At 35.6% G+C, this 576,716-nt stretch overlaps 1 protein-coding gene and 1 non-coding gene across 2 annotated transcripts; one reads left to right on the top strand and one right to left on the bottom strand.

Annotated features, from left to right (window-relative positions):
• The first annotated feature begins 7,676 nt into the window (after positions 1-7,676).
• NLGN4X (neuroligin 4 X-linked) lies at positions 7,677-465,268 on the top strand. Its single transcript, XM_043995262.1, is given in 11 exon segments — positions 7,677-8,179; positions 54,551-54,724; positions 70,101-70,188; positions 118,557-119,024; positions 119,026-119,067; positions 119,070-119,364; positions 262,964-263,023; positions 266,839-266,991; positions 435,656-435,841; positions 439,843-440,632; positions 461,594-465,268. Coding segments are annotated over 8 exon segments (2,703 nt in total). The 5' UTR covers positions 7,677-8,179; positions 54,551-54,724; positions 70,101-70,188; positions 118,557-118,697; the 3' UTR covers positions 462,444-465,268.
• Positions 379,083-379,189, bottom strand: LOC122752053. The gene has a single exon (XR_006355857.1). It is a non-coding gene; the product is annotated as a U6 spliceosomal RNA (small nuclear RNA).
• Positions 465,269-576,716: the final 111,448 nt, after the last annotated feature.

Here is a 576,716-nt window from a genome sequence, read left to right on the forward strand (position 1 = left end):
CCTCACTCCTAGATTACCCCTACCATCTGCCTTTTGCTCTTACTCATGTGCTACAGATCAGTCACACAGTCACACAGCCAAGCTTACTAGGTACACTACAAATTTATGCTATCTAACATCAACTGGATATTCTCTCACAAGACAATCTTTTCATTACTCCTTAATTGATTATCTCCCCATAAAAATCTATTGTGAACCTTCCTTTCTATACTCAAGCATTCATTACTTCCCGCTCTCTCTCCAGGCATTGAGCTGAGGACTTTGCTTCTGTCTTTACTGAGAAAATTGAGGCCATCTTCCATGAGCTTCCTATTTTCCCTTTTTTTCATTTAAAATACCCTTGACATCACTTTCTCAATGTCTATCCTTTTTTCTTCAGTTTCTGATAATGAGGCGTCTACTGTTCTTGCCAAGTCCAAAACATGCACCCTTGATCCTATCTGCTCTAGGCTTTTCCAGTGGATTTTTTTTCTTTCTTTCTTTTTCTTTTCTTTTTTTTTTTTGGCAGGGCAATGGGGGTTAAGTGACTTGCCCAGGGTCACACAGCTAGCAAGTATCAAGTGTCTGAGGCCAGATTTGAACTCAGGTCCTCCTGAATCCAAGGCTGGTGCTTTATACACTGCGCCACCTAGCTGCCCCTTCTGGTAGATTTTCAATACACGATAGTTTGTGAAGGCAGTGGCAGCTTCCCCTGTGTGACCAATGCTGAGGTGTATGTCTCTCTCTCTGAGGCCTGAGCCCAGCCACCAGGGGGCGAGGGACAGACCACTCTAAAAAAAAAAATCTTCCTGGGCCCCCATCCCTGCCTCCATCCTCAGGCTTCTGATACCAGTCTTGATACTTGTGTTAGGTGCTCTCCTGCCTTTCCTCATGCCAGGCCCACTTGGCATTGACAGAATCTGAAAGAAGCCCAGGTCCGGTATGGCACCATGGACATCTTAGCAGGGAGGTATCATTCCAGGGCTAATCTCAGGGAAGCTCACGTCCCATGGGCTGAAAAACTCTCTATAATCTTAAATTTCTTCTTATTTACTGGTTTTAACACTTGTCTTCAAATGTACCCATTTCCTATATATTAAAAAATCACTACTAGATCTTTCTTTTTTGACCTTTCAGAGCAATTCTCCAAAATTGTTTTCTATATATAATACAATAAGCATTCATTAAGCACCTATTATGTGCCAGGCACTGTGGTAAGTACTGAGGAAATAAGTAAGAAAATAAAAGTCGCTTTCTTCAATGAGATTATAATCTAATGGGGAAGACAACATACAAAAGGAAGCTAAAAACCAACAGAAGGTAGGAGGAGAGGATAGTTGATGGAAAATGATGGGTTAGATGAGTTTCTGGGTCCTCTTGAAAGCTAGGTTTCAGGAAGAGTTTATAGCTCCACTTTTCAGTTCTCTAACCAGAGTGACAGAGCTAACTAAGGATATTGATGAGATATGAGCACCAAACCTGAAGCACTATGTTTCCTTGGTAAAACATGAATTGCTTCCACATCTTCTCCACTCAATCAGTCTTCACATCTTTAGACTTTGGCATCAAATATCATAGCTCAAATGAAACAGCTCCCTCAAAAATTACCAATAATTACTTAATTGCCAAATCTAATAATGTTTTCTCAGTCTTCTCTCTTAATTTCACTACTAAATTTGATGCTATTAATCACATTCTCATCCTAGATAATCCACCCCCCATCTTTTCATGACCCCACTTTTTTCTAGGTTGTCCTCTTATTTTTCAAATTATACCTCATACTCCTTTGCTAGTTTTTCACCTATATCATGGACCTTCTCTAAGAGTAGTCTTCTCCAAAACCCCCTTTTCTTCTCTTTTGCCTTCCTCTTTTCTCCTTCCTTTCTTCTTCACTAGCTTCCCTTGTATTCCTTTCTTTCTTCCTCCCTTCCCCTTCCTTTCCTTTCATTCTTCTTTTCTTCCTCCCTTCTCTTCCATTTCCTCCCTTCTCTTCCTTGTAGTATTCCTCCCTCCCTCCCTTTTCTTACCCCCATCTCCCTCCTTGCCTCCCTCTCTCCTTCCCTTTCTTGTCTATATCTACAGACTTAATAGTTCCCATTGATTGTATTAAGATTTCTATTCAAATAACTCAGATTTATAAATATATATACATATATACACATATATTCACACACATACACATACATATACATATATGTACACACACATATAGCCTCAGCTTCTCTTCTGCATTTCACTCATATACCACCAACTGCCTATTTTGGATATTTGAACTAGATGTACCACATACTACTCAAACTCAAACCTACCCTTCTTACAAATTTTACTATTTTTTTTGATAGTACCACAATTATTCTAGTCTTTCAGGTTTGTAATTTTGGTGTTATCCTCAACTTTTCAATCTTCCTTAACCAATGTATCAATTTGTTGCCAAACATTGTTGTTTCTATCTGCACAACGCCTCTCATGTTTGGTCCTTTTTTTCTCTACTCATACAGCTACCAGATTAGGTCAGATATCATCACTTCCCATTGGGTGCTATTGCTGTACCAATAGTAGCTGGTGTTTCTGCCTCAAAACACTTCCCCTCCATTCCATATTTCACACAAAGTTACTTTCCTTGGGCACAAATGTGACCATCCTACTTTCTCAATTAACTATAGGAAATGCTTATCACTTCTAAGATAAAGTATTAATACTTCAAAGAATATGTTTTACTTTTAAAGCCCTTTATAGCCAGGCTTCAATGTGTCCTGCTAGTTTAATTTTTCATTACTCCTCTTGCCAAACTCTATTGTCTGTTTAAGCTCTCTCTTTCACTTGTGGCACTTCATATTTATTGCCCATGACTTTTCATTGGCAACCCCTCACCTCCATCACTGGAACGGACTTCCTCTTCACTATTGCTTCATAGAATCCCTCTCTTCCTTAACAGGTTGTGTTTATATAATGCTTTAAGGTTTGAAAAGCTCTTTATACACGTTTTCTCATTTTACCCCTGAAAATAACCCTGGGTGGTAGGTTCTATCTATCCTCATCTGTTGTGAATTAAATTTTAACAGAAGGATAAACTGAGGAAGATCTCCACCAAGATAGCATTTAATAGCAGAGGCATGCTACTCTCGATAAATGGGTCCAGGGCTTGCCTCCTGAAGTCAGACCTGAAGCAAAAGGACAGTTTCCCTTTTATATGGTTTGGGGAGTACAGAACAAAGGGTAGATGACTTCATGGGATTAAGGGCAATATGACTGGTTATAGAGCTGAGGCACAGGAAACAACATGATTAGTTTGAAGTTTGGTAATGGGTGCTAACTGTGACGACCTCCCCCTCCTTTTCTCATGAGACTAAGATTTGCTCTTTATTTGAGTCCAGGTACAAGATAGTGGTACAGACTTTTGGACAGCAAACTAAACATGCTTGAAGGATAGCTTGATTGAGTAAAGATAGAAAACCTGACTCCCTTTATGTTTACACGATTTTCCCAAGGATAGCAAAATTCCTTGAGGCAAAAATAAATGGATTTAAAAATTTAAGCCATTAGGGGGTAGCTAGGTGGCACAGTGCATAAAGCACCGGCCCTGGATTCAGGAGGACCTGAGTTCAAATCGGACCTCAGATACTTGACACTAGCTGTGTGACCATGGGCAAGTCACTTAACCCTCATTGCCCCACAAAAATAAAAAACAAACAAACAAACAAAAAATTTAACCCATTAAAGGCCTGGTGAATTCTGAACCAAGTCCAGAGATAAAGCATCATGACTTAAGCAATTATAGGACAAAAGCAGTTACAGGACAAAATCCATTAATTGTAAATAAGATCAATAAGAAAATAATATAGGATCATTTTTGATCTTGCATTTAGAAAATCAAAGGTAAAGTGACCTACTCAGAGCCAATAGAGAAAGTTAAGTATCTGAAGCAGCATTCAAACTCAAGCCATTCTAAATCAGATTTAGTCTATCATTTCTGCCATCCAGCTCACTGACTGTATCTTCATTCAGGATACTGCTTAAGTATTACGTTATTTATGAATACTTTTCTGATCTTCCCAATTTTTAATTTCCTCCCTCACCGACTACTTTGTATTTAACTACCTTGTACTTATTCTATATATACTTATATACGTACAAATTTCATCCCCCCCCCAAAAAATGTAACCTCCTGTAGACCAGGACTTGCTTCCTTCCTTTTCATTCATTTCATTCATTTGTTTGTTTGTTTGTTTATTTATTTATTTTTGGTGAGGAAATTGGGGTTAAGTGACTTGCCCAGGGTCACACAGCCAGTAAGGTGTCAAGTGTCTGAGGCCGAATTTGAACTCAGGTCCCCCTGACTCCAGGGCCGGTGCTTTATCCACTGCACCACCTAGCTGCCCCACTTTTATTTATTTTTATTGGTATATAAGAAGGGTGATAATAAGAGCCTCTATTATGTAGTGATGGTGAGAACAAGAGATGAAGGAATGCTGAATGATTCAGACACATAGTGATTGAATGTTCTAAGTTGTTCTTGGCCAAATAACTTGGTCTCTTTGAGACTCAGTTTCCCCATCTATAAAATGGGGATAGTGATAAGGCTACAGTGAGGAAGTACTTTAAAAACTCAAAATTAACTATCTCTCTCTATATATAAATATATTTATATGTGTGTATACACACACATGTAGACATAGATAGCTAAATGTGATTTATTATAGGGTCATGGTTTTAATATGAACAGAATAGTAAAATCAGTTGGAGGAGAATATTTGAGAGAAGGATTAAGAGCTTGATTTTGGTATTTTCAGTTTGGGATATCCAAATATGCATGCCTGTGAGCAGATGTTTCAGGTCTGTATCTCAGAGGAGAGATAAGGTGGGAAGTTATAGATATGTTATTTATCTGCAGAGGGGTAATAGTTGATGCTGTGGGGATGAATGAGACTGTGGAGACAAATACTCTATTGTATAGATTTATGAAGAACAAGGACAAGCCTTGGGGAACATCTACTTTAAAGGGATAGGAAAAGTACAAATAAGAGACAGAGGAATGGTTAGGGAGGCCAGAGTTGGACCAAGAATAGTATGGTTTCTTTAAAGCTAAATAAGAAATAAGTATTCTGTATAAAGGGGGCAGCCAAAAGTTTTCAGCTGAAGAAAAACCAAAGGGCATAGGAACTAACTAAAGACCATTAGATTAAGTGATTATGAACTTTGATCAAGGAGTTTCAATCTAGTGATCAGTATAGGAAATTGTGAATGATGAGGAAGTAGATGCATGAAGTATATGCACATTTTAAAATAAGTTTATCAGAGAAGAAGAAGAAGAAGAGAGAATGGATGTTAGGTAGATGGTATAGTATGGTTATATGAAGTTTCTTCATTAGGATTGGGTTAGAGAATTGATTAATTGTAGGCAGATGGGAAGGTGTTAGTGGTAAGGAAGATGTGAATGAGAGAAAGGTGGATGATTGCTAGAACCAAGTCCTGGGGGATATGGAAGGAACAAGAGCAAGAGTATAGATAAAGTTATCAATCTAAGGGTTTTCTGTACTAATAGGAGTAGAGACGTCAGGGGGTTCAGATTAGATAACATCAACCTTTTATTTAAGTAGGAAGGTAACTTCTGTAAATTTGCAGTTTGGTTGGGGGCAGGCATTAGGAGAGAGAGAAAAGTCTGGAACAGTCCCCTGAGGAATCCTAATAGCTGTGGAACAATTTAAGGTTTACAAAGTGGTTTACATTTACATTTGATTTTTTTCTCAATTACATGTAAACAACAGTTAACAGTCTTTACAATTTTTTGTTCCATATTCATTCCTTCCTTCCCTTCCTTCCCCCCTCCTTGAGAAAGCAATTTGATATAAATTATACATGTGCAGTCAGTTTACATACATTTATGAAACAATTTAAAATTTATGAAATGCTTTGTATACATTGCATACACAAACCCCATGAAATAGATGCTATAAATACTGTTTTCCCACAGAAGAAGTGGTATCATAGTGTCAGAGGTGGGATATGAACCTGTTTTTCCTGACCTCAATCTCCCACACTTTTCACTGTATAATTGTATTTTCACTTTCAACTTCAAACCAGGACAGTTGTGCCCTAACTACCTTGTCCTAAACTAATGTAATCATTTAACTAATCCCTTTGCCATCACATTCTCTTTCCCCACTTTGCACAATGTATTGCTTTGATGCCATTACTGCCCTGCTCAAGAAACCTTCAGTGACTCACTACAGCTAAGCAAATACACTTGCAACTTCTTAACTTGGCATTCAAGGCCTAATCTAGTCCCAAGCAACCCTTCTAAATTTAGTACTCACTAATGCCCTTCATTTAAACTGGTCTGCTCATGAATCCCCACATATACTATTACCTATATGTAGAAGTATATCCTCCCTCTTCCCCCATATAAAACTGATACCCATGCTTCAAAGCTCTACAACCAATGCCAATTTTTCCATGAAACCTCCTTTGGTGTCTTAATCTAGGGCCCCAGGCACATGCTTTAAAGATGACCTACCTAATCTAGTCATTTTATACATAAGGAACCTATAGACAGATGAAGTAACTTGCCCAAGGTCACACAGCTAGTGGGTGGGAGAGGGCTAGCACTTGAACCTTGGTTTTAATCTTTTTTATTCCAAGTCCAGAATTCTTTTCACTCTAACAGACTTTCTCTTACATCCTCTGATTTTCTATAGTGCTCATTTAACACACATGTTGCTAAGTACTGTTTGTACAAATTTAAATCCCCATTTGATAGTAAGCTCCTTCAAGACATGAAATATTTTCTGTAGTTGTGTCCTACCCACAGTTCCCAGTACCAAGAGTTGCATATATTAGGTAATTGATTAACATTTACAATCGAACATATGTATATATCACCCTAACACCCCCACACAAAACACACACGTTCTTAACTAAACTTTTCAGATACAGTTTACTCTAATGTTGTCCACTGAGGATCTAGTTCATCTGCCCCAAGGTTAAACACACTGTCACAATATCCAGATCTAATGCTGGCTAAGCATATGAAATGCAACATTAATTAAGGTTATCTAATAATAGCAAACTCCATGGGGTATAGTATCTTATATGAACTTTGTTTTGGATGATAGGTTATATCACTTTGATAATCACATAGTAGGCACTCAAAACATTTGTTGAATTTAATTTTTTATTATCAACCAACCACAACCATATTTTTACATTTGTACAGATATTTTATTTTATATAGCATATACAGGCAAAGGAAATAATGTATCCAACTCTCAACTAACATTTTGATGTACAGAAAATCCCTTGATTTAATGGATCTTTGCTATACTTTAGTTACTAAAAATAAAATAAAAAAAAAAACCCGGCAACACTGTATTAAAAAATAATTGTTGTAGCCCCAGAAAGAGCAAAAACCTTATCAATCTGACAACCAATAGTAGATGTTTATCATTATCATGCTTACAACCAATCAGGATATGTAGAAAACAGGGCCTTAAATGGTTAAATATGTTTGCAAATAGACTAGCATATTTCCCATACAGTATCTTTGAGTAGAAATTAAGAAACAAAAAAACTGCAGAGTCAGGTTAATTTTTCATATGCATTTTTGGCATATTCTACATGTGTAACATACCCACCTGTTCAACCATACAGGCACCCAGGATAATTCTGTTACAGCTGGTTTGCACTAGGATTAGATGCTCCTTGCATTAGGTTGTAGATGTAGATATGGTTTCTGTAGTGATGAGGCAGACTGCAGAGATCTATTGGCTGCTGGCTTTGTAAATTTCATTCAGTTTGGTCCAATAGCAGAAGGAGAGAGTGGTACAGCCTGGACCTCTCTCCCTCCTCAATCTCTCTTTTTCTTGCAGATCAGTCTCTCTCCCTGTCTCTGTCTCTCTGCATAGGCAATCAGAGCTCTTACTCAGACATACACAACTCTTCCTTTCTTGCTAGGTTTGTAATGCATTTTGTTCCTGAATGTAGGTCATTTACAACAGAAAGCACCAATTTCCTCCAGACCCTGGGGTGGTTTTTTTGGTGGTCTTTGCATTCCTTTGGACAAGAAAATCTCCTTGGATTACCAAAAAGGAGAGGAGCCTGGATTGAATAAACCCTCCTGTATCATGTTCAGTTAGGATTCCCTGGAAGAACCTGGCTGTGTATAAAGGACACTTAAAGCAGATGCAGCTTTCCCCCGGCTAAGGTAGGTGCTAATTTCAGATACTCCTCTATGAGTTGTTGTTTTTTTTTTTTAAACCTTTCCTTTTCTTGATATTTGGCTTGCAGTTTTTACCCTAGCAAAAGGTGACAGGCTCCACTGCGGTGCTCTGGCTTTCACTTTTCCTGATATTTCTTCGTTTCTTTTTTTGGACAATACTTTCTGACATGTCTCCCCCATAATGTAGTATCTCAATGGGGTCACTATTGGTGTATGTGGGAACATGTATGTGCATCTGTATGCATGCACTGCTACATGTATATCTCGACATACATATCTTATTTTGCCTAAAAAAAAAACTGGAACGCCATCGGTTTGGAAGCATTTTGCTGCAATCAGCTATTTGAACGGCGCTGGGGGCTCTATGTGATGTGTTTACAAAGTAGCTCTGCCTTACATACAAATAAACAGAAGAGTGTGGAGGAGAGAGGGAAAAAATATCTGCAGTACAGGGAGAGAAAAAGCAAAGCTACAATTTTCTGCAAATCGAGAGATGAGAGATGAAGAAATAAGGAGCACTTCATGAAACTGTGAGCGTCTGGGTGCTTTTCCCCTTCCTTCTTCTCTAAGGAAACTAAACCAACGCGTCCTGGGTTTTTTTGGTTAACCAAAAAGGGAAAAAAAAAAAAGGAAAGAAAGCAGCCTTGGCTTGTGTTGCATTAAGCAATTCATCTTTTTCCCCCCCTTCATCTGCTGGGCTCTGGTAAAATGACGGCTTGTGTGATGCATGGAATAACGCACGTGATTGATTAGAAACTGGCATTTCGTGTTCGCTTTTGCTGGGAAAAGAGATCCTGGTGTGCAAAATACCTCGGGGGTAAAAATTAAAATTCGGGAGCATATCGCTACCCCTGCAAAGCGGAGGAGAGAGGGCAGCGTGGGCTTTTTTCTATTCAATTTTTTTCCGGGGGTCGGAATATGGTGGGGGATGGGGAACAGCGGGGGCGCCGGGTGGGTGGTGAGGAGAGGGGTTGGGGGGCGGGGAAGGAAACCGGTGGTTTTGTTTCTTCCGGAGTCTCTCAGAACCACTTGGGTCTGAGGGTAGATGCAGCTGCTGCTTCTACCCGAAACACGATTTAGAACCTCAGGAGGAAGAGAAAAGTTGGAAAATGCAGAGCGGCCCCTGGTTCCGGCACCCTGGCCTTTGGAGCAAGTGAAGCTCCAATCGGTGCCAGTGCTGCCCCGTCTCTGGGTCAGGGGCTATGCTGTCCTCCTAGGAACCCCGGGTCTGGCCCACTCCGACTCCTGCCCTAGGAGGGTCTGGAGCTTTGACCCCACCTCCATCACTCTTAAAAGCAAAACAGAATCTTAAACTCCAAAGTGCCCCCCCCCCACCTCCTCCGCCCTCCCCAGGGTGGGAAATAATGATTCCCACCGTAATTGCTCCTTACTTCCCTCCAACCCGACAGGTTCTCCCCCCCCCCTTTTTAGTCTGCAGGGCTGATGGCGAAAATCTTCTAAACCCGCAGACTGGAAGGCGGGGGGAGCAGGAAAGGTGAGGTGCAGTGTGGGGCCCCCGAAAAGCTGGTGAACTTGTGCTCGTCCCCCTGCCCCTCCCCCCTTCCAAGCCATCCCCAACGTCAGACCTGTTTCATTACTGCCCACCTCCGGATAGGGTTCCCGGACCTGCAGAACAGCGGGTGGGTACTGAGCGGTGGGGAGTTAAGGAGTTGCACGAAGGGGTGGGGGTTGGGGGGAGTCGGAGCCCTGGTAATGGGAAGGAGGGGGGAGGGGAGAAGGTGGGCTTGCAGCCGCAACGCGTGAGAAATGGGGGGGGGGGAATGGAAGAAAAAGAGAGAGAGCAAGGAGTTGCTCTCCCCTCCCCCTGTTTCTGTCCCCATTCCCATCCCCATTCTCCCTTTGACTCCCCCATAGACTCTCCCTCCCCCCAAACCCCCATTCATTGCAAAGGTTTATGCTGGCTCTGGCTCCAGACAAGACAAGATCATTCAGTCTCTCCTACCAGCTAGCCTCCCTCCCAGCGGCAAGCCCAGATCCAGTCCCTTCCCTAACCAAGAGCTCTGCAGCTCCCAGAGCAGGTGGGATGCTACCCCTCAGCGCGCGGCCAAGGAGCTCTGGGTATCTCCATCCCCAGAGCCCGCCACACTTGAGAGACCCCTCTTCTCGAGGAGGTAGTGGAAAATGTGGTCCGGAGACTTTCTCCCCCTCCGGCTCCGGGGTCCTTGACCCAACCGAGCACTCTGGGAACGGAATAATGCTCCTCTCTAGAGCATCCAGTTTTCCCAGATTAGTGTTTCCTGCCCACCTGCCCCTGCAACGATCTCTCAGTGCCCTGGGTTTCCGGGTTTTATCGCTCTTTCTGGAAAGACCCGCAGGTGGTGGGATCCTGAGGGAGACAGACCACGTTTGGTGTATTATTGGAATGATGATGGTGATGATGATGGTGGTGATGAGCCTAAGGTCCGAGGCAGTTAAACGGAGGCTGAGAGATTGAGGGTTTGTGGTGGAAGGTAATGGGGTGGAAGCTGGGGGTTGAGAAGGAGGGTGCGGGGTGGCAAAAGGAGGTAATGGGAGAAAAAGCCCCCCCCCCAGTCAACTGGTAAACTGGTTGTTCATTGTATCTTAATGATCTGAATCCAAATGAATAAAATAAAGTGGGTGGTCTCTTCTGAAAGAAAAAGCCATATCTGAACTCAACTTGAAAAAATTGTGTTGGGGGGGAGATTGGGGGCTATTGAAAGGAGCAGGTGCTGTTCTTGCAAGAAGAATCCACAAGGTGGTAGTATGGATTCTTCTTTCTGATTTTTATATCATTTCATTATTTGGTCAGTTTGGGGAAAAGGTTTTTATATGCTCATATCCTCTATTCTTGAAGGGATATATAACAATCAGGTTTTTAAAACATCGGGAACATTTTCTGAACAGTTTTCTAAGCCGAGAGGAGGGTAGTTTCCTAATTCTAATTCAACACTTGCCAAGATTCTTAAGGGGAGGGGAGAAGTAAAGGAAAGTTCCGAGTTAAATTTGTTTATCCTGATGTAAGAGAAATGGAAGAATCCAAATGCACTGGTGAAATAGAGACAACATTAAAGAACATGCAAAAGATATAGAAAACTGTATTTATTAAATGCGTTGAATTTAAGTGGGCTGATTTTGGTGATGCAGTTGCTTATCTCAGCCTACTGCTTGATTTTCCTGGAGATGTACAGCTTTTCATGGAGTAGCAGAGTTGTAATGATTATGAAATTAAAACAGAAATCTGCCTTAAAAAAGGATTAGTCCATTGTCTTTAGTTGGCCTTCCGAAAAAAAAAAATCTAACAAACATGCCATCTTCAAATATACTGAAGGGATTTCCCTCTGTATAAAGAGGAAGAAGATTGGAGGACAAAGGCACATGAATTAATTTCTTGTTCCCAGAAAATCTCTGTAGCTTCCATTTGCTCCAACATTAAGACCATCAGTGTTACATTAACTTCCCTGCTAATACAAATGATTTCAGATTAAAAATTCAGTAATATGCAGCCCTTGGAAATGCAAATAGACAATTGTATAGATATTTAATACCTTATCTTCCCAGTCATGTAAGAAAATAATTTGGGGCACCATAGCAAGCTAATAATTACTTCATCAGTTTTAACTTCTTGGATAAAACTCAGAGTTTTGTCTTTCAGAAAGGGAATTGATTGTAAGTTTAGTTTTAATTTTTATTGCTTTTTATATGAACATCATTAGCCTTTGGTACTTTCATTAAGTCTCTGGGTATTTTCTTTGATGGCAGAATTGTTTTCCTTTGTGTTTTTTTAAAGAGATACTGAATCCTAAATATAGTGGACCCTAAATATAACACCAGGTAATTACCAACTATGTCTGAAAGTAGTAAAAGGTACTTAACAGGTGACCTATTGCTTTGTAATATTTGCAAAGTGTTTTATCATATTTAATTAATAAGTAAATACATTCTAAAGCACATAAAAAGCTCATATGGTTTAGACTGGAAAAATTAATCCTTAGTACTTGAAGGCCTTTTCTGTAAGTCTGATTTTGGTTACATCTTTTCCCACCCCATTTTTTCTAGTTTTATATATATATATGTATATATATACATATACATACATACATATACACATACATACATACACACATGACTAGAAAAAATGGGGAGGGAAATATATGTATATATATTTTGGAGGAGGAAATAGATACTATCTTCACTCAAAATAACCCCACCCCTTATAGATTTACATAATACAACTCACAGAATTATAAATTTTAAAGTATCTATTTAGGAACCTCCTTTAGAATATCAATTCTAAGACAGTAACCAAGAACTAATGAGATGTCCACTCAGAAGTACACAATGATGTTTCTTTTGTTGCTCCGAACATTCTTTCCTTTTAAGTAGTCCTAAAGAAAACTCTGCATGATTACAGTAATAGTGTTTAAAAGGTATATTGCCATTAAAAAATGCTTATTCAAACAAAATGTCAGCACAAATGTTATAAGACCCTTAAAACATTCCTATTGAACAAATTTATGTTTTTTAAAAAATGATTCCTTAGTTGGTTTTAACAAAATGCTTAAACCCAACATACTGAGGTGTGACTCCAGTCTGAAGTAGACTGGATATATATATTCAAAGCATATCTAAATCATGTTTGGGTAAGGGGAAATACCTTCTCAAGGACTACGGTAAATGAACTTGTACTTGTTCTCATAATGAAGGGAGAGAAAAGTTTTCAGAGTGGTTTAAATGATTTACCTAAGTCTCCCATTTACTGTAGTGTTCTTTGAGTGATGATAATTGATGTGTGGCAGAAGGTAGATTAATTGTAGTACAGATCAGTTGCCATATGTATGTGTATATAGTATATGTGTGTTCAGTTGGCTATTAAATGTGTAATGCATATATAATACATGGATGGATGGATACAGACAGAAAGATAGATTGATAGAAAGATGGTTAGTAGATTTTTTTTTTTTTTGTCCTGCCCACATCACAGACAAAAATCATGATGGCCACTTAATTAGATGATGAAAGGCAGAAATAAAATAGCTTACATAGAAACAGGCTGTTATGTTCCTTAGTGATATTCATTTACTGAATATGTTCTGATTTTGTCAGTTTCTCAGTACAACCCACATTTGGCCTTTCAAAGGACCACATTGTTCACTGATAAGTGAATGACATTAAAAACCAGATACTCACTGGAGGAGTCAGTAAGGTGAGGTTGGGGTGTGTTTTTGCCATAAGAAATAGAAAGCTGCCTAGAGTTTGACAGTTCTTCCATATGATGACAATGAATAAATATAGAAGGGAAGGATCTGTTTCTGGTGTAGCCTGAATTTCATAAGCTTAACTAAAAGTTGAATCTGAAAAAAAGAAAGAAAAAAGAATAATCAATAAACCTAGTTTGTAAACATTAAGTTGGCAATGGACCACACAGGTCAATATGGGGAACTAATCTCAAAATGTAGCTTGTTTTTCCTTGTCATTGTTCAGCTTAGGTGTGCTCAATTGGTGCTTGCAAAACTTTTATGCTCAATGTTCTTCCCAGTGTACTTTTCCCATTCTTAATAGTTCTTAACCATTTGCTTTAGTTTCTAGATCAGTGTGAAGTGTGTGTATAAAGCTATCTGACAGCAAAATAATATTTATTAATATTACTAATAAAAAGTGATAGTTAAATCTACATTGCATAATCATAGAAAGAAGACAGAGATGGGATTAGATTACAAGTGCTAATTAGTTGAGGGTTAAAATTCAAGGAGAAAAATTTTTATTTTAAGATGGTGTGAATGAGGTCTGACATGTGACTTAACAGCTCTTTCCAAATGTGTGGAAATGACCCCAACGTTTTGTTTGGGTTGTTGTATTTAAAATAAACTTTATATAAACAGTGATATGTGACATCAGCAAAGTGTTAGAGTTGTGATAAAAATAGTGAAAAGTTGCTAGTGATGGCCACCTAGAGGATTTCAGTTTTTTCTCTCAGTTCTACTCTCAAATTTTAGTTCTTTTGCATTGGAAATTGCCTTAAAATATTTAGGAATATTTAATTCATATTATAATTTGTGGGTTTTTTTGACAGCATTCACAACTAAAATACTATTTCAATACCATTCCCCATAATTTCCCCTCTAGGTTTTTGGGGAGCTATATTTTCCAAAAATGAAAGTCATTTAAAGCAAGAAGTTTTTTTTTATTAAAACTCATAGACATATGACTTGAATGATATGGTCGCATAGTGGATAGTATAGCAGAATGCCCTTGTATACAAGAAGAACAGGATTGACTGGATATTTGAACATGGGCAAAAAACCTTTTAGTACTCCAGAAAAATCTTTAAGACTTTAAGTTATAGGGGGTAGCTAGGTAGTTCAGTGGATAAAGCACCAGCCCTGGATTCAGGAGGACCTGAGTTCAAATCTGGCCTCAGACACTTGACACTTACTAGCTGTGTGACCCTGGGCAAGTCAACTTGATCCTCATTGACCTGCAAAAAAAAAAAAAAAGAATTTAAGTTACAAATGAATTGTTGATTTGAATTAGTAGAAGGACTTTTCACATTGAGAGCTTCCTATTAGTGAAATCTAAACATATAACATATATTTATTTGTACATATTTCTGTATAGATGGAAAATACCTATAGACATGCATATGCATTTCATACACAAAGCAGCCATGTAGATACCTGTGTGTCACTGTTTCCCCTTTGAGTTGCATTGTTGTTCAGTAATTTCAGTTGTCTCTTTGTGAGTTGCATTGCTGTATGGGATTTAAGAAGCTTCAAAGAGAACCATAAAACCAGTATTAAATTCTAGTATGAAAAATGTAGCATAATCAGTTAAATAATGAGCATTTATTAAGCACTTACTAAATACCAAACCCTTTGCAAAGAGCTAGAGGTACAATGGGGGATAAAAGGCTCTTCCCTTAAGAAGCTTATGTTCTCATGAGGTAGAAGGTGTATTTAAGGTGATTAATTAGCAAATTAAAATTTTACAAATTCTAATTTTATCTTTTTAGCATAACTTCATTCTGGATTTGTATAAGGTATCAATCATTTTTAATATTTAATATTTCATTGTTAATAATATGCATATGAAGAAATCTATTAGAGTACTTCTTGGTACTACAAGTTTGTAAAAGAGCAGTCTCAGAACCGAAAAAATCTATAGACTTTTTTGTCTTTCCCAGAGTTTTCCATTCCCAAAGGATGATCCTATGTGTTGTGAGGAATAAAAATAACTGTGTTTTGAAAATATATGTTTTATATATGGATGGCAAATAGATAGTCCCCCACTGCCTGGAGCATACAGCAGATATGAATAAATACCTCATGTGTTATTAGATTTAGAGTTGTCTGGAGCCTTCTATATGGTCTAGTTCAATCTCTTTATTTTTACTCTGTAACTTGTTAGTAGCAAAGGGACATCTTATACTTAGATTCTATACCTACAGTCATGCCTCTTTCAACTATACAGCTGGTTGTTTACACTTGCTACACTGATCCCTTGCAAAAATAATACATTACCTAAAGGCAAAAGTCATTGCTTCCTTGAGAAATACATTTTTCTTCATACTTGTTCATTTTGTTTGCTTCTTTTTCCTTGGAATAATGCATTTTTAAAAGTACTAAAATGATAAAATTTGAGATGAAACTTTAGAAAATATCTAATCCAACTAATTTCCTCATTTTGAAGATGAGGAAACAGAGGCTAAGGGATCTGCCCAAGGTCACATAGTGTGTGAAAGAGGCAGGATTTTAAACCAGGTTTCAGGATCTTCAGACTCATGGAGAATGTTTGTATTTAATGAATATTTGTTAAGCACTTCCTATGTGCTAAGTCATTGTTCTAGGCCATGATGGTGTTTTGTTGTTGTTGCTGTTGAGTTGTTTTTCAGTCTTCATGACTCTTAGGGGTTTTCTTGGCAGAAATACTGAAGTGGTTTGCAATTTCCTTCTCCAGCTCATTTTACAGATAAGGAAACTAAGAAAAATGGGGTTAAGTGACTTGCCCAGGGTCACACAGGTAGTAAGTGACTAAGACCAAATTTGAATTCAGGAAGATGAGTCTTCTGAATCCAGGCTGGGACTTTCTTTATTCACTGTGCCATCTAACCGCCCCACATGGTGGTAGTGGAAGACAGTAATAATGTAAGCTGTATCTAGGGATATAGTGTCAATAATCTGAAAGCAAGTATTTACTTTTTTTAAAAATTCATTTTCATTATTCTCTTTTCTAAATTCAGTGACAACTTTTCTAAATAGATATTGCTACTTATATGGCTTTGTGATAAATGAACATTATACATACAAGATTTTTAAAAGTCTGTCTCTCAGGGGCAGCTAGATGGCGCAGTAGATAGAGCACCGGCCCTGGAGTCAGGAGTACCTGAGTACAAATCCAGCCTCAGATACTTAACACTTATTAGCTGTGTGACCCTGGGCACTTAACCCCAATTGCCTCACTAAATAAACAAACAAAGAAATAAAGTAAATCCTCAACATAAAAACAGGCAATGTCTTTTTTCTTCTTTCCTTCCTAACTCCTTTTTTCCGTTCAAACTTGGAACAAAATTTCCTATGAAAAACACAATGCTAAATGCTTTAGTAATCCTCACCTCCAAATTTACTTAATCCAGAATAGAGATAAAATATATTACTAATAAATTGAACTAGTAGTAGAACCAGTAGTACTATTGTTTGGCTACATTTGGCTTCTGTTAACTTTGTGAATCTGAACATTACTTAAATTTTTCTGTGGGAAAAAAACATTTTGCAATATTCAGAGAAAAGGCAACATAGTATCAGATGTCTCTCCCCATACATATTTCCTTGCTATAGCACAGTGGTCCCTGGCAAAATTGAAAAGGAAATTTTACAACTTGAAAAATACTCTCGCTTTGAGAATCCAGAACCCCTTCCCTAAAGCACTTTGAACCCTTTTATCCCTTTCAGTGGGAAAGCCATTCACTTAAGCATGGATGTTATTAAGTCATATGTTTTTGAGTCAGAGAACCTTTGTAGTCTCTTTATTTGATAATCACTTTGAGGATATTTTTGTTCCTTTTCCATTTTCAGCTTCAAAAGGATTTGAATCATGGAGAAAAGGGAGAGACTTAAAAGTGGGGTAGGGAATGAGAAGTTACAAAGGGATAGGTTAAGATAAGAAAATAGAAGTAGAAAGACCTGTGTGGTAGGAAAAAAAAGTTTTCTCAGGTATAATAAACTAGTCTCCCCATATATCATATTTCTAAGCCAAGCTAAATTAAAAAATGTTTCAAAAATATTTTATGTTCTTCAGGGTTCCTAGGAACTAAAGAGTATAATTGGGACATAAAATCTCAAATACAAATTATTCACATTGTGAATAATCCATATGCAGTGAAACTGCAAAGTCATGAGATTGACACTCATGTGAATATGGTAGTACCAATACCAATAGAATCTTTTAAAAAAATTTTTTTAAATTTTTGGTGGGGAAATGGGGGTTAAGTGACTTGCCCAGGGTCACACAGCTAGTAAGTGTCAATTGTCTGAGGCTGGATTTGAACTCAGGTACTCCTGAATCCAGGGCCAGTGCTTTATTCACTGCGCCACCTAGCTGCCCCCCAATACAATCTTATAGGAAATATTTTATGCTTATATAAATCAATTAACAGTCATTTTAGTTTGTGATGATTTCTAAGCATGAAAATGAATATACTTTATTCTAAAATTTTAAAAGTCCAAGATTGGTTACACATATAAAGCACTCTATATTTCCCCACTATATCCATCTGTTTCTTTTAGTCCATTTATTTAGATGAAACAATATTTATTTTACATAGTGTCATAAATACTGTCTAATACTAAAAGTTAGATGTTGACTTATTTATATTAATGTCCAGAAGGAAAATTGTTGATTATGAATCCTTTTAATCAAGTTAACCTCGTTGGCATGGTAATTCTTAAAAGTGAGGAAAAGATGCTGCTAAATAGTAGGAAGAAAAATCTGGTGTCTGAAATATGAATCACATTGTCAAGTCAATAAGCATTTTTAAGTGACTACTATGAGGCATCTACATGTATGACCATTATTATTGTTTTGCTAAACTTTTAATTGCCTTATGATGGCACAAGTTATCATATTGGAATTTTTATTCACTTACTATCTCTATTTCCAAGAGTCATGAAATACACATATTATTCCACCTAACTTGGTGGCATTAGAATACTCTGAAGGGTGGGGAAAATCATGAATGTAATTCTTGCTAGTAAATGTTACATTCATTTAGAATCTTATTTAGTGTAGAGTAGTGGATATATACTGTATTAGGAATTGGAAAATCTGTGTCCAATATGTTTTTTGCTAGCTAGAGTCTCAAATTTCTCATGTGTTAACTGAAAGCATTGGTCTAGATTTCCAAGTTCTCTTAAAGGTTAAATATTCTGTGATCATACTCCTATGTACTACGCAACATACCTTGAACCTGAAGGACTTATTTGTATATCTCCTTCCTTAAGTGAGGGACATAACTTAGTAATGATTAAATATGACTGAGTACATCATTATAAAACACCTATAAAATACTTTAATAGAAACGATACACTGAATATTTCTGTAGTCACACCAGATCATCCCTAGTTTAGTTTGATTGGTAAAATATATTTCTGTCTTTTGTGGCTGTTCTGTGACAAATAATTATCAGAGTACTGTTGCCAGAAATAATTTTCCTAAGTTTTGAAACATATTGGCTTTCTTAAATTACTTTGTTGGTTCTTTCTTTCTTTTTCTCACAAATTCAGATTTGTTTTCTTGCCTTCTGCAAGATCATTCCTAAGCCTATTTTTTGTACTGATTTCCCTTATTTCTTATCTTCTAAGATTTGCTGAGCTTAAATTTGCCATGGAACTAGTCTACTTTCTCTCTCTGTATGCTTTCTTCCTTGTCTGCATTTCATAGTTAGAAACACCTTGGTTTGGTCTTTAAGTTGCCTTTCAAAACCATAACTTATTATTGAAGTATTTCAAGTATACAAATAAATATGGAATGAAATATTTTATTAAATTAATCAAAATTAGCACTTAAATCTTCCTTTTTTATTTGGAATATTATTTGTCCAGAGAGACAGTGTGGCTAAAGAGACAGAGAACAGAAGGTTGAGTCAGGAAGACCTACATTCAAGTATCCCTCTGATGCATACTAGCTTTGTAATCCAGGGCACATCACTTCCTTAACTTCTTAGTGACTCAGATGTTCAAGTGATATGCATTTGCTTCAATGCAATGAGTTACCATTCTGAAAAAATAACCGGTCTGAACCAAAAATACTCTCTCATAGTAAGTCAACTTTAATTTCTGGTCATTTTTATTAATAGCAATCTAAGAAATTCATCCATTTTATTTTCTTCATAGTGTATCAAATATTCCCTGTCCCTCAATCATCAGGCACTCTATAAAACCCACTAATATAAATATCAAATCTAGGCATGAAGGTTCAGGTATCTCCAGGCAAAATGAAATTTAACAGTGCATCTTGTGTATGTTTTTCCCCCAAGATTTTGTTATTAAACATTTGTCAGCATACTCTTGAGGTATAACTTGAATCCAGATCTTCCTGACTCCAAGGCTGTTCATTTCTCAAAAATATCTCCTTGTTTATCCCAGAATGCTGTAAAATGCCTTCTTCCTTGTGCTACACTGTCTCCAATCCATTTTCTTGTGGCTTCACTCTGCTCATGTATTGCTACCTGTCTCTATGACTCTACTTTCTTCTCATATGAAGAAGAAACGAATAAGATATAGATGAAGTAAATGTCTTGTAAATTTGAAATTTTTAGTATTAATCCAGTTCCTCTCTTATACACTTTTTTACTTTTATGAAATTTTCTAAAGGACTTGTTGTTTAAGAATAAATTATAGGGGCAGCTAGGTGACGCAGTGGATAAAGCACTGGCCCTGGATTCAGGAGGACCTGAGTTCAAATCCAGCCTCAGTCACTTGACACTTACTAGCTGTGTGACCCTGGGCAAGTCACTTACCCCTCATAGCCCTGCCAAAAAAACCCAACAACAACAACAACAAATAAATAAATTACATACATTTATATTTAAAGGAAACTATTATTTTCCATTATATTTCAAAGTGAAAATGAATCATCATGCAATTAAAGAAAAAGAGATAAAATACTGAAATCTGGAGGCACAACTTGGAATAATCTAAAGTTAGTAATCACTTTTTTTTACTAGTCCTGTAAGTTTATTGGCACGGTGTATGCCTAGTGAGAACATCCCATCTGTTAATGCAGATTTGTATTTGCCCTCTAACTTATAGCCTTAGAGAATTACATGGGGCATTGAGAGTGTCACATAATCTATATGTGTTAGAAGTAAAATTTAACCCCAGTTTTCCTGACTACAAAACCAATTCTAGTATACAAGTGGCCTCGAAATTATTTTGATCATGGACCTCTATTAGTAACTATTTTTGAGTGTACATCTCCAAAATATGAGCATATCCTTCTGAGATTCATAACTAGCCTCTGTGAACTTATTTAGACAAACTATTTTGATGATTTCATTTTAATACTATTGTTTTCCTTTATAATCCCTTGTATTTTATTTTATGCATTTAAAAACATTAAGATAAGGGTCACTAGGTTTCTTCAGAGTGAAAGATCTCTCTAGAGATCTATGGCACAAACAACATTAAGAATCCCTGATTTAGAGAGCTGACTTTGGAATCAGAAAGACAGGTTCAAGTTCAGCCTTTGATCTATGCTGGTTCTATGACCCTGAACACATTACTTAACATCTCAGGGTATAGGCAGCCCTTTAAAATGAGTTATGTCAAACTCAAAAAAACAAAAAATAACCCTGCCCGCCTCCCCCCCCCCGCCCTACCACCAAACTGTACCCAAAGAGCCCTCTGGAGGCATATTGACTTTTGTTCAGTCTTTCAGTTGTGTAGGACTCTTTGTGACACTGGGGTTGTCTTGGCAACAATACTGGAATGGTTTGTAATTTCCTGCTCCAGCATATTTTATGTAGATGAGGAAAGAGAGGCAAACAGGTTTAAGTGATTTACCCAGGGCCACACAGCTAGTAAGTGTCAGAAATCAGATTTGAACTCTAGACCTTGAACTCAATGCATTGCCTCACCTAGCTGCCCAATATTGACTAAGAAAACCACATGTTACCGTTATCTATGTTCTATTACATTTTAAATTATTTTGTTAAATATTTCCTAATTACATTTTATTCTATTTTCGGTCAGTGTAGGTCACATTTGAAACCTCTGCTCTAAGACTAAATTGAAGAGAAGGTGCCAACCTGTACAGGTAGAAGGAGATTCCTCAACCAGGGAGTTAATTCCCTTTTCCAAAAAAAGCACAGGTCCAATATCTGTTCCAGAAATTATATACAGTTCTAATTTATTTTGTATACCATAAGACAAACAACAATTTAAATGAAAAAAGTGAGAAAAATATGAAAGATATTATTTTAAAGCAATTTATTTATAAGTTGTTCTAAAACTACTTGTGAAAACATCAATAATTATTGATATAGTTTATTATTATATCTTTTTATTAAGTTTTTATGAGCAGTAATTATCATTACTTAAGCTTTAAAAAGTTTCATTACTTTTAATAATTTTGATTTAACACTTTGTGATACAGCAATCCATCATTTTATCCTGAGGGGGAATGAATAAGGCTGTTGTCTGTCATCTTCGTGTTGTGACAGTGTTTCTCTGAGAATGTTTGGCTTACCATATGTTATACATAATTTTCTGATATAGACTGAGGATGTCAGTGTTAATCCATATATTAAACATTAGTAAAGATGAATTCTTTTAAAAATGAATGTTTTTAAACCAGCATGTATAATTTATTTTCCCCAAATGTATATAGATACCAATCATTCTTTATTCTTGTCACGTCCTGTTAATCAGCAGTACTTGATTTGCTATAAACAAACACTGGGGGCTAGGTGATATTTGGTTCTTAATATCAGCAGGTAGGGAGCTCTGGGTTTATGAAATGACATTCAATTTACTTCAGGTTATTAGAATTCAAGGCCAGAGTGATTGACTGGAATGAGTCTCTTTTATTTATTATGTCATCATTTCACTGAAATTTAGAGGTAGGCATATTGAACCTTGTTCCCAGGAATGCTTGCAGGCTCAGAGATCATATCAGACTGGTCATAATGATCCTGGCCCTTGCTATTTTCCATTTCCAAGTAATATAGCTTTGGATGAACTCAGTCATCACATTTTATTTATTTATTTATTTATTTTTTGGTGGGGTAATGAGGGTTAAGTGATTTGCCCAGGGTCGCACAGCTAGTGACAAGTGTCTGAGGCTGGATTTGAACTCAGGTCTTCCTGAATCCAAGGCCAGTGCTTTATCCACTGTGCCACCTAGCTGCCCCCGCAGCCATCACATTTAGCCAGAATACTAGGGTCAGTTCATTCAGAGTTTAGACCATATATTCCACACACAAATAGAAGAGCTCTCTTTAGGAGATGAACCTTCGGTAAACCATACTTTTTCCACCATAAAATGAGTTTGTGATAATAACCTACATCGTTTAGCAGGACACTGATATTTATCTTAAGTGATTTTCTATCATCATTTTCTGTTTTATAATATCCATTCCAGTTAGGAACCATCTTTATTTTTATTTGTTTTTGTTTTGCAGGGTAACAAGGGTTAAGTGACTTGCCCAGTGTCACACAGCTAGTAAGTGTCAAGTGTCTGAGGCTGAATTTGAACTCAGGTCCTCCTGAATCCAGAGCTGGTGCTTTATCCACTGTGTCACCTAGCTGCCCCACCATCTTTATTATTATTTTTTTAATTTCCCTTTCCTTGTTTTCTTCTTCATGAGTTTCCATAACATTTCCCTCTATTTGGTATTTAAAACTCTCTATAACTTAGCCCCAAGCTGTAGTCCCAGGCTTGTTACCTATATGACTTGTCTTCATGCATTCTCTGGTCAAGCCAAACTAGGCTTCTTATGGAGGATATTCCATCAGCCATGTCTAGTCTTTTACACTGGGTCTCCCCAATGCCTAGAATACCCTCCCTCATCACTTCTCCTTAAATTTCTTTAGGTTCCTACAGGGTCAGCTACAGGGTCATTTTCTACAAGAAGCTTTTAGCTACTGATAAAGTTTTCCCCAAAATTATTTTTTATCTATTTTGAATATTCCTATATCTATATTGTTGTTTCTCTTAAAACATTTTTTACTTTTTGAGTAACATAGACCTGTTTAGCTATTGGTTTTGTGCTCCTGCATTCTAGTATAGTAGCTAGCACATATATTAATGAAATATATACATATATATCACATGTATGTATGTGTATATATACACAATATATCACATGTATGTATGTGTATATATCATATGTATGTGTGTGTATATATATATATATATATATCGTGTGTGTGTGTGTGTGTGTGTGTGTGTGTGTGTGTATTTGTCGAAGAGTGATTGTTATTTTCTATAAAACCATTGGGCCCAGACCCCAGGCTTGGTTGCTCTGAGCAGCCATCCTGAAGGATCCCACGTGCATTAGCTTCTATTGTTTCCACTACCTTTTAAAGTCACCATTATAATCAGCTGGTCTACATTCACATTGGTCTGTTGCAGTCCTGATGCCCCAGTGCCCTTGGCCCCACACTCAGCCTGTATCTGTGCTGTTACCATAGCTGCCCACCTTTGTAGGGAATTGAGGAAGGATACAGAGATCAGCTGCCTGCTCTGTGTGCTCCATGGAACCTATTCCCTCCTTATTTATTGTCCCCCCTCCTGCCTTTTGAACCTCAGACTCCTTGGTCCTACCATCTCTGACTCTGCCACAGCTCTCTATTGCAATTTATAACAGTTTGGGCCCTATCTCCTGACTTAATTACAGGTTCCAATAGGATGTTACTGTTCCCCTGCCTTTAACCTTATTTGGTGTGTTTTGGTGTATTTTAGATAGGTAATTAATTGAGAGGAGGATTTTGTGAAAGGTGCTAGACAAATGTCACCAACATATAGTAAACCAATCTAGATTCTTGGATTAGCTCATTCCAATTCATTTGGATTATCGTTTACCCAATAATGCACTAAAATTTACATCTTCTTGCTGAAAATATTTTCTGAGGGCTAAATAAAAATTAACCTGTAAACAATTTGCATTTTATAATCCTTATGAATATAAAATGTAAAGTGGAATAACTTGGCCTTGGAGTCAGGAAGACCTGAATTCTTTCTTGTCCTCTGGAGTTAAAGGACCTGGTTTTGAATCCTGAATCTGCTACTTAGTATTGTAAGACCATGGTCCATTTATTTAACTACCTTGGGTCTTAGTTCACTCATTTGTAAAATGACTTGGACTTGGCTGGACTTGGTGGCTTCTAAGGCAAACCTTCTTAAACTGTGGATCTTTACCCCATATGGTGCCATGTGACTGAATGTGGGGGGGTCACAAAAATTTGGCAACAGTAAAAGGTATGTACAACTATTTTATATAGCTATATTCCTGGGGTCATGTAAACATTTCTCAAGCAAGAAGGGATCACAAGTGGAAAAAATTTAAGAAGTCCTATTTTAAGGTGCCTTCCAGATTCAGATTAGTATCTTTTCATTCATACTAACTATACAACCGTGGGTAGATCCCAGTGTCCCCAGGCAACTCTCAGAAACCCTTGGCCCTAATCTAGAGTGAGTTTACTTATATGACAATGAAAATACACATCAGGTGCCTCCCAAACCTCAGTTCTGATGAATAGACTACAGAAGGCACAAGTGACATGATGTATCCATCCAAAAAAAAAAAAAAGGCTGGGTTTCTGAATGAGGAAGACCTCAGTTCCCATTTTGTCTTTGACATTGTATGTGTGTGACTCTGCACAAGTCACTCCTCTCTGTCTGTGCCTTAGCACATGTCCCTAGGACATATTTATTTGGTCAAAGAGGGAGTTACAGCAATTGCAGATTCTTTCAGTAGTTCTGATAAACATTACTGCTTTCAAAAGCATCATTTGTTCTGCCTTTAAATCGGTACATTAACCCATAGAAAATGCTTAGCTTTACTCTCCTTCATATAAAAGTAGATTTCTTGAAAAGAAAATAAGTGTATACCTAGGGGTGGGGAGAATTGAGGAGATGAAGATACCTTTGTGGCTCTCCATTTAAATGTACATCAGAGACTTTTATTTAAGGAAAAATAAATGTTGTTTAATTTAGAGGAAGTAGAAGCATAAAAGTACTCAGTATTCACAGATGCCTCAGGGCTTCCCTAAAGTAGGAAACCTAACACCATAGGCATTTTGTCACACTTATTTAGCTATCCCTGGTTTAAGAGACTTACCCTGAAAAATCTGTCCATTCAAATTGTATCGCCAATGCTTCTTATTATGTATGTTGAGCTTGCCAGTTGGTAGCTACTCACCACGGTGAATTTCCCCAATTACTGGTGTTCCTCAAGCATTTGGCGCGGAGTACTGGCCAGTCATGCTAAGTGCCCACTCTTGCCTGGTACTAGCATGCACTAGAGCAAATCAGAATTGATGACAGCTTCGTTTCATTGCCCCAGTTTCTCAGTGGCCTCATCACTGACACATTTAGAAGCTATCAAGCCATAGAGGGTTAGGGAAAGCCTGAATATTTGTGAAACTAGCATGTGGACATCTGTGGCTAGTGTGACAGACTAGTGGAGGGTTTAATCACCCTAATGTATTCAGCTTTCAAGATGATCTCCTATTCCCTAATGATTATTAGATCCTCTTATGTCTTATAAGCTCTCTGATGCACATTGTCTTATCGTTTCCTTGGTTCACAGACTTCATGAAAAACTTAACCTTGCAGTTTTTTGTCATTTTATCATTTTAAAAGCTTGTTTGTCCTATGATAATATACAGGCTGACAAATCTCTATATCTTTGCTTATACATACTTAATACCTACTAGCTATGTGACCATGGGAAAGTCATTTAATTTCTCCATGTCTCAGCTTCCTCATATATAAAGTAGAAATAATAATAATAGCAATTTCATTCTAGGGTTGTTGGGAAGCTCAAATGAGATAATAATTATAAAATGTTTAGCACAGTGCCTGGCACATGGTAAGTATTATATAAATGTTAACTATTATTGTTGTTATCATTATTACTAGTATAGGAGAAAGATTTATGATATTTTTCTGATCAGTGAAAAGGAATCTATAAGAAGAGGAACTGTATTTGTAAAGTTTATGCAAAATTTGAAATCACAGAGAAAAAAATCTAAAGCAATACTTTCCACTCTGGAAAAAAGTGTGTGTGTGTGTATATATATACACACATGCATATATCTGTGTGTGCATACGTGTGTTCCTTTTACTGAAAGGAACTAAAGTCATTTTGTTAGCATTGAATATTTTCTTCTTATTGAATATCTGACTGTGTCTGACTCTCTATGACCCCATTTGGGGATTTCTTGGCAGAGATACTAGAGTGCTTTGCCATTTCCTTCTCCAGCTCATTTTCCAGATGAAGAAGTGAGGCAAACAGGATTAAGTGACTTGCCCAGGGTCACACAGCTTGTGTATGAAGCTGGATTTGAACTCAGGTCCTCCTGCCAGCATTCTGTCCTCTGTGCCACCTAGCTGCCCTAGCTTTCAGTATAGACATGTATTAAACTTGACAGTCAAATTTGTTTCATATATTTATTATAAGAGTATAGTCTATTCAGACAGTTGTGTACATATACATATATATGTGTGTGTAATTTTGTGTGTATATTGTTGTTGTTTGTCCTTTGTTATCAGAGAGTACCATAGCATCAGGAGGTGATGTCATGACTTTCAGCGAATTAGATTTAAGTAAGGGAAGTCTTTGCAAAGTCACCAGCCTCACTCTCTCCTCCAGAACCATCAGGGTCCAGTGGCAAGGTATACATCAGGATGACTGGAGATGACCATGGATATTTGAGGCAATTGGGGTTAAGTGACTTGTGCAGAGTCACACACTTATTAGTGTCAAGTGTCTGAGGCTGGTTTTTAATTCATGTCCTCCTGACTCCAGGTCCAGTATTGTATCCACTGGGCCACCTAGTTGCCCATATATATATAGATATACACATACAGATACATCTTTCTCTCTCATATATATATATATATATATATATGTGTGTATATGTGTATACATATGTGTGTATATACATATACACACATATATGCACACACATATAATATACACACATACATACATATAAGCACATCAATTGATTTTACTTTGAAAGGCTTTTATTTTTGTGGACAAATGGAACAATAAATTCCTGGAGTTTTTTGGATGCTAACCCCTCTTAGAATATGTGAACTCTTCTTTTGTTTATGAAAAAGCAAAAATAGAAGACCATAGAATTATTATCACCACAGCTCACATTTTTATATTTCTTTAATCATAGAAGAAACCCTATATGTGGTAGACAATGCAGGGATTATTATCTACTAAGAGAGAGTGGGTCAAAAATCACAAAGGGGTTTCAATATTTAATCATAACTCCTTTATTTTTTGTTTTTAATCTTCAATACCATAGCATTATATACAGTATATATAAGAAATTAATTTACATTACATGTGAAAAATCAGATCTTGTAAATGGCAAAAAATAAAGAAAAAATATATTTCAAAAAGTTATTAATTAAAACATTTTGTCCCACCATGTACATTAAATACAACTTTTGTCTGATCTGGCTATTTTTCTGATCTATTTCTATTAGCCACTTCTGCTTCTTTATTTTTATCTTTAGACCTGAAATTTCAAGTCCTTACCCTTAACATTTAGTCTCATTCCCTCCTTCTCCCCCTTCCCTTTGAGCAATCAGTATAGTATGGTCCTATGTTTTTCCCTATGGGAAAAAGTGGTCATTTTACTACAATGTGGCCTTGTTATGAAGATTTAAATTTTTTTTATATTTCTCTCCAAATTAGTGATTTTTAGCATTTTATGTGGTTGTTGATAGCTTGGGTTTCTACCCTTGAGAAATGCCGGTTCATACATTTTGAAAATTAGGGAGTGATTCTTGGTCTTATATATTTGAATTGTTTCCCTATGAACCTTTAATATCAAGATTTTATCAAGGAAACTTGGTATCAAGATTTTCCAAGTTAAGTGCCTCCCTTCTAATTTTATGTATATTAATTTTGTTTGTGCAGAAACTTTTCACTTTTGTAAAATAAAAATTGTTCTTTTTGTCTATTGTGATCCTCTTTATTTCTTGATCCTTGTCATGAGGAAAGGCACATTTTAAGCAATATCTACATCGGAAGTCAACAAAGCAAAGCCCACAAAGAAGCAGCAATTTAATTAAAAGTGTGTTTCTGTTTTTCTGATAGTGGCAATGCCCTTGGAAGCAGAATGTAGCTTGATTTTTTTTTTTTGTCTGTGAGAGCTGTCATATCTTACTACTTGTCCTTTGTATAACAGTATGAAAAAGATCTGATATTATAGGCATTTTGAGACTATAATTGTGAAGGATAAAGGGAAAGGAGCAATATATGGGTATATCTTTTTTATGGATATATCATAAATATTTTTAAGCATTACTAACTATTTCTATGCCCAATAGTTTTCAGTTTTTGTTATTTTTGGCTTTTTTGGTTCCACTTGAATACTTCCTTTGTGTGTGTGTGCGCGTGCACACACGCGCGCAGGGGTACATGTGTGTATTTCTACATGTCTTCAGCATATTTCAGTGAGTCTGAATCCAAAGTACAATATTTTTGCAGTTTTATATTAATTGATCAGTATTCTCATTCATAATCCCCCAATTCTAAAAGCACCTTGAGACCCAAAAGTATATTCATCCATGTAATATAAAATCATCATACCTGTATTCTACTTAGTGTCTTGTAGAATTTGCCTGAGTATAATGGACATATCTGCCATTGTTGCCTGAATCCTATATCTAGTTTTTACGCTAAATGCATTTAAATAATCAAAATTATAATTACATTTCACCCTGAGAAGGGCAATCTTTTGAACCTTTTTAAACATTTTTTATATTAAACGCTATTTTTGGTTTATCTCTGTTTTAATTTATATGAAAAAACCTTGTCTTTTTAAAAATAGTAAATAAAACTACTCTGTTTATTTGAAGTTCAGTCTGACTGGAGTAGAGGGAAAAAATTCAGATTACCAAAAGTTTTTACATTTCAGATTGAGGAGTTTGAACTTGATCTGATAGGATCTGAGGTCTTAAGTGTGGATTGCTTTAGTGTTCTTTGGGCTATTAAACAACATTTTACCAGCAAATAGGTGTGTTTATCAAATTTGCACCTGAAACAAAAGGAATAAATGGCATAAATGGCAAAGTTATTAAATTTGCAGATGATAAAAAGTTAGGAGACATATGTAGCTTATCTTATGAAACATTGATTATCTCTTCCCAGCCAAAAAGGGAAATCTCAACAGGCTAGACTGTTGAACCAAATATGATAAGAGGAAGCTTAACAGGAAGAAACGTGAACTTTTATATTTGGCTTAAAAAAAGTAAAATTCACAAAGATAAGATGCAAGAACGATGGCTACACATTTTTCTGAAAAAAAGTTGTGGGAATTTTAGTGGACTACAAGTTCAAGTGTGAACTCAACAGTCACATGTCACACAAGGAGACTGATGAACTCATGCTGTAGTGAGTAGCATAGTATTGGCAACCAGGGAGGTGATATGATCTTACTGCAGTATGCATTGATCAGATAACATCTGGAGTATTGTATATATTTTGGATGTCAAATTGTACTACAAGAATTGATAAACTTTGATATGGGAAGGATTATACTGAACAGTCCTTGAGTCCATGCCATATAAGTATCTAGTGAAAGAACAAGGTATATTTAACCTGCAAAAGTCTTAGAAAGCCCACTGCAATTTGTTTTCAAGTATTTGAAGAGTAATCAGTTGGAATATGAAATAAACATGTTCTGTTCTCTAGAATACAGGGTTAGAAACAGGAGACATAGTTTTGGGGTTGAGATTTAAAAAAAATGTTGACAATTAGTTAGACTGCCTTGAGAAATAGTGTATTTTCCCTCACTGGAGGATTTGAATTCTGATGTCCCTTTCAACTCTGAGATGCTATGATTCTGTTGCCTTAGGAATGATCATGTTTTTGACTTGCTTGGGCTATGAATACATGAAATGTCATCAGGTGTGACATTTATGAAAAAGGGAACTATTGGATATCGTTGAGCAGATAAAGTAAAAGTGAAATTTTACAAAAAAATAGCCACCTTCAAGGGACAAAATTGAGACAAGAAAACAAAGAAAGAAGAGAATGCTATGAGCACAATATTATTGAGTTCTAGCATCATAGGGACAATTAATTCCTTAAGGATCATCTAATACAACCTTCATTTTACAGATCAAGAAACAAAACCAGAGAGGTGAAGCGACTTATACATGTAGTTACATAAATAGTGGAAGAGAGAGGTTTGAAACTCAGTTCTCTGACTTCAAATATATTTCTCTTGCAAACTACTACATTGCCTCTTAAAAGAAGATGAAACATTTTTATGTCTACATATTTCTCAGTTGTGAGATGTTTCTTAGGGGGTTTTGGTGACTAACCTAAAGTACCAGAGAATATCTTCATTGACATTAAAATGACCATTGGTTTGCTGAATAATAACTTTTAGGCTTAGGTCTTTGGAGCCTCTGACAATTTCTATTAAGATCTGTGTATTGGGGGCAGCTAGGTAGCGCAGTGGATAAAGCACCGGCCCTGGATCCAGGAGTACCTGAGTTCAAATCCGGCCTCAGACACTTGACTAGCTGTGTGACCCTGGGCAAGTCACTTAACCCCCATAGCCCCGCCAAAAAACAAAATAATAATAATAATAAGATCTGTGTATTAAGGATAACGCAAAGACATATGCTAAATGATATTAAAGCATATTGTAACTCAAATTTCTAGAAATATTTTCACATCAACATATATTTAAATTAATCCTGTTCACTTCCATCATAAATATGGGCATGTTGACTTTGTTATTATTGCTGTTATCTTTTTTTGATAAATGGAAACAAATCAACCTTAGTTCTGTGATACTGATAGGTAAATTCATTTTCACAAAATGTAATTTTATTTCATCTTCCTTCTATCTCCTCATGTCATTTCTTATTTTTCATTTTTCCATTTCATTTGTGATAGTTAAGTAAATATAAAACATTTGACATGAAAGAAACTACATTATATTTATGGAGAAAAGTGTTTAATATAGAACAGACTGGAAAATAAATGCTTACTCTATCACATGGACTTGATCCCCTTTCCCTTCATGACTCCCTTATACATAATGACAATAATTCACATTTGTTTACAGATTTAAATTCTACACAATGTAAGGAGTTACGCTTATAACAACCCTAAGAATATACAGTACAAACAGTACTATCCATATTGATTAACTGAGGAAACTTGAAGTTGTGACTTGTTGGTGGCCACATAGCCACTAGATGTCTGAAGTGAGATTCAAATCCAGATCTCTTTACACAAATACAGCACTCTTTCTACTATGACATGCTTATTTCCCACTTTACTTATCCACGCCAAAAAAAATAAGTTCTTTAAGGCTTGCAGTATACTTTCTTCACAACTATCCTTTGAGTTATCCAGATAATGACACATTTTATCCTTATTTACAGATATGGAAACTGAGGCATGGAAAGTTTAAGGTATTGACCATGGTTATATAGCTAATAAATGTCAATTAGGGATCATGAGAATAGGTACCACATATTACTGGAAGGTCCTTAAAGGTCATCTAACCCCTTCATTTTACAGAGGAAGGACATTGAGGCCTGGAAAGCTTGTCTTGTCCAAAGTTACACACAGTAAGGAGCTAAGCCAGTATTGAATCCAGGTGAGATAGCGAATAGAGCACTGGACCTGGAGTCAGGAAGACCTGAATGAAAATCCTACTTCATACACATTTCTTAAGTCACTTAAAGTTTTCTTCATGCCTCTGTTACCTAAACTATAAAATGGAAATAATAATAGTACCTCCCTCCAAGAGTTGTTGTGAAGATAAAATGAGATATTTGTGAAGTGCTTATCCATAGTAAATGCTTAATAATTGCTTGTTCCTTTCCCTACTTGAACAATTCTTTCCACTGCACCATACTGCTTCTCAACCTTACAACAGTCTCTCTACTCTTTCATTAACTTTATTAACTTTGTGCTATCCTTGTCCTTTTCACATATCGGTTGTGTTCTATTTGATCTTTTCCTGCATGTCAATATCACTTCTGATTGTTCCTGTACAATGATAATAAAATTAAGTCTTTCCTTTTGTTTAATTTTTTCTTTCCCGAAACATTACTCAGTAGATTTTTATTTACGAGAAAATAATTGCTTCTGACTCCTTCACAAAGGTGCTACTGTGTGGTGAGGCTATAGTTATATATTGTTTGGGTAGTCTATACCATAGGGAATTCAGCAACCAAAGGGGAAATGCTGAGGTTACTGGACATCAGGCACACAGGGATCCTATAAATGTTCCTATAATCTCAGTTCCCTTCTACAGTCGTCTCCTATAGACTGTAAGCTCCATAAAGAGTAGGCATCTATGTTATTTCCTTCACTTGGGACTTCTTAATGTTCTCCTTAGACTGAAGGCTTAGTAAATATGCATGGATTGACTAACCTTTGTAGTTAAGAATGAGGATTAAATATTTTGACTTCCTTGTCTTGGTATATAGTTTGAATTACTGACCAGAAATTTACAGGAGCTGGGTGGATATTGGAAATAACATTCATTTAACAAACATTTACTAAACTTATACGTATAAGGCATTGTGCTAGGTGTGGGAAATAAATAAAAAAATGCAATGTAAGTTCTACCAAGTAGCTTCCATTGTTCTGGTCAAAAATGTTGTTGATGAGAGGTGGCACTTGTTTAAAGAAAAAAGCTCTTAATAAACATTTACCATGTACCAGCTTCTATGCTAAGCACTGGGATACTAAGAAATGAAAAAAAAAAAGTCCCTACCTTCAAAGAGCTTACAGTCTAGGGGAGGAGACCATATGTAAACAAAGAAACTAAACCTTGAAAACATTTAAGGATTCCAAGAGGGTGAGGAGGGAGGAAATGGAATGTCATATGAAAGGCCATTTGGCTTAAATATCAAGTGTGAGAAGGTAATGTGAAATCATTTTCATTTCCCCTATACTTTATGTAAAAAAGGAATGATTTTGTGCACCTAAAAATAGTTCAGGGAACATTAAACATGAATGAATAGTAGTAGTAAGATAGTGACTTGTCCAAAGACCATTTGTATCTGAAATTAATTAAATATAAGATGATGATAGTAGTAGTAATGATAATAACAACAATAGCAATAATAATAATTGTAGTTGAGACTCCATATGTAGCAAGGGATGTTGGACTCATAGGGGACATCTTTTTGTGGCCTGAAGGGAGGAAAAATAGGCATTTCTAGTCTCTTTTTTCTTTACAATTCTACTGCTAGACTTTTAATTCCTACAAGGAAGGGAAGCAAGAAGGTGGGCCAGAGGTCAGTCTACTCTCCTCAGAAACAAGGAGTTCTGGGCTAGAATTTTGGCTATTCCTTTATATATTGTTAGTCTGGGGGATATCATCAGATTCAAGCTAACTTCTGATTACCATGTCATTATTAGGAGGAAGTTGAATCCAGAGCTTTATATTTAAGGCTTAAACCCCTTTCCCACCAAATACCAATTTCACAATGAAAACAGTCAAGAAAACTAATTTAACCAAATCAGTAGCCAAACAGAAATCAGAAAAAGTTTTCATGGGAATACACACACACACACACACACACACACACACACACACACACACACACGGACACACACATGGACACACATACACATAACATACAAGGATAGAGAGTGAAGGCGCTCGCCCATTAGGACCAAGGTAACTCAATTCAACCAAGAGAGTGTCTTACATCTTACCCATGGGGAAATTCCCTGAAGCCTCTTGTATAAAGCAGAGGATAGAGACATGATGGAAACTTCCAATTCTTATCACATCTTCCTAGAGTCTTTTCCTACAGCATCCTGAAGTGAGGTTGTCCTCTTCCATTTTTCCTTTTGATGCTGGGAAAGCATCAAAGAAGGTTGAAGAAAAACTGAAGAGAATGAAACTCTGTTGCTCTTGCCAACTCTTCCAGGACCCTTACGCAGGGCAGGGCATTCACCTCTACCAGTGAAAAGAGAGTTTCATACCAGTGGATCCGTCTCCTCCACTTGCCTTGTATTTATAAAACATTTTAGGTTTTTCAAAACACTTTACAAGTATCATCTTATTTGATCCCCACAAAACCCTGAGAGTTATGTACTACTATTATTTCCTTTCTATTTTTCCTACTGAGCTTATTAGGAAGAATTGAAAACATTGCACAAAATTGATGACATGTACGTGATCTTAGGCTATCAGGGCACATTATGGTCAAGAAAAAGGAAAAGTATAAATGTACTTAATTATATAGGAGTGGTTTTTCTCAGCTCATACAACATGATTACTTTGAAATATCAATTCCAAAGACATACTGTGAGCATTTGATGATCTTATTTATGATTTCAATTATAATTATTTCATTTTAATTTACATTGCTCCTGGCTTTCCAAACTTATATTATTCTTGCCTATATTTGTCTCTCTTTTAATCTTCTATAGATCTACACAGGTTCTTGGAATCCCTCCTTCAGGTCTTTAAATAATTTATGGGTATCAGCACAGCACATAGGATGTCTGTCTTTTACACTTTGTTCCAGCTATACTATCTTCTTTTTGCAGAACCAAGATTTGAAATCACAAGTTTATAGATAGATGGGACTTTAGAGATCATCTAATCCAATTACCTCATTCCACAGATGAGGAACTTGTGCTGCAAAGAGAATAAGTTTTAAAATAAAACAGTACTCCTGCCTCTTTACCTTGCTGCCTCCCAGAATTTCCTCAATGATGTCCTATGCTGCTTCTTACATATAGCTTTTTATTGGCTCTGTGTTGCAGTCTTTCATACCTCAATTTTCCAGTGTCCTTTAGGATACCTTCAGTTTTGGTTATTAGAAGATTGAGGTGCTTTAAGTTTATAGTCATGTAACCTCCTCCGTGGAATAATTTTGTTTAAAAAATGGAGTTTGTGTCGGGGACTAACTTATATTTATTGAAAACAACATTTCATAGGATCATAGAGTCGTTTTTCTTTATAAAGATTTTATTGGGGGTAGCAAGGTGGCGCAGTGGATAGAGCACTGGCCCTGAAGTCAGGAGGACCTGACTAGCTGTGTGACCCTGGGCAAGTCATTTAACCCCAATTGCCTTACCCCCCCAAAAAAATTGTTATTTTATTTTTAATTACAAATATCTACAAATGACTTCCACTTTGTAACAAACAAGTAAATCTATATTACAGTAACTTCATCTGAATGTTATATAAACTTTAAGGATAATAGATTTAGAGCTAAAAGTGACCATAGAAGCCACAGAATTCAACTCTCACTTTGCAAATGGAAAACTAAGGCTCATAGAACTTAAATTATTTGTACCGTCATGCAATTTATAGATATCTGAGGCAGGATTTGAACCTGGGTGTTACTGACTCCATGTTCACTACTGCCCACTACTTCATTAAAATTAAAAAAATAAAAATAAAAAAACAAAAAAAGCAATAGCAACAACAAAAATAAACCAGAGACTATGGAAAACATTTCAGATGGTAGCAATGAATAGAAACATTTTAAAGATAATAAACATTCAAATTGATATGATTAGGTCTATTTTCAGTATGGTCTGGGTTTTTTTCTTATTTTTCTACATTTTAAATAGGCAAATCTCTTAAGACTAAAAGGTTGCAGAGCAATTCCACATAAGCATTGGTAGAGGAACTTTTTTTCATTTGGTATATGCCAATGGACTCACAGCTCCATTAAATTTAAAAATAAATAAAATGGGTATCATTCTTACTTAGGTACAGGTATCCTCTGTTTTGTACATATACACTTAAATAATGCAAGTTTACAGGGCAGCTAGGTGGTGCAGTGGATAGAGCACTGGCCCTGGATTCAGGAGGACCTGAGTTCAAATATGGCCTCAGACAATTGATACTTATTAGCTGTGTGACTGTGGGCGAGTCACTTAATCCTCATTTCCCTGCAAAAAAAAAAAGTTTAAATAATGCAAGTTTACAAAGAATGATTGGTACTATTTATCTGTTAGCAAAAGGAGGATTTACCAGTGTTCCTCCAAATAGTGGATTCTTTAGAACTTGTAAAATGTGAATATATTTACCAAAATTCGATTTAATAGTTAAGTTTTCAGTAATATACTACAACTTTTTAGTAAAGTGAACTATTCTCTGACAATTGTTTATTGGACAAGGATATTTCATTATCTTAAAATATAACAATTCTGTCAGTTCTTCCATTAGTGATTGCCCTGGCTGGGCATGAACAAAAAGGATTGTTGGGATTGTGACTGGAAAAAGACTGACCTCAGTACATCTTCTTTTCTGAAATCTACTCTTCAATAGCAAGAATCTTCTTTATTAATTAAAGAGATTTCAGTTGAGGTTAGGTTAAGATAATCTAGCAGAAAGGAAGCTGAAATTGATTGATGTACATGATAGCCATTGGAAAAAAAAAAAGTCTTACAGAACTTACTGAACAAAAGTAGCAAGTTTATCTCATATGGAACAAAATCTCCACATAGATGAAAGACCCATAGACAGAAAGATTGCATCTGAACTTTTGATGAGAGATATTTGATTTACGGTTTTCCAGATCTGAGCAAATTGGTGAGAGGTAGCACTTGTCCTCATGTTATTAACAGTAGCAGACTGATAAACGTGTTTTGAACAGCAGATTAAATTTGTCTTGTTAAAAAAAAATACTATTATGTCTTTCAGCAGCAAAGTTACTTTGATTCATTAAAAGCTATTTTAATTTCTTTAGGTTCCCAAGCTAAGACAAGAGTTTTAGTATTCCAAGGCCAAGCACAAAGCTGAATTGACAGGGAAAAAGGAGTTTTGAAGATGTGTTATATTAACCTTTGGAGCCTTTTGAATTAATCTCATTAACCCCAAAGGATGCACTGTAATATTGAGCACAAATGCTTTCATAATAGGTTATTTGCTCTGAGCTGGATTAGGAATTTCTATAGTAAATCTACATTTTTTTCTACAATAAAAGTGATATATATGCAAACCAGCAATTTCCATTTAGATGTTAATTAAGTAGCAAAATGCCCTGTTTTCTTCTAGGAGCCATCTGCCACACCATAAGAAAGCTTAAAAATACTTATTTTTTTTTTAAAAAAACTTTTGTTGTTGTTGTGTTTGTAGGATTTTAAAGCTTAATTCTTTAACCCCTACTTCTCCTCAAGTAGGTTTTCTTTTGTATTCAAAGCTGTCAAATAAAGAAATGTGACCCCTTTGTTCCCCCAATCCCCTATGGTAATTTCTTCATTTTCTAAAATAATATCTTTGTAAAATAAGGTTGTTAGATGAAATGTGGAAAATTTACTCAATTAGCCATATTATCAATTACTCTGATGGATTTTTCACTTTTATCTGATAATTTTGTATTGTGTAGACAGAATGTATAGTCTGTACATAGTTACATCTTGAGGTTTTTAGCCTATGTCTTTGAGCTCTGCAGTTTTGTGACTCTGAAATTTAAAGTAATATATTTCATGAACTCATTGAGTCACAGAGTTGGTTGGAACTTCAGAAGCCTTTTACTCCAGCCTCCTACTTAAAGAACTATGCAACAGTATCTTGGAGTGTGGCCATTTAGTCAATGCTTGGGTATCAGTAATGGTAGGGAGCTCACTAATTCACAACCCAAGTAGCCCTTACTCATTTCAAAATGGTTATAATTGTTACAAATTTCAGGATCAATAATCACATGTCCACATTCCTTAATATTATGCAGTGTTGCAAATATATAATTTTATTTTCTCAAAAGAAAAAAATTATCAAATTCATATATGGAAAATTATAATTAATATATCAGTTTCTCATATTCCATTAGAAATTCCGATTAAACCTACAGAGAGGCATGGTGTGATACAATGGAACGAGCACAGACTTTTAAGTCAAAGAAAGGGGGTTAAAATTTTGCCTCTGACACTTTAATTTGTGTAACCTTGGGCAGTTTACAATTTCCTCATCTGTAAAATGAGTTAGTTTGGGTAGGTGGCTGTTCCAACTCTAAATCTCTAATCCTTTTTGTTAAGAAGAGCAAACTACAAAATATGGAAAGTTACAGTTACTATCAGTCATTATCACTCTATTAGGTGGCTTTATTGAACTTTTGTTAGTAGGAATACATATTGGGGGGTCATTGTTAAAGAGTGACAAGTGTCAAAACAAAAATCTATCAATGAAAAAAAATCAACCATTTCCAAAATGTTGAGCACATACTTTGATTACAGTATTTGCTATTATAAAAAGAGCTGCTATAAATAATTTGGTACATGTGGGACCCTTTTCTTTTTCATCTTTCTATTTAAATACAGGAATGCTAGGTCAAAAACTGTAAGCATTTTAGTAACATCTCTCAAATACTCCCAAATTGTTTTGTAGATGTTAGACAAGTTTATACCACTTCCAGCTTCCAATTACAGTTTCACTCTTCATATAGCTCCTTTATTTTTTAAACCTCTTTTTTTTTTAATAATTTGATGGGTGATAGATTGTAGGTATTTGATTTTTCTCTTATTAATGTTTTTCAAAAGGTTTTCATGTGGTTGTTGACAGTTTTTGTTTCTCCTTTTGAAAATTGCTTATTCATATCCTTTGACTATGCTTATTGGCAATAGTTTATAGATAGATTTATGTCAGTTCACTATAGATTTTTTTTCAGACTTTTTAAATGTTAGACTTGAGGGTCAGTGTGATATAATTATGTGAGTACTGGATTTCAGGTCATGAAGATCTGTACAAAAAGCTTACCTTAGCCTCCTACTCTCTGTTGGATTTTTTTTTTTTTTTTTTGCAGGGCAATGGGGGTTAAGTGACTTGCCCAGGGTCACACAGCTAGTAAGTGTCAAGTGTCTGAGGCCAGATTTGAACTCAGGTACTCCTAAATCCAGGGCCGGTGCTTTATCCACTGTGCCACCTAGCCACCCCTCTCTGTTGGATTTTGAGCAAGGCACATAACTTTTCTGTTTCCATGCATGCAAAATAGAAATAATAAACCTGTAGTACTTAACTCATGATTATTGTGGTATCCTTGGTTGGGTGTTTTCTCCCCCTTTGGCTCAAATTAAACAATATGTGACTACATTACAAGTGTTGACTTATTTTGTTATTTGGATTGAACTTTGATCTCATCACTGAAGGTACTACTTCTATCAGTGCATATTAACTACCCATCTATGACTTTTTATAATATTTAACTCTTGTCCAGGCCTTTCCATAAATATTCCATAGTGGTTTTACCCAGTGTGCTAGAAAACTTCCTCTTTATTTCTTGACATTGTAGGTATATCAATGGAATACTTGCACTGTCCATCTTATTACAAGTCCAGCTCACCCTCTTTTCTGGTCATACACATTTCTATCATGACTTTTCTGAGTCCTGTATAATTCATTGTTGTTAATATTTTGCACTCAATTCTTGCCTACTTTATACTTCTCCCTTGCCCTTTGATTGGACTATAACTTTAAAATCTCACAGATGGTATTATTCTATGATTTCTAACCATGCAGCAACACTAGAAGAATATTAATGTTAAATATATGAGCTTTTGTTTCAAAAAGAAAATTGGGGTCATTAAAAATGCTGTTCAATTTCCCAAAGCTATTCCAGCTCACTATCTTCCTCTTGTCTAAATCTAAACTCAGTGAATTGTCCATCTGCCAGTATCTTTCCAGGAATACATATATACATATATTTATATATATATTTATATATATGTATTTATATATATATATATTTATATATATATATGCATACACACACACATAGATACATATAAATATATATAATATAGCCTCTATGCAAACAGCACGACATCATCTGAACACAGAAATATTGAGAGAAAAGGAAATCCCTCTTTCTATTGATTTCTGAGCTATAGTAAACAGGATGCCTTTATCAAGCATAAAGCTTTCTGTTTTATGCCTCTTTTCATATTAATAGTATGAAGGTAGTTGGACAAACATATCTCTGTCATTTTATCTTTCATGTAATCTTCTATGATTTGATGTATCCATGGGACAAACTTTGTTGAAAGAGAACCTTGATGGTAGCATTTTTATCTACCACATCAAATGCTATTTCATAGTGAACAATAATAAGAACAGTAGGATCTTGTTTTCTCTGCACTTCCCAATCAATTGTTTGATTTTAAAGATGTTGATCATAGAATATCTTTCTATATTATGAAAATCTCCATGTTCTATTTTCATACTTTTCTCGATTGTCCCTAAAGTTTGTATAGGTTTTTTGTGTTTTTATTTCAATATAAATGTTTTAATATTTTCCAGTTACATTTAGAGATAGTTTTCAACATTTGTTTTTATAAGATTTCTAGTTCAAAGTTTTTCTCCCTACCTCCCCTCCCTCCCCTCTCCCCAAGACAGCAAGTAATCTGATATAGGTTATATATGTATAACCACATTAAACATATTTCTGCATTAGTCATGTTATGAGAGAAGAATCAGAGCAAAAAGGAAAAACTTCAAAAAAAGAGAAACAACAGAAACAATAGAAATAGTGTGGTTCAATCTGCATCCAGATTCAACAGTTCTTTTTTTTTCTGGATTTAGAGAGCTTTTCATCATGAGTCCTTTGGAACTATCTTGGATGATCATATTGCTGAGCAGAATCAAGTCTGTCACAGTTGATCAACACACATTGTTGTTGATACTGTGTACAATGTTCTCCTGGTTCTGCTCATCTCACTCATCATCAGTTCATGCAAGTCCTTCCAACTTTCTCTGAAATCTGCTTGCTCATCATTTCTTATAGCACCATAGTATTCCATTACATTCATAAACCACAACTTGTTCAGCCATTCCCCAATTGATTGGCAACCCCTCAATTTCCAATTCCTTGACACCACAAAAAGAGCACCTATAAATATTTTTGTACATGTGGGTCCTTTTTCTTTTTTTATGATCTCTTTGGGAAAAACACCTAATAGTGGTATTTCTGGGTCAAAGTGTATGCACAGCTTTATAACTCTTTGGGGATAGTTCCAAACTGCTCTCCAGAATGATTGGATCATTTCACAGCTCCACTAACAATACATTAGTGTTCCAATTTTTCCACTTCTTCAACATTTATTATTTTCCTTTTCTGTCATATTAGCCAGTCTGATAGGTGTCAGGTGGTACCTCAGAGTTGTTTTAATTTGCATCTCTCTAATCAATAGTGATTTAGAGCATTTTTCATATGGCGATAGATAGCTTTGATTTCTTCCTCAGAAGACTGCTTGTTCATATCCTTTGACCATTTCTCAATTGGGGAATCACTTAGATTCTTATAAATTTGATTTAGTTCCATATATATATATATATTTTTTTTTTTTTGGTGAGGCAGTTGGGGTTAGTAGACAGCTAGTAAGTGTCAAGTGTCTGAGGCCAGATTTGAACTCAGGTCCTCCTGAATCCAGGGCCAGTGCTTTATCCACTGCGCCACCTAGCTGCCCCTAGTTCCCTATATATTTTAGAAATGAGGCCTTTTATCAGAAGTACTGGCTATAAAAATTGTTTCCCAGTTTTCTGCCTCCCTTCTGAGTTTGAATGCATTGCTTCTGTTTGTACAAAAGCTTTTTAATTTAATGTAATCAAAATCATCCATTTTGCATTTCATAATATTCTCTATCTCTTATTTGGTCATAAACTGTTCTCCTTTCCAAAGATCTGAAAGGTAGACTATTCCTTCCTCTACTAATTTACCTATGGTATCACCTATTATGTCTAAATCATGTACCTATTTTGACCTTATTTTAGTATAAGGTGTAAGATGTTGGTCTATGCCTAGTTTCTGCCATACTATCTTCCAGTTTTCCCAGCAGTTTTTATCAAATACTGAGTTCCTATTCCAGAAGCTGGAGTCTTTGGGTTTATCAAACAATACATTACTAAGTCATTTACTACTGTGTCTCCTGTATAGGTTTTTAAAGAAAAAATTAGTGCCAAGTTTATTAATGTAGACTAAGTATTTTAAGTGTTTTTTCCCCTTCATATTAGCCATGCTACAAAAAAAGGCAAGAAACAAAAAAGTGAAGAAGTGTGCTCAGTCTGCAATCAGAATTTATTAGTTCTCTCTTTGGAGATGGATAGCATTTTTCATCATAGGTCCTATGGAATTTTCATAACAGTACTTTGATCTTTGTATTGATCAGACTAGCTAAATTTTTTATGGTTGATCATCATGTGTACATTGCTCTAGTTCTGCTCACTTGACTTTGGATCAGTTCATTTAAGTTTTCTCACATATTTTTAAGCTATCCTTCTTATCATTTCTTACAGCAAAATAGTATTCTATCACAATCATCTACCACAACTTGTTTAGTCATTCCTCAATTGATGTGTATCACCTTAATTTCCAATTTTTTGCCACCACAAAATAACTATCAATATTTTGTACATATAGAGTTTTTTACCTTAAAAAATACACCTCTGGGGGCGGCTAGGTGGCGCAGTGGATAAAGCACCAGCCCTGGATTTAGGAGTACCTGAGTTCAAATCCAGCCTTAGACACTTGACACTTACTAGCTATGTGACCCTGGGCAAGTCACTTAACCTCAATTGCCCCGCAAAAAAAAAAAAAAATACACCTCTTTGGTGTATAGACCTAGCAGTACTTCTAGATGAAAGGATATACATGATTTTATAGCACTTTGGACATAGTCCAAAACTGTTCTCCAGAGTGCTTGGAGCAATTCACAATTCCAGCAAAAATGCATTAGTATACTCATTTTCCACCTCCCTTCCAGCATTTATCAGTTTCCTTTTCTGTTATATTAACCAATTTGATAGGTGATAGGTGGTATCTCAGAGTTGTTTTCATTTGCATTTTTCTGATCAATAATGATTTAGAATATTTTTCATGTGACTATTGATAGCTCTGATTTTTTCTTCTGAAAACTGCCTATTCATCTTCTTTGATAAAGTATGTGTGGATTATTTCAAAAAGATTTTGTAGAGATAGGAAATTGGGTTTTTTATTTTGTTTTGTTTTGTTTTTGCAGGGCAATGAGGGTTAAGTGACTTGACCAGGGTCACAAAGCTAGTAAGTGTCAAATGTCTAGTGTCGGATTTGAACTCAGGTCCTCCTGAATCCAGGGCCAGTGCTTTATCCATTGCACCACCTAGCTGCCCCAGGAAACTAGGAATCTTAATCAGTAGTTATTGAAATATTGTGTTTTCCTTTTTCTTTAATAATAAAGTATTTTATTTCTTTGAAATATTTAATACCTTTCAGATATCTTGAAAAGAAAATTCTTTAAACTGTTGTATGTAGTTCAGCTGTTCCTATTTTGCTTTTTTTTTTAAACTGATATTTATTAATCTTTCCATATTCTTGTGGAGTATGGGGGGGGCTGTGTTAGAGTTAGCGATTGAGAATTATAAAAAAATCTTTACATTTTTTAACCATTGTTTTGTCTTTTTTTTTTTGTCTTTTCATTTTCTTCTTTCATTCTTAAATTTCTTTGAGATCATCTGGGTTCATTGGCTTTCCCTCCAACTTTTATGGGGTTGTTTTTCTCTTTTTTGCTATTTTGCTACTTACGTGGTAATTTTACTTACTCATCATATTCTACCATCCTCCCATGTCAATTTTACAATTGAATTTATATTCTAAAGAGGCATTATCCTGGACTGCCATATCTTTCAGCTTGACAAGTATTGATTGTCTAAAGTGGTTTCCAGGTTCTTTTGGTTTCCTTCTTATGGCAATTGATTTACAAATAGATCCGTGATCTTATGAATGCAGATTTGTCTTTCAATAATGCAGATTTTATCCAATGCTTCCTTGTCTTCTTATCCATAATGTATTCACCTATATCTTCCTTCATTTCTCTTGACATGGTGTGTACCAGTAGAACTCGTGGGTTGTCATTTAAAACCTTGCAGCCTGGCCAAGGAATCAGTAAGTCATAAATTTCTTTGGTATCTTATTCTATTCCAATTTTTCTTTATAGTATCTTAAGCATTACAATTTGATGAAACACACCATTCACTTCTCCATTGACTTCAGAACAATACTTATTTTTAATTCTTCAAGGGTTGGAATGTTCCATGTGATCAGACCTCAAGCATTTATTAAGCACTTACTATATGTCAAATGCTATGTTGTGTTATTAATTCAAAGAAGAACAAAACCACAATAACAGTTCTTTCCTTAAGAAGGTTAATTTCTTTGTAACTTCTCATCTCAGAGAGTTGCTGAAGGCACTGAGAGGTTAAGTGATTTGTCCAGGGTCACATAAGTAGCATGCTTCAGTAGCAGGACTTAACTGTCTCTAAGGCCAGAACTTTATTCACTAGGACATCCTGCTTCTCTGACCAACTCATTTAGGCAAGGATAACTGGCATCTTTTCATGCTAGATCTCAATGCTTTTAGTGATGAAAAGATTGGGCTTATAATTATTAAACGGATCAGTAATCAGTCATTAGGCCTGTCAATTAAAGGCCAAAAGGTGTGGTGGAGAGGCCAAAGGCAGGGGTAGTAAGGATTTATACGTCTGCAGTATTCTAAGAACTGTTATATGCACTTTAAAAATATTACCTCATTTGACAGCAACCTTGAGAGGCAAGTATTATTATTATCTCCATTTTATAGTTGAGGACATTTGAGGCAGAGAGAAGCTAAATGTCCAGAGTCACTCAGCTTCTAAGCTGTCCAAGGCTTGATTTTAACTCAGGTCTTCCAGAATCCAGGCCTGATACTCCATTCACTGTACTAACTCCTGCATCTATAAAGAGTTCATATTCTAATGGGAATGTAAATATCTATGTACATACATGTACCTACATACTGTCTTTCAACCATATCCTATTTTCTATCATCAGTAACTATAAGTAGGTTAGGATGATGTTTTAATTGTATACATTACTTTTTCCCTTTTCTATTCTTTTATCTTTGTACTAATTTGATCTTTACTTTAAAAAGTACAATCTGACTATATACATAGCTAATTCAGGAATGATAACATAGGATTCATTTACTGTCTGTTAAAATATAAACAGTTTCATCCTTCATCCTCTGAAACAGTGATGCATAAGCAGTAGTTCTGTTTTGGTGAGCACTGTACCGTAAGATGACCAAATGTCCCAAGGAATTATGTTTCTTGTTTTCTTTGGAAACAAGATGAAACCATTTCTACCAAATTTTTGTAAGCCTCTTCAAGGAAAACCCGTGTATCCTTCTTTTTAGCTAAATCTGTCATATTTCTCCTGGTTTCAATTACAATAAAATATCCAAATTGATACAATTCAGTTCATGCTTTTGTTTTTATACCCAATTAGAATTTTAGAATACTAGTAGTTGGGTTAAAGTTTTAAACTTTATGATTATGTTTTTAAAACTATAATTTCCATCTTTTGTTTCCTTTTCTTCCACTTTGCCCTCATCACTGAAGAATTATTCAAGAAATATGCAGCAATATAGGACGTTTTGTATTTTCTTTGTTTTGTGAGTTACCATGACTGAGTCATTCATCTTGAATTTGCCAGCATGTTGGTGAGAAGTCTTTTTTTTCTTCCCAACCCCCCACACTTAGTAGTATTTTATTTTTCCCCAGTTCCATGTAAAGATAGTTTTCAACATTCATTTTTATAAGATTTTGAATTCCAAATATTTGTCTCTCCCTCCCTTCCATCCCCTGTCCTCAAGACAACAAGCAATTTGATATAGGTTTTACATGTACTATCATGTTGACCATATTTCCACATTAGTCATGTTGGGAAAGAAGAATCAAAACAAAAGGGAAAAAATACAAGAAAGAAAAAAAAATTAAAAGGGAAAATAGCATGCTTTGATCTATATTCAGATTCCATAGTTCTTTCTCTGGACGTGGAGAGCATTTTCCCTCATGAGCCTTTTGGAATTGTCTTGGATCATTGTATTGCTGAGAAAAGCTAAATTGATCATAGCCGATCATCATACAATGTTGCTATTATTATGCACAATGTTCTCACTTAACTCATCATCAGTTCATGTAGGTCTTTCCAGGTTTTTCTAAACCATACCTGCTCATCATTTGTTATAGCACAATAGTATTTTATTACATTCATATACCAAAACTTGTTTAGCCATTTCCAAATTTATGGGCATTACTTCAATTTCTAATTCTTTGCCACCACAAAAAGAGCTGCTAGAAATATTTTTGGACATGTGGGTCATTTCCCCATTTTTATGATGTCTTTGGTATATAGATCTAATAGCGGTATTACTGGGACAAGAGGTATGCATAGTTTAATACACTTTGGGCATAGTTCCAAATTGATTTCCAGAATGGTTGGATTAGTTTCACTCTACCAACAATGCATTAGTGTTCCAATTTTTCCACATCCTCTCCAACATTTATCATTTTCCTTTTCTGCCATATTAGCTAATATGATAGGTGTGAAGTAGTGCTTCAGAGATGTTTTAATTTATATTTCTCTAATCAATAGTGATTTTGACCATTTTTTCATATGATTATAGTTTTAATTTCTTCATCTGAAAACTATCTATTTGTATCCTTTGACCATTTATTATTTGAGCCTTATTTTCTTATAAATTTGACTCAGTTCTCTCTATATTTGGGAAATGAGACCTTTATCAGAAACACTTGCTGTAAAAATTGTTTTTGAACTTTCTGCTTTCTTTCTCATCTTGGTTGCATTGATTTTGTTTGTGCAAAAAACCTTTTAACTTAATGTCATCAAAATTATTCATTTTGTATTTCATAATATTCTCTATATCTTGTTTGGTCATAAATTCTTCAGTTCTCCATAGATCTCATGGTTAAACTATTCCTTCTACTCATTTGCTTATGGTATCACCCTTTATGTCTAAATCATGTACCCATTTTCACCTTATCTTGGTAAATGGTGTGAGATGTTGGTCTTTGCCTAGTTTCTTCCATACTATTTTCCAGTTTTCCCAGCAGTTTTTGTCAAAAAGTGAGTCTTATCCCAGAAGCTGGAGTCTTTGGGTTTATCCAACAATAAATTACTATAGTCATTAACTATTGCATCTTGTGTACCTAACCTATTCCACTGATCCACCAATCTATTTCTTAGCCAGTACCAAATACTTTTGATGATTGCTGCTTTATAATATAGTTTTATATCTGGTACAGCTAGGCTACCTTCCTTTGAATTTTTTTTTCATTAATTCTCTTGATAGTCTTGACCTTTTGTTTATCCAGATGAATTTTATTATTTTTTTTCTAGCTCAATAAAATTATTTTTTTAGTTTTATTGGTATGTCACTGAAGACATAGATTCATTTTGGTAGGGTTTTCATTTTTATTAAATTTGCTCAGCCTACCCATGAGCAATTAATATTCTTCCAGTTCTTTAGATCTGACGTTATTTGTGTGAAAAGTGTTTTGTAATTGTGTTCATATAGTTCCTGAGTTTGTCTTGGCAGGTAGAATCCCAAATATTTTATATTGTCTACAGTTATTTTAAATTGAATCTCTCTTTCTATCTCTTGCTTCTGGGCTTTGTTGCTAATATATAGAATTGTGGATGATTTATGTGGGTTTATTTTATATCCTGCCACTTTGCTAAAGTTTTAATTATTTCAGGTAGTTTTTTAGTTGATTTTCTGGGATTCTCCAAGTATACCATTATGTCATCTGCAAAAAGTGATAGTTGTGTTTTTTTTCTTCATTGCCTATTCTAATTCCTTCAAGTTCTTTTTCTATGAGAAACCTTTCTGTACTTAGCTGGGGCAGGGTGTGGGGTGTGTTTGTGCTGCAGGGGTGGGGGGGTGTTGGGGGGGAAGGTTAGAAATAGATTCAGTCTGCTGTCCTAATATCTACTTCTACAGCATGATAGAAACTGCCAGAGATTGCAGTCTCGTGGCCTAGTCTCCATAAACTCAGGGTCACCTCCATTCCAAATAAGACATCATAGAGATGAGCAACTACACCTTTAAATATATTATGTTGCAGTTGTCTCATTGGAGTACTCTCTCTTCTTATTGTTATTCTTTTTTCCTCCTAATTCAGCATTAATTTTAATCTGTGCTCTTAATAAATCAGTGGTCTTAATATACAAAGAGAGGAGATTTAAAAATTCTATTAAGTAACCATTTATTTCTTGACCTGTTAGGATATAATTAATGCCATTTTGTTGATATTAGAGGGAAAGGAAATATGCACTTTTATAGTATCTACTTTGTGCCAGGCATTGTGCTACGTGCTTTTTACAAATTTTATCTCATTTGATCCTCACAAGAAGCTTGTTATTATCCCCATTTTGTAGCTGAGGAAACTGAGACAGAAAGAGGTTAAATAACTTGCCTAATATCTTGCAGCTCATAAATGTTCAGGGCTGGATTTGAGCTCAGAACTTCCCGACTCCAGGCCTTCGCTCTATCCACTGTGCTGCCAGCTACCTCTGCCTGTTAATTGGTGCTTGCCGTTGTACTGTATCTCACAGTTCTCTTGTTGAAAAAAGTATACCTCTTTTATGAGCCTGAGGCTTCTGTTTAGTCTATAGACCTTTGACTTCTTTTATTTATTTACTTTTGAAAACATTTTTCAACATGTTTCATAGCCCTATGCTATGCTTGGGGCAGCTAGATAGCTCAGTGAATAGAGTGCTGGGTGTGGAGTCAGGAAAACCTGAGTTCAAATTTGGCTTCAGATATTTACTAGCTCTGTTCCCCTGGGCAAGTTACTTAACTTTGTTTATCTTAATCCACCAGAGAAGGAAATGTCAAATCACTCTAGTATCTTTGCTAAGACAACCCCATTGAAAGAATTGGTGTGATATGGCCCACAGAGCCATGAAGAGTTGGGCATGACTTCAGTGACTGAATAATAACCTCTGCTTCCATTTGCATGAAATTCCTGAGGATTAAAACATATTTATAGGGGGCATTAGGTAGTGTAGTGGATAAAACACCGACCCTGGATTCAGGAGGATCTGAGTTCAAATCTTGCCTCAGACATTTGACACTTTACTAGCTGTGTGACACTTGGCAAGTCACTTAACCCTCATTGTCCCGCAAAACAAAACAAAACAAAACAAAACACCCTATTTATATATTAAAAAAGGATCTGTTATCTCATATTTAAAGGAGTTCTCATAATGTAAATTGCAACACACAGTCACACAGACTTTTGTCTACTCTTGTCCACTGGTGTCCATCTAGTGTGCTGGGGGCCTTTGTTGTTGCTCCCAACATCCTGAGAGCACAGTGGAAAACTCTAAATAGTCACTAAGCAAACTGACTTAACAAAGTAGTCACATATGACAAATGTTACTAGGCAGTGCTGGAGCCAGCTTAGCCTGGGTCATCAGAACTGATAAATTTTTCAACAAGTCTTTATGCCTCAGATATTGGCAAATGCTACAAATGAGGACCTGATTTATTGTTTTCTTGGTTATCTAGACTGGAGAAAGTAATAGAGAAAATGTTCATAATGCAAATTGGACTTGAGTGTCTAGTGTATACATTTCTTTAAGGAAAGCCAGTTTAAAAACATTTATCACCAATATATGACATTCTTTACCCATAACGAATGAAGTTTATCTCTCACATTTAGAAATAGTGATTGGGTTCATTATCTTTTTGGAAACAACAGCATTTAATAAGGTTATATATACATAAATACATTTTCAGACATTCTTGCTTATGTTAATTTCTCTTGTAAGATCCCTCCAACACCTCACTGAGTTCTAGATTTCTTAGTTATTTTAACTGTAAAATCGTAGTATCATAGATTTGGAGGTGTAAGGGACCTTAGAATCCAACCCCCTCATTTTCCAATTGAGAAAACTGAAGAACAAAGAAGTTAAGTGAATTACCTAGAGCCATATAGCTAGAAAGTGTCTGACTTAGTGCCTTACTACCTAGCAAGGACTTATTAATTTTTCTTCATTCATTCATTTATTCATTCATTCATTCATTCATTCATTCATTTATTCATTCCTTCACCCTGTCATGTGAGCAGGTCATCATTTCATTGTCATACAATTTATTCATGATTTCCCTTCTGTTTTTTGAAGTTCATTGTTGATTACATATTATAGCCTGTCCCCATCTACCACACGCCCCTCTATTGCCTGCTATGTGATACTCATATTTGGTTTCTTTAGAGCCCGTGGTATTGGGCATCTCTGTCCTAAAGCAACACTGCTTAAATGTTAGTATTGAAAATAAGGGGGTTTTGCTTTCATGGGATGCTTGGTAAAAGATACACTGTGATTTGCTGAAAGCAATTCAACTTACTTTCCTTTTCAACTCTGGGACTTTCTTCATCCACTTGGTCTGTCCTGTTTGGATAGATAAGCAAAAAACCATTCTGAGTGATTATTGGTCTCTTTTCGGAGGTTCTGAAATATTCTGAGGATTGATGCTAATGTGACCCACAAACAGGAGCATCTGAAGGACCTCACCATTAATAGGAAATCTCTCCTCCTTTTGACTGTGCTCTGGATCCACTATAGTAGTGTGATGTTTAAAATCTAAATTCTGGTCACCTTAAATTAAAAAAGCTTCAGTACCAGTCTTTCGGCATTAAACATTTATTAAATCATACAGATATTTACAAGGAGTTCAGAAGTTAAGAAAAAGAAGTCCTACCTAGCCTAGAGTTCCAGCCTGGTTGGGTTCTTCCTCAAGTCCTCCTCCACGAGCCTGCTTTAATCAGGAACTCCCTAGCAAGCTGATTGTGGAAGCTTTTTATAGATCTGGAACAGAGGCAGTCCTTACACACTGCTTCAAGGTGATTGGTTGCTGTCCTCTAAATCCATTGGCTTTGAAGGTGTTCTCAAGTTGAGTTCACAGTCTAGTTTCTGAGAACAATACCTTCTTAAGGGTATTACAGGTGTGATTACAATCCAGTTAACTTGAAGTAGGCTTAATCAGCAGTCAATCACTCTCACTCGATTCAATCAGTCTAGATTAATCTCCAGGTGGGTCTTTGAGTATCTGCTTAAATCCCATTATTTCATCATAGTAGCAAATACCATAATTAAGGCATATGTTAATTTGACTGGAGTATCTTATAAACCATGTTGCAGTATTTCTCTTTCTCATCATAATTTGGAGCTGATATTATAAAAACTTTTAAACACTAGATAATTGTCAGTTATTATTTATAAGAGATATTTGTTGCAAATATTTCCCCTCAACTTCATGTCTTCTCTTCTTTTTCTGGATGCATGGATTTTATTTATGCAAAATATTTATATAGGGTACATCCTCAATATGATCTTACCAAGTATTTGAAAGGTAGTCAATTCTAGATGAATTTCATATGTTCAGTTTTATCTTTTTAAAGTATTTCTTTTAATTTATAAAACTATTCAATAGTTTTATGTTGCACAGCTTGCTAGATGAATGGCTTTGTATGCTTCCTCATTTGTTAACAAGTATTTGGATTTTAAAAAAACAAAATTTACACTGCCTGTTGAGAAACTAATTTCTTTTTATCGGGTGGAAGTTTGACTTGATTTAGTGAAATGATACTGTTTTAATATATTTCTCATTAGTATTATGTTCCCCCCCTCCATGATGGTTCCTCCTCTTCTCTCCTTCCTTCAGTATTTCTTCATCCTTACAATTTTAAATTTTTTTCTTAGGAATTCTTTTATTCAGTTTTGTTTTTTTTGACACTTAACACAGGAATTAAATAATTACATTATTCTTTTTAATGTTAATGGAACAATTTTTTAGATTAGAAGCTAAACGACCCTAATAAGATATACAACTAAAATTCACAAAAATGGGGAAACAAATGTGGAAAATCATTTGGATTATTGTTCTAATATGTATATTGTGAGAAAAAATCTGATATGGCAAAATTAGGGCATCAAAAAATGTTACAGGGGGCAGCTAGATGACGCAGTGGATAGAGCACCGGCCCTGGAGTCAGGAGTACCTGGGTTCAAATCCGGCCTCAGACACTTGACACTCACTAGCTGTGTGACCCTGGGCAAGTCACTTAACCCCAATTGCCTCACTAAAAAAAAAAAGTTACAAAGATTTATTTACAAATACAAATATAAAGCTTCCTGAAAGCAGGTTGGACATAGCTTTGAGAATAACTGCCATATGTTTAGTGCTTTATGTCAGTGTTTCTCAGATTTTATCATTGCAGAGTTTGAGGAGGTAGAAACAAATGAAATCATTTACTTAAGTTTATTTTAAAGTTGATTGATTATGAATATATTTGAAGTTTAAAAATATGAATATTAAAAATTTAGAAAATAAATTTTGTTACTTAATCTTTATTGTTTATTGGAGAGTGTAAAGTAAAGGCAGTTGGAGGGATAGTAAACTCTGGGGGAGGTAAAAAGGTATAAATGTATTGATTTTCCCCCCATTTTTATGTGTGTGGACTAAGGTAATGTGAACAAATTAGAGACATATATCTGCAAAATCCTTTCACTGGAGAATTTTGACTTTGTAAATCAGTTCCAATTGTTATTTGGAACAGCTTTTTCCAACTCCCATTCAAACCCTAACATATCTCTGAGGGGGGAGGACCATAACAATTTATATGTAAAGCTAGAAGCATGAATTAAGTATTAAATATTCACATATTCCTAAATAAGCCAAAAGAAATAGTAGCATTTTTTTACTGACAATGTGGAAGAGAGAGAGAAAAATTTTTACCACTTGGCCACTGGCAACCAGCTTAGCAAGTCTGTATCTTAGCCACTCTTTACCATAAGCACATTTCACAATTTTTCACCACCAACAAGGTACACATTGAGCAGTGAAGAACACTACATTTGGAATCAGTGGAAACCTAGATTAAAATGTTATTTCTGACTCAGAAAGGCTCTGTGACCATGGGCAAATCATTTAACCTCTCTAAAGCACAAATTCTGTAAACGGGATGGCAAGTTACTTAATTTTTCAGTGCCTCCCAGGGAACTCATCTGTTAATTACAAAGGAGTTGTGGACTTGCTTTTGTGCAGGGGGTTTTCACACTGGGAGTTGCACTGGGGGAAATCATAGCTGTTTTTCCCTCTGTTATGGGGAAAATCAGGTGGGGCCCTTAGAGTTCTTCTGTAAAGAATTACACTTTAGCACACGTCCTAGTTAAAAATAAAAGAACACTTTTTTTGGTACAAGAGAAACTGGCCAGGAGGAAAGTTTAAAACTTTTTCCTCCTCCAACTAGACTGGGGAGCAGCCTTTTATATAGCCTAGATGGCGTGACCACCTGAATGAGGGTGAAATATCCCTTATTGGGGGATAGGCTGGAAACATTCTGGTGAGGGGTGGTTGTTCTGCTCTCTCCGGGTACAGCCAGACCAAATAGGATTATCACCTTGAGGGATAGAGGAGACTGGAATGAAGGGTGGTGGTCCTGGAGTTATCTCAGTCCAGATCAAGTGAGTGCAGGTTATCTCTTTAGGTGTGTCTGTCCTTTGGTTTAATTTCAAGGAGAAGGTTCCTTGATTTCCCCCAGAAAATTCTGGGGTACCCCAGGCCCATAACACCTCCCTTACCTTCTCCCATTTGAAAAAACAATGGAGATAATATAATACCCCTAATACTTACCTCACAGGGTTGATGTGATATTCAGGTGAGATAATGTGTGTAAAGACTTTTTAAAAAAAACTTTAAATGACATTTATTAGTAATACCTGCATGCAGAGTTTTGTCCCCTACCAGGGTTCAAATTCAAACACAGACTGTACCTGAAATTTGTCACCTAGACTATTCTAAATATGTACAATATCCCCTCTAACTATCCCTTAAGCTTTCCCCAGGCATCTAAAAGAAAAATTAAAACATTTACAAAGGGAAATATCTCACCTAAGTTTATCTACCAACTTATCAGGAAAGAATATAAAATACTAAATTTTTGTTAAAGTTAGAAAAGCTCGCCTAGAAGAAGGAACACTTTTTTTCTTTTACGCAATTTTACCTGACTCATTCCATGACTACATACCTGACTGAATATTCTAACTTAAACCATCATAAGAGATGATTCAAAGTCAGCTGAAAGGATTAGTACCAGGCAAGAAGTAGAGATTTGTAGTTTAAATAATATTTCATTATAAGTAAAGTAAATTTCCTAATATGCTATATAGGAGGAAATTGTGTTTAAAAATGCTAGAGAGAATAAGCTACACATTACTACTAAGCTGAAATTTGCAAAGGTTTGTTGAAGGAATTTTCATTCTTATCTATTCTTATTAATATTCCTCTATCATATGCCCTAGGTATATACCCTTGACCCTCAAATTTGTGGAGAGTTGGAATGGACTGTGAACATCTATATCAAACTCTGCAATCTCCAATTGCAAAGATGAAATTGTGTGGAGAGACTTATTTGAAACATTATCCTAGTTTGGAGGTAAATTGTCCTTATCTTCAGCACCTTGACCTCTCCATGGGTATGTATGCACTGATGAATTTGTGGATTCCTTTAGGATTGCTATGTAAAGATTGCTATTTTGACATTTTCAAGCAGATTAGTCATTTAAAATGTTGGTAAAATTGCTCCCTCGCCTTCACTAATGTCTCCTTCACAAGGTTGTTGTGAGGATAGCTCTTTAACAATTGTAATTGTAATTGTTGTTATATATAAAATAATAAGACTCTTAGATTATCAGAGCTGGAAAAGACCTTATAGATAATTCATTTCAATCGCCCATTTTTTTACAGATAAAAAGACTGAAACTTAGAGCAGCTAAGAAAATTTGGTCAAAGCCCTATTAAGGGGCACACTTTGTACTGCACAACAGAACTCTTATCTGATTCAACCCAGATGTTTCATTATTTAAACTATATAGATACCACTAGTTCGTTTTAAATGCCATAATTAAAATATCAAAGTCTTGGAAATGTTCTTTTTTTCCGTATATTCTTTGAATGCCCGATCCATTGTTATTACTTTATGCAAAGGATCTCTTGTAGAATTAAGCTATTTGACTACAGGGACCATTTTCCTTTCTTTGTATGGCCATTGTTTTAGCACAGTACATGGCACATAAATAAGCACAAAATAAATGCTTGTTGACTTTTTGTTGCTCTGTAAGAGTATAAATATATTTAAATGTGACAGGATGAAATCATATAGGTGAAACATTTGGGAATGAACAAGTTAATCCGTATTTAGTCCAAAGTATCAGTATTATGGAAGTACCATTCTTTTTGTTATTCTTTCAGCTTCCATGATAATAAGTCATATACTTAATAGCATTTCTGGTTTGTAAATGTAACTTGAGGTAGAAGTGCCTCCCGGCACTGTAGGAATTGTCAGGAATTATCATTTTTCCTGGCTTGTCCAGAATTTCAGTATCTGACACATTCTCAAGGCTAATGACTAGCTTCTCCTACAGGCACATAGGCCTCAAGGTTTAAAACAAGCGTTTTATTTTAAGGGTTAATGTTAAATAGGGCTTGCATCTGCACTCATATAAAGTTACAATACCCACCACTGAGCCATTTTTCTCTCTAAACGAGCTGTATAAAGTCTTATTGAAATGTAATATTATCCTTGGTAGGATTCTAAATGTGCATTTCTGGTTCATTCCTCCCATAGGAAGATCCCAGCCACCACAGCCCTGGGTTTTGTTGTTGTTGTTGGTAGTTTTTCTTCATAGCACTCTATTCTCTCTGCAGGCATCTCCAACCCCTCTCCTCCTTAATTGCTTCCTTGTTGCATGTCATCATCATCAAGTTTGTTTTCAGTGCAGTTCTGGTATTCTGCTGTCTCCAGCAGATCACACCTGTCCTTTCCCAGGGGACAAACATTCTGAAAACTGATTTATATGGGAATAACTCGTTGTATATGTTTTACAGTTCAGAAACACATCATTTCAGGGCTCAGGTTTCTCTGCTAGTCTTATTCCTTTCTTTACATACCAATTCCCAAAGCCCCAGGTCTTACACATGACAGAGGAAAACTATTGGAACCATTTCCTTATGCCTTAAAAGTATTTTTGTGTCTCCAAATCCTAGTAGGCTTATGGTGACTTACTGCTACTGACTACTCTCCCTTCATTACTAGACCATTATTTCCCTTACTTATACCTGCACTTCCTGCTTGATAGAGGCTTTGCGAAGCACCCCGCTCTCTTCTTTTCCTTTGCTATCATCCAGGGCAGCTGATATGGGTAATTAAAATTACCTTGAACTGGTCCCTGAAACATCTAGAAAGGAAGAGAGGGTAGAACTGTCTCCTAACAGTGTGAGGATTCAAGGTGAGAGGAGGGAAGAATTAATTCTGTTACTTGAAATAAAACTGTATTTTAATTTAATGATCCTCTTTTATCTTTCTAAAATTTCTGATAAACCAAACCAAAGCTTTCTCACATTTTCAATACACAAACACCAAATGGTAAAATTTCCCAGGACCTGTAATAAATAGGATAGGAGTACAATAGCTCAAGCACCAAATAGTAAGTAAAGGGTCTTTTCCATCGTTCTGAAAGGCTAGTGGGGAAGTACTGGGTGGAGAGATGAGTTGATAAATTCTTGTAGTTCTTCATACAGAACACTCCCTCCTTTGATTTCTGTGTCATTTCACTGCTTTTCTCATCTTAGAATTTACTCCCTCTCTACCTGTAGAGGAGAAGAATCCCTTATTTCCTTTTATTTTCTCCCATGTTGATAGTGCTTTGTGCTTTATGATTACTTGATTTCATTTTGTATGTGTTTGTCTATTTGTGGCATATTGTTTCACCTCTTAGATTGTAAACTTCTTTGAAGGCCAGACCTGTTTCAGTTTTGTCTTTGTTTTTAGTACAGTGACTGGAACATATTTAGGCATTTACCAAATGTTTGGTGATTGATTTTTTTCAGTACGTTGCTGAATAAGTTTAATATACCTTGCTTAGTCAATGTCAATAGTCAGTCAATTGAAAAGAGAAGGATGAGGAATTATTAATAACCCAATTGTATAGGACTTTAAGGATTACAGAACCTTTTTAATAGCCTTATAAGGAAGGTGGTGAAAGCATTAGTATTTTATACATGAGAAACTGAGGCTGATTATTAAGTAAATCTTTTCAGCTGTCTTTTTAACTCTTCTGCAATCTACTCTCATTCAAACTACCCATGATCTATTTTTTAAAATAGTATTTTAAAAATTGAAGTCTTTTTTTTATATCTCCATAATTCCTCACAATTTCTGTGTCTTTCTCCCTGCCAGAGATCTACCTTACATAACAGGTATTATTTTTGAAAACAAAGAAAAATAAGAGGAAAAATCAGTATAACTGAACAATATATCAGAAAAGTCTGACAAGATATAAAATGTACAACACTTGTGTAACCCCACCTCAGCAAAGGGATGGAGTTAGGGTATTATAGCTCTTTCTTAAAGCAATGCTTCTTTATAATTTTGAAAGAATGACTTGATTTTTTTCAGTTGCTCTTTTCATCTACATTGTTACAGTTATTGTATATATTATTTTCTTGGCTCTGGTTACTTCCCAGTGACTTTTTAATTATCAAATTTGATTACCTATTGTCAATCCTAATGCTCCTTGAATTCTGCAGCATCTTGACACTGTTGACTATCTCTGGATATTCTTTCTTCCAAAGGTTTTTATAGTATTATTTTCTCTTTGTTCTCCTCCTCCTCTTTGCTATATAATCATCCATATACAATACCTAACTATGGTATGCAACAAGGCTATTCTCTCTCTATCCTTTTTTCTCATTAGCTCACAAAGTTATAATTTTGAAATCGATGCTGATGACCCCTAGATCTGGTCCACATAGGACCCTGGTTGCCTATTGTGTTTTGAATACGATGTCTTATAACCATCTCAAATTCTTCATGGCCAAATAATCATTAGTTTCCCCATAAATCAGATTCTCCTCTGAAATTCACCATTTCTGTGAAGGATCCTACTATTCTTTCACCTTCCTAGTTCTTTTTTATTTTCATCCTCCTCATAACATGGCTTGTTTGGTTATTAATATTTGTATCTCTATCACTGGGCACAATGCCTGGCATACAGTAAGTGCTTAGTAAAGGCTTGTTTATTGATTGATGGTTCACTCATTCATTTTAATGTACACCACATTTCCAATGAGTTGTTAAATATTATCATTTCTGTTTCCATAAGAACTCAGAAATATCCCCTACACTACTCATAAAGTCACCATCATAATTCAGAAGTCCCTTTTTAAGTGTTAATTTGACTATTGCCTCTTTATTGATCTCCCTGTCCCAAACATCTTCCCTTTTCAAGTCTTCTACACAGTTGTCATTGGGATTTTGTTGTTGTTCAGTCATTTCAGTTGCGTCTGACTCTGTGATCTGTTTTGGGTTTTTCTTGGCAAATATAATGGAGTGGTTTGCCATCTCCTTCTCCAGTTCATTTTACAGATGAGGAAACTAAGGCAGACAAAGTTAAGTAACTTACCCAGGGTCACACAGCTTATATGTGTCTGAGACCAGATTTGGATTCAATTCTTTCTGACTCTTGGCCTACTGCCTTATCCCCTGTTCCATTTAGTTTTCCAAAGTGATTTTCCTAAAGCACAAATCTAGATAACTTATTCCCCTACTAAACACACGTCGGTGTCTCACTTTTATATCCAAGATCAAATATAATCTCCGCTTTTTGGCCTTTAAAGACTTTTACAACCTGGCCCCATCCCACCTTTCTAACCCTGTTAAACATCATTACCCTTTAAATACTGTAGTCAAACTAATCTGGCCTTTTTATTGTGCCTAATGTGTGGTACTCACTATCCCTTCTCTGTGGCCTTGTACTGCCTGTCCTCCATGTCTGGAATACAGTTCTTGCTCATGTTTAAACTTTCAGAATCCCTAGTTTCCTATAAGACTCAGCTCAGGTACCATATTGTACATGACAGCTCCCTGTCCCCACTCTGTCTCCTATGGCCTTCTCTCCCCTTCTCTTTTAACTTCTCATTGGAAATATACCACATGCACCATACATGCATGCACATACGCACAAATGTATACATGGATGTACACATACAAATATACACACAACACATACATGCCTACCCACATGCATGTACATACAAATAATATACATGCACACACATGTGTATTGCATATACACGCACATATATGCATACACACATGTACACATATATTACACATATACATATGTGTACATACATATGTACTTAGATAAGCACATATCATTTCCTTGACCTGAAGGCAAGTTTCATGAGGTCAAATACTATTATACTTTTTGTCTTGGAGTTCTCAATACCTACTATAGCACCTGGCACATACTAAGTATTTAATAAATTTTTGTTGATTGTTTAATTTTTCATAGTTACGTTGTAAGTGGCAGGGTCAATCAAATATGTTACATTAAGAACTCATGTCCAAGATACAGCATGAAAACACTTCATAGCTGCTGACACTTTATGTAGAAAATATCTTGGGTTTTTAGTGGACCACAGTGCAAGCTCAAATTAATCAGTATAGTGTGACATAGTGGACACAAACACTAATACCATCTAAAGCTGTCATAATAGAGATACAGAGCCCAGAATGAGGAAGGTGATAGTACCACTATCCTGTTCCATCTTTTAAACCACAATCTGGAGCACTGTTTGGAGGTTGCTATTTTAGTGGAGGCTTAGTTTAGTCACAAACTAAAGTATATCCCAAGGCAGGTGACTAGGATGGTGAGAGGACCAGAAATTTTGCTACATGAAGATTAACCAAAAACCAATGAATTAGGGATGTGTGCCTGCAGAAGACTTGGGGGGTACATGATTGGATTGTCAAATAGTTGGAGGGTTTTCTTGTTGTGGAATTGAAGGGCTGTCATGTTGGAAGAAGGATTAGGCTTTGTTTCTCCTTGGGCCCTAGGGCAAGCCAGGAGCAGTGTATGGAAGCTGCAGGGAAGCTGGCTTTGGGTTCAGCAGAAAGAATAAATTCCCAACAATTAGAGCTGTCCAGTATTGGAATGAGTTGCCTTGGGAGGAATTAGTGTAAATCTTCAAGCAGAATTCTATTAGGATTGTTGTAGGGGATATTTGTGTGCATTCTGTGCATTTTCATTGGCAGTCCCCCATATATGGAATGCTTTCTTCACCTCTGCCTCTTGGCTTCCTTCAAATTTCAGCAAAAATCCAGTGTTTTGCAAGAAGTCTTTCTTAGTTCTCCTTAATCTTAGTGCCTTCCCTGCCTCTGTCTTGTTTATCCATAGATGTTAGCATGTTTTCTTCCCCTTAGAATGTGAGATCCTTGGGGGCACAGACTATTTTTTTTTTTGAGATATTTTATATGGGCACAGACTATTTTTTGCCTGTTTTTGTATTCTCATCACTTAGCAATGTGTCTGACACATATTAAGTACAAAAATTAATAAATACTTGTTTACTGACTTTTGACAGACTGACTATTCACTTACTGAATGGACTAGGTTATCTGTGAAGTCCTTTCTATGAGAATATGGGAATCTTTTCTTTTGAAAGGGGAATTTGCCAAAACTGGGTTTGGCTCCTAGAAATAGGAGTAATTGCAGAGAACATAATTAAGTTTAAATGTAAAGAAATTTCTAAAAATGATCATGGAATGTTCTATATCAGGAGGTAGTGGGCTCCCCATTATTGCAGGCCTTTAAATAGAGGCTATTATTTGTCAGGAGTGTACACAGAAGGCATTAACAAACACGGGGAGTCCAAGAAAGTGCTGCAATACTTGGTGAGATCCACAGAAAGACGTGGTGGATCACTCCAAACATGGACCCTGAGGGAACCCTACAAAACTGGATCAGCCCAAGAGGGAGCTCAGGATGATGAAATTTGCCAAGAGAACCTAGATAGCATGTAGCAGATAGAACTGGAAGCCTGGGTGTGCTTCCAAAATCTTCTCTCAACAGAAGTATGGAGCATTTTTGTTAACACTTTCAGCTGCCTGATTTTTTTGGAATTACTCTGAGCTATCTTTCCTTTGAAGTACTTCCCATCCCAGCTTTAACTTTTGTTTGACTGTGACCGAGAACAGCCTCCTCACTTTTGATAGTCAAGAATAGTACGAGGTACCACCACATTTGGATATGAGATTGAGTCATAAGAGAAAGGACTTTATCTCCCGACTCTGTTCCTGTCCAATATCCTCTCTACCTCCCTCAGCAAGGGACAGAAAACCAATAATTATGTCAATGTCTAGACCAGCACTCTGTACTATGAACCTGGGCTCTGGCCTTTACTTAGTTCCCCACTACAGTTTTTTCTCATTTTTATAAATCTGTTTTAATTTTTCATTCCTTTTTTAGTTTAAATTTTTACTTTCAGTTTCATTTAGTAAAATTATGTTTAATTAATAGCCTTTTGTTTCTAGTGTCATAATCATTTCCAATTATACAACTGAGTCCCTCTCCTTGTAACAAAGGAAAACAGGTGAGTAACACCAACCAATAAAGTGGCCATCTCTGACAGTGTGTAGAACATTGCACATTTTAGAACCCATCTCATTAAAGGGGAGGGAAATATGTTTTTAATCATCCATTTTCTTGGACCAAGATTGGTGATTGTGATTAACTCTGAAATCAGCTGCTTTTTCATATTGTTTTTGTTTACATTTTCATTTTTGTTTTGTTTTTGTTTATAATCACTATGCATATTGTTGTTCTGTTTTCTTTGCGAATAATAATAGCTTACATTTATATATACTTTAAGACTTGCAATTACTTTGCATATATTATATTCATTTATTTTTCCCAACAATCTTGAAGGCAGGTGCTATTTTATTACTCCTGTTTTCAGATGGTGAATCTCTGACTGAGGCTGAGTAAGTGACTTGTTCAAATGTGACTATATGTTTGGGATTTGTTGGAGGTAGCTTTTCCTGAATCTAATACTCCATCCACTGTATTATCTAGATGTGCCATAACTTGAAACTTTTCCCTCTTAATCGCATCTAAATCTGTGTACCTTCAATCCTTTGCTCTTCCTCAATGTCTCTGAATTCTTCATAATTGTTTTCTATTTTGTTAACCTCGAATTCTATAACATTCACATACCACAATTTATTCCTGAATTGATGAGGGATGTTTCTAGGGTTTTTAGTACTATAAATATTGCTGTTATGAATATTTTAGTAATAACTAATGTTATTCATTCAAGAAAGCATTTGTTAAAAAACTACAGTTTTATGGTATAAAATTATTATTTAGTTTACATGTTTCAAACTAACTACTATCTTGAAGCAAGAAAGTTATTTCATGATTTTTTTTGTTTTTTTTAAGAATGAGTCTATTTTGTCCAGGCTAGAAGTGTGGTGTTCCACTCATAGACCCTCTCTCTATTTCTTAATCTGGGACAGTCTGTCCTTCCATCTGAGGGAGGGCTCATCATTTTGTGCAAGATTTGGTAAAGACACTCAATTAGCTTTTCCCAATTGTATGCTCAGAACTCCCAAGACAAGCAAATCCCATCAGTCTCAGCCTCTCTGGTACCAGTGAATATAGGCATTGCCACATCACTGTGGCAATATGACCATTAAAACAGTTATTTATCAGTAAATAGTTAGGCAGGATATCATACATGGCTACTTCTATCTCAGATCCAAATATGGATTAGTGAGTGTTTATTTTATGGATTAGAATGAAAACAAGAATGAAATAGTGACTCAAAGGGCATGCCCTCCTCCTTATAAGAGGGACAGCTTAGCAGTACTATGTTTTAAAGTCAGGTTTGGGAAATAATGGTAGGAACACATTCTATAGTCTCTTGAGCTCCTAGAGAAGCTGAATAGGAAGAGAGAGAAAGTCTGAGGTCCTACAACCCATGGTGCAGGTGCTGATAAAGTATGGGGAACAGCCAGAGTTATTAAATGAAACAAGGATAAGAAGTGATCAAGTGAAGAAGCTGGGACAGGAATTCACAGGAACAGTTTGGATGTAGTAGCATGAGAATAGATCTGAAGTCAGAATTCTTAAGACCAGTTGATTGACCATGAGAAAGTTTCTGTACCTCATCTGAAGAGGAGGAAGGTTACTGGACATCCTTTGAGATTCCTTGTAATTCAATGCTGGTACAATGCTATACATAAAAAAATGCTTTATATTTAAAATATGAGGTATAGCATTCGACTTTAAAAAAGAAAAAATTGACTGATCTTTAAAATGTTAAAACCGACAGTTTTGGCATTGAAAAAAGCATTTATACTGAATTAGAATAAAAGTTGATGCTTTCAATACATTTCAGATTATCTGAGCCAAATCTTACTTTCAAAAATCTTACTTTCTTCAGAAAGTATCACATTTGTTTATTATAGCCATTAGAAATTTGGGGAAAAGACTTTTAATCTGGAACAGTCACTTCTGTTTCATTGAGAAAGATGAAAAAAATCATGTCATTTTCCTTCTAAGGGAGACATATGAGCCAGCAAGCTGGTTCAGTTAATCCTTTGTATTTTTGAATGAGGCCACGCAGACCACTCAGGGGCAAAGTGGCATAGTAGATAGAGCACTGGGTGGGGCCTGGAGTATGGGAAGACCTAAATTCAAATCCCAGCCTCAGACACTTAGAGGTTGTGTGACTCTGAGCAAGTCACCTCAGTTCCTTCATCTGTAAAATGAACTGGAGAAGGAAATTGCAAACTATTCAAGTTTATTTGCCAAGAAAACCTCAAATTGGGTCATAAAGAGTTGGACATGACTTAAAGACTGAACGACAACAAAAATGCAGAGCACTCATGGAATAGAAGGATGAGGCATGTAGGATAGCTGGAGAATTAGGCATTTACTGTTTATATACTTTTTCTAAGTATAGTAAATGACCAGCTCAGAGATACTCTTATATAAGTGTATATAAACATATTTTAAAATAAAATTCCAGAAGTACTTTATTGAAGGGCCTATATATGCTTACCTATATAAAGTCCACTGGACTTTGTTATCAGGATTCTGTTTCAGATATCCCCTAACATTGCGACTCTGGGCAAATCACTTAATCTCTCTGTGCCTTAGTTTCCTCATTTTTAAAATGTGAATATTGGACTTGATGGCCTCCAAGAGCCCTTTCAGCTCTAAATCATGTGATCTGTGAGCCCTGTAAGGAGTTGACAAGTTAGGAAAATACTAAAAATCTTAAACACGTAGGAGAGTGTGTAAGAGACAAGAGAGAGACAAAACATTTTTTAAGGGCTTTACTATAGGCTAGATGCTATTCTAAGTGCTGAAGATACAACATGCATAGAAAATACAGTCCCTTTCCTTGAGAAGCATTGTAATAGGAGATGAAAATACATAAAAGAGAGTTGGTAAATGGTGGGGGAGGAGTAAGAGGGAGCAGGGAAGGGAAAGGTGGGAAAAGGAAAAGAAGAAAAAGGGGGGAAAAACCAGGAGAGTAGGGCAGGAGGTAGAAAATTATATAGAGAGGAAAGAATGGAACTAGAAGTGACTTAAGCACATAGTAGGCATTTATTAAATATTTATTAATTGATTGATTGATAAGTATGGCTTGTTGACCTCATGAAATAGTGGTCTTGGCCAGATATGTGCCAGTAAGAAGAGAGAGCTATGGAATGGTGGTATCAAGAAACATTTAAACTGGAATGCTTGAATATCTTCAGTTACATTCAACAAACATTTATTAACTGCTTTATGGTACCTAAAACACTCTGTTAGGTATGTGGGGAGAATCAAAGATCAACATGGTCTTTTTCCTCATGGAACTGGCAGTCTAGTACGTTTGTTTATGATTAAGCACAGTCAGTTAATGATTTTGGTTAGAGTGGGGATAAATAAATTTTGCATTATGTATATCACTGCCTACTATACTTCTTAAGGATAATTAAAAGTTGTATTAACATAGCCAAATGCTGCTCCAGAAAGTATTTCTTAGGAAAGTTTTATCTGTTTTTCTTCTGTAATGTGAATACAAGTATACTTTTAATTCATCTCTATCCTCTTAATATAGATTGCCTTTTTCTTAACCTCCAGATAATCGCAGTGATGACGGATAACCCGCTTTATGGCAATAACATTTTATGTATTATGTTTATTTGTAAGAAGATTAATTATGGGAAATGGGACATATTTTTCATTTCTATATAACTAAAATTAAAAAAATTGCTAATAGTTTGGTTTTATTATTTAAATATTACATAAATAGAATCATCTCTGTTCTCTCATCTACATATCTACACAAGGTCCTACAACAATCACACACATATATATGTAAATCTATATTTATTTCTGTCTTTTACTTTATTGCGCTTCTTATTTGTGAATAAACCATCAAGAACCCCATGCCAATTGTTGTGCTAAGCATAGAAGATAAAGACAAAAAAGAAATACTTCTTCAAAGAATTTATATTCTACTAGAGGGACAACCATAAAAACTAAAAAGTATGAACAAAATAACATTCAAAATAAATATGAGATAATTTTATTTGGGGAAAGCACTAGTCCTGTGAGTATGGTGGGTACAGTGAATAGAACACTGGACCTGGTGCCAGGAAGATTTCTTTTCCTGAGTTCAAATCTGGCCTTAGACATTTACTAGCTATGTAACCCTGGGCAAGTTACTTAATCCAGCTTGCCTAGGTTTCCTCATTTGTCAAATGAGCTGGAGAAGGAAATGACAAACCACTTCAGTATCTTTGTCAAGAAAATCCCAAATTTGGGTCATGAAGAGTCAGACCTGACTGAATGACTTAACACTAGTCAATGAAATTATCAGGAAAAGTTTCTTGTAGATGACATTTGAGTTGAGCTTTAAATGAAACTAAGGATTCTAAGAGGCAGAGGTAAAGAAGTATACTGTCCAGAGTGACCATAGAGATGGGAAATGGTGGTGTTAAATGTCAGGAAAAGAGGAAGGCTTTTTTAACTTGGACCATAAAGTGAGTGAAGAGGAGTACTGGATGATAAAGATGAAACAGTTAGATTAGTGTCAGGCTGCCGGAGGACTTAAAACGGCCAAACAGAGGAATTTATATTTGTTTATTAAGATAATAGGAAAACAATGGTGTTTATTGAGTAGAGGAATGATATGGTCAATCCTATGTTTTAGAAAAAATTACTCTGGTAGTTGTATCGTGGGATAGATTTTTGAAGGCGTATTGCCAGGTAAAAGATGAACTGACTGAAGCAACAAAGGTTTGAGCTTCTGTGCATATGGATTTATAAGCAAATGCATGGCACTTACATGACAAACTGGGACCAACCAATTCTTCAGTTTAGGCCTAGACTCCAATTATAGGAGAGACAGACTTTCATACAATAAAAACATTTAATCAAATAAGGCCATTTAATTAAAAGAAACACTATATTTGGTCATCTTGATTTCTAATCAGCTTAGGGACTTTTCAAATTGGGAGGGGAATGAGTGAATAGATATAATTCCCTGAATTCAGAAAAAGAGGTGTCCCACTCCCCAGGTATCTGTAAACAAAGGAATATGGAAGCAATAACTGATTGGACCAGTATGGGGGTCAGTTTTTCAGATAAAAGATATGGGTTGTTTGTGAATTTGCAATTGTGAGGAAAACTCCTTGCAAACCCTAGTATTTTAGTGAAGGGTCCTCTAAACAGTAGGTAAAGGAGGTCCAGGCCCAGACACACAGCTTTTCTCACAATTCCCACAGTTGAATATAGTTTTCTCCCAAGACAGAAATTGGACTAGACCCATAATTGTATAGGAAAGGAACTAAGCTAGCTCCAGAATTGTGTCACAAGATGGAGTCAATGTGGTTCACTCAATTCCCGCTAGTACTTGATGTTCCAATCCTTCCTCAGTTACCTAAAGGGTGAGACTTTAGGTAGCACGGACATTTAGGAGGTTTATCTACTATTTATTTGTCTATTAGGCTTTCAGTTTATCTATCCTGTAGTTTTGTCTGTCTGTGTCTCTCCTTTGTGTCTCACCCAAATCTGATTTTGATAGTTTTTAAAAATAATTCATCACAAACGTTTTTTTGTTCAAACTTATTTTTTGTTTTGTTTTGTTTTTTTACATTTCAATCCATTTAACTTTTCAGAAGATTGAAATGCTTGGGACTGGTAAAGCCCTCTTAAAATTATTTGAGAGATTATAGAATATGGGGATCAAGCATCGTTTGGAATTCAGAAGTATGTATTTTAAAATTCATAAATAAAAATGTATTTTTCTGCATTAACATATTCATTCAACTAGAAAGTTAATAATGAGTTCCTAATAAATGTAGGGCATGTTTACTAGGTGCTGTTGGAGACTGGAAGAAATATAAATACAGTTGCTACTTTTTTTGTTGTTGTTGCAGTTTAGTTGTTTCAGTCGTGCCCTGACTCTTCTTCGTGACCTCATTTGGGGCTTACTTAACAAACGATACTGGAGTAGTTTTGCCTATTTCCTTTTCCAGCTCATTTTACAGATGAGGAAACTGAGGCAAACAGGGTTTAAGTACTTGCCATCTAGTAAGTGTCTGGAGTAAAAAATTTGAACTCAGTCTTTCTGACTACAGGCCCAGCACTCTATCAACTGTGCCACCTAGCTGCCCCATCCCCATATTTTTTTACTTGTTACAATATAACAATAACCTCTTAATCACCAATTTCAGTGGTTTACTTTCAGCCTGCATCTTCCTGGAATTTTCTGTTGCCTTGGCATTGTTGACCCACTTCCTTCTGATAGGCACTTTCACTTCACGTGGTTTTGTAAGCACCTTTTTCCTTTTAGTCTTCTCCCTCTAACTCCTTTGTCTTCTTTGATGATTCCTCTTTCTTCCCCTTTAATGTTCTTTAAATGTAAATACTTCTCAAGCCTCTGGTCTTGGGTCATCTGTAAACTTTATCCCATGACCATCTCATTCACTTTCAAGGCTACAGTTATGTATCTATGCAGATGATTTCCAAATCTGTATGTGCTTTTCTGATACTTCACAACTGAACATGTCCCCAAACCAAGCTTATCTTGGTTATTTCTGTTAGATATATACCTATATCGATCAAGGCTTATCTATATTAAATCAGATCATCCTCCAGCCTTACTACTTCTGTCTGTGCAACTAAACTTACCTGGTGAATTGGGGTTATCTTCAATTCTGTTCTTTCTGTCCCTTTATGTGTCTGTTTACTAATACCTGTCAGTACTGTACCATCAATGTATTATCTTTCATATTCATCCTCTTTCTTTCAGAAATCTCTACTGCCATTAACCTAATATATAATATTATAATATAATACTCTACTCTACTCTACTATATTATACTCTACTCTACTCTACTATACAAGAAATAGCCTTCTCTTGGGCCTTTCTTTCATTTTACTCTGTCTCTAGAGTAGCTGTCATTTTGTTACCAGATTAATCTTTCATGTGTGTGTGTGTTACTCTGGGTGAAAAATCTCTCAGGAGTTCCCTACTTCCAGTCCTATACATTCTGAAATCAACATGCCTTTACAATCTTATCTCTTTGTAATATGAACTCCAGTCTAACTGGATTACATTTTTTCCCCATACCTCCTGCATCCTATGCCTTACATTTTCTTTCCTTTCTTTGCTGAACACTGTTTCTTTTAACTGCCTCATCTTTGTTAACCCTTCTCTGAACCACCTGGTTGAAGAAAATCTTTCCCCTCTGACTGACCTTATAAAGAATGTTTTATAGCTATTTCTGTTTGCCTAATTCCTTTTCCTATAGTAAACTGAATAAGGGCAAGACTGATACCTATTTTAAAAAATATATATCTTCTGTGTAGCACACAGTAGGTGCTTCATATGTAATATAGTTATGTTAAATATTAAATAAATAATGTATTAGTCCTTAACATATACTACCCAAAGACCTTACCTACTTGATGATAATATACTGGTGTTAATGCTCAAGCCAAATTATTGAAGAACTCTCCTAAGGCTTTGTCTGCACTATGCAAGCTGTTTTTATGTCTTGTCAAATGTCTTGCGAGTAGTTGTCTACCTTGTTACAGATAGGATTTTTAGGTTGTATTACATTGTGTAGGAATGATTAAATACAGATGAAAAGATCTTCCTGCAGAGTGGTGACAGAAGCAAATATGGGTTAGCTGCAGCCAGCTGAAATGGCTCTCAAGAGATGATTGTTAAATTTTTAGTGTGAGTATTTAAATCCAGGAATCAGGGCTTGATTTGGTTTATTAATTTCTAGAATTAAGAAAGTTATAGTGAAAATGTCATTAATGCAAATTAAATGTAAAAGTGTGTTGTGATTGTGTGTGTGTTTCCTGAAAGCCGTTTATTAAATATTTACCCATACATGCTGGAAGCACTGCAGCAGCTCAAACCATTGAATTTTATGGCTGCAGAGAACTCAAACTGGAGCAATGTGAAAACCTGAACATAACATAGCTCATGCTGCTGTAGGGGTATGGATTGATTTTTGCAAATGAATGATTTAAAAAATGATTTATTGGATAATTTTAAAAATTACATTTCTAGAGGTTTTGAAACCTTAATTTGGGGGTAATATGTAACTTTGAAATGTACTAAAAATTGATTTCTTTCTCCAAGGCAAATCTATATTAGAGCACTGAATGATACAGATCAGTAGCAAATTGCTAACCTCAAATCTCCCTCATTTAATTTGTATTCCCTGGTTGTATGAGTAATAAAATGGCTCAATAGAGAATTCAAACTTAGTGATGACTTTGCAGTTATCCTTTTTTCACTAGTTGTTTGACTTAACAGCATCACTGGCTAGAGGAGAAAGGAGGAATTCCTGTAAGTCACTATCAGTCAGTTCTACATGCTTCTAAGGAAAGTTAGAAGGACTCTAGCATTAATTTTGAAATGACAGAATCATTTATTTTCCTGAATGGGTCAATATCCACACTCCCTCTCTCTTTTTAACAGGTAAAAAAATGTACTGTGACTGAGAAGGCACAAGGTATCTTTCTATGGAGGGATTTTTAAGGTTTCTTCTCAAAATGATAACACAGTGGTAAGTGTTATTTGTTTTTACAATATTCATGAATAATGGATAGTATATCATATCTTATATTTGCATGTGTGCTTATGGACATATATATGTATATATGTGTATACATTTGTTCATGTATGTATATTAGAGAAATGAATGATACAGATCAGTAACACACATAGGCTAGGGTAAAAATACCTTTCAGTTAAATAGTGTAGAGTATAACAGTGTCTTCAGTTCATGTGCTAGTGGTTTAAACACATTTTATAGTGTATGTTTCTATTTAATTTTTATTTATGTATTTCACCTGCATTGTGACTTTCTCCTCACCTTGCATATACATGGGGGAAGGTAGATAACACAGTGAATGAAACACTGGCCCTGAAGTGAGGAGTATCTGAGTTCAAATCTCACCTCAGACACACTGTGTGACCCTGGGCAGATCATTTAACCCCAGTGGCCTTGAACATCCAGGGCGATATCCAGTGGTCCTGATCTATATCTTGCTATTGGACCCAGATGGCCATGGAAGAGAAAGTAAGGTTGGTGACCTTGCACAGTCCTTCCTCACTTAAATCCAATTCAGTCCAAGTTATGACATCACAAGTCAAGATATAATATGATCCTCCTTGGGAACAAAGGACAAACAACAGTATATACATGATATATGCACATATGTGTATATATTTATATATCTATGTATCATATATATAGACTGTATGTACATAGACATATGTACAAACACACTTATATATATACATACACACATACATATACATGTATATATATTTTATTTTCTCTTTCTCTATCTCTGTATCTAGTAACTTATCAATCACTTAGGTTCCAGAAGAGGCTTCTGCTCTTTCAAATGACATTGTTGCAAGTTTTTATTTTAGGAATGAATGAGTCAGTTCTCTGACTCATAGGCCTGAGACAGGGCTTGTATAAACCCTAAAAATCAGCCTTCTCTGGGTTTATGCAGAGATAGGAGAGGCAGAACCTTACTTCTGTCAAACAAGTAGATCTCTGGACGGTTGTTCTAATTCTTAATTGAGCAGGGTGGGGTGGTTACCTATATATCAGATTGTTTTCTTGGGGCGTCTAAGATCTTACTACTTGATTTAGATTCATATCTCTTAGCAGTACTGTGCAACATTTAAGATCCAGCAAGATAGTACAGACTTATTGATGACTTGTAGCAAGCAACCTAAAAGGAGAAGAAATAGAAAGAATATTTGTACTCTGTAAAATTGGTAGAACTATGAATTAATCAAGTTGGACTGTAAGTAAAAATCTTTGCTCCTGGGCAAAAATTTCAGATTGCATCTTTCCCTTTCCCTTTTTTTTTTTTTTTAAGTGAGGCAATTGGGGTTAAGTGACTTGCCCAGGGTCACACAGCTAGTAAGTGTTAAGTGTCTGAGGCCGGATTTGAACTCAGGTACTCCTGACTCCAGGGCCGGTGCTCTATCCACTGTGCCACCTAGCTGCCCTGCCTTTACCTTTTGATAATCACAAAATAAGTAAGTAGATCTCTGGAAGAAAGGGCTCATCTTTTTTCTTCCTTTGTGATTACAGGACTTTCTTGGTTGTTTGTATGCTTATTTTATGACTGTCAGTTATCTTAATATTGTAGAATCTGCAGATGTGATCCTCTAGAAGAGATACCTGTGTTCACAGCAGTAATTCTCAACTATTAATGATAGTTAACTAACTAATTAATTAACTAATAGCACTCTCAATCTATTATTGATGTTTACTTTTTCTAGCTAGCCAAAAGACTTATCACTTAAAAATAGAAGACATTCAATTAAATAGTATGGCAAAAGGAATGACAAGAGTATAACTTCTCATTGTGTACACCCACCCACAGGTTAGCACACCAGTGGGGAAGTATTTTTGTAGAGAACACATGTATCCATGGAACATATAGAGCACATTAACCTGGAGACACCCATGTCTAGGGCAAACCTATGTCTGGGGCAGTTCATACTTTCAGTTCTGCATTTTCTAGCACCCTTTAGGACTGTCGTTCTGAGATTTTCTGGTGGCTCTTATTACCACTTTTCTCAGTTTTGTGCATACCTTCTTGTCTTGTGGTCACTAAGTTATTTTGTTCCCATCTACTGTGCTTCAGCTCTCTGGTTTCTTCAGGGTGGGTTGCTGCTTTCTTGTATCATTTTCTGGGGTGCAGTGGCTTAAAAGCTCTTTTTGACAATAGCTACAATTCTTTTAATGCCTAGCTAACATCACTACATCCAGTAGGGTGGGAAATTGAATTTAGTAGCATGACTTATGGTGAGACTCATTATATTTTTACCTGTCTATTGTTCATTCAAGTCCGTGGTTCTAGACATGTATCTGATTTAGGCTTAGGAAATTTCTTCTTAACTCTCAATCTGGAATCTTTTAATTCTCTACCTGTTTTGGGGATCTGCCTCCCAAAAATTCTCACAGGAGCTATGTTGGTGATTGTGGATATGAAACTCATTTCTTTCACAGAATCACAGTTTTAGAGCTGGAAGGGACCTTAGAAGCCACGCTAGCCTAGTTATCTCATTCAGTGGTTGAGGAAGCTGAGTCCAGGAGAAGTTGTGGCTTGCCCAGGGTTGTGGGCAGAGTAGCAGAGATAGGGATTGAACGCTGGCCTTCTGACTTTGGTTTCACCTTGCTTTCTATTGTACATCTTTGGTTGACATACTCATAAAGTTAGTAAAGAACAAAAGGCTAGGAGAAAGAGGCAAAGTAATTGTCCAGTAACTTCTTGTTTCACATACCTAACTTGGATTTGGTTACAGCTTTGCAAAGCATTCATTGAATGTCGTTATGACATTTTCAGGAAGGGTCTTCTGTCAAGTCTTGTCAAAACTGGCTTCTATACTTTTTGTTCTTGAGTAATCTGGGAAATTTTTTCATTAAAACTTTGTTAGGAAGAAAGCAAACTGAAGAGAAAGCATTGTTTTCTTTAACACTAATGGGTCCATTTGACAGGTGCTCAGAATTTAGAGAATTATCGGTCATCCATTGGCCAAGCATAATGCATATAACATGTTTTACTTACCTGAAGCAGATAACAAACATGTCTCACGCTAGTTTTCACAGTTTCGAATAAATAAGTATTGAGTATTGAAATATAACCAGTATCTCTTTATTTCACCAAAATAATTTACAGTTCCTTTAGCACAGGAACGTTAATAAATGACCATGTTATGATTCTTATGATTCACAAAGCCTCCTCCTGCCACATGCCTTTTGAACTGTAAGCAGATGCGGCTTTAGCTATAATCGTTTTGATAGCGGCAGAGCAATGAGAGCTCAGTTTAATATAATCAGTTTGTCCTACTTCCAAAACAGAGACATCATAATGGGTCTGGCATTAACCTTAGAACTGTAAATGAGCAGCAGCTCATAATGTGATAGGTTATGCTATGAAATTCAAGGGGACCATTATACAAAGTACAAGAAAAACAAAGGAAACAAATGAAAAGTTCCAAAACTAGAATAAATATTAAAAAAAAAACACATGTATTTCAATTCATTTTAATTTCAAATTTTTTTGACGTGATTAGCTATCCTAACTTTTATTCCCAATTCTGGTTATTTCATGACTCTTTCTTTGTAGTTCTGTAACACCTATTTAGTGTGATGCTTATGTACTATCTTAGCATAATAGCCTTAACAGCTCACATTTAAATATGGTTTTGAGATTTACAAAGGGTTTTACATTTATTATCTCATTTGATCCTCCACAGCAATCCTCTGAGGTAGATGCTATTATTATCTCCTACAAGTGAGGAAACTGAGTTTCAGAAAGATTAAATAACTTATCTATTAAGTATGAGAGGTAAGACTTGGACTTAGGTTTCCTTAACTCCTACTCAAGTGCCTTCTACTTGCCTTCTGAAATCTTGAGTAAAACCTTCCCAGTTATAGTTTGGGCTGATCTTAAGTATGTTGCCAAGTTAAAACTCCCTTCATAGCATCCTGAAACTATATCTATGAATTGAAAGGTACATCTTCCTGTCCAATTGGAACATTTACTTTTCTTATTGATTTGTGTGTGTGTGTGTGTGTGTGTGTGAACACTCATCAAAAGCAAGGGAAGGTGGGGCAGCTAGGTGGCGCAGTGGATAGAGCACTAGCCCTGGAGTCAGGAGTACCTGAGTTCAAATCCGGCCTCAGACACTTAACACTTACTAGCTGTGTGACCCTGGGCAAGTCACTTAACCCCAATTGCCTCACTTAAAAAAAAAAAAAAGCGCAAGGGAAAGTGATAACTGAATCTCCTACAATTCAACAAAAGTTTCTAACAGCTAAGAATTTCCACTTTAGCAAGTTTAATTATTTTTACATTGTTCTGATTGAATCTTTTGTAATTAGAAAAACAAGGGAAAAATTAGGTAATCTTGTGTAAATTTTTATCTAAACTTTGGATAAGTCATGTATGCATAGTCTATTTTGAACAATGCTATACAATATAAACATCTAGAGTTGAAGGAGTTAATGCATTGTTCTTATATAGAATTGTACATATTTTGATTATGCAATACCTAGCAAAATCCTTAGTACACAGCATACAACAATGAATTAATAATGACCATAATTTCTAGCACTGTATAGCAATTTAATATTAACAAAATACTTTACAAACATCTCATTGTAGCCTCACAGCAACTCTGGGAGGTAGATAAAATTATTATCCCCATTCTGCAGATAAGGAAACAAAAAATAAGAGAAGTTAAGTAACTTGCCCAGAGTTGCTCATTTATTAAATATCTGAGGCCAGATTGGAACTTGGGTCTTCCTGACTACAGATCATATGTTCTATCCATTGTACTACTTAGCTGTCTCAAATACAATATGTGGTTATTTCAGAAATGGTATTGTGCTCATGAAATATTTCCTATTTTTCTATGTTCTTCATAAATATTTCCCTATTCCCTCCTACTAGGTGTAATTCCCACCTACTCTAGATAGTCAAAGCACTTATTACTCAGTTCCTTTAAAAGCTTTTCATATGAAGCCTCACCATCCTGGTAACTCTTCTCTGGCTGCTCTCCAGCTTTTCAATATATCCTTCTTAAAATATGGCATCCAGAATGAAACAGTACTCTAAATATGGTCTAGATCAAGGTAGAGTATTATTGACTTTTGCTTTATTTGTATACTATATGTACCTCTTTTAATGTAGCCTCTAATTACATTAGTTTTGTTTTTTTTTTAGTTTCATATCATACCATTTATTTATAACAAGCTTTTGATACCTAAACCTCCTAGATCTTTTCAGATTAAGTCTAATATATCCCCACTTCCCTCATCTTGTACTTCTGAAGTTGATTTTTTTACCTAGGTATGAGGTTTTACATTAATTTATATTAAGTCATATCACAAAAAGGCAACATTGACTAATGGACTAAGAACTAGCTTCAAAACCAGGAAGACCTGGGTTCAAGATGTGCCTTTGATATACACATAGCTATGTGACCCTGGGTAAACTCTTACTTCTCAGTGCCCTGGGAAAATCTTTAATACTCCCATTCACAGAGTGTCCAATATTACATAAGAGAGAGGATTTTCTCACCAGGAATTCTCTATACCAATTAAATCACAGGCCTAGAAAAAAAAAAAAACATAGTTTTCTCACATATTGTTCCAGCCCATTGAATTCTGTTCACATTCTGACTGTTATCCAAAGGATTATATATCCATGTCTTCTTTCCCTGGAGTTGTTTGTTGTATGTTATCTACATGTATAGTTTTTTTGGCTGCAGAAAATGGTCAACTAGTTTTTGCAGCTGTGATGAAGTATATTAAATGGATTGGGTGTATATATATTTTTTTTTCATGATCTCATGGATTATTTCAACTGAAATGGAACTTAATTCAACCTACATGTTTTATCAGTAAAAAAACTGAGGGGCAGAAGAGCCAAAGTGAACAAGGTTACACAAATAATGAAGGTCAGAAGTGAAACTAGACCTTAATTCATGTCACTACCAACAAAATACTTTTCATTCTTCTTTCAGGATTTCGGTCACACCTCCCCCACCCCAATTTAATGTTCTGTGTTTAGATATTAATGATGAAATCCTACTGAATGTTTGAAATTTAGAATGTACATACTGGTTGCTCAGTAAATATTTACCTCGTGACATAGACAAAGCAATCGCTGCTTGAAAACAAGCAATTATTATGCTTTCTCTTCTGTTCTACTAAACATTTTAATGAGTTCATTATTATAAACTTAAAATCCAGGGATTTCATTTATCATGTGCTTGCAAACTGGATAGAGCAATGGCTTCACACCCATGTTTCCTCAAAATGGCTAATTACTATCAACATGGAACATAGTTATTTTTCTGTTGTCTCACGTTAAAACTGCTACTGAGTTTTGAGGTGCTGAAGCACTCTTCTTTCTCCACTGAGGATTCTTTTCTTAAGCCATACATGTGGTGTGGACCAGGTTCTGTCCTGGGGGAGCCTGGCCTATCATAGGAAATATCTGGTCCCTTTCATATTATTTAGTTTTTTAACCCTTAAATTAGTGCCATGGAAGAATGGTGGAAGGGAATGAAGGGAAGAGAAATTTACAAGACTTTTATTCTGACTGATATCCAGGTTCTCTTCAAAATAAGGGAGGAGTTAAAAAGTACTCAAAATACAATATAAATAAAGTTTAAGAGAGAGATTTATTTCTCACATATAAGAGAAATGCTAAAAGATACAAAAAACTTACAGCTTACGTTCATAAGATTATGATTTAAGCTGGTGCAGCCTGGTGGCCCAGTGGATAGAGCAGGCCCCAGTCAGGAAGACTCATCTTCATGAGTTCAAATTGAACCTCAGGAACTTACTAGCTATGTGACCCTGGGCAAGTCACTTAATCCTGTTTTCCTCAGTTCCTAATCTTTAAATTGAGCTGGAGAAGGAAATGTCACACTACTCCAGTATCCTTGCCAAGAAAACCCCAAACGGGGTCAGGAAGAGTCAGACATGACTGAATGACAGCAACAACAAAAACCTTTTATTTGATCAACTAGCATTTATTAAATGTCTATTGTGTTCCAGATCTCGTCTTCAGCTTTAGGGATGCAAATATAAAGAATGAAACAATTTCTACTCTCAAAGAGCTTGTACATTCTAATGAGAAAATAAGTAGATATATAAGTAGATAATTTATAATTCATTACTCATTACAATATGCAGAGTTTGGATGGGGGTGAGATTGAGTCATTAACACTAGAAAAGGAAATGGTTTGTAGGACTGCTGAATAGGCATTCCACAGTTCATCTTGGTTCTGAGTTCATGTTAGATGTCTTCTGGCTAACTGAGACAGAGATTTGGTTCATCTTCCTAATGGAGGTCACCTTTTCTGAGAAGCAGTAGATTAATTGTCAGTGAATCCTTCCCCTGCCTTCAGTTAGCTTGAACCAAAGTACCTAGGCTCTTCAAACTTCTCCAACTCACAAGTTGCTCTACAACTTTGCAGGGCTGATAATGATATAACTTATATTTCCTTTCAGCTCTATGTTCATGCCTTCTGGTGAGCCAGCCCCAGATTTGGGCCTATCCTCTCTCTAGTCTTCTCCAAGAGTGCTGAAGCAAGTGCCAGGGAGCCCTTTTGCTATATAGCCAGAACTGATTGTAGGGCAAGGATTTATGAAACTTTCTAGATTACAAGGTGGCTTCCAAGCCTGTAACCTTTTATCTTAGGACCTAAAGTCAGGAAAGAACAGGAACAGAAGAGGCAGAAGACGCAGCCCCAAATCCCAGATTAAGCTAGTTTAGAGGCCTTAGATTCCATGTATTCATTACTACATGGTAGCTGGAATAGGGGATTGTTAACTGCCTTCCCCCCCATACCCTTCACAGAAATTGGCTCTAAACATTACTGATGTGATCTATAGCAATAAATGTAAGGAGAGAAGGGAGAGCCAGGAACAATTACAGCCTTTTAAAAAGTCCCCTGAGTCACTAGGTGTTCTTATTTAGTGGCCAGCAAGGTAACATCTCAGGATACAGCCCTTTAGTACTTACTTTAGTGACAGACAGGGAGGAAAGCTCGGTGCATGTTGTATTCAATCCTGGTTACACTTGTGTCTGTTGTTTACAAAATATTATAAACTTGTAAATATTAACTAAGATGTTGGTAAAGATTTATCACTTAATTATTTTCAATTATTTATACTTTCTTTTCCCCCAATGGGTATATGAAATATGATTTTGAAATATCTCTTAATCACTGCTATATAGATGTTTCTGTGTCTATGAGGTATACATATAAGCTACATGGCATAGTAGTAGATGGCTAGCTTTGGTGGAGGAAGACCCAAGATAAATCTCGCATATATATTAGCTATGTATATAGAAGTCTCTTAACCTTTCAGTATTCCAAGGCAAGTCTCAAAGATGATAAAGTAAGAGTAATTATCAGTCTATTTCAATGAGACCTCTGGAAGACCCACATCAGGATTTTCTCATACTGGTTTAGATTCACATATTCTCTCTGTAGTGAAATGGGCATTGGATTTGGAGTCAGAAGGCCTGAAGTTTGAATAGGGGCCTTGTTACTGTTGATGTGACCTTCAGCCAAAAAAAGAAAGAAAGAAAGAAAGAAAGAAAGAAAGAAAAAAAAGCCTTTGATTTTTCTAGTCCATGATTTTGTTCTTTATAAAACTAGGTTGCACTAAGTAATATTTTACATGCCTTCCCACTGGATGCTTTAATATATACACATACATACATGTACAACATAGATGATGGACACATATACCAGGCAGTATGGTGTAGTGGATAGAGGGCTAATCTTGGAATCAAGAAGATCCAGGTTCAAGGCTACCTCTGAAACATACTAGGTGTATGACCATGGGCAGGAGTGCCTCATAATGATTTTTAAGATTATAATTTACAGATGAGTTGTCTATTTGCCCTGTCTAAGGAAATTTCCAAACCAGGCCTATCCCTGTATGAATGAAATCATAAATTTAAGATTATATATCTAAAGATGTGGGGTATTTGTATATGTATATGTATATTTATGCATAAATGTAAGTATTTATGGATATGTGTATACATACCTACACATACATGCACACACATATACATATGTGCGTATATTGGGGGATGGTGAGGAAACTGAGAAATTGTAGAATATTGTAGAAATGATGATTATTTCTGATCTACAATTTTGATTTCATTTTATGACAAGGTGAAATGCAGATAATTTAGGTATTCATTTTGAAGGGCACAGAAATAATATAACTCTTACCTATTGAGTGAATTAAAAAAAAAATCTCCCAACTTTCTAGAATGTTCTTTAAGCCTTCCTGTCTTGTATAACTATATGCCTTTTTCTACCTTGGAAAATAAAGTACTGGTGAATCGTTTATTACATACACATAATTTTTTTATTTGTTTCTCTCCTGCTAAAACAGATTTTTCACAAATTAAAATTAGTTTCTAGAAACAGCTTTCAAACTCAGTTCTTAATTGACATTGGCTGCAAAGTTGCCAGAAAAAAATAAATCAGTAGTGAAAATTCCTCAGTTGTGTTTTATCTCTGTAATGGAAAACACAGCGAAAGACAAAGTGGGACAATATTTTCCAGATGTATCCCTTATGTTCATTCTACTACTATATTTATAACACTATATATATTACTATACTTAGTATAACATTCCAGTGATTTATAAAATGGCAGCGGAGAATTGTGGAAAACAGAAGCTTATGTTCCATGAAATTTATTCATGTGCATATGTATATGTCTGCATATACATATATACACACATATTCCATAGTCCCCAACTTATGCATGAATAGTTTTACAAAAAATCATTTGTAAGTCAGTTGTTTGCAACTCAGAATGTATTTTCCCTATAAACACTATGTTGTTAATGGTGTTTGGAGTCCCAGCCTAATTCTATAAAAGCTCTTTTAACTTATAACATACCTAGAATACAATAATGCATATATACATACACATATACATATATACATATACACACATACAAAAATATACACATACACACATACATACATTTCATATACATGCACAGACATACACACACGTATATTCCAATAGAATTGTATGCAATGTGATTTTTTGGAGGGAGGGGGGGCAATGAGGGTTAAGTGACTTCCCCAGAGTCACACAGTTAGTAAGTGTCAAGTGTCTGGGGCTGGATTTGAACTCATGTCCTCCTGAATCCAAAGCCAGTGCTTTATCCACTGCACTACCTAGTGCCCCTCTGCAATGCAATTTTTTTTTTTTTTTTTTTTTGCTGTGGCAATGGGGGTTAAGTGACTTGCCCAGGGTCACACAGCTAGTATGTGTCAAGTGTCTGAGGCCGGATTTGAACTCAGGTACTCCTAAATCCGGGGCTGGTGCTTTATCCACTGCGCCACCTAGCTGCCCCCTGCAATGTAATTTCTAAAGGAAAATAAGTTCTAATGAGGGTAGTGGGGTAGAACCCACAACTCCCTTCTCATGGAGAAGGAAATACTATGACTCTAAGCCCAGGCTTCAGTAGCTTGAAGAAGGATAGAGACCTGATAGGGGAAGGAGTCAAGAACAAGGATGGAAGTCCCAGGAAATTGGGGGGTTAAGGAGTATGACAAGCTGGGTTGGATTGTTGGGCAAGGGAATTATAAGGTCAGGTCTGAGTTAAAAGGAATTGCAGAGATTGTCTATACCAAGACTCGTTTTACAAATGAGAAATCGAATCCCTGTCACGGGGGAAATTGGTTGTGGTAGGGGACCTTAGGTGTTCCTCGTTACACCCGCTTACATACAAATCCAATTAGAATAAAATAATATTTTATTTAGGTGCTAGAGCAAGGAGATCAAGAGAGAAGTCAAGGACTTCTCTTCAAGAAGAGATGGTTCAGAGACTTTCTCTGAGATACCTATCTCCTAGAACAGGGGAAAGACAAAAGCTTTTTATATAGATGGTAGATGGGGTCACCAGATGGGTTGACCACCTGACAATGGAAAGTGCCCTTTGGGGGTGGGGATAGCTTGAGTAAGAGGTGGTGGTCAGGACTTCTGGAGTCATGTCTGCCCCCTGGTGACAACTAGGCAGTAGCCACACCTAATGGGCTTGTCTATCTTACTCTTCAAGGTGTCTGTCCTTTAGTTTAGCTGGCCAAGTTCCTTGATATGTCCCAACCCCATAACAAGCCCAGAGAAGGAAAGGAGAATGAGCATTTTTAAAGCGTATACGATATGCCTAGCACTGCTGAATGCTTTGCAAATCTTATCTCATATGATCCTCACAACAGTCCTGGGGAAGTAGGTGCTATTATTATTACCAGTTTACACTTGAAGAAACTGAGACAGACAAAGCTTGGGACTTTGCCCAGAATCATACAGGTAGTAATTTTCTAAGGCTGGATTTGAACTCAGGCCCTCCTGACTACAGGCCAAGTCTTATCTCCATTGTTGTCTGCAGCTGCTTATGGGAAATTGTCTTGCCTGACATCATACAATAGAAAAACTAGGATTTCAGACTAGATTTTCAAAATCCAAACTCTGTGTTCTTAACACTATACCACATTAATGCCTAAAGAAAAACTACACCCCAACATCTCTCTCATCTTTCCTTGGCTAGCTATTCATAGCTACCACCCAAGTTCAGGCTTTCATTACTACTTACTTTGACTATTTAAATGTCCTCCTGATTGGGCACCTTGCCTGAAGTCTCTCTCTATTACAATACATCCTCTGTATGGCTTCTGAAGCATTTTCCCTTAATGACAAATAAAACTATGTCACTCCCTTATTCAATAAACTTCAGTGGCTCCCTATTGGCTCAAGGATAAAATATAAATTCCTATATTTGGCAATGGAAGTCGTCCACAACTTGGACCCAATCTATCTTGATAGGCTCATTGTCGTGTTTGTTGTTATTTAGTTGTTTTCCAATTGCGCTCAACCTTTTATGACTTAATTTGGGTTTTTTTTTGGCAGACTTACCATACCGTTTTGCCATATCCTTCTCCAGCTTTTTGCATAGATGACCAAACAGAGGCAAACAGGGTTATGTACCTTGCCCGGGGTCACATAGCTAGTAAGTGTCTGAGGCCAGATTTGAAATCATGAAGATGAGTCTAACTCCAGGCCTGGCACCTCTATCCACTATGCCAACAATCATATATTTTCCCCCTCTTGTGTTGTGGGGAAAAGTAAATATAGTCCCTCCCAATGTTCTCCTTGAATGTACAGTAGCATTTTACAAAAGCCACTGGAATTCTGAGATAACTTTTGGTGGAACATTAATTTTTCTCATCTGATATGGACAGTTTGAGAGTATAAGGAAAAGTAGAAATAACTTAGCATTAACTTCTCTGTAATTGTCTATCTATCTTTTTACTGACTATATTTTCTTCACAATTACTTGAAAATATTATTTTCCTCAAGGAATATTTAGTCATTCATTTGTCCTTTTAATAGTAATTGATTGGCTGGTTCAAGTAATGCTGTCTGGAAGGAAGGTTAACAAATAAAACCTGGCACAGTATTGAGCAAATTATATAAAATAATTGAAAGAATACTGTATGTCAAGGGAAATATGTACTCATCAATATCATTCCTTCAAAAGATGCTGATTCACAATGAAGTAAAATTAAACATGGAACATAGATAGCTTATGAATTATAGATTTCAAAAATAGTTACGTTTACTATTTTTGTTGATATGTTAGAATTTTTATTACTTATTTATTATATGGTTTTGACAATAGTGACCTCAAGTTATTGAAAACTTGGATAAACCCCCAATCACATGTACTATACATATATTATCAGTATTTAATATCAACAAATCAACTGAAAATCAGTCAGGAAAAATATGTTATATAATTATGTAATTTGTCTTTGAAGATCCAAGATCCGTGACTTGGCATAATTGAGTTTTTAATTACATATTTCAATTGATCTATATTCACATGTATTCTCAAGTTTTTACTATTATTTGCTATTTACAACTTCATAAGTGGTTTGAAGATGTTTAATTTCTTAAAGGTTTTCTTCCCAGGTCTTTGAGATACGAGTTATAAGTATTCATGTTTCTATTGGCAGAAACAGAATTTGGATATTAAATCTTGTGATTATTTGGTAATGCTTTCAAGGTGGACCAATATTTGATTTAGAGCCATCTTTGACTATGACATAAACTTATTATCTCTGTAGTTGTAGAGTAATGAAATGACCTTATGACTTAAGGAGAAGAAATTGAAATTGAGACATTCCTCTGAGATGATAACACTGGTTTCTGAAATAGTTTACAAAGAAATTGATTTTTCAATGCCAAAGCATGAAAGATAGCAAATTTAAAAACTTTGTTCTATCTTGTCAGGGTCTTGCCTATTGTATTTGTGCAGATTCTTTTAATTTTGTTGCTTTTAAGCAACCTTTGGATTTGTAAGTCTTAAATGATGAAAATATAGTAATTATATATGTACTTCATTGTGTTCGAACACACACACACACACACACACACACACACACACACTCTTCCAGGTACATATTCAGATTAGGTAATCAATAAGAATTTTATTCAAAATGTGCTACAGACTAGTGTTAAGGGCTAAAATTCTAGCTAGTCTGTTTCAAATATCCAATTAGTGGTCGCCAATAAATTATAAACTTTAGCAAGAGTTAGAGTTTTAAGCATTTATTAAGGAGAATAAGAATTTTGGTAAAGAGAGAGAAAGGCCTAGATTCCTATCTATTAAAGGGAGAGCACATTTCTAGCTCCGCTCTCCACCGGAGTCTAGAGGAAAGACACCCAGTATCTTCCTTCCTCCTCCCACTAGTCCGCGTCACTTCCTGATACCAAAGAAAAGACTCCTGGTCTTGCCCTCAAAGACCTTCGCTTCATGGGCAGAACTCTTCTATAGTAAGTATCCAGCAGGTGGCGTTATTCCAATCGTTACACTAGGCACTCTGCCAGAGTATGGGGATCCATAGTTAAAAATAAAATAGTCTTTGCATTCAAGTTTCTTAATTCAGTTGGGGGGAGATAATATGTACATGTATACGTATTTCTGTATATATGTGTGTATATATATACATATATGTGTACACATATGAGTGTGTATACACATATGTGTGTGGCAGGGATAGGGCAGTATATTATGTATATTTTGGAACATACCTTTGATTTTATGAGTGTAAGGAGCATTAATGTCAGTATAGATTAATCTTTTTGCCAATATACATATATCTACAGATATATAGAAATAGATATATTGATAAATATAGAGATACGTCTATCTGTTTTTTTTTTTTTTGTTTTGGGTTTTTTGGTTTTTTTGTGGGGCAATGAGGCTTAAGTGACTAGCTCAGAGTCACACAGCTAGTAAGTGTCAAGTGTCTGAGGCCGGATTTGAACTCAGGTCCTCCTGAGTCCAGGGCCAGTGGTTTATCCACTGTGCCACCTCGCTGCCCCTGAGATACATTTATCTTTCCATCTATCCATCCATCCATCCATCCAGCTATCTATCTATCTATCTAATCTATCTTTCTATCATAGCTTTTAAAGGGAGGGCATTAGTAGCTCAGGCAAAAATGGAAACAGAATTCATCTTAGTGCCCATTAAATGCAATTGTTACAAAAAAAAAAGACCCAGGAAAACATACACAGCATGTTTTCATCCAACTTTCATTTAAGGTCCTTCAAGAAGAGGGAACCCAGTAACTGTAGTAGCTCATTCCGCTTTTGTACAACTCCCCTTATGAGGCAGTTTTTCCTGACATCAAGCCCAAATCAATCAGCCTCTACAACTTCATCTAGCTCTCAGGAGACAAAAAGAACTTCAGTCCCTCCACCTCTTGTCAACCCTACAAATACTTGAAGACAGATATCACTTACTCAGTCCTCACTCCTTTCTTCTTTGGGCTGAACATCTCCAGTTTCTTCTGTTGATCCCCATGTACATTTTAATTTAATTTAAATGAGTTTTTATTAAGTACCTATTATGTTCTAGGCAGTGTCCTAAGTGCTTTATAAGGATTTCATGTTGTTCTTTACAATAGCCCTGGAAAGTAGGTGCTATTGTTATCCCCATTTAATAGTTGAGAAACTGAGAGAGGTTAAGTGTCTTCCCCAGGGTCACAGAGCTAGTACATGACTGAGGTCATGTTTATACTCAGGTTTTCCTGACTTCAGGTGTAGTGCTCTATCTACTGTACTATTTAGGTGTCTACTAGCATGTACCTGTTATATGTTTGTATAACATGCACTCAAGGCCCTTTACCATTTGCCCTACTTTCAACACTCCAAATCACCAATGCTACTCTTAATCCTCAGTACTCAGAAATGAATATGATAATTCTGGTCAGCTCTAATGAAGATGGAGTTCAGTGGGACTATGACCTCCTTGTTAATGAAAATTATATTTTTCAGTGCATCCCAAGATTGGATTAGTTTTATTTTAGTTGCCACTTCACACTGTAGCTTCATACAACCAGCCAACTAAAACCCCAAATCTTTTTCATACAGAATTCTGTTCAACCATGCCTTCTTGATCTATCTCCTGTAATATAGAAATTTCTTTTGTTTCTAAGTGTAAGACTTGCATTTTTTTTGCAATTGAATTTTATCTTATTAGATTTAGTCCAATGCTCTAGTCTGCCAAGATCCTTTAGGGTACTGAGTATTAGCTAGCTCTCCCAGCAGTGTCTTCTGCAGGTTTGATGAGCATACCATCTATATCTTCCTCCAAGTTGCTGATAAAGATGTAAAATAGAACAGGGCCAAGTAGCCACAAGAACTCTTTGATTCTGGTCATCCAGCTGGTTATGAAAACATTCAATTGTATTATAATATAATCAGTTTCTTGTCTACTCCACAAGAATAGTATGACATAATTTGGCAAAAACTTCAGTAAGATCTAGGTAAACTAGACACAGCATTCCCCTCTTTCAAAAGAATGAATGATTTTATTATTGAATGACTTTTTCTTGATGAAACTATGCTGGCTTTTTGTAATCCCTGCTTCTCTTTTTCAGTGTTAGTCAACCATCTCTTTAATGGTCTATTCTAGAACTTTTCCAGGAATTGAAGTCAGACTCATACTTTGTAGGCTGTTCTCTTACCCTACTCACATTTTTCTTTGAAAATTGGGATAATATTTGCCCTTTTTCCTACCTTGTGGTACCTCTTCCATTTTCTCTTAGTTTTTAAATATTACCAATAGTGACTCAGTAACTATCAGGCGTTCGTTTGGTAACTGAATGTGCAATGCTTTGGGTTAGATAACTTGATGAACTTCTCAAGAGCAAATAGTTGGTCTCTTACTCTCTTCTCAAGTATCTACTTCCTGTTAGTCATTTCTGTTCTGTCATTTTCAGTGCAAAGGTCATTCTCATTGGCAAAGAAAACAGAAAGAAAATATGAATTGAGCGGCTTTGACTTCCCTCTGTTGACAGTTTTCATCATTTTATTTATCCCCCCCAGCAAAGGTCCTACCTGTACTCTGACCCTTTTTCTCCTTCTCCATATAGCTTCATAAAACAGCAACTTCTTTGTTGTCCTTATCTTATCTCAGCAGCCTCAATTCATTCTGAGCATTCCTGCCACTGTTTCCAAAGGACCATGACATGCTCTTACATTCATGCTTTTAATTGGTCTGTCTTCCAGCTTCTCATTTTCCTCCATGTCAGACTTATCCAATCAAAATACTACAGGAACTGTTGACTGATTTATAGTCGATGAAGTTGCAAATTTTCTGTGTAATTTTGGAGAGACATATTCCACTCTTACTAAACATTCTCACAAGGCTTTAATTACATTTATAACAACTGATCTGTGAGTCAGGATTCTCATTCTTTGTTTTAATAAAAATCTAAAAGCATGCAACAAACTAAGAGACTGGATGTTATAGGGCTGTATCTCATTTAAAAGCTTCACTGAGATTAAAAACACTAACAAGAAACAGAATTGAGGATCTCACTAATGTTTGACTGTGCACTCTGATAAATATTTAACAATTTTATGATGCCTACAAATATTAAGTGCCAAATAAAGTTTTCTTTATGAATAATCTTTTATCTTATGTGTACATGCATAAAATACTAGAATTTATTTCCTTTCATATAGAAAAGGAGTTATGGGAAGGTTTACTGGAAAACAAGAGAAACGGGAAGCAAAATAGGTTTTGAAACATTTTCAAGTGTGGCATATAGAGTTAGTCTGATTACTCTATTGTAATGCCTTTAGGTATATACATACAGAGGTATGCATTTATTTACTCAGTGCTGTGTCTTACTTGTGACATTGTATAAGAATTCTTTGAAAGCTCTAAATATTCATTATGCTATTTGTTTAAAATCATGAAAGCCCATACAGAGGGACTTTAAAAAAATTGTTCATTTGTTTGCTTGATTATTATTATTATTATTGTTATTGTTATATGTGTATATATGTATGTATGTGTATATGAATGGAATGTTTTGAATGACCTGAGCTGCAATACAAGACAATCCATTAGAATGTTCCTGATGCATGTTGTGACATTAAGGAAGGTGAAAAGGACTCAGTGCTGTCACAAATAGGAGAGTTATGTTTGCTGTCGCTTTCAAGGAGAGAAACAAAATATGAGTGCCTCCCTAATGCAATATTGTTTTTCCCCAGAATGATTTTCCTTTCCTTTACTTAAAGAATAATGCTAGGTCTGGTGGTGGTAATGAACTGATAACCTTGTGCTGTGAGATATGAGATATGCTTCAGGGAAGATACTGGAAAGTAATGCTTTGAAAATAGCATAAGGGGTTGAGAGAAGAATGGAAGTGAAGTCTTTCAAAACATGGGCAGTACTAGAGACCTCCTGAAGGTCGTTGTAGAGAATGTCTTAACTAATTTTTTTCTGTATAGCCATACTTAATATATTATTGCTTTTTAATAACCAAGATGCCTAACATTTTTGGGATGCATTTTGCTTAACATTTGAAAAAAATCTCGACCTTCATTTTGATGTTACAAGTGAATTTTCAGATCTCTATAATGTTCTCTCAGCAAAATTTACTAAATAAATTACAGTGTGCAATTTTCAATATGCTTGGACCTAGACCTTAGGAATACAAAAGCAAAAAGTAAACAATCCTTTCTTTCCAGGAGCTTATATTCTCTTTGTAAAGGAGTTGGTCTTTCATATGCCTAATCAAAGCAAAGGGACTGGATAAACTTAATGCTTACTCTTTGCATTTTGTTCTCTTTATGAAAGTGTGATTTAATTCCTTGAATGAATTATAAAGAAATCAAAACCATAGAATGGAGATGATGTACTTCATCTCCAGGTGACCTTTAACAATTCGTTCAACTAGTCCAGGAGAGAAATCAAAGAGCAATGTAGCTCTTGACACAAAGCAGGTTAAAGATACATGGACCTAGAAAAGAAGCCATGAGATTTGTGGAACTGGAAGCTTGGGAAAATGCAGCCACCACAGGAAGTGGTGGCAAGACTTCAGAAATGAGCATATGTGGGCCCATAGGGCCTGAAAATATTGAAATAGGTGCTATGTTGCATAAATTGCCTTAAATCTACAACCCCCAAAAAGTTAATTTTATATCTCCTTTCTTCCATTAAGCTCCCTTATAGAAGCCTTAATAAAGCATAGGGCCTTTCCTTCTCAGCAAGCAAATGTTTGCTACTCTGAGTCTTCTTGTTGGAAATAAGAAGGCAATTGAAGGGGAGAAGCTACCCAGAGGTCATGGAGAACTATAGATCTAACACTCTCATGTTTTGCCAGGGTGATTTCTCTGGGGACTCAGAAGCTGCTGCTGCTGAAGACAATGAAGATGACAATAATTTTAGGTCCTTTGATACAATTTCCCAGAGTAGAGGAGGAACATTTTTACTGGAAAATCTCTTTAGCAAATAAGAAAGAAATGTGGTAGAAGGAGCAAAGAGGAGTAGTTGAACAATCTTGCAGACGCACAAAAAACTTAGCCACTACTACATCCTGAAGGACCTTAACTTAGAACATAGAAATTAAGTTTAAATTTCCCATCACAAACCTTGCTAGAATAAAGTAGATGCTTTAAAAGAAAATAATGTTCTCATTTTTTAAACCAAAAATATGTAGACCAGCTGTAAGTCCAAATTAGATTCTACTTAAATATATTTTAATATTTATTTTATGACAATTTTTATAGCCTTAGAACACTTATCTAAGTATCTCGATTGATTTTACTTGAGTTCATTTAAATGTATTCATACTGTTGACAAAATGTTAGTCATAAATCTAGATTAATATTAACTTTCAAATACAGAATATTTTTTTCTCTAAACAGCCCAAATTTTGAGATATATGGCATAATTAAAAAAAAAAAACAGGCACATTGAAAATTGCATTATTTCCCTTAGGGCTAGAAAATCCTATTAGATCATGGATAATTTGATCCATATTGAGTGATCCTCCTTCAGGTCTCTGAGCTACTCTGTCCATTATCTCCATATCCAAGAGGTCTTGGGGAATTGCTATAGAGGCATACATTTTTAGTCTAATTGATTTTAGGGCCTTTTGAGATATGTTATTTGGTACACAATAAACACTTTTTGAATAAATATTTATTATTGAATGTTAGAAATGGTCATAGAATTAGGATTTTTCACTTTTATTTTTCTTTCCCTCTTGTACCCAGACCTTTGAAATAGTAGTTTAGACTCTGTTTGGGCTCTAGGCCATTGAAATCTAGTTACATTTTCTCTTTAAAACTAACAGTGAAGATTCTGATGGTGCTAAAATAGGTGTGATTTTTTTGGGTAATAAGCCATTGCTGCTCCTTGACACGTCTTTCCTTAGAAAGCTACAGAAAGTATAAATCATCCTAATCTGTACTACTATAGCAATACCCAGTCATCTTCATTTATGGCCTCAGCTCAGTTCAGTTCACTTGAATAAACCTTTATTGACCTACTCTGAAAACTATCTGAACCAGGAAGAGATTGACCAGAATTAGCCATAGTTCCTGCTGATCTAACCCTAAATTCCTCAATGACTCAGAAGACTTGGACATAATTCATTGACCTAGTATGAACCCGAGTGAGCTCTGGAATGCAGGGACACTGAAGAGTGAGCTTCAGGTGTTACCCCTGATATGTGATAGTATTTGAATCCAGAATAAAAACAACTACACATTTGATGTTCTCATCAGAACTCATGCAGGTACACATAATTTTCAAAATTTTTGTGAGACTTGCCTGCATTTTTATAGCAATTGACGAAGTACAGTTTAGTAAATGAGTCTGAAATCTTTCCTAAATCAATTCAGCTCCTTGGGGTCTTTATTGTTTTCTGTGGATAGTTTTCAAAATGGGTAATTACAGCTTCTTGTATCTGAAAATAATATCTTTCTAGGTTATATCATTCCTAGGATGATCTAGATCCTAAGATATCATGAATTTGATGTTCTTTTCTTTGTATTCGGTTATGTTTGTGTTTTAGGCAATTGAAAAATGAAAAATAACTTATTGCCCTTGCTATTCTATTTCAATATTAGTGTTTTTTTGCTCTTCATTTTACACTACCTACCATGACATTCTAGGATTCATATTGCCCTTAGGAGATGAAGGAGGTATAGCATTTTTTCAGTATCAAGAATCTTAAATTCTTATTATTAATAATCAATTTTATATCACATATTAGCCTACTTAATCTTAGCACACACAAAAATCTAAACAAGCAAAACATTTGCCCATGTGTGCATTCATTTTGTTTATTTTTCACTAAAACTATATTGGTGACTTTTGTTTTGTCATCATAATAATTTCTTGATATATTTCCCCAACCCTCCCCCAAAACCCATGCATTGTAGATACCACCCTTATGACAAAAAAAGCTGTTAAATAAAAGGAATTTATATAGTATTATGGGAGAAATATCTCTTCTTGGAGTTTATGTGGTGGGTAACTACCGCCACTTACACAGAGACAAACACAGAGACATATATATGTAATTATATACTATGTTATGTTATATTTATTATGTTGTGTTATATATTATAAATACATTATATTAATTTCTTTCACAATACAGAAATTATACAGGTAAAAACCTAGGTTTTGTTATTATGCTGATGTATAGGTTCAGATTCCAGAGAAAACCCGAACAAGCATGAGGATTCTGACAAGACTTCTTATAGACAAAATTACATCAGTTTGACAGATAAATAACTCTTTTACACATTGCAATCCTGTACATTCCTCTTAGTCTATAAAAGTTGAAGAAAAGATAGATCCATAATTCCTTACTTCCTTTAGTGTCATAAAGGTTGAACAAATTTAAACAAAGTCATAATCTCACGCATCTCTAAAGGAAACAAATCTGGTCAAACAAATTATTGGTAAATGAAGTCAGGTTAATGATTAAAATGCATTTAGAAGATTCATAAATAGATTGAGAAGGAGGATTTATATGTCACCAAGGAGTAAAAGGCTGCCTTCTTACCTAAGGAATTCTTAAGTCTCTTAAGTAAATTTTTATATCCCAAAGAACCCCTTTGTTCAGATTAGATTAATATTAGAACAGACTTTTAGTTAACCAAAGATTATGGGAAGGGGGCAGCTAGGTGGCACAGTGGATAAAGCACTGGCCTTGGATTCAGTAGGACCAAAGTTCAAATCCAGCCTCAGACACTTGACACTTAACTAGCTATGTGACCCTGGGCAAGTTACTTAACCCTCATTGCCCTGCAAAAAAACCAAAACAACAACAAAAAAGCCCAAACATTATGGGAAGAATCTCAAATAATAAAAGGGGAATAAAAATTTTCCATAACAGTACTGACCCTATCTTCAGCATATGCAACATTTGGCATGTTTATTCCCTCCTCTCTATCTTGAGAAGGGTGATGCCATAACCTGTCCTTTTGCCGATTTTTGTTTTATTTTCATTTTTGAAATAAAAATGAATGATACCTTTTTTAGCAGCCCTTCTGGTCCACACTCCTAAATGGAGTCCTCCAGGTGACAGTTCTTTTAATGTAATTTCTAGTTCTACAGTCCTAAAACTATATCTCATAAGCCCCTTGCATGTGTTCACCTTCAATATTCAGCCAGGTGATAGTTTACAACAATGGCAGCTACTGGACTGACATGGAATAAATAGTAACAAAACATTTATCCAGTGAACCTGAAGCATACTCTCCCACAAATGTACAATGTCAATAGCTAGAACAAACACAAGAGGGGCAGAGATGCAGAGAATGTTTGTGCAAAGGGGAGACATATCTGACACTGGAGGGCACCGATGCCCTTTCTTTTTTCATTGTGTTTTCACAGTACTCACCCCAGATGAATTGTCTCCATTGGGTAGGTCACTTATCTGTGGTCCCTATGCCTGTACCTATCCAGATGTCAGCTCCTATTGGGACTATCTACCTCTTGATTCTTCACTCCAATTTGCTGGAATCTCAACTGAATGTTGTTATATTGGATACTGCTATGCAGTATGGGAGGAGAAAAAAAATCCCTCTTCACCTTGCCAAATTCAGCTATAAATACTATTAAGAGTTGGCTTGAATGACTACTTAGATAGTATCTTGCTTTTTAAGGGTCTCTGAGGTGAGCTGGACCTTTTGCCAACCAAAAACTAGCCCTCTATAAGTCCATAAAGTTTTACTTTTTTTGGGGGGGAGGTGTGCAATGAGGGTTAAGTGACTTTCCCAGGGTCACACAGCTAGTAAATATCAAGTGTCTGATCTGGATTTGAACTCAGGTCCTCCGGAATCCAGGGCTTATGCTTTTTCCACTGCGCCACCTAGCTGCCCCCAGCACATAAAAGTTTTACTAAAGAACTTCACACATTAGAAAGATGTAAGGAAGTGTAAACACTTCTTTACGTTTCTTTTAATATTCAAATATATGTGTGTATATACACATACATATATAAATATAGACACATACATGTGTGTATGTAGTTACCTTCTCTCTTTTTGTGTAGTTCAACTATTCCAACTTTTGTGATTTTGTCAGTTTGAGTTTTCCCATCACCAAATAAACCCAAACCCCAGTAAATGGTCATATATTTCCTTGTAGCCAGTCTCTTGATAAGCCTCTCTGGTCTTTGGAGAAAAGGCATTAGGTGTCATGAAACCTGGACTCAAAATCCTTTAACTTATTCAGAAATATCAGAGCTTGGCCCATTAAGAAATGGTTTGAGAACACAGAACCATTTTTCTTCCTCCTTCCCTCCCTTCGTTCTTTCCTTCCTTCCTCCCTTCCTCTTTTCCTCCCTTTTTCTTTTCTTCCTTTCCTCTCTTCTCCTTCCCTCCCTTTCTTTCTTCCTTCTGGATTTCTGGTACAGTTATGTGGAATAAATGTCCAGTTATCATGCTGGTTGGGGTGACTGAGTATTTGCCTTGACATTCAATGAGTTCTTTTTTGAGTGTTTTCTGTGTGCCTAACACGTTTTGTGTCTTTGGGTATGAAGGAAATAAGCATTGATTACTCATAACAACTCTATAACCTATCATGGGAAACAAGTGAACAATTGATATATAAAATTGCTTTACATAGTTTAAATATTTAAATGTGGGAAATCTGGTTTCATGTTTCCCAAGTTTCACCTTTAGTCATTATAAATCTCGCATTACTACACATTCTGTTTACTTGGAGTAAGGAAATGGTGGGAGCTCTGCATTTGATCCTTTGATCTTTTAGCCATATTAGAAATAAGAATCAATAAGTTACTCCAAGTAATACTTAATCCTTTTTGGTGTTGTCCAGTGAAGGGTTCTGGTCGTGCCTCCCAGTGTCATAGCAAAAGAATCCTTATGTCTTGCTTGAGTTTTAGCTGATTGTTCATAGTAGAGTACAGATTGTTGGTATTTTGCTGTTTGTTGGAATTATCTAGATGTTAAACATCCTTTGTAAGCAAGTGACCAACTTGGCTGTTGTGTGAATTTCCATTTATTGTGTTTTTGGTTTTTGTTTTTTTTTTAGTGAGGCAATTGGGGTTAAGTGACTTGCCCAGGGTCACACAGCTAGTAAGTGTTAAGTATCTGGGGCCGGATTTGAACTCAGGTACTCCTGAATCCAGGGCCAGTGCTCTATCCACTGCACCACCTAGCTGCTCCCCCCCATTTATTATGATTTAAAGAGAGCTGGGAATCACCATAAACAAACAAGCAAAAACAAATAGGTTTTCTATTGGCTGAAACTTCTTTACTTTGTCCCCGTATCTGAAATTCTACTTTCAAAATTTGAGAGATTCATTCTTTTTGGTAAAGAAGCCATTACTTAAATATTTGTGTTTGTTTGTTTGTTTGGCAGGGCAATAGGAGTTAAGTGACTTGCCCAGGGTCACACAGCTGTTAAGAGTCAAGTGCCTGAAGCTGGATTTGAACTCAGTTCCTCCTGAATCAAGGGCCTCTGCTTTATCCACTGTGCCACCTTGCTGCCCCCTTAAACATTTTAAATGATAATTTAGGCTGAGTTCAAGCATTATGAAGTACTTTGCATTTTGATAAAGAAAAGAATAAATTTTCGCCATGAGGCGATTTGACTAGGGCCTATAACAGGTATGAACTGAGGGGAACAATAACGGTTTGGAGAAGTTTGAGGGTTGAAGCACATCACAGAGTAGATGACAAGCTTCCTTGTTATACAGTAGATAAAAGGGAGTCATGTGTATAGACTCTCCCTTCGTATTGTTTTCTTTCATTTCTTTCCATAAATGAAAGTGGAGGTTTGATAACTTGGGGGGAGGGAGGGTTACTTCTAGCTCCCAAATTAAAATGGAGGAGATAAGAATTTATTCAATTAAGGATAACAAAAATGCATTAGCTAATCTTTTATTTCCTTCCTCTGTTTTTAAGCTCTCATGGACAGTTTTCAGTCTAGTCGGTATCTAGTTAGTGTGTTCTACAAAAATTAGGATCCCAATTCTCTTCTTGAAAGCAAAAAGGACACGTGAATGGACTGCCATCAGGAAAGAGAATTAGACTGCACTTAAGAAAATTATTACTGTGAAAGATGTAGAGAAATCTTTATGAAGGGTATTTTTCAGACTAATTTCTGAGCAACATATATTACCACAGGAAATAAAAGCCTGGAATATGGAAATTTGAGGTACCCAATACTCTTCTCAGCATCCAGCTGGCAGTGGTCCTAGATGTGGATTGGTAGAAGTACACTCTAGAAGTATGCTTATCTGGGTGGCAGGCAACATGACTGGGGAGGGGTTCCCACTTTTTTCTCTTATCCTCTTCCCCATATAGATAGCTCATATTTTATAGCTCTATTAGCAATTATAGGGAAATGAGATTCAAAAAAGGTAAAGCTAGGTGCAGCTAGGTGGTGCAGTAGATAGAGCACCAGCCCTAGATTCAGGAGGACCTGAGTTCAAATTCGGCCTCAGACACTTAACACTTACTAGCTGTGTGACCCTGGGCAAGTCACTTAACCCCCATTGCCTCACTTTAAAAAAAAAAAAAAGTAAAGTTATTTTTTCCTTTGTCTTATAGCTAGTAAGTGGAGTTTGAAACTTGAACCCAAGCCTTCTGGCTTACTGCCCAGGGCATTTTCCTCTATTCCTTGCTCCCTTTTCCACATTTGCTCACCCTTGCGATCTAAGTGCTATCAGTATTTTAATAATCTCTTATTGTTCAAACTTCTCAGCCATTAGGATCTTTTGCCCCTGTATACCTAATTATGAAATGGAAACCATTCCTGCCAGCTTTTCAGTTTTCGTTTCAAAAACCTTTGGATATGGAAGTTAACATGTATTCCAATTGTATTTTGTATAGTATCCTGAATTACATGGAAAATACCTGCAATTTTTAATAGATGTTATTGATGTCAGAGAGGCAGTAGGTCATAGTCTATTGAATTCTAGCCTTCAAGTCATGAAAATCTGGGTTCAGATTCTTCCTCTGACACTTATTAGTGGTGGTGTAATCCTGCTATGTGTCCTGAGGCAACTCCCTGGGATTTAGGTAATAAGTTTTAGAGACTTTGTGACCTAATGGTGGAAGGAATTCCCACACCAGGATTTCCTCACTTTGATGAAATTTGGATCCGTTGCATATTCACTGAGGATTACATTGTTTTAAATATTAGCTGTTAATTCAAATGTCCATGACCATAGATAATTTAATATTTAATATTTAATTTTCAGCCCTGCACACTTTTCCAACATCATCTTCACATTAGCAACACAATACAGAATGCCTCTTGCCTCTCAGGACTGATTATAATATCAGTTATCCTTCATGCTTTATTCATAGACTTTGTACATATGTGCTGCTTACAGAGGTTCTTGACTTAAAGGGTTTGCTTTTATTTATTTTTTTGGTTGTTAATGAGTTCACTAAAGAAGTAGTGTAGCATATTGGATAGAGAGCCAGCCTCAGAGTAAGGAAGACCAGAGCTTTGATTCTTGCCCATGAATTATACTGGCTCAGAGACCCAGGGCAAATGATTAAACCTTTTATTAGTCTGCGTTGCACAGCCGGTGCCTGTCTCTGGTGCTAGAGGGAGTTCCTTCATTTTGAGTGCCCTATGCCAATAAAATCACAGTTCCAGGGAAAATTTTTTTTAAACTTCAGTTTGGGTGAAGTATAGACTTTACAAGGAGTTTTTTTTTTGGTCTATTTTGTTTTATTTTTCCTTATTATGTCAAGTAAAGCATTTGGATATGTATTATTGTTAATTAGAGCTTTCAGTGACACCTGATAAAAATGAGGATGCCTGGATTGGACATTTTTCAAAAAATTTAAATAGAGCTTTTTAATTAATTTAAGATTGGCAGGTTGGAAAACATTGTTAGCAAAGGAAGGAACCACAGTATCCTGATGAACAATGGAGGAACTTAGGGGGTTGGTGGATAGTAGAAAAGTGACCTATGAAACATTTTACTTTCTCAAGAGGGAGCTGCGAACCTAATCCAGCTGCTAAGTGTGGGTGAGGAGTGGGGAAGGAAGATTGAGGGCAAAGAACTGGTGGCTGACATTATTAAGTGGCTGTGTAGATTCACTTGATTTCATTTGATAAGCAGTTCCAAACATTAAGATGTAAATGCCCAGTAGAGCATTTTCCTGCTTTCCCTGTATAATAATACCCAGATAACTTCAGAAAAGTGCTTTTTCTGTTGATAGATTTTTCTTTTTCTTTCCCTTGCTAATTTAGGATTTTACCTTAAAAATAATGTTGCATATTTTCTGGGAAAGGTAGAGAGGGAGTTCTTTGAAGATATAGTTGTGATTTATATAGTATGGCACATATAAATATAGTAGTGTGTGAATTGGTGATTTCTTTTATAATTTTACAGAATCCACATGTTCTACCCACACACAGGCATACACAACAGAAAGTGTTTTTCATTTTTAAAAGGGTAAAAACAATAAGATGCTTGGGTTCATTAATAGGTTGTTTTTCAGATCTGATTTTTTTTTCTGGTCTGGCCATAACATCTTAAAATGATTTTCCCCCTTTTTTTAGAAATAGTTTTTAATATTTTTATACCTTTTGTTTCTTGATATATCCAGCCTGACCCAGTGAGTTTTTCCTTGTAATAAAATGAAAAAAAAAGGAAAAGAAAAATCAGGAAAACCAACCAACATATCATTGACTGTATCAGCATATACAGTATTCCATGTCCATTGTCCCCTACCTCTGCTATTGAAAGAAGGCATGTCCATTTTTTTCAACTATTCTCTCTGACCCATATTTGGTTATTTTAATTATAGAATATTAAAGTTATTTAAGATATTTTCAAAGCATAACTTGGTATATTTTAGTTCTTTTGTTTTTACCCTTTATAGCAATATTTTTGTTTATAGGACACTATTAAAACTCTATTTGAATTCCACAGGTCTTAGAAAAACAGACTATTAGAATTTCATTTTCACTACATTTCTCGCTGTCTCTGTCTCTGTCTCTTTCTTTCTTTTCACAATATTGGCTCAAATGGTTGAATAAAGTATTATTTTCTTAGTTTCCAGCTGACAAGTAATCATACTAAGTGGCTTCTTGGATTCATCCACAGCATTTCCCTAGTTCAGCCCTCCTAGAAAGTGATTTACCTGTCTTAGAGTTTTTTTCATGAGTCAAAGGTGCATATGCCAAATTATATTTCATCCTGACTAGTTTTTCCTGTGGCTGTAAAATGAATTTATGTCAAACTTACTTAATCATTAATCATTTTTAAATATCAAAATAATATTTTGCCTTTTCAACTTCTCCAGTTAATTTCTTCCATTTTTTTTCTGTGTTGATTCCAAGTAGCGAATAGAGTGTTGAACTTGGAGTCAGAAAAACTTGAGTTCAAAATCCCATCTGAGAAATTGACTGCATGACCACTGGCAAGTCACATTTCCCCTAGGCCTCAGTTTTATCATTGTAAAAAGAGAGGGCTAGACATGCTGAATTCTAAGGTCCCTTCCAGCTAGGAATCTGTGATGTTTTGATCTCTAAATCTAACCTGAAGAACTCTATATAGGGCTAGGAGGCCAGATTCTCCCAGGGCAAAGACAAATACTGAAAATTTAAATGACATCATAGTGGCCTGAAGGTCTTAATGCAATTTCTCAAAAAATGAAATTTACTCCTGGGGAAATCTTTACATACTGAGAGAACAAGGCTTATTAAATACATTCAATATAAAAATGTTCAGGAAGTCATACAACTCATTCTTCATTTTGAGTAAATTTCTATAAGTATTGTTTTTGACTGAATTCACATCTTCTATCTGCTCCACCCCCTCCATCCCCCTAGTCCTTGTTCACCTTCACAAAGAAGCAGCATCATTTGGTAGGTAGAAAGCCTTGGAGACTTGACTTCAAGGCCAGTCTCTGAGACTTATTGACTATTTGACCATGGGCAAATGTGTTCACTTCTTTAAGGGTGTAAGTCACAGAGAAGGTGTTGACTTGTACTGGTAGACCTTACCTCTCACATGGAAGTTCTCTATAACAGTGAAATTATAGCTCTAGTCCCTTTCTTATACAAATACAAAATAGTGGCCTTTATCCTTAGAGAGATTCAATTCCGTGTTTTATAGAAAAAGCTACCACCTGAAGTGTGATTCTCTCTTCTTTCTGCTTCCCTCTTATTCCCATATTTTCTGCTGTACATTTCAATTATGCTCTTTCAAGTTTATGAATAGTAGGTGGCCAATTAATATGTTACTAGATTTTTTCCCCTTTATATGTTTGCATGGAAAAAAGGTCAAATATCATTTATTGGTCTAGTTATATCTGGGTTCAGATTTTAAACCAGACATGTGAATACATATTATAGCCAATTACTTAAAATTAGTATTTGATCTTGAAGTTTTCTGAATAGTTATTTAAATGGGTATACACTAATCCAGACTCATTGCTTTAATTTTTTGTGTGTGACATATATAGCTTCTTTTACCTAGTGGCCCTGAATCATTTAATGCCACATTGTAAATTTAATAAACTGATCTTCCTTTTTCTGATGATGCTCTTCCATTTATAGAAATTTGCCAGATCATACCTTTCTCTCCAATTTTAGATGCATTGCTATCAGATTCTCTAGGTTATGCCATCTGCCATGAGAGAATTGAAAAGGACATGAAATGACAGAGTATTTAAAGGGATAATTAAACATGGGGAAAATAGAACAATCAAGGAGTAGGATATAATTGTTTCTAATTGGGTTAAGAGTAATAGGCTAGACTAAAAAGAAAGCTCTTAATATAAGGTCTGAAAATAGCCAGGGAGACCATTAATTGGAGAAAATCTGTTCCAGCTGATTAGTGTTGGGAGAAAAGCTCCCATCTCCCTCCCTTTCTCTAGAGAGACAGAAACAGTTAAGAGCAAGTAGATCTTCCTACACAGGTCCTCGGAAAAAGTGTAGAACAGAATGAGATTTCAAAGGAACATGGTTAGCTATGTGGGTCAGGAGGCAGCCAAACTATGGAAAGCTTTTAAATTTAAGAATAAAAATAGGAAATGTTGTCATTTCATACAATATTAATGTTTGTTTAATTTCATACCTTTTCCCTAATATTTTCACCTCAAAATTGAGTTTGACACCGGCCCTGGAGTCAGGAGTATCTGAGTTCAAATCTGGCCTCAGACACTTAACACTTACTAGCTGTGTGACCCTGGGCAAGTCACTTAACCCCAATTGCCTCACTAAAAAAAAAAAAATTAAAAAAAAAATTGAGTTTGAGATAGGGTTAGGGTGAGGTTATCAGTGATTTTGGGGGTCAGGCAATGTGACCATGTGGCTTCAGTCATCTAAGATTTACCTCTTCCCTTACCTATTTTGGTAGATGTAATGAAAACTCTCTTTATAATAGAAAAGTAATGTCTATCTGTGGAATGCTGTGGAATTATAATAACCAAGCTTAGCCCAAAAGAATGCATATAAAAAGATAGCTTCTCCCACTCCTTTGGTAAATGTGTGGCTCTCAGATTTCTTTCATGATCCTTACTTTCACCTCCATTTTTATGTAACTTAATTTTGTACTCTTCAAAGAGCCTTTTCTCTTGACTTTGCAGCCACAAGTTATGATGATGCCTCCAAACACTAGACTAGAGAACTAATAGTGTTGAGGAAAAAATAAAGGTAGTGGATATAGTTGTGTCATTGGTGATAAAACAGCAACCAAAAAGCTAATTCTAAAAATGTTGGGTAATATATGGCATTGGATATTTATTATTTTCCTCTGTGTGTCATCTATTGATAGATTGTTCTAATGCCCAGCTTTGTGCTGGCTGATTTTCTATTTCATTTGGCTATTTTTGAAAGTATTTGACTTATAATCTTTCACTATCCTCTTCTGAGATGTTCTGTAAATGACTTTGTGCTGTAAATCAGTATTGTAAGAGCTACTTGGCAAAGAATTCAAGTGTTTACCAGCTGAGTCAGTTTCTGGGCTCTTTTGGCCTCTTCATTGTGAAGGCTGTTTTATACCAGTTCAAATTCTCTAAGAAATAATAAACAGCGAAGATAATTGTGATTAACTTCATCCATTTTCCATTTTTCAGTAACAATAGTTTATCAACTCAGGCCTAACCTAATAACTGAATGTCATGTCATGTCACGTCATGTCATGTCTTCTCAACTTTATATTTTGTGTAAATTGGTGTTGATTTTGACCTTTGTCATTCAGTCAGTCAACTAGCATTTGTTAAGTGCTTACTATGTACTAAGCATTGTGGATACAAAGAAAGGCAAAGAAAGTCCCTGGTCTCAAAGGGAGAGACAAAATACAAATAACTGCATATTTTATTTATTCAGAATAGATAGAAAACAATCTGAGAGGGGAAAGCATTAGCAACTTCCATAGGAGTGGGGCACCAGAAAAGTCCTGCAGCAGAAGGTGGGATTACATTATCATCAACATTATATGTTGATCAACTATGATAGATTAGATTCTTCTCACCAATACAACGGTATAAGAAAGTTCCAAAGGACTCATGATGGAAAAGGTTCTCCAATTCTAGAAAAAAAAACAAAACTGTGGAATATGGATGCTGATTGAACCATACTATTTCTTTTGTTTTTGGTGCTATTGTTTTTCTTTTTTGAGGTTTTTTCCTTTTTTGCTCTGATTCTTCTCTTATAACATGACTAATGCAAAAATATGTTTAATGTTTATATATATATATATATATATATATATATATATATGATTACTTGCTGTCTAGGGGAGGGGAAGTGGGGGGGAGGGAGGGAGAAAAATTCAAAGTTGGAAATCTTATATAAACAAATGTTGAAAACTATCTCTACATGTAACTGGAAAATAATAAAATGCTTTTATCAGAAAAAAAGAAAGTGAATACACTGAAGTTGTGAGGCTGAGTGATTGGGAGGATGGTAGTACCCTTAGAAGGAATATGGAAATTTGGAAAGAGGGAAGGATTTTTGTGGAAAGACAATTAGTTCTATTTTGGACATGGTGAGGTGGCCAAGGTACAATAAGATGCCCGCAAATTTTTGTTGATGAGTAGTGCTAGTTTAGGAGAGAGGCTATAAGACTGGAATTATAGATGAATCACTGCAAAAATATTATTAAGTGCTTGCTATGTTCAAAGAATTGTGCTATTGCTGAGGATACAGCTAGAAAAGTAAGACAGTCCCTGCTTTCAAGGAGCTTACATTCTGAAGGGATAGACAACACATACAGAATGCTTCAGCTGAAAGTCGAGGTCCCATTATACTTACAGTATAGTGGCAAAACAGCTGCTGCTGATTCTGCCTTAATGTTTCCACAGATATAAAAACGCTCAGTTAACTATTTGAAGTGCTGGGGATTTGAGTGACAAAAACTCTTCTTTGTGGGGTCTTTAGTAGCCTGATGCAGATGCACTACATCTCTACAGAGGTTGCTTCCCAGGATGGTGACTGAGGACACTGGTCTGGAAGCATTGCTATTCCCAAAACTATTGGGTGGAGGATAAAGCACCAGCCCTGGATTCAGGAGGATCTGAGTTCAAACCTGGCCTCAGACACTTAACAATGACTAGCTATGTGACCCTGGACTAGTCACTTAACCTTCATTGCCCTGCTCCCCCCAAAAAATTAGAGAGAGAGAGAGAGAGAGAGAGAGAGAGAGAGAGAGAGAGAGAATATAGATAACTTTTTAGAGGACTATTTCAGTTGAATGATGAAGGCAAAAAACAATTTACAGAGAGAATATAAAAGAGAGAAGAAAAGTAGTAGAGATACAAAGCATAGATAGTTGTCTCAAGGAGGTTAGGCATGAAGGTGAGACTACATATAGGAATAATAGACAATAGTCAATAGGATCAAGTGGTTCTTTTTTGTTTTGTTTTTAAGATGGGAGAAATTCCTATTTACAGTTAGCAAGGAAGGAACCCTGTGATATGGAGAGATTTAAGTTGAGAAAGGGTGGGTATGATAGTGGGGAAAATTCATTGGAGAAATTGGGAAGGAATGGGAATAAAGATGCATGTATAAAGGTTGGCTTTATAAAGGAAAAATGATATTTCTTTATCACATATCAGAATGAAGGAAGAGATAATGAGGTTGAGGGGGAAGATGTTTGAATGATACAAGATTAGAAGGAGAGTAGTTCTCATCTAGCTGCTTTTTTGGGTGACATACCATGTGAGTTGCTTTTGCCTGGAAGAGTGGGGTAAGAGAATTCCATGGGAGGCTTATGGAGAAATTTGGAACAACTGCTGGGAAAATGGGATAACCACTCAATAAAGGAGGAATATGTTGTTTGTCTTGCAGTAGCAAGGTCCCGGTTGAGATTAGAGAACATAAATTTGTAGTGTACTCAATTAGCTCAGTCTAATGCTTTCCTACAGCTCCATTTGGCAGCAGGTGAATAGGATCAAACAAGGCAGATGGTGGGAGTAATTCAAAGTTGGGGCTTGTCAAGGTATGATTGGACAACAGGACAAGGGAGCAAGACTTTGCTCTAACTAGTTGGTGATCTAACTGCGCACCAGCTGCTGGTTTGGAATTGACTCCTACATCAATAACCAGTTGCTTTTAGAAATATATTAATTTCCTTTTTTTGGCAATGTTTTTCAATGTTTCTTGTATACACTACCTCTCTCCTCTCCTGAAGAAATAAGTCATGCCATGCATTAGGTTTCTGAATGGTGTAAAAACCTTTGACCTCTTTTCTTTATCCAGAATCACATTTTCCAGCATTTTTTACTTTGCCTTTCTCTATACTCACATTTGATTCAAGTCACTGAATATTGATTTGGTTATTTTTCCCAGACCTAGTTAGGAGATTATCATCCTATTTCAGATCCATATTGATTTGGTTCTTTTCAAATTTTTAACTCAATTTATATCTTTTATCCTCTACAATAGATGTTGATTAATAAATTGGCATTATCTTCAGTGATATTTTTATTTAGCTTATGATGAACTTGGCAAAGATAAGCTGACCAAATTTCCTATGAAATGATATTGTTTGTTAATATTGAAAACATGAAGAAAATGCCTCCGCTACTATCATTATTCACCTTTTCTGAGGATCACCTGTGAACTTGTCTACTATTTAGGTGTAACTTCTGCATGTTTTGCTTCATGTCAAAGAAGAAAATCAACTAGTATGGTTCTTTTTCTAGTAATGTATCAAATCATTGGACAAATAGCATGAGTAGGTAAATTGATGTTTATAGATGGTATAAAATTCGTGTTATTTTTAGTACTCTTTCTCCCTTTTCTGCTATCATTGCAGAAGGAGGAAGGAAGATTCTTAGGAATAAAAGCCATTTTGTAATTTGAACTTTTCACACATTGCCATGACCAAAGAATTCATCACTTAATAGCCAACTTTTTTTGGAGGATGGGGTGGTTGAAGAACCTCTCTACAATTAGCTGGACAAGCACATGGATTTCCACAGAAAAATCCAAACTAGCAAATGTGGTCTCAGTAAGGATGTATATCTTTGTGTACCTCACAATGCTTTTGCCATAATAGTTTATCAATGCATATATCCTGAGTACCACTCTATATTTGGCAAAGTTATGATCACTTTAAAAAATAATATATAAACCATAACACTTATTCTGTCTTTCAGACTCCCAGTATTCATGACAATCAAATGAATATATAAATACTGTTAATCAGAACCACTTACAACAGGTTTGATGTATTCCTCAGATAGACATCTTATTGAGATTAGCATTTCAAAGGATGAGTTTATCCACATTGACCAAATTTATTAGTTAAGCATCAGTTTTTAAAAATTTCATACATCACAGATACTAAATCAGAGGTAGAAGGGACCTTAAAGACCATCTAGTTCAAACCCTTCATTTTATAGTAAAGAACCTGAAGGGCAAGGAAGTGTGAGGAATAATTATTTCTGTCCTGTTTAATAACTAATTATTGAACCAGGACCAAGGCTTTCCCCTTTCCTTACTTCCTCATCCAGAAACCAACCGGTGTGGGAAATCTCTTAGAAAGATTTACCCAGGCCAAGATCTAATCAGATAGAAAAAGAAATTCTAAGTTTGGGCCAATGAGTGTATTCTTAATTTGTGTTTTCTCAGACAGGTTCCAGAAAAGGTTGATTCTCCCATTTGTCAGACAGGTGATATGGAAACTGATGTTTCTTTGACCAAGGTTTGAATGACATAGGTCCTGTACCCCCAAGACACTCATTATAATGTAGCATACAATTTCATTGTGTTAACCAATGAGAATAGTTTGCCAGGCTTCAGGAACACCTACTCTTGGAAGGGCATATAAACTGTGAGCCCTCTATTATTAAGGGTCTTTAGTCTAAAAGAGACAGCCAAATGACTACTATTTTTATTAAAAACAAACTGGCTTTATTAATAAAATTATTAAACTACCCAGAAACAATATCTTTCCAACCTTTTTAATCATCACAGAAGTTTATGGTTAAGGGACTTCTCATTGTTGAGAGGCATGTGGTTTGTGAACATATATAATAGTATAACCAAATGTAGCCATTTTAATTTATTTGTGATTTTACTTGGCCTTTTTGTAAGGGTTTGGAGTAGAAAAGATATAAGTACATGAGCATATTAAGTAAACAAAAACATAAGAATAGAGATGGCCATTGGATTAAGACATAGAAGAGTAGTTAAAGAGTATTAAATTTAAAACCTACATTTTATACATGAAGAAACTCAAACTATGAGAGAAGGAACTTGTCCAAAGCCATGTAGGTAGTAAGAAGCCAGTCTCCTGCCTTGAGATTATTAACATTCTCTGTTTTTAAAAATGTAATACACATTTTTATTTATAGTTTTGAGTTCCAATTTTTATCCTTCCTTTGCTCCCCTCACCCCTCCCTGAGACAGTAAGCAATCATTCTCTTTTAAAAATCTACACTTCCCATAAATTTGGATAAATCTAGTGAAAAACTTTCAGATAGTAAACATGATTATGGGTGGAAAGTTAAAAAAAACTATCTGTAAATATAGGTCTACTGATAAATATTTAACAATTGGGTTTCTGTAAAAAATGAGCACATTATGCATTTAAATATTAATCTGCATTAGTAACATTTTCTCTGTCACTTGTATTTTTAAAAAATTAAAGAAATCATAAAACATTGTCAAGCCCAGATTGTCCTCTTGTGCCAGTTTCGAGATGTAAATGCTCACTCTGAAAATTTAACAATCTGCTCTTGTCAGCTAGTTCATCCTGGTGCCAGATTAACCACTGTCTGTTAGGTGCTTTAACTCAGACTCATTTTCTTTTTCTTTTCTATGTTAAAATGTGATGCTTTCTCTACTTGTCTCAGACAAAACGATTTCCTTAAATAGCTAAACTGCTTCTTATTTTATCTAAATTTTATCTAAAATGATCTAAAGCTTCATTTCCTGCAGCAACTAAAATGTGTTTGCTTACTGTAATTAATTAATGAACACATATTTATTAGGACCTTATTATATGGCAAGAACTGTGTAAAAATCATTTTTAAGGGGGGGGGCAGGGCAATGAGGGTTAAGTGACTTGCCCAGGGTCACACAGGCTAGTAATGTGTCAGTTCTGAGGTGGATTTGAACTCAGACATCCTGAATCCAGGGCCATTGCTTTATCCACGGGCCACTTAGCTGCCTTTTGTGTGAAGTTCTAGTGCTGAGGAGACAAAGCAAAGTTGTCCAGTGCCCTAATGGAGCTTTCATTGTATAGAAGACACAAGCACATATATGGGTAGATAGAAAATCATACAGAAGAATCAATATAATCAATTGTTAAAAAACAAAGTTCTAATTGCCTACTGCCTCAGGGAGAGGCAAGGGGGGAGGGAGGGAGGACAGAATAGAACTTGAAACTCAAACCTTTAAATAAAAATGTTTATTAAAAAATAAAATGTAAGGGAAGGAAGAATTGGAGGAAGACACATTAGCAATTAGGCAACCAGCAATGGTCTCATGCAGAAGACAGCACTTGAGCTGTTTCAAGGAGAACCATGTTTTCCAAGAAACAGAGGCAAGAAAGGAGGGCATAACAGGTACATGAAGACGTTTTGTGAAGGAAATGGGAGATGGAGTGTCAGGTGTGAGCATCAAAAAGCCCAGTTTGGCTGAACTGTAGAGTGTAGAAGGAAGTGATATGTAATGGGGATATAAAGGTTGCATGGCAAAAAGGTTGGATGGTACCAGGTTTTAAAAGCCAAGCATTATTGTTTAATATTAGACAGGAGGAAACCACTGAAGTTTAGATGAATTGTACTATGGACAGTTTAGAGCCTATACTTTTAGGAACGTTACTTTGGTGACTGGTGTGGAGGATGGGTTTCAAAGTGGGGAAAGATTTGAGGCACAAAGAATTAATAGGCAACTATCGTAATAGTTTAGTAGAGAGGGGAATGAGGTCCTTAACTAGAGTGGTGGTTGTGGGAATGGTGATGTGAATCATGTTGTGGTCATAGAAAAGACAAGATTTGGCAAACCAATTGGATTTGAGGAGTGAATGAGAATGAGGACTTTATGATCACACCAGAGTTTATGAGCCTGAATGACTAGAAGGATGGTGATGTCTTTGACAAAATATTAATTCTAAATAAGCCTCAATTTTAGGAGAAAGGGTAATAAGTTCTATTTTGAAAATGTGTTTAGATGCATATAGGATATCCAGTTAGATGTGTCCACTAGGCAGTTGGCAATGTAAAAGAGACTGGCTTTATATCCATACATGAGAATCATCTTCACAAAGATAATAACTGAATTCATCCAGAACAGAATTTGTTAGTTAGCCAGAATCAGCTTATTTTATAGAGAAACCTTAAGGGGAAAAACCAGATCAATTTAAAAATTCAGGACCTTAGAAAATGTCTTAACATTTTAATAAATCATTAATTTAAAACAATATTAATTATATATACCAACAACTAAAATTGGATAGTACCCTTTTCATTTAAACCAATTAAATTCAGTAGGTAAAATATCATAACAAATTTTCATTCACTCTCTCCAAGTCTATCCTTCTCCAATGAAGATGAATGGACAAAGAAACAAGATTCTTGATTCTTTGTCCATTCACCCTCATTCACTAGAAAAAAATATGGTCAGTATGCCCCTTTGTTCTTCTTGATCTATTTTATTTTTGGATTTAAATTATTTCATAGATCTTTCCAGATTTATTTGTTTTCCTCATATTCATTTGTCTCAATTGCATTAAAATATTCCATTAATGTTCCAGGATTTATTGAAATATTCCCCTATTATTGTACATTTAGGTTTCATTCAGTTTTTGGGACAGTGTTGTTTTAAATAAAACTCAGGGTATATTCCCAAGCAGTGTAATTAATTGCAACATTTTGGGTGCATCAGTGATTAATTCTGAAAGAAGCATTTGAAGGCTGACTTCTCCTAAATATGTTTGTCTTTCCTTCAGTCGTGTTTTGAATTTTTTTTCCAGTGTCATTTTTATAAGGGATCAGTTTTTTAAGAAATCTTCTTGGGGCAGCAAGATGGCATAGTGGATAAAGCACTGGCCCTGGATTCAGGAGGACCTGAGTTCAAATCCGGCCTCAAGACACTTGATATTACTGGATGTGTGACCCTGGACCTTAAACCTCATTGCCCTGCAAAAAAATGTTAAAAAGAAATATTCTTTTTAGCAATAAGGTTTCATAGGCTCAAGAAGATGAGTTCAATCCAGCCTGACGCTTATGGAAATGTAACATTTGGGCAGGTCACTAAACCATAGTCTACCTCAGTTTCCTCATCTGTAAAACGAGGATAAAAATAACACCTACACCCAAAGGTTATTGTGAGATAAAATGAGTTAACATTTATAAAATGATATAGAAATGCTAATTTTTATCATTGAAGTAATTGTAAGTATATTTGACTGTTTATAAATAGCTGTCAAAAGTAACCTTAATGACACTGATCATGTCTAGTTCTTTAACTGCTAAGACCCTGGTGCCTTCTCAGATACATGCATTCTTGGCTGGCTCTTCCTTCTTAGGCCCAAAGCAGCTGCCATGTTCAATGGAAGGAGTCATGCCTCATAGAGCAGAGGAGGTTCAAATGGCCTGACACATATGCAAAAGTTTTCTATAATGACAGAGCAGTGGTTACTTTGAAAAATAGTATTTTGTTTTATTTTTTCAAATTACATGTAAAGATAGTTTTCTACATTCATTTTGTAAGATTTTGAGTTCCAGAATTTACCCTCCCTCCTTTCATTTCCTCCTCCCCAAGACATCAAACAATCTGATATAGGTTATACAGTACAATCACGTTGAACATATATTTCCATTAGTCATGTTGTGAGAGAACAATCAGAACAAAAGGGAAAAAACACAAGAAAGAAGAACCAAAAAACAGCAAAAAAGTGAAAATAGTAGACTTCAATCTGCATTCAGACTTCATAGTCCTGGATGTGGAGAGTGTTTTCCATCATGAGTCTTTTTGAATTGTCTTAGATCATTGTATTGCTTAGAAGAGCTAAGTCTATCATAGTTGATCATCACACAATGTTGTTGTTATTGTATACACTATTCTCTTGGTTCTGTTTAGGAAGTTACCTTTCTTTTAAATTTTTTTAATAATACACATTTTCATTTATAGGTTGGGGTTCCAATTTTTATCCTTTCCCTCCCCCCTCCCTGAGGCGGCAAAAAATCATATATAAATTTTATATTTACAGGAACACTTCCCTCGTTTCTGATGTAGAAGTTGAGGATTAAACATAACGTGATATCCAAGACTATTTGCAACTATACTCAAGGTGGATTACATTACTCAGGAATTTATGTGACAGTTTCTAACCAGGGAGGAGTGGAACTTTTCCTTAGGTCTTGAAAATTGTTAGGGAAGGGAATCATTTCTTCCCTTGGCCACATACACAGTGTCCTTTCCACCACTACTTTAGAGTACAAAGAGAACTGGAATCAGATCCTTGAGACATGAGCCTCTGTCTCTCATTTGCTTTATTGTCCTTGGGGATTGTCTGACAGAGCAAAACAATTCTTTTCTTAGTTTCTTTTTTCTCTTTCTTTCTTTCTTTCTTTCTTTCTTTCTTTCTTTCTTTCTTTCTTTCTTTCTTTCTTTCTTTCTCTGGGGCAATGAGGGTTAAGTGACTTGTCCAGGGTCACACAGCAAGTAATTATCAAGTGTCTGAGGCTGGATTTAAACTCAGGTCCTCCTGAATCCAGGGTCGGTGCTCTATCTATTGTGCCACCTAGCTGCCCCCAAAACAGTTCTTTTAAGGAGGAATTTGAATCCAGGTTTTCCTGACCCTTGGTTTGTCGCTGTATCTACTATGCTGTATTGATTCTGAGTAGGGGAAGAACTTATCAAAGTGATACCTCTAGAATATTGCTTAGGCAACGGTGTGGTGAATTTATTTGAGAAACATGATACAGGAGGTGGACAGACCAGCTAGGGTGCTATTTTAAGTGGTAATGAGTATTGATGAAAGGATAGTTTTAGAGACTCAAGGCAGGCAAACTAGTTAGGATACTATTGGTGATTTCAATGATAAATATTTGAATTATGATAGTGATATATGGAAAACAGATCATAGACATGAAATGGAGACATCTTAACTATATATTATTAGGGGAAACTAGCAGTTAAGCACATAACAGTTAACTTAATAAATGTGTATTGACTTCTTATAGACTGACATTGACTTTAATCTTTATGAAAAGCAGAATAGCTGATATATTTACTTGTCTTAATAATAATAATAATAATAATAATATCATTTTTCAAAATAAAACTAGTGAGGTGAACTTCTATTTTTGGTATGATTCTGATTAATAAAGAGGAAGAAGTTACTGAATTAAAAGACAAAACTTGTGGGCAAGTTACCCTGTTATAAAGTTAGGTATAAGGGAGGAATGGAAAATCAGCCATGTATAGACACATATATATGTATATGTGTATGTGTATGTGTATGTGTATTTGTGTATATACATACACACAAACACACATACATATACACACATATAGAGAGAAAACATCTTGAAAGAGTAAATTTATGAAATTCTGAAGACAGCATCACAAATGATTATAATTATAAGCAAAATGGAGTAATATTTGAAGAAATTAATGTGGAAAATAATAATTTCATATTTATATAGTGCTTTAACATTTACAGAGTGCTACCTAATAATGACGTAGATGGCAAAAACAACAGCAGTGTCTTGAATGATTTTGAAAAGGAAATAGGCAAACTTTAAATGGAATTCTGAAAAGCCTTTGTTTTTTACCTTGACAGCACAAATTCATTAATAAATTGTACAATATAAGAATACTTTTTCAAAGCTGATTACTGCTATAAGCAACATGAATAAGGACATTCTTGTTGTTTATAGCAGATGCCACTTGCTATAGTGGTATCTATCATATGTCTGCTAAATCTTTTAACCTAGTATAGAAGTTTAGGGAATGAGATTTAGAAAAAGAAAAGACAGAGGAATAGTTGCTGTCATGGAAGGAAACCTACACAAATAAATTGCTATTGATGCCAAGGAAAGGTGTTTCATGAAAAAAGGAGTAGTTACAGGTGCCATGCTACAGAGTTCAATGCTAATAAGAATTGAACTGGAAAAGACATAAATGGTCCTTGAATTTGGGGCATTATTAATATAAGACCAAAGCAAGGTAATAAACACAGAAGCCCAATGATGAAGGTTATTTGTCTTCTTGAGTTTATTCACATATCTCGTCTACTTATGTGTACATTTTGAAGGTATTTTATATACCACATGATTCAAGTAATAGGTTAAATTATATGTTTTTGTAACAAATGATTACTACACACTGAAAGAAAATATTAACTACAAAGGTAAAATTAAAAAAAAATATATATATATATATATATTCCATGCTATTTATCAGTCTGACAGATGCGACAGATCCAATTTCTCCAATTAAGAGGTGGCAATAAAGGTGGAAATTATCAATTAAATCAATGAACATTTATTTCAGCAACAGAAATATCAAAGGATGCAAAATCTTCACATTTCCTTATTGTTTAGTCATTAGCTATTTCATGAACAGTTATATTAGCATCCAAGCTATCAGTGATATACCCATGTAATAGACTGTCCATCAAATTCCAGATTGAAAGTGTAAGGGGCTAAAATTCTAGCTATACTATCTAAAATCTAATGACTGGTCACCAATAAGCTTTACCAAGAGTTTAGACTTTTTAAACATTTATTAAGGAGAATAAGAATTTGGTAAAGGAGAGAGAGAAAGACCTCGATTCATCTATCTATCTCGGGGAGCTACAGTTCTGCTCCACTCTCTACCGAGAGTCCTGGCGAAAGAGAGCCAGTGCGTCACCCTCGCCCCCCTCTTCCTCCCACAAGCAAACATCACTTCCTGACACCAAAGAAAAGCGGCATGCCCTTGCCCCTCAGAGGCATTCTCATGGTGGAGGTTTCCCATAGTAAGTCTCAGCAGGGGGCATCATTCCAATTGTTACAAAAGAAATAGATATATAAGTCAAATTTCTTAGTCAGGTACACACAGACATTTTGAATCTTCAGAAGAAAAAATAAGCAAAGCAAAGTTGCATTTGAAAATGGAGAAATTGCGATGAGCTGCAGACAACCTTAGAGACAGCTATCACATTTTTTAAAATTAGGGTATACAATCTTATGTAGGGCAGCTAGGTGGCACAGTGGTTAGAATACCAGAGCTGGAGTCAAGAAGACCTGCATTCACATCCAGCCTTAGACACTTATTAGCTGTGTGACCCTAGGCAAGTCACTTAAACCCCGTTTGCTACAGTTTTCATCTTAAATATACTGAAAATGGACTCATGATTGCACTGATGGGAATGTTCTTCCAATGATGCAGCACCTGACACATCCATGCTTTCCCATACTGTGCAACTCTTTTCTACCTCCTTCCATAAGTTTGCCATGGAGTGAGTTTAAGTATGTGTGAGACAAAGTTCCATTTCTGAAAGGAGGAAAAAACTCTTACCTACAATGACTTTTCCTAAATGCATCATTTGCCATGATAAAAATATAAATGAAACTGGAGAAGGAAATGGTAACCACTCCAGTATCTTTGTCAAGAAAACCCCAGATGGGGTCATGAAGAATAAGACATGACTGAAATGACTAAATGGCAACAACTGATTCTTATATGGATACCTTGGTGGAATAATGGCCTCATCATTATAGGTAATTCCTACAATAGTGAAAAACATGACCCATCTACATCTTATCCTATGCTGTTTCTATTCCTGTCTCTAATAACAAGTGGTTAAATTAATGGTTAGTTAAGGCAGAACCCTCTCTTGGCTTCAGTTTCCTTGGGGTAAGCTTAATTTTGAAGGTCTCCTCTAGCTTTAATTCTGTACTTCTGTATGGTGATTTGTTTTCAGTTTATGAAATACTTGCTTCATATTCCTTTTAGTTGGGAATACAAGAATTAGAATGCTAATTTTCATGACCCTTTTTTCAGGCAATGATACTTTCATTCAGTTAAATGTCTGATAAATGGTAGCAACACACCATCAACTTCTGTTTTCTGACTCTATGTGCTTTTTTTGTTCATTTATTCTAAGTCCTACTGATAGAGTACCTGACATCATCTCAGCATCACAGTAGCATTAAAATCTTGCCATCTTTTCATCATTGTTCCATATCATACAGGCAAAGCTCTTCGTCTGTCTCAATGTAATACTTGTTATCAAGGTGTCTTCAGTTTGCTTTAATGATTCTGCTGCATTAATAAAGACTATACAAGGGAGATAGGAGTTTATTCATAAAATGGCTAAATCAAAGAAAACAACCATTTGTCAGGGCTCTTTTATACATTACTGCTAGCTCTTGAAATAAATTCAGAATGACTCAATGATGGCATGAAATATCTACTCCTCCTTTGGTATCACATAATGGAATTTTTAGTTTGACCCAGTCACATTATGGAATGCTTAAATGGTTTTGGCCATGTCTCAAATAGAATTTCTTCCAGAGTAATTGAACACAATTGTATTAGTTTCTGCCTAATGTAGTCCACTTAAGGCTTGACCAATAAATGATCTTTCTAAAAATGCCCAGTCAAATTCAATCATAATGAATTTTTTGGTAATGTATTCAATTCAACAAACAGTTTATTAAGCACCCACTGTGTGTAAGACACTGTGCTAGAAGGTGAATACAAAGACAAAAAGGAAATAGATCATGTCCTAGATAACCTCTCATTAATTCCTTAAGATATCCCTGTCCCCTTCTACTGACAGTGAGCCATCCTTTTGTAACAAAGATTTTTTTAAAAAAAATTTAAAAGTAGGGAAAAAAAAAACACTTCCACAGAACTAACCAAAACATCTACATTTCTGAGAGTATTTGTAATATTCCACTCAAGAAGGTTCATTTCTCTGGAGCCAGAGTGAATTGCTCTCTGGAACCAAGCAAAATACTTTCAAAGGGAAAGAACACCATATTTTCATATAATTTTTACATAACATTGTCAGATATGGAATTTATTTTATTATGTTCCACTTCAATGGAAAATAATAGAACTTCTCTTTTGTAAGAGAATGCCATTTATTACAAGTGAAACAAGTTGAAAATTTCGAATGAGTGTCTCCTTATAGAAGAAAGGTACCTGCTTTTTGAATGTTACTTAAAAAACCCACGATTTATAGATAATATAATTACCAAACATGAACTTTCAATATGTTCAGAACTTACTTATCACTCTGGTGAAATTATAACTAATAGTTTACCCTGTATTATTTCAAGATGAATTAGTCAGTGTTTGATAAGTGTGAAAGAGAACAGGGGGGTGTTTATATGTGTGTGCATGCACATGTAAGTGTGGTTGTATATGTCATCTCAAAAAATATATATGTATTATATATGTATAGATATGTTTTCTGATAAAGTTCTACTTTCATGCCTCATTATGTTATGGAAGAAACCTAGGGCTATCAAAGACTGTGTCAAGGGAGCAAATTTCTGTCAGGCCATACCAAGTTGGAAATCCTTGGACACTGGTCACTAGATGATGTTCTTGTTTGTTTTATTTTATTTTTTCATTGTGGCCCGAGCCATATATGAAGACTTTCCACTAAGCTAAGTCATGAAAGCATTTTCATCTTTTGTGGAGAGATTAGAAATGCAGGAAATCACGTGAAGCATTTATCATCAATATTTAAATCAACATAACATTTCAGTATTCTGGGAACTCTGGAATATTGGATCGGCCTTAAACTTAGTATAATCCAACAAATGATGAGTACATTCTCAGTGGTAGTGAGTTGCTCCTGGATTATACTGTTTTGGTCCCAAACTGGTTCCAGAACCTTCATGAACCCTTGAACTATACCCCATGTGAGATCAGACTGGGATAGGCCAGTAGGATGATGAGGATCATTTAGTCCCAATCTTCCATTTTATGACTGAAGAAACTGAGGTCAAGGTATGTGAAATGACTTGTCCAAGGTCACATACAAAGTAGTAGCAAAGCTAAAATTTGAACCTTAGTTTTATTTTTCTCAATCCAACTTTATTTTTACTACACTACGCCATCTCTGATATATGTCTGTTTTGAAAATCCAGTCAGGTCTTAGCTGTTTCTTTGAAATCCAAAGGCTTTATCAGTTAATATATAAGATCTGGAAGTTTTAATGTATTCTGAGTTCAAGCTATGTTTAAATTAAAGATTGGGCCAGAAATATCCTGCCAGGAGATGTTTTGAATTATCCTAATATTAACCCACTTAACTAAACTCTCCTTAGGAAACCTTTCTGCTTAGAGAAAGCTTCATACCTTAAGTCATAGAATCAGAAATATGAGACTATAAAACTATAGGGTGGGCCAAAAGTCATAAAGGAGTCTAATGTTTTAATAATTTCTTGAAATAATTTTATCTTATTTCCCACATATATATGTATATATGTGTGTGTACATATAGGTATATATTGTATATGATTCTTTGGTTTTATGAATTAAAAACAAAAAATAAAGTAGTTATTAAATACTGATACCCCTTTCAAGACTTTTGGGCCACCCTGTATAAGGGTGATATATAGAGATGATCTGATCTAACTTCACCATTTTATGAGTAGGGAAACTGAGACTCAGAGAGGTTGAAGGACCTGCCTCATGCCACACACTAGTTAGTGGCAGAATTGGGACTAGATTTATACATCTTTATGCACATCTGCTTGGCCGGTAATGCTCTTAGAATTTGATATTCACCCTCTTTATTTTCACTGTGTAGATGACTGGCCATGCAGATAGGATGTTTTATTACTTCTTTTTCCTAAAATGAAAATTACTCTTGGAAAAAACTGCCATTTGATCAAACTGAAAATGAAATGATTACAGAGATTATAGCAACTTTTCAAGTTTGTAATTTAACTATAACAGTTAAAACAATTATTATTATTATTATTATTATGTGTCTCTTCAAGTTTATATTCTGAAATATTGACTACATATTTGAGGAAACATCTATAGAAGCCATATAGCCATTTTTATGTGGAATTTTTCTTTTTTAGATCATATTGGTGTTATTTTTCTGTCAAATGCATGCATTTAAAAATATACCACACAGAAACAACTCTATACAGTGAGGAATATTCTTAAATGCTGTGATGAATATTTTATTAGTTTACCAAGATTTGGATTTCAGAAACATGAGTTATTTCTTTTTAAATTCCATTATTTAATTATGCAAACTCAGGACACTGACGTGTTTGTTTCTAATCTATTGAAAATGTGAATTGGACCTTCAGAGTGTAAGTGATGTCATATCTTTTATGGATAAAATGCCTTGAAGGAGGGATTGGTTGATTAGCAAGCTTAGGGGCTTTCAAGGATAGTGATTCAATCAAGCATAATGTCATCACCTGCTTCTCTTTTGACTGTCTCTTAACCATTTAGAAGCTCTATCTGCTCACAGCAAAATGTCAAATGTTGTATCAAGTAGAAAACAAAAAGCTAGACTAAACCATGTCAGCCATTTTCTCTATATTTTTTCCATTTCCATTGCTTTTCATATGTTAAATGAATATTTATTTAAACTTACTTAAACATTGTAATCACTATTCCTTCACCCCCAACACATTGCTACTCTGCAAAGGAGAAACAAAAGGAAAACAGCCCAGCCTCTTCCTTTTTATTTTAATGTACATTTTGATTAAAATAGAATACATGACTATATTTTAGGTACAAAAACCCACCACATGAAGTTTTATATTTATCCATGGCTTTGCAATCTGTAGAATGCTACATTTAAAATCTCCTGTAAACTCCTTGATGATGGGGATTATTCCATTTTATTTTCTATTGGTATCCTCAGCATCTCACACAGTTCCTGGCACATAGTGGATACTTAATAAATGCTTGTTGATTTTTGCTGATAGTTGGGAATTGCTTTCCTTTCTTGGAGGAAAGGGCATCATTTACAATAACTATTCACCAGTGGGCAAAGATACTATGCCAGGAGAGCAGTGTTTTATCCAGTGTTAGTTAATGTTGTGCATGACAATAGTGTGCCATAGTATGCAGTAAAAACTTGGGTGCTGGGGCAGCTAGGTGGCGCAGTGGATAAAGCACCGGCCCTGGATTCAGGAGTACCTGAGTTCAAATCTGGCCTCAGACACTTAACACTTACTAGCTTGTGTGACCGTGGGCAAGTCCACTTAATCCAATTGCCTTACCGAAAAACAAAACAAAACAAAACAAAAACAAAAAACTTGGGTGCTAGTTTGATTCTGAGAAGCATTGGCTCTGTGACCCCAGGGAAGTCTCTTGACATTTTGGCAACTCTGTAAGACTTTAAGTTACAGAGAGTTAGCAATGTATATCATACATAATTATCCCATTCCAGAAACTACCTACACCAGTGAAATCATGAGTCTGGGCAAAACCAGACAGATAAATAATTAAATGAATGAATAGATAAGTAGATAAATATGAGTGAGAAAATAGATTTATAAATGAATAAACAAACCAATCAATTGATTATTTAATTATTTTAAAAGAAACAAAACTAAACAAAAATCCAAAGACAATTAGAAACAGATGGGGAACAGAATTTTTTTTTAAACTAAAACAAAACAAAACTTTAAAAGCTCAATAGGTATGAGCATAATTTACTGTAAGATTTTAAAGCACAATTTGAAATGTTTCTATAAAGCATCTGAATAAAGATAGAAAGTAGACCTACTCATAATTGTAATTACTATCCAGAGAGGTCAAGTTGGGGCCCGAACTAGTGAATATACTTTTCATTTTTTAGTAGAGAGAAAAACAATGCTACTCATTACTCATGAAAGATTAGTTGTTACTTTAATTTGGGAAAGCAGAGGTTTTTTTGTTGTTGTTTTTGATACCTTGTCATAGAGCAATAATATGAGTGTAGTGAAATCAGAAGATACCACTATGATTTGTAAGGCATTTCAGCAGGGGGCAATGCTATGAAGCTAGAAGAAAATTCCTCAACTGTCCCTGCGTTTTATTCATTTTAATTGTATGCTCTTTCTTCTCTCATAGATTGGCTTCTGTGCCTTGGCATCATCGAATGGAGTCACTGTGCTTGTGAAGCTAAGTGATATCTGATGTTCACCACATCATATCAACATCCTACCTGGAGGAAATAGCTACTGGAATTAAAGGAGGATTGTATTTCTGGGAATGGGCTTTAAAGACTTAAACAACCTGTTTTTTCTTAATATTGGAATGTGCCATGAACAGGCTGAGAGGCTTCTCAGAACTCCCTTAGCCCTAGGCCTTTTCTTCTCTAAAAAGTTTCTCTCTGTGTTGGAGACTGCTTTTATTTCTCCTGGCTGCGAAAGACAGAGACTTTCTGATGTTGATGTAAACAATGTCGAGGCCAAAGGACTGTTATGGCTTCCTTTGTTCTTCACTCCAGTGTGTGTCATGTTGAACTCCAATTTCCTTCTGTGGATAACAGCACTTGCGATAAGGTTTACACTTATTGACAGCCAAGCACAATATCCAAGTTGTAACCACAAATTATGGCAAAATCCGTGGCCTAAAGAACAACCTTCTTTGCCTAATGAGATTCTTGGTCCTGTGGAACAATATTTAGGTGTACCCTATGCTTCCCCTCCCACTGGGGAGAGGCGATTTCAGCCACCAGAGCATCCATCCTCTTGGACAGGGGTTCGCAATGCCACCCCATTTGCTGCTGGTCTGCCCTCAGCACCTGATGAGAGGTCACTACTTCATGACATGCTCCCCATCTGGTTTACTGCTAATTTGGATACCTTGATGACCTACGTGCAAGATCAAAATGAAGACTGCCTCTACTTAAACATCTATGTTCCCACGGAGGATGGTGAGTAGTTCATGCAAACAAGAGTATAAGCACACCAACTAAACTCAGGGGGAAGGAAGGAGTTTTTGAAGATTTTACAAAGTTCTGTTAATGTTGTTTCCTATTACAACCCCTTGATTTGTTTTTCATACTTATCAGATACAAGCATACTAATTTCTTCATTTCTTCATTTTTTTCACTCATTCAGTGAACACTTGTCATGTGCCTGTAATGTCATGTGCAAAGTACAGTGATAGGCTAGGAACACTTTTAATTTCCTATCTCTTCTTATGAAACTATATCTTCTATTTAATTATAGGCAGCAGTGCTCTGTGTGAGGATATACCACAGTGTTAGACCAGGATTATCTATCAATAATGGAAACTGCTTAGTAATAAAGACAGGATTTCCTTAGTCCCATTCTGAAACTTCAAAGTTTCAGGGTGCTTCTTTCCTTAAGTAAGATTTTACAAATCATTGTTGGTTTTGGAGGAAGAAATAACCATTGATCATGTTTTCATCAAATAAAGAGTAAAGTGGGGGCAGCTAGGTGGTGCAGTGGATAGAGCATAGGCCCTGGATTCAGAAGGATCCGAGTTCAGATCCAACCTCAGACACTTAACACTAGCTGTGAGACCCTGGGCAAGTCACTTAACCCCAATTGCCTCACCAAAAAACAAAACAAAAAAAAGAGTAAAGTGGTTGTAGTACATCATTCAATAACCATTTCCATAGCATAATGTTGAAATTCCTTTTTGCTTTAGAGCTTGATCTATCTAGAAGTAGATTTGCATAGCCATATCATTTAGAAAAGAGGCAGTGTTATAATGAATAAAAAGTTGTCCTTGGATCCAAGAAGACCAAGGTTCCAGTTATTAGCTCTTTGACCCTAGGCAAGTCATGTTCTCAGTGCTGTAGGTAACTCTCTAAGACCGTTTCAGGAATTGTGCTGAGCTGTATTGGCATAGGGAATTTCCTTTTTCAATGAAAACCAAGGCCCATTTCTTATCCTTGTTTTCTTTAAAAGTAATAATTGTATAATCTGTGACATAAGGCTACCAAAGTGTAAGAAAACTAGTATTTAGTGCATCAGCCTAATAATTTTCATAGCAATATAACTATTCAAGAAAAAGATACATGCAGGCTAAGTTGATGAGAGTTATCACCTCATAGTATTGTTTGCAATTTTCCACATGTAAAAGCTGTACTTAGACAAGGGTCAAGGCAAAGCATGAAATAAAATATTCTTGGGTTTAAAATAAGTAAACTTTAGTAGTGACAGATGTTGTCCACTGGCTTAGGGCATGTCTCTCCTGTTTTGTGTGTCTGCTCCTTGAAATTCTGTTTCAGAAGATTTAGGATTAGTGTCTGAAATGAACAATTGTATTAACTCAGTGAGCTCCACAATTTTATCTACTTTGTAGATAGCTGAAAATCTAGCCCATGCATTTTGATTACTGCCTGCATAACGGCTAATAAGGCAGTCTGAACAAAATGCAACAAAAACCAGACCTAAAAATGTGTCACCAGAGCTTACAAAGAGGGGCCCATCGAATCAGATTAAACAGACTCCAGTCCATTATCTGACTCTGGTCTGGCATAAGTTATTAGTGTTGTTATGGAGACAGACCACAGAATTAGGTTATGAAGTCTAGGCCTGAAAATGACTCAAGGAGTTAAATTCGCATTTGGAGCTCTTACTTAAGTACAGTGTGCCAAAGCTGTCTTTATTTGTAAAAAGTCTCTCAGTGGCTGTTTTGTACATGTGTGAAAAGATGGACAACAGCACCCAAAACCAATTAGGGCTCTTATTTCAGAAGCCTCCTGGGTTATGGTCTCTCTCTCTTTAGGGAAGGGGAAGAAAAGGATCTGGAAAAAAATCTCAAATTAAGTTTAAAATGCATCAGCTGTGTCAATCTCCACATGAGCTAGTTATTTCATAAAGCTAATATTAGGTACTAATGCACTTCAATTATGCTACCTAGTTCCACGAGCCATTTTGTTGTTGTTTGACCAAAATAAAATATATAGGAAAGCAAATCAATAATGCCTTTGATGATAGTAAACTATATTTCTATGTGGAATTAGAGGATGAAAATCCTAGATGATAGAGGTCCTTTTATTGTTAAGCAGTATATAACAAATTTTGGTGGTATTAAAAAATATCGCCAAATGAAGTAACAGCTTAAAACACAACCATAATAATATGTTATATTTATTTGGAGTTTTATGTTTTTCAGATTGCTTTTATGTCCATTGTCTCATTTGATCTTAATAGAGAATTCAACAACATAATGGAAGCCTAGAAGTCAGAATACATCTCTCCAGTGTATGGGGATCTTGAATTTTTATAAACGAAACTTTGAAATTTCATTTTAAATACTAATTCAGGCAAATGAGATGGTAAAGGCTGTGAAATTATTTCTGTTTGACTGAAGATACAGATCATTGAAAGGCTATTATTTACTTTTGCTAACCTAAGAGCCAAAAAGGGACACTATGTAGTTAATGATTGATTATATGCTAATTAACCATTATATATCATGTCAAAGTTTTAAGGTTCTATGGCTTTATCAGATGACAGATGCCTATCCTAAATCTTCCACGACTCAGTAGATGATTTAATGGGTTTCTTTTCCCTCTAAACTTTAGAGGGTGGCCAGTCCTCTAATGATTGTTTGCTATAGCAGTTCTTCCATCAGGATCAGGCTTAGAATCATAGTTTACATGCCATGACCAGGACCCTGTATTCCATCTCCTACTCTATTGCTATTACATGGGCTGTCTTCTTTGTCTAGAATATTGTCTTTTCTCACCTCCATCACTGAGAATCCCCTTATATCAAGGGTCAGCATATATGCCATATCTTACTAGATCCTTTTTGATGCCCTTCTAATTGTCCTTACTCTCTCTTTTTGAAACTATCTTGTATTAATTCATTTATTTACCTATTGTATCTCCTGAGAGAATGCAACCTTCTCAAGGAAAGGGTCTACTTTTCATTTTTACCTTTGTGTTCCCAACAGGTAGCACAGTGCCTAATGCATATAAATACTTTTTGAATTGAAATTATTTATTGAGACAGTTCCTTGTTCAACAGGTACACAGTATACTCTCAGGTTCTTCTGCAGCTTTTCTATCTTGGTAGTAGCTACTTGATTTTGTGCTCTACTGGCAAAGAACTTATGAGGAAAAAATAATATTTACACCATGACAGGGCATCATGACCAGGCATCAGAGCAGGCCATGGGTAGAGGCAATAACCATAAATATACCCCTCAAATATGGATTTTATTGAACTTCAGCTGATTCATTGACCATATATAGACATGGTGTGGTACAGTGATTGTGTCCCTTCAGGTCAAGGTGAATTTGAAATTTAGCAGTATTTTAATCAGTATCTAAAAAAAACTGAAGCCAAAAATTCTCTTTGGGGGCCTAAATAGTTTTGCTTCCAAATTCATCAAATCACCTCGATGAATGCCAAACTTATACTTAATTTTCTAATGTGTACACATAATTCTAAGTAGAAGTTTCCATATTACAAATGTGCATATTTGTTTTTCTTATAAGGTGAATATATTACACAAGAAAAGTAGTCAGAAATTTAAAGCTCATTTTGAAAGTTTAATGCAATATGAAGTTCTAATGCCAAATAGAATAATACAACAAATCTGATTTTTAAAATACACTGATTCTGCTCATATGCCTTATTTTGTGCAATCATATACTTGTTTAACTTCCATTTGTAGAGCTAAAGTTTTTGAAATTATAAATTAAAGAAGAGTACCTCATTAAAATATATATTAATTCCTACTTGTGTTTTTTTTTCTCCTTTTTATGGAAGGGCAGTGAGGGTTACGTGACTTGCCCAGGGTCACACAGCTAGTTGTGTCAAGTGTCTGAGGCCAAATTTGAACTCATGTCTACCTGAATCCAGGGCTGGTGCTTTATCTACTGCGCCATCTAGCTGCCCCCCTTGTGCTTCTTAATGCCAGATTAAACTATAAATTAAGAACAAGGTACAGACAACCTTTAGTATAATCCTTCATTTCATCAAAAGTAGCCAGCTGTTTCAAAAATTATTGTGAAAGAAAACCAAACAATTTTAGGACAAATATGAGCAAAAATATTCAGATGAGGATGACTATGATGCTAGTGGAAGAGAAATTAGCCTGAGAAGAAAGGATTGATCTTAGAGAGTAGTGTGGCACAAACTGGCAATTTTGGATGGAGCCACATTATAGAAGTCTGTGAAATCCTAGCAGAGGAGTTTCAACTTGATGCTGTAGGCAGTAAGGAGTCATTGTGGGCTCTTAAGCAGAGAACTGAAATGATTCAAATGGTGTTTGATGAAAATTGGAATGGAAGTTAAATTCAGAGAGGATTAGAGTCAGGAAGCACATGAAGGTACCAACAAATGGTGTGAAGTGAATTGATGTTAGCCTAAAGAATTAACAGCAAGAACTGAAAGCAAGGAGAGAAACCAAGATACATTTGAAAGGGAGAGTGTACATGTCTTTGAGACAGGGCACATGTAAAGAATAGAAAACATGGAAGAGTCAAAGATGACTAAGTTTTCTAGTATAGGAGACTGGAAAATAGTGCTACTTCCAAAACTGTGCTTGTTTCTATCACTAATGTATCTCTGTCTTAATTCCTAATGTAGAAAATACAACTTAACTTGACCTACTTCAGAGATTTCCAAGCACTCTGAGAAATAAAAAAAAATCTACAATTTTAAATTACTACTAATATATCCTTTTTTTGCAAAAAAAGAATGTTATTATTAAATGTGATGCAAGAGAAACTAAGTACCCATTTTGAATGAGCTGTTCTCACTTTCCTTAGTGCCCACATATATGAAATGAGGGTGGAATTTCTAGCATCACTCCTTTAACTAACTACTTGTTTGTACAATAACTACCTACCTACTTCAGCACTATGCCATCTAAATATAGAAATGAGCAACAAAATGCTGTTCTGACTGTTGCACATTCAGATACAAACTGTCTATATACCAGCTTTATGCCAAGTAAAGCTGTGGCAGCTGCCAAGGGGTGTACCTCAGTAAAATGCTGGCATCATAACACACAGCTGTGTAGAGCCTGCTGGAATGGAAGGATACTAATATCTAGGACTCTTAGAATAGCAAACAGAAAGGTGCTTAAAGGAAGTATAACTTAGGAAAAGCCAGGAATGATATCCATGATAAAATGGATCCTTTCAGCACTGATTAGCCAAAGTTTTTCCCTTCTTTGTACCTCTTTGAATTTCAGTTTGGACATTTGAGAAAAAAACAAATTGGATTAAATGATCTCCAAGGCTTCTCCAGGTATAAAAATCCTATGTCTCTAAGTAGATGAGATTCTTTAGTTCACCTCAACTCCATTTTTTAAAATCACCAGCTTTCCTTTTCCTCTTTTCCATTGGGCATGCGGTACACTCATGCTACAGAGGGTCCTTCAGCCTAAACAGCATTAGCCTTATTCCCCTCCCTAATCAAAGTATGCCTTTTCTGTTTTCCATTAACTTGAGGCTTTCTTTGAGGTTAGAAGAATGTGACAATGTTTGACAGCCTTTTAATCATACAATATTGTTTGGTTGGCTACACAAGGCTAGCCTTCCAAATAGACATTAAACCTTCTGTAACCTTCTAGTTCTGAAACTTTCTCTGTAGATAGAGGTCTGTTGCTATGTGAATTCAATAGTTTTGTTAATTGTGATGTTTGGGTTATATTGTTATATTGGGGGGTGGTTGGTGGGGGAAGGATAGGAATACTTGATTTCCTAAGCCCATTAACTTCATGTACAAGAAACTGATTGGAAAATATACACATTATTGGTATTGTCCTGGGTATACCAAAAACATGGGATGGATGTACTTTCTTCATTGGAAGATTACAGGGTTCATTGAACATTAGCATCAGGAGGCATTGGAAGGTACTAACCATTGTTATAATCCCTAGTGATCTTGTTTCTAAAGGTTATGTCAGTGAGAATTGAGAAACAATGGGAATGCTTTCCTAGGATATACAGACAAAACAGCCATGCTTAACAGATGTCTATGTGTATTCTATTGATTCTTACTGTGCTGTATTTTCCACAAGAAATTATAGTATAGAGATAGTTTAATATATGACTTTCAGAATAATACTCTATATTTTGTACAAAGTTTATATCTAAAAATACCATTATACTTCATCTTAAACTATCAATGAACTGTTTCATTTTGAGTTCATATCCTAATGCAACAAATAAATAATTCAAATCTTACATTAATAGCATATTTATGGTATATATCTATACCGTATACACAAGTGTGACCCTTTTCCTGCATTGTCTAATTTTCCATCAAGTAACACATTTGTAAGTCAGGTCTGAGGTAGCTCAGCTTAAGAGATATTAAAGACAATCTATTTATGACAGCTCCATTCTGAATATGGCTTTAACAAAGCAGGAGTTTTAGAATGAATGGGGCACAGACTATTAATCTCTTCTGCTTAATCCTTAACCTTTATCTTTTTGATGCTGCTTCTGTGAAAAGGATTTCTAGCTATTATGACTTATGGAAACCAAACATCAAGTAATCTTTAGTACTTATTTCTTGAAAGAGTACCTTAAAACAACAGTACCACCAATCTATAATAACAAAAGAATAATGTGCATTGTTAATTTGTAAGATTAAAGCAGGAATGTTTATTACATTTTCTTTTGTAGTTACTCCTAACTGTGACTATATTCATAACAAGGTAAATGTAGAATGTATAGGAAAAGTGCTAGACAGAGTGTTGAGACCAAAATTATATATAAATCAACCATTTAGTACCATTTAGTACTAAGTGCCAGGCTCTGTGCTAGTTGATGAAGATACAAATACAAAAGTAAAGCAGTTCCTGCCCTTCAAGAGTTTATGTTCTACTGGGGGACATGATACATACAAATATAAGAAAATACAAGTGATTAAAATATAATTTTGGTATGCAGGGAGAAGGCACTAGCAGGAAGAATATCAGGAAAGGCTTCATGAAGGAGGTGAGGTTTGAGTTAACTGTTAAAATAAGTTAGACATGCTTGCTGCCTTGGGGAGGAGGGAGAGAAGGGAGGGAAGGAGTAATGTAATTCAGAACTCAAAACTTTAAATAAAATGTTTATTATAAAATGAAATAATTGTAGACAAAAATAATAAGGTAAATTAGGGATTCTGAGAGACAGAAGTAAAGAGAGAGTAGCATTCCAGGCATGAGGAAAGTCCAAACAAAGACAAAGGAGGTTGGAGATGTGAAGAAGAGCAAATAAGACCTTTAGAGTATATGATGGGAAGTCATGTGTGATAAATCTGGAAACTGGCAGCATGTTTCAAGTGGATAGAGCTCTGGACTCAGAATCAAGAAGATCTGGGACCCACCACAGGCACTAGCTGAATGATTCTGGACCTGTTTGCCTCAATTTCCTCATCTGTAAAATGGGGATAATAACAACACCTCCTCCCAGAATTGTTGCAAGGATCAAGTGAGATAAAATTATAAGGTGATTAGCACAGTGCCTGGCACATAGTAAATACTCTATAAATGTTGCTATTCGTATTGCTACTATTATTAAATTACCTACCCTCTCTGTTCTTTGGTTTTCCATTTATAAAATGAGGGAGTTGGACTTGATGGCTTCTAAGGTTCCTTTATCTAAGATTCTTTGAAAGACAGGCTAGAGTCAGATTGGAAAGGTTTGAAATGCCAAAATGAAGAGTTGACATTGAGCTCTGATGCAGCAGGAAGTTACTGGAGCTTTTTGATCAGGGGAGTAACAGGGTCAACCTTGGTGAGCGCTTTTGGGAAAATTGTTTTGGCAGCAATGCCTGGGATGCTTTCCATTCTCACCTTTGCCTTCTGATTTCCCTGGCTTTATTTAAGACTTAGCTTAAATACTACCTTCTACTGGAAACTTTTTCTGGGCTGGCCTTCTGCTAGTGCCTTCCTGTTGAGATCATCTCCCATTTATATTTACATATCTTGCGTGTATCTAGTTGTTTGAATGCGGTCTTCCTCCTTAGAATGTGAATTCTTTCAGGACTAAAACTATATATTTACTTTTTAAAAAATTCTAGTGCTGAGTGCAGTGTAGGCTTATGCATAGTATGCCCAGTGACTTACTAACTGATTGGTTTTGTTAAGGGTTAAAATTCTAGCTAGTCTGTCTAAAATATCTAATGAGTGGTCGCCAATAAATTATAAGCTTTAGCAAGAGTTAGACTTTTAAGCATTTATTAAGGAGAATAAGAATTTGGTAAAGAGAGAGAGAAAGGCCTAGATTCCTATCTATTAAAGGGAGAGCACATTTCTAGCTCCGCTCTCCGCCAGAGTCCAGAGGAAAGAGCCCGAGACTGAGCGCCCAGTCTCTTCCTTCCTCCCCCCACTCGCCCGCGTCACTTCCTGACTCCTGGTCTTGCCCTCAAAGACCTTCCCTTCATGGGCAGAACTCTTCTACACTAAGTATCCAGCAGGTGCGTTATTCCAATCGTTACAGTTTTGGAGAGAAGAAATAAGGAAACCGGATAAGGAAGGAAATTAGGAGAACATTCAATTGGATAATAAGGAAGTAATTATTCATTCCTACTATGCAACAGGCATTGTGCTTAGATTCTGGGGATAAAAAACAACTAATTAAAGGAATGAATGAAAAAATAGATTAAATAATTAATATTTTTCAGAGTCCCTGCTCTCAAATATCTTTCATTCTATTTCAGTCATCCAATGATTGAAATCCAGTATTGGCTATGCAAGTGGAGAGAAAGGGATGGATGAAAGGATACTATGAAAGCTGAGAGACTTGACCACCTGTTAGCTATATGGGATAAGGGAAAATAAGGGGTATAGTTACCAAAGGGATTTGAAAGGGAATGATTTGGTTTGGGAGGAAGGATAATGAGTTATTTAGAGGGAATTGTTAAGTTTGAAATGCCTTGTACAGATGCAGATGTACAGTAGGAAATTTTCAATTGGCAGTGGGTGATGTGGTCCTGCAGCTCAGCTCAGCACACATAATTAGAGTTAGTGTAGACTCTGGAACTCTCTAGCTGTGTGATGATGCGAAAGTCACTTTTCTGGGCTTCAATTTCCTCATCTGTAAATTGAAGGAATTAGATTAGATGATCTGCAAGGTTCTTTCTAGCTCTATGATTTTGTGATGTGACTTATTCTTACCTGCCATATGGCAGCAAACATCCAAAAGAAAAGTAAAATGTTCAGTCAGCTTTGTAGACATTCTAACTTACTGAGAGCAAATATTCAAATATTTGAAGCTTTGTGGATGATTGACTGGAACTTTTTTTTCAATTTCACTTGGAAATTTGACATTGTGTAGTCATTGTTCATGAATAAAGAGCTATGTGAAAAATCATTAAATATTAAGTTAACTAAAAGGTGTTGATGTATTTGGGAGATTTTCTTAGTTTAAATTGGTTAAATAGGCATGTAATTCTGTATAATAATTATCTATCTTGCTATTACTAAAGTAGTGGAAAAAGGAGGAAATAACAAATTCTTTGCTCAAAATCCTGCTAGAGAATATTGTGGCATAGAAATTCTGTATCTTTAGAGGAATACTCCAAACCACATTTGCTCAGTATTGGAAAGGACCTCAGAGGATATACAGTCTAAACCTTAACTGAACAAGCATAACATACTTTTCAGCATCTGTTTTCAGTCTTTTTCAGTCATGTCCAACTCTTTGTAACCTCATTTGAGATTTTCTTGGCAAATATATTAGAGTGGTTTGCCCTTTCCTTCTTCAGTTCATTATACAGGTGAGAAAACTGAGGCAAACATGGTTAAGTGACTTTCCCAGGGTCACACAGCTCGTAAGTGTCTGAGGCTGGATTTGAACTTATATTTCCTGACTCCAGGCCTGGAACTCTATCCACTATGCCATCTAGCTGTACTTTGTAGCATACCCAAAAAAGTAATTATGCACCACTTGCTTGAAGACCTCAAGTTATGAGGAACTTACTATATACTGAGGTAGACAATTAGACTTCTGGATTGGTTCTAATTGGTAGAATCATGTTCCTTATATCAAATCTAAGCTTGTCCTTGAATCTTTTGCACACTGCTTTTAGTTCTGCCATCTTGGGGCAAGCACAGTGGTTTTAAGTATATTTTTTTTTCTTTCATGATGGTTCTTCAAATGCTTGAAAACTGCTAACATGTTCTTCTTCAGTCTTCTGTAGGATAAACTAACATTGATGGGTACTTTAAACCAGTCTTCATATGGCATAAAGACAGTACCTTCTGCTATTATGGTTCTTCTTCCTGGTCACTCTAGCTTATATATGTTCTCTCTAAAGTCTCTCTTAAAATAATCTAAGTATATACCAGCTTTCTTGGTTGCCACATCATACTGTTGTTTATTACTGAGCCAATTTTAGTTCAGTAAACTCACTATCTTTTTTCAGATCAAATGATATTTACTCCATCTTATTCTTGTGAGTTTAGGTGTTTAACCAAATCTAATTCCTTATAATTATCCTAATAAATTCAGTGCTTTTTATTCAGGCCAAGTTTCTCCCTTTTCATATATTTCGCTTGGTGACTCTTTCCTCTTCCTCTTAGCTTTTTATAGCTTGAAGCATTCCTTTATTTCTATTTATTCCTACACTGATGGAGAATGGTTGGAATAGCACAAGGCCCCACACACAGATCCCTGTAGGCCCAGTGATAAACATCTCAGGTTTATATTGAAGCATCACATGACTACCTTTGAATCTGGTGATTCAATTTCTTATTCCACCTACTTGTGTTATATTTAATTATATCTCTCCAACTTTTTCTAAAAATATCACATAATTTTCAGATTCTTTCTTAAATTTTAATTGTCTTATCTAACGCATTGCTCATGTTATCAGTTTATTACTTTGTCACTATTTTTAAAAAGCATTTATTTAAGTAATGAAAAAATAACATTTGTGATTTTCTTTAATAGGCATTTTAATTTTGTTACTCCTGTCATTTAGAATATAATCTTTTTTTTCTTTTTCTGGGGCAGTGAGGGTTAAGTGACTTGCCCAGGGGTCACACAGCTAGTAAGTGTCAAGTGTCTGAGGCCATCAGACACTTAAACCCTTACTAGCTGTGTGACCCTGGACAAGTCACTTAACCCAATTGCCCTGCAAAAAAAAAAAAAAAGAAAAGAAAAAAAAAAGTGTCTGAGGACAGATTTGAGGTCAGGTCCTCCTGAATCCAAGGCTGGTGCTTTATCCACTGTACCACCTAGCGGCACCACTCTAGAGTATAATCTTAATAGAATATTAAGACTATGACCATATTTAGTGATTTAGGAACTTCCATGTCCAGACTGGAAGTACACCCAACATTACAGTTTCATTATAGATTTTGTTTTTATTATTGCCTAAGACTTTGTTGAGGTGAACAGTGGAAGAAATAAGACAGAAAAGGAGGTTTCTACCATCCTTGTATTATTGCATTCATTATCATTAGTTAGAATATCATGTCAGTAAGTAGAATACCAGGCTGTAGACTTGAGGTGATTGACAGTTCAGTGACAGTGATACAAAGAGGAAGTAGGAGTGTTTTTTTCCCCTCCCAGATCATCCCCCCTGCCTTTTTCAGTAAAGTTATATTTGCCTAGAGTTCCTATTTGAGGTCCTATAAAATACCAATTCTGAATTCCAAGTAATTGTGCCATCACTTTTGTTGTTTTTATTCATATTGTTGATTTTTTGTTTGCACCAGACCTGTGATTACATGGGTGCAAAGAAATTGCAGTGTGGAAGTTTCTTTATTAATACAGATTTCCAGCAAGTTTGCAATTTATAGAGCTTCCTGTAGCCCTCAGAGTAAGTTATTTACTCATAGTAACAAAATCAGTATGTTTCAGAGGTATGGTTTGTACTTGCATCTTCCTAATTCTAAGGCTTGTGCTCTCTTCACTATGCCATACTACTTATGATATGCCATCTGTATTATTATAAAAATAATAGAAGAGAATTAAGTAATATTTAGCTGAATATTTAGCTGAACTTAAAATGCTTAACTATTTCTGGGGAATTTTTCATTCCTAAGATACAAAGTGTTAGTATAAACATTGTCATTGTAACTTTTGGAGATAGATTAATGTTCATCACCCTTTTAGATTTTCATTCTAGTGTTCTGAATTTGGATACTGGTTCTACTACTTACTACTAGTATGACTCAGGAAAAATCACTTTATGTTTCTTAACTTTAGTTTCCTTATCTTTAAAATTATTACATTGGTTGAGATGAGCTATTCATCATAGATTTAGATCTGGGAGAGACCTTTCTGATTATCTAATTTAACTAGTTCACAAAGATAGTAAGTTGCAGAGTCAGGATTCCAAGTTTTCTTATAACTCCAAATAACGTGACCCTACTCCATTTACTAGACATCTAATATGACCTCGGGCAAGTCACTAACTTCTCTATCTTTAGGTTCCTCATCTGTAAAATGTAGAGTAATAGTGTACTCTGTCCAACTCACAGAACAGTGGCAAGAAACAAGATAAAAATAATGTGAAAGTGCTTTATACATTTTAAAGTACTAAACACATCCAATGGTTTGCTATTGTGGATGGTGGTAAAATTGAGACAAGGGGAGTATAGGCAGTGACTTAATGGGATAATAGAGTTTGGATTCCTAACTTCCCAATCTATTGCTTGTGCTCTTTAAGTTATCCTATTCCCACACTGTGTCAGGATTCATTTCTTTTTCATTCACTTGTATGTTTAAATGAAAAAAAAAAAAGTGCTGATGCATTTAGTTGTGGAAGGGAGAAGTGGACTACAAAGCAAGTAGAGCAAGTAAAAATGAAATGGGATGTCCTCTTGATTAGGCAATGAGATTCAAGCTTGTTTCCTGGGGACTTAGATAACAGTGGGTGTATTTTCATTATAAAGTACAGGGCTTAGAAAGCGGCAGACCAGTGGCTGTGCTAAAGGTCTTGGTCATCCTTTAACCTTGATTTCTTAAAGGTAAAGATAGCAGAAGGAAAAGACAAAGAGAATGTTTATGGCAGTAAGTATGGCAAGCACTTAGTTTTAAAGTAATAAAACATCAAAATGTAGCCTACTCTTCCACTCCCACCCCATTTGACATCGTCTATGGAGAAGGAATTATATCTTGTTTAGGCACAAATCATATGATGTAAGTAGTTAGCCTGACAATAAAGGGGAAAATTTATCTTGTTTGATTTTTTTACTCTCCTAATTACTGTGGGACAATACAAAAAAAAGCATAAAGTGGCTTCCTGTCTCTTTCATATTAAAATTCAGTTTTCTGGGAGTAAAAATTACTTATGTTTATCACATTTTTCTGAAGGAAGAAACATTTCCAGTAGAAGGTCAGGGGCTGTTTTTGTTTTCTACCTTTGTGTTTTGTTTTGTGGTGGCCAAATTGTGTTTTGCTAAATTATTTGGGGCTTGGTTGGGTTTTCTAAAATATTGCCACTTATATATTAATGGCTATTCATATAATAAGGGCTATTGCACCTGTTTTGGCAGTAATCATTTATTATTAATTAATATTAAATATTAGAAGAGTATTGACCATGGCAGCTAACACAAGCTGGAGGAAAGCCCCTGCACCATTTTGTTTGTTAGAGAGAGAGAGAGAACACATGGCTTCAGCAGAGTTCAGAAGCCTACATTACCTACTCTGTCCTAAAAGGAGAGCAAGCACCAAGAGACAGCAGGTCCAGGTCAAGAGTATAAGATGGCAGAGGCAGCTAGGTGGTCCAGTGGATAAAGCACTGGCCCTGGATTCAGGAGGACCTGAGTTCAAATCTGGACTCAGACACTTGCCACTTACTAGCTGGGTGGCCCTGGGCAAGTCACTTAACCCTCATTGCTCAACAAAACAAAACAAAACAAAAAAAGAGTGTAAGATGGCAACATTTTGGCTTTTATACTTGTTTGATAGAGGTGGGCCACTATGCATTGATCAAAGCTAATTGGTTAGTGTCATTCAGTTCCATTGGTAGAGGTGATGTGAGGTTGGTCCATATTAAAATGATCTCTACCTTGACCTCATGGCCTAGTGGGAGAGAAAGCCTGAGAGGCAAAGTCAAAGTCCAGATTGGTGTGACTTACTCAAGTCACTGAGCTATTCAAAAGAGCCTATCTCCATTCCTATTGTTCCTTTGGGCTTGCCCTGAACCAGCTAAAGTTCCTCCTGAGAACTTAGCTCTCTGAAGTGGTGGGGAGAAAGGGCTAAAACTGATCTTGATCCCCCCAAGACATTTTTTATTAATAATTATTTTCTCACAGGGTCCTAGAACCTAACACTGTGTCTGGAACATACTTTAAAAAATACTTATTTGGGGGCGGCTAGGTGGCTCAGTGGATAAAGCACCGGCCCTGGATTCAGAAGTACCTGAGTTCAAATCTGCCTCAGACACTTGACACTTACTAGCTGTGTGACCCTGGGCAAGTCACTTAACCCCCATTGCCCCGCAAAAAAACAAAAACAAAAACAAAATGCCTATTTAATTTTCTTCTTTGAAAGCTATATTACACTATCTTATTTGAAAATATCACCCATGTCTGCTCTGAGAATGGCTGGCATCACTACTTAAAAATGTGGCCCCATGTAACTTTGCTTCATGTAGATAGAACAGTGGCCACTATTTCTAAGATATAGAGCATCTGTGGTAGAATGGCTATCACTATGTGAAATGAATGTGTCTTTTTGTAACCCTCAACTCACTTCTCCCTTCTTCTTCACATTCATTTATTTCCTGCCTTTCTAATGATGATGACACTAATAATAAGAGTGGCTAGCATTTATGTAGTGGTTTTAAGGTTTACGATACCCTTCATTAATTTTATTATTTTAAAAATTATTTTTATTAATTTAAATTTATTTAAGTAATGTAAAATTTTATTTTATTTTTATTTTTAAATTTTTATTTTATTTAATTTTCACTCATTTCACTCATTTTCACTCATTTCACTCACTTTCACTCATTTCACTCACTCACTGATTTTACTCATTCATCTTTATAATAATCCTGGAGCTAGATGTACCATTTTATAGATGAGGAAACTGAAGCAAACTAGGGTTAAATAACTTGCCTACGGTCACACAACTGATAAATGTCTTTGACTGATTTTGAATTCAGATCTTTCTGCCTATCCATCTCATCAAGGAATCATCAAATATTTATTGGCCACTTGTAACTTTTCTGGCAATTTTGTGTCCTTAGGATATTTCTATTTCTGTCCAGATCTACTTCTATTTCATCTTTGCAACATCTCTTGAACATGCCCCATTCTCTCCTCTAATACTTGCCACTGCCCTCGTGTAGACGCTCATTACCTTGCTCTTGGACTATTGCAATGGCTTGCTGGTGGGTATGTTTGCCTCAAGTCTCTTTTTGCTCGAATTCATTCCCCATTTAGTGGCCAAAGTGATTTTCCTAAAACACAGATCCAATCATGTTACCCCCCTGCTCAATAAACTCCAGTTGCTTCCTGTTACCTCCAGGATCAAATACAAAATCCTTTGATGTTCAAAGCCCTTCACAATCTAGCTCTACCTCTTTCCTGCTTTTTAACATCTTATTCCTGTTAAGGGCAAAAATTCTAGCTAAACTGTCTAAAATATCTAATGAGTGGTCACCAATAAATTATACGCTTTAGCAAGAGTTAGACTTTTAAGCATTTATTAAGGAGAATAAGAATTTGGTAAAGAGAGAGAAAGGCCTAGATTCCTATCTATTAAAGGGAGAGCACATTTCTAGCTCCGCTCTCCACCAGAGTCCAAAGGCAAAAGCCTGAGACCGAGCCGCCAGTCTCTTCCTTCTTCCTCCCACTAGCCCGCGTCACTTCCTGACGCCAAAGAAAAGACTCCTGGTCTTGCCCTCAAAGACCTTCGCTTCATGGGTGGAACTCTTCTACATTAAGTCTCCAGCAAGTGGCATTATTCCAATTGTTACAGTTCCCCGCTTTGTTTCCTCAAAAAATAGTAGGTTTCCTTGATGAAACAGTCAAAAATAACAGAATATAATAACCTATGCTAACTAACAATATGTTAATAACAATATAGAAAAGGGAGAGAGGAAAGTTTTGTCCAGAGGGGTGATTTTTTGTCCTCATGAACCGACGCTTTGACATTGGTCTTGCAAAGGGAGGGCCTCTGCAGAGAGTACATGTTACAGATGGTGTATATTATAACAGAAAGAGAAAGAGAAAAACAACAACAACAAAAAAAAAACAAAACTGTTCATTTAAAGTCTCTGAAAGTCTTTTCTCAGATGTCCTCTAGGTGTAGTCGTGGAATGGAAGTCTTTTCAGGGGTTGATGTGTGGATGCTGGTAATCAGCCAGGAAAATTTCCTACAAAATTGAGCTTAACACAACTTTAAAATAGCTTTGTCAATAATCAAATCAAACAATGAAATTTCTCAAAAACATGTCTAAGGGAATTCAGAATCTTGGTTGTTACACATGAAACATATAATAAAACAAAAATTGAAACATTCTTTAAAATTATAATATTACTATAGTCCCCCCTTATGGAGGGTAATTGAGAAGACAATTGCTACAATATTAATTTTTTTAAAATAATTTTTATCTTTGTTTCATCACTTTTTGCATCATCTGCCTAATTATCCTCATGCCATTATGAGAAATTAAAAAATCTAATATAATTGGTAACAGGTGTCAAGGCCAAATTCAACACTGTATTTATCATGACACCTGATATAATTATGGGGGTTACCATAAAGAACAGAGAAATGATGGGATATGAGCATTCCCACACTTGAGCAATATGTACTGCCCATGCAGTATGCCAAGCTTAAAATAGGTGGATGGAATATATGTCCATGCCACTGAACATATTGGAGGAAACTGAGTCAGACTTAATCAGATGCATGGGATTGAGATGTCCATGGCATCAGGCGTATAGGAGGGGGCATAGAAGCCAGGTGTAGAAATGAGATGGGTGGGATGAATACTTCCAGCCATCTGTACAATATTGTGGGGAAAGAGAATAAAATATTAAACCAAGAGAATCCAACCTCAACATTTGTCAAAAGCCGTTCCCTTGGCCATACCTTAACTTCATGCATGTCTCCCCTCATGTGACAGTTCAGTGTCTGCTCTTGCATGTATTCCTCTTGTGATTGGATGGCATCTTGGCCAACTGGCGTCTGATAACTCAGAATAAAGGCAATTAATGTCTTAAATGATAAGTTCCCATAATCCAAGTCTCATATGGATTTAAAATTGAGGATAATAAATGATTGCAAAAAAATGTGAATACATCTTGACTCAGAATATAATATATAATTATGCAACAATTTCAAATAATACTCCTTTTTTTTACTTAGTATACAATTACTTTTGTGAAAAATCAGAACATATTTAAATACAAGTTAAAGCACAACAGAATCTCAAAGAAAACTTTTTTTTTGGAAAAAGAAAACTTTTACAAATGTTCCCCTCCTTTTTTTTAATATGCTTATCAAAAATAATACTTCTAGAATCAATTTACACTTGCCATGGCAACCAATTTGCCAGGGAAATGCTTTAAAGAGTTTGATCAAATAATCAGTTGAGAGAAAAAAAAAAACAAAAACAAACAACTCAGAATATGGGAGCACAATACTCCTAGAATTAACATTGTATTATGAATTCAAAACCATCTTTCAATGTTTCAAAATTAGATAGACAAATGAATAGAAGAAAATACACATGGAACAATAAAAGACAATGAAATTCAAACTAAGGAAATCTAAATGAATATGAACTTAATATTAATAAGAGTATTATAAAATGTAAACTTGATCACATGACTATAAAAAGCTTTTACAAATATTCTCCTTGTTTTAGAAACTAAGTATAAGACACAATCTCAAAAGCATGAAAATCTCTATGAAAATAAACCCATACCATTAATTTCAAAATGTATATGTAATAGCATAGAAATCCTATGTAACCTCTGAACTGACATTAATACTCTGAGTAAAGTTAGAACACTTTTGATTCCGATATCTAAAATCCCCAATACTCATATCAATACCTTGCTGCTTACTGCTACATTTCTGTAAAATATATAGCCTTCCATGGCAAAAGAAACGGAGTCTTGGACTATGTTGATGATTGTCCTTCTTATTCAGCTTAAGGTTTTCTTCTTTAACCCCTCTATATTGTCTGTCAGTCTTTTCACCATGCAAATGCTTTATAAGATTACTAATTAAAGACAAAAGCATGTTAGCAAAATTATGAACAAAACGAGTATATCTGGAATTTAAAGGGTTTTCTAAGGTTGTCTCAGAAGCACAGCCAGGCTGGGGAAGGGCTGAGCCTGAAGCTGCAAATGTAGTTACAGAAAGTTGAGCATGTGCATCAGATCTCTGGACTTCCCAGGCAGGGGAAGCAATGGGCTTGGCCATGGGGGGAGTAGAGGGTGGGGTCTGGCGAGGAGGGGAGGGACCAGTGCAATTTGGATCAGACTTGATTTTGAACTCAGGCCTGGATTTCTCTTCCCCCATTTTGCCTCCAGGCGCTAGGGGATTAAAAGCTTCTAGAGGGTGGGTCATTGCCTCCAGGCATGCAAAATTAGAGCAACAATTAGTGTTAGAACTGGGAAAAGCTGCAGGAATCTCTTCAGGTTTCTCTGAAAAAGCATGGTTGGGAGAGGGAGAGATATTTCCTGGTGTGAGTAAGTTGCTGGCTCTTTTAACAAAAATAAAAAGAAAAATAGAAAATCCACAAAAACAAAGCATTAACATGATCTTATCTCCCATTTGTCTGGTTAAACAGACTAAAATCAAAAATAGGGTAATTAGGGAGTTTAAAAGGTCCATCTGAAAAAATTTAAAGGGAAAACACAGCCAGTACGCCAGTACTTAGTTAAAGGGAGAGGGTAGGGGAAATTTCTTACCCAACCAGAAGATCAGAAGACTGAGGTTTAGCTTTCCTCTTCGTGGTCAGCCATCTGTTAAGGGTAAAATTCTAGCTAAAATGTCTAAAATATCTAATGAGTGGTCACCAATAAATTATACGCTTTAGCAAGAGTTAGACTTTTAAGCATTTATTAAGGAGAATAAGAATTTGGTAAAGAGAGAGAAAGGCCTAGATTCCTATCTATTAAAGGGAGAGCACATTTCTAGCTCCACTCTCCACCAGAGTCCAAAGGCAAAAGCTTAGACCGAGCCGCCAGTCTCTTCCTTCTTCCTCCCACTAGCCCGCGTCACTTCCTGACGCCAAAGAAAAGACTCCTGGTCTTGCCCTCAAAGACCTTCGCTTCATGGGCAGAACTCTTCTACAGTAAGTCTCCAGCAGGTGGCGTTATTCCAATTGTTACATTCCCAATGATAGAGTCTTCTTTTTGTTCCACAAACAAGACACTTCATGTCTTAGCTCTGAGAGTTCTCTCTGGCTGTCTCCCATGTCTAGAATGTTCTTACTCCTCATCTCTGCTTCTTGACTTCCTTTGAATCCCAACTAAAATTCCATCTTTTATAGGAAGCCTACCCCTTTTAATTAGAATTCCTTCCTCCTTTTATTTTCCTTCTATCCTGTAACTTGTTTGTACATATTACTTTGTTGTCTCCACCATTAGATTTTGAATTCCTAGAAAACAGGGACTATTTTTTTTCTCCTTAATTCCTCATAATTCTTCAGATATTGAGTTTTTTTAATTTTAAAATTATACTGACAAACTGATTTTTAAAAATTCTTTCTCAATAGCATTTTGAGATATATGTGGTATGTTTTCAAGTTTCAAATTTTCTTCTATCACAGCTAAATTTGTAGGATCATTTTTTCTCTTCAATTTCCTCATCTTTCAAGGATTAAGAGTCTTGACATGTCTTTTCTGTTAGGATGTTATCTTCCTCTTTTTAAAGATCATCTATGTTTGACATCAGAAGTAGGAGAAAGCTGTATAGCTCAGTAGATAGTGTTGGAGTTGGAGAAACCGCTCTTTGACAATGGGCAAGTTATTTAACCCTCTCCCAAATTCAATTTCCTCATCTTTAAAATGGGGATAATAATAACCATTATTTCCCAGGATTATAGTGAGGATAAATTAAGATAATATTTGTAAACCACCTTACAAGCCTCAATGTGCTATATAAATGTTAGCTATTGTGATTATAATTCTTTCTTCCAGTAATCCAAAATTGGTTGACTTGTAGTGATTTTCTGAGAAGCTTTGGAAAAAAATTATCTGAGTCCATCTTTGCCTATGGGCACTGAATGTTACGGGTAGCATCAGGGGTTACATCAAAGACTGGCTCCAAAATCTGTATCATTTATATACCCAGTACTTTATCATTTTCCTTTTTCTTTGGTTTAATCTATGGGATCTCTAGTCATAGCCTAAAGTCAGAAACCTAATTTAGTGAGCATTACAGAGGTAGTTCTTGAAGGGTCCCACATCAATACCAAATAGAAAGTTGGGATTTGCTTATTGTATAACGATTCAATATCCTATTCTTTTTTTATCAGCAAAGTAAAATAAGAAGCATCACCCACAGACTTAAGTGACATAGTGAAATCTGTTCCCCTCTGTGGCTTTCTACCTTCTGACTTTTTTTTGCCAATAAGGATTGAATAAAATCATTTGTTACATATCTAATTATTCTGTTCTATACACTTTCCTAAATGCAGGAGATACAAATACAAAATTAAGGTAGTTTTTGTACCAAGGAGCTTACATTCTAGTGTGGAAATCAATAGGAAGAGGGGAGCGGTAACCAAGGAAAGGAGTTATGATTTAGGAAGTGAAACAGTGAAACAATAGAGCCATCCCAAACCCCAACCTTTCCAGAGGCAATGCTGGCAAAGTAGTATATACATCACAAAGGTAGGGGGCTAGAGTGGATAGGTGCATGGCAGTGCAGAAAATGGCAAAAGTGAAGGTGAGGATGCATAGTATAAGGGAGTATGCAACTTAGATGCTCTGTTTTTCCCAGGCATGGCCTCTAGTGGTCCAATATCAATACCTTGATATTTACCCTATGTATAGATGATCTTTCTCTTAGAATAATTCCCATATCCATTTTTTCTGTTCTTCCTGCTGAGGGTAATTTTTGCATCATTGTCCCCTTGGATTTAAAACCCTTTATAGCTTGGTTCCCATCTATCCTTGCACTCTGATTACTCATTATAATTCTATTTCCTGTACTCTTTGATTTAACTAAAGTAGCCTTGTTGCCATTCTTCATATTCAATCTCCCATCTCTTGCCCTTTTCACTGGTTTTCTCCTGTGGTTACAATGGACTTGTTCCACATGATCCCCTTATGGCCACTTGGGACCAAGGGCCTTTCTGGGTAAAGACCAGAGTACAGTTTTCAAAAACCTAGTTTTCTTCAATGCTTAGTTAAAAGACTACAAAGTCTTTCCAGATCCCCCCAGTTGCTAGTTCCTGGACTCAGAGATCATCTTATTTCTATTTTGCACCTACCTATCTGTGTACATGTTGTCTCTCCTGGAGAGAATGTAAACTCTTTGATGTCATGGATAATTTCTCCTTCGTCTTTGTATTCCCAGCTCCTAGCATACAGTAGTTATTAAGAACATGTAACTTACAATTTCTGATAGTTATCAATAGTATGTTAATAAATGCTTCCTGATGGACAGATTTATTGTCACTTTGCATCAGGCCTCTGGGTTTGGGGCTCTCACCCAACAACATCCAAAGGTCATCCTGATGGGTCCCTTGTGCTCCTTGGGCTCCTTCATTGTTCTTGCTGCTTTGTTGATGATGTAACCTGACCCTTCTTGGGTGTCTGTCTGTGAAAGAAGGACAGAGAGGAGGATGACTCTCCCCCAACTGTATTTGTCTCCTCTAATCCAATTGCTCATCTTAAATACTTTTCAATTCTGGAGTATACAAAGCTAGAACAATGGGCTATAACTAAAAAGATGACTTTTAAATGTAAGATTTTATACTTGACTTTAAAACATATATTTCTCAAGTATTAGAAAGAGGGGGATGATTAGACAGCAGTTTGTCTAAAGATATGGGTTATGGGAATGGACTGCAAATGCAGTGTGACTTAACAGAATGAGAGAGCAGATAAAATAGTTATTTGAGACTTGAACTTCAGTGAGACTTATGGCTTTCAGAAATAGAGTGTAGTCCTGCCACTCTTGTCCTATTCAGATCACATTTGAATACTGTGTTTTTAGAACTTAGTTTTAGGAAGGACATGATAACTATCTTGAATTATTTGAAGGACATTTTTAATGTTAAAGAGGGGTTAGACTTGCTATGGATAGCACAGAGGGCAAAATTCTGAGCAACAGGTGCAAATTGCAAAGGAGCAGATTTGGCTTAATATAAGGAAAATATAATGAAGAACTTGCTAACCAGTAGAGCTATCCTAAAGGGGTGGGGCTAGCCCAGGTGGTAGCAGGTTCTTTCTTAGTGGATATGTTTAATAAAAGGTTTGTTGTCTACCTGTTGGGTATCTAATAGAATTAATTTTCTACGGGTATGATTTGAAATTTGGATACTTATTGGGACTAGGTAGTTGCTGAGGTCTGTTCCAAGTTTAAAATTCTGTGACTATGCAGATCTGTGAAAAAGGATAAAACCATGGACGAATCAGGATGAAAATGTCATAATTAGCATTGACTAGGTATATTGCTGACATATTTCTCTATGTAAAATGATTGCCTAGGTGTCCTGCTAATGACCTATTTTTGAATTATGATGTTTATTTCATCATGAATTTTTAAATGATTTATTGGATATTTTAAGACCTAAGTTTTAGTATCAACATCACAATTAGTGAACTATATAACCTTGTTATAAAGGATGTCTCTTTGCTAGGGGAATAGGGAATAGGATGGAAAATAGCCATATTGGAAAATGAACGCAGTGCAGAAACAAAAAGTACCAGTAGAAAAAAAAAATCTATGATTCTGGGGACAGAACCAGAAACCAAGAAAGTTGGATTAGAGAACAGAGACAACCCAGCTGAACTCTCAACTCTCCCCTCCAAACAACTTTCTTTTTTTTTTCTTTTTCTTTTTTTTTTTTTGCCAAACAACTTTAAAATAACTTCTCTAATCAAATTGTGGAGCAGCAGAGGCAAAAAAAAATGTCAGGGTGAGATTTTTTTTTCTGGTTTCAGAAAACTTGGGAGGTTGGCAAGAGAAGGTTGTGACACCAGGATGCAAGCCTTACTAGAGCCCACACTTGTGGTGGCAGAAATAGCTGCTACTTACAGCAGTAGCAGCTTCCAGAGCTCTCAGTTCAGAGATGATAAGAGAGGTTTTTCAACTGGTCAGACAAAGATTATGGGGGTCATTTACTGGTACAGGGTACAGTTGGTATTGATTTCTCATATGCAATTTTAGGTTTCAGTTCCAGGGCAAAGAGTGTACTAGTGCTTATGGCTACTTGGGACCAAGGGCCTTTCTGGGTAAAGACCAGAGTACAAACCAGAAGAGCAGTAACCATATGTCTCCCAGGATCATACCACCTTATAAACACAGGAAACTTGTAGACCTTTAGAACTAACTCTGAAAACAGAAGCATGAAAAAAGCCTGAAGCTTGAGATGCTACCTTTCTACCCTCAGGTGAACAGAGCCCAACTTTAACATAAAGTCCAAAGTCAAGGAATAGTGGGAACAGCAACAGTAACAACAAATAATTTGAATACAAAAGGCTACTACATGGCAGGGAAGGAGGTAGGGTTATAACTAAGAATCACCTTCCCAGCAAAACTGAGTATAATCCTTCTGGGGGGCTGGGGTCGGGGGCGTGGATATGGATAGATATTTAATGAAATAGAAAACTTTCAAGCATTCCTGATCAAAAGAACTGAATGGAAAATTTGACATTCAAACACAGAAACAAAATAAAGTAAATGTGGATGAGTAATCATAAGGGTCTCAATAAATATTAACATATACAAAGGGGGGTAGTTTCAGAAAAACATGATAATACCTATATGAACTGATGTAAAGTGATGTGAGAAAAACAAGGAGATCATTGTGCATAGTAACAGCCATGTTGCATTGATGATCAGCTGTGAAAGACTTGGCTACTCTGAGCAATATAATGATAAAAGACAGTTTCAAAGGACTCATGATGAAATAATGCTATTCATCTCTAGAGAGAACTAGAACTCTGAACTCTGAGTACAAATTGAAGCATAATTTTCTTACTTATTTTCTTGTATTTTAGAAAATATGGCTAACATGGAAATTTATTTTTCATGATTTCATATGTATAATTGGTATAATGCTTGCCTTCTTAGTGGTTGGGGGAAGATTTGGGAAGGTGGGAGAAAATCAGCATTTAAAAAGAAAATAATATTAAAAATAAATAAATAATAAAGTAATTTTAAATGGTATCAATATTTTTTAAGCTTATAGTCTTGGCAAGTCCTTCAATCTCTTTAAATTTCATTTTCCTTTTCTTTAAGGAATATGTTAGATGATGCTATCAATAATGTTACTTTCAGCACTAATATTTTATGGTTCTCAGATATTTTCCCAGATTATGTAAAATAGTCAGATAAGAGGGTTAAACAATACTTTTATCTCATATATAGCTTTTATTTTTGTTTTGTTTTGTTTTGTTTTTAGGAGAAATGGGGGTTAAGTGATTTGCCCAGAGTCACACAGCCAGTACGTGTCAAGTGTCTAAGGCCAGATTTGAACTCAGGTCCTTCTGAATCCAGGGCCAGTGCTTTATCCACTGCACCGCCTAGCTGCCCTCTCCTATATAGCTTTTAAAAGATTTTTATTTACATCAATGACCCAGGAGCTTCAAAAAAATTTTTTTTCTCAGCTAAAATATTACTTTTCTTTTCTCTTCTTTTCTTTTCTTTCCTTTCCTTTTCTTTTCTTCCTTCCTTCCTTCCTTTCTTTCTTTTTTGCGCAGCACTGAGGGTAAGTGACTTGTCCAAGTCCACACAGCTAATAAGTATCAAGTGTCTGAGACCAGATTTGAACTCAGGTCCTCCTGAATCCAGGGCCGGTTCAGGTCCTCCTGAATCCAGGGCCGGTGCTTTTATCTAAAATATTACTTAAAATTCTAATTAATAAATATTTAATTATAGGCAGCATAAATCTAAGGTATAATAAAGGATTTTATGTAAAATAGCACATTTATATAAGTACTTTGTGATTTTTTTTCCTTTTACTTCATTTATGTATGTAATCAATAATAATGATCCCTTTTAAATGGAATAGGGTAGAAATCTTAAGGAAGGGAAAAAAGAGTAAGATTTCTCTTCTAGAAAGTGCATAGAGCTACAACCCCCAGGGCATTAAGCCTAGCTAAGTATTTTACATAAGAACTATTTCTTCTTCAGAAATGTTATGGTAATAAAGATCAAATTCTATTATAGCAAAATTTAAAAGGTTGCCTTTTTTTTTCCCTTTCATCTACTTGGATTTTATTACATTAATTGAAGTTAAAGGGGCTATAGGACTTGAAATCAAAGTATAGAGACAAAGAAAGGGAGATAACCTTAAGTCCATATAATTTAACTTCATGCCAAATGTGGGAATTTTTCTACTCTACCTGTTAGATGTCACCCCATTCCTTTTCAAAAATCTATGATGTTTAGAAAGTTTTTCTTTGTGTTGAGTCAGAAATTGTGTCCTTATAATTTTCACTCATTTTTAAACCTGGCCTCCTAGCTCTTACCCATAATAACCCTTGAGTTATTTGAATACTGCTTTGTCACCCTTTATGTTTTCCCCCGTCTCTGTACTAAATATCCCCAAATCCTCCAGTGTCTCCTCAAAGGTAATATTTTCCAGAACTTTCATCTTTCTGGATGTCCTTTTCTATGCATTTTCAAGTTTGTTAATTTCTCTTTTAAATTATGACACTTAAGTCATGTATTCAGTATACCAGTAATGTCTAACTATTGATTGAAGTTGAAAATGTAATTGGACTGTTTTCCTTGTTCTGGAAATAACATAATAAAGCCAAAGATTTTAAATTTTCTTTTACATCTTTTAAGATTATTGAATCATTTTGATAATTTTAATGTTAGTTTTTAAAATGGTATCTCTGCTGAATATTTTTTAAAAAGCCATATGGCTCCCTTTTAAGTGAATTTTTTAGCATAATAGGATCATAGTTATTATTTTTCTTCTAAATTGATTATAGTTATTGGTGCCTATTTACTTTGAGGGATATTTAAAATAATGACTGTGCAGGCCTGATGACTATAATTAGCATTCTCATCTATCTCATGGTGCTTTACACATAGCACTTAGCACAGTGTCTGACACATAGTGGGTTCTTAATAATAATAATGATAATTGCTGACATTTATATCATGCTTACTATGTGCCAGGCACTGTGCTAAGTGCTTTACAATTATTATCCCATTTGATCCTCACAACAACCCTGGAAGGTATGTGCTATTTCCATTTTACAGATTAGGAAACCAAAGCAAACAGGTTAAGTGATTTGTGCCAGCTCACAAATCTAGTTAAGTATATGAGGCAGAATATGAACCCAGATGTTTCCCGACTCCAGGCCCAACACTATCAACTTTAACATATAGCTGCTCATAATAGTTGATTGAATAATTAAAGGAAAGCCAAACCCAGAGTACTTCACTGAACATTTCCTTTTCACCCTTTCCCATAGGAGTCCATTCTTTTTTGTCATATGTCCATTCAGGAGTACTTCTTTGTATTTGCAAAATGGAGTTGACTGTTTTCTTTGATTCCTTCTGACCTTAAATCCTATGAATATGTGTCTATATCTATCTATCTATCTGAATATATGTATATATATATATGTATGTGGATATGTATATGTGAATATATATATGTGCATGTATGTGTATATATGTGTGTGTATGCATAGATAGATAGATAGATAGATAGATATAAACTTACAGAAAGATGACAAGTTTTCCTTGAAATTTCTAGGAGGACATAAATAAGAAAAGCACAGAATAGGAAGGTAAGGGTTGGTAGCATTCCTACTGATGAATAAAGTATCAATGTCGAAAAAATAGAGATAATGATAGGTAATAATTCACCAAATAAAACAAAATAATTATACATATTTGGAGAGTCAAACCAGGTTAACAAAGAGCAAAATTGTAACTACTCATGGAGGCAGGAGAGAGAGAGAGATTGATTTCATTGTTTATTAAAGAAAATCTTTAACCTGCACCAGAAGGAGGTGAATAGCTATGGTGGAGCACAATGATATCCTAAAAAGTTTCAGTGATATATAATTTTGGAAAGACAGGTAATCTTCCAGAGAGTTAATTTAGAATAGGCTAAATTTTGATATTTGTGTGCTCATAATTTGTAGTTTTGTTTTAGTGGAAATTCAATCAAACAAAAAGGGTCAGGTACTTGATGTGTGTGTGGCACTATGTTCAACATTCTAGGAAAAAAAACAAAAATGTGTTGTTGTTGTTGTTGTTGTTGTTGCTTGTCTCAAGTTCACTATAGTTGGCAAAAAGTCCTTCCTGGCTTTGAGGAAACCCTGAATCCTATTAACTCTCTCTCATTCTTTCTGTTTCTTTTTCCATTTCTTTATATAAAACCCTTCCATAATGAATCTCTTCAGTGCAATAAAAATCTTTTTCTTTCAGTGTTTGTTCTTAATGAAATGACATACCACAGATAAAATGGCAGTGAGTACACATTGTATATTGCATATAAGTGCTCATGGGATCTAGAGCTATGAAGGACTTTATTGGGCCACCCCCAAATTTGGCAGATAAGGATACTGAGGTTCAGAGAGATAAAAAATGACTTGTCCAAAGTAACACATTACTTTGCTGAGATGGGATTTAAACTTGAGCACTATAGGAATTTAAGAAGATATCAGTGAGGGCTAAAGAACCTGAGGATGCCTTTGTGTAGAGTATGACATATGAGCTTGGCCTTTTACGATTTAGACAAATAGAAGGAAACGTAGAAGTCATTATAGGGGCTGATATTTATATGTTGGGGAAACAGTGCTGAAAAGGAATTTGACATATTCAAGGATTGATAACATCTAAGAAGAAAATCCAACATGGGAAATAGCATATAGTGCATTTGGATCTGAGGGGTGGACATAGACATTTGACAGCCTTGGAAGCCAGAAGGAGAAATAAATTTTATGTCATTGGAAGTTGTTATTTTGAGCAAAACAGTGATGGCTTAAAAGCAGTATTTTAGCAACATTAGGCTGGTAAGAGAATTCTAAATAGATTAGATTGGTAAGAATGGAGGCAAAGATTGAGAAGATTAAGGTTTAGGCAATTAGTTGAGAAAGCTGTTATATTTCTTGTTTTGGGGGAAATTAGGGTTAAGTGACTTGCACAGGGTCACACAACTAGTGAGTGTCAAATGTCTGAGACTGGATTTGAACTCAGGTCCTCCTGAATACAAGGGCTGTTGCTTTATCCACTGCACCACCTAGCTTCCCCCTACATTTTGTATCTAAATATATATTTACATAATATAAATTGACATTTTGAGTGTGACATTTCCACTGACAGCAATGGAAATAGAGTAAATGGAGTTAATCCCCAAAGAATTTTGAATCAAATTAATGTATTTTTTAAATGAATATGGTAGGGAATATTTAAAAAGTATGTTTACCCTATGCCTTCATGAAAATTGCAGTTTAGTAAAAGAAGAATTAAATTAAAACCCCATGGTAATTGGTGACAGATTGTACAAAGAGTAGGAAGAAATGAAAAATGTCAAAGATGATTCTCATCTTCAAACCAAAAACATTGACATAATGACAACATTGCCAGATATGGGGAGATCATGAAATGGAACTAATCTGAGGTGCTCTTCTGAAAGGTAAGATCTTTTTTAAAAGTCCCTGTGTAATCATACCTTAGAAGGCACCATCATCTCAGCCTCTACTTTCAGTAAGCCTTTATTCCAAATAGCTCCTGAAGTATAATCTACTAAAGTATATCAACCTAAAGAAAAAAAAAAGCAATATTATGTTTAGGCCTACTATGACCTAAATTGTTTTCAAATCAGTAGTATATTTCAGCCTTATGCTGCCTTTGAAGATGTCTGTCAGATTGCTTCAAATATCTACTTTTATTTATTTGCTTTTGGCGGGGGGGGAGTAATGAGGGTTAAGTGACTCACCCAAGATCACACAGCTAAGTAAGTGTCAAGTGTCCGAGGCCGAATTTGAACTTAATTCCTCCTGAATCCAGGGCTGATGCCACCTAGCTGTACCTTCAAATATCTACTTTCATAAATGGCTTCTTTTTATATAGTATGAAGTGTGTATATATATATATATATATTCCAGTTACCCAGATTGTTCTAAAATCATATAATTTAGAGCTGGATGGGAATTTAGAACTAATTTCATGTAGTACCTCCATTTAATTGATGGAGAACTTGGAATTAGGAAGACACCCTAGGGTGCATAGAGTTTGACCTTCCAGGAATTGAAGTCCTTGGTACTGGTTCCCTGAGCACTAATTGTATAGTTTTAGTAATGGGTTCACTATATCACCTGGCAGCTTATCTTTCCTAGTCAGAGAGATAAACTGTGGATAGGGTGCTAGGCCTGGAATCTCTCAAACCTAAGTTCAAACCCAGCCTCGGACATTTATTGTGTGATTCTGGGCAAGTCACTTAACCTCTGTTTGCCTCACTTTCCTCAGCTGTAAAATGTGGATAATAGAAGCTCCACCTTATTAGAGTTACTGCAGAGATCAAATGGAATAATATCTGTAAAGTTCTTAGTCCAGTGCCTGGCACAGAGCAGGTGATATGTAAGTGCTTATTTGCCTCTTTTCTACCCCTTTTCCTCTTATTGAGGTGACAAGCCTTCTTGCCACCTAGCTTAGGGGGTTCCTTAGCTCTTTCCTTCCCCAGCCATCATATCGAATAAATTGCAAGTCTTGCCAATTCTCCATTCACAACATTTCTCATATCTATCCCTCCCCTTTTCTCTTCTCTGTCTAGCCCTCTGGTTCAGAAACTCATCAGCTCTTATTTGGACTACTGCAAATAGCTTTTGAATTGTGCTCTCTGCTTCCATTTTTTTTTCTTTTATCCAATTTGCCTTTTACATAGCTGCCAACATAATCTTCTTAATGGCAGTTTGGCGGAAAATAGGTTTTAGACATCATCTCATGTCACAATAAAAGTTCTAAAAATAAAAAATCATACTGTAAACATTAGAGGAGAATGGAAGGTTAAAACTTTTACAAATGTGTATCGAAGATGAATCTATAACCATTCCTGGCATAGAGAATATTGTTAAAGACAAAATAAACATTTTGAATATAGAAAATTAAAAATTTTGTGAGAACATAAAGCAATGCATAAGAAAAGATATTGGACTGGGGAAAATGATATCCGACATTTTTGATAAGGGTCTGACTTCTAAAATCTCTTATATCTTGTCAGGGTTCAGTGATGTCACTAAAGGAGATTTGTGGAAGAATGTGAGGAACCAATCAGTGCTGAAAGCCAAAAGCATTTTATTTGGTTTTTAAGGATAGTATATTGGAACATATTGCAAGGGAAACTCAAAAGAGAAGACATTGTTACTAATTGTATTTAAGGGAATGGGAGAAAGGACAGGAAGGGAAACACAATGTACCCCTGGAGGTCAAGACTGATAAATTATGATAACCCTCTCATATCCCTCTCATTGGGACCAGGAAGAACATCTGTAGAGCAGAAATGGAAATGGGAAGGGACAGGGACAGTATTTAAACAGAAATCTTGTCTTGGGCACAATGATCTTCATGTCATGACAACAAATAGTCTATGATAATCTAGGACTCTAGGATCTAATTTTAGGGCAGTGAAGGAAGCTCCACAGCTAGGGCAACTTATTTAATTTTGGGTTATGGCTTTTAGGGGTTATATAGGGAGAGGAAGAGTACTGTTGAGGACAGTCTGAGAGATTTCTTAACCCTCGAGGTTTCAGGTAGAGGAGTACCAATAAATGACATAAGAAGTCTCTAGCCTAGGGGGCAGCTAAGTGGCACAGTGGATAAAGCACTGGCCCTGGATTCAGGAAGACCTGAGTTCAAATCCGGCCTCAGACACTTGACACTAGCTGTGTGACCCTGGGCAAGTCACTTAACCCTCATTGTTGAGCAAAAACAAAACAAAACAAAAGAAGTCTCTAGCCTAGAATAGGTTACACATTTGATGAAAGAATTCTAAAGGGTCAGGGCTCAAAGCAGGAAAGTATCAGGTAGGAGCAGTGTGTATGAATAATAAATAGCCAGCCTATTAAAAATAGAAAAGCAAGAACAGAGAAGCTAGAAGTTTCTCCACACTTCAAAAAGACTTGACATAAATTTGCACAACTAAGAACCTTTCCCCAATATACATGTTCATTTTTTTTTCTTATTTTGAGCCTAAATCTGCCATAACATCCATTTCCATCCTCTGGAGCAAACTACAAAAACTCTTGCCTCCTCTACATAAATATCTCACAGATATTTCAAGATTTTTATCCTGATTTGCCTTTTGTTTCCCTGAGCAAAAAGTTATCAGTTTCTTTAACCATCTAAATGCGATGTGATTTCCATCTCTCTGATGTTATGGATATTTAATGATTTTTTTCCTCCAGGCTTATCAATGTATCTCTTAAAATGTTGTGAATAGAACTTAACACTATTCCAGATGTGATCTCACCATATTAGGGCCAATGGACAACCTGGTTCCTTTAACATTCTGTGTCTTTTTTATGCAGCAGAAGATTACTTTACCTTTAAAAGCAGCAATAGTATATTGGCACTTAGTGATTTTGTGTTGGCCGAAAACACCCAAATTTGTTTGAGAATATCTGCCACCCAGTCGAATCTCTCCCATCTGGTAACTAAGGAATTGATGTTTAAACCTGAATGTATTATTATGCATTTTTGCTTATGAAATTTTTACTTGTACGTTTTTTTTAAATCATTGTTCTATAATCTATTGTATTAGCTATTCTTCCTCCTTTGTGTCATCTGAAAAATTGACAATCATGCCATCTTTATTTTCATTGAAGTCATGGAAAAATAAGTCAGAAAGTACGATAGCACTCCAATGGAGATTACTCTCTAAAATGACATGGAACAGTTTTTCAACACTCTTGGGTAGAACAATCAGCCAAAATACTATCCAAAAATATGATAATTCCGTCTGTTTTTAATTCTCTCATCCACAAGGATGCCATGCAGAAATTTTGACAAATATTCAGATGAAATCAATAAATATATTCTTTGCCTGTGGGATTTTCCTACACTACTAACTTAATAACATTATGATAACATGAAATCAGAATATTTCGACATAACTTGCTAAGGTCAGTAAACCCATGTTATCTTCTCATGGTGATTATCACAGTGGTATTTCTAATATATTTCAGTACTTTAAGGACCTACATTTTTCTTACTATGGGCATGCTTGGTAATGTTTTCAACTCTTTTATGATGTGATGGATGTTCTTTGAAAGTTATGGTATTGGGGGCAGCTAGGTGGTATAGTGGATAAAGCACCAGCCCTGGATTCAGATGGACCTGAGTTCAAATTTGGCCTCAGACACTTGACACTTACTAGCTGTGTTACCCTGGGCAAGTTACTTAACCCTCATTACCCCACCCCTCCCCCCAAAAAAGAATGTTATGGTATCCACAAAATTATTGCACTGGAATGGGAACAAAAAAGGCAAATTATAGAGATGTGACCCATGGGTGATGGTTGCATGGATGTGAAAAGTGATTAGACAAGGAGTTCAAAGTGGAGGAGAGTTTATGGTTAATTTGGTTGGCTATAAGGTCCAGACAGTGAATGGAATGAGACCAGAGTGAGGGGAAATGTTTAAGTGAGCTGGAGGAAGTGGGAAATGTTGAAATGAAAGGAGTACCAAAAAAAAGAAAGTATAATAAGGACAAGAAATTATGCTCAGGAAGAGGAATTTCAAAGTTCAAGGTCACAAAAGTGAAGTAGTGATGAGGATTCAAGTTTACTTCCTGTCATTTTTTAGCTTTTACACAGTTTAACATTGAGGGGTGGAAGTCGAATGGATAATATGCAAGCCATCTTCATGGCAAACTTACCTGAATTTTTAACTTCTCACTCTCTCTAGTGAGATAATAAGAGAAACAAATTTATGAGTTTCTTCAGGATTAAAAATTCCATCTTATTCATCTTTGTATATTCTCCAGTTCTTAGCATAATATTTTGCACAAATGATGCAATTAATAAATTTTTGTTGAATAAATGGATACCAAAAAACCTTAATTTTTATGATTATGCCCCAACCCATCAAATCTGGACAATTTGTATATTTAACTGTAACAACTTGCCACAAATTGTCCAGATTCTGAAACTTACTTGGACACAGTTCTGGGCTTGTCTATAAACAGAGTTCATGTATTACTCTCCAAGAGCTCACTTTCAAAAATTTAAATAAGTTAGTGAGAGAACAATATAAAACTTCATTAACTATTAGCATTTCTGAATTAGTTTCTTAAGAGTTACCAAAGATGTGCAAGAGTAAATGGCCTTACAGATCATTTAATGCACCATCCTCATTTCATAAATGAAGTAAACTTAGGCCAAGAGAGATTAATTGATTTACTCAAAGTCACATAGTTTGCAAGTAACTGAACTGGAAATAAAACCCAGGCCTGTCTTCTGATTTGGCACCAAGTCTTTGGCCCACTTTGCTGTGTGGTTTGAATGTGTATTCTTATGCATGGAAGGAAGTCTTTTTCTGGTTCAAATTGTTCATGAGAACAAGGACATCTATCCTGGCTGGTAAAATCCCTAGATTAATATCTTACATTTGTTTAGGACTTAGGCTTTTCAAATGGCTTTCCCATTTATTATCTTGTTTTATCCTCCAAATCTGTGAGGCAAATGGAGGTAGCCAGTTTTAGATTTAGAAACAATACTGTCTTCCAGTCCCACACTGTTAAATAGCAGATTGTTTGGGCTAAAGCCAGAAGGGAGTTTGGACATAATTTTTACAACCCCATCATTTTATGGATGAGAAAGCTGAGGTCCAGAGAAATGAAATGACTTTTTTAGGGTTATAGTCATAATAAGCTGCACAGCTGAGATTCAAATGCAAGTTCTCTGAAGACTTCAAATTTATTCCCCTTGCCACTCTTGCTCCCTCTCAGATTTCATAAGCAATTCACATAAGGGTAGTTCCTATAATAGAAAGAAATGCCTTATGAGACAGTGAAGTAGAATTATTCAGCCTAGTAGACAGTTATTTGGTACAGTGGATAGAATGTTGCCTCTGGTGTCAGAGAGACATGAGTTCACAATTAACTCAGATAGTAGCTGTGTGATCTGGTAAAGTCACTTCATTTCTATCTGTCTCCATGTCCTCAAGTGTAAAATATAGATAATAATGGTACTTAATGCTCATGATTATTGGAATTATCAAATGAAATATTATTTGTAAGGCATTTATCACAAGGCAGGTTCTTAACAAATATGTATTTCCTTCCTTGTACCCTTGGAATAGTTTATCTTGGAGTAAATTATTTTTAAACATTTGCCGTTGATCTGAAGTCCAAATACAGCTATCAAGCCTGGGGACTTTTGTTACTCTCATGTTCACTTACAGGTCATTGAATACCTAGAATTAGGTAAAAAAGAAAAGAACCAGAAAGAAAATCAAGGCCAATATCCTGAAAGTTCCCCAGTAAAGGTGGTCATCAAATAGTTTTCATATATAACTTTTTAAAATGCATTATGGGAGAAATCTCAATATCATGAAAATTGAGTGAAAGATCAATATGAATTAACATGTGATTATCTCTCTATCCCTGCTTCTCAAACAAAATGAAACAAAAATCACCAAATGAAATTTTGGGAACAAAACATTGGAGGGATTAGTTTAACCATATATTCTTTAGTATACTGGGAGTACCCTAACTAGACTTTTGCTTGCAGCCCTAGATATTCAGGTAGGAAGTAACATAGATTTCTTTACCCCTTTTAATATTCTTTTAATTTTTATATTCTTATGTTATTTTATTATAATATTGTACAAGTTGCTTTAAGTCCAAGATTGCACAACCTTCTGGAAGAAGAGGCTCCTAAGCACTCAAGAGAATTTGACTCAACTATTTGGAAAAAACAAATGGGTGAAGAATGTCTATTACCCAGATTATGGCATGCAGTTATATTAACACCCTGTTGAATTCATCCATTAAGGTGTAGAAAAGGCATAATCATAAAAATAGAAAAAGTCATTTTCCACATTCATTCATTCATTCAACATGCTCATCATGCTAATGGTGCAAAGCTATAACGGATAGCTAATGCATTGGATAACAGAGTCAGAATCCAAAAATATCACAAAAGACTAGAACATTGGGCAAAACATAATAAAATAAATTTTAAAGGGGTAAAATATGCTTGTTTTTTTTTAATCAATTGTACAATTAAGAGAGAGAGGAGACCTAAGTAAATGAACCATTAAAGAGAAAACTCCCTGGGATTTTTAGTTTACTATAAGCTTAATATGACAATAGTGTGATATAACAGCCAAGACTATTATTGGGAACTTCCATAGTATTAGTAGAGGCATCATGTCCAGAACGATAACAATGGTGGTTCTCTCATGCTCTGCTTTTTAAAAAAGTTAAATTGGATTTTTTCTAATTATCAAGCATTTTTTTCTTTTCTACCTCCTCTTCCCTTTGACAAAAGTAAAAAAAAAACAATTTAAACCAACAACAACAATTGTAACAAATAATCACAATCAAGCAAAACAAATTTTCATGTTGGCCAACTCCAGAAACATCTCACTCAATTTGAATCAGTTCTTTAGATATCTTTGAAACAAAATCTTTATTAGAGAAACTTGTTGCAAAGTTTCTTTTTCCCAATTAAAATTCCCTTCTTATGTTAATGAATTAGATTTATTTGTGTAGACTTTTAAATTGTATATGTATCTTACTGTCTCCTTTTTTTCCCCTGCACTTTGATCTCCAGTCATCTTTACCTAGAATAAGAAGGATGTGAGATGGGGGCATGCCCAGCACCAAAGCCCTATGCTTGATAAAAAAATGTATCTCTCACATTCACCTTCTCTTCTCATCTTTTCCCTCACCCAATTATGGGTTCCAAGTTTTTCTTTCCTTTTAAATTTCTCTTCATGATCCCAACTCTGAACCTGTATGTTATTTTTAATTTAATTTTTGTTTTTGTTTATGATTAATCCCTCCCTAGATATACCCTTCCTCTTATTCCCCAACTTTTTCCTCTCTCTGTTATTTTTTTCCATATTGAATCAAATGTTTTCTATGCCAAACTCTATGTGTTTTTTGTGTGTTTCCCTTTTACCAGTTCATATCACAGCGAGGTTCAAGTGATGCCCATCCCACCACCCCCACCCCTTTTTCAGTTGTATAGATTTCTACTTGAGCACTTCTGTTATGTAAGGTTAGTTTCTTTCACTCTTTCTTTCCTAGTATATTACCCCCCCTTCCCTTTTCTTTCTTCTTTTAAGATTATCCAAACATAAAAACTATTCCCAAACCTCTGCTTAGACTCTCCCTGTGACCCCTAATGAAAGTATAGGACTTAAGGAATGCATATATCATTTTTCTTACCCCTCCCTTCAATAGAATGAAAACATTTCATCCTTGTAATAATTTTTCAATTTTTTTTATATATTTGTCTTTACTCTTGTGCTTATATTTCAAGACAGCCTTGTCTTTTCATTGGGATTTGTAAGGGGGCTAAAATTCTAGCTATACTATCTAAAATCTAATGAGTGGTTGCCAATAAATTATAAGCTTTAGCAAGAGGATTTAAGTGTTTAAGTATTTATTAAAGAGCATTAGGATCAGAGAGAAAGGTAAAAATCTAACTATTTCTAAGAGACCCCATCATCCGACCCACCATGGTGAGGTCAGGAACCAAAAGCGCGAGAACTCCTCCACCAGGGTCAGCTTCCTACTTTGTGTCCTCTTCCCAGAAATGGGAGGCTCCTCAAGTTGATTGGCTGGTAGCGTTGATAGACAGTACCCACGAGCAAACGTCACTTCCTGACCCCAAGGACCTTGACCGCATGGCTTGTCCTCAGACGCCCTCTCCTCATGGCGGAGCTTTTCTACAGTAAGTCTCCAGCAGGTTGCATCATTCCAATCATTACAGATGGCTTAGAAATGCTCCATTTCATTAAAAATCCATTTAGTGATGTAGGTTTGTTCAATGTTCCTGGGTAAGTTTTCTTGGCAAAACAAAAACAAAAACAAAAACAAAAAACAAACAAACCCTCAACTCCCCAACAGCATCCCCCCAAAAAAACCCTATATCTTTTTAATTTAGAATATTATATTCAATAATTTCTTTTATTGTGGTAGCTTCTAAAACTCAGGTGGTTCTGACTCAAACTTGAGTCAGAACTTGGTACTTGAAATAGATCAGGTGGATTTCATCATTTTTATGTTCTATGACCTTGAATTTCCAGATTTTAGCTTTGAATTTTCTAGGAGCTTTCATTTTAAGGTATTTTTTTCCCCCAGGAGGTGATCACTAAATTATTTTTATTTTCATTTTCCCCTCTTTTCTAATAGTTCTGTGGAGTTTTCTTTCATGATCTCTTGAAATATTATATTTAGGCTGTCTTTTGATTTCCATGGATTTTAAACCAATTATTCTTAAATTATCTTTCCTTCATATGTTTTCAAGATGAGTTGTTTTTATATGAAATATTTTGGTGTTCTTTTTTATATTTTAATATTAAATTCTGCTTGATCCATTCTTATTTTCAGGAAGTCTTTTACCTGGGTAACTACTGTTTTATACCTTTCTCCTTCTAAATTTCTACTCCATAGCTCTAATTTAATTTATAATATCATTTTGATTTTTTTACGCACATCATTTTGTCTAGGAATTTTAATTGATTTTGGATTCAAGCTGTGTCTTCTTGAAAGCTTCTTTTGTAGGTATTTTAGAGTTATTCTCTTTTTTGTATCTGGCATGGCTGACATCATACTTTATCCTTTTTTTATTTGTTCATTTTTCCAACAATCTACATGGAATTGCTAGCTTAGTTGGGATCTCTGTGGAATGTGGGCAATCTCACATCGGACTAATCACTCTGACCCCATGATGTTTTCTTGAGTGGGACACTGACTCTACAATTCCAGGATGTTGAGTTCTCACTCCCAGCCCTTATGTCACACCACACAGTTTAGCTGAGCATAAGCTGAGACAATTTTCAACTCTAGATATCAATGTATTGTTGGTCTTACTTATCTGAGAGACAGTTGCCACTCTCTGGGCATTTAGCCTGAATCAGCAATCAGTTTGGGGGATCTCTGTACTGTTGGCCTAGCTTGGAGCTTTGGGCCCTGAGTGTACATTCCAGGGAGACTCCTAGGCTCCTGGCACTTTTGGGAAACACTCCTCTCAACCTTCTACTTATCACCCCAACACCACCCTTCTCTCAGTGAAGAACATTGCAGAACCAATAAGTTTTGATGGTGGGGAAGGAGACAGGGAAAGATCTAGAACTTGAGCTGCTCCTGGATTGGATTGTGTTGTGGTGATCTGAGCAGATGAAGAAAACAGAATTAAGATGCTAAATAAAATAGTTTGAAATGGAGGAAAAGGCCTAAAAAGGGAAGAAAGTAACAAATCTTAACTACTTTAAATTCTTTCCTAGATACACATCATCTTGTGTTGCTGTTATTGTTGCTAACCAAGCTAGATTTTGGTGTTAGAATATGAAATAATTATATTAGACACTCTCTGTGGTTGAGTGTTGTATTGGGATTCAGAAGAGGCACACCAGAGAGGAGCTTTAAAAATGAAAGGTCAAGTTTTCTTCCTCTGAGAACAATTCTCTAGCCTGTTATATAGGATATGGAATTTGAGTTCAGTTTTAAGTTATTAGGAAGGAACAAACTGTTCACAACCACCTTTTCCCTCCACATCCTATTCATGGATAGAGGAAAAATCTTTGTGAATAGCCTTCCTGGTTCTTTCACAAATAATAATTGGCACAAAGATGCCTAGAAGTAAATAGAAACTACCAAGCAGGAAAAACTATAAAGTTATAACACTTTTATCCAGTTTTAACATAATTAGGCAGTGCACTATTAACATGAGATGCTATAATGCATTTTGCATGTTCTTGATTGAAGAACCAAAGGAGAATGTTTAATTTGTAAAATAAAGCTGTAATTTTGAGCTCTTAATTCAGTGGCCTCTGGCCAAACAAGAACAAAAGAAAGAACAATTGATTTGACCCTTTCTGTTTGTTTTTCACATGCTGCATGAAAATAGGGATGATTTATAGTTTTAATATAATTTTCATGCACAATTCACATCTTTGCTTCTAACTTTACCAAAGAGACAAGAGAATGGTTTTTAGATAATTTATTATTAACCTATGAAACTGAACTAATGCTAACATCTGCAGTCCCCTCTGTGGTAAATAGCCAAAGCACAAAGGTTTTAAATACAGAAGAAAGAATGTTAAAAGTGTTCTTGCCTTAGACAAGCTTTAGGCAAAAGCCATGCATGGTTTATATGTTACTACCTTTGTTGCTTTAATGTATACATGGAGTTGTTTTAGGTTTTCTTTAGCTTATAATTCAATGGAGAAAATGACAGACTTTTAGTTTTGTGGAGTTTCTTTCTGTGGGGAAACTGCTTTATTTGTCCATATGTAGGCTATGTGACTTCTGTGTCACATATGAATGCTATAAAACTTGATTATGAACTGTAATTGCTATCAAATAAATATGACAACAACAACAAAAATAACAATACATTTATATGGTACTTTAAGGTTTACAAAGTGCTTTACTTAGTATATATTCATACTAAAAATGATTTCAATGGTATGGGGAAATCTTGGCAAGAGAACTTCCTCTAGTAGATAAACAACACTTTTTAAAATTATAGTTTTAGAAATAGCCTGGGCTACTAAGAATTTGAGGAATTTTCATAAGAGAACACAACTTTTTAAATGACTACTTTCATTATTTATTTGTTTGTTTGTTTATGGTTTTTCCCAAGTTACATGTATAAAGAAATTTTCACATCGATTTTTAAAACAGAGTTCCAAATTGTCTTCCTCCCTCTTTCCCCAAACCCCCTTAAGAAATCAAGCAATTCAATATAAGTTATACATTTGCAGTCATGAAAAACATTTCCACATTAGTCAAGTTGTTAAAGAAAACAGACAAAAAAAAACTTTAGAAAGAGGAACTAGCAAAAAAAATTATTCTTCCATTTGTATTCAGTTACCATCAGTTCTTTCTCCATAGATGGACTGCATTTTCCATAAATCCTTCTGATAGCACCCTGCTCTTCATTTCTTGCAGCAAAGTAGTGTTTCAACCTAATCTAATCCCACAATTTGTTTAGCCTTTCCTCAAGTGATGGGCATCACCCCAATTTTTAATTCAACTCTTTTTTAAATCTCTCTTAGGATAACAACCTAGTAGTAGTATTGCTAGGCCAAAGAGTATGCATGGTTTTATAGCCCCTTAGCCTCAGTTTCGATTTTCTCTATAGAATGTTTGAATCAGTTTATAACTTTACCAAGAGTGTATTAATGTCTCATTTTCCCCATATCCCCCACAACATTTGTCATTTTCCTCTTCTATCCTTTTATCCGATACATTAGGTATGAGGTAGTACCCATAATTGTTTTGACCTGAATCTCTCCAAAAAAAGTCAGAGCATTTTTTCATATTACTATAGGTGGCTTTGATTATTTTATCTAAAGACTTGCTGTCTTTGATCATCTATAGATTAGGGAATGGCTCTCATTTTAACAAATTTGACTTAGTTTTTTATGCGTTTGATAACTGAGTCCTATCAGACAAACTTACTTCAAGTTTTTTTTTTTCACAGTTACTATTGCTAACTGTATGACCATCCAGCCAGCCTATTCCATCCCTTTAATATTTACTCTATTTTCTATCTTCTTTCACTCTATCCCTCCTCAAAAGTGTTTTGCTTCTGATTGCTCCCTCCTCCAATCCGTCCTCCCTTCCTTCACCCCTCCCCCCTTACCCTTTCCCTTCCTACTTTCCCTCAGAGCAAGATATATTACTATAACCAAATGGATGTGTATGTTATTCCCTCTTTGAACCAATTTTGGTGAGAGTAAGGCTCACTCACTCATCTGCACCTCCCCCATGTTCCCCTCCATTCCATAAACTTTTTTTTTTGCTTCTTTTATGTGAGATACTTTACCACATTCCATCTCTCCTTTTCCCTTTCTCCCAGTGTATTCCTCTCCCCCCATAATTTTAGTTTTTTAAAGATATCAACATGGGGAAGTTAGGTGGCACAGTGGACAAAGCACCAACCCTGGACCCAGGAAGACCCAAGTCGAAATCCAGCCTCAGATACCCAACACTCACCAGGTACACGACCCTAAACAAGCCACCAAACCCTGACTGCCCCACAAAAAAAATGCTTTAAAAATATCATCCTTTCATATTCACATCACACCTGTGAACTCTATTGTGGTAAAAATTATTGGACTTTAGCTGACTCATTTGGGAGGGCCACACCTGGCCCACCCTGAAGTTATGTATGCTACTGAGGTCAGAAGGAGAAACCTCTCCATAGGCAGTTTTTGAAGGACCTCCCCTTTTGGGGGAGGAAGACTGAACAATCACTGAAGGGAGGCTGAGTGGCTTCCGGAATGCGGGTTTCTCTTCTCTCTCCTCTGCCTTCCCAGTGGCACAAGCAATTAGCAGATTTCCCAGGTGTGGTGAGTGAAAACAATAGCCCTGCATTCATTTGAATTAGCTTAATTGGAAATGGGTTGGGAATTGTGTAGACTTAGGTTAGAGCTGGGAGAATTTATCTGTATTTCTTTTTCCCTACTTCCTTATCTTTGATTTTTATTAATTTCATCTTTGTTGTTTAATTAATTCCCAAGTAATAAAATCTGATCCTTTTGTGGAAAAGAAGCTGTAAGGCTCCTTTCTTATTGGCCTGGGAGAAATATCTAAAAGGGCAGTTCGGAGAAAAGGGAGCTTTGAACCTAGAGGTCCCTCATTATTTCCAGGACCCCAATATTTCGATGAGTCATCTAATTAACTCTCCATATATTAAATTTCATCCCCACAGTATACTCCATTAAGCTGCAGTGATAATAGGAAAATTCTTGTCGGTTAGAAGTATCATCCCATGTAGGAATGTAAACAGTTTAATCTTTTAATATCCCTCATGATTTCTTTTTCCTGTTTACCTTTTTATGCTTCTCTGGGGTCTTGTATTTGAAAGTCAAATATTCTATTCAGTTCAGATCTTTTTATCACAAATGCCTGAAAGTCCTCTCTTATACCCAGTTTTGCTGGGTATCTGATTCTTGATTGTAATCCTAGTTCCTTTGTCCTCCAGAATATCATATTCCATGTCTTCCAATCCTTTAAAGTAGAAGCTGCAAGATCTTGTGTTATCCTTACTGTCACTCCAATATACTTGAATTGTTTCTTTCTGGCTGCTTGCAATAATTTCTCTTTGACCTGGGAGTTCTAAAATTTGGCTATAACATTCCTAGAAATTTTCATTTTGGGATCTCTTTCACTAGGTGATCAGTGGATTCTTTTAATTTCTATTTAACCTTCTGTTTCTAGAATATCAGGGCAATTTTCCCAGACAATTTCTTGTAAAATGATGTCTAAGCTCTCTCTATCTCTCTCTTTTTTTTTTATCATTGCTTTCAGGTAGTCCAATAATTTTCAAATTATCTCCCCTGGATCTATTTTCCAGGTCAGCTCCCAAGGAGATATTTCACATTGCCCTCTATTTTTTTCATTCATTTGGATTTTCTTTATTCTGTCTTGATTTCTCATAAAGTCATTAGCTTCCATTTACTTAATTACTTAATTCTTAAGCAATTATTTTCTTCAGAGAACTTTTGTATCTCCTTTTCCATTTGGCTTTTCAAGCTGTTGACTTTTTCTTCATTACTTTCCTGCATCACTCTTATTTCTCTTTCCATTTTTTCCTCTACCTCTCTTACCTTAACTTCAAAGTCCTTTTTTAGCACTTCTGTGGCCTAAGAACAATTCATATTTTTCTTGGAAGCTTTGGATGTAAGAGCTTTGACTTTGTTATCTTTTTCTGAAGGTGTATTTTGATATCCCTTGTCACCAAAGATACTTTCTAGGGTCATCATCTTTTTCTGTCTGCTCATTTTGCCAGGTATTTCTTGATTTTTAACTATTTCTTAAAGTGGGACTCTGCTTTCAGGGCACACTGTCCCAAGCTTCAAGGGGTCCCAGGTGGTATGATTTAAGGAGAGGCACATTCTATTCTCCCCTGGCCTGTGCTCTGGACTACTTGCTCCTTAACCCAGTAACAGATTTCTGTTACACTATAGTTGCAAGAGCAGGCATGCCTGTGCCCCTCCCCCACTTGGGCTGCTGCTCAAGACTGCTTCCTGCTTCTGAGCATGGCAACACAACAGAGTTCCAACTCAGTGCTAGTAGAGAGCCCTGCAATCTCCCCCTGGTCAACTGCTCAAACCCCTCACCAGACTGTGAGCAGAGTTCCAGAAGTAGCCACTGCTGTACCTGATTCAGAGGCTGCCTCTGGCACAACCTGCCTGGGGCAGGATCTGCATGGCACAACCTGGGGCTGGATCTGTGTCTGAGAAACCCTGGTCTGGGCTCCACTTTCACTCTGGTACAACAGACATTTCCTGCTGACCTTCTAAGTTGTCTTTTGCTGAAAATGTTTTCACTCTATCCTTTTGTGGGTTCTGCTGCTCCAGGAATTGTCTTATGACATTATTTGGAGGTATTTGGAGGGATAGTGGGGAGAGGTCTGTAAAGTTACTGCTTTTCTCCCACCATCTTGGCTCTGCACTGATCACACAGCTTAACACAGTTCCTGGGATATTATAGGCACTAAATGAATTTTTATTAACCAATAGCCATTATGTATTAGAGGCATAATTAGAACCTTGCTATTCCTGGCTCTTATCCCAGCTTTTTGTCCTCTCTGCAACACTACCAATCAGACATACACAATTATGCATAAAATTTTTATACATTGAAACAATATATTTTCTTACACTTATATTAAACCAACAACTATATTTAAATTTTTTTTTTCTTTTCAATCATGGGCTGAAAAATTAACAAGTTGAATGGCAAAGGGTTGAATTAAATAGCTAAGTATCCAATTCCCTGTGACCAATGGAAATCTCTTCATAGCAGATGCTCTTGACTCCTATTCCAGATAGACAACATTCTCCTTTTACTAAGTGAATTAAGGATATGATTTGTGACCCACTATTAGTGCTATTATTTTAGTTTGGAGAACATGATAAACACTGAACAACTGGAGAACAATTGGCATGGGTTTTTTTTTGTTTGTTTGTTTGTTTGTTCTTAAAGAAGAAAATGGAATTATTCTACATACCTGCCTTTGACTCTTGGAAAAATTCTAGAATGCCTTATTAAAGAGGTGGTTCCCAACATCTAAAAAAAGAAGATATGATCGTGAAGATCTAGGACAGCTTTACTATAGACAGATGGTGCTAAAACTAACCCTCACCTTCTCTCTCTCTCTCTCTCTCTCTCTCTCTCTCTCTCTCTCTCTCTCTCTCTCTGTATAATTACCTCTTACTGATTATTGTGAAAAATATGGCAAGCTATGGACTGCAAATAGATGGAATTGTAATTGATTTAATATCCAGACCCAGGGCATTCTTAAAATGTTCAAAATCAACTTAAAAAGATATCCCAGGGGCAGCTAGGTGGTGCAGTGGATAAAGCACCAGCCTTGGATTCAGGAGTACCTGAGTTCAAATCTGGCCTCAGACACTTGACATTTACTAGTTGTGTAACCCCGGGCAAGTCACTTAACCCCCATTGCCCCACCAAAAAAAAAAAAAAAAAAGATATCCCAAAGGGGATCCAACAGATAAGTGCTTAATCCCATTATATAATATTTTAATCAATAATTTTGGTAATTGGATAGATATCATGTTGATCAATTTTGTATATTACAGAAATCTGAAAGAGGTATACTGTGTTTCAGCATTAAAGTGCAAGAAAATTTTGAGGGGAAATGGAAGGGAAGAAGAACTTACATATTACCTGCTATGTGCCAGGAACTGTGCTTAGTACTTTCCAAATATTATCTTATTTGATCCTCAAAATAATCTTGTAAGGTGGATGTTATTATTATAGCCATTTACAGTTGAGGAAACTGAGACAAATGGAGGTTAAATGACTTGCCCAGGTTCACATAGCTAATAAGATTCTGAAGGCAGATTTGATCTCATGTCTTTCCTGACTCCAAGCCCAGCATTCTTGTCCACTATATCACCTAGCAGCACCATATAGTATTGGACCAAATAATTTTGGAAAATGGAAAGTTTTCTTTATTTGAAAAATAACAGTGATTTGATAGGTCCAACATGTTTGATGTTTTTGCAGTTCATGTGATATAGATTGGTAGATTGAAACCTCCTTTTGAATTGAAAGAGTGTTGTGATAGCCAAATAAAACTATTGAGATCTTAGACTATAGCTTTCAGGAAGTAAGAGGTAATCATTCTGCCCTGGGGGCAAACAAGTGGCCATTTAGCTAGAGCACAGGACCTCAAGTCAGGAAGACCTGACTCCTAGCTGTGTGACCCTGGGCAAGTCACTTAATCCTATTTGTCTAAGTTTCCTTGTCTGTAAAATGAGCTGGGGAAGGAAATGGCAAACTACTCTAGTATCTTTGTTAAGAAAGCCCCAAGGAGGCAGCTAGGTGGCACAATGGATAAAGCACTGGCCCTGAATTCAGGAGGACCTGAGTTCAAATCCAGCCTCAGACACTTGACACTTACTAGCTGTGTGACCCTGGGCAAGAAAAATAACAAGAAAAATTTAATGGATGTTTAAAGACTCATCTTTCTGATTCAAATCTTGCCTCAGACACTTATTAGTTATATGACCCTGATCAAGTCACTTACCATGTTTCCCTCAGCTTCCTCATCTATAAAGTAAATGAGCCTGAGAAGTAGATGGCTCCATTATCTTACCAAGAAAATCTCAAATAGGATCACAGAGTGTCAACAGTCAACAAAGTTGGATGGTCTAATGATATTTCCAGGTGTGGATGTTCAGATGAAGAGAGCTCTGTGTTGGAAATATATTCAATTTACGTCAACAAGCATTTATTAAACATCTAACATGGGGGGATTCTACCAGGGCCTCAAAATAGAAAGATAAAGTAAAACATTCTCTGACTTCAAGAAACATATATTTTGTGAGGAGAATAGTGATGTGGTAGCCAAAAGTCTATTGAAGTCTTGGGCTGTCGCATCTAGGAATTAAGAGGTAATAGTTCTGCCCTGGAGGAAACAACCTGTACTTGTTGAATGTGAGGAAAATTTCAAATCTTTGTTCACAGATAAGAAAACACACTAGATATGCAAAATAAAAAATAAATACAAAACAATTTAGAGATCAGAGGAGACACTAATAACTAAATGAATGAAATTAGGGCTCTATAGTACTGGCACTTTATCTGAACCTTGAAGGAGTCTGAAGCCCTGGAAGCACAGGTGAAGAAAACATTCCAGGCATAAGGGACAGCCTGTACAAAGAAGAGATGATGGTAATGGAAAATGATATGGCATGTACATAAAAGGGAAAACAAAAAATCATCCATTTTTGCTGGAATGTCAAGTTATGAGGGTGAATACTGTGTCAGTGTAGAAAGACACCTCTGAGCCATATTGCTAAGTATCTTAAATGCTAATCAGAAGAGTTGATGTTTTGTTACTCAGGGCAATAGGGAGCAACTTCAACTCCTTGAGTACAAGAATATGAATTTAGTAGCTTCACAGTAAATAGATAGGATAAGTAAGAGTCTGGATACTAGAAGGCTAATTAGGAAGCTATTGGAAACATAGTTTAGAAATTATCTGCATGCTGATGAAATTTGAATTCTTGAAATTGTTAGAGATTTCGATAGGGAAAAAGAATAAAGGAAAGAAGAAAGAGGAATATTATGGAAACTAAGGGAAGAGAGAATATCTAGTAAGCAGACATGGTCAGATGAGTCAAACCCTGCAGAAAAAAAAAATCAAGAGGGATAAAGATGGAGAAAATACAATTGAGAGGCAGGTCAATGGAGACTTTTGAAGAGCTGTTCCAATAGAGTAGTAGGAATGAAAGTTAGATTTTAGGTGTTAAAGAGTAGGTAGATGGTGTGGAAGTGGAGACAACAAATGTGAACTACTCTTTCTAGAAGGTAAACAGTGAAAGAGAAGAGGAAATAAAGGTGATAAAAAAGAAAACAAGGCAGGTCTTACCACTGGCAGATAATAAGCTATTAGGAATACCTGTGTACTTATTTTTTTATTATTATAGAAAGAGTAATTTTGATTTTTTTTCCTTCTCTGGCTTTCACTTTTTATATGAAATCTTAAGGGAATAAGTCATTCTGGATATGAAAGTTTGCCTAATGGCTGAGGATTAGTCTTTTAAGGACAGAGACAGTTCCATTTAAATTATTTTGAATGGAAGTTGTTCTAAAATTGATCATGAGTTTCTGTGCATTCTTAGAGATGAATAACATAATTTAAGTATTCTACTTGGCAAGTCCCAACAATGAGTTCATTGTTTTAAATCATACTCTCTGAGTCTACTGAGTTATGTTGTACTTTTTTTTTTTAGTGAGACAATTGGGGTCAAGTGACTTGCCCAGGGTCACACAGCTAGTAAGTGTTAAGTGTCTGAGGCCAGATTTGAACTCAGGTACTCCTGACTCCAGGTCCGGTGCTCTATCCACTGTGCCACCTAGCTGCCCCATATGTTGTACTTTTTTTTGGCCTTATAATAAATGACTCCCTCTTTTGACATTTGAGAAGGGAGAAAGTGTATATATAATGTTTGGGGGGTTTTTGCCTTATGATACATGTTTACTCTCATTTCTCAATGACTTATAGAATCCCCAACTTCTTGTGAATGAGATGAAATTCTGAGTGTGAGGAAAAGAACAGAGAGTTTATTCCTTCTTTTAATTGGTTAGTTATCATTTATAACACTCTTAGAAACGAGAGCCATGCTTTTAGAAGTATTTGTAAAATAAGAAAATATAAGTTATCAGGACTTTCCCATGAATAACATACCTATTCTTTAGAGCATAAATTATTTTTTTTCTTTCATTTTTCTGTTTTCTTTATAATTTTCAGATGTGTTCTTGGTAGAAGGGTTTGCTAGACAAGTGAAGCAATGCCTCTCTAATTAAAATATATTGTGTTTTTATTCATGTGTCAATATTTTGGTCAGTTTATTTTTATTGGGGTACTTAGTTTTACATGACTATATTAATAACATTAATATTTATTCCTCTCTATATTAGACTTTCTTAAAACATTTCAAATTTATTAAACTTTTGATCTAGTTCTCTATTCCTCAATCCCACAATATACTTTGTTCATAAGTTCAAATCTACACTATGGTCATGTTTTAGTCTTTTTGTTTTTTATAATTGACTTATACACAGAAAAATGTTTATATAAGTACAATATTATATAAGCCTACTATGTTCCAGGAATGTTGCTAAGCAGTGGGAATGCAAAAAGAGGCACAAGACTGCCCTGACCTTAAACTACTTAATCTAATGGGTGAGACAAAATGCAAACAAATATATACAAAAATAGATAGATAGATATAGATATAGATATAGAGATAGAGATAGAGATAGATACAGATACAGATACAGATATAGATATAGATGATGAATAGGAAATAATAAAAAGAGAGAAAACACTGAAATAAAGATTTTAGGAAGGGCTTCTTATAGAAGGTAGGATTTTAGTTGGGACTTAAAGGAAGCCAGCCAGAAAAGTCAGGTGTCTATAGGAGGAGGTAAAGCCATCTAGGAAGGAGGGACAGAGAGATAGAGTGTCTTGTTCTTGGAATAGTCAGGAGTCCAGGGTCACTAGATTGAAGGGTAAGTGTTGGGGAATAAAGTGTAAGAAGTCTGGAAAGGTAGGAAGGAGCTAGTGAAGGTGAAGGGTTTTAAGAGTGTCAACAGCATTTTGTACTTGCTCCTATGGACAATAGGAAACCAGTGGAATTTATTGAGGTGAAGGGTTTTAAGAATGTCAACAGCATTTTGTACTTGCTCCTATGGACAATAGGAAACCAGTGGAATTTATTGAGTAGGGCATGGCATGATGGGAAATGCATTTTAGGACAATCATTTTAGTGGCTTTAGGTAGCAATCTGATTCATGAAATGGAACTATAGTAACTTAAATGTTGGAGCACCCTGAAGAATCATTTTCCTAAACCATTTAATCTGGTCATAGATGGAGAAAAGTGGTGCCCTTATTTGAATTAAGTTATTTATCCTCTAAATCATAGGACAGTGAGGTGGCCCAGTGGAAAGAATGCCAGGCCTGGAGTCACGAAGACTGTTCTTGAGTTCAAATCTGGCCTCAACCACTTCCTAGCTGTGTGACCCTGGGCAAGTAATTTACCTCTGTTCACCTCAGTTTCCTTACCTGTAAAATGAGCTGGAGAAGGAAATGGTAAACCACTCCAGTATCTTTGCCAAGAAAACCCTAAAGGGAGTCACAAAGAGTAGGACATGACTTAAAAATGACTGAACAACAGACAATTTCATATTTCTGAGATAAACATATGCATAACTATTCTAGTGATGAATTGTTTCTAAAATTTGAGTTATAATTAGGTATCATAACTATCTAAATCTTTTTAGATGAGGGTTTCTTTGAGATGGTAAGTCATTGTTTAGAACTAATATCTGCAAACCTAGGCATAGAAATATGAGATTGAAATTCTTATTAGTACTCATAAAATAAGTTCATATAGGTTTAACCACAGTATTTTTTTGAACCTACATTGTTCCTTGTATTTGACTTCTATTTTGTTACCTTTTAGTGTCTTCATGTGTTACTGTAGTTATTGTATATGGTATTTTTTAGCATATTTCTTTGTTCTGCATCAGTGGACATAGCTTTTCTAAGTTTCTTAGAATTTTTCATATCCATCCTTTCTTGAGATACAATAATATTCAATTACATTCATACCACAGTTTTCCAGTGACTTCCAAATTGTTGGCACATTATTTTTTTCTAGCTATTTGCTATTATAAAGAGGACTAATTGACTACAAATTCAATTTTAAAAAACAGGAAATCAACAAATGAAGAATTCAACAGTAGTCCCCATTTTTTTTGAAAATCAAAGAAGAAATAAATAACATTGAAAACATTTGTCTGAAGAACAAAACAGCTATTTTTAAGACTTACAAAATCAATAAAAAAATAAAAAATTGATATAAAACACAGAGTGGGGAACTCAACAAATATTAAGGAAATAAGGGTAATTAACAGGTACTATTATATCAAATTAAAAGCCAACAAAACTGAAAATATAAAGGAAATAGTAGTAAGTGGAACAGTTGACATTAGAATTCAGGTTCTCTGCCTCCAAATTGAAAGCTTTTAAAATGACATTGCTAAAAAAAAAAAAGTAAATTTTTTTTAAATGACATTGCTTCTCTCTCAAAATACCTTATATGTAATGCATTTATCCTATCCTGCTGAATATATGTTCTTTCATATTTTTTTTTGAGAGAGAGGATTTATCCTTCAATTCTTAAGAAATTATAGGTTCTCATGACTCAGCTCTGCAACATTCCTGGAAGAATGATGCTTTAAAGGGCCTTTGTTTTATTTATTTATTTATTGTTGTTGTTGTTTTGGGTGTTTTTTTTTTTCAGAGAAGCTGAGCAACTAATAAAAGAAAATTGTGGTTTTTCAAATGAAAATATGGAATTATTTTGAGAAAGGGAGGAATGGTTTTGAGGAAAGGAGTTATATCACCAGATTTATAGGAAGAAAACTTCAAACAAGAAGATGTAACTTAAAAAAAAAATGAAATAAGGGGCAGCTAGGTGGCACAGTGGATAGAGCACCAGCCCTGGAGTCAGGAGTACTTGAGTTCAAATCTGGCCTCAGACACTTAACACTTACTAGCTGTGTGACCCTGGGCAAGTCACTTAACCCAATTGCCTCACTAAAAAAATAAATAAATAAAATGAAATAAGTAGGAAAAGCCAAAAAACGTCACATAGGGAAAAATGCCAAACTAAAAATACACATCTCGAACTGTTCAGCAATTAACAAGATAACAATTTATACCACTGCAGTGCACTCCACTGTTCACCTAAAAGCTCACAATAATACTTATCTTGTCTAATAAAGAGACTATGTTATATATGAAGATTGTAAATTAATATTGTCTTTGGAATATTCATCATGTATATTATGTAGATTTTCAGAGATGTTTTATTGATTTCTCAAATTGTTGAATCAGTTGTCAACTATGTGAATAATGGGCCTTTCTTTTAGAAAAGTAAGTAACTATGGCATTAGTCATATTCTAAAGAGCTCTCCCAAACAAGAAGTTTTTCTTTGGGATTTATAATAGCTTATTGTAGGAAGGAAGTAAATTTGTAAGAATTGGGAGTTTACTGCATAAACTTTTATAAAATGTGTGAGACATTGCCCTCATCATTACTGGCCCCTTTTTATCCCTACTGATTATTCTAAGCCTACGTTAAGTTGTTCATCATTCAGGCATATTCATGACATTATTAAAATACTCAGTTTTCTGAGAAGTGATTTCCCCTATTCTCACACTCACATATCTTTCATCCTAGAGATGCCTTCCCCTAATTTCTTCTTTCAACGACCCAAAGCAGAGACCAGTCCTTAATTAAGGAGAGTCCCTCTGGTTGATTGAAGATGGAGCGCTTTATGAACATGTTTCTAGGGTTTTGAAAGAGAAATGAGATGCTTTTAGAAAAAGGAGAGTGATGGTAACTTGGGAAACATACTTTTAACAGAATGTTTCTCCCTACATTTCAAATATGCCTGCAAAGTAACTGATAGTCCAACTAAGTTACTATATTGCTTTCATTTCTAAAACATTATACAATGAGGAGGGGGAAAAAGCCAGAATACTTTAAAAAAAAGGACAAATGTCAAACCAGAAATATAAATTGTGAACTGCTCAGCAATTGGTGAATTAACAATTTAGACCATTGGATAGTTTCGATTCTTAATCTAAAAGAAGCTTATGTTAATAGTTATAGTGACTAATAAGGACACTTTGTTAGATTTGATGGGAATAAATTACAAAGGAAATATTTTTTCTAATATTCTATAAGATCATATTGTCTAAGACTTACTTTCCCTAGGTGCAATTTTTTTCCAGAATAAATGTGAACATTTTAAATTTAAGGATAAAATTAGAAAATTTTTGACTTTTAGCTAGATTTTCAAGTGGTTCCACTTTTTGATTTATTTTGATGGTGGGAAACTTACCTTATAAAATAATTTCTATATAACCTGATTTAAATAAGTGATCTCACTAAATTACAATAGGCCCTTTAATAACTGATGAAAAATTTAATGTATAAAGAATATGAATGGAAAGGGAATTAGATATAGTAATAAAAATTTTTATGGGAATAAGGAGTCAGCATGGCACATGAGTCAGGTATTAGACTTAATAGGAAGAACTCCATTCAAATCCTGTCTCTGCCACTTATTGTATGGGAGGTGATGTTGGGCATTTAACCTCTATGAGACTTAGTTTCTTCACTTGTGGAATGGAAGTGATAATAGCAATTATGATAACTAACACAAAATTGTAATGAGGCCAAAATCAGTCAGTTTATCAATCAATAAAGGTTTAAGCTCCTGTTATGTGTCAGGCAGTGTGTTAAGCTCTGAGGATACAAAAAGAGATAAAAAACAGTCCCTGACCTCTAGGAGTTTACAATCTAATGGGGTAGACAACATGCAAGCAAGTGAGCTACAGTATATACAGAATAATTAGGGAATAATTAAAAGACAAAAGGCACTGGAATTAAGAGGGATAGAAGAAGAATTTCTATAGAAGGTGGAATTTTAAATAGTTCTTAAGGCAACTACGGAGGTCAGTAATCAGAGTTGAAGAGAGAGACCATTTCAAGCATGGGGACATCCAGAGAAACTTCCTGGAGCCCATGGATGGAGTGTCTTGTTCACAGAACAGCCAGGAGGCCAGTGTCACTGGATCAATGAGTACCTATTAGGCATTAAGATGTAAGAATTTAAAGATAGGAGGAGGCTAGGTTATAAAGGGCTTTGAATGCCAAACTGGGGCATTTTGTATTTGCTCTCGGAGACAATAGGAAGTTACTGGAGTTTATTTAGAAGGGACAGTGTGTTACATGATCAGACCTGTGCTTTCAAAAAATCACTATGAGCAGAATCAAGAGAACATTGTACATAGGGGCAGCTAGGTGGCACAGTGGATAGAGCACTGGCCCTGGATTCAGGAGTACCTGAGTTCAAATCCAGCCTCAGACACTTGACACTTACTAGCTGTGTGACCCTGGGCAAGTCACTTAACCCCCATTGCCCCACAAAAAAACAAACAAAAAAGAAAAAAAAACCAAGAGAACATTGTACACAGTAACAACATTGTGTGATGATCAACTATGATAGACTTAGTTCTTCTCAGCAATACAGTGATTCAAGACAATTTCGAAAGACTCATGATGGAAAGTGCTCTTTGCATCCAGAAAAGGAACTCTGAAGTCTGAATGCAAGATCGAAGAATACTATTTTAACTTTTTGTTGTTGCTGTTTCTTCTTTCTTGTGTTTTTTCCCTTTTGTTCTGATTCTTCTCTCACAACATGACTAATGTAGAAATATGTTTAATATGACTGTAATATATAACATATCAGATTACTTGCTGGCTTCAGGAATGAGGAGAAAAGGAAAGGAGGGAGACAGATGTGGTACCCAAAATTTTACAAAAATGAATGTTGAAAACTATATTATATGTAATTATAAAATAAAATACTATTTTAAAAATAAATCACTGAGGGGCAGCTAGGTGGCACAGTGGATAAAGCACCAGCCCTGGAGTCAGGAGGACCTGAGTTCAAATTTGGCCTCAGACACTTAACACGTACTAGCTGTGTGACCCTGGGCAAGTCACTTAACCCCAATTGCCTCACCAAAAAAAAAAAATTAAAAATAAAAATAAATCACTGAGATACTTGGACAAAAAAAATCACTTTAGTGCATGAATGGAGGATGGATTGGAGTGGGGAAAGACTTGAGGTAAGCAGATCCACTAAATAGGCTATTGCAATAATCAAGAGTTGAGGTGATGCCAGAGTGGCAGTGCTATCTGAGGAAGAGATGTTGCAAAGATAAACTCCAAAAGCCTTGTCAACAACTTGGATATGAAGAGTAAAAGATAATGGGTAATCTAGGATGGATCCTTTTTTGTGAACTTGGGGGACTGGGGAATGGTGTTGCCCTCAGAAAGGTTATTGGGAAATGTGTGGCATGGAGGATTCATGCATTCATTTATTTTGTAGCTTTATTATTTTTTTGCTTTTAAACATTCTTTTCTTCTTAAATTTTGGATTTCACATTCTCTCATCCCTCCCCTACCCACTGGGAAGACAAAGCACTATGATATTAATTATACATATGAAATGATGCAAAACATATTTCAATAGTAACCATATTGCAAAACCCCCTCCCAAAAAAAGGTGAGAAAACTATATTGCAGTTTGTTCATCAATTCTCTCTCTGGATATGGATAACATTTTTCATTGTGGGTCCTTTGTAATTGTCTTCGATCGTTTTATTGATCAGAGTAGGGAAGACTTTCATAGTTGATCATCATTACAATGTTGTTACTGTGCACAGTGATCTGGTTCTCACTTCAGTTTATGTACATCGTGCCATGTTTTACTGAAGCTACCCCCTTGTTATTTAGGGGCAGAAGATTTAGAGGGAAAAATAATGAGTTATGTCTTGGACATGTTGAGTTTACTTCTCTTGGACATCCAATTGGAGATTTTAAAAAGACAGTTGGAGATATAAGCTTGGAAAGACTGAGACAGCAAAAGTAGATGTGAGAATCATCAGCATAGAGATGGTAATTAAATCCATGGAAGCTGATAAGAAAACATATAACTCGTTTCACTAATATTAAAATATATATTAATCATTATTATTAAACTTCTCTACATAGGTAAATTTCATAGAAAGGAACATAAATTAAGTGGTAGAAGTGGCCTGCTAAGGTCACATAGTCCAAATTCCTTATGTGAGAAAAGTAAGGTTAACTGAATTCCCTAAGGCCATACAGGTAATAAGTGTCAATGTTGGGATTCAGGCCAGCTAGCTCTATATTCAGTACTCTTTTAGAGGAAGATAGTGCAGTAGATCACTATACCTGGAGTCAAGAAGATCTGAGTTTAAAACCATCTATTAGCCTCAGGCAATTAATTAGTACTTAAATGACCCTGGGAGAGTTACTTAACCAGTTAGCCTCAGCTTCCACATCTATAAAATGGGGATAGTAAAAATCTAAGGGGGGGCAGGGAGCTAGGTGGCACAGTGGATAAAGCCTTGGATTCATGAGTACCTGAGTTCAAATCTGGCCTCGGGCACTTGACGCTTATTAGCTATGTGACCCTGGGTAAGTCACTTAACCCTCATTGCCCCCCCCCCCAAACAAAAAATCTAAGGGATTATAATTATAATATTGGGGATAATCATATCATACAGGATTGTTATGAGGTTAAAATGAGATAATATGTATAAAATACTTTGTAAACTTTAAAGTGCTATTTAAACATAAGCTATTTTTATTTCTAGGAAACTAGGTGGCACAGTACATATAGTGTAATACATATAGTATAGTATAGTAGCAGTACAAATCTGGAGTCAGGAAGACATCATCCTGAATTCAAATCTGGCCTCAGACAAATATTAGCTGTGTGACCCCAGGAAAGTCACTTTATCCTGCGTTCCTTAGTTTCTCATCTGTAAAATGAGTTGGAGAAGGAGATGGCAAACCACTACAGTATCTTTGCCAAGAAAACCCCAAATGGAGTCACAAACAGTTGGACACAACTGAAGCAATAGAACAAAAAAATTATTTCCTCCATGCTACCTACAGTGACCCTAGGTATCACATATCATATATCTATTAAAAAGTTCATTTTTAAAAGTTACTCACAGGTGCAGCTAGGTGGCACAGTGGATAGAGCACTGGCCCTGGAGTCAGGAGGACCTGAGTTGAGTTCAAATCCGGCCTCAGACACTTGACACTTACTAGCTGTATGACCCCGGGCAAGTCACCTAACCCCAATTGCCTCACCCCCCCCAAAAAAAAAAGTTACTCACAGAGTATTAAACTATATTAACTGCTTTGCTAACTTATAAAATATAAGCTTTTTAAAACAGTAGTAGATCTGGAAATCCCAGAAGCTTTAATAACTCTATACATAAGTGTGTTTGTAGAAAGAACAAGACAGACAAATACTTGGAAATAATGAAAATACAGATCTTCTTGAAATGCCATTGGAGTAGCAATAGGCTTTAGAATTAAGACTGCTGAATGTCTTTCAAAAACCAGAGCTGATGTATATTTTGGATGTCTAGAGATAAGCTAAAGTTAGAGGAAGCTAGATGGTATAGTAGATAGAATGTTGGTCTTTGACTCAGACATGCCTGGAAATCTGGCCACAGACACTTTAATATCTGTGTAGCCCTGGACAAGTCACTTAACCTCTTCCTGCCTTGGTTTCCTTATTTTTAAAATGGAGATAATAATAACACATAATGTGGTTTTGAACATAAAATGATTGCACTTTATAATTACAAGCTATTATTAACGGAGGGAAATGTGTCACAATTTGGCATTCAGAACTCTAACTTTACTGTCAATGAAATTGTACTTTACAGTTTTAGAATTTGAGTTTTATTGCATAATCATAAACATAATTTCTCTGTGTAATATAAAATCACCTGTAAAGCTTTAAATCTTTTATTACTCTAGAAAACAATAGCAGCAGCAACAACAAAAAATTACCACTGAATTTTTTTTTTTTTTTGCGGGGCAATGGGGGTTAAGTGACTTGCCCAGGGTTACACAGCTACTAAGTGTCAAGTGTCTGAGGCTGGATTTGAACTCAGGTCCTCCTGAATCCAGGGCCGGTGCTTTATCCACTGCACCACCTAACTGCCCCTATTGAATTTTTTATTAGAAGAAATTAATAATCCAGAAATAATGATTTTGCTATAGTTGTAGAGAGCATTCCAAAATTTGGATTTAGGGAATAAACCAATACTAATACTTTTAATTATCTTTGAGCAATGAAAATGTAGCCATTTTTAGGTATTACCTTTTTCATAGAGCTGCAGCATGGCATAGCAGATAGCTGGTCTCAAAGCCTGCAGAACAGTTTCAACTCCCATGTCTGATATATATTGGAGGTGTGACTATGAGTGAGTTAACTTCTCTGTGTTCTAGGAATTCCCTCTAATATTTGAAGTTGCAGAGAAAATGATGATCTGCTTTGGTAAAGGGAGTTTCCTTACCAAGATGTTCCCTGTTAACATGGGCCCTGTAATTATTATACCAACCTATCAGTTACACAAGAAAGGAGTCTGAATGGTTAGTTGTCATCTAACTCTGACAAGTTAGTATAATCATGCCAGGGCCCGTGTTAACATCTTCATTCTGGTGAAACCACAGATACATTCCCCATCTTTGTTTCATTCTTCCTGAGCATAGGATCAAAAACGAAAGCATATTTCATTTGTATTATTGAGCTTTTTAAAAGCACATGAAGAGGGCGGCTAGGTGGTGCAGTGGATAGAGCACCGACCCTGGAGTCAGGAGTACCTGAGTTCAAATCCGGCCTCAGACACTTAACACTTACTAACTGTGTGACCCTGGGCAAGTCACTTAACCCAAATTGCCTCACTAAAAAAAATTTTTTTTAAAAAGCACATGAAGGGCACACAAAAGGGTATGTTAGTATATAGCCTTACTCTAAGTAGGACAGTGCCAAGGGGACTAGCATTGAGGACCATGAAGAACACTACAGATGGGAGAGATAATGCTGTCGTCTACTTCATATTTGTTGTTTTATTGTTGATTTTAAAATAAATGTAGCTTTGGTTTCTATACTTTTGTTTGGAGTTTGAAACTGTTGCGTTCTGTGCAATAAAGGGGCCTCTGAGGAACAATGTGCAACTTTCAGTACTTTTCACAGGGATTAGACACTTCTAAAGACAGAAAACAGAATCACTGAAAATTGCTGACTTAGGGAAACACTGGCCAGTAGTATTTCTTGAGCATATAAATTGGTTGCTTCTGGATGTTGAAGAATATTTCAAGTTAGTAGATTTCCATTTAGCAAATTACTGTGTTAATATCTAAAAGAAATGGCCTTAAGAGGCTAATGCAGTATCCCTTAATATCTAAAAATAATAATAGTTCACATTTATATCATGTCTTATGTTTAAAAAACACTTAACATACTAATGAGGCTCCTTTTATCTTATGGGATCCTCACAATCACAATTAGTCCTGCAAGTATTGTTATTCCCATTCTGTAAGTGAGAATATAGGGCCCTGGGAGGTTAAGTAACTTACCCAAGGTCAAACAGATACTCAAAAGAAGAGCTTTATCTAATGACTGAGTCTGATGTTTAAAATACATGCCTGTGGTGCAGCTAGGTGGCACAGTGGATAGAGCACTGGCCTTGGATTCAGGAGGACCTGAGTTCAAATCCGGCCTCAGACATTTAACACTTACTAGCTGTGTGACCCTGAGCAAGTCACTTAACCCCAGTTTCCTCACTTAAAAAAAAAAAAGACTCGTAGATCACAAAGATCTCACATATCATTAACATTCTGTTTGAGAAAAGAATAAGAGGGGCAGCTAGGTGGCGCAGTGGATAAAGCACCAGCCCTGGAGTCAGGAGAACCTGAGTTCAAATCTAACTTCAGACACTTGCCAACTTACTAGCTGTGTGACCCTAGGTAAGTCACTTAACCCCAATTGCCTCACCCCCCCAAAAAAAACCAACAACCCCCCCCCAAAAAAAAACCAGAAAAGAATAAGAAAGCTCTGAACATGGCAAGCACCAAATAAATCACAGAAAAAGAAATTTATAAAAAAAAAAAATACATGCCTGTTCATGAATGTGTATTTGTAGTTTGTAGAAATACAGTTATATGTTCCTTTTAATATAATTGTATTATTTATTTAATTCAATAACTCATGACTTCTGATCTATCTGAAGTACTGTGTTAAGTGCTAAAGGGATACAGATATTTGTAAAAATATATGTGCATATTTGAAAGATTATTATCACCAATGTCTTTGATCTTAGAAAAAATAATTCCTTTATAAACATTCTCTCCATGGATTTGGGGTTTTGTTAGAAATAAGGGCTTGAAGAGGTAGGGATAGGCTAAATCTAATTTCCTCATTACACTATCTGTCAAAAAGATGATTAGTGTAATTATTTATCTGGGAGCCCATTTAGTTCATTTTAAAATGCCTGACTCTTGCAAGAAACCAAGAGAGCATAAAAGGTAGGTTGGCTATATACCCTCATAGGGCATTGAAATTTCCCTTATTTAAAATTCCACTGATTATAAACAAAATGGTACCCTGCTGCCCTGAAAACTGTAATTGTTGGTTTGCTGGAGCTTTACAGGTTTGAGTTTGCAAGACCAGCACTTGAGAGGCTGCTTATTTCCACCTCGGTACTTTGCCTGCAGTTAGGGTATGCAGCTAGCTGGTGAATGGCATTGCCTTGGTTATATTCTTGTGGACTAAATAGCTGTTTCCCAAAGGCATGCTTAACTGAGAGAGAAAAATTAGCACATCTGTCTGCTCAGTTTTTTGCTTTTCCCCTATAAAAAATATGATCCTCTCTTCTATTACCTGGCCATCAGAAATCTTCCACACTTATACGCAGCACCCTAGGTCTTTGAGTTAATGTCTACATAGCTTCATAGTCTGTACTGTCTGTTCTTGTCCTTTTTGGAAATAATAATAATGATGATTATGATTGTGATTATAATATAACTACAACAGCAGGAAAAAATTTTTAAAAGAGATCAAAATATACCCTACTATAAAGTCTGGTTACTAAGGAGACACATTTATTCATTCACTCATTCAGAAAATGTTTATCAAGTACCTGCTAGATTCAAGGCATTGTGCTAGGAATACAAATGTGTGTGAAAGTTGGTGTCCTGTGTAGATACATGCTTCCTTCTCTGTTGTCAGAGATACTGTAACCAGACTTAGAAGTAAAATGAGGACTATGCATCAGTATGTGGATATTATAGTTGTTCCTTATCAGGGCCGTCTTTCCTTTTCTCAATTCCAGGTGAAGTAGAAAATGGGTAATGTGGATAGTTCATTTGGGCTTTTACCTCTTTCTGGCTAGTCCCATAATCGGGTCTGCTCTAATATTTCTATATCTGAGAAAAACCCTGCAGCTTCTTCCTGAGTTGAAAGCTTCTCTGATTCAAGAAACAGTACAGGAACTGTCTCCAGTACCTTCCATGTCTAGCTCAATTTTCTCAAAAAAGAACATTGTTTCTAGAGCATTTGTGAATCAGGGAATCACTGTCAGCAGTAGGCTGTCCATTAGTAATAATATGAATGGTACTTGTCTAGCCTAATTACATATTAATTCCATTAATGATTTCTACTTTTCAGTAAAAACTGTTTTCTACCCCATTTTCATCCTTTTCCCTTTGATCTCAAAGACACCATCTATCCTGGAACATACCCTTATACCTCAAGTTAAAGCTCCTCTCAGTTTCTATAACCAGAATCAGATTTTACCCACTTCCCTGACAAACTTCCCCCATATCCCAATGAGCTAATCGCTACTTACTTCTCTCATTTCTCACTCTGTTGTATTTAATCTCACTGTCTCTAGTCATGGATATTTGTGTGCTTGTGCTTCTACTCATTATATTGCATTTTTTTAAAGCACAGGATTATATACTTGCATCTATAGCTACACCTGTGTCTTTTCTTTCTTTCTTTCTTAATTTATTTTTCTTTTTTCCTTCCTCTTTCTTTTTTTCTTTCTTGCGGAAATGAGGTTTAAGTGATCTGCCCAGGGTCAAGTGTCTGAGGCTGGACTTGAACTCAGGTTCTCCTGAATCCAGGTCTGGTGCTTTATGTACTGTGCTACCTAGCTGCCCCTGTGTCCATTATTTCTTGATCAATATATTTTGTTCTTTATATAAATATGTGTGCAGCATAGTACGTATAGCTATATGCATATATATATATTTGTGTACATAAAAATATAATATATAAGGCTTTATAAACCTATAAGTATACCTATTATATATAAATACACATATAATTATAAAATATATACACAATATATGTGTATGTCCCACATTATGCACACATGCATATATATGCATTATTGTACTTTATACACAAGTAGTCCTTTGTATACAGAGGTATATATATATATATATATATATATATATATATATATATATATATATCATGATTTACAAATATAATAAAACATTAAAGAAAAAAAATCACCTTTTTCTTTTACATAATTTACTTACTTAAATTTCCCTTCTCATCAGATATTTGCTTGGAATTTGTATGTAGTGCTTATACTTAGTCATTTAACACATCTCTTTGGAAAATATCAGCTTTGATTCACAAGGTAAAATTTGATCTGCTTTTTAAAATAGCTTGAAGTTATATAACTAAGCTTTATAAAACCACAACAATGTATTTAACCAGAAATACAAAATGTTTGACTTAATAGACTGAAGACATCACTCACTAGGTAAACCTTTGTGATTGGAGTAGCTCAGTGCTTTGTTTTGCATGCCAGCCCCTTAGCATTTGGTTTTACAAGGTCTGCCTTATAGAGGAATTGTGTCTTTAATATGGATGACCACCAGGTGAACAGTGTAGTGTGAGTAGTATTAATACTTAGGTACTTAGAGAATCATAGAATCATAGATCTGAAAGGAATCTTTGAGGTTGACAAATTCAACCGCCTCATTTAACAGATGAGGAAATGGAAACCTAGGGAGGTCAAATGATGTGCCCAGGTCACATAGCTATTATATGACTAAGATAGAATTTGAACTGCAGTCAGATTTTCTGACACTATGTCTAGTTCTCTGTCATCTAATACTATGCTGTCTCTGGTATTTAAATACTTTGGTAGGTAGATATTCATTAGCTGGTGCAGACCTAGATCTTCTCATTCTATAGAAGTTTTTATTTTTTCCTCCCGTGAATGCTTTAGTAGCCATATAACATATTGAAGGCCTTCTTCCAAGTCTTTTTTTTTTTTTAACATTTTACATATAATAATAAAATAAACATATTCTATTATTCCTCACTTTAATATGGTGACTTCATGGCTAGACCAAGGTTTTTTTTTTCTTCTAATATACATCACTTTGATAATATATATTATAGAATTTTTATAAGTAAATTATCATGAATAACTTATAAGATATTGCAAACTACAGCCATTATTCAAAACTAAGATGTTACCATTATCTGATCATATTAATTATATGGATACCTAACATTGATTTAGCACTCTACACTTCATGAAGTATTTTCATTTGCATTATCCCTTTTGATTCTTACAGTCGCCCTATGAGGTAGACAGGGAACCTATTACCATATTACAGATATGTAAACTGAGAGATAGTATAGTACAATGGAAAGAGCTAATATGGAAGTCAGAGGACTTGAGTTCAAATCCTAGGTCTATCACTTTATGCCATTCTAACCTTGGGCTAGTCACTTAAGTTCTTTCGGCCTCACTTTCCCACTGGTAAAAAAGGAAGGATTGAGGTAGGTGACCCGTAAGGCCCATTCTAGCTCTAAATATGTGATTCTGTATTCTTAGAGATTAAATGACTCTAGGGTAATAAAGATAACAAGTCCCACAGATGGAATGTGTGCTTTCTTCTAATCTAAGATTCTGGATGTCTAGTCCAAATTTATAATTTAATAATTAAGAAAATAGTCTCAAGGAGTTTGATCTTTGAGGCCAAAGTCTTTTTTTTCCTAATTGTGCATTTCTTGGATAATATATATATATTTATATTTATATTTATATTTATATATGAATTATCCTGAATAAATTACAAGACATTGCAAATTACAATCTATTATTCAAAACTAAGATGATACTATTATCTATATACTATGATCATATTCACTATAATGATACCTAACATTGATTTAGCACTCTATACTTCATGAACTATTTTCATTTACATTGTTTCCTTTGATTCTCACAGTAGCCCTATGAGTTAGAGGTGGGATTTACACACATTCTCTGATTCTATAGCTAGTGACATGTTGATTTTTTTTCTTGTAAAATAAGCTTTACTGAAGTATTTTGTTCATACATCCAAGTAATTTCTGCATATACCTCCTACCTACTGAACTTAAGTCCTCTCTTGTAACAACAACAACAACAACAACAACAAAAACCACACAAAAAAGAAAACACAACAGACATTTTCACCAATTCTTATAATATATGTAACATTCTGGGTGGGAAGTTTCTCAGCTCAGTCCAGAAGAAGGAAGTTTGTCATTTTCTCTTTGCCAAAGCAATTATTGGTTTTTTTTGGTTTTAGATACTCAGATTTTGTAATTCCCTAAAATTTACCTCTTACCCATTCCTTCTATGTATGTTCATTCTCACAGTATTATTAGTGATACAATTTTTGAAGATTTTAAGTGTCATCTTCCCATGTTAGGATGTTAACAGTTTAGCTCTATTGAGTCCCTTATGCTTTCTTTTCTCTTTTTACCTTTTTATGCTTTTCTAGGGTCTTGATTTTGGATATCAAATTTTTGGATTAATTCTGGTCTTCTTATGAAAGCTTGAAATCCTTCTATTTTTAATTAAATGACCAACACCCCCCCCCCCTTGATGTATTATGCCTAATTTCTTTGGGTAGGTGATTCTTGATTGTAGTCCTAGCTCCTTTTCCTTCTGGAATATCATGTTCAATTAACTCCTGTTTTTTAATGTTGCAGCTGCTGAATCCCATGTAATCTTGATTGTGCCCCCCCTCCCCGATATTTGAATTGCTTCTTTCTGACCAATTGCAGTATATTTTCCTTGACCTGATAGTTGTAATTTTGGCTATAATATTCTTTAGAGGTTTTATTTTGGTATCTCTTTCCTCAGGTGATCAGTGGATTCTTTCAATGCTTATTTTGCCCTGTGGTTCCAGGGTATCAGGGCAATTTTCATTGATAATTTCTAGAAATATGCTGTCCAGGTTCTCCTTAGATTATGTCTTTGAGGTGGTTCAGTGTTAGAAATGCAGCTAATCATTCATAGTGTTGCACAGCACTAGTGTTAGCAGCTCTAATGTTGGAAGCCCTAGTGTTGCTAGCAAGTTGTTGTTGTTTTTTGTTTTTTTAGTGAGGCAATTGGGGTTAAGTGACTTGCCCAGGGTCACACAGCTAGTAAGTGTTAAGTATCTGAGGTCAGATTTGAACTCAGGTACTCTTGACTCCAGGGCCAGTGCTCTATCCACTGTGCCACCTAGCTGCCCCGCAAGTCACTGTTTAAAAATTCCAAGCAGGCAGCAATTGGTGAGTGAAGGCTTTATTTATCTTCATGAAGATGGGCACTCTTCTGAATGTACAGGAGAGTGCACTGAAGTGAGGTCCCTTATACCCCTCATTTACATACTCCCCCCCATCAACATACAACATAACAATCACAACCAATCAGATTGTAACAAATGGACCAATCACAGTGCTAGAAACTAGTCAGGTGGTACCATTTGACCAATCAGATTTTATAAACTACAATACCAAGTCTTAACCTATTCTGGGCAAGAGTGTCGGCTCCCCCTCAGAACAATACTGTGTTAACATTCATAACTCTTCATGAAAGAAAACCAGTCTTGGGGTTTGACCAATCAGATTGCTCCATTTACTGACCAATCCGATTGTTGCCTTAGGCCCCAACCCTGTGCTGGAGTAAGAATGTCCCCATTCCCCACTGAACAGTGCTTGTGTAAGCATAACTTTTCAAAACAAAACTCAAGTCAGGGCTTGAGCTCCAAGTCACACGGGGATCACCTCGGGTGCCTCAAGGTAAACACCCAGCCCAGCCGGACTCCCACAAAACTCAGGCCCTTCTTCAGGCCCCCATTGGGGCTAAGGCCCAGGAGCCTTGGCTTGAAGCCTCCTGTGCCGAGTGGCCCCCTGCTCGGAGGTTTGGGGGTGGGGGGGAGGGTGCCACAAAGCTGTTGGGCCTGAAACTGGACTCACTGTCTGCCTTTAGGGCTTTGAGAAGAGTCCAAATATAGTCTTTTCTCTCATTCAGTAATTCTGACATTATCTCTTCTGATCTATTTTTCATGTCAGCTGTTTTTCTCTTGAGGTATTTTGCATTTTCTTCTATATTTTCATTCTTATGAATTCGTTTGGTTGAATCTTGATGTTTCATAGAGTCATTAGATTCCACTTTACCAATTTTAATTTTAAGGACTTGTTTTCCTCAATTAATATTTATACTTTCTTTTCTATTTGGCCAATTGTACTTTTTAAGGAGTTATTTTCTTTTTCAAAGCTGTTGACAATTTTTTTTCCCATAATTCTCATGTATCACTTTCATTACTTTTTCCAGTTTTTCTCTACCTTTCTTATGTGATTTTTAAGTACTTTTTGAGTTCTACCATAATTTATTTCTGGGCTTGAGACCACTTCCCACTTTTCTTTGGCATTTTGTCCATAGGTATTTTAATATTGTTTTCTTCTTCTGAGTTTGTGTCTTAATATTCCCTGTTACCATAATAACTTCCTATGGTGAGATTCTTTTTTGTTGTTGTTGTTTTGTTATTTTTCTGCTCATGTTTTTTGGCTTTTTTCCTTTCTTCTAAATTTGAACTCTGCTCCTTGGGTGGAAGGGACACTGTCTCAGTCTTCTTGTATCAGGGGCTGTAGGCACTGGCTGTTTACCTGGTGCTATACTGATATTGTCCTGAGGCGCACAGGGGGACCCTCATGTCTGGTTCTGCCCTGAGATGTGTTGTGTGGGGTTGTTGGTATTCCTGGAGGCTGTAGGATTCTGGTGGCTTACCTGGTGCTGAGCTGGAGTCCTAGTGCTGGTGTCTGGAGTGTGCTAAAGCCAGTGGGGATTTTTCTGTTTTCCTAGGGTTACACTAAAACCTGTGGAGGTCTGGCCACTGGAAGTTGCCTGTTTGCCCAGGGCTGTGCTGAAGCATGTGGCAGTTCTCAGAGCTGCTATCTGCCCATTGCCCTGGCTGTTCTGAGGCACTTGGGGCTCAGGATCTACCACTAGTTTGCTGAAGTGGAACTTGCTGCTAGCTTGCTGGGATGCTTCCTGGACTTCACTCAACCCTTTCACCCTAGTGAGACAGACCTTTCCTGCAGATCTTCCAAGTTTCTTGGGCACAAAGATTGTTTCAGCCTGCCTTTTCACTGGTTCTGCTGTTCTAGGATTTGTTTGGTGGTGCTATTTTATGGTTCTTTGGAGATGACTATGGATGTTATGCTGATTTTCTGCTTATTCCACCATCTTGGCTCCTTAAAATCTAGATACTCAGAGTTTGGCTTCCTTTCAGTGGCCTTACATCGCCACATTGTATGTTGTTGTTCAGTCATTTCAGTCATGTCTGACTCTTCATGACCCCATTTGGGGTTTTCTTGGCAAGGATACTGGAGTGGCTTGCCATTTTCTTCTCCCAGCTCATTTTACAAATGAGGAAACTCAGGCCCAGGATCACACAGCTGTTAGGTGTCTAAAGCCAGATTTGAACTCAGGAAGAGAGAAATCTTTATGACTCCAAGCCCAGTACTACCCACTGCATCACCTAGCTGCCCTACATTGTTATAGTCATTATTTATATTGTTCTGGATTTATTGATGTCGCTTTGTATCAGTTCATTTATGTTTTTTATAAATGCAACTTTTTATTGAATTATAAGCTGATCAATGTCTATTTGCAACAATATTTCTAATTTAGTTTATGACTTAAAGAAATATTGACAAACGCCTTGCTCCCTAAACTTCAATTATTATAAGCCTTGCCTTATTTTAACTTTGGTTTTTCTTACCAGTGTTAAGTTAAAAAAAAAAAAACCTACTTCATTTACATGAGGATTTTGATGAGGGCTTGAAGTCTCTCAGAGCTTATGTTCAGCTTTAATTTGATTTCTGACATTCAGTTTTGACATTAAAAGCCTTTGCAGCTCTTTTCCTGTAGTTATCATTAATTATTTTTCTGTTACTTCTAATTTCCTTAATGAAAGAACCATATATGTGAATGTGTCCTGTTAATTTCAATGACAAATTCTATTCTTTACTGGAAGAAAGAAAAAAAATCAGATTTCACACAGTGAATAGAGTATATGCATGTACATATAAGAATATAACTCTGAAGATGAATGAGACCTTAGGAAGGATCTAGTATTACCCCCTTATTTTATCATTGAGAAACTAAGACCCATTATAATGGTAGCAAGTGGCAGAGCTGAGATTTGAATCTAGGTCCATTTCCATGGCACCACATTGCCTATGTATTTAATTTTCCCCAAACTCCTTGTCCATAGATTATAAATTCCTTGAGGGCAGGAACTATTTCACTTTTGTCTTTGTATCCACAGCAATACCTAGTACATAGTAGGTATTTTAAAAAATGCTTGTTGCTGACATATACTTGGAAATATAGTGGAAAGAGTGATGGATTTGTAAGTCATATTAAACTATACTTGAAATCCAGCTCATATGCTTTATTACCTTTGATACTGGGAAGTGACTTCTCTTCTCTGAGCCTCAGTTTCTTTATCTATAAAATGAATAATTTGGACTAGATACCCTCTGAGGTCCACTCAAAGTCTAAATCCTGTGATACTAAGATGATAATAGAGATGCAGTAGAACTAGAAGGAGGATCAGAGAAGACCTTCTGATTTTAATGGCATAGACTTGGTGTGCATAATAACAAGGACATGCCATTCTATTCTACCTCACAATCACCCCATGTCCTTCATTCAAACTTTCCAATGTGACTGGAAATGACAGAGAGAAAAACATCTGGCAGGGGTAGGTATGAATTATGAGTTTTGGAAAGTTTCTCTGAAGGACAAAGGGAACAGCAAGGCAGGTGGAGAGACAACATCTGTTTCAGCACATGATTGGGCTTAATTACAAATAAGGAATCAAAGTTCAGTCTGATTCATGGTCAAAATGGTTCCCCATTTCCACCTCTCTGCTATATATTTTCTTTGTTTTTATGTCATTTATCCTTAGAAATGCAGCTAGGTGGCATAGTGGATAGAGTGCTGGACCTGGAGTCAGACAGACTCATCTTCGTGAGTTCAAATATGGTCTCAGACACTTACTAGCTGTGTGACCCTGGGCAAGTCACTTAATCCTATTTGCCTCAGTTTTCTCATCTGTAAAATGAGTTGGAGAAGGAAATGGCAAATTGTTCCATTATCACTACTAAGAAAACCTCAAATGGGGTCATGAAGATTCAAATACAACTAAAAAAGAGAATGAATAACAACATCTTTGTAAATACCCTTCCCACTTATATGTTTCTTTTTCTTTTTTCTCAGACCCTGGGTAGAAATGAGTTTGTACCAGTGGTTGTTATTCCTACCTGTAGAGAAGTACTCTGAAAGCATGAATGTCATTACCTCCATCTTTTTTGTTCGTTTAAATGTTTGGTGTTTTGGTGCCTTTTGTCATGGCAAAATTTATTTCCTTTAGGGTTCTGTGTATTTTCTTGCCTTTTATTTTAGGATACTACAGACCTGCCTATTGAGTGCTGGTGTAGGTTTGCAATTCCTCAGGCTCCCAATAGAGAAGGGCGGGCAACTTCACTTTGTGGTTGGGCCCTATTTTATAGGATTCATTTCCAGTGCTTCTTATTAAAGTGGTCTCTGGTCCCCATATCCTTCATAATGATCAGTTTGGGAATAGAATAACTGTCCATAAAAGTCCTATAGGCAGGGCAGGTCACTGGCTACTGAGAGAACAATTTTCTTTTGGAATAGTTCCAGAAAATGACTTAACTCCATTGCTGTTAGAGATGGGTTTTGAAACAATTCCAGCCTGGGTCTCAGTGACATTTCGATGTTGCCAAACTTGCTTAGTAACTTCCTGAACTAGCACATCATTACCCATTGATAGCATTAAAGGCTTTGGCTAGGATAAAATGTACAGTGCAAAAGCCTTGATGTTGTTCTCTGTACTTGAATATGAGAATGATTACAGTTAAATACCATAAATTCCTAGTTGTCTCACATAGGATGGAAAGGTTTTTGTGACTATTTAAGAGTTCTTATTAATGGGGTTATTAGGTCTTCCAGTTTTTAGAGGATTCATTCAAAATCCATTTAGCCTATTACTGAACATAGAACCCTTATTCAGATGATACTTCCTGGTCATCGTTATGAATATAATTTATAGTTGCAGTGTCATTGTGTAGAAGCACTAATTAATACTAGCCATAGCCTTTTATAGAACAGAATTTTTTTATGGTTAATATCGAAAATAAAATCAAAGTTCTTTGGTACTTTGTTAAGGTGTTATAACAATAGAAAAAGAGTTCTAGGGGCAGCTATGTGGTGCAGTGGATAAAGTACCAGCCCTGGATTCAGGAGGATCTGAGTCAAATATGACCTCAGACACTTGACACTTACTAGCTGTGTGATCCTGGGCAAGTCACTTAACCCTCATTGCTCCACCAAAAAAAAAGAAAAGAAAAGAGAAAGAAAGAAAGAAAAGGAAAGAAAGAAAGAAAGAGAATTCTACTAGGTTAGCATATAAGACTTCTTTGGATAAAGGGTACTTCATATCAGTTTTCAATTGGACAAACAGTAAACTCATTTCATACATATTTGGAGATATAAATATGGTCGAGATTCATAATGTACAGAGGCATCATTTCAATGGGAATCATAAAGACCTGAGTTTAAATCCTACGTACTAGCTTTGTCATTTAAGCAAGTGATTTAACCTCATTAAAATTCAGTTTCTTCAATGAAAAATAGAGTCGAATGGTTTCAGCTCTAGTTCTATGACCCTATGAGCATAGAAAATGCAAAGTCAGAATGTTACCCATCATGTGCAGAAGATTTCTTAATAAAATGAACCAGTGGTAATCAGAGATCTTTAGCTGGGTAAGCCAGGGGAAAAGTGTTGAGTTAAGCTAAGTTTAGCTTATAAGGTGTTTTGTTTTGTTTTTTTCCAATACATGAAGCTCTGCAAGCATAATTATCAAGGAGAATTTCTCAGGGTTGTTGCTGGAATTAAATGGCATGGTAAGATGATAATTTTCCTGTTAACAGTAATTTAGGAAAATAATAATTTCCTTAATAAAACAGGTCAGACAATACTACCTAGGTATTTAAAAATAATGAATCCACCTATGTTGGCTCTGACAAAATTCCTGGTGCTGATGGGTGAGAAATAGTAATCTAAAGTTTTCCCTGCTTCCTTCATTTGCTTCTTGTCAAAAGAACCAAATTATCACTGTTGAAAGTACCAATTCTACTAAAGAGAGTACGACCCATCAGTGTTTTAGCAAAGTGATTTTAATGAATTGGTTTGCCTGTTCCAATTCAACTACTGGCCAACCTTCTGATGATGAAGCTTTTCATACTTAGATAAGCTGATTTGCAGATGACATACACATCATTCATTGTTAGAAATATAGTGTGGTAAGACATACTGTAATTTATACCTTCCCTGGGATCAGACTTAAGAAGAGTCTCCCCTCCCTGTCCCCTACCCCCAGACATTGGAAGGACTTTAGTGGAAGTAATCATTTATTGTATCACAAAGTCATTTCATTTTTAGACAGGATGATTAGTTTATTTTAATGGAAAGAGTATATGACTTGAAGTTAGGTGGTTTAAGTTTGAAGCCTGTGTCTAATACTTATTAGCTATTTGATTGTAAGCAATCAACTTAAAGTCAGCTTCTTAATATATAAAGGGAAGACCCATCTATCTTATCACCAGACATCTATTAAAATCCTGCTACATGCCAGGAACTGCCCTTGGTAGTGGGGCTACAAATATTAAATGAAACATCCTCAAGCTCCTATGCTCAAGGAGCTTCCTTTCAATCCAGGGAGATAACATGTATTCTTATAAATATATGCCAAATAATCTGAAGCAAATACAAAGTAATTTTGTGGAGGAGATGGTGGGAATGACTTTATTGAAGCTAGAGTGTTGGAGTTATAGCTAGGAAGACATGGGTTCATATTGTGACTAAAATAATTATCATCTGTGTGATTCTGGGCAAGTCAGTTATCCTGTCTTGAATAAATCTGTCCCATCTTTTAAAACACGAATAATAATAGGACCTACTTCACAGGATCATTGTTAGGATTGAATGCTATGTAAACTTTTGGTAAATCATAAAATGCTATGTAAATGATGACAGTTTTTATTCTAATTTTGTAATAGGTGGCATTTAAAGTGAACCTTGAAGAAAATTGGTCATTGTAAGAGGTAGAAATGAAGACAGAGTACAGTTAAGTTGTGGGGCCTTGTAAAGGAATGGAGAAAGAAGATGTGATGTTAGAGATATGGAACAGGAAGAAAGCCAGTTTCACTGGATCAAAGAGTACAAAAGTGGGAGTAATATATCATGAGGCTGAAAAAATTGATTGGAGATAGATTGTAAAGGGCTTTGAATGCCAGAAAAATGAGTTTATATTTTATCCCATAGGTAATAGGGAGCCACTGGATGAGCAAAGGAGTGTCTTGGTCAAACTGGTGCCTTAAAAATATTGTTTTGGCAGTAGTGTGAAGAATAGATTGTAGAAGAGAGACATTTTGAAGCTGAGAGCCCAATCAAGAGGCTATTGTAGTAATCTAGATGAAACATGATGAAGGCCTAAACTGGAGTGGGGGCAGATTGGATAGGGTTGATTTGTATATAGAATAAATAAGACTTGACAACTGATTAATATTTATGAAGAGATAGCTTGAGGAAAAGATCATGAATCAATCTTGCATGAGATTATGAACATTGTTGACCAGAAGGAAGGGCAATGCATTTTACACTGCTTACCTCAAAACAATTTCTTTTAAGAAAACTAAATCTTAGAATGGTATATAAACGTGATAATGATTATGAAAATGTCATTACCTGTGACTATGATAACTATAGACCATGCTGTTTTCTTTTTTTAATTTAAGTTTGGTTTTTTGGTTACATTTAAAGTTACAAGTTGCCTCCTCTTTCCCTTGCCACTGTGCCCTAGAGAAGACCACCATTTGAGATAGATATATGTGCGTGCATATACATACAAACATTATATACATATGCAATACACACATATAGAAATTTACATATATGTACATATATACATACTACATACATACACACATCAGTTCTTTCTCTGGAGGTGGATAGTGTTTTCCTTCATAGGTCCTTTGTAGTTAATTTGAATATTTGTTTAAAAAAAATTTTTTTTAGTGAGGCAATTGGGGTTAAGTGACTTGCCCAGGGTCACACAGCTAGTAAATGTTAAGTGTCTGAGGCCGGATTTGAACTCAGGTAGGTACTCCTGACTCCAGGGCCGGTGCTCTATCCACTGTGCCACCTAGCTGCCCCTAATTTGAATATTTATAACATTTAGAATAGTTTAGTTATTCACAGTTATTCTTTGAACAATATTGTTGTTGACCATATCCATGTTTTCTTGGTTCTGCTCATTTTATTCTTTATCATTTTATGTAGGTCATTACATGTTTTTTCTAAAAAGAGGTATTCCAACAAAATCATATAGCACAATTTGTTAAGCCATTCCCCAGTTGATGGACATCCCCTCAATTTCCAGTTCGTTGCTACCACAAAGAGAGCTGCTAGAACTATTTTCTTTTTCTTTTTCTTTTCTTTTTTTTTTTTTTTTTGGTGAGGCAATTGGGGTTAAGTGACTTGCCCAGGGTCACACAGCTAGTAAATGTAAAGTGTCTGAGGCCGGATTTGAACTCAGGTCCTCCTAAATCCAGGGCCAGTGCTCTATCCACTGTGCCACCTAGCTGCCTCTGCTAGAAATATTTTCAAACATATAGGTTCTTTTCTTTTTTCCCTGATCACCTTGGAAAACACACTTAATAGTGATATATTGGGTCAAAGGCTGTATACAATTTTATAAGTTTTAGGGCATAATTCCAGATTGTTCTCCAAAATGGTTGTATCAGTTCACATTTCCAGCAACAATGTAGTAATATCCCAATCTTTCCACATCCCCTCAAACATTACCATTTTCTCTATCATTTTAGATAACCTGATAAGGGTGAGACGATATCTCACAGTTGTTTTTAACTTTCATTTCTCTAATCAATAATGATTTAGAGCATTTTTTAATTTACCATATATAGTTTTGATTTCTTTATTAAAAACTGCCTGTTTATATCCTTTGACCATTTATCGATTGGGGAATGACTCAACTTTTTTTATAAATTTGAAAAGGTCTTTTATATATATATATATATATATATACACACACATGTATATATATATATATACACACATGTATATATATATATACACACACATGTATATATATATGTATGTATATATAATAATTGAGATATGAAACCTTTATCCAAGAAACTGCCTATAAATTACTCCTTCCCCCAGTTTTTTGCTTCCCTTCTAATTGTGGCTACATTAATTTTATTTGTACAAAATTTTTAATATAAAGTAATCAAAATGATCCATTTTATACCTCACAATGTTCTTATTTCTTGCTTATTTGCTGTATTATTAATAAATAGTTTACTACAGGTATGCATGAAATTGTCACTGAAGGATTATATAATTTCATACATGTTAAAAATTCTCAAAAAGTCAATAATTGGAAATAACCAATCTATAGTTTGGGTTTTTTTTATACTTACTGTCCTTGTTTGGTAAATTACTTAAAATAACTTTAAATATTGTTGACTATAAAATAAATCTGCATATACATGCAGTTACAAATATTTAATTAGGAAAATACTTAATCATCATGGTCATTATTACATAGAACATTTTTCCAACCCCACAGCTGCTCATGATCTCTGTTACAAACTAGACAAAATGAATTAAACATATTTAGTTCTTGTCTTTTAACTATAACTTAACTATATATCATCAGCATCTGTATGTGGTTTTTAGTTCTGAATTTCATTAATTAGGTTTTTACCTGTAGAAGATGTATCATTGACTATTTGGTTTGGGAAGATGTAGCACAGGGTTATGTATGTGATTTTTGCATCAAGGGAAAGAGGAAAAAAAATCAGTCTTTTAATGATTTCATGTTCAATCAGGATGTTGATAAAGCTGAATGAAGTATGGTGACACCATAGATTCTTAAGGCAAGGTTGAATGGCTGGTTTTGCTAGTGATTATTACTCCTCTCCGCCCCACCGGACACCTTGGAAAAATAATCTACATAACATAAAAACGATTTAAGCTTACATAAGACAAATGATTTTTCCCAAATTCAGTCAGTGCTGTAGAGAGTTTAGGCAGTCTGGACAAAACTGGAAAACTAAAGTCATGTCACTCCTTTGAAAAAATGTTTCAGAGGATTGCAGGGAAGAGCAAATATCAATGTGGAACTATCAATTAGGGAGGTACATATTGTGTCTAGGTCTATTTTAAATAGTGTCAGTTATTGAATAGTACAGCAAATGAGAATTTTTTGGTGCAACAACTCACTTTGGAGAGGTTCACGTTGTGGCAGGGGAAATTTTGGCAGGGGCAATTTGAAGGGACTTGTGATTCATTAATATCTGCTTTCTCCAGGATCCTGTTCAAGTGATTTGTTAGCTCAGAGTGATTACAGAACTCTGCACCTCATTCATTTTCACCTCATTGCTCTGACTTTTGTATCAATCATTTGCTGATGGTTACTGGTTTTTTTCTATTAGCATTTGAGAGGTCTTTGAACAAGGAAGAGATCAAAGAGTGACTTCCATCCTTCCTTTTAAGGACTGCTGTACATGATAACAAAGTCAGGAGTGAGCATAAGGAATGAGGTTTATGTGGACAGAGTGTGGGGAAAGGGGGGGGGGAAGAGCAGCTGCTAAGAGCCCTGAATACTAAAATATTTACTAAGGCACAAGGACAATGAGAGTGTGTGTGTGTGTGTGTGTGTGTGTGTGTGTACATACACACACATGAGTATGTTCTGTTTCTTTTAATTCCCTTCCTTTCCTTTTGCTGACCTTGGCCCAGCTTTCATTTACACAGTATTCATTAGTAATTAGCCAAATTAAGGGCTATGACATAGTGAAGAGCAGGATGGATTGGGTGTCTGGAGAACTGGTGCTTGAATCCTAGCTGTGTTGCCACGTGATTTAGGCAAGTCCATTAATCTCTCTGGGTTTCAGTTTCTTCATCTGCATAATGAGCATGTTGGACCAAATTATCTCTAATGTCTCCCTAAGCCTAAATTGTGTGATCTATAATATCAATTAAGATCATAGGTATAAAGTTGGAACTGGAAGGAACCAGAGGAACCATCTGGTCCAAACCCCTTGTTTTATGGATAAGAACCCTATGGCCCAGGAAGCTTAAGAGATTTTTCCCAAGGTCACAAAGATAGTAAGTTTCAGTAGAGGGATTTGAACCCAAGGTTTTTGACTTCAGAGTCCCTGCTTTTTTTTTTTCTCTGTCACATGCCTCCCTGGTGTGTGTGTGTGTGTGTATGTGTGTATGTGTGTGTATATATTTTTAAAATTTATAAAACATTGAATATGACAGAATCATAAGAGGTCATTAGTAATCATCAGTCAGGTACTAGACAAACTAGCCTTGAAATATAGCTGTTTTTTGTATTTTTCATTAATTCTAAGTATAGTGTTTCACACATTTTTTTAGTGGTTTGTATGCTTGCTAGTGACTCTAATTTAAACAGAAATTAAATCTTGCTGCAGTTTAAGTTCAATTCTTCATGATTCCTGCCTTTGGAAATAAAAAAATGATTGGTGTGTAATTTAAAATTTTAAATGTGGGTTCTAATCTGTCTCCCTGGTTTTGGGTTTTGGGGGGAAACTGGCTAAAATCACTGATAAACAAGTTTAGGTTTTTTTTTAAAGGTTTATTAAAAGATAGTAAAAGAAAGAGAAAGATTGAGAACAGATTTCTTATAGCATGGAAATCCTAGCTTTCCTAAACTCCCACCTGAAGTCCTCCACCAAGCTGATGTCTCCAACCAAAAGAAGCCCTCTTCTACCATCAGCTTCTTACTTTGCATCCTCCTCCCAGAAATGGGAGGTTCCTCAAGTTGATTGGCTGGTAGGTTTGATAGACAGTACCCACAAGGAAATGTCACTTCCTGACGCCTCACTTCCTGATGCCAAGGCTTGCCCTCAGAAGCCTTCTTCTCATGGTGGAGCTTTCCTACAGTAACTCCCCAGCAGATAGTATCACTCCAATTGTTACACTGGTCACTGCCCCTTAAATTAATTATTTTATGGTTCTTTCATGATAATCTTGTGCTAATCATTTGATTTCTTTTCAAATGCTACATTGCTGATTTACTGAAGCTAAAGACCTATAATAAATGTGACTTCTTCTCTGTTAGTTGTGCATAACTAAATATAGAACCTTCCAGTTAGCCCTTTAAAATTACATTCACTTTTTAATGGAATGAAGTATCATGAGTCTTGGAGTTGGGGCAGGAGGCATTGCCTCTGCCCAAGGAAAACCTGCTTTTTAGAGACCCTTCTCTTTTGTAATAGCCAGTCAGGAACACTATCTGGATACATTAATTGGGTTTGAGCTTTCACTGTCTTCTCTATGCTTTGAGATCCCAGCTTTCAGGGGAGGCAAGATGTATCAAAGTGTAGAATTTAGAGCTCATAGGCACCTAGCGTTTAATCTAGTCTAATCCCTTCATGTTACAAATAATGAAATTGACGCCTAGAAAGGTTAAATTATTTAATCATGGTCTCATAGCAAAATCTGGCCTGGAACCAATGTTCTATGACTCCAGACCCAGTGTTCATTCATAATTCCCACACATGATTTTATAGTATATCCCATTTAGAGACTGATATGTTATGGAGCAGTAGATAGAATGCTGGGTCTGGAGTCAATGCAACCTAAGTTCAAATCAGGTTTAAAATGCTTACTAGGTGGCACAGTAGATAAAGCACCAGCCCTGGATTGAGGAGGACTTGAATTCAAATCTGGCCTCAGATACTTGACACTAGCTGTGTGACCCTGGGCAAGTCACTTAACCCTCATTGACCCTCAAAAAAAAACAAAAAACCAAAACACAAACAAAAATATTTACTAGCTGTGTGACCCTGGGCAGGTCATTTAAGTTCTGTCTTCCTCAGTTTCTTCAACTGTAATAATAGTCCCAATTTATCAGCGTGTTGTGAGGATTAAATGAGATATTTATAAAAAGCTTACCATAGTACCAAGCCCATAGTAGTTCCTTTCTTTTTTCTTTCCCTTCCCTTCTTTTTCCATTCCCTTCTTCCATTCTTTCTGAGTACAGGTGTTCAGGTCTAGTAATATTTTACTTATTCCCTAACTCAGTCATTCCATAGCCTGCTTTTCATTTGATTACTGGCAATAGACATCGACAAATTCCTTCTAACTTCCTGATTTCTAGGCCAAAAAAAAAAAAAGGGTAAAAACCAAAATAAACCCACCATTACTGGACTTGATGGCTCCATCTTTGATTTTCAAGACCAATTTTCCCTTAATCTAGAGATTTGCACATTCTAGAAGACCTCTTGGTTTGATCAACTGATAACAAATTTTGTTGGTGAGATTTTCTCAATTGACTCTTTCCTTGCTGGCAAAAACAGTTCTTCCATTAGTGGTCTATCTGGGCAATGGAGCATACAATTGAAAAGCCACTCTGAATTTGAGCTTCCCCACTATCCTGTTTATAACATGATTTATCTTACCAGGGTTGAATGTCTTAATTTTGAATTCTTGCTCCATAATGTTTCCCAATCCTACTATCCTCATCTACTAGCTACAGCCAATACTGGACACCTTTTCTTGGTGTAATCTGTGGTATACACGCACTTTTTTTTTTTTTTTTTTGTGATAGGGGACATGCTATGCCTGGGGTTGAATGCAAAAGACTACATCATTAGAGGATACTTGAAAATGTATGGGTATGCAAGAATGTCAATATATTCTCATTTCTCCAATTTAATTGTTCAGGATCATTTCACTACATGAACCATTTTGCCAACTCAGATTATCTGGTGTATATGGTAATATTACCAATTGCTCTCTATCTCTAATGTAATTTCATTCTTTCTAATCAGTCTCAAAACAATCTAACCATTTTTCAGTTTCTCTCTTGTTCATTACTTTTTATTTTATTTTATTTTATTTTTGCAGGGCAATGAGGATTAAGTGACTTGCCCAGTGTCCCACAGCTAGTAAGTGTCAAGTGTCTGAGACCACATTTGAACTCAGGTCCTTCTGAATCCAGGGTCGGTGCTTTATCCACTGTGCCAGCTAGCTGCCCTTGTTCATTACTTTTTAACAAATACTCATTTTGTGTAATAACTTGCCTTAATCAGTACATTTTGAATACAAAACACTTTCCTTCATTTAATCCTCACAATAACCCTGGAATTAATTTCATTAGAGCAAATTGTTTAGAGTAAGACCAAATAAAATAATCCTCAACTTATTATTTCCCTATTCTGGATTGATGTAATGTAAAGAAAAATTATAACAATTAAATATTGGAGATTTTCCTCATTAATATTTTAGTTTTTCCCTAAAGTTTAACCATTCCAACTATTTAAATATAAAGGTGTTGTTAAGTAATTACCTGACTTTTTGTTTAAAAAAGGGAACATCAAAAATGAGAAAATATCACACATACTATATCTGATTTATACCCTTTTAGGGGCACTGAAACATCACACAGACGGTCAGCCCACAGAAATCTGTTCTTTTCTATCTATAACCTTCCCTTGGTAATTACAGCCTACTTACCAAACCTCTCTGGTAGTTTTGATCAGTGATTTACAGCTTATTATTTTTATGATAAGTTTCTTTCTTTTTGAAACTCTGCTGTGATTTAATAGGTATGGGCAATCTCTCAATTATTGTGAACTGAAACCTTTAATAAGATGCCATTTTTTCATTTTTTTCTTTTTTTTCATCAAGCTTTTTGGTTTGTTTGTGGTTTTTTCCCCCCCCGGACATTTCCCCCCACCCTACTTTGAGTAAAAATAAGGAAGAAAAAGACAGTGAAAGAAATATAGAACCCTCTTATCATATAAGCATAGTCAAGTAAAACAAACATTCACATTGGCCATATTCAACAATATGTTTCTTATTCTGTGTATCAGGCCATCATCTTTTTGTCATGAGGTGGGTATCATTCTTTATCATAAGCCTTCTGGAACAATTGTTGATTAGTATGATGATCAGTGTTATAGTGAGCCTCTGCTTTTAGCCAGACTAGGTCTTAGGCATCCAATCTATTATTGGAACATTATTTGGTACCTTTTTGGTTTGGAAAGACCACCAGGCCCTCTACATTATGAAAATAAATAAAAATAAAAGGTCTATTATACAGAGCAGGTATTCACTTATATTTTTAAAAGCTACAAATTACCTTAATAATATTTACTGAGCCATAGATATGTATAACAGGATAAAAGTAGATAGAGCAGTCATCTATTGAGGATTAGACACAACAAATAGACTGTGCCAGAGTTGGTAACAGAACAAGCATAAGGGCTTAGTGTAATGCTTTTGATAGTTGAATTAATTGATTATTTAATTAATGGTAATTTTTGAAATATATAACAGTAAGGACTCTAAGTGTCAAAGTGTTTTTGGACATACAAATATAAAAATACCATGATTACTGCTGTCAGGGAGCTGACATAATAACAGGGATTGTGTGACCTCACATATATAAGAGATGGTGGTCAATGATGGTGGTCTTTTGGGTGTTACAGGTATTGAATAAATGGTCAGTAGAGCCTTTGGGGAATTCTGGTAGCAATAGAGATAGTTATTTGATTGTGTAAGAGTAGGGAGGACAAGATACTTATGTGCCCCTAGGCAAGACGAATGGGAAGAGGATGGCCAAAATGGAATGTGAAACATGACTGGGGCTGGCTCAGTATAATGAATACCATATGACACTCAACAATCAGGAGAGTAAGTAGCAGTCTCAGTGTGGGAATTCAAGACATGTGAAAGTTCAGTACTCCAGAGGATAGTCTCTTATTCAGAAAGAGCATTAGTAAAGTCCAATAGTCAAGATTATGTACAAAAAACAGGGCTAATGAAAAGATAATAGACATTCACAGATCTGTTGTGAAAGATTCATGGGAGAATGTTGACAAGAATCATGTGAGGTGAAGTATGCAGGGGTGTTGGTATTCCTTGTTCATAGAATCACCCTCAAACAATGAAATCAGATCTTTCTAAATAGTGAAGTATCAGAAGTTACTGCAATACATCTGGTATATCAGTGTAAGAATTGGAAATAGTGATGGAAAAAATCATCTTAATTAGGTTTAGATAGTTATTTCATGCCTGGCATGCTCTCCTTCCTCCAATCTAACTACTGACCTCTCTAGCTTCCTTTAAATCCCAGTTAAAATCCCATCTCCTACAGGAAGCTTTTCCCAACCCCTGTTAATTCCAGAGCCTTCCCTCTGCTGAATTTGACCCAGTTGACAGTTACCTTCAGGAAACTTTTGTTTTACCCTTCGCTTTTGTTGTCCAATTTGTTCCTCTTTATTTACTATGTAGATAACATTTTTTCTTTCTTTTATTGACTTTTTTTTTGTTTCCACCATTTGGCCACTGAAATCTATTACCAAGAATGAGATATTCTCTTTACATGTTGGTCAGTAGTTTTAATATCAAAGCCTGAATATTCTTAGAATTGAACCTGGGAAAGTCTAATCCTGTTGGTGATTTTCTTCATTACCCTTAACATTTTTCTTCCCTAAATTTTGTGTTTTCAGGTTTAGTACCTTTTTAAAAATCCCTTTCCTCTTTCTTCCATTATTTTTTTTTCTTAGCTAGTTGAATATAAGCTTATAAGGTGTTTGAGAAGCATAAAATTGCTTCCAGGAGCCACAGTCACCTGGCTTTTCCATAGGTAGATACAAAATTTATCCTTCTCTGCCATCATTGTATTTTGTAGCTCTTCACCATATCAACAGCCCTCTTTTAAGCCTGAAATTAAATCAGTTTCTAAAGGTTCCCACAGCAGCTTGGCATGAAGTCTGCTTTTAAAAAATCAGCAGCTTAAATTACTCAGTTGTCATTTGCTGGTGATTAAACAGTAGCACATACCATTCACTAACTAGTCTGGAGGCAGATTAAAAAATAGAGTTGAATAACCTGACTAACGGGCCATTTCAGCCATCTTTATTAGCCATTAGTTAACCATTTGCTTTGGAAAACCTTCCTAAAGGAAACTGCTAGGACAAAACGCTTCTTGTAGGGTAGGGGTGGCAGGGTTTGCTGCTTATTTCATTGTAAAGAAACGACACCTGTACTTATATTAGTTTGCTTGTTCTTCCTCAGAATATTTTATTTTTGTCTTCATGTAGGAATGGCCTCCATTCAAAAAAAATTTTTTTAAACTTCAATCACTGCCAAAGGCTGCAAGCAAGCATACTTGTTTGATTTTAAATCTCTCAGATGATGATACACAATTGTTGACCTTTCTGAAATTGGCATTCGACTGCTGAAGGGAAAACAAAGGCATTCTCTTTCAAAAATAAACACAAAATTGTACCATTAAACTGAGTGCTAGAATTTGAAGACATTGTATGAGAACATCAAAATAAAAATGACAACTTCAAGGTTAATTTTTAACCATGGGGTATTAAAGAGAAGGGTCTCAATGATACCAGTTCTTTCAAATGTTATAATTATGTTTTTCATCCATTGCTCCAAAATCAATTTTACTCATTTTATTTATGAAGGGCCCCTACACAGAACAAATAATGTTATATAAATCACAAAAACTCAGCATAGCTCAAAAAACATGATAGGGTACACTCTTGTGGAAGCTCACGAAATTTACCAGTTAGCATCTCATACATGATTTAACAAAGTGAGGTCTCCTTATATTTTCCCCAAATTATATGATGTCAATAGCCAGTGGAATAATAAGTTTTTTTTTTTTAAGTAGCTGAAGCCAAACAAACATTGTATTGAAAAAAAAAGGTTCTATATAATTGGCATTCCAGTGTAATATAAGTTCCTTCAAAGTAAAACTGTTTCATTTTTTGTCCTTCTTGTTTCATATACTAGCACAGTGCCTTGAGTATCTGATAGATCTGTGATTTTGTTGATATGGGGAACTCGCTGTGAAGAATCTTTTTCTAGCAATGTCATTTGACGGCTGCTCTTTAGCTTAGTCTTAGAGTTGTCTTGGATACGGAGAGGTTAAGTACCATTTTGACTAATACACAGCCAGCATATTCATGCTGAATGAAGGACTTGAATTCTAGTCTTAATGATTACAAAGTGCAGCTCTCCACAATGCCATGCCCTTGTTCCACCTTGAACATAGTAGGCACTTATTGATTGATTCACAAAGTATACAAAGATCTATATGCAGTGTAGCAGTTCACAAAAGAATAACAGGGAAGGGACTAGGATCAAACACTGCCTCAGAATAAGAGAACCTTAGATACAAATTCCACCTCTGACACATATTAGCAATGTGCTTAACCTTTCTAGACATTTATTATCGCAGGGATGGCTTCTCTACCTTTTAGGAGTTCCTCAATGGAAAGTCTGGTGAAATCCTGAGTGTGATTTAAATCATGTGTAGGCTAGCCTTTTTCCCTACGTGGAATTGATAACTGAATGCTTTTTAGGAGAAAGAAATATTATAGGGGTAGTGAGTTCCCTGTATCTTAGACTATGCTAAATTTGAGGTTTCTGTAGTGCATACACTGTAATCAGAGGTGACTGGAGAAACTAAGGGAGTACTTAAAATCATAGATTTAGAGCTGGAAGGGATCTTTAGAGACCATTAAATTCAATATCCTCATTTTACAGAGGAAGATACTGAGACCCAAAGAATTTAAGTGACTTTCCCAGTGTCACAAAGATAGAGTCTGAGGTGGGATTTGGGCACAGGCCTATCTAAAGCTAGTGTTTTATCTTAACTCCTTCCTATTTGGGGCGAGGGGTTGTAGAAACAAATAAAATTAGTCTCTGCTCATATTTATAACAACCTACTACCTAACATCAATAAAAAAGAGGCCCTGGATATGAAATGTATTTATATGCCTTTTTACTATTTCTAATATTAATAACATTGGTAAAATTATAAAGTCAACATTAGAGTTGTCATATTTTTTTTTCTTCCAGAAAGCAAAAAATAAATGCAGAAATATTGAGGTCTCAAGAAATGTTGTCTCCTGATCAAAACAAAAACATAAAATAGGGACTAGATTGAATTCACTGTTTTAGAGAACTGTCTTAGGTGAGGCAACTTCTCCTTTCATATATTCTATGAACATATAAACTGGATTTGTAGTCCCTAAAAATTGAGATTTGCTTGTTTTTTTTCCCATACTGTTGTAGCTAATAATATGGAAAGATTTTGTTCCCAAATGTATTGCTTCCAGATAATACAATATAATATTTTAATCTTTCTGTACTTACTCTTGTGCCAGTGGTCATGGTAGAAGGAAGCTATTTGGGTCCTTGATATCATAGATGTAGGTCTCAGGAAGTTGGTCAGACCAGATGCATGGGGAGATTTGGAACATTCACCCAGTTACCCTTTTGACAACACTACCTATGACATTTTCCTACAGAAGAATACATCTGTCTCATTTTATAATGGTCTTATCAGAAGGAAAGCAGTTTTATATAAGGAATATTGAATTATTAATGCCACATTTTCAGGAATGAATCTTTTAAAAAATGTGGATGTGTGTGTGTGTGTGTGTGAGAGAGAGAGAGAGAGAGAATATGTTGAGGGAAAAAGGTCAGGGAATGTGAAGCATCTTCTTGTGAAGGGTTTTACTTTTTGGAGTTAGATTCATGTGACAAAAGAGACAGGAAGGTATTTTATAAAAATGCTAAATTAATAAAGACAGAAACACATATCCTACCTTATCTACACATTGCAGAATTTATTACAAAAGAGCCTATTTATTTTATTTTACAGAGCCATAGGGAGGTAAGGTGTGGAGTTTTCCAAGACCTTTAATACTAGAAGGTTCAGGTTGATTTATCATCAAGGGCATTTCCATTTGCCTGTGGAATCTTCCCACCATAGTTGATTAATATAATAAAATGCTATTGCTCTAATTACATTTTCCACATAATAACAACATTGATCCCACTCTTTTATGTGTGACTGGGCATGCAATTTTATAATAATAATCTATAATAACTCAACCTCGTAATCTCTTTGTACTTTTCTTAAAATAATGCTAAAAAAAATGATAAGCACATTTTAAAGCCAAGGTAAAGATGTAATGTTATATGGTGACAAGTGAATCATGAAAGGGGACTCCTAACCCCTGATTTATGACACTGTAGGAAATCTCCTGTTATCTCAATAGATGTCTTGAAATTTTCTAAGCAAAATTAACTTTAGTTCATTTTAAATATATGCTTTACAACATTAAAAAAAAAATTAGGAAGACTTTCATAAACCAAATGGGTAGCAATAGAATGCCATAACTCTGTAAAGATTAATAAATATGAATCTTTAAAAAGTCATAATTTAAAATATATTTGGAGTCACAGAATATTCTTCATAAATAATAAACTTTTACTGCCCTATGAGAATATCATAATATAAAATCAACTAATTTTGTAGGCAGAATTTGGCCCAGTGTTCCTTAGATTGCTTTTCTATATATTGGCCTTAAGCCATTTGTTTCACCCTCTAGCAAAGGTAGTTGAAGCTGTAAGAGCTATCATATTATATCTTGGTAACGAAATAAAACATGTGGCACATTTAACTGAAGCAATAGGGAAAACGAAAAATAAAAGTCCTAGACTGAGTGTGTCTAGAGACCTGTTTGACTATCCATGTAACCATGGGAAAGTCACTTTTTTTTCTTTCTACTCAATTGTAATATGAGGATGATAGATTAAATAAGATATAAAATTTCTTTTAGCTCTGAGAGTTTAAGATTTTAATTTAGCCCAGAGGCATCATAGAAGGGCAGTTAAGTCGTACAGTGAATATAGCATAAGGCCTGAAGTCAGGAACACTTGGGTTCAAATTCAGACTAAGACACTTAGGCTGGATTACCTATGTGACCCTGGGCAAGTCATTTAACCCTGTTTGCCTCTTTTTTTTTCTCATCTGTAAAATGAGCTGAAGAAGGAAATGACAAACCACTCCAGTATCTTTGCCGAGAAAACCCCAAATGGGGTCATGAAGAGTTAGATATGACTGAAACAACTGAACAACAACATAGAAAAGAGTTCTGGTCTTGTATAAGACCTAGCTTTAAGGTGTCATTCTGCTACTTCTTTAGCTGCCTGCTCTGAGCCTCAGTATTCTCATCTGTAAATGAGGGTGTTACACTGGATGGTCTTCAAGATCTTTATAAAAATAAAGCTTTTTGTTAACTTAATTGGTCACATCAATCTGGTTTTTATCATTCAGAAAATAATGCTTGAAATCCTGCCAACAGAGACAGCCATAGGCAAAAATTCCTAGCCCTTTCATTTATTTCCTGTTCCTGTCTTTCCCTTTGCCATTATATTCCCTTAAAGAGTGCACTAATTATTATCTCCTAAGTATTTCAATATATTCTACTAAGTGAATTTCACTATGTCCTCTGCAATTATTATTAAGGTGGATCTATCCTTTAAAAAACCTTTGTACCCTGTCCATTCCCTTCTTCCATTTGAAAATGTGGCTAGCCTGTGCTCTATTCTTTCTGACAAAATTCATATTGATATAGAATTGACCTTGAGCTAAGTTAATATTACTAGGACTATTTGCATTTTAGTTAAGAACTCCTAACATCTTAACCATTTAAGAGTGACATTTTTAGTCACTTGTAGCAGCCTCTTGGGGATGAGATTTTAGGCCGGATACCTAGCCATTAGAGGCAATAATAGATAGATATATAGATATAGCTATCCTGTCTACCCTTATAACTGCCTCTACTTGCCCACCAATTTATTGCTCATACTTTAGTTGGAGTCTTGAGTTTTGAAGACACAGCCAGTATTAGAAGTTGTTTTAATATTTTACCTAACCCTAAGTATGTACAGTAGATTTTTGCAATCAGTATAGGGAGTTAAGTATAAATAAAATTGTTTTTGCATGACCTGTGATTTAACTTTCTTTACTCTCAAGGGGCTGATCAATTCAGCATAGGTAGATGAAAATATATTTTGGTTAGTAAAAAAATATTAATTTCTACATAAAATATATATTTTGAATCCTTGTTTAGAATGGGCAAGGCACCAACCCCATCATGTTCTTGCTCTTTTCTGTCTGGACTGAATCACTCACCCAATATACACTGGAAGAGTTCCTAAGGCAGATAGCAACATTACTATATATCATTTTTAGGGTCCTAGGAGTTGTTGTTGTTGTTGTTGGTCCTTCATTCTATTAAAAGGACTGTGACATTGTGTTGATGTCATGACTTGCAATAAATTGGATTTAAGTGAAAGGGGACTGTGCAAATTCACTAACCTCACTCTCTCCTCCAGAGCCATCTGGGTCCAGTGGTAAGATATGCATCGGGAGAGTTGGAGATGGCCTTGGATGTTTTAAGGCAATGACAGTTAAGTGACTTGCCCAGGGTCACACAGTAGTAAGTGTCTGAGGTGAGATTTGAACTCAGGTACTCCCAAATTCAGGGCCAGTGCTCTATCTACTGTGCTATCTAGCTGCTCCAAGCCTAGGAGTAACACTCCTTTGGAGGAACTTGAATTCTACTACTTAGAACTATAGCTTTTAAGCCCCCACTGGGGTGTTTCCCATTAAACAAATCAATCAAAATGACACTATTAACTCTTTATCAGAAACATTTACAGTATCCAAAATGAATAAGAAAGAATAATAACACGACATTCTTGTTGTAAGCAAATTATGTTTGCCCACCAGTGTATGCAGTGTTCTTGTTGGGGAGAATGGAAATAGAGTTATAGAATTAGAAATAGAGTTATAGAATTAGACCAACAAGGTATGTATTGAGTAGGGAATACATGTTTCCAGTTATTCAGTCATTTTTCAGATGAATCTGAGTCTTCATTTGGGGTTTTCTTAGCAGAGGTACTAGAGTGGTTTGCCATTTCCTTCTGCAGCTCATTTTACACATTAGAAAACCGAGAAAAATAGGGTTAAGTGACTTGCCCAGAATCACATAGCTAGTAAGTGTCTGAGGCCAGATTTGAAGTCAGGAAAAATGAATCTTCCTGATTCTAGGACCAGCACTCGTCTACTGTGCCACCTGGCTGCCCCTACATGTTCCCAGGGCAATTAAGAGTTCTGGAATTAGGACTTTCACATCATGTTCCATTCAAAAATAATTTGCACAAATCGCTGAGAGGTGGGGTCATTACTGTGCTTGTTGCTTATGGTTATATCCCTCCTTTTTTGAACCCCTACACTCTACTGGAGATGTTTATTTGCTACATACTGTGCTCAGGTCACTCCTCTTCTGTGTGACCTCCATAGTATAAAATCATTTAATAAAACAGAAACAACTAACCAGGATGGACATAGCTTTTACAGGTCTGCTTTCTTGGATGGATTATGCAGGTGGGGAATTTCTACCTTTAAGTGACTGCTGGCAGTGCAAGTTCTGAGGTCTGTAGCTAGACTAGACTAGAGGTATTTTCTGAGACATAACCTCAGTTCTTCTCCAAAACCTAAGCTTAGATTTGTTTGACTCCCAGCTCCCAATGGTAATTCTTTTTCTTCCTCTAGCAGCAGGTGATAGTCCAGGCTCTGAGGTCTGTTTCTAAGATGATCAAAGGTAATTTGGATTGGCATGGCACATTGGCAGAAGCAAAGAGGGAAGTGGCCAAAATTAGACTATCGAGGAATTTGTACATTCACCAAACACTGAGTTCTAATGGAATGGGGAATGTTCATGACCAGAGAGGCATGCCTGATGTCTCTTATTTATAGGTTTGCTGCTGCACTGTTAATGGCATTTGAGGAATTGATGGTGACTGTGGGACTTCTGGATATGGAGAGTTAACAAAGGGGAGAAGAACATAAGATTTTATACCTATTGTGTACTACTTGGTCTGTGTCTCAGGTCCCACACTGTACCATTACTCAAGCATAAAATTAACCCAGGAGTGATTCCTCTCTTGCTGTCACTGCCTTAAATAGATTGCAAAACTTTTAATTTGAAAGTGGATATGAGCAAACTATAAATGAAAATGTGAGCAGTTGTCCCTATACTTCCATCTGTAGTTTTGTTTAAAGTACCTTTTTTCTTTGTTAAAAGAATTCTAGTTTTATTTTAGTGTCTATAAGAATATTTCTACCATGGCAGGTGTTAAATATAAATAACATTTAGTAAGAAATAACAAAAAGGCTATGGTTTTATTTTAAACTACCCTTTTGATTGGGATGAAGAATTTTTTAATTGTTTGAATAATATGCTTCCAAGAACTGCTCATTTATTGTGATTCCTGAAATGTATTTTATAATGCCTTTGGATTTTACATGCTTTTGGCATTGAAATTACACTATCAGGATTACAGTGATCAGGATTTAAAAAGGCCTCAAAGTTTTAAAATTGAGATATATGTAACCATAGGGCCTAACTGGATGCTAAAATAAAAATGCTATTCCTTTAAGTCACTGACACATTACGATGTGTGCATTGCATTGCCACAGGTTATATCACTGAATTTAGCATGATGTAACCCAATGCAGCATGATGTAAGTGTCGTCATACGTTGGAGGTTTAAAGAAAGAGCAATTTTCTCTCTAAATTACCTCCGAGATTGAATTTCTCTACTTACTCAGCTAGCTAATATAATTGATATATGTTGGGAACCATCTTATGAATAAATAGTGAGGAATATTCATTTTATATCTCATTTACAATATTTAGGAAGAAAAGCAATAAGAAATGTGAAGGTACTTTTTTCTATTTTTAGGTATAAAATTACCCTTTAAAAAAAAAAAAGAATGGCTGCTGCTTTGTATCATAATAAGTGAAGTCAGCCTGATGGTACTTTTGAGAGTTCTGGACTTGGAGTCAGAAGGAAGACAGTTCAAATCTTACCTCAGACACTTTCTAGCCAGACCCTTGCTCCCTGGTTAGTCACTTAACCGCAGTCTTGGTCACCCCCTCCCTAAAATGAGTTTAGTAGTGACTGCTGTACTTATGTCACAGGGCTGTTCTGAAGATCTAATGAGATAATGTGAATAGAGGTTTTTACAAGCTGCAAAGAGCCAAACAAATGTCAATTATTAAATTACGTATTAATAAAACTAAAAAATGTAGTTTAAAAGCAAGGAACATGTTATTTTTTCCAAATTATTCATCAATAAGTAAAATTTCAATGTGTCATCCTTTAAAGCAAAGATTTTTTTTAGAAAAAATGACATCATCTATTTGGCTTAATGAGACCAGCAAATTAAATTCCCTGCTATTATTGTACCTAAGCAGTGGCTTAAAGTATATAGAATATGAGAGATTAGAAATAGGGGGAAAATGAGCTTTATTGGGTAACCTGAGGGCTAAGATGGCTTAGTAGATAAAACAAGCAGACTCAGGAAGACCTAAGTGCAAATCCTGTCTAAGACACTTACTAGGTTTTTCAACCCTGGGAAGGTATGTAACTTCTCTGTGAAGGAGTTGGACTCAGGAAATTCTAATATTTTCTAGCTCTATTATTTTTTTCTAAATTGTGTATATTTACACAGACTTGAAATATATTTTCTTGTTTAGGACACTGATAGACAATAAAGTTTCTTCCTAATGTCTACGAACTGTAGGCTAGTATAGGCCTTCTATTCCTAGAAAAGTTCTAGAACAATTAAGAATATAGTTAGTGAACATTTTGAAAGGGAAACAAGTGAAATCTTTCCTCCCACTCAGGTTGCATTTTTGTCTTATGAGGGATGTGAACTACTTTGGATAGTGTGCAAATGTGCATATAAAAAGGCAAGTAAAGCATCTGAGCAGACACGATGAACCTACGCAAAGAACATAGATTACCTCTGTATCTTTCCCCCATCAGTTATTCATTCACCTGGACCACTAAGAAATATATGGGAAATGTGCTGCCATTAATCTCACCTATGGTACTAGGAAGAGGTTGGTTTTACCAGGAAATTCTCAGTGGTCCTCAGAACATTAGATGATTTTGGACATATGGGTCAAGTGAGGATCCTAGATCTAGAAAACAATATTTTAACTGACCTAAGATGAATGCAGATGTCATTAGAAAATGTTAGACTTGTGCAAAGAAAAGAACTGCCAACTGGTATACTATGTGGGAAGAATATAATCACTAGGTAACTTTTAGCTCTTGTCTGCATTTACTTTGAAACTCTAGGAGACAGAAGTAAGACTATAAAGCCCATTTCAGTGGTGACTAACCATTTTCCAACATTTGCACAAGCATATCTAGATTGGAATGTTTCCAGGAGTGCTGAAGTATTTTGAAAGAAGCATTTCTCAGTGCATGAACTTCCTGCCAGAATCCATCTAGACCAGAGCATAGACTTTAAAAGCACGTTACTCAAAGAGATAATAGCGTTGACTGGCATGAAGAAGTCTAGCACTATAATTCTTTCAATAATTCTCTTCCTTGTGGTTTCTCCAGGAATCTCTGTCTCCAGTTCTAGGCTTATCTATAGTCTTTAATCCTCACGTAGGGTACTGCTATGCTGTGAGTACAGAAACAAGGCAGAAGCAATTTAAGGAAGGATGCCAGCACTCTTGGAATGACGATGTTTGGACCCACAGAATAAGAGGAATGTTAGGACAGATGCAATCTTCCTGAACATTGTAACTCATGCTCCCCTCCCACTATAAACTTCAAGACTGTAATCTTTTATCTTCTCTCTTCTTGGATCCACCATGGAATCCTGAAACCTTTCTGGGGAAGTCTGATTAACTTTCTATTTTTTTTTAAAGTTTACTTTGTCTTTGTAAGCAGCATTATTCACAGAATTTTTCTAGTCAAGGTATACTTATGGGAATTTCATTTGGGAGGAGGCAGTCAAGAGTATCCTTAGAGAAAACAGAAATATATTTGAGAGAGGCATAATACCTGTATGCTCTCTGGCTTATGGCTCAGAGAAAACAAAACAAAACAAAAAGATTGCATTATATTTTATGATTTATAACTGAAAAAAACCTAAAATATTACTATGGAAATCTCCAAAATAATTTTCTTTTAGAAATTATTATGGTACTCAGAAGAGGATGACAACATAAGTCATTTTTTGAAAGCTAAGTGATTAGAACACACAATAACTTTTAAGTTCTTGTGGTAATGTTCAATTCTGACCATACCAAGAATCCTTTTTTTAAAAAAATTAAATAAAGAGGAATAGCGTTTATACTGGGAAATCCTTCTAGGCAATGAGTCAGTAATAGAGTGAGGAGGACAAATAGGAGTTATTTTTACAGGCCCATGCACCATCCCAATCCATCACTAATACACAAGGATTTCAAAGGACCAACTCAGTTTCATCAAGAGTAGAACTATCTTTCTTTCTTTCCTTCCTTCTTTCCTTCCATTCTTTCCTCTTTTTTTGTCAGGGCTACTAAGCCAGTAGATCTGGTGAATTTTTCAAAGAGGTGTAACTTGCTTAAGTTTGATCAAAAGTATTTTTTTTGGGGGGGGGGGAGGGAGGTGAGGCAATTGGGGTTAAGTGACTTGCCCAGGGTCACACAGCTAGTAAGTATAAAGTATCTGAGGCCAGTTTGAACTCAGGTTTTCCTGAATCCAGGGCTGGTGCTCTATCCACTGCTCCACCTAGCTGCCCCTGATCAAAAGTATTTTTAAAATAGTTACTGATATTTCTATGGAAAGATATAGAGTTGAGAACTGGATGATAGTAACATAAAATAGGTTCAAAACTGGTTGAATATCTAAACTCAGGTATCATCATGGTTCAATATCTTCTTGGAAGGAAGTCTGCAGTGGAGTGTCCCAAGGTTCTGCCCTTGGCCTTGTGCTCTTAATATTTTCTTTTTCCCCTAATCAGTGAGTTGGATAAAGGCAAATAAAATTTGTGTTTAACACAAAGTTGCAAGTGGTAGCTAATACACTGAGTAACAGAAAATACAAAACTATCTTGACAAGCTAAAACACTGTGTGCTGAGCCTAAGATGGAATGTAATAGATATAAATGAGAAGCCTATGGTGGTATTAAAAATTAACTTTTGCCCAAGTAGAAGATGAAATAAGGCATTAGAAATTGGTTTGCCTAAAGAAGATATGAAGATTTTAGTGGAATATAAATTCAGTATGAATTGAGTATTGTTAAATGATAACCAAAACCATGTGTACATATACGTGCATATATGTATATGCATATATTATTTCTACATGTATGTATATATGCATTTATATTATGCACATATATTCTATATTAATTGACTTTTATATTTATGAAATGGTTACACACATATATTATAGTTCCAAATCTGAAATATTTTGTTCAATCCTGGCCACAGCTGGAGAGATTCCAAAGGAGATGATGAGGAGGATGATAAAGGTCTGTAAGTCCATGCCACATTATAATTATTTGAATGAAAAGGGAACATTTAGCCTGGAAAAGAGAAGATTCAGAGAGTACATAGTATCTTTTTAAAAAGTATATGAAGGGGGCAGCTAGGTGGCGCAGTGGATAGAGCACCAGCCCTGAATTCAGGAGTACCTGTGTTCAAATCCGGCCTCAGACGCTTAACACTTACTAGCTGTGTGACCCTGGGCAAGTCACTTAACCCCAATTGCCTCCCTAAAAAAAAAAAAAGTATATTAAGGGCTATGAAATGGAGGATGGATTGTTATTTTTGGCCTCAGGGGACAGAAATAAGGACAGTGGGGATATTACAAAAAGATTTTGAATTTAGGAAATAAAAACTTCTAAACTGCTAAAATTTCTAAAATAGAAGGCACTGTATTCAGAGGAAATGGATTCTCTCTCATTTTAGATTTGCAGACAAATGAGATTATCAGCATTAATGTATATTGTAGTGGAGATAATTTGTGTGTGTGTGTGTGTAGAAGTGGGTTTTGGACTAAATGGCCAATGACATTCCTCCCAATTCTAATTAATTTAATTTAAAAATACATAAAAATCCAACTGTTAATGTACTAAAAAAAAAAGAATGTTAAAAGGTATAATGAGATAGAGTGTAGTGAAGTAATGATTGAATTGTTAGGACTTGAATTCAGAGCAAACGAATTTTATTAAGCAAAATTCTGACTTATATTTGAGAAGCTTCGATTATAAAGTGTTTTCCCAAAATGATAATAGGTAGATCTTCCTGAGCTATACAAAATTACAACATGACTTTTGGTTAAAAATCTTTATAAGATTTTATTTGAATTTTATCTTGGATGATCTATTGTAGAAATACAGAGAACTATTATTGAATATACAAGGAAGGAAAAAAATATAAAAGGATGAAAATCCTTAACACACTTAGCACTGTCAATGGTTTTTATGTTTCTATGAAAGGAAAACTACTAAGATATTGATGGCTTGTTTCATGTCCATTGACAGCTTTATCATAGTCTCTATCTGTGGACCATGAAAAATCACCTCTACAGTAGTTGAAAGAGATGATGAAGAGCTTTGCATTTTCTCTTGGCATTTCCTTCTCTTGTTAAAAAGGTCAGATGCGGAATTTAAAATCCTCCACACATGGAGCATGACAAATGTCACATTCAAAGTGAAACTGGTATTGTTGGTGTATTGGGCAGATTTCCAAAGTATAACATTTTTGACCTTTCCCCTCTTACAGCTCTGCAAATTTTGCTTTGGGTAGAAAGTTTGTCCCAGGGGCTATTATAGGACAAAAAAAAAGAGAGAGGCACCTTTTGAAAAATAGATTGATTATATGAGTAAAGTTGACAAAGTGTAGTATAACAAATGCAACTTAATTTAATAGGATAAAAAAAAATTAAGGAATGATTTGTCAGTATCTTAATAGCAACTATGGTCTTATTCTTGAATGGAGGAGTTTCTATCATGCTTTAAATACCTATAGGGGAGGAGATTGTATACTTTCCCAACTTAGTCATTGTGTTAGATAAACTTTCTTTGTTAGGGAGTTCTTCTCAGAGTTGAACTACATTGCATAGCAATATAAATGGATTCTTTCTTATTTTAACCTCAGAAGAGATAGAATTGTCTGATGATGCTTAGCTCTTAAATCACCTGGTGGTTATGAAAATAAATTTACATGTGGGTAAAAAAGTAATATAGCGGGGCGGCTAGGTGGCGCAGTGAATAGAGCACCGGCCCTGGAGTCAGGAGTACCTGAGTTCAAATCCAGCCTCAGACACTTAACACTTACGAGCTGTGTGACTCTGGGCAAGTCACTTAACCCCAACTGCCTCACTAAAAAAAAAAAAAAAAAGTAATATAGCAAGATTCCAAGACCCTGAAGGAAAATCAGTGTTTCTAATGTGATTTTAAAAACAACAACAATAACAATAACAGTGTGGTTACTTAACAGCAGTTAATTATGTGATTATTTAACAATAGTCTATAACAAAGTTTCTTAAAGGGTGGGTCACAACCCCCATAGGAGGTCGCAAAAATGAATGTGGGGATCTTGAAAAATTTGGCAACAGTGAAAGGTTACTCATAACTATTTTATAGACCTCTGTCTTTGGGGTTGTGTAAATTTTTTTTGGACAAAAAGGGTTCACAAGTAGAAAAAGTTTAAGAAGCCCTGGTCTATAAGCCCTACAATTCACTGTGCTATAACCTATAGTGGGCACTTTGTAAATATTGTTGCCTTTAATTGAATTAGATTCTGGGCTTTCCCCTAGGCTCCTCTTTTACTTTGTTATAGATCTCTTCTTTACAATCCATATTCCACAGAGATGCTAAAATAATCTTCCTAAAACTTAAATCCGATTTTTGTACTCCTATGTTCAATAAATAACCTATGGTTTCTAGGTTTTCCAAGAACAAGAACTCCTCAACTTGCCTTTTAAAGTCTTCCATAATCCGGCACCAGCTCCTCTTTCCAGGTTTATTGCATAGCATTCTTCTTTCACACATGCTGTGTTCCAGCCAAACAAGCCCACTTGTTTCCTGAAATTGGCATTCTATCTCCTCCTTCCATGTCTTTTCACAGGCTGTTTCCCATCCTTGGATGTACTCCCTCCTCACCTCCTGGGCTCCTGTCAAGGCTTAGCACATGTGCTATCTCCTATGTTATGAGGACTTTCCTTATCCTCCCAGTGGATAGTGTTCTTTCTATTATGAAATAATCATGTTTGCAATTTTCTTTTTACTTATTGGATCACCTCAGGGTAATATAAATTTCTAGAAACCAGAGGTTTCTTTTTCTTTTTTCTTTTAATCCCCAGAGTGGTAACACAATTTCTTATACCACTTTGATATTACTATAAGGCTTATAAAACACTTTCTATGTGAACTAGGTTGTACAAGTACTTTTATTCCCATTTTGCAGACAAGAAAAATAAGTCTCAAGAGAGATTAAGTGATTTGCCTATAGTTACAGTTTGTAAGTGTTGGGGCTAGGAAAAGTACAAGTATAATAATTTCCACCAACCCTTTGCCACTGCTATATAAAAAAAAAATTAAAAGAGAAGTAATAGGAAAATTATTAAATTATTTTTTTTAATTACTAAATTATTTTGATGTTGGCCATTGTCAACAAGAGATCACAACATCACAAGACTTATGTGAAAACCAGGTTTATTACAAGAGAAGTGAACATGCATGTGGAACCCAAAGAGTTCACAGTGCTTACAAAAGTTTGTCTCTTTATGACAGAACAACAAAAGGAAGAGGAGAAAACTAGAAGGGGCCTTTCATGGGAGCATAAAGGTGAACTAAAGGTGGGAAAAGGACAAAGCCCTTCCCAGAGAGGAGGAGCAAGGTGATGGCAAAAGCCACATTCTTTTCCCTTAAGAATCACTAAACTATGAAGATAGGATGATCTCCTTATAGGCAAAGGACCCCAGCTGCACAAGCAGTTTCCCACCCTGGCACAGAGTGGCTGGCACTTGTTTTACCTCCCAAGGAAACATGGGGAATCCAGCTTGAGGTGCAAATTACAAATTATGTCAGCTTGGAGGGAGGGGAACTTTGTCTTTGACACATGCTGAGCCTCTGTCTTGCTCTGGGTCCAGTGTTCTGGAAAATATGGCAACTCAGAAAGACAAGTTCAGGGAACCTCTTAACATTATTGAGGATGACTCACATACTCCAATTGTCTTTTTTGTGTAGATGGGTTAGAAATACTAAGATCAAGAGGTGGTAACAAAGTATTCTAGACTTACTGACAAGACTAGATACAGAAAAATTACTGAGATAGGATGGAATCAGGACTGGAATTATAGACCAGTAGCCCAACAGATCACACTCTTTTTATTTTAAAATGCTAGCAAACTGAGGAGCTGCCACTATGATTACTATCAGGTAAGAAAGGTTCCAGAAGGGAATATGGGAGCAAAAGACTTTATCATCCATTCTTTACTGGACCAACTGGTAGAACCTATAAAAAGAATAATGAATTATGTAGAGGAAAAATATGTACTCTTAGCTTGAAGAAATTTTATCTAATTCTCTAGACTTTGAGAAAGCTTAATCAGCATGTGGCCAAGAAGAGGACCAATGTAATCATAGCCTTTCACAAGAATACCAAGAAAAACCTGTAATTTCCTTATTCCTCAGCTCCACCTCATAGAGTCCGTCTCTTTCTTCTAGGCACAGCTCAAGCACCACCTTTTTACTGCAAGTCTTTCTTGATCCCTTGACTGATAGGGCCCTCCCTCACAAGCTACCTTTCATTTAACTACTTATAGTTATTTTCTATATCTTTAATATTTGTCTTTGTTCTCTTCCTGGTTAGAATATGTTAGAATATAAGCTCTTCTCCAGTATAAATTATTTCATTAATTATATGTGTGTACCTAGCACCTAGTGCTGGGACAATGCCTGCAAGTTAGTAGGCACTTAATAAGTTCTTATTGATTGATTAACTCTGTCCTACATAAGACATTTAATCCAATAAAAATTTATTAAGCAACTATCACATACCAGTCCCTATGCTAAGCACTGGAGATATAATGAGTGAAAAGAAATACTGTTCCTGCTCTCAAGGAGTTTATAATCTAATAGCAGATTAGGTTGTATAAAAACATATTGTTTGTTTGTTCTTTTGTTTTTGGTGAGGCAATTGGGGTTAAGTGACTTGCCCAGGGTCACACAGCTAGTAAGTGTTATGTGTCTGAGGCCAGATTTGAACTCAGGTCCTCCTGACTCCAGGGCCAATGCTCTATCCACTGTGCCACCTAGATGCCCCAAGTTATTATTGATACTTGAAGTATTTCTGTAGAATAACATATCATTTCAGGATTCTGGTACAACTTAATCTTCAAAAATAAAATCAGGTCCTAATATATTCTGAGTATGAACATGTAAATATAATGTTTCATTCCATAGGACTCTAGGATTTAATTCTGCAAAAGACCTTCAAGATCAGCCAGCCTAACCCTCTCATTTTGCAGAATAAGAAACTGAGGTAGACAAGTGAAGTGACTTGCCCAAAATCAAGTGAGTTCATAACAAGAGAGTTTGTGTTGAAACTTCATCTTTTCTCTGTAGCCTGCTGCCCCCATCTCAGTCATAGTTCATGAATGAGGTGGGCAATATTCTACTCAATAAGACATCCTATATTGTTTCATGATCTGCCAGAGAAAATTGACTGGAAGATGTGGCATCCAAACTGGACCCCAAATGGCAGGTAGAATTTTAACAGTTGGTGATTTGGGAGGAGCATATGCCAGGAAGAGGGAATGGCATTAACAAAGGAATAGAGCCAGGAACATGTTATTATGGGGATGAGGAAGAGACCTTTTTATCAGAAATATAGACTAAGCAATGAGAATTAGTATGAGATAAGGCTATAAAAATGTAGGTGAGAGCCAGATTTTAGAGAATTTCAAATGCCAAAGTAAAGGGCAAAAGAACTTCAGAGGGTAGTAGGAAGCCATATAGGGTTTTTGATTTTTTTTTTTAATTTAATCATAGTACAGTGATTTAAGGACCCAGTGATAAACACATTCTGATGCTCTAACTCTTTGTCTATCTGTGGTCACTCCCACACTGAAGGTTCTCTCCTCTACTGCAAAGATGATTGGAGACTCAGAACTATATCATTCAGAGAGCTTATTTTCATGTTTCCCAATATCCCCAAGCTAATGGGGGGTTCTTCTTAGGAAGCAAGCAGAACCATACAGACCTGCACAGAAAGGCCAAAACACCTAACAAATTACTGAAAAATATGCATTCAACTACATTACATTCTTATTCATATTCACATTCTCTCAGCTTTTGGCAAGCTTTTTTCAAACTTCTTCCAAGCTCTCTGGTAATTCCTGGGGGGTAAAAAAAACCAAAAAATGAAAATACTCCTTCCCTCAAGGAGTATTCTACTGGGGGAATGTTACTGGGGGGAAACAAAGCATACATAGATGTTTGAAATATTAAATGCCCAGTCAATACAAAGTAATATGGAAGGGAGGTTCTAACAACCAGGAGGAATCAGAAAAGGCCTTAGGTAGGAGAATGTAATGGGCTGAGCATTGAAGAAAGGTTAAGAATTCTAAGAGGTAGAATTGAGGTAGGGCAGGTAGGTGGTAGGTGGTGCAGTATTTAGAGGGAGCCTGAAGTAAGAAAACTCATCTTCTTGAGTTCAAATCTGACCTTGGATACTTACTAGCAGAGGGATCCAGGGAAAGTCATTAATCCTGTCTGCCTCAGTTTCCTCATCTATAAGATGGGCTGGAGAAGGAAATGGGAAACCATTCCAGTATCTTTGTCAAGAAAATCCCAAATGGGGTCACAAAAAATTAGGCATGACTGAAATGATTGAATAACCAAAGAGTTGAGGAAGGTGTGAATTATTGGCATGGCAGCATGGGTCATACTGAGGGTCAGAGATAGGAGAAAGGATTTTTCTATAAGGATTACCAAGTGGATAACTTAGATAGAACATAGATTGTGGGAAGCAGTGTAATTTTCAGTAAGCCAGAAAAAGTAGGTTGAAGACAGTTTGTGACTCATACCAAAGATGTTTTCTCTAACTTGAACTGCTGACCATTCTAAGCACAACACTAACATTCTGTCCACATAATATTCTCTACACTCTGTACTTCCTAGCTTTCAAGACCATCCATCACAAATAGCCAAGCTCCCACTATACTTTTTTACCAACGGCAAGAGAACATCTTGAATCCTCTGTTGTGGGAGTGGATCAGGGAATGCCAGCTGCATGCCCTCTTTGTCTTCCATAAATAGTTTTCTGCCTTTTAACTTGGGTATCCCCAGAGTCCAGCAATTAACATGATTAGAACTGATTAGACCCACACATTAGTAAACTAGTGTGTATAATGGTTTGGATAGGAAAGAAAAGGAACAGGACTGGACATAGATAAAATGAGTTAGTTGGCTTTTGCAATAATCGAGGTCAGAATTAATGAGTACTTGAACTGCTGGTAGTGGATGAAGTGGTGAGAAAAGGATGGATGACATTAGATGCTGCAGAGATTGAATTAATAGAACTTGGTAATTGATTGTATATATGGCACAAGGGAGAAAAAGGGAGGAGTCAAAGATTATGTAGAGGTTACAATTATGGGTGCCATTGATGGAAATAGTTAAATCAGTAGAAAGAGCATACTATAGGAGAAGATAAGTACAGTTTGAACCTTTATCAGTGGGGTTCATAGACCTTAATCAAGGAAGCATCTGTCACATGATTCAGTTAAGTACTAAAAACGGAAAGAGAATGCTTTTGATTTTATTTGTAAAAGCTGATGTAACATGAAGTTACTTCCTAATTTAAAAAAAAAGCCAATAAATTGCTTGCTGTAAAAGAAGGAAATGGAAGTCCATCTTGAAATGAATATAGTAAACATCTCATTTACAATAATACTGTATAAATTCATGTATTGAACTTAGAGTCAAAAAGGCCTGGGTTCAAAATTTACTTCTGATACTTATTAGTTGTAAGATCATGGAAAACTTACTTAACATCCCTGAACCTCAACTTCCTTATCAAGAAAATGGGAATCACAATAGTTATAGTACTCAACTAATAGGGTTTGTCTGAAGAACAAATAAAATGGTACCAGTAAATTGCTTTGCCAACTTTAAAAAACAGCATCACTGGAATTATTGCTGTTTTTATTGCTTTGTTCCAACCTTGGGAAACGGCCATCAAGATAATGACATACATAGATTTTCATGAGGCTTACATGTTAAAGTGCCTAAACAATAAAACTGACCTCAACTGATTAAATGATTCCAAATATTACATACTTTTCTGTAATTTGAATAGCGTATTAACCATAACAACAAACATTTATTAAATTTCTATTATACAGAGGTGTATTGTCCTAGGTACAGGAGATAGGAATATAAAGAATGAAATATTCCATACTGGCATAGAGTTTGCATGCTGTCTGGGGATGAAATGTACATGTTTAAGAATATATACAATTAATATAAAATAAAAAGGGAGTTAAATTCAAGGTAGTTGTGGACTGAGGGCACTGGCAGTTGGATGGGGGATGTATTATGTATCAGACAAGGCTTAGTTTTGAAGGTAGTGCTTGAACTTTGTCTTGAATGAAGTAGGACATCCTGTGAACTGTGACAGAGAAAGGTTTGTATGTGGTCTGGTGTGTGAAATGTTGGTCTTGGAATCAAGAAAAAACTACATTCAAATTCTGATTCGGACATTTTCTAGGTATGTAACCCTGGTCAAACCACTTTACCTCTATCTGTCTCTGTTTCCTCATTGGTAAAAGGTGAATAGAGCAAGCTCGTTGACTCACTGGATAGAGTGAAGGGCCTGAAGCCAGGAAGACCTGAGTTCAAATATGACCTCATAAACATACTAACTGTGTGATCCTGGACAAGTTACTTAACCTTGTTTCCCTCAATTTCCTCATCCATAAAATGATCTGGAGAAAGAAATGGCATACCACTACAGTATCTTTCCAAGATAATCCCAAATAAGGTCACAAAGAGTTAGACATGACTGAAATGACTGAATAAAAACAGCAATAAATGAGCAAGTATCTGTTTCTTTAGTAAGGGTCAGACCAAATTAATTTGGGATTGATTTGGAATACATACTCTTTTAGCTAATGATTTTGGGAGGGGGTACAGGGAAGAATGGCTTAAAACTTTTGGATGTGTGGGAGGGGGAAGATAATGAATGCAAATGTATTGATAAATGGAATTGATAGTGATAATTCTCCTTATCCAAAGGGACATTTAAACAATTTACTCCTCTCCTGAGAAAATTTATTGGAACTATTTTTTTTTTAATGCAGATAGAGTATCAGGATTTGAAATAGCTATTTTAAAAGTATGCAGTTCACTTGCTTAAATAAATGTAGGTACTGTATCATATCATAGAATTTCAGAGCCATAAATAACCTGAGTGCATCATTATTTTGAAGGTGATGATCACAATGTGTTGTTGAAATCAGATCTTCTGATTCCTTGTCTAAGTCTTCCTCTGCTGCTCTCCAGAGTTCCTTTCCTGTCAGCCAGGTTTGAAAGGCCTGGACAGTAGAATTAGTCATCTCCTTCCACAATAAGTACTATAATCTTGTTTTAAGCGAGGCTAATTCCATTCTAAATAAAGCTTTCCTTTTTTTTTTCTTTTCCTTTTTTTCCACAAAGGCTTCCTATGCTTTAGAAGTTCTTTACTCCAGATAGAAAAATCATGCTAGGGATCAATATCGCCTACTTTTCCTTTGAATTTCCTCAGAATATATGACAGAAACATTCATTTTTATTATAAATTTTATTTTAACCCTCAAGGATTTTGTATTATTAGGTGTTCAATTTTTCATTTCTTCATATAGTTATTTATACCTGTGCGATCACCATTAATGGGATTATACTGGCATATAATTCTCTTATTCATCCTCTTCTTCTTTATTCTTTTTTTTTTTTTTTGGTTGGTGAGGCAATTGGGGATAAGTGACTTGTCCAGGATCACACAGCTAGTAAGCATTAAGTGTCTGAGGCCATATTTGAACTCAGGTCTTACTGACTCCAGGGCCAGTGCTCTATCTACTTCGCCACCTAGCTGTCCCTAAATTATATTCTTTTAACACTCTTCCTATGTAATTATTTGTTGTAAATATGTCACAACTTACTCACTTTGTGTACTGATGTGTTGCATAACATTTGGAATGACCTGAAACATTAATTCTTCAAAAACTGTTGTATTCCATGCTCAGATCCAGAGACAATTATTAATTTTTTTTTAAAGAAAGAAAATGTGTCTTTGTTTTGAGAACAATCTAAGAGCTGTTCAAAGAAAAATCTAAGTCAAGTTGTAATCTATCTTCCTGTTCAATTTTGGAACCAAGCTTAGTATCAATGAACATCCATCCCAAGAGGCAGGTTTTATAGGTTGTCAATGCAACTATATATTATTTTAGTCAGTAGACATTCTTCATCCACTTGGGTTTTTCTTTGTGAATAGTAATGTGTTACTTTTGTGGTTTTTTGTTGTTGTTGTTTTTTTGATGGGGCAATGAGGGTTCAGTGACTTGCCCAGTGTCACACAGTAATAAGTGTCAAATGTCTGAGGTCAAATTTGAACTCAGGTCCTCCTGAATACAGGGCTGGTGCTTTATCCACTGTGCCACTTAGCTGCCCCCATATGTTACTTTTTTGAATAATTATGCTTCTTATTCAGGAGTCAGTGTTTGGGGCCTTCATGCACTAAGTGCAAGATCATCCAGATAAAGGTGCAACTAGAGAACTCAGACATCTAGGGAATTCCTCCTTGACTTATACTCTGAACTGGACATCCCCCATGACCGTGTCAAACACCCTTGGCATGCACACATCTCCATTTTTTATACCTTGCTTAATAAGACTGGCAGTTTCTGCTTATATTAATGAATCAAACAGTAGTAGATTTTTGAATGGATTCATTCCCATCATAATGGACTCTGAAGTTTTATTAAAATGTGAACATTAAAAATGCCATGCCTAGCCTGTGGGAGCTGGAGATGAATCACAGGGCTTACCTATCTATCCTCACTGTAGTGAATTAGCAAATATAGAGAGGTACTTTCAGTCCACTGGTGGAATTGGAATGCACACATTCTTACACATAGCCGTTTCCTTCTCTAATTTCCCTATTACTATTTTTTAATAAATTGTTTCACTGTGGCAAGTTACTTGGGAATCATTTTGGTGTTGTGAGAGGCTTAGAGGTAGAAACATGAAATGGAGGTAGAAAAAGATAAGAATTAAAGGCTAATTCTTTCTCATGCCAAACAAAAAAAGGCCTTCCTCCCTTATCCCTTTAGTCAAAATGGCCAAGCCCAAAACAAACCTGCCCCTGGGACTTGATTGATCCTCGTTTTCCTGATGCAGCTTCTTGGTCATCTAAGTCCCAACTACATGGAGCGTCAGGCTCCTAGACTTGGTGTGTGCCTAAGTCTAGTCATGTCTCCAAACACGGATTACATGCTGACCAGTTGCAATTCTAGATGGAGATGAAGGGACTGAGGGCTGTGGAGGTGGGGGTGCATTCAGAAAAATAAGTTGCTTATTCTTCCCATGTTAGGGCAAAGTAAACCTCCTTTGTTAAATGTTCAGTGATTTGTGAGTGCCTCATTTTGTCCCAGCATTGAATAATAAGAGAATTCTCGTGTTAGAGCCATATGCTACATATACTTATGTGTATAACTTAATATGGTTTGAATACAAAGGTGAAAGGGACTGTGAAAGTACCAAGCTAAATTTCATTATGTTATGGGGGAAATGGTTGGGTGTGTGTGTGTGTGGGGGGGGGTCCTTAAGAATTTCTCTTTAAAGAAATACACACTCTTGCACACAAATCCAATTAGAATAAAATCATATTTTATTTAGGTGCTAGAGGAAGGAGACCAAAAGAGAAGTCATGTTTCTCTTATGGGGAGATAGTTTCAGAGACCTGGTTCTCTGAGATATTTATCTTCTCTAGCAGGAGAAAGGCAATACTTTTATAGAGGACCAATGATGGAAGGACCAATGGGGTGATCATCTGACTGTGGAAAGTTCCTTTTGGGGGAAGCTGGAATGAGGGAGGTGGTCCTGAATTCTGGAGTTGTCTGTCCCCTAGGAGCCATTCAGGCAACAGCCAAGCCTAATGGCATTATATCTGGGAGGGGTGGAGGAGACTAGAATGAAGGGCAGTGGTCCTGGAGTTAACTCTGTCCTGATCTGGTACAGTATCTCATTAGGTGTGTCTGGCCTTTGGTTTAGCTTCTCAAGGAGAAGGTTCCCAAATTTCCTCCAGAAAACTTCTGAGGTACCCTTATGGGCCTGGGGGACCTCAGGCCCATAACAATTATATGGACAGTCATAAAAGTGACTTATGAAAGGAATAACCACGGTGTATTTTAGTCATTGTGTTATCATTTCCAGTGTAGTAGCTAGTTATTTAAACTTGCACATTCCAGGTTGCAAATCTTTACCTTTGCAAATGTCAACCATGTGACATGCAATATGTTACTTTTTATATTTGAAAGTCATGTGGGAGTGGGGGAAAGATGGGAAATACTGTCAAATTAAAATCCTAATAAGAGAACAAAGAGGAAATTTAGTTGTTTATTTGGGACTATGTTAATTTAGTAATTTGATCTCACCTTTTGAAATTCAGTTGTAATACAAATCTGTCAAGGAAGAGAATCCCAGGATCCCCCTTAACAATCAGGAATGCAAATACGTTGGCAGCATATTGTACATAGCTTAGAGAAGGCTCTACAGTCAGGAAAACCTAGGGTCCTCTGGCTTCTGAAACATACTTGCTTTGTTAGCCTGGGCAAATCACCTAATCTCTTGGTGTCCTAGGCAACTCTCTAAGTTGTAAATGAGTTGTTTACAGGTATCAGTGGTTGTAGTATCCACAGGGACAACTATGCAAAGATAAAATGACAGGTATGGACTACCACCACCACCAATAATAAACAAATAATAGACCACCACCACCATTAATAATAAACCAATAGGCCAATAATAAAAACAAAAATGAAACAACTAAAGAATCATGGCAAGTTTGTCAGATGTGATATTATTCCCTTTCACTTGATTTTCACTAATATATGGAACGAGTACTTTTTAAGTGACCTTGTCAAGTAGGCTGAGATACTTTTTCCTTCAGAGGTATTGAAACCATTTTCAAGATGTAAGTGGTCATGCACCTAAGCCTGAACTACTGACATATCTTGCTGGTGGCTTAAGTATAAAAGTGTGCATGAGGAATCGGGAAATCTCCCAGGCTTGACACACAATTCTGATTGATTTATCCGCAAAGCCAATATGGAGAAAAGAAGACTGTCTAAGTGAATTGAGTCTGTGTCTTTGCTGAATATAATTTATGTGCTAAGACTAAATAAACTTTTTGTTAAACTACAAATGCCCTTTAAGTGTCTTATTTTATTATACTTCTTAACCTGAACAACTGCAATGGTAGGGAAATGTTGAAGATAGGAGATTGAGTGGGTTCTTATAGCAATCTTAGCAATAGAATAATGCTATATTGTGCTCCTGGCATCTTCCTTAACCTCTTTCTTAATTTGTTACTATTCGTTCCAGTTTAGGTTAGGGTAAACTAAATAAATTTCAATTATACTTCCAATCTCATGCATGGAGATATGTTACACATCTATACTCTTTTAACTTCAGTTCAGTTAGACACTTGGACAAGTTGAACCCTCTCTTCACCCCCACTCTCATCCCATACTTAGGTGCTGCTAAGTCAGGCTTAAGATTTTAGAATTTAAGTGTATGTACATATGCTTATGTGAGTATATTTATAGATAGGTAGAGAGACATATTTTTTCATATTTGTAAAGACATTCGTCAGCAACTGTAGGTCCTGCTTATTATATGCTTTTGTTGTTGTTGTTGTTGTTGTTAAGTCATTTTAGTCAGTTCTGAACCTTGGTGACCCCATCTGGGGTTTTCTTGGCAAAGATACTAGAGTGATTTTGTCATTTCTATCTCCAGTGTATCCATTTTGTCTGGAAAGCACAGGTTAATTGATTTATCACAAAGCTAGAAAGTGTCTAAGGCTGGATTTGAACTCAGGTCTTCCTGACTCCAGATCCAGGGCTCTATCTACTGAGTCACCAGTTTGTTCTTTTGTATGCTAGGACTTATTAATTCCATATAAACATTAACTGCACATATATTTGTTTGTCTACATGTAAAATAAGGTAGCAGTTAATAATATTGCTATAATGGCTTGATTTCTTTAAAATACTTATGAAGCTAGATTGTATTGCTGATTACATTTTCTTGGGCTTTGCTGTAACACTTTAAGGTTATTAAAGTACCATTTATTAATTCTTGAATAAGCATTCTATAAACTATAATCAAAATCTGCCCCCTACTGTTGCTTAGAGCCAAACCTGGCTATTTTATAATTTCAATTCTTTCTTCAGTTCTCCAGCCCTCAGTGTAACATACAGAAGCCAGGGAAGCTGTGAGGCTGGAAATCAGCAACTGTGGGTGGTAGGCCTCAATACCACATTGGCCTTTCTCTTACTCCAAAGCTTTGTGCAGTCAATAGACAAAGGCAAGCCAAAGCAGAACCTTTTGACTAGTGTTTTAGGTGGAAAATCATATGGTTAATTACTGAGCTGACTTTCGAAGATTTAAAGTTGGAACAGAGAGGACCTTCAAGGTCCTCTAGTGCAACCCCAGATTTCACAGTAGAAGGAAATGAAAGAGTTGGGTAACACTTATTTAATTAATTAAATTAATTATTAATATTTGGTTTTGTGTTCCCAGAATCTAATTTGCACCTGGTATAAAAGAAGTGTTTAATAAATGTTTGCTGAATGGCATGAATTGGAGCTGTGTGGCTGCAGGGGTATGGTGCTTCCTTTGTCTTTGGTATCTTCCTTTGTTATTTGTTGTTTTGGGAAATTCTGCAAAGGGATATGATGAGATTTATCCTAAAGTTGTTGAAAAGAAAAAAACAAACAAACTAGATGTTTTGGATGATAATTGCATCATAAAGTTCTTTATATTACCTTCCTAACCCTTTCCTATTCATAGCTTATCTAGAAGTAGAAGGCATCTCCAAGGCCATTTATTCTAAATCAATTTCCTTGTGTAAAGTGGGGACATTAATAACACCAATCTCCCAAGTTTGTTGTGAGGGTCAAATGAGATAATACTTGTAAAATGCTTAGCACAGTGACTGGCACATAGTAAGGTCTTAGTATATGCTAATTCCATTCTAACCCCCTCATAGGGTTATAGATTTGGAGTTATTAGCAACCTCAAAAGTAATTAAACCCAACCTCCTTATTTTTACAGATGAGAAAATGGAGAGTTTAAGTGACTGCTACTCACTTTGGTCACACATGTGAATCTTTCATAGGAAAGATTTTTGAACCCAAGTCCCTTGAAGTCAGAGATAATTATTTTTTTCTATTTTACCATGTTACCTCATGGTATTCTTTCAGGTATACCTGGCTAGAGGTAAAAAGACTGTGATAGTCATAAATTTCAGTGCCTTTATCCCATTCTCAGAACATGATTTGAATTTCCACATTACTCAAAAGATAAAGGTCACCCAGGATAACCTCTTAGATCAATCCTTCCCCACTTGATGAAAATATGTGTCTCTACATGGCTTATAAAGCTCCTCCTTTCCATCTCAGTAGAAGCTTCCCTCTTGTACTCGAAAGCCTACTGATATATTTTATCCTTATTTAATTCCTTTTTTTTTTTTTAGTGAGGCAATTGGGGTTAAGTGACTTGCCCAGGGTCACACAGCTACTAAGTGTTAAGTGTCTGAGGCCGGATTTGAACTCAACTACTCCTGACTCCAGGGCCAGGGCTCTATCCACTGTACCACCTAGCTGCCCCTCTTATTTAATTCTTTAGAGACCTCTTCCTTCCCCTTAGCCCTGTGTATCTCCTTCTTTTCCTTTGTCTTTTCACCTCCCTGCTTCTTCTTGGGCTTCAAACATTCACAGCTCTTTCTCTTCTTATGAAACATTACTTAATTCTGTGGACTTTAGAATCACTTTCCTATTTACGTTCTTCCTTTCACTGACAAACATCTTGACTGTATTGGGAGTCTATTTGATTTGCATTCTCTTTATCTTAGCTCCTTGCAGCCTTACTTTGACATCATTCATTCTCCTAAAATTCTACTCTTAAATGTTCCCAGTATTTCCTGCTTGCTTGCCAAATACAATGGCTTTTTTTTTTTCTGTCCAAATTATGCTGGGTATCCTTCTTGCATTTGCATTTACTACTGGTTTACTTATGGGATGATTAAACCCCCTATGTCCCCCAACAAAGATTTTTAAATGTAGTAAAAATTTGAAATCTAGGTACCATCATCATGATCCTCAAACACCTACAATGAGAAAATCTGGTTAGTCATTATGGCAAGAGGCTTTCACATAGCAAATCGTGATCTTAGCATAAGGGTAGCTCCATCTCCTTATCATGGTCTCTGAATTTATGGAGGACTTGTCCTTTCCTCCTGTTACTTGGATTCCTGCCCATCTTAGCTCAGAAAAATTAATAAAGAACATAAGTCCTACAGGAATGATTTTTATAAAGCTTCTCCTTTTAAAGACAGTAAACTACACTGAATATATAATGATAGGAGCAGGGTCAACAAGCCAGATTCTTTGATAGAGTAAATCACTTCCTGAAATAGAGCATTAACTTTTCTAGGGAAGCCGAATCCACCATTTATAAACAGCTCTTCTAGTGTTTCTATTGATAATGAAGGGCAGAGGACACATCATTTTATCTTTGTACTCTCGGAAATTGAGCTCTTTACCAGATGACAGTTGGAGACTTGCTCAAACTAAATGGCATCAAACTAGGCCCTCGGTATTTTACAGACCTGCAGTGATTCTGGTTATATCCACAGAAATAGTAGTATGAATCCAATTTATCAGGTTTTTCTGGGGAGCTGCAGATAGCTGAAGCTTCATTTTGTTGCCTTTGGGACAAAAATATATTTGCTGAAATGTTACTAGGAACAACTTGGACAATTTTGAATTAATATTATTATAATATAACTATATATACATACATATATATGTATATGTATACACACACATTTGCTTTGTGTAAGTAGCAAGGTTTGCAGTAGCTTCTGTTTACTGTTTTGGGATTCAGGCATTGGATGTATATTGTTATCATTTAGATGGTTTTCTTTTTATAATTAAAATTAATATTGTGCACCCCTTGAGGGTCTGTGCCTTAATTACCTAAATGCCTTATAATTATTATTTGTAGCAACCTGCTTCCCCATAAAAAAATCTATATTTCGCAAGTAATATTATCTTAGTCACAACATAATTTCTGAAGAATCAAAATTGTGTGGGACCAAAATGGTAACTGAGAGATACAGGGTAGGAAAGGGATAGGCTATAGCATATTATCAAAGAAAACTTGCTTGCTTGTGAAAATTGGCAAAAAAAATCCAGAAAATATATGATTGCAAAAAGGATTTAGGCCACAAATTGTGAATGAGGATTAAAAGATAGGACAATATGTGAGTATTATACTGATGCTTACACGTGAAACATTTAAGAGACCTAGTGGAAGAATTTTGGTGTTTTGGTCCCATATAGAGGATATGGATGAGCACTATACTAGATAAAGAGACAATAAGTCAAAACCTAAATTAAGGTTTCTGAAAGTAATGTTAATGACCTCAGATGTGCAGATGATACCATTCTGATGGCAGAAAGTGAAAAAGAATTAAGAAACCTCTTGATAAAAGTGAAAAAAGGAGAGTGTATAGGCTGACTTGGAGCTTAACATTAACAAAACACAACGGGGCAGCTAGGTGGCGCAGTGGACAGAGCACTGGCCCTGGAGTCAGGAGTACCGGAGTTCAAATCCGGCCTCAGACACTTGACACTGTACTAGCTGTGTGACCCTGGGCAAGTCACTTAACCCCCATTGCCCCGCCAAACAAACAAACAAACAAAAAAAAAACACACAACAAAACAAAAGAACAACCCAAAAAACTAAGATCTTAGCAACTAGTCTCATCACTTCCTTGCAAATAGTGGGAGAAGAAATGGAAACAGTGTCAGATTTTATATTCTTGGGCCCAAAGGTCACTACAGATGATGACTGAAGCCATGAGATTAAAAGGTACTTGCTCCTTGGAAGGAAAGCTATGACAAATCTGGACAGCGTGGTATAAAGCAGAGATATTTCTTTGTGGACAAAGTTCTGTATACGAAAAGCTATTGTTTATCTAGAAGCAATGTATGGCTATGAGAGTTGGATTATAAGGAAAACTGAGTACCATAGAATCAATGCTTTCAAATTGTGGTGCTGGAGAAGACTTTTGAGAGTCCCCTGGACAGCAAGGTGATTAAATCATTCAATATTTAAAGAAGTTAACTCAGGTTATTCACTGGATGGTCAAATGCTTAAGCTTAAATACTTTGGCCACATAATGAGAAGATGGGACTCATTGGAAAAGACCCTGATGTTGGGAAAGATTGAAGGCAGAAGGAAAAGGAGGATGAGATGGAAAATGTCAAGGAAACAAACATGAACGTGAACAGACTTCAAGAGATGGAGAACAGAAAGAGCTGGTGTGCTATGGTCTATGTCAGACATGACTGAACAACAACAGTATTTCCTTTGGATAGAATGTCCACATTAATGTTAGCTTATAGATCCTTTGAAGAATAGATGTATCATAGTATTGTTGGCCCGGAAATCTTCCAGTGTCTTAGGTTACCACCTTCTTGATTCCCATTCAATCATTATAACCAAATTCCATAGTTTCTGGGAACGTGAATAATCCAAACTATAGTTAAGATGACGCTAGTTTCATAGAGCACCGGCCCTGGAGTCAGGAGTACCTGAGTTCAAATCCGGCCTCAGACACTTAACACTTACTAGCTGTGTGACCCTGGGCAAGTCACTTAACCCCAATTGCCTCACTTAAAAAAAAAAAAAAAGATGACGCTAGTTTTACTTTGACATTCTTCAAATTGTATTGCTTCTATTTAACTTTTCTCACAAAACTATATCTTTTCTACCTACATTCTGGGGCATGTTTCTATTCAGTCAAATTATGATTATAATATTCTTCATTATACTATTAATTTTCCCCAGTTGCAAACTGTCTAGTCTGCTGGCTGAGATGTGTTAGTATATAATTAGGACAATACCTGAGAACATACTGTGGTGACCATTTTTTCAAATGGCATGTTTCTCAAGGCATATTGAGAGCAAGTTACTAACATATTTAACAATTTCCACTTGAAAGATATAAAGTCTTAAAAAATATTGTTATATCTATGTGTATATGTATGTATATGTATATGTGTTATACATACGTATATTGTTGTTTAATTGTTTGTCATGTCCAACTCTTCATGACCCCTTTGGGGGCTTTCTTGGCAAAGAAATCCACCTCAAATGAGGAAACTCAGGCAAATAGAATTAAGCGACTGGCCCAGGGTGACACAGCTAGTGTCTGAGGCCTGATTTGAACTAAAGTCTTCCTGACTCTTGACCTGGCACTCTATCCACTGTGCCAACCAGCTGTCCCTGCCCAACATACATACACACTCCCTGAACTTTGAAAATTTTTATATCAATTATTCTTCTTTCATGCTTTTCAAAAATGGATAGCATTTATTAGTAATTTTATTCATTATAAGAGGTTGCTTAATTGAACTATTGTAAAGAAATGGAAAAAGTAAAAAATATAAAAAAAGTTCAAAATAAATTTTTTAAATATTTAAAAATGTGGGGGGCAGCTAAATGGTGCAGTGGATAGAGCACTGGCCCTGGAGTCAGGAGGACCTGAGTTCAAATCCAGACTCAGACACTTAACACTTACTAGCTTTGTGACCCTGTGCAAGTCACTTAACCCCAATTGCCTCACCAAAACCAAAACAAAACAAAATATTTTAAAATTTTTAATTTCTTCATATCTGATTTTTTTCTATATATTTGAGCATTTGAAATCAGGAGCCATGTCTTAGACTTCTTTGAATTCCATAGAGCACCTAGAAAAGTACCCTTCACATAATAGATTTAATAATATGTATTGACTGAATTGTTTATATAATACAGCTTTTAGGTAATATTTTGGCATTATGTTTGAAAATAGGTATAGGTGGCCTCTAGGAAGGATGGACTAACTGAGATTAAAAGTCAGCCTTGCATTTAAAACATAACCTCCTACGTTGAAGCTGTGCATTCTGTTGAGAATGCTTTTTCTGTGTTTATGCTAATTTTAAAGTCCAAGCATAATGAGCTTGATTTTTTTCAGTCTATGTATTATGTAGATGGAAAACTGCCATAAATCTGTCTTTGGAAATCCTCTGTTGATTTGTAGGAGGTATAAGAATTCAGCTCTTTCTTCTTTTCCTCATCCCTGAATAGCAGGGGCCAGTGGATGATGTTTTTTCCTACATGTCGTAAGACGGTGTTTTTACATCATTGGAATAGGACCAGGAAAACTGGATAGTGTTTAATTTAAAGTATGTGTAATTTAAAAGGGTGGGGAGGGAAATGGTGATCATGAATAAGTTACAATATTTTACCAATAAAAATAATGTAGAAGAAGTAATGTAAAGGATATTATCAGAGAGATATATGATTGGATGAAAAGGAGGGTCAGTCAAGGAGTGAGAATAAAGAATATCGATGGACAGCCTGTATGTTTCAATGATAGAGATTTGATGCCAAAAACTTTAGTGAAAGGACTCTGGGACACTAGGTGGACCATTTGTTGAGGATTTATAGAAGGATATGGACAAGAATGACAATGGAGGGAAGATTTACATTTTTGAGACCTACTTGTTTTTCAATCAATACATATGTAATATAGTCATGGTACTTGATTTATATTCATCCATTTTAGTTTTTGTGTTGATGAAATAAAATAACTGAAAATAAATAATTATAACTGATAAATTCAATAAAATTATACAGAGCTCTTTTATAGTATTGGGACAACTAAACGGTAAGTTATAGGTTAGTATCTAATGCTAATGCTAGCATCACTTTGAGATGTTGCTTTAAGGCTTACAGACTGCTTACTGCTTTAATAAGAGCCAAGCTTACGATAGTATCAAAATGATATAATTTATTTAAAATATAAACTTCTTTCTAAAAACAACATTCAAGAGGGGTTTTGTATACTTCTATTAAATCAGATGGTATTTGTAAAGCATTTAGCTCACTGCCAAGCACATGGTAGGTGCTTAATCAGTGATTGTTCCTACCCTTCCTTCCAGAGGAGAAAATTGGAGGGTTAGGAAGATGGGCCATTTTGAATTGGATGGTTTACTGTGTAAATGAAAAAAGATGAAAAGGGGAGACAAGAGAGAGAGCAAAAATGAGAGGGGGTAGGTAGAGAGACAGGATACAAAACAAAGAAGAGAAAGGAATAAAGAGATTAATGAAGATGGATAATTTATTGGAGAGGAATATAAGAGGAGGAGAGAGACAATAGAGAGAAAATGATAGGCAGAAATAACAACAGCTTGAAAATCCAATGGAATTGGCATTTGAAGTATCATCTTTTCACCCAATCCATATGTGTGTAATGGAATAATTCTTCCAAGAGCAAAACCATATATTTATTGACAAAATTAAAATAATAGTTTTGTAATGCATGCTGAAACACTGAGACTTTATTCCCAGAAGGCAAATAGTATATACAATTGAGTGGTTTGACTCTGAAATGAATTCCCCCTTCATTATTATCATTTCTCTCAGCAATTTTCTGCCCTTCTTCAGGTTGTCCTTGAAGGCTGCTTTGTCATCATCACCTTCACTGTTATCAGCCACAGCACACTTTACTTCATACTGACAATCTGCATAATTTATCTTTCTCAAGGATTCATGTTCACATTCAGTACATGCATGCAATCACATGTAAAAATGAACGTATATGGACCTGCATGTGCATATAACATTCAGTGCTTCTATGGCATAGATGTGTCTATATATATATATCTCTATGTATATACACAAATATATTTGCGCGTGCATGTGTATGCCTCATACAACTGAGGTTCTCCTTTTCTATTGTAAGGTCCTTATCAGTCAGTGCCTTTTATCCCATTGTGTAGGCCTTTGAAAGAAGATTTGAAGAAAGCATATTTTAAGCCTATGGTTTCCAGAATGAAATATTTCTTCAGGGAAATTTCTGACCTTTAAAAGCACAAGACCTTTAAAAATAGTATAGATCTGTGGTGGATATTCTGCTGAAAGGAGAGATATGGTTTTTATGAGCTTAACTCTTTTTTAAAGTTATAATTGGGGAATAGATCTTATTTTTACAAATTTGGCTCAGTTCCCAATAGTAGCTTATGGTATCACCTTTTCTGTTTAAATCATGTAGCAATTTTGTGTTTATCTTGACATAGGGTGTAAGATGTTTGTCTGCCTTACTTTCTGCCAGACTACTTTCGGCATTCCCACAAATTTCTGTCAAATAGTGAATTCTTACCCCAATAGAGGGGGTATTTGAGTTAATCAAATACTAGGTTACTGTGCTCATTTACTTCTGTATATTTTGTGCCTATTCTGTTCCATTGATGGATCAGTAGATAGAATGCTGGGATTGGAATCTGAAAGGGCAGAGTTCAGATCTGGCCTCAGACACTTCCTAGCAGCACATACCTGGGCAAGTCATTTAATCTCTGTTTGCCTTGCTTTCCAGATCTGTAAAATTGGGATAATGACAGAACATAACTCCCAGGGTTGTTGTGAAGATCAAATGAGACAATATTCATAAAGCATTTAGCACAGTGTTTGGCACATGGTAGCTGCTATATAAATGCTATTGTTGTTGTTATTAAATTGTTTTGATGATTACTACTTTGTAGTATACTTCAAGATCTTCCTTCATTTTTTTCCCCATATTGATTCCCTTGATATTCTTAACCTTTTGTTCCTCCAGATAAATTTTGTTATTTTTTTAACTCTATAAAGAAATTATTTGGTAGTTTGACTGGTGTGGCACTGAATAAATTAATAATTTTAGGCAGTATTATAATTTTTATCTTATTGACTTGGCCTATTGAAGGGCAGTTAATATTTCTCCAGTTGATCTGCCTTTATTTGTTTGGATTATTTTGTTATTGTGTTTATACAATTTCTGTATATCTCTTGGAATTTCTTTCCATCTCTTCCTGATGGATTTTGTTTTTAGTATATAGAAATACCGACAATTTGTTTGGGTTTACTTGATATCCTTTAACTTTGCTAACATTGTTAATTGTTTTACCTAGTATTTTAGTTAATTCTCTAAGGTTTTCTAAGTATACCAGCATATCATCTGCAAAGAATGATAGTTTTGTTTCCTCATTACTTATGTTTATTCCTTCAATTTATTTTTCTTATCTCTGCTATAACTATCATTTCCTATTCCCAATGCATGTCTCAGTCTTACTTTTTTTAAAAAATACTTATTTATGTTATCCTTGCATGAGATTATAAATTAGTCATGGGCAATGTTTATACTGTACCTTTAATCCTTAGCACAGTAGCTGAATTGAATATGTTGAAAAAATGTAAGTATCTGAGAAACAAAAGTTTGCATGAAGGGAAGAAGCAAGCAAAGAAATGCCAACAGTAAACAGACACAATTAAAAAGAATCCAAGGTTACATGAAACATGCTGTGATTATTTAGGTTCATGCACAGAAGGAAGAGAACATTTTCATTGGTTGGCAGTACCTATAAAAGGTCAAGCATTTCAGTTGATAGCTAAGAATTGGCAGCAGTGGTGATGGGGGAATAGTACTACATGAGGAAGGACTGAGAAACAACTTGGAAAAGAGCAGCTAGCATCAACATTTGGAACAATGGTTAGAGGAAACCCCATTGGAAGGGAGAAGCACATGACATCACTGGGGAAAAGAAGTGACACAGAAGAAAAGTGAAGACAATAAAAGTGAAGAGTTCCATAAATAGTGGTGGCAAGAGGAATGGAAAAAAAATCAGTGTCCTAACAGGGAAATCATAGCCAGAAGAGTTCTCCATTTTGGATTGAGCTAGTCCCTATCTCTGGACATCAGCAACCCTTGATAGCATAAGCCACCTGTATTATGCACTCATATAAGGTGGTAAATGATTTCCTATGAAGGGCTTTAAACACCAAATGGAAGATTTTAATTTTGGTCCTGGGAGCCACCATAGTTATTGAATAAGGGAAAGTGACATGATCAGACCTGGTCTCTAGGAAGACCAGTTTGTCTGCTGAGTGGTCTGCAGTGGGGAGAGACCTGAGGCTGGGAAGCCAACCAGAAGGCAGTGAGATGATGAGGGCTAGCATCAGGGTGGTGCCAGTATCAAAGGATAGAAAGGAGCATATATGAGAGAAATTGTAATGGTAGAAGTGACTGCATTTGACAACAGGTTTGATAAAAGGGAGGATGAAAGAAAATAAGGAGTTAAGGTTTGCAATTCTTTATGACTTGGAGGAAGAGAGTACCATTAAAATAATAGGGAAATTAAGAAGAGGGGAAGACTTGGATTTGGGGGAAGATAATGAGTTCAGCTTTGCATGTGTTGAGTTCAAGATGACTAAAAGACAACTAATGCATAATGCCTAAGAGAGAAATGGAGATGGGAGGCTGGTGGTCAGGAGATAAGTTAGCCCTCTATAAATGGATCTGAGACCAACCTCATATAAATGATAATTGAATCCATGGGAGGTGATGATATTAGCAAGAGAAATTATATAGAAGGAGAAGAGGACAAAAGACAGAGCCTGGTGTGGGGATGGGGGTGGGGGTGGGGGAATGTATGGTTAGTGGGCAGATCTAATTGAAGAGCCAGCAAAGAGACTGAGAAGGAGCAGTAATATAGGTAGGACAAGAACCAGGAGAGAACAGCATCACAAAAACTTATAGAGAAGAGAGTTTCAAGTTGAAGGGAATGATCAACAGTGTCAAAAGCTTCAGAGAGTTCCAGAATGGTAAAAGAGAAAAGACCATAAAATATGGCAAGAAAAGAAATCCCTGGCAACTTTGGATAAAACAGGAAACTACAACAAATGTAAATCACATTACAACACTTTAAATTTGTAGATTATAATTTTCAGACTATATTTGATGTGGGATGGAATTAGGGTCAAATTGATCGTGAGTCCTCCCAAAAGAATTACAAGACTAAGTGACTCAGTTTACCAAGTTTTATTGCAATACTATGGGTGATCACAGGGAGAGAACCAGAATAGTGGAAAGGTATCTCTCAAATAAGGAAAGGAAAGACAGTTATATTTATAGTACAGATAAATTGATTATCAGTCTCATTATAATAATCTCCACCTTGGTGGGGTACAAGGGAGGGCCTGTCCTACTCATTAAAATAATTCTCCATCTTAGAGAGGTACAGGGGAGGGCCTATCCTAATTTGGAGTTCCTGGGGTCATAAGCCAACCCCTGAGGCAGGTACCTTTTTCAGTGGAGGTCTGTTTTGGGGGTTTACAAGTCATAAGGTGAATCTGGGGACAAATTTGGCCTTTTCTGCGCGTGTCTCTGATTTATAAGCTTAGTTTTAAAACACCTTTGTTTTTCATTAGAATTTCTATAGGCTGTCATTTAGTCTAAGGTCATCATGGCCTCTCTCCCTCTGTTTCTGTTATGGGCACTGATTTCTGTGGGTAAGAGAACCTAGCATCCTGACTTATAACTTATAAGTTATCCATTAACTTGGGTCTAACTCCCTTTTGGAGCTAATATCTCAATTAAAGCTTGGATCTTAGGTTAATGTGTCACTCATGGTGGATATCTGAACAAGTATCATAAAAACAACTGATAATGAAATAAGTTCTGTCCTGCTCAGTTAGTAATAATCAGCTGAAGTGGTTTGTGCTTCCTTCTTATTCTCAAAGAGGACCATGACAATCATTGAATAGGATTTAAGTCACCAACCTCACCTCTCCTCCAGAGCCATCTGGATCCAGTAGCAAGATATACATCAGGACAACAGGAGATGGCCCTGGATGTTTTAAGGTAATGGGGGTTAAGTGACATACCCAGGGTCACACAGCTAGTAAATGTCTGAGGTAGGATTTGAACTGAGGTCCTCCTGACTCCAGGTCAGGTGTTTTATTTACTTTGCCACCTAGGTCAAGCAATGGCTCTGTAACCATAGGCAAGACTCAGTGATGTAGACCCTAGCTTCTTCTTCTTTTTCTTTTTTTTTTTTTTTTTGGTGAGGCAGTTGGGGTTAAGTGACTTGCCCAGGGTCACACAGCCAGTAAGTGTTAAGTGTCTGAGGCCAGATTTGAACTCAGGTCCTCCTGACTCCAGGGCCGGTGCTCTATCCACTATACCATCTAGCTGTGCCTAGACCCTAGCTTCTTAAGCTGTGGGTTTCAACCCCATTTAGAGTCACAGAACTGAATGTGGAAAGAGTTGCAAAAAATTTGGCAACAGTAAAAAGTTATGTATACCTACAAGGGTCTCCTAAAAATTTCTTGGGTGAAAAGGGTCATGAATGGAAAAAAAATTAAGTCCTGCTCTAGGCAATCCCCTAAGACTCTCAGTTGCAGAGAAGGTGATGACCTGTATTGGTAGAGTAAGTTATCTTACTTAGGAGCTATCAGTGAAACCATTAGTTCAATCCCTATTATCCCTACCCCTGATGAGAGAGGGAGATGTTTTATGCTATTGTAAACCAAAGGAAGTGCTCTGTTAATGGGAAGAATTCTAAGGCCAGTTCTTGAGATTTAAATCCCCTTCTTTGTAAAAGGGAAGGAAGCCAGAGAAAGACAATGCCTGTAAAAATTAAAAGGTTTCATTAAGAAGGGAAGAAAATCAGGGCAGCTAGGTGGCACAGTGGATAAAGCACTGGCCTTGGATTCAGGAGGACCTGAGTTCAAATCCAGCCTCAGACACTCAACTAGCTGTGTGACCCTGGGCAAGTCACTTATCCCTCATTGCCCTACAAAAACAAAACCAAAAACAAACCAAAAAAAAAAAAAAAAAGAAGGGAAGAAAATCTAGCTTGATCATGGGTCCTATTCAGCCTATTGCCTAATAGGACACCTTGCAATAGATTGCAAGAGTTTATATACAGTTTAAACTAGACTAGTAAAGCATTTGGCTCCCAAAGGGATAAGTCTGTGTGAGGAATTCCAGGGGTGGAGGATGTGGCCTTTGATACACAAATCAGAAGGCATTCTTAGTGATTGGCAGTTCAGTTTGAGGTCTTTATGAGGAGATTCCTTCAAAAAGAAAAAGGATTATTCTAAAGTTGGCCAATAGCTGAAGATAAGATCCATATCCATAGTCACATATCCTACAGCCAGATTGGCTTCAGGGTTACTGATTCCCTGCATTTCCAGCTGGGTTTACTCTCAGTCATGCAAAGGATTTTTGGTGTGTTAGCCAAAGAAATCAGTCCTTATACAGTTGTTTTTGGTTGCCTGAATAATTGGGGGGAGGGGGGGAGGGGGGGCAGGGCTCAAGTAAATCAAGGTACCCAGTTTCACACTATTATCAGCAGAAATATCTAACTAGTGTGCATAGGAAAAGAAAAATATTTTTCTATAGTTGCAAATTTTTCAATAAAATTGAGTTGACTTAAATGTTTGGTAGATTTGTTTTCATACATTTTCTTCTGATGACACCTTTTGTTGCCTTAAGGCAGTTTTGAATTTCACTCCCATTTCAATTACTGCAATAACTTGGATCTACTGCCCCAAACCTTATCAAGTCCTGAAACAAATCAAAGCCATGAGTTGAAAAATAATGTCTTTAACTAAGATAACAGAATAGCAAACCTACCATCCTGGGGGATGATGTCCAGTGGGTTTCCCAAACAAAAAGACCCATGAAAAAGGTTTGTTTTTGTTTTTGTTTTTAACACTTTTAGGAGGAGAGGGGGAAGGACATAGTATGAGGTAACAAGGCCTAGTCATGAGACCTACCAGCCCTTGGCAATCTGGGCAAGGAAAGCCACTTTATTCTAGCTGTTTTGCCCTTCCTGCCATGAATCCCAATGGAAGGGGGCAAGGACACTAGAAGCTGAGATCCAGCTTGAACTGGGCTCTCCACAAGGGAACATCCCTAGGTTGTGGACCTATACCTTAAGAGCAGGAATGTAAGGATATTACTGAAATTCTAACATTATGAGGATCACTTATGGTAAGGGAAGTCCTTACTACATTTTGTATTAAAATTTTCTGTCTTTAACAATTATATTAATAATTTTCTGTCAACTCCTATTCTTACATTTTCAGGCAGCTGAAAATTTTTTAGCTTTCAAAACACTACTATTCATCAGTTGGTTACTGTTCATTTTTATTGAAGGCATAGGAGTAGAAGGAATGCCTTCTGTCCAGAAATAGCTTCAAGTCTAGTTGGGGAAAGAAGATATACCCACAGGAAGAAGTTTAAGAAGAAAATTATTGTTGTTGTTATTGAGTTGTGTTTGACTCTATGCGACCCAAGATAATGTAGTGGTTTGCCACTTTCTTTTCCAGTGTGTCCCCATTTTACAGATGAAGAACAGAGTCATATAAGGATTAGGTGACTTGCCCAGGGTCACCCAGCTACTGTCAGAGGCCAGATTTGAACTCACATATTCCTGAATCCAGTTCCCTTGCTCCATTCAGTGCATCACTTAGCTGCCCCTTTGTTCTTTTGAGAACAAAATAGTACATAGTAAAATGCTAAATTGCCAGGTACCAACAATTAAAGAATAAGACTGCCTCTAATGAGGTGCTAATTGTACTGTTCAGACAATGAGTACAAAAGGAATTTGAATCAATGTAGGCTGGAGTTGTGAGGCACTGATCCCATGTTTATCCTCAGGTTCTCCTACACTGCTGCCTCACAGCCAGTGTTTACCAAAGCAAGACAGGATTTACATGCACTGCTATTTTTGCTTCTTTACCAGGAAATTAACTTGCTCTTTTCTGTGAAGAATTCCACCCTGGGATTATGAAGCTTTGCTTTTGTTGGTATAAAGTGTGGGTATGTTGCCCATGTAGATTATATGTGTATTCATATGACTTTAACTATGACTCACGAAGAGACTTTGATAAATATCTTATTTCTCCTTCTCCAAGGGAGAATTTGATTATTACCTTCAGAAGAACAGGAGCTGAAGTCATGAGGCTATCTCTCCTCATATAGGAGGTACTAGACTAGGATTTTATCTATGTGCCCTCCTAAATATTGCTAGGCTAGGAGAAATGATTATTTTCTTAGGCTCCAGCCACTTTCCCTGTTGCAATAGATTAATGAGAGCTGATTCCCCAAGCTTATAGTTCACTCTTCACCTATTCCCCAGAAATGCTAATTTAGTACAAGGCAATTGACAAATAGTCAATAGTGAATAAAGGTATTTCCCCAAGCAGATAGCAAATAGAAATCTGAGAAGTTATGCAGATTAAAATATACCAGATGATAAACAGTAACTGAGCTTTCCTACTGGGAGCAGGATATCTTCACTCCTTGGGGAGAGAAAGTACTCAATCTCACCCAAGGATAAATTCCCTGAAGTCTTTAGGGAGGCAAGCCAGAAATCAGGGTCATGTTGGGGAGCCTCTATGTCAGCCTTCCAAAATCTGTTCTCTTTTTTTCCTGTATTTCTCCCCCCAAAACGGTTTGGAACTATATGTACCCTTCATCAAAACAGGAAGTAAGAAGATTTATTCAAAGCCCTTGGGCCAGTTCTGCCCCTAATGTAGGCAGGCAGTCATGATTCTTTCCACCAGTGGGGAGAGTCTTATGTAGATGTCCAGACTTGAATCCAAGGTTAATTTGACTTTCCTTCACAAACTGGGCTTCCCAAAGAAGACTATGTGGTAAGGGGGTTTCCTCACCTGATAGTTCTCCATATATATTAAATCACATGTTGAATTCTATGAGGGAAAACAATCTTCTTTTCAATAATTCTCAGGAACTCAGCATCTATGTGACAAAGGCTCATTTATTTCCTTCTCCTGAGGAGGAGGTACCCTAGTGTACAGCTAGTGGGTGCAAAGAAAGGTGGCTCATAGGCCCCGTTTTAAACCCTAGTCCCTAACATGATTGAACCCTCCCTCTTTCATCATTGGTCTGATTACACAAGGGTTACAATCTACCAGCAAAAACTAGCTAATTTGAAGCAGTATTCCCATCCCTAATCAGTTCTTCCTTTTATGAACATAACTCAGGAGTGGACCTTATTCTTCCTTATATGGACACAACTCCAGATCAGACCTTATTGAAACCAGGGCTCCTTGAACCTTGTGATTTTGTTAGCCAGAGAGGGAGGAGGGGATCTGAGACCTTTGTCCTAAAAAAAGAATCAGGAGTATGATTGACTATTATATTCTCATTGAGAGGAGACAACCACCCATTTTCTCACTAAGCCTATCCCTGTGGTCATATTCATGATATATGTTAAAATTACTTTATATTCTTTTTAGATAATTTTTCCCCAAATAAAAATAGTTATCCCTTCTACATTTCAGTGGGATTAGTAGCACCCTGGGCAATCTGGAAAATCTACATTTTGGCCCTCCTTTCTTACCAGAGATGAAGTCTGAATTATTATGGTATTAAAAGATAAAATATTTTGATATTGTACAATTCTATACATATATTTTATGCTTTTCTGAATTTCTAAACATTTTCTGTGCTGTCTTCTGGCCTTCCTGTTGTCTGAAGCATCCTCAGAACTCACCCCAATTCCTTTTTCTTATGTCAACCCTTGATATATCAAAACTCCACAATGGGGAAAGTTGCAATATGGAAGGGTTAACTGTAATTGACTCTAAGCTATTCCTCCTGTTAAAAGTGGGATTCCTGTCTTGATAGACTTTTCCTACTGTTATGGGGGAAATGGGGTGCGGGTTTGGGGTTAGGGGTAGGGGTTCTTAGGAATTCCTCTTTAAAGAATTATACCCTCTTGTACACAAAAACAGTTAGAATAAGATGGTAGTTTATTTAGGGGCAAGGGAAGGGAAGGGGCAGGGAAGGGAAACCATGAAAGAAATCCTTGGACTTCTCATGGGGAGATAGGTATGGAACAAAGCACGTGGCTCTGAGGTACCAATCTCCTTGAGCAGGAAGCTGGTAGGTACTGTCATGGGGTGCAGAGCACCCCAGAAGTTCTCTGGGGCACATCAAGGAATCTTCTCCTTGAGAAACTAAACCAGAGGACAGATACGCCTAAGAGAGATAAGTGGAACCAAATCGGACTGAGCTAGCTTTGGGATCTCCACTCTTCATTCTGGTCTCTCTTGCCCCTGGGGAGATAAGTTTGGGTGTGGCTGCAGCCTTTGTGTCCTGAAGAGAGATCTGTAGCCACTTCTCACCCAATTCTTCCAGTTACTACCAGTGGCGGATGTTCCTCCCTCACTAAAGGAACTTTCCACAGGCAGATGGTCCACCCCCATCAGTCCTCTATAAAAGTACCTGCCAGTCTCCTGCTCGAGGAGATTGGTACCTCTGAGCACGTGCTTTGTGCCTATCTCCCCATGAGAAGTCCAAGTATTTCTGTCATGGTTTCCCTCCCCCCCCCCTTCCCTTCCCTTGCTCCTAAATAAACTACCACCTTATTTTAATTACTTTTGTGTGGAAGAGGGTGTAATTCTTTAAAGAGGAATTCCTATGAACCCCAAGCCCTAACCCAACCCCGTACCCCATTTCCCCAATAACAGTACTTTTATAGGGGACTGATGGAGTGACCATCTGCCTGTGGAAAGTTCCTTTAGTGAGGGAGGACCATCCCCCACTGGTGGTGGCTAGAGGAATTGGATGAGGGGTGGCTATGGATCTTTCAAGTCATCTCTCTCTTTGGGACACAAAGGCCACAACCACACCCAAAGTTATCTTCCCAGGGGTAAGGGAGATCAGAATGAAGGGTGGAGGTCCCAAAGCTAGCTTTGGCTGATCTGGTTCCATTTATCTCTCTAAGCATATCTGTCCTCTGGTTTAGTTTCTTAAGGAGAAGATTCCCTGATGTACCCCAGAGAACTTCTGGGGTACTCTGGGCCCACAACACTACATAACATGCTATTCCCTTTGGTTATCACATGCTACAACTAAAAACTTGATCAAATAAATTAAGAGTGTGTGTGTGTGTGTGTGTGTGTGTGTGTGTGTGTGTGTGTGTGTGTGTGTGTGTGTGTAATGGGAATGGGAAAAGGAGGCAGGAATAAGGATTTATCTAGTTCCTACTATTTGCCAGGCACTGCGCTAAGCATTTTATAAATAGGGTCTCATTTGATTTGTGATATGTGAGGGTTTCATTTGGTTCCAGTCACTTTCCTGGTTGCTGCCCATTAAGGAGAGGTGGTTTCCCAAGTTTATACCTCTCATTTTATCCCCCCCCCCCAAATGCTAATCAGATAAAAGACAATCAAGGAATAATCAATAGTGAGTAAACCCTTTTTTCTTACAACAACCCTGTGGGGTAGGTGCCTAAGAACTAGAAAATTTACTGAGAACTGATTCCCCACCCAGTCCCCAATTTCCCAGGCAAATGAATTGCCTGGGGCTGACTCTCTTTGTCATTTCCAGACTCTTGATGGACTTATGGACCTTCCCCCAAGCAACTTATCCCCTCTCAGTGTTCCCCACCTTACTCCCTGGACTTTATGTTATTATGTAAAAAGGGTCCACCTACATTAAGTAGTTTCTATTCAGAGTCAGTAATGCCTCTTTGGTTCCCTTTTTGTTCTGTTACCCTGTTAAAAACCCTGTCCTCTGTTCCCATCTTTGGGTATTCCTAGGTTCCTGAGCTTTGAGCTTTGTGGTACCACGAGCTATAGTTCCTCTGCCCCAATTAAAGACCTTATTTTCTCCTATATTGATTGTTCCCTTAATTTCCAGGTTAACAAGCCCCATATTTAAAGTTGAGGAAACTGAGACAAACAGATTAAGTGACACTAATTCAAAAAAGCTCTTATAATAAAAGTCATTGTGGTACTGAATAAAAGACTGAATGGAAAGGAAATTCCTGCCCCCAGGACACTTTCAATTTTTGAGTCATGGAATGATTTCTCTGAAATTAGGAGCCTGATGTCCAGCTCAGTAAGGATGTGTTTGTTCATGATGGGAAAAATGTGCTCATTCAAATTATGTTTAGGTTCAATTCAAAGGAAGTAGTTTCCAAATGCCACAAAATATTTTGGCTTTTTATGATATTCTCATAATGCATCTGAGAAAAGTTTTCATGGTTTTATGTATTCCTTTTCCTTTACTGAAGTTTTAATTCTAGGCTTCATCATTGTACAGCAGAGGCATTGTCTACTCAAAGGTTATACCAGCAAAAAGAGAATTCTGGCAAGTCCTATGAGATAATATTTGTAAAGTACTTTGAGCAGTGACTGGCACATAATAGATGCTTGATAAATATGCATCCCCCACCAAGGTGGCAAGCCTTCAAGAAGTAGCCTAGCAACAATCTTGTTCTTTTTTTTTTTTTTTTGGGTGAGAGGCAATGAGGGTTAAGTGACTTGCCCAGGGTCACACAGCTAATACGTGTCAAGTGTCTGAGGCCAGATTTGAACTCAGGTCCTCCTGAATCCAGGGCCAGTGCTTTATCCACTGAGCCACCTAGGTTCCCTGCTAATCTATTTACTACTTTACTTTTGTTTACTATTTCTTTTCTTTGTTTTTGGACTGGGCTAGAAATGTATATAAATGATAAATTACAACTAGAACAAGGTGTGAGCTGTATTTTCTGCAACCTTGTGATATTATTGATGGTCTGCTCAGTGGCTCCAGCACTGGCTGTTGCAGGAGAGGCAGCTCCCCTAAACTTTTGGTCATTGTTGCCACTGCTTTTTGGTAGCTTTCTTGCTGACTGGGTCCTCAGTCCATTTTTGTTCTTCCCAGAATAGTTTCTATGAGACATCCTGTTACAGTGGAATGATCCCACTTCTGACACTACCTGTGAGATCGGGGCAGGTCTCTAAACTCTTTGGGCTTCAGTTTCCTCATCTGTAAAAATCTGGGAGTAGATAAGATTATGTCTAGAGATCCCAGTTAGATCTGTTGACCTATTGTCCTTCACCTCTATTTCTTCTTTGTATGGACAAATGACTTGAAAGGAGTTTCACCTTGCAGTTAGGCTGAATTGCAGCCAGTTGCTTTGATGTTATTAATTGCAAGAAACACACTGTTCTACTAGCAGCTAGATAGGGTTGCTGTTGCAGGTGAATGTAGTCATAGTCTGGTTATGCAGGTCCACAAAACATTCCGTCAGGATGTACAATAGAGTGGCAAGATAGAAGAAAGTATTAAGGACTAAAATTCTAGCTACTCTGTCTAAAATTTCTAATGAGTGGTCGCCAATAAATTATAAGCTTTAGCAAGAGTTAGACTTTTAAGCATTTATTAAGGAGAATATGAATTTGGTAAAGAGAGAAGAAAAGGCCTACATTCATCTATGTATTAAAGGGAGAGTGCATTTCTAGCTCCCTTCTCCACTGGAGTCCTCAGGAAAGGACTCAGACAGAGCGCCAAGCTCCCCCTTCTTCCTCCCACAAGCAAACGTCACTTCCTGACACCAAAAAAAAAGACGCATGGTCCTGCCCTCAGAGACATTCACCTCATAGTGGAGCTTTTTTACAGTAAGTCTCCATCAGGTGGCATCATTCCAATCATTACAAAAGTCATGCTCTTCCCAGTGGGGATGTTGATCTTTCCTAGAAAACCCAGGGAGAATGGTTTCTAGCTAAAAGTCCACTATAGGACATAATGTTCTCTTTTAGTTCATGCTAATTGAAGGGGTTCATGGAGCTAGCAAGGACCTCAAAAGCCATCTTATTCTAGGTTCCTCATTTTATAGATGGGAAATTGAGGCTCAGCAAAGTAAAATGTCACCTAGGAACATTGCACCCAGCAGTTTTAGAGTGCTCTTTGCTTCAGGAAATACTTTACCATCTTCCTCTTGTTGGGTCACTGAGGATATTGTCACAGCAAAGGTCAGGGAGTGTATAGCATAAGGGGTCCTCATCTCAAGCTCTGTCATCTTGTCACCAAACTCTGTCATCATACTAAAGCTATTGTTTCAACTAAATAGTTTTCTGCCTACACTGCCTCCATGTGGAAATGTCTCACTACTAGACAATTTGGGCATTATTCTGTTTGTTTCCCAAGGACCTCATTTCAGAAAAAGTCAGCGCCAAAAGTTTCTCTTCTCTTCTCTTCTCTTCTCTTCTCTTCTCTTCTCTTCTCTTCTCTTCTCTTCTCTTCTCTTCTCTTCTCTTCTCTTCTCTTCTCTTCTCTTCTCTTCTCTTCTTCTCTTCTCTTCAACTCCTTAGAGGATTTAAATATCCTTATAATACCAGAAATTTTATAAGAGGTCAGGATCTACTGTTTTCTAATTGATGACAAGTTTGGTCTTTTTCATTACCTGTTATCTTGATATTTAAATGGGTAGTGGTGTTTTTCTCACAAGTTGTAGTGCTTCCTATGTTGAGGTATCAGGTGGAATATGGGAAATATCAAATATTGTCTCAAATTTTTAAAAATGCTTAAGTGATAGTTCTATATGCCCATTTAAAATTTCTTTTGTTTATTTTGCAAGACTTAGATTCTAACTATCTCTGTAATTACCTAGAAGTAGTGGTTAATTTTTGATGGATGTCTGAATTATTTATGGGACATCTTCATTTAAATCACTAAGTCTAAGGGAAATAATTATCTAAGCAACAGTAAACTAGATTTTTATTAATAGCATGGACATTTAGGTAACACAAGGTTATATAAAGCTAAGTGTCATTCACTAATTTCAAGTGTTGATCTGCTTGTTTCTCTGCTACCATTGTCCTTCATATGACTAATAGTTCACTGTCATTCAAAACATAGACTAAAGTCAGTCATTTGTTATTTAACCTTCTTGATATACTTTTATTGAGATGCAAAGTCTCCCAGATGATTTCTGAGCTAAATTATTGTTTATTTCTCTCTTCTTATTGATGCAGATATGGTTCACATATGTTGTTGATATGTGCCCTGGCTTGCTATGGAATTGTTTTTTACACTACAGCTTCTCTACAGTATTTTTGTTGTTCAGTCATTACAATTATGTCAAATTCTTTATTACCCCATTTGGGGTTTTCTTGGCAAAGATACTGGAATGGTTTGCCATTTCCTTCTCCAGTTTCTTTTATATATGAGGAAACTGAGGCAGAGTTAAATGACTTACCCAGGGTCACACAGCTAATAAATGTCTGAGGCCAGATTTGAACTCAGAAAGATCTTCCTGACTTTGGGGCAGGTACTCAATCCAATGAGCCATCTAGCGGCCCTCCACGGTATACACTCAATTTTTCAAGTCTAGTTCCTCCACAGAACAAGCTGACTAGACTTTTCATGAGTCCTGGTTATTAGGCAAAATTTATAGTTTGAAGGGTGACAGCTGGTCATTCCACGTGAAACATGAGAAAACAGGCACAGAGAACAAGACTTTGAGTCAGGAAGACCTGAATTCAAACCCTACCTTAGACACTTACTAGGCACATGTGATCCTGAGAAAATCACTTGCCCTCTCTTTGTTTCAGTTTCCTCATCTGTACAAAAGAGATAATAATCAGACCTCCCTCACAGGGTTATTGTGTGGATCAAATTTGATAACATATGTAAAATATTTTACAAACATTAAAGCACTATATAAACGCTATTATTAATAATTTGTTAACGACACACTTCAGCTAATTTCATTAAACTCCCACATGTACAAAAAAGTCTAATAGTATGTTAAATCACAAGAAAAAAATATAAAAACATTTACTGCCTTCAAGTTTATGTTATATTGAGGGGGATACAACATGCTAACAAATAAGAGAAAATGTATGGAAGGAGGAAAAGGGCACTAATAGTTTGCAGGGAGCCTTTCTGTAACAGATGTCTTGTTACTTTGAAAAAAAGCTAACGATAAAAGACATAGGTGAGTAGAAAACGTATTCCAACCACTAGACACAAGCTATACTAGGGTATAGAGACTAGAAGTAGAATGTTGAATTCAACTAGGCCAGTTTGAATCTGAAAGGGAATAATAGGAAATAAGCCTAGACAGGTAGGTGGGAGACATCACTAGAGAGTTTTAAATGCCTAAATGGCCTCTGTATCCTGGAGGCCATAGGGAACAACAGAAGACACAGATTATTAAACAAATAAATGGCTGGTTCCTTTTCGGGCATAGTCTAACTTTGTATGTCTGATATTACCTTTGAATACCAAACATATAACTGGCTTTCTCAGTACTCCTTAATGTGCTAATTGCTATAAAGTTTTACTTATTTCAGTTCCTGCATCATGTAGCTAATTTAGTTCTTTCAGTAAGGTAAGGTACGGAAGAGGTGATAAAATTGCCTTTCATTGATGCTGGCTCTTAGGTCATCATTATGAGCAATGCTTTTATTAGTGTTCTGATTTCACTTTAGAAATAACTTCTTTTGGGGGATGCACTGAGGTACGGATTTGGAATCAGAGATCCTGAATGGTGTGTGTGTGTGTGTGTGTGTGTGTGTGTGTGTGTGTGTGTGTGTGTGTGTGTGTGTGTGTATGTATTTTTGCATCCTTTGACCAGTTCAGACAAGAGTGAGGTTTAAGTATCAACTTCTCACAAATCTTCCTCCTTGTTTATATGGACTTCTCCTCCTTGTTCTGGCCAAATGTATGAAATAATCCTCCCCCTCCCCCCATCCTTTCTTTCCCTTTTTCCTCCATCCTATATTTTTCTTCCCTTCCTTTTCCATTATTCTTTCAAGACCATCATATAAATGTAGAATACTTAGAGCTTGGTAACACATCAAAGATACCAAGGCATCCACTGCATCCTGGCCCATCACCAGTCATCCTGACTTTTGTCTTGCCAAAGCTTAGATGACTCTTGAAGAGAGAGTGATGTTAATAACTTCATGCAATTCTGCCTCACTTAAACCCAATTAATGCACTATTTGACACATCAATGTGATACCATCGGTACTTTTGGAAATGAAGGACGAACCACAATAACATATCAGAACCACCCCCGACCTTTGTCTAATTAGACTCCTTATATGAACCATTAGAATAATAGTGTTCTAAGAGCACACATGTATCATATCACTGTATTTGAATGTAAACAGTATATTTTTTATAGTCACTTATGATTGATCACTCGTTTATCTTTTTGTATATCTTTTGATGTCTATGCTTGTACTTCAGTCCATTCAGTTCCAGTCTTTTTATTAGTTATGCTTTGAAGTCCTTTGTTTCATTAAACATCTATATTTTCCCCCTATAGGATTATATCAGTTTTCAGGTTATTCTTAGCTGTAAGGTTATATATATATATATACACACACACACTTTACCATAAAGGATATCCTATTCCAAGGTCTCTGTTTCTTTATAGTGGTGGCTGGTTATGTGTGATACTAACTGTGGTTCTTTGCTACTTAACTTTTTTTTTTCTTGGCTGATTGCATTATTTTTCTTTGAACTAAATTCCTTAGATTTTGGCTTTATGGAATTCATTTTTCATTGTAGGATGTAACTGCTGAATTCTGTTTCTACTTTTTTCTTTGTTTCTAAGATAGCTGAGTAGGGTTTTTTATGATTTCTAGGTACTTTTTTGTGGTTTTAGGTTTCAGGTACCATAGTGAGTCTTAAATTATTTTTCCTCCATCAGTTTTCCAGGTAATTTATATGTTCTTCTTTTTTTTTTCAGCTTTTTTTCTTTGACTATTTGTTACCCAAACTCCTTGGAGTCATTAACTTTTATTTAGTCTATTCTAATTGTCAGAGGTTGGGATAGGTTTTGTACCTCTTGTGCAAATCTGTTTATTTACTTTCCAATCTTTTCTCCATATATCCCTTTCCCTCCTAAATTTTCCTCTAGCTCCCTTGTTTCATTTATTAAAAACATTTTAACCTCCTTTCTAGACTCTTCCATCATCTTTTTAAAGAACTCATGCCCAAGCTATGTTTTTATTTAATGGGTTGCCTCTAAGTATTTTGTAGTCATCCCCTTTGGCGGGGGGGGGGGGGGGGCAGGAAGGGATGTTGTGTCTTGAGCATCCCTCTCACTATATTAGCTAGTATGGGTAAAAGGAAGGCAAAGTCTAGTTTCTGCAGCTCTGCAAGTACCTAACCTGACTTTAGGTCTCAACAACATATTTGTGGACTTGCCTAAGTTAGAGTGGCTATTGTACTCAAGGCAGCTAGAAAATTGTGTCAATTCTTAAAGAATTGCAGGCTCTCTTTTGGTTTGATATTACCACCCTGGTTATTCTATTTTAGGTTTCAGATTGGGCCTGAACAGAGACCCTACTCTGTTCCTAGGTTCAGAACCACATAGTTGCTGCTTGCTTCTCAACTTAATCCTATCCAGTTATAAAGCCTAAGTCCCATGTTCAGTCCTTAAACTGTAGCAATACCCTTGGAAACAGGTCCTATCCTTACTCAGCCCTGTATCTATGAAATGGAAATGGGCAGTAAGCACCAGAGTTTCCATTTTGTGTTTATTTCCACATGATGTGCAAACATCAGGTCCATCTTGGTTGGATTTAGAAACTCTTTGTCCTACAACACAGTCTCTCCATGCACAGGAATGTTTTGCACAGACGTTCCTTTATAGAATCCCAACTCCTGGTGTCCACAGGAACCACAGGTCCTGGGCCTGAAAAATCGCTGTATTTTTTTTTAACCCCCACCCCCACCCCCTTTGGAATTTCCAATCAGCACTTGGTCTGGTACATATACTATATCTGTTTCAAGGTATTGTGGGGTGGGGAGTGTGTGGTGTGGCATTCAGCAGTATCTTCTTCCTGCCACACAGCCATATTGACTCTATTCTGTCTCCTACATAATATTAACGAAGAAGTACATTCCAGGCAGGAGGCATAGCTTCTCCAAAGGCATGGAGGTAGGAAATGTAGTGTTGGATATAGAAACAGTCCAGAAAGAAATACAGAAACCAAATTGTGAAAGTCATTAGAAGCTAAACATTAGTTTATATTTTATTCAACAGGCTCAAGCAGGTATCACTGGAGATTCTTGATGTTCTGTTTTTTTGTTTTTTTTTTTATTATTGTAAATCCATTCTCATACTTGATAGTAGAGCTCAAAACTAGTGAGGAAGTATCTAGAGGGCAGTTAGTGGTTTTTTGTATAGGATGATAAAATATAGTGGAGGAGGATGAGAGGAGCTCTCTCTTAAAAGGATCTCTTGATCATTTATCCCAGTCCATTTGGCCACATACTGTGATTGTATAGAGTTAGCAGATGTGTGTAAACTGGGGAATGGAAATAAAGTAGAATTTATACAACCTTGTAATTATTCTAGAGATTAAGTCTGATTCTAACTTCTGAGTAGTAAAGAATAACTTGACATTGGGCATCTAAATTTCTTATACATTAAGTAATTCTACTATAATTTAATGTGGTGAGTTTGCATTAAAATTAATCAAACTATCCTCTACTCTAATGTAATATCTGGATTGTTGGTTTTCTGTACCTGCTGGGCAGTGAAGTAGACTATTTGATCTAGGTAATATTTGTTTACAAGAAACATTGCTTTACACAGGAGACCTTGTTATAGAGCAATAAGAAAAGAAAACCTTTGACCAAATAGTATGTACTATTTGTGGTGGTAAACGTCTGAGATATGAAACCATAATTGTCCAATTACTTCATCATATATTATTCTTAAGGAACTATAGAAGCATTTAATCCATAAAGTAAATTTCACTTGCTATTCTTTGAGTAGTTATTCATTATAATCATATTTTAATACTATTTGTTTAAGAATCTTTATAATAAGATAGAAGATGAAAGAATGGTGAAATGATATTGGCTATTAAGAAGCATGGCATCTTTAGATAGAAAAATGCAGTGAAGAGCTTGTCATTATCAAGAGAGATGACCTTTGAAAAGCTTTTCCCCTCATTTTTGAAATTATTTCATGCCATCTGAGCCACAAACAATGGGCTGGCTTTTCTCCACTAGTAAATAGCTGGGGATGCTTTCTCTGTCTCAGTAATGTTCTGAACCAGCATACTCACTGAGTTCATCTGCCACATAAACAAGTGGGAAAAACATCATCTTTCTAAATTATTTGCAAGCTGTTAAATTAATGATTTCTGTTCTTTCTGAAATCATGTTCTAAACTGAAATGCTTGTTTCTTAGTGAACTAATACTCAATGTACACACTATTGGGGGATGCAGATTATGGTGACATAGTTGTGGAATCATCTAGTATTAGTACCAGTTACACACAAAATGTATTTGCCAGTTGTAGTATCTCTCAATATCTGCTCCCTTTATATTTTGCTAGGCAGTATGTCCCAATAATTTTCATTAAACTGTGGATGTGCACATGGTAGGGTTTCAGTTTGCCAATCCATGAGTGGAAAATGTTGTGATACACTGAGGCAAACAGGAGAGAGATTAAAACAAGAAAGAGAACTAGGGATAGAGGAGTCAACAATGGCAAACTCATGAAGTTTTTGTGGTAGTTCAGTGTGTTGTGTGGGACATAAGTTGAGAAACTCTTCCAATTATAAGAAAAAGAAAAAAATACAAGTTTTTTTTTTTTTGATGTTATTTTGTTTTGTTTTGTTTTACCTTTTTTTTTGTTTTTTCTAGAAAGGTAGTATAGTCAGTTATATGCCAAAGTGATATATGGAATGTGGGAATGTTTTTATCTACATATATAATTTCCTGAACCTTTTCTTTAAAAAAGCAAGTTCAGCATGTTGAAAATACTTATCTTTTCATGGTGTTTGTCTTACTGCTTTTTTTTTTATTGTAAAATATGACAAGGCTTATTGTTAGACAGTTCATTAGCTCTGTTTTTACTCAATGTGCTTGATGAAAGAAGGATATTATGATTTACTCTGATTTGATTGAGAAGTTTCTTTCATTTCATTTTATTGGAGAAATAATGAAGGTATACAGAATGACACAAAGCTCATCTCTAGCCTTATACTTGAACTCTCACTTCCAGTGCAGCCTCAAAATCTTCATTAAATCAATATCATTTTAACTATGTTTTGAAGGGATTTCCATGCCCTATTTCATGGCTCCTGTCATAACAGAGGTCATAAAATAAAGAACAGTAGTACCCCATCCATCTATTTTATTTTTTCCTCTAAGTTTCTCTCAGCTCTGAAGAACGGATGTAATCTTTGTTTATCCTTCCAACTCACCCAACCTGTGAATGCTGGCTATATCCCGTGGCACTCTGATAAGGAGTTGGCCCAGCCACTGATTTGTGACTGACTGTTTAGAAGACATCTGACTTCCTTTTTACTTTAAACTAAAATTTAACGGAGTGAAGAAAGCTTGAGGGATGGTCGTATGGCTTAGCCTGCAGTCAATATGCACTGCTCTGATACTTTTGTTGATGTCTGTTGTCCTGCATGTGTTCAAGGGTAAGGGAATAATTCCATTTTGCAGAAGAAGATGGAGGAAATGAAAATCAACAAAAATATTTGGTAGTTCAGCATTCTGATACAGGCAAAAGATTAAGTGTAACAAAATCATTTAAACTAGAAATAAAGTTAATTAGTAATCCCATAATAATTTAAGAGAAATTAGCATGCTACAAAGAGATATAACATATCTCATTTTAAGTGAAAGGTTTCCTTTTTCCTCCAAGGTATTCCAAAATCTAGATGTACTCTACCCTCTCCCAACTACCTACTATTAGCCAACTTTCATCAAGCCTTTGTCTTCACTTTCCCACTAAAAGTTCATGATCTTTCTTACTTGGTGCTTTCATCCTTTTTATTTACTCAATTAACATTAACCCTTCTATTATTTTTCACTTATCCAAGTCTTAAACATCTTTCAAGGTCTTCCTTAACTACCACCTCCTTCATGAACCTTCCTTCCCCAAGCCTTCACTGATCTCACTATTCTCTATGTTCTTATGTTACCTAAAACTATATCATACAACTTAGTACTATTGCCATGTATTCATAACTCATATTTATAAAATATTTTGTTCACAATATCCCCATGAGATAAGTAATATAAATGTAATTATAGCCATTTTGTAGATTAGGAAATTCAGGATAGAAAAGGCTAAGTGACTTGTCCATTGTCATGGAAAAAAGGAAATGCTTTGAATAAAGCTCTTATGATCCTAAATAAAGCTCATTTTCCATTATACAAGGCTGTTGTTTCATTGATATTAATCCCATCCCTTTGTTCCACTCCCCCAAAAAGCAAACAAACAAACAAACAAAAACTTGAGAGAAAGGCACATTTCTTAGGATTCTTTATCTGCTCCACTGAATCTAGCACAGGGCTTGAGCACATGAGTACATTAATATACCCTCATTAGTAGTTAGCTGATTTTGAAATATATCTTTAATAAAAGAAATAAGGAAAATATGAAGAGGTTATAAAGCCTTTGAAAATAATTTAAGAATAGGTAACAAGAATTGGGGATATTCTAAAGTAAATATGTTGTGCAGTGTAGAAGTCAAAAGCTTATTTAAAAAAAAACAACTATGTTTTTGGAAAGATTCTTTAAATTCCTAAAGCTATGCCTCTATTTCAAAGAAAGTATGATGGATTTGGAGTTACGTGATACCTGGGATCTAATCTCTTCGCTGGTACATATTAGTTTTCTGATTATTGCTAAATCACTTAACCTTTCTTAGTCTCTGTTTCCTCATATGTAAACTAGGATAAAAATGCTTACTTGTAATACTTACTCTCTATGGTTATTGTAAGAATCAAATGAGCTAATATTTATACGCTACTTTGTGAATCTTAAATAGCTATATGGATCAGTCACTATTTTTTTTAAAAGAAAAACTAGATTATTTAATTTTTTTTGTTCACTTGAAATCAACAAATTACTTTTTTCAGATAATGGCTTTTATTTAGAACAAATTTGTCAAAATCTGGAGGAACTTTCGTATTGAAGAGAGAAAAATCTGCCTGCATAATACAAAACAAATACTTTATAGATTTATAATAGGATGAAATGATTGGATTAAGGCCAAGTAGAAAATGAGATTATGCATTTGGATTATGATAAATCCAACTAGTCACCTGATTTTGAAAATTAGTCCAAATGTGCTTTAAAAAGTCATGATGAGGGGCAGCTAGGTGGCGCAGTGGATAAAGCACCGGCCCTGGATTCAGGATTACCTGAGTTCAAATCCGGCTTCAGACACTTGACACTAGCTGTGTGACCCCGGGCAAGTCACTTAACCCCCATTGCCCTGCAAAAAAAAAGAAGAAGAAGAAAAAGTCATGATGAATTAGAAAAGATCAGAAAGTATATCAATAATGGCTGTTGGTTGAGATAGAAATAAGCAACATCAGAGGCATTGTGGTATAATGGAAAGAACAGTGGATTTGGAATTAGAGGATTGGAATTCAAGTTACTTTTATTATTTGTTTGACCAAGGACAAGGTCAATTAACATTTATAAAATGAGGACATTGGAATAACTATGGAGTCATTATTCCTTCTTGGTCTTCACTATGGTGCAGTAAATATATTGTTGCTTCAAAAGGTTATTTCATCAACTTCTGAAATCTTTCGATGTTGAGGGAAAATATTTATTTCAATGCAGTTTTTAAATTCATTTTGGTGGGTTTTTTTGGAAAAAACAGCTTCTTTTATGCCATTTCTCATACATTAAATTTTTACTTGTAGGATGAGAACTAGAAGCAGCCTCATAAACCATGTAACCATTTCTTCATTTCACATGTAAGAATACAGGTAAGGATAGGTTATGTGAGTTGTCCACACTGGCACAGGGAGTAAGTGACAGAATCAGGATTGGCATAGTCAGAATTTGAACCCAGGTCTTCTGACTGTGACTTTTGATGGGGCAGTTAGATGATAAAGTATACAAAACGTCAGTCCTAGATTCAGGGCAACTCATCTTGAGTTCATCTGGCCTCTTACACTTACTAGTTATGTGACCCTGGGCAAGTCACTTGCTCCTGTTTGCCTCAGTTTCCTCATCTATAAAATGAGCTTGAGAAGGAAATGGCAAACTATTCCAGTATCTTTGCCAAGAAAAGCCCAAATGGGGTCACAAAAAGTCAGACACAACTGAAAGATAACTGAGATTTTCCATGTCATGTGCAATCATTTTAAAAATTATACCATGTTATGGAAATTCCTATTTTATTACATGAATTAAAGACAAAAAAAGAAAGAAAAACAACAGAACAACTTCTCACTCTAAATCCAGGGGTCTTTTCACAATATGATCACATTTTAGTGATCAATTCACAATCTTTAGTTATTGAAATAAATGTCAACAAAAGACAATTTCTGAAAGGCTATATCAAATTGGGGGTGGGGGATAGTGTTTGCCCACAGTCCTGAGAATAGATAGTATCTCTTGTCTTTTGAGAACCAACCTAAATTTAAAAGGCGTATCATCAGAAAGTTGATGAACAAAGGAGGAATTCTCATTACCATAAGCTATTCATACAAAAACATCTGGTAAATCAAGAAGATGTGTTCTATTCTGGTTTCCACACTGGTTAAATCACATTTCTTTTGACCTCTTAATCTTTCCTAAATCACAGATGCCAAAACAGAATCACAGACTCCTGTAGTAGTAAGGGATATAAGAAGTTACCTATTTTAACCATTCTCTAATGATGAATGAATCTCCTTAAAAAATCTTGTTCAATTTCTTTTTGAATCTCTCCAGTGATAGGGAGATTACTGCTTAATGGGGCATCTCATTCTGTTGATGGAGAGCTCCTTAGAAAATTTTATCTAACAAACACTAGTAAGCTTCCAGGTTATAAGTAAGCTACATGCCTAACCCTGGAGCTTCAGCAACTCTTGTGAAGGGCAATGTATATATAGATATATAGATATAACATCATAAGATGGGAAATGCTTATTGTTCAGTTACTATCTCAGTACCCATAAAAAGTATTTCATGTGTCAATATAAATTCTTCAAATTGAAAACCATTTTTAAACACAGTCATGATGGGGGTGAGGAAGGTAATACAAAATAATGCTTTATTTAAAAAACAAAAAAATAATCTTTTGGTTTTGAAAATAAGAGACATTCTTTAATACTAAGTTTTGCATAGGACTCAGCTCTCTCCAACACCTGAAATGCTAATCAAAATTTTTAATTGTATTTAAGTGTGGCAGGATTAATTTTTTTTTTCTTTCTGAGATCAAAGAGCCTCTCAGCCTTCTCAGTAGCTACCTATGAGAGGTCATAGAATAACGTGAACATCAAATAAGGAACACATCATTGAGACGGTGTTTCTATTTTAATTTCAATAAAAAAAATAGATTAATTCTAAAAGTCCTCCATATGTAAAGAGGAAAACTCTAATTTTTTCCATGCCACGAAGATCAGTTTTCCAGAAATGGGGGAAAGGAGGACTGTGAAAGGAGAAATTTCATCAAATATAAGAAGGAAATGAATTCAAACCATGTTGGGGAAACAGGAAACACCAGATTTTTTTTTTTTTTTTTTTTGCAGGGCAATTGGGGTTAAGTGACTTGCCTAGGGTCACACAGCTAGTTAAGTGTTAAGTGTCTAAAGCTGGATTTGAACTCAGGTACTCCTGAATCCAGGGCCGGTGCTTTATCCACTGCGCCACCTAGCTGCCCTGAAACAGCAGATTCTTAAGTTGATATATATGACAGTGTTGTTGAGCATAAAAATGCCTTGATAACACCATGATTATTAAGTAAATTATAGAAATCCCAGCAATAGTTTTGCAATTAGAGTAGGTTTTCAGTTATGCATTTACCCTTCAGAATCAAATAAGAGGATAATCATTTTTTGGGACTAGGAGGACAATTAGCACAGTTTAAATCCCAGACTGCCAACTTTAAGAGGCTATTAAGACATAGTCATGTGTACATTATGTATCTACATATACATTTTAATAATATGGTTGCTGCTTTCATTTAGAGTGGCAAGTAAAGCAACGTTTTTGATTGATAGGTGAGGTTGGACTTCAAGCAGGGTAAAGGGAAATGCTCAGGGGCTGATGTTTTTGTAGGGAGAGGAACCGTATTTAGTTAATTTCAAGAGAGAATCTTTGGGACCATAGGCTATTTCTCTTCTTGTAACAGTGGTCTTATGTGGTTATTGATTTAAAATAACTGTGTTTGGAAGACACATTGGAAGAACTAGGTTACCTGATATTTACTTAAAAGAAAACAGAGCCAATAAACAAAAAACAATGCAGAAAGTTGCCAGGAGCATGACATAGAGGAGAGGAAATACCTAGGTGTCTGGTATTTTACTATCCTCAGTGCACATATTGGTAGAACTCTGATTTCATTTTAGTATCATGTAGTGTTATTGATTATTGGTTAGTATATGTACTGATATAATATATTGAATAGCAGTGCCTCATTTACAGATATGGAAACTGAGATATAAGTGGTTATCCACATCTAATTAAGTTGTGATGGAATTCAAACCCAGGACTCTTGACTCCAGGTGTAGTGCTCTCTCTCTCACAATGACTGTTTCAGTCTATGTTCCCAGATCCCAGCAAGACAATTTATTGCTTTGTGTCTATTTGAAAACGATAGGGTTGTTTTAAGTGACTGCTAAGATCTCTTCTACTTTTGAAATTCAGTGACTTGAGAATAGAATCTTCCGCTAAGAAGACATTTTAATTGCAGACATGCTGCTCTTTAGGCTCTCAAAAATCTTCATTGGTATCTAGAAAAAGAGGCATGCTTTGGAGAGAAGAATTTTTTTTTTTCCTTTAACATATGCCCTTTTTTGGGGGCTAGAAAATGGACTCAGAAAACGTAACTTATATAACCTGGACTCTACAAAGAAGAGATTTTTCTAGGTCAGAAATAATTTGGGGGTCTAAGTCCCATGATTAACTGCATGTCTGTTATGCTACCAAAGGTCTAGATAATTTCAGAGTGGTTTATCACCAGTTTGGTTGGAGGTTACCTAATAATTGGAGTCAATTTCCTTTTCACTTCACTAGAATAACTAGCTTTAAATCTCAGATCAAGTATCTACCATTTCTGAAATAAGGCCTTTCCTGATCCCTGCCTGAGCTACTCATCTTCCTACCCCCAACCCCACCCCCACAAATAAATTTGTATTTACTTTGTATAAATGTTGTATGCAGTCTTTTGTATATGTTGTTTCCCCTAAAGGATGGCTGGGACATAGGAAGAAGCCACTACCAGCTTTTTGTCTTCCATCCTCACCACCACCACCCCCCCCCAGGCCATCTCTGAACCCAAACTGGTGGGTAAGGATGCAGAAATAAGGAAAGAACTACTGTAGTCATGCTACCCTTTTACCTTCCTTTTTACCTTGGCTTGTTGGGGCAGGGCCTGTGCCTCTTCTGTTTCCTTTTTATGAGTTGTTTGATTGTTCACATGATTTGAATGAGACAGGAATAAAAAATCCCATTCCTTTTGTTGAGATAGAGGACTTGTAGGTTTTACCACCTGACACTACCTTCAGAGACCCTACAGACCTTGCCATCTGCCCTGCTTCTATTCCCTGATGTCCCTTAGTATCATTGTCTTATTTACTTAAGAAAGCTAAGGACTTCTGGGCCTTGCCATCTGCTCTACCATTGAATCCTTACTACTTCTTAGTGTTTCCATATACCCTGCAGATGAACATTCTTTTATATGTAGTTACCCCCAATTGAAGTAATCAAGAGATTGCATAGTAATCATCCATGTAAAAACTAAATAAAATAGGTCTCTCCTCTCCAGTGCTAAAGTACAACTCCAAGTCCTCAATGTCAATTTCTAGCCATTTCCAAATTTTGTTTTCTTCATCATAGGTATTGTTAAGGGCTAAAATTCTAGCTAGTCTGTCTAAAATTTCTGAGTGGTCGCCAATAAATTAGAAGCTTCAGCAAGAGTTAGACTTTTAAGCATTTATTAAGGAGAATAAGAATTTGGTAAAGAGAAGAAAAGCCTACATTCATCTGTCTATTAAAGGGAGAGCACATTTCTAGCTCCGCTCTCCACCAGAGTCCAAAGGAAAGAGAGCGAGACAGAGTGCCAGTCTCTTCCTTCTTCCTCCCACTAGCCAACATCACTTCTTGACACCAAAGAAAAGACTCCTGGTCTTGCCCTCAAAGACCTTCACTCTTCTACAGTAAGTCTCCAGCAGGTGGCATCATTCCAATCGTTACAGTATTCTCTTCCTACCAGGACCACCTGGATTTTTGCTCTGGAACTCTGACCTCTAACAGGTGAACTTTTTCACCTTAGCCTGCCAACAACCTGCCCTCTGTGTCACTTGGCTCTTTCCAAACTTTGCTTTACCCTTCCTCTTCACCTTTTGATTTTGATGTTTGTGTTGTCTGCTCCCATTAGAATTTAATCTTGAGAGCAGATATGATCCTGACACAGGAGAGAGAGAGAGAGAAACATGGGGATGTGGGGAGGGTAAGGAAGAGAAGGAGGAGGTAAGTGGAAGAGGATAGGTTCAGTAAGGGATTTGGGGGAACATGTTGCCCCATTGTATATTGGAAAGTTGAGTTCTAGAAGTGTACTCAAAATACATCTGATAATTTGAGACCCTTTAGATTGATTTGGAGAGCAATTTTGCCAGCTAGATTGAAATAGGAAAGAGTTTCATTTTTTATTTTTAAGTCTGTATCACCTTGCATGGTGCTTGGCACATAATAGAGACTTAATAATCACTGATTGATTGATTGGTTGATTGTTAAAGTAGGAGTTCTACAAGTTTTTAAATAGCTTCATTGTAGAGACATATTCCATTCCATATTTCATATCATGTTTTACTTTTAGAGGTAGTTTTCTCTTCCACCCCAATAGTTTAGTTGTTGTTGTTAATGGGAAAGCAAATTATTTTTAAAATGATGTTAAGAGTTTCTTTAAAAAATATTATTTTTGATAGTTACACATATTTGATTTCTTTTATTAGCAGAATGTTTCAAATAAGTCAATTGTCTTAAGACATTGATATGTATATAAAAATTTGCAAATGAGACAATATCACTTTGAGAAGTGGTACCCACCTAGCAAAAGTAGGATAGCTCCCTATGATGATGTATAAAAGGAAACTCCTTGCAGTAATATAGTTATTAATTACTTTTGGCTTGAAATTGATAGAGAAATCAATATTCAGAAGTGTAAACAACATTGTAGCCCATGAATTAGCTTCTTTACAAAAGATGCTGTATTATACTTTTTCCACAATCACCATGGCCATATCTATATGAAAAGAAACAAACAAAATTTTTAGAAAGAGATAAATGATTACATAGAGGTTTCTTTTCCTGGAAAACAACTTCTCTCTCTCTCTTTTTTTTCTTCTGGAGTTTATCCCAGAATCTCTTTATCCTTTAAGGATTTTGATCAATTTCAGAAAGTTTAAAATATAGAAGTTACTTTATTACACAACAGTACATGGAATTTCCTCATTATCTTTAAAGTATTAACATTTAAGAGAAGAGGAAGAGGAAATGAAAGATTTGGTTCAAATGTTATAGTTCATTATAAAAGCCATTCATGTTAATCTAAAAACGTGTATATTCTAGATATTGTCTGATTTTAAAATGCAAAGGCAAATGGAGAGTTGAGCCAATTATCCAAATAATTTCAGTAAAAAAATAATGTCTCTGTTATATGTCTATTTCATACAACAGCAGCATGAATGTTTTCTAAGGTTTATTTTTATAATTGTTTCAATTCTCTATTTGATTTTGCACACGTAGAAATGTGAAAACATGTAAACATGTGGTGTGATCCAGGTGAGTATATTGTCTATTAAGAAAACACCTCAGATGTGGGTAAAAGTTATTATGATTTCTCATTAATTGCCACACCAGTTTTTTTTTTAACCTCCTCTGGTAGTAAACAATTATTCCTCAGATACAGAACTTTCCCATGTATAAATTTTGCATTTCTATTAAGCAAAAAATTATTGAGGTTTTGTTTTTCCCCTGCCATGTGGCTTAAATGCTTCCTAAGGATTAAGGATAGAAAGAATCAATTTCATGACTGACTTTGAGCATTTTAAACATTTTACATTTTCAGAAAATTGATATGTTTATTTAGTTTGTCTTATTAAAAGAGTTCAACTCATTTAATCTCAATAAGTCCCCTTTGCTTGCATAGCTTTCATATTTACTTGTGAAATGTATTTTTTAACTTAACCTTTGTCTTACATTTTAATCAAAGTAAATTCAATGACATTACAAAACTTGACAAATGGTAAAAGTTGAAAATTGGCAGAAAATTGCATACATCAATCATGTACATTTCTTACTATTTAAAATTTTAATATATTAAGTAGCTTGGTTTTACCTTTTTTTAATTGCCCATTAACTTTGTTTTTGCAGTAATCACACTTTTGAACTCCCAGATTACATTTTCACAAGATATATTATCTATATATTTTTAAGATAACATTTTGAATTTGTTCTTCTTGACATCTTTATGTTTGTATGCATTTTGCATCCTTTTTTTTGAAATTCAAATGTAACAGATTTCAACTTTTTGTGTTACATTTTTTCTTTTTTTGGCTAGTATCTCTCTTTTAATTTTTTGCAAAACTCTTGTTTTTGAATTCTCTTTTTTCCCTTTATTTTCCTCCTCACTATGACCCCAGGAGCCAACACAAAGAAAAGCGCAGATGATATAACGAGTAATGATCGTGGTGAAGATGAAGGTATTTTTTGTTTTTTCAAAGCTCACCCCTGATGCATGACTATGATTTTTTTTTTAATTTCAACATCCTTTTTCCCCCCTTACTTGAAAAAAAAAGTACATTTTAATGTACTACTTTATCCTTCTTGTATGGAGACCATTTTCATTTTTTTTTTAAATCCCAGTTAACATAGAGAATGACTTCAGTATTCTTATGAGTTTTGTCAAGGTTGTTCCTAAGATGTATGAAATAAATAATACACTATTATTTACAAATGTTTTTTCTTTTTGTTTTTAAACTCCTACACAGGAAGAGAAAATGGAGTTTTAGACATGCATGAGGACTTTTCTTCCTTGCAAAATGTTATTTTGTAAGGGCAAACACGTTATTTTTGAAAGGGTGACCCTCTTCTTTCCTCTTTACTACATATTATAAATTATAGGATTTTAGGATTCCTAAATAGAAAAGCCTTTAAAAATTCTTCAGGTATATCAATGTTTCCTTTTTGCAGAATAGCTTTGTTGTAAAATGGAGTATGTATGAAAAGATATGGTTTCACAGTGAAGTACAACCAAAAGTGTTTTAATGAGATGTTGTTATTTTCTTTCAGGACTATTTTCCTTAGCAGAGTTTTTTAAGAAAAAATAGGGATTTCTAAGAATGTATAGAGGTTAAAAAAGCTAGCTATACTCTTTTCTCTTCTCTCTTCCTCTCTCTCTTTAAACAAAAACAGCTAGTTTGAAAGTACTTCTTCGTTGAAATTGTTTTGGTTGCTATGGTAAATTCTTCTTCTTGAAGGATCCCAAATTGTATGACAGACCTATACACCGAGGTGAAATGCAACCATTTTTTTAAAAGATGGAAGGTATGTGGAAGCCAAGCAGACAAACTAGTACATTGTATTCTGCCCCATGGCATGATGAATGATTTTTTGTTTTTAAAACATAATAAGGTTAACCCTTACTTGTAGAAGATGCTTGGTAAAAGAACATTTCTCCTACCTCAATAATAAACTACCTTGATCTCACTTTACTTACCACAAAGAATGAAGGCTTTGATGAACCTCTGGTTCTAGGGTCAGAAGAAAATTTAAAGCTGGTAAGTGGGATGCAAGATTATCCCCTGCCGGCATGGTGGGACTCCTTCAAGTTGCTATTTTATTCAATTGCTGCCCTTGCTGATTTCCTTCATAAATCAAGTACTGGCAAGGAAATATTTTGCCCCCCATTGCTCTTTTACTTGATCTTTCCTTAACATTATTTCACTACTGGCCTTGGTTCATAGCCCTGACAGTGCATAAAACAGTTCTATAACAAGTTGTCTGCAATCAACAATATATACATCACTTAATTTCCCTTGTGGTAGTGAGTCCAAAAAAAGACTAATTTTACTACCCATTAGTGGTGGTTCTTTGGCTCTCCACTTATTCTAATAATTTTCTTACAATGTTTTGTTTCTTCGCAGTATTATTTTTATTTTATTTTAAGGTGCTACTTTCAAAATACTCAAATGCAGCTATTACCACTATAAAAAGTGTTGTCTGATTTACACTATAAAGCCCAAAAGCTATGGTTTATTTGAACTGATGTGGCATCTGGTTATTACTTCCTCACGTGAAAGCAAACCTTGTTCTATTTTTTCATTAAAGGTAAGAGATATTAATCTGATATACACACATATATACACACACACATATATATGTATTTAGTTATGCATGTGTATGCTATCTTACATATCTACATACATATACATATATCTCCATTCTTTTACCCAATGCACACTACTTGCACTTTCCCTTTAATAAATGAGGTGGAATTTGGATGGACTGTGTCATGCCAGTTAGATCAAATGGGAGAATGGTTGAAAAGAATCATGCAAAGGAAATGAGTCTTCATTTAGTTACTTAGGATAAATATTTTGCAATGGGTGATTTTACATGGCTTTGTTGAATTTTCTGTTCAAGAGAGTAGTGGAAATGGTTTTTTTGAAATGTGTGCACATCACACTCTTTCCTGTACCTTACTGTGAACAGCATATTAGAGGCCACATCTGTTTTTTCTTTTTTTTTTAAAGCATGTTCTGTATAGTGCCTTCTTTGCCTTTTCATTAGATAAATGTTTAAATTATATAGTTATAATTAATTCATAGTTTTACCATTATAAAGGCTCAGCGAAGGATATGTTCATTTTACAAAAAGTGAAAAAAAAACCCTGTTTTTTCTCAGTCAGGAGGTCCATTAAAAACAAACATAAATATGTATACTAGCAGAATAATACACATTTGAAAGATTAAACATATCTCTGTAATTTTTAGTGTTAAACAGTTGTCTGGGGACATTGAAAAGATTAATTAGGGGCAACTAGGTGGCACAGTGGATAGAGCAGTGGACCTGGATTCAGGAGGACCTGAGTTCAAATTCAGCCTCAGACACTTGACACTTACTAGCTGTGTAACCTGGGGCAAGTCACTTAACCCTCATTGTCCCACCAACAAAACAAAAACAAACAAACAAAAAAACAAAACAAAAGAAGAAAGATTAGTTTTTCTAGGGTTACACATCTACTCTACATTAGAGACAAGAATTTCTACCCAATTCTTTTTGACTCTGAGACCTTCCTCTCTTCACTATGCCATATTATTTCTCTTGAATAGCCTTTCTAGTGTTTTAGTTTAATAAACGATGAATTACAAAGTACTTTCAGTGGTCAGAGCAATTTCAAATTGGAGGAATGGCCAAAAGAAATTAATTATTTAAAATAAGGGAGTCAGAATAGATGATCTCCAGGGTTACTTCCAGCTCTAAATAAAGTGAGCCTATGAAATCAGTAAAAAATTACATATGATATAATTCTCTTTTTGTTCTTTATTTTCTGTAAAATTAAGTCTATAATAGCTATTAGCAGCTAGCTAGATATTTTCATTAGGCTAAACTGATGATTTTAGCTTTTCAGAAAAGCATACTCAAATTATAGACAATGTTCAGATTTCAATTTATCAGAGATAATTTCAAAATATTCTTTGATTTTCTCCCCCTTCAATGTATAAAAGCACATCACTGAATGTTCAAAGTAAATGTGGAACAAGAATTTTATTATCACCAGAGTCTTAACATTTACATAGCACATTGAATGAGGGATGTTTTTTCCATTTGTATTCATTTTAAACATGAGTAACTATCATCTTCAGAAAATAAAAAGACTTCTTTTAATCAGATAATTATTTTTCTTATGTACTTAAAAACTTTGAGATGCTATGTTTGATTTATATTTTCATGATCTATTATGTGATGAGATCCTTAGAGTGCCATCATGCAATTTTCTATTTTAAAAGTTTTAAGCAATTGGTTTTATTCTATGACAAGAGAGATAGCCATATTTAGGTAATTTCAAATTTTGCAATAGATAGCACTTCTAAAAATAATTGAATGATAAATAGGTTCATAAGTGGTAGCTCATTTATATCTCCAAATTATATTATTTGAGTTAGGAAAGTAATGAAGAAAAATGTTTTATCCTAAAAGGTTATTTTTTTACACATTATCTATATATACACATACACATTCTCCCCGCTTTCCAGACATTTCTCTGGTTTTCCCAAAGAAATAGAATTTCTAATTGTACATAACAATATGTAGGCTGTATAACAAAGGCAGAGAATATAAGACTAATATCACTTTCTACTGTCTCATATAGGACTACAAGTACACAAGCAATGATGAGATCGACTCTAAATTGTTATAAATAAATGCCTTTCTCCATATTAAGTTAAAGCATGCAATTTGAAAATAAAATATTGCTTTATTGTATTGTTCTTGCTTGAATCTTTTTTTTTTCCAGACATTCATGATCAGAACAGTAAGAAGCCGGTCATGGTCTATATCCATGGTGGGTCTTACATGGAGGGAACTGGCAACATGATAGATGGAAGCATTCTAGCAAGCTATGGAAATGTCATTGTCATAACCCTCAACTACAGACTGGGAGTTTTAGGTAAGTGGTTCTCTTATAATGATAGAAGTGAGTAATGTGTTTCATTTTGATGGGGATGTTTTATTGTCCTTAAATTACTTCTACTCATAGAAAAAAATCCTTTTCATCTGCATTCAGGGTGTTTAATATGCTTTTTTTTCCCTTTGAAATAAGTTAAAATCTGAATGGTAATGTTTAATTTTATACATTTGTTTTGTTTTTTGAAAACTTTAGAAAAATGTTGTGTATGCTTTTTTCCAAAGTTAATTCTCTCTAAAATTACATTGTCTTTTCATGCTTATCCAATTAAATTAAACTAAAAAACACCTTTTCTACTTTGGGGGAAGTGTTAATATGATTTTGACTAGCACCACATAATATGTTCACATTTGGTGGACAATAATTTTAAACAGCCAGTGAAATTCAGAATCATTTCCAAATACTGTAATAGTAACATCATCCCTATCATAATGGCAGCAAGTCATTATTCCAATTTCCCAGTTATTTGTGCATTTGGGAGTTTTAACTGAAATAAATACATGATTTTCTATTAAAATCAATATTAATTATCACTTGTTTTAGAATTAGACCTTATTTACAGTTCAGAATATAAAGACATTGGTTATGCAATTGGAAATTTCAGGGCTTAAATTTGTTGTTATTTTCCTTTTATTTTTATTTGTCATTCTGTACTAGGGATGAGAAAACTAAGTTTTATTTTTGGAGTAAGACATTTAAATGTTTACCTTTCATGAGCTAGGGAGGTACTTTTTCTAGTTGCATGGTCTACAATTGTATTTTGTTTTGTTTTGTTTTTTGGTGAGGCAGTTGGGGTTAAGTGACTTGCCCAGGGTCCCACAGCTAATAAGTGTTAAGTGTCTGAGGCCGGATTTGAACTCAGGTCCTCCTGACTCCAGGGCCCGTGCTCTGTCCACTGCACCACCTAGCTGCCTCTGCAATTGTATTTTAATAACCAGTAACAAAGGTGTCTTTTATACTAATAAAAATACATCTTTGGTGAACATATGTATTATGCAATGCATGTGCATTTAAAGATCAGAAAATATGTTTTCAAGATCCTATAATATTTGCTATTGAAAATGTCTGCGGTAAATTCTAGTAATAAACAAATAAAATAACTAAAAGAAATGGCGTCTAAATAGGAAACATAATGGTAATTTACTTTATAAACAAGTAAATATTATTGACAGTATAGTAATTCTAAAATGCTAATTTTATTAGCATAGCATTTCATAGTAACGATACTTTCCAGGCAAATAGGAAAAATTTCAAAATATCTAATTTAGGAATATTGGGCAGAAATGATTGCAAATTTTCACAAAATTGACCCATTTCAGGCAATGTTAAATTATTTGAATGTGTAAATTGTTTTTTTATTCCAAATGACAATCTTAGAGGCCCTTTTTCCTTTTACTCCCTCCCTCCCTCCCTTCCTTCCTCCCTTTCTTTCTTTCCCTCCTCTCTTTTTAACTCCCTCTCTTCCTTCTTCCATTTGGAACTTATTTTAGGAGTCTTTTTTTCTAATTATTTTTAAAATGAACCCTTTCCCTTAATTATCTATATACTTTCCAGAATAGTCTGACTAGTTAAAAGACTTCTTGTTATTGCTTTGGCCTTCTGTAATTGAAACAGGAAATCAAGTTTCTTTTCTTTTCTTCATCTTACACAAAAGACCCATTCTAACAAAGAAACAGAGAAAGAGGACAAGCTTGTGGGTCACTTTACAAATCAGTTTCAAAGGGAGCAGTGTATTTTACTGCATGTAGTAATATCAAGTCTTGAAAGAGCCTTTTGGCTCTGTTTTCCAAGTGAAGCTATGCAAAGTTTGCCAGAACTACACAGTATTCTGTTGTACATATGATATATCTATGTTATTTATAATGCTAGATTTCAGGAAAAAATGATTTTTCTAAGAGCATTGATTATTTTAAGAGGGTCTAATAAGTCTTCTCTTGCTTGCTTAGTGCTTTTTTATCTTTTAGTATATAAATTAGTTCTCTTATAAGCAGGAATAATGTGCTAAAATGACTTTTTTAGAAAAACTAAGTTAAACATTAATTTATATTAGAAAACTAAAGCTTTTTCTTCTATTCAAAGATCCAAATTTCTCAAAACTTGAAAGTTTTAGGGTAATATGAGTAATATCTTTGGGAAAGAATGAAAAGAGGAGGTTGAGTCAAGCTTCAGGCAACTTGTTTATAATTCATGAACCTGCTACTATGGAGATATGACAGATATGAAGCAATTTTTAAAAATTCAACTGAGTCAAATACTGTTGTGTTCACTAATGGTTAGTTGTGTGGTTGGTTTCAGAATTTTTTTAAGTTTCATTGTTCATTTCAGCCAGTAGACTTTAGATATAAAGTGTCTGTAATTAAATCAATCTTTTTGGACATAAATATATTTTCAATACCTATCTGATATCTGTATATTTAATGAAAGGTCATAAGGTCATAAAATAAGAGTTGACAAAATAAATATTTCCCAGTCATATCATATGAATGTCCATGTATACATATTATTATGCATTCAACTTATAAATACTGTATATGCAGTTATTGTTTTATGCTATGTTAATATATATCTTGAATATGATATAATATAGTATAATAAGTTATGGTACTTACTATTATGTAAATTATAATTTTTAAAGATTTTATATAGGTTTAAAGCATTATTTGAAAATATTATCTCATATTAAGGACCATATGTTTTCTTATGTAGTGGTATAATCAAAATGAAACCAAATGAATGGCAAAATAAATCCTAAAGAAATTTTGCAGTCAGAAAGCATCTTAGGAGACCTGGGTTTCTAAATCTGGCTCAGACTGGCTACTGGGACTAATATTAGCTTCATAGTCCTCATCTGTGAAAAGAAGAGGCTAGATAAAATTATCTCACAGATTCCTTTCTTAGAAATTCTCTGGCTAAGGAAGTTTAAGTAGATTAGGGTATCTCAATTGGTCTCTTCCTTATTTTAAAAAAAAATACTTTAAACCAAATCAAAGTGGAATTAACTAAAATAATAAATATTAAAAAGCAATACAGCAAAATTAAATAAAGCTAGATTGCTCTCTAGTACATAGATTTTTTTTAAGGTGTTATATCGTACCAAACTCCAAAGCTCATTAACTCAACAAACTCAGGACTCCAAAACTTAGTTCCTGGAAATAGTGTTTACTATTGCTGGGCTCTCTGATTTGTTCAGTTTAGTTTTTGAAATGACCAGTAAAATGGTGATGATGCCAAGGTCGGGAATAGGGTGGAAAGGGTCACCACTGCCCTTAATACCTATCTCAATTGGAGATGTTATGAACATAAAATGGGATAACAAAAGTAAAAGCCCTCTGTAAATTGTGATATACCATACAAGGGTAAGTTATTGTCTTATTTTGTGAATTTTTAACTTGGATCTTAGATACCACTATCTAGGATTCTTAAAACCCCTTTAATTAAAAAAAAAAAGTTTGTCTTGGCTGCTGTCTGCCTATTGTGACTGGCTGAGAAGGCCAATATTTCTAGATCAATGATCTATGATCCTATATTCCTACTTATCTTTGACCTACAATATTTGACCCCTTTATATTAAAATGATCTCTCTCTCTCTCTTTCTTTTTTCTTTCTTTCTTTTTTTTTTGGTAAAATATGAAGGTAAAAACAGTTGTGCAGTTTTGAACTCAAGTTTTGTTCAAAGTATTTGATCAAGAGGTGTACATTTTTCACAGATAGCTAACCAAGACTGGGTTGTCTCTTCCTGTTTTACAGGATGTTAGGATATAATATTTAAGATTTAGTTCTGTATGTTCCATTTATTTTTTTACTACAACTCATTTCACAACAGCTTCTTCTGTGTTTTGCACCTCAGAAATGCTGGGAAGCATTTGTAAGATATGAACATGGCTTGAAAATATCTTTCCTGGGGCAGCTAGGTGGCGCAGTGGATAGAGAACCGGCCCTGGAGTCAGGAGTACCTGAGTTCAAATCTGTCCTCAGACACTTAACACTTACTAGCTGTGTGACCCTGGGCAAGTCACTTAACCCCAATTGCCTCACCAAAAAGAAAAAAAAGTGAATAGGAAAAAAAGAAAGCAGATGCAAACCTTTTCTTAATAGTGGAGTCCTTAAATTACACTCTGTAGCAGCTCCCAACAGAAAGCGAACAGCTTCCATTGCTAGAAAATATACACAAAGACAGATAAGTGTATAAAACAATATGATATCATAAATGCATTAGAGGAATGAAAAACAAAGTACAATGAGAGGTTCAAAGAAGGTGGTCAGTACCAGTGGGGGAAAAATTGCTGAAAGTTTCAAGGAGGTGAGACCTTGATGTAGGAGGCAAAAAAGGGTTAATAGAAAAACCCAAGACCCAAGCACTAATTCAGATATTAGCTCTAAAAGGGAGTCAGACCCCAGTTAATGGATAACTTATAGTATGTTTTTGTACCCACAGAAATCAGTGTCCATAATGGGAACAGAGGGAGAGAGGCCATGATGATCTTAGACTAAAATGACAAGGCTATAGAAATTCTAAAGAAAAATGATTATATTTTGAAACTAGCCATGGGAATCAGAAAGAGGCATGTGCAGAAAAGGCCAACTTTGTTCCCAGATTCACCTTATGACTTGTAAACCCCCAAAACACACCTCCACTGAAAAAGGAACCTACCCTGGGGGTTGGCTTAGGACCCCCAGGAACTCCAAATTAGGATAAGCCCTTCCCTGAAACACCCCTAGGTGGAGAATATTATAATGAGGACAGGCCCTTCCCTGTACCTCTCCAAGGTGGAGATTATTATAATGAGACTGATAATCAATTTATACTATAAATATAACTATCTTTTCTTTTAATATTCGAGAGATACCTTTCCAATATTCTGGTTCTCTCCCTGTGGTCACCCACAGTATTGCAATAAAACTTGGGAAACTGAATCACTGAGTCTTGTAATTTCTTTGGGACAATCAATTTGACCCCAAATTCCATCCCACATCAACCTGAATTGGGTTTTAAAGGATAGACAGAAATTCCAGTGTCAAAATGGCAAGAAGGATTTCACAGGCATAGGAACCAATGTGTACAAGCAGGAAAGTTCATATCATACTTTATCATCTTTGGAGAACAGAGCAAAATCAAATTTGACTAGAGGGAAACAGTAATGAGATGACTGAAAGAGTAGGGTGGGATAAGATTAATGGAAGGCTTTGAATGTCAACAAAAGAAATTTGAATTTTATTTGGATGTTAAAAGAGAGTAAATGAATATTTTTTTAAGCAAAGGAATGAAATAACTCTTTGGCTTTTTCTTTCTTTTTTTTTTGCTGGGATATTCGTGTTGGTCAAAAATTCTTAACATTTGATCATGAGAAATAGACACTGAACCCATTTGTGTGGGCTTATAAAATCCCATTTGATTGAAGGAACCCCATCAGATTCCAGCACCAAGGTGAAAAATACTGGGATGTAAGGTTAGGATCACTCAACCAGGAAGCCCCCCAGGGATTCTTTGTGCCCTTGCCTGCCATGGACTTGACCTGGTACCTTGAAAATCCCTCATGTCAACCCACTGATATGGAGGCTGAGTCTAGTTGTGTCCTGATGGGACGTTGAGGAGCCCAGTCAGTACCAGCTATCAGGATCTGAAAACATATGCAGCTTAGATCAAATACTGTTAGCAGATGGAGCACTTTATTTTCCCACATTGCACATGAGTGATTATGTTGCCATATTCCAACAAGATATCATCAGTGCATGAATCCATACAGATTTTTTCAGATATTTTCCTCCATAATAGATGCTATTTTCTCCTCATTTTGATCTACAATGTCAGATACTAAATGTTTGGAGCTCTCTGGTTCTTGTACAACCAGGTCATTCTTTCATCAGCTCCTACCCCCTTTTGAGAATACATTGTAATTCACAAAGTTATGAGGCAGAATCTCTTGATCTGTTAAGTGCTTCAGTTCTTTCCACATTGACCAGATTAGGAAGTAAGGCCCTCCACTTTATTACTAATTTGTCTTTAGAGTACAATGAACCTTGTTTCATCCTCATTTGGAGCTCTTGCTATAATTTCTGTGCATATAATTTTTCTTGATCCTGAGCATGTAGCCATTAGTCTTGTTGATTTTTCTGATCCTGGGCAGAGAGAATGGAGGTAGGTTGTAAGACTAATGAAAAGCAGGGGCAGCTAGGTGCCATAGTGGATAAAAGCACCAGCGCTGGATGTCAGGAAGACCTGAGTTCAAATTCAACATCAGACACTTGACACTTAACTAGCTGTGTAACCCTGGGCAAGTTACTTAACCCTCATTGCCCCACAAAAACCAAACCAAAACAACAACAACAATAAGACTACAGTTTCTGTGCAATTAATAGTGAATTTATTAATAAATCGATGGTCACTCCCCTCCCTCAGTAACCAAAGACAAAAACATGGAGATTAACAAATGCTTAAATACCTTTGGAAAAGTAGGTTCCTCTGATAGGCAGAGATCAGCCCTGATTGGTGAACAATCAATGAGGGGGTGGACATATTAATGAAGAGGTGGGCTAAAAGTTTTCAGTTCCTCTTGCTGAGAACATAACTTGATCATGAGATTCAGCCACTTCTAGCACTCTGGACAAAATAATCCATCTCTATCCAGACCAGTCCCATTGAACAATGACTGGAATTTACCTAGATTAGATTCTGTTTACCCTTTAATCAGAAGTAAATTGTCGAAGTTGTGTGTGGTCCAGCCCAAGATTAAAGAGAAAGTTCCTAGAGGATTAGGCCTATCTCATCATCAGTCCCGTCTTTCAGAGACTGACTCACCTGTAAGGACTAGTCCCCTAAATGAAGAAATAGAAAGGAAAAACCCCTCAATCCTAATTTGGTTATTAATATAATAGGAAAATAATCATTTCTCTCAGCTGTGCTTGTGAAGAAAGCCAGTTGGGATAAGTAGGAGATCCTATGCTGCTATGAGACTAGTCCAGGAAGATCTGAGACTCAGTTGGGCCAAAGGAGAAAAAGGAGTTAAAAGCCCTATTTTCTTGTATGATAGCTAGATGCTCATCAAACACCAAGGACACCGATTCTTTCTTATTACACATCTAAAAAGACATGTCTTGGAAGCAGAAGGTCCCTCAGGTGCTTTAACTTTCTTTTCATTAGCTTCTTCCTCTGAAAAGTTGTGGCTCGCTTGGAAACATTGGCAGAGATGGCAGAAGTGGAGCCTGTCCTCTATATGATATGAATAGAAAATGCAGAATTTCTTCTTGCAGTTCAAGGACTTGTGCTTCCTGACAGTCTTGCCATAGTATGTCCCACAAGCCTCAAAGCTGTGTTCTGAGATGGTAGGTAAAGAGAAGGAGCCATATCCAGATTGTAAAATGTCCATCCCAACAGAAACTGAATGTAGCAGGTTGCCCACAGGTCAGACCAATAACAGTTCCAAGTATCTATACACAAGGAAGTGGATTTCCACAATGGTGTCTCCTGGGGTTGGAAGTGGAAACTTCACTGAAATGTGCCCTACCCCCCCCCCAAATTCTATGTTTCTGTCTTTTTTTTTTTCATTTTGATGGCCTATTTATATCAGCAAAGGGTTGATTTCAACACCAAGCCTCTATAATCTCACTGAAACCAAGAGTAGTGTATTTTTAGAAAATAGGGAACTAACTTTTAGCAATAATCAGTGCCATTGCAATGTTGAAAGAGAAACATGAAATTATTTCTTTTTTTCTCAGTGCCTGGTACATAGGAGGTGTTTAAGAAATGCATTTTTTTTTTTACTGATTAATTTAATAGTGATTAAAGTACTGGACTTGGAGTCAGAAAGGTCTGGGTTCAAATTTGACACCTGACTTTTACTAACTTTGTGACCACGGGCAATCTACTTAACTCTCTGACCATAATTTCCCTCATTGTAAAATGAAGGAGTTGGATTACTTGGACCGAAAGGTCCCTTCCAGCTCTAAATCTGTCTTCCTAGGTTCCTAACATTGACCTTCTTTTTAAATTTTTATTTATTAATTTATAAGCCCAGAAATTCTTGAACAACTTATTATAAGTTCCACAAATCAATTTTTTCCCAAAGGAATTTTCTACGTAAGCTTTACTCTCATATTTATAATCGTTTTAAACAGTTAAATAAAATGAAAAAAAATCTTATGGAAAATCAGCTTACTTCAATACAAATGTTAGACATTATTGGGTTTCCTTTCTCTTTTCCATCTGCGCAGAAATTTCAGGTAGGTCTCAATTCAGGAAAATGTTTTTATTAGTGAGCAGATGTGTCTATGTTAGTTACTTATGGAATAAATACCTTTCATAAAGGTTCTCCCCCCCACACTTATTACAAAGAAAGGTAAAGACTATAACATTCATAAAACTAGAATATGAGTTTTCATCATGTTGATTTTATTCAAACATTGTGAGGATTTACACTGTGAAATCCTTTCCTTTTAAAATAGGGTTACTAGACTGACAAATCAGAAGAATGCTATGAATATGATTCACTTAGTTTTTACTAAGCAATTTGATATTGTCTTAAGCTCTTTTTGTGGACTGAATGGAGTCATGAGAGCAAGATAATAGCCGAGTTAATTGTACTTAGAACTGATTGAATAGCTGGACTCAGGGCAGTTTTTAATGGTTTGATGTCAACTTTGACGGAAATTACTAATCGAGTGCCTCCAGGGATCTATGCTTGACCTTGTCCAGTTCAGCATTTATACATGTCTAGGATGAAGCCATGAAAAGGACATCAAATTTTGTTTTTATACAAGTTGAACGAAAAGAGGGGCAGGAATCAAAATGTTCCTCACAAACAAGTACGTTGCACTAAGATTACCTGATCCCTCTCAAGGGGAAATTCCTCTAAGTCTCTAAGGAAGTAATCTGGAAATAATCTGCTGCTTTCCAGTTTCCCTCTCTCTCTTTCCTGGTTTCTCCCCCAATACAGTCTGGAGCCAAAGTTTTTCAAAACAGGAAAGAAATATGCTCTTTCTTCTCCCAAGTTCTTATGTCATCCCTGCCCTTCATAGAGAAAGACAACATCAAGTTATCATTCTTTCCAACAATGAGGAGATTCCTATGCAAATGATACAGACATGAATCCTCAGATATATACTAAATCCAATACATTGAAAAAATTACATAAAATTAAAGTTTTATAATTGAGCTGAAAAATCAGCTTCATAAGTATAAAAATGCAGAGATATGGCTAGACAACAGCTTGCATGAAAAACATCTGGGGGTTTTAAATGGACCCTAAGCTCAAAGTGAATCAGTAGTTTGAGATAACTAGTATGCCGTTAGGTTAAATCAAACTTCAGACACTTATTAGCTGTGTGACCCTGGGTATGTCACTTAACTTCTCCCTGCTTCAGTGTCTATATTTGTAAAATTGGAATAATAATAACAACAATAATAACAACACCTATTATCCATGATTGCTGAAAGTCTAAAATGAGATCAGGTTTGTGAAGCTCTTTGCAAACCTCAAAATGATATATAAATGTTAATCATAATGAGTTTAAGACACAAAATTTTGTTCAACCAATATAGGAATATTTTTCTTAACTGTATGCTCCAATAGTAGGATGAGTTGCTTCAGTGGGTTATCTCTCATGGGCAGTTTTCAAGCCACAGACTTCACAAACCCTTTTTGGGTATGTTGTTAAAGGCATTCCAATTTAGGCATGGGTTGGACTTCAGAGCTTCTGAGGTACCTTACATATCTAAGATTTTTTTATTCTCTTCCTCTTCCCCTCTTTACCCTCTTGGTTTTAAAGTCCCAGGATTTTGATCAGTCTTATGGAATGGAATGGACATATTAAATATCATTCCTTCTCCTTAAATACCTCAGTTAATGGCCTCCTCTTCTCATCAGAAAGGAAATGTAGTTATTGTCTACCTCTATACATTGGAATGGAAGTGTACTTATTTGCCTCATTTACCTTCTCCTCCCTCCCTCCCTTCCTACTTCCCTTATTTCTGTGATGGCTGTTTTCCTTGAGATATTGTACTAACTCTGGAGGATCCATAAGTTTGACCACCACCACTGGTGATTTCGATCATTAGGTATTATGGTGTTGAAAATGTACTATTTATATCACTGTAAGAAGATAGCACATCTTTAAATCATACCTAGCCAATCAGCCTTGGTGATACATAGTACACCAAAACCTAAAAACAAACACCTCACCCTGCCTCCCCCCCTCCTCCCGAAGAAGACAAAAAAACCACCCCCAAAAGCCTACACTGACATTGTTGGAAGCCCTATAGATAGCATTCCCAAATGTCCTATCTTACCTTAGACATGAGGATCTTCTACTTGATGCATGGCCTTAGACAGATGATTTGGATTCTCTGGGTGCAAGTTACCTCATCTGTAACATGAGAATATTTTACTTGCATGAAAACAAATAGATTGGATCAGATGGTCTATTAGGTCTCTTTCAGCCCTAAGATGTATGAGTAACTTTATCTCTTAGCCTCTTTTCTCATGAATAAAATGAGAGAATTGGACTGGAACATTTAAAAATTTATTTTCTGTATTCTATAATTATAGAACTTATGGTGTCCACACTGTTAATGAGTTTTCTTTTTTCATTAAACATTCCTGAGTTTCCCTGCTCATTGATGATAGCCTTACTTATAGTTGAGTTCTCCACTTTAGAAAAGCCTATTATAGTGTTTCTTTGCAGGTGTCTTCCTTCTCTAGTACTTCATATTCAATTGCCAGACTTTTTTTTTTTGCCAGAGTTGTCTGTTATAAGAAACAGCATGACATATTGGAAAGATGACTGACCTAGGAAGACTTTGGTTCTAGTCCCATATATACCATTGATTAACTATGTGATCTAGAGCAGTAGGTTCAAACTCAAATCAGGATGGGGGCTACTAAACAGTACTTAATAATTCCTGAGGTCTTAGAAAGCCATGTGTTTATTTATTGTTCTTAATACATCAGCACATTAAAATCAGATATCAAATACATTTTAATCTTGACCAAGGCAAGCAGGAGAGTGTTTTGGCCCACTTGTGGCCAGACATTATGTTTGAACCTTCTAATCTAGAACAAAAGATAATCTAGGGAGGGAAAAAAAAAACAACCCAAAAAACAAAACCCTCTCTGAGCCTAATGTTCCTTATTTGTACTATGAATAGCATTGAACTAAATTATTTCTACTTAATTTTCCATCACCAGAAATCCTCATTCTCTTTCCCTCCCTCCCCCCCACATATATATTCATAAACACATATGTATACATGTATATGTATGTAACACACTTTCACAATATCTAATACCGTGTGATAATTTAGTTTCAGTCTAACACTTGGCAACATATACTTGTGATACTTCCCGAATATTTTTTTGTCTGACTGATGACCAATAATATAATTTATAAAATGCCATATGGTTTCAAAGATACTGTTATTTGCTATGCAGAAGTTGGTGTTAGTGGTTCTTTCTATACAATCTGTTTCTTTTAACAAACATTTTAATCAAATGGTGTTCATCAATTTTTTTTTTTCTTTTTTATCATGTTGAAGCCAGTCTGTGTTAAAAATCTTACTACCTTCAGAATTTGGTACTACATTTGAAGAATATCTTTGGTTACTTAGGACACTGTTGTGAAATTCAAATAAAAATGGATACATGCTAGTCAAATATTGATTTCAAAAATCACAAATTAACATTATAACTGTTATATTCTATTTTTATTTATTTTGGTAAATATTTCTCAATTACTACAGGTAGAGGAGGAATTTGATACCTCTGACTTAGGGAATAATTTTTCTCATTACTATTGGCTATAACATATGTACTGATAATAACACCTTTTTTATTTTTAAGGGAAAGTTTATAGAATTGTGCTTCTAAAGACAAATTCATAAACCTTGGGACTAATGATATAATAAAAATCTCATACTTGAAAGCAGAAATCCTCTTTAAAATGCAATGTATTCTTGGCTACTAGGTGAATGGTGAATTCTTCCTCTGCCTTAAAGTCCCAATAAAAGGGACTTTTTAATGAGAATAATGAAATTATTTATTACTAGGATAGCAATGGTGATTCCGGTTATTTGTTCAGTAAATGTGGAAGTTAGGCCTCTGACTGCTATCTTATGCTGGAAGACACATGGGTAAATGGTGTTAGAAAGTTTAAAAATCCACCTAACCATCCATCTTTTCCTGTCTGTCATTAATCATGAAGGAAACCAGGGTAGGCCTTGCTTTTGTAGGGAAGAAATGTACTATGTATTCCATATTTCAGGATAGTATTCCTGTTACTATGTTTTTATTATGTACAAAGCAAGTTAAAACACCACCTTTTTCTGTCATATCTAAATTTAATAATTTAATGTCATAATTAAAAAAAATTTCTCTTTTGTCTCTCTCTCTCTTTCTCTCTTCCCCCCTCTCTTTTATAAACTACTTGGTAAAATGAGCTGCAATTTAATTATCAGTATAAACACTTGTCATAAGTTAAGTAAGGTGAGGAGGAAAACCAGGTTATTCTTTTTATTAATAACAATTCCATTTTCAGAATACTTTATGATTAACAAGTACTTTCTCAGTAAACCTTTAAGATACACAATGTAAGTATTACTAACTTCATTTTACAAATAAAGAAATGGAGGCTGAGAAAGGTAAAATGAATTTTCTACCATCAACATAATTGGTAAGGATTAGGGTCAGAGCTAGGCTTCAATTCCAGATTCAGTGCACTTTCCATTAAAGCATGACTATGATTTGGGCAGAATAAAAAGAGTTACAGAGCAAATTATTGAGGAAACCGTAGGTGGGAGAAGAGACTATTATTGGTGTGTGAAAATAAAAAGAAAAAAGATACAGGAAGACCTAAGTTATAGAGGCATGTAGGATTCAAGTCTAGCTAAATACTTAGTCCTTGGAGAGAAAGCCAGTGGCTTAAGAAATCTCATATGAACCATCAGAGGATCAGGAAAATTAAAATTTTATAAAGATTTATTGTTTTCCTTAAAATTTTAGCTGCTTAAATAAAATGAGCTATTTTCATATTACTATAATTTCTTCCCTTGTGAATCTTAAGAGTTATGGTAGATAGAATTGCCACCATCTTGTCTCAGATTAACATGCTATCTTGTACTGTTCTACTCTACTGACACCTGGTGGCATCACAACTACATTGTAGGACAGAAGGAACAAGAAGAATTCTTTTATATTTAAAATTAAGTCAGATTGAATGACAGACTTAGGACATATACCTAGTGCATCTCTCTGATAAACTCATAAAGGATCCACAACCTCATTGATAGTTATTTGGCATTTTACATTTATAGGCAATATTTGTGTTTAATCATAAATAACTGAAAACAGTGAGCTTTTAAATATTGGATAACTATTCTATCCAGTGGACCTTTTCAGTGAGTATTAGTTAAGGTCATGCGTTTGTCATTTTGTTGGAGGTATCATGATATAGTAAGAATAAAAGATGGACTATGCACTGTGGTAAAGAGAAGGCTTGCTATTTTTTTTTTTAAAGATTATATAGTTTTGGGCAAGTCACTTCTTTTCTTGTTTCCACAGTTTCCTCATTTGCAAAGTCCAGGTATTTGGAATTTGGTTACCTCTAAGGTTTTTTTTTTCAAAGACTGATATCCTAAAAGTTTACTGTATTAAACTCTATTTAATATATATAGAAGGCATGAGCTCTGCAAGAAATACTCATTTATATTCAAAACATAGCTACTGAGAAGTTTATCTTTCTGAGAGCAAGATCACTTCTTTTTGTTTGATTTGGTTTGGATTTCATAATTTAATTTGATCTTCCTTTAATTCCAGACTAACAATTGAGAATGTTTTACTTGGAATGAGAATACAGTCTTTGTATATACAGAACAAACACTTATTCTGGAGATAGGATGGGTTTTAACCATAGCATGAATTCTTTGTCTAGGTTGATATGAGCTTTGGGACTAGTTTGATAGGGAATCATTTGATTTGTGAAGAGAGACAACATCAAATTAAGTAAAACATATAGAAACATCTGAATTTTGATCAATTGCTCACAGAAATATTTTTTATATATTATCCTATGTAACTTTTTTCTATACCTTAGACAAGGGGAGAAGGTTTCAGCTCCATTTAATTGGAACTCCCAAGTGAGGAAACTCTCTATACCTAAGTAGGGCATCAGCTTCTGTGCAATTTATAATCATTGAGAGTTATCTAGACAAGACACAGGGGCCACAGCTAATATGTGTCAGAAAAGGAACTTGAACCACTGTCTTCCTGGCTTTGACGCTCACTTTAGATCCACTACATCAAGCTCTCTATCTTAAATATATTTGAGATAAATATTTTTTTCAAGTCAGATAATTGGCAAATCTCAATAAAAATAGTGTGATCTCGTTTACCAGAGCATAGCTTCAAAGAAGCAGCATGACACAATGCATAGGGAATTGGGATTGGAGTCAGGAAGATATGGGTTGTGATTCTTCCTTAGACACTTATTAGCTGTGTGAATCTGGGCAAATAACTTCATTTAAATGTGCTATAATCTCCTCATCTATAAAAAGACAGGTGTGGTCTAGAGGGCCTTTGGAGGATCCTTCCAGCTCTAAATTTATGATTCTATGATCATATGACCTGTGCTTCTGCAAACATTATGAAAATAAAGAGCTAGATTCCAATGTATAGATGCATATAATCAGTTATGACACTTGCCAAAAAGCAGTACATGTACATATTCATCTATACCTATAGATACAAATGTACATATAATACACATATGTAAACACACTGTATCTATGTTTTGTGTGTATAGATATAGATGTAGACCTACAAAACATGCTTATACAGAGCACTTTAAACTACACTAAGATTTTAGAGGCTGTGTGTGTGTGTGTGTGTGTGTGTGTGAATAACTCTCCAGGGGACTGTTCTTTTTTCTACTTTTACCATGATTATTCTAATGATAAAAGCAAAGATTTGATCTGCAGGGGAAGCTAGATAGTAATAGAGTTCTGGGCCTGGAGTCAGGAAGATCTGAGTTCAAATGTGGACTTACTAACTGTGTGACTGGGCAAATCTCTTAAACTTTCTTTGCCTCAGTTTCCTCATCTATAAAATGGGGATAACAGTTGCACCTACTTCTCAGGATTGGAGTTAGGAAGAAATGAGATAATGATCATAAAGTGCTTAGCACAGTGCCTGGCACATAGCAATTGCTATATAAGTGTTAGCTATCATCCTCATTATTATTTTAAAATTAAAAACTATTCTTTACAAAGACTGAGCTGGTGAATTTGCCTTATCTACTTTGGATGAGGAATACACACAACAAATAAATGGGTACACCCTTAGAAACCTGGAAATTGCAGTTGGTTGAGCAGAAATGCACTTTTCTTTAACACAACTTTCTGTATCATAATGTCATTCTCCTGAAGGTTGTCACCTTTTGAGAAATGAATCTTATTTTATGCAAGGCACAGTTCTAAAGCGAATTCATTTTCTTAAAAGGTTGGAATGTTTGAATTATTTTTCTAAAGTTTAATGGGAAAATGAAAGATAATTTAGCTTTACACTATACTAAATGCATATTTTTTAGATAATAGTCCTTACATGTATATTGCATTGGAATGGGGGTGAATGAACTTTTAACGGAATGTCTTGATTAAGTTTTAATAAAAGGGACTTTTTTTTGGATAAGAATTAAATGACTAATGTGAGATCTACAGTCAATCAAAGGAGATTGGCTTAGCCATCCAGCATGCTAATTTCTTATACTATAGCGCCCACTTGAATGGACATCACATTGAATTAGTCCATTAGCACATAAATCTTGGATAACACTAGCTAAAGATAGAAAATGAGCTGATCCCAAAGTTCAATAGAGAGTGGGCTGAATCAGATTTGAGAAATTACTCAGCGTTTTCAGTTTGATAAGGGAGGAAAGTGCATTTTTAAAACTCTAATATTCACTCAGTGATTCTATATGGCTATAAATCATGAATATCAAAAGATAAAAAGAATCAAAACTACAGGTGACTCAAAGGATCATGGAAAGATCCAAGTTGAATATAAATCCCTCCCACATATATGGTAAATGATAGAAAAATGAAGGTAAATACTTTTTTTTTTTTTGGTGGGGCAATGAGGGTTAAGTGACTTGCCCAGGGTCACACAGCTTGTAAGTGTCAGGTGTCTGAGGCTGGATTTGAACTCAGGTACTCCTGAATCCAGGGCCAGTGCTTTATCCACACACCACCTAGCCGCCCCCAGGTAAATACTTTTAATGAACTTAGATTCTACTGGGAGTTGAGGACTATGACATATATACAGATGAGAATAATATTAATAAATAAACATTTTAAAAGCACTTTGTATGTTCCAGACTTCATGCTAGGCACGTGGGGATATAAAGTGGAACAGTTCCTGACCTCAAGTAACTTACATTCTTTTTGACACAATGAATACATAATACTAACTAATGGGGCTAAGGAAAGATACAAAATGTTCTATGAAAATTTGAGAAAGGAGAGAGAATATTTATCTTCAGGATAAAACCAGAAAGAGGGAGGTTCTATAACAGAAGAGAAAGGAAAATATTCTAGAGGAATGGTTGGTCTAAGAAACAAAGAAACAAGAAAAATCAAGATGAGAATTGAGAAAAGGCCATTGAATTTAGCAGTAAACAGATTTCTTGGTAACCTTGCAGCAAGCAGTGAAAGGATCTGAAGCCAGATTTGTAAGGGTTAAGAAGTAGAAACTGCTATAAGAATTCAGAATTGGCTCATTATCAGGGAAAGTATAAATATAAATGATCACAGCATCAAATCAAAAAATATTTGTTAAGGACATGTGTCAGGCACTCTGTTAAGTACTGGGGATACAAAGAAAGGACAAAAGCAGTCTGCTCTTGAGAAGTTTACATTCTAAGGGAGGAGACAACATGCAAACAACTATGCACAAAGAAGACATATGCAATATAAATGGGGGTTAATCTGAGAAGGAAGGTTAAGGGAGACTCGGGAAGGTTTCTAGTAGAATATCCAGTTTTACCTGAGTCCTAAAGGAAGTCAGGGTGTCAGGAAGTAGACATGAGGAAGGAGACAGGTTCAGGGGACAGCAAGTGAAAAAGTACTTTCAGGAGATTGAACATGTGAGAGGACCCATAAGCAGGCCATTATCACTAAATGATAGAGCATGTGTATGGAAGTAAAGGGACTAGAAAGGTAGGCAGGGGCCAGGTTATGAAGTACTTTAAAAGCCAAACAGGATTTTATTTAATTGCTTGTGGATATTATAGGGAGCCACTGAAATTTATTGGCATGACAGGGGTAATTTGGTCACTTCTAAATTCTAAGAAGTACATTAATATTCATATTAACAGCTCAATGGAAGATAAACTGGAGTGGGGAAAGATTTGAAACAGGGAGATCAACCAATAGGCTATTGCAATTGAGATGATAATGATCTCTACTGGGTAGTTGCAGTGTCAGGGAAAAAAAGGAAGGCATATATTAAATATGTATGGGAGGGGGTGTTTGGGGGGGAGACAGATAGAGAGAGAAACTTTGGTTAGGAGAATTAGAAAGTCTTTTTTTTTTTTTGAGATGGATCTTGAGGGATGGGAGGATTTCTGCAGTGGAAATGGACATAGATGATATTCCAGAGAATAGAACAGCATAAACAAAGACCCTGAAGCAAGGAAATAGGGCTTGTGATGGGAATGTGTTTTCATCTAGTTAACTATAAGATAGGTTATATACGTCAGAGAGTTGTTTCAAAAAGACTCGAAATTAAAGTAGAGGCCATATTTTATATATACTTTGAATTCTAGGCTGAAGCATGGACATGTTTGAAGCCACAACTTAAGCATGTTTATCTACTAAGAATGTATAGGAAGAAATTGTGAATGAGGATAATAAGGGGGATAAATTTGAAGGATTTTAAGGAAAGAGATTTTTGAGGCTTTGCTTATAGTAGATCAGTATTAATGTTCTATTATGTATATATTTATATATACCTATGCATACACACACATAGATATAGATATTACCCATTCTTCTTAGTCTCCAAAGCCAACTCCCAAGTGTTCTTTGTTTCCTTTCTCTCCTTTTCACTTAATTTCCAAGTCCTATAAAGTTTTCAAAATCTCTTAGGATGACCTACTTACTCCACTACTTGCCCTATCTCCCTAGTTCTTATTACCCAACATTCTGCCAACTCAGAACAGCTAGTCTTCTTACCATTCTTTTCTTAAGTACTTTTTATTCATTCTCCACATTCATTCTAGTTATTCTGCCTTTGCTCTTTTCCTTTCTAACTATTCACATTCTAGCTATTCTACCTAGCTCACCTAATGCAAAAATTTTTCTCAAACATGGGTAGTCCAGTTGATCCCTCCTCTGAATTGCTATAACATTTATATACTGTGCTACCTAATTAAGTCCTTGATATTTTATTCTGCCTTATTTTGTGCTCTAATTGGTTCTTTGGTAAGTCCTCATTAACAAGGTTTTTAGCTCTTTGTTCAGGGACCATGACATTTTCATTTGTATCTCCACATGGCCAGGATTCTATAATTATTTGTTGTCTAGTTAATTGTTTTGGACACCAAATGGTAAGTAACAGACTCATTGGAAAAGGAAGACTAGGATGCTAGGGTAAAAGCTGTGAGGGTGCTTATATAGGGTCTAGTTCAATTCCTTGATTTTGCACAAATGGAATGTGAAGCTCAGAGAAGTGATGTCACCTGCCCAAATTCACACAAATGATTTGAATAAACCTGAATTTTGTAATTATAAACATTGCAAGCTGTTTAATTTCATATATAACTTGTATGTCAAAATTGTTTATATTCTACAATTATTCCATTTTTACAGAGAAAGCTAAAAATTTTAATTTCCCTCAAAATGTCTATTTCTTTCCCTTGCACGAATTTGTTCAGTGTACACATATATTAACTTGGGCTAAAACCAGCAGAGTGCTGGTGTTTAACAAGCAGTCCCCCCAGAAAAGTACACATGGAAGAATTAAAAAAAAACAGTATATATATGATTCAGAGCCCTTAAAAGAAATCATGATCATTAAGAACAAAGTTTTGAGTCATTATGAAGAGCTGAAATTTAAACATCTCTAGTAAGATGCAGTAAGGAAACTGGCATTAAATCCCCATAGACAGTTACTTGAAAATCACCTTTAAAATGTTAAGTTCTTTAGGAAAAAGGTAGCATTAAATTTTTCAGCAGATCTACTATTCAATGACTTGATTATGGCCCCCAAATATCATGCATGTGCCCAGACAGCTGAAGGTTGTCGACTGCATCTGAGGGAGGCCTTCAAGACATCCACATGAAAATCATGCCATTTAGGAAGCAAAACCAGCTCCCCACAGGCTTCCCTCCCTCTTCCCCACTCACACTTGAAGCACTGGAGGGTCATGCTAACAGATTGTGATGGTGACATGTCTCCTTAACATAAGACTCTTCACCCACTGTCTCTGTCTACCAGAATCCCTTTTAGAGTGAAATGTGATATTACCAAAAAATGAATTCTATGCAATTTGGTTTAAATGCCAGAATCTTCAAGAACCTTTCTGTCATTTCAGTTACAAATAATTGAAGATCCTTTTTACAAAGAAAATTTCAACTCTTTCATAATCAACTACTTTATATGAAGAAAAAAGGCTTTGTTACAATGGCTCAAAAGGGTTCTTCTTGGATTATGTGGTGACAGGGTCAGTTCAGATTCTAACTAGCAAAAGCCTTCCCCATGTCTTCCTTCCCTTTGTATTTCCTCCCCATGTGTGAATGGTATATACCTCTATTTTATCATATGGTTTATTTGCTTCTTCATGGTGATACAGAAAAGCATGACAAAGTACATCACAAGGATCAGCCAGAACACTGGCACATTGAAAGTGTCAAAAAACAAAACAAAACAAAACAAAACAAAACAAAAAAACAAAAACAAACCCATACAGATCATAGCTACAAAAATGCCCTTAGTAGCAGAGTGCCAAAATTTAAATTCTGGAAGCCTTTGAATGAAAGGACAAAATTCCTTATTTTGTTTTGTTGGTTAAGGAAGGCCCTTCATCTGAGTCTCCATTAAGGAGGAATCTACCTTTGGCAAAAGGAATGTTATGAAAAGATTGAGGTGGTATTCCCAAGGCATACATCACCCTGTACTTACACCAAGGTGTACCAATCCTGTAATAGATAAATTTTAATCATATAGATGAAACTTAGTCCCAAAGTTACAACCCATCACACAGCTTTATAAGGAGTAGATTTGGCTAACGAGGACTGATAAATCTGTCCAAATCTTGTGAAAAATCTAAACACCACAGAAGGCTTACCATGAACAGAATCTCCAATGCTGTCTCCTTCAGAACATTCTGTTATTCGCTGCACCACAACTCCCTTCAGGGCTGCTGCTGGTTCCCTGCTTCGGGAGGCTGCCACCCTGCACTTCCCGCATGGCACACTTTTAAGTTTTATCCACTTTAGTAACATTTTATCCATTAGTTTCTTGAGACAATCAACAAAATAAATTAAGCTGTGGCTTGTAGTGTTTGCTGATTTCTGAGGTGTAAATACTCACACAGGAAATTTAACAATCAGTTCTCATAAACCAGTTGGAGCTAGACCTAACACATTTCTGAATGAAAAATAAAAAGTTTAGTAATTATAATGATGTCCACCTAGATAGACTAGATGGTGGACCTTTTGCACATGTTTCAATTATTCTTCATTGTGATCTCAGCCAGTCAGTACAAGACTACCTATGTACAATCCTGCTCTGCCCTCCCATTTTTTACCCTATTTTTTCAGTTGGCATTTCTACAGTCACCTGGAAATACTTCAAAATGTACAGGCTTCTTGACAAATAGATTGAACTTTTGCAATTAACAGATAAGCTACCACTTCCTTAGAAATAATATATTCCTACATTTTCTAATAGGTAACCATACACATATATGTGTGTGCACATTCATGTGTGTGTGCAGTGTTTATGTATATGTTACAGAGTAGTTACAAGTTATCCACAAGCCCAGTTCCTTTCAAGTAAGATTTTCTCATGTAAAATGTTTCCAAGACAAACTCTGTGATACTTCTCTTCCTTTCATATCCAATTTGACTTTATTCAAAAGCTTTCCTGAATTATCTTTAGGATGATAGCAGCACTCTGACAAAGGATCTTCTGACAGTTTCCACATCCTTCCTCCTATAACAGATGCAGCAATAGCAGTTATTCCTGTTGATTTTATGATCTTGACCTCTACAACCAGCAGTAGGCATTTTATTATGTATCTTGATCTTAAGTTGCAAGGTCACAAAGCAGAGATTATTTTCTCTGTATTTATGTCTTTATCTTAAATTGCAGTGTCACAAAGGAGAGATTATTTCCTCTCTATATATTTATCTTAAGTTGCAAGGTCACAAAGTAGGGATTATTTTTCCTGTATCATATTTTTTTTTTGATGCCCAGTACCCTTACCCTACATTGTTAAATAATAATATGTGTTCATTAAATTTCATGCACTTGAAATCCTATGTTGGGCATATGCCATTAGAAAATTCAGTCTTGCCTGAAGAAAAATGCCATGAAAATGTATTTGGCTTTTTTCCCAATAAGAGGAATTTTTCAAGTACACTTCAAGTTTTGCAGTTATTAATTTTCTTAACTACTTTACTCTAACTGCTATTTCTATTCTTAATTCTGCCACCCTACCAAAGACTAATGTTACCATCTACTTGGTTTTCCAGCAGCCTCTTATTGGATTTTCCTATTTCAATTCTCTTCCTCCTCCAAGATAACCTTCATAACACTGTCAGACTACTCTCTTAAGCTAAGATCTGATCGTGTCTTTTTCTCCTTTTTCTTTTTAAGTTTAATCTTTATTATTAACATTTTCTTTATCACTTTCTGAAGTCTAGACCACCATCAAAAGAATACATTAAGCTATAATTTGTAGCATTTGTCAATTGCTGAGGTGTCAATGCTCACTCTGAAATAAGAGACTGGGATCAGATTGTTTGCAGAAGACGAAGTTATACATACTTTTTATTTATTTCATTTTTTGTATTTTATTTTACAACAGCATGTAAAGATTGTTTTCAGCATTTATTTATTTATTCATTTATTTATCTATCTATTCATTTATTTACTCACTCATTTATTTATCTGCTTATTTATTTATATATTGTATTTCCCTTGTTATTTTAACATTATTGTGAGTGTATTTTCTCTATCATTTTTATATTTATATTTCTCTTTACTTTATGATTACATCCAGTTTATCCTCTGTGTGCGTGTATTTCTGTTTGTTTTCGGCATGCTGTCTCCCCAATAGATTATGAGCTTCTTGGAAGTAGGAATAATTTTTGCCTTTCTTTGTATTCCTATGGTTTAACACAGTGCCCGGCACATAGTAGGTACTTAAATTCTTGTTGCCTTGAATTATATCCCCTTTATAATATTGTAGGGAAGCTAAGTGGCATAATAGATAGAAAATTGAACTTGCAATCAGGAAGATGTGAGTTTAAATGCTACCTTTGATACTTTTTGGCCCTGGACAAATAAAATTAACTTCCCTACATCTTAGGTACCCTGTCTGTAAAATGTATGGCTTGGACTCAGTGTCCACTAAGATACCTTCCAGCTCTAATCTATGGTTTTAATGCCTGACAGAGAGCAATCACTTAAAAATGCTTGTCAATTGAATGAATTAAAAATATTTTAGGAGAGTTTTCATAAAATGTAGGCAATTAGTAATCTTTGAACCAGTGTTGACATTACTTTTTATAATTTTGTAATAAGTTATAAATGTTTATATAAAGCACATATATGAGATTAATTTAATATATACTAAATAAATTATACATGCAAAGCATATATAAATATGTATGTATATATATTTGTATACATATACATATGTATGTATGTATGTAGTATATACTAAATACCAAAACAGTTTTGGGGGCCTAGCTGAGATAGTGTCATATAATGAAATAAGCATTGAATTTGGAGTAAAAGGATATAAGATTAAATCCTAGCTTCACTATATTTTATTTGTATAGCCTTAAATCACTTAACCTCATGAGTCTTCAGATTTCTCATCAAAAAAATTAGGAGGATGAACAAAGTCAAAGATACTTAACATGGGGTTCATCAGCTTTTTTTAAAAAAAAGGTTTTTTATGACTATTTCCATATGATGCATTTCCTTATAATTCTTTGTGTTTTAATTTTATATACTTAAAAACTTTATTCTGAGGAGGCAACAAACTTCAGACTGCCATAGAGGAAAACAGGTTAACAGCTCTCTCTTTGCGTGATCTCTCCAATTTCTTCTCTCTCTAAATTCTGTGAACATCTCTCTCTTATAATATTCCACTTTCCATGGAATTAAATAAGAATATTCAATTTTTTTTCAGAAGAAGCAATACCTTCATTCTGACATGCATCACATTTGACATGATGAAAGATCCACAGATCCTGAATTTTTTTTCTCTTTTGAATATTGCATTGCAACACTTGCCAACCAATGTTCATTAATGTATTTGATATTTCTTTGTTGGTGGAGGTTTCTTGAATCTAGCCTCTTTTGTCTCTTTTCTACTTCAGATCATTCTAAGAAATCTTGGAGCAACCCGATATCCCCTTGCTCTCATTTCAGCATTCTGTAAATGTAAGCTATTACTGGTATACGTGACCCGTGTACTATAAATGCTGGTGTTCTAAACTCTCAATGTCATGCACATTTTAAAAACCAGATCATGTTTAATAGTCATTTGGATTCCTTGTGAATTCTTTTTAAGGAAGGCCATCATATTTCTTATGTCCTCGGTGTATGTTAACACCTATCTGTCATATGTAGATTGTCTCTCAAAACTGTCATAATTTTGATGTTTTATGATGGTATTTGCAATTTCAGTCATCACCTTTTAATGTTTCTAGAGTTTCAAATCAAATAAAGAAGGGGGAAGGGTTATCATGTATTTTTGAGTGTTGAAAGTGAGGGAAGGAAAAAATGAGGGGGAGGAGGTGATAAACTATGGCAATGAAGGCCTGTGTTAGCATTGTTCTAATAGTGTTTCACTCTAAAATCAGCAAAAGGGAACTGATTAGAATGTCCTTAAATTAATTCCCTTTCAAAGGGATATGGTGACACAGGATATATCACACAGGAATTGAAATAATAGCACTAAAAATTAAAAAAAAATTTATTTTTCTTGCTTTTCAAATGTATTTTTAAAAAATCATAGGCTCAGGTGTTAATGTTTCAAAATCATTTCTGAAAGTTAATTAGATTTGATAATTTTAATAATGTATGCTTCTGAGAATGTGATAGGACCTTCTTTGTTACTCAGATCTTTAATACTTGAGTGGATTCATCTAGTACATGTGGATTCTCCTTCCCCAGGGTTACAGAGGTATGGATGGAACATCTTGGTGTGCCTTCTTATCTTGTGCAATATTTTGGGGTGATCCTATAAATCTTCCATAATAGAATCTGCATAACGTGCCAGAGGCCTTGCTCTAGGTATTTCCACATTATCTAGTACTAGAGCAGAACTGGGGCTATGTTCTGTGATCCCTTCTTTTCACTGTAATACTCACCCACCTCCTCTTCCACTAAGACAATTCCTGGGTGATATCTTTAAACATCGCAAAGTGGCAAGAAAGAAATGCATGTAAAATTACATATTAAACAGTTTGTGTTCATAAATATATTAATTCAGTAAATATTTATTGAGTGCCTTCTTTGTGCAAGGCATTTTGTTAGGTGTGATGTATGCTATTTCAAGCTGATACAGATGCAATAACCAGGAGACAAATGTGTCATAATTGTGTGGGCAGGTACAATTTATTGAACCACACTGCTGATAGTTATGCTTTCCATATATCTGCACTTCTAGCTAAATGGCTTGAAAACATTTAATGATTAGTTCAGTGAATTTACTTTTTTCCTTACAAACCAAAATAGCATGAGTGTATGTGTGTGTGTGTGTGTGTAATTGTGTGCATAGAGAAAGAAACAAAGGCATTCTAATTTCTTATTAAATTTTTGGTCTTCATCAAGTTGAAGAAGTGCAATTTGATTATTAATTATAATTGCATATTTTAGTAGTACTCTATTGCTTTTTTATTTTCTTTGCTCCATAATATTAACTGGAGCACTTTGCACACATTAAAGTATTATATACTGTAATTGTGAATTATCCTTTTCATTCTCATCATCATTATTTTATTATGATCTGGGATTTCATTAGCAGAGGGAACTCCCGTTGTGGAGACTCCTTCTACTGATGCAAATTGGAAATTGTATTCAGTAACCCGGAATATCAAATATTTGCCTTAAGTATGAGAGGTTGGGACTTTCCTTTGATCACATAGCTAGTATATTTTAGGGACAGTGTTTAAACTTGGGTCTTCCTAAATCTAAATATTATCCTCTGTCTGCCATGCCATATTATCTCTAATCATCATCACCACCAGTATCATCTCCAAAATATTTGGTTCATTCATTTTTGGTGAAAACTGTTGAACTGTTGCTGCATTTGCTAGGGATAATATTACCTGTGTCCAGCTAAAAATTTGGATTCAACATATTTTAAATGTGATTGTTTAAAGAACTGTTATAGCATTATGCAAAGAATCCTGAATGTGAGCTGAAAAGAACCTGAGTTTGAATCCTGGCTGTACTATGCATTACTGTGTGACCTTACGTAAGTCAATTTATTTCTTTTCCTTCAGTTTCTCAATCTGTAGAAGGAGGGACTTGAACTTGAGGATATTTTCTAGTTCTAAATTCTTTGATCACTAGAAGAATGAAAATTTAGAGGAAGTGTCAATCACTCTACCTATAGTTAACAGTATTTCTCAATTTTTTTATTAAAATAAGCAGGGTTTATAAGACGGGAAATTCAGAGGACTTCATGGTATTTTGGGGTTAAGACTAGCCAAGAAGAAGAAGAAAAACACTTGATTCCGGCAAGAAATCATATTCTTGTTGATGTTTAGTGCCTTTAGCTTAAATCCTGACAATGACATCTCTTTTCCAATAGTACCTAAAGCCTCTCAGGGAATAACTGTGAATATTGAGTGAATAAGGCTCTTCTCAGTGATGAACGTAAGTGGATTCTTCAGCAAAAATTTGTAGGTAAAGGTTAGAAGCTGAGACAAGTCATCAATTTTCATCTTTTCATTTTTGCCTCTTAATCAAAAATGATGACTTTCATCTAGAGGCTGGAATGATGTGTTTGGTCCTCATTTATTATTACCGGATCTCTTGTAGCTGTAGAGCTTCCTTGAGAGCCTAGATTGATTAGAATGTTATAAAATAATGAGGGATAAAGTAAAATCACAGGTGGAAAAGTAAACTGATCTATTTTAAGGAAGACTAGAGGAATTCTATTTTTATTCTAATTTTTACAAATAAAATTTTCCTTCTAATTGTGTAATGTCTCAAGCAAGGCTCTTAATTTTGTTTGGTTTTAATTATAATTTTAGATAATTTTTAAATCTTTAGCAAAGCAAAATTATATTTCCTAGAGGCTTAGTACTTATTCTGTGGATATAAAGGAAAAGCTTTCCAAAATATGTTATTTTAATCGCGTATTTAATTATTTTAAAGAAGGAATTTGCTCCTTCAAATGCTAAAACTGTGCCTTATCTCCACTAACCCTACCTTATACTCCATATTACCAGTATGTGAAAGGGAAGAGGGCTTGACTCCCTATCAATTTTATTCTCTTTGAAATGTTTACCTCTTTATAGTTAAAAGTATCCAAAGGTGTACTGAGAAGAGAGCTGAAGGAAACAGGGTGAAAAAAGAAGCTTTAGAATGTTGTTGTTTTTAAAAGTGATTATTGCTGAACTCCATTGAGAATATCCAGGGTTACAAATGGATGGCTTCCATTAACAAATTTGCAAATGCCCTCTCTTTGGTATGCTTTTAGTGAGAGATTTAGTTATTTGTCATGGCCTATTTGTTTTTTGTTTTTGTTTTTGTTTTTTGATGAGGCAGTTTGGGTTAAGTGACTTGCCCGGGGTCACACAGCTAGTAATTGTTAAGTGTCTGAGGTCGGATTTGAATTCAGGTCCTCCTGAATCCAGGGCCAGTGCTCTATCCACTGTGCCACCTAGCTGCCCCCCCCTCATTGCCTATTAAAGAGACACTTTTATAATGTTACATTTTAGGACTTGTTTGAGTCTATGTAACTGTACCTTAAACAAACAGTATAGATCAGTGAGAAAGCAAATACTTTGTATGTTTATTTAATTGCCAGAGTAATTTGCTTAGTTATGTTTGCTAGGGCTGCCTCTGTCCCTATTCTTTTAATAGTGATGAACTGCATCTCTGGTTCAACTTGATTTATACCTCCATATCAGCATGCAGTATTCCATCCATTTAGGGTCTCTCTCCAGGTGACAAATAAAGATTCCATTCTATGTTGGTTTCTTATACTCTTGCTTTTATACATAACAGTTTTCAGTAAAAGTCTCTGAATTCATTAATGGTGACACAATCTTCATTCACATAGATTCCAGCCCTTCCATTTCCTACTAGATACTCTTCATGTGTTCTATGATTCTCCCCAAATCATGGTCTGGGTTTGTCTTCTAATTAATCTTGAAAATTCTGTTCTTGGATTACCTAGCCAGAGTTTTTACTACTGGAATCAAAGTGAAGCCTTTCTGGTTTGGTACAGCAGGTCAGAACTTGTGGCATAGCATTTGAGCTAATACCTACCTCCAAGTACTTTATTAGAGGACCAGTTTTTCTAACAGTTAAATTTAAAGAAATATCTAAATTAAACCAGTATGTGGTTTCTCAGTTATAAGACATCTGAGTATGATTCCTACATAATCGACTTTATTCTTTGTTTACTCGGCAACAAAAAAATTATAAAATTGTTATAAAAAATTTAATCACTTGGGTAAAAATATCAGCAAAGAAGTCACTACAGATCACAGATTTAGACCCTTGAAGTACCTTAAAGTTCTCTAGACCAACTTTCTAATTTTATAGATGGGGATAACTTATGATTATTAAATCATTTTTAGATGTTGATTTTTTAAAAAATAAACTTTGTTGATATATTTAAATGACATCTATAGTTCTCAAAGAATCGTTCCTTCTACCATTCCTAGAGATCTGTTACTTAATAAGAGTTTGAAAAAAATCAAACTAACATATCTAGTAAATCTGATTTATACCCAAAGCATTTGAAAATGCTGCTCATAGCATTCCCCTAATTTGTAATCCCTCTTTTTAAAAAATGACCTTATCCTGCTATGACTTGATCAATATGTGCAGGATCTCAGGGATCATCACTTTTTTTTTCCTTTTTCTTAAACTTCTTTTTCTTGATTACTTTGCGTATATGTATGTGTGTTTTTATGTATGTGTAACATTTGTTTCTGAATATTCCCTTCTCCCTTCCCATCTGATAATTCATCCCTTGTAAGAAAGAATTTGAAAAAGAAAACAAAACAAAAAAACCCTAACAAATGTATTGACTGTCTAACAATATATACTGTATTTCACACCCATCAGCTTCCATTTATGCAATGAAAGGAGAGAGGAGAATTTCTCAACTTTTCATCAGGCTTAAGTCTGTACCATATAATTATATAGTATTCAAGTTTTATTATTGTTCTTTCCTTTTGTACTGTAGTCACTGTATATTTTCCCGTGGTTCTTTTTTACTCAGTATCAATTCATGTGCATTTTTTTCATGGTTCCCTAAAAGTTTCTTTTTTATTTCTTGTATTACAATAATATTCTATTTTATTGATAATGTGTAACAATTTTAAAAAGTTATTTAGTCCAATCCCAGTTGATGCATACTGACTTTGTTTCCAGTTACTGGGTATCACAAAAGAGCATTGCTTCTCTTTCTATTTGTTTATGTTTCTTTTAGTCTATATGTTTAATAACATATCCTAGAATTTATCAGTAATCTGTTAAGCTTTTCAGTTTATGATTTTAGAATCTCCCTTCTTTTTTTTAATTTTTTTTATAAAATATAGCCCAACAATATTTCTCTTGTTCTATACCATTTTTCAGAGATTGCCATTTCTGATCCAGTTATGAAAATATGGCTCAGCAATCCCATTAGCAAGTTTTTCCAGTAATCTGAGTTGTAGTTTATCCAAGACAGATGATTTATTTGAACTTACTGAGGGCAGATAAGTGCTTTTGTAAGTCAGTTAACATGATTGTCCTCATTGTGTATCAAGAAAAATGACCTAGAGTGGGACTTGGAGACGTTGCAGTCTCAACCACACCTCTGGGGTACAGAAATTGGGTGTCATACCTCACAGTGAGGCATGTGAGACATTCGTTCTTTTACTAGATTTGGCATGCTCTAACAACCTTTAACCTCCTCTAACACTAGCATTTCTAAGTTCCCTGAGACAGAACTTTGGCTCCCCACTCTCGCTATGGTTATATTCAGAGGGGGTAACCCTTTTGAAGGAAAATAAACTTCTTCAACTTACTACTCTTCCTCTTGAGTTCTGATTCAGTGTTTTCTATCTTTGCAAACAGTCACTAGTCAGTTGAGGAAATCCTCTTTGTTTGAGCACCACTTTTGTAAGCTTTTTCAATTAGTTATCACCATTTATAGGACATTGGAAAGCAATAGTTCTCAATTTGAGTAGCTTAGGCTGGGGAATTGTGACACAGCAAACTGACTGTCTTTGGGCTATACAGACCAGACTATCCAATTATTTACTCATCTGCATGCTATGCTGTCCAATCAGAATGGCGCTCATAGCAACACAGTTCTTCTCACTAGGATGCCAAAGCAACTACAAAGCCTTCTCTGTTTTTCGTTCTCAAGCCAGAAGTAGCAAGTGCTTAAGAAAAAACTTCACTTTTCTCCAGTTCTAGGTAACACAGAAAGTCAATAACTGAAACTAGAAGTGTTGGCCAATGAAGTCAGTTCTCTCCAACCAATCAGGAATTACTCAGCTAATGCCCTCTTTCATTTGACTGCTTCTGTCTTCCCTAGTTTCCAGAAAGTAGCTTTTTTTTTTTATCCCTGACTCTTCTCAGGGTCCTTTCCCCACTTAGGCTGTTGTTTCTTGCTCTGTTCAGTGACTTAAATGAGAGCCTTATGATTCTCAGTAACTAACTTTTGTTTGTTTGTTTGTTTTTGCGGGGCAATGGGGGGTTAAGTGACTTACCCAGGGTCACACAGCTAGTAAGTGTCAAGTGTCTGAGGCCAGATTTGAATTCAGGTACTCCTGAATCCAGGGCCGGTACTTTATCCACTCCGCCACCTAGCTGCCCCAGTAACTAACTTTTTATTTAAAAGATCCCATCTGACCAATTTTTTACTATCAAATCAGCAGTCCTTTTAAAATCATGCTTCCTTCTCTAAATATTTACAAGATTCCTCATTTTCTTACCCTCTCTAGTCATGAAACACATTTATGCAGATTAGTTAACATTATCATGCTTTTAAGCCCTCTGTAGTTTTCTTTTTTGTTTGTTTTGCTGGGCAGTGAGGGTTAAGTGACTTGCCCAAGGTCACATAGCTAGTAAGTGTCAAGTGTCTGAGGCCAGATTTGAACTCAGGTCCTCCTGATTCCAGGGCCCGTGCTCTATTCACTGGGCCACCTAGCTGCCCCAGCCCTCTGTAATTTTCAACAGGGTCCTATCTCTTTGGTGCCCTTGAAAAGTTTCTTTTTCAAACTCATTTCTCTAAGGTGTTTTTTTTTTTTCTTCAAACAAATAAGTATTTTTCTCTTACAGTATTAAACTGTTCCCATACAAGTGAGGCAAGCCTCCACATTGTTAACAAGGATTTAGGCTAGTTCTCAGATCTATACTACAGATCATATTTCCCCCAAACTGTCCAAATCTTGTATGAAGTTCTATTTGTGCAAAAATTTTTGTTTTTGTTGAAAAAAATTATTTTCCATGCATAAAACCATAACAGAATACTGATAAATAGAAATCTCTTCCTTTATATGAAAACAATTTTTACTTCTCTTTTCATCACTTAGTTTCTTCTTATAGAAAGGACCATAAAAAGACATTGTACATTATTTTTTATCATCTTCCAACTTAGGTTTCAGATAGCTAATAGCCTTGTATTTATTTTAGTTTCCTTTATGAGCTTGTGCTTAGAACAGAGTTAATTTTGTAAAGCACTTAGGGTCTTGGTTTGACCTATGATGTCTGGTGGTCTTCTTATTTGAAAGCCACAACCTCTTAAAGGGTACAACAGATCTGGGGCCATTCTAGCTGTTTCATAAGTGGTCCACATCAGGAATCCTTTTCATCTAAGCATAAAGAACTTTTTATCTCCAAATTGTCAGTTCAAAAACTAGAAGTAATTTAATTCTCAGAACTGATTTCATGTAGCAGTTTGAAATTGTTATTCCATCAAAGCCATCTATTTCTCTTGAATATGAATTAACATTGAGATAAACTCATTTTAGGCAATGGAGTACTCTCTTCCTGATGTAAATTTTGTACTTTTCTCAGTATCCTGTAGTAATTTTAGATATTTTCACCTGCTCTCTTCAGCAAGTCAATTGATGTGGTTAACTACATTCTAAGGTAAACAGGGTATCTTTTGATTGATTTTGTTCTTATCACAACCTCCATTTCTTTTAATTTTACCTGGTTTCTATATTGTCAATAATATGGCTTTCTGTTAATAATTCATAGCCACATTCAGTTTTACTTTATATTTAATTTTGAATGGGAATCCTAGACCCTTTCCTGTGAATATCTCCATCTTATTCCACTGTGGTACAAGGCAGCCTGTTCTACCTTAGGATTGCCCTATGGGAAGTCTGTCCTTGCTTTAAGCTGTCCAGTGTATTTTTAATACTTCTACCCATTGTTTGTAGTGCTTCCTCTTGAGGTCATAGAGAGTTTTTCATACTAAGGATGAGCGCTTATATTTGCATACCATATAAAGGTTTTTGAAATGTTTTTCACATAACAATTTGAAGAGTTATTTAAGTAGTACCATTTAAAAGTAGTACCATTTATTTTAAAGATGGAAAAAACAAGGCCTAGAGAAAATGCAATTCTTGAGCATTTTGGTCTTTGTAAATCCAGGGCCTAGTGCAATGCCTGAAACATAGTATTTTGTTGATTAATTGACTGATTTACATGGGTCATGCCTCTACTAATTTTTGGGGCAAGCGATCGAATATTGTTTTTTGAACCTGAAGCTAGTTTTCTTTCGACCAGGTCACAAGAAAAGCTTTCAAGATGAAAAGACCACTCCCATTAACATTTTTTAAAGTTTCCTTATTTGACAATTATTCAAATGAATCAACTAAGATTTATAAAGCACTTCTTTTATGCCAGATATTGTACAAGTTACTGATGATAAAAAGACAAAAATGAAACAGTCCTTGTCCTTAAGGAACTTTCATTTTAGCTGTCATAAATGAAAATGCAAAACTACACACACATACATACACATTTGCAAGCACACACACAACCAAAACCAAACCAAAACAAAACAGTTACTTGGCATACAAATAATCCCCTGGTAGTTCTGGGTGCTTTGAGAGTCTTGGCACTCCAGTGGGGTTAAATTTAGTAGAGGACTTAGGGAGATTTGCAGTAGAAGAGAGAACCAAGACATGGCTCTGAGCTAAGTAGAACTGATCCATTGCAACAAAGCTGGATGGGTAGAAGAGAATGTAGTGTATGGTGGCTGTGAACTATCTAGGCAGGACAGGGAAAATACCAAGAACAGTGTTTTCTGATTTAGAATTGGGTCAGGGCTAGATAGTTGATGAAAGCATTAAAACAATAATAATAGGGAAGAGCTATAAAGTTGGAAAATCAACCTTATTGTTTTCTGTCCTACTTCACTGACTCCTTCACTTTGCCATTATTAACAACAGTGAATGAAGTTAGAGGCACTATTCTACCAGCAAAAGTATATAAGAATGCAGAACAAGTTAAAAATAGTTGCTGTTTTAGTCAGGTTTTTTTTTTGTTGTTGTTGTTTGTTGTTGTTTTGTTTTTTTAGTCCTGATCCTATTTGAAATAGAGTTCAGATGTTTTAATTAAGGTAAATATGGAAGTCCATCAAATGTTGTACTTAATACTGGAAGTCAGAAAGAAAGCCAGATGCCCCCACTATAAAAATATAAGGGCTAAAACCATTTGGATCATTTTTCCTTCCCTTAAAAAAATAAAACAAAACAAAATAGTGCTTACTCTCCAAAGCAGATGGAACTGGTGAAGTAGAAAATTACCAGACTGGTACCTTCAGCTACAGAGTGGCTTTCCTTATTATATCTGGCCAATGATTATTATTAGAACATTTGAAGAACTTACCTTATTTATTTCGTTTCATTTATATTTTTCCTCTAACTCCAACTTTTTTTTAAATAAAGTAAAGGGAGATTGAAAGGAATGAAATATGATGTGGAAAAAATCAGGCATTTTGTTTTTACAGTTTAGGGAAATTAATCTTTACTTTGTCTCAGCTTTTAAAAATAAATCCCAATCATATTTGACCTTTTAAGGAGAAGAGTATTTTGACAACATTACAACAGAGTTGTAAAGTAGGGTTGTAGAGAAAATAGCATTGTTGTAGTTCCTGAAAAATTGACTGTATTAGTAGTTCCTTTTAATACAATCATTAGCAGTTTAAAAATAAATAAGGAAATCACCAAACATTTATTAATGTGTGCTTGGCATTGTGCTAGGTTCTAGGGCTAATGGAAAAGAAACAAAGGGCATATAAAAGTATATATGTTTGTATTTATGTCTATATATACACATTAAATATATAATTTCATGTGTATGTACAGATACACACATGTAAATGTGTGCAGAGTGAGAGAGGAAGAGAGAAAGAGAGAGATTACAAATAAATTGGGGGGAAAACACTTTATTTGAAAGGTGATGCTTTAGTTTCATATTGAAGAAAGAAAGAGATTCTATTAGATAGAACTGAGAAGGGAATATAATACCGGCATTAGGTTTGGCTAATGCAAAGGCAGGGAGATAAAGAGCTGCTTATGAGGGAAGAACAGAGAAACGACCTGTGTGTGTGTATAGGGGTTGTACTGTATAGTGAAACTGAAAAGATAGTTTGGAGCAATGTTGGGAAGGATTTTAAAAACTAAATTTTGTGGTTTAGTTATTTCATTTCTGCCCAACTCCAAACAGGGGTAAGTGACTTGCCCAAGGTCACAGGGATAGTAACTGTTTGAAGTTGGATTTGAACTTGGGTCTTCCTGAGTCCAGACCCACATGCTCTATCTACTATGCCACCTACTTGCCACATCCCTCCCCACCAAACAAACAAACATACATACTAAATGGAGTTTATATTTGTTACAGGGACAAGGGACATCTGGAGTCTATTGAGTGTGGGACTGACCTGGTCAGATCTTCTTGAGAACATAATTCTGACATCAGTGTAAAGGATGGAATGGGGAGAGACTTCAGACAGGGAGACTAATTAGGAGGTTATTGCAACAATCAGATCAAGACATGATGAGGGTGGTAGAAATGACAAGATTTGACATCTGATTGGCTACCAGGGATGAGGAAGAGTGAGACATCAAGCATCACACCAATGAGGTTATCAACCTGAGAGACAAAAAATGGTAGGGCCTTTGACAGAAAAAGGGAAGTTCAGAAGAGGGGTATATTTTGGGGAAAAGGTAATTAGTTCTGTTTTGGATATGTTGAATTTGAAACATCTCTGAGTCATCATTTGAAATATCTAATAGTTAATTAGTAATGTGGTATTGAAGGATGAGACTACAGCTTGATACAGATATTTTCCTATTCATATGGATAGAGCTAATTATTAACCTTGGGGAACCCGATTAAATTACCAATAGAGAGAGAAGAGTATGGGGCCTAGAACAGAACATATCTGGAGATACCCATAGTTAGGGAGTGTGATCTGGATCAGAAGTGTCAAATGTAAATAGAAACAAGAGTCACTAAACCATATATCCCTGTAGCCACATATTAACTTAGAAAACTACATATTAACTTTATCTAGCTTCTATTTTATTTTTAAAAACTATTTCCAATTACATTTTAATTTGGTTCAGGCCATACTCAGGAGCATCATGCCCTATGTAATACAGCCTGCAGGCTGCCTACTTGACATCTCTGAAGTAGATAATGAACCAATTTTTTTAAAAAAGGACTGTAAAAGAGTAGTCAAATGAGAGAAGAACCAGCAGAGAATAGTGTCCCTCAAGCACAGATAGGTGAGTATCTAGAAGGAGTAGGTGATAAATAATATTAAAATGAAGAGGGATCAATAAGGATGAGGACTGAGATATAGAGCATTGGATCTGGCAATTAAGAAATCATTGGTAACTAGAACAAAAGAAGTTGATGAGGTGGGAAGCCAGATCACAAACGGCTGAGGAATGTTTGAGATAAGAATTGGATGTTTTAAGAGTATACAGCTTTTTCTAGTAGTTTGGCTAAGAAGGCGTAAGGAAAGATTCATGACGATAGTTGGAAGATCTGCTTCCATCACTTTCAGGTAAGATGTAGTGAAGGGTTTTTCTTTTCTTTTCTTTAAGCTGGTAAAGATAGATATGTTTGAAGACTGTTAAGCAAAAAACAAGAAAAAACAAACAACAGTACCTATATAGAGGTTGAAGATTTGAGGCAGGGTGGAGGAGTTGAGATTGAAGTCTGATGGAGAAGACAGGGATGAGAATAAGGCTACAAGTAGAAGATTTGGCTTTGGGGAGGAAAAGGGCTGTCTTGTCAAATTGCTTTTGAAATAATTTGGCTATGGAAGCTAAAAGTATTTGACAGACTCAGTTTTCTAAGTAAAGGGCTTGTTAAGAAGATAGCCATTTTGTAGTAATTAAACCTGATTTTATCTTAGAGGAGAAAGGGTGGCAATATAATAGATCAATAAGTTTAGGACAGAGAATTAGGAGCTATGCAATCAGAAGAATAAATCAAAATCCTGCTATATGTCTAGACTTTTTCCTTATGTCAGAAACTATTTATTCACTGAATAAAAAGCTATCTTGTTTTGATTTGACTTAGGCTATCATGATAGGAACAGTTGTAGAGAGAAGGCCATAATCTCAGGACCTGGAAGGACTGAGACAGTTTTAGAAAGATAAAGTTTAAATACTAATGATGTAGAATTAAGATCCCATCTATACTTTATCATACATGAACAGCAGGTGTGTTGCAGAAGAGATCATAGCAAAGATGACAGAGTGTATTGCAAGAACTGCAAACTTTAAAGTAACCTAAACATGAGTATTCAGTTGGAGCCTATGTGCTTAGTGTAAGGGTCTAAAATTCTAGCTATACCATCTAAAATCTAATGAGTGGTCGCCAATAAATTATAAAAGCTTTAGCAAGAGTATTTAAGTGTTTAAGTATTTATTACAGAGCATTAGGATCAGAGAGAAAGGTTAAAATCTAAGAGACCCTATCATCCAACCCACCATGGTGAGGTCAGGAACCAAAAGAGACCAAACCACTCCAAAAGCGTCCACTTCCTATTTCGTGTCCTCCTCTCAGAAATGGGAGGCTCCTCAAGTTGACTGGCTGGTAGCCTTGATAGACAGTACCCACGAGCAAATGTCACTTCCTGACGCTAAGGACCTTGACCACATGGCTTGCCCTCAGAGTCCTTCTCCTCATGGCGGAGCTTTGCTACAGTAAGTCTCCAACAGGTGGCGTCATTCCAATTGTTACATTAGGGGAATACAGTTTGTACAAACTAGGTGGTGCCAGTTCCACATAGATTTTTTTCTTTACTATTTTTGCCCCCAAATGAGATTTCCTCTCAAAAATTAATTATAACTCCATCAGTCTAATCTGTAGTTTTTAAGGTAATTAGAATAAGCCTTCCCTGGGATTTGAAGGCTATAAGTACAGAGTCAAGCACTAAGTTGATCTAGTACCACCAAGCTAATGGACAGATTGTAATAATGACAAATGTATCCTGGCCCATTCCCCATCACCTGGGTTTCAATATTAGTTCTGATTCCGAGTAATGAATAAACATATGAAATATGCCCAGGCAACCAACCTTGCCCAACGTTTTATAGGCAGATTCTGAGTGACCTGTGGTAGCTAGGTTCTGTGGTGTTTTATACTGAGGCTGAGAAACAAAACTGAGCCCTTTTGTCAAAGTTCCAGTTTAGGATTAGTAGAGCCTGCCCACCATTTAAATATGCCAACCAAGAGTAGATCATATGTGGGGTAAATATTGGGGATTTTAGAATGCCCTTGGCATCAGAGGTTGCACTTAATGAAATCATCAGTCATTCTTCCTGTTTCCTTCTACATTTTCTTTCATCACCCTCTGAGAGGAAGGGGCTGTCTTATAAGACTACATCAATAACCATGATTTTTAATATCATTATAAATTGACTTCATTGAGAGTAGATATCCCTAGATTCATAACTTTTGCATTAGCCTCAATCTTGCAATATGAAAAATGAGAGATTGCCATCTAGTGGCAATTTACTCAGACTGCAGACACATGGCCTGTTGTATCTAAAGTCTGAAGAAATGTGTAGATGTGGTCAAGCCTATATAAAGTGTTTTAACTAGATTATTCAAAGAAATCTCGAGTGGGTGGGGGAAGAGTAGAGAAAGGAAGATGGAATGGAACCTGTTCTCTAATATTTGAAAGACTGTCACCTATGTAGATTATTAAATTTCTTCTGCTCTACCTCAGAATGAGGAGTACAACTATGGGCAGAAGTTATAGGAGAGGCAGATGCTAGGTGGCACAGTGGATAGAGCACTGGCCCTGGAGTCAGGAGGACCTGAGTTCAAATCTGGCCTCAGACACTTGACACTTATTAGTGTGTGATCTTGGGCAAGTCACTTAACCCCAATTGCCTCAAACATACAGGGCCATCTCCAGTTGTCCTGAGATAGATCTTGCCACTGGACCCAGATGACTCTGGAGGAGAGAGTGAGGTTTTTGACTTTGCAGAGCCCTCCTTCACTTAAATCCAGTTCACTGAAAGTCATGGCATCTCATCTCCATGGTTTGGTCCTCTTCTGGAACAAAGGACAAACAACGACTATGTGCCATAGTGTCTACTATGTGCCAAGCACTGTGTTAAGTGCGTTGCAAATATCATCTCATTTGATTCTCGCTACAAACATGTCAGGTAGGTACTGTTATAATTCTCATTCACAACTGAGGAAACTTAGACAGAGGCTAAGTCACTTGCATAGGGACACACAACCAGTAAGTGTCTGAGGCCAGATTTTGAACTTAGGTCTTCCTCATTGTGCCCCAACTAATTGCTTCATTATGGAGGAGACAACATGCAAAAATACAGGTACATAGTGGATGTATATTCATTATATCCTTTCCATCTTTGAAGAACCAAATAATTCCCAACCAGTTGGCTAAGCAGTTATTTCAAGGAATTTGCAGATTTCTATGTACAATAAGAATTGTAATTGGTAATTCTGTATAACTTTTCTTATTTGAGGGCACTAATGGTACAGCTAAAATCATGTAGAAGTCTATGAATTTTTTTTAACATTAAAAAGGATTTCCCTACTGGAAAATGTTAGGAACCACTAGACTAAAAGATCTTTTATGTCCCTTTCAGCTATAACATTTTATTTAGGTAGTGTGGTGTGCAGAAAGAACACTAGGTTTGGAGTTATAAAATCAGTTGTAAATCCCATGCTGAGCAGTATTTGTCTCTGTGGTAGCCCCAAAATGGAATTTGATTTATCTTCAGCTATATTATTTAGTGCAGGTTTTGACTAGTTGGCTACTTAATATGGAGGTAAAATGTTACTAATGATAGAACAGTAAGAATTGTCTTCCAGGTTTCACGTGGGTTGTTTATGATTATAAGTTTCTCATATGGTGAAGATAAACATAAAAATATGCTATTTCCAAAGATATTTTTAATCCAAAGAAAAGATAACATAGTTTAAAATATTATTTTATGGCATTCCTGTTGTGCATACTTTTCCCTTTATGGTAGTTTCATATATTCAGTTACTCTTGTGAACTTTCCATTTAAGCTAAATGAAATGCCTCTGAACCCCTCTATCTCTCATTTTATATATATATGTGTGTGTGTGTGTGTGTGTGTGTGTGTTAAATTCTGGCTTTTGAGTGTTCTAATTTTTTTCACTAAGTAGTGCTTTCCCTGTCTCTTATCTATTTAACGTTCTCAGAAGGAAAAGGAAGTATATAAAAATGCCTTCTTGTAAATTAAGAATCACCATTCTAATGATATTGTCTAGAGGAGGCAGCTTGATATAGTGAACTGAGCGCTGGACTTGATATCAGAGAATCTGAATTCATATCATTCCTCTGATGATCACTGCCTGAATAACTGGACAAATCATTAAATTCCCTGGGCTTCAGTTTCTTTATCAACAAGATAAGTGTTTGGACCCTGAAGTAGTATTTGATTTTCCTAGTTTATATCTATGTTACCGTGACTATCCATGATTGAAAGAAAAACAACTACTAAATATGATTCAGATTTGAAAATATGGAAAATTTCCTAATTTTTATAAATACTGCAAATACACACCATAAAAGATGCAATCTCTGTCTTCCTGTTTATCAAAACAAAGTTCAAAGCATCATAGACCTAGAATAAAAAGGAACATAAAAAAGCATCTAGCCCAGTCTTTTTAGCCTGTAGATAAAAAAAAATGAAAATAGTAAAAATCAGAGGTAGAATGAGCCAAGTGCCTCTAACTCTCAATGCAGTGCTCATCCCTGTGTAACATCTTGTCCAATGGGAGTTTATTAAGAACACTGGGAAGTACCAGTTACAATAGACATACAGGGATTGGTCTGGGTCCAGAGGGAAATTATAAATAGAGCCTTGAAGCTATCGTAGTTGTTGTTTTTCAGTTATGTCGGACTCTTTGTAACTCCATTGTGTTTTTCTTGGCAAAGATACTAGAGAGCTTTACTATTTCCTTCTCCAGTTCATTTTACAGATAGGTAACTGAGGCAAACAGGTTTAAGTGACTTGCTCAGGGTCACACAGTGATTTGAACCCAGATATTCCTGGGTCCGGACCCAATTCTTTTTCTTCAAGTTCTTTGAAGCAGGACTGCTCATTTCTCATTTTTGCCCTTCAGCTAGTCTAGATTCACAATCCTGTTCCTCAAATCATTGCATCAAGTCAGTTTCCATCTTATCTTATGTTGCCTCCACAACATCTTCTGCATCTATTTCTTCACTTAGTCACTTTCCTAGTTCTGTCACTCATCACCTCTCCCCTGTACTTTACTATAGTGTTTTACTTGATCTTTCTATCTTTCACACTGCTTTCAAAGTGATGGTCTTAAAAAAGATCTGATCATTTCATGCTTAAAAAATTTTCAGTGGCTTCTTATTATTGCTTCTAGGATAAATCACAAAAAGCTCAGACCTGCCCACTTAGATCTGGCTCCTGCTTATCTTTCCAGTCTGACTCAGTAAATTACATTTCCTTTCCTACCTCCCAAGCCTTCAAACAAATGGCATCAGAGTTCCTTCAAAGCTAATTAATTTGTACATGTCTCACTGGGTAGATATGTTTTGATTGGGTAACAGGTGACAATCACCCCCCCCCAACACACACACACACACACACACTTTCTATTTGTTATTTGAGATTTAATAAATCATGCTCTACCAAAAACATTCTTTAGCCAGATCAGCCAATATATATGACAGGTTTCTTTCCCCTAATGTTTATATGATTTTCTCATTTTAGAAGACCTCGTAACCCACCTATTCTTACTTTGCATATATTTTTGATAACTCACTTTGTGTAGAGTTAAGAGTTACCAAGTACTTCCCTTGTGTAAATGTGTAATAATGTGTAAATATTATCATCCCCATTTAACTAATGAAAATTTAAGTAATCAGTCCAGGGTCATCATCTGGTCAGGTCCCAAACACAAATTTAGGTTTGCAAAGTCCAAACCCAGTATCCTTTCAAATGATACCACTGTTGTATTTCTCAAACTTCATCCCTAACAAGCCTGATCATTTGGTTTCCAAGACAACAGCAGATTAGTAGTAGCAAAATGAAAGGTCCTAAGAGGATTGTTTGGGAAAGGCTGACTGACAGGCCACTAAGGGAGGAATAACAGTTGACAGACATCCTGAATTAAAATACATGAAAGGAGGATTCTGCCCAATGGGCTAGGGCCATTCAGTAGCAAGTAGCTCTACATGCTTCAATAACCTATGAGGATATACTAGTGTACAGTACAAAGATTAAGATTGATAGTTATAACTGAGACATCAAGATAAAGATAAAATCATTTTGTACATAATCTCTTTAAGAAAGTAGGTAAATATCAAATTAAAAGAGAAAAAAAGGGTTAATTCATAAAGTTTGTAAATTTCCAGTGATCCTAAATAACTCATTTATTCTCTCAATAGTGAAAATGTTACTGTATAATGTTTTTCTATGCAAAGGATGTTGAATATTTTTTTTCTTTCAAAGGAAGACAGAAATCGAGAATGTCCAAGTTTGCTTTGTAATTCTACCTAATATGCACTAGAAGAATCCATTTGTATAAAATTGCAATGCCTTTGATTTATTATTGAGGCAGCCAGGTTGTTCAGTGGATAGATCATTTGGTCAGGAGTTAGGAAGACTTGAATTCAAACGTGGCCTCAAACACTAAGCTGTGTAACCCAGGGTCACACAGCTATTAAGTGTTAAGTGTCTGAGGCCGGATTTGAACTCAGGTACTTCTGAATCCAAGGCTGGTGCTCTATCCACTGCACCATCTAGCTGCCCTATTACTCATTTAAAAAAAAACATATTTATCTAGAACTGGCAGTGTCAATATTGTCTGCTTTAGTATTTAAACATGTGGAAGTAAAAAAAAATTATCTTTTATGCATTTTTTCTTTAATTTCTTACTTCCTTCATTTTTAATATAACCATTTCCAAATATATACATGCATATGTATGTGTGTATCTCTGTGTACACATATACATAGCTACATATACATATATACATGCCTATACACATTGATACACATATAAATATACACACATATACCTACCTACCCTACCTGTAGAGATCCATCTCATAAAAATTGAAAAAGAGAGGGGAAAAATGTAGTTCAGCAAAACTAAGGAACACTTGAAGTCTTATAGTAGATGGAGCATATGCCCATAGTATCCCACCTCTGTAAAAAAGGTAGGTTACTTCTCATTTTTAACAGTGACCTGACCTTTCCACAAAGACATCATAACCCCTTCTACTTTATGAATTGTTGGTCATCTACCATCTTAGCCTGGGATTGGTGGGCCCTCACAAACTGATATTTCCCAACTCTTTAATCTTTTCTCGTTTTTACAAAGTTACAACCAAAACAATCTGATTAAGGGATCAAGGTTTGAGTTTAGGCTTTGCTGAATACTCTCTAACTGACCTAGGACAATCAAAAAAGCAAGTAAACAACAAGAATGTATTAAGAATCTATTCTGTGGTAGACACACATACTGGGTTTCCTTTGTTTGTTTGTTTGTTTTTTAGAGAGTAACAGGTCCCTGCCCTCTAGGAGCCTATTTCTCTTCCCCACCCCTGAGAACAAGTACATGTATACAAATGACACATTTTCTTACCAAATGAGGCGATTGTAACAATTAGGCTGACATATAGGAGGCACTTAAAAATGCTAGTTTCCTTTCTCCTCTATACAAAATAAAATACACAGTAATTTCTTGCAGTAATTAGGGCAGCTAGGCAGTGCAGCAAATGGATTGCTGAACCTAGAATCAAGAGTTCCTTCAAATCTGGTCTCAAAACATTTACTGAGTGACCTTGGGCAAGTCACTCAATCCTGTTCACCTCAGTTTCCTTATTTGTGAAATGAGCTGGAGAAGGAAATTGCAAATCACTCCAGTATCTTTGCCAAGAAAATCCTAAATGAGGTCATGAAGAGTGAAACAAAACTGAACAACAGAAAAATGACAACAATGGCTAAATGGGGAAGGAATAAAAAACAGGCTCCAAACAGTCACTAGGCTTTCACTCAATATTCAGGAAACATTTATTAAATGGTTTACTGGATTTACTTCACAAATTTGGCCTAGAGCATGCCCTATTTTTCTTCATCTGTGGGAGATTCAATTCTATAGACAAAAGATGTGGACAGAGTTTCAGTCCTTTGAGTCCACATGTATGCACATTAAGAGAAATAAGAGATTAAGACAACAACCATTTTAATTTTGAGTTTCTCTATATAGTTGATACAAGCATAGGCCCCTGCATACATAAATTATACACACACACACACACACACACACACACACACACACACACACACACACATACTTACCAGGGGCCATGATTTAACTTTTAATATATTTGAATTGCTAGATAATAAGCTATGTTTTAATATGACAGTGACATATGTTTATTTTTTTAAAAAAAATATTTTATTTACTGTTATTTCTTTGGGCACATTCACATACTGATCATTTATACATGTTGCCTCTGAATGTGAAAATTTCAAGTTACCTTTGACATTGATTTAAGGGATGGATGTCTATTATTCCCTGAATTACTCTTCTTGGGGCCTGCTGTGTTCTGTGTGAGTGAACTGCTCAGATGGGCCTGTTATCTTCAAGTACCTAAGTGACCAAATGAAAGGAAAATCAGGAAGAAAAATGACTGAAATAAAAATTCAGAAGTGAAGAAAAGCACCCAAAAGGCAGAGATGAAAGAGAATGTGAGAACACACACATCAAAATCAGAATGGTATTTAGATGGATCTCTAGACTCATATTCCTTACAGCAAAAATTCTGGGAAGTATACAGAAATTAGATTAATGTTATTGATTTCAGGCTTATCCTTTTATTATTTTAAGTGACAAAATGTGGTCTTTTGGTTGATATACTATCTTTTTTTTTTAACTTACGTAACTGGATTTACTTTTTCCTACTAGGCCTTTTGTTTATTTTATTAGTAAACACAAAATGGCATACTGTCTATGGATTGAATATGGTCTAGAGATTAACCTGTTCCATACTCTCAAAAAAAAAAGGCCTATCAGAAAAAGGAAATTTTAATGGGAGCCTATCTACATAGCAACTAATATGTCTTATGTAAGAACTAAACATGATATGGTCTAATGTGCTAGACTTGGGAGTTAGAATGCCCCAGTAGTGAGGACTAGCTCTTTCACTTCCTAGTGGTATGGCTTTGGACAAGACACTTGAATTTTGTTTTTTTAACTTCTGTTTTCACATCTATACAACGCAGATAGTAATACATGTCCTGTATTCCTAATAGTTTTGTTTTGAAAATCAAATGTGCTATATTGTATAAAGAACATTAAAAATGACAAAACAATATATAACTGTCTGCTCTTACTCATGAATGTGTGATCACATCAGTGAGTATGTTCCTTCCAAGATACAGATACTCAGCCCATGCTTGGCCATCCTTTATGGTAATTGTTCAAATCATACATACTTCTAGGCCTGGAAGAGGCCTTAAATATATTTCAATAAATGTGATGAAAGCCTTTCTCATTTTAATTTCATCAGATGGGTACTGATATAGCAGATAGAGCTCATCTTCTTGCTCTCATTGGTAGCCCATCTTTTTTTTTTGCTTATATCATTTTCTGATGACATAGCTTCTTCTTGATAATTTCTTGTTTGTAATGTTCATGTTAGCCATACAGCTTCCAGTTGCTCTTAGGTTGATTCTCAATTTTAGTTCTTCTGAGTGTCACCTAAAAAACTTTTATCTTTTGTATACACACACACACACAAATACACACATATACATATATGCAGGTGTGTGTATATAGGTATATATATGTATGTGTATATGTACGTATGTATGTATGTGTATATGTATACACACACAACAACCCTTGTTGAAGGGATATCTTTAAAATAGCATTTTACCTTACCAGTAAAATTTTATTTTGTTTTTAAATTACTGACAAATGATAATTACCATGGAATCTTATAAAGATGTATTCTATCTGGTAATATCATTTGCCCGTCCTGCCTATATATGTCAATAGTTACTGAAATTCTCTTACTTTGTTTTGTTGTTCTTATCATTTAAAAATAATAAGGTCTAGGATTCCTTTTTTTTTTTTTTTGGACTATCTTTGATGTATCATTCAGATAAATTTGATGATGGATCCTTCAGTGCTCTCATAATTGTATCATCTTCAACACAGATTTTCTCTGTGTATGCTTGATCTAGTTCAGCTGAGTTTCTCATCTTCGTTGCCTTAAGGACCATTTCCACTTCATATATTATCAACTGAGATTGTTATTAAAGTCCAGATGTGATGGCACTACTATTCTTGATGACAAAAAAAAAGACTTGCTTACCATTCCTTCTTTAATCTACTGTCTTCCTTCCATTTTTATTCTTAAATGCCCTCAGGGGAACTTTTCTAAGTTGAGTTTTTCTTTAGTTACTTTTTGATATCTTTTATTAAGCGCCTACTATGTTCCAGGCCCCGGGCTTAAATGCTGGGGATACAAGGAAAGGCAAAATACAGTTTCTGCTCCTGAGAAGCTATCTAATGGCCAAAAATAACACTTAAAAAGAAACTAAAAAAGGTGGTGGAGAATGATAACTGGAAGGATGTGAGGATAAGGTATGTGTTGAAGCTTATTAGGGGATAATGTGTCTTCTTTAGATATCCTTAAATGAAGGTTTGGGGAGGAGCTCTCCAATAGCCATTTTCACCCTCTCTACTCAAAAGGAAGGATAGACTCAAGGAAGGGGATGCTGAATAGGTTTGAGCTTCAGAGTTGATGGCATCAAGCAGGATCGTGTGAAGAAGGGGATTCTGTGTAGTTTTTGGATGCTCTCCTTCCTTAGTCCTGAACTATTTCTCTGTTTTTATTTTTGCCTCTGAATATATGTGTATAAGTTCATAGATTCAGAGATTTAGCCTTGGTAGGGTTCTTAAAGGCCCCAATTGGCACTTAGGTAGTCAGTGTGTGTGTGTGTCTATACATACACACATAGTAATTATATGTGTGCATGCATGATTATGCAGGATACATTTGATTACAAACTTAATAAAAGCCAGTATATATATATATATATATCCCAGAGAAATCATGGCGAGAAAATAGATAGCATGTAAGTCTTTTCACATGTTTATACATGTGTATCATGATCAGAACTCTACCTTCTGAGTGATCCTTCCCTAATAAGCCTCTTAATGAGGCCAGTATCATTGCCCCCCCACTTTTGCGCTAAGATTTCTGCTTTTAATGGACAGGTAATGAGTTCCCCAAAGAATTTGGTTGCTTAAATATCTCCTAGAATACTGCCTTCTACCGCCCCTCACCCCCACCTCACCCTTGGATTCCAAGAGACATAATACATAAGGATCATGACTGAATTAAAGCAGAAATGGGAGAGGCAAGATCTTGACCCCAAGCTGAAATATATAATATGGAGAGTTAAGGCTAAGGCCCAGGACACTCCCCTTTCTCTCAACCCCCATACCTTTTTCTTCCTTACAGCCCCACAAACATGAAGCTGGTGCTTCTGGTCATTGTCATTCTGGGTTTTGGCTGTGGCTTCCTCAATGTCTCACTGTTGTTCTAGTCCTTAACCTGGACATGTCAGTATAACAGCTTATCTTCAGAATGTGACCTGCTTTAGGGCAGGGGCTATCTTTCTGCTGTATTTATGTTCCCAATTCTTAGCAAAGTACTTGGCACATATTACATGCTTAATAAATACTAATTTACTGACTGATAGATTATAAGTAGACATATATGACAGGTAGGGTTGCTGAGAGCAGAGTTTAGGCTGCTGGAATCTTTACCTTTTAGAGCCTGAGGCTGGATTTGGTGAGCTTCTGCCAGGTTCTGATTTTTTTACATTATAATCTTGTCCCTTTTCCTCATCCCCAAGGAAAAACCTGGTAAAGGGAAGATGGGAGGAAACTTCTCAAGCTAAAATGGCAAACACATGCTACTTGGCCCATTTTTCAGTTCAAGTATCTTCTTCCTGGACAATCTCATCATGAAACCATTCACATGTCCCTTTAAAGTGGCCTACGCAGTCTCATAAAACCCACACTGGGAGAAGAGATAGCTTTATTGCTGTGGAAATAACAGAAAAGAGCAACAGTATTTGGTATAATGGAGATAGGAAAGTTGTATCAGCCTCATCTTACTTATTGGGGCACCCAGCTTTGATGGTAGTCTTTGGGCTAGAATAGGTATGGTCAAGGCAACAAAGATGCCCACTGCTCTATCACAGTGCTAAGTGACTTGTACTTATATAGCTTTTGAGAATACAGATTCTATTCCATAGACTTTGTGTCAATTGTTATCATCATCATTTGTATGATGATTATTATTAATTAAAAAAAATTAGAATGAGTCTATAACAAATCTTGCTCCTATTCTTTCATTTTTGAAATTTTAATTAAGACTATATTTAATATTATGTACATTATTTAGCATGAGGATAAAAATATCCCCTTTGTAAATGAATACAGTTATTTGGATGTAGGCTCATTTTTGATAGACTCATTGAAAGCATACTACTAGTTAAAATTCCAGTAACAGATTACATGAAAGGAGTGAAATATACTTTATCCTGGCCCCACATGATATTGTTTTCTTTGGCTAGGTCCCTACATATTAAACATTTTCTAGTTACATATAGAGATAGTTTTCAACATTTGTTTTAATAAGATTTCTAGTTTCACATTTTTCTCCCTACCTCCCCATCTCCCCAAGACAGCAAGTAATCTGATATAGGTTATATATGTATAATAACATTAAACATATTTCTGCATTAATCATGTTATAACAGAAGAATCAGAGCAAAAAGGAAAAACCTCAAAAAAGAAAAACAACAGCACCAAAAACAAATGAAATAGTATGGTTCAATCTGCATCCATATTCCATAGTTCTTTTTTTTTCTGGATTTGGAGAGACTTTTCCATCATGAATCCTTTGGAACTATATTGGACCATTGTATTGCTGAGAAGAATCAAGTCTATCACAGTTGATCAACACGTAATGTTGATGATATTGTGTACAATGTTCTCCTGGTTCTGCTCATCATCAGTTCATGCAAGTCCTTCCAGGTTTCTCTGAAATCCACCTGCTCATCGTTTCTTACAGCACAATAGAATTCCAGAATCAAACATTTATTAAGTGCCTACTATGTGCTAGCCACTGTACCAAGTACTTTTACATTTTATGTTATCTCATTATCTATTACATTTATATTATCCTCTTTTTGCAATTGAGGAGGCAGAGATAGACACAGCTATTAAATGTCTGAAGCCATATTTGAACTTAGGTCTTTCCAATTCCAGGTTCAGTACTCTATCCACTGTGCTACATTTACACATTTTCACATATCATACTGCCCCTATTTGGTATGGTGACATGTATTAAAAAGCATTTTTCTTAAATTTTTGTGGATTAATGTTTTGTTCAGGTGACTGAATTTGTAAAAATGGGTCATTTCCATTGTAATTTACTTGTTGAGTTCTCAAGGATATTTTGAGGTCTGTATTTTCTTAGGGAAACTTGTCATCTCTTAATCAGTGAAAGATTATGACCTTCTAGTTTATATATTTAGCCATAAATAGCAGCCTGAAGTAATGTATTGTACAGTTTCTTCTAATCCCTTTCATAATTTGGATTAACCAAAGAATTCAGATACATTAAGGAGAACTCACCTATAATATCTAGTAATAATAATTTGGATCTTATCATCATAAACCCTAAATCTTAAAACTCAGTGAACTGGTTGTTTTTTGGTCAACAGAGTTTTATTTTCCCTAGATCTACATCATGGGATTGTTATGAATATTATATGAAATAATATGAGAAAAGTACTTTGCAAACCTTAAATCACTATATCTATATCTATATATTTTCAATTAATAAAATCACTGTATAAATCACAATAATAAATTATTATTTTGTTTTTGTTGCTATTGTTATTTAATAAATGCATGTGATTATAATCCATTGAGTGCCATTTGATTCTACTTTTGAATCATATACTCTATCCCGAAGTCAACTTCTCTATCTGGGTATATAGAGGCACCATTCTACTAGGCCATAGAAAGAATCAAGCCTGTACTCCACTGTTGAAACCAGGAATCCACTGAGGGCTAGAGTCCTAGGCAGATGCCAAGGAAAGTTACCAGGGCAGATGGAAAGCCAAGGGCAGAGGACATAGCATATGTAGCTGCCCCTGGAGCTTTCTAAAAGGTCCGGTGTTCCCTGCCCCAAATCCATGACACTCAGGCCCAGTTAAGCCCCAGCCTTCTCTAAGGCTACAGCAGAGCAACTTTGGGGTATTCTACTGGAGAATAATTTTGTTGGAGTTGGATGACTCCAGCTTAGCACCCCTTGAGGAAACCAGAGGTGAAATTTGTGCAATCCTCTGGCTGGCTAACTGCCTAAGCCTGCCTGGGGAGAGAAAGCTTTGGGGCATTTCTAGTAGGTTCAGGGTATCACTCTTGGAAACAGAGCCTGAGGTTGGCTCAGGCCCAATAGATCCCCAACCTGGCCTCCTCATTTTACAGATGACATAACTGAGACCCAGTGAGGTGGAATGACTGTCCAAATGCTTAGCCAATTATTTATTCTTTAATCTACAAAATAAAGGTTATAAAGTGGTAGCACATGGCCTATGCTCTTTCAAGTTCCTGTTTTTATTATTTGTTTCAGATGTTTATGTTTATTATCAGCCTTATAAGGTCAAGAAATAAAAGATGACAAATTCCTTTAAAACCAAACCTAGGGTGAAAGAAAACTAAAATAATTTTTGTTAAAATGGGATTTTCTTTTAATGAATGTATTGCTAGAAATCCAAGTTTTCTGGATCAAAGAGAACTGATAGCTTTTGTGAGTAAATTAGCAATTCAAAAGGAGGGTTTGTAAACCATAAGCCTCCTTCAGCAGCCCCTCTCAACCAGCTCCCCTGGGGGCCCTCCCCCCCCTTCCTCCTGAGGGGAGTGGAGGGTATGTGCCTGGACTGGTTTTGTGACTTTTTTATTTTATTTTTTTAATTTAAATATTATTTAGGTGTATTTTAATAGGGCTCTAAAGTTTGATCTGGGAAGAAGTTAGTACAACAGACAGCTTGTTATCATTATGGCAGGTCAAATGACTCATTTAAATGACTCAGTTCCCCATCTCTTGCCTGTAACACAAAGAGGCCCAATCAAGGTCTTTCATTATAAAGAGTAGCAGGACCTTGGACAAGTTTCAGGTAAAGCAATTGTTATACTGAATGGATGACTTCATTGTAAGAGCTCTTTACAGCCATCTGCCTGGACTGGGGAATTGCTTTGTGATACAGAATGCTGTCTTATAATGTGATTTTTCTATTAATAGTTATTCCTGATTTTCTTAAAACTTAGGTCTTTTAAGAGTCAAAAATAGTCCTTAGTTGTAATAAGATTTGGTAACTAGCATTTTCTCTATCTTCTTCTATAACCTTGAAGATTTCAGACATCTAAAATCTATTAGCCTTTGCTTTTCCAGGATAAACTGTTCTATGTGTTATATTCTCTCTTCATATAGAAGATTCTTTATCTACTTCTACAATTATTTCTTTCTTGAGATTCTTTCATAAGAAATCCATTTAGCATTCAAGACGTAGGCATTGAGTTCACTGAATTAGTTAGAGCACAAGACCTGGATAAAATGCTAAGACAATTCATTTCAACAAACAAGTATCTACAGTATACAAGGCATTGCCCTAGGTGCATGATACTTAATCAGAACAAAACATTATATTGTTATACTACTCAATAATTTATAAAGCGCTTTCCCAAACATTTATTTCGTTTGATCCATCCAACAATGCTAAGTAGTAGGGCATATATTATGACTTCCTGCCAAAATTACACAGCTGATAATTGGTGAGGATTAGAATTTATTTCTTTGGACCTATATGCAATGTTCTTCCCGTTATATAATTAAGTGAATAGAAATTTAATCTTTTCAATTATTGCCATTTCCTCCACCTTTATTGGACATTGATAGATTGCTTAAACAGCCCAGGTTGGATTTGTTTTAATTGTGTGCTCTGTATTCTCATTTTTATTCTTCCTGTTTGGTATTGATTTTGATCTTTGCTCTAACAAGTATATGGTCTGATTAACAGAGATACCTGATTTGTGAATGGCTTTCATGTTGGTAATGAGTGATCTCTTGCCTGTTTAGTTTTATATTCATTTTTGGTGATGTTACTTGTTGCCATCTGACTTTTACCAAATACATTCATATTATATAAGCATGAGACTTTTCAGTAGACCACGTCTTTGCTCTTTTAAATTTTTTAAATTTCTAATTACTGAAGTACATAAATGTGTGTGTGTGTGTGTGTGTGTGTGTGTGTGTGTGTGTGTGTGTATGTATCAGGGCACTGAGGGTTAAGTGACTCGCCCAGGGTCACACAGCTAGTAACTGTCAAGTGTCTGAGGTGGGATTTGAACTCAGGTCCTCCTGAATCCAGGACTGGTGCTTTATCCACTGTGCCACCTAGCTGCCCCCAAGTACATCTATTTGTGAAATTTTTCACTGTCCTCCCTTAATGATGCTTTGACACTGAAGCTACTTAATCATTAAAGTTGATTTAATGTTGATTGAATTTGGAGAATCTTATGGAATTATTCGTAGAATGTCTCTTCCTCCTTCTCCTCTGAAGCAGATATTGGCACATTATTCAATGAAGTCAATTTAATAAGCATTTATTATGTACTAATTATGTGTCTAGTATTGTGCTAATTAATGGAGACACAAATACAAGCACTAAGAATGACAATCAATGATCTGAAAGAACTTCAATTTCTATAGTAGGACACAATGCATAAAAGGGACATAAAAGTGGTAGGAAGGGGGAGGAAAATAAATGGGTTGGTATATAATAAAGTATAGAGAGTCAGGGTGGAGTCTAGAGAGCAATGAAATATGACCGGCCTGGGCAATTTTCTTAAAATGGAAGTTCTAGGAGGAACCAGCCAATCAGGAAGGGGCCTTAGGGGGGAGACACTAGTTCAAAGGTAGAGAGAATTTCCATCGTGAGAAGGCTTCTGTGGCATGGTAGGGAAAGTATAAAGATTCAGGAATGGAGCCTGGAGACTTTTTTTTTAAAGACATCTCCTCTATTCAGGCAATATGCTAGGTTCCTTGGATACAAGAGATGAAAAAGCTATAGGTCCTTACCCTGACGGAGTTTATAGACTAGTTTTTATTCTATCAGGGACTATTAGAGGTACACATATAGGCATAAACAACATATATACAAAGCAAATATGACGTACTTTCTGGGAGGAGGTATTAGTAGGAAACGGAATTAAGAAAGTATTTGTTCTGGGCTAGGCCTGACTCAAGCCAGTTTCTTAGTAGTTTTGGTTTGATATCAAAATAAAATAAGGGGGCAGCTAGGTGGTGCCATAGATAGAACACCAGCACTGGAATCAGGAGGACCTGAGTTTAAATCTAGTCTCAAACACTTGACACTAGCTGTGTGAACAAAATAGCACACACAAATCATTCAATAGTTGTTAAAGCATATACCTATATCTGTATCTATAACATCTATATATAACATGCACATATATGTACATATATGTATATATACACAGAAATATATATGCATACATCCATAGAGAGGCAATGAGGAGACCTCAAGCTAATTCAGCTGAACCAAGTTGCCTTGCCTGTCCAACATAGATTTTGAGAACCCAGTAGCACCTCCATGCCATAATGAGGCTTCAGAGGAGGGCTTTGTGGAAAATTGATAAAATCATAGATATTCACAGTGACTATCAAAATTTTCCTAGGTAATTACAGCAAGGTAAATCAATCAGGATAAGAGGAGGTACCAAAAGAAACTAGAAATCACCTACTATGAAGTAAGCCCCAGGAATTTAAAAAAAAAAAGGCAAGTTCTTTTTCTCTGAAGGAACTCAGTTTAATAGAGGAGATAGCTTGTAAAAGACATGGGATAAACAAGATATTTGTATTCTAAATTGGAAATAATCAACTGGAGGAGAATACTACCATTAAGAATTTAAGGAAAGGCTTCTCATAGAAGTTGTGGTTTTAGTTGAGGCATGATGGAAGCCAGGGAAGCTTGGAGGGCATATAAAATCAAGAAGAATAGTGGAAAGACCATATAATCTTATATTTATGGGAAGACATGGATAACAATGTCATAGCACAAGAAGGTGCAAATACATTACTTTTTACACGACTGGAAGGAGAATCTACATCAGTAAAATTGCACATCCATTGATGTAACAGAATATCAAATCATCAATAATAGTTTTTATTGATGGAAGAGTTATTTCCATGCATTTCTGATTCCTCAATAATATGCAAACATATTCAGGATTTGTTAATTCAAGTATCTTCATTGAAGGCTCTCGAGAATTCAGCTATCATTAAATTGAGCAAAGTCTTGTTTAAAAATTCAAGTAGCAATGTTGGTTGGAGGATTAAATGTAAAAAAAAAACCAACACATTTTTAAGTACTTACCATATGTCAAACACTCTACTAAGGTCTGGGTATGCAAATACAAAAGACAAACCTGTCCCTTCCTACATGGAACTTGCATACTCATAAAAGGAGACATCACATGTAAGAGAAAAATGGTCAGGGAGGGCCATTTTGGTTAGGAAAGTTAAAGAGATGTTGAGTAGAGCTTTAGGGGAGATGACTCAACAAAAATATTAATTACTGAAAGAAGCACTTATTTATTCCAAACATGATCATCACAATGAAATAATTTGGTTATTTAGTTATTGTTATATGTTTAAGGACAAAATAGTTATTTTGAACACATCAAAGTAAAGCCAATCATTTCAATAATAATGGGATAATGTTTATTTAATTGTTGAGTGACCAAAGTGGTAAATTTAAGTATGTTACAATATACTAATAGAGAGCTCTCTCTGCATTACATATGCATCTATACACACAAATATACATATATAAACAAATATATGTATATATTTTGTTATTGTTCAATTGTTGTCACTAGTGTCTGACTCAGTGACCCCATTTGGGATTTTCTTGGCAAAGATACTGGAGTGGTTATTCTTTTTCCAGCTCATTTTACAGATGAGGCAACTGAGGCAAACAGGGTTAAGTGACTTGTCCATGTTCACACAGCTTATAAGTGTCTAAAGCCAATTTTGAACTCAGGAATATGAGTCTTCCTGATTCCAGGCCCAATATGCCACCTAACTGCCCAAGAGTGATATACTGTGGGTTATATCTTGGTTGGTCCTGAGACTCTCTTTGAGTAGATAAGAAATTTCCTGCAACATAGTAGACGGATATTATTTATACTCTTTGTTAGAGGGATATACCAGTGTGTATCTATAGACAGATTCATAGGCTATCATGAATCCATAATAATCTGAGTTGCTTTGTGACTCAGTCTGGCATTTGTGGTTCAATTCATGGCTGCCATTGGACACTTGGTCTCAAGAGTTCCATTGAAGTCACTCTCCCTCCTTGATTAGAAGTAGAGTAGAAAAAGCACCTTAAGCTTAAAATCATGTGTCAGTACAGCTTGTTTCCATTAGAAACGTGCTAATAATAAGAATAATAGCATTTATTTAGCTTTTTAATATTTTTCAAAGTTTTTTACAAACATTTTCTCATTTTATCCTCAAAACAACCCTGTGAATTGCTAGGTGCTATTATGCCCCCTATTTTCAGATAAGGAAACTGAGGCTGAGAGAGGTTAAATGATTTGCCCAAGTTCACCCAGCTAGTAAGTGTCCAAGAAAGACTTCCATACTTTAAATTTAATCCTCTATCCACTATGCCACTAAGCTTGCCCTTAAGTAAATCCCTTAATCTCTCTGGGCTTCAGTTTCCTCATTTGTATAGTGAAGAAAGTGGACAAAATTATCTCTTAATCTTTCCTACTTCCAAATCCTAAAATCTCTATGTGATATAAAAATGTTATAGTATTTTTATTGGTTTGTTTGTTTTTTTTTTAAAGAAGATTATAAAACAGAAAAACAAAAATAACAGGTTGTAGGCAATTGCATGATAGGGTCACCATACTTAAACATCATTGAATCTGGGATTGGTCTCTCTATACATGCAAATCATTTTCCATATAGATTTTCTCATCCTGTGTCATTCTTATCTCTGTCCTTCCATATATCATCTACAGACTATCTACTGTATGTTAGAAGCCTTCCTCTAAATATTCTTAGTCTACCTCCTTGTCAAATAGTTTCTTGACAATATACTTGTAATACTGTTTGGACATATCATCGTTGTAAATATATTGAATCTATTTGGAGGAACTGCCCTCTTTTTTGCATTGTAGGTCACTGGCAACTTGGATTACTTGGAAGTTTTGGTGTTTCACAATTTCCAACTATACAGTATTTTGGGGAGAACTAAATGAATGAAAAAAATGCCTGTTTTCCAAAGTATAACATACAACTAGTGACTAGTACACTGAGTTATTATATATATAAATAATATGCACACTTTAAAGAGGCAGTAGAATTGGATGTTGAGTCTGGATCAAAATTAAATAGGGGAAAGAGAATAGGACAAATTGCATTTGAAAAATTGTGGAGGACTTTTAATGATCCTAAGCTACTTCTCTCCTGAAAGAGCCATCTTTTCAGCACAACTGTTCTAATAAATATAATAAACTGATAAGAATTGGGCATTCATTATGTGCTAATTAAAGCCAGAAGCTCAGTTCTGTTTTTAGCCTTAATCTAAAAATTAATAGAAAGGAATTATCTTCATGTTGGAAAAAAGTGATATAATAGAATGCTATATTTGAGATATGTTCTTTGAATGATAGTTCATTCTGTTGCATAGTTAGGGAATACAAATGAATTAAATGTGTAATCCTATTATTCCTATCAAGAAACTTAAGATAGTTAATCATAATTTTGTTAGAAAAAATAAACAATTTGGATTTTAATTACGATTTATGTTATTGCTATATTTGTAGCTGAGAAGATATTTACACTAGAAGCTTCTCTTTGAGATGTAGTGCCATATTCAAGTTTTTAAAACTTTTTAAATTGTTTTCAATTTCTGAGTTTTCCCCACATAAGTTGCTTTGCCAATTTGGAGATTATTCAAGGCAATTAAGTTCTTTAAAGTTTTTTTTTTCTAAAACCCATTTTAGAAATGAATGTATGAGTATAATATAAAATATTTTGTTCTACTTCCTGCTCAAATATGTGGAATTTTTCTTTATTAAAAGGTGTGCGCATATATACATATGTATGTATTTAGTGTAGGGAAGTCCTAGAGTGGCTGAAATTCAAAGCCAATATTGATCCGCATTTAGTTTCATATTTATTATATTTATTTTTAAATCTGATATACAAGTTAATAGTCCAGATTTGTAGAAGACCCCATATGGGGTCACATAACTGAATGTGGGGTTATGAAAAATTTGGCAACAGTAAAATATTATGTGTACCTATGTTATATACCTATCTACTCAGGGTTGTGTAAAAATTTCTCTGGAGAAAAAGGCTCACAAGTGGAAACATATTTAAGAAACACTGCCCTATATAGTAAAATACATCTTCTAAATGGATGTCAGGACCTGAAGATATATGGATTTTTATTTATAACATTTGTTATTTATAAATCTTTTCTGTCTTTAATTATCAGTTGAGGGTATTAGATAAGGCAATCTCAGATGAGGAAATCCAAAAAGGTGGAAGGCATGTTTTTGGAAATGCTGACAGTCCAAAGGTATAAATGGGAATGGGTGCAGTTTTTCCTTAAAATTGGTTTATTTCCTTAGGGAGAATAATAATGACCTACTAATTCCTTTGAGAAGTGTTTTAAAAGTGATGTTCCATTCATGTCTTCTGTTCAAATTTTAAATAAGGTAAAATAAGCTTATAAACCTTGTAGAGTACTTTTAAAATTTTTTCTTTTTTTTTTCATTTTTTTTGGTGAGGCAATTGGGGTTAAGTGACTTGCCCAAGGTCTTTTTTCATTTTTTAAAAGAAATAATGGAACACAGAATAATGCATTAAAAAGAGTTTACAAATGCTCAACGTGTATTACTAGTAGTAGTGAGAAAATGATATAAGTAACTTGACAATCATCTAGAATGATATCTGTAAGTGTAGTACCGTTAGTTTTTTGTGTTTTTTTTTTTTTAATGTGGTGTAGATATTTGGGAGAAAACAAAGTTTGACATACCATCTACTTAATGAATTTCCTGTGCTTACCTGGAACAGCTCTACCTCAGCATTCATTCTCTCTTATGTATTTGTAGAATCTTAATTTGATGGTCCTTTATGGTGTGTGTGTGTGTATGCATGTATATATGGTATATCCACACAAACACACAAAAATACATATATATGTGTTATATATATTATGATCTTGTTCTTTTCCTTTGATTTTCAACAAATGCAAATACTGTGTAATACCCCAAATAAACACTTATAATCAATACATTTTTATAATAAAATCCTGTAAATAAAAAATATTGCCAATGTTTATTAAGTACTACCAGCTATTTTTAAGGTACTGTGTTAAGAATCAGGGATACAAAGAAAGACAAAAGACTATCTCTACTCTTTTTTTTTCATTTTTATTTCATTTTATTATTTTACAGTTACTTATTGCATATAAGGATAGTTTTCAATATTTGTTTACACTGGATTTTTAGTTCCAAATTTTTCTTTGCTCCCTCCCTCCCTTCCCTCCCTCGTCCCCAAGATGGAAAACAGTCTGATATAGGTTGTATATGTACTGTCACATCAAACATATTTCTACATTAGTCATCTTGTAAAAGAAGAATCAGAGCACAAAGGAAAAACCTCAAACAAGAAGGGAAAAAAAAAACAGTCCAAAAGTAAAATTATTAACTGTTTATTTCCCTCCATCTTCTTTTCCCCTTTGTTTGTACTCTTTTTTTCCCTTTTTCACCCTATTCCACTTGACCAGTGTTTTGCTTCTGACCTCTGCTTCCTTCAATCTGCCCTCCCTTTTATCAGCTGCCCTTCTTTTTCTTTTTCTTTTTTCTTTTTTTTGGTGAGGCAATTGAGGTGAAGTGACTTGCCCAGGGTCGCATAGCTAGTAAGTGTTAAGTGTCGGAGGTCGGATTTGAACTCAGGTACTCCTGAATCCAGGGCCAGTGCTCTATCCACTATGCCATCTAACTGCCCCTGCCCTTCTTTTTCTTGCCCCTTTTTACCCCATTTGTGCCCTCCTTTCCATCAATATTGCCCTTTTTCCCCTTCCCCTTTTGTTTCCTTAAAGAGTAAGATAAGTTTCTTTATACAAATGGGACTGTATTTTATTCTCTTCCTGAACCAAATCTGATGAGAGTAAGGTTGCAACAATGCCTACCCCTCCCTTCTTTCCTTCTGTTGTAATGGGTTCTTTTTATGCCTCTTCATATGATGTAGTTAACCCCATTCGACCTCCCCCCTTCCTCTCCTCTCCCTAGTCTTCTTTTATTCTGCCCCTTAAGTTTCTTTATATCATCACATCAAAGTTGATTTAATAACAATACCTTAACAGAGATACATATCCAAAGAGTTAAAAGTATTATTCTCCCTCATAGGGAGGCAAGCAGTTTAAAATCATTGAACAACCTTCCCCGCTTCCCTCCCTTTTTACCGCTTTATATTTCTCTAGAGTCTTATATTTGGAGATCAAATTTTCTGTTCAGTTATAGTCATTTTCTCAGGAAACCTTGAACGTTCCCTAATTCATTGAATGTCCATCTTTTCCTCTGAAAGAAAATGTTCAGTTTTGCTGGGTAATTGATCATGGGTTGTAATCCAAGCTCCTTTGCCTTCCTGAATATCATATTGCAAGTCCTGTAATCCTTTAATGTTGAAGCTGACAGGTCCTATGCAATCCTGACTGTGGCTCCATGGTACTTAAATGGTGTCTTTCTGGCTGCTTGGAGTATTTTCTCCTTCACCTGATAATTCTGGAGTTTGGCTACAATATTCCTTGAAATGTTGTTTTGGGGTCTCTTTCAGGAGGTGATCAATGGAGTCTTTCAATGACGATTTTATCCTCTGATTCTACAATTTCAGTGCAGTTCTCCTTGATAATTTTCTGGAATATGGTGTCTAGACTCTTTTCTTGATTATGGCTTTCAGTTAGTCCAATAATTCTCAGATTATCTCTCCTGGATCTGTTTTCCAGGTCAGTTGTTTTTCCAATGAGGTATTTTACCTTTTCTTCTATTTTTTCAGTTTTTTTATTCTGCTCAGCAGATTCTTGGAGTCTCATGGAATTGTCAGCTTCCATATGCTCAATTTTAATTTTGTTTTTGAGGAGAATATGGGAAAGCTCAAGCAAGTTCCTAGCTTCTCTCCTCCATCTTGGCTCAGCCCCCAGAACTCAACTTTGCCTCCTTTTGACCATCTCTACTCTTGAGAAACTCAGTCTAAGGTGGAAGACAATGTTCAAACAACTGCGTATATACAAACAAAATATATACAGGAAACTCAGAGGAAAGTCACTAGAAATATATCCGGAGCAGAAAAGACTTCCTATAAAGGCAGGTATTTTATTTGGGACTTGAAGGAAGTTAGGGAAGTCAGGTACTGAAAATAAGGAGAACATTCTAGGCATGGGGGACAGTCAGTGAAAATGCCTAGAACTGGGAGACAAAGTGTTTGGTTCAAGCAAGAGCAAGAAAGTCAGTGTCATTGGATCACAGATAATATAGTGAGCATGAGGTGTAAGAAAAACAGAAAGGGGGGAGAGTAGATGAAGAGCTTTGAATGCCAAACAGAAGATTTTTATATTGTTTCCTAGAAGTATATGATTCAATGTTTACTACTTCACAAATGTAGTGATTGGCACATTTTGTTGTTGTTCAGTCATTTTCTTTTCTTTTCTTTTTTTTTTTTTGGTTCTTTTTTTGGCAGAGCAATGAGGGTTAAGTGACTTGCCCAGGGTCATACAGCTAGTAAGTGTTAAGTGTCTGAGGCTGGGTTTGAACTCAAGTCCTCCTGAATCCAGGGCCAGTGCTTTATCCCCTGTGCTACCTAGCTGCCCCTGTTCAGTCATTTTGAATCATGTTCCATTCTTTGCTATCCCATTAGGCGTTTTCTTGACAAAGATACTGGAGTGGTTTGTAATTTATTTTTCCAGCTTATTTTCCAGATGAGGAAACTGAGGCAAATGAGGTTAATTTACTTGCCCAGAGGTACAGCTAGGTGGTGCAGTGGATAAAATACCGGCTCAGGATTCAGGAGGGCTTTAGTTCAAAGAGAGCCTCAGAAACTTGACACTTGCTAGCTGTGTGACCCTGGGCAAGTCATTTAACCCTCATTGCCATGGAAAGAAAGAAGGAAGGAAGGAAGGAAGGAAGGAAGGAAGGAAGGAAGGAAGGAAGGAAGGAAGGAAGGAAGGAAGGAAGGAAGGAAGGAAGGAAGGATGGACAGACTGACTTACTTGCCCAGAGTCATGCAGCCAGTAACAGTCTGAGGCCAGATTTGAACTCAGGAAGATGAATCTGAGTTCAAATCTGGTCTCATTTTTGACTCCAGGCCCAGCAGTCTTTCTACTGTACCACCTGCTACCCCAAGTAGGCACTTAATAAATTCATGTTGCTTTTATGATTCTTGCCCAAGCCTTACACAGAGTTGTTCATTGACTGACTTAGTTGGCATTTAATGTTTTAATTTAAATTAAAAATATTTTTTAATTATTGTTGAATTGAATTTTAGCAAAGATTGGATGAATATATTAAAAAAAGATTCTTTTTAGGGTGGATCTAATGGCTTTCCTGAAACCCTGGAGATAAGACCAGCTCATTCCTGGAGAATGAAGTTTTTAAATATCATGCAGAGATGTTAAGAACTGTATAATTATGCAGCTCAAAGTTTAACTTAAATGTCCTAGATGTTTCCAGACCATAAAGAAAAGAGGACAGATAAAAGCAAAATTTTTCAGAGAACAATTCCCCTCCCCTTGGAATTATCAGATGCTTTGACATTAGAATTTCTATGGTTTTATTAATAGAAATGACATTAAAGAAGATACATTAGCATCTACTTTCCTGCAGTGCTCTCAAGACTATGGGGCCTTTTCATTAGGCTTACAGCTCAGACTGACTATACTTGCCTTCTCCTTTTGGAGAACCTGAGTTCCTTAAGAGTAGGGTCTGTCTTCTTCCTTTTCTGTTTGTGACTGTAGTGTTTAGTACAATGCTATCTACTTCAGGGTCCCTCTAATGACTGGCTATATCAGGCTGCACATCTCATATTTGTCAGGCACACATTCAAACATACACATACACATATATATGGAGAGAGAGAGAGAGAGTGAGAGAGAGAGTGGTGTTTCTAGGAATGGCTTTGCATATATTCTGCATGGAGTACCTGTGCCTAGGGCCAAGAAGACCTGCGTTAAAATCAGATGCTTGTGAGCTATGTGAATCTGGGCCAGTCACTTTACTTCTCTGTGCCTCAGTTTTCTCGACTGTAAAATGGGATAATAACACCTACCTTCCAGAGTTACTGTGAGGAACAAATGAGATATTTGCCTAGCACATAAGGTATTTAATAAAACGTACCTAATACATACCATGTACTTAATAGTGCCGATCACTTAGTAGGTACTCAATGAATGCTTATTTCCATCCTTCCTGATAGCAAACCAGTTAGTTCCCTAACAGTTTCAAATTTTTCTAAAGGTTTTAGCTTTTCTAGTTTAAGGTTTGGGTGGATAGGTATTCTCATGTTGTTATATTGTCGCCTTGGAATTCAAAGGCTCTCGTGATATTGTTTCATCTAAAGCAGCATTTGCCTGTGAACAAATTAAAGTCATTAGATGGTAGTATGCCTGTGTTTCTTGAGAAGAAGCAGGGTCCAGAATTTGCAGAACCGTTACAGTCATTGAAGAGGAGGGAAGCCCAAATATTTTTTCATTTCCTGTAAATCATTTAAATCAAATATTTATTTCTTTTTTTACATTCATAACCCATTTCCAATTATCACATCCTCATCAGTATCCCTTTATTCTATCTACTAACGTCTTCTTAAATCACATCACTTAATGGCAATATTTTCCAAGTTCTTCTCTTCCTTCCATTTTCCAGTGGTCTAGTTCAAGAGTTCTTAACCTGGGGACCACAGACCTCCAGAGGGTTTGTTGATAGACTTCAAAGGGTACATAATGGGGAGAAACACACTTTTATTTTGATATAATTGGTTTTCTTTGTAATCCTGTTGATTTTTTTCATGTATTTAATAACATTATTCTGAGAAGGGATTTATGGACTTCACCAGACTACCAAGGGTGTCCATGACATTAAAACAAAAACAAAACAAAACAAAACAAAACCAACAAGGTTTAAACCCCCAGACTGGATACTTATATATCACAACTGTCTAGTAACATTTCCTAACTGGATTCTTTTCCATCATATTACTTGGAATTTCCAATCTCCTGCTTCTAAGGCTTCATACAAGCTATTCCTCTTAAAACATCTTCATCTTTTTCATAATTTTGTTTCCATATCTTCTCCATTAGAGGCAATGTAATATGGTAGTAAACACAATGGACCTACAACCAGAGGAACTTAGTCTCAACAGTGTTTTTTTGGCTTTATGTGAGAAAAGTGTTTGCTAATAATTAAAGCTATCCCAGATTAGAATGGGCTTCTTCCACAGGTACTGGGTTTCTGCTCACTAGATATCTACACTCCTCTTCTCCTTTTCTTTGTAGAAAAATCCTTAGTTACCTTATAAGCAAAGCTCAGGTCCTACCTCCTAATGAAGACCTTTCCTCATACCCTTCTAGAAATCTCTTTGCATATATTCTGCATATATGTTGAATATCTCCCAAATCTACCCTTAGCTCCCATTCCCTGCCCGGTGGAATGTAAGATCCTTGAAAGGAGGGCCTGTTTTGCTTTTGTCTTTGTATTCTCAGAGTTCAGCACTGGACTTATTGACTGACTAACTTATTAATTGCCATACTTGGCACCTCATAAATACTTTTTAATGTTGAATATGATACTAGCAAAGCCTGAATGAATACATTGTAGAGAGAATTATTAGGGCCCACTGTGGATCCAGTGGCTTCCAAGATCCTGTTCATCTTTGACATTCTGTAGTTTTGTAAATCCCATCTCTACCTGTCACACTGACCCTCAGCAACTCACTTCAATGGCTCTGGGTCTCAGTTAACACCTCTGTATTTTACAGGGGGGTTTAATTAAATGATCTCTCTGATCTTCCCCTAGCTCTAAATCCTGACATTTTCATGCCTTTTTTCTTTATTCCAAAAATGAAATATATTTGTAAAACAATTTCTACCAGCTTCTCCTGAAAACAGTACTCATGTATATCTTTTTAAAAAATTAACTCCAAATGGCTACATAAATGTGTTTTAAGTTTTCTGTAGTGGGGTTCTCATTTGTATCTAACCTGTCTTTTTCATTTGACCATGTTCTTCTTAAGAGCAGGAATTATATTTCACTCTCTGTGGAAAGTGGGTACTAGGTATGTATTGTTGAGCAGTATTTTAATTTTCCTCATCTTTGTTCTAATCTATTAAATTAAGAAAAAAAAAGTTGTTTATTTATCTCATAAGGAGGCAGTTAGGCAGCCAAGAATTATGTCTAATTATGAATGCTTCTTTCACCTTTATAAGGCAATTTCAAATTTCTTTGTTTAATAGGGATAATAACATTGTCACTTTGCTTCCCATGAGTAATTGCAAATACAAAGTAAAGGTGCCTTCCTCAGCAGGCATATGGGAAATAAAAGAGAATAGGAAGGTAAATGAGGATTAGTTGTAGTTAGTTAATGGTATAGGATAAATGGAATATAGTTTCCAAATTACTTCTTTTAAAGGCATTTTGGAATTTGGGAGGAAACATGGTAGCATACATGTGTACAACTTCACACTTCAGAGATATGTTGTTAAATGTTTAACAACTTGAACTCTGGGTGGGAGGGGTGGGGCAGAAATGTCCCGTGACATACTCGAAAATTTAATCTTCATTATTAATTTTTCTTCATCACTTTCGTAAATCTCAACAAATAATAAATTAAGCCCTGATTTAAAGCATTTGCCAGTTTCTAAGAATAACTACTCACATTGAAAATTTAGTAATTAGCTGGTATGAGCTGGTTCCAGCACATTATTGCTTCTCTTTTTCATTTCCAGCTGTCTTCCTTTGTAGGCCTAATTGTCTATTAGCACCACTCTTTTCAGCAAAAGCCATAAATCTGGCCTTCTTCCCTCCATTCCCATCTACTTGATCATGAACAATGACCAAATCAATTGGTTTTTAATGAGGTATGCTATTCTACTACCCTATGGCCCCACTCATTATTCCAGTAATTTTCTGGGCCAAAATATCCACCCCTTCCTAGTCACATGTCCCTTTTTGTATATTATCCCCCATTAGAAAGAATGTAAGCTCCTTGAGATCAAAAACTATCTTTGATTTTTGCATTTGTATCTCAATGTCTTGCACATAGTAAGCATATAATAATTTTTATCCATTTATTTTGAATTTTCTCAATAATTATGTTGGTACTTTATATTTTTATGTTCTCAAAACTATAGTTATACAGGGTGGGCCAAAAGTCATGAGGTTTTAATAGCTTTTTGAGAACTATTTTTTCTTTATTTTTTCCCATTTATAAGATTTGATGTTTCACACATAGTGTAAATTTGTTTCCTATATATACTGTATATGATTCTATGGTATTATGAATTAAAAACAAAAATAAAGGGGTTATTAAATATTGAAACCCCTTCATGACTTTTAACCCACCCTGTACAAGCCAGTCAAGTTAATTCCATGTTACTTACAAAAAGAAATGAAGGAAGAAAGGAAAAAAAGAAACAAATAGCAATTGTAGAAGAAACAGTTGTTTTCTACTTTGCAATGATGAATTGCTTAGAGTTCATTAAAAATAGAGGGCTGGGGCAGCTAGGTGGCGCAGTAGATAAAGCACTGGCCCTGGATTCAGGAGTACCTAAGTTCAAATCCGGCCTCAGACACTTGACACTTACTAGCTGTGTGACCCTGGGCAAGTCACTTAACCCCATAGCCCCACCCAAAAAAAAAAAAATAGAGGGCTGAAATTATAAAATATGTGAAGCTCTTCTGTTCCTGGTTATCATTTTATAAAAGGTAGGGGATCTAAAATGCTCTCATACCCAAAGTCACTGAATTATCTTTAAGCATAGAGTTATACCTTGAGAGAAGCCTTTCAATATCTAAGGTATTGTCCTATTTTGTGCCTTCCACACTCTAAGAATAGGTTTTTGCTTTCAGGTTACTAGTAATGATTCAATTAATGTTTTTTTTTTTTTTTTATGACCTAGAAACAAAAAAGAGCTATAATACAGAAAGAAGGCAGTGTTAGGCCCAATTCTGTCCAGAATAATTTCCCCCAAACCTATTATATGTGAAAGGCCCCAAATCATGACTGAATAGGGATATAACTAGTTGAAATCATATTTAGTGGGGGAAAAATGTGTCAGGGTCTCATAGAAAGAAGTGTGATAGAATAGATTGATATTGACATAACTGTGTAACTGTTCGGATAAGGAAGGTGCCTGTACTATTTATTGCTGCATATATAGATATCTAGTAATTTGTGTGTGTATGTGTAAATGTGTAGGGAAAATTGCCAGTCAATGTTTTTTACATTATTTATGAATTGGAATGTTACATTAGATAAAATTTTGGATAGTCAGCATCTGTCAATCCTTTCTTCTGGCTCACCAATGTAACAGGGAGATTAAGCAACTCATTCATACTCATAGCTGCTGGTCTGTTTTGTGGGGCCTAAAGAAAACAGCTAAAAAAGCAAAGCAACCTCCTATCCAAAGGACCAAAAAAAGCCTGACTTCCTTCTAGGACAAATAGGTTGAAGGTACAAGAAGGGCAGATCTTGATTCAGTATGTGGAAGATCTCTCTAGCAGTTAGGACTGCATGAAAATGAAATGAGATGCTTTGCAAGAAATTTAGGAGTTTTCAGAAGCTGAGCAATTAGATGCCATTGTTTTGGAGAATGGCTTTCTAAATTGAGTGGGATATTAGAACAGATGACCTACAAAGATCTACAAAGAACTTTAGATTGTTTAATTCTCTTCTCTCTCCTGTCCAGTGAAGCCTTCCTTCAAATGCATTTTTCTCATGATTGTAATCATTGACAAAATCAAGTTCCTAATTAATTAATATTAATTAAATAATATTAAATGCCTAATTGCTTATGACAAGTCCATAGGATTTAAAGCAATTTATAGAATTTAGAGGTGAAAAGAAAATGACTAGTTGAGTAGTATTTTAGATGAGAAAATTCTGGCCTGGAGTGGACACAGATGGTGAGTAGCAGAGTCAGAACTCAAACTCAGGTTTTTTGACTACAAATCCAGTGATCTTCCAATCTTTTGCAACAGAGGTGCCAAGCACATTCCAAGGACATTATGGTAGCAGTATACCCATGCATCACCAAATCAATTGAAATATAATTTGGAAATATAAAATACAATAGTACGTAGATAATATTAATATATGTTTCTCTAAGCAAATTCACAACCTTCAGGGATCCTTATGTATAGTTTAGTAGCCCTCTTTCTATTTGAGTTTGACCCTGCTCATCTGCAATATTGATGAAGATAAATTTATGAGACCGGTAAGCAACTAAGAAAAATTTATACATTAATATTGACTCAATATCCAGGGCAGGGGGACATAAATTCATTTATCTGAGCTGTAGGTAAAAGATATTTCTTCCTTTGTAGAGGAAATAGGATTTCATTGTCTACTTGAGGAAAGGATAGGAGAAGACTTACGATATATGTTAAATGGGATTGTCTAGGGTATTCCAGACAGCATGGGGGAAAAGGCCAAGTTTAAAAGTGTTGGGATGATCAGATGAGTGTGTTGAATAAAATGCTTAGGTTAAAAGAGATCAGGTCTAGGATTAAAGATGATGAAAAGAATATGAGATAGTCCAATAGGTATTCCAAAAGCCTAGAAAAATAGTAAAAACAAGAGGTTATTCAACCTTTGGGTTACATGGTTCTATTTAAAACCATATTAGATCCCTAAGGCAGAGTGATAGTCTTTGATGATTACAGTAAGGATGAACTGGAGTGAAGACCCAAAGAGAGGATTTATCAGTCTCCCAAAGCTAGTCAAAGTTGAGTGTAAGGGTGTACTGGAACTAATTCTGAGAGATGGTTGTTAAATTTTTAGTATGAGCATTTACACCTCTGAAATCTGCAGTTTCTGCTGCAGTTAATTTATTGTTTTGTTGATAGTCTACGTTTAAGAAACTATTGATAATACAGAATAAACTTAAAAGCATGCATGTATAATTCTGCCTCCCCCCCCAGCCTAGCTGTTAAACATTTATCAGCATGCCCCTGGATGAGAAGCATGTACTTGTGTGTATATGTGCATGTAAGCATATATACATATATTTGTGTGTGTGTGTGTGTGTGTGTGTGTATATATATATATATATGCATATATGTGTATGCACATGTAAGTATGTATGGGGGGTGGAGTGGAGGCCATGTATACACATACCCACACATACACAGAGAGGCAGCTAATATGATCCCTGCTATCAAGGAGCTTGCCTTCTAACAGGATGAGACAAAACATCAAGGTGAGGTGGAAAGGAGAAAACTAGGACAAGGAAGGCTGTTGGTGAGGAAGTGAAGTAGTCTGGAATGTTATTTGAGCTGAGATTAGAATAAGCAAGCTTGTGGCCCCTCATGATTTGGAGGTCCTGGCCAGAGACTCACTCATTAAAGAACAGGTCCCAGGTTTGAGGCATCTCAAAAGAGAAATCAATCTATCAAGAAAATACTAAAGATGGCAAGGGATATAATAGGGAAAGCAGAAGAACAGGACCAGAAGCAAATGAGAAGAGAATGTTTGTACATTAGTAGTGATCTTTAATATCAAAAGGCATGTTATAATAGCAAGAAGTGTGATTGTCATTAAGGAATTCAATGAAAGTGTCTTCCATGACCCTGATTGTTATTATTCTGATTATGGAATCTGTTCTGTGTAAATCCCAAAGTAATAGCATATATATTTATAGACTGTGCTTTAGAGTTTACAGAGTGCCTTCCTGAAAACAACCCCATGAGTTAGATAATGCAAATCTTATTATCTCTATTTTTGAAATGAGCAAACTGAGAATCACTGATTCCATTTGGGCTTAAATTTTTTAAGCTTCTGTGCAACAAAAATAATTACCCACATGGATAAACTCACTCATATCATCAGATATTGTTTTCAAATGGAATAAACCTTTTTTTTTTTTTTTGCTTGACCAAATACACAGAAAAAAAGTCAACTTCAATAAGATTTGAATAAGCAGAGGAAAAAAATATTATTACTTCCATTAGGGTTTTCTACAGAGTAAGCCTTTAATGAAGAGTTTGCCACCAGGCTTATTATTATTATTATTATTTTATCCTGGTATACCTTGTCCAGTGTCAGATCCAGTTCATGTCTTTTCCCATAAAAAACAGTTTAGCAAGTACTCTTTGGCCTCATTCTCCCAGAATAAGACAAGCTACACTACCCCCTCAGGGTTCTATAATGACATCTGAAGGGTTGGGGTATATCTTTTCTGATATCATTGGTTCAAGATCACATTCCAGGCATTTCCTCTTGCTGCTAGCTGTCAGTAACTAGTGCCGCAGTTCCATTTAACCAATTAACATAAATACATTTTTTAAAGGTGTATTTATACAAAGACATAGCAAGAACAGAAGTATAAACATTCCCAACATTTTTAGGACGCACTTTCCCCTATATATATATAGTCTCAGGTCTCTGGGGAGATCAGGATCAGACTGAATGCAGTTTCTATATAACATTAGTTCTCACAATCATGTCCAAAGGGAACATGACTGTGAGGTGAATCCCAGTCTTAGCTACTGCTGGTCTGGGTCCCAAAGGCCTTTTCTTAGTCCTTGGGGCATCATTGCAGGGTTGGCTGCTGAACCCAGTATTAATTCAATTCCTGAACTCCCAGACCTTGAATGGCTCAAACTCCTGACCTTTACAAATTTACAAGGTTATAGCCTCCAATTTCTCTCACCAGGAAGAAGTCATACAAAAAGAAAGAAGTTAAAGGAAGAAGTAGAAGGAGGCTGCCTAGTGCCTCTTGAATTTTTCCCAGATCTAGTTCCACAATTGTATCCAAAGAGTTTAGTCATCAGCTGATCATCAGACTGGAAGAAACTACAGGAACTTCACATATTCCTAACATTTCCAAGGCACTTCTATGTCGCATCATGACAATTATCCTGGTAGCAGGCTCCCTAGCCTCTCATGCAAAGGGCATGTGGCACATACTCATAAAGACTGGGTTCAATGTCCAGTTCCCCATTATTAAATGGGGAATACAAAGTTTCTTTTTACTAAGACATAAAAGGAAGGTAAAAAGTTTAAAAAAAAACAAAAAAAACCCTCAAACCCCCAACAAACCCCTAAACAAAAAAACACAGTGTAGGGGCAGCTAGGTGATACAGTAGATAGAACACCAGCCCTGGAGTCAGGAGGAACTGAGTTCAAATATGGCCTCAGACACTTGACACTTACTAGCTGTGTGACCCTGGGTAAGTCACTTAACCTCACTTACCTCAGCCCACCCCCGCCAAAACCCACAGTGTAATATATTCTTTAAAATATTCTCATATTTTTAGCTTTAAATTATTAGTTTACTTTAAAAAACCTTCCCTTTATTTTTTTTTTATATATGACTTTATCTTAATCCCTTCTAATCTCTTCTCTATGCCGGAAAATGCTGGTGTTTAAAAGGGAGCAGGCCCACTTTTGTGCCTGTGTCTTCCCATCAACATCATATTTTCCTTTTTACTCATTGCTATTTGTATGGAACCGAAAAACAAGTTCATGTCAACTGCAGAGATTGCATATACATAGGAGAAGCCCAGTGTGTATGTAGAAGGGGAAAACACATGATTGCCTTATTTGTCTTTGTGTGTCCTTGTGCTCATATACTGTGACCCAGTATTACACAAAAGCTCATCATAAACTTATTTCAGGAACTGAAAGGAAAAGACCATGAGGAGGAACAAATGAGCCAGCCTTCTTTCAGCTTTTGTGTGGTAGGAAGAGGGGAAGAGAAATTATAATGTGGCTTAGTTCTTCTGTGTTCATTATGTTTTAAGATGTTTTTTAGAGAATCATGAAAAAAAATATTTCAAACTAACTGGGCAGTAGGGTGTGTGAGTACTGTTTTATTTTAGTGTTTTCTTTGTCTTAATTTTATTCCAGGAAATTAATGTTTTGTCTATAAGAAATTCACTAGAAAGGGATAAATATGAAACATAAGTTGTTACAAACTCATTCTATATCATTTATATCTGCTATCTTCTGTCTGTGAAAAAAATGGCCTCACTCTGTCAGCTGGAGTACTTGCTAACTTTGTCTCACACAACAGATTGTATTTATCCATACTTGATAGGGATCTCGATTGCATTCTAAGTCATCAGCATGACATATTGAGGGTTATGATGAGAAATGGATAGTATTGCTTTATTTTATGGAAATAGTAAAAAGCAAACAGTCCTAAAGATTTGTCATCTGCTTTCAGGTGCATGTTTTATTTACACGACCTTTTGCTCCAATTCTTAGGTAACTGCCAATACAACAGCCACTAATAATATTCAATTTTTGCAAGGACTGATTTGTTACAAAGTTTTAGATGATAGCCTAGAAATTGTGTCTGCACCATTATAGTTTACCATATGATATATCTTTCTATACTACTGATGTTTATTTGAAACAATCTGAAAATAAAATCATAATACTGTTATTTTCTTTCCACACAAATATATCTGAAAAATATTCTTAAATATAATATATTACAACACTAGCAATTGTATCATATTCTCCCCCTTTTTAAGTTGTATATTTGTTATTAACAATGAGCAGAGTGTTGTACAGGGTTGAGAGTTATACTTTTTTCATCATTTTAAAATAAATTATGTGCAGTTGTTTTTACTACATTTTAAATCAACCGATATTTATTATGACCTTCTGATGGATAAGGTACCAGGTATTAAAAAAAAATAAACTAATGAAAGACCCTGCCTTTAGGGAGTTTCAATTGAACAGTTGGAGTGAAAGAAGCAATATACAGACAGACAACTATATTTTAGAAATGTAAAGTTTCAGAAAAAAGTTCTAGGAATATCTGAGAAGGTAGATAAAGTTTTAGCTTACAAAAGTCACTGTAAATGGCAGAGGGGTTAGGGAAGGCTACATGGAGGAGGTAGTACCCAAGATTAAGCCATTAATGAAGATAAGGATTCTCAAGCAAAGGTTAAAAGGGAATACATTCCAGGTATGGGAATCAGTGTGTGGGAATAAAAGCAATAAAACATTAAGAAAATAGTTTATGTCTACTTTGTCTAGAACACAGAGTGAACAAAATATAAGTAATTCTATAAAGGGTGGGTGGAATGAGATTGTGGAGAACCTTAAAAGCTATCACTAAAGAATCTGTACCTGGGAAAGTAATTTAATATTTCAGTGTCCCAGTCAATTTTCTAAAACAATAAGTTGCAGACCATTCATTGACCTATAATGGTAGAAGGAGTTTCCTCACCTGGTGTTCCCTACACAGATGGTATCACAGGCCTGGACAATAAAATGGAATTTATATTGTATCTAAAAGGAAATAGGAACTCCCTTGAGATTTTTTAACATAGGAATGACATATTCATACCCTTTGGAAGATGATTTTGCCAGCTATTTAAAGGATAGGGAATAGGGAAAAGACTGGAGATTGGGAGGGTAATGAAACAATCCAGTCAAGGGGTGTTGAGAATCTTAGCAAGGGTGGAGACTGATTAGGTATGGGAAGAGAGGAAAAAGGTGTAGTCAAGCATGACTTTGAAGTTTTGAGGCTAAATATGTGAGAAGATGGCCATTTCATCAACACAAATAGGCAATTTTGGAGACAGAGTGGCTTTAGGAGAAATATTAATTCATTTGATATTGACCACATTGAATTTTAGAAAGGCAGCTAGATGGAGATATGAGGAAATTATGTATGTAGGAATGGAATTCAGGGAAGAATTAACTTTGCTTTGTATATATTTGTTTGCATATTGTCTCCCCCATTAAATTGTAAACTCCTTGAGGGCAAGGTGGTTTTTTTTGCCCCTTTTTCATATCTCTATCTTTTAGCATAATTGCTGGCACATAGTAGATCCTTAGTAAATGTTTATTGTTTGATTAATTAGGGTTACATATAGATTTGGGAGTCATCAGTAGAGATCATGTCCTCAGTATTAAGAGATTTAATGGAATTCTCTGAGCACATTTGCTAGACCCTCTGTAGTAGGCTTCCACCAGTCGTGGACGACCATGGATCAGTGCCTTGAAGAGCCACAGGCCACAGTGTGGCTGTGCAGTTGGATACGGGAGCTGCAGCTCCTGCCACAATGAGGACATTGGAAAACTGCGCTCTCTATTGCTCGTTGGATCCTGCGTCTCATTCATTTTTCTTCCTCCTGAGCTTGAAGGCTCATCTCAGCTGCGCACAAGCTGCTCCTGAGTACTGAACTCCATTGGGTGCGGTCCTTGGCCATCTCCTCCCAGCTGCCAATGTCTATTCCGAGAGCCTCAAGTCTTGCCTGCATACATCTCTGTAGCGAAGCTGGGAGTGTCCAGCAGGTCTTTGGGCTGAGGCTAACTCACCATAGAGTAGGTCTTTAGGAATGTGCCCAGCTTGCATGTGGTGTGTTAAGTCCTACATTCATCTATCTAATAAAGAGAGAGCACATTTCTAGCTCCGCTTTCTGCCAGAGTCCACAGGAAAGAGCCCAAGTCAGAGCGCCAGGCTCCCCCTTTTTCCTCCCACCGGCCAACGTCACTTCCTGATGCCAAAGAAAAGACGCATGGTCTTGCCCTCAGAGATGTTCACCTCATGGCAGAGCTTTTCTACAGTAAGTCTCCAGCAGGTGGCGTCATTCCAATCATTACAGTCCCCGCTTTGTTTCTTCAAGAAATGGGGCATTTCCGTGATGAAACAGTCAAAAATAACAGAATATAATAACCTATGCTAACTAACAATATGCTAATAACAATATAGAAAAGGGAAAGAGGAAAGTTTTGTCCAGAGGGGCCTTTTCCTGCTGTCACCACCAAGTCAGGAACCTAAAAGACCCAGAGCTCTCCATGCAGGCCCTCCTTCCTCCTTCCTGTCCCCTCCCAGAAAATAGGAGGGTCCTCAAATTGATTGACTGGTAGCCTTGATAGACAGTACCCATGAGCAAACATCACTTCCTGACACCAAAGAAAAGATGCATGGTCTTGCCCTCAGAGACATTCACCTCATGGCAGAGCTTTTCTACAGTAAGTCTCCAGCAGGTGGCATCATTCCAATCGTTACAGGTGCACATGACTGAGTCAGTGCAGCTGTCTTTGTTTCAGTAGCGTGTAGATGCTCGGAAGTTGCGCACGTTGGAGCACTTCTGTGTTGGTGATCCTATCTGACCAAGATATGCCAAGGATGCACTGAAGGCAGCGCATGTGGAAGCTGTTAAGCTTCTTCTCTTGTCTAGTATACATAGTCTATGTTTCGTTGCCATAAAGTATAGGAGGACATGAGGCAAGAGCTAAACTGGATAAGAAGGCATGAATGGGTTACCTTCCACACCACTGAAAGTATTAAACATATCAGTGAGATCATAGATCCAATGAAATATAGTAGTATCTATCTAGTTATACTAATGTAACTGATGGGTCTACATGAGAGCAATAAAAGAAAAACATGTGGAGAGAAATGAAAAGAAAACCTAGTATAGAGGCTGAGGGGTAGCCACACAGAAGACTTGGGAGTTACATGATTAACTAACAACTGAAACTGGGAAGCACTGAGAGAGGCAGAAAAGAGCCAGAATTAAGGACTATCATGAAAGTCCAAGGAGGAAAAAGTACACAAAAGGAACAGATGATCACCAGAATTGAAAGCCCATAAAAATCAAGGGGTAGGGTATGTGAAGATTAAGGCCATCAGATTTATCAATAAAGTAACCTGCCTTTCAGTAGAATTAGGTGGTTAAAACAAGACTGTAAGGGGTCAAAGAAGTAGAATCAGTGAATATAGACATTTCTCCATTTACTCCATGAGCAAATTAGAATTGCAGTAGCTAGAAAGAAACATGAGATGCTCAAATTTAGAGACTTTTCCACTCCATATGTTCACTTGGACTATTTGTGCCTGACTTGTGGTAGAGCCTTCTGAAGCTTATATTGGTCTGATCAGTCAGTCAGACATGCTGTAACTTGATTCTAACATATTACTGTCATTTTGATCCTCTTCAAGAACAACTGACCAACCAGTGTGGTAAAGATAGAGGAATTAAAGAAAGGTACTTTAAGAGAATGGTAGGGTGCAGCTAGGTGGTGCAGTGGATAAAGCACTTGCCTGGATTCAGGAGGACCTGAGTTCAAATGGAGACTCAGACACTTGACAATTACTAGCTGTGTGACCTTGGGCAAGTCACATTCCCGAGAGAGAGAGAGAGAGGGAGGGAGGGAAGGAGGGAGGGAGGGAGAGAATGAGAATGGTAGGATTAAGCAAAGGATTTTTTTTTGGTTATTTGTTTTTGAATTTTTAGGATTGGGAATACCTGAACATGTTTATAGGCAGCATAAAAGAGAGATAACAGTCAGGTAAAAATTGAACCCAACAGTGAAAAAAGGATCAGTAGGGCAAAAAGATTAAAGATGAAATCATGGGTATAACAATAAAAGTTAGCCTTGGAAAAGAGAAGGACCTACTTATCCTCTGAGATGGGGCCAAAGGTAGAGAATGAGTTCAAGATGTACAGAGGTTTTGAGGTGTTGAATAGGAGGGTGAAGAACTTCATAAGTGGATTCTTTAATTGCTTTTTTTAAAAAAAATGAATGACTGAAAAGAAAAAAAGGATTTATTAAGCAATTATTATATTCCAGTCACTGGGCCAAGTAATGGGGATATGAACACAAACGGGAGACAGTTTCTTCCCTCAAAAAGCTTATGTTCTATTAAAATAAAATTTTATTGATATCTTTTGTTTTTCTACATCACCAAAATTTCTTCTAGTATCCTTCACTATCACTTATGCCAGAGAGAAAAAAGAGAAAAAAAGAAGAGGTAAAGTAATAAGCAAAACAGGTCAGGGAAAATCGCTGAAAAAAAAATGTGCAATGTACCACACTCATGGACTTCCTTTGCAAAGGAGTAGATTGAGGTTGTCTTCTTATATTTCTTCTTTTGTACTTTGATTTTTCCTAGTAATTTTGTAATATTCATTTTTGATTGTTTTGTGATTTTTCTTTCCATTTACATAGTTATTGTCATCATATATAAAGTGTTTTCTTAGTTTTATTTATTTCACTGCATCAGATCATATAAATCTATCCATACTTCCCTATATTTATCATATTAATTATTTCTCACAGCAAGAAATAGGGAATAAAGGAAGAGAATAAGCATTTATATACTGAATATTCTGAGCTAAAAAGGGCTAAGCACTTATTACAAATATTACCTCATTTAATCCGCATAACAACCTTGGGAGGTAGGTGCTATTATTATCGTCATGTTACAGTTGAACAAACTGAAGCAAAAGTTAAATGACTTGTCCAAGTTCACACACGTAATAAGTATCTTAGGCTGGATATGAAATCAGGTCATCCTGACTCCAAGCTCAGCATTCTATCCAATGTGCAACCTAGCTGCCCAAGCATAGTCACATTCTATTATTCATGTACTACAGTTTGTTTAGCCATTCTCCAATTCATAGGTATCTACATTGTTTCTGATTCTTTGCTAGAACAAAAAAGTGCTGCTATAAACATTTTCATGTATATAGGAAATTTCTTCATATTTCTTACCTTCTTGAAGAATAAGCTTAGTAGTAGACTCTCTGGGGCAAACAATCTGGCAGTTTTAGCCACTTTATTTGCATAATTCAAAATTCCTTTCCATAATGGTTGTATACACTCTACCATTGTGCTCATGTTCCTCTACAACATTCACTATTTCCATCTTTTATCATCTTTTTCTTTTTTTTTGGCCAATTTTTTAGGTATAAGATTCAACCTCAGAATTATTTGGATTGGTGGGAAACCTAAATTTTCTCAGAAGTCAACTAATCAGAAAAATAGATTGGTGGAGGTAGTGTTGGGCATTTGAAGAGAGAGAAGTTTTGGAATAGATATTTTGGGAAGTATAATAGTGAACTTAGATGACATGAATGTGTAGATTTCCATAAAGAACTGAGGGCTGAATTGAAGTTAGATGAAATGAATTTACCATTGATTCAGTCAGAATGATACCTTCCAACAGTGTTGAGTAGCTTGGAGGAAAAAAAACAAAAACAGATATGAGATATGTCAGGCACCGAACTAGATCTGAGGGCTGTTAGGACAATGCCTTTGCTAAACTGGCTAACTTTGGGGTGAAAAATATGAAAAGAGAAGAATTAGGATAGAACAAAGGTAAAGAGAGAACAGGAAGAGACTGAGGCCTTGGATGTTGTTATAAAGAAGGAGTGAGACTGTGGGACAATTTAGAAGCATAACAGACTGATCAGAAAAGAGAATTTAAGGGTTGAAGATCAGGGAGGTAAAACAGATTTATGTAATGGGGAGGCCTAAGGTGAAGTAGAATAGAGATGAAATTGTGTAAGTTAAAGAAATGACTAAAATGGGAGGCAGGAGATTGAAAAAGTCATTAATCCCAAATAGGAAGTTACTAAGGATATTTTCCATTATTGCATAGCTCTCTCTCCTTTCCTCACTGTCCTGACTTCCCTGGCTTTCTTTGAGACTCGGCTTAAATCCTACATTCTGTGAGAAGTCCTTCCTGGCTTCCTATCCTCTTTTCTCCACTGTTAGTGTTTTCTCTCTGATATTAACTCCTGCTTACATAGTATATATAATCTAATATGTACAGAGCTATTTTCAGGGTGCCTCACCCATTAAAATGTGGGCTTCTTGCAGCCAGAGACCATATGTTTCCTTTTGTTCTATTCCCGTCACTGAGCCCAGTGACTGGTACAGAGTAAGCACTTTATCCATGCTTGTTGACTAAAAAATGAGAATAGGAGTTAATAGACAAGATGTCTGAGCCAGGTACTAAAGTTATTGAGCATGGATAGAAAGAGTGACCTGGAAGTCAGTGTACTGATGACAGCAGTAGGGTCTTGCAGTAGGTGTTTGTATAGGTGGAATGAACTTAAAAGAATGTTTCTAAATAATGATAGAAGAAGAAGGAACTAGAAACGACATTGGGAGCTAACTATTCCTTCCTGGCCCTGTGTGCCAGGTGAAATAAGTATTTGGCAGCAATGGCAAGGAAAGTGGTATACTTAGGAGAGATCTAGATTTTAATTCCTACAAGAAGATAGAAGGAGTCTAAGGAGAAGAAATATAGAATCAACATGGAGGAAAGGGGAGAAATTTGTTCTGTATGTAGCACCTACTATGTGTTAGGCACTGTGCTAAGTGCTTTGTAAATATTATCTCATTTGTTTCTCAACATAACCTTGCAAAGGAGATAATATTATTACCCCCATTTTATAACTGAGGAATCTAAGGTAAATTGAGGTTAAGTGACTTGCCCAGGGTCATACAGCTACTGAGCAGCTGAAGCTAAATTTGAAGTCAGGTCTTCCTGACTCCAAGCCAATTGGAATGATCTATCCATAGTGCCATATACCTGCCTTCTAGATGGGGTAAGTTAAGTTTGGAGAGGCTGTGGAAAGAAAGACATATACATATACTGCTGGTGCACCTGTGAATTGGTCCAACCATGCTGGAAAGCAATTTAGATTTATGCTAAGAAAGTGAGTAAAATGTCCACAAACAGTGACTAATGGTGGACATTTATCCCTAGGAAGGACAAAGAGAAAAAGAAAGGCTAAATATACAGACAGAACAAAAATATTTAGAGCAGACCTTGTTTTAAGAGCAAAAAAAAAAAAAAGACTGAAAACAAAGTAATCACTCATCTACTGGGTAATAGCTAAGCAAATTATGACATATGACTATAATGGAATATTATTTTGCCATAAGAAATGATGAACATGAAGAATTCAAAGAAATATGGAAAATTTATATGAAATGATACAAAATGAAGGAAGGAGGACAAGGGCAATATACATGATTACAACAAAAATGTTGTTGGTCCTTGGTTTTTTAAGATGACCAACAAAAATGTAAATTAACACACACACACAAAATGAAACCAAATCTTCTGTTCTTTTAGTGATCTGACTTTATTAAGCATAGAACAATGGTTCCTCAGATTAAGCACCTCCTATGAGCCCTTGGGCTCCAGGTTGTGAGACTTTTCTATACCTAGCCTCACAACCTTCTTCAAGAGTCATTTTTTCTGGCCTCCTTTCCTTCTTTCGCTATGGTTAGTGCCTTAAAGCCTAGTGCCCAGGACTGTTAGATCCTGACCAGGCATGCAGACACTTCACCTTCCACCTTGGATCCCTAGACTGCTGACACTTAGAAGTTTTCTTTATCTAGCACAACCTCTAACCAAGACTCAGCACAAAGCTCTTCAACCACACCCACCCCATTCCCAAAGTCCTCATGCAAAGCTTCAGTATCTGTCATCTTGTTAGTATGGATATTCTATCTCCTTACCCTCATGCATATAATAACCCATAATTCTTTCTTATCATCTCAGATTCTTAGTTATATCCTTTCACAAAGGATCTCATTAGTATACTGGAGGCCTTCTACTTTGTATTTTCATCTTTTGATGATACCCATACTATACTATGGATGATGCCTCTTACTTTACTTTTTGCATGTAAGCCATCATTGAAAATGATGGCAACCTCTTTACACCTAACATATATTTCTCCATTCTCATGCAATTTTAATTCTTCTGAGATCTTCATTTTTCATGAATTGTGATTATAAAGCATCATCACTCAAAGATATTAAAAAGAGGTCTTTGGTGGCAGAAAGTAGCCTAGAATTTTATATAAAGCAGTAAAATAATAGCCTGAATGAAGGAGTTTACATTCATCATATGCTTATATTCAGAATATGGATTGTACCTTAATTCAGCAGATATAGACATATCAGGGAACTGGGAACATTTCCATAAAGGAAATAGAAACTACTAACAGTAAAAAGGTAAGCCTTCCTAACTGGGAGATCAAAATGATTCACTGAGAGTGTGTTTACTGGTATTTAAGCTAAACTCATATATGATTCATCAACCAACTCATGCTTAAAGTCTGTTTCTTTACATTTCCTAATGTTGCTATTAACTTCTGACAGTATATTAAAGAGAGCAGTACATTTAAAATGTCTGTCGTTTTCACTCCTTATGTGCACTCAAGTGAACAAATATGTGTGGAGTGTCTCTTTAGGAATAGGAAGAAAATACTTAAACTGTTCTTTTAGTTGCTGTGAAATAGTCAACTGATAACATTATCAAGCACATAATATGAATCATCTTACTCTATTCCTCCCAACACATATCAGTATGGTAAATAACTATTCCTAAATGTGTGGCCTATTAATGCCAATAGAAATTGGTTGGGAAGCAAGTCCTGCTTTTCAGACACATTGGCTTTGCAAGACATACTGGGCAAATGACTTTACCTCTTGGTGTCTCAGGTAATTCTCTAAGACTATAAATTGCAGGACAAGTGACAATCTTTATTAGTATATGGAGTTATCTCATCAGGCATTCCCCATGCCAATGAAATCACAGGTATGGTAATCGCAACACACACACACACACACAATGTATGGGTACAAAATGCAGCAAAAAGGAAGCACCAGGAAGTCTTCCAAATAATCTTTATTATTGAACGGGACATGCGTCTATCTTGAATCTTTTATTGTCCTGGTGAATTGACCTAAATATAAGAGGAACTGGTTTTTCCCTTCCCTTGATACTAGAACGTAGATTAAATTCTACCCAATAACATCCTTTTCTCTTGGGTCCACTTTGGCTAATCCAGTTTTCTGTAGCAGAAATTGCCTGGCAACAAAATGAGGCCCCATTTTGTTGTTGTTGTTCTTCTTCTTGTGGGGCAATGAGGGTTAAATGATTTACCTAGGGTCACACAGCTAGAAAGTGTCAAGTGTCTGAGGCTAGATTTGAACTCAGATCCTCCTGAATCCAGGGTTGGTGCTTTATCTACTGAGCCACCTAGATGCTCCACCCTCCCACCACCAATAGAAAATTCTTAATGGGTCAATAGGCCATACCCTAGCTCTAGCTGGTAGAAGAATAGTATCAGAGCCTCAGGGGGAAAAAAGCCAACAAAACAACACAACAGTACCACCACCAACAACAACAAACCACAATATTTTAGCTCCTTCCATTTTCTTCTCCCAGTATTTAACTGATTTGTGTATTTTACAGCTGTTTATTTTGGTTTCACTTTTATGTTGACCTTATCCTTCCTTCATGATTTGTCTCATTGTGTTTCCTTGATTCATTTTAGGACCCTCCCTGATAAAGATGCCTTTAGTAGGGTAAGATATTCAAACTACATTGATTTGATTTTACTTTAACCCTTTTCTCACATTATCTGGTCAGACTATTGAAGGTGCAAGTAATTTCTTAGTTTAAAGTTATCTTTTTTTGCAATAACAGGCTGCCAAGATAAAAGATTCTAGTTATGACTTTGAGCCTAATACTGAGTTTTAAATATTTCCTTATGAATTTTCTCGGTTCTATTGACATACACTTAACTTAGGGTTCTACCAACTCTACAGAATGAGAAACTGCCCTTTTCTGTGAATGTTTGTGTACATATGTATGTGTATATGTGCATGCTCATATATATGCCTACAAATGAGCATTAGCTCATTGTAATAGCTATAAATTCAAAGGATCAAATATTTCTAAAATTGGACTTATCTGAAAGATTATAAAAGGAATAATATTTGTTTTTGTTGTATTCTTGATATAATTCTTAATATACTAACTATACGTTCAATAGTATCACCTATAGAAGTAATAATAGTTATAGAAATCCCAGAAACTCAAAATCCCATTTGGCATTAAAGAATGATGCTTTCCATGATACAATTTTAGAATTGGTTCTGAGAATGTCATATATAAATATAGGCATAGGTTTAAGAAATGGATCTGTGATTTCACTATAAAGGGAATTCCTAGATGGGATTACTTTTATCAGTACAGGGCTTCTTCATGGTTTATTGTCTTAGAGACTTGCCTAGTTGCCTAGAGGACTTAAGTAATATGGTTTACCCAGAGTCACACAGCTAAAATGCTTGTTCTCTCTCTCTCTCTCTCTCTCTCTCTCTCTCTCTCTCTCTCTCTCTGTGTGTCTTTTTCTCTCCTCTTTCACTTATATTTCCATCCCTCATGCACATCTCTATCATCAGTACCCATATATGTTTATGTATATAAGTATGTATACATGTATATGTATATAATTTCTGTGTGTGTGTTTATGTGAGGCATAATCCCACTGTCCAAACTAATTACAAATTATAATTTTCCATTTTTATTTTGGCAGCTGGGATGCATAATTGTACCCATAATATTTACTGACATCCTGTAAATATTAACAAATATGTTGTTTTAAAGCATTTAAGTTATAGAGACATGGATAAAGCAAAATATTGATATTATTAAAATGTCTTTCCTATTTTGTCTAAAAAACACTGAGATATTATTCAGGTGCTTTTTTTTCCATCAGTAAGAGAGGTGATGATTCCAACTCATTCATCTCATCACTAAAAACATTTGCTCTTACTTTATATAAACACCTAATATAAATAAAAAGATTTAATATGTCCTACATATATTTAACCATAATGTCATTTGTTTGAATAAATTGTAACCTTCTAAAGGTAGGAACAATGGTTTAACTCTGCTTTTAATACTGAACCTGCTATAGGACCTCATGAACTTAAAAAAGCTATTAATAATTGCAGAAAATTATAGAATTAAAATCTCAATTTTCTTATTTGAGTACTGTAAACAATTGGCAATTATTACAATTTATCTCAACTTAAAAGTGAGAAAAACTGTGAAATGGATGAGGAAATAAAGACAAAACAGGATGGATTGAAAAGAATGAAATTTCCCAGCTTCCATTTGTTGGACTTTTATACCTTAGGGATATACTACTTACTTACACATAGTTGAAATGTCTGTGTTCAAAAGATATGTTAGGGTACCTCCAAATATCAAAATTATAAATTTTGAATGATTTAAGACTTTCAAGGTGATAAATCCTACTAAGGAAGTACCTTGGAGATTAATAAAATGTAAAAACATACTTAAAGTTGGAAATGACTCATGTTTCTCAGTATCCATGGCAAAGAATTACTTTTCCAACATTAATAGGATTTCAAATTGACATTGACATTTTAGCATATCAAAATTAGCTTTGTAAAAAAACTCTCATGTCTTATGTAAATGGCTGTGCTGACTTTTATGGAACTTAGCATTCCAGAAAATGTCATGGAACCTAATATAAAACAAGTTAACATTCTCATTTTTAGATGTTAAAGGGATATGGTGATAAAAATACAACTTTTGATATTTATCCAAAATGTGCTAGATTTTTTTTTGCAAAAGCTTGTATGTAGAATAAATTTAAAATTCGAGTAGCTAATAAGTGTGTCTTTGGCATTTACTCTGATTAAGAATTTGAAAAAAATATTCTTAGAAGAACTATTGTAATTTATAGAAATAAGGATTGAATGTTAAGAAGCTAAAAATCCCCTCATAATGGAAGCATAACAGATTTTCTATAGAGAACAACAGATGCTTTCTTATTTATACTTGCATAAAACTTCCAAGATATTTTAAAATCTCTGCAAGCTAAGTTAAATGTTTTAAAAAGCAATGTATATTGCTTTAGACTGACAGAAACCACTTTGCGCAAAACACTTTCTACATTTGTTATTAGTCATATAAAAATTTAAAAAAATTGTTTTTTCTTCAACACATCAGCTTTTATTTATTTGCTTGTTTGTTTATTTTTTATTGCTATTCCCAGGGAGCATAGTTTTCTAGTAGCAGAAGAGGTTCATTTAAAAGGCCACAATAAATTAATAAAGTAAATAGAACTTTTGCCTAATTACTTATGAAAAAGGTAAAGCGTAATATCCTCTTTAAAAAAAAGGAAATGGTAACAAATGAGCATTTTCCTGGTCTCCTCAATTAGTAGGCTGGTAGAATAGAGGAGATAGGCAGAAGTGAATGACAGCCTGAAATATTATGGTCAAATGCCTTAATGTATTTGGAACTTAGTGATTGTTTAATGAGGCCAGCCTGACAGCTATCAGTGTTAGCTCATATTAATGAGTCACATAGCAGATTATCAAGGTTTATCAGGAGTGGTTTCAGTAGTCTTTAGATGACTTGATGATGTAGAAAATGTGTGTGGAATAGAGGCAATTGGCCGAAGAATTTTTCAGGAAGAGTTTCCAGAGATAGTCTTATAAGCAAGCTTTGGTGCATGCCTAGATTACCTAAGATGGAGGCAACCGTGCAGGAGATGGTAGAGACCTATATTGGGGAGAATACATTCTCCCTTATTACTTGAATAGGAGCAACCTTTTTCCATTGGCTGAGCAACCAGAACAGGATATGTCTTTAAAATTTCCAGATTGGGACAGTGTTACTCTCCTTTTTCAGTTGTGTCCAAGGGGTGAAGCTCCTATTGACCTGAAGCTTAGGCACCATGCATGTATCGAGCTAAGTGTGGAGAAAGGGTTACCTTCTTCCTTGGAGGCCTTGTGGTCCTGGGGATCACATTTGGTGTTTTGTTCCATTTTGTTTTTTCTTTTCAGTTCTGGGCACAAAAGGGACTTCCTAGACCCTGGAGCTTCAACCCTGGTGACCTTGGAGCTAGGATTCCAGGCCAGATGTTACTGCCAGCCTAGCAGGAAAGCCCTAAGAAGCTAGGGTGCTGATGACTAGAGCTTAAGGAATGGGGAGAGAGAGGCTTTGGACTTGGAACTTTTGTGAAGTTACACTGTAAAGGAATTAAATTCAGCTGCAAATCTAACTTCCATCCCTCCCCAGCGACTGAAGTCTCATAGGAGAGAGAGGTGATTATGCCTCTCTGGAGTTAGAAGGGGAGGAATTTTTAAGTTTGTTTTTACTACGCCTTCAAAGAAAAAAATCCCAATGTTTAAAAAAATGTATTAATTGATTGCTAAGTGCTTGAGCCAGTGGCTGAGACTAGAAGCCCCAACCTCTTTGCAGGGTACCAGACCTCTAGATAGGGGGGGCCCAGACTCACTGTTACAGTCAGAAACTATTTGAGATTGAGGAGGTATAAAACTAAAGGAACTGCTCTATTGATTTTTGAAGTTCTCAATATTCTTGTCTTCCTATTAGAGTCACTGGCCAGGTGGGTATGAATCAAAGGCAAGATGATTACTCTTCCCAAGAAATAAGTGAAAGAATTCGAGTGGTTACTTCATTACAATGTGATAATCAAATTGTCTTTCTAGCCATTACTCATACATAGCCTTCCTGTTTTCCAGTTTATCTATATCTGGAATTCACTCACTCTCACTTCTGCCTTTTAGATTCCTCAGTTTACTGCAGTACATAACTCAGGTGTCATCTCTTGCTTGAATCCTTTTCTGGTCATCCAGTTGTTAATGCTTGTACTTTATTGAAATTATTTATAGTACTTTGTATATATTCTCTACTTAATTTCAGCCATAATTAGAAAATCCTTCCCCTATTTTAGGGCAATGATAGTGGAAAAAGGAAAGTAGGAGTAGGGGGTGGGTACCAGAAATAATGTAGAGGATAGTTAAACCATTGGTATACTTGTTCCTGGAAATATTATGGTCTATATAATCAAAATGGTAAGCCCTTATCCCTACTGGTGTTGAGGACCTCTCTGACTTGAAGATGAGCTTTTTAGAATTTTAAGAGGAGGTAGAAGAAAAATTACCAGAAAAAAATGAATACAGAATAAGGAGAATAACCTAGAAAAACACTTGAGAGGTATAGTAAAGATTGCTGAGTAATGAATGGCAATGACTTACCTGAGCTTTTTCCAATTCTCCTACAAACAATGTTAAAATGATGCCTCACAATGACTTCTGAAGTAGTAGAACTCTAACAAAAAGATGGTATAAAACAGTTTTCCAGCCCAAGGCAACTTAGGTCAGCAGAAAAGGTCTGTTTCATTTGGGTGAGAGTTGAGCTCAGTTCAATTCAGACAGCACCCAAGCAAGTCTTGGATATGACTGAATCAAAGGCAGTGACTTCTGGAGCACTCAGCCCACAGATAGTAAAGGTGTTAGAGAACTGATCAGAAGGAGATTATAGGGGACTATTTACTGGCACTGGGAGCAAAATTCTGTTGCATTGCTTATACACAGGTCCAGTTCACAGTCCCAGGAAGAGGAGAAGCACTAGCAGGAGTGGGGACTTAGGACAAAGTTCTAAGGCAGAAAAGAATTCCTGTAGTTGCTCACAGAGCACATGCCAAGAGAGCAGTGACCATACCTCTCCTTAGATCATGCCACCTTGGAAGAACTGAAAACTTACAGATCCCCAGAACTAGCTCTGAAAATATCAGCATAAAAAAAGCCTGAAGCTTGGGGTAGTGTTTCCTCTACCCTGGGAGCAGAGCCCAAATTTATCATAAAATTAAAAGTGAAAAAATAGGCTAGAAAAATGAGCAAAGCATAACAACAAAAGAACCTTATCATAGAGAATTACTATGATGACAGGGATAATCAAAATGTAAACTCAGAAGACAACAATGTCAAACAGCTACATGTATAGGCACAAACAAAAATTTGAATTGATCACAGGCTCAGCAAGAATTCCCAAAAAAGCATTCAAAAAGGATTTTAAAAATCAAATAAGAGAGGAAGAGGAAAACATTGGGGAGAGAATGCCAATAATATATGAAAATGATTTTAAAAGTGTCACTCCTTGGTAAAGGAGACAAAATAAATACTGAAGAAAACAACACCTTAAAAACAGAATAGACCAAATGTTAAAAGAACCACAAAAATCCATAAAAAAGAACTCCCTAAACAACAGAATTGGACAAATGTAAAAAAAAAAGTGTAAAAATTCACTGAAAATATCTCATTAAAATGCAGATATAACCATATGAAAAGGAGGTACAAAAATTCACTTATGAAAATAATTCCTTAAAAATTAGAATTGGGCAAATAGATACTAGAGATGCCATGAGATATCAAGAAACATTTTTTTTAAATCAAAAGAATGAAAAAATACAAGAAAAGAAGACATATCACATCAGAAAAAGAACTGACCTAGAAAATAGATTCAGGAAAGATACTTTAAGAATTATTGGATTACTAGAAAGCCATGATAAAAAAAAAGAGCATAGACAATATCTTTCAAGAAATTATCAAGGAAATCTGCTCTAATATCCTAGAACCAGAGTATAAAATAGAAATGAAAAGAATTAAAAAATCACCTCCTGACAGAGATCCCTAAGTGAAAACTCCCAGGAATATTATAGACAAATTCCAGAGCTCCCAGGTCTAGGAGAAAATACTGTAAGCAGCCAGAAAAACAACAACAATTAATTCAAATATTGTGGAGCCACACTCAGGATAACACAAGATTTAACAACTTCTACATTAAAGAATTAGAGGGCTTGGAATATGATATTCTGGAGGGTAGAAGGAAGAGCTAGGATTACAACCAAGAATCACCTACCCAGCAAAACATAGTATCATGCTTTATAGGGGAAAAATGGATGTTTAATGAAATAGAGCATTTTGAAGACTTCCTGATGAAAAGACCAGAGCTGATTAGAACTTTTGACTTTCAAATACAAGACTCAAGAAAAGCTTGAGAAGATGTACATAAAAGAGAAATCATAATGGAAAAAATGAGGTTAAAATGTGTTTGACTCTCCCTCTTAGGACAGTATAGATCTGGTAGGCCTTCTGAGCTCTCTTGGCTCTACTTGACACCATGTGTTGCCTCTGTCTCTCTGAGAGATAACATGGGTCTTCTGGAGCTTTTCTCTTGCTCATACTAACTGCCATGCTAAATCTTTCTCCCTGCTTTCTCTACCAAGCAGCCTGAGACTATGAAAAGTTAAGGAGACGCGTGCTCAATGCTTTACTGGTATATACCATTAATAAAATAATAGTATACTCATCAAAACTGTTCTAAAAAGTGATTCATTTTAAAAACATAGTTTTGGAGACCATGTTAAAGGTACTCAAAACCTGAAACTTCTGGTTTTGATATTCATTCAACCTATTGGGCCCTTCTACAACCATTGAGAAGCCAGTCAACAAGCCCAATCCTACATGTCACCTACTGTGCTGTGTTGATATACAAAGAAAAGCAAAAACAGAAAACAAAAAACAAAAAACCCAACAAAACAAAAACAAAAACAAAAGAAAACAAAAAAACAAGCCCAGCTCTCAAGGTCCTCACAGGATAATAATAAGAGGAGACAAGACACAAGCAACTATATATAAACAAGATATATACAAGATGAATTGGAAATAATCAACAGAGGGAAATAACTAACATTAAGGAGGATCAAGAATAATTTTGACTACTCTAAATTAACTACAAAAGATCTATGAAGGAAGATTCTGTCTGCATCCAGAGAAAGAATTGATAAATATAAGTATGCATAGAATGATTTTACACACATTAATATATGTATACAAACAAACATATATATGTGTACGTGTGTGTATAAACACGCACACACATATATTTATGCCTAATGGTAGCCATCTCCAGTGTAGGGAAGGGTGGGAAGAAAAAAGGGAAAAAATTAGATGATACCTCTATTTTATATTTAAAAAGAATAACAAGTTGTTAGATTTGCAGTTTCAGGTACAATCATCTTTTTTTCTATTCTACTAAGGTATGAAAATTCTTGTTTTATTTCTTAAGTTCAGAATAAAAGAAAAGAAAAAAATAAGGTTAAAATGTTTACTTTCCTATATGGGAAAGTAGTATTTGTAACTCCTAAGAATTTTATTATCATCTAAGGTAGGGAGAGGTAGTATACATAGACAAAGGGCATGAGAATGAGTTGAATATGGTGTGATGATATCCAAAAGAATAAAAATAAAATTAAGATGTGAAAAAGATGCACTAAGGTAAGGGGAAAGAGAAAGATAGACTATGGTAAAATATCTCACATAAAAGAGGAGTAGCAGAGCTTTTACAATGAAGGGAATGATGGGGTTGGGATGGCAGTCAATGCTTGAACCATATTCTCATGGAAACTGGTTCAGAGAGGAAATAATGTGCATAGGCAATTGGACATAGAAATTGATCTTACCCTACAGGAAATTAGGAAGGGAGAAGGATAAGAGAAGGGGCTGAGGGGCTGATATAAGGAAGAGCAGGATGGGGAAGGCTGTGGTCAGAAGCAAAATGCTTGAGGAGCAACAATGTGAAAGGAAGGGGGGGGAGAATACACAATTAATAATCATAACAGTCTATATGTGTGGGATGAACTTTCCCATAAAAAGGAAGTGGATAGCAGAGTGGATTATATGATTTAGACATAAAGGTCGATAAAATCAGCAAATTAGGGGAGAATGCAATAGTTTACCTGCCAAATCTATGAATAAGGGAAGAATTTATGACCAAATAAGAGATAAAGACCATCAAAGGAAATAAAATTGATGTTTTTATTGTATTAAATTAAAAAGGTTTTGCACAAAGAAAACCAAAGCTGTCAAGATTAGAAGGAAAGCAGAAAACTGAGGTGGGGGGTGGGGTGGAGTGGGAATTTAGAGCAAATTTCTGTGATAAAAACCCTATTTCTCAAATGAAAAACAGTAGAATTTATAAAAATACAAATTACCAATCAATAAATTGGCAAAGGATATGAACAGGCAGTTTTAAGATGAAGACTAATTATTAGTTATATAAAGATGTCCTAATTACTACTGATTAGAGAAATACAAATTAAAATAATTCCATGATACCACCTCACATATGTTAGATTAGTTAATTTAACAGAAAAGGAAAATGACAAATATTGGAAGGGATGTTGGAAATTTGGGTCACTACACTATTGGTGGAGTTGTGAACTCATCTAACCATTCAGGAGAACAATCTGGAATTATGCCCTGTGTAATTTAAAATTCTAAAGGTGGGTTCTAATCTGTTTCCCCAGTTTTGGGGGAAACTGACTAAAATCACTAATAAAATGAGTTTAGGTTTTTAAGGGTTTATTGAAAGATAGAAAAAGAAAGATTGAGAACAGAATTCCTACAGCCTGGCAATCCTATCTTTCCTCAATTTTCCTGTGAAGTCTTCTGGATTCTCTCTCTCCTCCACCATGGTGAAGTCAGGAACCACAAGAGTCAGAGCTGTCTGTGCAGGCTCTCCTTCCTCCTTCCTGTCCCCTTCCAGAAATGGCAAGTTCTTCAAGCTGGTTGGTTGACTGGGCTGGAAGTTCAAAGTTTTTTTAGATTCTGAGAATCATGCTTTCTTAAGTCCTCTCAAGTACCAGCCAGATGTGCTTAGAATCTAGTCAACTAGGGGCAGCTAGATGGAGCAGTGGATATAGCACCGGCCCTGGATTCAGGAGTACCTGAATTCAAATCCAGCCTCAGACAATTAACACTTACCAGCTGTGTGACCCTGGGCAAGTCACTTAACCCCAATTGCCCCACCAAAAAAAAAAAAAAAGAATCTAGTCAACTAGTAATCCAGTCAAATCAGCCAGTAATCCACTCAGGTGGGCTCCTGAGTATCTGCCAAATCTCATCTATCACATTCCATTATCTTGGCAGCCCTAAAGGCTATAAAACTGTGCATACCCTTTTACCCATCAATAGGACTACTAGATCTGTAGCACAAAGATATTTTTTTTAAATGAAAAGAACCTATATGTACAAAAATATTTTTAGTAGATATTTATGTGGTAGTAAAGAATTGGAAATTGAGAGCATGCTCATCAATTAAGGAATGGCTGAACAAGTTGCAGTATATGATTATGATTGAATACTATTGTGCTATAAGAAATGACAAGCAGAATGCTTTCAGAAAAAAACTTTTAAAACAACAATAAACAAGGACAGTGAAGTGCTCAGAAACAGGAAAACATTGTACACAATACCAATCAACTGTGAATGACTTAGCTATTCTCAGTAATACAATGGTCTAAGATAATTTCAAAGGACTTATGATGAAAAATACTATCTACCTTCAGAGAAAGAACTTATGGAGTTTGAATGCAAATCAAAGCATACTTTAAAAAAAACAAACCAACAACTTTTTTTCCTTCCTTCCTTCTTACCTTCCTTCCTTCCTTTTTTTCTGTATTTTCTATCACATCATGACTAATATGGAACTATGTTTTGTATGACTGCATATGTATAATCTATATCAAATTGCTTGCCTTCTCAATAAGGGGGGAGGGTAGGGATAGAAGGAGAAAACTTAGGACTCAAAATTTAAAAAATAATATAAAATTATTTTGCTTATAATTGGAAAAAAATGTTTTTTAAAATAAAACATTGAAATTATGGAAGATATCTCCAGAAATTTTTAGGAGAAAACAACTAGGGGGAAATTTAAATCAATATTTATAATCTCTGATGTTTATAAGAAAATGCATATACTTGAGAAATGAGGTAAGTAAAATTGAAATTCTAATAAAAGGAGATAAATATGATCTTATATATATCACCAAGATTTGGTAGAATGTCACTCACTACTAAAAGATAGTAATGAAAAGATACATTATTTTTCAAAAGAAAGAGACCTGATAAAAGTAGTGGTATCAGTAGATGACAAGAAAATAAATAACTCTGTAGAAATTCACAAAATTGATGTTAGAAATATAGTGGACAGCATTTAGATACAGATAGAAGGATGGAAAAACAGAAGTGATATTATTGTGATAATACCCTACAAATTGCCTGGGAAGATGTAGGGTATAGATTATGGTTTCTTCATATAAATCTTAAAATTAGTATAGAGGCAAGATATAGTGTAATGTTTATGTCAGAAGCTCTTATATGACATAAAAGCCCTGGACAGACTTTGTGGGATTACTCATCATTATGCTGCATTATCTCAACCCAGAGTATCTGAAAAACTTTTTGTATGATGTCACCTAGATCATTTTCAAAATTCCCCTTTTAAATGTTTGCATTTAACAAAATTAAAAGATAAATTCAAGTGATAAGTTGAAGGACATAAAATTGGAATATAAAATAGTAATCATGAAAAATAAAGTAGTCACTTAAATTTCGGTGCTAGGCCTCTTGCAGTTATTTAGTAGGAAACTCTCATCTTTGTATCTTTACGATTCCTAGCAAGCAGCATATTTGCATCTAGGTGTTCTTTTATAATAGAGTCTCAGGTTAAAAGTTAACTAGTAGCTGAGGTAACTACTCAAGAAAACCAGAGAAAATTAGTTTCAATGCAGTCCTAAAATAATAATTACCTTTCAGAGGTCAAATGAGCTTTCAGAATATACAGCCCAAAAAACTCCTGAATGCAGCTGGCACCTGATTAAAATGTAATTGAAAAATGTTTAAGAAAATAAATAAAAATATTATACAGCATAGTTAATGTTGATATGTGGTTTTCCAACTCAATATGCAGTCTTCAGTGATCCTTTTGTATTTTATTTTGACACCATTGCCTTACATCTTACATTTTCAAAGCCCTTTCACATACATTATCTCATTTGCAATCATAGCTGATGTTGATTTAGAGTTGCAGGGTTTTGTTTTGTTTTGTTTTGTTTTGTTTGTGGGGCAATGGGAGTTAAGTGACTTGCCCAGGGTCACACATCTAGTAAGTGTCAAGTGTCTGAGGCCGGATTTGAACTCAGGTACTCCTGAATCCAGGGCTGGTGCTTTACCCACTGCACCACCTAGCTTCCCCCAAGTTGCAGGTATTTTTATATATTTGACTCATTTAAACCTCACAGCAAGGGGTGAGGCATATACTATAGCATACTAATATTCCTGTTTTAGAGATGAGGAAACTCAGGGTTAGATATCAAGTATCTTGTCTGTTCTCACACATTTAGAAAATGTTGCTTGCAGAATTTCAAGTCTGGTCTCTCCTGACTACAGTCCCAATACTTTCTACTATATCACATCTTGGTCACTATAGCCCTGTAAGGTAGGATTTTCTTTACTCCCATTTTACAGAGAATGAAAGATGCCCAGAGAGTTTAAGTGATTTTCCTTTTATATGGATACGGAATATCAGAGGTAGGCCTGGAACCCAGGTCTTTTGACTCCTTCTCTGTGCGTTTTCAATTAAATTTTCTTACTGTCAAAAAGAATAAACCACTCAATGAGGAAGAGCAGCTGGGTGACAGCATGAGGACAGCATGTATCCAGAAAGGGAAATTGTGCCAGTGATGGGTACAAACTTCATCAGGTCCACAGTTTTGCCCATGGCTACTCTTAAGGGTAGGTCTAATGAAAATCCAGCAATGATTGTCCAAGCAAGGTGATAATATAACCCTTATTCCCTGTTTTAATTGCCAGACTTTCATGGCAGTTTTTAACTATAGGGAAACACTGAGTACATTTGCTACAGGCAAATTTTAAATATGTCCTTGCCTAGAGAGAAGAGAAGAAAAAGAAGTGAGTGGGGGTGGCTAGCAGAAGGGAAGGAATAGTATTGTTAAATATGAGCAGATGTATTGCAAGTTAGAACTGGCCAAAAGAGCTTTGGGGAGGCCTAATTATCTTTGAAAAACTTTTTCAAAATTGCCTTAATATGAATTTCAAGGCTTTAATGTTGTCAACAAAAGTCACAATTAGTTTTGGTTGCCCTAACACATCTTTTCAGACTATGGCAAAATGCTATTTAATATAGTCTATGCTGCCCTAAAAACATATTTGCCCTATTTTTAATGCATCTAGGAGAAATGATTCCATAGTGTGCATGAGAAGCTTCTTCACTGTTATGGTAATGCGTGTCCCATATATACACTACTAATTGTGGTGGCTAGTGTACTTTTATATTACACTTCAAATTCACCTCCGAAGTGAACCGTTCATAGCTGTTCCTAATAATAGGAATCATTTCAGAAGGCGATTCTGAATCTAAATTCCTTCCATCACCCAAACCACTCAAAATAATATATTTCTAAAAAAGAATGTCAGCATTTTCTTCTTTTCCTCCAATGTGCCATATCTAAAATTTATCTCCACCAGTTAGACACCAGTTAGAAATGCTTACTGAATGAATGAATGAATGAATGAATGAGTAAATGAGTGAATGAATGATCAAATGAACGTTGATTTCAGTGAGTCTCTGTTTTTGCTCCAAATCATATCTTAGACTCAGAGAAAAGGTAAAGGAAAAGAAATTCCTTAGTACAGTAGTTGAAGAATCCAATAAGCTCAAACTACTGCACTATTTCATTACATCCTCTGTACAATATCCAAAGTATTCTAGATGATTCAGACTCCTGTAGCAAATGTAAGCACATCCATGATGAATTGTCTTCTATAGCATTCAAAGCTCTATAATCTAATATAAGCTACTATAGCTTCAGATGGCACTAAGTCTTTTGGGACACCCTGAATATGTGTTCATATCCTAGACATTTCTCCATTATAAACTACTAGAAGACAGTCTTTAAAAAGAGCTTTGTCAGCAAAAAGCAAAAGACATATTTCTTTGCCATTCTAGATATTCTGTTTGCATAATTCATTAGCATTAATTGCAGGTTTAACATTTAACCCACTGATTAAATCAGTTTTGTTTCCTTTAACACATTATAATACACCAATTATAAAATGCAACATACTGTAATATACAAATTATATGACCCTAAACTCTTTCCATTTAGTCTCATAAAATTCAGTAAGAAGATGTATAGGCCAATCAAAAAAAAAAAAAAAGATAAACAGTAACACATTCAGACAAAAGTCTTTCCAGTGTCAGTGTAAATAAAATTAATTAGCAGAATCAATCAATTATCAAGCATTTATTAAGTGTTTAATATGTCCCAAGAAAGGCTGTTTTTTGTGAATGAGTGAATGAATGAATAAAAAAGCATTTATTAAACTTTAATTTTGAGTCAATCTGTATGCTTAGCTCTAGGATTACAAATACAAAAGCTTCTGACTTCAAGGAGTATTTGAATAAAGGAGATAACACACAAAGCAAAAGGATGTCCAGGGATGAAGACTTTTGTTCAGCAAATTACCTAGATGATGAACAGAGCCATGATAGAATAGACTGACACACAATATCTAGGAACAATGGCAGAATGGATGTGATCTTCCTCGTTTAGGGTTCCTAAACTGGACAGGCAGGGAATGAAAAGGTACACAAGTTTCTGCAAAGTTTTGGCCAGGCTATAAGGTGGTATTTGGAGAATGGAGACCGAAGTGAAGCATGGGGACTGGAGATTCCTGAAACAGTATCCCGAGAGAGGCAGTCATCCTTTAGGATAATAGGGCCCCATAGTAGAAGTTCCACCAACAGATGGTCTTTGGTGTGGACAGCCCTATAGTTAGCCTGGCTATGGAGGTGATATTTGGAAAACAGGGAATGAAGTAGGCATTGTGGCAGTAGATTGTGCTAGACAAAGAAGGAAACACCCCATTCCTACAATAAGGAATTTAGCAATATGGAAATGCATTTTAGTCACCTATTTCCAGAAGACTTTCTTCTCTGCTAAGTTCTAAGTAGATATAGGTCAAATTCTTCCTCAAGTCCTCCTTTTTGTTTTCTTCCCTTGTGGCTGGATTAAGTGTTGATGTTAATTATTACTGCCATTCTTAGTTGCCTCTTGGCTGGCCTGTGGGCTTATGTTAACTTCACTCAAAGAAAATTTTCTATTTCTTTTTTTGCTTTCTACCCACATCTGTGTATTCCTCAGAAGCTGTAGGCTCATTTACCTGTTTTTCCCATGGAGGCCATTATTCATATCCTGGACTGGCCTGTGGCAAATTGTCCTTTCTCTATATTCCATATTCCAGGATCTAAGGCTTGATCTGCTTTACCTGGTACCCTCCTCTGTCAACTCCCAGGGTATGTTACCATCAGGGGATATCATCTGTCCTTTCCAGACTATATCCCATCCTTTAAGTCATATGTTTCTTCTTAACTATTCTGCGTATTTTTATTTTGGTTTTAGAGGCATAAGGCTTCTACCTTAGTTCTCCAACTCATTGGTAATAATTTTGAAAATGTCAGGCCACAGCAGGTGGGTGGTGAAGATATTCCAAGAAGTTCAAGTAAAGTTGTTTAGGCAGTAAGCTAATTCAGCTACACATAAGGTGTTTGCTTCTTAAAGTCATTTCCTTTTATCTAATCAGACACCTACATCCCTACCAGATAGTTTTTCTATTTTTATCCAAATGGCTAAACGCTTACATAATCATTTATATTTCCTTATTTTCAATGTATTTATGTCTTGCATATTGTAAATAGATCCCCCTAGTACAAAGGAATAGGGGAATAAGGATAAGGACACATCCTGTAATTTCATTGGAAATCCCATGTGAGGAAACTTCCTCTTCCAATGCAGGTAGGCACCTTTTCTTCAGATTATCTTCTTGGAAAGTTGCCCAGGGTCAGTGAGAAGTTAAGTGACTAGCATAGAGACATTAAGCCTGTCTATGTCCTGATTCAGAGGCCTCCTCTCTATCCACAATTCATGTTGGCTCTCTCTGTGATAATATAGTATTAATTATTTTGTCTTGGAAAAATCTCAACCTTAAATTTTGAATGACCTTTTTTTGTTGTTGTTGTTCATCTCTTTATAAATTCAGAAGTATGGAAATCCCACATGGACATGATTTAAAAAAAAAAGATTATTGTTTTTAAAAAGGATGTCTTAATTTCTTAGTGAGAAAATTCACCTGGAAAATGATCAATCTTGCTTATCCCTGTGCTAGGTCTACTTAGAAAAAACAAAAGATGGTAGAGCTAGAAGAAAAATCAGATAGTTTACAATGCAGCCATTTTTTTTTTACAGGTGAAGAAACTGAGGTCCAGATTAATTATGACTTATCCATAATCATTAGGGCTATAATTGGACTAGAACCCCGTTTTCCTGATTATTATTTCATTATTTTTTCTATTAAATCATATCAAACCTAATGTAATCAGTCAAATCAAGTCAACAAGCATTTATTAAATGCCTACTAAATGTCAATCAACATGCTAACTACTGGAGGTACAAAAATTTGAATCAGAGAAAAATCTTTGGTTTGGGGGAGAAGTGCTACTTGAGATTCATAAGACAGTATAAATATGACAGATTGACTTTGCTCCAGACCTGTCTGCTTCTCTCTTTTGATGCCTCTGCTCTGCTCCTTTTCTGTAACCTTCTATATCTGGGGTATTCTATTTTAGAATCTTCTATTTCATGTCTGTGCTGGAAAGTTGCAGCCTTGCTCCTGGCCACTCCTTAGACTTTCTGTCAGTGATTTAGCAATGTGAAATCAATCAAACAATGAACCCTGCATCCTTGCAATAGAACCTATTATCTTCATCTGCATCATAGAGATGCATGGTTGTGTTAAGGACAAAGAACCTAGGCATACCAACACCTTACACCAAGACTGATGGAAGTTAAATGTGACCTGGATATGCCAAATTCAGAGAATGGCCTATTACAAGATCGTCATTTTGATTCACCTTTTCCTTTTCCTATTGATGTAATATAAAACAATCAATCAGCAAGCATTTATTAAGCACCAACTGTGTGTCCCACACCATGCTTATCATGCCTGAGACTCTAAAAACTTCCATGGTGGTAATTTTAATTATCCTTCTCCTTGCTCAGTACAGTTCTTGGCACATTCTAGATGCTCAATAAATGTTCATTGAATTGAAATGAATTTTGATTGTACTCAACTGACCTGTGGTTATTTCATTTGGGGCATTATATCTTCTTTTAAATGAGTTAACATATTCCCATAATAAAGACTACTGCTTTTAGAATCGCCGGAGGGTCTTTCCTCTTTTGGGAAAGCCTCCAATCAATCAATATTCATTTGTTAACATGTTCCAGGTGCTAAGTTAAGCACTTAATATTCAAAAACAAAAATGAACCAGTCTTTGCAATCAAGGGGCTTGTGTTTTCTTGGAAAATGTCTTCATGTAGCTGTATCAGAATGAGATACCTAATAAATATACTCTGAAAAATTTTACATGTTTTTGTAACTTCTTAAACCATTTGAGTGCTATTAAAGTATACTTTGATAGTTCAAGGAATTTATTTCATTAATGTCATTTAATATCATAGATCATAATACTGCCACAAATTTGTATGTATGTTTTATGATTTTTGGCTATATCTTTATGTAAATAAACAGGGTTCCACTCAATGTAACAGGCACCTTCCACTGTACCTCTTGACATTGTGTGGATACCAGCAAATCATACAAGCTGTCCAGGTTGACCACAGTTTATCCCTTGATCTTACTACTTAAAAGCCCATCTGCTTTTCTGTTCCTAAATCTCTCTGAGGATGTCCTTTATGCCACTTCACTTGAGCAATTCTTCATTTGTAAGAGATAGCAATCTATTCATAAGCATGATGAATATGATAGCTAGTTGGCACAGTAAACAGAGCCTAGGATTTGGAGTCAGGAAGACTCAAGTTAAAATTGTACCTCAGATAATTAGCTGTGTAACCAGTGGCAAGTCACTTGACCTCTCTTTTGGTTTTCTCATTTGTAAAATGGGAATCATAATAGTAATGATCTTACAAGGTTATTGTGAGGATCAAATTAATTAACATATTTAAATCACTTTAAAAAACTGTTTCATATATATATATATTTCATATATATGAAAGCTATTGTCATTGTTATTCCTATTCCTATTATTGCCATTATTATTAGCTTCTCTATCTGTTTTTGGACTAAAAATAATAGACAACAGCAACACCAGAATATTGATGTTGAGATGATTGACTTTTGTTTACCAAAAAGCTTGGGCTCATTAAAAAACACTGAAATATTTCTCAGAGAAAACCCAGCCCACTCTCTATTTCTTATTCATTGCTCTGCCTAGTTTGTTGTTGGGACATGAAAGATATATAGCCTGATGGATTAGTTGTCTGTCCACTGTATATCAGTATGAACAATAGGCATTCTTCCTTCACCTGATTTTTTTCTGTGTTCTATAGTTAGACAAGACTCTTTTGAGTGATTATAGATATTATTTAAGATCCTCTGCAATACTCTATGGCTTGGTGAAATAAGCAGAAAGTCAACATAGAAATTTATCTAGAGAATTACAGTTATCTATAAGGAATCTTTTTCCTGTTGGGGAGGATTTAAGAGTAGAACTGGGAAATGGTCATGTGCCTTGTACATTCTAACCATCAGAGCCTTTGTTATCACAAGGAGACCATATGCTGGCTAAAGGAAGCATTCAAGATCTCCTAGAACCCTAGAGTTTGAAGAGATCTTAGAGAACCCCTAGCTGACCCCATACCCGAAGCATGAATCCGCTGCCTATCATATGCTTAACAATGAAAAGCCATTCATTCAAATGATTATTAAGGTAGGTAAGGGTGGTGACCTACATTGATAGGGGAGTAACTAAACTGATGAAATCACAGCTTATCAGCTCTAGGAAATATAGCTACATCTATTCCTTTACAAAATCACTATCAAGAATGATAGTAATGGGGCAGCTAGATGGCACAGTGGATAGAGCACCGGCCCTGGAGTCAGGAGTACCTGAGTTCAAATCCAGCCTCACTTAACACTTACTAGCTGTGTGACCCTGGGCAAGTCACTTAACCCCCAATGCCTCACCAAAAAAAAAAAAAAAAAAGAATGATAGTAATAACAACTGTATATCAGTATGTATTTCCTTGTTTTTTCACTGAATGTCTGAAATATTTTCTTTTCTTACCTCTACCTTGTAACTTTCTTGGAGTCAAGCATTAATCCCACCTATTATAAGAGATCTTTCCTTATCTACCACTCTTCACCATGCCCCACAGTCTTTTCTCCATCCTATCTGAGATTATTTAGCATTTCTACTGTACATATTTTAGATGCATTTCCTCAGAGCTTTGTCCTGGGTCCTCTTCTCTTCTCCCTCTATACTATTTCACTTGGTGATATCCTCAGTTCCCAGAGTTTCAGTATTCTATGCTAATGATTAACAGATATTATCCAATCTTAAGCTCTCTCTTAACCACCAGATGCTTCTCTCCAGCTGCTTCTTAGGTATCTCAGACTGTATGTCCTGTAGATGCCTTATACTTCCCATATCCATTGTGTTGCAAGTCCTGTTGATTTTTCCTTGTTATATCTCCTGCAGATAGCCTTTTTCTCTACTCTGACCTAGACTACACTAGTCTAGGCTCTCAGCACCTCAAGACTAGACTATTTTGATGCCTTTCTGCTTTGTCTCCTCATCTCAAGTATTTCCCCTGTCTACTGTATTCTCTAGTCAGTTATCATAAAGCATATGTCTGACCATATCACTCCCTTCTTCCATTATTTCAACAAACTCCAATAGCTCCCTGTTATATTCAGGACCAAATATAAATCCCCCATTTGGCATTCAGAAGTTTTCATGACCTGGGCCCCTCCTACCTTTCCAGTTTTTATGCCTTAATCACCTCCACATACTCTGAAGTCCAGTGACAGTGGCTTCTTTGCAATTTCCCCCCAAGATACTTTATCTTCTAACTCCAAGCAAATTGGTTATTGCCCATGCCTGGAATTTTCTTCCTCTGCCTTCCCACTTCCTGGCTTCTCTGGCTTCATTCAAAGTCCAGCTAAACTCCCACCATCTACAAGAAGCCTTTCTTAATCCACCTTGATGGTACCTTCTACCTGGAATTACTCCCACATCCCAATTTATCATGCATGTGGTGTGTTTGTGTATGGTTTTTTTTATGCTGTTTCTCTCATTAAAGTGTGAATTTTTCAAGAGCCAGGACTATAGTTTGTCTTCAGTTGTATCCATAGCACTTAGCAAATAGCTCTTAATAAATACTTGTTGGTGACGACCTAATTCTACTTCAATTTAAATTCTGAGTTGGATATTCTTTATGATAGCAAAAAAACATCTTTGCCATGCATGTACCCTCCTATTTTGTGTCTTATTTCTTATCAATAATCAGGTCATTGAATGTAGTTAAATCTGTTATTAAGTCTTTCAAGAAATAATGTATAAACATATGAAACACCTTGTTGGAGGAGAGCTTTTAAGGTAGCAATTTGCTTTACCAAATCAGGCTGTTTCATGATCATTAATAAAAGTTAGCATGAAAAGTATATGTGTTTCTATAGAACTTGATTCAATAATTGCTACAAAAGAAAATCTTATTCTCTCAATGGTCTTATGTTCCCCAGGTTAGAAGTACTTTACCTTTCAATTAATTCAAGATTTATTTCTTAGAAAAATTCAGATTTGTGGGCTTCTTAGAGTATTTGTTGTTATTCAGTCATTTGAGTCATATCTGACTCTTTTTGACCCCATTTTTGGTTTTCTTGGCAAAGATATTGGAGTGGTTTTCTATGTCCTTTTCTAGCTTATTTTATAGATGAGGAAACCTAAGCAAACAGTGTTAAGTGACTTGTCCAGGGTCACAAAGCTAATAAGTGTCTGAAGCCTCATTTGAACTCAGGTGTTCCTTACTCCAGGACCATCACTCTCTCCACTGTGCCACCAAGTTACCCAAGAGTATTAATTAGGAAGAACTAAATGCAATGTTAGAAACTAGTTTTACACAATTGATTAAAGTTTGGGATTCCTTATTCATAGTGTCTGAATTGAGATGAATGAATGAATGGAAAAATGAATTTTTTTTTTAAAATCATGTATTAGATATTTACTGTTCTAAGTGCTAGAGATATAAATACAAAAGCTAAGACAGTTCCTGCCTTCAATGAGGCTACAATCCAATGGGGGAGTCAACACACATAGGGGAATTGTAGCCAGGAAGAAATATTTTATTTACAAAGTTATAGGAGTTGTGAATAGAACAGAGAGATGTAGATTGATATACCCCCCTTTTTTAAAATTTTTGGTGAGGCAATTGGGGTTAAGTGACTTGCCTAGGGTCACACAGCTAGTAAGTGTTAAAGTGTTTGAGGTCAGATTTGAACTCAGGTGCTCCTGACTTCAGGGCTGGTGCTCTATCCACTGTGCCACTTACCTGCCCCGATATACCCCTTTTGAAGCAATGACAGAGTTGATGCAATTATGATTCTAGAATTGGAAGGGGTACCAAAGAAATAGTAAAGGGTAGTCTACTAGCAGTTTGGTGGCTAATAAAAATATGAGGCATAGAGTGTGGCTAGAAATGGGACTTAGCTATAGTAGGTGACTGAGACAACCACTAGGAAGAGCAGCGAGGACTCATGGATGGAGTTCTGGGTTTGAAAAGGTTAAGTCCTCCAGGCTTTGGTTATTGGAGATGACCCAACATACTAACCCGTGGATAAAATAAGCAAATCATTTGTGTGTTTCTTGCTAATAAAGAAATATAAAAGATCTCTTGTGGAGTTAAGTGGATTGTTGCACTACTATCAAGTTATTTTTAGCTAGAGCCTAAGGTGTTGCCAGATGGTAAGTATTTGATGTATGTCTAATAGATTTTGCATTTGGGAAATAGTTGAATGCAGGATAAGTGGACCATTTCAGACAATAGCCCTAGAAACATTTGTCCTTCAGCTCTTCTTGTTAGCTTATGGGATGTAATGCAGTTAAAACATGATTCTAATATTTTGATATGCTTTTATCTCTCGATGTGATGTTTTACAACTTTTTTTCCTTTGAAAACACAAAGTTCATCTTTAAAATATCTGAGCAGTATGGAAGGAAAAGATGTATGTAAACTATTACATTTTTTCCCTCCTAGGCTAACCAAACTCTCACTTATGGAATCTCTAGTAAATAGAGTCATCTGGTAATGTGGGGTGTATATTTTATAAAGAAAGAATAAAGATAAATAAGCAACAGTAGGTAAGTTCAGGTCTACACAGTTACTTACCCAGATAATTCAAACTAAACATTGATTTTTTTCCCCTCAGTTGTCTGGATAATTGCAGGACAAGTGGGGATTGGAACTGCTTTTTTTCCCACAACAGCTATCTCCTGAGCCTGTTATCCCTGGAAATTGGCCAGCACTTCACAACACTTGGTGCTGTGCAATCCTGGCATAAATCACAACTTTATTAAGTTGAACAGAGCAGATGGCAGTTAGCCACAGGAGAGTTTCAACAGACTATTCAACTGGCAACAGTGCCTTTACTATCATTCAGATCCGTGTTCCATGAAAAAAGGATTGGGCTCGCCACCCCAAGTCCTGCCTTGTGCCTACAAAAGGCACTAACCATTCTTGGTAGCACATTTAGACATCAGGCTCACGAAATATACCAATTTCACCCTTCTACTTGGATCTAGATTTAAATTTTATGATTCTTCACTTGTGTTCCTTGAATACCATTCACTCTTTGGGTAGTAATTCTTTGAAATTTATTTATATATTCCTTAAAATATGTTGATCAGCATTGATCTTGATCAACAATAATAACAATAATTTCTTTTTTTGTTTTTTTTTTAATCTAACGTAAAAGCTTGGCTATTCTCTTCAACAGCACAAAGTCCTTAACATTTTTTCTTGGCTTCTTTAAAATAGCAGCTACAACACTTAAAAACAAATGAAATATGCTCTTATGAATAATTTGAATAATGAAAAGATGATTCTACCTATATATATCCCTGTAATAATGGGATTATAATTCTTATCAGAGTAAATTTATCAAATTAATGCTTCTATAATACTTAAGTGTTTTTGGATAAAATATGTTCAAAGCAACTTCTCTAAAGCTTCAGCTAGTACTTTTTATTATCAAATTCACATATATATATATATATATATATATATATATATATATATCTTTGGCATATCTGATGTCCGTGGTTCTACATATTTTTCTGTCTGGGTAAGGACTAGTCAGTTAGGATGTGACAAGCTCATAGAGATCAGCTTGCTTCCTTTCTAAAAAATAAACAAACCAATTTAGCAAGCATTGAAAATATATAGAAAGAATATTTGATATTCTATCCACAAAAAACATAATTCCTTCCTTAGGCTAAGGGATTCTTCAAGGATGGTATATTTTGGAAACTACGCCAGACTAGTGCTAGAATACCTAGTATGCCTCCAGTCTTCCTCTATTCAAAGGACTTCAGAAATGAGAACAGACCACTCCCATCGCAGTCTTCTCTTTGGTTTGATTTTCTTAGATCTACTGTGAGGCTTTCCTATCTAACTAACCCTCATGTCAGAGAAATTCATGATCTGAAGAGCTGGGATGTTCTTTGGCTTTTAAAAACTACCCAGCAAATTAGAGAAAATATAGGTCTGGTCTACACCTACTCAGGATTCTAAAACCAGGTCTCCACTTAAAAATTTTGAAGAAGCATCTTTCAGTCCTAATTGTTGTTGATATTCAGTTGTTTTTCAATTGGATCTGGCTCTTTGTGACCCCATTTTGAGTTTTCCTGCCAAAGATGCTAGAATGCTTTGCCATTTCTTTCTCTAGCTAATTTAACAAATGAGAAAACTGAGGCAAACAGGATTAAGTGACTTGCCCATGGTCACACAGCTAGTAGTTGTGTGAGACCAGATTTGAACTCAAGAAAATGAGTCTTCCTGACTCCAAGCCTGGCTTTCTATCCACTGTGCCACCTCACTGCCTCATCAGTCTAAATTATATCTAATTCTAAATTTCGTAGAGTTATATATCTAAATTTCATATATATATATATATATATATAAAATCTTGAAAATCAAGAATCTTCTGGATGAACACCCTATGCCACTAAGTTTTATCTTGGCCTACTATACTAAAGGGGTAGAGTATGGTGGTGGATACATGGGAAAATTGCCTTTCTTTCCTAGCTTCCATTGTATTCAACACAGTGCTTCCATCACCACAGCAAGACCAATCAGTCCAGCTTTTTTTCAGATAAGTCAAGTGGGAATTCAGGCAGACACACTTTAATCATCCAAGTTATTTTCATCATAGAAGGGTAGGAAAGGAGCACTAATCCAGTACTTCCTCTGCCTATTGTCAACTGGAATAACTTAATGCTTAACCAAAATAACTTTACTAAATAATTACTAAGCCAAGGAAGGAGCTTTTAGGTGAGAAATGATTTGCAACTACTTATATGTATCTCAAAGTCGTGAGGAGTTTGGTAAGTCAGCACTATATAAATATGAGTGGTTATTATTATCCTATTCTGGCTCTCTCTCCTCTGATATGATTTGGAATTCAGTTGATCATAGGGTGGGGAGGAAATAGGATTTTCAGAACAAGTAACAATTTGTCTTATTGTATTCTTTTCAAAGTCAGTCTTTCCCAGAAAGCCTTTGCTCTGTTATTCTGATAACTCTAACAGTTATCACTTGACTACAAATGCCAAATTCATAAAAACATTGCTTACAAGGCTTCTGGCAATACAAAGAGCATTGGCTGAGAATCACAGGAGACCTGGTTTGATATTCTGTCTCAGATACATAATAGGTCTAGAACCCTAAGCAAACTACTTAATTTGGCTGAGACTCAGTTTGCTTATCTGTAAAATTTGGATAATACTATCTGTGGTACTTACCTCTTAGGGGCATCATGATGCTCAAAGGAGATAATTTAGGTTTTATAATCCTTAATGTCCTAGAGATGCCAACTATTAGCATTGTTTTCATCATTGTCACCCTTGTCAAAAGCCTGAAGGATTCATGATGTTGGTCACATGGGAGTCCCATCTATAGATAGAGAACATCTCTCTTGATATTCAGTTGTTTTTAGCAGCTAAGACCTATGGATTAAGTTAAGTGACTTTTCTCTTGAGATACAAAAGCAGTAAGGACTAGAAATAAGATCTACTAATTAGCTAGCTAAATTCCATATGGTATAAAAGATAAAGTGCTAATTTTGAATTCTTAGAAAGATTTCTCTTCAAATTCTACTTCTGACAACTAATTGACTAGCTATGTTATTATTTAATTCCAATTCATTCAAACACATTCATTCAAAGAGCATTCATGACCAATCACATAGTACAGTCATAGCATTGTACCAACATACCTGAATTTGCTTTCATACTTTATGCCTCTTAGAGGGCAAAGGTAATAGAATATATATAATTTAATATAAAGCTTAATTAAATATTATCCTATTATTAAAATAATAATAATAATATTTTAGTGCTTAAAGGAAACTTAGAGAACTTTACCACCCTTTTCATTTAACAGATGAGGAAACCAAATACAAACCAATTGTCCAAGGTCACATAGGTAATTGGACAAGATCTGCAACTGAGCTTGAATTATTTGACTCCTAGTCCATACTTTATACCACATCTTGCTTGCCATTATTGCTTGGCTAGGCTAAACAATCTAGAAATAGCATCTAAATGCTAAATATCAGAAAACTTGTGTTCTAGTCTTGGCTCAACCAGGTTCTTGCCATGTGACTTTCTAGTTTACCTAATTTCTTGAGGTCTAAATATATATGTCACTCCATACCTCGCAGACTGTTGTGAGGCTTAAATGTGTGCAGAGAAATGGATAAGGCCTTGGACTCAGTAAAAAAAAATCTAGGTAAATCATGCCTTAGAAACATATTTTCTATGTAAACCTGAACAATACATTTAACCTTTTAGTTTTCTGATAGGCATCATCATCATCATTGTCGTCATCATCGTAACAATAATAATACCTCAGAGGTTAATCCTCACAAGGTAGTCACGAGGATCAAATGAGCCAATGTAGGCAAAATGTTTTGCAAATCTTAAAGCTTTGTATGTTTCAGCTATTGTCATTATTGGTGCTATAACTTTAGTTTAGTTTTCTTTCTTTCTTTTTTTTTTTCAGGGCAGTGAGGGTTAAGTTACTTGCCCAGGATCACACAGCTAGTGTTAAGTGTCTGAGGCCAGATTTGAACTCAGTTCCTCCTGAATCCAGGGCCAGTGCTTTATCCACTGTGCCACCTAGCTGCCCACTATTTTACTTTTCTTATGTGAAAAATATTTTGGAAATTATAAAGCGCTTGATTTAACTGGAATATATCAATATTTATCATATTAAGCTTTAGACACCTGTGGAACTAGGATTGGAAGCTCCTTGGACAAGGGAAGAGGAGGAGATACATCTCTTTCAAGGTTACAAAGTCAGATAAAGTATAAGCCCAGAAGGGTATAGAGTCATTGGCTAAGGACAAACATAAACTATTCCCTTTCTCTGTTGCCCACCGCAATGTTGTCAGGGCCAGTTTTTCCCAACTCCTTCCTTTAGGCATTCAGGAGTACAACTCTTTCTTTAGTCACAATCTTCTACGTTGCTCCTTAAAGGGTAAGGTTAGAGCACTTTAGCCAGTTTAGGGGAAAAAAAACCCAGCAACAACATAGGGTCAAGGAGTTACCTAAGGCTTCAGAAGAAGCTTTTCTGCTCATAATTATTAAACCTATTTGTGCTCAGGAAAATTCAAGATAGTCTGATTCATTTTCATCTCTGCTTTTAGGAAGTTTAATAAGGTATGCCATTGATTAAAAAATAATATCTGCTTTGCTCAGGTCTCAAAACTGGTAGAAAACCAAATGATTAAAAAGATAATTTTCTTCCCTTTCTGTATATAACAAACTATTACCTTCTTCAAAACTGCCTTTCAGCAAATGAAATGCATACTTCCTTATATAACAGTGGGGTTACCACAGTTTTATGTCAGTGATAGACTTATTAATAATGCTGAGGTAGAAAGAAATACAAAATGTCCTTTAAAGAAATAGAGATAAACTTTTGCATGGATATATGGTCTACTGCAAGGGAGGAAGAAGAGAAGTATCACCATTGTAATTATCAGGAAACAGGAACATTTGAATCAACTCCTTGTGAGCCTGCATTGTTCAACTACACCCACACCAAATCAGATAGTGGCTCCTATCCTCTGAAGACTATATTTACTCCATTGTATATATGAGGCCATAACATATTTTCCCTCCCTTTGTAGCTGCCACACTCCCAATTTCTACTCTCTTTGTGCATACTCTTGCTCTAAAATCATTGAATTTGCTCACAGTTACACTATACCTAGTATCCTGTAAAGGGGTTGTGTGGATTGTCCTGTAAAAATTACGGATGATTAAAAAATAAAACCAGTATTTAGGGAAAGAGAAGGAGTGGATAGAGCTGTGGAATTGGACTTAGGAAGATCTGAGTTCAAATCTAGCTTCAGACACTAGCTTTATGACCCTAAGAAAGTGATTTCACCCATTTGCTTTAGTTTCCTCAACTGTAAAATGGGGTAGTAACAGCACCTAACTCACAGGATTTTTGTGGGTATCAATTGAGATATTATTTGCAATGCACTTAGCACAGTGCCTGGCACATTTGTTGTTGTTGTTGTTGTTGTTCAGTCATTTTTTAAGTCATGTCTGTCTCTTCATGACCCCATCTGGGGTTTTCTTAGCAAAGATACTAGAGTCGTGTGCTATTTCTTTCTCCAGCTCATTTTACAGATGAGAAATTAAGGCAAACAGGATTTAAGTAACTAGCCAGTAGATAGGTGTCTAATGCCACATTAGATTTCAATCTACTGTGCTACCTGCTGCCCTTTCCTGGCACATAGTAGGAGCTAAATTAATGTTAATTACACTTCTCTCCCTTGGGCTTCCTTTTTCCTCCCAAACTTGAGATGTATGTCAGTTGTTCTTCATCCTATTTTCCTCAATTTTTCACTGTGTAAAACTTTAGAGTGATCTTTCTAGATCATTCTTTCTTAGAAGAAAAATAAAAAACCAAAAGCATTGTGAACCAGAAATTAAGAATTAATAAAGTTTTAGTTAATGAAAGTTCCGTTTCACATAACTGAATTAGGTGTATAATGATTCCAGTCATTTTAAGAAATCAGTTGGTACTTTACAATCACAAGGGTAGGGGCAGCTAGGTGGTACAGTGGATAAAGCACCGGCCCTGGAGTCAGGAGTACCTGAGTTCCAATCTGGACTCAGACACTTAACACTTACTAGCTATGTGACCCTGGGCAAGTCACTTAACCCCAATTGCCTCACTTAAAAAAAAAATCACAAGGGTATTTTTTTTTTTTTTAGTGAGGCAATTGGGGTGAAGTGACTTGCCCAGGGTCACACAGCTAGTAAGTGTTAAGTGTCTGAGGCCGGATTTGAACTCAGGTACTCCTGACTCCAGGGCCGGTGCTCTATCACTGCGCCACCTAGCCGCCCCGGTATTTTTTTTTTAAAGCATTGATTCATTGTTCTATATGTGACCCAATTGAATCACTATCCTTATCTGGAAATTAGAAAGAAAAAAAGAGACCAAAGAGAAAAATGGAGGTTGAGGTCAAGGTTAAATTAAAGTATATTAGAACTTTGGGACACTTGTTCTTTGTAATTGATTCCCACCCCCTCCCCCCAGGGGCAATGAGGGTTAAGTGACTTGTTCAGGGTCACACAGCTAGTGTCAAGTGTCTGAGGCCACACTTGAACTCAGGTCCTCCTGAATCCAGGGTTGGTGCTTTATCCACTGCACCACCTAGCTTCCCCCTTTTTGTGACTGATCTTACACTGTTTCCATATTTTTAAATACTTTATCTAGAAACCTAGTATCTGTCCAGAATCACCTATTTGCCATTTTGGGGAGTCTTCCTAATAATAGATCAAGAGGAACTAATATTCTTGCCATTATGTTTAATTATAACAATAATAGTTTAAACTTATGCTTGGGGGGGAGGGAGAAAGCAACTTTATCTCATATTCTATCCTCTCAACAATCCTATGAGGTAAGTGGTACAAGTATTCATATGTTCATATATCAGATGAGAAAACTGAGGCTTCATTCAAAATTTTCAGCCAAAATATTTTATTAGAAAAACATATGTGATTAATCTTCGTGTTATTTATAATCACAATATATACAGAAAGTTCAAGAAGCTGTTCATTCTCTCATTCCTCACTGTGGTTGTTTTATAGTATAAATTATAAAATGTAAGTTATGCTCTATATTACACCCTATTTATTTTTCCTTATCTTGAGTTATAAGAAGAAAATTAAAACTACCTTTACCTTTTTAAACTTCTAGTAGCTTCTATAATACCTGCAAAGAAAATAAAATTGTTCAAAGCAGAACATCATACAAATTGAAAAACGTACATTTTCTTCTTCTTTTAAACCCCATTCTGAACTGTTTTTTCCTTTTCCCCATCACTTTATTGTCATATCCCTATTCTTTTGCTCAGTTTTGTTCTATTCTTGTGTATTTTTGTAGACTCGGAAAAGAACCTTTATATTCTTTTCAGTTTCTATCCGCCTAAGCAGTATTTAGGTTACACATACATTTTTCATATTCCTTCCCAAATATACATATTTCCCTTTTCAGACTAGATCTTCTGCATGCTGCTGCTACATTCCAAGGATAAGGAATGCATAAAGAAAGGCAGCTGTGTCTTTATCATAGTGTTCACTTCATCTGATTATGGACTTCACTGTTATTTGATACTTTCATATCCATATTAAAATTGCAGAGGTATTACATTAACCTCTTACAAATGTCTTCTTTATGAAAAAAAAAAACTTTTTTCCTTTGGTAAAGTTATCTGTTTTATCTTGGTTGGGAATAGAAATGCTGTTACTGATTTGCTGTATTAAAGCTTTAAAATTCACTTCAAATGCTTCATTATAATACATGCATTTTTTTTCTTTTGTCCCCAAATAATCTTTCTTGTTTTTCCTACCTTTTATTGCCTTTCTGTCCTTGAAATTTTTAGATTCAGAAATTCTAGAGGATACTAATAGTTTTACCTAATAAAATGTTTATAATTTCCATACTGCATCTTAGTCTGATTCATGGAATTTTTTTCTTAAAGTCTTTATTATTATTTCATTGATCTCGGAAGTATAACTCTTAGGCACTTAGAAGATTCTTCCAGTATTATTGTCATTTAGAAGCAGATTATAATCTCCATGAGGGCCGAATCCAGTCTTACATAATTTTCTGTCTTCTAAATGTTCAAGCACAGGGTAATCCTTTAGTGTTTGATGAAGGAAATAATGAAAGAATGTGAATGCATTACCTAATTCCTTTAATCTATTTATTTCTTCACTTTCCCCATCTATCATCCTTCTTATATATTTCTTTTCTAATTTGGGGCACTGGCCAAGTGCTAAAGCAAATAACTCCTCATTTGATTCTCACAGAAACCCTGGGATATAGGTGCTATCATTTCCTGCATTTTATAGGTGAGGGAATTGAAACACAGAGAGCTTATATGACTTGCAAAGGGCCACACAGTTAATAAATGACTGATGCTGGATTTGAACTCAGGTCTTCCAGAACTTGACCTATATGCTATCTACTCATTATACTAGATGAAGAAAGGGAATTTTTCATTTCTTTTTGGATTGTATGATTTTATTTATTCTTCTCCTTTATGTTATTTTTCTCTCCCCCGCCTTCCTGCTCTTAATCTTTATACACTGGAGATCAATATAGAAAGGCTGCTATGTGTTGCATATGTATCCATACACACATATATCATACATAAGGGTCTATAATATAATATCTATAATTTGTTCTCATGATCAATGGATATGTGATCTCATTGCTGTGTATATTCCTTCCACGGTAGATTGCATTTTATCCATGCTTTTACATCCTATTCACTTATTATTAATTTCCTATCGTTGTCTACCCTAAATATAGTCAAGAGAGCCATCTAGGCAATGAAGTCGATACTGTGTTGTGCCAGAGTCAGGAAGACCTGAGTTTAAAGACAGCTTCAGACACTTAGTAGTTGGATGACGTTAGGCAAGTCACTTAACCACTATTTACCTCAGTTTCTTCAACTGTAAAATGGGGATAATAATAGCACCTACCTCCCAGAGTTGTTGTAAAGATCAAATGAGATACTAATTACATAGAAAAGTACCTGACACATAATAATTGCTATATAAATGTTAGCCGCTATTATTGTTATTATTATGATGATAATTATTATAATTATTTTAGTTTATGGAATAAAACAATCATTTCCATAACATAGTACAATAAAAAGATGATTGCACATGAAACAGCAAATCTACTATGTACAACTTCCTATTATTTTGGAATATACAACAAAATTATCATGTATTATTTTTCCCACTCCCCACCCTAGAGATTGTTATCATTAGACAAAAATAGGTATATGTATAATTGTTCTATATATCTATTTATCAGTTCTTTCTCTTGATGCAATTAGCATATTTCTTTTTTTGCTTCGAATAGAATTTTATTTTCCAAAATGCAGGTAAAAACACATTTTAACATCAATTTCTTAAAACTTTGTGTTCCAACTTCTCTTCCTCCCTCAATTCCCACCCCCCACCCACTACTTTGTATTAGAATATTTCTTAATTTGTCCTTTATAGTAAATTTAGGTATTTAAAATAGTCAAAATTTCTTATTCATTTAAAGTCATTCTTATAACAATATTGCTGTTACTGTAAACAATGTTCTCTTGGTTCTGCTCATAAACCAGGAAGAACAAAATAAACAAAAAATTATATACTGATTTCATTAACAAATATGGATTCAGAAATTCTAAATAAAATACTAGCTAAAAGATTACAACAACATATTACAAAGATTATACCTTATGATCAAGTAGGATTTATACCAGGAATGCAGTGATGGTGTAACATTAGGAAAGCTGATAATATATTTAATTACATCATTAATAAGGTTTTTTTTAAGTCATATGAACATATAAATAGATGTAGAAAAAACTTTTGATAAATTTCAACAATCATTTTTATTTAAAACACCTGAAAGTATTGATATAAATATATTTTCCTTAAATTGATAAAATGCCTTTGTCTAAATCCATCAACAAGCATTTATTTTATTTTATTTTATTTTATTTTATTTTATTTTTGGCAGAGCAATGAGGGTTAAATGACTTGCCCAGGGTCAAACAACTAGTAAGTGTCAAGTGTCTGAGACTTGATTTGAACTCAGGTGCTCCTGAATCCAGGGCCGGTGCTTTATCCACTGTACCACCTAGCGGCCCTCAGCAAGCATTATTTTTTTTTTCCATATAAGTATTTTATTGTTTTCCAGTTACAAAAATATGGAACGCTTCATGAATTTGCGTGTCATCCTTGTGCAGGGGCCATGCTAATCTTCTCTGTATCATTCCAACTTTAGTATATGTGCTGCCAAAGGAAGCACAAACTTTTTTTTTTTTTCAGGGCAATGGGGGTTAAGTGACTTGCCCAGGGTCACACAGCTAGTGTCAAGAGTCTGAGGCTGGATTTGAACTCAGGTACTCCTGAATCCAGGGCCAGTGCTTTATCCACTGCGCCACCTAGCTGCCCCACAAACATTATTTTTAAAGGGGATAAACTAGATGTTTTCCCAGTAAGATCAGGTACTAAAAAGTATGCTCATAGTCACCAGTATTATTCAATATTGTATTGAAAATCCTAGCAATAAGAGGGAAAAAAAGAAATAGAAGGAATCATAATAGGGAATGAGATAATAAAACTATCTTTTTTTTTGTAGACAATGTGATGATATACTTGGAAAATCCCAAAGACTCAACTAAAAAGTTAGATGAAACAATTAACAATTTTAATAAAGCAGCAGGATATAATCCACATAAGTCAAAAGCTGTTATTATTAGGAACCCCTATGGATTTCCTTTGAGTCCATAACATTTTGTGTATCAGTGTATTCACTTGTTATTCCATGTATTATCCCTCTTTACATGAAGGATCCACTTCCTTTTCTGGTCACATACAGAATGGATGTCATTTTTCACCAATTTATTATAGCTGGCATTATTGATCAATTTACTTATACTCACAACATATCTTCCTATGGCCTCTGGCATTATTTGCAGTTTTAATTCTACATAAGACACCTTCCATGACATTGGAAGTCACCCTTTCCCTATATAAGTATTCCTGGTTTATGTGTCATATAACATTAATCAAAAGTCATTGAATAACATTGTCTGTCAATGTTACCATGTACCTTACCATGTACATGGAATGTGCATAGTTGAAGGTTATTCTTTAAGGATGTGTTTTATCCTAATATATATTGTGTTTGTGTGATTGTTGTAATTAGCAACTAAACTTAGTGAGATCTTATGTTTTCTTATTATTTCAGCAAACTGTATAACTGCAAATATATAGCCTGGCATAGAGGATTATCTGGGAAAATCTGCCTTTTGCCTTATGTTTTCTTTAAAGATACTATCAATACACAATGTTCAGAAAGATTTTATCTAGAAGAGAATGTGTGCATGTAGGTCAGTAGTTATTAATGTCATCCTGGTTGCCTTTTTAAAATATTAATGCCATTATTAGTTTTCCATTCTTTTAGAATTATCCCCTCTTTAAAACTCATTGATAATTGATTCCTAAGGGCTTTTAAAATTTCATTGCCTTATATAGGGTAGATAAAATATGTTTGTAACACTGAACATTTATCACAAACATTCTATTGCTGCCATAACAAACATGAAAGTATTTATTTTTGCCAGTGGGGGTTTTCCACCCAGCCATTTTCCTCTTGATTAACCAGAATTTAGCACTGAGAGTTCACTCATTTCATTTGCCAGGGTCAGGCTAATAAGGACCTCTCCCACAAACGTGGTGTTATTGTTGTCAATAGATTGGTAAAGGACAATATCTGAAACGACCTGGACTTGGGTGATGCTTTAGATCTCAGGAAGAAACCAAGTTTCATAATGGTCTAGCAAAGTTGCTCAGCCAGAACTTGCTGGCCTTTGTGACACTTGGACCTGAAACCCAGTTGATACCAAGCTGATTGTACTGAATGCCTGACAAAGTGTAGGAATACCAGAAACCATAGGCTCAGACACAAGTGAGTCTGTCTTATAATACCACACAAGAAGTATGATTTCTTTCTTTCTTTCTTTCTTTCTTTCTTTCTTTCTTTCTTTCTTTCTTTCTTTCTTTCTTTCTTTCTTTCTTTCTTTCTTTCTTTCTTTCTTTCTTTCTTTTTTTTTTCCCAGTGAGGCAATTGGGGTTAATGACTTGCCCAGGGTCACACAGCTAGTAAGTGTGACATGTCTGAGGCAAGATTTGAACTCAGGATCTTCCTGACTCCAGGGCTAGTGCTCTGTCCACTTTGCGACCTAGCTCCCCTGCAGTATCATTTCAATACCACATGCTCTTTTCATAACTTTTGAGAGGTTAGTAGCATTTCAAATCTGTATTATCAGCATCTTTTTAACATTGATAAAGCTATTCAAGGCCTTCAGAAAAGTCCGTGGGACTTAAAGGTTAGTCCACAAATTTATTTTGACATCAGCCAGATAAATAGTAGCTAATGATCCAACACATTCCTTCAGGCTAGATTTCCTTCCTTTGGTTGAATCTGGAGATTTTTTCCAAGTTCATCTTGAGTTTTGTCCTTTTTTTCATAAACTACATCAGTCTAGATGTAGTTGTTATACTTTCTCCAGTTATGAGAATCTATCACTATGGAAACATTGATACATCTTTCCATTTTACTTGTATTTGGTGTTCTCCTCCATGTATAACTGTCATTGGATTGATGTGACTTAGTAGGATCTGATCCAAAGTTTTTGAAAACATTTTCTTCTCCACTGCTTTTTTGCTATTTTGGGGGTGAGTGGGTGGGTGAATGTTTGTTTTGTTAGATGATGTTGATTGGCTTATTCTCTAAACTGCGTTTGCTCTTGGCTTTCATGTGAATACCTATTTGTGTACGTATAGGCATACACATAAACATATATATATGTATAAATGTGTGTGGGAGTGTGTGTGAACTTTTGAAGTTTCAGAGAACTTTGTATCTGAAGATGTTAAATATATTTTCCATGTTCATTGTAACTGATTTGGGTAATCAGTTATACACATCATAGCTAAAGCCCAACATCCAATACAATATCCTCTCTGAGTAGACATTGCAAAAATAATATCCCACCAAAAAAGATTAATCCAACAGAAGAAAAATCTTTAAAATGAAAGTAAAACAATGTAAATAACAAAAGGAGATAAAATATTAGAATCCTCTTCTCCACACCCAAATGGGCACTCCTCCTATACTTTCCCTAGATAAGAACAGGATAGAATCTTTCTGGCAAAATTATAGAAAAGAAGGGAAGATCCTTTAGCACATGTTTGCACGGGGTGAGAAAACTGTCAATTGGCTTCTTTTACCCTTATCATGCTCTGCTAATCTCTTTAGGGCAGGCTAGAAACCTTCCAAGTAGTAGACCCATAGGAACTGCTATCCAATAAATAGAATCATCTTTAATTTATCAATGTGAGCCCTTCATTTTGTCATTAGAAGTTATTGTAAAGAGCAGAGGTATTCCCTTAGAGATAAATAGTGAGATATGCATATTTAGCTCTTGTGCCCTCTCTCTCTCTCTGTATGTGTATGTGTGTATATATATACAAGCGTACATATATAAATATATATGGCCCCATAAAATATAGCTATACATGTTTATATATTTATATTGCTATATTTGTGTGGGGTCTTTTGGTCCTTTTGGTGGGACAATTGGGATTAAGTGACTTGCCCAGGGTCACACAGCTAGTAAGTGTCAAGTGTCTGAGGCCAGATTTGAACTCAGGTCCTCCTGAATCCAGGGCTGGTGCACTATCCACCACACCACCTAGCTGCCACTATATTGCTATATTTGTGGTCTGTGTATCTTGATTTTTATGTATACATATACATATATATAGCAATATGTATGCATATTATGTATACATATATATGAAAATCTGTGTGAATAGCTGTATATGTATACATCACCATTTATTTCTAACACTGAGTCCCTCTGACTTCATATATGTGCACATATATATTTTTATGGATGTGTGCATATGTCTTTGTATGTTTTGTAGATTAATACTTGTATATCCACTAACGTGGAAAAAATAATATTGTAGTTTTTATTTATCTATTTATCTATCTATCTATCTATCTATCTATCTATCTATCTATCTATCTATCTATCTATTCATTTATTTATTTATTTATTAGTAAGGCAATTGGGGTTAAGTGACTTGCCCAGGGTCACACAGCTAGTAAGTGTTAAGTGTCTGAGGCCGGATTTGAACTCAGGTACTCCTGAATCCAGGGCCGGTGCTCTATCCACTGCGCCATCTAGCTGCCCCATATTGTAGTTTTTATTCAACTAAAAGGAGGTCTCTAGCATTGGTTCTGCCTCTAAAGAAAAACATATTTAATATTTTTCAAAATATTTCTTTGGAAAACCAATTTTGTCATAACTCTGATTTCAGTTAGAAAAAATTTAGATGAGCAACTTAACTTGTTTTTAAAAAATCTGCTTTTAACAGCTCAGTTTCTACCCTATGTTCTCCATTCAATTACCATGGGTTTATCTAATATCTTTCTTAATCACTACATCAACTTGCCAAATAGAGTACTCTAGTATGATTAGCCTAGTATGAATAGATGTTACAACAGCTAACAATTTTTTCCCCTAACTGGGAACTTTCAAAATGAATCATATCTTCCTCTTTTTCTTGTTGTTGCTGTTTGTGAAACATATGCCATATTACTTTATTCCGAGGATTTGAATCACCATGTTCATCTGTATTATTATCATCCCAAGAAAGTTCATTACTAGTATTTTCTCAGCAAAGACACTGACTTTCCCTATAAATTACGTTCATGCCTCCAATCTTTCTATAAGCTACTCACACATCTATGCCCTTTTCACAGTGTATAAATAATTTCTCTTAACATCCAGTTATTTTTTTTCTTAACTGGCACATCTTTTCTACTTGTGTTATCTAGAAAAAAAAATTAAAGGGATCTGTACTTTCATTTTTGTGGGTATTCCCTTCATTGAGTCAGATCATAAACCCTATACAACTCTAGATGATATGACTATAAATATTGTCACCTGACATTAAGCTTTGTGATGAGCCTTCCTGAAAGTATTTGGTTCTCAGGCATCGACATTCCGTCTCTCATCAGGGCTCTCATCTGAAGACTTACCATTTTGTTTTTCGAGAGGAGTAATATATAAGAAGACTGAAAAGGTAGGAAGAAAAGGTCAAAGTATGAATGACTTTAAAAGACAGAAGATTATATTTTTGAGAGGTAATAGGGAATTTTTGAACTTTATTTAATAGGGTGGTGCTATAGTCAGACTAGCAATTAGGAAGATCAGTTGGATAGCCGAAGTGTGAAGGAACAGGAGTAGAAAAAGACTTGGCATGTGACCAACCAGTGGGCTATTGCAATAATCTATGCTTAGGGTGGGAAGGGCTTAAACCAGGATGCTTGTTGTGTTAGAAGAGGAGCTGTATGCAAGAGATGTTACCATGATAGAAACCAAAGAATTGGGCAGTTCATTTGGATATGGAGAAAGCCAGGGATGTGAGAGATAGTGAGGAGCTGAGGATAATACAGAGGATAATACCTAGGAAGCCTGGATGAATGTAAAAATGATGCCCTCAACAGTAATGGGGAAGTTAGGAAGAGAGAAGAGTTTGGATGGAATAAGTTCAGTTTTGGACATGTTGAGTTTAAGATGTTTATGAGACATTTAGTTCAAGATACCCAGTATGCAATTGGAGATTCAAGGCTAGAAGTCAGGAGACAGTTTAAGTTTGGACAAATAAATCAGAAAACCATATGTGTAGGGATTATTATGAAACCATGGAAACTGATGGGATCATCAAGTAAAACCATATTGAGGGAGAAGAGAACAAGGCCCTAAATAGAGCCTTTTTAATTGATAGATTATTAGTAACTTTGAAAGGAATAATTTCAGTTGGAAAATAAGATCAGAAGCTAGTCTGCAAACAGTTAAAAAGAGAATGAGAGGAGAGGAAGTGGAAGTAACAGTTTTAGAAGGGCATCTCAAAAAGTTAGCCAGGAAAAGAAGTATAAAAATAATAACTAGTGGAGATAGAGGAATCAAGTGAGGGTTTTTGGAGGCTGACAGAGACATGAACATATTTGTAGGCATAAAGAAAGCAACAAGTAAATAGGGCTCTATTAAATATTAGTGAAAAAGCTATTTTAAGAGGAGTCAGTCTGATGAAGGAGAAGGTATGTAATGGGATCACTTGTACATGTAGAGGGCTTTGCCTTTTAAGAAGAGCTACCTCTTTAGATAATATAGGAATGAAGGAGGAGATCATTGGAGAAGGTATCTGAATGATATGAGATGAGGAGAGAACAAGGACCTCTAAGTGAATGCCCTCCATTATTTTTTTTTTAGTGAGGCAATTGGGGTTAAGTGACTTGCCCAGGGTCACACAGCTAGTAAGTGTTAAGTGTCTGAGGCCTGATTTGAACCCAGTACTCCGAACTCCAGGGTTGGTGTTCTATCCACTGCGCCACCTAGCTGCCTCCCTCCATTATTTTTTAATGAAATATGGTTCAGAGTTCTCAGCTGTGAGGCTGGGAAAGAGGAGCTATGGTAGGTTTAAGGATACATGTAAAGGTTTGGAAAAGCTGCTACAGTTGCTATGTGAGTGAATTGATTGGGGAGGTGTAAAAAGATTGTCTTGCCACTGTGAGGTCCCAATTGAAATTAGGTATCATAAGTTTGGAATGCACCTAGTCAAACTGGTTTAATAATTTTCTCCAGTTTTATTTAGTCTCTCTTGAGTAGGCATGATGGCAGTGGTTGATAGGGGTTTGTCAGGGTAAAGCCTTTTATAGGTTAAAAGGGCAAAGGACTTAAGAAAAGAGGACAGTGGAATTAAGCTGGTTGACCAACAAATCAAAAGAGTAAAGCGAAGAGAGTGTAAGCTATGTGTAGGGATGATAGCCTGGAAAACAATTGAAGGACAGAGGGATTAGAGGTGGAGATGAGGGTAAAGAACAGGGTTTGGAACTACAAGGTGAGGGAGTGGTAGAGTAAGAATATATTTTGATTGGAAAAAGGAAATTTAGAGTTCATGAACATGGATGTACAACACTTATTTTGTATGCCTTATTTTCCCCTTCACTCATTTATAGCTGAACATAATGCTGATGATTCTTTAGTTTAACATTTTAAAAAAAACTATTTGGCAACATTTACATTTTTTAAAGGACACAATCAAGTCTTAGGAATGAAAAGGACCTTGAGAGATCCTTCAGTTCTTTTTAATTTTTGTGATCATAGTTCATCTTTAACACATCCTTCTAGGCTCCAACAACTACCTTTCTAAACTGCAACTGTTTTATGTAATGCTTGCACATTGAAATGGTAGCTTCGGGATTATTTTGCCTTTTCTTCATATCCTCATTTATTTTCATACAAAATGATTTCATGACTAAAAGGGACTGTTTGGTTGGAATGGCTTCATCTTTTCACCTTGTATTTGACCCGCAGTAGTTATTTATTATTTGATTCTTTTCCCTAAATCCATTTTCTCTTTTGTTACTCCAGCTTCCTCTAGAAATGCCACTTACAATTTAATCGCCTTTGGAAGCTTCTGAAATTTTACTACATGAGAAGAAATTTCTTGTCATCCGAATGTGGTTTTCCCCTTAGGCTTCATCTTTATAATGACAACATCAACAAAAATGTTCCAAAGAATAGAATGATAAGGGTTGCTAACTCTTAATACCTAAAACAGTTCTTCATTTATTTGACCCTTGTTCCCAAAGGCTATTTTTGTGGCAATATACATTCTTGAGTTCATTTTTTTTCAGGCAAAAAGCATCTCGATCCATAGAATCTTAGAGATGGAAAGGACTTTAGAGGTCATCTAGATCAATTTATATCTAGAAAAGAAACCCTCCTGGCCAGAGATAATATATCCTCTGCCTAAAAATCGGAAAAGTGATGGGTTGCCCACTAACTCCCGAGGCAAGCCATTTTACTTTTGGATAGCTCTAAATTTTAGTCAATATCTGCCTCTCAGCAACTTAGAGCCTCTGATCCTGATCCAACCTTATGGGACAAGTAGGATAAATCTATTTCCTCTTTCACATGGTAGTTCTTTAAATACTTGAGGGTAGCTATCATGTTGCCCACTAAGCCCCCATTCTTTTCTAGGTTAAACAGTTTTCACAACTATAATACCCAGCTCTATTCCTCTCATAATCTTGGTTACATTCCTGTGGACTTTCCAGTTTATCAATGGCCTTCCTAAAATGTGATGCCCAGAATTTGATAGACTATTCCAGATCTGATGACATCCTGTATTTTGTACACTATCATTTTTTTGTTTGTTTAAAGCATTTTAACAATGGAAAGAGAAGTAGAAGAAAGTAGTTCAAAGAGCACACAATTTGGAATCACAGAACCTAAATTCAAAACCTACTGCTTTTGCTACAGTATCTGGCATATAGTACGTGCTCAATAAATGTGCCTTGACTGTCTGACTGACTTAATCTTCCTGGACAGCATATTCTTTATCTCTACACGGAGAGATTGAATCAGATGATTTCTAAGGTCTCTTGCATCTCTGAATCTATGATCCTACATTAGATATTGTTTGGCTGTGATGTTTCCCTCACCCTTATGGTGCTTTTAGCCCACTAAAATACCCAGATCTTTTCCAAACTATTGTGCAAAGATAACATTTCCATTCTGTACATGTGTTCTTGACTTTTTAAAGCAATAAAAATTTAAGACTTTACATTTATTTCATTAACATTCTATCTGATTAGATATTTGCAGTGTCATTCTGGCCATTTTGCATCCCAATTGTCCTGGATCAATCTTCTTTCAATCAACTTTGTGTTATACAAATTTGATAAGTATATATCTCTGTGTCTTTACCAAAAGCATTGGCAAAAATGTTGATCAGAAGAGAGCAAAAAATAGATACCAATTCACTCAACTGGAGACAGTTTTTCATTAATTATGACTTTTTTTGAGCCTTGTTATTCAAACAGTTCAAACTGACAATAAGCTATCATATAGCACAAGTCCCTTCATATCCTCTAAAGGTTAACATCAATCATTTACAAAATCAATATTTATTAAAAGTTATTTTTCTCCAGGTCCTTTAAATGGAATTAGGGATGCAAAGAAAAAAAAATGAAATAACTTCTGCCCTCAAGGAGATTACATTTTAATGAGAGAGAGAGCACATAACCCAAGAGTAGATTTCTTCACTCTCAAAACAGAAACAAATGACATGAAGAAGGATCTTAGAGGACTGGAAAAACCCTCGCATATAAGGTAATGCTTGAAAGGACTCAGAAAGGAAATTAGAGATACAAAAAGGCAGATATGAGGAAAGGAATACATTCCAAGCCTGGGATAGCTCAATTTTAAAGCACAGGGATGGGAGATGAGATATTACATGATGGTAACAGTAAGAAGGCTAGTTTGGTGAACTGCAAGCATATATGGAGTTTAATACATTTAATAAGGCAAGAAAGATAGGATGGAATCAAGTTCTGAAGAACTTTAAATGTTACAGATATGAAAATGATATGACACGTTTTCCAAAGGAGAAACAAATATGTGTGTATGTATGTATATGTATACACACACATATAAAAATGCAATATAGAATATAAAAGGAAATAATAATTCTAGATAAAATGCTCTAGAAAAATTTATATTTTACACACTGATTTTTATTTTGGGGGGAGAAAGGAAGTGAAATGGAATTTGTTCCTGTTGATCTCACATGTGAAAACTCTCTCCATTGATTAAGACTGGCAACTCATTATTAATATATAGTCAGAGAATTGCCAACCAGAGTTGCCTATTTGTTTATAAAACTAATATTTTTCAGAAGTAGGACTTTAATTTAAGTCTTTCTAACTTTAAAATCACCTGTTTTTCTACCTACTACAGCATGTTGCTTTTCAGACATTAATCTAATCCCTCTAAACTTGTTGTTTCATTTATTTTTGAGTCATGTCCAACTCCTGATCACCACATTTGGGGTTTTCTTGGCAAAGATACCACAGTGGTTTGCTGTTTCCTTCTCAAGCTCATTTTGAGGCAAACCAGGTTAAGGGACTTGCTCAGGTCACATAGCTAGTAAGTATCTGAGGTCAGATCTAAACTCAAGAAGATGAGTCTTCCCGTCTCCAGGCCTGGCATTCTATCTACTCCACCACCTAGCTGCCCATAAAATATACTCTAAAATGCAGGCATATATGTATATGTGTTTATACATATGTGTATATATACACAAATCTATGTATATAGTATATTTATACATACACATGTGCATTATACATGTATTTGTGTATATATATGTAAACACATGCATATATATGCACTTGCAATGACTGATATATGAATATGTATGTGTACATGCATATGTGTATGTGTATATAAGGCAACTATTGCAAGTAAAGTTTTGAAGAACTGCACCAAACAGGAATCCTTGAAAAGCATTATCTTCTAGCTTATTTAACACTGCAACAATGCAGCCTCAGCATTATATTCCAGATTGGTGAGCTGAAGAAGAAAAAGAGATGAGACATCATTTTGTGTTTTTCCATATATACTCACCTATTCTCAAGAGGACTGGAACTTCCATCTGTGCTTCAACAATGCTTTACATGAAGATCTGTAGGTATTGAGGGAAGATATTAAAAAATTGACATTTTAGCAAAAAAGAGAAAGTATACAGCTAAAAATAGTGAGATCTGCATCTGCATTACACATTACTGTGTCAAAGTGCCAAGTACACCAGAATTACTTTAAGTGTTTGATACTCTGCAGCTGACATCTCTTTAAAATGTTCTGGCATTAAGCTCTGCTATTTAAACATTGGTGAAAGAAAAGAACTTTAAGATAATAAGAAAAATCGGGGCCTTTTTGCAATGATGATGAAAGTCATTTTTGAGAAGAGTGCACTAATGAAGGAGGGTGGGGAAAAGTAAAAAAAATAATGAATTAAGTAGCAAAAGAAAATGTCAAAATAATAATTAAAAAGAACAGAGAAAATGTTACTCTAAAACAAAATTGTACAAGCAAAAAATGATAGAGGAGGACTCAAGGATTGAGAATTTCATACAACCTAGTCTTTATTCTTTTCTCAGTCAAGGACACATTTGAAAGATTGATTCTCATTTTTCACTTATACATTACTTCCTGGAAAATGACATTGTACATTTCATCTTTCTCTTTTTCTTCCTTTTATTTATTGTAGAAATCAATAAATAATCCCACTTCTGTTTAACCTCTCACAACTGTCTTCCAGAGACCCACCCACGTATCATTTCCCATCACCCTCACATATGCCCAGTAATGATCCAGATTCAATTATCTGCTTTCTTTCTCTTTTCCTATAATTACTGAACTTTTTCTATGCCTGCTTTTCTTTTTCCTTTTGATTCTGTGGTTGTTTATATGCTATGACAGTCAGTTTTGCTACTTAATTATATCTTTGTCTAATCAGGACTTTTCTTAACAAACCTGATTAGAAAACTCTGTCAAAGAGATAATCTTGTATTGCAAATACTCTGGCTGCACATTATTTGGAAAATAACAACTATAGGAAGGATTTTCTTTGAGTGATTTCTTATTTTAGGAATTCCTGAATCCTGATAGATTTTACAAAATGTCTATATACATACATACATGCATTCACACACACACACACACACACATATATATATATATACACACACAAATTTTTCTTCTAAATTATATATAGGTTATACATGTGCAATCATGTACAACCTTTTTATATTAGTCATTTTGTACAAGAACCCTCGAATAAAAGAGAAAGTGAAAAATAGCATACTTCAGCCTGTATTCAAACAATATCAGTTCTACCTTTGGAGGCAGATAGTATGTTTCAACTTTTGTCCTTTGGGATTGTCTTGGATAATCATATTACTGAGAATAGCTAAGTCATTCACCATTCTTCATTGAACAATATTTCTGTTACAGCATACAAAGTTCTCCTGGTTCTGTTCACTATACTTTGCACGTGCATCAGTTTATGTAAATTTTACCAGGTATTTTCTGAAATTATCCTGCTTGTCATTTCCTATAGTAAAATAATATTCTGTTGTCTTCATATACCACAGCTTGTTTAGCCTCCCTTCGATTTCCAATTCTTAGCCACCACAAAAAGAGATGCTATAAATATTTTTTCTGTACAAATCAGTCCTCACCCCATTTTTGTTGTCTTTGGGATATAGACCTTACAGTGGTATTGCTGGATCAAAAGGTGTATACAGTTTTATAGCCCTTTCAGCATAGTTGCACATTGCTCTTCAGAATGGTTGGATCAGTTCACAACTCTGCCAACAGTGCAAGAAATTTTTAAAATATGTTTTTAAAATAGGGTATTCTAAGCAAATGCTTTGTAAAAGCATTGATCATTAAAATGATATTTTATTTATATGTGTAATAGATAATTATACATGCATATACATATATGATATATATTAAAATGAACAGTCAATTCTCAACATTTATAAGTATAACTTTTTCAACTTCAAACATTTGCATGATTTTATCAGTAACTTCATTTTCATTTTTGCACTGGCAACCACACACATTCTGAGCTATCTACAGCAGAGGAAAAAAGAGGTACAATGGGTGCAACTTTGTGGAATGGCTCATATCCTACTGGTCTTATTTACCTTACTGTTATAAAGAACTCCCTGTGAATTCTTTGCATATTTTCATTGTTTGACTTTAAAATTCAAGTTTTGTGTTGCAATTATGCCCCCAAAGCATAGTACAAATCATTTGAGCTCTAAAATATTATTGAGACCTCACCAGTCTGTTTTCTGACAGCAGTGATTAAAGTCCCAGAAACTTCTTCATTGGTTTTCAGAGGGCAGGCAAGTGGAGAGGTTTACAACAGTGTAGTATACATGTCAGTCAGTACGCTCACATTACCATCTGACAAAGTGGAAGTTTAAAATAGTCTTAGTTTTAAGAATTTCATTAGCTGTACAGTAGTTATGTTACTGTAGATTTCATGGGTTATGAAACATGAATATGGTCTTAAATCAATGTGTTTTTTTTGTTTTGTTTTTGGTTCTTTTTTGTGATTAGCACAAAAGGTCACAGAATTCTAGGGAATTACTAGTGAGAAAAATGTTTTGCATATTATGAATTTTATTTAGTGTACTGCATTACTTCATGGTTACTGTGTTAGGAAAAGTGCATATCAGAAAAAATGTTTTGTTATAAAGAGCTATGTGTAGAAATGTATACTTTTAGTAATCTCTACTGAGAGATTACAGTTTTAGGTGGTTGTGGTAACCTAACTACATATTTCCCTTAGGTTCAATGTATCAGCATTCTCATTTTTTACTTTTGTGCAATTTTCTAGAAATGTTACCCTGTAAAAGTTGAGGATTAACTTATACACATACACACACATACACGCATATAATATTTTTAGAATTTAAAATATAATCAGTTTTATAATTATAATAAACATGGTGAGATTGTTGAAATCTATTTAGAAGTAATAACCTTGCTTTTAAATTCTTCTAAAGGATTACAAATAAAAGTATCAATTAAAAAATAAAATGATCCCATTCACTATTCTTAGGTTTCCTATTGTTTTATACTATCAATACCTTTAACTACTACTATTGATTATTTATTTTAAAAATTTATATTTATGCAATTTCTCCAAAAGACTTGCTGCAAGTATATTCTAGGTTTAAATAGAAAGAAAATGTCATATACTTAATCTATACCACCCTACAGCACAAACTGTATACTAAAATATTACATATCAGAGTAATTAATTATATATTAAAAGTCACTACTAGTGCTATATTATTCTAAATTAGTCAAAATTTAAAGAAGAATAGAATTAATTGCAGGTTATTAAAATTATACAAAATCTCTCTGCCTTTTATCCTTTTTTTCTTTTAATTGCTCTGAATGGGGAAAGGTTTGAACATAACACATTGAAAACTACAATAATTGTAATTAGGTTGATTCCAGTGGCTAAATGACATTATTTCATAGCACTTGCAATCTATTTTGTTAGTTGTCTAATGTGTTTAGCTGAAGCTGCTAAGTTAATACTGTTTGATGAATTTGAACAAGTTTCAGGTGTTCATGTACTTTTCCTGAAGCCAACCCCATGTTAATATTTTATTTCATGCACACAGAAAGTTGAGTGAAGAAAAATATTTTATAAGAATAAATCAGATCAATATTCATATTTATGCTATTATACCGACCACATATACTCATTGATATCATGCAACTCTGGACCTATCATCTTGTGATCCTTTGTCAATTCTATTGGCAACTTTGAAATAAAATAAAGGAACAAAGAATGGTTATGGAGTCATATAAATATTTCCGCTCTCTAGAAATACAGGAAGTATATTGTGCATATGTTTAACTCATATATATCTTATGCTTCAAAATGGCGACTGCCCAAAATAGCGAGGTGACTGATCCCAGAAATTCCCCTATTCTACCAGCTCTTACAGTTTGTGTTTTTATCTCCCCACTTCCCCCCAAAGATTTTTTGGGGTGAGATCTCAAATGACAAGATTTGTTGCCAAGAAGAGAGGTAAAGATAAAGCATTGTCTTTGTTCTTTCCTTCCTATCACTAACAACATAGGCTTCCCTCATCTCCTAAGAAGTTATGCAGACATGAACCCTGTGTCTACTGTTGCTCTCTTCAAGACTTTCTGCAATTTCCAGCTCCCTATCCTCAAACACTTTGCTCTAATCTTTGCCTTACTGGAGCCTTTATCCCAGAGCATAGAGCCAGTTTCTGTCACTTAAGACTGGTAGAATCTCAGAACATAATTTCCTGTAGGTAAAAGAGACTATATGGTTGATAAATTTACCCTCCCATTACAAGGGATGAGGGAAGGGTATTGAAGGTGGCAAAGCTATGTTGGAATGCATTTTTCTTATCAAAATATTCCTACATATTGGTTGGCCTATATATAATAATTATTATTTTACTATGTACTTCTGGTATGTTATGGTTCAAATAGATTTTTAGAAGTTCACTTGGCAAACCAAAAACCATGTATTATAGTGTTTCATTAGGATAATATAGTTTGAATTCCAGGTGACTGGAATTCATAAGTAGGAGAATGTCCAACATATGTCATGTTTGAGTGTGCTATTGGTGTGTATCACTTGGTGTATCACATTGCCACCATTTATTTTGTTCCTCTCAGACAATTCATGATAAGCAAAACTCAGTAGAAATCATTACAACATTTGCTGTTGGTTTCTTTTGTTGGAATTTTAGAAGGGTTTTTTAAAATGAAATATCTTGATTTAAAATGATCACTCTTTAAAGGTATTTTCTTCTGTTGATAGTTGGAAACAAAGTAAAAAGAGAATAGCAGTAAAATTATAATGCTAAATCCATCTTTTGGAAAGTGTAAATTACTAGTCTTTATTAAATTTATTACAAATTTTTACAAAAGACTAGAAAACACGAGGAAAGGTAATCGAAACTAAATCTCTCATTACTGACAATTTGTTCCTTCTTACCCCCTAACGTTCAGTTCTTCTGCTAGTGTAGATAAATGTCTCTTATAATCTTGCTCAGAAATTAGATTGGGCACATTTCATCTGATGCTGGACATGAATGATTTGGGGATTAAACTCCTATGAAGACTGAAACTACCTAAGGTTTGGCTCTGCCTATTAGCCTTCAGTCATGCAAAAACCAGGGTTAATTGCAGTGTGCCCAAGACAAGAGGAAACATGTGCTGAACTGGAAATAACCTTGATGTCTCTCCTGGCTCTTGCTTTAGGAATCCCTGGAAGAAAAGTGTGATTAGAACGACAGATAGAGGAAATCTATATGAGTTAAAAAGTCAGTTCAGTTGGGTATTTGTAGAAACTATCAAGGGGGAAAAGCTTTTACAGGAGCAGAAAATATATATATTTTTTCCTCAAAGAAATGTAGGTTCGTCTGTTTTAAGGTAGATCAGATTCTTTTTCAGGAAGTAAAATTTTCACCTTTTTATATAATACTATTCCAAGAAGAAAAACAAATACGCAGTATGGTAACCTTTAAAAAAGAATTTAACCCCAAGCAGTGTAAAGTGAAAGTCTTTAAACTTTGACTCTATTAATATTTAACCTTGAAAAATGACTTGAATACAAGTAGCTTTCAGAATTATTCCCAGACACTCCAACTCTTCTGTTCATTTTTATTTCTCCTCATTTTCTCCCATATGCTTGAGACCAAATACAGAATTGTGATGTAACAAATGAACCAGATTTACTCAGAAAATAGATACCTGTTAAATCAAGTTGCTAAAGTTTTCTTTAGAGTGGTCTGATTACAGCTCTCTATTAATATTCACAAAGTGATTGAATAGTAATAGCCACTCTTGGGACCAAGGTTTGGCCCCTCCCTATTCACTAAGGTTCCCATCTGTTCTGGATGCAAGCACTTAGTCCAAACTACATTCAGCCAGACCTCTAAATGAGAGGGATTGGGCTCACACTCTTCAGCTCATTGTACCCTAAAATCAATACCTCTGGGAAAAATTGTCTAAGGCTTAAGTTTTGACTGCATCTAAGATCTTAGAGTAAAAAGGTGCTTAGTCTAAATACAATATGAATCAAGTATGGAATAAGTATTTCATACATACAAAAATACTAAACACAAATCACTGTTAAGCATATAGTGACAGAAAATCTTAAAGCATGATTAAATAATTTGTACCCTCAGTTATACCCCAACTGGAGGTTTATACTTAAAACCTCATTAGAATATATTTGAGGTTTGTCAAGTAGATATTGTTATATTTCACCTCTTCTTTTCACTGTCCCATTAAAATCTATGTTTACCAGCCAACTAAACCAGAGTTAGGGCTTCCCTTCTTATTGGTAGTCATCTTCTCTTGTGCAAAAATTTTGCTGCCACCAGTCAGTTCTCATGACTTCTATATTATTCAGATCATAAGATTCCCTCCAAACATTTACAATTCCATCTTGAGATAAATGTTAAGTCACCTCTTCAAGAAGAGAAGCACCAAATGAAAAAGGCAGACAGATGGCCAAGTCCATAATCTACCAATTGAGACCACCTGCCTTATCTGATAAATGAGAGGAATTGCTATAATACCCAACATAGGAGGAAAGAAGAATGGCAGCATAGAAGATTCGAAGGAAGAACATGAGCTGGAAGCTGTTACTACATTTTACCTCATGCAGAATCCTCCTTTTTCTTCATGATATCAAGAGGCCAGATCTTTTCAGTGTTGAATCATATATGGCCAGAAATAGTCATGTTTTTGTCATTACTGAAATATCATAGCACTGAGCTAGCAGACATTGTTACCTAGAAATAAGCAGGGCAGCTTTCTCATGTCTTCTTCATCCCAGTTAGGATGAAAAATTCCAAGGATTTTGGTTACAAAAAGAATGAAGCAGGGATTCATGGAGTATAGCATAAAAAGACATCTAGAAATTGAATTGTTTATTTCATCGACTCATAAATTTAGAGCTGGAAGAGATCTTGGAGGATATTTCAATTGATTCACTTTAAAGTTGGAGAGACCAAGGCCATAAGCCTTGATCTTACCATGTCACCCCCATTCCTCAACCCCATTCAATAAACTCCTGATAGATAAATAGATAGATAGATTAATAAATAAACGGATCACTCTTCTGGCTACCATATTGGGATATGAAATTTATAAAATTTGACCATTAAAGTATGAGATAAGAATTTGTTGTGGAGATGTCTAGAAATAAACAGAGTATCTGAATTTGTGGAGAATTACTATGCTGGTAAGAAAGAAACCAGGACTTATCCTTATGCATTCCAATAAATATTTTAAGGTCCTAACAGCTGCCAACAAGATAAAATTTAATAGAAAAATTTATAGTCTGAAAACAGCAGGGTACAGTGGAAGGAACAGTGGATTTTGAGTTTTAGGGCCTGGGTTCAAATCTAAGTTCTGCCAGTTACCACCTGTGTTAGTGAGTCAATAAACATTTATTAAACATCTACTATCTGCTAAGCACTGTGTTAAAAGCTGGGGACATGAAAGGAGACAAAAGACTTAGCAATAAGAATACTAGTCTGAATCAGAGAAGATACTTCTCTAATAAATGCAGAGACTTAGAAAATTTCCATAAAGACTATTTGAATATCAAGGAGAAATGAAGCTAGCTAGCTAGATATAGATATATAAACATAGACATCTCTATCTATATATGGAAAATGTATGGAAAAAAGAATTAGAATAAGTGTTTTAAAGGTAAAGTGGTAAACCTTATACAAATAATTGTCTCCCAGAAAAATAGAATAGATGGAATAAATCAATGATTCCATGAGACAGCAAGAAATATGAGAACAAAACTAAAATGTTGAAAAAATGGAGATAAGATATCCGATATCAAAAACAATTAACATGGAAAACAGTTCAAGAAGAGATAATTTAATGATTATTAAACTTCTTGAAAGTAATGATTCAGAAGAAAATTCCAGGCACTATATTTCAAGAAGACTTAAGAGAAACTGCTCAGATCTATTATGATAAAAGTCCAAATTAAAGAAAGAATCCTCTGATTACTTACAGAAAGAAACTTCGAAAGGAAAAGTCCTAGGAATATCATGGCCAAATTCTAGAGCTCCCTCATCAAAGAAAAATAGTGCAAGGCATTGATCTGTTAATAGCTATACATCTTGTTTCTGTATTTGAACTCAGGTCTTCCTGACCCCAGACCTGGCTCTTTATCCACTGCACCACTTAGTTATAATTCTTCATAGGCTGTAGCCTTCTATGCTTTGTAGAAAAATAACATCACTGAAACATTATTTCTATTAAAAGATGGAACAAGGTTTCAGGGAGCAACTTGGAATAATTAAAGGCACTGTACAATTTCCTAAATTCATTCCAGGCAATGTTTCTCTTATTTAGGTGAGGGCCCAGGTCATGCTTCTCTACGAGTATCTGTCTAAACTGTAGATCCAACATATCCAAAAACTATTCTGTATGCCTATTTTAGATATGTGTGATGTATATGTAAATATCTGTACATGTTGTCTCTTCTATTAGAATGGATGTTCTTAAAGTCAGGAATTAATTTTGTTGTTGTTGTTGTTCTTGCTTTCCTTTAATTTTGTCTTAGTTTCTCCTAAGTTTAGCACAGGATCTGGCATGCAGTAAATTCTTAAAAAGTAATTTTTGGTTATTAACTTAAGTAAAATTATTTGCAAACCTTAAAGTATGTTATAGCATGTTATTTCTGAATCTTCCTTATTCAGTCCCTTGAAATTTAGCACTTTATTATATTCTCTGTTGTATTGTTTTCTAATTGTTTTATTTATATATCCATATGCATATATACATATAAAGATTTAATATACATACATATAAACATGCATATACATATGTACACCCACACATGCCTTATCTTCCTAATTAGCACTTCATTTTAAATATTTCATAAAAGTGTCTCCCCAGTTATTGAGGGTAAGATGCTTAAGGAATATATTTTATTCTTATTCTGTATCTCTGGCACAGGGAGGCTAGGTGGAATAGTGGATATTGCACTGGACCTGGAGTCAGGAAAACCTGTGTTCAAATTTGGCTTCAGACATTTTCAAAGTGTGTAAACCTGGGCAAGTCACTTAGCCTTGTTTTCCTCATTTTTCTCATCTGTAAAAGGAGCTAGAGAGGGAAAGGGCAAACCACTCCATTATCTTTGCCAAGAAACCTTTAAGTGGGATCACAAAGAATAAGACACAACTAAAACGACTTAACAGCAACAACAATCCCTGCTATTACCTAAAACAGTGCAGCAATTTAATCAATACTGTTTTGAATAGTAGTAGAATGTCAAAACAGTAGGAAAAAGATATAAATGAAAATTAACAAGTTTTAATGGGATTAGGACAACATTGAGCTAACAAGAGAAAAGGTGTATTGGGAAATGGTGAAAGATAAAGTCATATAGAGTAGAGAGAATTCTGGTAAGCCTTGAAAACCAGATAAAAGAACTTAATTTTGATGGAGGGGAAATGGCAAACTGAAGATTTCTAGGCAAAAGCAATATTTAAGCCTTATTTGAAAGAAGATTAATCTGACAGGAACATACAGGATGAATTTGAGTAGAAAAAGTCTGAATTCAGTGCTGTTTTAGAACTGTAGATCGGAAGTATCAAATACATGGGCAGTGAGTTATATGCACTCTGCAACACAACCAAAAATGACCTGAACTAGATTAAAATATATTTGGGAAATATTTAATGAAAAAATACAATAAAAATAGATAATGCCAATATATGGGTTTCTGTCACTATATAGCTTACATAGGATCTTACTGTACAGGTTCTTGCTCCTGTTTCTTTTCTGTTTGAGTTTGACACCACTTCTATGATGCTAACACATTGGGCCAGGAAAAGAAGAAACAGGTATGAGAATCATTTCAAAAGAAAAATCAGTTTGACTTTGAAACTGACTGTATGTTAGGGATTAAGGAGATAGACAAGGAAAGCATCACTTTAGGGTTTTGAGTATGTCCAACTAGGGGAAGGGTGGTAGCAATGACAGACAGGGAGGTTAGAAAGGGATCTGTTTAAGAGGATTAGTTTACTTTTGGATATTTGAGTTTAAGGTGACAAGGAGATAGCTGGATAGAAATACTACCTAGGTATTTGTAGATAATGAAACAATCCTATATGAGAATACTGGGGATAGAGATTTGGGATACAGACATTACTGTCAAGGATCATGAGTTGGTTGACCATCAGTTATTAACTAAATTTAATTTAATTTTCAATGTGGTTCTTTCCTCATTGCCTACATACTTTTAACTTTGCTTTTAAATGATTTACTGTGAATTAACAAACACACATTTTTCTGTTATCCTTATTTCTTTTATGAATAAGTAAGCTGGAATGTTATTGATCCACCTACACTATTCATCTGTTAGAGAAGCATATAAAACAGAAATATTTGCTTTAGGCTCAGTTCCAAACTTTACACCTAATGTTTTTTCTTGAAGTTTGTTGACATACTCTGCATTTCACATACAGTGTATTCCAAAAATGTCCAAGAATTACTACAGAAAGACAATCGATCAGAAATTGACTGTAGAAACTAAGGACAGAGAAATATGAGCAGAGCAATAGTTGCATTTCTGGTAAAAGAGCAGTTTCTTTTATTTCTGAAAGTCTCATAACTAAAATATAAGGTATAGAGTGACCTCAGAAGACTTTCAGAAACAAAAGAAAGGCATTATTTTTCCAAAGTATATTCAGTCATTTGACTGAATTATATTATTTTCTTGTTAGTATCTTATTTTGTTTTCAAATTACATGTAAAGATTTTCAACATTCATTTTTGTAAATTTTGAGTTCCAAATTTTTCTGCCTCCCTCCCTGAGACAGCAACAGCAAGCCAGCAAGCAATCAGATATAGGCATATATATATATGTGTGTGTGTGTGTGTGTGTGTGTGTGTGTGTGTGTGTGTGTGTGTGTGTGCATGTATGCATGTGTATATATATGTGTATATATATATAATCATGTTTTACATATTTTCATATTAGTCATGTTGTAAAAGAGGAGTCAGAACAAAAGGGAAAAACCACAGGAAAGAAAAAGCAGCAACAACAAATAAAGTGAAAGTAGTATATGTTGATCTGCATTCAGACTCCATAGTTCTTTCTCTGGATGTGGAGAGCATTTTCCATCATGAGTTCTTTAGAATTTTCTTAGATCATTGTATTTCTGAGAAGAGCTAAGTCTATCACAGTTGATCATCACATAATGTTGCTGTTACTGTGTACAATGTTCTCTTGGTTCTGCTCACTTGACTCAGCATCAGTTTATGTAAGTCTTTGAATTAATTTTGCTTTTTTATTTATATCACTAATTTCTAGTGTAGGGACTTTCCTAGAATAGACCCTTGCCACTTGCTTATTGAATTAAATTGAACCATTCTTTTCAATGTAGTTTAGCAAAAGAAACAGTGTTAATAAGAAACATATTAATAAGTATAGTATGAAAGAAGACACCCACAGAGATGGAGTTAGTCAAGAGGATTGTGACTTAGATATTATTGTCTATGTTAACACGGGCATGCCAATTAGCATCTTAGAACCTCAGTTTTCCCTTTTGTAAAATTGGGATAGAAATCTCTGGGTTCATTGTTTGGAAAGCACTTTGCATAGTTTAAAGTTACACATGCATCCATATAATACATCCATGCATGCAAACAAACATATATTATATATAATCATTCACATTTGTATAAATCTTTAAATAGCCAGAATACCCCATTCTTTCAGTTTGGTGGTTCAGTGATATTTCAGTGAACAGAGGTTGATGACCTTGAAAACCTTCTAGTTACACATTTCTTTCCCCCTTGTTTGTATCTCTACAGCCATGGATGTTTGTATAATGCCCTATTGGTCTTGGTCAAACTAAACTACATTCTTGCCATTTCCAGACCTCATTCTGTTCTTTACCATATTTATGAATATAAATGTGAGCTATCGCCTTCAAATATTATTGTGTGTGAGTTATCGTCCTCCTGGAAGAATAAGACAAGCTTCTTCATCTATGACATGGAGGGGTTAGATTATATAGCCTCTGAGGTATACATCTCTAGATATATAATCCTATCATAAATAATATACATATATATAGATCTAAATTTGTATATTAGTAATACATAGTGAATATCCAAATAGTTCTTCAGGGACTTAGAGGTAGACATGATCATTTAGAGCTATAGCTGGTGATGTGAACAGGGAGTCAGGGAAAGTTTCATGGAGGCAGGTAGAATAGGAGTACACATGTAAATATTTAACAACCAGCTCTCTGATGGAAAATGTACATGTATGACACACTTTTAAGTATATTATTCATTATTGACATTTTCTCCATAACTTTCTAAAGTCTAGAAATCAATAAAATAATAAATCAAGATTGAGATATAGCATTAGCCAATTTTTGAGGTATTTATTGTTCATACTGAAAATTTAACAATCAGCTCTCATAATGTGGTTCAAATTGGCATCACCACACCCCAATTGAACCTAATTTGGACACTGAAATTTAAGGACTTAAGTAATAAAGTAAAAATAATAACTCATCTATGTAATTTTTTCTCCAATGCCATGAAATATATAATGCAATTCTTGCTCCCATTTTATAGAGAAGGAAATAGGCTGATTGGTCATGATTTGCCCAAAGTCATCCAGATAGCTGTCAGATCCTGAAGTAGAACCCAGGTCTGCTGACAAAAGCTTTAGAACTCTCTCTCCTATGGTAGTAGTCCATCACAGCTAACGTGTACAATGAACACAAAGATAGAAAGATGGTAGCGTACAGGATAAGATTAAAAAGCAAGTAGTCTAGTTTGACCAAATCCCATAGCGTATTCTGTGTACAGTCATAGATGTAGTGACACAAAGATACAAAGGGAAATAAAGTATTGTGTAGCTAGAAGAAGTCTTCCAAGATCATCAATCTCATTTCACTAAAATCTCATTGAACTACCAAGCTAAAGGAATGGGATATTCTGGCTACTTGAATTTTGAGGTTAATATATAGTTTGTGTTTTTTAAAATGCATTGAAAAAATTCACCCCTTAAAAATATCCCAAAATATTTACTTTCTACTCAGAGTAAACATATGCTATGAACAGACTCTAATTATCCTTTGATGAGTGAAAATCTCATATTTTCCTGTGGTCATGATACTGAACATACCTTATGATTACAGAGTATTATAAATTTAGAAACTTTAGATGATCGGGATATATTTCTGCATATTCCAGAAATTGTTCTGGAAAGCTTCTCCCCCATATTAGACAGTTCTTGATTGTATTTTTGTTGTTTTTTAAGGATCCTACACAATTAGTACCATTCTAGGCACACAATTATTCAAGTAATATTTTCTGATTAATGGATCCACTTCTTTTATAAGACTAAAGAGGGACAGCTAAGAGATGCAGTAGATATAGCAGTGGCCCTAGATTCAGGAGGACCTGGGTTCAAATGTGACCTTGAACACTAGCTGTGTGACACTGGGCAAATCACTTAACCCTATTTTCCTCAGTTTTCTCATCCATGAAAGGAGTTAGAGTCAGATGTGAGTGAACAAAAAAAATCCTTTGCTTCCATATATCTTCTTTTATAGACTTTTCCCCAAGAATTTTGCCTGGTACCTTAATCGTAGTACAATTCATACTGAGGTATATAAATCTTAAGGTCACTGGACTTATTTACTGCTCTTCAGTATATTTGAATCAAGGTGACAAAAGTTCCAAACAAAGCATGTGTAGGTGGTTTAGGGGACATTAGGGGGAAAGGGTATAGGGTGAGAACAAAAATTATCACCATTCTTTTAATAAATATGCCTTCTCTTTCTAATGTATTTATTTCATCTTTGTATTCTGCTTACAAGAGGACCAGATATAAATTACAAAGACAGGGAAACAGAATAAGAAAAAGACATTTTACAGGAGGATCTGAGTTCAAATCAAGCCTCAGACATTTGACACTTACTAACTGTGTGACCTGGGCAAGTCATTTAACTCCAATTGCCCTGCAAAATAAAAAAAAAAAAAAGAAAAGAAAATATATTTTAAAATAATGAAATAAGGTTCATCCAAGGGATGTAAAGATAATTGTCTATATCTGGCACCAGAATTAAGAGCATGGGCATAGTAAATTTGGCTCCAAGTTTTCTGGCAAGTATGGCAAAAAAAGAAACTATTTATTGTATCACAGAGTTTTTGTTTTCATTGATACTCAACAACTTGAGAGGAGATAGTATTTTCTTTTCTTACTTGTAGTCCCAGTGCTGAGCACAGTGCCTGGCACATAACAGGTATTTTATAAATATATATTGAATTGAATTTTGTATAAACTGAATATTGATCTCTGTCCCCCCTCCTTCCTGTTCCACCTCCATTTGTTTTTGTTTGTTTGTTTGTTTGTTTGTTTGTTTTTTGCTGGGCAATGGGGGTTAAGTGACTTGCCCAGGGTCACACAGCTAGAAAGTCAAGTGTCTGAGGCCGGATTTGAACTCGGGTCCTCCTGAATCCAAGGCCGGTGCTTTATCCACTGCGCCACCTAGCCGCCCCTTCCATTTGTTTTAAGAAAGGAAAAAGTAGGGGGCAGCTAGGTGGTGCAGTGGATAAAGCACCGGCCCTGGATTCAGGAGGACCTGAGTTCAAATCCGGCCTCAGACACTTTACACTTACTAGCTGGGTGACCCTGGGCAAGTCAGTTAACCCCCATTTGCCCACAAAAAGAAAGAAAGAAAGAATATTAAGGAAGGAAGGAAGGAAGAAGTGGTGCTTTTAGTTTTATTACTGGAAAGGAAAACGTAATGAACTTTTGGTAATGGATGATAAAATTACCTCCTTCTCTTTGCCCCTCCCCCATGTAGCTTATTGTTAAACTTTCCTTATGTAAGTTTCATGTATAATTTTGAGTTGTAATTATTTGTATATTTATCTTATCCCCTTACTAAGTTATAAGATCCAAAAGGTCATGGGTTATGTCTTAGCTAAACTTTGTTTCTTCCCTTGAATTTGGCAAAATTCTCTTCACAAAGATAATGAATGATCAATAAGTTGTTGAGCTGAAAAATGGCAGGTAGAATTACTCTTACATGATGTATGAGTAAAGTAATCAAAGAATGTGACTGCTTCTCGCAAGACCTCACCATGATGCCATGATTATAATTTACAATCTTTATAATATATGACACTATGTTTATAATCTTTGCAACTATACTAGTAGAATTTACTTTTTAATGCCACTAAATAGGTAGTTGAAAGACAATAAATAGACTTTAGCAGTTAACCAAAATATTTTAATCTGTCTTTTTAGGATATGAAAGAATATTCTGTGAAATTTTCATTCACCACCAACTTTATTACCTGCCTAATTCAAGGTGCAAATTTAAGAATTTCAAACTCTTCAATGTTTTTTTTTCTTTTTTTTCTGGCTGCATCATTACTCCCCTCTCCTTCTGCAAATTGTCCCCATAGCTTAATCAGTCAGAATGCTGCTGCTAACAATGATAAGATTTACACTTTAGGGTACTGAAGTGAGAATATTTTCCCTGAGCATCTGTCTTTGGATTGGTCTTTACCATTATCTATCAAGTTTGTCAACCTTGAGTTTATAATGGAAACAGGAAGGAACTGATTATTTTGGTAGCTATTTAAAGTGCTGATATGGGACTTTCTTTTAAAAGGTGAGAATATCATTTAAACTTAATGTAAGGGTTTTTTAAAAGATGTCTGGATTTATCTGGAAACAATGAACATAAAAGTTATCCCAGTTTTAACAAGATTGAAGAAAATGTTGCCAGATATATCAGTGGCTGAGGACAAATAAACAATATATAGTGACATTAGTCTTGTATGTTTTATCCTTTCGCATGAATTATTTCAGGGATACTTTTTGCATGAAGGAAAAAAATCAAAATTGTGTTAAAATTGAGGAAATTAACTCAATCAAATAACTGTTTTATGTGAGGAACTTAGCACTAATAAATCCTAATAGGAGAAAATGTAGTAAAAGAAAACAACGAGAAGAGAATTGCATACACAAAAAGTTGTTAAAGAAGGAGGAGGAGGAGGGGGTAAAGGGGAAGATGAAGAAGAAAGGACAACTCAAAAATATTTTCTTAAGAGGCCTAGAGGACAGTTTTAAAAACAACAAACAAAATAAGTTTGGACTGCACTGAATCTTATAGATATGGAAAGTGCAAGAAAGAACACAAAAGGCTTTGGGAAACTATAGCCAAAATATTTCCCCCAAACAAAAGAGAAACCACAAGTCATCATGAGGTAGATTAAAGAAGCCTGAGTCTTGTCTTTTCTGTTACATTACGTTGCAACTGAATTATACATTTTAAATTTTGCTTTCTGTTTTAGACTATTTTGCTCGTAAACTTCTTTATATTTATGTCATATATAAATCCCCATATTTGGAACTCTCTTGATTGTTTCATAAATTTCATGTTCTTTATTGTGATTCTTTTCTCATATATGTAAGTATGTAGGTTATGAGATATCCAAAGATCTTGGTGTACTCTCAAATAACAACTGGACTTCACTTTCCCAGATATTTACATGTAAGCATGTTGTAACTGTTTCCTTTTAACGTGTTAGGCAGAGTCAGAACTGTGAGATCAATCCCAGAACAATCAAGTAATATGGTATAAGTCGTATACAATTGTTTTCCCTTCTTAACCAAGGGATTCAGTAGGCTGACTTATCAATTATATTTGATGGGCAACATCTGTAGAATCTTAGATAACTACTGATCCACCTTCCCAAATTAACTTTTGTAGTGATTCTTGTCATTCCTAGATGACCAATTGGGAGTCATTTATTACTTGAAACAACTATATGTGGTAGGTACTATTGTTTTACCCATTCTATAAAGGAGGAAGCGGAGACTAAAATTTTAAATGCCTTGCACAGGGCCACACCACTAATAAATGTCTGAGATAGAATTAAAATTCAGAATTTTTTCACATGATGCTATAAACTTTACAGAATATGAGCCAGATGGAGATATGGTTAGACCTAAAGGAAATCAATATAGCTGAACAAACATTTAAAGAACATTATAAAGGAAGGATCAAACCTTTAACTTACTTTACATATAAAGAGCAAATGTTGCAATCTCACTGTTTTGTAGGAAGATACAAAAGTTCTGTGACTAGAGAGCAAAAGAGAAAGGAAACAAAGACAATTTCCTTAGCATAATAAAAATCATTTATTAAGTATTAACACAAATATATTATGTTGTACTGGCTGTTTCATAGAGCAGTTTAGAAAATAATAGTATTTAACAGATAATAGTGCAAAAGACAGAAATCATTCATATAATTAAATTATAATCATTAAAATGAATACTTTAATGGTAAAAATTAAATATTTTGTTTTTATGTCAAACTATTTGTCAGACAGTGAGAGGGACTGCAATTATGTTCAAATATTGGATTATTGATATGTACCTTTCTTCTTCAAATTTCTAAGACTTTTTGAATGCCTTCTCTCCTCTGCTTCACTTCCTGACATTCCAGGCTTTATTTAAGTCCCAACTAAAATCCCATCTTCTACAGGAAGCCTTTCCTAACCTCTTAACTCCAGTGCTTTCCCTATTTTAATTATTTCAGATAGATAGATGGATGGATGGATGGATGGATGGATGGATGGATGGATGCATAGATAGAGATAGATATACACTATATATGTATATATACATATATACATATATACATATATGTGTCTCTGTGTATATACATACATATACATACATGTACGTATATATACATTCATCTATATGTGTGTGTGTGTATTTGCATATTATCTCACCCTTTAGATTGTATGTTTCTTAGGGATAGGAACTGTATTTTGCCTCTTTTTGTATCCCTAGTGTTCAGCATATTTCCTATTACATAGTAGGTGCTCAATAATTGTTTACTTTGTTGGTTGATTGATTCTTGAATGAAGTAAAATTTCAGGAAATGCTTAAATGAAAGAAAAAGGAGAAGACACTAATTTGCTTAGTGAAAGGTACTAAAAGCATAGAGTATAGATTTAGGGTACAGAATTCAAATTCATTGTAAATGATGGGAGAAGTTAACAAAACATAAGGCTGCTAATGGAGAAAGTCACAAAAGGTGAATTACTTACTTATTACAAAGTTATAGTGTTTAACTTTCATGACAAATTGCCTCCTCTACCCTGTCTCCAAATTTAATCCAAAGTAGTAGCTATTCCAAACTTTTTGAAAAAGTTCGCAAATAATTCCTTTTCCTCTCCTTTGACTCTGATCAAGTTCCTTTTAATGTCTTCTTTATCACCCTCTTGAAACTGTTCTCTAAAAAATAGCATTGACTTTATGATCATCAAATCTAACAGTGATTTTTCAGTCTCATCTTTCTTGATTTCTCTTTAGCCCTACATAGTGTCTTCAACAGACCTTCCTTCCCATTGCTTTTCTTCAGACCCTCTACATTCTATACCAAAATGATAATGTATTCCCCAGTCTTCTGCTGCCCTTCCTTACCTCTCTGTAACTTCATAGATCACTCTCCAACCCTGGAATATACTCCCATCACCTCTGCCTATTGAAATTCTTTTTCATTCTTCAAAACTTAGTTCATGTACCAATTCTTCCACCTTGCCCTCTCTTGTCTTTATACCTAAAAGCAATCTATTCAAATATTCCTATTGAATTTTTCTGTATATATTCCTTACATTTGTTCCATTGTTCCTTTTGTTGAATTTTTGTGCATACATTTTGTTACCCTTTTGGAAAAGTACTTTTTTAAGAGTACATTTCTATCTTTCTAACCCATACATGTAGCTTATGTGACTTACAAATGGTGGCTTCTGAAAGAATAAGTGTAGAAGGGAGAAGGGGATAAACATTTATTAAGTACCACCTATATGCCAGACATCATTCTAAGTACTTTAAAAATATTATTGCATTTGATATGAATGAATGACCATCAGCTCAATGAGGACTGAGACTATGTCTTATCTAAACTTTTATGTTCTCTAAGGCCATAGGACAGCATTTTACAGAGTAATTGCTTAATAAATGTTTATTAAATTTAAAAGGCAGTTGGATAATAAATTAAGCATATATCTATGGAATAATAATTGTTCTCCCTTTTCTGTCTCTCCCCTCTTCAATCTTGTTGTTGTTGTTTATTCTTTATTCTTGAAGAGGGCCATGACAGATGTCATGACTTGCAATTAATTGGATTTAAGTGGGGAAGGACTGCAAAGTCACCAGCCTCACTCTCTCCTCCAGAGCCATTTGGTTCCAGTGGCAAGATATATTATCAGGATGCCTGGAGATGGTTCTGGATGTTTAAGGCAATCGGGGTTAATTGACTTGCCCAGGATCACACAGCTAGTAAGTGCCTGAGGGCAGATTTGAACTCAGGTACTCCCAACTTCAGGCCCAGTACTCTATCCACTGTGCCACCCAGCAGCCCCCCTATTCAATCTATTCTTCATGCAACTACCAAAAGCACAAGTATGGCTTTGTCACTCTTTCCCACCCCACCAATCTCCATTGGCCCTCCATTGTCTCTAGGATAAAATTAAGACCCTTCTTTGTCATTTAAAATCCTTAAAGTCAGGATTTACCCTAACTTTTCAGGTTTATTACACATCATTCCCTTTTACACATACTGTGGTTCAGATAAATTCGCCTACTTGCTGTTCCTCATAATACTATTCCACTTCCCATCTGCTTGCCTTTTCATAGCTTACCTGTGCCTGGAATGTGCTCTTTCCTCACCTCCTCCTCTTAGGGTTTCTAACTTACTTCCAAGCTTTGCCCAAGTGTCTCTTCACCCACAGTGAATTGTACAATTTTTTAGAGGATGGGTTGTTTAATTTTTGTCTTTTTATTCCCTGTTCCCAGCATAGTGCCTAACATTTCTGTGCTTTTTGATTAATCAATTAAGAACAATGTTTCAGTACTCAAGGATTTCACAGTCTAGTTGATAAAACAAGACACACACATTTGTCTAACTTTTAAATACCCCCATCTATCTAAGCAACTTAAAATGTCTGGAGTTTATGTGCTAATGGTGTGGAGGACAAGTTCTGCAGGGATTTAGCAGGAGAAAACATTAAATATAGGGTATTGAGATAAAGTTCTGTGGAGCAGATGAATTTTAGCCCAATAATAATTTTAGACCTGATGTCTGTTGATGATTTGAAACATATTTCTTAAATTATGCCACTTGATCTGGTTTTTAAGGGAAACAAATGTAGTTTGAAATACACATAAGACTGGCCTTTGTCCTTTTCATTAGCACTGCAAACATTGCCTTGTACATGTTTAGTGGGCGTTCAATAAATATTTGTTAATTGATTCATGAGTACGTATATTATCATAAAGGATAAGACACTAATGGGTTATAATATACATCAACACTGTTCTTAATGCAGCTTTGGAGACTAAATTGCCAAATGGTTCATTTTTATCACTGGGTCAATTTGCTGAATCTTTAGGAGTTTCTGATTGTTCACCTGTACAGAATGATTTCAGGAGAGCTAAAAAGGTCCTTCATTAAAAAAAAAAAAATCACTAACTGTAAGTTTTTGAAATGCCATTCATCTTTGGGGTTTTAAGATTGTTAATTCTTCAAGAACTTTTACTATATAGGCCTGGAATGTAAGCTATCATCAGTTTTTACCTTGGAGGCAGTAGCAGGTTTTTTTTGTTTGTTTGTTTGTTTGTTTTGGCAGGGCAATGAGAGTATGAGGGTTAAGTGACTTGCCCAAGGTCACAGAGGTATTATCAAGTGTCCGAGGCCAGATTTGTCCTGAATCTAGGACCAGTGGTTTATCCACTGCACCACTAGCTGCCCCGAGGCAGTAGCTGTATTAACAGACCATGGCTACTTTGTTCTATAAGCATTAAAGTGGGGAAGGTAGGTGGCATAGTGGATAGAGCACTGGTCCTGAAGTTGGGAATACCTGTGTTTAAATCTCACCTCAGACACTTACCTGTGTGACCCTGGGCTAGTAACTTACCCCCAATTGTCTTAAACATCTGGGGCCATCTCCAGTTGTTCTGATATATATATATGTATATGTATGTGTGTGTATATATATATATATGTGTGTGTGTGTGTATATATATCTATATATATACATATATAGATATAGATATATAGATATCTATATATCTTGCCATTGGACCCAGATGGCTCTGGGAGAGTGAGGTTGGTGACCTTGTATCCCTCCTCCACATGAATCAATTCAGTGCAAGTCATGCCATCACCCCAATGTCATTGTCCTCTTTGAGAATGAAGGACAAAAAATGAACAATGTATCAAACTGATTAGAATTGAAATAGTTAATAGCTATTCTTACATATAACAGAGGTACCAGTAAAGAGAACATTATGAATATAAACTTTGCCTTGTTTATCTTTTTTCAGGGAGCTAGATCTAGAATCAAGTCTGATATTTTAAGCTAGTCTATTTTTAGAATATAATATTAGATATTTTGGGCTACTAGATTAAAAAATTAATATGCAACAATACCCTCTTGTGCTGTAATAACTTATTTTGCATCATTTGACATTAATTTCACATTATTGACACATTCTTTAATACTTCAACATGAAACCACACATAATGTGAACTATTGAGTTCCTTTAATAGTCCCATTTTCCAAAATCTAGCCTTGAATACTGCCCAGACTTTAAGATTATTAGAATTCTTAGATTCTGCACTAAATTTGTGATATCATTGATAGTGGCGTTTGCTCTGATGGATGTATATCATAACCCATTCATATCTTATCCTTTATTTCTAGCCCTGAGAGATGGACAGAGACAGGAATAGAACAACAGAGACAGACAAAGGATTCTGAGTGTATTCCAGACATGCTAGTAAAATTTTATGGAGATAGATGATGAAGTGTTGTATGAACTGACTTAACTTTGCCAGTTTGGTAGGACTATAGAATGCAGGTATGTGAGTTATATATAAGAAGAATGGGAAGGTAGGCAAAGTTCATTTTGTGAAGAACTTTAAATGCTGAACAGAGGAGTATATGTTTGGTCCTAGAGGTTAATAGGGAGACACTAGTGTGTATTGAGTATCTTGCTGATATAGTCAGTCCTGCATATTAAGGAAATCACTTTTGCAGCTCTGTGAAGGATGAAGGAGAACTGGTAGAAACGAGTCAGAGAGACAATTAAGAGGCTATTTCAATAGTTCAGATGAGAAGTAGCATTTTTCTCTACTGATCTAAATGCATGTCTTTTCTAATAGACGACCAACAATGAATCACAAGGAGAGATTGTATTTTTTACACTGTTTAAGAGATTTTGTGACTATCAAGATGTGATATGATGTAGAATATCATTTGCAAATAAATTGTCTATTAAATTTTCATTCCTTCATCAAGGATGCCCTTGATGTGTGTTTAGATTATATTTAAGAAAAAATTTTTAGTGATTGGCATGTAAATCCCAAAAGTTGGTAGTTACAGATTTGTTTTCTTGTAGTAATAATGTTGATTACCCTTTCCCTTTAATATCCTTTCTTTCTGATCTCCTAAGAGCTGAGCCTTTAACACTGTCTAAATTGTACTGCTTGCAGCATAGGTCTCTTGTGTGAATATAAACCTTCATCCACATGCCCCTCCTATCCTTATTTTCTTTGTAACCATTTCTACTTCATCATATTGCACTTGGGGAGACACTAATATTAGGGCCCAGTGTGAATAGCCCACTTTCATAGGTGGAGATAATAGTTCTATTATAATAATCTTGACAAATCTTTTGTGCTGATAATTTCTGTTTTCTTTCTTCCATATTCATTTTCAGATAAACTAGTTTGATTGGATTTCTTGCTAAGCTTTTTATAAACTAATGTTTCCTTTTAATATTTTTATCATCTGATTTGTGAGATAATCAACTCATAATTTTTTATAATACCCCCCCTCAAATTTTATAAAATGCATTTATAATCAAAACCAACATCACTTTTCCCTCCCATTTCCCTTTGCTCAGTAAAGAGATTAATAGTTGCTGGCGAAGATAGTTTCTAGATATTTTGGTCTCCTTATGGGAATTGTTTAAATAAATTAAATTCCTGAGAAAATGGTGAAAATCTGTTTCTGTTTTCTTTATCTCATTCTCATTTTTCTATATCAATAGCTTGTGTCAAATTGGAATTATTCTGATGGTATGTCATATCTTAAAATTATTATTTTAATTTTGTATTGATTTTGACCTTTGCTCTAAGTAGTCAACAACTAATTATACAGGGGCAGCTAGGTGCCACAGGGGATAGAGCACCGGCTCTGGATTCAGGAGGACCTGAGTTCAAATCTGACCTCAGACACGACACTTACCAGCTGTGTGACCCTGGGCAAGTCACTTAACCCTCATTGCCCTGCCAAAAAAAAAAAAACCAAAAATAAAAACAAACAACAACAACTGATTATACAAAGATATCTGATTAGGAAACAACTCTTACATTGGTACCATCATTGCAGCAAGTGGAAAGATAACTGGAATTGGATGCAGAAAGACATAGATTCAAGTTTTGCTACTGAATACTAACTGACTCTCTAAACCCCAGCATGTCATTAAATTAATTATTGCTCCTGGCAACTTTCTAAGATAATAATATATCCCCTTTACTAATAAAATATAGTTTTTATAAATATTTTTTAAAATTTTTCTTCAATTCCATTTTGGGGATGGGAAGAGTTGTTATTTGATGCTTATCATGTTCAATTCCTCCCAACTCTCTTTCTTGAAGAAAATATTCATGATAAGTTATGAAGCTTCTATGTAGTCTACAAAACTTTGGCCAGTCTCCTTTTTTTAATCTCCAAGATTTTTTTTACTCACCCTTACACTCATCTTTGTATTGGACTCACTGACTATTAAAGTACATATTGATTTAATTCAGAGTATCTTTATAGACTACTTTGTAGAATTTATATAACTCCTCATCCTTTCCAATTCTCATTGATGCAGAAAATGCAATTTCTTTATGTTAGACTTTTCCAAAAATCACATCCTTAGCATGGCAATATGAAATGACCAAGTGTTCCATGAAATGATGTTTCTTGTTGCCTTTGGTGACACAATATAGCTATCTTTATAAACTGCAACTCTGTTTACCTTTCAAAAGAGGACCTGTGAGCCAACCATCCATTTACCTATAACTTCCTTTTGTTTTCTGGATTTATTTATAATGAGAATGGCAAGATATAATTAGTAGTATGTCTACTTATTGGTCATCAGATGATTATCCACATGTAGAATACAGTAAGAGTTATGTTAATCTTTATAGACACCATAAAAATCATATGATTCTTAACATTCTGTGTGTGTCCCTTTTTGGCTACTGACACTATTCTTGCAGGAAAAAAAGGGAGCCAATGTTGAGACCTGTTTTGTATTGTTCTTTGTCTTATGTATTACAGTAGTCTGATTATATATATGTATTGACATAATATTTGTATGTGCATATGCACATGTATAGATATCTCTATATAAAACAACTTAAAGAGCCTATGTCTTCAACCAGAATCACCTTCAGAGTGGGTAAAGCATTAAAGATTAGTATCTAAAAATAGTTAAAATACTTGTTTCCTAAAAAAAAAGCAGTTTGGGGTATTCTGAGTTTTTAGATCATTATTTATGGGATATATACTCATTTGCCATAAATTCCCTGAGCCTCTGCCACTGTACTTCAAATGTTCCAAAATGAAAGAAACGTAGAACATTGCTGTAGATTCTATACTCTGGGATTTGGGGTTCTACAGTCTGTCAGCTGCTAATCCAGGATGGAGGCAGCAGTAAAGACCATGATAAGTGAGAGATATAAGACTTCCTTCAATAGACCTGTTAAAGCTATCTAAGCAGATAGTGGTTTAAAAGTCAGCCAGATGTGAGATAAGAAACGAAATGTAAAAGTTGCGATCATAATAAGTTACTGAAGTAGAATAATAAGAAAAAAAACCCAACAGAAACATGATCATTCTTTACCTCTTTTGAAAAGGATTAAGACAAGTTAATAATAGATGAGCTTTTTTCCTATTTGAAGAAGTAATGAAAAAGAAATTACATACATACCTTGTCTTGAATAAAGCACTGTCAGAGCTGTGGGGTAAAAATCAGCCAATTGGTTCTAATAAAAATTAGACAGAGCTAATAGGATTTTAGAATTTGAACGGAGGTAAGGGTGTATCACCAGCTAGGTGGTACAATGGATAGAGTATTGTGTCTGCAGTCTAGAAGACTCATCTTCCTAAGTTAAACTTTTACTTCAGACATTTACTAGATGTGTGACCCTAGGCAAGTCACTTAACCTTGTTTGCCTTAGCTTTCTAATGTGAAAAAGGGGCTGGAGAAAGAAATGGCAAGCCATTTCTGTATCATTTATAATAAAACCTCAGATGGGGTCATGAAGAGTCAGACATAACAGAGAAGGACTGATTTTTCTAGTCTCATCATTTCAATTTATAAGATAATTGAGACTCCTGTGCTTTATATTTGGTGAACTGAGACAAGTTATTTATGTATTATTATTTATTTTATTTTATTTTATTTGCAGGGCAATGAGGGTTAAGTGACTTGCCCAGGGTCACATAGCTATTAATGTAAAGTATCTGAGGTTACATTAGAACTCAGGTCCTCCTCAATCCAAGGCTGTTGCTTTATCTACTGCGCCACCTAGCCGCCCCCTATGTATTATTATTTTAAAAACTTTAGGTATTCCTTCAATGAAGTTTGCTCTAATACCATGGTGTTCTGGAGTCCCTGGGTTCTTAGGTTTGAATTGTACAGGGGACTGTAAAACCTGGGAAGTTTTCATAAATGAGCCCAGTAATGAATTACTAGAGATCCAGGGGATTCCAGCTAAATTGGAAGGATTAGTCAACAAAAGTTTGGCCACAAAGTCATCTTTTTCTCTGTGTGTGGTAGTAGAGATAAAAAGGAAGAGGATGATGACTTTCCAAGTTTGGCAGCATTATGATGAACTATACAAAATCCAGATAGGTTTCACTTGCATTTATTTTATTTTATTTTATTTTATTTTATTTTATTTTATTTTATTTTGCAAGGCAATAAGGGTTAAGTGACTTGCCCAGCCTCATGCAGCTAGTAAGTGTCAAGTGTCTGAGGTTGGATTTGAACTCAGGTTGTCCTGAATCCAGGGCCGGTGCTTTATCCACTGAGCCACCTAGCTGCCCCCACTTGCATTTATTAATACTACAAGCTATTTTTTCTTAGTACATAAATCATCTTTTTTATTTTTGGAGGGCAAATGAGGGTTAAGTGATTTGCCCAGGGTCACACAGCTAGTAAGTATCCAGTGTCTGAGGCCAGATTTGAACTCAGGTCCTCCTGAATCCAGGGCCAGTGCTTTATCCACTGAGCCACCTAGCTGCCCCCATAAATCATCTTTTAAAATCTTTTAAATTAATTCAATGTTGCCTTTTCCTACATATTTGTATATGTATATGCACATATATGTATGTATATGCACATATATGTATGTATATACACAGATCATCCCCCACTATTGCTGTTATTTTGTATGCAATACATTTTACTCTGCTTCAGTTCATGTAGGTCTTTTCCAGGTTTTTCTGATAGCATCCTGTTCATCATAACCTGTATATAGTACCTTAAGCTTGACAGAGAATTTTCTTCATAAAAGCCCAGAAAAGTAGGTACCATACGTTTTGCCATTATAATCAATCATCATAACTATTTCTCTCCATCCCACTCCCTTTCCATGACATTTACTCTATCTTCTTTTTACCTAATCCTCCTCAGAAGTGTTTTACTTGACTATCCTCTCCCTCACTCTACACTCCCTTTTTTCACCCTTCCTTCCTTATCCTCTTCCCCTCCTATTTTCCTGCAGGGTTAATTCCTCCCAATTGGGTATGAATGCTATTCCCTCCATGAGCCTACTCCAATGAGATTAAATTTTGTTTTTACATATATTTTGGAAAATAAAATTCTATTCAAAGTAAAAAATTTTTTAAAAATAAGAAAAAAAATTAAAACATTTTAAAAAGTAAAAAAAAATGATCTAATTGTAACTGCCAACTCATACTGTCTTATTTATATAATATCACAGTAGTATCTTTTTTCTTTGTATCCAAGGCCCTGATCCTGTACTTTTCACATAGTAGGCAGATAAGTGAATGAATAACATATAATGCTCAAACATCTTCTCCATGCAACTTCAAAGAGCAAAGCGAGAACCATCTACTAATGGTTATTCTAAGTGAACTTTTCCCCTCTCCATATTATAGCTTAGAGTCAAATCCCTCTCAAACCAATTTTATGACTGGCTTAAATCCCAGATCCCAGACTTGAACTGCTCTCCAAATTTTTATTCCCTTTGTTTCTTTTTCTTATCATCACTCTCAGTGACATTTTGAGAATTGAAGAGGAAAAGAAATTGTAATTGGGTCTGGAGATCCTCATTATTTCAGGAGTCTTCCTTTTTCTCTTGTGTTACAGTGTCATCCCCTGAGAATTAACAATTTGCCCCTGTTGTCCTGGATATGTAAAAAAGAGTATTGAGAAAATGGGGGAGTGAGTAGTTGGTACAATGAATGGTTTAGTGGAGGGTGAAATACATAGAAACTGTTCAGAAAGGTTCCACGAAGCTCCCTACTTATTCACTTTAGTATAGTATTACTTATAGTATTCAGGTAGATTCATATAAGACAAGGTTGAGCTGTCACAGGAGAATTGGAGCATCACTATCCTGCCTCATTCTTTTTTTTTCAACTTTGCTCAAGGCAAATTGAATAGAATGCTTATATTAATCCCATGCATGCAAAATTTTCAGCTTGTAGCACACCTCACCTGAATAGGAAAAACCTATAATGGGATGAAATGTAGGAAGGAGAGAAAACATATTTATGTTGTTTTTTATATAAAAAGAGGGGGGAAAATTGCTACAAATGTATAATGTTTTAGGCATTTCCTGATGATGTCACAGTATTATTAGTTTTACTTAACTGTTTAACTTTGTTCTGAGAGACCTCTAATGAAGTAGGAATGGCCTGTTAATGTTTGTAATGTAAAAACAAAACATATCAGTCAAACAACACAGTGCCGGAAACATAGTAAGTGTGGGATTGGGGAGGGGTGAGAAAAGAAGAAATTTATATAACAACTTTCTTATATATTAAAAATAATAGTAAATTGTATGTAATAGATTTGTAGTTTCATGTGCAATCATCTTTTTTTTTTAATTCTTCTATGTTTGCCTTCTGGTGCCAAGATGGCAGAGTAAGGAAAGAACCCTTTGAAGCCCTCACAAATTTCCCATCCAAACAACTAGAAAACTGCTCCCAGAATTGGTCCAGCAGCAGGGAAGCAGTTTACCAGCTTGTCAGGAAAAGTCTGTCTGTTATACCTGGGTGGGAGGGAAACAAGGTCCAAGAGCAAGAACAACAGCAGCAGAATCACCATCCTCATAGCAGGGGACCTTCAACAAGGCTGTAAACCTGAAGCAATCCACTAATGAGGCCCCACCCTTCTGCAAACTAGCAGCCTCTTAAGCAAGTGAGCATTCTGGGCAGCACAGCAAGACCCCACCCCATGACCCCACACCTAGCACTAACCACTAGGGAGGCCTTGACCCCACTGCTGTCCAATAGTGAGGACCTGCCTGGAGGCTGGCCAACAGAGTCTAAGATCCCACCCCTAGGGCCTAACAACAGAGAAACTCTGTTTTCATAACAACCCAACTTCAGGGGGCCCCAACCCTATGCAAATTTGAAACAAAATTACTCCTTCAGAGCCTGATAGCAAAGAGGCCCTGTTACTGTAGCAACCTAGCAGCAGGGCACCACCCTGGGGCAGTCTAGCAATAAGATCTCTCCTCCAGGGCCAGAAACCAGAAAGTCTTTGTTACTACAGCAACCAAGCAACAAGATCCTACCTCTGTAATAGGCCAACAGCTAAACCCACACCAAGGGAAGGACTATAGCAAGGTTTCACCCCCTCAGTATACGTCAGAAGAGAAGTTTACCCTACAGAGAAAGCTAAGCCCTGTGAAAGCCAGCAGTAAGACCCATTGTCCCAGCACAAAAACTTGGGACAGTGCAGGACTATAAATCTCACATAAATACGCATACATACACAGAGTCACAAAATAAAGGCATAAAATGAACAAAAAACTAAAAAAACTTGACTATAGAAAGTTATTATGGTGATAGGGAGGATCAAGGTATAAACTTAGATGAGGACAATAGTGCCAAAATTGCTACAGCTTCAAAGCTTCAAAGAAAAATGTACTTCGGTTTCAGGAAAAAAAAAGAATTCCCAGAAGAGCTTAAAAAGGATTTTAAAAAGCATATTAGAGAAATAGAAGAAAAATTTGGAGAAGAAATAAGAGTAATACAAGAGAATCATGAAAAAAAGAGTCAATAGCCCTGGAAAAGATTTAGAAAAATTTACTGAGGAAAATAATTCCCTTAAAAACAGAATTATCCAAATGGAAAGGAAAGTACAAAAGGTCTCTGAGGAAAATAATTCCTTAAAAACTAGAATTGAACAAGTTAAAACTAATGACTCTATGAGACATCAAAATATGACAAAAACACAATCAAAAATGTAATAAAAATCTATTGTTACAGAAATCATTTTATTTCATAAATTAAAATTAATTTTTAAAGAAATAAATGTTTATTGACCGACAACTGCAAAAGAATTGTTTTGTTTTCTTTTTAAATTTGTGCTTTGAATTGGGCCTTGAAAGATAGACAGGATTTGGCCTTGAAGGATGTGTAAGATTAGAACAGGCAGAGAGGAATGCACTGAACATTGAATAAAGGGAAAGAATTATTGAAAGTGACAGGTGAGAATGTATAAGACATGTTGAATAACAGTCATATAGTTTTTAAAAATATGATTTTGAAAAAAAACATTTTTATCCCAAGGCTATATTTTAAAATACATATCAACTGATTGCAGAAAAGTTAATGGTGTTTCTATCTATCCGTGTTGCTGCTGGGGGAAGGGAAAAATTTCTATGCTAATACCACTATGGAAATGGCTTTCGGACCCAGCTTTAGTCCACATGTGGCTCTGTTAAGACAATCAGTCTTGTTGCAGCTGCTTTAACCATTCTGGCAAATTATAATTCCAAAATAATACATAGAGTTGTATCAGAAATGACAGCTCGATAGCCTCAAGAGTAAAGTGAGGCATTCATCCTTTGAAATGTACCTCCAATAGAGAAATGTTTAAAATTTCAAAAGTAAGTCACCAGAAACTGATCCATGACCTTCCAGGGAAAGGGGGGGGGGGAAGTTGAGAATCCATAATTGTCACTGAAAAAGATAGTAGGACTTATATAATTTCCCTGACATATTCTACTAATTGGGGATACATTTGGGTGTATAAGATCAGATTGTTTAAATCATACACATACAACCCAATTTTAATGATTTAACCTAATGGGCAACTATACTGTATTGTGAATTAATTTTCTCTCTGTTTTCAGCTGATAGAAAAGATATTATAAGAGGTAGAGGAGAAGGGGTGAAGAGTAGAAATTTTGAAGAATGTGATATTATAGGACAAAAAGCAGCATGAGGAACTAGGTATCTGGAACTGCCTATATTACTAATTTAGGCAAACGTTCTTCACATCACTGAAAATAATTTCTGTTGCCACATTTTATAAACATACAATTTATGATTGATATCTTTTCTAGATTTTGTCTATTGATCTGTATACTTGCTTTAGCTCTATGGAATATTGCTGGGTATAGTGGTACACACCTCTAATTCCTGCTACCATGGCATTTGAAGTTGGCAGATTTCTTGAGCTCAGGAATGCTGAAATGCAGTATGCTAAGCTGATTGGATGTCCACACTATGTCTGACATCAATATGGCCATGCCTCTAGGAGAAAAGGAGATTGGGGGCATCAAGTTGCCTAACTAGGGCCAAATCAGCCCAAGTTGGAAATGGAGCACATGAAAGCTTCTTTTCCAGTTAGTAGTGGGATTTGGACAGTTGTATGTTGGAGCCAGCTCATGTAAGAGCCAATTGTAAAATTTTCAGGGTAAACATTTAAAGGGTAGATAGAAGGGGATGGGAATAAGTATTTATATAGCACCTATTATGAGTCAGGTACTCTACTAAGCTCTTTGTAAAATTCTCATTTGATTGTCTAAACAAGTCTGTGAGGTAGGTGCTATTATTTTCTTCCATTTTGAAGTTGAAGAATTGACTCTTAAAGAGGTCAAGTGACTTGCCCAGGATCACACAGCTAATAAGTGTCTGAGGCTGTGTTTGAACTCAAGTCTTCCTTACTTCAAGCCCAGTGCTCTATTCACTGCAACACCACCTGCCATCTTGGAAATAGGCAAATGTTACAAATTGGGGTATCATTTACTGTTTAGACTTCAAAAACAAATTATTGTTAACTGTTTAGGTTTTTAAAAGTGATGAAAGAAATGTTAATAATGAAGATTACATTCAAAATGTGACAAGCCAATGTTTGATGTCTTTTTGTTTGTTTGTTTGTTTTGTTTTGTTTTTCAGAGAGTTAGTTGTTAAACATTTATCAGTGTAATAGTGGATCTATTTTGAGTGTCCACTGCACTTCCAGCCTGGAAAAGATAGGAAGACAGAAGGAAGGAAGGAAGGAAGGATCAGTTGAAGCATTTTTTTTTCAGGGCAATGAGGGTTAAGTGACTTGCCCAGGGTCACACAGCTAGTAAGTGTCAAGTGTCTGAGGCCGGATTTGAACTCAGGTACTCCTGAATCCAGGGCCGGTGCTTTATCCACTGAGCCACCTAGCCACCCCGCATTTTTTTAACTGTAAAGAAAAGAGCAGAAGGAAAGCGAGAAAGAACCACAGACAACCAGGATAGCTTTGAAAGTTTCTTTTTAAATTTATTACATACTTAAAAATAAAAGGAAGATGTACATAAGAAACTCACAGTTTCACATGTAATCATCCTTAACATTCTACTCTGTATATGGAAATGCTCATTTTGGGGGGTGTCTCATTAAGAATTTTAAAATGGGGAAACCTTACCTATATACAGCACTTTGAAGTCTGAAAATCACTTACATGTCTTTTCACTTGAGCTTTGAAGCAATCTTTTGAACTGGTAATTACAGGTATTATTATCCCCATCTAAAAATTAGGAAACTTGAGCTCAGTATGATTAACTGACTTATCCATAGCAATACAGTTTATTTGTGTCAGAATTAGGATTTGACCTAGGACTTGCTGGTACCTAACCTTGAATTTTAGCCACTATAGCACACTATGTCAGAAAGAATACCATCTTTGCTGGTATTGGTAGGCAACTTATTTAACAGAAACAAGACCATGGCTGTTAATGCATGTCACACGGTCTACTGAGCAGCTGTCATATTATTATTCCTTTGATCTCTTTTGACCTAAGTTGGTTTCATTCCAGTGACCAAGAGTAGGAGAAAAACCACATTACACTAATCTCTGGAGCCCTGGATAGTCATTCTTTTTTAATACAGAATGAGAATATAATATATCCCAAATCTTGTAATTCCTAAAATCATTTTTGCATATGCTTAATTCTGTCCCCATCATTAAGATAAAAATAGACCTTTCTTGTAACACATGCTTTTCTTGACCATGTGGTATGAAAATATAGTAATTTTTGTTTCTTATCATATCATTTCCATGAATTATATTTAGTTTTACTTCTTGTGATTATTATTTATTGAGTGTAATGGTGTTTCACATGACATTTTACAAGACATTTTGCATTAACATTAATTTACAGTGTTTCAAATAAAAAGACTAGACTCTGCATATGGATTACAGTATAGTGAAATCATGAATCAAAATGCCCTCTTTTGTATCTCTATTTTCCACTCTGCCATTATGGGGGCTGCTGACGGTAAAGCTGTGGTTTAAACAGCTGTAAAATCTAAAAGCCACATGTGGCATTAGTTGGCATGCCTAAGGGCTTTAAAGACATAGAAATATAAATGAAAACAGACATCTGCTTAATATCCTAAGCATTAGACACTCCAACCATCTAATCCATTCAAGAATGTAGAAAAATCCAGCAGTGATTCAGGTTGTACTAGAGCACAGGCTTGGAGTCATAGACATTCATACATCAATCTTTGCTGGTGTAGTTATAGATGCATTGACAAATTCAATGTCGTTTTTCATAATAACTTTGTATTCTTAACTGAAAAGGAATTACTTTGTGCTTTTAATCAAAGAAGCCTCTGATATCTGCAAGCCTGCTTAGCAAACATGGCCAGGAGATTCCAGTTGAGAAATCCAAAGACAGCCTGGATTTGGAAATAGATTCTGCTCCCTTTTTCTCTTTCCCCATTTCCCTTCCAAATCTACTCAGTTTCCAAGTTAACTCTAATAGTTTCATTTATGTTAAGCCTAACTGGAGAATGACAAAAGTCTGAAAAAAAAGACACTCTATTTTTTACATATTCCATCTATTAAACCATTATAGCATCTCCTCTTCCTTCCTTTAACCAAGGCACTTTCTAGGTTTATAGAATTCAATGGTAAATAAGCAGCCTCTGCCCTCTAAAATCTGAAATTTAATTTTAGCAAAATTCTCATAAATAAAAAGAAAATTATTCTATCCATAGTTTCACCTGATTCAGCCCTTTACCTTGCTGCAGTAAATATATCATTCCAAGAACTATTTTAGAAACAACAATAAGCAGCAAAAACACTCATTTGACTAAATTTTCAGATAGCCATTGATAACCATTTGGAAGGCATTTTAAATCACAAAGATCAACTTGTTTTAACAGAATGTTATTGGAAGAGTAAAAACTCATCTAGACTCAGATTATTAATTACCTTGCTGTTTTAAAGGTTACAATAGTCACTTTCTCCCAGGGAGGTCAGTGTTCTGATTTAATAAAGACTTATGATTTAAAGAATATTACAGAACACTCTGGACTGCAGCAACAAAATCAGGAAGTAGGTCATTCTCTGACAATCAAGAAAGAAAGAGAGAATAAGAAAGCAGTAAAGGAATATGTTAAAGAAGTAACAACAGTTCTGCCACAGAATTACTGAGGCGGTTAAGAATTAATCGCCTCTTTCTTCAGTGTTAAATGGAAATAGAGGATAGTCTTATTGTTATAAGTACTGTACTAAGACTCTCATTATTAAGTCCATCTAATGGAGAAGCAACATGAAAAGGATTTCTCTGGGATGTGCAGCTGTATTCATTATTTGGAAAATTGACAAAAAAAGGGTCCTGTAATAACCAAAGGTGCTTTGGAATGCTTAGCATAAAATACTAATTAGTGGCTGCTAATTAAATGTGATGGAAGAAAAATTTGGGGTAGATGGAAGTTGTACAGTCCTGCAAATCAGTGCCACATTTAGGTCACCCTGAATTTGAGGAATAATTTAATTTAAACTTTGTATACTAAATGTCACATGTTCTTGCACTTATCAAAAGTAATTTCAAGTGACATTGGGGGTTCATATGCTGAAATCCAGGATAAAATTTGTATATGTTTTTCCTGACAAAACAGCCTAAGTGGAGGGATGGAAGGCTGCTTTGTGCTGTGTAGAAATATGAAGCAATAATTTCTAATGTTTCTTTTTTTTGTGGAGGTTCACGGCACAAGGATTTGTAAACTATGTGAAGTCAAGGAATGATACATTTTTTTGATATTACCCCATCTCATCTTCTATCAATGTTAAGAATTGGAAGTTTGCCACTCAGGGTCTAGGCAGAAAACCTTTCAACCTAATTATAGCCTTAATGGGATATATAACATTAAGAAGTTAAGTTTATTTGAATTATACCAGAGTCTAGGTCAGTTCTTTTTCTTATAAACATTCTCATAGCTATACAAAAACTAAACAATAAATGTTAATTAAGATATATGACAGTATTCCTTGGATTAAAGTAATAATACAGAAAGGAGCAATGTTATAATGGGCACTAGATGGATGAAGTTAGTTTGGGAAAGCAGTAAATGAAAAGTTAAAGTACCCTTTTTTTTTTTACAGGAAAGGCAGTGGGGCCTAGTAAATGGATTGCTAGACTTGGAGTAAGGAAGACCTGGGTCCAAATTCTACATATGACATTTATTAGCTATGAAACCTTGGGCAAATCATTTAACCTCTCTTGGCCTCAGTTTATCTGTATAAAGAGAATAATAATGTTACCTGTTCTACCTATTTTATACAGTTGTTGTGTCTTTGCTTCCCATTTGGGCAGAAGCCAGAAATAATAGTAACTACCTTATTAATAATGTATGTATTTGTTACTTTAGGGTTTATCAAATACTTGACTTGCAGCAGTCCTTTGAGGAAGATATTGTAAGTATTTCCATTTAACATGAACCTCAGAAGGGTTAAGCCCAGAGTAACACTGCTAGAGTTAGTGAAACCTTGAAACTAGATCTTCTAACTTCAAGATAAATGATCTTACTCCTCCTACTGATTGGCTATTTCTTACCCTCATCCTTGCTACCTAACATGTGTTTTTATATGATTTATGTAAGAAGATTTTTGATTTATCAAAAACTAGTATCTGGAACTCCCTTCAGAGAAAGTGAGGATACTACTCTTAAAGAAAGTCATAAGCCAACACTTTGATAGGTGAAATATCCTCATACATATGGAATTTATATGTATTTAATATATAATAAGCATGATATGCTTCATTTTAATAGGGAATAGGGATTGAGGGCTAGGGATTGTTGAACTCAGAATGAGGCAAGGCTGTGCAATCCTTGCCCTGGCTTCTTTATTTATTTTTAAAATAAGTTTTTATTAAAGTCTTTTGAGTTTTTTACACCACTATAGTATCTCCAGGATTCTTTCCTTTCCCTCTCTCTGAGAGTCATCTCATAAAACAAGTAATATTTTTTCTTTTTTTAATATCGATTTCATTCATAACATTTCATATTTTCACTTCCAAACTCTTTCCAATTACTTGCTTTTCTACTTTTCTACATATTGATAAAGCCAGAAATATAAAACTATTACAAATGTGAAATCATACAGAACAAATTTCTGTATTAGTTATGTTCTAGATTAAAAGAAAAGAAAGAAGAAAAAAAGTTTCAATCTGTGCTTTGAATCCCTAAGTTTTGTATCTGGGGGTGAAGAGTATTTTTCATTATGAGTCCTTTGGAGTTTTCATGGGTCATTTTATTAATCAGAGTTATTTCAGAGTCTTTCATTGTTGATTATTTTTATAATATTGCTATTATTGTATAAATTATTCTTCTGGTTCTGCTTCCTTCACTTTTCATCAGTTCATATAAGTCTTCACAGTTTTTTCTGAAACCATCTCCTTTATTATTTCTTACAGTAAAATAGTATTTCATAGCATCCATATACCATAACTTGTTCAGCCATTATTCAATTGATAGACATTCCCATAGTTTCTAATTCTTTGCTACCACAAAAAGAACTGCTATAAATATTTTTGTACCTATGGATCCTTTTCCTCTCCCAGTGATCTCTTTGGGGATAGACCTAGGTGTGGTATTACTGGGTCAAATGATGTGCACAGATTGCTAGCACAGTTTAATAGTGTTCCTATTTTTCCACATGCTGTCCAGCATTTGTCATTTTCCTTTTCTGTCATCTTAGCCAATCTGATGGGTATGAGATGGTACTGAAGAATTGTTTTCATTGAATTTCTCTTATTATTATTGATTTTAAATCATTTTATATGATTATTGATAACTTTTATTTTGTCCTTTGAAAATTGCCTATTGGAGGGGCAGCTAGGTGGTACAGTGGATAAAGCATGGGCCTCAGATTCAGGAGGTCTTGAGTTCAAATGCAACCTCAGATACTTGACACTTACTAGCTGTGTGACCCTGGACAAATCATTTAACCCTTATTGCCCTGCAAAAAAATAAAAACAAACAAAAAAGAAAATTGCCTATTTGTAATTTTTGCTCATTTTTCAATTGGGGAACAACTCAATTTTTATAATAAATAGCATTTATAAAGAAAAAATGAAAAGAAGGAAAAAATAAACATAATTGATTAAAAGAGTCCTTGAATATGTGCAGTATATAATACATGTGGATCTTTCACTTATCTAAATAAGTGGGAATATAGTGGGAGTGTCTTTTCTTTTGAACCATATTTTTATTTATAAGATTAAAACATTCACTTTTTTGTGGTTGTTCTTTCTGTTTATATTGTTGTAGACATTGTGTCTACTAATTTCACTCTGCATATGTTCATGTTGATCTATCCATGTTTGTATGTATTCATCACAGTCATTCTTTCTTACAGCACAGCAATATTTTAATACAGTTAGGTACCTTGATTTGTTTAACTATTTTTCAGTTGATGACTTTTTTTTTTTTTGCGGGGCAATGAGGGTTAAGTGACTTGCCCAGGGTCACACAGCTAGTAAGTGTCAAGTGTCTGAGGCCGGATTTGAACTCAGGTCCTCCTGAATCCAGAGCCGGTACTTTATCCACTGCACTACCCAGATTCCCCCTTGATGACTTCTTTTTGATTCTTGTTATTAAATTTATAATATTGTACTTATGTACCATCTAGGGGGGTCAAATACAGGTTTATATATAACATTCTTTCTGGTCTTTATTTGTTATTATTGTTGTTGTTTTTCAATATTGTCCAACTCTTTGTCACCCCATTTGGAGTTTTCTTGGCAAAGATACTGTAGAAGGTTTGTCATTTCCTTCTCCAGCTCATCTTATAGATGCAAAAAAATGAGGAAATCTGTTAAGTGATTTGCCCAGGGTCACAGAGGTGTTAAGTGTCAGAGGCCAGATTTGAACTCGGGAAGATGAATTTCCTGATTCCAGGCCTACACACACACACACGTATGCATATATATACACACATATATTTACTTAGTATGTACTAAATAAATATCTGTTTAGTACATAATAAATAAATTTCATATATATACTTTTATAAGAATTTATATCTTAAAATTATAAAAAGTAACATTAACACTGGTTAAAATACAACTAGCTGAATGTATCTTATGAAAAATTTCCCTAAAATATTGTTCAGTCAATCAACAAGCATTTTCATTTCATTTTTTAAATTTGTTTATTTTTTGCTTCACCCATTCATAACCTTATACTATCTTAAAGCAAGGTAGAGGCCTAGTCCTGGGGGCATGGGGCAGTGTCTTTGTCATCCCACTGCTTTAGCCCTAGAGTATTGTCCTCTGAGCTGATGCACTGAGCAAATCTATTATGTTCCTTCCAGTTCAACTCTACCTCCCCCATCTCCCCATCTCTACTGCTCTCCAAATGACCACATAGCCAAAGCTAGTATGCTAAAAATAATTTTTGTGCATCAAGGAGAATGAATTAAAATATAAAATGGGCAGGATTGAACAGTTCAGACAGTAGGGGGTAAGAACTGATTAGCACAGTAAAAATAAGAGAGTCAGGATTTGTCTGACTACAGGGAGCATGATGAGTTTCCTGCTTAAAATTCTCAGGGTTAGGCAATAGTTCATTAATACCTTCTCCTCAGGGAAATAGCTAGCTTGGTGATAGCATCTACTGGATACAAATGCTGAAGATAAAGACAAATTGCTCAATTTGTTACTCTTTATTATTGTGGGGCAATGAGGGTTAAGCGACTTGCCCAGGGTCATACAGCTAGTAAGTGTCAAATGTCTGAGGTCAGATTTGAATTTAGGTCCTCCTGAATACAGGTCTGATAGTTTATCCACTGCTTCACCTAGCTGACCCTGTTATTATTATTAAAGCCATAAAAACTATTGTTGACCCTTTTCATGTGATCACAGGAAAATCACCTAACTTTTAGTTACTAGTTTTCTTGTCAGCAAAATGGAGATGATATTACTTATTTATCAACACAAATAACCAGAATCACTGCTGGGCTAAGGATGCTGTACTCAGCCTCTCCCAGTAAGGGCCCCTCTTAACTCTGTACCCAAGTAGGCATGGACTATTTTTTATTCCTGGGAGAGCCAAGTCATTAGAAAAGAGGGGTTAGGCCTTTTCTCTAATTTCCATGGTTCTTTGTTCTCTCCACCCTAGAGACTATGGGAAAATTTTTTAAAACTTAGATTTGATCCATGCCTGAGGTCTCCCCAAAAGGGTAGTAGAAAAGTACAGTATAAATAAGGCAAGGTTAGGTCTTTATTTCCTGTACATAAAAAAATATTAATACAAGAGAATCCCCAAGTATGTATTAACAAGGGTGTAAACAATCCTGGGATATTGATACTTAAAACATCAAGACTTAAACTGCTTTGTGGGACTGCTAAATTGACATTTCACATTTCACCTCATCTTTACACTGTCCATATAATTCCCTCTAGGTCTACTACTCCTATGTAGCCCAGCTAAGGATTGTGTTCATCCTCCTATCAGTGGTCATTTTCTTTAAAAATCACTGGAATAGTTGCTAGGGGTTCATCTCTGAGTGAAGCCAGTACCAACCAACAGAGTACCTGGGAGCTCTCAAACTGCAGAATTTGTAAAATTACCTTAAAGTCTGGAAATGTTCATCTCAGTATCGTCTAATTACTTACACTCAGAAATGAAACTCCAAGTATTATAGGGATCCAGGGGTGTAAGACCTAGGCATAGATTCCTGTAAGCCACTGCTTGTGCCGTGTGCTCACACTTTACCATATCTGTCAAGTGGTATCTCCCTAACCATTTATAAGGTAGTGTTAACTATTACTAACAACCTGAACAGAATTACTGAGAAAAAAAGGACAAGATCACTAGGCATCAAAGTTCCTACAGAGCTAGACCTGGAATCAGGAAGACTTGAATTCAAAACCAGCCTCAGTCTCAGTAGCTATATGACACTAGCTAAGTCATTTGACCTCTAGCTGCCTCAGTTTCCGTATATATTAAATGGGGATAATAATAATAACTACTTACCTGCATTGTGAAGATAAAATAGGATAATGATTTTTAAAGCACTTTGTAAATCTTAAAGCATTGTATAAATACTAGTAGTTGTTGTTATCCACTGAATAGGTCATTCCTCCTGCCTTAGTGGCTAACCTTCCCTATTATAGCTTTGTCAGCAACTTCTCCATCTCCTACAAATTTGGGGATTTGCTGTGTCATCCCAAAGCAAAAAGCTTCTCAGCACTTCCTGAGTTGTGCTCTAATTCAATCCCCACTGCACACACACTGTCTTCTTCAGAGACAGAGTAGCTTAGTGCATAGAGATCTAACTGTGGAGTTAGGAAGAAGAGCTATATTCAGCACCCTCTTTTGCCATATGTAACTCTGGGAAAATTACTTAACTTCTCAGTGCCCTTAGAAACTCAGTAAGACCATACATTATAGAGAAGGTGCTTGTCTATAGTGATAGAGGAAGTTCCTTACCTGGAGTTCTGAAAACCAGTAAAATCACACACACTCATACACATGCCCCTATCTAATACTTAAAGTGGTTGTTGTATCAAAAGTCTTTATAAACCTCCAAGTGCTCTATAATTTTCTGATTATAATAATATATAGGCAGCAGGAATTCTAACATTGAAGGTCTTTACTATCTTAGTGGTAAAATAAACCTTTCTGATGCTCTAAATCTTCTATGTCAGGTTTAAAATCTTGTCTTTTCAGACTTCTTGATGTTACTGTATGGTTTATCTTCATTTGAAATAGATTCAGAAAATAAAATAAAATCAGAGCTTTTTTCCCTCCAGGTCAAGTTGTTGGGTTTTGTTTTGTTTTGTTTTTTGATGTAAGGAAAGTGACAAATGTGATATATTTTCTGTTGAAACTCTGATTACTGTAATTCAAGATATGCTAGAGCAGCTTTATATAAAATGTCTAAGGTGAGACCCCAAATTTGATTTGCTTAGAGGAAGTCTTCACTATTAGTGCTGAATTCCAAGGATCTACTTTCTATTTTTATAGAGTACATATTTTAGTACAGAACCTGAGGGAGGGATAGAGGGGAAGGGAGGAGAAACTATTAACAACTGGTTATGTTAGTTCCATACAAAGATTATATGGGGGGTTTTTCCAGAATGATTGTATTAGGAGGATTTGGGTCTTTGCCAAAGAAATCTATGAAAATGTTAGCAAGAAAAATATTATTTCTCTAATATAATTTATTGCTAAATCTTTTCAATATTGTTTACTACATTTGCTTGCTCTCATATTAGTCATATCACCAACTGTCTGTTGGAAAGATTAAACTAGCATCTCAAGCTAAACATGTCTAAAACTGAATTCATTATCTCTCCTACACACCCCAACCTACCCTCTCCTAAATTTCTCTATAATTAATCTTCTTTGCAATCACCCCGGTTTTTAATGTTGGTATCTTCCTCATCCTCTCACTCTGTCACTCCAGACATGTAATCACTTGGCAAATATGTTATTATTCCTTTCACAAAATCTCACAAAAGTCCCCAACTTTCCATTCACACTAGTTCAGCCCTTCCTGCCTTTCTTTTAAAAAATAGAAAAACTCTCCTAATTAATGCGTTTGCATCTCCCTTCTCTATTCAGTGCTGCATATAGGTACCAAAGTGACTGCTAAAGTGAAGAACTGACCACCTCACCTCCTCCCCTCTTTCTGTTTAACATACTCCAGTGGCTCCATGTTCCTTATAGAATTAAATATACATTTTTCTTTGTCATTTTAAATACTTTGCAACCTGATCTCTTATTCAGATCTCCCAGTTCTTCTTATGCATTATTCCTCTCCACATGCTGTTCCTCAAGCATAATGCTCTAAATCTCTCATCTTCATGCTGCTTCCTTGGCTGCCTTCTGTCCATGGAATGTTCTTCCTTCTCACCTCTACCTCTTAGAATCCTTGGCATCCTTCAAGACTCAGCTCAAGTGCTACCTCTTTTAAGAGGTCTATCCTAGTCCCATTATAAGCTAGTCCCTTCCTATGCAAGCATATCTTTTATCTGCTTTTTTAATTTATCTTGTATCTCCTTACATAAATGTAGCCCACACCTCAGAGGCTATTTGTATGACTCTCCTCATTGGATGACTTCTCTCGCAAAGCTGAAAGCCAGAAGACCATCATCTCTCCTCTCCCTTGGTTTCAACAACTCCATCCCTCACACACAGGCCAGGACAACTGAGTGATTAGTTAAAACTTCAGAAAAGAGAACAGACTTAGGCAAATAGCTTTTGAGATGTGGGTTACATACGTACACATTGCTGCCTCTGATGTTCTTTCAAGGCAAGGACTATTTCATTTTTCATTGTTAAGGGTTAAAATTCTAGCTAAACTGTCTAAAATATCTAATGAGTGGTCGCCAATAAATTATAAGCTTTAGCAAGAGTTAGGCTTTTAAGCATTTATTAAGGAAAACAAGAATTTGGTAAAGAGAGAGAGAAAGGCCTAGATTTCTATCTATTAAAGGGAGAGCACATTTCTAGCTCCCTTCTCCATCAGAGTCCAGAGGAAAAGAGCCTGAGACCGAGCGCCAGTCTCTTCCTTCCTCCTCCCACTAGTCCGCGTCACTTCCTGAAGCCTGGTCTTGCCCTCAAAGACCTTTGCTTCATGGGCAGAACTCTTCTACAGTAAGTATCCAGCAGGTGGCGTCATTCCAATCGTTACATCATCTCTGTGTCCCCTTTGCTTGGCTTAGTACCTGACATATAATGGGTGCTTAAAACTAGTTATGTGTTGATTGATTGATTGGCAAAGACTAATAGGTAAATTGATTTTATTGGTACTTCAGTACATTCAGTACTGATGTGGTTATTCCTTTAATCTGTGCAGATCACAACCTAGTCATACCTTATTACCTTGTACAAGTCTAATTCTTAGTTTCCTATATGTTCCCCAAAGGGCTTTATCCAGTGTGATCAAGGAATTCATCTATGCTTTTTGATTTTGTAAAGTTACTTTTAGAGCATGTGGATTTCCCATTGGTTAACTTTAATTTCCACTACATGGTTGACTTGCCTCCTGTTCCAACTGCGTTTCTCTGATTACATCCTTTACAAAACTTCTGCATGATTCTTAAATGGTAATTAATTAGTAGCCTCCTCTTGCCTACCTCATGTGTCTTCAAAGCCTTTAGGGTAAACATGAAATTTTCATTCTTTTACCACTGCAGCACTTTCTGACTGATAAGCAAAAATCACTCTAGAAGTTTATTGGTGTTAGTGTAGCAATAGTTGGAGCTACACAGGGAAAGGGGATAGCAAAATACTCTAAGGGCTGAGGATCACATGGATTGCTAGCTCATTGACTAGTGAAGAATTCATGACCACAACTGCTCATGCTATCTCCTTCTGCTTCAGTGTGACTGAGAAACTCCTACACCTGGGGTTGCAGGACAAACCATGGAGAAAGATCTTCCTCATTTCCATGTTGACTCTATTCCACTGTCTACTTGTACAATGCCTACTAGGTAAAATGTGCCTTCCATCAAAGTCTCCCAAACTCCCTTAATCTAAATAGAAATTGAGGCAATGTCATCAACTGCCTTGTCCCCTTTGTGCCTCAACACCAGGGCAGGAAGCAAGTTTCTTATTGAATTAAAAGTATTTGCCCTTGTTTCAAGGAGAAGCCTGGTATCATTAAAAGCACTGAACAGTTTTCCAAAGGCAATTCAGAATGCCCACCTATTCCTGATGAGCTCTGGTCCCAGCTTATTTATGTTGTTGTCTAAAATATATGTATTTATAGATCAGCTTTATAGCCTGTCTACTATATAAGCTGCTATAGTCCAGGCTGTAGTAATTTTTCATCTACTTGGCCTTTTCTTTGCAGATAGTTATGCTTAACCCTTTTGAGTGCTTATGAATCTGATTTGAAAGAAACTGAACTATTCTGTGACATGTAATTAACTCAATGTCATCTGCAAACAGGAACATCTAAGCTGTCTCACCATTATAAACTGGGGATAGTCTAAATTCAGTACTTAAGGAGAACACCATTGGAAGCTAAACTATAGTAGAGCAAATTTTCATTAAAGCAAGAGAAAAGAGAGATGAAGTGGAACTTATGTTTCTAAAAGTAGGGAGGAAGCTCCCATAAGAATAGAGGGAAGCCATCTGTGGAAGGAGAAAAAAATAATTTATTAAGTGCCTACGATGTGCTAGGCATTATGCTATATGCTTTACAAATATTATCTCATTTCGTCACATAATAATGTTGGGAGGTAGGTGCTATTATTATCCCCTATTACATTTGAGGAAGCTTATGGAAACGGAGGTTATGGGTCCCACAGATAGCAAGTGTCTGAGGGTGGATTCAGACTCAAGTCTTCCTGACACTAAATCCAATGTTTTATCCTCTGTACCACCTGGCTCAATCATATTGGCTATAAGGGAAACTTCGAGTATAATAGATTTGATTCTGGGTAAGAGTTTCCTTTAATTAAGGCAGTATTTTTTTTAAACAAAATTGAGAGAAGTGTTTATTATTGTTGTTGTAGTTTCTGAGTTGTTTGGGTTTTTTTTTTTTTGGTGGATTTTGTGGGTGGGGAATTCTGTAGATAATATTGGCAACTTGATCTTAAATAATAGGGATCATCCATTAACTTAGCACTTGTATGTTCTGTAGCACATAAATACAGTTTGGGGAATTACTACAACTGAGATCAGACAGAGGTCACTCACTAGATGTGACTGAGAGAAATCGTTTTTCAACCTGTCTTTGTGAAAATGAACTTCTGCAAAATTCATGTTAGCAACACCCCTTTTCCCCTTTCAGATACATGCTAGATATCCTCCAAATGTTTTTGACAAGCAATGTTTATTACTGTTCTTTACCTCACCTGATATTAATATTCAGAGAGTTGTTGAACAAAATTATCTCTGTTGCTACAACTTTCAAAGGATCTTGAACAATTTTAACCTTTGCAGGAGAGGCACTTTGTTAGACAAGAATTTTGAAAGTTACATTTTGAACTACTGTATTAAATGTAGATTTTTTCCCTTTAGTCAACAAAAAGTAAATATGGACCTTATATTCCCTTTGATTCTATTGTGTAACTGTGAGAAAATAATCTTCCATAGAATAATGTTTTTGAAAACCTGTTTTTCTTTCTCATACTTTCATTGGTTAGGTAGCATAGTTGATAGAGTACTGTACTTCTATTCAGGAAGATCTGAGTTTGGCTCCTACCTTAGAACCTTACTGTGTGAATCTGGGCAAGTCATTTGAACTCTCAGCCTCAGTTTTCTTATTATAAAATGGACATAATAGCACTTGCTTCATGGGTTTGTTGCCAGGATCAAATAAAATAAAATATGTAAGTGCTTTATAAATATTAGTCATTACCATGAATGATACCCACAATATATTTGTAGATTATTGTGATAATATTGTTCAGAGGTGGCAAATTAAGTATATGGATTAGCAGTTGATATTTTCTATGACCCTTTGTTTTGTTTTTTTTACAATAAATATAATCCATGCTTTTTGTTTCTTTTGTTTGATTTTAAGCTTGTGGGATTTTTCTCTCTGACAGCTTAAGAATTAATCTTTCTATACTACTATAGCAAACTATAGTCTGAGGATCTAGATCCAGGTGACCCTCTGTTTATGTGGCCAAAGAATGGACTTTACATTTTTATAAACTGGCCAGTGACTGTAGTTTCCTGAGATGGACCTCCTTTCTTTTTTATTTTTCTCTTTCTTTCTTTCTCTCTCTCTCTCTTTTTGGCAGGACAATTAGGGTTAAGTGACTTGCCCAGGGTCACACAGCTAGTACGTGTCAAGTGTCTGAGTTCGAATTTGAACTCAGGTCCTTCTGAACACAGGGCCTGTACTTTATCCACTGTGCCAAATAGCTGCCCCCTCCTATCTTTCTATGTAATCTAATCACATTTTATTTTTCCCCGATTAGTACCATATCTACTTACTCATGAAGCATATCAGGAACTATGCAAATGTTGTGGCTTCACTTTCATTGATGGATAAAATAATTTTGTTATATACATTTTACTAAAAATTTTTAATTATTTTGTTGTTCTTTATCCAGTTTCCTCTGTAAATGCATTTGGGATAAATTGTCTTTGAAGAGTCTCTCATCAGAGTTCATGTAAACTTTTTTTTAGTATCTGCAGTTATATAATTATTATTACATGTATATATTCAAAATGTTCTGAGAATCATAATTCTCAACATGTGAGGGGACTTTTGGCTTATAAAATATTTCTACACTAATAGTTTATTATTATTGGGAAAATTGAATAGGGATCACAAGACATGATTTACCAAAACATGTTATGACATTTAGTTTTGTGCTTTTTATAGTTGATAACTAAAAAAGTCCTTTTCTTCCTTGTAGGGTTTTTAAGTACTGGGGACCAGGCAGCAAAAGGCAACTATGGATTGCTTGACCAAATCCAAGCTTTACGGTGGATTGAAGAAAACATTGGATCTTTTGGAGGGGATCCAAAAAGAGTTACTATCTTTGGCTCAGGAGCAGGAGCATCATGTGTTAGCCTCTTGACCTTATCTCACTATTCAGAAGGTAATATGATTTCCATTCTGACTAAAATAAAATAAATAGAAATAGAGGTATTTGTTTTAAGAACAGTGAAAGAAATGTCCTATCAGAATTAAATGATAAATCTATATTATTAAAAAAAAATTCAACCAAAACCTAGGCAGTGATCCTTGTATGAGTTGTCTTCTTCATCCTCTTCCTCTTTACCATATCCTATCCCTGGCTAGTTTTTATTTCCCTTTCTTTTCCATTAAAAATGAGTCAATTCAAATTTGTGATTTAACAACAATGTTGGTTAGATCATCAATGCCTTTCTTAGAAATTATCAAATTCTACCTTGTTTTCGATCTTTTGCTATCTATGACCATAGGAGTCATTTAGGAAATCCTTAATCAGCTACGAGTTTTTTGTGATAATGACTGTGGGCGAAGAGGTGGTAAATATAACATGAAATAGAATATCAGAGAATTTAATGCATAGAGTACTAACAATGCCATTCACATTTAAGCCATCATTTAAAAAAAAATTATCTCCTTTAAATTGGGCCACAACTTAATAAAAAATAGTGACAGACATTTTAATTCATTTGTCACATTATTTTACTGAAACACTTAAGTGTGCAAATTGTATTTTTTAAAATATTTTAGTATGTTCGTATATAGGACAATCACCAACTCATAGAATTTCAGTGCTGTAAGAAACTTAAGACCTAGTAATCATTTAATAAATATTTGCTTGATTCAGTTGCCTAGACAAATCATTATCAAAGACTATTTTAATGACATTTGACATGTTTTATATCATTTTTACCAAAATTAGAAAAAATAATACTTACTTGTATAGGAGATAATAGCATCTGGGGGGGGGGATCTACTAGTGATACTTTAAATACAGATTTTTGGCATCTTCGCTATTTGGGATGCAGCCCTGAAACTGGCAGAGAACAAAGGTTTCATAACATCCAAAACAGATGCCCCCAAAATTCTAGTCAGTCAGTAAACATTTATTAAATGCCTACTGTGTGCTGCCCCAGCACTGAGGATATAAAGAAAACCAAAATACAACCACTGTTCTTGAGATCTTCAGGGTATTTGTTTTGGTTTTTTGTGAGGCAATTGGGGTTAAGTAACTTGCCCAGGGTCACACAGCTAGTAAGTGTCAAGTGTCTGAGGCTGGATTTGAACTCAGGTCCTCCTGAATTCAGGACCAGTGCTCTATCCACTGTGCCACCTAGCTGCCCCAGATATTCAGTTTTAATGGGGGGAGACAACAAGCAACCACAATGTTCAAAGATGTATAGAGGATAATCAACGACAGTAAGGCATGAGAATTAAATAGGATCAGGAAAAGCTTCCTTTAGCATGTAAAATTTTAGGTGGGACTTAAGGGAAGCCAAGAAGCATAGATCAGGAGGAAGCATAGGATACAACTAGAGAAAATGACTTGAAGTCAGGCCATGGAATGGCCAGGATGCCAGTGTCAAAGTGACTAACAGTGTTACTGGATGGCAGTGACCTCTCTACACTGTATTTTACTTACTCTTTAAGCACTATTGCTCCATTTTTAGAGATGCCTCTTTAACAGACAATTTTCAATACCATGATAATCTGGTTTCCAAAGGTGTGGCAGATACAATGTGGCAGTTGAAAGAATTGATGGTGGTGCAGCTAGGTTGTGCAGTGGATAGAGCACTGGCCCTGGATTCAGGAGGACCCGAGTTCAAATTCAACCTCAGACACTTGACACTTACTAGCTGTATGACCCTGGGCAAGTCATTTAACCCCAATTACCTCACCAAAAAAAAAAAAAAGAATTGATGGGATTGCAGGAGTTTGAGAAGTGACAGTTGACCTCTAGAGTTTGAGAGAGGACTAGTAGATATAAGCACATGCAGAAGCCTAAACAGAATTTCATTGTTGTACAATACACAAATGCAAATTAATAACAGTAAGCTTAGGTTATATGGTATTCATTGGCCTCAGTGGAAGAAGGAGGGGTAGTAAGGTTAAGATATCTTTCCAAAAAGGTAAAACATATTAGATTCTTTAGGCATTTGAAGAAGTAAGATTTTCTTTTCTATTATTTATTTGCTTATTTTGGGCAAATGAGGGTGAAGTGACTTGCCCAGGGTCACACAGCTAGTAAGTGGCAAGTGTCCAAGGTCAGATTTGAACTCAGGTCCTCCTGAATACAGCTCCACCTAGCTGCCCCAAGCTTTTCTTTACTAAGGAAAAAGGCTTAGAATAAGCTCCTTTTCCTCCTCCTTCCCAAGTGAATCAGAATGAATGCAGCCTCACTGAGTAGCAGAAGGGTGGAATCCTTCCCTTGAGAGGCTAGCAAGTGAATGAACTGGTGGAGCATGTGTGTCTTCTACATTTATAATCTCATATTTTAGGACAATTCTTGAATATTGACACTGCTCTTTGTTCTTTTCTTCACATTCTTCACAGAGAGACATATTCTCTGTACTTGAAAAATGATTGGTTTTTATTATGTCAGGTTCAAATCAACTAAAAGATTTCTCTTTGTTCTGAGAAATGTCTCTCTTTAAATAACATTTGTTCCATTATAATTTTATTAACGATAATTTGGATATGACTTTACAATACTTCAAAAGAATCTGATTCATTTTACTGATGCCTTAAACTGTGTTTTGCAATGGGATACATATAGGTCACTCTATTTTCTCTAAGCTCTAAATATCCCATATTAAAGTAAATATAAGACACGAGTACAAATAAACTGGAACATAAACTTCCTAAATATTGACCTAACCAATGCAGCATGGAGCCATTTAGAATTTCAGTTCTTAGTTAACCTTTGGGCCATCCTTTCTCTTAAAATCACATCTTACTGATTAAAAGAATGTTTTTTACCTACTTGATTACTTTTTTTTGTGAGGCAATTGGGGTTAAGTGAGTTGCCCAGGGTCACACAGCCAGTAAATGTCAAGTTTCTGAGGCTGGATTTGAACTCAGGTCCTCCTGAATCCAGGGCCAGTGCTCTATCCACTGTGCCACCTAGCTGCCCCAACTTGATTACTTCTATGATTTTAAAAGTTGACATAGTGCAAGCTACCAGAATCAGAGATTTAACTCTTTCTTCCTTTGGTAGCTCATGATGAGCTGTCAGATTCTAAACTCAGGCCAGCTTTCAAGTATAGAAAAGGGAAGATAGTGAACAAAACACTCTGATTTTATAATCTAATATCTCCTGTCCTGACATACTCTAAAAATAGAGTTAGACATCCATGCAATATAATAAAATATTGATTTATTTTACCTCATAAGCTCAAGTTTATTCTGAACCTAATCTAAATAGGGTATTTTTGATAGTTTTGCAAATCCTAGACTTGGAACTTGTGTAATTTTCTTTAGAAATAATAAATTCTTTGGGGAAAAAATCTTATTAGTTCCAATTGGAGAATTTAATTAGATATGGACAAGTTATTCTTTCAAATGCACATTACATTTTTTCATATATTTACAGTTAAGGGAGAAAATGTGAAACAAGTAATTCAAAGTATATCAGACCAAAATACTCCCACAAATTGAGCGTATTAAATTGATTTTATCTGAACATTTTTCCTAAATTACACGGTGCCTGGTTACTCTGTGAAAGAGGTAAGCGTATAATTTTCCTTTGACCTTTAAACTAGTGAAAAGCATATTGACATAGAACAGAGAATTGGATTGACTCCGACATTCATTTATTTGTGTGAGCTTTTTAAAGGTAAAAACTGAAAAATTCTAGAGGGGTAGATGAATAGTATGAATTTTCATTGGGGTGAACTTGTAAGGGTAGTTTCCTTTTCTTAACTCTTTATTCTGTGTGTAGAAGAAGTTCCTATTAAAACTAGTGTCAAATGGAAAAAAAAATGAGTGAAAGAGAGGCTGAAATAGCTGAATGCTACTGTACTGAGAAATTCACATCCCTGAGATACAATAAAAGCATTCTTTGCTCAGTAAAAGCTGCTTTTTTATATTTTAGATTTTCATTTGCATGTACACAATTTGCACCTGCAGGTCTGTTCCAAAAGGCAATCATACAGAGTGGAACAGCCCTGTCCAGCTGGGCAGTGAACTACCAGCCTGCCAAGTACACTCGGATATTGGCAGATAAAGTGGGCTGCAACATGCTGGATACCACTGACATGGTTGAATGCCTTCGGAATAAGAACTACAAAGAACTCATTCAACAGACCATTACTCCAGCTACATACCACATTGCCTTCGGGCCTGTGATAGATGGTGATGTAATTCCAGATGACCCTCAGATTCTAATGGAGCAGGGGGAGTTCCTAAACTATGACATAATGCTTGGCGTGAACCAAGGGGAAGGCTTAAAGTTTGTTGATGGTATTGTTGACAATGAAGATGGCGTTTCTCCAAATGATTTTGACTTCTCTGTCTCCAACTTTGTGGACAATCTGTATGGTTATCCAGAAGGAAAAGACACGCTACGGGAGACAATAAAGTTCATGTACACTGACTGGGCAGATAAAGAAAACCCTGAAACTCGAAGAAAGACCCTGGTTGCCCTTTTTACTGATCACCAATGGGTCGCTCCTGCTGTTGCCACAGCTGACCTACATGCCCAGTATGGTTCCCCAACATATTTCTATGCATTTTACCACCATTGCCAAAGTGAAATGAAACCAAGCTGGGCTGATTCAGCCCATGGTGATGAAGTTCCATATGTTTTTGGCATTCCCATGATCGGTCCTACTGAGCTCTTCAGTTGTAATTTTTCCAAGAATGACGTCATGCTTAGTGCAGTGGTCATGACGTACTGGACAAACTTCGCCAAAACTGGGTATGTTTTACTCTAAGGCAGCTTTCTTCTGACTGCAATGTTTTGTGCTTTTGGTCTTTAGTTAAATGATTACATTAGACATAGACTCCTGCACCTTGCATTCTTGCTCCAAAATTTTGCATTTGTCACAAGAAAATCCAGCTATTTCTCTCTAAGGTTTACTATAATTTAAGGTTACTTCATCCTATCAAATCATTTTTATAGGGGTAGTTGGATAATAATAACTCCACAGACCTTTTTTTTCTCAATGGGGCCTATTAAAAATAGCAGTGTTCTCAGGGGGAAAAATTAGTTCTTTCATTATACTGCATCAAACTTGAAGTACACCTTAGTGTTCTCCATCTCAAAGAGACTCCATGCATCTCTTGGGAGGAAAGGAAGTTATTGAAGAAGACTGTCCTCATGGGAAATTGTATAGCCAGGCTTATTGCATAACAACACAAAGGAAATTTGCCTCCTATTAACCATGGAGAAATCTCATCCTTATAACTGTGAAGCTAAACATATTTGAAAAAGGTATGGAAAACACAAACAGCCATTACAGAGATTTGGAAATATAGCTGAATCTTTACTGTGTAGATACTCTGCAAACATGTAAGGAAAACGACTAAAGCCACTTAACTGGCTAATAATAGGCTGTGTTCACAAATCCTCATCCTGTAACATCCTTTTGACAAATAATGCAGTATTGTTCTGTTCTGCCTTAGTGCTGAGCTCTTTTTCACCTTGAAGTTGCTGTACTGAATTAAAAATAAAGATGCTCATGGCATTAAGGGATGGTAAATCTTTCCAATGAACACTTATAGCAGGGTTACTCTCTTATAACTACAACTGCAGTGCAGTGCAGCAATATTAGCAATAATATTAGAAGAAAACAGATTCTCAGCTTGGAATCATGGAAATTTTAGCAACTTTCAATTTTTAATGAAACTAAACAACATTTAGCAGAAAATTTGTTTGTTTATTTGATTTCCATTTTAGTGGTGAATTAGTGATTTATTGATCAAGATGGGCATTATATCTAAGTGGCTTTATTTACTGTATTGTAGTCATTGTGTATAGATTCAGGGAGGGTGATTTTAGAACAATATTGCATTCCTAGAAAAATGTCGACACTAAGATAAGTGGGAATATTGCATTACTCTTCAAAAGGATGGTATGAGGCAAGGGTTAGTAAACACAACTTATTATTGACCCATTTAGCTGATTCAGGGATTTTTCTTTAATACTTGTAGTGTCACCACAGTAGAAATTTAAACATCTTCCTGAGTCCATATAATTGATGTTTATATTTTTCATATCTTTTCAATTATGTTTTTGTCTACCAAGACCTTACACAGGGGTACCTGAATCTAGAAAATCCCTATATGAAAAAATACAAACTCAAAAAAAGATTAATTAGTGGGTAACTATGTCAGAATGTTTTCTGATTTATAAAATATTCATTGAAATCATCAACCAGTTTTTGTTAAGCATCTGCTATGTAAGGTTTTGGAGGAAAACCAATGTATCACCATAATTGTGTGAAGATGTTTAAAATATGGTATCTGACACTGAGGGGCTTCCTTTCTTGTGAGCTAAAAAAAAATTATAAAGAACACTAGAGGACAGTTTATATATTCAAGCACTAATTTTCATACCACATATTATATGACCTATAAGAATTCAGAGAAGTGTAAAGACAAAATGAGTCAGAGTAGCAAAGGAAGAGTTGACTCTAAAAATATGGGTGAAAACTGGATTAACCCAGAGGATCAGGAGAGATTGTTTAAATCAACAATGCTGAATACAGGTAATAAGAAACATTGGACTAAGATTACTTGGGTTCTTGTCCCAGTTCCACAACTTCATAGGTATGTGACCTTGTCTAAATTAATTACTGTTTCATTATCTGATGGATTATAATATTTCTATCTATTCTATGTAACTCAGTGTAGCAGGTATTAAATGATATATTAGATGATAAGATCAGAGATATAGGGCTATAAGGTACTAAAGAAGCCATGTAGTCCAACTCCTTAATTTTTCACATGAGAAAAGTTAGACTTAAGGACATTAAGTTACTTGCTCAATTTGAGGTCATGCAGTAGTAAACATAAGAGAAAATTCTTTGATAAAGTGCAATTGATTGTTCAAGAAAGCAGTGCAGCTTTTATTATAAGTAATTGAAAGCCAGTATGGCATTTTGAAATAAAGACAGCCTCAAAGACAGAGAGTGTTCAAATCTTGCTTCTTATCTGTTCTTGTAGTGTGACCCCAGACAAGTCATTTGAATTCTCAATACTTTAAAGCAATTTTTCATGTGGTGCATTGGATCAAGGTCAGGGCCTGGAAACATGAAGACCTGAGTCCAAATCCAACCTCTGACACATAATACTGTGTGACATTGGGCAAGTCACTTAATCTCTGTTTGACTCAGTTTCCTCATCTGTAATGGGGATAATAATGATATTTACATATCAGGGTTGCTATGAAGTTCAATTGAGGAAATATTTGTAAAGCAGCTAGCATAATACTGGGCTCATAGTAGGTGCTGTATAAATGCTAACTATTATAATTTATAGTATTTTTACTATTATTATAAGTGACAGAAATAATTTTGACCTACACTTAAGGTAGGAGTTTTCCCACCTGGGAATTACCAGTATAATGAAATAAGAGAGGGAAATCTAGTCCCTGTATCTTCCCCCTATTGATCAATTAATCAATAAGCATTTATCAAGCAGATGCTACCTTTAGGCACTGTGCTACACCCTAGTGATACAAATATAAAAGTGAGACAGTCCCTGCTATCTAGGAACTTAACACTGTAATAATGCAGTATAACACAGTGGGGAATGTTAGTCAGGGAAAGGAATTTTTGATTTGATAATCTCAGGGATTTTAATTGGATCCATAGGGCTTTCAAACTCTTTCCTGTACTTGGTGCTATTGAGTTGTCTTTTGTTCTCACAGCAAGAGCAAGAGGTAGAAAGGGTCAAGATGTGGTACAGAAATGGTAGAAGGATGTATGGCAAGATTCCTATACTGAGTAGGCCCTGGTGTCCTTTTGTTTTGCCGCTGGATTGGCTGGGAAGTATGATCTAGAGCCATTTAGATATAATGGGGTCGGTGAGTTTTCACTTACACAACAATCAAGACAGCTCAAATTCAGGGTGGAATTCCAAAACAAAGTCATTAGCCTACCCTAGGAGGGAGGAAGGAAGAAAATAAACAGGTATTTAAATGTCTACTATGTGCCAGGCACCATGCCAAGCATTTAAAAATATTATCTCATTATAACAACCCAGAGAGGTAGGCGTATGGTCCTTGGAGGTCCAGTCTAGAGAGTCATAATTTTTGGAAAGAAGAAATAGTTGTAGGGTAAATGGCAAGATAACCATGCTGTGTAGGCCCTGGTGAATGAATAAATGGGTTGTGAAGCATGGACTATATAAATATATACAATATTATTTTTATTTGATTGGGTAGTATAATGGAAACAGTGTTATTGTTAAATTCTGGAATCAAGACAGGTGATATGCATGCTTTGAATATCAAGTTGAGGAATTTGTACTTTATATTATATATATATATATAACATGTATGTGTGTGTATATGTATGTATGTATGTATGTATGTATGTATGTATGTATATATATGGAGATGACCACGGTAGGCCATTGAATAAAGGAGGTGGATAATGACAGCAGTATTTTAACCTTATAATTTTTCCTATGATTTACCTTTCACACTGGATGATAAAGCATGGATTAGATGTGATCTGTCCCTAGTAGAGTATTATTGCTGCTGTTGCTCAGTCATTTCAGTCCTGTCTGACTTTTGGTGACCCTATTTGGGGGATTCTTGGCAAATATGTTGGAGTGATTTTCCCTTGCCTTCTCCAGCTCATTTTTTTAACTGATGAAGAAAGTGAGGCAAACAGGGTTAAGTGACTTGTATGTGGTCACATATCTAAGAAGTGTCTGAGTTCAGATTTGAACTCAAGCCAGTGCTCTATCCAGTGTGTCCCCTAACTGCTAGTGGAGTATAACCCATTCTAATAAGATAGCTGACATCTGATTTTTCAAAATTCTGTTTATACACAAGTTTTTAGTAAAGAATCCATTTGAGTAAAGTACTTTTTATTTTTTAAACATAATTTGAATTTATTCATAGATATATTCCATCATAAATAAGTGAGTATCTAAATTACATGTAATTTATCTAGAAATCATTTCATGTCTGATACAGTAAGGTAGCTTGAATTTACAAAACTATATGATCAACTCTATACAGTGCCTTCAAGTACAATGCATTACATGGATGTATAAATTAGTTCAATGACTGAGTGATTTATATAACACAAAGCATGATGGCTTCCTTTGGTTATTATTGCCATTCTCTAAAATATTAGCAAGTCAGGGATTTGCAGTTATTAATGGCTTATAAGCATGTTTTATAGTACCATCTGTCACCATTATATATGCTGCTGATGGGAGAAGAGCTTGTTTCAGTGAGACAAATTTATTATTGTCTCTTGAGTGGAGTTACAGTACTTCTGTACCTCCAGCACAGCCCCTAAAAGTCTGTATGCCATTTCTCATGTGCCCACTTGTAACAATGCCTAGCAAGTAGGAATGATCTATAAATATAACTTTTCAAACACTCTCAGAGCAGACATTTCTGAACTTCTAACTAGGTCTTAAAGTAGATAGATGACATCTGGTACCTCTTTTTGATGGACACAAGGAAATAAAGTTGGGATTGTATACTGGGCTAGCTATGAAAAGGAAATATAATATATTTTTTAAATAATGTATTGAAAACTCAATGTAGCCCTGCCTTGAATGATACATGCCACTCACTAGCAATGGATGTTTTGAAACAAAGGACTACTGGAAAGGGCTGTGTGAAAGTGTGTCTGGGTTTGTTCTCAAAGATTTCTGGGAAAAAAGACATGTGAAAATAAGGAGTAAGAAGGCAGAGTACAGTGATTCTCCTAGACTTCTGACTATTTTGGGAGCTATAGGAGTGACTGCCATTTTAGCAGGATAAAACATCTTTGTCCAAAGGAATGCAAAAGTAAGCTCATTGTGTGATCTGTTCCATTTCCATCTTTCTTTTCCCTAACCCTCTTAGTCCCATTATGGAAATGCTAACCATGCCATCATCTTTTCCTCCAGTCAGTATCCAGGAAGAACTTCATGAAATTTCCCCATCTTGGCACACATATTACACTACTGAAGTGGGCACACACAGTTAGTAATTGTATAGAGCAATGAATTATCTTACACTGGTCCTTCTAAAAAGAAAAAAAAAACCTTTCACTAACAATTTCTTGGTCTCCTTTGATAGTCAGGCCAAGTGTTGTTTTTTAAGACATTTCATACTAATTTCCTTTTCTTCATTCCAATACAGTGTAAGATCCTTGAGGACAAGGGGTATTTTTCATTAATCTTTTTATTCCCAACATCTAATATAGTATTTGGCACAATGTAGTTATGTAACAAATGCTTTTTGGATTAGATTAGATTCATATCATATTTTACACTCTTAGTATATCCAAAAGCTAAGCAGTTCTTTGTTCTGTATGGAATTCAGTAAGCTATTCACGAGTCAGGAACAACATGAAGAAAAGGATAGAGCATTATAGTGTATCTATCCACTGTTGCAAGAGGAATAGAGTATTAGGGGTAGGGTAAAGAAGACTTGGGTTCAAATCCTACTTCCATCATTTAATAGTCTTATGACCCTGAGCTAGGCACTTAACTGCTATGTGCCTCAGGCAGATCATCAGGAAGACCTACTAAGTTTTTGGACAGACAGGTTGATGACCTGTCCTTGATGGAAGCAGATCCATCTACTGATTAAAAATCATAGATTATTTACTTACTTCAGAATTATTTTGAGGCAGTAGAATTTTTCACCCATTTGGATTATGAAAATGCAGAATATCATTAGAGGTGCCATGTTGTATTGTTAGTGATTCCTTCTTATTTACCTGTGTTACAACTCTCTATCTGAAGCAGATTTAAGGATAAACCCATATGATGAGCTGTGCTGTAACTGTATTTGGCACTTGTTACCTGCTGTTAAAAGAACTACCTTTTCTGTGGTAACTTTGAGGAGCTGTTCACTAGTGTAAAATAATTTTATTAAAAAAGCAACCAAAGCTGCCATGCTTCTATAATATCTTAACAAATTTTGATAAAGACATAAACTAAAATGCATTTGTAAGTAAATTTCCCCCCTTTTTATCCGATGTATGAGGCATTTAGACTATATTTTATGATCTATTGAAGAACATCAGTTTTTTTCTGAGAGAGTATACTATATTGGCAAATTGTATAAAGCTTGCAATATTAAGTATATGCTCTGCAAGTTTTACAATCTTTTAATCTGTGCAAGTTTCATCACATCTTTCATAATTATCTTTATCAATTATTTAAAATAAAAAGCTGTAAGCAAAAATATCCTGACATCCCTTTAGTTGTCATGGTTTAATATTTATTGGGAATGGGAAAGTGGTAAAGGCTGTCAGGATTGTGGTAAACAAGGAGATTATTCAGTTTTCTCTTTGATTTATGGGCATACTACGTCCCCATTAAAAAATTTCAATATTTATTATTTATTTATTTTTACTCCTTAGAACTTGTTTCAGTTTCTACTCACTTTCCCCCTGCATAATACTTTTGTATTAGGTTTATTATTATTCTTTTAATTTGGCCTAATAGGGTTGCCAGAGACTTGATGGATTTAGAGAACACTTTCCTCTCAAGTGCAGCAAGGTAAGCCTGGTAGTTAAATAGGCATATATGGCCCCTAATCACCTCCTACCTTTTCCAGAGACCATCTGTCTTCTTGTCCTTTGACCTTCATGATAAGGTACTTAGTTTTCCCCCACCTTTAAAAACTCAAATCTATAATTGTAGATGGCTTTTTAGCAGTAAGTGATAAGAAATATTTAGCTATATGTTACTTTAGGGAAAATCTATATTAGGACTATTACTCTAATAATAGTAACATACTCTGTTGCTAAGGGAGTGATGAATAGGAGATATACAACAAGGTAAGAGAAAGAATTTTGTGAATGTGAGAAAGTGGGTTGATGGGAGTTATCTTGTACTGAATAGGTGAGAGGGAGAGAGGAATAGACCCTCATAATCTAGCATCATGAAAATGTATATAGTCTTTACTAAGGAACTCTGAACATAAAATGTATATGTCTAATCCAAGACATATTCTCTGTGTTATATTCTCCTGGTTACCAGTGAGGTTCCTTTGGTACACATTCACATGACTTCCTTTCTGCCATTCCAATGTAATTTAGCAGATTACAATGATAGATGGTAATACAGTGTTGTATATAATCACAGAATTTGTAATTGAAAAGGGTCAACAGTCATTTTTTCTGTCTTATACCTGAAAGAAATCTGCCTTTTAACATACCTAACAAGTGGTTATCTAAAGAAGGGGAACTGTACTATATCTCTAAGCAGCTCATTCCATTTTTAGATAGCTCTCACTGTTAGTAAGATTTTCCTGGTGCTAAGCTTGTTTACTCTTTCCACTTTCTACCTACATCTGCTATTCTACCCTCTGAGGGCAAGAAGAACAAATTTTATCCCTTTCCCAAATGACAGATCTTGAAATACTTGAAGATTGTTATCATACCCATTTCTCCACGTCTTTTCTTTTCCAGGCTAAACACTACCAGTTCCTTTAATCAGTCCTCATATGCCACAAACTCCATGTGCCCTTCACATGCTAGACACAATTCACTTTATCAATGTGTTTCTTAAACTGTATTTAACTGGCCTTTCTTATCGCCTTCTCTCTAGAAGATAAAACTCCAGATGTGCTCCTACTAAGGGAGAGTATAGCACAACTATCAATTCCTATTCTTAGAACTTGTTCATCACTTAACATTACCCAAAATTACATTAACCTTTTTGGCTATCACATGACACTGTTTAATAACTCATAGTTATTTCATAATCGACTAAAACCCACATATCTTCTTTCAGACTGCTAACTAACCTATTGCTTCCCTATCCTGTACTTTTTTAAAGTTAATATTTTGAACCTTAGGATAAGATGTCACTTTCACCTAAATTATTTTCATCTTATTCGATTCATCCCAATGCTCTAAGATGTCAAGAATTTTTGGGATCAAGTCATCCAGTGTTCTCCCACCTAGCCTTATGTCTTTGGCAAATTTGATGACCATGCCATCTATGTCTTTTCCCATTTCACCAATAAAAATGTGAAATAGCATAGGACAAAGCACAGTTTTGTGGAGACTCTGTGCCACATTGATATTGGACCATTAATGATCACCCTTGTAGTCTGATATCCCAACAGCTCAGAATCCATCTAGCTGTGTGGTCCATACCTGTCCATCCTCTCCACAAGAATGCATGAAATACTTGACCATTTTATCTTTGTTAAAATCTAGGTACATTGTATCTAATGCCTAATAATAATGCCAAAAAAAGAAATAAGGTTAATTAGTCATGATCTGTTCTTTTTCTTTTCTTTTCTTTCTTTTTTGTTTTCATGCATGATCTATTTTTGATAAAGCCATGCTGGCACTTTGTAATCACTACTTCCCTTTCTATATCATTAACTATTCCTTAGCTTATTTATTCCAGTTTCCCCAAGAATACAAGTCAAGTCACTGGCTTGTTGTTTGCAGGCTCTTCTCTCCCTTTTTTGAAAATTGGGAAATTTATAATCTCCATTCCCATTCCCACTCAGGTTTCCAAATACATACCTACATGCATACACATACACAGTACATATGTGTATACATATATGCACATATATATACACACATTTCACATATATACACCTTGAACTCAATATGCTGCCAGCACCTGAAATTCAACAAGTATAAAATGGAGCTCATCATCTTTATCACTAAGCTTATCCTTCTACCAGATCTCTTACTTTCTGTTGATGAAACCATCATCAAAGTTTTAAAGTTATTTTTATTTTCTTTCTCACTCTCTGTGTCCAGTTGATTGCCAAATCAGTTTGATTCTACCTACATAGGCCAGCATCTCTTAAATTGCCTCTTTCTTTTGTTAATAGATTTCACACTCTAATTCAGAATACTTATCATTGCTTTCCTTGACTACCTGAATATTCTTCTCATTGGTTTCCCTGCCTCCAGTTTCTCCTCTCCACAATCTGTTCCTTACAAAGTTCTCAAAATAATCTTATTAATGGATGGGTCTGACCATAGCCAAACCCCAACTCAAAAATCTACAATTTTGCTTCAAGAATCAAATGAAAATTCCTTAGGTTAATGTATAAGAACCTCCACAGTTTGGCCCCCAACTAACCTTTACAGCCTTATTTCACATGATCTCTCCTCACTCCCCAGACATTTTTTTAGTAACTACATTGTACTAACAACTGTCCCAAATTCAGCACATTATTTCCTTTCTTTCTGCTTCCACACATAATATAGCACCACCTAACCTCTGTATTCTATAGTTTTTCTCTTTCAGGCTCAGTGTACATTCTTACTTCTCTCTGATCCATTCAACTGCAAGTTTCTTCTTCCTCCTCAAATTTTCTGAGAGTAGTTTTCTTGCATCTCTCCTTTATCCTGTTCACATTCTACCTTATATTATATATATTTATACATAATATGTCATCTCTGGCCCCTTCCCCCACCCAATAGAATGAAAACACCTTGAATTCAGGGCCTATATGTTGTCTCAAATTTTCTCGCCCCTACCGGAACCCAAAAATGTTCCTCGCTCACATCAACAAGCATTTATCAAGTGTATGATATGTGTCAAGCACATTGCTAAGTGCTATGATATGAAGAAAGGCAAAAAAAACCCCTACCAAAACACAACAAAACCCTGCCCTCAAAGTGTTATAGTCTAATGAGGAGAAAACGTGTATATAACTATGTACAAAGGAAATGTAGACAGGATAAACTGGAGATTATCAAGAGAAGAAAATCATTGCCTCTATTGATTAATGCAGAGTTCCTGCTTTGTAAATATTTGTTGAATTAAATTTGTAAACTAAAACTGTCATAGAAATTTAAACATTGTTTTCAGCCATGGATAATATTCTTCAAAATGCCCATTCCAAGTTAGTAGAAGTAAAAATGCTTCAAATAGGTTTACATCCAAATATGTGGTATCAGAAAACAACACTATAACAGACAGAAAGAAAAAGAAAGTTTCATTATTGCATCATTTCAGCAAATAAGCTGTTTTAGCTAAAGTTTCCTAGATAATTGCATCCTCCTTTACTTTTCTTCGCTTTGCTATGTAAAGTTGAGAGAAGCCAGTAACAGGATCCAAGCCTCTGAAATCAAATTATGCTGCCTCTTTACTAGGCAGTGTGTCTTAATTACAGCACAGATAGCTGCTTCACTACAAACTTTTTTTTCTTTCCTTGACATTCCAAATCTACTTGAAACACCAGTTCTGTACCCATTCTTAATGTAAATGAACTCAACCACTACTTTACCTTAAGCAAAAAACATCTGATATGTACTGTCTAAACCCAATGCCTCAAAGTAACTGAAAGCTTGACAGTACCTTCATCCTATCAGTCTTAGGAAAACTCATTCCTACTTCTTCATTCAGCAGTCATTTCTTAAGGGCCTTCCCTGTACAAGGAAGTATATTAAGTTCTGAGAGTACAGAAATACAAATGCCTTGGTGCCATGGTCCCCCATAAGGTTGCATTCTACTTCGGAGCAGTAGGGGTGGGAAAGATGGTGTAGTACACATACCCATTTAAGTACAATACAAGGTGAAGGCCAAAAAAAAAAAGATCTAAATGTCACAGGGAAATCTGAATAGGGAGAAGTCCTTTTAATTTGGGAAGGCTTCACACAGAATAGGTGAGCTGAAGCTTTAATAAAGGGAAGAATTCTGTAAAGCAGAAATGAGCAACGAGTGCACACTGGGCATTGGGAATAATGTAAATAAAGTGTTCAGAGGTAAGAAATGGCATGCTGAGTTCATGGAACAACGTAGTAGACTGAGTTTGTTGGAACACAAGGGAACGTAAATGGGGATCAACATGAAAATAGCCTGGAAAGATATGTTAGTAGCAGATGATGAAGAATCTCAAATACTTGGCTACTGAATTTATAATTTTTTCTAGAGGCAATACTCAATGATGTATGAGCAGGGGATATAGTGAAGATTAAGAAGATTATTTTGACATCTGAAGCAAAGCTACTAGTTCTAGCAGCATTCTTAATAGCATATACACCTGTGTCTAATAGAACCTAGCACCAACAATCACCCTTTCCCTTTCAAAACCTATCAATTGACCTTCACATATGCCTAAATGTACATTTAGGACTCCACAGTTCCATTCCTTAACCTGCCTATCATCTCAGTCTCTTCTATTTTTTTCACCAAAATTCTTTCAGAATTCACTTGGAGCCTTCTCTACTTCACTACCCACTCATTACTCCAACTCATTACTTGTTATATGGTTTTTGTCCCCAAAATTCTACAGAAGTTGGAATCTCTAAGGCTCCTGTGAGCCCTATTATAGCCAAATACTCTCCTTTTCTCAGTTTTCATTTGCAGTGACTTTTCTTCTTCAATTGAATTCTTGCTTGATGCACTGTGCTTCGCTAGTATTTTTGCTCCCTTCCCCTACTTCTCGTCTTACATTTCTTTTTTTTTTTTTTTTGGTGAGGCAATTGGGGTTAAGTGACTTGCCCAGGGTCACCCAGCTAGTAAGTGTTAAGTGTCTGAGGCCAGATTTGAACTCAGGTACTCCTGAATCCAGGGCCGGTGCTCTATCCACTCTGCCACCTAGCTGCCCCCTCGTCTTACATTTCTAACCAAGTCTTCTCTGTGTCTTTTCCTAAGTATTCTTTCTCAATACTGAGCCTTAGACCTTCTCTCCTGTTTCTTAAGCACTCTCAGGAATCCAACTATCAACTCTATGCTAATATGTCATAAATATCTTTCTTTATAAAGCTTTAACATTTCTCTGATGTTCTAGACTCATATTTCCAAATATTTACAGTATATCTATAAGCATAATGATGTGGTGGAAAGAGTGTTGAGATTGGATCCAGAATAGACCTGCTTTTCAAATCCTCCCTCTGACATTTAGTTACTGTGTGGCTATGAGAAAGACAATTTCTCTGAACCTCAGTTTCTTTATCTAGAAAATGGAGATAATAATGCCAAAAGTATCTAACTCAAAGTTATTTTAAGAATCAAATGAGCTAATTCATGCAAAGCATTGTGCAAAACCTTAAAATTATGTAGTTCTTATTGCTATTACAACTATATATCTCTTGAATTATACAGCACAACTGGATAGTACCTTGAATTCAACATACCCCAACCTGAGTTTCTCTTTTAACTCAAACATATTTTATCGTTCTGACTTCACCATTTCTTGTTGTGTAAATGCCATCAATCTTTTATTCAAAACATGTTTATTACTCTTGCCCCTTCTTCCTTCTCCATTTTTCCCATTTTTCTTGCCAAGATTTATTGATTACATCATTTGACTGTTTCTTGAATCTTTCCCTTTTTATATTTCAGTTCTCTTACATCCTACATAGCTTTAAAAAATGTACAACTCAGATCTTATCGTCTAGGCAGTACAGTCTGATAGGCTTCGTGTCTTAGTTCCCCAATGTTTTGGCATAAACACCCAGAATATAGCCCTACCCCTTACAGCAGGGCTTTCTAAATAATACACCTGATAAAGCTTCAGCCCAGGATGATTTTCTCACCCTAAAGCACTAGGTCAATAAACATTTATTAAAACTTTATGATGTGCCACACACTGTGCTAAGTACTGGATTTACAAAAAGAGGCAAAAGAGAGTCCCTGCCCCCAGTTAGCTCACAAGATCAGGATACCAAGCTCCAGATGTTGTCTGTCTCCATCTCTCACATGCTATGCACTGATTTCTCCATTTCATTCATTGGTTCTATACTGACTCACTTCTCTTAAATCAGTTGGCACAAACTCTTAGCACTCTGTCCATGATTCTTCCTTTACTGTAATCTCCATAAAGAGTTACTCCAGGGGCAGCTAGGTGGCACAGTGGATAAAGCACCAGCCCTGGATTCAGAAGGACCTGAGTTCAAATCTGGCCTCAGTCACTTGACACTTACAAGCTGTGTGACCCTGGGCAAGTCACTTAACCCCCATTGCCCTACAAAGAAACAAACAAAAAAACAAAACAAAAACAAAAACAAAAAAGTTACTCCAGAAGCTTAAGCCTAGCAGCTATTGCATGCCTTCTTGAATACATTCACAATCAGAATCACTTGTATCAGATATAACCTATACTACTCTTAAACTGGGTACCTCCAGAGTTGTAATACCATACATCCTACATGAAAGCTTTCCTGACCACCACATTCCCAGTTGTTCATACCCACCTCCAAAATTAACCTGTCTTCAATTTATTTTCTTTTAGGTGTATTACATAAACATGTGTGTATGTGTATATATCTATACTTTTATGTGTATATGCTGTCTTATTCAAGAAAAAGGAAGTTCCCTGAGGACAGGGACAGCTTCATTTCATCTTTGTATCCTCTTTTATCTAGCACAAGTTTCAGGCTTTATGAGTATATATTGATGGATCAGTTGATTGATTGGTGTGTGAACATCCATGTACTTTCATTTGAGGATATTGGAGAAGGTAAAGGAATAAAAACTTATTAAGGACTCAGACATTGTGTGAAACACTTTACAAATACCTCATTTTTTTCCCCGCAACAACAGCCCTTTGAGGTGGATGCTCTTATTATCCCCACTTTAAAGTTGGGGAAAAAATGGTTAAGTGACTTACTCAGGGTCATGCAGCTAGTAAATAGCTGAGGCCAGCTTTAAATTCAAGTTATCCTTACTCCTGGTTCAGTTCTCTATCCACTGAGCCTCCTAACTGTCACAATCCTCCCACTGAAATAATTTCGTAAGGAACTCAAGATGCCTCTGAAAGTCTAGGATCTCTTTTATAATATTTCTGCCCATCTCTTTTATTTCTATTTTTTTGTGGGTCAGTGAGGGTTAAGTGACTTACCCAGGGTCATGCAACTAGTAATTGTCAAGTGACTGCGGCCGAATTTGAACTTAGGTCCTCCTGAATCCAGGGCCGCTGCTTTATCCACTGTACCACCTAGCTGCCCCCTGCCCTTCTCTTTTAATAAGGTAAAGTTCTAGGTTTGTTGTATATAAATTCAAGACCATCCCTCATAATAGAAACCTGTGGGATATTGGGTATAGCCAGATTGTGGTGAACACATATAGGCCATGTAAATGACTATTTGTATAATCAGAATGGTTCTACAGCCCAGTTAGCCAACTTTTGGGGTGGGCTACCTTTGAAGAGGTTCTACATAGCTAGCTATGGTCCTGTTTCTGGAGAAATTTTCCTATGTTATAATGTTAATCAGGCCCTCATTTTTAGGGAAGCTCTGACACTTGCAATAGGACTTACAAATCAGTCTGCATGCCTTCCATTTTCTGAAGGTAATTATATAACAGTAAGACCATGGGGGATGGCAGCATGGGGTCAGAAGGAAGAAAGGTTGTGGGAAGAAACCATTCAACAAATATTCAACTCAGCAAATATTTAAGTGCCTACTGTTACATTCAAGACACCACTACACACTAGGGATACAAAGATGAAAAAATAATAAACCTAATTTTTCTTAACAAATATGTCTCCACAGAAAAAATATAAAGCATTCACATACAGGGTAGTAGAGCAAAGAAGAAATCATTCAATTAGTATTTACTAAGTACTTTCTAGGTACCATGTACTATGAATCAAATGATATATTATATGTAATATAATAATTTATAATTACAATTATATTATTATATTATAATATATACTTATGTAATATAATTATAATCCCATAATGACAATATTTTATTATGTAATATATAGCACAGTGCCTGGCACATAGCAGATGGTTTATAAATGCTAATTCCCTTCCCCTCACACCCTCTTCTTTCCTACCAGGCTTAAAGCTAACAGTATTTGTTATATAGTTCCACCTTTGACCTATACTGGTTCTGTGACCCTCAACCAGTCACAACTTCCCAGTGCTCTGGACAGTTCTGTGATACTCACTCTAAGTTGTACATAAGGTGCTGCCCAGAATTGGTAGAGGTAGTCTCTTCATTAAAGAGTTCCCTGTGCCAATAAAATCATATGTTCAGGTCCTATCACTATGACTCGGGTCTAGGTGTTGGGTACTGTGAGACATTGTATTTGGCCTAGACAAAACATTCTGAGAAAAACTGATCAAGGGGAGAAAACTTTCTACTGCAGGGATTAGGGAAATAATCAAGGAGGTGGTGGCATTTGTGCTAAGCCTTGAAGCCTTTTAAAAGTATTTTAAAGGATAAATAGGAAAAGAGAGATTCAAGGCATAAGAAACAGCTATTATTGACTATAAGGCAAGATCAAGGAATAGCTTGGAGTTCAATTTTGCTGCTCCTTGGGTTGTGCAAGGGAAGTGATTTAAAATTAAGTGGTAAAAATCAGCAGGAGCCAAATTATGGAGGGCCTATTATTTAAAGAGTTTATATTTTAACCTCTGGACAAGAAGAAGCTAGTGGAGTTTGTTTTGATGACTAGATGGAATCGATATACTAAAATTTATTTTTAGTCTAGCAGTCTTGCTAGCCTATATAGCCTAAAGAGTACTTTCACTGTTCTATTTTCTCACTTTACTAACTACTTTTTACCCAAAAGGAGTTGAGTAAGATTAATAAAAATGGGAAACAAACTAGAGACCCTACTCAGATGCTATATGGACATGGAGGTAATTTAACCTGGAGCTCTTTTTCAGGAATGATATATAGTAAGATCATCAACAGTGAATGATTCCGTCAAGGGTGTGCTGGAGCCAGCTCTAACTAGCTTAACCATTGCTAAATTTTCCACATGAACATTTACACATTAGAAATAGGAACATCAGTTACTAAAAACCAGGGCTTGATTTAGTGTTTTGTTGATTATCTAGACTTAATAATGCAGGTTAAACTTAAAATTAAGTCACTTAGCCCAGTTGTTACCAGCATTTACCAGCACATTTCCTTTTTGCTCTACACACATTGCCTGATCTCAGCAAGAGATCAGTAGAAGGCCAAGGGAATGAAGTCAATACCACACTGAAGGCCTGGTGTCTAGAGGTTGTTGTTGTTGATGATGATGACAGCTGATATTTATATGGCACTTAAAGATTTGCAAAGTGCTTTACATTCATTTACATTCTCATTTGAGCCTCTGAAGACCCTAGGATTCAGCACAGCACAGGGGTGGGATTCACCTGGGCAGAGGAAGTAATCCATTTGGTCAGTGTGCCTACAGTCATCAGGATGGTACCATACACTTGGAAGAATGGCAAATATATGATAAAAACCAACAACATAAGTACCTAAGTTTATTGGGATATTGGCAAAGCCTATAGCACATGTACCATCTAGCTGCCCTGATATGGGGAAGTTTAAAAGGAATATCTTTTCTAGAATACCTTATTATCTAGTTTGGGGAACATTATGTTCCATACCATACATACATGAATTAACACAAGATGCACTCCAATGTCCTATATATGGTACAAACCTTAAATTATGTCAAAATTTAGAAACAGGGCAGACTAGGCTAGAATGCTCAGAAAATACTTCTAAATCCAATAGTAGGGGCAGCTAGGTGGCGCAGTGGATAGAGCACCAGCCCTGGAGTCAGGAGTACCTGAGTTCAAATCCGGCCTCAGACACTTAACACTTACTAGCTGTGTGACCCTGGACAAGTCACTTAATCCCAATTGCCTCACTAAAAAATAAATAAATAAAGTTATAAATCCAATAGTAGTTTTACTTGTGTGTGTGTGTGTGTGTGTGTGTATTAGATTGACCTGATTTTATATAAGTATTGTGGGTGTCATGTAAATTGTTTTGTTTCAAATCCCAATTTGGTTCTTAGACCTAATAATAGCACCTCATTAACTTACATATCTTTTATTCAGCTAGAGACGATTTGGTTAACAAGGCAGGAACTAGCATTAACCTGACAATTACATCCTGATTTGTGTGGAGAAGAAGGAATGTGACCAGAGTTTCTTACTTCCCAGAAGAGCTGTCAGCTACTAGTAAGGGCTAGGTCTACCAAATATCTCTGTTTTGCCACCTAGTGGTAAGGGGATGTCACTGAATGTTTTGATTCCTTACCAGCATATTCTTACAGATGACTGTCATTTAGCCTTAAAATCAAAAGCAGACCTTTGTATCATCTAGAAGAGAAGAGCTAAAGAGTTTATTTAATTTTATTGTAATTATATTACATAATTCCAGACAATCAATAGAAGGCAGAACCCTTGGAATTACCTGTGAATGTCTCATGACATTTTGTATAAGTAAAATATGGCAGATGCATGTGTAAGTGTATACACAGTATATACACAGAAGAGGAACAGGATTATAAAGATAAGTTTGAAGTTTTATTATGAAGAAAAAAATGTAACTTTTTTTCTGACCAGAATTTTATATAAATACATATTTTATATATATATATATATATATACACACACACACATATACACACATACACATATACACATATACACACACACATATACACACATATATACATATATATGTGTGTATGTAAATAAATAAATATATATAACTTATGGGAATTAAAAAATATGGTTAAATAATGTTAGGGAATATAATGTTTCTATTTCACTATAGATGATATAGTCTTTTGAATGTTTGAGAAAGCAAAATGACTTGGGTTTTCATAATCTCTATGAGTTTATCTTGATTTAAAAAGTCTGATGGTGTTTCTTGAAGGACAATAATAGATAGATTGTATCAGTCGAAAGCTTGCTTATCAGGATTTTCCAAATCCTCTGCTCTTTTCTTTGAGAACAAAATAAATGATTTTCTCTACTGTTTCAATATATACTGAATTTCTTTAGAATTCCTTATACTAAACATGGATATAGCTATGTTTTTAAAGAGTTATTCCTCTAGTCATCTCAACCAGTACCATAACCAGTAATATGTAAAAACAAACACTAATCTCAAACATAGTTTAATATAATCTATGTATACAAATAATATTAATAATAATAACTCATGTTTTAAAGTCTACAGAGAACTATCCTCACAAAATCACTCATACTTTTCATTTACAGTAGTTCAAAATCAAGAAATTCAGTCTCAGAAAAATTAAATGACTTGCCCAGCTCACACAGCTAACAAATATTAAGAATAAGATATGGACCCAGTTCTCTCTTAACTCCAAGTCCATTCTCATTCCAGTATACCACAAAATATTTCATAATATATTCTGTACATGTTTGTGTTGTCTAATAGGCATGTTAAGGTAACAATAAATCAATCAACAAGTATTTATTAAGCCCTCACTATGTGTAAGGCACTGTGCTTCATGAGAGAGATAGAAAGACAAAAGAAAAATAGTCCCTCCTCTCAGGACTTTCATTTTAATGAATGAGACAATATGTATATATAAATATATACAAGATAAATGTAAAGTACTTATACAGTAGCTTCAGAGGGGGAAAAGGACTAATAGCTTCGTGTGATGGGGAGTGGAGAGGAGAAAAGGAATCTTATCCCACAAAAGATGATACTTGAACTGAGTCTTGAAGAAAACCAAAGATTCTAAGGGGTAAAGGTGAAAAGGGAATGCACTTCAGGCGTAGCAGATGGGCCAGGCAAAAGCATGAAAAAGAATGTGTTTCATTTATGAGGAACTTAAAGTAGGCCTGTATGGCTGGATCAGAGAGTTCCTGGAGGGTAATAATGTGCGGACTAGAATTTCAGAAGTCGTTTTAAAGTGACAAAAATCAGCTTATGTTTGATTCTCAAGGGAATAGGGAGCTCCTAGAATTGACTGAGAAAGTGGTTGATGTGGTCCAAAGTATATTCTGGTGGTAGTGTGAAAGATGATTGGAGAGGGAAGAGACTTGAGGCAAGGAAACCAATTTGGAGATTACTGTAAATAGTTTGAGCTGAGAACATGAATTAGAATGGGGACTGTGAGAATGAAAAGTAATATAAATGAGAGATGTTATGAACATGAAATAACAGGGTTTGACAACTGATATATGGAGTGAAGATTCAAGTACAACACCAAAGTTGTGAGCCTGAGGGCCTAGAAGTATGACAGAAAGGAAGGAAGGAAAAAATAGAGATATTTTAGACAGATGAGACAGTTATAGATATATAGATACAGGTATATTGATATACTTATCTATCTGTATCATATTTCTCTATATATCTTTTATGTATCTAGTTATTTAGATGCTAGTTCTCCCATTAGAATGTAAACTCATTGAGGACAGGGAATGATTTTGTTTGTTGACGAACTGACAATTATATCTACTTCCTTACTGAAAATGTTCAACTTAGACTATTGGGACACTTTACTTTCTATAACAATAATTGACATATAGTGTTTTAAGGTTTGCAAAATGATTCCCACATATTATTTAATTTGCAATAACCCTGTAAGAGAGTTATGACAGATAGGATTGTATCAATTTTACTAATCAAGAAACAGAGTTTAAGTAGTTTGGCCATGGCTATATTGCTCACATATTTTGGAGGAAGGCCTTGAAGACAGGTCCTTGCCCTCACTTGAAATCTAGCATCTTTATTCAGTACTGTCTCCATTCCTTTATCCACACTGCTTTTCATTTGTTAGGAGTGGTTTACTGATTTTATAATGGAAGTCAATTGTGAAAAACATATATTTTACAGCAGACTTGGCTGAAATATATCTGCTCTATGAAGTGATTCAAAATCTGTGTGGTTCTTCCTTCAGTCTATTTCAAGTAATTCAAGGAATATTAATCCAACTTTTGAATTATCTAATCCTTTTACTTCTTGTGTTTCCCTTCAGCTGCCTCTTTCCAGCATTTCAGGGCCTTTTAATACCTTTACACTCAAAAGGAGAACTGGGGAGGAGAGAAAATACAAAACTCATTTTGTTACACTATTTAAAGATTTGGTGTTGAATAAGGTTAAAGTCTCTGACAAAATGAGGTGGGTGATTAGCTGTGAATTTTAATCATACATATTATGTCTCTGTTCCACTTTAATGGAATGGAGTCCTCAGTTCCTCTATGTATCCAAACCTTCTTGTAACTACCAATTCACTGTGATCTTTTTTTTCTTTCTTATTCTGGGGGAAAAATTAATTGCATCAAATAGAATTTTCTATCCTACTAATACAACACATCTTTCCACTAATGAATTATTATTTGATCACAACTCATATTAGTCCTCCAAAGGTTTTCCAGAGAAATGACCACATTATAATATGTTATAGTTTCTTCCAGGTGAACTTCTGCTCCTCAACTTCCAGGTATGCTAAGGGCCTGCAGAGTCAAGTGAATAAAACTTTGCTTTTTGACAGGTTGCTTTTAAGTTTTTTCTATTTATAAATTTAAAATAACAGGTTTTATTTATTATCTGTTCTCCTTATAAATGAAACTGAGGTAAAGAAAAAATATTTTAAATTAAATCTCAATTAACTTTGAATTTATAGAAATGTATATTATAGAAACTTGTCATATGAAGTTATCCTAATAACATTTTCCCCCTGTGTCATCACTGGAGGCAGTAAATGAAGTTATTGCATTATTTTGGCCTGAACTTTTTTCAAAAGACAATCTAGAACATCCTATGACAACCACCAAACATCAGTGTTTGGCAAGGGTTTACCTTGTCAGTGAAGGGAAAAGAGCAAGTATTAAAGGGAAGATAATGTGCTGGATTATAACTCAAATAGCCTTTCAGTGTAATACTTTAAGGATTCTGTGTTCTTAAGAAAAGGTACACAAATGATAACAATTATTTCTTGGTGAATAGCACAACATCTAAGATGACAGAGAATTTGTACCTTTATTTAGTCTCTTAACTCTTTTTTCTTTGTATTTTCTTTTAACAGTGATCCAAATCAGCCAGTTCCACAAGATACCAAGTTTATACACACAAAGCCCAATCGTTTTGAAGAAGTCGCCTGGTCCAAGTATAACCCCAAAGACCAGCTTTATCTACACATTGGTCTAAAACCTCGGGTAAGGGATCACTATCGAGCAACCAAAGTCGCTTTCTGGTTGGAACTTGTACCTCATTTGCACAACCTGAATGAGATTTTTCAGTACGTTTCCACAACAACAAAAGTCCCTCCTCCAGACATGACATCATTTCCTTATGGTACTCGACGTTCTCCTGCAAAAATCTGGCCAACTACCAAACGCCCAGCCATCACACCTGCCAATAATCCTAAACATTCAAAGGACCCTCATAAAACAAACCCAGAGGATACAACTGTTCTGATTGAAACTAAACGAGATTATTCCACAGAGTTAAGTGTCACCATTGCAGTGGGAGCATCCTTATTATTCCTCAATATTTTGGCTTTTGCTGCACTGTACTATAAAAAAGACAAAAGACGTCACGAAACACATAGGCGTCCCAGTCCTCAAAGAAATACAACAAATGATATCGCCCACATACAAAATGAAGAAATAATGTCCTTACAGATGAAACAGTTGGAGCATGATCATGAGTGTGAGTCTTTACAGGCACATGATACCCTGAGACTAACCTGCCCACCTGACTATACCCTTACTCTGAGAAGATCCCCAGACGACATTCCGCTAATGACACCCAATACAATAACCATGATTCCCAACACATTAACAGGAATGCAGCCTTTGCATACTTTCAACACCTTCAGTGGAGGACAAAACAGTACTAATTTACCCCATGGACATTCAACTACTAGAGTATAGCTCTGCCATTACCTTCCCCTTCCTTATTCTCCTTCCCTCAGCAACATGGAAGAAAGAAAAAGAAAAAAAAAAAAGGAATGTTTTTCATCAAGCAGACTTCAGATTAAAGGAGAAAGGGCAGTCATTATTTTCTTACTGACCCTTTTCAAAGGAACTTTCCAATATTAAAAAGATCAACTTCAAACCCTGTGAAATGTGAAACGTGTACATTGCTGTTATAATACTGCTTTAAGATCCCAACCACTTCAGTGAAAGTTTAATGTGTATAGGACAGAAGAATAGCCGCTTCAAAGACCTGGATGTTTTCATTGTAAGAAATAGAAGCCGAATCTTCTGGAACACAGCCAAGTGACTCTTAACCATTTTTTTAAAAAATAAAATTTAAAAAAATCTTTATGTGCCATACCATGAATGGCCCTTCTTAAGTGAAGACAGTGTCACGGGCTTTTACTCGTATGAAGCTGTAATCCAGGAGGAAGGAAAAGTAGAATTTTATTATAAAAATAAGAGGACTGACTATGCAGTTATATTCGTATAGTTCTGTGCAAAGAGATGATTTGCCAGCCTGAACTATATTTAAGAAACTTTGTAAAAAATGTACATAGATGTGAGTTTAAACACACACACACAAAACAACAACAAAAAAAGCTTTTATTGATGTTTTCAGTTTGAAAGAGCTTTTAGAAAGATTGTGCTTTCAGTTGTGATCTATATGTATATATTTACATTAGTCATATCACCCCTGTTTCCTCCAGAACAAGAGGGGACTTTTCTTCTTAATTACTTGTGGTAAACAAAGACATGGGATTTTCTAACATGTTTCATTTGTAGGAGGATGTGGTGTCATACAGAAAATAAAGATTGTCTGTGTGACCTGCACATTTCCCCTTACAGGTTGCACAAATGCATGTTAAAGCATTCTTAGGAGATGGTTGTTTTTAGACAACATTTATTTTTGGGGTTTTAGCCTTCATGAAATTGCAACACAAAGATGGATCAGAAAACTGGAAAAAAATTAGTATTTAAAATTTATGGAATTAAAGGAAATACACACACACACACACACACACACAAAATGACAAAAAAAAAATACAAGTCCAGTTCTGTAGTTCTGGTTATTTGAATATGTTTAGGAAGAGTTGCTTCCCAGTTCAGTACCCTGCCAAAAGTAAAGAAAGCCTGCTTTTTGGTTAGCCTTTTTCTCCCTACCCCCAATCCCCTCCAACCCCCCACCCCTCAGTAAATCTAGCTCTGTGTTCACCAGCAGCTGCGGAAGAACTCTGGCTGAGAAAGTACCTGCTCAGCTTTGCTAATCAGAAGAAATTTGCAGTTTGAAGGAAGATTTTTTTTTCTTTTTTAAAGAGCAAGGTTCTTATTTATCAATATACAGTGATGAAATTTTTTCTTCCATATTTCATTTATGTGATCAAGTTTATGCCTGTCTGAAAAACATTTTTTTTTCTTGCGGGTTTCTTATACAGCAGTCAACAATCAATGCAAATGATAGAAAGATTAAAAAAGGAACAATAAACAACTATGCTTTGCATGAGTTTTCTTGAAAATATGGATGGCTTCACTGTCAAGTTATCATATGAAAAGAATTAACCCGTGACTTTTTTGAATCAGAGAGCTGGAGACAAAGCAGTCATCTTTCAAGGAGTCGATGATCATTTCTTTTTCCTCTTTCTTAATTTCTTTACTTTTTTTCTTTTTTAAATTTTTCCTAAGGAATGCTTCAAGTGTCATTAGCTGGAAGTAAAGGATGGTTGCTTTATATTTTATCTTTTGAAAGTTACTGGGTCACCAAGAAATAGTAACCAAAGATACGTGAAGAGTCTTGCTCTGCACTTGAACATGTACCCAATCCCAGAAACCAGTTCTTCAATTTCACTTTTAAGTTAGACATAACACTGTCACTTCCCTACCCTATGCTGTACCTAACACACATGCTGCCTTGCACCCTCATCATGAAGTCCTTTGGATAACCAATCCCTGAAGCATAACTAGAAATTTTCAATGTCTGTGAGCTCTTTTTTTTTCCAAAGAAAGAGGATTCATAGAAAAATGTGGTAGTAACATAACAAAGTTATAACTTTCTAACTTACGTTTGAGAGTGAGGTGGCTCACATATATTAGGTATGCCCCCAAATTACCCCATGCTGAAGCAACAGCACCTACTTGTATGTAATGATCCCATAGAGAACTGTTTCTTCCCTGATTCATCATTTATTATACCTGACTCTTAGTAGGCTGTACCCATAAGCTATGTATTGCCTCCACTGAGAAAGTAAATAGGCTCTTTGTCAAATAAACAAAGGCAGTGATGCTTGGCATCATATTAAGTTGGGTATGTTTGTAATGTGAATTACAGTATATGTTTAGTACTTCCAATTGTCTTCTGCTAGCAATATGTACAGTAATGTGTCAGGCTTGTGACATTTGGGTAAAACAAAAAGTTTCTGTAAGTGAATGATTTTAGCTTTTAAAAATGATTATGATCAAAGTCAATTTACTACATCTTAAATGATGTTTGATTTCTACATGGAAAAGTGTTATAGGATCTTCATAGCATTCTATGAGAAAAAAAATATTCTTGCAATCTGTTAAAAAAAAAAAGGGAAAAAAGAAAACTTTCCCAGGCTTTTATTCTTGACCTTCAAAGGCACGCAGGGTTTAATGGTTTCTTTGGTTATTGTTTTGCAATTTTTGTTTTTGCCTTAAGTAATGATAGAAGATATATATGGCTGGACACATATGTATAAACTTTTCAGCAGCATTTTTAATAATAAAATATCACAGTATTTTCTAATGCTTTGTGCAAAGAATTATGTGTCCATCCTTTTTTGTAGGCAATCTGGTTCTCCGCCCCCCCCCCACCCCGCCCCAGCCCCCAACCCCTTCAAAAGCATTCTGAATTGTAAAAGGGAAAGGATATGTTGTGACATAGGCTATAAACATACTAATTAAATTAGTAACGGATGTATCTTTCAAGATACCGCCAAGTATAGTTTTCTCATGCCACTACTATCAAAGCTCTGCAGGCCTGCTGTTAGGATAAGTAAGCTCTGGACTTTGAAGCTCAGGATATGAAGATGCTGCACAAAAGAAAATGCCTTGTATTTCTTACTAACAATATTGGTGATTCCTGTGGAACTGTGTGTTCAGTCTGTGTTTAACACTATTATGAATCAGAGTCTTTGAAAGAAGAGCATATTTTCTTCTCTGCCTAGGTAAATCCGAAGCCTATAAATTGGAAATAATACAAGTACACAAAGTAGGATTTAAGGCTCATCAAATTAACATACCACTTTAAGATAAAGAAAAATGTGCACTCTAATGTTAAGATAGAAGAAATAATTAGCAGATTTATGAGAGTGCTATTTGTCCTTCTATTTGTAAAAATAAAGTTTTTCTTAGCATAAAAGAAGACCCAGATATATAAATATAAATGATCAAAATAAGCAGGAGATATGTAAACAAGATATATTTGTATGTATATAGACACATATATACATATACACATACATGCATACATATATACACACATACCATGTAAGCTTTTTTTTTTTTTAAGTGAGGCAATTGGGGTTAAGTGACTTGCCCAGGGTCATACAGCTAGTAAGTGTTAAGTGTCTGAGGCCGGATTTGAACTCAGGTACTCCTGATTCCAGGGCCGGTGCTCTATCCACTGTGCCACCTAGCTGCCCCACCATGTAAGCTTTTAAAATGTATTCCAGTTTACATTTATCTGGTGGTACATAGTAAGTTGTATTTTGATCTCCTACCATCCTGGAACTCAAATACTACTATCTTTCACACCTTTTATAGTTTCTATCCAATATATCCTTGTTGAAGTCCACTACCTGCTTTTAACCCCATACTTACTACCTGTATAACCTTGAGCAAGTTATTTATGGGCCTCAGTTTCATCAAATGTAAAATGAGAGGGTTGGAGAGAGACAGCCTTTGAGGTTCTCTTTAGCTCTAAAGCTAAATATATAATACTGTGAAGTAGAATTTAGAAAGTCTATATCCAGGAATTTATTCTCCTAAGACTTTCCTGGCATTCTAGATCATTAATAACCCAGTAGATGGTAAAACTCCAATTTCTTTGGTCACCCCATTGTTTAGAGGTTTAAAAGTCACTGGATCTATTTTATAGGGTTGTGGTTGTATCCTTTGTCATTTCAGGTCATTTACCTCCTTCCATCTTTGACATCTATTTACTTACAAAAACAATGTTTATTAGTTGACTAAGGATGAAAAGTATATGAACCCATTAGAAACAGAAAATAAGAGTGCTGAAGATTCAGGTGCTTTTTATTCTTTTTAATGGCTAGCAATAGTGGTTCTTTAGGTCCTATCCAAGCTTTTTAGGTGTTTATCTCTGGTGTTTGCTCACTTTGCTTTCTTTTTCCCCTCTCCCTATTCTTAGTACCCTCATTTCAGAAGTATTTTATACTCACTCACCCATGGAACACCCAGAATCTTCCACTGATTTGTCCTAGTCAAATTAATGTTCTATGAATTGAAATGTTCTCTTCCCCTAAACTTCCATTAAAATTTACTATCCCTCAGGGTCTTTTTCATGATATCAGAAAGAAAGAAACAAATAAATGAGTGGATGGATGAATAAAGAAACAAACAAATAAATGAATAAATGTTTAGGTGTTAATGGCTGATAATAAGAACTCTTTACCCCTTCACAAAGTATTTATGCTTCAAAAGAAGGTGCTGAGATGTTTCCTACAGCAGACAGTAAGGATAAAGTTTAAATCATCTTGATGGGCAATTCAAGGAAGTATTTTTTGGCAAACCACCCTTCCCAGGGTCCTTTAACATACCATGTAGGCCATAGCCTACTCTTATGCTTTTGAATGAATCCAATCATATTGGGAAAAACAATATCCTTATAGGTATAGATTTAGAGGAACAGAAATGATAATTATACATGTAAAAACTTTATTGAACAAATTTCTTTCTAGATATCTATAGTTAGTCTTTGGAGGTCTAATAATCTCCAGGAGTAGGAGATTATGACTTCTATCATTCTATAGATTCTGCTACTACCTGGTCCACTCAAGGCCAGAAAAACCCTAGTCAGAATTTCAGTTCTCAATTCAGCTAAGGATATATGCTAATTTCCCCCAGGACTATCTTGAAAAACACTAAAGGTCTACCCAATCAATTATTAAATTTTTTCTTCTAGTAATGACGGACAGAAGTTATTGTGGGCCTGATCATAATTATGGCATGTTGGAAAGGGTCAGGTCCTCCATTTGGGAAGCTGAGTTGAAGAAAGAAAGATTCAGATCATGGATAGATGATTAATAAAATTTTACTGAGCACCTAGATGACTTTGCACAGCCCTGCCTCACAAATCCAATTCTCTTGCAATGATGTCATTGGTCTCCTTTGAGAACAGAGTATGAATACCAACAAAACAACAATCTGTGCTAGGCACCATGCTAAGTTCCCTAGTTTTTTTGAGTAGTGTTTTTTTCATATAAAAAAAATTGATAGACTTTATCAGACCATGGTTTTCCTAAAATTTCTCCTCCTTTCATGAGAAAAAGCTATGTATGGGAGGTGGGTCCATCAAGTAGTAGAGAGATGAGTAAGTGCTGTACTGATTTTTAAAAAAGTACTATTAAAGAACTTCATAAAGGCAGACCCCCTGTGGAATAAGTTGATCCTAGTATGAAAAATCTATGAGAAAACATGGGCAAGTATAACACAGGATGATGAGAAGGTATAGATGTGATCTCCACTGTCCAGAGAGAAAACCCATATTGATGAGATCATAGACATAACAAAATATTTCTTCTTTCACTGGTTTATATTTTTACTTCCTTTTTGACTTGCTATTCCCTTATTTTGTATATACAATGTTTATAGTTTTCCTTGATACTTCTTTGTAGAAACTTTATGTGTTCTACCCATTTCCATTTCAGGCTATCATGGAGCTCTTAGTTTAATCAGCTTTATTTCTGGGCTTTGTGCAGTACCATGGCTTACTTCTTACACATTAAATATATGTGCTCTAGATATATTTTATTGTTAATAAAATATATATATTTTACTGTTAGGAATTTCTAACAGTAATGTGCTTTTAGCAGTTGCAATTCATGTTTTCCGGTTTCCTAAAGTATGTCAAAATAGGTAAATTATTCTCCCAGATTTGTGTTTTAATGTTATTTTATTGATAGAAACTTCTTTCTTACATTTCTTCACTGGACAAATTCAATAAGTGTCCTTAAATGTTTTAGGTTTTTAGCTCTCTGTTTCCTTGTTTACGGTTTAGTACGGTACATATGACTTCCAAATACAGAGTTTGTATTCTTTGTCTCTCCAGAATGGTTGGATGAAGGCCAGGAATCAGAAACTCAGCATGCAGTCCCTGAAGAGAATGTGAAAGTCTGTGCATAATGAGAATCATAAATAATTAATAGTACAAGGAAATAGAATATAGGCTATTTGACTTTGTTGATGCTAAATTGTTGATCTGGCCTTTTATTCCATAAGAAGAGAATATAAGAATGAAAATATGACACATATAAAAATGTATGATTTAAAATAATACATGATGAATTTCTTTAGAAGCATAAACAAAGTGATATGTGATGCCCGAGGTAGAATGACCATTATTTTAGATGTATATATGAATGTGTTATACCAGTCAGTTTATTTAAAAAGAGCAGACTATGGTAGCACTGAAATGGTCCCTTTCTGGTATAGGTGTATGGATAGGATAGATAGATAGATAGATAGATAGATAGATAGATAGAGAGAGAGAGAGAGAGAGAGAGAGAGAGAGAGAGAAAGAGAGTTTTAGAGATATAGAGATAGATAGATAGATATATATATATATCTATTGACATATCATGGATAGATAAACACCTAGATGACTTTGCACAGCCCTGCCTCACTTAAATCCAATTGTCTTGCAATGATGTCATTTGTCTCCTTTGAGAACAGAGAATGAATGAATGAATGAATTATATATATATATATATATATATAGAGAGAGAGAGAGAGAGAGAGAGAGAGAGATCCATCTCTATATATTTTTCTACCTGTCTATCCACACTTTTTTTTCTTACCCCCCTAGAAAATTCCAATAAGTTGAATTTTTCACTATAGAATACAGGAGGAATATGAGTCATAATCCCTTTACTTCAATCCCCTTTGACACTGTAATAGCTAGAGAAACCAAACTATATGCACCATACAAACTGAATTAACCAAATTGTACCCTCCAAAAGCTGAGTATTTTTGTTTGGTTTTGGTGTACTATAGAAATTCATTTCAATATATACTCATTCTTGACATGAACCACTTTAAGAGAAAATCCACAAAATACAGCTTCAAGAGAGGTCACCCAATCATTTATATATTAAAATGCACATTTAAAAAATGATTTTATGGACTTCAGAAAATGTTGTTTGCCTGAGTGCCACTGTAACAAGAGAATATTAGAAGTGATGAAAGGGATAGAAAATATCTCCATCGGGGGCATCTAGGTGGCGCAGTGGATAAAGCACCGGCCCTGGATTCAGGAGGGTCTGAGTTCAAATCCTGCCTCAGACACCTGACACTTACTAGCTGTTTGACCCTGGGCAAGTCACTTAACCCCCATGGCCCCACAAAAAAAAAAAAAGAGAGAGAGAGAAAATATATTCATTGATAGCAGAGTATTTGGAGATTGATTTGCTATATAAAGAGTTATATAACCTCTCAGATAGCTGAGACCACCTATTGTCAGTAATGCTGCCTGGACTTTGTTTATGAGGGGAAATAAAATCAGTGGACTATCATGATTGTTAGAAAGCTGGTACACAAATCTGAAATCTAAGTCTAATAAATAAAGTGATGTCCTTGTTTTAGAAGAGGCATTCAATGTGTATAGCAGCCAGATGGTGTAGTATAGAGAAAGCTGAGTCTTGACTTAAGAAGATTCATATTTTTTTCTTCTGGGCAATGAGGGTTAAGTGACTTGCCCAGGGTCACATAGCTAGTAAGTGCCAAGTGTCTGAGGCTGGATTTGAACTCAGGTACTCCTGAATCCAGGGCCAGTGCTTTATCCACTGTGCCACCCAGCTGCCCCAAGAAGACTCATTCTTTAGTTGAAAGTTGGCCTCAGATACTAAGCTGTATGACCCTGGGAAAGTCACTTTACCTTGTTTGCCTCTGTTTCCTCATCTGTAAAATGAGCTTGATTAGGAAACAACAAATCACCCCAGGATCTTTGCTAAGAAAACCGAAAATGGGGTCACAAAGAATTGGACACAAATGAAACAACTGAACAGCAAAACCTTAATGTGTAATGCAGTTGGGAAAAAAAGTCAATGGACAAAGGTTTAGAGTTGTTCTTTATTGACTTCTACCACCTGTGGTGTAGTGGGAAGATTGTTCTAACTGGAGCTCAGGTCCTCTACCTGAGCTCAAATCGTAACTGAAAATTAATACCTTTACTAAGAATAAAGTCACCAACCTGAGGTCCACATGGGTTATAAGTGTGAAAAGCCAATGTTAAAATCCTGGTCTTCAGACATAAGTGCTTTATTCGAAACAGTGTGGCTTCCATTTATGGCATCTAAATACCACAAGTGATTATTTTAGCAAGTAAACTAAAGAATCACTTAGGTAGAGAAGCACATATACAGAGAATGTCTCTTTTTCCTATACCTGTAAACTTTGGTTATAATAGATTTGAACCTAAAATCATATTTATATATCAAGTTATATGAGAATTATAGATTGAATCATGATATGCTAACTAAAAAAAAAAAAACAACTTACAGACTTCCTTAGGTTCTTTGCCCTTATATCATATATTTCTCTACTAGACCTATATTCTTTTCATTGTTTTCCTGGTCATTTGAAATTGTTAGGACATAAATTCAAGAAATGAATTGAGAAGCTCAAATTTCTAAAAACTCAAATTTCCCATTCAGAAATAATTTGTTAATTTCTAAATTGCATGAGGAGATTATGCTAAGAATTCTTTTAAGACATGTACCAATTTGAAGAAATTTCAATAGGTTTAAGTTGTATAATTGTATCTGCATCTTTCTTTTATTAGATTTAGAAGCTAATGTATTATTGATTTAACATAGAAAATATTGGAACTTTTACTTGTCTGTCTCTGAAATGAATTCACCGCAATGGTTGGAAGGCATATTTTAACAAGCTTTAAAAAAATCCAAAAGATGGACTCATTGGGAAAACAATGAAAAATAATATTTGTTAGATATGTAAGGACAAAACAACCCTTAAGTGATTCAGGGAGTATAATAATACATCAATTATTTTTCAAATTGATATGGACATGCCAAAGTGATTTTATTACTGTCAACTACAATAATTCTAATGACTATCAACAAATTGAGGCATATCAAGATAACCCTTTGTGGACTGGTTGGAGACACAGTGGATAGAATGCTATGCCTGGGGTCAGGATGTCTCATCATCCTGCATCCAAATTGGGCTTCAAACTCTCATTAGCTTTCTGACTTTGAGAAATTCATGTAAAACTGTTTGCCTTAGTTTCCTCATCAGTAAAATGAGCTCGTGAATGAAATGGTAAACCACTCCAATATCTTTAGCAAGAAAACCTCAAATGTGGCTACAAAGAGTTAGACATAACTAAAATGACAAAATGACAATAACAGCAAGAGGATTGTACATGGTAGCATCATTTTTGGTGGGTCTAGCAACTCAGTCACCTTCAGTCTTATATTTTTTTAAAATGATACATGTGTAGTCATGCAAAACATTTCCACATTAGTCAGGTTGTGAAAGAAAACAGACAAACTTTTAAAAAAGAACTAACAAAAAAATTATACTTCAATTTGTATTCAGATACCATCATTTCTTTCTCTGTAGATGCATTGTATTTTTCATAAGTCCTCCAGAGTTGTCTAGGATAATTGTATTGCTGAAAATAACAGTCATTCACAGTAGATCATCTTACAATATTGCTGTTATTATGTATTCTATACATTTTACTTTGCATCACCTCATGTATGTCTTTCCAGGTTTTTCTGATAGCATCTTGCTCATCATTTCTTTTTTTTGTTTTTGTTTTTTTGTTTTTTTGAGGGCAATGAGGGTTAAGTGACTTGCCCAGGGTCACACAGCTAGTTAAGTGTCAAGTGTCTGAGGCTGGATTTGAACTCAGGTCCTCCTGAATCCAAGGCCAGTGCTTTATCCACTGCGCCACCTAGCTGCCCCTCATCATTTCTTATAGCACAATAGTTTTCCATCATAATCCCATCCAATTATTTGCTCAGCCATTCCCCAATTGATGGGCATCACCCCAATTTCAAATTCAACGTTATAAAATCTCTTTTAGTCTACCAACCTAGTAGTGATATTGCTGGCTCAAAGAGTATGCATGGTTTTATAGTTTTTTGGCCATAGTTCCAAATTGCTCTACGAAATGTTTGAATCAGTCTACAACTTTACCAACAGCATCTCATTTTCTCCATATCCCCTACAACATTTGCCACTTTCCTCTGTTGTCCTGTTATCCAATCTAGTAGGTATGAGATAGTACCCAGTATTGTTTTAACCTGAATCTGTCTAATAAATATTGAGTTAGAGCATTTTTTTTCATATAGCTATAGGTGGCTTTGATTATTTCATCTCAAACCTTCATGACTTTTAATCATATATCAACTAGGGAATGGCTCTTATTTTTAACAAGTTTGTGTTTGAGAAACGAGACATTTATTAGAGAAGCTTCCTTCAATTTTTTTTCATGGTTATATTGCTAATTGTATTTCCCTCCATCCTATTCCCTCCAATTGATATTTACTCTATTTTCTAACTTCTTTCACCCTATCCCCCCTCAAAAGTGTTTTGCTTCTAAATGCCCCCTCCCCCAATCTACCCTGTCTTCTTTTACCCCTCTCCCCACCTGCTTAACTCATCCCCCTCCTACTTTCCTGCAGGGTAAGATATATTACTATACCCAATTGAGTGTGTATATTATTCCCTCTTTGAGCCAATTCTGATAAGAGTAAGGCTCACTCCCCCGCACCTCCCCCATCTTCCTCTCCACTACATAAGCTTTTTCTTGTTGTTTTTATGTGAGATACTTTACCCCATTCCACCTCTCCCTTTCCCTTTCCCCCAGTGCATTCCTCTAACCCCTTAATTTTAAAAAAGATATCATCCCTTCATATTCAACTCACACCTGTGCCCTTTCTCTAAATATACTCCATCCACCTGCCCTAATAATGAAAAAGTTCTTATGAATTACAAGTATCATCTTCTCATGTAGTAATGTAAACTGTTTAAGCTTTCAATATCCCTTATGGTTTCTTTTTCCTGTTTACCTTTTTTATGCTTCTCTAGGGTCTTGTATTTGAAAGTCAAATTTTCTATTCAGCACAGGTATTTTCATCAAGAATGCCTGAAAGTCCTCTCTTTCATTGAAGCCCCATTTTTCCCACTGAAGGATTATACTCAATTTTGCTGAGTAGTTTGGTTGTAATCCCAGTTCTTTTGCCCTCTGGATTATCATGTTCCAAGCTCTTCAATCCTTTAATGTAGAAGCTGTTGATCTTGTGTTATCCTGACTGTGGCTCCACAATACTTGAATTTATTCTGGCTGCTTGCAATATTTTCTCCTTGACCAGGGAGCTTTGGAATTTGGCTATAATATTCCTAGAAGTTTTCATTTTGGGATCACTTTCAGGAGGTGATTGGTGGATTCTTTCAATTTCCATTTTACCTTCTACTTCTAGAATATCAGGGCAGTTTTCCCTGACTATTCCTTGTAAGATGATGTCTAAGTTCTTTTTTTGTTCAAGTCTTTCAAGTAGTTCAATAATTTTCACATTATCTCTCCTGGATCTATTTTCTAGTTCAGTTGTTTTTCTAAGAAGTTATTTCAAATTACCTTCTATTTTTTACTTCTTTTTTGTTTTGCCTTATTGTTTCTTGATTTCTTATAAAGTCATTATCTTCCATTTGATCAATACTAATTTTTAAGGAATTATTTTCTTCAGAGAGCTTCTGCACTTCCTTTTCTATTTGGCCAATTTAGCTTTTCAAGTTGTTGACTTTTTTCATGACTTTTCTGCATATCTCTCATTTCTCTTTCCATTTTTTCTTCCAGCTGTATTTTCTTACTTTCTTTTCAAAGTCCTTTTTGAGAGATTCCATGGCCTGATACAAATTCATATTTTTCTTGGAAGATTTGGATGTAGGAGCTTTTATCTTGCCATCCTCCTCCAAGGGTGTATTTTGATCTTCCTTGTCACCATATAAAGTTTCCAGGGTCAGCATTCTCCTCTGTTTGCTCATTTCCCTAGCCTATTTCTTGACTTTTTACTCCTTCTTAAAGTGGAGCTCTGCTTCCAGGATTCACTGCACTTCAGGGGGTCCAAGGTGGTATGATTAAAGGAGAGGCATGTTCATCACTCCTTTGCCCTGTGCTCTGGTTTGCAAGCAACCACAGGCCTGCTTGTCCTTTAACCTGGAACAGAATCACTGTGGCTGCAAGTTCTGGAATGCCTGTGCCTCTCATCCATCTGGGCCAATACCCAAGATTGCTTCCTGGATCTGAGCACAGGTAAAACAACAGAGTCCTGCCTCAGTGCCAGCATAAACCCCTGCAATCTTCCCTTGGCCAACTGTTTGACCCCCTTACTATCTGTGAGCTGAGTTCCAGAAGCAGCCACTTCCACAGATGATTCCAAGGCTCCCAAGGCCTGTTTCTCTGGGATGGCCTACCTGGGGCTGGATCTGTGCTGGTGCAGCCTGTACTGGTCTGCTCTCCACTCTCACCTTTTTACAACAGACTTTTCCTGACAACCTTCTAAGCCTTCTTTGGCTGGAAAATGATCTCACCCTGTCCTTTTGTGAGTTCTGCTGCTCTGGGAATTGTCTTATGGAATTATTTGAATATATTTGGAGGGGTCTTGGGGAGAGCTGAGGGAAGTCACTGTCTTTCCTCTGCTGTCTTGGCTCTACCTAGTCTTATAATTTCTAATCCCAAATTGTACCATCTTCTTGTATCATTAGTTTATTTCACTTCTACAAAGTTGGATTAGATCCCTGAGGTCACTTCCAGGTCCAAAATCCTATACTTTTATAACCTTTGTTTCTATAGTTGAACTTTGATAGATAATTCCACCAATAGGTAGATATAGCATTACAATTTTCCATTCAATATAATGTATAGTCTAAATTATAAAAATATATGCAAAAATTTCAAAACTTTAATTATAGTTAATATCAATAAGTCAGTAAATATTTGAATTCTTTGATTAAGGCATGATGTTATATTTCTTTGGTCATAGGGCTAAACATTTCTTATTGACCAGAATAAGTTATTCAAACAATTTATTTAAATATAATACCCATAAATACACTTTTGATAAATCAATCTCCATTCTTATTTCCTTTCCCTAGGAGAGAGTAACAAATGAAGAGAATAAATACAAAAAATATTCTCATCCTCTCCTTTCTATTATATTCCATCATCCATACCTAGCCAAAGAAAAGAGCTACTTTCTAGTGTGCAAAGAATGTTTGCAGTCCAGCTTGAAGATTGATATAGCATTGTTAAATAAAATCGGGAAACTAATGTGTGGGGGTGGGGTAGGGGGAGGTGCATGCTTGCATGTGTGTGTGGTAGAAGGCTGACAATTTTTACAATTGCTCCATGTTATCTTCAGCCATTTTTCTCATTTAAAATAAATACATAAAATAAATACAGTCACATTAGGTACAATGCTCACCATATCTAGAAAAGGACCAGGAACAGAAAAAGTAGGAATACACATAGGTACACAGGTTCTTTTAAATATTACTTTGATTGTTTAATAGATAGATGATTGTGTTGGTATTTCTATACCCCCAGAAATGTAGCTTAAATAAATGACTTACTCAATGAACAGTTATTAAATACCAACTATATATTAGAAAATGGAGATATAAAGACAAAAGAAAATAAAACAGTCCATGCTCTTGAAGATCTTACCATCTGTTGAGGGAGATAGACTCTTCTATGCCTTTTCATCTTGCTCCTATCTTCCCACATCCCCTGTTGAGGATATACTAATAATTTTAAAGATTTTCATCTGCTTCTTTGGAAATACCAATATAACACTCAGATTGACTATTTTCTGTTTACCATTCTTGCTCCTAGAATGATATAGTGGTAGATTTGTGAGCTTCTTGAAAGTAGGAAATATTTTGGTTATAGTTAATTTTTTTTTTTTTGGTGAGGCAATTGGGGTTAAGTGACTTGCCCAGGGTCACACAGCTAGTTAAGTGTTAAGTGTCTGAGGCTGGCTTTGAACTCAGGTCCTCCTGAATCCAGGGCCAGTGCTCTATCCACTGCGCCACCTAGCTGCCCCTATAGTTAATGTTTTAAAATGTTTGCTAAATTGCCATATTAGTAGATCACCCTAATAATCTCTTGTGTTACATTAGTAATTTTTTCATATTCAAATTCTCATTGAGAACATATTCTGGCATTCTCATATTTACTGATCCATTACTGGTCCATTTATCTTTTCATTGTCCTTTTGATTAGATGTAATTTTGGCATCTCTGAGGTGATGATTTTATGTTATGTGAAACAACCTAGTATCAAAAGAAAAATAGTGTTGCAGAAGAGGGCCACTTTTGCAGCAGTGAAGAGCTTAGAATAATTGAAAGTACAAGGTACTTTTTCAATTGCAACACATACAGCCAAATCGTCTAATGAATTGTAGATTAAGATTAATATATATCTTCTGTAATCATCAAAAATACTTGTTTATAGGGGCAGTTAGGTGGTGCAGTGGATAAAGTACCAGCCCTGGATTCAGGAGGACCTGAGTTCAAATCTGGCCTTAGACACTTGACACTTACTAGTTGTGTGATCCTCTGCAAGTCACTTAACCCTCATTGCCTCCAAAAAACAAAAAAAATAAAACAAAAAAAAAACCACCTGTTTATGTTGATGTCATATCTGTGGGTAACTGTGGGTATGGATGTACTAGAAAAAGTCTAAGTGAGAGAGACTACACTGTTAAATTTATTTCCTTTGCTCAAAATGTTTTAAATGGCTTCATTCTCTTACCTGCTATTTGTGCCTAGTGCTTTGTCCACCATATGACATCGCCTCTCTATCAAGTCATATCTATATCTATATCTATCTATAGATAGAAAGATGTGCGTATGTGTACATCAATGCGTAGATGTTCTGTTCATATCTATATCTATCTCTGCATTGATATATGTCTAGCCATCAACATTTTGTATTGCATTGAGAAGAGTACCTTGTACTTTTCAATTATTCTAAGTCTCTCACGGCGGCAAAAGTCTACCTCTTTTGCAACAATATTCTTCTTTTGATAGTAGATGGCTTCACATACTCTAAAACCATGACTTCAGAAAAGCCAACATTACATCTAAACAAAAGTACTTAAATAAGGCTGGCTAGGTTGTACAGTGAAAAGAGCACTAGATCTAGAGTCAGGAATATCTGAGTGCAAATTCAGCATTCAACATTTACTAGACCCTGGGCAAGTTACTTAACTCTGTTTGCCACAGTTTTCTCATCTGTAAAATGATCTGGAGAAGAAAATGGCAAACTACGCTAGTATGTTTTCCAAAAAAAATCCCCAAATGGAGTCAGAAATGACTGAACAGGGACATCACATGATATTCATTAATAAAAGAACGGAATAAATTTTTATTCAGCAATAGGCAGGTAATTATTTTCAACGTGGCAAACTTACAAACGTTTGCAGTTACACAGGTTTAATTAACTCCAGAAGGTAATTGGGCATTTTACAAGAGGGTAGTCAGACAAGTGGACACTTGTCTGACACAAAGTCAGATGCTTTGGTTGATGAAATAGGTCAGAGAGAGATAGAAAGAACAATGACCTGTAAATTTTGAGAAATCTTTTTGAGAGATGATGTATAGCAGCTTGGGCTTGGAATTAAGAGACCTAAATTTGAATCTCAACTCTGATACTTGGTGGATTTGTGACCTTGAACAAGTTATTTAATTTAGTGTCTTGTTTTCCTTATCTGTAAAGGTGGGGGGTGATAACATTTACACTGCCTACCTCACTGAGTTGTTGAGAGAGGTATGATTTGTAATCTTTAAAGTGCTCTAGAAATTTGTCATTATTAATGGTCAAACAAGTATATTCTTAAAGTGTGGACACATACACACAGAGTTCTCCATACTGTTTTGTTCACTTCATACCTGTGATCTCAGAAGTCTGGGATCTAGGGAATTCCCACTATGGAAAAATCCTGCTGCCAAAGGAGATAAACAACTCACCCCAATTTAGTCTTAGGAAATTTTGTGTGTACACTGAAAAGGTAAGTTATTTCCCTAAGGTCACATGACCACCATGTTTCACTGCTAGAACCTAAACTCAAGTCTTCCCAACTATAGTTTTAGCTCTTAATCCACTACCTCAGCCTGATCCTCAAGAAAGAATATATTAATCATTTATTTGCTCAATTGTCATTCATTAAATAGGTGTATGAATACAAATACTGCCATGCAGGATGATGATTGCTACCCTTAAGTAACTTAGGAGATACTTGAAAGATGTTAAAAAATAATCAGAATAAAAGCAAGTTAAAGATAAAATGAACATTACTAACTGCACCAGAGTGCTGTGATGCACAGAACAAAAGAATAATCCATTTGGTTGAGTAGTTAGGGGAGGTTCCTCAGTGGAGTTGCTGAATCTTGAAAAGCAGTGTGAGGCTTTGCAAAGAGGAAATGCTGAGTTTTCATTCTCATAAATCTCAGATTAAAATTCTTAAGTTTGAGGGAGGTGTTGAGTGTGGACGTCAGTAGAAACCCTGCTGAGGGGGGTCAATTATAACATATGCACTTACTTAGTATTTTTTTAACTGCCCAATAGTTTATAATTTCTATTTGTTCTTTCTCACATGACATCAGAATGCAGTTATTCTTCTTACTTTTTCAAATGAGGAAACTAAAGCTAAATGACATCATTAAAAACTATCCTCTAGTACACATGCTTTTAATACATTGTCCTTAAGATATTCATACCCATTAATATATGTGTCCTCCATTGCCTGATCATGTGAGCATCGTAGAGCCCAAGGGTGAGATTCTTCCTACCACCCCCATCTCAGAGCAGAAGAGTGGGAAGGCAGAGCAACCTGCTATGCCCCAGCCAGTGCCCCAGCCCAGTCCATAACAGGACTCTGTGACATCTGGAATGGTGTGCCCAAAGCTCTTCTGTAAAGATCTTTAATAAAATATTTTTCAAAACAAAAAAACAGAAAAAATATATATGTGTCCTGAGGGGGCAACTAGGTGGCTCAGTGGATAAAGAACCGGCCTTCGATTCAGGAGGACCTTAGTTCAGATCTGGCCTCAGACAGTTGTCACTTACTAGTTGTGTGACCCTGGGCAAGTCACTTAACCCTCATTGCCCACCCCCCCCCCAAAAAAAACAAACAAAAACAAATATATGTGTCCTGAACATTGAAAATGTGAACTGGTGTGTCTAAAAGAAACCAGTTCCATCTCTCCTTAAATTGTTTTTATTGGTCTTTGGGAAGGCTCTCCTCTCCTCTATTGTGTTCAATCTTTCTCATCATCCAAGTGTTCTTTTAATTAACCTGGTGACATAGGTAGAAGAATAAAAAAATGTGATTCATACTGAGTAAGTTGAATATTTTCTCACATTATTAAGAATCACATAGTTCAGCAAATATCTGTGAAGTACTCCTTTAAGTGTCTTGATAAGTAAGTCACCTTGAGATATCCCTGTGTGATAAATATTCATAGATCTTATTTATATCATTCTACAGGAATCACAAAACACTTTGTTCCCACAGACCTATAAGAGGAGTTCCATAAGGTAACTACTTACTACAAGTACTATGATCGCCAAAGTCTTAAGATTACAAAAATTATTGTGCAGTTTTAAGCATTAATGGCTTAAAGATGCACACAGTATTTTGGGGGACACCTTATTTCTTTGCTAGGTTTGATTTTCCATGTACTATTCAAAGTCTTCCTTTTGATGAATCAGTGCCCTTGCTCTTTCTTCAGCCAACCTTATTTTAAAATATATGTCCCAAATCTTCTGAGATTAACATCTTGGAGAACAAACATATTCTCCCACAAAATATCCTTTCTTTTACTGTCAGAGACAGACCCCTGGGCTAGATGAATATGGATTTTCCTCTATATGTCATTTCTCTTTTTCCTAGTTTCTTATCCTGACAATGTAAAGCTGGAACCTGCCGCTTCACTTACTAAAACAAATAGGGCCAAGCCAGCAGTTGCAGACTCAAAGGGCATACCAGGGTCTACATTTGCAAAGACAAGCAGAAAAGCACCCAAAACCTACTCTTACATATGTCCTGTCTCTTTTTAGGAGAGATTTCTATTTCGCAGGGGAATTATATAAATTCTCCTATTCAAGGAATCCTTCCCAGTGATAAATGCAGGGTCAAGCTAGCAAAATACAGTCAACAAAAATATTACCCACACAGCAAGGTAGACATTCTGTCACATATAGTTAGGAGCCACTGGGTAAGCTTAATATAGATATGGACACTCTTTATTCTGTGTTTTACTGTACTTATTGCCAAGCAGTTTAAAATGTTTTATGAAGATGGCATTCCAGCATTAACAACTTCAAAGGGAAAGAAAACAATAACTTCTTCCAGGGCCAAAACTATAATACTTTGCTCTGGGAAGTCACTTGAAAATTCATTTGGCCTATAGATGATGACAGATCTATGAAATGATTGGAAATAGTTAAATAACTCCCAAGGTCCCTTCCAACTCTCTGGATGATCTGTGCACTACCTATTGCTTGCTTCTCATATAATTATTTATTAATAGTTAATCATAAAACATTTAAAATACTTTAAAAAAGTAAGATAATTGGAATCTTTGATATTTCCTGTCATATCCTACTGATTTTGAATTTTGTAATAAACTACTTAATAACAATTAATGGGCAGGAAAAATAATAAAAACAAGATGAGTTGTGATTTCACAGAATTGGAAAGCAATTTAGAAGTCATATAGTTCAAACTTCTCATTTTAAAAATGAGGAAACTGAGGCCAAGAAAGGGTAGGAGAAATTCCTTGGTTACACAGATAGTAAATAACAAAACTTGTGTTTTTTATTTGGCCTTTGACTTCATGTCAAATGCTCATTCCATTATAGCATTCCATTATTGCTTCTCTACTGAGGAGATCAAAAATCAATCTAAGTATCTAATAGTTAATAAATTTTGAATACAGTTTGCTCTTTGGGAAGAAAAAAAATCTAAGATTCAAAGCTGGATTTTATTTCCTTTTCAAAAAATAGAAAAAAAATACATTTAGACCTAAAGTTCACAATGAATAGGAAGTTAGAGGTAAGGAAATTATTCTTTGCCTGTGTTAGAAATGCCTAAATATGGAAAATATATTTCAGTCTCTCCCTCAGCTTGAAAATATAGTCTAAGGCACTCTCCCTGTCCATCCTCACATTAGTTAGTGTTACAATGAATGATATATTTCCATCCAATCAATGACTGTGATCAATATCAGCCAGAAAGGGTGCAATATTGTTTTCAAAATTGTTAAAATTATTTTCCTACAAGGCAGTCACTTTACGTCCAGCCAATTTTTCCTATACTTTACCTGGGCATATGAGTCTACATTTTATTTGTCTAACACATATAACTTTTCCTGGTTCATGTTTTTATGTGACTAATTTAGTATTAAGTTTAGCTTTAAACAAAATGAAATGAATTTGAAATTACAACTAAGTCATAAAAGAACTTCAAATTACTGATAACAAAAGCAAATTATTATTTATTCCCATCTTCAGGATTCCATTTCAATATCTTAAATTGTGCACCCAACTCTGCCTTGGAGGTCATATATTTTCCTTTTATGTAGTCAGAGTCCTTTTAAAATGCCTTGCCTCTTCATGTCATGAGGCTATACCAACAGAAAATGAACTCTAAGAGGTCCTCCTAGCCTTGCAAGGTTTAAATTACAGGTTCAATGATGAACTGCTTGCTTGTCATCCTTGGATCACCTAAGAGTTTGGAGAGGCTCTTAATCAGAGGGGTGACCAGTAGGTTATGATTTTTTTTCACCAGCAAAATCTCATGAAGGTGCAGCACCCTTGTTTTCTTTGTCAGTGGGGAATCATACCAATGATATGATAAGTCTTTGAATTACTGAATGATTCTTACAGTCATAACTAGTGTGATTCTTGACCTTTTCATTATGCTTTCTTTATATTTCATATTTTCTTTAAAATTGACTTATTATTTTATTGTGAGTTTAATCATGAACAAACGCACACATATTTCAACATACAAATAAGAACAGGAAAAAGCAGAGTATAAGAAACTGAACATTACATATAATATTTTAAAGGAAATAGATGTTAAAGTAATGATATAGTGGCAGAATTGTCCCATTTGTGCATTGACTTCACTTTGTTTTATTTAAACACATTTGTTGATATCTTTTTTCATATTTATCACTATCTTTTAATCCTTATGTACACACACACACACACACACACACACACACACCCTAGAGGAGAAGCCTTCTTTTGTAACAAATATGTATAGTCAAGCAAAACACTTTGGCCATACTTGAGAGTTCATCTCTCATTCTATACCTCTGCCAAGTGTGGGAAGTATGTTTCATTATCAGAGTTTTGAAGTCAAATCCATTGCTCCTTTGATTCGTGCCCTGAGGTCTTTCAAAGTTGATTCCCCTCACATCTATAATCATGTAAATTGTTCTCTTGGTTTTATTCATTATTCACTCTGCACTCATTTCATATAAGTTGTTTCATATTTCTCTGAATCTGTCATATTACTCATTTCTTATGGAACAATAAATCACAAAGCCTTCCTATACTACAATTTGGTCATCTCTTTCCTAATCAATGGACAATTATTTTGTTTCCAATACATTGCTGCAACAAGTGCTGCTATAAACCATAATTCTACATATGAATTCTTTCCCTCTTGTGAAGAATGAAAACCTCAAGATACCAAGTTTCTGTCTAATTTATTAATTGGACTAGCCAACAATCAATATATTGATGGTCAGTGGTTTCTCTCAGTAACCAAAGATGCCAAGGAAGACCCTGAAAAACCTTGAATCTCTTTTGCAAGAGAACTCCTTGAAGTGAGCTAAAAGTCTTTAGCTCTTCCTGAGAAAGTGGCTTGGTTCAAAGACTCAGCAGCCTCAAAGCTTCTAGGCAGGAGAAGCCATCTCTAGCTAGTTTTCTCCTTCATGAGCTGGGTTGCCCTGAAGTCTCATGGAGGTAATCAAGGACAGGTGGTTCCTCCTCCAGGCAAAGGCTCACCAAGAGAAAATAGGTCTCCCACTTGGGTTGAGTCCCACCCACCTAGTTAATGAGTTTGTGCCTTGGGGATTAGGAGCAAATCTCATCACTCAGCCATGCCCTTCAGAGGTGGAATGACTTTTTCAGGACTTGGGTTTCAGCAGCAAAGATAGGAAAAGGGAGATCATAATAAATAATTAGCTATTAATATAATAGCATAATGTTAATTTTTTCACTTCATTCTTCATTTAATTGGGATAAATGCTTAAAAGTAGTTTCATTGGGTCAAAGAGTATGTATAGTTTAATAAATTTTAAATATAGTTTCAAATTATTTTCTAAAATGGTTTAACTAAGTCAGAGGTCTACCAACAGTATATTCATTGACCATTTATTGGGGAATGATATACATTCTTATATATTTATATCAATTTTTATATAACTTGGCTATTATATTCTTACCTAAGACATTTACCATGAAGATTTTCTTCCAACAAAATTATTTCCATTGTAATTCAACTACATCTATTTTACTTGTGTCAAATTAATGTCATTGGAATTGTCCATTTCTTTATTTTTTATCATCTCAAACTTCAGTTTTACGTAAGAGTTCTTTCCCTAGGTAGTGATATCAACTTCCTTTGTCTATTATTTTGGAATGATATTTTATTTAAGTCACATATCGATTTGTAGGTTTGTTTTTGTTTTTTAACAAAAATGCTACCAGTTTTCCCAGAAGATTTTGTTAAATCAAGACCCTTTACTCTAGCAGCTGGCATTTGTGTATTTACTAAATATTATGCAAATAGTTGTGTTGGCCCTTGAGTCTTATTTACCTAATCTGTTTCACAGATCAACTTTTCTATTTTCTTTTTTAATTTTTGGTGAGGCAATTGGGGTTAAGTGACTTGTGCAGGGTCACACAGCTAGTAAGTGTCAAGTGTCTGAGGCCAGATTTGAACTCAGGTTCTCCTGAATCCAGGGCCAGTGCTCTATCCACTGCGCCACCTAGCTGCCCCTCAACTTTTCTATTTTTTTTGAACCAGTAACAAATAGTTTTGATGATTACTGCTTTGTAATATAGTTTGAAATATGGTACTAGGAGGATCCTTTCATTCTTACTATATTCAATGAATTTCCTTTAAATGCTTGACTTTGTGTTCCTCCAGATTCATTTTATTATTATTTTATCTAGACTTAGAAGAAAAACCCCATGGCAATTTTATTTGTATGATACTCAATCTATAATTTCATCTGGGTAGTGTGTTCTATTTATTATATTGGCATGACTCTCCCATGAGCAAGTAATTTCTCTCTCCAAGTATTTATGTCTCTAAAAGTTTTATGTAGTTGTTTTGCTATTCATTCAAAGTGGGTCTTCAAACTCTTGTTAATTTAAATGGAATTTCTTTTTCTGTCTCTTACAACTTATTTTGTTAGAAATATTCAGAAAGGGGGGCAGCCAGGTGGTACAGTGGATAAAGTACCAGCCCTGGAGTCAGGAGGACCTGAGTTCATATCTGAACTTAAGACACTATACATACTACCTATGTGATCCTGGGCAAGTCACTTAACCTTCATTGCCCTCCCCCCCAAAAAAAGAAATATGCAAAAAGGCTGATAATGTTTTTTTTTCTATCTCTATTTTATTTGAATTATTAATTATTTAATTTTAAGTAGAATCTTCAAGGATCATATCATATGCAAATTATATTAATTTTTTCCTTTTTACCTATGTTTATTCAATTGGTTTCTTTTTATTTTACTGCTATAGGTAATATTTCTAAAGCTATCTGAAACAATAATGGGGACAATGGGTATCATTTATTTACCCCTGGTCATACTGGAAAGGCCTCTAGTATATCTTCACTACTGAAAAATGATAATTATTGCTTTTTTATGTGATTCAGTTTTTTAAGGAAAGATGTTTCTTTATGTAATTTCTAGTGTTTTTGACATAGATATAGATGAGTTTTGTGTTTTCCCCAAAGTATATATTTCTATAATAATGTTATTTGTGTTTCAAAGGTTTGTCATGCCAGGGTGGGGGTAGGGATAAGTTCCCACTCTCAATAAAATGCTCTAATAGCATGTGTCTCAAATAGCCTCTGACAACCAAAGCCCAACTCCTGGCCTTCTTGTGGCGGAACTGTTTCCACTAACAGGAGAAGAGGCAAAGGCGAGTCACTGGCGCCTTAAAACCAGTCGCTTCGAGCAGGTTGGGCTCCTTAGCCTTGACAGGCAACCCACCTAGGGGAAGGAAACCCTGATTTTAAACCTCTGCTGCCTTGCAGCTATACCCATATATGGGAAAGGCTTCAGGAGTTAACCCCAAGGAAAAATCAGGAGTCAGAGTCCCTTAGGCAGTTGCATGTTGGACATCACATCCCTTTGGCAACTCCTGCGGCGGCACTGGTGCCAAACTGTATTGGCTCTGCCTCTCCTTTAGATTCACCAATGTCGCGGAGACAGAAAACCTTCTGCATGGGCAACAGCTTGTTTTCCAATTGATCTGCCCAGGCCAGCACCCTGGAGATGACACTCCAGTTACTCCTCATGGGGTAGATACAACACGGGATGCGGCAGTTACCGGTTAGAAGTCACTCAGGAGCTGCGGCTCCCCTATTGGACTGCACAGCCACACTGTGGCCTGTGGCTCTTCAAGGTGCTGATCCATGGTTGTTCATGACTGATGTAGGCCTACTAATAATGTTATTTGATTTCTGTTTTATATTAAATAACATAAATATAATGTGGCATATTATGTTTATAGTTTTCCTAAAGTTGGTATAAATTCTACCTGATCATAACTAGTAAGATTTTGAATATATTGTTGTGACTCTTTGTTAATATTTTATTCATTTTCCCATCTATATTCATTAGTGATACTAGTCTGTGTTTTCTTTCTCTTCTTTGTCTCTCTATAGTTTTGATATCAGGATTATATTTGTTTCATCGAAGGAATTTGGCAGGATGCTGTCTTACTCTATTTTTGCTCAGAATTTATTTAAAGTTTGAATTAATTGTTCTGTAAAATCTTGATAAAAGTCACTCTGGTCCTGGTATTTCTTTTTCTCTTGAGAGTACATTTATGACTTCAATTCATTTTTACAATTTTTTTTCCAAATTCTTTTTGTTAATCTGTATACTTATGCTTTATAAATATTTATCTAGTTTGTTCAAATTGTCAATGTGGGTAGGATATAGGGCAAAATCATTCTGAACAAATAATTTTTTTCCAATTTATCTTTTGTTATTTCCTCTTCTTTTCAGTTTTCTTTGGTGATTAGGTGTTGCTCTTTTTCAAATCAAAATAACTAATGGCACATCTATTTTACTAGTCTATAAAATACAATTATTTTTATTTATTAATTCATTGTTTGTTTTGATATCTCATTTTACTTATCCCTTCTAATTTCAAATTTTTTTTCCCTCTTTAGTTGATAAACATATTTAAAGATGTAAAAATTACTCTCAGAACTGCTTTGGCTATATCCCACAAGTTGTGTGTATGTGTGTTTGTGTTTGTGTGTGCTTGTGTGTGTTATTTTGTGTGCTAAAATTATATATTATTTCTATGATTTGACCTTTGACCCATATATTTTTTAGGATTATTTTGTCTCCATTTAAGTTTTCATCTTTCTTTCAATTTACACTTTAAAAAAATGTTATCATGTCATGGTCAGCAAAGGATATGTTTAAATTCTCTTGTTTTTAAATTTGTTTATGAGTATGTAATTTAGCATCAGTTGTTTTTAAAGGTGCCAAACAACTATGAGTACTATGCATATTCCTTTGTATTCCTATTCATTACTCATAAGAAGTTTATCAGTTTTTTTCTAAAATTCAATTCAAATCTTTACATTTTTTCCTTTTAATCATTTTAACTTAACTTTTAGGTTTTTTTAAATTTCTCTAAAAGGGGCACATTAATGTCCCCAACAATTATTGCTTTATGGTCTATTTCTACCTGTAATTCATTTAGTTTTTTCTTTAGATGTTTGCATGTTATTCCTATCATTACATATAAGTTTAATTTTAACATTATATCATTATGGATGGTGCTTTTAAACACAATGCAGTTTCCCTGCTTATCCATGTTATCTGTGTCTGCTTATCTTCCTGCTTTTAACTATTTTTTTCACTGTTACCTTTTCTGAGGATGTGGTTGCCATGACTCCTTTTCTCGATTAATATTGGGCATAATATATTCTTCTCCATCCACCTATTTAAATTTTGTGAATCACTATTTCTATAAACTGTCATCTCTGTCTCTCCATCATCTATGTACCTATCTAGATTATATGTATACACCAACATACAAGAATGAACTCACCCATCAAATAACAGAAGAACATAGAATCCATATATAAATATCTATATCTGAATATATTGAAAAGCAGAATTGATAGATATTTAAGGTGTTCTGCATTGTGCTACCTGGTATTTGATGGTGGAGTTTATTCCATTCACATTCATAATTTTGAATATTTGATGTGGCTTTTCTCTCACTATAGTCTATTATAATTTTTTTTTCTCTTTTCACCCAACATCACCTTCCTTTTATAAAGAAAAAACAAAGTAATGAGGAAAAGCAATTAGGATTAATGTTCATTATCTTTGATTGAAGTGCTCTTTATCCTTCTGTTCCAGTCCTGACCTAAGTCTGTGAATATATATAGTCTTTTTTACTTTCTCCTAACATTTCTTGTTGCATCATGCAATTATTACATTCTATTTGCTCCATTTCTGTCTTGTAGAGTCTTGACTACTTGCATAATATTCTTTACCTTTTGCTTTAAGCAATTTATTCTCTTTTTAGGTGTTCTATCTTTGTTTTTTAATCTCTTATCCCCACTCTACATCTTTTACAATCATTATTTGAACTCTTACGGCAATTCCATTTAGTTTTCAGAGATTCTACCTGTAATTATTTTGGACTTATTTCCATCATATGGGATTTTGTTTTAAGATCATTTTAATCTATAACTTTTGTCCACTTTTGTAGAAATTCAATACTTTTTGCTCATGTCTATAGCTTCATTTCTTGAAATAGCATTTACCTTGTTAGAATAACTAAACATAAATGCTGTCATTATGGTTCCAAAGTCAAGTCAACAAACACTTATTAAGTGCCTAATATATGCCTAACACTGTGCTAAACAGCAGGGATACAAAGAAAGAAAAGCAAAACAAAAGAAACAAACAAAAATTTTTAAAAATACCAGTCCCTGTTCTTAAGGCTCTCACAGTCTAATAAAGGAAACAACATGCAAACAACTATATACAAACAAGAAATATACTGGATAAAAGGGGATAATCAAAGAGGGAAGGTACTAACATTAAGAGAAATTGTAAAAAAGCTTCTTACAGAAGCTAGAAGTTTAGTTGAGATTTAAGGAAGCCAGGAGACAGAGATGGAGAAGAAGAGAAATCTAGTCATGGATTATAGAAAGTGAAATAGTGTGTTGTGTGAGGAAAAGCAAAGATGCTGTCATCACTGGATTGAAGAATGTATAGATGGTGAAAGGTGCAAAACAATAAAAAAAGTAGGGCATCAGATTATATAGACATTCAACAACCAAACAGAGGATTTTCAACTTGATTTTGAAAGTATAAGTAAGCCACTGGTGCTTATTAAGGAGCAGCTAGATGTCTTATACATTGGTAAGAAAGGGGGGGGTTGATTAAAGATAATGTGCACATTTTTGGACATGTTGACTTTAAGATTCCACAGGGCATTCATTTTGAGATGCCCAATACCCAATTTGAGATGAATGACTATAGATCAGGACAGAGATTAGGGGGAAATTATTTTCTACTAGGCTAGATTAGAATTGCACTGTGGTGTGTGAATATATGCCCTTTAATATGTGGATGGGAGGCTTCCTGGGGCCAAGGCTTTCCTTATTCAACAGTCCTGGCCTGGGATTATAGTTCTTGCCTGCAACCCAGAGCTTTGCCATAGTATTAATTCAAAGATTCACCTATTGCCTCAGGCTGCAGTTTATATCTATTTTCTGCTTTGCCTCTTTCCCTTTCTAGTTGACCTATTCTATTTCCTTGTGTTTAGGGTAAGAGTTGAGGTGGGGTGGGGCAGAAATCACTCATTGAAATTGTTAGGTTTATCACATTGTGTTTATTCTCTACTTATTGCAATTAGATTTAACAAATTAAATTGGGTTAGGTCAATTTGGTTTATATTAGAAGTGACCATGAAACACTATGAGAGACCCAATAAATCCCACAGAAACAAATTGGACTATATTTGAATTTAGTGCTAAACAAGGAAAGAAAGTTTGGATAGATGGTGTCTTCTGTAAGAAGAATGCAAACTTATAAACTAAGTTCTATGTATTTCAAACAAGATTGCGTGAATTTTTTAAAGTGTCCATATATATGTGTGTTTGAGTGCATCCATGCATGTGTGTGTATGTGTGTGTGTATATGTATGTGTGTGTTTATTATTGTGAGAGTTTGGGAAAGGTAGACATTGTACTCTTGTTCCCATATACTTAGCTTTCCACATAAGCTAATTGTGGTCATCTACTTCTTAGGGGAAACTAAGATACACATATGTTTTACTGGCATTCTGAAAAATTTTAATTATTTTCAGAAAGATTAATGTTGGAGAGAGGTATTATAGGCTAATGGGTATAGACTCTTCTCTTTGTGTCCCTCTCCAATGTTTTTCTTAAGCAGTGTCAGTGGTTGTTAAGTCATATCAAGGAAATTTTTCTTAGGAAAAGTATGGGGTTTCAGTGGAGGTATTCTACCAACAAAAGCCAGGAAAAGTTATTAATAAACCAGAGTCAAACATTTTAAAGAAATCAGTTATTGCAGAGCATAATTTTGCATGCTTGAGGCTCTGGGGTCCACAGGATCTACTTTTAGATAGTAGTTGCCCCTGTCTGTCCATGAGGTTTTCTTGTCAAAGATACTGAAGTGGTTTGCCATTGTCTTCTCCAGTGGATTAATGGGGGTGGGGTGGGGGGGGGGAGGGGAATAGGTTAAATGACTTGCCCAGAGTCACATGGCAAGTAAGTGTTTGAGGCCAGATTTTAGCTCAGATCTTCATGACCCCAGGCACAGTGCTCTATCCTCTGAGCCACCCAGCTTCCTATCCCTATATGTATCTGCTAATATATGTATCTGGGCTGATACTGATTTCCCAGGAATGGGGAAACAACATCTTTATGCAAAACACTATATTGAAATTCAGGGTATTTTGATTTGGAATAGATTTTGATCATCAAGAGGATAAAATATTTCATCTAGTTACTTTAAGCCCAATTCAAGGAAAATATAATTATTTCAAGGTGATAGAGTCAAAGATACACAGAAATGTATGACACTATCACTCAAGGATCTAAATGATATGGATAATAATTATAAATTGTCTTTGCAGCCATCATATAAACTACATAAAACTAGGGCATCTCTTTTTTTGCCTATATACAATATAAGCTGTAGTGTAGAGATAAAAATTTCCCTAATTCCCACTGAGTGTACTATAATTAGTCCCACCAAAAAGTGGAAATACACTCTTCTGCTTCTCTCAAAGAGGTATTTTTAATCCCATTTTCTCAGAGGACCCTTTTCTTAAAGTAATATATCATAAGAGACATTCCACCATCCCACTCTGTCTCTCCATGGGCCTATTTTACTCGATCTCACTCCCATGGAGGAAAAATAAACAAACAAAAAACCCCACTTGAATTAATTAATTGTACAGAACATCAATATTATATGTAATTTTATACAGGTACAATGTTAAGTAACTTTAGGTATTGTGAGAGGCAGACTAACAGAATGCATAGGATCCTGGGCTTAGAGTCAGTAAGACCTATCTTAATCCTTCTACTAACATATATTAGCTGTGTAAATATAATTAAGCCATTTTTCTGAGCTTTAGTTTCCCAATGGAAACTGAGATAATAATGATTATAGTACCTTTCTTACCTGGTTGTTGTAAGAGGTTGTTGTCTCAAAAGAGAAAATGTGTGTAAAGTTTTGTGTAAACCTTAAAGCTCTACATAAATATCAGCAATTATTATTTATGTCTTTTTACATACTGCTTATGTCTCTTTGGAATAGTGAATTCTGAAAAGCTAGGGCTCATTAATTTTTATGGTATGGAATCTTACGGGTCACCTACAATGAATGAAGGCATTAGCTCCTGATAATTCTTGGTTGTTGGCCATGAATTTATTTGAATAGTATGATTTGGACTAGAACTCATTTCTAGTTCTGTGATTCTATGCTTATAAAGAAAGCAAATTTCTCATTCAACAGTTCTTTCTCTTAATGATTGCTGTTTGCTCTCTAAGTCTTGCAATAACCTTTCTCCAAAGGCCATGAAATCTAACCTCATTTCGACTGTTGGGAGCAACATTTCTGCATGTGAATTTTATACGTGTTTATTTAGAAATCTGTTGCCTTTGATGATCTGAGGTAAATCTTCTTAACCTTATTGCAATTATACAATATACATTGAATTCTTTCATCTATTGCTACATTTGTTATTGTGCAGAAAATAATTAATTAATTACAACTAATTAAATTATTCAATGTATTAATGGAATAAACTGAATTCAGAAATACTTGAAAAAACTTTTTTAAGACATTAGTGCCAACTACTGGCGAGTACCAACATTTGATTTACTTGGTTTGGGGAAAGAAAAATAAAAGCATGCATGTATAGTCTATCCCTGAAAAAGAGATTGCCTCCACTATATGATTATTCCTCAAATATTTATTAAGTGCTGATTATGTGTAATATTATCATACTAGTTTTATAAAAATATAACTAAAACTATCATTAGCCTTAAAGAATGCCCTATCTAGTAAAATGATAAGGCATGGACACAATTAATTATGATGTAAATAAGAATCTGGTAAATGTATCAGAAAAAATATAAAATGTTATGAAATCTGATTAGGAAAAGAATGCCACAGGCTATTAGGTGGTACAGTGGATTGAGAGCTAAGCCTCAATTCAGGAAGACCTAAATTTATAGCTGTCCTCACACACTTACTAGCAGTGTGATCCAGGACATGCCATTTAGACTCTTTCTGCCCAAGTTTCCTTAGCTTCAAAACAGGTATAATAATAATTATTATTATTAATAATTAATAATAATAATATCTACTTTTCTTGATGATTGTGAGGATCAAATGAGATAATATTTGTAAAACTCTTACAATAGTATATGGTACAGTAGATGTTTCATAAATGCTTGTTTCCTTCCTTTCTTCTTCCTACACATATTTTCCTTCCAGTATAAGAGATCAAAAGAAGGTTGCATAAAGAAGAGATGCTTATATTGGTCCCCAAAAGATGAGTAAACTGTCAAAAGAGAGAAAAAAAGAGAAAGTCATTCTGGGGAACAGGCCAAAGGTACAGAGGTGGAATGGCATTAAACATATTTGGACATGGCAAATAATCTAATTGTATTATAGGATAAAATGTGTTAGCAGAAATATGTGGTTGAAATAGATTTACTTTTTTTACAAAATGTATCTTATTATATATTTCCTAAATACATGTAAACAATTTAACATTCATTTTTTTAAAAAATTCAGTTCCAAATTTTTTCCCTCCCTCCTGCCCTTTCCTACCCTTTGAGAAGGCAAGGAATAGGATATCTACTATACATATGAATTAATTTACATATTAGTCATATTGCAAAAGAAAACATAACAATAGCAGTCCCAAGAAAAATGAAGCAAGCAAAACAAAAGAATCCTTCAATCTGCAATCAGAGTTCATCAGTTCTCTCTCTGGATGTGGATAGCTTTTTTTTTTCATCATAGGTCCTATGGAATTATCTTGGATCACTATTTTGATTAGAGTAGCTAGTCTTTCACAGTTGATCATCCTTACAATGTTGCTGTTTTGTGTACAATGTTCTCCTTGGTCTACTCAATTCATTTTGCAGCAATTCATGTAAGTTTTCCCTGTTTTTTCCCCAAATTATTATTATTATTTTTTTTTTTGTGGAGTAATGAGGGTTAAGTGACTTGCTCAGGGTCAAACAGCTAGTAAGTGTCAAGTGTTTGAGGCCAGATTTGAACTCAGGTCCTCCTAAATCCTGGCCTGGTGCTTTATCCACTGTGCCACCTGGCTGCTTCTCAAACTATCTTGCTTGTCATTTCTTATAACACAAAAGTGTTCCCATCAAGATCATATGCTACAACTTTTTCAGTCCTTCTCCAATTGATGAACATACTCTCAATTTCCCATTCTTTGCCACCACACAAATGGCTGCTATAAGTACTTTTACAGAAGTGGGACCTTTACCCTTTTCCTGGATCTCTTTGGGATACAGACCTAATAGTGGTATTTCTGGGTCAAAAGGTATGCCCACTATTATAACCTTTTGGGCATGATTTCAAATTATTCTATAGAATAATTGGATCAGTATACAACTTATTGTGCATTAGTACCACAATTTTTCCACATCCCCTCTAGCATTTATTTTCTTTTTCTGTCATGTTAGTTAATCTGATAGGTGAAAGGTGTTATTCTTAGCATTCTTTCATTTGAATATTAATAGCTTTGATTTCTTCTTCTGAAAACTATCTTTGACCATTCATCAACTGGGGGAATGACTCTTATTTTTGTATATTTGGTTCATTTCCCTATGTATTTGAGAAATGAAACCTTTATCAGCGATAGTTGATGTTTTCCAGTTTCTTATTTTCCTTCTAATTTTGGCTACGTTACTTTTGTTTTTTTAAACCCTTTTAATTTCATGTAATCAAATTATCCATTTAAATTAACATGATCCTCTCCATCTCTTGTTTGGTCAAAAACCATTTATCTTTAAATCTGACAGGCATAATTTATATGCTCCCCAAATTTACTTATGATATCACACTTTATATCTAAATGATGTACCAATTTTGAACTTATATTAGTATACAGCATGAGATATTATGTTATTCTATGCCCAGTTTCTACTAAACTTTTTCAGTTTTCCAGGTTTATCAAAAACTAGATTACTATGATAATTTACTAGTGTAATATGTACTTAATGTATTCCACTGCTCTACCATTCTATTCCTTATCTTGTACCAGTTTCTTTTGATGATTATTTCTTTGTAATACAGTTTGAGGTCTGGGACTGCTAGGCTGCCCTCTTTCATATTTTTCTTTTTCATGGATTCCTTTCATATTCTTGAACTTTTGTTTTCCAGATGAATTGTTACTATTTATTTTTTTGCTCTATAAAATAATTTTGGTAATTTAATAGACATATCACTGAATAAGTAAATTAATTTAGGTAGAATTTTCATTTTTATTATATTAGCACAGCCCACCTATGAGCAATTAATATTTTTCTAATTGTTTAGATCTGTTTTTGTGTGAAAAATCTTTTGGAATTGTGTTCATATAATCCCTGGGTTTATCTTGGCAGATAGACATCCCAGTATTTTATATTGTCTACCATAAATTTAAATGGGATTCTTCCTTCTATGCCTTCCTGCTGGGCTTTATTGGTAGTATATCGAAATGCTGATAATTTATATGGCTTTATTTCCTATCTTGTAACTTTATTAATTGTTAATTTTTTCAACTAATTTTTTAGTTGATTATATTTCTGTAACTATATCATCATATTATCTGAAAAGAGCAATATGATTATTTTAATTACTTCACTTTGGGTGGGGTTTTTTTGTCTTATTGCTATAGGTAGCATTTCTTTTTTTGTCTTTGTTTTTTTGCATATAGGTAGCATTTCAAATACAATATTGAAAAACATTGCAGACTACACTGTGGAATTGCATGTGGACAAAAATTACTTGGAATTCCAAATGTAAGTTCATATAGCATTTCAGCTCTCTATGGCTGCAGGGGTCAGAAATTTTCAGATATATTAGATAAATCATCTGGAAAACAGAAGTGAGGTGAACAAGAGGGCTTGAGAGAGAGGTAAAAGTAAAAGCCCCCAGGCCCTGCAGGAGAAGAATGAGGAAGGCCTGTGAGCCACCATGGTATGCAGCCATCACTGGTTCTAGTGAACAGACAAAAGGTGAATACAAGAATATCTCATGGCTCTTCTTTTCTGCTTCCTCATCCCTGGACCCCACTTCAGGATGCCTGAGTGGTCCTTTAGTAACTTCCTCCCCTGCCCCTCATTTTCATTCATTCATTCATTCATTCACTCATCCATTTATTTATTTATTCATTCATTCTCTATCTGTTCATTTGTTTGTTTATAGTTTTGAGTTCTAAATTCTATCCCTCTCTCATTGCCTCCCTCACTACCCTACACCCTCCTTTAGGTTTCAAGCAACCAGATATAGGTTTTACATGTGCAATTATGTAAAACATTACCACATTAGTCATTCTATACAAAAATACTCAAGTACAAAAAAAAAAAAGCACAAATCAGCATGCTTCAATCTGTGCTCAATCAACATCAGTTCTTTCTCTGGAGGTGGATAGTATGCTTCATCATTAGACCTTTGGGATTGTCTTGGATCATTGTATTGTGGAGAGTAGTTAGTTAAGTCATTCACAATTGGTCATAGAACAATAATGCTGTCACTGTGCACAATGTTCTGCTCATTTCTTCTCACTTCACTATATATTAGTTCGTATATGTCTTTCCAGGCCTTTCTGAAATCATCTTGTTTGTCATTTCGTATAGTACAATTATATCCCATTAAAATCATATACTACAGCTTGTGTAGCCATTCCCCAATTGATGGGCATTCCTTTGATTTCCAATTCTTAGCCACCACAAAGAGTTGCTATAAATATTTTTTGTGCATTTTTTTTTCCTTTTCTCTTTTTTAAAGTTACTATTGTTAAGTTTCCTTCCATCCTGTTCCCTTCCCTGTGATTTTTTTTTCTATTATCTATCTTCTTTCACCCTATCTCTCTTCAAAAGGGATTTGCTTCTTACCACCCATCCCCCAATCTGACCTCCCTTCTTTCACCCCTCCCTCCTTATCCCCATCCCCTTCTACTTTCCTGCAGGGTTAGATAGATTACTCATACCCATTTGAGTGTGTACGTTAATCCCTCCTTGAGCCAACTCTGATGAGATTAAGGTCTTTGAGCCAATTCTGATGAGTGTAAAACTCATTCATTGCCCTGCTCCTGCCCCATGTCTCCCCTGACTCCATGTGGGATTTCACCCCATTCACCTCTCCCCTTCCCCCTCCCAAGTGTAATCCTCTCAACCCTCAATTTTATTGTAAAGATGTCAACATGGGAGCAGCTAGGTGGCACAGTGGATAAAGCACCAGCCCTGGATTCAGGAAGACCTGGGTTCAAACGCTGCTTCAGACACTTGATACTTTCTAGCTGTTTAACCCTGGGAAAGTCACTTAACCCTCATTGCCCTGCAAACAAAAAACCAAAAACCCAAACAAATAAACAAAAACAAAAGGAAAAGTTAACAAAAAAGATGTCATCATGGGGCAGCTAGGTGACACAGTAGACAAAGCACCCACTCTGAACCCAGGAGGGCCTGAGTATAAATCCAGTCCCAGTCACAAGACACTCACCAACTGCTCAATCCCAGGCATGTGACCCAGATCTGTCCACCACACACTCACACACACATACACACACACACAAACAAAAAAAATGCTTTACAAATATCCCTTTATAATCAATTCCTACCTGTTTCCTCTGTCTAAATTTATTTCTATCATCTGCTATAAAACTGAGAAATTTCTTATAAGTTAGACACATCATCTTCCCATGTAGGAATGTAAGTAGTTTAACCTTTTAACATCCCTCTTAATTTCTTTTTAGGCTTCTCTAGGATTTTGTATTTGAAAGTCTAATTTCTATTCAGTTCAGGTCTTTTCATCATGAATACCTGAAAGTCCTCTTTTTCATTAAAGTCCCATTTTTCCCCTGAAATATACTCAGTTTTGCTGGGTAGGTGATTCTAAGGCCAGATTTGAACTCAGGTCCTCCTGAATCCAGGGTCAGTGCCTTATCCCCTGTGCCACCTAGCTGCCCCCTTGAATTGTTTCTTTCTTGCTGCTTGCAATATTTTCTCCTTGACCTAGGAGCTCAGGAATTTGGCAGTAATATTCCTAGGAGTTTTCATTTTGGGATCTCTTTTAGGAGATGATTAGTGGATTCTTTCAATTTCTATTTTACCTTCTGCTTCTAGAATATCAGGACAATTTTCCCTGACAATTCCCTGGAAGATGATGTCTACGTTCTTTCCTTGATCATGGTTTTCAGGTAGTTCAATAATTTTCAGATTATCTCTCCTGGATCTATTTTCCAGGTCAGCTGTTTTTCCAAGGACATATTTCACATTGCCATCTATCTTTTTATTTATTTGGATTTGCTTTATTGTGTCTTGGTTTCTCATAAAGTCATTAGATTCTATTTGCTCAATCCTAATTTTAAGCAATGATTTTCTTTAGAGAGCTTTTGTACCTCCATTTCCATTTGGCCAATTTGACTTTACAAGCTGCTGATATTTTCTTTTTATGACTTTCCTGCATCACTCTCATTTCTCTTTCCATTTTTTCCTGTACTTCTCTTACTTTATCTTCAAAGTCCTTTTTGAGTGCCTCTATGGCCTGAGACCAATTCATATTTTTCTTTTTTTTTCTTTTTCTTTTTTCTTTTTTTCATTTTTAATGAGGCAATTGGGGTTAAGTGACATGCCCAGGGTTACACAGCTATTAAATGTTAAGTGTCTGAGGCAGGATTTAAACTCAGGTACTCCTGACTCCAGGGTCAGTGCTTTAACCACTGTACCACCTAGCTGCTCCCATATTTTTCTTGAAAGCTTTGGATGTAGGAGCCCTCACATTGCTATCCTCTTCTGAGGGTGCACCTTGATCTTCCTTGTTATTAAGGAAACTTTCTATGATATACATCTTTCTCTGTTTACTCATCTTTTCCTGTCTTTTACTTGACTTTTAATTCCTTCTTAAAGTGGGGCACTGTTTCCAGGCTACACTGTCCCAAGCTTCAAGGTTCCCAGGTGGTACGATTTAAGGAGGGGCAGGTTCCTCACTCTCCTGGTCCATTCTCTGCTCTGTAGATAACCCCAAGCTAACTTGCTAATTAAGCAGGCAGCAAAACTTTTTGTGCTATGTTTGTTAGCTCTGACAAGCCTCTGCTTCTCCCCCACTTGGGCCACAGCCACTCAAGTCTACTTCCTGGTTCCCATCAGGGTGAAACACCCAAGTTCTACCTCAGCACCACCAGAGACCCCTGTAATCTCCCCTGGGGCCACCCACTCAGTCCTCTCACCAGACTGTGAGCTTAGTTCCAGAAGACACTGGTGCTGCAGCTGATTCAGAGTCTCTGGGGGTCTTTTTCTCTGGCGCAACCTACTTGGGACTGAATCTATATCAGCATGACAGCAGGGTTGGACTCCACTCTAACCCCAGGGCAGTGGCCCCCTCCTGCTGACCTTCTAAGACATCTTTGGCTGGAAAATTATCTCAGCCCATTCTTTTATGTGTTCTACTGCTCCAGGAATTTTCCTATGGCATTATTTGGAGGATTTTTTTTCTTTTTTCCCATTTGGGAGAATTCTAGTTGCAATAATATATTGAACCTATACAGCATGACTTTCAGTAAAATATAAGAAGTGCCAATAAGATCTACAACACAAATATGATTCCTTCACAAGCAAATAATTAATATCTTAAATCATGCCATTTTTGTAATCATTATTCTCCCTATAAAATGAATATGAGTGGGATTATATGTGTATTGGGGGATTGTGGAATATTAACATTACTCAGTAATATTATTAACAAAACTCATTAACACTTTATGGTGAGTTACTTCATAAGATCGTTCTCTCTCCCCTTCCCCCTGCAACCCCCGATAAATATGATGGAAAAGGTGAATAAACTTAGTGTCATCAAAGTTTTTCCTAGGTCTGTCTTTTGAATGTAATGATATCCATATGTAGTGCAATGGATAGAATGTTAGACCTAGAATTAGGGAGACCTGAGGTCAAATATAGCCTCAGACACTTACTAGCTGTATTACTTCAGGAAGTCACTTAACTTCTATCTGCCTCAGTTTTCTAATACGTCAAATGTAAATAATAATACCTACCTCACAAGATTATTGTATCTACTGAGATAACAAACCTTAAAGTATTATAAAAATCGCATTATTATTATAGTTTGTGATGGTTATGACCTCTTGTGAGTCTTCTAAAAAGACAAATTATATCTTTGTGGTAGAATTCTCTTTCTCAAGGTACTCTCTTTGGCTCTTGCAGCATGTGCATTGTGAGTGTTCAGTATTCCTGATTGGATTACCCAGGAGTATAAATGCAATTGCAGAATGAAAATACAGAAAACTAAATCTGACATAGGTTGACACTCAAGAAGCAGGATGATTTGCCTTGCTTGCTACTCTAGAGGTTGAACTGAATTATACAGGTTTTCTGACCAGGAAGTGGAAACTATTGACCACTAGCAATACAAAGAAACATGAAGATTTAGAGGGAGGTGAAATGAATTTACTTTTCCCATATAACTTTGAAACTAGCCAGGTTTGAAAGAACTCCTTTGTATCCTTTTGGTGCATTTGTAAAAGGAAAACAGAATAATGGTTAGGATGGATGCTTGAAAATTGAGACCTTATTAGAAGTTATAAGGGTTCTATTAACTAAAGAGTTATTCTTTATGTATATTATGTATATCACACAATATTTGACTGATCATCTAGTCTGTCTCTTTGACTTTAGATTATACTTAAATCTTTCCAGAGTTATGTCTTTCTACTCTTTTCTTGAATATCTACAGAGAAATCCCTTTGGTTCATGAATTCTAAGAATTTAAATTTATTTTAAAAGTTCATCTTCCACTCAACTGAATTCTCATCTGCTACGTTAAAGCCCAATTCCCTTTGTCCCATGCTCTGTGTAACTCAAGAGAAACTACTCACCACCTACAGCATAATATTACTTTTGTTCCCTATGGCAAATTGCAGTGATGAAATCTGTAATTCCCACAAATAGAGGATACTGAAATATAAATGAGAACATTCTCTTTTGCTGTTTAATGGGCGAAATAGATTTAAGCCTGAATGTCATAATTCACTTCTATGTTATTCTCATGTACATAGTTGCTTTGAGCTTGTTATTGAAGTAATGAACAAGAAAGTTTGAACATCAAAAGAATGAAAGAATATGTTTTATGTTTTATTTAGTGCTATGATCCATCCAAGTAAGTTTTGATTAAAGGAACAAAAGTTATATTTGCATAAGCTTGTTCTAGAATTTATTAGTATCTTCTTGAATGTATGAATTTTCTTATTGATTTGAAAGATAGATTTAATTATAATTGGATCAGGTTTGGGCTGTGAATAATTGATTTGAACTCCATGGCTTCTTGCAACTTGAGAAAATTATTATCAATGGAACACCCTATATAACTTCATCCCAGACTGGTGCATACCAGTTTAGATCCCAGTGTTTTTTTTCCTGGCTTTTAGACATTGCTGGCTATAGCATATATTGGCCTTAATGTAGTTCAAAGGAATGAGTGTTAAAAGAGAATGAAAGACTAACAGAAGCCACTCTGCTCATTCATTTTGGGTTGTTGTTGTTCCTTGGTTCTCCAAAAGAACCAATGACATCATGAGTGTGATGTATTGACTTGCACATTAATTGGATTTGAATGAGGCAGAGCTGTGCAAAGGTATCAACCTCATTGCCTCCTCCAGTCATAGAAGTCTACTTGGCAAGACAAAGGTCAAGACACTACTCCATATCTTAATAGTTCTGGAGAATGCCTGAACTCTTATGATTCTATAGTCTTGAACGCTGATTGGAGTGAGGATTTATCCACTTGATATATGGATGTGGAAAGGACTTTAGCAGAGATTAAGTGAACTAGATTACAGTCAGCAGTGCCTTAAGGACCTAAATATTGACTCTTCCCAGATTTTTGTTTTTATTAGGAAAAGTGGCTTATATGCAGAAAAGATGAAAGGACTTGCTCTGTTGATTTTGGATCATCAGTTTTATAATACTCTGAAGATTCTAGGGCCCTGAATAGCCTGAGGATTACAAATGGGACATGTTCTACTTGCTTCTTTCCTGAGAAGGGTTGGACAGTACCATTTATTATTATTATTTTTTTTTTTAGTGAGGCAATTGGGGTTAAGTGACTTGCCCAGGGTCACACAGCTAGTAAGTGTTAAGTGTCTGAGGCCGGATTTGAACTCAGATACTCCTGACTTCAGGGCCGGTGCTCTATCCACTGCGCCACCTAGCCACCCCCATACCATTTATTCTTGCTAGGCCTCTGAATTCAAGTGACTCAAAACCATTAAGCTTTCCACAAAAGGCAAACTGAGACCCTGGGACTCAGCTACTTCCTGACCAGGAGCGTGTACTTCTATGGCATGCTTTTATTAGCCACAAGGCAAACTTCTAGACAGCTGCCACATGGCAGTTTGGGCATTTGAGAAACCTAGGGGGATCAGTCTTGAACCTACTAGTGTCCTGACCTCATCATTGAAACTCATTATGAAAAACAAACAAAAAAAACAAACAAAAAGAAATTCATTGTAACTTTGTATAGATTCACTATTTAATGATTAGCATATTCTTGCCCTGTCTTATTCTACTGATCTCTGTGAAACTAATCCACCAAGTGTTAAGAATAACAAGCCTCTGCAAGACCAGTTGTCTACTTTGCCATTCCCATCCACCTCATCTACCTCTCTGTTTCACTCCAGATCTGCCTTTTCCCTTTCTCCTTTTCTTTCTGGAATAATTGCTCCATGATTGACAAAATTCAACTCATTTTTACATTTTCTCTCATCTTCTGGCTCTCTCTGAGATTTGGCTCCCTCCTGACCCTCCTCTCCAGTATTGACTGCACTTTTACTCATACCACCTGATTCATTGATCATGTTGGAGGAGTCAAAATATTCCTAATTCCAGATTTTTAGAAAATATTGCTAATTCCATATTTTTCCTCTATTGCCAAAACTCAGCAACTTTTTCTCCTATGACATTCATTTATCCCATAAATCTATATTCTGGCAGATATTATGTACTAACCCCACCCCCTACATTCTACCTCCTTTCTCAGTGAACTCAGGATCTGTTTCTATCCTCCTGTGCATTCCTCCTTATCATTCTAGAAGACTTCATCATACATATTGATGGTTCTCCAACTTCCTAACTACCCTATCAGGGGCAGTTAGGTGGTGCAACTGATAAAGCACTAAACCTGAAGTTGGGGGGACCTGAGTTCAAATCTTACCTCAGACACTTATGAGCTGTGTGACCCTGGGCAATTCACTTAACCCTAATTGCCTTAAGCATCCAGGGCCATCTGCAGTTGTCCTGATATATATCTTGCCAGTAGACCCAGATGGCTCTGGAAGCAAGAGTGAAGTTAGTGACCTTGCACAGCCCTCTCTCACTTAAATCCAATTCACTGCAAGTCATGACATCACCCCAATGTCATGGCTCTCTTCAACAATGACAAAAAACAACAAAAACAACTACCCTAATATACACATTCATACTTAAGTTATCAAATGTCTCTATGATCTCAGAAAGGGGCATGGACCCCTTTAATAGAATGGTAAAACCTATGGACTTCTTTTTAGAATAACTTTAAAAATGTTAAATAAAACACATAGGATTACAAATGAAACCACTTATACTGAAATAATTATTGGAATATTTTTAATAGTTTATAGGCCCCTAGGGTAAGAAATTCCCATTCCTATGAACATTTGAGTTTTTAAATGTTTGCTTTATAACTCATACCTAGAAACTGTCCCCCTTTGGATTTGCCTCTAGATAAGTAGTTGAAGGAATACATTACTTTTGTGTAAAACAGTTTTGTATAATTTGTTTTGGCTCAGTTCTCCAAGGTATTTCTCTACCTTCCTGGCTTTGTTGTGCTTATTATGAGGAAATGTAACTTCGGGATGCATAATAATAATCTTCTAGATTGTGTAAACATTTCAATTGGCTTTGAAATGACCCCTACTATTTATTGTGCTTTAGTATGATAATGGTCAGAAAAGTAGTGTAGAAAGATTGACAACCGGTTGAGTAAGTTAAGATTCTTTTCTTCTTATCTGCTTATCACTTATATTCAGTGAATCACTAATTACCTCTATATCCCCAAGAAAAAATTATGCATAAAATCAGGAAACTTGTCCTAATATGCACACATATTTTTAAATTGACTGTGAAAGTGTTTGTTTCAAAGGAGGAAATAAAGTGATTTATAACATGGAAATGCAAGGGCTTAACCCTCTGAACTTATCTTAAGGTAAAAAATCAATAGTGCCCATTACAAGCAAACATAAGGGACTCAAGATTTGTGAGGCTATCTTATTGATATAACATATTTGTCAGAATTCAGTGCTCTGAGGTTCCTTAAAAGAATTTGATACAGCATCCTGGGTACTTTAAAGTAAGGCAAACAAATAAAAATAAGATGTTTGCTTTTAATACCAGAGAGAGGCAAGAGATCTTTATGGCAGTAATGAAAATAATAATAAAAATATATATTCTTGAATGTTAATGTAAATGTGAAAAAGAGAATATAGAAATCATTTCTCTCTCCCTTTCTTCCCCCACTACAAATTCTTCTGAGGTTTATTGTTCAGGATATAATCCCCTTCTACTCTCCCCATTCCCCATCCCCCTAGGGAAAATGCATGTACAACATAAGTCCAGGATTTGACTTTACCACTTTAGGAAAGACTACTTAAAGGTAAAAAAAAAAGGTATTTTAATGACATTATTTTTGTTGTTGTTTTTAAATATCCATGCTCTAAAGAGATTGTGTATCACATTTATCTTTCAGATTTCTTCTCAGAAAACTTCTTCTTTAGTCACATCATAACAATTAAGAAAATAATCTTTAGGGGCACCTGTGAGAAATGGGTAATTGTCTCCTCTCAATGTGGATATAACAAGTCAGTCATACTCCCCTGACCTGTTTGTAGGACAAAGGTCTCAGATTCCCTCCTCCCCCTCAGGTTAGCAAGGTCACATGGTTCAAGGAGCCCTGGTCTCAATTAGGTCCTCTCTAGAGTTCTGTCCATATAAGGAAGTATAAGGTCCACTCCTGAGTTATGCCTATACAAGGAAGAGGGGTGGGAATACTGCATTCTGATTAGCTAGTTTTTCTGCGTAGATTGTAACCCCGACCAGTGATGAAAAAGGGGAAGGTCCATTCCCGTTAGGGACTAGGGTATAAAACAGGGCCTGCAAGCCCCCTTTCAGGGCACCCACTAGCTGCACACTAGGGTGCCTCCTTCTCATGAGAAGAAAATAAAGCCTTTGTCACCTCGCTGCTGAGTTCCTAAGAATTATTGAGAAGAGGATGAATTTCTCCCTCACAGCACCTAAGTGGCACAGTGAATAGAGCACCAGCCCATAGAGTCAGGAGGACTTGAATTCAAATCCACTTGGCACTTAATAGCTGTCTGTCACTAGGCAAGTAACTTAACCCTGAGTGCCTTTTCAAAAAAAAAAAAAAATCTTCACATCATCTAAGTCCTGTTGGTATTTTCCAGCACTGATATTGGTAAAAATAGTGCTAGGTGAGGCAGTAGATAGAGCACCAGCTCTGGAGTCAGGAAAACCTGATTTCAAATATGTCTTCAACAATGTTACCCTGGGCAAGTCATGCTCAGTGTCTTAGGTTTTTGTTTTTGTTTTTATCTGTAAAAGGGGAATAATAGAAGCATTTCCCTCTCAGGGTCGAAAATGAGACAACAATTGTAACGTGTTTTAAAAACTTAAAGTACTATATAGTTGTTATTATTGTTGTTATTATCATTAATCATAGAATATTAATTTTGGGGGGGGCAATGAGGGTTAAGTGACTTGCCCAGGGTCACGCAGCTAGTAAGTGTCAAGTGTCTGAAGCTGGATGTGAACTGAGGTCCTCCTGAATCCAGGCCCAGTGCTTTATCCACTGCCCCACCTAGCTGCCCCTATTTAATTATTTTTTTTTTTTTTTAGTGAGGCAATTGGGGTTAAGTGACTTGCCCAGGGTCACACAGCTAGTAAATGTTAAGTGTCTGAGGCCAGATTTGAACTCAGGTACTCCTGAATCCAGGGCCGGTGCTCTATCCACTGTGCCACCTAGCTGCCCCCCTATTTAAATTTTTAAAGTCAAATTTCAAGATTTTACTAAACCCAGTCAGCATGAAAAAGGAATGAAGAATGGAGTTTCTTCTGTAATTGACCACCTTCAGCTGATACTTGAAGTCAAAGTGTCTCACAATCACAATCACAATTTTTAGGTGTGTGGCGAATAAATGAATGAGTGAATACATCTACATATTTATGTATATATAAGATATACAATATGTCTATGTATATGTTTATATGCATACATGCACACACACATATATATTCATACACTTATATGTATAGAGAGAGACAGAGACAAAGGGAAATATAGAGACAGAGATGTACTATGAAAGGAAAAAAGACTGAGACTGAGCACCTGCTTTTCCAGATATGTTAAATGATCTCCTATATATTTAAGAAGATGTTTGATTAATGCCTTTTCTCTTTTCATCAACCTTTCCAACATCTAACTCCAAACTGAAGGCTCCCTTGTGACAACAAAAAAGCAATTAAGAAAAAAGATTCAATGAAATAGCTGCCTCTGGAAATGATATTTTAAATCACTTGGCATAATGCCTGGCAAATAATAATCTCTGTGTTTGTTGTTTTTATTTATTTAAAAACCCTGTTTTTATTTATTTCATTGTTTCCCAATTATGTGTAAAAGATTTTTAGCAATAATTTTTTTAAATTTTGAGTTCTAAATTCTCTTATTTCCTTTCTCCTTGAGAAAGCAAGCAATTCAATTATTCATGTAAAGTCATGCAAAACATATTGTCACATTAACCATATTACAAAAGAAAACAAACACAATACAACAATAATACTAAAGAATGTAAAAGAAAGTAAGCTTCAGTCTGCAGTCAGAGTCCATCAGTTCTCTCTGTGGAGGTGGGTAGCATTTTTCATCATGAATTCTATGGAATTATTTTGGATCATTGTCTTAATCAAACTGTCTTTCACACCTACTCATCCTTACAGTATTGTTGTTACACTATTCTCCTGGTTCTATCTTCACTTTGGATTAGTGGGTATGCTAAGCCAATATAATAGAAATGACAATTCTACCTAAATTATGATTTCCCCAAGGTCATGCAACTAGTGAGCTGCAAACACAGAGCTTTCAGCTTTCCTAACTTTTTGGCCAGCGCTCTTTCCACTACCCAATGCTATAATGTTTCCAAAGCATTAATCTGGTACGTAACCCCATTCCCCCTCAGAAGACACAAATAACACTGGAGAGCAAGGATCATGCCATTCAATTGTTAGCTGATTTGAAAAGACTGCAAACCTTCCACATAAACAAAATTCATTGCTGAAAATTAGATCTGAATCAATTCACTATGATAATAACAAATATTATTGATATGAATAAAAAAATGGATAAGCTCATTTATATAGAACTTTCTATGTGCCAAACATTGTGCTTACTGCTTTATAATTAATATTTCTTTTTTTAAAATAAAATTATTTTATTATTTTCTAGTTATATGTAGAGATAGTTTTCAACATTTGTTTTTATAAGATTTCCAATTTCAAATTTTTCTCCCTCCCTCCCCCCTCCCCTAGACAGCAGGTAATCTGATATAGGTTATATACTTATATGTATGTATGTATATATATATATATATATATAAAACATTAAACATATTTCTTCATTAGTCATGTTATAAGAGAAGAATCAGAGAAAAAAGGAAAAACCTCAAAAAAGAAAAGCAACAGCACCAAAACAAAAGAAATAGTATGGTTCAATCAGCATCCATACAATGATTATTTCATTTAATCTTCACAACAACCCTAGAAGGTAGGTGCTATTATTATTTACATCTTACAGATGAGAAAACTGAGTCAAACAGGAATTAAGTAACTTGCCCAGGGTCACACAGCTAATAAATGTCTTCTTTAATTGACATTATTTTTTTCTCATGCTTTGCATTTCAAGCAAACAAGGCTTCTCCCCTTTCCTTTTACTTCCATAGCCCTTATCTTCCTCTTTGCTATTATGTTCCAGCTATTCTTTATTTCCAAAATGATTTCCCCTCCCAAGAAAAGCACATTCTGTAAGGATATCAATTTAGCTAACATTTTTGAGAAATTTGATATTGAAACAGAAAAGAAAAAAATAGGGGGCAAGTAGGTGGCTCAGTGGATAAAGCACTGGCCTTGGATTCAGGAGAACCTGAGTTCAAATCCAGCCTCAGACACTTGATGCTTACTGGCTGTGTGACCCTGGGCAAGTCACAACCCTCATTGCCCCGCAAAAAAGAGAAAAAAAGAAAGAAAAAAAATAGGATAGTAACTTGATAGTAGTAAGGTCAAGGGAACTTTTTAAAGATGAAGAAACCCATGTATCTTGTTAGATTACTAGGGACCAAGAGAAAGTAAAATATTGACCACACATAAAGGAGATAATTGTTGATAGAATAAAATTTCGGAGGAAGAGAGAGATGTTGGAGGATTTAGCCTTATCAAAGCTTAGGACCATCTTTTCCTCAGATTCAGGAGGAAAAAAAGGAGCAAATGGTTGAAATTTGATATAACAGAGGAAAAAAAAACCCTAAAATGGAAACAACAGAAACAACAATAAAAAGCCTATCTGTCTTTCTGTGGAGTAACAGTCAATATAAAGAGAAGGTAAAGAAGTTCAAGCTACCAACGAAACTGACACCAGGCTAGAAATTTTTTAAGTGATCAATCCATGACACTGAAGGAGAAGGCAAAACTATGTTGTATTCCTGGAAACAGAAAGAAACAAACTCCTAGGGTATCTATTAATAATTTAAATTGTGAAAATAAAAATTCTGTTTTCCAAAGATTAGAATATGGATGTGTTTGATATACAGTGCAATAAAGAATTATAGATAAATAGATTAGGCATCCTAGTAGGGATTCATTTAAATCTGTTTCTTATTTACCCTATTGAGTTAAGCATGCTTACATGTGGGTTTTTCCCCCCTGGGAACAGTATTTTCTTCTAAGGTATTAAGGAAGTTGCCCAAATGCATTTATAATGGTTAGTTACACTGGAAACAGCAGAATACATTAAGGGGGAAAAGTGAAATTGGAATGGTAAATATGGAAGAGGATGAGTGAGTATCAGATATTCTTCACAGAACATATGTATTCACAAACCATGCTGACCTTGTGGTCAAAAAAATTGACTTTGAATCTTACTGTAAAAAAATTAATTATTATATCTAATCTAATCTGGAAAAATATATAATTGGACTTATATGAAAAATTATAGGTTTAGAAAAATTATAATTGGGCTGTAAATCCTGCCATGGTTGCCATTCAAATGTAGAAATATTTTGAACTAACTAGCTGGGCCTAATTTGGGGGCTAATTTGACTGGAGGACTAATCTGGGGACTGTTGACTAACTGGCTATCTGACTGCTATTAATTTAGTTTGGGCCATTTAAAATTTCTCCACACTGCTCCCAAATTGATAAGCAAAAGATTAAGAAGACTCTTAACTAAATAATCAAAGCAGAGTTTATTTATGAGATACAATTTTAAATTAAGAATACAGGGAAATAAAATGTACAACCTGACTGCATTCCGGGCCTCTCTTTCCACCTGCTGGGCCTAGAACTTTTTTAATACAATAAGGGTCATAGCAGCCTCTTGCCTTAGGGTATGTTCCACTTTCACAGATGAAGCAGAGAGAGAGGGTCACCAGCACCTCCCACACAGAAGAGACCCTGAGGGCCTAAGGTTTTCTAATCTCAGCCCAAAGGTAGGGTCCCCAAACCAAAATAAATTTCCACACTACCAAAGTTCATAACTAAACTCTACCACTATTTATAACTGTGTGACCTTGGTAAATTACCTTTACCTCTCTGGGCTTCAATTTCTTCATCTATAAAGTGAAGGGATTATACTCAATGACCTCAAAGATTCCTATGGGGCCTTAAATGTGAAACATCAGGTAGGCAGTGTGAAACAATGCATATTTATTTATTTATTTTTCTTTCAGCTAGAGTTAAGATTGTGAGAATACAAATAAGCTTCTCAATGAGACATAGTCTGGTAAAGACAGTGAAAATTGGCTGCAGAAAAACAAAGAACCAAAGTGAAATAGAAAGCAGTATTTTTAGTATACTAGCAGCAGTCATAATTCCTCCTAGCCTTGTAATGCCTCACTAATGCCTGCTTGAAATGGTCTCCTCCCTAAATGTCTGTGGCTCTCTTACTTACTTACTTATTCTATCTCTCTAGTTCTTCCTTCTTTGCCCCTTAAACCAACTTTTTCTCATTCTGCTCTGTAATTAAGGTCATGCCTATGACCCCTGCTCCTCCTTTGTTATATCTTCTTACTTATAAAAGCTGCCTAATCTTTTAGCTTCAATTATTACATAATAGGGAGAAAGTTAGGCTCTGTTTAAAAAAGGGTGGGAAAACATTTTTTAAAGGGGTGGGGACAGTTTAAGCCCCATTATGGAGGGTTTTTTTCTTTCTTTTTTTTTCTTTGTTATGTAAAAAGCTATGTTTCCAAGAAAATATAGCTGTTTTATATACATAATTCTTAGGAATAGTCTGGTTTAGAAAGTAGAAATACCAAAAGCTAGCAAGATAAATGCTGAAAGTCAGAATATCTGATTCTTCTCTTTTTCACTGAATCAGTATCTAAGTTCTAAGCACACAGAAAGGAAGCACTGTAGGAATGGGAAGGCAGGGGGACCCACATTTTTTTCATATTCTCAGTCTGCTCTGGGAAATGAGGAGAAAAAAACAACATGGCAAGAACTATATGAACTGATGCAAACTAAGATAAGTAGAACCAGAGCACTGTACTCATTAACAGCAGTATTGTATGATGATCAAACTGTGAAAGAATTAGCTATTCTCAGCAAAGCAATGATCCAAGACAATTCTGAAGGACTTATGATGAAAAATGCTATTCATCTCCAGAGAAAGAACTGATGGAGTCTGAATGCAGATTGGAGCATACTTTTTAAAGCTTTTTTACTTTTCTTGAGTTTTATTTATTTTTGGTCTGCAGTTTCTTTCACAACATGACTAATATAGAAATATGTTTTGCATGATTGTGCATGTATAACATATTAAAATGCTTACCTTCTCAATGAGGGCCCAAGGAGGGAAAAAAGGGGAAAGAATTTAGAACTCAATTTCTTTTAAAAATGACAATTAAAACTTTTACATGTAATTGAGGAAAAAAGAAAATATTTTAAAAATGCATAAATGACCAGACAGAGATATTCTACATTGTAGCATCCTTTGAAAGCTAGATGGTGGATATTTAAGAAGTTAAGTTAATGGATAAGATTTGGCTCAAATCAACTATACTTTCCTCTGTTGCTTCTAAGAGACTAGCAGAGTAGTAGAACCTCAAATCACTTCTGGAGCTCAAATTCTGAAAGAAAGATCAGTGCAGACTAACCATACTACATTAAAATCAATGACTTTTCAGAACAGAAGATCCCTTTCATAATGCATTGTACGATTTACAAAGCGTTTTCTTCACAACAGCCCTGCAGGGACATAAGTATATTATTATCCTCATTCTAAAGATGAAGAAATGGAGAACCAAAAAGATGAAATGACTTGATGAGGTTATGCAAGTCAAATCTGGAACTCAAACAGAGGCCTCTTTACTTCAAGCTTATTGCTTTTTCCATTACACCACAATCAATTACATTGATGACTGTTCAATATGTCATTATTTTCTCCTTATTTCTTGCTTTAAATCATGATCTATTCCATTGCTTTGGAATCTTTCATTTATTTCCATTCAAAAGTTTATTTTTATGTTTCGTAGCTCCTAATTCATATCAGGTATTGTACTAAAAGTTTGGGATGTAAAGACAAAAAAAAAAAAGCCATCACAGCAAAAACAGGCCCTTCCCTCAAATTGCTAGCATTCTACTGGATAGAAACAACATGTGTATAGATAAGTAAATAGAAAATATATCTAAAATAATGCCAAGTACTTTTAGTAGTTGGGGAGTTCTAATAACTGGGTGAATTAGAAAAGATATCTCTGAGATCCCTCTTTGAGATAGCTTGAGATTGACCCTTCAATGCCTTTAAAATGATGAAATTTTCAGCATAGATTTCATTTGTAAGTATTCAGTAGGGTCCAACCTCTCTTCCCAATTTTTCTTAGAAGTCCTTTTCACTTCTTCAGAGTACCCTGTATACACACAAACAAATGTATCCAAATGTGGTGGTTTCACTGTTTGTCAATGAGAATAGATTGCTATAAAATGCACCAGCACATCTGTTCCATTTTGTGTCTGTTTACTGTGCTCCATCCAGTTTCAGCTACAAATGCTCTCAGGATTATTTGGCTTAGCTAGATCTCACACCAAGTTCTCAGAATGTATCTGTTTTCCCCAACAGTTTGTCACATTTTCAATAAGATGCCACTTGTTATAATATTTCCTAGTGTTTTACAAATAAATTTTAAAGTGGCATCTCATGCCTTATAACCTTCACATAGAGGATAAATTTATCATTATTAACGCTGATATTTCAAATACAGGCATTACTTGGTTAGAAAAGCAAATCCTGAGAAGAGAGTTGGATCATAGGTCTTAGGGATTTGTTTGACTCACAGTGAAAAGCTTCCAAGCTGTATACCAGTTCTCAGGGGTTTTGAAAGTGCTAACACTGTTCTCAAATTCTCAAAGGATGTAAGGTATGTAAAATGCTTTGAAATTATCAACACACCATAAATGGATTAAAGTCAATTACCATCATCACCCATCATCATCACTGTCTTCTTCATCAGGCAAGCAGTAACTTTATTCATATATCTCTGATACAGTCTAGTAATACTATGTTCCATTCCCAGAGAAAGAAGTAGGTAACATGAGTAATAGGTCATATGTACTTATATAGTGCTTATGGGCTTGTCATTATACTTTACAGATGTTTTCTCATTTGGTCCCCATGTTAGCCTGGTCATGTAGGTGCTCTTATCATTCCCATTTTATAGATGAGGCTGAGACTGAGATAAATTCTAACTTTCCAGGGCTCATAAAGCTAGCAAGAGTCTGAGATGGTATTCCAATTCAGGTCTTTCTGACTCCAAGTACAATACTCTATCCTCTTAGCCAAGTTCTTTCAAAGACAGAGCAATTGATCAATCTATAGATGACAGCTAATAAAAACCAACTTTTGTACACACCCTTATCTAGCTTATTCAGGTTCAGCTTTTTGTATTAGTATAGCAGCAGCTCCCTTTCTTAACTCCTGAGTGAACAATATAATCCCAATTGTTTGAAAAACTCAAATCAGTCTTCAGAACTGAGGGAGCTAGGGCAAAACACTGGCCCTGGATTCAGAAGGACCTGAGTTAAAATATGACCTCAGACACTTGACACTTAATTAGCTGTGACACTGGGTGAGGCACTTAACCCTCATTGCCCCACAAAAAAACAAACAAAAAACAACAAAAAATAAACAAAAAACAAATGATAACAACAAAAACCCAAAGAGAGCTGACTACCTCCTCCTCTTACTTTTCATATATGGTGACATGTCCTAAATCAGGACAAAAGCAAAAGCAATCTGGGTAACTGTGGCATGTGAGGGAACATATATATATATATTTTTATTTTGATAAAAGTTAATTAGAAAAAGGAAATTTCAATGTGACTGTGAGTTGTGGGTGTCTTCCTTAAATCCAGAAGTGGACCACTGTAAATTCTAGTTGTTGATTCAGATAAAAAATGAAGACTTACTTAACTATAGCAAGAGAAAGATATATAACAAGAATGAACACTAAGGAGGCATTAAGTTAATTCAAGTGAGCAAAGTTTTTTCTCTGAGTTGCCCATATTTTTTCACTAACCAATCATAAGAGAGTAAAAGATAGTTTAAAATTGGAAAAGAATAGGGCTAAAGGCAGAAGTTGGCCCTTAATATACTTCATGTTTTGTCACCTGACCTACTTTACTAAATTTATCTCAAACTATACTCAAAGTCCTCTGAACTAGCCAGTTTGGTAACTTCTTGACTCCCTGAACACATTTTATTTATTCTAATTTATCCCAATTTATTCATGTCTTGAATGGTGTCCATGATTCTTTCCAACTAGGAAAAGTAAAACCATTATATAAAATTATGAATATATACATATTTATAATTAAAAATTAACCATATATATACATATATATACAAACATATATATGCACACACACAATTATAACTTGACATAGGCACTGTAAAGTTGGATTTCTGTGACAAATCATTTTCTAATCACTATTACTCACGTTGATAACTCTCCTGTCTACCTCCTTTTAGCATACTGTTTCATAATTACGATATTATTATGTATTCTTCAGATCTCTTAAGTGTATCTACTTAAATCAACCAAATAATTATCAAGTATTTAAATACCTAATATGTGTCAGGTACTAGGATACCTGACTCTGAGGATATAGGAGTAAAAGAGAATCAGTCCCTGACCTCAAGCTTGCATTCATTTTTGGTGGAGTCAATATAAATACATATGTGTATGGATGGGTGTGTATAGTTGTAGTTATATGTAAAATACATACATAAAATTGATACAAAGTAATTTGTTTAAGGCACTAAGGCACTAGCAACTAGTGGGATAAGGCTTCATTCAGGTTTACCTTCAGGTAATATGAAAGTGGACTCATCTAGAAACTATGACAGATTGAATATGGTACATGATGATATGGGGTCACAAAGAGTTGGACATGGCTGAATAGCAACAACAGCATTATCATAATATACTGAATATGACTTATTAGGAAAAGGAAAGAGCCACAGACAATTCTAAGACCTTGAGCCTGGAGAATAATGGGGTCAAAATCAATACTAGGAAGTTGAGTAAGAATAGTAAAGTTTTAAATATACTGAGTTTGGGTTGGCAATGGAAACCCTAAGTGGAAATTTTTTGTTGTAGGCACATACAGTACTTGTATTTTAAGATCTTAGGAGTTGTAAAAAATGGATCACTAGACATTTTATCTGGTCCCCACAACCTCTCAAAACATTCCAAACCAGAAATTATGTGCCAAAGATAAAGCAACTTCAGTTCCATGGTCCAGGACACTCAGAATCCAAAAGGTTTAAAAATCCCTCAAAAGATGTACTGATGGTCACTGACCTAAAACTTAGTCAGCACCAATTCCCCATCTCCTATGCTACCAGAATTTATACTGTTCTAGTAAAGTCAAAGATCCAACACATGAGGTTTTTGTTGTTGTTGTTGTTGTTTTGTTGTTGTTGTTTTGGTGAGGCAATTGGGGTTAGGTGACTTGCCTAGGGTCACACAGCAAGTAATTGTTAAGTGTCTGAGGCCACATTTAAACTCAGGTCCTCCTGAATCTAGGGCCAGTTCTCTATCAACACATGAGATTTTAATAAAACCCAACTCCACACTTCAGTTTCACCACCCTACCCTCCTTCCCCCAACACATTCCAGTATAGTTCAGGCCCAGATTCCAGGCTATAGACTTTTGTTCCTTGATGGCTAGTGATGTGACAGTCAGACACACTAGAGACCCTCAGGATCAAAAACATTCTGGGGTTTCAACAAACAGCCAGCAGTGAGCAGATAATCCCATAGCACCAGGATTGCAAAGCTCTAAACTGCTAGGACCAGGAAGGACAACCACAGAGGACCAGAATAGCAGTTGTCTGAACTACTGATGCTGGCCCAGAAGATTGCCTGATGGAAAATAATTAGTATCCATCTGGGCCAATTCTGTCTACTCAAAAGTCACTTGGGGCCATCTTACACCTTATACTAAAATAAGTTCAAAATGGGTACATGATTTAGACATAAAAGGTGATACCATATGTAAATTAGGAGAGGAAGGAATAGTCTAACTTTAAGATCTTTGGAAAGGAGAACAGTTGATGACCAAACAAGAGATAGAGAGTATTATGAAATGCAAAATGGATGATTTTGATTACATTAAATTAAAAAAAGATTTTGTACAAACAGAAGCAATACATCCAAAATTAAAAGGGAGGCAGAAAGCTGGGAAACAATTTTTATAGCAAAGACTTCTGATAAAGGCCTCATTTCTAAAATATATTGGAACTAAATCAAATTTATAGGAATCCAAGTCATTACCCAATTGAAAAATGGTCAAAGGATATGAACAGGCAGATTTTTGATGAAGAAATAAATCAAAGCTATCTATTGCCATATGAAAAAGTGCTCTAAATCTCTAATGATTAGAGAGATGCAAATTAAAACAACTCTGAGGTACCACCTGACACCTATCAGATTGGCTAATATGACAAAAAAGGAAAACAATAAATGTTGGAGAAGTTGTGGAAAAATTGGAACACTAATGCATTATTGGTGGAGATGTGAACTGATCCAACCATTCTGGAGAGCAGTTTGGAATTATGCCCAAAGGGCTATAAAGCTGTGCATACCCTTTGACCCAGCAATACCATTTTTGGGGTCTTTTCCCCAAAGAGATCATAAAAAAGGGAAAAGGACCCACATATACAAAAAAATATTTATAGCTGGTCTTTTTGTGGTGGCAAGGAATTGGAAATTGAGGGGATGTCCATCAATTGGGGAATGGCTGAACAAGTTGTGGTATATGAATGTAATGGGATTCTATTTTGCTGTAAGAAATGATGAGCAGGTGGAGTTCAGAGAAACCTGGAAGGACTTGCATGAACTGATGAGTGAGATGAGTAGAACCAGAAGAACATTGTACACAGTATCATCAACATTATGTGTTGATTAGCTGTGATAGACTAGATTCTTCTCACCAATCCAATGGTACAAGAATGTTCCAAAGGACTCATGATGGAAAAGGCTCTCCAAATCCAGAAAAAAAAGAACTGTGGAATATGTATGCTGATTGAACCATACTATTTCTTTTGTTTTTGGTGCTGTTATTTTTCTTTTTTGAGGTTTTTCCTTTTTGCTCTGATTCTTCTCTTATAACATGACTAATACAGAAATATGTTTAATGTTATTATATATATATATATATATATATATATATATATATATATATACACACACACACACACACACACACACACACACACACACACACATATATGAGCCTATATCAGATTACCTGCTGTCTAGGGAAGGGGGGAGGGAGGGGAAAGAGGGAGGAGAAAAAATTGAAATTGGAAATCTTATAAAAATAAATGTTGAAAAGTATCTCTATATGTAACTGTAAAATAATAAAAATACTTTTATTCAAAATAAAAATAAAACAACAACAACAACAAAATCAGTTGGGGCATCAGCCTAGGCTGGTGTTGCCCAATGTTGGAGAAGCCAGAAACTTTGAGACCCAGCCTCCAAATAAAGTGAGGTGAAGTAAATTTAAAAAGTCGACATTAGAAAATAAGGTAAGGGTATATGTGTGTGGTGGTGGTGGTGGTGGTGAGGCAGGAGGGTATTGAAATTACCAAACATATCAGTAAGAAGAAATGTGCAATGGCAAGTCTCAAGAAAGAAACAAAAGAGAGAACAATTGATTGGTAATACAGAAAAGAAACAAATGCAAAAGCACTAAAAGAAAATATACTCATTATGCAAGCAATACATACTGATAACAAAGATAGGATGGGTAGAAATACACCCCAGACAATAGAATTGAAGAAGTAAATAAATGCAACAAAAAAGCTCTCATTTTGGAAAGTAATTTAGAATTAAGCAAATAAAGTGGCTAAAATAACCATACCCTTTAAACCAGTGACTTCATAACTGGGCTCATATCCAAAGGAAGCCATCAATAAAAAGAAAGTCAGCATATACACCTATAGTTTTTTTCACAGTACCTTTTTGTGATGGCTAAGAATTGAAAACAAAGTGGATACCCATTGACTGGGAAATGGCTAAGCAAATTGTGGTACATGAATATAATGAAATATTATTCTGCTGTAAGAAATGATGTATATGAAGTGAGTACAGAAAAAACCTGCAAAAATCTATATGAATTGAGACAGTGAAATAAACAGAACCATAAAAACAATAATTACAATAATGGAAATGGAAAGAACAATTACACACCAGTAAGTCAAAAGTGGGCAGCTAGATTCACAGTGGATAGAGCAATGGGCATGGAGTTTACAAGACTTATCTTCCTGAGTTCAAATCTGGCCTCAGATACATACTAGCTGTGTGACCTTGAGCAAATTTCTTTACCATGTTTGCCTTCATTCCTCATATGTAAAATGAGCTGGAGAAGGAAATGCCAAATCACTCCAGTGCCTTTTCCAAGAAAACCCCAAATGAGATCAAGAGTTGGACATTGCTGAAAAATGACTAAACAATAACAACAACAAAATTAAAAACAAATGTAACAAAATTACAAAGATCAATCAGGAATTGAGTGATGAAATATGAGAGAACACAACCAGTTCATCCCTTCATGGAAAGAGGAGGTCCATAAGTATAAACATGTGGAATGGGTTTTTGTATTTTTTATGTGTTGATTAGTTATGTCTACTTTTTCATCCCCCCCAAATATTATTTGTTATATGGCATGATTCTATGGGAGAGAGATAGGGAAAGACATGGGACACTTATGATGATTTAAGAAATATAAGTAATTCAAAAGAACTTATTTTAAAAAAAGAAAAAAAATAAGATCATAACATCATCCCATAACTAAACAATGTTACTTGAACTCTCTCCTATCTGTACCCTGGAATCAATTGCCAGAACATAGGCTTTGATAATAAAGCTTTCATTTTATCTTCTAGAACCAAGGTTCCATATCTCTTTCCATCTTCATACCATGCTCTCTTTATTCTAGATATCATTCTTGTTTCCCTTGCTGTATCTTGGGTGTATATGCAGCTTTTCAGCAGATCCCTTTAAAGTATTGACTTCCCCCACCACAATGAAGCTCCTTGAGGGCAGGGACTCCTTTGCTTCTGTGCATTTGTAGATCATATTTGGGAAGAACCAAGGAAACTTGAGGATCAATTTCCCCATTTTTCTTTTCTTTTCTTTCTTTTTTTTTTAGGTAGTAAGAATTTACAAAATCACATTTAAATGTTAGGAGAGCATTGACCACATTTAACATACACAAACCACCCCAGAACCATATTGTTTCTGAGAGAGAGAGAACATGGCCACAAGTAGAGTTCAGAAATCCTACGTTACCTAGAGAGAAAGAGAAGAGAATGCATGACTCATTCATGAAAATCCCAAGAACAAGAGAGGGAGTGAATGCAAGCCTCCCTTAGTCCACATGCCTTCCTCCTTTTTTTTTTTTAATGAAACCTTTATGGTGCATCTAGGTGGCACAATGGATAGAGCACCAGACCCAGAGTCAGGAGGACCTGGGTTCAAATCTAGCCTCAGGCACTTGATGCTTACTAGCTGTATGATCCTGGGCTTAACCCTAAATGCCTAAAAAAATTGCAACCTTATTTTATTCAGTTATTTATAATTTTCCCCACCATACATGTACAGACAAATTGTAACATTGCTTTTTAAAACTTTATGTTCCAAATTTACTTCCTTCCTCCCTATCCCACCTTAAGAACTCAAGCAATTCAATGTAAGTTAAACATATGTAGTCATGCAAACCATAGCAGACAAAAAAACTTTAGAAAAAGGAACTAACAACAACAGAATATACTTCCATTTGTATTCAGATACCATCAGTTCTTTCTCTGTAGATGGATTACATTTTTTATAAGTCCTTCAGTGTTGTCTTGGATCATTGCATTGCTAAAAACCCCCTTAATTTTATTTTAAAGATGTCATCATGGGGCAACTAGGTGACATAGTGGACAAAGTTCCCACCTTGGACCCAGGAGGACCTGAGTTCCAAATCCAGCCTCAAACACAAGCCACTCACCAGCTACATGACACTGGGCATGCCACCCCACCCTCACTGACACACACACACACACAAAGGTAAACAAAAAATAAGTGCTTTACATATATCATCCCTTCATAGTCAATTCCCACCTGTACCTTCTGTGTAAATTTATTTCTTTCATCTGCCCTAATACTGAAAAAGTTCTTATTAGTTAGAAGTATCATCTTCCCATGTAGGAATGTAAACAGTTTAACATTTTAACCTCCCTCCTGATTTTTTTTCCTGTTTGCCTTTTCATGCTTCTCTAGGATCTTGTATTTGACAGTCAAATTTTCTTTTCAGTTCAGGTCTTTCCATCATGAATGCCTGAAAGTTCTATTTTTCATTGAAGTCCCATTTTTCCCCCTGAAAGTTTATACTCAGTTTTGTTGGGTAGGTGATTTTTAGTTGTGATCCTAATTCCTTTGCCCTCCAGAATATTATCCCATGCCTTTTGATCCTTTAATGTAGAAGGTGCTAGACCTTGTGCTATCCTGACTGTGGCTTCACAGTACTTGAATTATTTTTTTCTGGCTGCTTGCAATATTTTCTTCTTGACCTGTGTAGGCATTAAAATTAGACTCAGACTCCCTGAGCAGAGCTGTCCCTCCCCCTGCCCCTCCATTTCAGCTGGAGGGGGCTGCCTCTGAGCTGGGCTAAGCTGTACTCTGGGCCCTGGGCATGGCATGGTGCAGCCCTTGTGCACAGTGAAGATGTGCACAAAAAACCAGAGGGATACTGGAGCTTGCTTCACCCAGCCCCTGCTCCCAGTGCGCACAGCACTGGGGCTCTGCCCCAGCCCGGGGGACCAGCCCGAGTTTCACCTGAGAGAGGAGGTTAATAAAAAGAGTCACAGGGAGATGTAAAAGGGGGGTTGACAAAGTGAAGGGGGGTTTTCAGTGAGGGGGGATGCTAGAAGAAGATCAGTTGGTACAGAGACTCTAGAGATGCTGGGGGTTCACAACAGAGAAAGGGCTTTTCAGTTGGAAGGTAGAGAGAAGGAGACTGAGAGACAGGACAGAGAATGAGGATGCTAAGGAGATGCAGGGGGCTTTTCAGTGAGGGGGGCACTAGAAGAAGGTCAGGTGGTATAGAGGAGGCTTAGGAGATGCAGGGAGGATGCCAGAGAGACAGAAGAGGAGCAGAGCAGTGAGAGCAAGAGTGGCTGACAGGGAAAGTGGAGGAGAGCTAGCGAGAAGGTAGAGATGCTGAGAGGTCAGTGAGAGAAGAAGCACAGGGGAGCTGGAGTGAAAGAGAAAAAGAGTGAAAGGGAGAGGACTGAGAAGGTTGGAGAGGACTAAAGGCCAACCAGTCCAAAGCGTGGCATGGCTTCAGGCCACAGTGGCAGTGGCCAGCATACCCTCAGGCCTGAATTTGTTTTAACTTTCTGCTTTCACATTTGTCTTATCTCTCTGAAGACTCTCTAGCCTTGGAAGAAAGACATAGTATGGATATGACATCATTCTTGCTACAGTGCTTGCTTCCCTCCTCCCATTTGGGACCCAGCAAAAATGACATAGGTGAGAACTCCTACAAGATGGGAGACAACCCAACCCCTATTTCCTGGGAGCAGAATCTCAGGGTTTCTGGTAGGAACTCCTTGGAAACATGGAGTTGCCTGATGAAGATGATTCTGCTTCTGCTGCTTCTGCTACTGGTATTGTTGTTGTTCCTGCTGCTGGTGCTCCTGACAATGAGGATAAAGATGAAGAAAACCCTTGGAAGATATTAACTACTTTATGGCTAAAATGGTGAATAGAGTAGAAAGGACATGGTTTCCCAGTTTGGGGTTCTGCTTATAACCCTAAGTCCTTTGTAAAATCTATCAGGAATAAAAATAACATTAAATTATGCAAATTAAAAAAATAAGACTGTTTCCTGATTCTCAGCCCAGGCAAAAAAAAGGATTTCTTCCTCAGCACCAGCAGAGACCCCTGTAATCTCCCCTGGCTAGCCACACAGCCCTCTTACCAGACCATGAACTTAGTTCCAGAAGAAGCTGCTGCTGCAGCCGATTAAGAAGCTCTTTCTCTGGAGTGCCTAGCCTGGGGCTGAATCTGCATGCACAGCAGTGGGGATGTATTTTACTCTTACCCTAGTACAACAGACCTTTCCTGGTGACTTTCTAAGCTGTCTTTGACTGGAAAATGATCTCTTGTCATGCTTTTCTGTTTCTGCTGTTCCTAGAATTGCCTTCTGGCATTATTTGGAGGTTTTTGGCATGATCATTTGGGGAGCTTCAAGAAGTTACTACCTTTCCTCTGCCATCTTGGTTCCACCCCCTTCAATTCTGCCATTTTTTCAAAGAAGGAAGCTTAGGTCCAGAGAAGTTAAATGTCTTATTCAAGCTCATGCATGTAGCATAATTCAAAGGTGGGATTTGAACCCAGGTCCTCTGACTCCAAAGCTATTACTCTTTCCATTGTAACAAATTTCCATAAAAGAAATAATTTGTGAAAGGTCATATTTGCTTTTATAAATTAAAGCACAATAATAAAAATCACAGTTCTCATATGGTTCATTTTTTTTTCCTCATGGAAAAAGTGATCATTACAACTACCCAGAAAATTCCCAGAAAATCATCACTGTCAAGCAACTGGCACCAGAAATACTTATAGAAAATGGAGTCAAATCTTTGTCAAGTATAAAGCCTTGACAAACTAAGAGTAAAACTGGACCACATCCATCTCCAGTTAGAGTGTCACTGTAGGGTAAAAACATGCATATGGAAGTCTTATTCCTAATGGAAAATGATCTGACAGTAAATGCAATATCACAAAATTAACTGCTATGGAAATTACAGTTAGGGTACTTTATAGGCTAAGTAAATTTATTTTTGTATTTTAATGATACTCCTCTTCCATTGTATATTAAAGTTATACCTAGTAACATGTAGAATGAATATATACACCTGTCATTTTATAATGTAATTTGTGTTCAGAAACCATCATAAACATAGTTTTTATTTAAGTATCTTAACTTTCTTTTATCTAGTTCCTTGTACTTGGGAAATTTTACTTCCTCTGAGAAACCTTCCCTGATAACGCAAGCTCATGTTGATCTTACCCTTCCCTATTTCCTTTTCAATATGACTATGATCACATGATCAGTTTATGGTCCTCTCCTTGAGAAAAATTTACTTTCCTTCTTTCTCTCAATGACTTACTGGAAAACCAACATTTCTTTTTATCTTGTATACAAAGCACCTAGCACAGGATCTAGCACATTATAGTAACTTAATAAATGTTTGCTAAAATGATTTGATTTCTATGATGATCTCCTTGATTAAAGGAAAATGCACAAATCAATTTTCCTAGATACTGAAGCACAGTGAATATTTCATATTCCTAACCAATAGCACTAAGTACATCACAGAATGGAAATGTGAACTTCTTATTTTCTAGGATTTGGCCCCTTTTTGCATTTTATATATTTGTACAATGTGTTCTATAGTTATACATTCATTCCTCTGTTCGTTATGCTACAGTATAAGTTCAACAGAACCCAGGAATTGCAAGTGGACTTCGATGAGTTTTTGATATGATAAAATAATTCGGTGGCTTTTATTCATCTTTTGACCACTGAACACTATCAAGTATGAGATTACTTTTTTCAGATATAAATCCATTCTCTCTCTCTCTCTTTTAAGGAAAAACAGAGTAAAATTTTAATTAGAATATTCCATAGGACCTCTTGAATTGAACCATTCTTTTCCACGCAGTTTACTAGTTTTTTGGAAGTTTAGGCCCTTATCTTCTATTTCTATGTTAGATTATAAATCCTTGTAACTCATCTACTTGCTTCCATTTACTCCTGTAACGATTGGAATAACGCCACCTGCTGGATACTTACTGTAGAGGAGTTCTGCCCATGAAGGGAACGTCTTTGAGGGCAAGACCAGGAGTCAGGAAGTGACGCGGACTAGTGGGAGGAGGAAGGAAGAGACTGGCGCTCAGTCTCGCTCTCTTTCCTGAGGACGCTGGCGGAGAAGGGAGCTAGAAATGTGCTCTCCCTTTAATAGATAGGAATCTAGGCCTTTCTCTCTCTCTTTACCAAATTCTTATTCTCCTTAATAAATGCTTAAAAGCCTAACTCTTGCTAAAGCTTATAAGTTATTGGCGACCACTCATTAGATATTTTAGACAGTTTAGCTAGAATTTTAGCTGTTAACAGATGGCTGACCACGAAGAGGAAAGCTAACCCTCAGTCTTCTGATCTTCTGGTTGGGTAAGAAATTTCCCCTCCCTCTCCCTTTAAATTGCTAAGTACTGGCGCACTGGCTGTGTTTTCCTTTAAATTTTTTCGAATGGACCTTTTAAACTCCCTAATTACCCCATTTTTGATTTTAGTCTGTTTAACCAGACAAATGGGAGATAAGATCATATTAATGCTTTGTTTTTGTGGATTTTCTATTTTTCTTTTTCTTTTTGTTAAAAGAGCCAGCAACTTACTCACACAAGGAAATATCTCTCCCTCTCCCAACCATGCTTTTTCAGAGAAACCTGAAAAGATTCCCGCAGCTTTTCCCAGTTCTAACAGTAATTGTTGCTTTAATTTTGCATGCCTGGAGGCAATGACCCACCCTCTAGAAGCTTTTAATCCCCTAGCACCTGGAGGCAAAGTGGGGGAAGAGGAATCCAGGCCTGAGTTCAAAATCAAGTCTGATTCAAATTGCTCTGGTCCCTCCCCTCCTCTCCAGACCCCACCCTCTACTCCTCCTATGGCCAAGCCCATAGCTTCCCCTGCCTGGGAAGTCCAGAGATCTGGTGCGCATGCTCAACTTTTTCTACCTGCATTTGCAGCTTCAGGCTCAGCCCTTCCCCAGCCTGGCTGTGCTTCTGAGACAACCTTAGAAAACCCTTTAAATTCCAGATATGCTCGTTTTGTTCATAATTTTGCTAACCTGCTTTTGTCTTTAATTAGTAATCTTATAAAGCATTTGTATGGTGAAAAGACTGACAGACAATATAGAGGGGTTAAAGAAGAAAAACTTAAGCTGAATAAGAATGACAATCATCACCATAGTTCAAGACTCCGCTTCTTTTGCCATGGAAGTATATATATTTTACAGAAATGTAGAAGTAAACAGCAAGGTATTGATATGAGTATTGGGGATTTTAGATATCGGAATCAAAAGTGTTCTGAATTCATTCAGAGTGATAGTATCAATTCAGAGGTTACATAGGATTTCTATGCTATTACATATACATTTTGAAATTAATGGTATAGGTTTATTTTCATAGAGATTTTCATGCTTTTGAGATTGTGTCATACTTAGTTTCTAAAACAAGGAGAATATTTGTAAAAGCTTTTTATAGTCATGTGATCAAGTTTATATTTTATAATACTCTTATTGATATTAAGTTCATATTCATTTAGATTTCCTTAGTTTGAATTTCACTGTATTTTATTGTTCCATGTGTATTTTCTTCTATTCATTCATCTATCTAATTTTGAAACATGGTTTTGATTTCATAATACAATGTTAATTCTAGGAGTATTGTGCTCCCATATTCTGAGTTGTTTGTTTTTGTTATTTTTTTTTCCTCAACTGATTATTTGATCAAACTCTTTAAAGCATTTCCCTGGCAAATTGGTTGCCATGGCAAGTGTAAATTGATTCTAGAAGTATTATTTTTGATAAGCATATTCCCAAAAAAAAAAAAAAGAGGGGAACATTTGTAAAAGTTTTCTTTTTTCAAAAAAAAAAAGTTCTTTGAGATTCTGTTGTGCTTTAACTTGTATTTAAGTATGTTCTGATTTTTCACAAAAGTAATTGTATACTAAGTAAAAAAAAAAGGGGTATTATTTGAAATTGTTGCATAATTATATATTGTGTTCTGAGTCAAGATGTATTCACATTTTTTGCAATCATTTATTATCCTCAATTTTTAAATCCATATGAGACTTGGATTATGGGAACTTATCATTTAAGACATTAATTGCCTTTATTCTGAGTTATCAGATGCCAGTTGGCCAAGATGCCATCCAATCACAAGAGGAATACATGCAAGAGCAGACACTGAACTGTCACATGAGGGGAGACATGCATGAAGTCAAGGTATGGCCGAGGGAATGGCTTTTGACAAATGTTGAGGTTGGATTCTCTTGGTTTAATATTTTATTTTATTTTTCCCCACAATATTGTACAGATGGCTGGAAGTATTCATCCCACCCATCTCACTTCTACACCTGGCTTCCATGCTCCCTCCTATATGCCTGATGCCATGGACAGCTCAGTCCCATGCATCTGATTAAGTCTGACTCAGTTTCTTCCAATATGTTCGGTGGCATGGACATATATTCCATCCACCTATTTTAAGCCTGGCATACTGTATGGGCAGAACATATTGCTCAAGTGTGGGAATGCTCATATCCCATCATTTCTCTGTTCTTTTATGGTAACCCCCATAATTATCTCAGGTGTCATGATAAATACAGTGTTGAATTTGGCCTTGACACCTGTTACCAATTATATTAGATTTTAAAATTTCTCATAATGGCATGAGGACAATTAGGCAGATGATGCAAAAAGTGATAAAACAAAGATAAAAATTATTTTTATTACTTAATATTGCAGCAATTGTCTTCTCAATTACCCTCCATAAGGGGGGACTATAATAATAATATAATTTTAAAGAATGGTTCAATTTTTGTTTTATTGTATGTTTCACGTGTTAACAACTAAGATTCTGAATTCCCTTAGACATATTTTTGAGAACTTTCATTGTTTGATTTGATTATTGACAAAGCTATTTTAAAGTTGTGTTAAGCTCAATTTTGTAGGAAATTTTCCTGGCTGATTACCAGCATCCACACATCAACCCCTGAAAAGACTTCCATTCCACGACTACACCTAGAGGACATCTGAAAAAAGACTTTCAGAGACTTTAAATGAACAGTTTTGATTTGTTCTTTTTGTTGGTTTTTTTCTCTTTCTGTTATAATATGCACCATCTGTAACATGTATTCTCTGCAGAGGCCCTCCCTTTGCAAGACTAATGTCAAAGCGTCGGTTCATGAGGACAAAAAAAATCGCCCCTCTGGACAAAACTTTCCTCTCTTCCTTTTCTATATTGTTGTTCACATATTATTAGTTAGCAATAGTTATCATATTGTTTTTACTGTTCCGTCAAGGAAACATTTTGTTTCTTGAGGAACAACAGGGGGGACTGTAACGATTGGAATAACGCCACCTGCTGGATACTTACTGTAGAGGAGTTCTGCCCATGAAGGGAACGTCTTTGAGGGCAAGACCAGGAGTCAGGAAGTGACGCGGACTAGTGGGAGGAGGAAGGAAGAGACTGGCGCTCAGTCTCGCTCTCTTTCCTGAGGACGCTGGCGGAGAAGGGAGCTAGAAATGTGCTCTCCCTTTAATAGATAGGAATCTAGGCCTTTCTCTCTCTCTTTACCAAATTCTTATTCTCCTTAATAAATGCTTAAAAGCCTAACTCTTGCTAAAGCTTATAAGTTATTGGCGACCACTCATTAGATATTTTAGACAGTTTAGCTAGAATTTTAGCTGTTAACACTCCATTTATCAATATATCTTCCATACCTTTCTGTATTGCTCTTCCTAAAACACAGATCTGTTCACAATACTCCTCTAATTAAAACCTTGAATGGATTCCTATTGTCAATAGGATAAAATACAAATTTTTTAGGCAAGCATTTGAGGGCCACTATAGTTTGTCTTCATGTTACTCTTTCAGGTTTTTATTTTATACCTTTTTTTCTTTAGTGACTGTAAAATCTAACCAAAATGGATTACTAGCTACCTCTGGTTCTTATCCTATATCTTCCTTGAATTCCTTTCCCCAGATTGTGTCTTTATGGAGCTTATGAGTTCAAACACAGGATCAGATAACCTTTCTTCCATAAAGCCTTCCCTTAGTCCCCCAACTGAAACTGATCTTTCTCTCTTTGAAATTTAATATGACATTTGTTTGGATCTCTGAAGAAAGATTTATGTTCTCCCCTATGCTATGTGTATTGTGCTTATGTGTTTTATCAAGCCTATTATACTGACATCCCTTATGATCATAGATAAAATAATTTTTATCTTTGTATTCTCTAGTACCTGACACAGAATACAAACCTTACCAATGTTTGTTGAATCAAGTAGAATAAAATTTAATTGAATCAAATTTAGTGGAAGATGTTGCCATGGGGTAGAAATCTACCATCTGTTTGCTTAACCTGCTCTTTATAGTACCTAAAATTAAACTATGAAACATGAATGTTTCATAATTATAGAAGGGGTATTGATTTGAGTCAATAAGCATATATTAGGTACCTGTTACATGCAAGGCACTGTCCAAGATGCTAGAGACAGAAAGACAAAAGAAAAATAGTCCCTGACCTCAAGGACTTTACATTTTACTGGAATGATGATTTACTTGCATCTTCAGTATCAAATTTAAGTAATCCCCAAGGGTTTGGAGTTTTCTAAACAATTGTATAAGACTTTTTTGACTTTGTTCTTCCTCATTTTTATCCATAAAGATTTATGATCATTCTTCCTGTTCATTGTCTTTATGAAATTATATAATGAATATTTGTTATAGAACTAATTTTGGGCTTTTTTTCCCATGACAATTATAGAGTGGCAGAAAAATCACCAAAGGAAGCCAAAAATCACATTGTACTTAGAATATCTGTTAATATCAACTTAATCATTGTTATTTCAAATGTTAGATGCTTCTCCAATGACTAAGTTAGCATAATTCTAAAGTAATTAAATTATGTCAATCTTGATATTAGTATAAATGAAATTAGAGGACAAAAGGAAGTTGCACCTGTATAGAGGGCTGGGATATGTCTTCCTTTAAAAGGAAAATAATAGAGTTGGTGGAGTTGATTATATAGTGTGGCTATAGATATATAATATTTAAAAGGCAATGAATAATTTCATTAAACACTTGGCTATCTCATGTTGAAGTGCTCATGATAAACATTTGAAAAAAAGTAAAATAAATGTTATTGCAGTTTATGTTCCAACATCTGTTAAAGAGGATGAGGAGACAGAATTTCTATGAATAATTTAAAAACAGTCTCCAAATTAACACTTAAATACTTTCAGATATCAATACAAATGTAAGCATAGAAAATGAAGGCAAAAATATTTTGAAATCATGGTTGAGTAATAAGAAACAAAAGAAGGCAAAGTTTTGTATACAATATTGATTATTCACCTTGATATTTTTCAAATAATATCCTCTAGGAAAGGATTGAGAAATATTGTGTGTAGTAAGCACAAATCAATGGGTAAAAATGATACTGATTATATTTAAATAGACAAAAATAATTGGTTACTGATGTGGAATTCATTTATGAATCAAGAATCTGTGTATGATGGAGCCAAGATGTTGAAGGAAAAGCAGTGATTTGCCTAAGCTCCCCTCAAAACCCCCACAAATAACTTTAAAAATTGTCATAAGACAATTCATGGAGCAGCAGAACCCACAAAAGGATAGATTTAAATAATTTTTCAGCCAAAGACAAGTTAGAGAGGCATGTTGCTCCAGGGTGGTAGTGGATCAAATTTCCACCTAGGTTGCACCAGTACAGACTGGCCCCAGCAAACCAAGAGCAGGACTTGGGAGCCACTGAATCTGCAGTGGCAACATCTGTTTCTTGAACTCTCAGCCCACAGATAGTAAGGATGTTGAACAACTGGTCAGTAGGAGTTTACTCTTAGCTCACACTGAAGGGTCTCTTGGTTAGCATTGAGGCAGGATTCTGTTGCTTTGCCCATACTCAGATATGGGTTGCAGTATCAGGTGGCAACCTCAGAGCCATGCAGAGCATTAGCACACCAGAGCTTGCAGCCCCAGTGGAGCAGGGACTCTCTTCACAGTGCCAGGTCAGGAAAGAGGGCTTGGCATTGCTCAAAGACTAGAACACAGGCCAGGAAATTAGTAAACACACATCTCCTTAGATCATACTACCTTGGAACAACTAAAAACTTACAGGATCCTAGAAATATATCTGAAATTAGATGAAAAAACCCCCTGAAATTTGGGACAGTGCACCATCCACCCTGAAAGTACTTTATCAAAGAGTTAAAATCAAGAAATAGATAGGGGAAATGAGCAAACAACAGAAAAAATTTTGAACATAGAAAGCTACTATGGTAACAGGGAAGATCCAACCACACACTCAGAAGAATATAACAAAGTCAAAGCTCCTCCAAAAGCTCCAAGACAATTATGACTTGGTGTCAGGATATAGAAGAGCTCTAAAAGGATTTTGAAAATTAAGTGAGAGAAGCATAGGTATAATTAGGAAGAGAAATGAAATTGATTCAAGAAAATCATGAAAAAAGAATCAATAGCTTTGTAAGGGAGACACACATGCACACACACAACACTGAAGAAAATAACACTGTAAAAACAGACTAGGCCAAATGGAAAAAGAGATACAAAAATTCACTGAAGAAAAAAACAAAACCTTAAAAAGCAGAATTGACCAAATAGAAAAGGAGGTACAAAAACTTACTATAGAAAATAATTCCTTAATAATAAAAATTAAATGAAGAGAAGCCAATGACTTTATGATAAATCAAGAAACAATAAAATAAAACCAAAAGAATGAAAATCAAACCCAATGTAAAATATTTCATTGAAAAAACAATGGACCTGGAAAATAGATCCAAAAGAGATAATTTAACAATTATTGGACTACCTGAAAGCTCTGATTAAAAAAAGAGAGATCCTAGACATCATCTTTTGAGAAATTATAAAGCAAAACTACCTTGATATTCTAGAACCAGAGGCTAAAATATATATTGAAAGAATTTACTAAGCACCTCCTGAAAGAGATCTCAAAATGAAAATTCCAGAAGTATTATAACCAAATTCTGGAGCTCGCAGGTCAAGGAGAAAATATTGGAAGCAGCCAGAAAGAAACAATTGAAGTATTGTGGAGCCACAGTCAGGATAACACAAGATCTAGCAACTTCTACATTAAAGGATCAGAGGGCTTGGAATATGATATTCCAGATGGCAAAGAAACTGGGATTACAACAAAGAATCACCTACCCAGCAAAACTGAGTATAATCTTTCAGGGGAAAAAATGGGAATTCACTGAGAGGACTTTCAGGCATTCTTGGTGAAAAGACCTGTGCTGAACATTTGACTTTCAAATACAAGACTCAAGAGAAACATAAAAATGTAAATAGGAAAGGGGAACCATAAGGGATTTAATAAATTTAAACGGTTTACATTCCTACAAGGGAAGATGATACTTGTAGCTTGTAAGAACTTTCTCATTGTTAGGGAAATTGGAAGGAGTCTATATAGACAGAAGATACAAGTGTGAATTGAAAATGAAGGGATGATATCAGAAAAAAAATAAAATTAAGAGGTAAGAGAGGAATGCACTGGGATAAAGGGACAGGCAGGATGGGGCAAATTATCTCACATAAAAGAGGGAAGAAAAAGCTTTTACAGTGGTGGGGAAGAAGGGGAGGTGAGGGGGAATGAGAGAACCTTACTCTCATCAGAACTGACTCAAAGAGGGAATAACATACACCCTCAGTTGTGTATAGAAAACTAACCCTGCAGCAAAGTAGGAGGGGAGGAGGAAATAAAGGGAGGGGTAATAGAAGGGAGGGAAGTTTGGGGGAGGTAGTAGTAAGAAGCAAAAAACTTTTTAGGGAAGATTGAGTGAAAGGAGAGAATAGAATAATCAGGGAATAGGATGGAGATAAAAACAGTTAGCAATGGTAAATGAAAAAAAAATTGAAGGTAGCTTCTCTGATAAAGGTCTCATTTCTCAAACATATAGATAACTGAGTCAAATTTATAAACAATAAGAGCCATTCCCCAGTTGATAAATGATCAAAAGATATGAACAGGTTTCAGATGAAGTAATCAAAGATATCTATAGTCATATAGAAAAGATGCTTTAATTTACTATTGACAGGAGAGATAGAAATGAAAATAAGTCTGGGGGTACTACCTCATACCTTTTGGATGGGATAATAAGACAGAAGAGGAAAATTACAAATATTGAAGGAGATATGGGGAAAAGAGACATTATTGCACTGTTGGTAGAGGTGTAAACTGATTTATCCATTCTGTAGAGCAATTTGCAACTATGCCCAAAGGGTTATAAAGCATGCATGCTTTTTGATCTAGCAATACCACTACTAGGTATGCACCTCAAAAGAGATAAAAATCAAAAAGGAAATGGACCTATATGTACAAAAATATTTATAGCAGATCTTTTCTGGTGGCAAAGAATTGGAAATTGAGGGGATACTGATCAATTATGGAATGGCTTAAAACCTGTAGTATGTGGTTATGATGGCATATTATTGTGGTATAAGAAATGATGAATAGAATGCTCTCAGAAAAACTTGGGAAGACTTACATGCGCTGATGCAAAGTGAAATGTACAGTGTACAAACAATAATATTATAAAATGATCAGCTGTGATCAATTGCTCATCCTTTCTTACAGCACCATAGTATTCCATTACATTCATATACCACAACTTGTTCAGCCATTCCCCAATTTACAGGCAAACCCTCAATTTCCAATTCCTTGCCACCACAAAAAGAACAGCTATAAATACTTTTGTACATGTGGGTACTTTTCCGTTTTTTTAAAAAAATTAATAAAGTATTTTATTTTTTCCCATTACATGTAAAGATAGTTCTCAACTTTTGTTTATACAAGCTTTTCCAATTTCAGATTTTTCTCCCTCCCCCCCCCTCCCTCCCCCTCCCCTAGACAGCAGGTAATCTGATATAGGTTTCATATATATATACATAATAACATTAATCTGACTTCTACATTAGTCATGTTATAAGAGAAAAGTCAGAGCAATGATGAAAAACCTCAAAATAGAAAAAAACAACAGCACCAAAAACAAAAGAAATAGTATGGTTCATTCAGCATCTATACTCCACAGTTCTTTTTTTCTTGGATTTGGAGATCCTCTTCCATCATGAGTTCCCTGGAACTCTTTTGTACCATTGCATTGGTGAGAAGAATATAGTCCATCACAGTAGATCAACACTCACTGTTGATGATACTGTGTACAATATTCTGGTTCTGCTCATCTCATCATCAGCCCACGCAAGACCCTCCAGGTTTCTCTGAACTCCTCCTGCTCATCCTTTCTTACAGCACAATAGTATTCCATTGTATTCATATGCCACAACTTGTCCAGCCATTCCCCAATTGATGGGAATCCCCTCAACTTCCAATTCCTTGCCACCACGTAAAGAGCAGCTATAAATATTTTTGTACATGTGGGTCCCTTTCCCCTTTCCATGATTTCTTTGGGAAAAAGGGTATGGACAGCTTTATTGCCCTTTGGGCATAATTCCAAATTGCTCTCCAGAATGGTTGGATCAGTTCACAGCTCCACCAACAATGGATTAGTGTTCCAATTTTCCCACAGCTTCTCCAACATTTATTATTTTCCTTTTTTGTCATTTTTAGCCAATCTGATAGGTGTCAGGTGGTACCTCAGAGTAGTTTTAATTTGCATCTCTCTAATCATTAGAGATTTAGAGCATTTTTTTTATTTGGGAATAGATAACTTTGGTTTCTTCATCAGAAAACTGCCTGTTCATATCCTTTGACCATTTCTCAATTGGGGAATGACTTGGATTCTTATAAATTTGATTTAGTTCCCTATATATTTTAGACATGAGGCCTTTATCAGAAGTACTGGCCACAAAAATTGTTTCCCAGCTTTCTGCCTCCCTTCTAATTTTGGATGCATTGCTTGTGTTTGTACAAAAAGTTTTTAATTTAATGTAATCAAAATCATCCATTTTGCATTTTATAATATACTCTATCTCTTGTTTGGCCATCAATTGTTTTCCTTTCCAAAGATCTGATAGATAGACTATTCCTTTCTCTCCTAATTTACCTATGGTATCACCTCTTATGTCTAAATCATGTATCCATTTTGACCTTATTTTAGTATAAGGTGTAAGATGTTGGCCTATGTCTAATTTCTGCCATACTATCTTCTAGTTTTCCTAGCAGTTTTTGTCAAATCCTGAGTTCCTTTCCCAGAACCTGGAGTCTTTGGGTTTTTCAAACACTACATTACTAGTGTCATTTACTACTGCATTTCCTGTGCCTAGACTATTCCATTGATCTACTATTCTATTTTTTAGCCAGTACCAGATAGTTTTGATGACTGCCGCTTTATAGTAAAGCTCCAGGTTTGGTACCGCTAACCCACTTTCCTGTGCATTTTTTTTTTTCATTATTTCCCTGGATATTCTTGATTTTTTATTTTTCCAGATGAATTTTGTTATTATTTTTTCTAGCTCTATAAAATAATTTTTAGGTAGTCTGATTGGTATGGCACTGAATAAGTAAATTAATTTAGGCAGTATTGTCATTTTTACTATATTTGCTCTGCCTATCCATGGGCAATTGATATCTTTCCAATTATTTAGATCTGATTTGATTTGTGTGAAGAGTGTTTGGTAGTTGTGTTCATAGAGTTCCTGGGTTTGTCTTGGCAAGTAGACTCCCAAGTATTTTATATTATCTACTGTTACTTTAAATGGAATTTCTCTTTCTATCTCTTGCTGCTGGACTTTGTTGTTCATGTATAGAAATGCTGATGATTTATGTGGATTTATTTTATATCCTGCTACTTTGCTAAAGTTGTTAATTGTTTCAAGTAATTTTTGAGTTGATTCTCTAGGATTCTTTAAGTTTTCCATTTTTTTATGATCTCTTTGGGGAAAAGACCCCAAAAATGGTATTGCTGGGTCAAAGGGTATGCACAGCTTTATAGCCCTTTGGGCATAATTCCAAACTGCTCTCCAGAATGGTTGGATCAGTTCACATCTCCACCAACAATACATTAGTGTTCCAATTTTTCCACAGCTTCTCTAACATTTATTATTTTCTTTTTTGTCATATTAGCCAATCTGACAGGTGTCAGGTGGTACCTCAGAGTTGTTTTTATTTGCATCTCTCTAATCAATAGAGATTTAGAGCATTTTTTTCATATGGCAATAGATAGCTTTGATTTTGTTCTTCATCAGAAAACTGCCTGTTCATATGCTTTGACCATTTCTCAATTGGGGAATGACTTGGATTCTTATAAATTTATTTTAGATCCCAATATATTTTAGAAATGAGGTCTTTATCAGAAGTCTTTGCTATAAAAATTGTTCCCCAGCTTTCTGCCTCCCTTTTAATTTTGGATGCATTGCTTCTGTTTGTATAAAACCTTTTTAATTTAAAGTAATCAAAATCATTCATTTTGCATTTTATAATATTCTCTATCTCTTGTTTGGTCATAAACTATTCTCCTTTCCAAAGATCTGAGAGGTAAACTATTCCTTCCTCTCCTAATTTATATATGGTATCATCTTTTATGTCTAAATCATATAGCCATTTTCACTTTATTTTAGTATAAGGTGTAAGATGTTGGTCTATGCCTACTTTGTGTCATACTCTCTTCCAGTTTGCCCAGCAGTTTTTGTTAATTACCGAGTTCCTATCCCAGAATCTGGAGTCTTTGGGTTTAAAAAACAGTACATTACTAAAGTCATTTACTACTGTGTCTCCTGTGCCTAATCTATTCCATGGATCCTCCACTATATTTCTTAGCCAGTACCAGATAGTTTTGATGACTTCTGCTTTATAGTAAATCTCCAGATTTGGTACAGCTAGCCTACCTTCCTGTGCATTTTTCCCCATTATTTCCCTTGATATTCTTGACATTTTTGTTTTTACAGATGAATTTTGTTATTATTTTTTCTAGCTCTATAAAATAATTTCTAGTTAGTCTGATTGGTATGGCACTGAATAAGTAAATTAATTTAATTAGAATTGTCATTTTTATTATATTTGCTTGGCTTATCCATGAGCAATTGATATTTTCCCAATTATTTAGATCTGATTTGATTTGTGTGAAAAGTGTTTAATAATTGTGTTCATAGATTTTATGAGTTTCTCCTGGCAAGTAGACTCCCAAGTATTTTATATTGTCTACCATTACTTTAAATGGAATTTCTGTTTCTGTCACTTGCTGCTGGACTTTGTTGGTCATATATAGAAATGCTGATGATTTATGTGGATTTATTTTATATCCTGCTACTTTGCTAAAGTTTTTAATTATTTTAAGTAATTTTTGAGTTGATTCTCTAGGATTCTCTAAGTATACCATCATATCATGTTCAAAGAGTGATAGTTGTGTTTCTTCCTTGCCTATTCTAATTCCTTTAAATATTTTTTTCCTCTGATTGCTAAAGCTGACATTTCTAGTACAATATTAAATAATAGAGGTGATAATGGATATCCCTGTTTCACCCCTGATCTTATTGGGAAGGCCTCTAACCTATCTCCATTACATAGAAGAATGCTTGCTGATGGTTTTAGGTAGATACTGCTTATTATTTTAAGGAAACCTCCACCTATTCCTAAGATCTCTAATGCTGTTTTTTTTGTTTTGTTGTTTTGTTGTTTTTTTAGGATTGGGTGCTGTATTTTGTGAAAAGTTTTCTCTGTATCCATTGAGATAAACACAAGATTTTGGTTAGTTTTCTTATTGATGTGGTTGATTATGTTAATAGTTTTCCTAATGATGAACCAGCTGTGCATTCCTGGTATAAAGCCCACCTGGTCATAGTATATTATTCTGGCGATCACTTTCTATAATCTCCTTGCTAATATCTTATTTAAGGTTTTTGAATCAATATTCATTAGGGAAATTGGTCTATAATTTTCTTGATAATTGTTTTTCTTGACCCTAATGATTGGCAATATTCAATCTGTGGACATTCACCAGGAGGTATTATTCATTTTTTGAACACATATCTTGTTCATATATCAGGATATCAATCATAAAGAAATGTTACTAGTTCATAAAATTAATATTTTCATTGAAAATGAGTGCTTTGTATTTTTTCCAGCAAATAAATAAAAAAAATCAAGTATCAGGACTCTGTTGTTTTGACCATTTTGTATATTTAGATTTGGAGTGGAGACATTCCTGAGGCAGAAAGGCCCCCAGTGCCTTATTCCATAACAATTTTATTTGGGGAGTGTGAGTCAGGGAAGGGGGAAGAAAAAGGCCTTGCTAAACATGTATCAATAATCTTTATGTAAACTTAGTATATGCACAGTTTAGTAAACGTTTAAAAGACTTACATAGTATTTGTTTAGTACCTTTTTAGTGTTTTAGACATTATAGTGAAGAAGGAATGAATCTTTTCTTAAATGTCAAAAACTGAAGTACTAGAAAAGTTTGTGTTATCCATCAATCTACCTAACGAAACATCAACTAATGACCTAACACCAGAACAGATTTGTCACACTGACATATCTTCCATCTGCTGTCTACATAGTATCTATATCTGTAACCACAGCTGAAACCATTCAGACTACATGCAACCATTATGTTTCACTAGCAAAAATAGAGTGGGGAGAGGAGTAGCTAGAATAAAATAATCTTGAAATAACTTTTCATATCCTTTGCACTCAAAAGAACTCTGATTTTTTTTGCCTACACTTTACTCAAATATTGTTCATCATTTAATTGTTCAACAAATTATTATCATCTAAATACCTCTGATTTGCACAAACAAGATCTATCTTGTGCATTTTGAAAGGATAGAACATTCTTAAAAAAATTTTTTTTTGGCTCAAGAAATAATCCGTGAGTGTACATTTAAAGAAAATAAGACCGGGGGCAGCTAGGTAGCACAGTGGATAAAGTGCTGACTCTGGACTCAGGAGGACCTGAGTTCAAATCCAGCCTCAGGCACTTGGCACTCACTAGCTGTGTGACCCTGGGCAAGTCACTTAACCCTCACTGACCTGGAAAAAAACAAAAACAAAGCAAAACAAAAAACAAGAAAATAAGACCATCCTCTCCTTTATATATTGTCATAGAATACTTATATATGTAGTTCATATAAACCCTGAGAATCATTATGCCAAATCTCCCTTGCATTGATGAGTAGAGTTCCCATAAGCAGGAATTGATACTCTCTTCTCTCTGGGTTTTGGCTGGTACCAGAGAGGAGCAACAGAGTTTTCTCTGATGCCATATAGCTCAAAAATACTAATTTATGTGCTTCCTGACATGAATATTGGTGTTTTTTAGACAGGCTAATTCATGAATATTTACTAAGGTGGTTCACAACATGCCCATCCCTCACCCAATGTCTGTGATACTGTCTCATAAATTCATACAGAATCCAAAGAAAAGTGGGGTTTTAGCTTAGGGAACATATGGGGCAAAGGAGAATGCAGCAGCTCCAGCTAACTACATATCCTTTTCTCATTGTCATGGAATGCTTGAGAAATACCTTCTAGGAATTTTCCTTTTTTTTTTTTTTTTTGATGGAGTGTTTTTGTACTCATGAATCTATATCCTGTCTGTTTTTTGTTTCTTGATGCAGACACTACCACTAACTCTTCCCAGGACACTGCTAGGTTGCTCATGGAAAGATGGGAATTCTTCATGACACCTGAAAGTTGAAAGTTCGTCCTCCCCTCAGGGTGAGGGTTTTGAGGAGGAGAAGGAGGCCAAGGCTGAGGCCAAAGCCCTGTTTGCTCTCTAACCACCACCATCCCTGCCATGATTAATTCTCCGACACATCTCTCTCTCTCCTCTTCACAGATTATCTATGATCTTGAAATCTCTCTTTTTTTTTTTTTCCTTTGCGGGGCAATGGGGGTTAAGTAACTTGCCCAGGGTCACACAGCTAGTAAGTGTTAAGTGTCTGAGGCCGGATTTGAACTCAGGTACTCCTGAATCCAGGGCCGGTGCTTTAACCACTGCGCCATCTAGCTGCCCCTTGAAATCTCTCTTGACCTGAACTAGCTTAAATTTTATGGAGGACCCATAGGGTGAGACCAAGTTCCTCTGTGATTCTGAACACTGTTCCTGTGTAGTCATTTGAATCTCATTCACTGACTTGTAATAGAATCTAAAGCGATTGAGACAGTTTCACACTTATTTGGAATGACTTTCTTGGCTAATTTGGTTCAGCGAGACATGTTCCTACTCTCACTCAGTAAAGGAACCAGAGTATCATTTATTTTATTTTATTTTTTTGGTTTTTGTTTTGGTTTTTTGGGGTTTTTTTAGTGAGGCAATTGGGGTTAAGTGACTTGCCCAGGGTCACACAGCTAGTAAGTGTTAAGTGTCTGAGGCTGGATTTGAACCCAGGTACTCCTGACTCCAGGGCTGGTGCTCTATCCGCTGCACCACCTAGCTGCCCTGTATCATTTATTTTAGATAGGGTAGGGTAACTTCATTGGTTTACACAAACCTTATGGATAGTGAAATTATCTTCTTAATTACAATGGTGAAGTAGCTATTCAGAGAAAAATTAATTTTATCCAAAAACATATTACTAGGAAAGGCGATCAAACCCAGGTTTTCTTTTTTCAAATGAATTACTCTCTCTAATATAACAGTTAGCTTACCTTTAAAATCAAATAGCTTACTAAAATGTTTACATGGTTTCACTTGTCAATAAGGTTGAGATTTTGACTAATGGGATTTCAAATTTAGTAATGTATCTTTTCAATTCCCTCTTTTGTTAAAATGCTTGAGTCCCAAGGTTAATTCTAATTTACTCACAAAGTCAGGTTATATGCATTTTAAATTTCCTATGGGTACCATTTGCAGTTTGAATTATTAGACTGCAAAACTGTTTGAAAGTCTACATAGTCTTTTATTTAATTCCAATAGCATTTGACCCAACATTTCCATTATAAAAAGTGGTTTATGGCAAATGTTAATTCTATTGATTAGATTGTTTTAGTTCTTTCAAAAGGATTCCATAGTAACAAAGAAATATTTATAACTGCAATCCCAAATAAATGTTTTATCTGAGTGCTTTGCTATAGTGTAATTGGCTGAGGAAGCTTTTGAGAATAGAAGGCAATTAGGTAATTAAAATAAATTTTATTGAAAGAAAAGACATGAGTTTTATCCATTAAAAGGTAATTGCTAAAGAATATATCCTAAATAAAATAATAGTAATGATAAACCCCTTTGTTAGGCAAGTTAATAGTAAAAGCTTCTAGGTAACACGTTTGTGATTTTTTTTTAAAGTCTGTCCATTCTATTTGATATAACAAGTATTGATTGCTACTTATATACAAAAGTACTAAACCAAGTATAATCCTCAAACAGTTTATATTCTAATAGTAGGAGAAATAAAAAATAAAGCAATTCACACAGTGCCTAGTCAAAAAATTTTAGCAGTTATTATTATTATTAGTAGTAGTAATGTTAGTAGTAGTAGTAGTGATGGTGGCAGTGATAGGGGCAGCTAGGTGGCACAATGGATAGAGCACAAGGTCTAGAGTCAAGAAAACTCATTTTTGTAAATTCAAATCTGGTCTCAGGCACTTACTAGCTGTGTGACTCTGGACAAGTCACATTACCTTGTTTGCCTTAGATCCTCATTTGTAAAATGAAGTGGAGAAGGAAATGGCAAACCATTTCAGTATTTTCACCAGGAAAATCTCAAATGGGGTCATGAAGAGTTGGGCTTGACTGAAAAGTGACTGAATGTAGTAGTAGTAGAAGAAGAAGAAGAAGAAGAAGAAGAAGAAGAAGAAGAAGAAGAAGAAGAAGAAGAAGAAGAAGAAGAAGAAGGAGAAGGAGAAGGAGAAGGAGAAGGAGAAGGAGAAGGAGAAGGAGAAGGAGAAGGAGAAGGAGAAGAAGAAGAAGAAGAAGAAGAAGAAGAAGAAGAAGAAGAAGAAGAAGAAGAAGAAGAAGAAGGAAAAGGAGAAGAAGAAATAGGAGGGGGAGGAGGAGGAGGATGAGGAGGAGCAGTAGGAGTAGGAGGAGTAGGAATAGGATAGTGGTAGTAGTAGTAGTATTAGTAGTAGAAAAACAACAAGAAGGAGACAAATAAAATATAAAATGTAGGGTTAGTTGGGCTTTTAGTTTCCATTCCTAACTCTGTGGATGTTGTCATAGGACCTGTAATCATAGATGATCCATTGACAAAGTTAACTTTTGTATGTTATTGTTCAGCTGTTTGGTCATAACTGATTTTTCCTGACCCTCATGGACCACATAGCATGCCAGGCCCTACTATCCTCATCCAAGTCAATTGTTTCCATGATACTATCTATCCATCTCATCCTCTGTCATCTCTTTCTTCTTTGGCCTTCAATCATCACCAACATCACGTGCTTTTCCAATGAGTCCTTCCTTGTCATTATATAGTCAAAGTATTTAAGATTCAACTTCAGTATTTGACCAATGAGTGAAGTCTGAATGAATTTAAGTATTAACTGATTTGAGCTTCTTGTTCTCCAAGAAACTCTCAAAAGTCCTCTCTAGCACCATAATTCAAAAGTGCTAATTCTGCAGTGCTCAACTTTTCTTATAATCCAATGCTCACAGGCATACATTGCTACTGGAAAGAAACATAGCTTTGACTAAATGGACCCTTGTCTACAAAGTTCTTTACTATGCTGTCCAGATTTGCTGTAGCTTTTCTTCCTAAGAGCAAGCATCTTTTAATTTCATGGCTACAGTTTCTGTCTGCAATTAGATGATCTTTGAACTCAAGACTATAAAATATGACATTTCTTCCATTTCTTCTCCTTCTATTTGTCAGAAAGTGATGAGACCAGTTACCAAGATCTTAGTTTTTTTGAAGTTAAGCTTCAAGCCAGATTTTATATTCTCCTCTTTCACACTCATCAAAAGGCTTCTTAATGCATTTTCACTTTCTGCCATCAGAGTAAGAACCCACAGTTGTGAAATAATTGTTCCCTGAGGCAGAGACATTCATTGAGGGAAAGAATGGTTTTCCCCCTTTACCTCATCAGCAAAGCTATTTTTTTTGGCCATAAAGAGACATCTCATCCAACACTTAGAGAATCAGTTTGAAAGAATTGTAGGTACGCTTTTGGAGGTGCCTTATCCAGAGAGATAAGAAGAGGCAATCACTTGAGACCAGAAGTAGCAATAGAGTAGAGACCAAGTTAGATTCACAAAATTCTAGCCCTGACAATAGAGACTAAAGTTGTGTTGAGGGGCAGCTTCTGGGGATCTACCTTAGTGACCACAATAGCAGAATTGTTGAATTTAAGAGGGAGCTTTCCAGGAACAATGAGAAAAAAAAGAATATATAGGTCCTGGAGTTCTAGAGTTGTGAGGTGCCTTTGCAAATTGTATTCTCTACATGTGGTCTCTTCATTGCCACTGTAGTTTAGGTTTATACCCAGTCTTCCAAGGGATACTATATGCATTCATGGAAGATTGTATCCCTGGTTGGGTGCAGGAGGAGGTAGGGAATATTTGTAGCTATTCTTTTTACTATAACATCTTTTTATTATTTTTTTAAATCATAAAAGTATTTCCAGTTACTTGTAAAGATGGTTTTCAACATTTGTTTTTATAAGATTTCTAGTTCCTAATTTTTTTCCCTCCTTCCCTTCCCTCCCCTCTCCCCAAGACAGAAAGCAATCTGATATAGGTTATATATGTATCGTTATATTAAACATATTTCTGCCTTAGTCATGTTGTGAAAGAAGAATCAGAACAAAAGGGAAAAACCTCAAAAAACACCCCAAAACAAAACAAAAAGAGAGAAACAGTATAGTTAAATCTGCATCCTAATTCCACAGTACTTTCTTCTGTATGTATAACATTAAAAATATTTATTTTATTCTGAACTTAAGAAAGTATTTCCATAGCATAGTAGAATATTAAAAAAGATGATTGTACATGAAACTACAAATCTACTATGTACAATTAACTTGCTATTCTTTTAAAATATATAATAAAGTTACCATGTAACTTTCTTGCCCCCTTTTTTCCTTCTCTCCCCCACCCTAGGGATGGCTATCACCAGACACAAATATGTGTGTATATGTATGTAAAATTTTTCAGTTCTTTCTCTAAATGCAGACAGCATATTCATGTGTCTTTTGTAGTTAATTTGGTTACAAATTACCTCCTACACACATATCCCTTCCACTTGAAATACACATTTTTATTAATGCCCACAATTTCCCTAAAGAGAGCAGGTTATAAACTTAGAAATTAATGGTTGTGAGACACACCAGAGGAATAAGTATGGTCAAGGTGACTTGCAATTCTTGTACCACTCAGCCTCAATGTTTTTTTTTTTCTCCAATCACTTAGACAATAAGCATTTATTAAGTGCCTACTATATGCCTTGACTGAACTTAAGTGCTAGGAATACAAAGAAAGACAGAAGGCTCCTCTTGCCCTTGAGGTACTCACATTCTAATGAGAGAGACAGTATGCAAACATATACAAACAAGATATATTCTGGGGAAATAGGAAATAATCAACAGGGAGAAGGCAGTAGAATTACAAAAACAGGAAAAGACTTCCAGTTGAAGTTAGAATTTTAGCTGGGACTTGAATAGCTAGGAGGCAGAAGTGTGAAATATCTTGAATGCCAGGCTAAAACATTTGGATTTGATATAATTGCAGTAGAAAATCTGCGAAGGGTATGGAGTGATGTCTTCTGATTTGTGTATAAGATTATTGTGTCAGTGATATGAAAGATAAATTGAGTGGAGAGTGGTGGAGGTTGGACACCAAATAGGAAGCCATTGCTGTAATAACATGAGAACTTATAACTATTGGTTAGGGTGTTTGGGTTGGTTTGGGAAATTAGTTGGAAGATGCAAAAGCTAGTTTGGCCATGACCTAACTCAAAAGGACAATGACTCAAGAGGGAAAACAACAACAACAACAACTTCAATCTATGGCTCAGTCCAGCTAGAAAATTTCTCATCTATACAACATTAGAATAAAGACCAAATGAAACATGTTAAAGAGGGAACACAGTCAGGGTATTGCCAAGTGAGTCATGTCATTTTCTAGGATTTAGTCTTTAGCAAGGAAAGGGTGTGCCATATGAAGACAATTAAATCAGGGTCCACAGATTTACCAGGTTGATGTGAAGGGACACCTGGAAAGGACTAAGTCAAAGAGGAGTCTATAGAATGGCAGCAACATAGGATAAACATATTTCTCCAGGGATGCTGGGAACAATCAGCTTTTCTAGGTTCCTTTGCCCCCACAATGCTAATGGGCCTCAGCTTGCGAGACATGACAATTATGACATATGACCAAGAGAGGAATCGAAGATGATATAGGACATATTAGGCACACTGCAACACAACATAAAATATAGCATACCCAAGTGTGTATAATCTAAATTAATGCTTCAGACTCACTAACATTGAGTACTTTGAAAGGCAGCAAGGCATTGTGCATAAAGTGCATGATGTGCTAGACAGGAGTTAGGAAGACCTGGGCTTAGATTGTTTCTTAGATATTCATTTGGCAAGTGACTTTGGCCAAATTGACCCATTCTGGGTCTTCAATTTTCTCAAATAAAAGGGCTAAACTTGATGACCTTTAAGGTCCTCTTAGCCTTTATCTTTTGTCAAGGACAAGCAAGTAAAGCAAAACACAATTTTATATAATCAAATTATATTTTTGTTATGTCAAATTATACTGAACAAGCAATAACTCCTTGCTAGCAGTGGGTATTCCAAGAACTATTCCATACATACCTATCCTGGCTATTAGGAAAACAATTTAAAATGTTACTTATAAGTGACGTAATATTATTGCTATTTAGGACAGTATTTTAATAAAATAAATAAAAGTGAATCATATACATTTTAAGAAATTTCTCATGATCATTTTCTTATGTAAACTAAGTCATCAGTTTCCCTATTTAATTTAATTTTCTGAGTGAAGCAGGTTTTTAAAATACATTTCAACATCCCAAATGTTCACACTTACTATTTTTACAAAAGCCAAATTGAAAGTTCTTATCTTGATCATATATTTATTTTTAGTTTCATGTATTTATCTTTTTAAAATTTTTTTAGTGCAATGGCAAAGTAAAATAACTTAGAAAGAACAATCTAAAAAAGCATCTCTAAATAACTGTCATTTTATAAAGAATAAGTGGTATGTTTATATCTTAATTTTTTTCTATATACTTTGAGGCTTTGAAGGATCAATAATTTAATCAGTATGTCTGGGTACTCATATTAAAGCCTATCCTAATTCAAAATTTTCTCATCCTGGAATTTTCTCATAAATATAACATCATGCTGGAGGTTTTCCTCTTATTTGGAGGATTCTTTTAGTACATTAGAGTTTGCGACATTCCACTTGAGCTGTAGTTGAGTTTCACTATTTTCTGATCATTTTCTGAATATTTTATAGCAGTAATAATGTCCCTTACATAACATTTATCTTACAATTATTTCATTTTGTTATCATCCAATAATAGTATGGTATTCTACTTAATATATTTACATATATTCTTGCTTAATTTTATACAAAAAAGACATGATGTTAGAAATAGAGATAAAGTGTGTCCCTAAACATCTTATACACAAATCTTTCAAGGGTTACTTTTCAATTTTTTTTTTTGGCAGGGCAATGAGGGTTAAGTGACTTGCCCAGGGTCACACAGCTACTATGTGTTGAGTGTCTGAGGCAGGATTTGAACTCAGGTCCTCTGGAAACCAGGGCCAGTGCTTTATCCACTGCTCCACCTAGCTACCCCAAGAGTCTGTTTTAAAAGAAAATTCCCAATCAAATTTATGCATTCCAGGGAGCAGCTAGGTGGCGCAGTGGATAGAGCACCAGCCCTGGAATCAGGAGGACCTGAGTTCAAATCTGGCCTCAGACACTTAACACTTACTAGCTGTGTGACCCTGGGCAAGTCATTTAACCCCAATTGCAGTCCAATTAATTGACTTAAAATTTAAAAAAATGAATTCTTAGGGGCAGCTAGATGGCGCAGTGGTAAAGTACTGGCCCTGGATTCAGGAGTACCTGAGTTCAAATCTGGCCTCAGACACTTGACACTTATTAGCCATGTGACCCTGGACAAGTCACTTAACCCTCATTGCCCTGCGAAAAACAAACAAAAAAACAAACAAAAAAATGAATTCTCTTACTTTTTTATACATTCTTCCACTAGAATACAAAATTCACCAAGGATTGCTTTACAAATTGTTAGATAGCTTCCCATAGAGATATATGAGTAAATTTTTCTCTTCATATAATCCTCATTATATCAGCATATCAAGTCAACTAGTGTTCATTAAGTGCCTAATAAATACCAGGCACTTTGCTAAGCTCCGGAGATACATAGAAATGCAAAGCAAAACAAAACAAAAATACAACTATCCTTGTTCCCAAGAAGCTCACTTTCTAAAGAGGGAGACAACATTCAAATAACTATGGTCAAATAAAATTTATATAGTATATTAGAGATAACCATAGAAAGAAGGCACTAAAATTAAGGAGTAGGGGAAAAGTTTTCTTGGAGAAGGTATTTATCAAGAATTAAGGGGAGCCAGGGAAGCTAAGAGGCATAGATAAGAAGAGAGAGTATTCTGATAGGATTAATATAAATACCATATCTAAAACAGTTATTTTTTTTAAAGTAAATTGGGGGGCAGCTAGGTGGCACAATGGACAGTGGATAAAGTGCAGGCCTTGGATTCAGGAGGACCTGAGTTCAAATCCAGCCTCAGACTCTTGACACTTACTAGGTGTGTGACACTAGGTAAGTCACTTAACCATCGTTGCCCTGCCCCCCCACCAAAAAAAAGTAAATTGGTTTTTAAGGTAAGGCTTCTTTTTCTAATAAGACTTTTAATGTATTACTATTTCCTCATAACACAAAATAATACATATCTGCACACAAACACACATAGACAAACGCACACATATACTTATACTGTGAAGAAAAAGGAATAAGGTATGCAATATGCTATTGATGTTATGAAATCTTTCTTACACAATGGCAAATGTATCCTAAATTTTAGAACTTAGGGTGGTATTGGTAGTAATATAGATGCTACCATAAATAAAGAGTAGCCTTCAAAAATTCTATGTTTCATTTGGCACAATTGTATAATTCCTAAATTGAAAGGGATAGCTGCCAACTCAGATTAATGGCTTCCCCTTTCCCTCAGTTGAATCATAGCCACTCATTTTTATCCTTCCATTTGTCCTCTTTCTGCTTCTATATTCTCAAATAATTATATTTTAAAGTATTCAGATGATGAATATGGTATCTTTTCCCCAGCAATATTATCCCCTTTCTGTTGTCCATTTTGGTTTGATCTCTACCTGTAGGAGGTCTTGCTATATATCATAATTTTCAATTACATTTTAATAGATTGGCTATAGGTAGAGAAATACAATTAAATTAGAAAGATCAGCATGAGTGTTAGGTTCAAATTGAGTAAATACATTTACTCCTCTTGGAGGTTTGCCTGATTAGGACCTAAATAAAAAAGTCCAATAATTAGAGGTGATCAACTTGCAGTGGTGTTAGCAGGGGTTAACAAAGAGAATGAGTTGTGTAGAGTTAAATTGCTTCCCTGACACATTCACTTCTTGATTTGCAAACCTTTGGGTCAAAAAAGCTTTTAAATTCCCTTAAGGACAGCAAAAGGAGCTATTTGCAAAATTTTCAGCTGCTTTTCTGTCCCTTTACATTCTTCTCATATGCATGGATATATGTAGGTATGAAATAATGATACCTAATACTCAGCAAACCATTTTCTCTTTTTTGGAAAATTGCCCTTTTCCCCTGCAGAATATTTTATTTGAAAGTTCTATTCTTTCCTTTTTGAAAATACTTTTCCCTCAAGCAAACTCTTCATTTTAACAAAGACAAACATTTAAGCAAAACTAGGTAGAACAGTGAGCATGTCCAATGGAATATACTGCATTAAACATCTGAAATCAACACAACTGGAGAGAAATGTGCTTTTGTGTTTTATTATCTGTTTTCTATCATTGAGATTTCATGATGAATCAGATTTTGATTGTCTTTTCTTGTTGTTACCTTTTTTTTTTGCCTTATTGTAGTGATTATATATTTTGTTTCCTTGGTCTGTTTTCTTTACACATCATGCAAATCTACCCTCAGCTTCTCTGAATTCCTCATACTAGTAATTTCTTATGGTAGAGTAATATTCCATTATATTCATACACCACAATTTGTTTATTTATGCCCCAATAGATGGATATCCATTTTGTTTCCATTTTATTTCTATGACAAAGAATTATTTACAGAACAATTCTGTAATTGGGTTTTTTATTTTACTTTATTTTATCTTATTTTTATTTTTTTGCGGGGCAATGGGGGTTAAGTGACTTGCCAAGGGTCACACAGCTAGTAAGTGTCAAGTGTCTGAGGCCGGATTTGAACTCAGGTACTCCTGAATCCAGGGCCAGTGCCTTATCCACTGCGCCACCTAGCTGCCCCCTGTAACTGGATTTTTAAGAGTATATTTCCAGTAGTTAGATTGCTGGATAAAAGAATTTGAAAAGTTTCCTGATGTCTAATTCATTTTTTTATTGACAAAAGGATTAAAGAAAAACTTAAGCCATTGATCACATAAGGTAGCTAACAAAAATTCTGTCCCTGGGTCCAATACATTGAGTTTATTTCTGAGATAAAATATAGGAGTAGAATAAAAAGATGAATTCCCTCCTAAGCTTATTGTATGATTGTCTAATTGAATAATTATTATTCATATCTTCTTTTTTCTTTCCTTCTCTCCTTCCCTTTTGCCTCTATTTCTATTTTCTCTTCCTCCCTCCTCTCCTTTTCCTTCCTTCTTTGCTTCCTGCTGTCTCTCCTTTCTCTCTCTCTCCCAGCTCTCTTCGCCCCTGATCTTACTGGGAATGCATCTAACATCCCCATTACATATAATATTTCCTGATGGTTTTATGTAGACACTGCTTATTATTTTAAGGAAAGCTCCACTTATTCCTATGCTATCTAGTGTTTTTAATAGGAATGAGTACTGTATTGGGTGAAGCCAAGTTAGCAGAGGAAAGGCAGTAAATGCACAAAGCTCTTGACACAATTACTCCAACCCCCCCCCTAAAAACAGAACATCAGAACCCACAAAAAGGTTGGTTGAGATTATTTTCCAGCCAAAGACAGCTTAGAAGATCAGGAGTTAGGGGCCGCTGTGCTAGGCTGGAAGTGGAGTCCAATGCTGTGGTTGTGCCAGCACAGATCCAGCCCCAGGCAGGCTGCACTAGAGGAACTTACTTTCAAGCCTCCAAATCAACTGCAGCACCAGCTTCTTCTGGAATTAAGCTTATTGTCTAGTGAGAGGGCTGCAAGGCAGGCCAGGGGAGTGACTATAGGGATGTCTACAGGAGCAGAGGGGTAATTCAGTTGTTCCACCCCAGTGGAAAAACCAGGAAGAAATCTTGAGTGGCAGAGGTCCAGGTTGGGGAGGGGCACAGGTTCCTTAGAGGTAACAACCACAGAAAGCAAAATGTTGTTTCCTGGTTAATTAATAAGTTGGCTTGGGGTTATTTACAGAACAGAGCATAGGCCAGGCAAATGAGGAAACTGTCCCTCCTTAAATTGTATCACCTGTAAATCCCTGAATCAAGGGACAGTGTAGCCTGGAACCAGGGTCCCACTTTAAGAAGGAGTGAAAAGTCAAATAAAACCCAGGCATGATGAGCAAAGAGAGAAATTTGTGAACCATAGAAAGTTTCTTTAGTGACAAGGAATATCAAGGGGCACCCTCAGAAGAAGATAGCAACATCAGGACTCCTACATCCAAAGTTTCCAAAAAAATATGAATTAGTCTCAGGCCATAGAGGTGCTCAAAATGGACTTTGAAGATAAAGTAAAAGAGATAGAGGAAAAAATGGAAAGAGAAATGAGACTGATGCAGGAAAGTCATTAGAAAAAAAGTCAGCAGCTTGAAAGACCAAATGATGAAGGAGATATAAAAACTCTCTGATAAAAATAATTGCCTAAGAATTAGGATCAAATGGAAGCTAGTGACTTTATGAGAAACCAAGACACAACAAAGCAAATACAAAAGAATAAAAAATAGAGGGTAAAGTGAAATATCTACTTTGAAAAACTGCTGACCTGGAAAATAGATCCAGAAGAGATCATTTGATAATTATTGGACTATTTGAAAACCATGATCAAAATAAGAGCTTAGACATCATCTTCCAAGATATTGTCAGGGAAAATTGCCCTGATATTATAGAAGCAGAAGGTAAAATAGAAATGGAAAGATTCCAACAATCACCTCTTGAAAGAGATCCCAAAAGGAAAACTTCCAGAAATATAGCCAAATTCCAGAGCTCCTAGGTCAAGGTGAAAATATTGCAAGCAGCCAGAAAGAAATAATTCAAATACTGTGAAGCCATAGTAAGGCTAGCACAGGATCTAGCAGCTTCTACATTAAAGGATCTGAGGACATGGAATATGATATTGCATAGGGAAAAGAAATGGGGATTACAACCAAAAATCACCTACCCAGCAAAACTGACTGTAATCTTTCAAGGGGAAAAGTGGGACTTCAATGAAAAAGAGGACTTTAAGGTATTTGTGATGAAAAGACCTGAACTGAATAGAAAATTTGACTTTCAAATGCAAGACCCCAGAGAAGCATAAAAAGGTAAACAGGAAAAATATTTCAAGAGAGATATTAAAGTGTTTACCTTCCTACATGAGAAGATGACTTGTCTAAATCATAAGAGCTTTCTGAGTATTAGGGCAGATGATAGGTATAAATTTCAACAGCGGGCACAGGTGGGAATTGATTATGTAGACATGATATCTGTAAAGCATTTATTTTTTTGTTTATCTTTTTTTTTTGTGGGGTGGTCAGGGTTAGTAAGTGTCTTGTGTATGAGACTGTATTTGGGCTTGGGGCCTCTTGGGTCCAGGGTGAGTGCTTTGTTCACTGTTTCATCAAGGTGCCCCATGATGGCATCTTTAGGGAAAAATTGAGGGAGGAGAGGAATGTACTGGGAGAGGGGAAAGGGGAGAGTTATAATGGGGTGAAATCTCACATGAAAGAAGCAGTAAAGGGCTTATGAGTGGGGGAAAAGTTGGGGGAGCAATGGGGAAGTGAATGAGCCTTACACTCATCAGAAATAGCTCAAAGACCTTAATCTCTTTAGAACTGGCTCAAGAAGGGAATACCATACACACTCAATTGGGTGGAGTAATCTATCTAACCTTCCAGGAAAGTAGGAGGGGAAGGGGATAAGGCCAGAGGGGTGAAAGAAGGGAGGGTAGAGTGGAGGAGGGGGCATTCAGAAGCAAAACACTTTTGAGGAGGGATAGAGTAAAAGAAGATAGAAAATAGAGCAAATATCATGGGGAAGGAATAGGATGGAGGGAAATAGTTAACAATAGTAATTATGAAAAAATTTGAAACAGAGGGAAGAGTAATGCAAGATGATGATGATGGATGGATAATGATGATGATGGATTGATTATGAGGACTGATGATGGTGAGGATTGATGAATGAGGATTGATTGATGATTGATTGATAATTATGTCAAAATGTAGGGTACTTACCTTGCTGGGCTATTGTGAAGAAAACTGTGAAGTTTAAGGTACTATATAAACCTTATCTATTACTGTTTTGCAATAATCAACCTCATGGGTTTATTGTAAGGAAATCTCTCTTTAACATATGATATAAATGTAGTTTACCATTAAAAAAATAATGACCAAGATACAATCCGAAAGAGTTGGAGAGACCTGCATGAGCTGATGCAAAATGAAATCTATTGTGTACAAAATAATAGTAATATTGTGAGATGGTCTGTTGTGAATGACTCATTTATTTTCAGCAATGCAATTTTCCAAGACAACTCTGAAGGTCTTATGAAAAATGAAAGCCATCTATGGAGAGAGAACTGATGGTATTTGAACACATGCGCGCGCGCGCGCACACACACACACACACATTTGTTAGTTACTCTATCAGAAACAAAACCAAAAAAAAAAAAATGATGAGCAGGATGCTATCAGAAAAACCTGGAAAGACTTGCATAAACTGATTCTGAGTGAAATCTATTGTATACAAAATAACAGCAATAGGGGTAAGATGATCTGCTGTGAATGACTTGGTTACTTTGAGCAATGTAATGATCCAAGCTAACTCTGAAGGTCTTATGAAAATTGCAATCCATCAACAGGGAAAGAACTGATCATATCTGGGAACAGATTGAAGGATGATTTTTTTGATAGTTCCTTAATCTGAAATTTTGTTTTTGACTGTTTTCTTTCACAACCTGGCTAATGTGAAGATGTTTTACATGACTAATCATGTACAATTTATATTGAATTGCCTGAGTTCTTGGGGGGGTGGTGGAGTAAGAGTAGTTTGAACAAGAAGTTTTAAAAAATTAATGTCAAAATTTGTTTTTATGTGTAACTTGGAAAATAAAATTCTAAATATAATTTAAATAAAAATAATCTTTGTAAAAAAAAAAGAAATGTGTGCTGTATTTTGTCAAAAGCTTTCTTTCCATCTACTGAGATAATCATGTGATTTTGGGTAGTTTTGTTATTGATGTGGTTGATTATGTTGGTAGTTTTCCTAATGTTGAACTAGCCCTGCATTCCTGTTATAAATCCCACCTGGTTATAGTATATTATCCTGTTGATTAATTGCTGTTATCTCCTTGCTAATATTTAAGAGATTTTCATTGATATTTTAAGAAATTCTTTATTTAGATGTTTTATTTTCCCAAATTACATGTAAAAACAAATTTTGACATCACTTCCCCCCCTTTTTTCCTTTTTCTTTTTTTTTTTTTGCAGGGCAATGAGGGTTAAGTGACTTGCCCAGGGTCACACAACTAGTAACTGTCAAGTGTCTGAGGCCGTATTTGAACTCAGGTCCTCTTGAATCCAGGGCTGGTGCTTTATCCACTGTGCCACCTAGCAGCCCCCTATATAGTACTTTATTTATTTTTATTTTTATTTTTTTATTTTTTATTTTTTTGTAGGGCAGGGAGGGTTAAGTGACTTGCCCAGGGTCACACAGCTAGTAAGTGTCAAGTGTCTGAGGCCGGATTTGGACTTAGGTACTCCTGAATCCAGGGCCGGTGCTTTAACACTGCGCCATCTAGCTGCCCTATATAGTACTTTAAAGAGAGATTTCTTTACAATAAACCAATGAGGTTCATTAACATTTATATAGTACCTTATACCAAAGAATTTTTTCACGTTAGCTCAGCAAAGTAAGTATTATACATTCTATCATCACCATCAATTAAGCCTCATCTTCATCCAATCATCAGTATGTCAATCAATAATTCAATCATTCACTCTAATCATCATCATCATCATATCATCATCATCTTACATTGCTTTTAGTAAAAGTAAAATTAAAGTAAAACTAGAATTGGGTAAGTGGAAGCTAATGACTCCATTAGACATCAAGGAACAGTAAAAACAAAATCAAAATCAAAATAAGTTTAAATAGAAGAAAATGTGATATATCTTATTGGGAAAACAACAAACCTGAAAAATTCTTTGAGGAGAGATAATTTAAGAATTGTACTAACCAAAAGCCATGATTAAAAAAAGAGCCTACACACCATATCTCAAGGATTTATTTTCCCTATTATCTTAGAACAAGAGGGGAAAATAGAATTCGGTTGTGTCTACAGATCATCTCCTGAAAGAGAGGTTTAAATGAAAAAATCACAGAAATAGTGTAGCATAATCCTAGATCTCCCAGGTCAAGGAGAAAATATTGCATGCACTCAAAAAGAAAAAAAATCACATCATGGAATCATAGTTAGGATCACACAAGATTTAGCTGTTTCCACATTAAAGGATTGGAATGGTTTGGAATATGATATTTTGGAAAGCAAGGCTAGGATTAGAACACAAAATAACCTACACACAAAAACCAATTAAAGTTCTTCAAGTCTTCCTGATGAAAAAGAACAGAGCTGAATAGAAAATTTGATTTTCAAATACAAGACTTAATAGAATCATAAAAATGTTAGTATTAAAGAAAATTAACAAGGTATTATACTGTTTCTGTTCCAATATTGGAAAAAGAAGATACTTTTTACTCCTAAAAACTTTATCATTATTCGGGAATTAAGAAGGAGTATACACAGTCAAAAGACTTGAGTCTGAGTTGACTATGATGGAATAACTTCAAAAATAATACATTAAGCATTCAGAAAGAGGTGTGTACTGGGACAAGAGGGAGAAGAAAGGAAGAATGGAGAAAATCATCTCACTTAAAAGAGGCGCAAAAGAGCTTTTATAATAGAGGGGGAAATGGAGGGAGTGACACAATGCTTGATCATTATGCTCATCAGAATTGGTTCAGAGAGAATTACATACACATTCAGTTGGATCTAAAAATCTATCTTACCCTATATGAAAGTAGAAGGGAAAGGTAATAGTAGAAGGAGGTTGCTGAAAAAAAAAAGCAAAGGTAGATTATCGAAGGCAATGGTAAGAAGCAAATTGGATTTTTTAAGAGGGACAGGTTAAAAGGGAAAGGAGAGAGGGATAAAGGGAAGGATAAACAGGAAGAAAATAGAGTGGAGAAAAATATATAGTTTGCAATCATAACTATGCATATGAATGGAATGAACTACCCCATAAAATATAAACAAAATAGATTGAAAACCATAATTTCACAATGTGTTGTTTACAAGAAACACACTTGAAACATAGATAAAGACAATATTATGTTTCAGCTGAAGTTTTAAAAAATGCAGGGTCTCATGATCTCAGACAAGGCAATAGCAAAAAATAAACCTAATTAAAAGAGATAAGCAGAGAAACTACATTTTTAAAAAATATACCATCAACAATGAAGTGATATCACTACTAAACATATATGCAACAAAAGGTATAGCGTCCAAATTCTTAAATGACTTTCAGGAAGAAATAGACAGTAAACTATGATAGTGGCGGACCTCAACTTTCACCTCTCAGAACTAGGTAAATCTGACAAAAGTTAAGCAAGAAAGAAAAACATGAATAGAATTTTGTAAAAGTAAAATATGATAGACCTTTGGAAAAAATTGAATGGGAATAGAAAAGAATATACCTTCTCAGGAGTACATGACGCCTTCACAAAATTGACCATGTATTAGAGCATTAACACCTCACAATCAAATGCAGAAAAACTCAAATACTGAATGCCTCCTCTTCAGATAATAATCCAATAAAAATTATATTCAATAAAGGGTCAAAGAAGAAGAGATTAAAAATTAATTGGAAGCCAAATGATTTAATTGTAAACAATGAGTTGGTCAAAGAACAAATCATCGAAACAATAAATAATTTCATCAAAGAGAAAGACAAAATGAGACTACATACAAAAATTTATGGGATAACATCAAAGCAGTACTTAGGGGGGAATTTATAACTCTGAAATGTTGCATCAGTAAAATAGAGAAAGACCAGTTAAATGAACTGGACTTGTAACTAAAGAAACTAGAAAAAAGAACAAATTAAAATTTCCAATTAAATACCCAGTTGGAAATCCTGAAAATCAAAGGAGAGATTAACAAAAGTGAAAGAGAAACTGAATTAATAAATAAAACTTGGTGTTGCTTTCAGGGAAAAACAATAAAATAGACAAACCATTGGTTAATTTATTAAAATAAGATATAAAACCAAATTACCAGTATTAAAAAAAATTAAAGAGAACTTCCCACTCATGAAGAGAAAATTGAAACCATCAACAATCTAAGAAAAATGAATAATTATTTACAAAAATATAAGCTGCCCAGATTAACAGATGAGAAAATATAATACTTAAATAACTCCATCTGAGAAAAATAAATTGAACAAGCCATCATTGAACTCCCTAAGATAAAATCACCAGGACAAGATGGATTCACAAGTGAATTCTAACAAACATTTAAAGTACAATTGATTCCTGTGTTATATGAACTATTTGAGGGAAATAGACAAAGAAGGAATCCTACTAAATTTTTTCAATAAGAAAAATATGGTGCTGATACTTAAACCAAAAGCAGCAAAAACAGAGAATGAAAACTATAAACGAGTTTCCCTAATTAAGAGAGATGAAAATTTTAAATAAAACATTAGCAAGGAGATTACAGCAATATGCCACAAAGGTCATACATACACTATAACCAAATAGGATTTATAGCAGGAATGCAGGGTTGGTTCAATAATAGGAAAACTACCAGTATAATTGACAATATAAATAACAAATGCAGCAGAAATCACATTATTTTCTCAATAGATGCAGAAAATCTTTTGACAAAATACAGCACTCATTCCTATTAAAAACCCTAGAAAACAAAGGAATAAATAGTGTGCTCCTTAAAATGGCAATTTATTATAGTTACTATGGGCTTTTTGTTGTTGAGACATTTGAGTTATGTCAGACACTTCACAACTCTATTTGTGAGGAACTGAGGCAAACAGGGTTAAGTGGCTTGCTAAGGGTCAAATTACTAATAAAGGATCTGAGGGCAGATTTGAACTCAGGTCTTCTTGACTCAGAGCCCAGCACTCTACTCACTTTGCCACTTACCTGGTTACTATGGCAGGTAATTGACTAAGGAAAACTGATTCTGAAGATCGGCCTCTCATGCAATGCCTTTAAATTTATGGAGTTCTAGCCAGACACTCTCTAGCATACCTTCCTTTAATGTCTCTTTATCAAGTTAAGTCAATAAGCATTTATTAAGTGCTTAAAATATGCCAGGAACTATTCTAAGCACTATGAATACAAATAAAGGGGAAAATGCAGTCCCTGCCTTCAAGGAGCTCACAGTCTAATGGAAAAGACAACATGTAGACAGTTATATACATACAAGATATACAAATACATAATAAATGAAAGATGATCTCAGAGGAAAGGCACTAGAAAGGGACAGGAAATTACTTCCTACAAAATATAAGATTTGAGCTAAATCTAGAAGAAAGCCAGGAAAGTCAGGAACAAGAGCATACCAAATGTGAGACAGCTAGTGAAAAAGGTAGAGAGCTCAGATATTAAGTGTTTTGTGTGAGGAAGAACAAAGATGCATGTGTCACTCAAACATAAAGGGTAAAAAAGGAAGAATGCTGGAATGATATAAAAGAAGATAAGGAGGAATGTTAAATGCCAAGCAAATGATTTTAAATTTGATAGGCAAGTAGGTGACATAATGCATAGAGTGCTGGGCCTGGAGTCAGAAAGGTCTAGCCTCAGATATCTCCCAGTTGTATGATCCTGGATGAGTCAAAACCTTTATTTGCCTCAGTTTCTTGCTCTGGGCCTGAATCTCTGAAACTGGCACAAGGGTATTGTGATTTGTTTCTGTGTTCCACTCAGGGCAAGAACATGGTTTTGGGGGTTGAGGGAAGCATTTACATCTAAGGATCTGAGGCTTTCTTTTTTTTTCTTTTCTTTTCTTTCTTTCTTTCTTTTTTTTTTGGTGAGGCACTTGGGGTTACGTGGCTTGCCCAGGATCACACAGCTGGTAATGTTAAGTGTCTGAGGCCAGATTTGAACTCAAGTCCTCCTGACTCCAGGCCCGGTGCTCTATCCACTGCACCACCTAGCTGCCTCGATCTGGGGCTTTCTGATAGCAGTTGGGGGCTTATCCTGAGTTGTTGAGGTTGCAGTAAGAATTATAGCAGCTATTACATATTTTGTCATGCCTATTTCACAAATGTGGCTCAGGGGGATTAGTCCCCTGCCTGATGTCACAATATAATAAATAACAAAGCCAGAACTTAAAAGCCAGATCTCTGACTCCAAATCCTGTGGTTTTTTTCTACTCTGTCACACAAGAGGTAGTAGCCACTGATGAGAACTTTATCTAAATGAAGTTAATTAAACTCTTCATTACTGTAGCTTAGAAACTCCTTGTGTCCTTGTGTAGCATAAAGAAAGACTGACTTTGTAGGACTTGCAAACTCACATCTACAAAAGAAGCAAACTTTAATCACTCCAAGGAATGGCACTAAGGGAGCTCTGGCCAGCAGAAGTCAGTAATATGATTCTTACAAGCCATTTTGAAGACATTTATATATTTATGAGGAACAAGATGAATGGAACAAGAACAATTTTTATAGTAACAACAATACTTTGAAAGAGACAAAAAAGATGATCAATACAAAGACCATCCATGATGCCAGAAGCTAGATGATAAAACAAACTATACAACTTTAGATAGAGATGTGGTAGATTTGGGGGTACAAAATTAAACCTATGGCATGAGGAGAATTTTGATTTACTACATCTAGCATGAGGACACTCTGCTTCTGGGTAAAGACATCTTGCATTTCTTATCACATTGGTAGCAATGGATTCCTTTCATTGGATGCAGCTCTGAAACAGAATGCATCTTTAAAATTACAAGACTGACCTAAGTCATGCTGTCTTTTCCTACATTGTCCGGAAAGAGTGAAGATCTTCTTCACCTTACATGGAGGGTGCCATGAACTGACCTGGTGGGGGAGGAAGGGATACCTTCTTTTCTTCACAACTTTTGTCCTGTGTCTCCTAGAAATGGACTTGGTGATTTGTTTTTGTCTGCTTTATTTTCAGTTCTAGACTTAGCATCCCCAGTGGACCCAAGATCTCAAGCTATAGTGGATTTGATGTTGCAAACAGTTCAAATGAGAGTCCCTTAGAAGCCAGGGATCCCAGGGCTTGACATGAAGGAGGCCTGGAACTTCAAACTTAAGAAGACTACATGACATAGGAAATTATAAAAGCTGTGGAATTAATCCTTTTTCTATAGTATGAAGTGCTGCAGGGACAAATCATTCCCCTCCCCAATTGTTGTGAACAAAGGCTTTATGCTTAGCCTTGCTATGGATTTGCAGCAGTTAAATGGAACTGGGATGCGTGGGACCCATAAAATTGAAGAAATACCATAGTTGGGAGCTGGAGCTGATAACCAAGAGATAAGATTCCCCAAACACCCTTAAAGTATCAGAAAATCCTGGGAAAGGGGTGGAATGTAACATATTTGACATTCAATCAGTGTAGGGCAGAAAGAGTAGTAACTGTTACATATCTTTTTTATATACATCAAGTGAAGGAGTTTATTTGCTTAATTTTGCATATTTTTACAAGTAATTTTCTTTTCTCTTTTTTTCCCCCAGTGGAGGAAGGGAGATGGGAAGGAGAGAAAATAGACACGTTATTTTTTTTATTAAAATGAAAAAGTGGGACTTTCACAGATGTAGAATATTGCAAGAACTTTCATATGAACTTTTTATATCATTAGTCTCACTTAATTGTTTTACTTTGTTATAAGAGATTTCTTGGAGTAGAGGTAATCTGCAAATAAGTTGCAATATAAAAACAGAACACATCAATACAACTTTTAAAAAATAGATTTTTACTGACTGAAGTCAATTATCAAATGTGTGCATTTACACCTCAGAAATTGGCAAATGCTAAAAACCAGGGGTTAGTTTATTGTTTTACTAATTATCCAGACTTAAGAAAGTGATGGAAAAAATTTAATGCATATCAAACTTAAAAGTGTTTTGTGCAAACCTTTTGTTTTTTCTTTTCTTACCACTTACCACTAAGTGGATGATGTCTGGCCAATCAATAGAGCATGAGATTGAAGAAGAGTCAAAATGGCAGATTACAGGAGGCAACCCAATTGAATTATTTCTTAATTCCTCTCCTAACTACTGTAAAATAACAACTCACAGTAAATTTTGAAGTGGCAGAGTCAACAAGAGGTCAGGGTTATGAAAGTTTTGTTTTTTTCTAAAATTGATGTTAAAATTCATATTTCCATGTAATTTGGGAAAATAAAACTTAATGGAAGAATAAAAAAATGAATGAGTGAGAAAGAGGGATGATGTGCTGGAAGAAAGAGGAAGGGAGAAATAAAATGTGGGAAATTATCACACATAAAAGAGGCAAGCAAATAAGAGCTTTTACAGTGGAGGGGGAAATGCTTGAACCTTACTAATTAGAATTAGGTCAAAGAGAGAAGACTATACACACACACACACACACACACACACACACACACACACATTCAATTGTGTATATGTCTATCTTGCCCAATAGAGAAATAGGAGAGAAGTGGATAAGAGAAAAGTGGGGATGATAAAAGGCAGGGCAATTTAAGGAAGGCAGTGGTTAGAAATAAAATAGACTTTTGAAGAAGGAGAGGATAAAAAAGAGAGAGATGAATAAATAGAAGAAAATGGGATGGAAAGAAATACACAGTAAATAATAATAATCATGAATGTGAATGGTATGGAATCACCCATCAAACAGAAGCAGATAGCAGAATGGATTAGTAATCAGAATCCAACAATATGTTTTTGGCAAGAGACACACTTGAAAGAGAAAGACACATAGCATTAAAATAAAAGACTGAAGCTGAATATAATATGTTTCAGGTGAAGCAAAAGTCAGGGGTCTCAATTATGATCTCAGACAAAGAAAAAACAAAAATAGACCTAATTAAAAGATATAACCAGGAAAACTTCATTTTGCTAATGCCATATGGCATGTTTTTACCTTTTTCAATGTAAAAACAGAACACATCAATACAACTTTAAAAAATAGAGTCTTACTGACTGGAGACAATTACCAAATCTTTGAAATATACATGAAAAAATGATAATTTTGAATACCATAGACAATGAAATAATCTAAAAAAATTAGTCACTTTATCTGATTAAGGACTCATTTTATCCTTTGACTTATGGATATGTAGAGAACTGCATCAAAATTCTAAAAATAAAAGTCATTCTTTAATTGATAAATAATCAAAGGATATAAACAGGCAATTTTCAAAAGAAATCAAAGCTACAAAAAGTCATATGATAAAAATGCTCTACATCATTCATTAGATAAGTTAAAATTCAAACAACTTTGATGTACCACTTCATACCTATCAGAGAGAACTGCTAGAGGGAATGAAGAAAATTAAGTACATTAATGAATTTTTAGTGGAGTAGAGAACTGGTCTAGTAATTTTGGAAAATGATTTGGAACTAGGCCCAAAGGACTGCAAAACTGCATATACCCTTTGACCCAGAAATATCTCTACTAGGTCTATATCCCAAAGAGATCAAAGAAAAAATAAAATAGACCTACATGTACAAAATTATTTGTATCAATTTTCAATGCTCATCAAATGGGGAAAGGCTAAGCAAGTTATGGCATATGATTGTGATGGAATACTATTATGCCATAAAAATGACAAAGGGTGGTTCCAGGGAGAGGAAAAAAACACAATATGGCAAGACATATGAAATGGTGTGAAGTGAGAATGAGATCCTTGTGCACAGCAATAGCATGATGATTGACTGTGATAGACTTGATATTCTCATCAGTACAATAATCCAATATAGTTCCAAAGTACTCAAAATTTTAAAAAATGTTATCCATTTCCAGAAAGAGAACTGATGAATTATAAGTGCAAATTGAAGTGCAATTTTTTTTTACAATATAGCTAAAGATGTTTTCCATGAGTTCACATATACAATTGATATATTGCTTGCCTTTGCAGTAGGTGAGGGAGGGGTGAGAGATAGGGAGAAAATTTAAAAATTTTAAAACAAAAGAATGTTTAAAATAAATAAGACCTTTGTTAATCCAGTTTCAGACATTTATTGTCAGTATAAGCCTGGGCATGTCACTTAACCTCTTTGTACCTCAATTTCCAAATCTGTACAGTAGCAATAATAATAATAGCATCTACCTTAGAGGAATATTGTGAGAATCAAATGAATTAAGATATGTAATGAATATTACAAACCTTAAAAAAATATAATTGTAAGCTACTTGTTTTGTTTTATTGGGCCATCACCCAAACAAGAATTGAGTTGAGCCCAGAAAATAGACAGAACTGGAAAAATCTGAAAGGCATCAAGCTTCATATAGGTCACAGTGTTCTAATTGGATAAGATCCATATTCTGGAAGGTCAGAGAAGAGGATGTAGCCATATTTAGTAGAAGAAGCCATGTAGGTGAAAGTAGAGGGAAGCACAGTTAGCAATAGTAACTGTGAAAAAGTTTTTGAAAGAGAGGCAAGAGCACCTATAGAACTGTAACCCTGGAAATGCATATGGACAATGCAATAGGGTCTTCAACCTAGTTAGTACAAGTAATACATCCCTTGTAATCTCTTTCTGATCAGTTGTCTGGCACCCTTATGATCCTTTTGCTAAGACCTGCCAAAGCTTCTTCCTTTACTGTTACAGCTCCTCCAAGGTCCACTGCTGGAATTGTTGCAGGTTATCCTGCACACCCCAGTGAGACAGACCTTTACTGTCAACCTTCTAAGTTGTCCTGGGCTTCAAAATGGTTTCACCCTGATATTTGCTTTTAGCTCTGATGTTCCAAAATTCCATTTGAAGCATTATTTTAAAGCTATTTGGAGGAGAATGTTGGAAGTATTCAGGTGAGTTCTTTTTTCCACTCCATTATCTTGGTTAAACACCACATAAGTTAACTTTTCACTAAGAATGAATAACTGTGGGGAACAATGGTGCATTATCTAGTTAATCAAATGTCTTTAAAAACACAATTAAAAACAACATACATCATAATTAGTTTATTTTTATAAATGTGTCACATAATTTAGAATAGGATAAAATAAATACAATTATGTAGACACAAATTAAGTACCTTAATCATCAAATTGATCTTATTAATCACCAATTAATTTGCCTTTTCTCTTACTTAGAAGAACAAAGTAGAAATAAACCTTCATTCTCCTACCCTTCTTCATATTTGAGAAATTCTAAGAGCCATACTCATTCAATTAGTCCTGCATGCTTTGGGTATCCATTCTTTTGGTAGCACAGTTTATTTCAATCCTTCCTTCAGTCATTAGAGATCATGATTCCATGTGTAAGATACTTTTACCTACACCCTAATCTGTGTCAGCTTCTCTACAATTCCAAGCACCCAATGTCCTTGTAGTTTTCCATAGAGATTATGCTTAATGATTTTCTATTTTACTAAATGATTGACCCATGTGACTTATAAATGATCTTTGATGATTTATGACACTGTTGACCATTTCTACCTTTTAGGTTCACTCTCTTCCCTGAATTTTTGTGGCATTGCACTACTTATACTATTTTGAACATTCTTTCTCAATCTTCTCTGATAAGTCAACATTCATGTCCTCTCTCTTTCTAAGAGTATACCTGGGGTTCTGTTCTGGCCCTTCTCTTTCCTCTCTCCATCATTTCTTACACCCTCAACAGTTCTCATGAGTTCAGTTATCATTTCTATGCAGGGGATTCCCAAATCCAGAGCTTATCTCTCTCCTAAAATGCAATCCTGTGTTACTAACTGTGCACTAGATATTTCCATCTGGATGTCCTATAGACATCTGAAATTTCAGCTTGTCTAAAACTCATTTTCTTATACACAAAACCTACCCCTTTTCATCAATTTCCTTATCTTTCGAGGGAGCCACCGAGGTTTGCAACCTAAATCATTGTTGACTTTTCACTCTCCCTTGCTCCCTCCAATATCTTTGTATTGTGGGGACCAATTTTTAATTGGGGAGTGCTAGCTAAGCCGCTCGCCGCAATATTGGGGAAAGGAAGGAAACTGGCAGCCTCCCTCAAAACAGAACAAGATTTATTTTAACAAGAATGAACTTAAAAAAAAACCACACACACACAAACAGGATGAGTAGGATCAAGGGAAAGGAAATAAAAATGGGGAAAGGGAAATTATAATACCTGAAAAAATACCACCGCCCAGGAATCAGCTGAAAATATGCAGCAGAATGCCTGTTGCTTTCCAGCTTCTACCTAGAATGCCCAATTCTCCTCCCCAAACGTAGAAACACCCCACATAGTCCCAGCCAATGGGTTGGCTGCTCTGACAGTCACATGACTGCCCTCAATAGGATTCCAATCATTATAATTTTGCCAGGCCCATGTAGGTGTCAGCGAGTAGTGATGACATGAAGTGCCAGAACCCTGGCAATGGCTACAACCAGTGGGTGGAGCACCAGACTGCCTGCGGAGACCCAGGCCAGTGTGTGCTGAGGCATAAAAACCTGAAATAACAATTAATTCTTTACACTATCTGTACCATTCTCTCCACTCATATACACATCACCCTAATTAGATTCTGATCACCTCTTGCTGGGACCTCTGAAATACATTCTCATTGTTCTCCCTCATGCCTATCTTTCACCAGGAACAATCAACCCATTTCATGTTCCACCAGTAGTGTCAAACTTAAATAGAAATCAATCTGTGATAATCACATGTTTGATCACAATAAACATTATATATGTGGTGTTACATTTTTTGTCAAAAATTTGTCAATTGTGTATGGTATATTAAGGGAGAATTTGCACCTCTAATGTGATGCCCTTTTTAGTGTTGCTCATCCACCCTTGGTGTCTGCCTGTCACCCAACTCTCACCTGTGACTCCAATAATCTGTGGCATGTACAGTGGTCAAAATTGGGTAAAACCATCTAGGCATATGGGCTAAACCACATTGAGGGTAACTAATAGATCTCAAACCTATTACTAAGTTAGGGGATGTTTATCCCAAGCATATGAAGATTCCCCCAGCAGAATGGGTGGATGAGAACAATTTGTTCCAATGGCCATGATGGCAACTGAAGCAGGAGACTCAGAGCTTGAGCCATTGTCAATTATAACTTTAGTCATGCTATTGGACTCCAATGACTCTAGAAGAGATTGAGGCTGACAACTTTTTACAACTGTAACTCACTTAAATCCAATTTATGTGCAAGTCATCACCTTATAGTTTCATTGGTCCTCTTCAAAAACAAAGGACATGGGGAAGCTAAGTGGTACAGTAGATAGAGCACCGGCCCTGGAGTCAGGAGTACCTGAGCTCAAATCCGGCCTCAGACACTTAACACTTACTAGCTGTGTGAGCCTGGGCAAGTCACTTAACCCCAATTGCCTCACTAAAAAAAAAAACAAAAAAAACAAAAAACAAACAAACAAAAAGGACAAGCAACAACAAAATTTTGATCTAATTTAGATTGTCCTGGAGAGTTTTGCAAGCCTCTTGTCATCCGTAGGGTTTGAATTTGACACTTGTGTACAAGTGCAACATTGATATTTTTAAAGCATAGAATAAGTCACTCATTAGGCCAAAAAATTTACTTGTTCACTATCAATTCTAAAATAAATACATACTCTTCTGCTATTTGTGAGATTTAAAATTGGATATGAGATCATAAATCTCCCCTCTTTAACCTTTCCCTTAATTTATCTCCCAGACTAGTAAATGGAAGAAGCTTCTGGTTTTCTAGTTAGAGCTTTATTGTGTGGTAGTTACCAGGTGATGTTAATTAGAGGGATAGGAAAGTAGAAATACAAAACAAATAGTCTTAAGTCTAAGCTTAGTCTATATTCCCTATAAAACTCACCAAAAGCCCAAGGCTACCTTTGGGGAGAGAGAGAGACCGAGTCAAGCACGTGCTGCTAACTGTGAGCCGGGCCAAGTCGAACTCCAGTAAGCGTCTGTCTGGGCAGCACAGTCAGGAGACCAGCAGAGCAGGAAAGAGCTCCCACTTCCATTCTCTCCTTGCCTTTTAAGCTCACACCCCGCAAGTCAAGTGCTTAGCAGGCAGTCTGGCATGTGTAGCTCATGCTGTTGGTCTCCTCCCTGAAAGGGTGGTCCTTAAAAAACTGGCATCTCTCCATTATCACTAACCGACTGTTAAAACTTTTTACCACATATTCAAAGTCCTTTATGATATAGCTACCATGCATATTTCTAAATTGACTACACATAAATCTTTTTCCAGTCTATGTTTCTGCCAAACTGAGCTACTTGCTCTTCTCTATTATGTTAGTGCTTAGTTTGATCCACTAATATTAATTCATTCATTTCTTTATCATCAAAGGTGTCAGGGTAAGAGCAGGTGATGCTGACTTTCAATATGAGGAACCACAGAATCACAAGCAGATTAATATCAGCGAAACACAGCTAAGCAGGCTAGCCATTACCAAATAAGTATAATTTCCCACGTTCCAAACCACTATATTCTAATACCTTCATTACCAAATCAATGCAGTCTTCTAATCTGACTATAGTCATCCTATAGACTTTTTTTACATGCAGCTAGATGGCTCAGTAGATAGAATGCTGTGTTTAGAGTCAAGAAGATCTTTAGACACTTACTAGATGTGTGACCTTGGGCAAGTCACTTAACCTTTGTTGCCTTAATCCACTGGAGAAGGTAAAAGCAAACCACTCCAGTATCTTTGGAAAGAAAGCCCAAGGACAGCATTAACATGCTATTCCCACAGGGTTATGAAGAATCAGATACAACTGAACAGCAAGAAGGCTTATTTAGCCATGCTCCCTTTGTTAGAATATAGTATCAAATTCAAAATCACTACAAAGAACTAGAAACTACAGGGGTATTCATCAGTTGGGTAAGAGCTCAATAATTTATATTATGTGAAAATAATTATATTATAAGAAAATATAAAAGGGAAAATTTCAAACAAACAGCAAGAATTATAATGAGCTGAACCAGGACAAACATTTATACAATAAAAATAACATTGTTTAGAAAAACAAAAGCAAAATACTTAAAAACTTTGAACAATGACATGAAGAACCTATAACAGAATAGTGGGGATAAAACATACTGCTGATCTTCTCAGAAAGAGGTGGTGGACTCAAGAAACAGAATGAGACATACATTTATAGATATAGTCAAATGACAAATGTGGAAATCCCATTGGCTTGACTATGCACATTATTTACATTGGTAGTGGATTTTTTTCCATTTTTTTCTTTTTTCTCAATATCAGTGTGGGATGGGAGAGAGAGGAGGACAAATACTAAAGATGAGAGAGAGAAAGAGAGAGACAGACAGAAGGAAGAACAGAAGGAATCACAGACAAATAGAGGAAAGCTTTGGAAGCTATATATTGAATATATTACATACTTTAAAAGAAATCAATCTCTGCAAAATACAGATTCACAGTGAGTTGATCAAGCATCCCCTTATATTTTATTTTGTGTATGAAAATGCTGATTTTTTTGCTTTTTAATTTCAGAATTAAAATATACAAAATGCATAAATAGCTGTCTGTTTATCAAAACACTCTCAATACACTTATAAGGTCTAATTACAAAACATTTCATAAAAATAAAACAACTTAACTATATGTTCCATAAGGATCATGACCATATAAAAATATCAATACTACAGAAATTGATTTACAGATATAGTACTATACCAATCTAACTACTAAAGATACCCTACAGGGTGAGCCAAAATAATAACAGACTTCATTTGGAAGTACAAAATATTGAGACTATCAAGAGAAACAATGGCAAAATAAGGATAAAGAGGGACTAGCATTTCTAGACTTCAAAGTATATTATAAAGCAGTACTAATGAAAAGTATTTGGCATTGATTGAAAAAATAGAAAAGTTGATCAATGGAAAAATGGAAAGGAGAGAATCAGAAATAATAGATTTTAGTAAATCACTGCTCAACAAACCCACAAACATAAATTACTTTGGAAAGAACTTCCTATTTGAAAATAATTGCTAAGAAAACTGAAGAACAGTCCAGTTGAAATTAGGATTAGAATAGACCAATATGTTATATGTTATGCCACAATAATTGTAAAATGAATGTTACCCAAATATTCCCATATTACCTTTGCAGTGGGTAGGGTGGGTAGGACTAGATTTATGATTTTATTGGCACAAGGGATTTTTGGAGGGAGAAAGAAGAAAGAGACAGAAAAGGAGAAGAAGGAGGAAGAGAAGGAGGAGGAGGAAGAGGAAGAGTAGCAGCAGCAGCAGGGGAGCAGGAGCATGAGCAGGTGGAGGAAGAAAGGAAGAAAAGGAGGAAGAGGATGAGAAGAAAATGCTACTGAAGGTCTAAAGAGAAAAAGCTAATTTTTTGAAAGAGCTACAATTCTGGGAATCCCCTATACAGTTATAAAGAGTCTAATGACCTGAAATGTTCTCTTCTAACCATCCACCTCTCTGTGTCCTTTTCTTTTTTTTTTTTATGAGATATTTTATTTTTTCCGTTACATGTAAAGATAGTTCTCAACTTTTGTTTATACATGCTTTACAATTTCAGATTTTTCTCCCTCCCTCCCCTCCCTCCCCCCTCCCCTAGACAGCAGGTAATCTGATATAGGTTATATCTATATATCTCTATACATATACATATAGATATATATATATACACACACATATATATATACACATAATAACATTAATCCTATTTCTGCATTAATCCTGTTACAAGAGAAAGAATCAGAGGAGTGATGCAAAACCTCAAAATAGAAAAAAAAAACACAACAGCACCCAAAACAAAAGAAATAATATGGTTCAATCAGCATCTATACTCCACAGTTCTTTCTTTCTTTTTTTTTTCTTGGATTTGGAGATCCTCTTCTATCATGAGTTCCCTGGAACTCTTCTGTACCATTGCATTGGTGAGAAGAATATAGTCCATCACAGTAGGTCAACACTCAATGTTGATGATACTGTGTACAATGTTCTTCTGGTTCTGCTCATCTTACTCATCATCAGCTCACGTAAGACCCTCCAGGTTTCTCTGAACTCTTCCTGCTCATCATTTCTTACAGCACAATAGTATTCCATTGTATTCATATACCACAACTTGTCCAGCCATTCCCCAATTGATGGGCACCCCCTCAACTTCCAATTCCTTGCTACCACGTAAAGAGCAGCTATAAATATTTTTGTACATGTGGGTCCCTTTCCCCCTTCCATGATTTCTTTGGGCAAAAGACCTAAAAGTGGGATTGCTGGGTCAAAGGGTATGCACAGCTTTATCGCCCTTTGGGCATAATTCCAAATTGCTCTCCAGAATGGTTGGATCAGCTCACAGCTCCACCAACAATGCATTAGTGTTCCAATTTTCCCACAGCCTCTCCAACATTTATTATCTTCCTTTTTTGTCATTTTAGCCAATCTGATAGGTGTCAGGTGGTACCTCAGAGTTGTTTTAATTTGCATCTCTCTAATCATTAGAGATTTAGAGCATTTTTTCATATGGGAATAGATAGCTTTGGTTTCTTCATCAGAAAACTGCCTGTTCATATCCTTTGACCATTTCTCAATTGGGGAATGACTTGGGTTCTTATAAATTTGATTTAATTCCCTATATATTTTAGAGATGAGGCCTTTATCAGAAGCACTGGCCTCAAAAATTGTTTCCCAGCTTTCTGCCTCCCTTCCAATTTTGGATGCATTGCTTCTGTTTGTACAAAAATTTTTTAATTTAATATAATCAAAACCATCCACTTTGCATTTTATAATATACTCTATCTCATGTTTGGTCAAAAACTGTTCTCCTTTCCAAAGATCTGATAGGTACACTATTCCTTTCTCTCCTAATTTACCTATGGTATCACCTCTTATGTCTAAATCATGTATCCATTTTGACCTTATTTTAGTATAAGGTGTAAGATGTTGGTCTAAGCCTAATTTCTGCCATACTATCTTCCAGTTTTCCCAGCAGTTTTTGTCAAATACTGAGTTCCTATCCCAGAAGCTGAAGTCTTTGGGTTTATCAAACACTACATTACTAGTGTCATTTACTACTGCATTTCCTGAGCCTAGCCTATTCCATTGATCTACCACTCTATTTTTTAGCCAGTACCAGATAGTTTTGATGACTGCCGCTTTATAGTAAAGCTCCAGGTTTGGTACCGCTAACCCACCTTCCTGTGAATTTTTTTTCATTATTTCCCTGGATATTCTTGATTTTTTGTTTTTCCAGATGAATTTTGTTATTATTTTTTCTAGCTGTATAAAATAATTTTTAGGTAGCCTGATTGGTATGGCACTGAATAAGTAAATTAATTTAGGCAGTATTGTCATTTTTACTATATTAGCTCTGCCTATCCATGAGCAAATGATATCTTTCCAATTATTTAGATCTGATTTGATTTGTGTGAAGAGTGTTTGGTAGTTGTGTTCATAGAGTTCCTGGGTTTGTCTTGGCAAGTAGACTCCCAGGTATTTTATATTACCTACTGTTACTTTAAATGGAATTTCTCTTTCTATCTCTTGCTGCTGGACTTTGTTGTTCATGTATAGAAATGCTGATGATTTATGTGGATTTATTTTATATCCTGCTACTTTGCTAAAGTTGTTAATTGTTTCAAGTAATTTTTGAGTTGATTCTCGAGGATTCCTTAAGTATACCATCATATCATCTGCAAAGAGTGATAGTTTTGTTTCCTCCTTGCCTATTCTAATTCCTTTCATTCCTTTCTCTACTCTGATTGCTAAAGCTAACATTTCTAGAACAATATTAAATAATAGGGGTGATAATGGACATCCCTGTTTCACTCCTGATCTTATTGGGAAGGCCTCTAATTTATCTCCATTGCATATAATACTTGCTGATGGCTTTAGGTAGATACTGTTTATTATTCTAAGGAAAGCTCCCCCTATTCCTAAACTCTCTAGTGTTTTTATTAGGAATGGGTGCTGTACTTTGTCAAAAGCTTTCTCTGCATCTATTGAGATAATCATATGATTTTGGTTGGTATTCTTATTGATGTGATTGATTATGTTAATAGTTTTCCTAATGTTGAACCAGCCCTGCATTCCTGGTATAAATCCCACCTGGTCATAGTGTATTATCCTGGTGATCCCTTGCTGTAATCTCCTTGCTAATATCTTATTTAAGATTTTAGCATCAATATTCATTAGGGAAATTGGTCTATAATTTTCTTTCTCTGTTTTTGCTTTGCCTGGTTTTGGTATCACCACCATATTTGTGTCATAAAACGAATTTGGTAGAACTCCTTCTTCACCTATTTTTCCAAATAATTTGTATAATATTGGAATTAATTGTTCTTTAAATGTTTGGTAAAATTCATCCATAAACCCATCTGGTCCTGGGGATTTTTTCTTAGGGAGTTCATTAATAGCTTGTTCAATTTCTTTTTCTAATATGGGTTTATTTAAGGATTTTATTTCCTCTTCAGTTAACCTGGGCAGTTTATATTTTTGTAAATATTCATCCATTTCATTTAGATTGTCAAATTTATTGGCATACAGTTGGGCAAAATATTTCCTAATTATTGCTTTAATTTCCACTTCATTGGTGGTAACATCACCCTTTTCATTTTTGATACTGGTAATTTGGTTTTCTTCTTCCTTTTTTTAATCAAATTAACCAATATTTTATCTATTTTATTGGTTTTTTCATAAAACCAGCTCTTAGTTTTATTGATTAATTCTATAGTTTTTTTGCTTTCAATCTTATTGATTTCTCCTTTAATTTTCAGGATCTCTAATTTAGTGTCTAATTGGGGATTTCTAATTTGTTCTTTTTCTAGCTTTTTAAGTTGCATGCCCAATTCATTAATCTCCTCTTTCTCTTTCTTATTCATGTAAGCATTTAGAGCTATAAATTTTCCCCTAAGCACTGCTTTGGCTGCATCCCATAGATTTTGGTATGTTGTCTCATTATTGTCATTCTCTTGGATAAAGTTATTGATTGTTTCTATGATTTCTTGTTTGGCCCGTTCATTCTTTAGAATGAAATTATTTAGTTTCCAATTGATTTTCATTCTACTTTTCCCTGGCTCTTTCTTACATGTAATTTTTATTGCATCATGATCTGAGAAGGATGCATTTACTATTTCTGCCTTTCTACATTTGACTATGATGTTTTTGTGCCCTAATACATGGTCAATTTTTGAAAATGTGCCATGTACTGCTGAGAAAAAGGTATATTCCTTTCTATCCCCATTCAATTTTCTCCAGACATCTATCATGTCTAACTTTTCTAGTAATCTATTCACCTCTTTCTCTTCTTTCTTATTTATTTTTTGGCTAGATTTATCTAATTCTGAGAGGGGGAGATTCAGATCCCCCACTAGTAGAGTATTACTATCTAATTCCTCTTGTAACTCATTTAACTTCTCCTCTAAGAACTTGGATGCTATACCACTTGGCGCATACATATTCAATATTGATATTACTTCATTATCTATAGTACCTTTAAGTAAGATGTAATTTCCTTCCTTATCTCTTTTAATGAGATCTATTTTTGCCTGCACTTTGTCTGAGATAAGGGTTGCTACCCCTGCCTTTTTTACTTTAGCTGAGGCATAATATATTCTGCTCCAGCCTTTTACCTTTACTCTGTGTGTATCTCTCTGCTTCAAATGTGTTTCTTGTAAACAGCATATTGTAGGGTTCTGGTTTTTAATCCACTCTGCAATTCGCTTCCGTTTTATAGCAGAGTTCATCCCATTCACATTCACAGTTATTATTACTGACTGTCTATTCCCCTCCATTCTATTTACCCGCTTTGTACTTTTTCCCCCTTCTTTCACCCTTGTAACGATTGGAATGACGCCACCTGCTGGATACTTACTGTAGAAGAGTTCTGCCCATGAAGCAAAGGTCTTTGAGGGCAAGACCAGGCTTCAGGAAGTGACGCGGACTAGTGGGAGGAGGAAGGAAGAGACGGGCACTCGGTCTCACGCTCTTTCCTCTGGACTCTGGCGGAGAAGGGAGCTAGAAATGTGCTCTCCCTTTAATAGATAGGAATCTAGGCCTTTTTCTCTCTCTTTACCAAATTCTTATTCTCCTTAATAAATGCTTAAAAGTCTAACTCTTGCTAAAGCTTGTAATTGATTGGCGACCACTCATTAGATATTTTAGACAGTTTAGCTAGAATTTTAGCCCTTAACAGATGGCTGACCACGAAGAGGAAAGCTAGCCTTCAGTCTTCTTCTGATCTTCTGGTTGGGTAAGAAATTTCCCCTCCCTCTCCCTTTAACTGCTAAGTACTGGCGTACTGGCTGTATTTTTCCTTTGAATTTTTTCGAATGGACCTTTTAAACTCCCTAATTATCCTATTTTTGATTTTGGTCTGTTTAACCAGACAAATGGGAGATAAGATCATGTTAATGCTTTGTTTTTGTGGATTTTCTATTTTTCTTTTTATTTTTGTTAAAAGAGCCAGCAACTTACTCACACAAGGAAATATCTCTCCCTCTCCCAACCATGCTTTTTCAGAGAAACCTGAAGAGATTCCCGCAGCTTTTCCCAGTTCTAACACTAATTGTTGCTCTAATTTTGCATGCCTGGAGGCAATGACCCACCCTCTAGAAGCTTTTAATCCCCTAGCACCTGGAGGCAAAGTGGGGGAAGAGGAATCCAGGCCTGAGTTCAAAATCAAGTCGGATTCAAATTGCTCTGGTCCCTCCCCTCCTCTCCAGACCCCACCCTCTACTCCTCCTATGGCCAAGCCCATTGCTTCCCCTGCCTGGGAAGTCCAAAGATCTAATGCGCATGCTCAACTTTCTCTAACTACATTTGCAGCTTCAGGCTCAGCCCTTCCCCAGCCTGGCTGTGCTTCTGAGACAACCTTAGAAAGCCCTTTAAATTCCAGATATGCTCGTTTTGTTCATAATTTTGCTAACCTGCTTTTGTCTTTAATTAGTAATCTTATAAAGCATTTGTATGGTGAAAAGACTGACAGACAATATAGAGGGGTTAAAGAAGAAAAACTTAAGCTGAATAAGAATGACAACCATCAACATAGTTCAAGACTCTGCTTCTTTTGCCATGGAAGGGTATATATTTTAGATAAATGTAGAAGTAAGCAGCAAGGTATTGATATGAGTGTTGGGGATTTTAGATATCGGAATCAAAAGTGTTCTGAATTCACTCAGAGTATTAATGTCAGTTCAGAGGTTACATAGGATTTCTATGCTATTATATATACATTTTGAAATTAATGGTATGGGTTTATTTTCATAGAGATTTTCATGCTTTTGAGATTGTGTCTTATACTTAGTTTTTAAAACAAGGAGAGTATTTGTAAAAGCTTTTTATAGTCATGTGATCAAGTTTATATTTTATAGTACTCTTATTAATATTAAATTCATATTCATTTAGATTTCCCTAGTTTGAATTTCATTGTCTTTTATTATTCCACGTGTATTTTCTTCTATTCATTCATCTATCTAATTTTGAAACATGGTTTTGATTTCATAATACAATGTTAATTCTAGGAGTATTGTGCTCCCATATTCTGAGTTGTTTGTTTTTGTTATTTTTTTTTTCCTCAACTGATTATTTGATCAAACTCTTTAAAGCATTTCCCTGGCAAATTGTTTGCTATGGCAAGTGTAAATTGATTCTAGAAGTATTATTTTTGATAAGCATATTCCAAAAAAAAAGAGGGGAACATTTGTAAAAGTTTTCTTTGAGATTGTGTTGTGCTTTAACTTTTATTTAAATATGTTCAGATTTTTCAAAAAAGTAATTGTATACTAAGTTAAAAAAGGGGTATTATTTGAAATTGTTGCATAATTATATATTGTGTTCTTAACACCCTATTCCTCCTCACCGACGTTTTACTTCTTACCCCTGCCTCCCCCAATCTGCCCTCCCTTTTTATCACCCCCCCTCTCTTTTCTTTACCCTTTTCTCCCTTGCTTTTGTCCTCCCTTCTATCAGTCCCCCCCTTTCCCTTCCCCTTTTGCTTCCCTAAAGAATGAGCTAAGTTTCTTTATCCCAATGAACGTATATGTTATTCCCTCTTTGAGTCAAATCTAATGAGAATAGGGTTGAAACCATGTTCCCCCCTCCTTTCTTTCCCTCTATTATAATAGGTTTTTTTCCACCTCTTCATATGATATAATCCATCCCATTCCACCTCCCCTTTCCTTTCCTCCCCATAGACTCCCTTTTTATCCCCTTAATTCTTTTGTATCATCACATCAAAGACAATTTATATTTATACCCTCTATATAAAGTCCTTCTCTCTGCCCAAATACATTTACAGTTCTTAAGAGTTATGAGTATTATCTTCCTTTGTAGGGATATAAACAGTTTAACCTAATAGGGTAACTTTTTTTTTTTCCCCTCTGTTTACCTTTTTAAACTTCTCTTGAGTCTTGTATGTTGAGATCAAATTTTCTATTCAGTTCTGGTCTTTTCACCAGGAAAGATTGAAAGTCGCCAATGTCATTAAATGTCCATCTTTTCCCCTGAAAGAAAATGCACATTTTTGCTGGGTAATAGATTCTCGGCTGCAATCCAATCTCCTTTGCCTTCTGGAATATCATATTCCAAGCCTTGCGGTCCTTTAATGTTGAAGCTGCCAGGTCCTGAGCAATCCTGACTGTGGCTCCATGATATTTAAATTGCTTCTTTCTGGCTGCTTGGAGTATTTTCTCCTTCACCTGATAATTCTGGAATTTGGCTACAATATTCCTTGGAGTTTTCCTTTTGGGGTCTCTTTCAGGAGGTGATCGATGGATTCTTTCAATGATGATTTTATCCTCTGATTCTATGATATCAGGGCAGTTCTCCTTAATAATTTCCTGGAATATGGTATCTAGATTCTTTTTCTGGTCATGGCTTTCAGGCAGTCCAATGATTCTCAAATTGTCTCTCCTCGATCTGTTTTCCAGATCAGTTGTCTTTCCAATGAGGTATTTCACATTTTCTTCTATTTTTTCATTTTTTTTATTCTGCTTGACTGATTCTTGGTGTCTCATGGATTCCTTATCTTCCAACTGTCCCACTTTAATTTTTAAGGCATTGTTTTCTTCAGTGAGATTATGCACCTTTTTTTCCATTTGGCTAAGTGAATTTTTTAAGGTATTGTTTTCTTCAGTGAGATTATGCACCTTTTTTTCCATTTGGCTAAGTGAATTTTTTAAGGTATTGTTTTCTACAGTGAGATTATGCAGCTTTTTTTCCATTTGGCCAAATGAATTTTTTAAGGCTTTGTTTTCTTCAGCTTCCTTTTCTAAGCTGCTGATTCTTTTTTCATAGTTTTTTTGTTTTGCTTTCATTTCTCTCCCCATTTTTTCTTCTACCTCTTGCAATTGATTTTTAAAATCCTTTTTGAGCTCTTCCAGGAAGGCTTTTTGTTCTTGCGACCAATTCACCTTCCCTTGTGAGGCTTCAGATGTAGACAATTTGAGGCTATTGTCCTCATCTGAGTTGTGTTGGCTTCTTCCCTATTGATACAGAAGCTCTCTAGGGAGAGGGTTCTTTTTTGCTTCTTACTCATTATTGCAGCTTATTTATTTATTCTTTAAGTTGAGGTCTGCTCTGGGGGCACCAGGGTCCCTGTTTTGGGCTTCTTGTGCAGGTGTATAGGTGCTGTGTGACCGGGCTTTTACTCTGAGGCCTTTATGGTGTGTGGAGATGCCCCGCCCTGCACTTCCTGTATGATTGTGCTAGGCCAGCCAGGCGCCAGACCCCGGCGTCTGATCCCGCCGTTCGTGGCCCTCTCGGCTGGTGCAGATAAGTTTTTCCACTGTCCTTCTTGGCCACCAGATTTTTGAACCAGGTTCCGGGAGCCTCAGTTGTTCGGCTGTGGCCCGCAGCTCCTGCTGACTTGCCCCGACCCCCTCGGCGCTGGGTTGCTGCCCTGCGCTGGGCCTCCCTTTTGCCCGAGTCAGACCGACCTTTTCCTGAAGTCTTCTAAATTATCTCTGGTTGGAGGACTGTGTCTCTCTGTCTCTTTGCAGGTTCTGTAGTTTCAGAATCAGTCCAGAGGCTTGATTTAATGTTCGTTTTGAGGGAACAGAAGGAGAGCTCAGGCAGCTTGCTGCTTCCTCTCCGCCATCTTGGCTCCCTCTGTGTCCTTTTCTAATGAAGTACTGCTACAACATTTGATTGTTCTTTACTTTCTTTTTAAAAAATAATATTTTATATTATTTTTTCCAATTACATGTAAAGATAGTTTTCAATATTCATTTTTGTAAGATTGTGAGTCCTGAATTCCCCCCTCCTTTCTTTCCCTAGCCTCTCTCCAAACAGAAAACAATCTGATATAGGTTATATATTACAATCATGATAAACATATTTCCACATTAGTCATATTGTGAAAGAAGAATCAGAACAAAAGGGAAAAACCACAAGAAAGAAGAAACAAAAAGAACCCACATTTTTATTTACTTTCAAATGCATTATCTTCAACAAATAAAATATAGGTAGGAGGTAATATTGGATATTTAAATCTATTTGTGCTACAACTTCATTGCCTTAAATATGATTCAACAATGGAATTCCTGTAAGATGGGAGTGGGACACACAATTAGGGGTTCTAGCATATAGTCTATTAATTTTAAATAGAAGCCAATTCAGCATCATTTTCTCATCCCAAAGGGATAGGACTTTTAGACTAGAATCACATTTTTTTTTAGGGAGAAAATCGAACGTATACCTTGCCTAATTATATAC

This window comes from Dromiciops gliroides, chromosome 3, assembly GCF_019393635.1.
Source record: "Dromiciops gliroides isolate mDroGli1 chromosome 3, mDroGli1.pri, whole genome shotgun sequence".
Taxonomy (NCBI): domain Eukaryota; kingdom Metazoa; phylum Chordata; class Mammalia; order Microbiotheria; family Microbiotheriidae; genus Dromiciops; species Dromiciops gliroides.